Source organism: Cygnus olor, chromosome 13 (genome assembly GCF_009769625.2).
Source record: "Cygnus olor isolate bCygOlo1 chromosome 13, bCygOlo1.pri.v2, whole genome shotgun sequence".
Lineage (NCBI taxonomy): Eukaryota > Metazoa > Chordata > Aves > Anseriformes > Anatidae > Cygnus > Cygnus olor.
In genome coordinates, this window is record NC_049181.1 from 12,741,260 (window position 1) to 13,292,581 (window position 551,322).

The 551,322-nt window shown below is 40.3% G+C and overlaps 4 protein-coding genes and 4 long non-coding RNA genes across 26 annotated transcripts; 3 read left to right on the forward strand and 5 right to left on the reverse strand.

The window, feature by feature from the left end:
* The first annotated feature begins 6,540 nt into the window (after window positions 1–6,540).
* On the forward strand, window positions 6,541–334,703 carry AFF2 (AF4/FMR2 family member 2). Of its 14 annotated transcripts, none has more exons than XM_040572855.1 (23): window positions 6,613–6,714; window positions 38,065–38,137; window positions 39,810–39,960; window positions 91,623–91,743; window positions 98,360–99,250; window positions 187,273–187,317; window positions 208,123–208,215; window positions 210,925–210,961; window positions 211,213–211,264; window positions 248,451–248,502; window positions 263,107–263,144; window positions 301,688–301,850; window positions 302,384–303,403; window positions 305,558–305,682; window positions 311,997–312,231; window positions 314,098–314,237; window positions 314,779–314,842; window positions 318,159–318,295; window positions 321,581–321,652; window positions 322,007–322,100; window positions 325,579–325,628; window positions 329,493–329,707; window positions 333,258–334,703. In XM_040572855.1, exons 3-23 carry the CDS (start codon window positions 39,926–39,928, stop codon window positions 333,377–333,379), a joined length of 3,801 nt encoding a protein of 1,266 aa, XP_040428789.1. In that variant the 5' UTR covers window positions 6,613–6,714; window positions 38,065–38,137; window positions 39,810–39,925; the 3' UTR covers window positions 333,380–334,703. The 14 variants fall into 14 exon arrangements, with proteins under 14 accessions (XP_040428786.1, XP_040428787.1, XP_040428785.1 ...); XM_040572854.1 differs by lacking the exon at window positions 6,613–6,714 and adding an exon at window positions 34,499–34,660; XM_040572847.1 differs by lacking the exons at window positions 38,065–38,137; window positions 39,810–39,960 and adding an exon at window positions 53,415–53,529 and having other exon boundaries at window positions 6,618–6,714; window positions 305,561–305,682.
* Window positions 334,704–335,660: 957 nt separating this feature from the next.
* LOC121077564 lies at window positions 335,661–386,796 on the reverse strand. Of its 4 annotated transcripts, none has more exons than XR_005824160.1 (13): window positions 386,605–386,796; window positions 384,844–385,238; window positions 384,580–384,755; window positions 380,137–380,226; window positions 378,515–378,729; window positions 374,856–375,001; window positions 369,941–370,089; window positions 362,891–362,969; window positions 358,289–358,506; window positions 357,411–357,491; window positions 356,411–356,492; window positions 352,187–352,385; window positions 335,661–338,037 (listed from the first exon to the last, which is right to left on the reverse strand). It is a non-coding gene; the product is annotated as an uncharacterized LOC121077564 (long non-coding RNA). The 4 variants fall into 4 exon arrangements; XR_005824162.1 differs by having other exon boundaries at window positions 358,289–358,452; window positions 386,605–386,793; XR_005824163.1 differs by lacking the exon at window positions 374,856–375,001 and having other exon boundaries at window positions 386,605–386,793.
* Window positions 386,797–387,521: 725 nt separating this feature from the next.
* On the reverse strand, window positions 387,522–398,226 carry LOC121077565. Of its 2 annotated transcripts, none has more exons than XR_005824166.1 (6): window positions 397,476–398,226; window positions 396,659–396,818; window positions 395,033–395,160; window positions 393,664–393,846; window positions 389,848–389,907; window positions 387,522–387,649 (listed from the first exon to the last, which is right to left on the reverse strand). It is a non-coding gene; the product is annotated as an uncharacterized LOC121077565 (long non-coding RNA). The 2 variants fall into 2 exon arrangements; XR_005824165.1 differs by having other exon boundaries at window positions 389,848–390,722.
* A 742-nt stretch (window positions 398,227–398,968) lies between these two features.
* Window positions 398,969–426,169, reverse strand: LOC121077434. Its single transcript, XR_005824034.1, has 4 exons — window positions 425,996–426,169; window positions 424,402–424,536; window positions 421,877–422,089; window positions 398,969–399,157 (listed from the first exon to the last, which is right to left on the reverse strand). It is a non-coding gene; the product is annotated as an uncharacterized LOC121077434 (long non-coding RNA).
* A 12,642-nt stretch (window positions 426,170–438,811) lies between these two features.
* On the reverse strand, window positions 438,812–447,305 carry IDS (iduronate 2-sulfatase). The gene is made up of 9 exons (XM_040572687.1): window positions 447,169–447,305; window positions 446,221–446,357; window positions 445,507–445,684; window positions 444,551–444,639; window positions 443,114–443,314; window positions 442,319–442,489; window positions 441,548–441,674; window positions 440,089–440,262; window positions 438,812–439,387 (listed from the first exon to the last, which is right to left on the reverse strand). Exons 1-9 carry the CDS (start codon window positions 447,251–447,253, stop codon window positions 438,888–438,890), a joined length of 1,662 nt encoding a protein of 553 aa, XP_040428621.1. The 5' UTR covers window positions 447,254–447,305; the 3' UTR covers window positions 438,812–438,887.
* A 14,619-nt stretch (window positions 447,306–461,924) lies between these two features.
* TMEM185A (transmembrane protein 185A) lies at window positions 461,925–472,448 on the forward strand. 2 transcript variants are annotated; one of them, XM_040572534.1, is made up of 7 exons: window positions 461,925–461,958; window positions 464,732–464,908; window positions 465,840–466,047; window positions 468,090–468,173; window positions 469,102–469,278; window positions 469,607–469,730; window positions 471,508–472,448. In XM_040572534.1, exons 2-7 carry the CDS (start codon window positions 464,850–464,852, stop codon window positions 471,750–471,752), a joined length of 897 nt encoding a protein of 298 aa, XP_040428468.1. In that variant the 5' UTR covers window positions 461,925–461,958; window positions 464,732–464,849; the 3' UTR covers window positions 471,753–472,448. The 2 variants fall into 2 exon arrangements, with proteins under 2 accessions (XP_040428468.1, XP_040428467.1); XM_040572533.1 differs by lacking the exon at window positions 461,925–461,958 and adding an exon at window positions 462,004–462,147.
* Window positions 472,449–472,925: 477 nt separating this feature from the next.
* On the reverse strand, window positions 472,926–475,738 carry LOC121077341 (protein EOLA1-like). The gene is made up of 3 exons (XM_040572535.1): window positions 475,592–475,738; window positions 475,002–475,274; window positions 472,926–473,384 (listed from the first exon to the last, which is right to left on the reverse strand). Exons 2-3 carry the CDS (start codon window positions 475,252–475,254, stop codon window positions 473,170–473,172), a joined length of 468 nt encoding a protein of 155 aa, XP_040428469.1. The 5' UTR covers window positions 475,255–475,274; window positions 475,592–475,738; the 3' UTR covers window positions 472,926–473,169.
* Window positions 475,592–480,694, forward strand: LOC121077342. The gene is made up of 3 exons (XR_005823988.1): window positions 475,592–475,764; window positions 476,867–476,967; window positions 479,192–480,694. It is a non-coding gene; the product is annotated as an uncharacterized LOC121077342 (long non-coding RNA).
* The last annotated feature ends 70,628 nt before the right edge of the window (window positions 480,695–551,322 follow it).

A 551,322-nucleotide genomic window follows, 5' to 3' on the forward strand; every position in this document is an offset into this window, starting at 1 on the left:
TGAATAATGCTCGTTCTAGCTATTTGTTTGGGATACTGGTTCTCACTTTATGAAATAAATATGCCAGGCATTCATCTCTTGAATGAAAAGAAATTGCTGCAATGGTCTTGCGCTGTGTTCGGCAGAACCTTTCCAAGGCCTCTCAAAGGCCTTTGATGGACCATCTCGGATACTAACAGAGCATCGGTTTCACCAGGTCTGCTAGGACTCGGGTGGAGTGCTGAGGCTTCCCTGTTGTCATCATGTAGATGGGCCTGCATATCTAGTTTTTGAGTCAAAATTGGCTTTTATTTCTTTCTGAAATCTTGAGGAGGGGATGGGACACCTAAACCCACTGACTTCCATGCACTGCTCTGTGTTTGTTGAAAAATGTTGAAAAATTCTATATGACAGCATTGGTTATGCCATAGCAAGTAAGTATGTCAAAAGTTTATAGGAGCTGTCCATTAATGGCCAGAGTGTCTGGAGGACTGGCTGTGTCTGCCTGCCGACAGCAGACACTTCTGGTTTGCTCACAAGGCAGCCAGGAAGAAGTCTCGTAAGTCAGTTCAGGCTGCCTCCCCCAGGTACAAGTAAAACACTGCTGAAATCCTGTCAAATTGATCAAATTTGTGAGCAAAAACTCCAGATGTCTTCAGCTGGGTATGCATAGAAAACACCAGTGATTCTGCAGTTTAGTTGACATATCTATTAATGCTTTTTACTGCAAAATGAACACGTTGTCAGTATTTATCAACTTCCTCTTGGGGGGAAGTCTCTCCTTAAATGAATTTCAGTTTTGTCTGGCCTCTTCATTGTATGCATGGAATAGTTCATATATGTGTGTGTTATCTGCCCTTTTTGATACTTCGTATTTATCACCAAATTCCTTTGTTTGGTACTAGACATCTAGCCTAACACTCAAACTGTTGCTTGGATTATATTGCTTTCTTATAGCTGATCCTGAATGGCTACAGGCTCTGCTCTAAACAATGTCTCTGGGAGAGATACCATGTTCCGATAGCAGCAGAAGACAGGAAAGCCTATTTTTCTAACATAAGGTGACCAGGCGACTGAGATCGTAGGGTATGAATATAACAGAGCAATCTTATCAGAGTAACAGAAGAAAGGGAGGAAAAAGAAAGGGAACAAGAGATCAACTTTTCTTCTCTAATATTCCCCCTCCATGCTAATGCTATCTGCCATATATTATTCTTTTTGTTTCCTTCATAAAACGGAAGCTTTGCCTAGTCTTACATTTCTGTGAAGTGCGTTAGCGAATATCATCATAAAAATCACTGAAGACAAGACAGTATTCCAGCAGCTTATATATAGACATCATTGCTGTAAAGTGCTTCTGTCTTTTGAAAGCAACATGGCAGAAAGAAGGGAACTTGATGTGAAAAGCCTTTTTACCATGCTTTTGCATTTCAATTCTCTGGCTGTGTTTGTGTTTTGAAGTTGGTATGATAGTTTTGTTTAATGCTGTGTGTTAGCTGTGGTTCCACTCGTAAGGAACATATGGTCACGCAATCGGTTAAAAAGCTACTGCAGGGACTGCTTCAGTGTGCCAGGCTAGGAGATGGCAAGAGCCACGATAAGGCTGTAAGCGATTGGTTTGGTTAAAGGAAGGGATTGCAACAGATGGCATGCTGCTTGGCTGCTCGCTACGGCCCATCGTCTGCGCTCAGTTGTTAGGCATGGAATAAAATTTTGATCCTTAAATCTTAGAAGATAGGCAGCTGCTTTAAAAACTGCCAAAGTATTGGTGATAAACTACATACATTAAAAAAAAAAAAAGTGAGGGAGAAAAAGGTGGAGTAGGAGGGAAGAAAGGATTCATTAGTGATGATCTTTATTAATGAAATGTCTATTTGAGAATCAAATTTTTCTGTTTTCCCCCATAGAGCCTTTGTACTTTTGACAATTGGTGCTCTTCAAATTCTTAGTTATGTGACCCTCTCTCTTGCTTTTTGCAATTTATTTGCAAACATTGTTCATGAGAACTTTTTGGTTACTTGTCTCTGAAAAGTGACTTTCTCCTAGGTTTTGAATACACTATGCCTTACCTAGTTTTTAAAGTTTAGGCTATTCTAACAGTGTTATAAGTGTTGCTTGTCTGACGTGCAGAATGACAGTAAGAAATAGGAATCTCATTGCCTTTTTTTTCCCCCTTTATTCTTTTCTGACAGTGGCAAAATATCATGGTGAAGCTGTGCATCAATCAGGTAGGGTCACACAATGTCACAATCTAAGCACTGCAATACTTCTGACATGATTGCTGGGTTATCTGCCTGCATCCCTTGAAAGCATTAACTTACAACATGTATTAGGAAGGACTTTATCACCACCCAAACGGTGGGGATATAATGGTGGACCTTACAGCATCCACCGCGCACCTTATATGAGCAAAGCGTGATGAAACTCAGTGCATCTTTGCGGCTAGCCAAGGACACTTCTTAACATATGGTATGTAAAAGCTTGCCTTTGTGAACTCTAATATCATAAAAATACCAACACCGTGTCTCCTGATGGAGTCTAGGACAACTCACTGAAGGAAGGTTTATTCAGTAGGACATGAAAATGCTCCTCCTCCTCACAGTGAGCAGGCTTTGTCAATATATTTTCAGAAATGATTATTGTATTAAATTATTCTTGTTTCATAAAATAGGAGTAGCAATGATAATAAGAGAATAGCTCTGCGCAGTTAAATAAATCACTCAGGCAGCACGGAGATGATAATTACAATTAAAGTGGCAGACAACTAAAGATTACCTACACATGTGCACTTGAAACTGAGTGACAACATACTTTAAATATCTAAAGTTCTTATATACTTCCAAATGTGAAATTCAGCCATAGCAGCTGTACATCATGGGCTCTTACTTTATATATGCATATTTCAATGGTGACTGTTTTTCTGGTATAGCAGCTTTAGGATACGAAAAATTTATGCACTCGTGCCAGGAGCCTGTTTGCATGCAGCAGGGCTAAATGTTCTTGCGCTACCTTCAAGTAGATGCTGATGTTAACTTAATTTTCAATGTATTAATGTAATCTGTATGCTTTATGTAAGGTGTGATAAGTTTATTCTATATACATGTTTAGTGCAGTATGAATGAGACAGAAAGAAAAATCAATCATTGCTTCACAGAGAAATATGAACTCTGTTAGCTTCATTTTTCACACTGTGAAAATGACTTGACCTTCCTTTCCTCAGAAATCCAAATATCCCCAATCTGTATTCAACATCATAGCTGGCCACAAATTTACCATTAACATTTTCTGGATAGAAAACTGTGATTTCATTTTTGTTGTTTTGTGAAAAAATAAGTTTTTCTTTGGATCCAGTGGAGTATTTTGAGCAGAAGGGGTTTATGTGCTGTATCACATGTGATGCAGTTCAGCTACCTCTTGCCTCTGACCACCAACAGCTGGCCAGTCTCTCTTGCCCAACCTACCATGGCCACAGTTCTGCTACTTCTTCTGCAGAAGTGGGGACAACAGGGCTTCTTGTGGTGGTGGCAGCCCCAGCATCGAGCCCTGTCTTGGGAGCACAGCGCTGAGCAGGTACATTACTATTTCTCCACATCTCCCTCCTTGCCTTCATCTTTCCCTTTCCCAAATGTGTGCAGAGCACGTGCTACAAAGCCTTTGGGTAAGGAATTTAGCGTGGGTAGGCCAGAAAGAGAGAGGATAAGGCTGGGATGCCCCTTTCCCTGCTTCAGACTTGGTACCCGCCATCCTCTGACAAACCTGAGGGAGCGGAGGGGGAGCCTGGCCATTTTGGCGCAGCTCCGCAGCTCTCTTGGTTGCAGGGTGCTCTCATGCTTTCCCCCATGGCCAAAGCGGCAGCAGCTGCTGAGGGGCACCAGGCACCTGTGGCCTGTCAGAGGGGTGCTCCAGCAGGCCCCCTCCTCCTAAAACCCAAGACGGGGGCAGCTCTCACAGCTGCCCGCACCCCCTGCAGCGCCACAGCAGGCTGGAAAACCAGCTCTAACCTCATCGAGCAGCGTGGGCAGGGGTAGGTGACAAGACGGAGTACCACAGCCTCATCGGCAAAAATGGAGCCTGGCCTGTGCTGAGCCCGCGCTCCTCTTTGTAGCAGGCTGCTGGGCCTGGCGGAGGTGAACGGGGCCAGGAGGCCTTGCTGGCCTTTAACCGTGTCCTGAGCTGTTGCTGCAGGTGCTGGGAACTGCAGTTGTATTTTCCATTGTAACGGTAAAAGTGGTCACGCCAGGGGCAGTGAACTTTCTATTCCTGGCAGTTTGGGTAAAACGAACCCTTCACTATTTAAAGACAGCGCTGGCACTGCCTCATGCTCATGCTCACCCCTGGCCCGCGCTATAGAGGAGTTCATGGCCCTGACACACTCCTGTGACAAGTGCTGAGCTCAGCCAGCTCTGCCAATATCATGTGGGGACAAGCGTGGCTGCTGGCAGCTCGGCCGGGGGCCCTGTGATGGCCTTGTCAGCCTCTGTGGTGGTGGCATGCGGGCGCGTCCTTGGCTGGTTTGAACTCTGTCTGTCTGTGAAAAGCTGGTTTGTGCACAAACTTCCTTCTTCAGCTGAGGGTGTGGGGTGTTCAGGGAGCTCCAACTGACCAAAATGGATCCTCTGAGGAGAGGGATTATCTCTGATATTGCCCTTCATGGGAACTGCAGGTCTGCTTGCTCAAACTGGATCTCCCACCCTTATCTTTGCTAGGGTGAGCTCCGAAAGCCTTTTCGGGGACCATTTTGTGCAGATTTTGCTAGTTTCTGAAGAATTGGAAGGGTTTACTTCAATGAAGTGAGGGCACTAACACCTGAGAGGCCCAGGGACAGCAGTCCATGTGCAGGCACTGCCAGTGCAGGTGCATGAGGTGCTGGGAGCTGCCGGAGGCCTCTCGGCGAGGCAGGGTGCTGAGCATCCCCAGCTCCTGCACCCCCTGTGCCTAACGCCTGTAGTAACTCATTTAGTTCCGTTTAATGGCTCAAGCTTGAGATACTGAAAATAGTTGTTATTGAATGTGAGTGATCAGGCGGCAGACTGGGCTTTTACTTTTATCAATAATAACGTTTTCTAAAAAAAACTGTCTGCTTCTGAAGAAAATTTTTGAATTGTGGCAGCACTGGCCACAAAGTCTGATTATTGAACAGGGCTTTCAAAACCAACAAGAATAACAAAATAAGAAAGAGGAGAGGGAGAGGGGCCTGGCTCATGGTATTTAATAGCTGAAGGCCCAGAGCAGCACGTTCAAGCCTGCTTGTGGAGAAAACTGACAAGTGTCAGAGAGGAAACGCTGTGTGCACCTGCCTGCCCGCAGCAGGGAGAGGAGCGGGGCTCGGGGTTTCAGTGGGTGCGAGCAGGCTGTCAGTGGTGCAGCCCTGCCTGAGCTCCCTCCCTCGGGGGGCTGTGAGATGCATGATGCAAATGCGAAGCTTGCAGTGAAACCCAGGTTCAGATCAGGAAGCCTTTGTCACGTTTGACTTCCACTGATAATGGTTCCAGAGCTTTTCCTCTGCAGTTTTTTTTTAACCCAGCGGCATTTGCACAACAGCTGTGTATTCCTTAGGAAGGCAAAAATTGTGGGTTACATTAGCTGCTCTGCCACTGACCTGCTTGGCCACCTTGGGTTTGTCCTGTAACTCTCAGCAAGCCCACAGAGATGCTCACTGGAGCCTGATCTCCGTGGTGGCAGCAGAGCGGGCTGCAGGACCTTGGCTGCAGAGATGGGGTGCCACCAGAGCAAGGAACATCTCTGACTTCACCCCGCACCAAGTCCCTGAGGCCCTGCATCACTTGGGCGAGTTCTGGGTGTGGCTGGTCCTGTGCAAAACCAGCCAAAACGGACACAGCTTTGGGCTCATCTTCGCAACGCCAATGGATGCGCTTGGTTGCTGCGTGCACGTATATGCGTTTGGAACCTTGTATTTCCAAAATAGAGAAAATCTGGGATGTGGGGGCAGCGGGCCGGGCTGGCGGCCCACCTGGATCATGAGGGTGATGATGGGAGCTCTCGGAGACCCCCGCTTGGTCAGCTCCGGGCCCGCCTGGGCCTTGCCTTCCCCTGCCATCACACCTCTCCTGCTGCGGCTGCCCCGAGCCCCTCCAGGCAGCGTCTCCTCCCGTGCCGGTGCCCCCCGGCGCTTCCCTGGCGGGGGGCCGGTTTTACCGGCGATCTCACGGGCGTCTCTTTCCCATTTTCCCCTCTTTCCCCCCATCCCACCCGTGCCACTCGGGGCTTAGGGTGATGCGCGAAGCCTCCTTTCTCCCCCTCCATCCCTCCCCCTTTCCCACCAAACTTCCCCGGGGCATCCCCGGGCGGGGAGGGGAGGGGGGCTCCGCCGGATCCCGGCGGTGCTGGCGCGGCGGCTCCATGCCGCGGCTTCGGGGCCGCCCCGGCTCCTCCTCCTCCCCTGGCGGTGTGCGAGAGAGTGCGAGCGGGTGTGTGTGTGTGTGTGTGTGCGGTGTGTGTGTGTGTGCGTGTGCGCCGGGGCCGCCGCCGCCGCCGTGCCTGCCCCTCGCAGCCCGGCAGCCCGGCCCCGGAGCGGGCGGCGGCGGCGGCGCTCCCCGAGCCCCGGGCGGCTCCGAGCGGCCCCGCGGCGGCGGCCGCCGCTGCCCGATGCCGGCCGGGCAGCCCTGAGCGTGCCGCCTCGCCGAGGCAGGGGGCACCACTTCTCTGAGTCGCCCCCCGCCACATCGTTATGGACCTATTCGACTTTTTCAGGGACTGGGACTTAGAGCAGCAGTGGTAGGTTTTTGGTGTTTTTTTTTTTTTTTTTTTTTTTTTTTTGGGGGGGTGTCGCTTTTTAATTTTTCGGGGGTTGTTTTATTCCCCCCCCTTTCCTCTCTCCCTCCCCTCCACCCCTCTTCCCCCGACCAGCTGCCTTCTTTCCTCTCCTCCCCGCTCTCTCCGCCGGTGCCTGGGAGCCTTTGTTGCGGGGCGAAGCGCCCGGTGCCCGCCGCCGAGCGGCTCCGCGCTGCGCCCGCCGGCTCCGGCAGCCCCGCTGCGGCTGGCGGGGAGCCCCCGCACCGCCCCGGGGGGCCAACTTACCGGGGGAGCGGGGGGGGGAGCCGGGATGCGCCGGGCTGCCGGCGGGGAGAGCGGCGGCAGCGGCGCCCCCCCGGCCGCCGAGGGCAGCGGCGTGGGGAGGCGATGTTTTCCCCGGGCTCGCCGCTTCGCTCCCGGTGTATTTACGGCTGTCAGCGGCCGCAGTCCCTCGGCGGGGGGAAGGCGGCCCGAGTTTTGCCGTGTGGCACACTTCGGCTGCAGCCCTGCTCGCCCGGGGGGGGGCTGTCGCTGGTTTTGCGGGCCTCCCGTTCGGGGAAAGCGTTATTGAAGTTAGTTTGGGAAGTGGGAAGCTCGGTCCCCGTGGTATTATAACAGGTCTCTTCCTTACTCTGCCTCTTTCTTCTTTACCTTTTCCCATCCTTTTTCTTCCTTCCGTCTTTCCTTCCTTACTTTCTTTTTCTTTTTTTCCTTTTTTGATTTTATTTTGAGTGGGGGGCTTTAGGCTTACGTTGCTCTGCAACTAAGTGCACACCTTGGAAGGGCCGGTGCATCTGTTTGAGTATATTGTAAACTTGTTACCGAAGTCACTGCTGAGGAATTTCGATGGGTGACAAGTAGCTGGGAAAGTTGGTGCTGGGGTAGGTATTCAGGCACTTTCCCGGCTAGTTAATGAGATTATGATTATTCTTTACGACTGTTTTTATTGGTTCTTTTCAATTTAGGATATGCAGTTACAATTTTGCAACTATGCATGGTTAAAGTCAGAGGTTGGTTACTGTTTTGTTAAATGGTTTTGGGCTGGAGCGCAGTTTGCCAAGAAAGAAAGAAAGTAAAATACTGCTTTGTGATCCTAATCGCTAGATGTCACATGGATTTTGCGTGAGTGTGCATGTGCATTTGGACCTCGTGTTTTGCAGAGCCTTTACTTTGTTGGTAATATAAAGGTATGTCTAGGAAAAAGATCATATATTTAGTTAATAACTATCATTTTGCCAACCACAGTGTAGCAGCTATGGTTGCAAATCCAAGATAATCAGAACCAAATACCTGTCACGTCCTATTTTACAGCAGTTCAGAGTAAATCCTTGGAACCATAAATTACGCTGTATCAATATTAATCTGCAAGCAGGCGTTTTGGATCCTGCGCGTTTTATCAGCTCTGCATATACCATCATACTACATCTTTTAATAACCGGGCTGTTGTTATTTAAAAGTAATAATCACAATAAAATTAGTGCTCAATTAAATATTATGCCTCTACCACACTATCTTGACTTTGCTACACTAATTTATTTTGCACACAACTGATCACCACCATATAACTACTCAAATAATATTTGCATACAATTTGCCTAATTTATAGTGTGGGTAACATCATTAATTTAATAGAAGCTGTTACAACCCAATATGTGGGTGTAGTTCAAATACTAAGCACATTATAGGTATTGAGTTTTAATGTTTGCTTAATAACTTGCTTTCTTTTGACTATGGTTTTATGTGGATTTAGAGATGTGCATCAGAAAGAATAGAACTCTTGTGCCTCTGTTTTTGCATAAAATATTAACGTATTGCCACTCATTCCATAATTTCCATTCACTTCATTTCTCACAGTGATTTTTTTTTGGTTTTATTTTTTTGTGTGTGTTTTTAGGCTTTGTGAGGCAAGAACATGTTTTACTTCATGGCTGTTTCAAAGTGTTTTGATATCTACACAAACTCCATCTGTGACACAGTTGGATTACTGTTGCAGAGATCAAGTTGGATTTAGCCTTTAATAATCCAATTAGTATATGCATGTGCACATGTATATAATACAGGGGTATGTAATCTACATGTATATGCAAGCATTACATGTATTTTATTGTACATATAAAGATTTATGTATCTCAGGCAAGTAATTACATTGCTTAAGGAAAGATGAATTTAGCTCATCTATCCATAAATGTGTGTAAATAAACGTGACGTATGTGTACATGCATCATCTCTGCACACCCAGAAATATGCATGCTTGCCCATCAAAATGTATTTATTTTTGTCTGTGTATCCAGCGTGGTGTGGTTACTCCATGATATTTACAAACAAGTATTGTTAGTATGATGTGTGGATTTGTGCCTCGTATTTTGCAACTGTCCTCGGCGCTTCTGTCTGTAAGCTGGCCTCTGTAAAACGCGTCTCGTGAGCGGTTATAAGGCAATGAGAGACCCTCTTCTGCATTGCTTGCAAACACAAAACTTCTGCTAATCTGTGCTGCAATCGCAAAGAAGGCAAGCTCAGGCCTACAGCATGTGTGGGTGTTTGTATGTATTATCTGTATACAAGTGCAGCAGAAACATAGTTAGCCTGAGAAATAGATATATATAAAAATATATAGTTGAGTGGAGGTTTTTTATCTAGTGTAGAGGTTTAAAGGTAACGCTTTCTGTGCATATCAGGAAGTGATTCCCCACACATTTTAGGGTGATGGGAAAAACCCCACCACGTTTTAGTTCCGTCCACCAGAGGTACCTCTCTGCATCACTTCTCGAGATGTGTTTTGGCCAGGACTGCCAAAGTTGCAGTGCGCTGCCACAGCATGTCTTCTGGAGTTGTCACCGAGCATTCAGGATGCTTAGGGGGAGCTTTGTCCTGGTGGAGGCTGCAGAATCAGCCCTTCGGTTTCCCATATTAGGAGGGATCACAACATTACAAGAACAAGGTGTTTCAGTGACCCTTTGTCAAGAATGTTGTTGAGAGGGTAGCTCAGAGTATGTGTGGTTTTTTTTTCTTAATTTTTACATGGTAGCAATTGGACAAAATGTGCAAAACTAAGTATCCCAGTGGATGTTTTGCCAAACTCAAAAAGCTGTAAAAACAAAACAATTTAAATGAATCTAAACTCTGGTCTAGGTGAAAGGGCCAAAGCTGAAGTCTGCTGAGATTCCTGGGTGAATAAGAAACATTCACCTGGGCTTGCATTTAATACAAGCCATTCTATGAGGGAGAAAGGAAGGGAGATGGATATAATGAAAAGCTTGAATGCCTGTGTGCACCAAGGGGACCACTTGCTGTTAAAAATCAAATTTCATCTTTTAAATCACTTTCCACGCTTGTCTGTGGTAACCAAGTAAATGAAATCTTGACGCGTCCTGGGACCGTGTGGCTAGATTTGAACCTGCTTATGGAGTAAGGTGGTGCCATTAATCAGCAGCTGGGAAACAGCAAACCCCAACAAAAACCCAACCAACCCAGAATATATGGCTCCTCGGTAACGCAAACAGAGGCGGGGAGATTCATGGTTTATGTTTTATTTATCGGTGTTGGCACTAATATTTTCTAAGTCCTCCAATCTTTGAAAAAGCGGAAGCCGAGAAAATACTTAGCAGCAAAATGCACGTTGAGGTATGGAAAATAATACATAGCAAAGGGCAACACAATCGGCAGGTAACACCATTGTTGTAGCTGTGTGGTTGGGATGGCGAAGAGTTCATGCTGCAGAGAAACAAGCCTCTCGTCTTCTCTTTTTATATTATGTATCACAAGTAGCCTAATTAGAGCAAAACCAGCAAACTGCCAGTTATACAGGAAGAGGCTTAAACTCACCAAACTGTTATATAAATAGAAAGTTCAAAGGTCTGTTTGTGGCTGACAAAGCTGAGAACAGGCCATCTGTGGGCCAGGTTCCCCTCCTGTATGAATGCAAAACCATACTGTATGCCCCAGGAGTGTGCTTCCAGCGTAGACCTCAGTCTGGAGGGGGGATCCTGCTCTCCAGACAAAGGTGAACTGTTCGAACTCCAGTCTTGGGTATTCTGCCCCTCGGCCACCTTCCCTCCTCGCCTTGTGCCTCTGCAGAAGACCTCAGTTACCGCTCTGTCACCAGGGTCTGTAATAGCTTGCTAAATGAAAAGTCTTCTGAACGTGGAAACAGTGTTGTGTTTCTGATGGGGATGTGTGAAATAGAGTAGATAGGCTCTTTGGGACCTAGATTGAGGTGTTTTTTTCTCATTTTTTTTTTCCTTTTTGGGGGTGGTGGTGAGAGCGTTAGTACGGGAGGAAGTTGCATTTTGAATGGATTTCTGCAAGGGTTTTTTTTCCCCTCCCTTTCTTCTCCTTAAGAAATATTACAGTTGAATTGGCGTTACTTTTTAGATTTGTATTACAGACATCCCCGAGTAATTATTTGAAAACGTTTCATTTTCAATTTGTTTTGAAAGTGTAAATGGATAGATTGTGTGGCTGCTGGTGGGTGGGTGAGGGGGATTAGATGCTGTCAAAACAAGCAGCTGAGAAAGACCAAAAATATTCTTGGGCCAAAACCTGTACTTTAAGTACATCCTGATTTAGTAATTCTTCCCTGGCTGATATTGAACTCCATGGAGTGTAAATCTTAAAAGAATTTGGCCGTTTGCAAACATTAAGCTCACATCTATCCTATGAGGCAAAATTACAATCAGTTTAACAGCATTTGAATTGTTTTTCTAATGATTCATTCAAGAATTTAATGACTTCTGAAATATACAAATTGGGATGGAGAGCAGATACTTCAGCTATTCCAAAGCCAGGCAGGACTTCAGAGCGTTCAAGCACTTTATACATGAATGCCAATTATATTGTTTGGGATTTTGTTTTTGAGTAAAGATAATGTTATGGTACAGGTCCTTCAGCCGAGCAGAATTATTCCTTTTGTGCATCTGAGAAGCGTGTATTGCAACCTGAAATTTAACTAAATATTTAAAGGGGAAATGTGACGTTCTGTAATGTGTTAAGTCAAATAAATATACCAAATGCTCTCTGAAAAAAAAAATTGGTGGACGCCACTGGTCTTTTTGTACTTCTTAAGTCTGGGGCAGTATGCTCCAGCTTCTTGGAAGGAGCGTTCTTATGCTGTCTGGGTTATGAGGCCCACGTTCTCTTTTTATCCAAGTAAAGAACAAAATTCCCATCGTGTGAGATGGGACAAAATTGGATCTAAGACTGGGCGATAACGTAGCAGGGTCCATACGCAGGTATGCAGTGTTAAGCACACAAGCAACCCTATTGAAGCAACACTGATTTCAAGTTTTACTGAACTGGGTTCTCGACTGTTCCCAAAATGCTCAGTGTTTCACTAACGATTGAACCCTAGTTCTCCCTGTACTTGGTGATGGAAACTGCTGTTACTTTTGACTGTATAGTGTGCATCCATTTGCCTGAGCTCTATCAGTGGTTTTATGTGATTGTACAATTGTCTGAACAGCCAAAAAGAATAGAGATATTAAAGCTCGCTTTCTCTGTAAGAGCTGTAGGAAGTAACTTATACATTGAGCCCTGGAAGAATGTGGAATAAGCATCTAAACAGACAGACCCCACCCTGTCTTTCCCTGGTGCCTTTAGGTTGGAGGTAAAATGGAATTTCTTTGTGTGGAGGGCTTGAAGGAGTGGGCTCCTGGATGCTCATTAAATGTATATAATCAATACATACCATAAAGTACCTACGTGTTCCTCCAGCTTGGGTTTAAGCCAGTAGCCAGGGCCGTCACTGGAGGTGCTCCCAACTGATTTCAGTAGGTGCTGGACTTGACCCTGTTATGGCCAAAAGGCAGACTTCCAGAAATGTGCTGCAGCTCTCTAATGACCAGGATCAGCAGGCACTTTGCACACACCTAATACCGTGCATGTGAACAACTCTGCGGAGTCCAATTCTGAACCATTCTAATTCAAATTTACTACCTTTCTTTTGAAAAGAAAGAAAAGAAAAATGGAGGAAAAAAGCCTGAACTTTTCTCTTGGTTGCAGTTAATAAAATAGATTTTATAAAACCTTCAAACATCTATTAACACTGAGAACTGAAACTGTGCCCCAACTCTGGGTTTTGCAACGTTACAAATTCTTCCTTAAGAATTGAAAAAGAAGACAGTAAATCCAGTAATATGTCAAGTTAGTGTAATCTTCCGGACCAGTCATAAAATAATAGTCAGGAAGTCAGGACCGTGACTCAGGAAGACAGGTGTTTCACCCTGTTGTTGTTTCTGAATATTTTGTATTGATGCTTTGTAATCAAAATATTTAAATTGTTCTAATAGGTTTGATCACAGATATCGGGAGGTATGTTGCTCCTGACTAATGGACAACTGTACAGATAAAAAAAAAGCAGAAGAGAGGGAGAGGAAGGATGTCAATGTACACATTAGTAAGGTTTTAAGCTCCATTTTGATTACCTTCTAATGATACAGTTATTTGGCAAAGAGCATGTGATGTTCAGTCTGCATTTGCAAGAGAAGATTTTGGGAAATGAATGTGGGATGTTTGTTTTTACAAACTCTGTACTGGAGCCTGGCCTTGCAAAAACTTGGAAACAATTGTAAGTTGCTCACTGGTTTCAGCAAAGCTGCCCTTAAATGCAGTTGGTACAGTGGGTTGGCAAGGTTGTGCTTGTAGTACTGAAAAAATAACATGGAACTAGAGAGCTGAGGTAAAGGAATAAACCCAAACCTCCTGCAGTTAACTTCCCAGCTATTACAAGCTCTTTTATCATGAAGAGGCTGTTTTTCAACTCTTACATAGCAGATCCACACCATAAATTATTACGAGTGTTAAACAAAGGTCTAGTCAGTAGTCTCTTCTGTAAAACTTTATATCATGTTTTAATGACATTTCATGTATGTGTTCAAATCAAGCCACCAACTTGATTGATTTTATTTTTTATTTCTGGGGATTGAATACTTGTTGAATTTCTTTCCTGTTTGTGACCTCAGCAGCTATCTGATAATCGCCAGTAAATAGACACAGTGAGTCCTCATTCCAGGTGATCCGAGGTGGTGAGGTTTAAGGAGAGTTGGATATGGTGCCAGAACTGGAAGCTGATTTTCATTGCGGGTGACATGGAGAATGGGAGAGTGCCATTTACTATGTGCAGTGTGTAAGTTTTGTTTAGTGAGGAGCTGTAGTCAGCAATTCAGACGGATTCCTGACTCAGATGCTGCATGGTGCTACCAATTATAGTAAGACGTGAATAGCCCACTCATAATTATATGTTTGATGGGGTGGGGTATGAACAACCAGAGAAGAAGAAAACGAGATAGAGCACCAAGTTAAAAATCACTCAGTTGTTCCTTTGACAAGTATTATAATTGCTATTTTTGTACTGCTGTGGGTGTACATGGTGTTGTGAAATAAGTAAATTCTGTAGCTCTACATTGCTTTCAGTGCCTGGGGCTCAAACCTGCAGACATCTTACTACTGAGACTAGTTCCTTATGGCACTTTGCATGGACTATGGTCAGGATTTGGCTGGATTTTATAAGTTTTCTTTCTGGTCACTCAAATGTGAACTCTTCTGGTAGGTGATGGTATCAGCATCTGACAGAATGATAGATACCTAGAAGTAAGATCAGGTAAAAGCGGTACTTCTGTGACTTGTGATCTATGCTAAGAAGGCTTCAAAATGAGATGTTTTTCATTTAAAACGTTATTAGGTCTGAGGGTAACAGTCCACCATGTAGGTCTAGTTATTCTTTTTTCACCTCTTTCTGTATCATTGGTTTAGGTCAAGATTTCACGTGTGAGGAAAAGAAAAAACACACTGCTGTCTGTTGAGAAAGCATACGCAAAGCTTTGCAAAGCTTTAAATATAAAATCAGGAAACACAGAATGTTATTAAGGTTGCCAGTTTCCATTTATTTTAGTCTCATGTCATGGGGGAAACTGAGTTCCTGAAGGAATACAGTGTTTAGGTGAGTCTTTCTGTGCTGCTGTCGGCAGCCACGCTTATGTTTGAGAATGTAGTATCCAAGATTTGGAAAAATACATGCTGATTGTGGGCCTCTTTGCATAAAGGCCATTGTGAGAGATGTTTTCAGGGGGCTTAATTTCAGCGGGCTGCATGCTTTTTAGGTCCCTGTCCTGAATTCTCACCTGAGGCACCCATCGCTCGGGTAGCCAGTTTCCGTATGAAAACGTCGGGCTGCTCTTTTGAATGTGGGGGTGATTTTTCTTCCAGTTTCTTTCCTGTAGAACAATAGAATGACATTCTTCCTGGTGTTTCCTATGAAGAATAATGATGAGGAATTATCTTCTCTGTCTACAAGTGTTTAAAAACTCATTAGTTAGGGTCCCTGAAAGAATTCCAATACAAGTCAGTGGGTGTGGTGGAGCTGATTGTAATGGGAAGCGGACTGGGCCCTGGGGCTGGTGGTCAGCAGGGAGGCAGAGCTGTAAAGAATACTGTGCATATGCTATAGTAAGCATTTTCATAGATCTCCTCTGTGGGAAAGGACAATGGCTTTGGAGCTCATATTTACTCAAAAAGCAGCCCTTTGATTTTCATGGCTTTCTGCTTCGCTGCACGCTGGAAGGCCCATTTGTCTTCCCCAAGCCTTTGAAGAGTGGTAGGTGGATGGAGGCGGTGACCAGGGGCTGAGGGTGGCGGTTGCTTGGAGCAGGAGATAAGTTGCATTGTGGTTTTTTGGTAACACTTGGCAGAATTATCGTAGTTCTTTTTAAGTTTGCTTAATTGAGGTGAATATATGCTTAGGAGTGGAACATGGATCCTCTTACCTGCTCTGCCACTGCCTTCGGAAAGTTGTCAAAACAGGGTAATGATATTTGGTAAATTGTGTTTTTTGTTGTTGTTGTTCAAGTGGAAAGCAAGAGGCCAAGTGCAATTACCTGTATCTAGTGTTTCTGTTCTTTTTTTCATCTTCTTGGGGATCAGCTGGGAACTTTCTTGCAACTTTCTCTACTCTGAACTTCACTGTAGCATACGTAGTCCCTCATAAACTTGCTTGCACTGCATTACCTACAAGTAGAGCAAATGATGTTGATGCAGATTGTCTATGGCATAGCTTATGCATTGAGATCTGTTCTGGATACAGCTTTTGCACTGATGGTATCAGACATGCTTAGAAAAATAGGGTGAGATTTCTGGCCACGGACCTTTCATGAAACCTTGATTTATGTCTCTCTAAATACTTTACCTCCTTTTGTAAGGAGAGAATAACATCTCAGAATTTTACTGGTGGACTGAGGAATTTTGCAGAGAAGTCAGTATCATTACCCTCCCCCCCCCTTTTTCGTTATACCTGGGGAAATGGGGCTGAGAGGAGAGAAGTGCCTTGCTGAAGGACTCTGCATTGGTCAGGATGCTGTCAGCTGGGTTCCAGTTCACTGCTCGCCCACTCCGATGGGTATATTTTCCTATTCCGCAGGGGTGTGATGAGGTTAAGTCCCTTAATGTTTATGAATGTTTATGATGATAGAGCAAGACAGGAACCTAGGCAGATATATTAGTAGGGGAAAGGCAAGCCCATAAAAAGAAACAGGAGGATTTGGGCAGAGCATATTTTCAAGAAGAGGAAATCAAAGCAGAGAAACTGTTCTGAAGACCAAAGAATGTGCCATATATTTACAGTGTGCATATTTGATATAATTTACCCTGCTCTGAGCTGGACAGTGAGGGCCACGGACCTCTTGGAGACATAAGAGTCTTGTTAGTCCAGAGGCCTTGTCATTTCCTGGGTCTTATAGCAAAGCTTTGTATATGCAGCTGTAGCTTAAGTAAACGTCAAGTCTTGGATGCTTGACTGAATAGGACATCCACACTTTTTCAGCAGCATTGTTGCTCTTTGAGCCAGCTGCCTTTGTTTCTAGCGGACTGCTGCTTTGTTGGTTAACCCTGGGCATGAGTTTTCTTCACATATGTTATTAGACTGAACATATTTTCTATTTATACCACTTGGGGATACAAATTACTGCATTGTTTTTAGCAAGCACTAGGAAGACTACATCTTTGTGATGTTTAAACAAAAATACAGAGGCAAGATTTTATTCACCATAGGTTGTTCAAAGATCCTTTCTTTCAACGCTCAAGGGAAAATAGACAGCAAAAACAATTGGTGGTCTTTATTTTTATGTCCCAGACAAGCAGGAGGTATTTGCACATGTGTATTTTACTAGACTAAAGGAAGAAGTTGGTTCTGAGTGATGGACTTTTCAAGAATGTTGATGAAATTGTGCATATACTTTTAAGGTAATTTAGGGAGATTAATAGTAGCATACGTACATAGGCTTATTGCCCTCATGGCTTTGATAATTGTCTGTGGGCCAGCAAAGTTGCACTAGAGGGCTGAGCTGAAGGCCACTGCTCCTAGCTGAAGTTTTTCATTTATTTACTGAACTCTAAAACATACTTGACCAGAGCTTCCTTTGCTTTCTCACTCCATTTCTGGAGAAGACGAGAAGATGACCTTTACCTGCTCCCTGGTAGAGCTCCAGAAGCATTATGCAATCTCTGGCAATATTACTGCTACTGCCTGGTCTTTCCTTCTCTTTTCAAAGAGCCCTTGCCTGAACTGACTGTTCTTTAATGTGCACATGAAGGAGTCATAGATAAGGGAGCAAAATCATTATAGAGGTTTTCAGTATTTGTGTAAGAAAACACCTGTTTGCTCCTTCAGAATCATCCGGTCCTGTCTGCAGGACATTGAACACGTTTGGATTGTAGACCATGACTAGGTGTTATCCCTGTCAGGATAATAAATAATACACTTTTCTGCCACTTTATTCTGCCTGGTTCTTTCCCCATTACCCAAGACAAGCTGTTGTGTGAGGATTTTGCCTGGTTGTAGACTGCTCATGAATCTTGCGGTACACGACAAGCAGACATCTAACAAACATGACTAGAAACTATATAAAATACATAGGCGTAACACAAGTTGTATGTTTGAAAACACATTAGAGCTCCACAAATAACCTGATATCAAAAATGCTTTTTTCTTCCTGTATATCCATAACCAAGAAAATTCTTCTAGCTGAATGTCAACCAGATAAGGGGTATTTTAGATTTTGTAATGACTCTCACTTGTGTAAACTCCTACAGTTTGCCTGCTAATTCAACTTCAATGATAAAAGGTCTCATCAAAAAACTGAGGCAGACTAGAATGTTTGGTTAAGATTTAACATCTTTCTGACTAATTATAACCCAGTGTCAATATACGCTCTAATGTCTGCGGAAAGAAAAAGGACATAAATGATACAGTTCCATTGTCCCAGGTCTTCTGTAAACAATTAGCGGTGAGGTGGATGTCTGAAGTGAGGGCGAGAGAATTGATAAACCTATTCTAAAGGGCTTGAAAAGTTGAAGTGAATTCTAAATGTAGATTAGCAGCAAATGATGACAGCCAAGCCAGCATTACCTCAGTTGATTAATTTGTAAGGATACTACTGGTCAATGATTTTAACCAACAGCTATGCATAGTAGAATCCTAATGGGATCTGTCTGTTAAGATTACATAAAGTAGAGCATTTGATTTATTTCATAGCTTTCCAACGCTCCACTTTAACTTCATACAAATAATGCATTAGTCACAGTGGATAAAATGGCGTATTGAATAAAGTTGTGATTTTGTCTGCTTCTTATAATCTGATTTTATAAAGGATTAAATCTGTTTTAGTAGTTTATTCATATCATAAAAGAGATTGTCGGCTGAATGAAATCTTTACATCTGCCACTTTCTATCTCATTAGAAAAGACAGTAACATAAAGTTCCTCATTTCCTTCCAGTCTGTTTTATCCCCTAGTGGGTCTGAGTGTATATATCTTTTGTACATGTTTGTATATTATAATGTCAGCATGTTTTCAAAGTTGTGGTTAAGACTGCGTCACAGCTTTCAATTTAGGGGGCGCAATACCAGGGGTTATAAATGTTGTGACAAAAAAAATAGTACCCAGACGAGAACAAATTGGGGGGGTAAGGGGTGACTGTCAAAAATCTGAAAATGGTGGTTTTTAGTGGCATGGCCACATCTGTGCACACCACCCGATTCAGCAACGTATTTAAGTACACACAGTACTTTACTGTGAGCGTGCCTATGTCGGTGGATGCAAGTGTGTGCCTAATGATAAGTGCTTGTTGACTTTGGGCCGACTGAAGAGAGCATAAAGGTTGGGGATTCCTTATGTGAGCTTAAATGTGAATTGTCAGTTGTGATCAAATTGTCCAACTGTTATTCATCTGTCACGGTGCTAGTGTTTTTTAAAACATTCTTCTAACTTAAGTGCATTGGTTCTTGGTTTTGTTAAACTAAATGTTGAATGCAAAATTATAAATTTAGGCTTTTTTTTAACCTGCTGTTGCCAGAATGTCAGCTTACTCTTAGTACGTTTTGTTCGTTTTGTTTAAGTGTGTGTCATTAACAGGATGCTGCTGTTATGACTGAGCGTTGTTTTCATGTAGGCCTTTGAAGTGAGAGCAGATTATATTCTCATGGATATTTTCTTTGTATTTAAGGTTCTTGCCTTTTTTATTTAATCCTATAAAGTGGTTAGGACCAGATTGGGTTCTTCTGAACGTGAGGTTCTCTTGGTTTCTGGCGCTGAGAAGAGAGGTAGTATCCAGCTATTTGAGTTGCCTTTTTAGTCAGAAACGCAGATTCTGAAGATCTCAGTTCTCCCTTCTGAGGACTTCCTGAGGATGAAACTTCTTCATTCACATTTTCATTTGTTGATGTATGTTGCAGTTTTACTGGCTCTGGCTTTTCAGTCTTGGCTCCTTTTCCCACGTACTTTGAATCAGTAGGAGTGTTTTGATATTGAACGTGCGCGTGATCAGCCTCTTCCACGGGGCAGGGAGCCATTTACAAGCTCTGGGCGCAGAGACTGGGGTTGCAGCCACCCAGGCAGGCAGGGAGGTTTGCGCTGGGCTGTGCCCGGTGTTGCTGCAGCATCAGGACAACATCGCACCCCTTTGGTGCTCAGTACAGGGTAGGGCCCGTGTCTGATCCCAGGGAGGCTTCATCAACAAGGCTTTAAAAGTCACACACAGTTCATCAGCCCACTTTATCTGAGGAGGAATGATGACAGGAGGTAGCTCTCTGCTTCCAGCCGCCTGTTTGTTGAGACATGGGTGTGCTCCCCAACGGGGCCGTGCAGTCACAGCTGAGTCATTTTTTGCTTAAATTTTGTTCATTGCTGAAATTGAGGAAAAAAAAAAAGCTTTACTTGTCATGAAAGTGGTTTTGGTCATGAGTACATTGGCATGACACAAAACGCTCATAGAAAGGACAGAAATGTTCACTGAGGTGGAGGTACACCCTCGGTTGTAGGTTTTGGGGCCAAATATAAGGAGTATGAATGGGTTTGCTTGCTGTTACCAAAGGAATACTGCCCTCTTTCTCAGCTAAATTCAAGTATCCTTTGTAGCAGGTTAACCTACATGCAAAAAACTGCTCCAACATCCCTCGCGCTGCTTTAAAAACGGGTGGTTGAAAAGAAGTGGGTACAGCTCTGGTGTGCACCAGCGTGTGGCTCCGGTGACACTGGGCGAGCAGCAGCATGGGGGTCCCAGAGCCTCCCCTGCAGCCCCGGCCTGCCAGAGGGGTCAGCCTGGAGCAGCCATCAATCGCGACTATTGGGAGATGTCCCAGCCTGGCATCTTGCCTGTGGGCAGCTAGTTAAAGATGGAAGCATTTGTCAGTCTCCCCATATGTGTAGCAGCATAAGTTCAGGGGTGGAAAGCGCGTGCTAGTGGTGTACGGTTGGGTCCAGATACTGCTCAGGAAGGTGAGCTGGAGCTGGAGCCACAGCTCTGCAACACGCTGCAGACCAGGGCACCCTTCCCGTGGGCACCTAACAAATTATCCTCCTTAGCCCTGTGAGATGGTTGTAGCAGTAAGATGCAGCACAAGTATTTAAATATGAAAGAGCAGTGCCACACTGTTTTCTGTGAGCAATCCTGACTCTCTCTCTGAATAAACAGACAGCAGCCTTTTACGGGAGATTTTTGTTGTATTTTGTTTGGCAGCTGTTTGTCTTAATAGGAATTCTTCAATAGTATTTATTGTATTTTGTGCTGGTAGGGGGCAGAGCCAAAGCAGAATCTGAGCAGTTTTACTTGCTTTACTCATTGTGAACAATAAGAAAATATTGCAGTATTAATTACTGTTGTGCTTTATTGGCAAAAATAAAGAGATCCTATAATATGAAATTGCTAATATAAGAAAGGCTTTGATTTTCTCATTAGCACAGGATATTTTGCATCTGTTCTGGTTCACAAGTGCATTGTCGGTGCTTAAATAATAATAATGACTCAGTAATGAATAAGAATAACAACAACAAATAGGCATGTGAGTGTGCAGGCAGTCAGGCACCCTCCGGTGTTTATCAGTAGGTTGGTTTTGGAGGTCTTGCAAAATGAGCTGTTCCCATATGCCCATTCAGATTTTCTTAGATCATTGCACAGCCCTCAGATTCATTTCTCTGCTGGCATGGCTGGGTTATATACAAGTATTTTTTTCATTGTATGTCACGAGTAAAGTGCTAAAGTTCTCACTTGAAATGGAAAATGTGTGTTTCTTCCACTTAAAAACATGTAAGTCTCCTTTTTTCCTCTCTTCTATGTTTTTCTTCCCTCTCTCTCTCTCGGTGTGTGAATAAAGTCTTAAGTATCTCATTGTTTTGAATTCAAGGAAGAATCAGAGCTCTGGATTACTCTGCCAGTCTTTCAAGTATGCCCTTAAAAATGTAGCCTGAAAATACCCTCACTATAATTCAACCTGGTTTGTAGCAAATTTTCCCTGTTTCAGTAGTTTCTACTACAAAAACAGATACCTTAAACTACTGTTAGCAGTCTGTCTTGAATGTTGAAAAGCCTAGGAATCTAACAAATTCTCTGATTTTCTAACAGCATCTCTAACATCACTTTAAAGTCACCTGCCTGGATAATATGCTATGTAGTGGAAGTTATGGATTTCTTTTTTTTCCAGCTCTTACCTAATGCTGGATAGTTAACAGCGGTGATAAGCAAAGGACAGCAGAATGCTCCATTTATTGTTGAAGAAGTGGTTAATTTCATCAAAGATTCTTAACTGTTAGCCTTTATTCTCAAAATAATTTCGACTTATGATTTGGTTTAATGGTTCTGAGTTTGAGAGAACGAAAATGCTAGTTCAAATTGGGGAACAAAATCAGCAAATATGCTTTGAGTTGATATATATTTTTTAACACTTCTGCATTGTAAATTACACCCCAATGACTTTACAGCTCAAGAGAGTAATGAAAAAGTATTTGTGTAAACAATTACCTGAAATTTGACAATTCTGGTCAAAATACTTGGTTGTATGCTGACAGGCTAGAGGGCATCTTCTGTGTGAAGAGTTTAAATTGTATCTGCTGTTTAACTCCATTAAAAGAGTAACTTAAAAAAAAAAAAAAAAAAAAAAAACCAACAACAACCAAACAAAAAGAAGAAAAACCACCAACAAAAAAAGCAACCCCAAAGTGCCCTTATTGATTGATTGCTCCGAGTAGCACTTGCTTTAAAAACTCGGCATTTGCTAATGCGCACATGCACAATAACTATGTAGGGCAAAGGCAAGCAAAAGAGGATTTCTTTTTCCTTATTGATTAAAAATTATTTTTTGGTCCAACAGCCCTTACCTGTAACGGCACATACCTTACAACACATGCACGGTTTAAATAAAACAACAACATGGAAGGGAAACCAACCAAATAAAAAAACCCACCATCCTTCCCCTTCAAGTAAAACAGTTTAGCCCTGGATAAGCCAAACGAAATTGGCAAAGCAAGTAGTTTATCAGCACAAGACCCGTAAAGTACTTAGAGTGATCTGTGAATGGAAGCTACCCTAAGTCTGCTTCTTGTCACAGCAATTTGTCTGGCTTAAGGGCAAAGTAAGTGGGTCTCCTTGGCAGTACAAGTAGATCACCAGGTAAGATCAGATAGGAGTCTCTAGTGGTAACAACAGAACTACAACAAAGCTCTTCTTTTGACGCTATTTCTGCTGCTGTTGCTGCTGTTAATAAGTGTGCTAATTATCATGAACCTGATAAGGCTTATATTAATTGACTGAACTAAATGTGAATTCTGGTTAAATAGAGAATGGTTTAATAGACTTGACAGGTGCTGGTTTACTTAGCTGCTCTGTTCAGAGTAAAGACACTTTAAAACAAAATAATCATCTATATTTTAACCCTTTGATTTTGGGGGAACTTAAAATGTTCGCCTTTAAAAGAGTTTAAGTTTTTCACAATATCTTCTGCCCTTCTCCTCTGTCCTCTGATACTTTATGCAAGGCTAATTAGTTCTTACAGCTTTTGTAGTGCAATATAATCCCTGCGTAGTCATTTGTCACATACTTGCATGGCACAGAGTAGTATGGCCTAACCTGTTTAGTCTCTGGGTGCTGTTAAAGTAGTAAATGTTGGATAATAAATAGCAACAACAAGCAATCCGACGGCTACTGACTAGGGCTGGAATTCCAGTTCGAGAGCACTTTGGGCTTTTGGGTAGATAATCTCTCTGCATCACTTTACACGTTTGCAAAATGGATACTGTAATATACATTTAACTTTAGAGGTATTTTAGGACATGTAGTACATAGAGGTCTTTGAAATATTTTTCATATGTCCATGCAAATTAATGCCAATATTAAAGTGTTCCTCTTTTTGCTTGGGTGCTGCTTTTCCTGAGTTCCAGAAAGTGTTTAAATGTGCAGTATTGTAAGTGTAGATGTGGAAACAGACATGGAAAAACCAAACATGATACCTCTGGTGGTAAATGTCACATTCTTTGGAAATACTGGAATATTTATAGTATGTTTTATATATTCCATAATTAGGCATCGCTATTAGTGCACACGACCTCTTCATTCTAATTGTCAGGAGAGCTGTCACACTGTAACACATGCTGCAGCACGCTGCAGGAGCAATCAGCTTTTGTCAGACGTCAGCCACGTTTTATTACTTTTTAAAATGTTTTAATTCTTTTCTCCCTCCTGTAAACATAACGTTCACGTGTAAGGCTGGAAAACCTCTGTGCTCTGCCTATCAAGAGGCCTTGGCACACCAAGATTCTTCCTCTGGGCTCCAGTCGGAAAGAAAGGGGCAACTCAGTTGCTGCTGTTTCTGCTCTTAGTGCCCACTGTAAGCTGAGGCACACTTGATGGTGACTCACCTTTGTGTTCGGTCCCGCTGTGGGATACTCTGCCTCAAAAAACCCTCCCCAAACAATCTCCACTAACCCAACAAAGGCAAGCCTGTCATGAGGCTTGTGCGAAGTTTCAAGACTGTCAGTAATCTGCTGGTGGATGAGGCTGGAGCAATACCCCAAAGCCATTTTTGGTGTACGTGGGACAAAAATAGCCCTGTGCTTTGTGCCCCACGCGTGCCACCTGCTCCAGTGAGAAGAGGAAGCCTAAGTTGCCTGTAACGGACATGAAACTGGCTTCGTTGTACTGAGACATACAGGTGCAAATAAACCCCCGTTTTAAAATACGTGAGGTAATAAACTGTCTGTTGAGAAAATAGAATGGACTGATTTGCAGGGTGAGGGTGGCTGTTTCTCTGGGTGCTCCCTTTTCTGTCAGTGCATGGTAATTACCAGATGTCACACTTTATTTTGGATTACAAGATCATCTCATGCTTTTACTACAGGCAGTGCTTTATTGAAGCTATCCTGCATTATGTCTACAAAGTTTAAAAAAAAAAAATTCAATTACTTCCTGCCTGAGGAGCATGCTGCAGGGCTTTTTTATTTTTTTTATATTTTTTAGTTTTGTATTCACTAATTTACTGTTTGTTCTAGAGCAGCAGTGAGTGGGAGTTAAACTTTAAGTGCACATTTGGCTCTTTAAAAAGACATTTAGTGTACAATTACTGCTGTTTACCGTCTTATAATTGTTGTGTGTTTAGGCTTAGTCAGGCTTAGGAAGATGGGTATCTGTAATCTTTGAGGGCTACAACTCCCTGTCCTAGTTTTTACAAAAGAGAAAGTAGTTATAGATATTGAGATAGATACAGAGATAACACGACACTTTGTGCTGTAATGTTTTAGTGATCAGTGTAAAATAAACACAAGGGGAGGTTGTGGTAAACGATGCCATATGTGGCTGCAGTCTCAGTCAGTGATATTCAAAGTGATGCTCAAATCAGATCTGGGAGTCAAGACCACTATTCATGGAGTCCGAGACTTGCCATCCTGTTGTTACACAGGAGCACAGTTTGCAAAACACTGAGTTTAATAAGGGCTTGTATTTACATTTGTACATGATGTCTACAGCAAAAATGTAAATCAAGTTCTGTGGGTTGGTTTTACTTTGAACTTGGATGGAAAAAAGACAGTTGTGTGAAAACAAAATGCAATAAATGTGTAACTGAAAATACCCTAGTAATTGAAGGGTGGGAGAGAGGTAGTTAAAAATCATAATTAGCTTTTTTTTTTTTTTTTAAAAAAAAAAGGTATCTTTTAATTCAGTTTTATGATCCACTGTAATTGGAAGGCATAGGTCTATTGTATTTCTTTAAACAGGGGAATATTATTGGATTTCAGGTCCATCATCTGAAAATTTTTACTTAAAAGCCTAATGAATCCTTACAGTTGTATTTGTAAGAAACGTTTGTGGATTACAGGCAGATATCTTACAGAAACAAAACTATTTGAGGGCTATTTTATAATTGAAAGCTTTTGAGAAAATGTTCCTATGATTCAAAAAAGATTTGGAGCTATGAGTATGTATTGTGAATGTCATATTAAATTTCATACTGAGAATGCAAAGGACGACTAATCCTTCCCTTCTTGGTAGAAGTACTGCTCTTTGACTTTCTTCACCATGTTTTATTTTTAATGTAATTTTAATGAAAAGATGGATCTAGCATTACAAAGTGGTTGTTCGTTCCTTCTAATGTCTCTGAGACAGAAATTCCAGTAGTGTTTTTGTTGTTGTTTTGTTTTTGAATAATAAATATATATTTTGCCATAAAAATTTAAATCTTGTGTTTAGTCTTACTAGTTGAAATCCATGGCACAATCTTTGGGCTTTGTCTGTAGCCTTTTAAAATCAACTGATGTTTTTAATGGACTGTGGTAGTCTCTGGATTGAGACTGTAGAGCTTGAGTATGCTGGTGTTACAAAAGTGGAATACGGGGAGGGGGGCGGTGAAGGATCAAATCCACCCTCCCATTTAAAAGGTGGAGATAAAGCCTGATACAGTACCCCACCTGTCCTTGATAAGGCTGCTCTGTCTGTGTAAAAGCTGTTCCTCCTCACTGTGGTGAACTTCACCCACTGACATTAAATCCTCTCTCATAAGTGATTGGTGTACAAGCCTACTCTGTGATTTCAAGGCATGTCAAGGGATTTAGCTGTACAAGCTTTTTCTTGTATTTGAAATGCAACTTTTTGATAGTAATAGGAAGCATGGATCAAAATGTGTGATTTATCCTTTTTTTCGTACCCATAAAATCTTGTAACCAAGCTAGTTAATTGGTTCAGTCCAATAACTAGTGGGAAAAAAGCCACTCGCAAAACAGAAATCCTATCTACTTAAAAAAGTAGATACTACTATCGAAGCCTATCTACTTAAAAAAAAAAAAAAGTTTTGATTTCATATGAATCTCAATCTTCTTTTAAAAGACTAAACTTTTATGTGGGAAAATAAATTTTAGCTAAGGTGTAAAATTTCAGCAATTTTATGCCAGTAGTGATGGAAATTTTTTAATTTACAAAAGGGGTCATTTTTGCCAATGGAGGAGAAAAATTGTTTTGCTTGAAGAAATAAATCTGAGTTTCTCTTAATAAACACTAACATTGCTGTGTTTTTTATATGTATGCACTTTCATAAAAGATTCTTTTTAGTGCAATACACATTTGGTTAAATCGTGCAATACCTTAATGCCTTTCATGCTAGTGCATCCCAAGGCACTTTACAATCTGTAAAGTTAACATTAGAAATGCAGCACATAAAATTCCCTAAGACAATCCTTTTTAAAATGCTGAATAAAACATCTAAACTGTTAAGTTTGGATTAAATAGCCCAGCAGTTGGTGCTTTTTTTCCTTTTGTGGAAAATGTTTGAAACAAATGACTGAAATGAATAAAAGCTCTGTAAATAATATGACTTCAAATGATATTCATGAAGGCCAAATTCTGCCATTCTGCAGGAGGAAGTCTAGACATGTACAAAGTTCAGCCCTGTTAATTAAGAGGGAGCAATGCGCTGCAGTGAGTCAGAGCAATTTTATAATCCAAATGCTGCTAAAAGGGACTCTTGTCAACCTCCAAATCTTATTTGTTTTATAATCACTGGGTAAGGAGACTTGCTGGCTAAGGAGATACGTGTCTTTCTCTTTCGGGTTTGAATGCGGTCCAGCCCGGTAGTGACCAAAAGCCGTTGCCATCTGATAACTGTTTGTTAGGCTATGCAAAATAATTGTAGTCTCCAAACAGTTCCCAGTGTCAACGTCACAAAAACCACCCCCACGCTTGGTGCTAATTATCGCCCGCGCAGGCAGCCCCAGCGAGGAGGCCAAGGTTTGACTGTTATTTCCCCTTTCAGTGCTTGCAGTGGTCCTGCTGAGAGTGTGTGCGTCTGGGTTGTGGTTAAACGGTGTGTGCTCTGTTCTCTGCAGGGCTGCCAGCCTGGCATCTTTTATACGTACTGATTTTTATCATTAAGAAAACAAGATCCTTCATCGTCTTCTCACTCCACCTTTAGATCTGCTGAGAGCAGAGTTTTTACATTGATGCATTTTTTTACATTGATGCAATTTTAAAAGAAAAAAAAAAAAAAGCCCAAACAAACAAGAAACCCAACAAAACAGCAGAACAAAACAAAGGCAGTGTCAGGTATGAATTTGTTGAGGGTAGAGAGAATTTGTGCTTTTAATTTTTTTTCCAAATTAAATAAAATGTAAGTTGAAAATAAAAACAAGAAAACCAGCCAGCTGATAGCAGTAGAATACATAAGAGGAAAAAAGCGCACACACAAAAAGGAAAAAAGGAAAAAAAAAAAAAAACCAAACAGGATTATGCAGCCTCAGAAAGAGCCAACAGATGTTCAGGGCGGGTTAGAAAAACAACATGATCAACGGTATGAAAGCTGCAACAGATCTAAACAAAACCCCAAAATAGATGCAATTCTAGAATAAGCCTGAAAAAGAGAAAAATCATTATAGGCTTTCCTCAGCACAGACACTAGTCTCTGATAAAACAAGATAGAAACTTCTCAAAAAGGAAATTTATACCAAGGTGGGCTTGCAACTTCATTGCTAGAGACTCTTCCTGCAAGTCTGCCAGTGGGTGAACTGGGAACAGGATGAAAACGTGTACTCTGTTCCTCACCCAGGAAAGGTGCCTAAAGTAACAGCTAATTGTTCCCAGTAATGGAGTGGCACTTGCTTAGGAACCAGGAATGTAGCTGTATCACTTAAAAGTAGTTTTTTCATTTCACTGGACAGTCAAGCCGAACGTAAGACCGCACAGACCGTACAGCTGTGGGAGCCACCCTTCCCACCCTGGCTGCAGCATCACGCCTTCCCACAAAATGGAGGAAGGTGGGCGCAGCCAGGCTGCTGCGTGCTGCTACCCCTTGCTGTGGGTGGTGGCTGCCGTGCCGAGGCTAGGTTTGGGGTCACTGCCTGACTTACCGGCCTCCTCCCCAAGCACCAGAGAGATGGCTCATTGGGGCAGACCTGAGGGCAGGATATTTCAGCAGGGTTTGGGTTGTTTAGGCACCGGTCTTACTCTCTGATGTCCATAACAGCTCTCCCTCCAACACTGGAGACAGGAGCGAGCCTTGCGTGATGGATCTTACGGCTTTCTCTGAGGCCTTTTCCCTCCTGCTTCATATTGTTGCTCACCTTAAGTGCCACTTAATGGCCAGGTGCTCCCACGTGTGTGAGGAGCAAAGCCTGAGGTGGTGCGGAGCACCTTGGAGAAGAGGCCTCAGTGGATGTCTGCTGGCCGGGGCGGCTGTGTGCGGCCCCAGGCACCTGACAGAGCCTCACTGGTGAGGGGCCGGGGCAGCCTCAGTCCTGCACCACAGCGGGGAGCAAGCCAGGAGCAAATGTGGAGACCTTTTTGCATAAAAACCTCCTTTTGGTAAGGTGTCATCTGCTCCCTACCCCAAAGTGGGCCTCCAGCCGCTAGTACCTGCCAGGCCTCCTACGTGTGACTAAAAGGCGCCATTTTGAAAAGATACCAGGTCAGCCAGGTATGTACTGATCTGGCTACATTAATATAAATTTTAATAAGGTAACATATTGCTCTTATTTTTGTCAGTTGCTGGAGAAATGCTGGAGTGAAATCTTGATTTAGCATCAGGGGAAGGGCACAGTGCCCAGGTTGGTGCCTGTTGTCAGCTTTCTGTGAGAGGCCGGCTGCTGGTGTGCTTGGGCTCGAACCTGCCTTCCCTGGGCTCCAGGACAGCCTCTGAAAATGCTAATTAATGAATCTACATTGATTTGTATAAGTTATGCAAATCGAGTAATAACCGTGTGCCACTGTGGTTTCGTTGGGTCTCATGTTGTACTTAAAGCTTCGTGTTGGAGTGACACGGATTTTATTCACTAAAATAAATTGTTTTGCTGTGGAGTGCTTGGAAAGCAACCAATGGCGGTAATTGGTTGTAGGTGACACTATGGTGCACTCTGTTAAGATTTATTTAACAATGTACTCTTTGTTAAAGTAGTCCAGAGGTAAGGTCAGTGAGCTTGATTCTCTGCCGTTCGTGGCTCAAACCAGCAGTACTTGGGCTGCTTTGCTTTAGAGGGGTGCTTGTGGAGACATTAAAACAATCGTGTACCCTATTAAAAATATTGTCCTTCATCAGATCTAGGAAACTGTAAAAATAGCACTGAATTGTATAGAATCAGGACCATATTCAGTAGTTGCATCATCTTGTTTTGCAACCCTGTAGCGCTGCCGGCTCCCCCCTTCTGTCCAGCACCTTCCTGCAGCACGCTGAGCAGAGCGGCGCTCTTGACATATGTTTCAAGAAGGAATCCAGCTCTAGTTTTCAGATGAAAAGGTTAAAGACTTTGACACAAGATAATTATAAAAGGAAAATGAATCTTTTCTTGGATCAAAAATTATTGTGTAAAAGAGTGTGTAAATTATGGCGTGCAAGTTAAGTAATGGCTTTTATACTGAAATCTGGAATTACTATGATGAAGGAGATGGTGTCAAACTGTGGTAATTTATTTCATTTTGGTTTCTCAGATCTGCAATGAATTTAGGAAATTCAAATTTATAGCGAGTTGGTCTTTGTAAGACTTTCTCTAAGAGAATGAGGATACTTTATGGAACTTCCATTGGGGTCAGATTCATACCATTACTCTAGTGAGAACTTCCAGTTAAAAACTTTCCACAAATGATTCGTTCCACCGGCTTCTGTAAATGGATTTTTCAAACTTGTTAAATGTTACTTCCATTTTCTCATTTAGCTTGCATCACTGCTCTTCAGTATTTGAGCAGGGAAATAGCGATAAATATAATGCAGGATTTTGCTAATAAATCATAATATCTTCCAAGCACTGTTTACCTTTTTTGCCTTTTTTTTTTGTAGTAAGGTTTTGAAGTTGGTGCGTTTCTTTCCAAACCATGCATAATAGTACTCTAAAAAATTACGAAGTCTGATTTTAAGTTTCTTTAGAAATAAAGTTCTTTTAAGAACAACTGTATTTTGGGGAGCTTAAGTCAGGTCAACTACAATGGCTCAATTTTATTCCCAGTAGAGGATGGGTATGAATTGGTCATAAGCATAATTCACCTTTGAGTCCCAGCACTTCACACAGAAAAGTATTGTTGATGCTGCAGAGCATATAGTCTAGCTTGCAGTAAATCAAAACCTAGGGTGTAGAGTCTTTCTGTGTGTGTTTAAAGAAAGAAATAAGCAGGCTATATATCTGCTGTATCTAAACTGTGCTCTTTTTTAAACAGGACAGCTATTTTTGAACCTCTAGCAGGATGTTTCTGGTGAAGGGATAATGCAGATGGATCCTTGCATGCACACAGGCTCACGCACATGTTTATCACTCAGTGAAGGGACTATGCGTATCATTCATTTAACTGGCAATTCTTTTGTGGTGTCAGTATCATTTCCTAGCAAAATTGGCTAAAGGAATTGTTTCAAACACAAAAGATGTTCTGAACTGGCCTAATTGCTTGCTCAACAGCCAATAACTTTGGGGATTGTTTTCTATTTGAATTCTAGATACAAATTGGGATATCTTTCCATTTGTTTAAAAAAGATCAAGCCAATAGGAGAAGAAAAGATCTTTACCCATTTTCACTGAGCAGTGAGGTTTGAATATACAGCTTGCAATTGAAACTATTTTTTTCCAAAGCCTTTGAGGGCTGTTTCTCAGTCTAGTGTAAACAATTTATTGTTGAAGTCCTAGAATATTTGCATTTTAATTAAAGTCAATTTTAATTAAATACAAAACTTTAATCAGAAAAGCAGAGTTTAGGCAGATAATGTACTTGCATGCTAAGCAAGCTTACTCTGAGGGGACCTGTAGTCTGTAAAACTGCTTGGCTGAAACAGGAAAGTAGTAAATGCATCTTTCTTGCCTAACCTACCTACAAATAGTAATCTCCCTCCTGCCTCTTCTACCTTGCAATAAGATATTCTTCCTACAGGCAGCTAAGTGAATGAGGGGGTGATGCAGAAATCTTAAAGGTGCAGTGAGCAGGAAAAAAGTTAACTCTGAACTCTTAAGCATGCCTATAGCAAATGTTAAAATTACTGTTGTATTCTTAAATGTTCTGTTTCAATTATGTGTTTAAAGTTACATTTAAAGTTACATTTAAAACAAACAAAGACCAAAATACTTTGGCCAATTGATGTCTAATAAAGGTCACATCTGGATTTTCCTGTGCTTGTTGTTGCTATAATGCTGATGTGGCAGCTACATCTTGAGTCACAAACCAGTAGTTTTGGCCTGTTTGTAGATGAAGTTTCTGTGCCCAGTCAGAGAATTAATCAGTGCCCTAGCAGGCACATGTGTAATAGAAAGCTGGTGTCTGAATAGAAAGTGATGTCTTTAAGCAAATTCTGAGGTCTAACAAACAAATGCAGTTGTGGAGCTTTCCACATTTGTTCTGAGGGGAATTTGTTTAGGCCAAGACTGAAGACTGGGATGTTGAGAGTAACACCTTCTGCTGTGAGCTGGTCTTCTGAGAAATACGTTGGTAGCCCAACTATTTTTGATTGTTCCATGAGTTTATTTTTATTTGTATGGTTTTAGAATCCTACGGGTAGACGAGAAGTAGGAGATCTTTTGTGCTTCTTCCGTCTGTTGTAAAATAACATCTAAGAACTAAAATGATTAACAGTCATAATATGAAAAGAGGATATTTCATGTTTACCCATAGCTACGTACTTTGAAAGCAGTACTTCTCATTAAGGCCTCATCATTGCTTAACTGCTCATAAAAACTCAGAATGCAGGTGTCACTCAAGATCTGTTTAAGGCTGGGACTTCAGCTGTGATTTAGTACAATATCGACATCATGTTTTAAATCAAAAGGGATATATAGCACGCATACAAAAATATTTTATCTTAGGCCTGAAGTTACTTGCAGTAATGGCAAAGCAGTTAATATATTACCTTTGCTAACAGCAAAAGTGCTGCATATAAATATTTTTAGTCAATAATGTATTTTAAAAAAGGTTTCTCAGTGGGATCAGATTTATGTTGTCAGAAGAATTTATTCAGCTGACAAGCACAGACGTCCGACACTTCATGTATTCTAAGATTTACAAAAGCAGTTTCTTCCTGGACGTCAGTTGGATGTGATTACGGTAGGGTTATGTGGAGAGAACCAGGGAATCAGTCCAGGAAATCTTCTCTGCAAAATCCTGCCTTAGATTGGTATGATCCAGGAAACCTCTGCCTCTACATGTCCGTAGCAGCTTTTGGTAGCGCTAGATGCTTGGGTCAGGAAGGGGCAGAACACGAGAGTCGGGATCTGCGCCGTGGATCTGAGAACACAATTTTGCCTGAAGCATTTGAGATTTTCCTTATATATTAAGTGGGCCATTCCCCGTGCCCCCCAGTACATGTGTGCTGCTGCCAGCTGCAGTTTAGCTAGGTAGAAGTTGGAGCTTGCTCCTTTGGTATCCACTGATAAAAAGTACAGGATAATAGTACGTGTGCATTACATTTTGCCAAGTGTGCATGTTTCAACCACTGTTGTTAGAGCCTGCATGTTGTTTGTTGTATGAAATATGTATATAATGAGAGAAATATGCTTAAACAAATTTTGCGTTGCATAGGGTAGCCAAACTGTATAATGACTAAAAAGAACAATGCTGCTTAAATTTAATTTACAATTAATGATCAAAAATAATTGAAATTTAACTTCTTTGTAAATTAAAAACCTTTAAAGTATTTGAAAAGTCAGAATTCCCTTTTGTTTCTGGAGTTCTGAGATCAGTTTGTGAACTTGTTGCATCAGTCTTCATACCTTTTGCTGGAGCTGTATTCGGTTACACTGAATCTGTTCCAAAAATTTTAATTGGTTCAGTGGAATCTCTTCTCCCGAGACAGAGGTAGCTAAAGCCAAGGAGGTTTTTAGCTGCTTAATTAGCCGGGTTTGTGAAATGATTTGGTATCTGGGATGTCAGGAAGAACTTGACATGTCTGTGCTGACTTTGAGATAATCCATCAATTTTATCAAATAAAGAGCTGTGTTATTATTATTATTATTTTTCATCAATAGGTGTAAAGTAAGGATATCTTTTCCCTTTCATTTTCTGTCCTTTCTGAGTAACCGTAGTTACCTTATTAGCATAAAATTTGCAATACAGTTAAATAGCAGTACATGATTATACCTGATGATACACTTCTCTTTTAAAAGAAAAAGAATCTAATACCAGGATTCTGTATTGATTGTGCTGCTAATTCTGCCTCATAGCACAGACTGGCAGAAGGCAGGTAGCTGAATTGTATTTAACGGTTTTATTGTGATGTGACTAAGATGGATGTGACATGGTCCTCTATTATTCGTTTGAGAGTGTGGACACTAATGAAGCCATTAGCTGAGCTAAGGCAAGTGAAGAAAATAGGGAAATTACCATTATTCTGAAACCATTAAGTTGTAATCTGCCACTTTCTCTCCTTACTCAAAAAGGCATCTTCTTTTTAGGGCCTCCCTGACTGTCCTTTAAAGATTCATTAATTCATTAACTTTCTAAAGGAGACGGAGGAAACACAATTGAAATTTTAATCAGCTTGGCGTGTCACATTATTAACATTTTGAGTGTATCTGTATTCACTGTTGCACCACATAAGGTTAAGGTTAAATAAACTACATTACAGCAAATAATGTTCTGTTTCATACTGTAAAACATAAAATGTTGAAGGCAGAAATTGGTTTCATGGTTAAATTAAATTACGATACAGAGCTCATATTATATATTCTGTTATTCAAATGTATGTTCTTTGGAGGAAATGCAACATCCATGTTACTAGCATTAATATTTTCAAAATATCCACGATTAGACTACACTGTGTGAAAAGATATAGAAAGCACTACAAAACTTCTAAATCTCGGCTTTTACTTTATGCTCACTCACGGTCAATGCTTTTATGTTATCTTCTGTAAAGTGACTGACTTCTTTTAATGTCTGTCTTCTAATGGGTCATTTGGACATTATGTACAATTACAACTGCAAAATTTTCTTTGTTATTACTTTCGTTTAGATACTACAGAATGCTATTTTTATCTGTCTCTACTTTCTTACATAAATATTTCCTTTCACCTCAGTTGTACTGCATCCTGGAGTACAGCTAGCAGCTTTTGGCCTTTGGAATCGATTGAGATACAGCTGTGACAAAATGGATGAATGCTCTTTCTAAACAATTAAAATACCCTCAGTGTACAGAGGGGGGACCTCAAACCTGTGTGCGAGAACAGTGTATGATTCCAGGTAACCAACAGGAACTTTTTTTTTGGGGGGGGGGGGTGAGGGGGAGTGGGGAAGGCCTGTTTTGGGCTTTCTAAGATCCGTTTTATTAATGTCTCAGTTAAAAGAAGCTTTGGGTTCAGCCACTTTCTGTTTTAAGGGTTCGTTTGAAATCCTCTGAAACTGTTTCAGGGGTAGGGCTCATGCGTGCACAAGGGTATGGTGGAAAAAACTGTATAGACACGACAAATAGAGGGGGGCACTGGCCTACAGGTTGGAGGTGCAAGATAGGGAATGGAGATGTGAATAGGATAAATGAGGGCTGAATGTTCTGTGGCTTCTGTAAACTTAAAGTTCCTCTCCAGGTTCATCAGATTTCTTTTTCTACTTCCTATAATTTTATGTTTGGAAATGCCTTCCATGTGATTTCGGACTGTTCTGCCCTTGTGCTGTATCACAGAACTTTTAAGCACTGCATAACAAAGCCTGCATAGCTTGATGTTAGTATTTATGCTAGGCAGGCAAGCCTGGTATAAATCTGAGGTGTTTTTCTCTTCTTTTTTTTTCCTGGCTGTGATAGTGTCAGTTTGATATATCACCTTTCATGTTGTGTTTGTACTTGAGGTCAGGAAACTTCTGAGTTGTGCGTATCATCAGCATTGTAAATACAAAGTAGCCTTTGGCACCTTAGTGTGGTGCCTTGCAGTGGATTTGTCAAAACAAAACAAAATCCCCTCTTTTGTTTTCCCCTGGAGTCAATTACACTCAGGATGAAGCAGTTAGTGACACCAAGGATAGTAGTTGAAGCATTACAGGTTAACCTGCTTATCAGAAGTGCTGGCATCAGTATTTTCTAGTATCACTGACTGGCTTAACCGATCCATTGAGAACTTCTGCTTTCAGCATGACTTGCAAAACTCACTACAATTTCTTTGCAGATTTTGAGCTTCCAAAAATGCCCACCTAAATGAACCTATTCCTAATACCTAATTGAACGCTGTTGTTGCGTGCATTGTGTGCATTTGTCTAGGTCACCATCCATAAACAAGTCCAAAATGTGTGCTAGGAAGGAAGGGTTTTCTGGCTATAGAAGACCCACATATAGCTGTACATGTATGGGTATACACAGCCTTTGCAGGTGCTGGTTTTGTTTATAAATATATGATCCTACAGGAGATACATGTATGCACTACATGGTCACATATGCATGCTATATCTCATGTATATTACCATATGTGTACAGTACACTCATCTGTTCTTAAGATGCTGCTTTGTAGCATCACACAGGGTGATGTTGTAGTTGCAGCTGCTTTCTCCACACATTTGGAAAATGAGTGGGTGAGTGGTGTGTTTTCTGAGGTTCAGTACAGCTGTGTAGTATTAATTTAACAGCAATTGGTCCTACACAGTTTGAATTTCAAAATCCTCTTTCCTATGCCTAAGTATATGTAACTTTATAATATAGAATAATCTAAGCAGACCTATTTCTATACAAAGCTTTTGCCATTGTGCAGGAAAAGCTTGTTCTGACTCCCTTCTCATATAGGTCAGCTCATTAATTTTGTTGCAGCTGCAATGGCATAGTAAATGTGGCTCAGGTGTTCCCATACTGCTGTTGCATGTCAGATACAAGCTGGCTTTTGTAAGTAGTTTCAGTATGTAGGATTAGATTTTAGCCATGTTCTGGAAAGAAAAAGGAATTCAAAATCCAAGGGAGAAAAATAACTGCATGCCTCAGAAGCAGCAGAATGTAAACCATGTATTGCCTGTTTCGATCATGCCATCAGTAGCTGTTCATTACACGTTGCTTTGGGGATGGGGCTTCCCCATCTGTCTGCTGACAAATAATGTTTGGGTCCCAGTCACATCCACTGTGTTGTTCTTTGGCTGAACAGAGCTTTCTTCCCATCTCCTTTTGCTGGCTGGAGATCAGCATAATATATTTGATTGAGTACAGTAAAAGGTCCAGACATCCTGGCCAAAACCAAAATATGCTCTGTACTTAATACTGCCTCAAATTTCTTATAAATGCTCTGTGATTATTCCAGTCACAAATAACATAGGGAGGCTAGGAGATAGGCTCGATGTCATATGGTTATGAGTTCTTTTGTAAATAAAGCCGATCCTCAGGAGTGAGCGTGAGTAATGGTTGATTCTGAAAAATGAGGACTAGGATCGTGTTTTGAAGCGGGGTGAAAAAACCGCATGTTGTAATTTATTTATTTACCTCCATTACTCTGCACTTCTCCAAGCGCTGAAACATAACCAGAACATAAGAACTTATTGCAGATCTGCAAAGGCTTGTACAGTGGGGACTCCTCTTAGTTATTGCTATCAGCAGCAATGGATGTAATAAACATAAACCTCTCATGACAATCTCATGCATCCCTCAGTCTGTGACTTCCCTGGCGGCCCAGAGAATAGTTGGTTCTTTGCAGCAGGCCTGAAAGGTTATCAGCAAACTCTAGGTCTGCAAGCTTGAGGGAAAGGTCAGGTTTCAGTGTCCCATGTTCTTCATGGAAAATACTCTGTCATCAGGACCTTCCCAATTTATTTATTTATTTATTTATTTATTTTTTGAGGAGCTGAGGTCGTAATTGTTGCCATCTTCCTTATGAGGATTAGGCGACTTCCTAGGAGGTGAGATCCAAGCTAGCAAGAGTGCCAGGAGCTAAGCCCAACGTCTGAAGTCCCACCTCAAAGTTAGCCAGCAGCCCATGCACACTTAGAGCACCAGTGGCACCTGTGAAGTGGGGCTACAGAAACAGACATTGTACACCAGTAACCTTATTTTGAGGTGAAAAAGACAAAGCACAGCTGAAACCGCAAAATTCCAGTTGCAACTTTCAGGAGTCTTTCCTACGATCCTTATGAAAACTCAGACCCAACTTGCCTTCAAGAAGTGCATCCCAGTGACCTCACCCTTCCTGACTCTGCTTCAACGTCTCTCCATAAAAGAGATGTTCTGGGGTTTGGTTTTGTTCACCTGGCTCCCTGAGTCCCCATTAAGTGTGTGTAGGCAGGGATTCCACTGCTGGGAGGTGGGTCGCCTGGCTGTATTGAACTTACGAAGTGCGCTCCTTGTGAGCTTGGTTTAAGAAAGCAATATATGTGAATAAACAATGTGTATGATTCAATTCTCCCTCTCGTGGTCAGAGGAGGTCCTTCTTGCAACCTTCAAGTACAGACATATCAGATGTTTCTGTTTGCTTGATGTAACCCATGTCTTTTGGAAGATTCCCATGTTTGTAGTACAACCAGGATTTAGTGGGGAAGTTACTGATAGTTCCTGAAATACACGTATTGACTTTTTGCCACGCTGTGAGTGGACAGATCGAGGATTTGAACTGAACTGAAACATTCTGCGGAATTGTATTAACCTTATTATACGCACCTCCCCTAAGTGTGTCTAATTTGTCTCTGTTTAGGTGTTACAGTACTTCAGAAACATAGCTCTGGTTCTCATCCTTTGGGCACTTCTGTTGACTCCAGTGATACGGTGTAAGCTGTGTTGCTTTTAAAGATGCTGCAATGCTGTTGACTGAGATAGCAGCACTCCTCTAAATAAGAAGAGTAGGATTTGCCTCTCTGTCTCTTATAAATCCTCCTGTTTGGTAAGAAAAGTCTTGAGGATTTTGTCTGGTGATATTTAAGTCTCCCCAGAAGCAAAAAGAAAAAAAAAATTAAAAAAAAATGCAGAAATGTGCAGGATTAAGCATTTCAAAATCAATTTTTAATTATTGTTTAATTGATTTCAGATATAAAAAGGAAACAAAAACAGAAGAAAAATTTCAGAGATACTCTTTACGTAGGGCTTAACGGCCATTTTCTGTCAAAGTGGATACTAGAGCAGTACCAAAATTCTCTCATGGACAAAACCACTGTAAAGCAATATGCCTTTTGTTCACTTTTATCACTGAGGAGCAGAAGTTTTACTTTAATAGTTTTTTTCTGTTTTATTTTACAAATGTTTTCTGTTGCATGAATCATTTTTAGTTGAAGTGCTGCTAACACATAACCATGAGAAATTTCATCCACTGGCATGAGAAAATAATTGCCACTGTTTTTAAAACTCCTGTTAAATTCTGAAGCAATAAGTTTAATTGCTTATTATGTATTTCTAAGTAATTAGTTTCCTCTAAGAATTGGATAAAGATTTTCCTCACACAGATCTTGACTCAAAGATTGTCCTTTAGCTAGAAAATATTGATTTGCTTTTGTTTAGCCCCTGTGGAGAGCACCTTATCTCTAAGACTGGGTTTTGTTACGATGAGAGTTGACAGAATTCAGATTTATTCAGGTGAAGCCTGTCATGGTCAGTAAAAGTGTTAAAGAATCACAGTAATAAAATATAATATTAATCTCATGATTTTTTTCTCATTTTTTATTTTTGTTAATCAAAGACAGCTTTTAATGATGCAAAGATTTGGGGAAGTTCAGGGTTATTGAAGTAATTCATGCTAATTGTCTCATCTGCTTCGTATGCCATTTGTCTTCTATGAATATCAATGCCTACGTGTATTTAATCACAAATAATTAACACCCAAACAATTAATAATGACAGATGGATTCTGAATTGACAAGAACTTTAAAAGATGTTTAAATATATTCATGATTGCTAAGACGAAAGAAAAATATTGCATTCCATTTGAAATTATTTTATCAGAAAAAATAGATGAACTACATATGAGCTATTATGCATCCTTTGCTGTGCCTGTCAGTCTTGTTAATTTATTAGAGTGTACGTTGCTGTAGGTCAGGGGCCAGGTGTTTGCGTTGCAGTTTAGACATCATGCAAGCTTAGTAAAAGGGTCCTAGCCACAGATGGACAGCCCAGCCTGTTTCAGTGAAGTGCAGCGGCTGCGTAGCTGATGTAAGCAGAGAGATAGGTGCCTTTGAAGAGTGATTCAGCAGCTCTCGGTGCTGACTAATCACTAGATTTAGCCACTAGCAAATGTAAGCTCCACAGTGATGTCTGAGCTCCTGCCTTTTAGGGCTGGCATAAGGCTCTGACTCAGGGATGTATCTGCCCACTAATGATCTGGTGCCTACAGCCCTCTTCTGATGCGAGACGTCTGTGCCCATCATGTTTCCTTAAAAGTAGCAAAACCTTCAACAAAATGTTTCTGCCTTAATGGTACTTTGTGGCTTTTCTGTTATAACCTGGGGACAGAGAGAGCATGGCTTCGGGGCCCCCGGCGCCCTGAGGGGGCAGAGCCTGCACCCTCGCCTGGGAGAGGGTATCCTGGAGAAACTGGACTCCATGCACCTGCCTGAAGATGAGCTACAATGCTTCCAAAAATGCAGCAACCACAGCAGCAGAAGTAAGTCCAATCCTGTAGCCTTGTGACCTGGGATTCGCCTGAAGGGGGTTGGGTCTTTGGGCTGAAGGTGCTTGTGTTTTCTAGCAGATGGATAAATCTAGCGTTGGATAAAATGAGCAGGATTGCTTCTTCTAGTCTCAGCTGAGAGATTGAGGTGCTGTTGTAACATGGGGGTGTGCGTGCTGCCCGTGAGGTTCAGCAGGACCTGCGTGACCGTGGTTCCACGCCACGATGGGGTAATCGGTGTCTAAATTGTTAGTTGCTTGCCTGTGTTGTTTGTTGCCTTTTGATTTCAGCAGATCTTTTATACTGCTGGGGAAAAGGCACTGAAAATGTGAAGGTAGGTTAAGTAGATGTGGAGGCAGCAGCTGAAAACCTGTCTCTGGCTCCTAAAGCTTGCTGTGCTCATCTGTGCTGTCAGGCATGCTCGTGACATGGGTGTGTTGAGGGTTACCCAGGTGCGGTTAGCAGTGGGCTACGGTCAGCCACACAAGTTGTCTCGTGGAGCTGAAGTCTTCTTTCAGTCAACAGAGGACAGTGCACCCTTGGTAACCCCTTTTCTGAACGTTTCAGGACATTGGCCTTGGACATTTCTTTGTCAGCAGCTTTCTGGAGATCTCTGTAGTTCGAAGAATTACCCCACCAAGCGACCTGGGGGACTCCACAGGTGTGTTCTGTGGATGTTGCTTCAGTTGAGTTTCCATGCCACAGGTACGCCTGCGGGCTGTAATGGGGCTGGCACAGTTTGGCTGGTCCAGTCCTGTAGTGACAGCCTGATGTGCTGCTGCTGCCCAGCACGGACGCAGCAGTGGTAGTTGTTAGCAGTGTTTTTCATGTGTGGTCAGCTGAGCCAGAAGTAGGTTGGATTTCCAAAAGAGAGAATTGGAGAGGTTGCAAAAGACAAAAGGGATAATGAGCCTTGGGTGTTCTCTAAACAGCCATAAAACACCCTCAGCCTGGACACTGTAAACTGTAGGTGCGGTTTGTCGTTCTCTTTAAATCTAACACATGCAAGCTGCCAGGACAAGTGCTGTCTTCCCCTCCAGTCCTCCCCCATTTGTCCCGTCTGCCTTGTGCGGATACTGGCCTTTAGGATGTCACGTTGTGAATCAGATCAAGTAAGTGATCCTGCGGAAAGCTGCCTTTTTTTTTTTTTTCTTTCGATGTGTGTTTGTGTGAGAGAAAGGGGCATGGAGGAAGGGAATTACTTTGCAGCTGCATTAATTTCCTGGTCTGTTTGCCTGTGCAGTTGCATGAATGCCACTACCAACACAAGGAGGGGATCAAAATTACTGCTAATTTAAAATGTTTGTGGACCACCATCTTTAGATAGGAAATAATAGTCTTAGTACTTTAGATTTTTAATACTGACTTAAGGATAATCTTAATACTTCTTTGCTCTAGGTTTTGACACACTATTGGCTAGGGCCATATGTCTGTGATCACACATTATTCACTCTTAAAATGTAGAGTAGTCATCAGGCATGTTTTGTGGCTTCTCTGAGTGTATATGTGTATGTACGTGTGTTGTTGTATTCTTTGTTTACTAGATAAAATATATTTATTAGTGGAAAAACATAACTTGACTTTGCACCACAGTAGCCTTAGCATGAATGATTGTGCTACATCTGCTTGATGTCTTCTAAGCACATGTTCTTCTGAAGTTGTTTTATCTAATTCTCAGAGTTGCAACTCTGTTTTCAAAGGGCGAAGATGGTGAATGAGCAGTGGTCTGTGCTGGCCCAGTGACCCCGGCTTCTAAACTCACCATTGACTTTTATTGTGTATTTTTTTATCATTTTGCTGTACATAAATTTTTCCAGCACTCCACTGAAGATTCTAACAGTTTTACAAAGTGATTTACATTAATATAGTGTACCAATTACATGTTAATATTACTGTTATTGAAATTCGGGTGTAGAATTCAGATTGGTCTTTAATCACAGACCTGCATATCAAAAGTAAAGAATGAGTAATTCTGGTATATATGTTTAAACTCTGTAAACATAATCTTAGTGGTTTGGTCATAAAATTCCCAAGGCAGACTATTGCTTCAAATATAGCTTATGTTGAAGTAAAGGGAATATATTCTGGGTAAACGTCTATTTATTATAAATTACCAGCTTCATATAGATATAGTGAAATACTTAAATTCATTTCGTTCCTATATTTTCTTAGTTTATTAGGGCAGTACTACTTCAATGGATGTGAATGGCAGTAGGGAAAATCTTAAATGCATGTGAATAAACAGGTTTCCAGACAGGATGTTTTTTTCTTCCCTTGTACTATGTATTTCAAAGTATTAATTCACAAAGTACTTAACTTTATAAATGCAGTTAGGGTTGTATGTGTGAGATTCTACCGCTTTCCTTTCTTAAGGCTTTTACGCAGAATTCACACAGTTTACCTATATCTCTTTGCATAAATACCAATAATGCTTTAATTTATGGGTGTTTGCTGTTGGGCTTTGTTTAAACGAGTTCCATCCAAAAGGAATTGGAGCCTTCTATTCTTGCAGAAATGAATAAACCACATGAGGTGAATTTTCATACAACCCATTTCCAACGTGGAGTTTTCAGGGTATAATTTAGATATTGCATTGGTGGTTTATGACCATATAAAGTGTAGGTGTGTAGGTAGGAGGTTAGATAGATGTACTTGTAAATGGCTAGAAGCAAGGAGGCTGAGTACGGTCTCCAGCAGTGCGTATTTCAGCTCACAGTTTCACATCTCTATCCTAAGGCATTAGATGTTACTAATTCTCCAAAAGCCAAAGATTTGTTTTACAGAAGAAAATTCTGATTTGATTAAGATATTGCTTTGAGACCTAATGTTCCTTTAGCAAATCATGCTACGACTGGAAATGCCCATGATTGGAAATAAACTGCATGTTATCTGAGAAAGAGAGAAAGTGCCTCATGATTTGGAATGATCCTGCAGAAGCAGCATTTAGTGTAATGACAGTACACTTAGATTAATTATAGCGCTGCTTGCAGGCGCCACTATACACTTACTGTTGTGTCAGCACTTTTGCTGTTAACCCTGTGTTGCAAAAGTTTATAATTTGGCTCTAAAAATGAACAAATCTTCTGGTTTAAATTCAGCCTTTGTGGTGCATGCACTGAATCAGCTCTTAGTTAGGGCCTGAATTTTATTTTCCTATTCTGAGCTGCTCAAAGTGTACAGCTGTAGAAATAATCGTGTCTGTTTAATATAGTGTGTGTTTTCTGCTCTGCCCACTTTTTTGATGAAAAATTTAATTTCAGTAAATGCTTAGGCTGTACTGTGATCATTTCAGATGGTCTAAAATAAAGCACTGAGGTGTCTGACCTTTCAAATTGGAATGGTGTGAATATGAAGCTACCATTTTTTTACTCTATACATGACTTAAGCTTAAATTTGGCTTAATAGGTATTTATACAATTAGCTGCAATGGCTCTGAAAGATTGTTAAATTCTGAAATAAGCCCCAACATGTCTTAAAAGGCTATTTACACAGAAAATTGGAAATACTTTAAGGAAGCTATTATAATTAGTCATGTAAACACTGCAGAGTGGTTTTTAAAATAAACATTCAAAATATACTGTAGTCATAGAAGTGACAGTGAAATTAAGTAACTTTTTGACTAAGTCATCAGAATGGTCTTTATCCTCATTTTACCACTGATGATACAGCCATAACTGCTGAGCCATTAAACTTGCTTGTGCCTAGAACACCTTGTCCTGCAAATACAGGAATCCGTGAGGATTTCTCTAGCAGTTCTTTCTTCTTATTATCCTCTCTTCTTTTTAGTTTCCGCTCTTAGATTGTATTTTACTTTTTCTGAGTAGTGCTGGCAAGTGGCTCTTATCAAGAACAAATGATGCCATAAATCAGGGCCGAAATCAATGATGCTGTGGGGCTGTAATAGCGAGATGTGGTTATGTGGGCCCGAGTGTTTTACCTGCCTCTGAAGCCAAGAGCGAGGGCCCTAGCTATTGTTCCAACTCCTGGCTTCTTGTTTACTGGCAAGGATATACGTACAGCTGCTTTGTCTCAGTCTTAGAGTAGAGAGATCCATATTAAACTCCTGTTTTAATATGATTCTTCTCATAATGCAAACAATAAAAAAAGCAACCAAGAGGGCATTCATATTCAAGTCGATGTTTTTGAGTAGAGTTGCTGGGAAATACAGAAAACACTTAATCCCTCCACCTTTAATACTACTGGAGTTGGATTTAGGACCTGCAGGAGCAGCTAAGGTGCCTGTCAGCATACTAGCTCCCTTCCTTTTGCGTTGAGCGTGTGTTCCCTGCAGGCGCAGAGCATAGCGGGTGTTTGAATAGTAGCATGGGCTCCTTCAGTTGGATGAAGGCTTGTTAGCCCAAAGGAACAGGGTCCTTAACATCTCACATCTCATGACTGGCCATTCTTGGCTGCAGTTACTGCTCTTCTCGGGGAGGGGTGGTAGTATAAACAAGGCGTGATTTGTGCAGCCGGAATAAGGCCACGCGCATTATGCCCGATATAAAATGAGAGGGCTGATATGAGTGCCTCTTGGACATGTCTTTCATTACCCTTTACGCTCCTCTCTCCTAATAGAATTCGGAGGAACCAAACACATGCTGTATGCATGGTTTTATTAGAGTGCTTTGCCTCGGGCCCTTAACTCCTTTAGCTGGTCATTACCTGACCAGTAAAGACCTCTAAACGGGTCATTAATGCTTAAGTAATAAACTGTTTCACAAGACTATCTAGTACAGAACCTCTTCTATCATTTTTACAGTTACTGTTTTATAGATAAATCAATGACCAACAACTGGATATTCTTGTTTAGCTACATAATCTCGTAATAGTGACCACAGCAAATAGGCAGTGGTTTCCTTTAACCGTGTTCAGGAGAGCTGGAGATGGTCACACACAAGTAGGACCTCGAGTTCTTTGTGGGGTAAACTGGGAATGAGGGGAAGAATGAAGGCATGTTCTGCTGTTAGCAACAAAGAGCATCTGCTTGTTAGGATGGTTTTGTTCTAGAAGTTGTGTAATTTCATCAAGGTGGCTTTTCTTCCCCACTGCCATGTTAGGAACCAGGCAGCCTTGGAACAGTCCAATATCAGCAGAGAGATTTCCTACTTTCACAGAGCTTTTCTGAACTAAAAATTAGTTAACAGTGCAAGCCTTACATTCCTCTCTACCATATATGCGTTGACTTTTAGTTTAGAATATATTAAATGCTTTCCAGATACGACAGTAAAAGTTAGCTGTGGCACGTATTTTTTTCCTGGTTCTCAACGTGAAATTTTCAGGACCCCCTTTGACCAGCATATCTTTTAAAATAGGTTTCTGTGCGTGAAGCTGTACAGAGCTCTTTTCCCTGGAGAGACAAAAAGAGAAAACGCATAGCAGGTAACATACAATTTTTTGGCAGATCACCAAGCACTCGCTATTTCAATCCTTGTTAATATCAGTGTATCACTGATTGACTGCTGAGCACTGAAATAAGCGATCCAGTCATATGCATCTTTTCTCATGTTAGCCTTTGAGCAGTGCCAGTCTGGGCTGGGAGGTGGTGTTTTGTTTTGTTTTGTTTTTTTCCTAGTAATGCTTGAACATTCCAAAGTGAAATGTAATTTGATGCTGAAAATGTTTTTTTGTAGACACAAAATATTTTTCTGCAGTAAAATGGAACAAACATTATTCTCCAAATTGATGACTTCAAGCTTGATTATTACTGATGGAGCAAATGCTTGGTAATTATTTTTCTAAGAAACTTAAAATACATTAGTTATAGTACAAGTTATCTCTGGCAATGTAAAACAACATTAAGAAGCTATTTATATGATGGGACTAACTGTTCTGGAAAAAAATATATAACGCTGGCATGTTTCTTTATTCAATTCTCCTACATTGAATTGGGGATTTTGCATTTGGAGCCACCATCTCAAATCTAACAAGCAAAAAAAAATATTACAAAATATGAGGTAAGGTACCCTGTTTGTTGAAGAAAAAAATACAGTGTGTTTTTCTTTTCCTTCTCTTTTTGAGAAAAAAAAAAAAGATCTTTTGGGGTAAGTCTTAACTAGACCCACCCAAGAGCTTTGAGGTGACTTAATTCAAGCACGTTATTATGCTAGACCCTCAAAGATGATGGTGGAAGTCCTAACGTTATATATAGTGGTGCAAGAATTGTGTGCTGGCGTACGGTTTACCTAGGGATGAATTTGACCCAGCAGTTAGTTCATTTCCAGCTCTCATAATATTCTTAGCACCTGCAGGGGAATTTTAATTCTTACAAAGCAAAAATACAGCCAAACTAACATAAGATTGGAAAGCAAATAACACTTCAGATTGCAACTCCAAGATTGTCTGGTTGTCATCTTTGCTGACAGACCGTGCTGGTGCGGTAAATAGCAATAGAAAAATTGGTGTTCGTACTGAACATCTCCTTCAGACTCGCCGGACAGAAGCTGTCCTGTGCGTCACTTTGCTGCGTTAGTGACATCAGGATTGCATTTGGTCCCATCTGCAATTGCCTAATATAATCAGCCTCTATTCTGTTGAGTTCAACTCACTACCTACAGTAAATGATTTGTGTGTGCATGAATATTAAACTTTCCAAGTAAACATGTGAGAGTAAATACGACTTGACTGTAGAAGAAAGTTATTTATGTGCACTGAAAATGAATGGCTATTATTGTTTTTATAAAAACATGCTATATTGCATCATTATGGTGTGAAAAATGATTGTCTTCTTTTTCCTCTGATAGAAGGGAATAGTAGACCCCAAATAACATTTGTTTGTATTACTGTTTTGGTTTCTGGCCAGCATAGCCTCTGTTAGTCTATTTGGTATGAAGGTTTTCTTCTCCAATTTTTTTCTTGAAGTCAAACCTCTGTTAGAGAAATTTTTCATGACTCAACAGCTCTTAGGTTTTTTTTGTACGACTGAGTGCAAGTATATTTGCCTAGTGATTACAACAAGGTAGATACAATATTTACAAGCCTTAGCAATTCCTGTGCAAATGCAGTCTCCAGAGAAGGTCACAATAACAAAGCAAGCAAACATCACAGTTATCTAAAGCAGAAGAAGTTCCAGGCATTGGGGTGGTGACTTGCAACATGGATGGGAACCCTGGAGTTATAGAGTAATTTATGGGGACACCGAGGAGACGGATTTCATTTAAATACAGTAACTGCTGAAATATTTCTAAGTTAAAAAGTCAACTAGTGGTTAAGTAAATATCCTCTTGACCCCTTTTAACTGTTGTGATGTACCGTTGTTTTAAACTATTTTCTTTGAAATGCTTGAGCCATAAAATGACCCAGGAGAGATGGCTTAACCACAGATAGTTAATGCACAGGATTGTGTTACTTTAAATTTAACCCTCATGCCCATTTTTTTTATCTAATCTATTCTTTAATTGGATAAATGAGGTTATAAATGGAGAGCTGTGGAATCTTTAAAGAAAAAAAAATTAAAAAAATGGTTTCATACAGTATAAAAGCAATAGGGGAAAATTTTAGAGAAGAACAGAGATTCCTTCTTGTTTCTATAGAAACCACTAGTGATCAGGAGGGGAGAGAATTTCTTTCAAGTGTACATTTCAGTGAGCCTAGCTCAGCAGCTCAGCGCACTGGAGGGCCAGTGTAAAAAAAAAAAAACACAACCCTCTAGCAGCTTGAGATGTGGTGCTCGTGCCCCTCTGATACCAGTTGGAATGAGGCTAACGCATCACTGAGAGTTTCTGGGCTGTACCGCTGTGGGTGAAGGGAGCTCTTTGCACTGCCATGTCCCCCAGGGAGCACAGCTGGCAGGAGGGCTCCCGGCTGCTCAGCATCGCTGAGACGGGGAAAGCAGCCGTGTCGGGATGGTACAAAGGGGGAGAGGATGAAAGAAGGGGAAAATAGTGAAAGAGAAGTGTGCTGTCTTGCGTCAAAATTAACTATGCTAATTGCTTTGAAGCAATAATCTGCTTTGGTTTTATCATGACAGAATCATGGCCACCGAAATCCCGTGTGTCAAAACAATTACAGCCAGAATTCAGTGACTTGGCTTTTGGATCATGATCTTCTTCCTAGCGTTCTACATAATACATAATCCCCTCCACAATGGAATTAGATTCTTAATTAGGTTCTGTTTTCCTAATATCACCTGAGTGTTGCCACGAGGAGTGGGTCAGGCAAGGATCTGAAAGCCGAATTCTGAAACAAACCGAAGTCTTAATCAATACTATACCTTTAAAATAATTGCAGGATTCCTCTAAATGAAGTTCAGGTCAAATGCAATGTCAGAAATAAGGCAGCTTCAATTTGCTGCAACCTGACAGGTCCAAGAAGTGACTGAGGAATATCTAGTAACTGGTAAAGACACCTCTGTTTGACATTTACTTTTGCATGTAAACAATAGAGCACTGTATATTGGCATCTGAATGTATTAGCTGGTGGTGATCCAAGCCCTGGTATGAATTTAGATGGTATTCCTCTCTGTTTATAAATACATAGTCTTGATAACAAGGGAACATTTACTGCAATCTTGCTCTGCAGTTGTCAGAGTGAAATGAATCATTTTGAAACATAAACCTCCTCAGATCTCAGAAATATCAAGAAAAACATAAAACATAAGGGAAAAGGATTATAAAATACAAATAAAAAAGGTTCTTAACATATTTAGAGGCCTATGGGCTGTAAACACTGTAGATTATCATTAATGAAACACTCTGCCAAGTACACAAACCACAGTTCGGTAGCAGCTGTTAAGCAAGCATTGTTCAAAGCTGGATAATCCCTAGAACATTATATGCTGTGGCTCTGTACCTCTTCCTATTAGTAATCAGATAATTGCCTTGTATTTTCTCTTGCACATTTTTCTTTTAAAATTCAGTTTCACTCCACCTTATGTCAAAAGGCTTTATCTTGCAGTAATCACTTAGGGAAAAATCCCACAGAGGTCAACAGGCAGGGCTGCAGTCTCCTTTATTTTCTGAAAATCTGGTGTAACACAATTCAGCCCTGTGGTGTTACTTTGGATTTACGATGGCAAAACAGAGAAGAATCCCACTATACAAGCAAGGTTCTTGAATTGTACTGTAACTTAGTTTTTTCCAATGAAGTGAGCTCTTACTTCTAAATAATTTTGGAGTTAATTGAAAAAAAAATATATCACAACTTTCTGCAGTTGTTTTACTTTAAAAATAAGTTTGCTGTTAAATATCGGTAGGAGGAGGAGGAGAAGGTGGGGGCTTGCTGATTCCATTTGTCCAGCAGTTCAAGCCTCAGAAGGGTTTGCAGGAAATGGTAAGTAAGTCTTTTGCACGAAAAAAAAAGGAAATGATGGTAACTTTTTTTTTTTCTTTCCTGCATCAAAATATCCTCAAGTCATAACCCAGGAACAGGGAGCCATAGCCCAGGTAACTGTGAGTTCCCTTGAGCTCCATTGGCTATTATGGTTGAACCGTGAGAGTAGCTTATCTTGCACTTCTGGAATTTCTCATAACCCTACCACAAAACACTATTGATTTTTCTGAGCCGGGCAGGAGGAGAGGAGGGATTGAAGAAGGTCATATGTAAATGTGCAAAGTCTGATAAACAGCTGGACCAAATATTACTGAGTCTAGAACCTCACTGATCCTAAGTCCATTTTGTAACCCCGGAATTATGCCTCTGCTGCTTCCTCTTAATTAGCATGCTGTGTCACTGCATTGGAGTGGTAGCTTAAAAATACTTACTGATATGGGCCATTCACTTTAAAACCACCACATTTTTTTTGATGGGCACTGGCTCCACAAGCTCTTGGCATCAACTTTCTTAGTCCAAGATCTGGTTCCAATCCCCAAAATCAGAGCAGATGGAGACATTATTCAGAGAGCAGAAAACATGATTCAACCTTAAACCTGCAGGCTTTCACGGACTGTTTCTGTCTTATCACTTAAAATTATTTTTCATCACATGGCATAAGCAGAGGTTTGAGAGATGGTGTCCCCCCTGCCATGGACAAGGCAAAATGGGCATTTTCTAGCTAACATATCACTGTACATGTGTAAAAAGAATAAATTGCTTTTCATATTCTTATTTTTTAAATGACAACACTTTGTTTACAATGTACTCTCTTTCTGCAATGAAAATGCAATATTATTAAATGCCAGTCAGCCGGAAAAAAAAATATAAAGAGGATGGCCTAAAAGAAAAAAAAAAAACATTTCTCCCTCATTTTCCCCAAAAAATGAATTTCCAAAGAAGCAGGATTTGTCTTTAGGCAAGGTTTCAGGAGGCAGATTAGATAGCAAAACTATTTCCTTGTTTCAGTGAGAGGCAGTTTTCACTGAAGACAGGAATTCAGGAGTATTTCTAAGAAAAATAGTCTTGCAGCAAAACTGCAAATCAAGCAGCAGTGTGAATAAAGCAGCTAACTTACTGATCCTTCCAGCAAAGTAATACCAATTAAAAAGGCATCTGTAACCAACAAAGGACAAACGTACCGATCTCAGTGGCCAAAAAGAAGCCAAGTATGAAACAATATTTTTATTATAAAGTGCAAGTAAAAGGGTTGAAGAAAGAGTTCTTCAACTGCTTTGTTGTAGGAAACCCCACTCTGCGCAAAGTATTGACCATCAAATTTCTTCTAGCATATGCATTCATTTCTAGAATATTCTAGGCAAAACAGCTCTGCAAGAATTCTAAATTTTGGACAAATTTGCTGATATTAGGACACTAACGTTGTGTATTTCCAACAAAGCACTTTGACCTCTGTGGATGCAGCCAGCCTGGGGATCCCTGGGGCGATTGATCTTTCAACTGAAAGACTTCATGCACCTGTAAAGGTGATTAAGGTTATGAAAAGTCTTGCTTTGTCTCGGCAGTTGCATGTTGGCTTGGACTTGCATTTCTTCAGACCACAGAGTGCATTGGAACCTGCACAGCCCAGTCTCAGCAGCGCTGTTACCCACAAAGCTGGAGCAGTCTGGGATTCACTCCAGATTTACAGAGGGCTTGGTGTGTCGCTGGGATGTGGCGTCTGGGGAGTCTGCAGGTAGCTCTTGGGTACAGAACAGCGGTTCTAATATTAAAAGTAGAGATAATGCTGGCCACCCTACAAAGGTTGCCCTGTGGTCTGGTGCTCTCACTGTAACTTGTAGGAGTGTGTTAGTTATAGGTAGACTTTGAAGTCACATAGATGGATGGTTTGGAGGCATGCTAATCTTTAGGTGTTGGGCACAAATATTGAGCAATTTTCAGAGAAGCTGCAAAGCAATTGAGTAGAGTGAGGGCTTGAACAGTGACTGCCAGATTTCCCAATCCCCCTGTTTTTCTTTACCTGACCACACTCTGGGATAAAACACTGTTCCTGAGAAGTCCAGAACACAGCTGACCTGGTGGGCAGGCATACTGAGATTCTGAGACTTTTCTGATATTTTGAAAAGACAACAAACCCCACCTGTTCACAGTTCCCCTTGAGTGGAACCCAGGAATGCCTTCAGGCATTCAGACTCAGGATGATGGAGGACTTGTAGCGTTGACTGGAAGCCAGTCAGCTGCCATTTGTGATTTGGGCACTCTGTTTTGGATGAGATGAAAGGATTGAAAATCTTCATTTTGTTTGGGGGTGGTGGTGGGGAGCCATTGTCATTGACAAAGTGTGGGGACACTGAATGTGGAATTCTTATTAAAGAATCATTCAGATAAGGTACACAAAATGAGATCTGACTACCCTACTGGAGAAAATTTACAGAAACAAATAGCTGTCATTTAGTCAGGGTAGAAGACGTACGTTGGAAGTAAAAGTGGAAAAAATCCACAGTAAAATTAAGACTGTATTGTAGGAAGGTATGATTGTTGAAAACAAAACAAAACAAAAACAAACAAAACAAACAAGCAAACAAAAACTATACTGAAAGAAATCTGAACTGAAAGAGGAGGGGAAAAGCAGTGCATTCCTACTATTTCCCCCTTTTCATTCTGTTTAATTTAGTAAAGCAGTCATAAACCTTGCTAAATAGTCAAAAAATTAAATGTTGCAGTATAATTTATGGTGGTTACAGAATACATGAGAGTACACTTTAATTAGCAAATTGCATGTTTATTTTATTTGCTTAGCATATAATTTAGATTGGATAAATGCGCTTTGACTGGCTATGGCACCTTGGTATCCTCATTTGGTATAATTTTTAATCACATTGTTTTGGAATTTTATTGCAACATTATACAGTTGATATACCAGTGCACAATTAAGTATGCTCAGTTCACACCTTGCTCTTGAGGAAATTACTTTTTATCTGTATTTGGATGGAGCACTTTGTACGGCAAGTGAGAACTTGGGAGTAATAAAGCATGCACGTTGTGGGTGCTAGAGCTGCAGTCTGAACAGTAAATAATAATAGTAATGATGGTGCCCTGGTAGGGAGATGTTTGGGAGGAAGGGGAAAAAAATCCTGGAAGTACGCAACTGGAAATTATTATAGGTTATATTATATCAGCAGTTTTATAGCAATGCCTTGCCATTCCAGTGAAACTGAGGGAGGAGGGGGAGGATTATGCTAGGTGCTAGCATGTACCCAGAGGGGGAGAGATTTTCCATCCAGCACAGGCTAGGAGAGAAGGCAGATGTTGAGAGGAGGGTAAGTAGCTGGTGCAGGATTCTCAAACAAAACTGATATCTCAGTCCTGGGTCGTGTTTCCGTGCTGCTATTGTACTGTTAGCCACATCAGGATGTAGAGCAGCTCGTGAAAGGTAGTGAGAGTGTGAGGAGCACCGGGAAGAGACGATACAGTGGGAGAGGCATGCACAGGCACTGTGCGTGTTCCAGGGCTCCTGAGACCTAAAAATATTACTGCACTTTTTGGTTTGGTTACAGCTGTGTGTCTGCTCAGGGAGTGTCAGTCTGGGATCTGCACGTGGCATTCTGACTTGGGCAGGCTTTGAATCTCGAGCTCTGTTTTCCCTGTTGTTCATTTTGGCATTTTTAAGTGGTGACAGGACTAACAGAAGGCTGTGTCTGTGCTTTGGGGAAATTCAGATTTACCTTACCAACTGCATTTCAATCCTGGCTTTAGGTGTTGTATAGATGTTACAGGAGAATATAATAGGGCTGAAACTTGGAGGTTCTGGAAAGGAAAAATGAATGGATTTTTTTTTCTTTTTACAGAAGAATGTTCCCTAAACATACAGGAATTAATAGAGAATATTATTTTTACAGATATGGTATGGAAGGCTTATAAAGCATTTAATTGAGATCTAGAATACATCTCAGAAGTGGAATTTTATATAGTAGTTTGACTTACAAAATTCTGCAGAAAAGCTATCATTTTCTCTTCCATTCTATAGACTTTTTCCATAAGGGATGCCCGAGTATTACATATATGCCAATCAGAGATCCCGAGTGACTCTATGTCGGGAAGATTGATGCTGGGCCAGATTATGCTTTCAGTCACACAGGTATAAATCTGGGCTAACTCTATTGTCTTGCTTCCACTGAGAACAGAATCTGGCCCACTTTCCTTTCTTCTCTGCATCTGAGTAATTGGCCCTGTAATGCACCCGCGCTGCTCCCGTGTGATTGGCACTGATCGTTTCGCTGTGACAGGACGTCGGCGGTGGTATGTATTGCTTCAGCACTGACATTCCTTACTTTGTTACACTGTTTTGATAACGTTATCTGTAAAGTATGTTCCTTACGCTGATTATGGTTATTAAAACATACAGAGATCAACAGATATGGCAAACAGATGCTTAGTCACAGCTGATGTGAGAAATTTGATTTCATGTAAGTTTCACAATTTGAAACTATATCCTTTAAAAAAACACGGGCATTAATCCCTACTGCATGCAAGCTGGTTGACTTTATTTAAAATGGGATTATATCGGGATGATAAACAGAGACTAGAATTAAAGCATCTTTTTGAATATTGTTGAAATATAGAAGAAAAAAAAGCAGAGGAGAGGTTTTTTTTCTTCTTTTCTTTTTTTTCCCCCTCTTCACTGATGTACTGGAGTGTTTAAAAAATATTTATGGGACCTATCATGCAGATGTCATAGTGCTGTAAGAAAATATCTGTGGTATTTAGAGCCAGCGATGCAGCCCTTTTAAATATCTGTATTGCTCTATAAAGGCAGACAGTGCTTCCCAGCATTCCTTATGGAACGCAGGGAGAATGGCATGGACCTCTTGAATAATTAATATGGTTTTCAGAGCAGTAGTCATGGAAACCCAGGCAGTGTCACATATATGGATTTTAGGAATTAGGCACGTTTTGAATTGCACATTTAACCAAAAAAGAGCATGCTGTAAGTCCTAAAGATCAAAAGCATTTTCTCAGCGAGTCTCTTGTTTACACTGATGAACACACATATCATATTTTTTTGGATGTAAATAATATTTGGATGCCTAAAAATTTGCATGGTAGCTATCTGAAGGGCCATTAAAGGCACTAAATGCCCTAAGTCATCTTTTAGATGTCTCATTCTTTTTTTTCTTTCCTTCTTCATCCCAGACCCTCAAGATATTAGGATGTAGGTTTTAAGCTGTGTAGCCAATTGCTATGCACTTAAAGGACCACAGCTTTACCACTAAGTTGCTAGGCCCTTTCTATTAGTTCAGTTGTCTGGCTTTTTTATCTGTCTCAAAAAATGTCTCTTCAGGATCAATATCGTCATTACTTTGGGTGTGTATGTGGAAGAAGTCAACCAGGCAGCAGTGAAAAGCTATCATCCAGTCCTCAGTAATATTGTACGTGTAAAGAATAAAAATACATGGAAGTTATTTATAGACCATAAACCCTCTGGTTTCATAAACCATTTTATACTATTATTTGTCCAAGTCTACAGAGTCTCTCCTGAGTTCATGGCACACTCAAAAGCCTCTGTTCTTTATTTCTGGCCGTTTGAATGGAGAAATTAATTAGAAATACACTTAGCAATTTATGGACATGAAAAAGCCATTTGGCCCAGTAAGTCTGCTTTCTTTTACCTTTTTTCATCCTCATTTTGTTTTGTCACTCTCTTCCAGTCGACTCTCTACTAATAAAAATATCAATGTTTCATAAACTCGTTGAGACTTTGTGGCAATAATATTACTTGGCAGCATAATATGGCATATTCATTACTCTCTAAGCAAAATGATTTTTCTTTACATTTTGTGATCCATATTCCTCAATTAGATGCACACTTGCTGCTTTCATTGAAGTCAATGAGAGTTTTATAGCTGTCACTGCCAGTGGATACTGGCTTGTTATTTCCAAATGTGAAATGATGCCCACGGTTTTGTTTTGCCTTATTTTTTTTTTAAACCACTAATGAACAGATTCTCCCCTCTCCCTTATCTCTGTGCTGTATTTAAAACATTCTTAATATGAAGTGAAATACTTCTGTTCAGTCATTTCAAAGTTATCTCTTTCCTAGCAAGAATAAATTCAGTCACATTGACCTGTCTTGACAACAAATCTTCTTAAAAACCTTGAACCACCTTGGGTACTTAAAGTTGCACCCTGTCTACAGTAAAACTAACTTACCTGTGTGGTGCGTGTAACTGTGGACAGAATTCCGGTTGTGCAGTAGTTATTACAGAAATAATCTCACTTCCTATGATTTGTATTCCAGCCCTTTGCTGATGCATCTCTGTGTCCTTGTTGCTTTTCCTTTTACTGCAGCCATGCACAGAACAAATGGCTTCAGAGATTTTCCTGCACTAAGCTCTAAATACCTTCCCAGTCACTCGGAGCACTGCTTGGCTGTTCCTTTCCATGGGAATTCCCTTTCCTGGCCTATTACACTCCAGAATTCCCAGTTAAGTCGTCCATCCATAGACTTAAAAAAAGATGTATGTTAGTGATGGAAACAGTTATAAGATCAAGAGGAGCTACTCTTGAGAGGAGGAGGTGTAAATATCTGCTGCCCATTGGAAATGTCTCACAATTACCCGAGGACTTCCAAGACTCAAGCCCTGAAATCCCAAGCAGTTGATAATCTTCTCAACTGTACCGTTTTCGGGGAAGAGTCTGCAGGGAGTTAATTAAAATGCTGAACGTCCTTCAGACTTCTAGAGCCATTAGAGAAGTTAAAGGGGGACAAGAAATTGGTCCAGGACTGTAAGTGCATGCTAGACAATTCACCAGCAAGTCAAACTGACGTTACCACAAAAGCACCTGGGGTCACGCAGGCATTATAGCCAATCGAAGCAATCTTAATGGCATGTTTGGCTCTCCTCGTTTTCTCCTGCCTTTCAGGTAGGACTTCGATATGTTAATGCAAAACATCTTCCTCCTTCCATTGTGAACTGATATATTCATGGAATCAGTGCTGCCCTAAACTCATTACGACACAGGGTTGTTAGGCTTCCCTAGTACTGAGTAAGAGCTCTTACTCTGTTCCCCATGCAGTAGTTGAATTTGTTTCCTAACAGGAGTTTAGCTTGTGATGTAACTCCCAGATTTGGCTTTCTTCTGGTTATCACTTACAAGTACCGGTGCTAGTTTCACCTATCATTCAACACAGTAGAGTTTTTATTATTACTTGGAAGTGATTATAACTTCATCACAGCCTGTTATTGTCAATTGGTAATTCCACGCTGCCAACCACCAAGCTTTGTTGCATAGTCACTGGACTGTAGAGATGATGGAAGACAGTTGTGCCCAACTCTGTCCTGATTACTCACAGCTGCAGAATACTTGCAGAGTACTATAAAGGCTGTTGATGTCTATTGCACTGGTCTTCTAGTTTATCTTTGTGTGCCAACATTGCACTAGCCTTCTGCTTTTTAGTGCTTTAATAAAATTAAGGCATCTGAAGTAACCTTAATGACTTTTGCAAAAATCCAGTTGTCTCCTAGTTTTATTGCGGAAGGTTATGTAGCAGTTATTTAGCCTTCTCACAGAACTATATATATTTATATTTGTACGCACACAATTTTATAGTCTCAAACAATTGATGGTTCTGTCATATCTGCACTGCCATCATTGTTGCAACCTTTCAGACCACTGAATGTAAATCAGCCTCTTACCCTCCGGGGGTCTCTGTGGCAAACTAAAATTACTCGCAGATTGTGCTCGAACAGTGCCTATCAAGTCAGCTGACAATGCAAGAAGCATATCATCGTTCTGGTTGCACTGGCACGTTTCCAAAGCTACACCAACTGCAGTGTTTTACAAGGCAACCTGTGGTTTGTCGAGGCACCTCTGTTAGCTGTCACGTGCTTGCTCATAACCATTGGGTTCTCCTGCCTTCTACCCCCTATTGATGGAAATCCCTGTTCTGGTTTTTAAGCCATCAAATCTTTCTGCAAACATTATTGGCTTTGTGGCTTTGGGCTTTTTAGATTGATGTCTTACAATAACATCATTCCAGGTAATCAGTGGAAGGCACTTCTCATGCCATATTCTACCAACATTTACCTCTCTCTTTGCAGGAACATTTGGAAGTCCAGGCGGGTATTTTGGCACTTGGAAGTTGTAAGCAGGGCACAATGCTAGGTCCCTGGGAAGAAGGCAGTGCAGAAAGAAGCAAGTTCAGAGTAGCAGGTAGTACTGGAAGTTCTCCTTGTGGGCTAGTAAAATCACGATCCAGTGGAAATGGATGCCATGATCCTGGCATGATCCAATGGAAAGACATGTGCAGGTTAGCTTCTCTCCTGCAGAAGCAAAGTGACTGCGATCACACCTTTTATTCATTTGTAAAGAAAGGCTATCATTAGACTGAGGGAATAAGAGGATCAATAAATGATTTCCACAGAAATTGGTAGGTAGATGAATGAATAGCACTGTTTTTGTTTCATCTGCTGTTGCTTCCCGTGTGACTTAACAGCAGCAGTCTTACAGCTCACCTTTCTTAAACCTTTCAACTTTATAATATGTCACTTTTCACTAAAAGATCAAACAAGGGAGGAATATTTGTGTGACCTCCAGAGCCTTAATTCTCAGAGCACTCATGTGGGGCAGGTGGACTTGAACTGTGATTCTTACGGTGGCATTCACCATGTCAGGCTTTCTCTGGGATCCGTTTCTCCTCTCAGACATCCAGTGGAGAAATCTGGGGTCCACCCCTTTCCTCCTTCTATGAATTTCTAGATGTAAGCGGCTACAAGGCTATCAAAACATAACACATTTATTTCTGGCTTAGAAGAAAAAGTGTTTGTTGGGATATCTTGGTGTTTACAGCCTGTTTTCATCATCTGTCCAGGATTGTTTAAAAGGGGCTGATGTGGTGAAGCTGGTTTGAGGAGGCTCAAAGCACAGCTTATCTATCTTTTACTACAATGTCAGTAGAAAAGGCTGGCTGAATGCTGCCATGGGCTTTAGATCTTGGTTCCACAAGCTCACAGTGGAGATCAGGTGAACCGCTGTACCTCATAGAGCAAAAGAAACTGAAACCATGGATCTTTGCCACAAATCTACATGGCACATGGCCAGTTAAGAGCTGAAATAGGTTGGTACTAGCGGTAGGGAAGTCTGAAAATATTCTAATCGTACCTATCCCAGCAGGGCTCTTAGTGCAATGACAAGACAATCGTCTTGACAGACTGAGAACTTTCTTCTTTAAACTCACACCAAAACAGGGGAGTTCAAAAGGGTGGGAGGCTGAGGAAAAGAGGGAAAAAAGCTTTAACTCTGCTGATGTGGCTTCTTTAATTTGCTGTCAGTGATGCCACCAATGTTAATTCTGGCAGGGTTAATTATGAGAAATTAAAAAGCCGCTCAGAACAGACTGTACCCTTCGTACTCCAATAAAGAGGCAGCTCTGGCGTGAGAAAATTTCTTCATTAATATACATCCCCAAAGGGCTACCGCGTACAGCTTTCTGAATATGAATCATAAACTCCCAGGGACCCTGCAGGAAGCAGGGGATATAGGATTCAGAGGAGATTGACTGTGTTACTTTTACTGCTTCAGGAGAATGATGCTCAGGCTGGCAGGAAATCACCATGCCAGTGACATTTGGAAAGAAGAATTTATTAATTTGCATGTTGGCATGTACAAGCTTTGAAATACAGCTTTAAATGTAGTGCGTACAGACACTGCTGTATCAATGTTCTGTACGTCAGTCTGTAATGCATACAGCTGTTAACGCGGAGCTTAGCATAAGCATTGTAATTGTTTACCATTTAGTATTTTGCAAAAATGGCTTTAGGGCAGGCATTTATTTCTCAGGAAAATTTCACCAGCTTCTCACTAACTAGACACTATATACCCTTAACCTAATACTTTATACTAAATGTCAATCTGGTTACACTGGATACGTTGCAGAGAGAGTAAACCGAGAGGAATACCGTGTACAAATTGTGCAGCTCTAAAATATAAGCTGAAAAAAAAGAATGTGTCCCAAAACAATAATCTATAATTTATGCTAGTATAACTTGGCAAAGCTGCATTACCAAGCAAATATAAGTGCAAATGGAGCCAGAAAAAAAAAAAAAAAAAAAAAAAAAAAAAAAGTGAAATACCTTAGTGGTATTAACTTTCAGCAGAAATAAAGCTCTATTGTTAAAAAAAAATAAAAAAATTATGCACTCAGGCCATTTGCAGTGTAACTCTCTGATGCTGACAGGGTGTTCCAAAGTGCTGGTGCAATTTTGAAGTCCCTTCCCAGGAAAGGTATTATGATCTGTAAGTCATTACTGCAAAGAAAGCAGTTCAACAAAGTTAACTTACAGCACTGAGGTCTATAAAGAGGCCAGAGAATTAATTTTCATAAGAAAACATGTCTTTTTTCTCCTCTACTATACAGCGAAGCACCAATATACAGTGTGTAACCTTTCATTCAAGATTCTCAACAAGCTTCACAAACATTAATTAATTAACCTTAATAGCAGCTATGGTCCATGAGTATTATTTTGAAATGTGTTGTAAATGGTCATTCAGAGGACTGATAAAAATCAATTGAGGTGGACCTCTAAGGAAAATGAAACAGATTATTTATAGCAGTTGAGAGTACTTGAGGACAACCTCTTAGGAGGAGATGTTACTTAAGCAGATTGCTTTTTCAGGCAGGTTACATTGTAAATTGCTATTGCCATTACCCGTGTAACTTGGTGCAGGAGCAGTTTGGAATATGGTGTTATGACTTGCGGGGAAACTTCTGTGCATCTGCAGTCACCTGTTAGCGTGCTGGGATCTCTGTTTTGGCGGCTCTTTCAATACCGAGTTAACTCTGCTAATCGATAGCCTTTTGTTTTTCTAGTTTCTTTGTTAACATGGAGCTAGAGGTACAGGTAGACAAAGCGACTTGCACAGGACTGCCTAAACGCGACGTGATGTAGTACTGCTGTGACTGAGGAACGAAGTCAGAACACCCCATTGCCATTTTCTTTGTTCTAATGTCGGAATCCCACTTTTCACCTATATAGCTAAACATCTGCTATCAAAACTAAGGAAAAGATTGGGTATGTGCTATAAAAATGGCATTTCCTTTGCCACTGAAAAATGACTTTAACATTTCCAGGAATAAAGACCTCCTTTGTTTTTTCTGATTCTAATCCCTGTCTCCAATTTCACCTTAGAAGTGTGTGTCCCTCCCAAACCCTGAATCCCTGCTGTCACCAGCTGTGCATTTGTTGGCAGAAAGCCACTTATCAATGTTAAGGATGAACTTTGAGGCTCATTGAATCATTCATTGTAATCCTCATGTAACAAATATAACATTTCAGCAAGATTTCTAATTACCTTTTGACTGTTTTTTTCATAATGCCCTGTTGCTGTTGGAATGGCTCTGATGGCATACACAGAAATAACATCAGACTGTAAATCTATTGACTGGAGCAGCGGTAGGAAGAAAAAATGTAGAAGGGGGAGAAGGTCACTTTTATAATTAGTGTAATATATCAATGTGCTAGGAAGCTGAAATGGAAGAAGTTGTTAGAAATGGAAATTTGACTGAAAGGGAAAGTTCATCTGTGCGTATCTTCTTCCCCGCTTCCCTTCTTCTACCCTTACTCTCCAGAGCAGCCCGTCTGACAGCTCCTGGATATACTGTTCTCATAGCCTGACTTTGCAACCCAATACAAGGGTTCATACCCAGCTGCAGGACAACAGCTTTAAAATATTCACATAGCAGAGGTGGACAGTATTCTCAAATGACTCCAAACCACTGCTTCCAAAACCCTGAGGTGAGCAAAGCAGCAGGACTGGGCTATACAACTGTCTTTAGTACATCCCATTCAGGTCTGCATAGATCAATTAAAGCCCCCTTTGTGCCCAGACCTTGCTAATCGGTGATCACTGGCCACCCTGTAGTTCCCAGCTTTGAAAGGAAGAATAGCACAATGTGCAAGTCTGAGATGCGTGGTGAGTATGGTCAGAATCTAGTCAGGTGAGATGAGCATTAGGTGCTGGCATTGATACGCACGGTATCCATTGGGAATCAATATACAGGCTACTGGGATAGGGAATGGATGCCCTAAAACCCTTTCAAAATCTTTTGATTTCTAACAGTCTTTCCCAGACATCAGCGTATTATTTAGGCAAAGATCATGAAAACTGCTCTGTTTCCAACTGAATTTTTCATCTAAAATGCAGCTCACTTGCAACTTGTTACTGTCTAAAGAGAATGCTAACACTGCCACATTTCCTCATTAGCTTTGCATAAGACAGACTCCTGTGTCACAGCTGATGGAGCCTTTATGAGCCTTTTAGCCAAATGACTGATGTTTCCCTCGTTATGTCAGATCTGAGGGCACTGCTGGCATCTTTCTTTATTCGCTGTCTAACACCATCAATCGAGCAGCTGCCATGCACCCATGATCAGGCTGATTATTAAAATGTGCTCAGGAGGCTGCCGACACCAATTTTCTTTCATCTGAAGAGGCCAATATACACTGGCTCAAGCCGACAGTTATGTACATGGAATATTTAGTGCAGAAACCGGCAGGTAAGACTGAGGCTGATTCTTTACAATCTGGATCCAGTCCATGGGAATTATCATTAAGATGTTGTAGAAACAATGGGGATGTTTTTGTTTTCCTCTCCATTTTTAAAATAGGAATGCGGCTCTCTGTTGGAGAGTACTTTTGCTATGACAGTCCTTCCTCTTGCACCCAGGTGTCCCTGGTGAGGAGAGGTCACAGCCATTGAAGAGCTCATTAAACCTGAGTCCTGCTAAAACCAGCCCCTTGTGTGGTTGGTCACCCCAAAGGTTTATAATACTAGTTTTGCTCCGCTGTATCTTCATTCACCAAGATGTCAGTCTCCTTAAGGGAGACAGCCCCTGCCTTCCTCATGCTAATAGTAAAAAAAAGCCTTCTGCAAACAGTGTAGTTCAGAGCCATGGGCTGACCCAGCTTGTCAGGGATTGATCAGGAGCTCAGGCTCACCTGGAGCTTTCTTTCCAACAGCAAACACAGCAGCTCGGCCACGTGTGCAGGTGTGCAGCTAGGAACTCTTCCAATAACCCGCTTTTGCCTTTGGGGTCTCTAATCTTGAATTCTTCATCTCCAAATAGTAAGTTCAAGTCTTTATTTCTATTGCACTTGTCATGGTGATATTTAAGGATGAGCTGGGAGGAACTGATTGGTTTTTGTTTGCATTTATCCCAGGGTCATATGTTTTTTAAAGGAATATTTTAAGTTCAGCGGTTATCAAACGTAGTTTTCTTTTAGTACAGCAGCATGGCCACGTGTGAATAAAGGGGACAATTAAATCCATGTCATAGAGGTTTATACATAGGTTCATGGGTATGTAAGTGTAGCATAGGGGAGAGGGAAGGGAAAAGTCTTGTCTGCGTGTCTGAGCAAATGAGGCAAGGGGGGCTATCATTCTAGAAAAAAAGCAATATTCAGCCGTCTGTATTCCTTGGGGACGGGGATCCCTCACAGCCCCCATGATAATCAAAACCACTGTAAAGCTCTCAATACCGCTAATTAGCTACATAACACTGCAGAGCATTTAACACTTTTATTGTCTGTCTCAAGTTCACACCCAAGAGGTTATTTCTCTTGAAGAACGCCTTCTCCTTAGGGAGAGTGACTAGAAAGGGCCAGATGAGAGCGACTGAATTACAAGATGCTGAGCGTGAAGCACCGGTTACTTTGAAATGGGTTTTGTTCCTGAGCTACCAGTAGGGTTTGCTGTGAGAGCTGGTGTAGGGACTTGTCGTAAAGAAGACAATCACAAAAATAATGTTTATGGTTTCATATCTCCAAACAGCTGTGTCCGTGTTGCCTTTATGACAGAAATTTTGTGTGGCTGAGGGGGTGTGTGTGTCTGTGTATGGTGCGTGCGCTGAAAGTTCAAAGAACCAAGTCCCGTGCGGTTTTTAATCTTGTTCTGTGAACACTACAGAATCAACACAAATTCTAATAGCAAGATATTATGTGGTATTAAGTGAATACATTTTTCATGGCCCACCTGCTACTGTAACTAATTAACAGCCATTCTCATTAATTACATTGATCAGGATCATAAAATAATTTCAAATTGCTGAACATGATCAACAGGAGTAAAATGGTTTCACTTTAATCCCTTAATGATTTTTTCATGATTAATCAAACAAAATATATGTAGTTTTTTGATCCATTTTTTCTTCTTGGAACTGCAACTCAGGGCAATTACAGTAGACATAAAGTTGATGCAAACAGAACTACATTTCATCCGGTAGCTAATTAAGCAATAAGGCACAATAGGATAGGGGGGTGTGATTGTGAGAAAATCACCCCCCTGAGGAGTTTAATAAAAAGTACACACGAGGACCTCTGCTCCCCAGGAACCTGATTGTCTTCCTATAACCACATACCCTGCAATTGCCTTCTTGCTAGCAGGAAGTTCTTTAAGATTTCATGCAAAACTGAATTAAGGGGGAAAACATCTTGCCACAATCTGATCAGAGAAATGCTGCGCTGCAGATTGTGTCTAACTGTGAGGCTCACCAAATCTGATACCATTTACAAGTCATAAATACACAGTCACCAGCTTCTCCTGCCAGTTCCTTGGATGCTGTATAGATCTCTTTGACAGGACGTAGCTCTTTTTTGATGAGCAAACAGAGATGGCCTTCCTTCTCATTAGCTTCACACAATTGATAAACCATGAACTCAGGCTGTTGAAGTGGACTTGACGTTTAATGGTGGTGCTTAAGCTATAAAGAAGCTTCATTATATGTATGTGCACCAAATAACATGGGAATCCTGAAAAAGGCTCGCAGTGATGTTTGTCATTTATGATATTGTTATTACTCCTCGTTATCTGGAATTACAGAGACATTAACAGTGTTTTGCATGGTCACAGAATTAGAATGGTTTATAGCCGTATTGAGATAGCAGCGTGTTTCTGTACATGGTAATTCTTAGACGTTATGTAGATATATTAAAAAAAAAAAAACAAGCATAATTTCTGATGCTTAGTTATGGGCACATGTGCTCAGTTGCCCAGTTTTGGAGACCCTGATGCTTGGGTGCCTCCCAGAGACTGAAGGTTCACATCTTCTCTTGTGGAGAAGCAGGCCTGGTAGCCACCGGTGTCCCTCCCTGTACCTGGAGGAGATGTGGCTGACTTCTGCTGCGTCCCTGGGGACAGGAGCTGGAGGGGCCATAGGGGAGCACCTGGTGTTCCAGCCACCCCCTCCAGCCCAGGCACCTCTGAGCTGTGCCACCTCTGGGTGCCCTGGGGTGGGCTGCCCCTGGCCCTCCATGCCCTCAGGAGAAAGCAGGTGGGGTGTTCTGTATTCCTACTGGTTCTGAGCAGCCCAGCTAATTCCCTGACTTGCTCCTGTGAAAACTCCACCAGCCAGACGTTTTGTACTTAAGGCTGCTTGGAGATTTTCTCCTGATTTGATGGCTTGCGGTTGGACTTACTGTGGCTTACCCAGCAACAGAAATACAATAATGTAGTCTGTCATGATAATGCTTTCTGTGCGGTCATAAAGATCCACGGTATTTAACCTAGTTTTGCATGAAATAACTAGATTTAGATCAATCACAGTCATTTTGTAGAAGAGAGAGAATATTAACTTGGTCTTGAAATGTGATTAATTCCAATTTGCTGTTTTCAAAGATAAGCGATGCTCACAATCCTGTTAATTAAAAAAATTGGAGTTTCCCATTTTACTTCATGCACTATTTTTTAATGAAATAAGTTTGTCTTTTTCCTTCTTATTATGACTGATGCTTGGCTCAACATGCCACAGGCTTCCTGAAGGAAAAGTAGTGTGTACTTGTTGTGACCCTACGAAATGAAGATAAATGGTCTTATACAAGATGCATTATGGGCTTTATGACATGCATAAATATATAGTAGATTGTATCCTTTCCATAAAAATGTTCTTAGATTTCTAATATTGTGTTTTAATGGAGTTTTGTTAACAGGATGACAAATAGTAAAAATATGTAGGCACTGAAACAGGGTCCCAGATTTGTGTGCTGTTCGCTCACCTGTCAGCAATTGCTGCTTCTCAAACAACAGTCTGACTTGACCTTGCTAAATATTCATTTCATGTCTCCACCACTGCTTGATTAAGTCAGGCAACTTTCTGCGTGTAGCTGCACTTGGCATCAATCTGACTGCCATGTGGAAACACTTTTTTGGTCAAGGTTAGGAATGAGCAAGACCTTGTTAAAAACTAAACAAGCATGGGACTTAGGAGATTTGCATGGTCTAGAAACACTGGTTTCTTGTGAGAACTACTGGTTTCACATCTTATCTTTAGTCCACAGCAGTTGTCAGGCTTGCATTATATATTAAGAAGAGGAAATGTCAGTTATTAACATAGTGTAAATGCCCTAGCTAGGAATACAAAATGACCTTTAAACTAAAAACAGCCTAAAAGGGGAGGGGAAATAAAATGTAAATTTACTTTATAATTGGCCTTAGTATTTTTACTGAGAGCATTTGGCATTTGGATTTTACATCTTGCTTATGTTGCTAAGCTCAGCTGCTAATAAAAGCGATGATGACAAAACCAATAATCGTCCTTTAAAAAGAAGTTTTACTGCAGGGTGAGCGTATCCAGCATGCGGACACGCGGTACGTTTTCTGTTTGTTCTCATGATGCTCAGTCATTACATCTAAAGCCCGGGCTGAAAACCACCACAACTAACAAGCCGCGTGGTGCTGAAGCCCAAGTCCCCCGTTATTTGCCAGGCGGTGGGGCTCATTCTGCATGTGCAGAAAGTTTGTGCCTCAAGTCCTTCGCGGTGCTCAGCTGAGTCACGTTATCTGACAGCAGCTTAGTGTTTGATCCCGTATCTTATTCGGGAAATAAATCTTAAAGCAGACTGTGTGTTTCATAATTGGATCATCTAATTATTGTAATTATTCAAGAAGGCAACAGGGTGTAAGAATGTTTATACCTGTAAATATCCAGGTGTTTTGATCTTTTGAAGTAAGCAGCAGTCAGAGTTGATAAATGTCTTGGCTGGAATTTAGCAATACAATGAACCTCTGTATAGATATCCCACATGGTATCAATTGAAGTTCCATTTAAGACCTAATCGTTGGCCCATACAAGCAGAGGAAAGCTTGGCTAGACAGATGGAAAGAGCTGCTTTAAGAAGGGATCAGAAAAGGCATTGCTACTCGGCTGGCCTAAATCCACTAATCTGATGTTATTATTAGCGATAAGGAGCAGCGACCAGGATAAAATCTCATTCTCTGCAAATGTCATTTAAATAGGACTCTGATATTTTCCAGTCAAGTAGACAGGCTTTAGTCAAATAGTGAGCACTTTATTTGTAAATGCAGGAAGAAAAGAAAAGCTTTAGTTCAGCAAGTTCTTAAGATGTCAGCTTACCAGTATTGATTAATCGTTCAGCAGTGGCAGCTGCTTCTTTATTAAAAGCGTAGCTCTACATACAAAAGATATCAGATGTAGGAAATGTTTGTTGACAATTTACCTTTTCTCACAATGTGGCAAGAGCTCAATCTGTTACACATTCCCCTGCTTTCTGGCCTGCAACTCAGATAATATCCATGACAGAATTTATTAGTCCATCTGCACAAGGCAGATTGTGGCAGCCGGACTCCGCTGGAAATGTCACTCTGTCTGAGGCTGACCCACTCCCCGGTTCCTGGGAGAGGAATTAATTCACGCAGAGCCAGTGCTGGTTAGGAAAAGCCTTCGGTTTGGCTGTGTATGGACGTGCTTGGTGTGTAACAAAAATATGACCCGATGTCGGCAGAGCGAAGAACGAGAGCGGTGCCTGAATTTCATACAACGAGGCATACTATCTGAGATGCATCATTATTCGTTAGTGGGTTTGAATGTTTTAAAACGTTTAATTCCACCCGCTGCTGAATTAAATGCTTGGTCTAATGATTTGTCAGGCCACACAGGCACCTGGGAAAGCGTATGGGCATAGGGACTTACCCCACTATGCACAGAAAGATGTTCCAAGATGAGTATTTTCTTCTGTCTCCTGAAATGCGTTTCTCCTTTAGACTTAGGAGATGGCTCCCCATGCTGATTTTTGAATGTCTGATCGTGTGGACTCCCTCAATGGAAAAAGACAGGTAATTAGCCACAGTCCAGGCTGAAATGAATCACCTTTGGAGTCCTCCCTTGCTGTTTAGTACAGGGGAAGTCTGTGTGTTTAGTATAGACTGCAGTCATCTCATTTCTTGGGTCAGTAGAGCTAATAAAGTTGAATCCCACTATTAACTGATTGTGGAACAGTGAAAGCAAATATTGCACAGTGTACTAGGAGCACAAGCCGGGCTTATCCTTTAGCTTATATCTTCTTTTCTTGCCAAGTGCATAGCTGAGAAAAGAGAGCGTTGCTTTTCCAAGGGATTAGAAAGGATCTTAAGTCGCATCATCATACATAATATCTTTTCTTATACTGTCAGTGCAGTTAATAACCAAATAATATTCTGGAAATTTGAATAAGGTTTGCTGTATACCACCCTTGACTGAATCTCCCGTTTCCTCTTTTGGCTTCCTCTTTCAGTCTGAGTTCTCCAGCCTTGTTATTCAGAGGTAAAACAGTTTGTCTGATACCCTCAGTTTGTCTGAATACCCCCTTCATCTTGCAGGGAGGCAGGGAAATTACAATAGATTTTAAACCACAAACTCGTCTCACCTTTAGTAAAAATGTAGCTATGGAAGGGGAAAAAAAAATTATTTTAAATCCCTGTAATTACAGAATACTGAGCGCTCCTATTCTTGGCTTAGTATACATTTTTTTTGTACTTCAAATACATATCTCATGCTAGTGTATGCTTAATGAATACATGTCCAGCAGAGCTGTTCACATTAAGTGGAGCTGAAACTATTTGGTATCTGAGCTATGGCTGAATAAACCAATTACAGATTTAACCAAATCTTCACTGTCATGTCCAAGTCCTTGGGATGCAGTAAATTATTTGGTATCTTGTCCTCATCCTTTTCATTTCTATGAATTTGCTTTATACATCAAGATGACTTCTAGTAGATATTAGATGTATGAGCTTGCTCTGAAATCCCAATTTGTAGTTATTAAGGGCTTCTCTTCAGATGAAAACCCAAATTCATTTTTGAGCTCCTTGAGGTGTTTACCTGTGATTAATTGTCCTGCACAGTTTTGCAGTAGGTAATGAGATATTTGTTATTATTCCCTGATCCAATAACTGCAAATTTTCATACAGATTTTGATAGTATTTCTACTTCCAAAGTTTCAAAAAGGGGAATATCTGTCAAATGCTCGTGCAGACCAGAATTTTCTTGTCTTCAGTTGTTACCGAGACTGTGACACTGTTTGTCTCAATTGCCTGTAGGTATAGTTTGGGTTTTAGGTGTTCCGAGGCAGTAATTTATGGAGTCATCCAGCAGTAAATCCACCCATTGACCTTTGTTCCTCCTCTCTGACCATTTATGTTGAAGAACCCCACCGGGGCGATCTGGTGGATTAATGGACGTCTCTGTGGTGTGTCAGGCATTTCTTTGCATTTAAAAATTTAGTTGAATTTTTAAATGGTGTTTGGAAAATGGTATGTTTCTATATTGCTAACTCCATTTATTTATTAATCTATTATTATAGAGACCTGTAGGTGATTGTACTGTATGTTTTTGTCCAAGAGTTATAGTTTTAAAAGAAAATGGTTATTAATTGAGATGTCAATAAAATATTCAGTATTGATATTATGGTAAATTGAATAAATAGTTCTCTTATGTTGAAATTATATTTTATAGTAAATACTTGAAAAGCATATATAGACTCATTGGAGTCAAAGTTTCATGTAACTTGCATGAGATAATTAGGGTTCATCTTTGGACATATAAATTTCATATTTGTCTTGCAAATACCATTGCTGTCTTCTCATTAGCTGCTTTGAGCAGAAAGTGTTATTTAATCTCTGTAGTAGATATCTAGTGCTACCAGTGGTGGTGGGGCAGGCTCACCCAAGAGGAGAGTACATTTGTTTTCACTTACGATTTGCCATCTCCAGCCAGGGTAAAGCTACAGATTCCCCAGATGAAACCATGTTTTACTTAGCTCCACGCTGTTTGTGTAGTCTAAAAAATAAACAAAAATCCAACCAACCAAGAAATAAACTACATGTATTTTAATGGCATAATGTAGGAAATGAACTGGTTGTTTAACAAGGACAATAGCGCTTAGGCCCAAGTTCTGTCCTCTGGTATGTGTAAAAGTCCTTTGTTACCAGCAATGCTTGCCCATGTGCAACACAGGGCAACAGCTGGTCTGTTGGATTAGCAAGAGTTAGGTGTGCTGGCTAGATTCCATTGGTTTCTTAGGTCCAAACTTCACAAATTTCACTTCTAACAGAAACCAATAGATTAAATTATTAAGAACAGTCATTACTGAGCACAAATATTTATTCTCAAATATCCAATATTTTAATCGTTAAGATAATGGAATGGGGGAGAGGAGGGAACTGAAACAACAAAGGATTTGTCCATCATTTTTATGTGGTTCCTCAAACACCATGCATGACCTTACCTTTAGTAACTGCCTGTGGAGTCAAGAATTATTAATGTTTGGGGAATCTTCTTTTCCCTTTAATTAAGGGGTGGTGTTTAAAAGATATGAGTGTGAGGGCCATGCTTTATTGGGTTAGGCTCAATCTGAGAAGTACCTTCTGCCACCAATGACACCTTCTAGTGGCAGTGCTCCACAGCGTCCAGTAGCGATTGTTTGCAGGCTCAGACTAATGTGTGAGCACAGAGGGATCCCTTGCGATCCTGGCTGATGGGTTTTAAAGATGCAATTTAGTATTTTCTAAAACACACCTAGAACATGAAACGGTTTTGGTGTTAACTCCTAAGGACCACAGGAATGTAAATTGAGAGAGCTGTATTTATAAAATAAAAATAGGTGCTGGTCTGAAGTTGTCTGTTAGAGTAGAAATGAATTTTAGATTACATGTGCCTGAGGCTTTACCTTACTTGCCGTGGGCAAGGCAGATCCTCAAGCCGTGGCACTGTATGCACAACCATGCTACTAACAAAACACCGCTTTGGGAATAACTGAACCTATACATTTTGTAAAGCTTTTCCTTCTGCCGAAAAAATATTATCAGATGATTTTTCTTGCTATCCTTCCTGCATTTTTACTCGTCATGCTCAAGTTAATGCAGAGTTAAACAGAAGGCTGAACGTCCACTCTGGCTGAAAGCAGTGCTCTGCTAATGCCATCTATGAATCTGAAGCTATGAGCCAGATTAATGGAAATGAGATGTTCCACTTTTCCGCCAGCCCTAAAAGTGATTCCCTGCCTGGCGGGTGAGTGCAGAGGAGACTTGCTTTCTGCTAGTGTAATTATAAAATCCAACCAGACCGGCAGCACTTGAAAATATCAGCTTCCAGAATCAGCAGAATCAAAATATCAGCCCAATCTTGCACATCCTAGTTTTTATTTTTCTTGAATCTCTTTAGTTAAGCTTAAGTTTTCTTACACTGTTTATATATATATTTTTAATTAGTAATCGTATATGGAAGCATGTAAGCAGGAAAAAAAAAAAGACAATAAGTATCTCTTTTACTTACATGCTTTTCAGTGCCTGGTAAGCAGTATCCCAGCTTAAGCAGAATGACGCTGTAGCTGCAGAGTAGAGCTGTTGGCTTGAGTGGGTAAGGGCAAGTTCAGGCCTTTCTTGTGTTGCTTTTGCCTCTGCTTCTTAGGAATATCAAATGTCTTTTGGCAATGGTTAAATTGAATGATGAAACTAACACTGGAGAGTATAACATTTACAAAAATTCAGTAAAATAAAGAGCTCTAGAGATTTGATTCATAAGTCCTGAAAGCAAGCATAAAAAAAAAAAAAAAAAAAAAAAGCCCACATCCGTGAATGTATGTTGAGCAGAAATGAAACATTTAGATTTTGCCTCTCTTTTTCTATTTGTGCCTTTAGGGGGCTGTAGTAGAGATGGAATACAGAATGTATTGACAGGAGATATATATTCCACTTGTGAGTAAAGCTCTGAATCCTCTTGGCTTCACTGTTTCTGAATCATCATGTCTTTCCTCAGTGGAGAGATAAATATGGTATTCACTTCAACCCATTTAGCCCATTATTCATTTATATAAAGCAGGACCAATTAAGACATTCTTTTGTGTATTTGCACATTCTACATATGGAGCAAAAGGGAGTTAAAAATATCTGTTGCAGCAAGTGTGACAGGATGCTCTGTGAATACTGAGTACGTTACTCCTGCAACTCCTCTGAGCAGTAAACTGACATTGTGGAATTGCTGAAACACACAACTAGACACGTGTGGGGTTTTTCTGGTGTGTGAGATTCAGAGTTGCCTACACGCTTACTCTTTCCATTTTCACAACTGCCTGCTACCGAGTAGACAGCGTACAGGCACAGCTCCTCACACATGTGGAGAGGGAAAAGGGACCAAATAGTTTGAGGCAGTTGTCCTTATTCCAAGGGATATCCGTATTAGGTAGCACTGGTGTATCAGAATGAATTATTTTATTGGAATTCCTTCTTTCTTTTGGAACATGTGTTTTGACTTTTTCTTAGTCTCTGAGAGTTTGAGAAGAGAATGAAGTTAAAATAAATAATAATAATAAAAAAGAAATTCCTGCTGCTATAGCAGACTTAAGGAAAAAAGCCAAAATATACATTTTCAATTCCAACAACATTTCAGAGTGGTATAAGTCTCTGTTGGTTTAAGTGTTTCTTGGCACAAAATGCTGATTATATATGTCTCAAGGAGACAATCAGCATGTTCATACAAAAGTCTCAATCCCTAAAACACAATAACATGTGGTTGTCACTAAAGATTTGCTGTCGAAATAGATAAGGAAAGTTCTTCTGGATTACGATATGGGGCTTTACACTGAAAAGCTTTGTTTTGCATTAAAAGGTAGTTTGTGGCATTGTGAAGTGATGAAATGGTATGCGGCATAATACGGTTTGAATGGAAAAGAAATACAGTAAGACATAAACTGGTTTGATGGTATTTTTCCCAGCAACGCAGTAATATTTAACTCTTGAACTGCTGCCTGAAACAAGTCAGTCCAGCCTTTACTGGGGAAGATTTGGAGGCGTGCAGAGCTTTTGCCCAAGGCCTCACGTGCTGGCCCCATGGCTCAGGTGCAGATGGGCAGCTGCTGCTTCTGCAGAAGGGGCTGTCATGAGGGAGCCAGGGAAATGCCCCAGTGTTTTTCGGTGGCTCAGAACAAACATGAATAACATTTACCATCTACCAGTGATGGTTTCAGGTGCATCACTTCATCTTTTGTGTCTGTTAGGGCGCATTTTGTATTTTCCACCGAAGATCCTTTCCAAACCTCTCTGTATTGTAGCTGCAAACTCCGGCATCTTTCTGCACACAAGGACATGAATTTCACTGGGATACCTGCTAGAAGCTTCTGGTTGTGCAGCCTGGTGCCATTCATGTGACGCATGTTTTGGGCCCAGAAGAGGCCATTTTTGAGCAGGTCCGGCTCGCTCAGCGGGGCTGCGGAGGGAAAAGGCTGGAGGAGGCTTTGCTTTTCATCTCTTTTGGCAGTGCCTGTGCCAAACCTCCTGTCCCACTGCACTGTAGCATATTGTCAAGAAAGACTTCCCATTTAAAGGCTGCAAATGGCAGTGAATGCACTGGTTTTCTAGTTAAGTTGTTAAAATAGTTATTATTTGGTCATTGAAAAGTGATGCTGCATAAACCAGTTTGAATTTGGTGTCAGCTTCCAAGCACTGGATCTTGTTACGCCTTTTTGTGCTAGATTAAATACCCATCTGCTCTCTGAAATCTCTTCCCTGGGTAAGTATTCATAGTCTGTGATCAGGTTGCCTCTTAACCTTCTCCTTTATGAACTAAATAGACTGAGATGTAGTCTTTCCTTGTAAGGCAAATTTTTCCAGGCTCTCTAATCGCTCTTGTAGCTCTTTTCTGAATCCCTTCCAAGTGTTAGTGGAGGTAGGGAATAAACCAGCTAAGCAGGGGAGGCCTACTTTTGTTTGGCTGAGCAGTTCAGTATCAGGGATCATTCACTCCCATTGAGAAGGCTGAGAGGTACATCATAGAGAAGGAAAACAAACCAGCCTGTTTCATATAGCAAGTGTAGGGCAATTCATGCCTTTGTCAAGCACCGCTTCTCTCAGAAGACCTGTCTCTTCAGTCATTAGCAGAAAATCAGATTAAACATATAGTTTTTTCTCCTCCCTGTCCCTCTGTCATATATTTCTGAACACGTCCCAGTGTTGACCTGTTGTGTCAGCTCTCACTACCTCTGGCCATAAACAGCGTCTGGCTAAGGTTTCTCTATGTCCTTTGTTTAATACCAAAATAAACATTACAATGAGCATGAGTGGTTACCAACAGAAGCACCTTGATGACTGCATGATTTTTATCTATTTTAAGGAAGATTTAAAAATAAAATGTTAGGGTGTGTTACTTTAAATATATGTAATGGACCCAGTTTTGCTGATCTACTGCTTCTTACCAGCTCTTCATCTCAAAGCATCTGTATGCACAGCTGAGCTGACCTATTACTGTGGCTTTTCTGGCCCACTTCCGGACACAAGGCAGTCATAGTCTATTATTTGATACAACTGTAAAACACTGAGCAAAGAGGGAATGTCTGTCTCCCTAGTTGTCTCGTTTCCTAAATAACAAAATAACTACCTATATGCAGATGTGACTATGTCCTTATGCCACACAATTAAAGGTCTTATTGTCCTGAGGTTTTGTTTCGTATAAATAACAAACGTGAATAATCAAAGTTCTTAGTAAGGTCTTCATATTGATTGTATTGCCAGTGGTTTGTTTGTGCTGAGCATTTGGGGCTTGATAGAAATATCTTGTATATACATTCTGCTTTAATACTACTCACATTTAGATGCAATGCATTGTTAGGATGAAGCTTGAATTATTGAAGAATCACAACAACTAATCCTTGATAAAATCGGAATGCTTTAAAAACTTTAAGTGAATCCTTTGTCCTTCAGGTTGTATGACCTGAAAATAAAAGTATGCAATAGGATTTAATAAAACATAGGCTACCCTTTGTGAGAGCTCTCTCAAGGCTTTTCAAGGAGTAAATGGTTACCATTACCAGAGGTAATGTACTTCATTTGCTTTCCTAAGAATCTACTTTGATATTAAGGGAAACTCCTGTGCTAGGATTGGGATTTAAACTCCTGTAGGGTGTTTCATCTTGTGCCCTTACAGACCACCAGCTTGTTTGGTTCTGAGGTCAACCGTATGTATTACTGAGCATCAAACTGGCTGTAATAATTTCAGTGTTATTTTTTTATTTTAGTTTGTGCAGCCCCAGTAACGATTTTGAGATGTGTTGTGACTATAGAGTAGGTGATGATGCGTCTGTTCAGTTTCCCATAAAAAAAAATCCTACATATATTAATAACTTTTTTCTCTAACCAGTTCTGCATTTAAGTGCAAATTTTTTTATTACAAATATGAAACCATACACAGTTTCTTTATTGTAGCACAGCTGTAGTTGGCTCCCTAGAGTACTTCTCTGAACAGAGTTTCCCAAGGGAATAGCAGTACGTGAGTGCTTTGAGGGTGAAGAGATTTTTTTCCTAATATGTTTCTTAATAACAGTTTAGTGGAAATATCTATGTAAAGAAGGTGCCATTATTTTTATATATATACACACACACATATACATACATGTGTCTGTGTATGTTTAAAAATATTTGTGTACTGCGTTGCCTATTTGGATGTGATTTTGATAACTATCTGTTTGCAAAGTAAAGCCATTGTTTGTATGCACCGAGGCCACATTTAGTGTTCCCTGAGGTCAGCAGAGAGCTTCCAGTTCTTTTTGAAGGGATTTGGTTGTGGTGCATGAAGGGGGAAAGGTGCTTCACAAGACTGTCGAGCTGTGCTTAGGATAGAAGGAATAGAAACTGTGCTGGCTTGAGGTACTTCCCTTTAGGCTCCTGAGAGAGATGATGACCCAGTGGAACTAGAAACAAATATATTCTTGCTGTTTTGCAACTTCAATTTCCATGTTGTATGATAAAATTATAGCCCATTACACTCATTGCTTCACTTGTGAGCCGCTTTTCCTCTTCTTGCTTTAAAATGCTGCGACAGTTTCAAACAAAAGGTACCTATTTGCCTCCTGGGTTTCTCAAGCACTTAGATGTACGATTTTTACATGATATGTTTCTTTTAAATTTCCCCCACTGGTAGCTCAGGTGGTGAAAAGTGTAAGCTGGGGGCATTTAAGAAACTGGTGCAGTGCAGACACATCTACGCATACATACCTGCTCTGAAATCTTGCTCAGTTTAACAAAAAACAAAAGAAAACAGCGAAGACGTCCTCTTTGATGTTCAACACGAGAGCCTCATGTTGACTATTGAAGTTATGAGCGCTTAGTGTAAACATCACCCCTTTTCCCCTTGCTTTTGGCACTAAGAAATGCCATCGTTGCCTTAATGTATGGATTTCTTCTCTTTTGAGGCAGGAATATGGCAGCTTTTTGTTAGAGATGTACAGTGATTTCATTTATTTGTAAGTGTAAAACAGACTGGAATTTTAGCAGGTACCATTCCTCCTCGGGTTTGTTTAATTGGACTTGGTGTATGCACAGAACTAGGAGGTAAATGTGTTAAGTATTCATGTTGGACACTGGTTTCTGAAGTAAAAACAAAAACAATTCAACAGCAGTCTATCAGGGACAAGAGAGAGATAAGAAATTTTCCCTCTAGTTGATGAGTGAGGCATTATATCCTGACCTGCCTATTTTAGGTGCTTATCAGTTACTTAGCTGACAATAGGTATGCTGTAGTATTTCACATTATATGCTACTGCACCAATAATAATAGTCTTTCTATTTCTCACAAATTATGATTATTACCCAACTTCTGATGACTGTTCTGTTTGCCTGGTCTTTTCCCTGGAAAGCTCTTTTTGCTGTCATAGGTCTCTGCATGCTTCCCCACAATCCTGCTGCTCTCCAATGGGGTTCTGTCAGTGTGCGCTGGATTAGCAGGATAATTTGCTTTCCTGGCATGTTTTGCTCATCCATAGGGACAGGCTGCTCAAAAGAAAAGAGACCTAACCTGGTGCATCAAGATGCAGAAACTAGTAACTATCATTAGTTCTGAGTTCGAACCTCCAGGCGCTGAACTGCACGGTCTTCAGGAATAGTAAGATTGATGTGTCTGTTGCTAGTTTAACATGCCAGCCTAGCCTGCTTCCAAACTGAGTTGTAGCATTATTATCCGCCAGTGACAGATACGTGCAGCGATGGTGATCTTTGACCTGCATAAAATAAGTCAAAGGAACAAAGCAAAACTTCAAAGAACTTGAGTGTGCCCAACACTTGCAAGCTTATGAGAACAATATTCTGTTAGCATCAGTACCGCAGAGATTTAATCGTTTCATCTGTACCTTAGCATGTTCTTGTAATTACAAATCAGACAGTCTTTAATTTTAGGGCTAAAATTTTCCTCTCCTTGTTATTTCTTAGAAACCAATACTATATTTTGATTTTTTTTAAACCGTTTTGCATATCACATACCGGATTTATCACAGAAATATATGTTGTGTATGTAATTAGTAAAGAGTACATACTGTCCTTTTGTTTGTTTGGTTTGGTTTGGAAAGAACAAGTCATTTGAGCCAGCTGCAGTAAAATTTTCCTGATTCAGACCAATGATCAGGAGAATGATCGCAAATTCCAGAATTTTCTGATGTAGGGAGCCAGGAAACAGCAATAAAACCCAGAACAAATGCATCCTATAATGTACTTTGTTCATTTATTTCATACCATAAGGATAGTTTTGTTTTAATTATTTATGATAATAAACTTCTGAGTGAAGGCATTCTGCTATATTTTGTAACGATAATGAAACTTGAGTGGTGCAGGGCCTCTCCCCAGCATCCTGATATTAAACGTGTCTTGCAAACAAAATAAGGAGTTGGTCATATGTTCTTTTAGTTTTTTGTTTTTTTTTTTGCTATTTAAGTAGGGGCTGAAAGCTTGTTTTCTGCTTCCCTCCCATTGCTCCCTTCCCCTCCAGATAAAACAGGGCCCTAATGCTGTTTCATGTATCAGAAATTCACACTGTTAAAAAGAAGCTCTTAATTAAGGCACAGGATCCTGCACTTCTTAATGTATGAGAGCTCACAGAAAGCATCTTGAAGACCTTTCCAAACATCCTCTGTAAGCGTATGTAGGGAGCATCAAAAATTTTGCCCACTGGCTGCCTTTGTCGTACCAAGTGGGGAAGAAGAAGGAGGAGTCGGAAATACAATTAAAAAGGCCTTTGCAAGTCACCTGTGAAGTCTTTATGTGCAGATTACGGCATATGCAACTCAGCTTCTACAGGAGTTCATTTCTAGTGGCATGATTTTTTTTTTTCCCCTCTCACTAGTGATCTATTTAAGCAAAAGCTATTGAAGCAAAAGGCATTTCCTAGGGAATTAATGATCAGATGGGAGGAGTTGATAACCCATAGTAGAAGTGAGGGCCATTTATCCCAGCCCATCATTAGTCTTCAGAAAATGCCCTGCACAGAGGTCACTGATTTACTGATATATATATATTTTTTTAAGTAAAAAGGATAAAGAACAGTAACATTTGCTGCCTGCATTTTTAATGGTGCTCAGATACTGTGCTTATATTTAATTTGTTTGAACTTGGTGGATTGATAAGATGACATTCTGGACAATGCTTAACAACTTAATAAACATTAATGTATGGAGCATTTATCAAGAATTAAAGCCTCTCTACTAGCCAGCTGGAGTACTTTTAATATTAGTTAGTATTCATTTGATAATTATTAGCCTCCTGAGTGCTAAAATTGAAGTCTTTTCTGGTGGTGGCTGTAGTGGTAGGAGGTAAGCGGACTAAACAGGGGCAGCGGGAAGTGGCTCCGCTCCCACTGCTGCCACTAATTCATCTCGTGGCCATGAGTAAGTCATTTATCTCCCAGTGCCTCAGTTTCTCAATTTGTAATGCACGTTGATAATGGCAATTACCCACTCAACTAGTATTTGCGCATTGTTCTGAAATAATTAATAGCTGTCAGGAGATCCTTTGTTCCCTGTCATTGTTATCAAATTTGTAAATATTAGCAATGGGGAAAGTGATTTATCCAGTGAACAACAGGTTTTTATTACTCAGTGAGGTGGGCAGTCCCGTCCTCTTGCCTTTCCTGAGGATTTCTGTATGTATTATGAGATGTGGTCCCATAAAACAGTAAATCTACTAGATCCGATCTGGCTACAAAACCTATTTAGACTAATATTCTGATGTGATTGTGCTGCAATACAGTGAATTTTTAAATCCAGGGAATTTTTAAGAACAGGCAAACTACATTTTATTCAAGAAAATACTCGGGATCTGTGCAGAACCGAGGAATGTAGTTGGTACGGATCCCTCAGGTGGGCTCACCTCTGGCGAGTTGAGCTGGCAGAGGCGCGATAGCTCGGGAAGCACGTGCAGAGGGCGGGTAGTGAAACACCAGCAGTCAGGAGAGAAGAATCCAAGGACCCATGTAAGCAGCTGCTTTTATATTTATAGAATATACTCCTCCTGATGTTAATTTGGTACAATATGCGTTAAAAGAACATAAAACTGTAGCTCTGTCTTTTGACTGCTGCTTAATGCGTTTCGTACCTGGCCTGCTGATGTGAGGAGATGCACGTGGATGTGACCAGATGACCTCCTTGGAGATGAAATCACGAATTAAAAGGTTTAAGTATCAAAATCAGTGCAGGTAGATGTGGCTTTACATGTGGAGTCACGGGCCTCGTTGTGAATGGTGTGCGGACTGCTGGTGTGGAGGCCGTTAGCACGTTGTACTTCATGTCAGTTTTATTTTGGTTTGCTCCAGCCGTCAGCTCTGGTAGGGCGTGCTGTGAGGGGCACGTCTGGCCTTGGGAGGCCGCAGAAGGCCAGGCCAGTTCTGTCCGGGCCCTTGGTTTTCTCTGTTAGGCTTGTCTGAGCCATAGGTGGGTGTTACGTGGCCATAAAATCAGCTCTGCAGGATTGTTTGCTTGAACAGATGTTACATTGGTTTTAGAGCTGTAATTATTCTTTATTTATGTCTAGTTGCTTGAAACTGACATTTAAAGAATGACAGGTTCTGTGGGTAATACTGAAATGTGGTGGTTTTTCTCTTTTTTTTTTTTTGAATTACATACAGTATGTTAAGTTAATGTGAGGAGAATAATCCATGTTCTAAAACTCAGAGAATCCTTCGTAGACCGACAGTAATATACACATTTTTTAGGCTTTCAGTGTAGCAATGCAAGACTTTCAAGTGGAAAATTGTTAATTTACTATAATGAATTGAAACGTGAAAAAACAAATATTTAGTTAATTGCCTCATAAATCTGTCTGTTACTATCAGTGGAATTAAATTGATAAACAGTTCTTTAAAATTAATTTCCACATGGCAATGTGCAGATTTTATTTTATTCAAACCCCATTAGGTATTTGTATGAAAGAAAACATGAATTTGTATTTCTGTCACATTAAAGAGCGTGTGTGACAAAACACACATTTCCTACCATGGATACTGAGGCTTTAATACATTTGGCATAATGAGCAGTGCTAGATGCTAGTTATTTTCGATGCAATACCAGCTGAAAAGTGAAAGTGCATCACACTTTTATGATTGTATCGTGTCACTTTACTGTCAATACACCTTAACTTGTCAACCGTTTGCTTTTGGGGTCAGGGGATCATGGATGTGATGCCTGAAAGTCACATAATGTTCGGGGCTGAGAGGTGACAGGAAGGGGACGCTCTTCCAAGGGCCCTGTTGAGCTTATTTCTGGTGCCTGCTCGGGTTGGGGCTCCCAGTGAGAGGAGGAGAAGGTCCATGTTGTTGTATGTTACTGGGTCCCAATTGCCTCTGCAGGCCCAGCTTTTCCAGATTCAAGCCTGCTGCAGTAGCACTTGTGGACACTTGGTATAAAAGGTACTGGCAAGATGAGTGTTGTTGTACTTTAATCACCTAATGTCATTATGCCCTGTGCAGTATCAGTTTTTCAAAGTAAGTGGGGCACTACACGAAATTAAATCATTTGATACGCTCCCTCCTTGCAGCAAATGTAATAAGAACATCCTTGCCTACCTCTCCCAGTGACATTCAGCAGGAGAAAACCTGTCTCGCTGTGTATGACCCAATGTTCTGGAAACGCACATAAAGATAATTCCTTCTTGCTGTATGGGGTTGTTAGTTATACTTAAAATTCAACTCGATGGTTGTCATCTTGGAATTTAGTGGTGGATGAATGGTTGCAAGTTACAGCTGGTCTTACGGTGAAGTTTGATGTCTGGGAGTCAGGACGCCTCAGTTTAATTCCCACAGCTGTCTCTTGCTTCTTGAATGACCTTAGTCAACTTATTTGAACTTTCACTCCCTCAGTTGTTTTGCTTGAAATCAGTAGTTACTCCTTCCCACAGGCATAGTCGGGCATGACTTGTACTGATCTGTAAAGAGCTTTGAGATCCCCCAAAGAAGCCAGCTAGAGGGACAAAATATTATGGTAACGATGGCCTTTAAGACTTCAGAGGAAGGCTGCAAACACATTTTCATTTAGCGTTAATAATACTTTAATAATCAAAAGAAGAAATGTAATGTTTAATATTTAAACAAAATCGCGTTCACTTTCTTCTCATGTTAAGTGAGTATTAAAGCAGGATGGAAGCTAGTTTACATATTTTTACACTAGACTTTTTTTATTATTAAATACTGAAATGTGCTGGAGCTGGCCAGCCTCCAGTGGATATGACTCACTAACATTGCATTTTAATATTTGCAAGTTACACAGTATGTTTCTATTAGACAAATGGTTGATGGTAAGGAATTCAAAGAGGATGCACTTTTATTAAATAACATGTTGTCTTCATGTAATGAAAATAAATAACATTATTTATTTGCTGATTGACAGCAGCAGGGACAAAAGTACTTATAAAGGGTTTGTAGTGTAAATAACTGTTATTCAGGATGCAGTAATCCATGTGTCTGGTCTTGAAAATGTATGATATAGTTAGTGTCGTGGGATACACGTCTGAGATTCTCTGCAGACTGAAGAGAACCAGAGCTTCCTGTCCACCTGCTTGTAATAAATGCAGATGCCCCAAAATACAAATGTGAATTCCCTTCTCACATATCCGATAAAATGCAAATGTTAAATCAATCAGGTTTTCAGACCTATATGAATGGTGAACTTAGTTTGAGATAAAATGATAATTTTCGGATGAGCTGTGAAACTCCTTGCAACAGGATATTCTGTTTGAAAGCATTAAGGGTGTTAATACAAAGCCATCAGATCCTTTGTACTTAACATTTAGCTATGGGTGCCAAAAATTTCTCAAGGCAGAGGTGATATTTTAGAGGAATGCTCTGCTCTGTTCCTAGGTGCTTTGCTAGGCGTTGCTGTTGGCCATTGTAGGACGAAGGATGGGTTAGAGCTTTGGTCTTATTTTTCTTCTGGGAATTTGGCCTTAAATGGCCGTGTTTTCTTTGTTGTGGCATTCCTGTCATTCATGAAATCACTTATACATGTGAAATTTCAAGTACATTCAAAACATAATTGGGGAAACAGTTTCTGTTTGGCTCTGAAAATTACGGTACTTGGATAATCATTTGTATCACACCCACCTTAAAAATTCAAATATCAGACATGAGGTTGTAGTTTTCGTCAGTCTAAATAAGATTGTGTTATGATTTTGCTCTACCTGAAGAGGAGAATTTTTTACATTTTTTAAGTGATCATTTTTAGCTTTCAAATCCAGGAGCAACTTTCAAACTTGTATTTTTAAACTTTTGGCAGTGGATACAGAATTTCTGTTAGCATGTGGAATATAGCTAGTTTGTACCAAAAAGCTGCTGTTGCTTAGAACTGGCAGTGTTAAAAGACCTGGCTTCTTTGTCATTATTAAAAGGCTAGGTCCCATCTAGTCGTCATTGAAATCACTGGGAAAATTGCCAGTAGCATCAGCTGAAGTTGAACTGTGCCCTTAGAGAGGATGTAAACCTCAGCACTGCTGGCGAACTTTGTGCTGCTTTGGTTAAATTATTTTTTCATACTTTATACTTGGTTTATTAATGAGAAATAAACATTGTGTGATAAGACATGAGTGGTATTTGTTATAGATTATCTTCCTCACTAGAAGCCAAAGATGGTGATAATCCATTGATCTGCTGACTCTGTATCTATTCAGGAAAAAATATCTACAAAATATTATACTTTCCAAAGCTGTGTATAAGAGGCATCTTATTGCTGTGAGGCTTTTTAGGGTCTAGTGGAAGAAGGCTGAAAGTTTGGAGTTCGAATGTTCAAGGTTCTTTCCAAGCTCATGACCAGTAAGTCTCGGGAAGCCACAAAATCATTGTGTCTCCTGTGTTTTGCTGCTGCCCGAGATGGGCAATATATTGATGACAGCAATGAAATGCGTGTTTACTTGAATTTGAAATGAGAGCACCTTAAATTTATTTGACCGTCTCTTCCCTTCCAGTAGATATTACTACAGCAAATGGGGGCAATTATATGGGATTTCAACTGAGAGAAGAATAATTTATTAGAAAATAATTTCTCTAGCCAGAGTCCTAAACAACAATAAATTAAATTATATTAGGCTTACAGCACTACTAGTCTGTGTATTGGGGTCTCTGAATCAGTCTGTATGTATGCACTATAAACAAAGGCCTGTGTGCACTTCTCCTTCAATCCAAAATTGATGAATGAAATAGTCATCCTCCTGAATTTTTAATTTTCCTGTGGTGGTATTCTTCAGCACACGTTAAGTTTTAAGAACATGTGGTTAAAGAACTGCACAGCATGTGAAAATGCTCAAGGGAGCAGAGGTGCCTGTTAGTAAATGAGTGCATTTATTAGAGCTGTAGGAGTAGCACGGAAGCACTTCTGTGATAAAATACTCAAGCATTTGAGTCTGCTGATTCATCTGTCTCCAAAAGGATGTGTTAATCAATGATTGTTTTGTAACATTTTTAAAAGGTTAGATTTATTTCTGCTAGCTGTCTACTGCATATCATTGCCAATATTTCAGGAAAATACTTGGAAAATATAAGGACTCAATTTTTAAGGATACATCCTACAGGTGCCTAGAAAAGTTTTAAGTAGCAATATTAAAGAAAAATTTTAGTTATAAAATGGAGGTAAAGACAAAAGTAGAGTTCCATATGGTTTTCAGTGCAGGTGTAAGGATGCAGTCTGTATACGTTAAGTGATAATAAATTACAGACTTTCTATTTCCGTATATTAAAATGTATTTTACTCTTTGAAAATGGTGCATGTATTACCAGAAGAAACTTAGTAGCACATTTTTAATTAATAATTTGAGGTATCCAACCAAAGGAAAAACAGACAGTAATAGGCTTTGTTAAAAGATCTTTAATTGCATCAAATTATTGTTATGCCTTTGGTGTAATACATGTACTCTGTGTAATAGTACCGTGCCACATTTACTGTTGATGTGTATAAAGAATAATGCACAGCATGCAACTAAACAGATCTGTTTTCATCAGTAACAGATTAATATGTAGAACAATGTAGAAGCATGATGGCAGCTAGGAAGCTGTTAGGAGATGTGCTTTGAAATGTTTTTGAATTACAGCATATACTTTGGCAAATGCCTAATAGCTTCATTGCCATCAGTGAATTTTGAAGAAACTTCAAATCCCAGAAGAAATCAACAGAACCTTAAAAAAAAAAAAAAAGGGGGGGGGGGTGGTTAAAAATGACCGCCATATTCTGATAAACTCCTGAGTGCAATGAAGTGAAATTCAGAATTCAGGTGGAACCTCCTTCCCTATCCAACCCCCCTACTACAAGCTATCAGAGTCCCCTTACAGTCACAGGACATTACCCATCTAATAGAGCTTCCTGATACAGGTCCAGTGTTCTGAATATAATTCATTTGGTGCCAAAAATACTCATAAATTTTACCTTTATGTGAGTTTGCTATAGTTTATTAGCAGTTTAAAGTAAACCATCACTAACATACTGGATTCAGGGTGTTTTTGCTAAGCTGATATGAATACCTTAGTGTGCATTCATTTATTAAAACAAACAAGAGCTGACAACAGAAACAACAATTAACAAAAAAAAATGTTACCTTAACTAGATATTTACGTATCGGGTGTTTACTCTTAGAAATATAGTATGTTGCAAAACTATTTTATGTGATTGATGTTCTATAATGACTGTTTGTCTTTTAATGTCCTTTTGGAGTTGTTTATATTATAACCATTTTTCTCTTCAGTTTCCTTTTTTCTCTTTTCCTTCAGCTTAGCTTTTGTTTCCCTTAGTACAAATCTGAACTGACAAGAGGACTGTAATAGAACTCCAAAACATACCTTGAACACACATTGTTAACCAAATTACAATCACTGATGTCGTTTACACATGTAGCCTTTCAAAGCATGAACATGTTCATTTAATTTGCTTTTTAAATATCCCTAACAGTGTCCCCTAGCATTTTAATAAAACAGAAACAGTTATTGTCGAATAAGAATATCCAAACACAGTGGTCTGCAGCTTGCATGTAAATGTATCTGACAGTGCTTCTCTCTTGAAGAGAAAATTGTGTAAATTGCCACTTATTATCATTTTTAATAAATAAGTCTTATCTTGATTCTGTTTCTCTTTTTCTTTCCCACCCCTCTGCAATACTGTTCAACAACTATACTTTCAGTGGGACCATTTCTATTACAGAGCGATTGAGCTCTGATTTACACATCAATTACCCAACTTCATGGAGATTTTCATGCTCCCCTAGCTGACATCAATGAAGCATAACTGCGTAAGCGCTTTATTTCATCCCAGTTTTTGATAACTCAGACTGATAACTAATCATATCGAAAGACAATGTGCTATGATACAGGCAACAATAAATGCTCCCCTTTGAAACCTCATCTATTCTTTATACGCTTACTATTCAGGAAGTTATCTCTTCCATCCATTCCCCCAGAATCGTTCCTTCCAAATTCATGTTAAGGAAAGGTTTGGGGATGCATAATGCCAAAAAGAGGAGAAATTGAGTGACAGTAACATTTTCTAGATACTTAGGGGGAAAAATAGCTAAAAAGAATGAAGAATGTGACAAATATAAGCCAAACCCTTAGCCTCCTAGTTTAAATTTCCATAAATTGCCTAAGGGTCTCTTGGGTGTTATTTTGTTCGGAGGCTTTAATCTTCTGTATTCTTTATCTAACGGGCTATGGGAATGGCATTGTTTTTAATGCAAATTGTTAAAAGATTTAGCTCATGTAGATAGATAACCAGTGACCATCTCAAGTGTTTCTATACAGAACTGTTGAACATCAAAGACAGAATATTCTATATTTCAAAATAAATCATTTATCTTGAAGTACAGTGATAGATATGTGCAGCATTAGATACTTTCAGTAACTATTCATGCAATGAAGAAGAACACAACATTAAAGCAAATGTTAAATAAGAAAGATTGAGAGAAGTGTAAAGCTATTCTATGGTGGCCTGATTGGTCTCTGTTAAGTAGTAAAATTGCCAGGACAAAGATGCAAGAGCAGTGCCACTAAACAGATGAAGAAGAATTTTGCCATTTTAAGTGCGGGTAATGCTCATGACATTTATCAGTAAGTGAAACAATGCCTTCAGATGGGCAGGGAAGATCTGGTAAGTTAACCATATTTTTGCTTAAAGATCAGGTTTTGAAATTCCCCTCGTTTACTAAATATATTTTAAAAATTGTAATAAAATTTAAGACCTCGGGCAGATTTTTTCATTTGGAATAATGAAATACCACAGAGTATACTGGGAGAATCAGAATACACCGAGAAACCTGTTCTCCTTCCTTCGTATGATATTGTGGTACTCTAGTTTTACATGAAATCAGTGGAGTAATGTTGAGATAAATCTGGACTAATGTAGAGGGGAATTGCTACTGTAATGCATTTGCTAGAGGTAGAGTTTCACCTTGCTGGGCTATCAGGTGAGACTGCCTTTTGCCTTACATTTTTATTCACATTGAAAAAGAATTGCCCTGGTGTGGAAAAGCAGCCAAGCGCTTATTTTAAGCATGGGAATATTCTCATTGACCTGAGCTGGATTTCTCACATAAATCAAATATGTTCACTAGTGATTTTTCAGCTGGGATGTTTAATACCTTGCTCAGGCATATGAATATTTGAGGAAGTCCAGTTTCTGGCTTTACCTCACCAACCTCCAGAGCACTTGTGACAGAGAACAATTCTGTCCAAGAGTCAGAACTGTGAAGAAATAACCTTGGGAAGGGACTTTCAGTTCTTAAATTTATTCCATTTTATATTCACCATGTCTTAGTTTAGAAGCTTTTGTTTATTTCTTGTTTCCACAAATGACAAACATTTCAGTTTGAGAGCTTCTTTCATCATTTAGGCTAACCTGATATTTTAAGGCAGAGGGGAGAGCACTATTACAGGAGAATATTTGATTTGATCAGTGTGCATTTTTGTGAATTCAGACATTGCTGCTTTCAATATTTAAAGAAACTACTTCCCTAACTTGTGGATAAATGCTGTTTTTCTCTAATGTTATGCATTTATCCTCCAGCATGTAGTCTGTCACTACTATAAAGCCTCTCTGCTCCAGCTTTTTATTGATTCTTTCCCTATTGCACTTTTGCTGTTTTGTCTGAATCAACAGAGCAGTGTTCTGTTCTCATTCATGATTTTTCTGCAACACTAGATATTTGATCATTCTCTTCTGCTTTTTTTTTTTTTTCATGTCACAGTGACTATTCCTTCAAACTTGTCTGGTCTGACTTCTTTCTTCTCCTTTCCCCTCTCTGTCAGGCTTGTCTGCCTTTCCTAGTCTTCCACGCTTTGGGAGACTACCTCTGTGGCTTTAGTTACGGCGTCTTTGAAGACAAACCCCAAATGCCAGGTCTCAGCCTTTAGCTGTTCATCTTACTTCTTCGGCTTTCCTTTTAACTCTTCACTCTAACCTCTAGCTCTTTTGCAATGTCCTAAACGTTTTTTTTTCTTCTACCTCCAGATCACTTGCACTGCATCTTCTTACTTTCCCCGCAGATGATTGCACTGTCCTTTCCAGTGCCTAAATTTTTATTCTACTTCTAGATCTCTTTTTTGACCGTGCCTGACTTCCATCTCTTACAATCAGATCCACGTTTTTAGCTTCCAATCCATAACCTACGGCAAAAGACAGCAGGCATGCACTTGCTACAGCCTCCTTCCCCATCAGCCAGCCTCTCCCCCTCTCTGCCTGTCGCCCTCGTCCCTGTCACAGTCGTGGGCCAAAGGGTGCAGCTCCCTGGGCCTTGCTGGCACTGCGGCTTCACCGGGCTGAGCACCTGGCCTGTCACAGCGCATCGGCTCACCGCCCGCCCTCCCCGAGGGTGTCCGTGGCTGAGAAAAATGACAAATGGATGTATGCTGGTCTGATTTTAAAGGATTAATTACGCCTTTATTTGAAATGCATTTGCAGCTCGTGTTGATGTTAAAGCAGAGCGGTAGTGTTATTGTTCCCATTCTTTCTGCCATACCCAGCACACAGGTAATTTTTAGAGCAGTGGTCTCGTGTACTTTGTAGCATTCTTATTGCTCACCATTCCTGGTCTTCTCAGATTTATGTACAGACTTCCCCATTCTAATTCAATTATTAATCTAATAAGTGGTAACAAAACAATAAAGCTCATGTATTTAAACTGCGTTGTTACCTAATAGCTGTATCTAGGGAACTGGCCCTCTCAGATACAATGAGTATCACAGCCTCCAGCTGTTTTCTTCTAAATCTCTTTTTTAAATGTTTACAAAACTGTGTATTTGTGATTTCCTACTCTCCTGGCGTTAGAGGAGTCATGAAGTATTTCTCATACTAATGAGACAGCCTGAACTCTGGTGTTCCTCGTCGTATCTGACTATAGTTTCACTGACACCTTCACCACTAATCACATATCCGTATTTCACAGAACATTAGTTAGACTTTATATTAAACACAAGTCCCAGAGATTGCCTCGTGGCTGCATTAAGAGTTTCTGGAGAACATTCCACTAGGTTCTCAGTGCTCTGCAACCTTAAGATCTAATCAGCATTTCTCTTCGGATCACAAGGAACCCAAAGAAGTTATCCTAATCTGTGTATGATTTTATCATATTTGACTTTCCACAGCCACAATCAGTGCCATGTCAAGCTTTCACATAGCAAAAATACATTTGCAGAGAAATACACCAAGCAATTGACCTGACAGGATGAGCAACCACTTGCTTTTGTATAGTCTTTGTACACTTAAGGCTGCGGGGTAACTGTGGGAGTGGAAAGTTTGAAACAAACCTTTATTTTTTTTTTTTCTCACAAGACAATTTATGAGAAAGATTTGGATTGATGTAGAGGCAGCAATTCACTTAGGACTTTGCCTGTGTGGTAATATGGATGCTCAGTTTGATAGTCCCCAAAAATCATTGGGATCCAGGGCATGAGATGCCCCCTTGTGCTCCTCTCTTGGGTGCACGGAGCATCTGTCTTTCAGAAAGATGTGCACTGAAAGAGAGATACCTAAGTATGTTGTGTTTAAAAAATACCGTTTCTTTGTGTGTATGTTTTTAGCCTTTCCTGTTAAAATTGTAAATACTGTCTTAGTTTAATATAATGCCTTTTAAAGCGATTGTAGCATTTTGAGTTACCACTGTTTTCATCGTTTTTGAATTAGTGGTTTTGTAATGTGTCACAAAACGTGTATGGATAGTCTTAGAGCATTTGCTGCTTTTTCTCAGTTAAGATGTGGCATAAGGCCTTCACTTGGTTCCCTAAATACTCTGCATGCTTGAGACCAGAGCCAGCTTTTATCTAAAGTGCTGAAGCCTCATATGAAAGATGAGATCTGTTCTGTGCTGAAGTCTGTGATCCGAGATTCTGTGATCTGTGTTCAGTGGCCAGATTCAGTCCGATCTGAGTGGGTGCAGAATTTCACCCTGAAACACTGGGCCAGGGTTGCCATTGTAAGGCTGTAAAATGCAGCTCTAATTTTCATGAATAATTCTTTCTGAAGTGGCAGTGCCTGGGATGCGCCTGCTCACATAAAAGATTACTCCTGAAGGATATAATATTGTGCTTTCAGTAGGCCCACCAACGTGAGTGACTGCTGCAGGTGAGATTGGGTTCCTAGCTTTGTGATCTGCTCTTGGTACAAGAATTGCACCATCTATAGGTGAGGCTGTCAAAGAAGTCACTGGGAAGATCTCCCATGAGATTTTTGTTCCCTTACTCCCATACCTGTGGACTTTAGGATTGATATGGAGACATGACAGGAAGAGAGAGTCGTGTCCTCCTCTTTACCTTTTAGTGAGCAGGTAGTGTAGTAAAGTGACCGGTGGTTACAACAGTTTCCCTTCGCTCCCCCTCAGGAAACCAGTAAATTGCGCTATCATCTTTTGCAAAAACACCATGAATGATTATAGGAATGTTCTGGAGCTTGGTGGTGGTGAGCGGATGTGAGGCAGCGATGTCACCACATCAGGGGGCGTTACGTGGCGTCTTCACGGACTTCCCACCTGTGGAAGGAAAAGGTGGATGGAAATCATTCAGCTCAGCCTATGGAGGTGCCTTTGCGTTCAGTTTCTGAGTCATACTCGAGCATTATGCAATTCAAACCTGAGTGATCTTGAGTTGCTTATACCGGTTATTAATTCATATTTTTGATTTAAGGATTTCACTGCGGCATTTGTCTGGGCTTTTTTCTTTCCCACCCTGTACAAAAACAAGCGTGTGAGTGTAACGATACAGGGAGTCATCAGGAAACAGACATATGCTTTCCTGTGCTCTCTGCAGGGCTTGCAGGTTCAAACACAACCTGCCTGAATCATAAGAACTTTAATTGAGTAGATAAAGAGGTCCTCATAATTATAAACTGCAGTAGGTATAACAAGAGGCTAAATACATAGCTGTGGTTTTAATTAGCTGGTGCTTCAAATTAGTAATTGTGGTTTCACTCAGAAATCAGTGACTTTATACACTGTTAAAGCCTCATCACTGTGCAGTTCATTCCTCATTATATCTCTCGGTGTGAAGCTTTCAATACAACATCATGCTGAGCTAAAAAGGCAAAAGTTGTAGAAATTTGGTTATCTTCCAAGTGCAGTGGAGCTCTATAGAGGTTTAATTCATTCTCACCAGAGACAGGAGAATTAAATGTTCTTTGTTACATATGTAATATGTCCATCTGTATGTATGCGCCTGTACATACAGGGCGGGCATGGGTATGTGCATGGCCAGAGTCTGTCAGGGAAGTGTTGCTTACAGCAGATGACATCGGTGCATGTACTAAACCTGCTATTCAAATTGTCATCTGGAATTTGGTAGCTAATTAACTGACACAAAGTAGAGCCAAAAGCCTCATAACAAATCAAATATGGGTTGAAAGCACAGAAGTGTCCCTTAATGCTCGTCACGTGAGGGGTTGTCAGTGCAAGTTGAAGCATGCATCTCTTCCTTTCCTCTTTCCTTCCCTGTCCCCCCTCCCCTTCAGGGTTTTAATTATATCTTTTCCCTCAGAGGAGCAGGAGGTAGTTTGCGAAGCTAAGAGACCAAAGTACTTCAGTGCTATTCAGGGGAGAAGCGAGTGTGATCTCGCAGCTTGTCAGCTAGGTCTGGCAGGTGCACAGAGTAAGCTGACGTACAGATAAGTGCCACTCACCATTGCTGCGCTGAGGTGATAGATCCTTTCCTGTTTGTTTGTTTGTTTGGGTGTAGGACTATCTGCCGCTAGAATCAACTTCCCTGAAGTCTCTTCTGGGAGACGGCTAGAGAAACCCTTCTTAAAACACGCTTGACACCCACAGTGAAGCCTTACATAAATTTTAACAAGTACACGGGACAAAATTAAGTGGTCTAAATCACACAAGGCTGAACTGGAGCGTTGGTATGGATATAGACAAGTGTTACACAGCTAGTTGCATTTGAAGACATTGCAGTGCTTCTTTGACTTCACTTTTGCTTTATTTGGACAGAGACGTTCTCCGTAGGTGTGCATGCACGTGTTTGTGTATGTGTGTATGTTCATATATTCTGCAGCCTGTTCATACAAATGTGTCAAAATTTGTATTATTCTTGTGCATAATGTTCTGTTAATTTGAAAAAAAACCATTCTGTCTGTTTTCATTTTGGAAGTGTTCTGAATAGTTCCTATTACCCAATTTCATATAGTATTATGACTCCAAATTTACATTTAGGAAAATTATGTAGTGGCTTTTGCTTTCTTTCTTTCAGAATTATCCTCAGGAGCTACATAGTTTCTGAGGTTTTGCTGTTCTTACTGGTAGTAATGATCATGTAACTAAATGATGGGGAAAATAATATGCCATCTTTTTGTCTTTCTCTTCTTCAGTCACTATGAGCAAGACCGGAGTGCACTTAAGCGGAAAGAATGGGAGAGAAGAAACCAAGAAGTCCAGCAAGATGAAGATCTCTTTGCTTCAGGTTTTAACCTCTTTGGGGAACCCTACAAGGTAAATTGCACTGTTTTGCTTTACATTTTTAGAATGTCTTTTTACCTGAATGCATTTTGCAAATATAAATAAAACTACTTGTCACCTATGGGAAATGTCACATCTGCATTGGTACTTCCACCCTTGAATACACTGATCTTCCAAATCAACATATTGCAGAAGAGCAAACTGAATGCCCCACCCAGCATTTCACTGGCAGAATCAGGAATTTTGCTTACAGTCCTGTTAAAGTTTTCTTCCTCTATACACACAGTAAAGTCCCACGATAGAAGTATATGCAGCTGATATCTCTGCAAGCGGGGTCGTACCTTCAAAAATAACACTTAGTCCTTTTATTTTTAAGAAAAAAATATACCTGAGTTGTTAAAACTGAAGTCTTCTCTATAAATAATGAGTCCATAAGCTTTCTTTTGCAATCATAACTATCCAAAGAAGTCTTCTGGGAGAGTGCCTGAATCCTTGGGGACCATAACAAGAGTGTGAAAGGGACTTATGACAAGTCTTATTCTCTCTAAGGAGCTTTGCTGCCTGAGGTTTTCATCACTGAGGGATGTCCCCCTTTATGATTTCTGCTGCTTTGATTTTCAGTAAGACATTCCCTGAAGAATTCATCAGAATGTAAATTTCCATATCTCTTTCTCCTCCCAATCAGTGACATCCATTGAAAGGCCACCACTTCATCTTTCCATTTCACATTGTTAGCAGCTGTAGGGAGGATGAGGGCTCTTTGAAAATCACCAGAAAAGGAGGAGGAAAGACTGGCAGTATTATCAAATGGTGTCTAATAATTATAGACTGGGAGACTTATTCAGCCAAATAAAGACTGTGCAGTTGGAGAGTTTGTTGGTGTTTTGTTGTTGTTGTTTTTATAAAAATCTAATCAATGCACTATTTCTGCACCGGACCACATTTTAGCAACTTTATTTAGAGGAAATATTAACTTACTGTGAAGTGATTTTGTTGAGACTTCCTGCAGGTCATACAAACATATGAGTGGTCATTTGGATTTCAATTGGTAGAGTGATATGCAAATCAGCACTCAGTTGTGAGTAAGGAACTAGAAATGTACCTCCCAACAGGTATCTATTGTACCATAAGAATGATAATATCTCATTTTACATTTTTTTAGTATGCGTGTATTTGCACTGGGCATATACAAAATATACAACATGTGTGATCAAAAACTCGAAAACCACAAAGCAAAAATTATTCTGGTAAATTTCTGGAGGTAATTTAATTTATAAACAACAAACACATACTTTATTGCTTTTCATGTGCTTAGAGAGGAAGTTTGGGGATCTGTGGACTTGAGCAAAGCGTAATGTATTACTATGCTAAAAATACATCGTAATGATAAGTTGTGAAATACATAAATTAAGAGGAAATTGCATGCATAAGTAGTTACATGTCTTAAATTTGCAGAACAAAAAGAACCAAGACTGGATATGAAAGCTAGGTCTTGCCTCTTTTTTTTACACTGGAAAAGGAACAAAATGATAATACTGGTGTTTCCTTCATAAGTTCTGCATTGCTAAAAACCTGCCACACTACAGTGTCCTAGGAACAAATCAAGAGGTGGATCTGAATCTGAGTGGATAAGTAGTGATTTGTATTGTTAAGCAATTGCAAAACTGAATTCAGGGTTTTATTCATCTGTACTCTAGGATAAAATAAAGAGATCGTGAGATGAGGAGGAATGTACTATATGTTCAGTTTGAAGCCCTGTTCCATTTTGAGATGAATGGATGTTTCTTTGTGGATGAGGTTCAAGGCCTGGTGCACACAACGAGCTGCATCCATCTCGCTTGTTCTCGTTGCTCTCAGTGGGAGCAGGACAAAACAAAGCACTGCCCAGCAAGGTCAAGTGGCATGGTCTGTAATGGGCACAAGGGGCACATCCACAGCTGGACTACCTCTGCTTCTGAACATCATCTCAAGGGGTGGCCAGTATGTCTCTGAAAGATCCAGGGGTGGGAGGTAAGGTAGAGACTACTGTGGCAAAGGGAAGGTTGGGAATAACAGGAATAACAGGAAATAGAAAGTGTCTCTTTTCTTTTATTTTATTCCCAGACACAGTGTCCATGCTTGCTTATCATTCCTTCCCCATTTGCTTCAACAGTAACCCAGGGAAGGGATTGTCAAGGCAGGGAATACTACCACTGCTGTTTGGATGGTTTAAAGACTCAATGACTGGCAACTATTTTAAGACTTCTCTAAAGTTAGGGATATTAAAATCTGGCCAAAGAAAGCTGACCAGTCAGAGGAGGAGGACAAAAAAAAAAAAGTCTCTTTTTCTCATGGATCTTACTACCACTTGTGTATCACAAGTTACGTGATCTGAACATTTGTCCTTCCAGCATATCTGCCTCTGTCTACCACTTCTTTACCCTAGCTATTAGCGCATCTGTCTTTTTATCCCTCCTATCTGTCAGCTAAAACATGGGTGATCATTACAGTTTTGAACAAGTCCATGTTTTTGCATTGATTCTGTGTGTTGTACATGTGTAAACATACATCAAAAGAGGTGTATTTATCCATGTGTATCAAATAGATTTGTACATGTTTATTAGAAGATAGAAGGCTTCTTTTGAAGCTCCACTGTCTCATGTGGGGAAACACCACCTCCAACAATGGGATGACATCCAGCGTTATTTTGGTAAGGTTGGGCAGTGAGGGCTGTGTGCCTCCTAATACAAGTTACAGAGCATGCTGGTTGCAGGTCTTGCATTCAAATGCCGGTCCAACTCGCTAATGCTTAATTTGGCAGAGATGATCAGAGAAGAGCCTGCAGTGTTATGGCAACAGACATTTGAAAGAGCAGTGTGAGAGTTTTAGTGAGAGGAGCTGCAATTTTACTCGTGAGTTGCTGATATTTTTTAGCGTTTTGAATTAGAAAAGTGTTTCAGAGACAAGGAGTATTTTAGGGAAAACAGTAGGAGGTGGGATTTATTTTGTTCAAGACTGTAACTTGAGAGACAGAACCCAATGGGCAGCATTTCCATTGGGTATTCTTTGGCGAATGTTAAATCATTTATTATCTCTTTTTAGGTAAAGCCCCTCCACACTATTCAAGCTTCGGATAAAAAAAAAAAAGCTTCTGATGCAGGGAGGTTAGTTTAACTGAGGCATGCGAAAGTGAAAGAATTACAAAACTTCAAGTTTCATACAAATTTTCACAAAACCCTAGTAAATTGGGCCTATAAGTTTGAGTGCATTAGTTCTTTTCTTTGTAAAGCTATAATGCAATAGCTAGCTAGAAAATTAGTCTTCCAATAGGATTCTATTACAGATCTTTTTTGAAAGCAATAGAAGCAAATGTAGGAGGGTGTACATTTCCTAAATTAACAAGAGCCTAGAATGAGGGGGAAGGCTGCTAGCCACGAGTCACAAACCAGACATATAATTTATGCCTTGGAATAGTCGGAAAATGCATTTCCTTGATAGCGGCAAAATTGTGATTCAACATGCTGTTCAGAAAATAAGCTGTACAGAGGTCTCCTTTGAGAAATCAGCCAATTATCCAGAACATGAAGGTAGAAATTGTCCCCAATCTGGAAGTAACAAAGAACAACCAGAAATTATGACCAGATTTTGTGTTTATCTTGCTGGTATCCGAGCTTGTCAAGAATACTCTACTTCTTGTGAAAGCCCTGAATTTGCTGATGGGGAAAAAAACAACAACAACAAAAAACATACTAATGTTATGCTTTATTCCTTAAATGCAGGTAGTAAACTGAACTATGCAACGGTGAGCTTAGTCAGGTTATGTGATGCACAAGTCTGGTCTTAGTTGTGTGCTCTAGTTTTATTTCACTATAAGCTAATTTGCTGCTCATATTTACTATGTGTTTCTACTTTTCAGTCTGGTTTAAAAAACATTGAAGAAAATAATAATCTTTCCATTGACTTCAACAACTATTGGATAGAGCTTTAGCGTACTTAAGATATGCTAAGGATATTTAAATTAATTACCTCCATATTTTTCAATAAATATATATTTTTATTAATGCTCCCAGAAAATGAGTACAAATAATAATACTTTTATATGGTCTTTTATCCCCAGAATGTGAATAGCTTGCATAAAATAGAGTTAATATTAACCAAAATTATTTTTATAATCATGACATGTAAAAAAAAACAAATATTTGAAAAGCTCTACATTCAAATTAAAATATTGATTCCCTCTGTAAGGACCTAGACAAGAGCCATTTAATGTGCCATGACGTTGAAGTGTTACAGTGATAATGTGGTTTTTAGTACTCTCTTTTTTCCCCCCTTTTACTTTCTGGACAGTAAGTTAAATGCACCCTGGAAGTGCAGCTGAACCAGAGGTAAAGGTTAGTGGTCAGGCTTTTCTCGATACTTGATTGTTTCCTATGTGCCATCCCATAAGGAGTTAAAGTGTTTGGTGGGGAAGGAGGAAACAGAACAAGTATGTAAGTGTTTAGACTTCGCATCATAATTCCTGCTGGGCCCTTAAGCACAATGGAATCTCCTTGTTTTAAATTTGGGGGTTGAACTGAGAGAGCCTGGTTTTGGCTGCTGCCCAAATGGCTCATTGTGCAACTCAGTTGAAGGAGACTGCTCATATACAAAGAGCTTATTCTTAGCGTAGATAGAATATAATTTTGCCACTAAAATGACCAACCTAGGGATTTAGTTAGTGAATAAAAGTGATTCGTGGTTCTCCACAACTGGGATTATTAACTGTGTCAGTGAGGAGCGCTGGCAAAATGTATATAGATGAGAACAACACTGAACAGTTAATTTTTAAATCACTGCCTCAGTGCAGTGGTAATATATGTTACAATCCCTGAGAATGAGCAAAAGAAAATTTGCATTTATTATCTTTTTTTCAACATTTTTTATGGCATGTGCAGTACTAAGAGAAAAATCTTTCTGCAATATTCTTCTCATCTCTTGACTAGTTCAGTAGTGGTTAATATAAGCAGATATTTCAGGAGGAATCCATGCATGGATTTTTTTTCATCACTCAGATTTCTGCATAATACTTGAGGAAGATGGGAACAGTGGCATGGTAGCATCCTTGGTTGAGGAATTAAGTGGGACTGTCTCTAACCAACCACAAGCTCATAGTGCTGCCTTTCCCCATCTTTATGACCTGGTGTTGAGGCCCCTTTGGATTGTGACATTACTTGCTGTATTGAGTGAAAAAAACAAAACAACAACAAAAAAAAAAACAAAACAGTTGGCTGTAGCCTAAAGTATCACTGTGTACTACTTAGGTTATGTAGCTGCAGTATACATACGGGAACGATGTGAAGCTGCAACAGGAGGGTCAGGCTGGGTGTCAGGAAAAGGCTCTGCACCGAGAGGTGGGCGGGCACTGGGACAGGCTCCCCAGGGAGTGGTCACGGCACCAAGCCACCAGAGTTCGAGAAGTGTTTGGACAATGCTCTCAGACATAGGGTCTGATTTGTGGGTGGTCCTGTGCGGACCCAGGAGTTGGACTCGATGATCCCTGTGGGCCCCTTCCAAGTCAGGATATTCTATGGTTCTATGATAATTTAATTCCAGACTGTAGAAGTTAACCATCTGCTTGAACTATACTTTTTCTCTGTTTTTATCCTTTGAGTCACGTAAAGTAATAAGCATTGGGAATGCGGTGTTTTAGTTCTCTGCTGGTCATTTCCATGGAACATAAAGGTCAGTGAGAAGGCTGGTACGTTGGGTCTCTGTGGGGTGACTTAGAACAAGGGGAGAGGAAATTAGCTGCATATTAGGTATAGCTTCCAGCTTATTTGTCCAGCTTTTTGTAAGTGTAAAGGTAAAGGGATAAAAAAACCAAAACATTTTCTGCTTCAGAAGGGAAAGTATAATAGTGGTGAAACACAGATGAGTCAGTATTTATTTAATAATTACTGGAATTCAAAGAAAAGCATGATTCACAAATACAACCAGCCTTTAAACAATGGGAAGAATACTTAAGAATGTGGTAGTCATCTCTATTTATATTCTTTAAGAAATCTTTGGAATGATCATTTATTTGAAACTGCTATAACTCTTCAGTGGTTAGAAGCATTTTCTTTTATGTATTTAGAGAGTAGATACCTTGGGTCAAACTGAACCTTGGATAGAGAAATGGAGTTACGCTGTAGAAGAGCTTGCCCCTGTGTGTTTGTTATAGACTACCTGGCTTCTGTTTATGGCAGAGCTATGAGTCAAGGGGGTGAAAGTGCCATAACATATTTAAATAAAATGTGTGATTGCAGTTCAAATGCTGAGTAACCAGTAATTGTACATTCATGTTTTGCGAGATATGAAATGCACAAGCCCAACTTCTCTGACATAAACCAGCCTGTTTTGCTCATAACATCCATAACTGATGTAATTTAAACATTTCTCTGAGAGGATATTTAAGAAAATGGGAAGCAGTATACAAGTGTTACTCATGCAAGCCTGTTTCAAGAGATTCTTTGAACACAGTTATTGATAGATTCTTCTTACATAACATATGCAAAATGTAATTGAAATTAAATTAAATGTCAGCATGACACCATTAAACAGCTAACATTTGCCATCTTCTAAGACAACTATTCCAAGCATTAACTTCCTAATCAGGAATTTATTCACTCTTTTCCTTTATTTATTCTAGACAAATAAAGGTGATGCTCTTGCAAACCGTGTCCAGAACACGTTGGGAAACTATGATGAGATGAAGGACCTGCTAACTAACCATTCCAATCAGAGCCACCTTGTAGGAATCCCAAAGAATTCTGTCCCACAGACGCCCATCGACAAAAATGAACAGACCTTTTTCCCGGAACAAAGAAACAGGATGATCCCATCTCATCAGATCAGTGGCCACTCATCGACATCAATGCCTCCACCTTCTTCATTATCATCTAATTCTACTTTGCTACACGGTCACCAGAGCAGCAGGAAGTCGAGGACAGACTGGTCACGTGGTGGGCACAACTCTAGTGGGGCCCAGCCAAGCCAATCCAGTAGTCAGCAGAGTAGGACAAAGCATAGCTCTTCTCATGACCAGCCGCAGGGCAGGTATGAAGACCTCTACAATTGTCAGAGTGAGCAGCATAAAAGTGGAGGAACTGAGGAAGCAAATTCTATGGCAGCGTCTTCACATTCAAGGCGGCATAATCATTCAAAGTCAGCAGCTGGAGAACATACATACAAAGAAAACAGTCATTCAAAGTCACCCACAGAGCTTGAGTTTGTAAGTCATGGTCCTGGATCTCCACTTCCTTCCACATCTTTGTTATCTGCAAACAATGGTCTTTCGACCCAGAATTTCCCACCAGGACTTCACTGTAAAAACAGCATGGTCCAGCAAAAGCCTACGGCGTATGTTAGGCCTATGGATGGTCAAGACCAGGTACCCAATGACTCGCCTGAACTGAAACCTCCGATAGAAATTGAGAGTGGATATGGAAATCAGTCCTTTGGAACGCTGTTGGAAGGAAAAGTGAACACCCCTAGTTCGAAGAACAAAGTACCAAAGCTTAACATTCCTTCTGTTGGTGAAGTAAGTAGTTCAAAATATCTTTTCTCTCGTACTGGTTGAGTATTTCGTGCACTGAATACTTGTCTTTGGAAATATGCAGTTCCATTTCCTGGAACTATGTTTTAAAACATTCATTTTTTTCTAGAATATGCATGACTAACTTTACTTTTGGCAAAGTTTGTTGTGATAGTCCCAGTAAGAAATATTTAATGAAATTTTAAAATCACAGATTGGAATATTAACATTGCTTGTTTCCAATTAATATTAAAAGGCTAGGTCTCAGTTGGGTATAATACATTTATACCAGCTAGAATTCTGGACAGAGAACTCTAATATCTTGGTTCATCTGCAGTTTTCACTATTTTGCATATTCAGTTAGGAGGTAGTTTGACATAAATATCAGTGTTTTAATCTCTTTGAGGAAAAATGGCAGTCTTCAGACTTCAGCAGTACTAAACAGTTCTACCAGTACGGAGTTTATTTGCAGAGTTTGCTGAATTCCCATTGCTTTTAATGGAATTAATGTGGCTTAAATTCTGAGTAATGCTTATGAAAATGTGTCCCATTAAAGCATTTATGCATTTTGAAGAGCTCTTAATATTGGGATTCAGTCCCAGTCTCTGCTACCAACAGTTTAAGCTGTTGAATTTTGTATTGCTGGTCAGTACAATATTCCTGTGAGGAACATTTTAATCTGTTCATATTCATGTCCACTCCAAGCACAGATGTATAATAAGGATACCAATTGAACTATTTACAGTCTGTATACTTTTTCTCTTATTCTGAGTTTCTCTAAAGCAGTAACTATTTCAAGGTAGGTTTATAGCGTGTGTATGAGCAGAATTGCAATATGGGTTTTTCATAGTTTTTTGTTTCCTGCAAAATATTTCCCTGTTTGGTAATATTTTTATACTAGGAATGAGGAGTGATGCATTCTTAAGCCACTTTATTGCAAAAGGTCAGCTTTTTCTACTGGAGTAATTGTTTCAAGCCAATAATTTGTTTGACTATTTAAAAACTTGATGTTATTTATTAACATTCCAGGCAGCAACAAAGACTGATGTGTTTTGCAGTAGAGCTTGGAATAATTTTCTGGGAACTGCATCTGAAAACAGTAAAAGGCCTATTTATATCAAGTGGAAGCTGAGGGTTGCTTGCAGATGGTGTTTTATTAGAAAATGTATTTGTTAATAAACGTAGCTTTGTACAAGATTACTTTACAGATGTTTCTGTTTATTTTTACCTTAGGTTAAAAATCTGCTGATGTAGATGGCTTCATAGTCTGTTGCGATTTGTCGCTAGCATTGTTTGGCAAGTAAATAATTGCATGCAAAGGAAATAATGATGTTGCAAAAGCAAATACATTTATTCACTTTTGCCATCTATTAGCACTATGAGTCAATAGATGTACTTTCAAGTGCAGCATTAATATGAAGTATTTTTGGAAACAGAATGTGTCTTTTGCAACTTGTCTTTTTTTTTTTTTTTTGATTTTTCTGGTGAAATCCTGGCACTGTTGAAATCAATTGAGTTGTTACCAGTTCTTTTTGGGCACAGGATTTCACCCACGGTCTTTTTTGTGTAGTTCTGAGGATCTCTAATGTGGACTGTTTTTAGAAAGGTTTCTAGTCACAGAGATGAAAAATTAAGTTGTGAAGTTGTTGCTATTGCTGCCTTAGTTTATATTTTGTGTAGTGAAAAGTACGGGTGGATAATTAATTTCATTTATGATCAGATAAATGGTAAACTCTAGGCACTTTAGAACTGAATGCAGGTAATAATTTTAAAACAGTCTCTGTTTCATGAAAGTGAGCAATGATTTGAAAAGGGAAAGAAAACCCAAAGCTGTGTTGAGGTGATGTATAACTCTCCTTTCTGATACAGAACATATGACAATAGCCAGACTGATGGATGTTTTGCAGGCAAATCTCCTCCTGAGTTTGGAGGGTTGGATTTTTTTATTTTTTTTTGCCTGTGTCAGGACTGTGAACTTTGGCCCTCTGTGTTTTTCCACAGATGTGTATCCTGAATTTGATTTACCCTGCGTTCAGCAATAAAACTCCTTCCAATCCAACGTTATAGATAACTGGCTTAGTTTAAGCTTAATCAGAACTGACAGTGCACACCTGTGAAACCCATAACCTTTTCAGAATGACTGCAGTGAGTGGCTCTGTTGTAATCTTTATACAATTGATGTGGAGGCTTATGATCCTTCAGTGGTGCTTATCAATTTATGAACCCTCCCTAGCCACCTCCAGCCGTAGTCATCTGCTTGAAACAATTTTGCTCCTGCTCCACAGGTTTCCATCCTAACACTGTTCCAGGTGGCGGTGGTGGTGATCTTCTTCGAACTAGCACTAGGAGAGTTACTTTTGGGGGCATTTCTCCATCATTTGTTCTGTAGCCCTCCTGCATCTGAGTCCACTTTTCAAGTTGCCAAGCGTACACATTGAGATTGCACACCAAACTTTTTTCTGTGATTTTTCTCAAAATTTTGCATGCTCTCAAAATGAGGAATTCTGGGGAGAAATAAAACTCCTCTGTGACAGTCCTACAATAATGTCATCTATTAAGATGTGTCATGGTGGGAAAGAAAAAGACAGTTTTTAATATCTTAAGGAGGGGGGAAAAGTAACCAAATATTGGAAGAAGCAGATTTAAAAGATGAGCTCAGAGTGATGTGGAAATATGGTCTCATTTATCATGGTTTAATGGAATAGGATGTTGAGTGCCCTGGAAGCATTCTGCCATGTGTAAGGAAGTGATCAATTTTATAACGTAATTTGTGTCACTTGAGGTGTTGCTCTAAGAATCTTTGCTCATTCTCAGGGCCCAGTTCTGCCCTCAGATATGCCCATCCATCTTCCAGCTCCTCTGGAGTGGACAAGGATGTTAATGCCTTGCTGCTGGCATGTCTCCACTGTGCAGTGGATTGTGGTTTAGTGATTTCTGAGCTTGTAAAGATTCATGGCGAGTTCACACAGACTTACGAGATTGGGTCAGAATGTAGTGGTGGCAGCTCTTTTGCACCCATGGAATAACCCTTACCTCTCAATGGATGCTGCTCTATGATTTCCAGACCCAGACTTACCACAAAGAGCTCTTTCAGACCTGTCTGCACCATGCATGGACACTTCTGGTAGAGGAACAGGAACAGCAGAGCTTCTGTAGACTTCGTTTTGTCATTTAAGGATTTCTTTATGGTTGTGTGATCCTTTTGATTTCTTTTACCTTTCTGCTGTGTTTTATTTATTGGTATCATTTTCTAAGGCTGAAGGTAAAAAAAACTGTAATGCTTTGGTGCCTTGGGTAAACCCCAATGTAATCACCAGTTACCAGGCTTGCAGCCTCTAGGATTCAGAAACTGTGAAGCAGACCTTTTGGAACTGGAAGGCCATAAGTCTGTCATGTCTTCCGGGGGGCATGCAGAAATGCACCAGATATCATGACATAGAATTGATGATAAAACATAAAATTGGTAAGAAGCCTCCAGCCATAAACATTATTTCCTGTTCCTTTCTTATTAACGCCGATCTCTTTATTCTGTATTTACATACATACATACATGAATTTTGTGCTTGCATTTAACATTTGGTAAATTGTGGCAAGCCTGGGACATCACAAAGAGCTTTTGTATTATGTAGAATTCCACCTACTTAAATTGTATGATGGCAGATGATAGTTACTTACCAGTCAAGGAGAATTGCATAGCTAAATCCTATATGCATTTATTCAAAAAAAGTAGAGGTTAGAGACCATACTAACAACTGATCCTCTTTCTGCTGCATTAAAATCTGGAATCTTGATACGTGTATGTATATTTAAACCTCTAGGAATCAGATGCTTACAAATTATTTCAAATCGACTAACTCAGCAGGAGATAGTTGAAAGGAAAGCCTGTACTTTTCAGATTGGGCTCAAACACAAATTACTGAGAGTATTGAGTAAAGTAAAGGGTTTTAAGGTCTGTGGGAACATCAGAAGATGTGTTCCTGGAAAATCTTATGCACGGTTCTCCAGAACAATGCATGGATTTCCAATAAATGTTTAGGGACAGGAAATCAAGGGCAATTGAGATAATGTTTGATTCTCTAGGCAGAGTTTTTAAATCTCACTGCACAATTGGCCTCACATTCCTACAAAGTTACAAACGCTCATATACCAAATTTCCCTAAAAATACAAAGCTAGGAACAAATCCAAACGCCCTACAACATCTATGTCACCACCCACTTAAGTAATAAAAAATGAAGAACTTCTATTTTCACTTTACTTCTAGGAAAATATTTTGACGGGTTCAGTATACTGCGAAGTGATAAGCTTCTGTTACATGTTTCAAATCATTCTGTTATCACTGCATGTATTGATTAGCTTAGTACTTTCTGAGCTAGCTATAAAAAAGGCTGCTCTCTTTCTGCATTAAAGAGCAAGAAAAATTGACAGGTAGATAACCATATTGATTGAACCTAAATAGTAAATGCAAGGGACATATATATGCCTTATAAAACTCTTTGTAGGAACCAAAGCCAGTTTAATATGTTTTTTTTTTTTTAATTAAATGGAAAGTAGATGTCTTTAACCATCCCCACGCCCTTCTGATATACATGCTTCTCTGGTTGCCAGCTATAGTGCATTACCATAGTTGTGGGCAAATCACTTTTTTTTCAAATGCAGGCTTTATCCATTCCCCAGACTTTGAGCTCTGAAGAAGAATGGACCGAATCAAGCATTAAGCTGAAATCCCTTTGCTTGGTTCATATTTCAAAAGTCTGAGGCCAAAAACAAACCCAAAGAGCAGTATTTCTTGCAGTATTACAGGTTACAGCCATATGTTTTTCATTTGTAAATACTGTGAGAAGTAATGTTCTTGTGATACTTCTAAATGAAGACCATATGACACCACTCGACTGAAGACCTCTTATTGTGGCCTTTCTAAGGCTACTGTCCGATTGCTCGGACAATTGTTAGGAAAAGTATTTTGCAGGAACAGCAAGAGGACAGCTTACTATTTTAAATAAAATGTAAAAAGTAATTATGCATATTTAGGGCCTGAATTTTAACCTCTGTGACCAATGAGGACTTTGCATTTTATCTCGGAGACTGCAAAACAGGGCCCATAAAATTAGCTATAGTTAAAAGATCATAGTCTTAGAAAAAGTTTTGTGTTAGAAAAGTGATTTTTTAACTTCTTTTTTTTTTTTAAATTCTGCAGTGCCCAAGTAGCTGCTTATAAGTGGCTTGTTAGTGATCCAAGTTAAGAGTAAGAAATACTGTTACCCGAATAGTGTGATATAATAGTGTCACAAAATAAGATGACCTTAAAGGCTTTGGGGAGAGCAGCAGTAGAATTGGTTTTGCTTGAGCAAAGATGGGGAGGCATCATTTAGTGGCCTGGGGGGACTGCAGGGTGTATGCATAGCTCTGCCAATAGATTTGGTCTGTGACTATGTGACAGTGTCACTTTGTTGGTACTTCTCAAACTTACTATAGCAAGCTTAATTTATTGAGTTCTGTAGATTGAACAGAAGTCAGAAATCTTTAAATAATCAATCCTGTTCCCCTTTTTGATGTGTGCTCCAGTGTTTTGGTGCATCTGACTAAGAAAGGGGGGCTATATTTGCTTTCCACCCTTAGAGGAGTATTTTTCAGATTTTCGTTGAAAAAGCATGGAGTAAGTATACAGTATTATGGCTGCTTTTCCATAACTAAAACTGCATCTCTCTTCTCCTTGCTCCAATTAATTTAAGGAAAACATATCAAGCCATATCAAAATCTAGTTAAGTGTTGCGAAATCGTCTTCATGTTGACTGGCAATGTACTTTTTAACTAATGACCAGAAGTTGGTAGAGCTGATTTTTCAGCGTCTTCTTTTCATCTATGTGCATTGCAAATGCACCAGGAAGAATGCTCCTGGATCTTGATGCTCTGCATAGCTGTCAGCTAAGCCGGGTGCTCTTCCAGGAGTAGTCCAGCAGCGCTAACAAAGCCGGAGCCTTTGCACTATTTGTTAACACTGCTGTGGAACATGACCTGCTTTAGTGACTTGACTATCCTGTCTCTGTGAACTGTAAAACAAAGAATGCTCGTGTAACAAAAGATGAGAAAGCACCATTTTCAGGTATTTGATTTTTTGTGATGTATGTTTTCACTCAGGGCTGTGAACAGCATGTCATCGGCTTGCAGAGAGCAGGATTGGCAGATATTTGTGGATCTGTGTTTGGCTCACTGTGTGAGAATGAATGGCCATTTGTAAACTTTACCATGAGCTAAGTTAAATATTATTTTATCTGACTCAAACCTTTAAAGTAACACACAGCTAGGTAGAAGGAACCTGTGTAGATGTTCACTGCTCTTTTCAGTCATACCTTTGGGTGTGTGTTTTTTTTTTCCTCTTTGTAGATAGCATAAGAATTACGGTTTTAAGCAGTCCAAGAACACAGAAGTCACTTTTTGTTTTGTTTTAAAGTTCAGGCAAGAGAATCTGTGCACATTTTTGCATGGATAATGACAGCTACCATGAATCATCACTGGGACTGAACGTGGGGCTTCTCAGGACAGCCTTGGCTCCTTTAACAAGAGCTGGGGCTCTTGCTGGCAGCTATAACTGACTTTCTCACAGGGCCACTCACCAAGTGAATGTGGTGAAAATATTGCATCCAATACATTCTTCTTAAATGTATAAAAAGAGGCATAAAGAAAATAGAAGAAAATCAGTGAGCACAAATACAGACTCTGAGGGGAAAAGTTCTAATCCTGATGAAAATGGTAGTCAAGTAGAAAATTGGACTTTGCTTTATCTGCTAAGTGTAGATCAGTAAGTAACAACTGGAATGCTCTTGTGCAAATGTCAGGAATCTGGGCAGCCAAATGGTGCAGAAAGTGTGATTAGATATTATAGAGGTAATAGGAAACCAAATAGAAAGCACTGTTTCAGACACAGTGGTAGCGGTTGAGACTGAAATATAGCTAGAGAAAGATAAAGGAGGAGGGATAGCACCATATATTGTCAAGCTGAATGAAGATTTACAGAGAATATTGCAACAACTAAAATAAGGAGTAGGGGAAGGTGAGGAAAACCAGGTTACTATGCAACAGAGAGATGTGGTAGATGTGAGGGAAGTGTAGGCACAATCTTAACATATGAGTCCTTGCTTCAGCTTCAGTAGGAAGCAGGATGGACAGTGGAAGTGAGGACATGTAAACTGGACTCACCACAGAGGGAAGAGGAACTACAGTACTCAGGTGTGGTTGGCTTTCTGGTGGGAATCACAAGAGCAGAAGTGCCTAACTGCTCTTAAGCTCATCAAACTCCATCTTGTGAAAAGCTGTGTGCAATATGCGAGCAATTAACCCGTGATCCAGAAGGCAGCAGCCTCCGCTCTATGTTCTGGTTCTTTTACATGCATAAGATGCTTACTTGCATGAATTCCTCTGGCTATTTTGTAGGCTTAGTCCACTGACATGCAGAATCATACTAGACTTTAAACCATAAAAGCCGTACCATATGAACCATACTTATAGCATACCTTCAAAGTGTGAAAATCAGAGGATGGTTATATACGAGCATTTCCGGATTTATGGCCAGAGTCACTCCACCGCAAGCTAGCTGTCTCTGATTCGAGTATGGAAAAGCATTTAGGAGCTGCAGGTGAAAACATCATATGGGAATACTTTAATAAAAATAAAAATAATAATAATAAAAAGGAGGGAAAGAAAGTTGAACGCATAACTTGGCAACTGTCCATGAACTGCAGATATAGGTTAAAGTTATTTAGTTGGCAGGCGATTGCTAGTGTATTAGCAATGTTGGGGAAAAAAAATCTAATTTCTGTATTTTGGCTTGTGCAGTAAAGAAATTCGTCCCACATAAATATGTTCATTTCACCTTCTGGGAAGTAAAGAAAGGAAACTGTAGCTGCAGTCTGTTATTTAATCTTCCTGAAATTAGCATTTGGTGCTCAGGAAGATTGAAAGATTTAATGCCAATGCCTTCCTCAAAAGAAAGAAATGACACACCACATATGTTTTAGCACTGGTTAGACTGTTAAATGGAATTAATCAAAATCCATGTTAAAATATTTCCATGTGTTAATTAGCAATGGTTTGGAACATTAAAATACATATTGGCTTGGGAATAAATTAGTGAAGAAATATCAGATTGAGTTTGTGGGCTTTTAATTGCAACATAATATACTGTGTGTTTTAGAAAGGTAGATGTAAATACACAGCTATGAAATGCTATGGCAATGTGCATTTAAAAATTGTGTAATAAAACAATCTAAAACAGGCTTTCGTTATGGCAGTGTGATGCCATTTCCCATCTTAAAAGAAACATTAAATCATTCACTCATTTAATAAAGCAAGAGAAAACAGTTTAAAAACGCCCAGAGTTTCATCTCGGGCCAAAGGAAGTTTTAAAGTTTCTCCTTTGAAAATCCTGGTGATGTAGCGAGTACCAACAGCAGGTCTCCTGTTGCAAGTAGGCAGAACTTACTCGTGCCTTTATTGCTGCTGGGTCAGGGCAAAGCTTATTTCCCTTTCCCTCATGCTGTGCCTGGAGAGACGCAAGACAGTATAAATTTAGCTAAGTACGTAAACGAGGCTGGACAAATGGATGTGTTCATCCTCTTAGAGTACACATGAGGGAGTCAGCGATATCGAAGGCAGCCTTGTAGCCACCTGTCTCCTGCCTGAGGGTGGAGGCCCTGTGTGGCCTGAGGCCTTCCCTCACAGAGTTACGCGGCCTCCTCTGCTGCGGAAGGGCGGCCGTGGCTGTGACAAAGGTCACCCTGGCGGAAATAATTTCACATACACCCAGTGCAGGGAACTTGAGAAAAAGGTAGATTATGCCTTTAATTTTATCTATGCTTCCTGTCTGAGTATCCACTTGTAGAATAACACTGAGCGCAAGGAAGAGGTTTGGGGCTCAGAGGGAGGAAGAGGCAAGGTAAACACAGATTCAGTCACTGTCCAGGCTAATGGACCTATTTTAGTTTGGATTCGCAAAGATCTGTGAGAGGAATCGGTGACCCTCAATCCCCATTAATACTGCCAATTAATACTGTCAGTCTAAACATATTTCAGTTAATACATGCTGCTTTCCCTTGCGCACTTCCTCAGAATAATTTCCCATTGTTATATCTCCCAAATGTGTAAACTTCTTGGGTTATATTTCACTGAGCTGCAAGCTGTGACACTTTAATCCTCAAGACAAGCTGGCAATTATTTCAGCTGTTTGTAAATATCCAAGGCACCCATTTACGTTTGCATGTATCTTAAATATAAACGTTGAAACAATTATTTCTTAAATATGTAAATTAAATTTACAACACTGACACATACCCTTTGAAAACTTAGAAAACCATAAAGATCCTCAGATTGCTTGCAGGAGTCAGGATTTGGATTTTATTAGAGCTTGAGTGAAGGCTGTATGTCCTGGTCAGCAACCTATGTCTGTGGGGTTTAATCCTTTTTGATGCCAACTTCCTTGTCATCAGAAACTAAAAATGTCTCAAAATATGTAAGTTCTACTAGCACGTGCTATTGAAACTTGAATATGCTTAATTTAGAACCTCTCTTCACATCCAGGAGTAGCTTCCTTAAGCAGCCTCTCTGTAAAGCAAAACTCCACAGTGTATTGTGCATTGAGAAGAAAGAGGGATCTGTAACATCTTCTCTTCCCACCAACACATGCAGTTACACATTGACATGAAATATACCACAAATTTAGCTAGGGAAATATTAAGAAGTAATTTTTATTCAAAGCAATTATCCTAGCAACCACAACATTTGCTGCACAATACCATGATCACAAAGGTTAGCAGTTAGCATGGTTTCATGGTGTGGACCATGCACTGTGGTGTCACGGACCACAAATGTTTTGCAGATCCAAACTTGGGAATCAGGGATTTAGGGCTTTGCCAATGTTTCTGAAAGCAAAACTTTACCATTAACGTTTCCTGTGAAGGTTTGTGGAGTCACAGAAAGCCAACGAGGGGATATGCGCTATCTGTGCCAATGGTTGACGCTTCTTCATTGTCATAAATTATTTCTTCCTCTGCCAGACAGAAAGTCACTGTGCAGAGTGCAATGGAGGCAGGGCTGTGTTCAAAGTTTCTTCCTGTGATTACGAAGAAATGCATTTAAATCCTAGAAATATTTGTTTAAATCCTAGAAATTTTGTACTTATAACTGCTATTTCTTTTTCTCTTCAGTGTAGTGATAAATTAGTTTTTGCCTGTTCCTTAAAACATGAAGGTGCCTGATGTGCTGTAATCCAGATATACAAAATAAAACAGAATGAGGCTCTTCTCTAAGGGGCGTAGAGGTGATTGTAAGATACACCCAGGTTAGTCCTGTCTTGCCCTTTTATGTTATCACTGCTGTGCAAGAAATCCCAATGATTCCACATAAGGACTAAGACTTTCAGATTGTGAATAGAAGAAGCAAAATTGGACCACATGATAATTCACAATTATGATTCACAATTAGACTGACTTAGGACTAGCAGTAAGAGCAGGATGTAGCAGGAATATAGAGAATTATTGCCCTTCAGAGAAGAAGAATTTTAATTTGCAAATGCTTTTTTTTGTAAACACGTTTTATTAAGATGTAACTGCACCTGCATTTCATCAGGAAAATTGTTTGCTACAGTTTTTAGTATACTTTGATGTATTGAATATATTTGATTTACTTTAATAATGTTTTTTCCTCTTTTTATCAGTATTCTACATACTTCAAGTCTCTAATCTGAAATATCAGAACTCTTGAGAGATGGTCTATTTACTTATAATTCTCATTTCATTTTTTCAGAACCAATGTTTTAGTTATAATGAAGGCTTCAGATAAGGAACCAGATTTCAGACGTTTAGCTAAACCAGGAATATCATATTACTATTGACTTTGCTCAATTACAAGAGCCAGGTGATAGCAACTCAAAAAAAGAGATGGGTTTCTAGCTCAGGAGCGCGCTTTGGCAACAAATCGACAGCAGACCACTTGCTGTTGTTTGCTTCACACTGTGGAGTGGTCTCAGGATATGAACTACATTTCTTTAGGTTGAAATTAAAACGAGAGAGGCTCTGCAGGGATGCCCAGAGCATGCTCCAGCTGTTCCCCTGGTGCTCAGGAGAAGGTAGACTAGCACCCCTCAGCCCCTTCTCCTCTCCCCCTCTACAGAGACCTCTACAGAGGTCTGAGACCCTCTACAGAGCACCTCCTATTGTGCTGTGCTTTTTGCAATGAGGATCCAGCTTTACTCTCTTGCACTGGGACTGGTGGTGGCCCAGGATGAATTGAACAGTCATTGACAGTATTACACGAAGTGGGAACGAGCATGGAGGGAGGGAGAGTATTACTGACCTCTGCAGCTTGTCTGCAAGAAGTGGAACTACCTGCGTGAGCAGGTGGCAGGAATGGAAAAGACTCTGCCTTCCCGTCACCGCTGGCTGCACCTCAATAGGACAGCTAAGTCTAGCTTTTTGGGAAGGGAACATGTCTGTAGGTGGTGGAGGTAACTTCCACAAGTAAGCCTGTTAAAAGGGAACTGATATTTACAGTCTAGTATGGGAGATTTTCCGTAACAAATTCTGCATGTGGTTTCAGAAGTGTGAGCCCAGAACAATTCTCCATGCTTTTGGCTGCTCCAGTCATTTCGGTTTCTGGGGTGAGGCACACGCCAGGTCACTGAAGGACAGAAGGGAACAGAGACATGAACAGGGAGAGGGATTTCCCCTTTCATTAGCCACAATAAATATGTTTGTTCAAGAACAAATAGCTGGAACAAGCAGACATGCAGCTCTGATGCTGAAGAAAAGGCTATTTGTGTCAAATACATAGGAAATACTGTTCCCAGACAAACCGTTGTAAGGATTGTCCTTTAACAAAGCCAAGTTGATTTGGGATCCTGACTATGTAAAGGCCCTGTATTTCATTCTTTTTCCCATTAGCTAACATGGGGCCCTCTATGGTGAGTAATGATGTGATTGCAGTGAGTTGGCTTTTAAACTATTGAAATAGAGTATAGCACTTTACTATAAGCTGCCCTTGTACTTCGGTGCTGTCAGAAATCCTTATTGAGTGGGATTTCCAGGTTTAAAGTCAACAGCCAGAGGCGGAAGGAAAAGATGCTATCTCTGTGGCATGCCCTTAATAAAAAGTTTGCTTGAACATAACTCCCTTATGATAGCAAACCTGTGTATAATGGAGGGAGTATTTACTTGGCACTCTCTAGGATTATCCGTGGTATTTTGTTGTAATGGTGGGGAGGGGAGAGGGAAGTCCAGAGAGAAACCAAGGCTGCGGCAGTGGAGTGTGGTGGGGAAACTTGTATGGCTGTCCCGAGCAGACAGGTGTTGTGGGGCAGCTGGGTGTACAGAGAGGACCTGCATTGCTTTCGCCAACAGATGTGGAGGCCAGGCTGATGACAAATCGGTCAGTGAAGTGTGTAAGGCTGTGGCAGAGGACTTGGGAAATGCCTAAAACCAGCTGAGGGTGCATTAACCACCTCTCCCCAGGGGCTAAAGCCGCTGTCAGGGCTTCTGCGGAACGAGACCATTCCTTTGTGGAGTTCTTGCAGATCTCACCTTCCTTCTCTTTCTGTGGGTACCTGCTTCTTCAAAGTACTGCAAGTAAAGTTGACTGCTGCACTGCGCCTGTGAGCTTGAGCTTTTGCAGGCTTTATAGGATGGTGATTTTTCTGGCAGTGTTATCATAGGTTCGTTTTCTCTGTGTGCATCTTTACAAATACAGATGTAAAATTATATACATGAATACATAGGCTGTCAAATGGCCACTTAGATCTACATCCACGCTTGCAATAGCAGAGGCTAAAGAGGCTTTTCTTGGCACAGCGCTATCATTTCACAATAGATCATGAGTGACGGAAGTGGAAAGGAATTACATATTTTGTTGCCTCGTCTCCTGTGACACAAAGCCACGTGGAGGTCTTCACTGCATCTGGTTTCTGATTTTGGCTCCAAACACAGACAAATACCACAAGCCCTAACAACTGCCGTTTCTAGCCCTCCCTCCAAAAGTGAGTCCCAAGGGAGTTGGTTTTGAGCTGAATGCTCTCTGTTCTGTTCAGTGCTTAAATATACTGGCATTGCTTGTTTGTCTCTTGCTGAATGGGATCACACGATTTTTAAATTTCTCTTTGTTCCCTTAGCTACTCTCATACATAGTTCCTCAAAAAAAGAAGCAAAATCAGCTTTGCCTGCAGTGCTGGTGTCGCATGGCTCCCAGCGCTTTCCCTTTCCCCAGCCATGAGGACTGCTACCTGGGAAAGGGTGTGGGAACCAGAGGATCTCCACCTGCACTAATATTACAGCGAGGACAGAGCCTTGCCTTGCAGGCTTTTAGGCAGAGGCCATATCCCAAAGGAGATGAAGGCAGGCCAGGGAGGAAGAGAAGGAAGAGAAAAGTTTAGCTTGTTGTAGGGAGCAGAGCTATATGACAGAGGTTGGAGAATAGGGGGTTATAGGACACACGTGTAAAATGTATTACGAAAGCTTATATACTTGTGTATGTGTATGAGAGAAGGTATTCAAATGCGTCCTCCCACCATTTTTCATGTATTTTTATGACAGTGGTGGCTGGACTTTGTGTATGGATTGTTGTAACCCCACATTTTTGTAGCAAAGCCTCACCTTGGATTGAGTGTCATATTGGTCAAAGAGCATAGCAGGTATTTTGAAGCACAGCTTTCCTTCAGGAGTGATTGCCTTCTATCTGCTCTGAGGGGGAAAAAAATAAGCCACGGGACTGCATTTGCCACAGATCTGTGCCTGAGCTAATAAACTCTGCTGAGAGCTTCAGCTCAGGCTTACGCTTTTTTATTTTCCAGCTTGAAACACAAGCTGAGATAACTCAGGTCTGCCCACAATAGACAGCACAAATATTCTTTGAAAGGGTTCCAAATGTTTCAAGACCCAGATAGCTACAGCAAGGCTTTGTATGTGTGCATGGAAACATATACCATAAAGGATGTATAAAGCTATTTGAAAATCAAGCAAAATGTGTACACAGATCTGTTGTGATTGCCCTTGGGAAAAAATATATATTTGGAAGATTTCATAGGATTCCTTTTCTCTTTTTAAAACAAAAAGCCAGCACTGGCATTTTTATGTGCGGCTGTTATGCAAGTCTCTTTAGGGATTACCTTTGACACTGGGCTCTTAAAGTTGCAGCATCTTGCATAACATGCTTGCACAACAAGCACTGCGCTTCATAACCAGCAGGTTTAGACCCAAGGCAGGCAGCAGCAATCACAACCACTGACATCATCTGCAGCGTTTTGTGAGAATGACCTGAACTATTCCGAAACTACAGGGTAGGAAATAGAGTAAAGGAAGCTGTTGGGAAAAACAGAAAACAAACAAAATCACCACCACCACGTGTGACGGAGTCTTGCATATTTAGCTTTAAGTAGCAGAGAGATAGGTAATTATGTCAAAATTTGGTTATCCTTGCATTTGAGTTGATTTACTAAAAAGGAAAAAATCAAAACTTGTGTTCTTTCCAGAATCAGTGTAATTTTTATTTTCAGCTTCAATGGAAACAGGTTTGGGCCCTTTATAATTAAGATTAGTAGGTGAAATGTTTTCTCCTTTTCCTCCCTTATACTCCATAATATGCCAACCTGTGATATGAACCTACTCTTCTGCAGACACTTTATTTTTAAGGACCAAATACCAAACCCACTGTTGCTTATAGAAATCTCGTCACTGAGTTCAGTAGTGTTTGGATCAAGACCTATAAAAATAAATTCGGACAGAATTTAGAAATTAGCATGTACAGATGATGACTGCGTTATAGACTGGACAGGACTCAGTATTTGTGCTGTCCTCTTCTGGAGCGGCTCAAAACATCACAACTTTCACTGAAACAAGCTCTTGGGAAAATAAATGGAGAACTTTACAAATACTATAGCTGTTTCAGTATTCATACATAATAAACCCGGCTTCTGTAAATAACTCATTTTATCTGACAAACATTGTAGGCACATATGCCACATTAACTGTCACTGGGGTCGTAAATAAACAATGTATCTGTCTACACATTACTTATGTCTGGGGGGAACTGCACAAGTACGCAGGGAAAACAGTAAGGAACACACTTTAATTGTAAAATAAAATGTTAGTGTTGCTATCACTAATTATTTTAAATACATCTGAACTTAAAAACAGTTCATAATTCAATAGAAGATACAAAAAGGCAATAGTCAAACAAAATTGAGTTAATGATGCATCTAGTGTGTATCTCTTAAATGCATTTCTACTACCAGAAGCTCAAGTACGACTCTGGGTGACTGTGACTGTTCCTTTGTTCTTTACAAAAAACAACCCACCCTCCAAAACAAGCAAACAGACAGAAAACAAACAGAAAAAAAAAAGGCATTTTCTATATAAAACTATATACAATTCACTTTGGGGTTTAGAGTGTGGGTCCTGATTCTGGTCTTGTAATATATCAATAAGTCAGACTTCCATCTGTTTAATGCTGTCATGTTGGACTCCTCTTTCCAATAATTTGTTTGCATGATTTTGGCGTGAAGCCTGTGCTGTACCAGTTGGTTTTGATCACTTGTAGGCACTAGAAATAGTGGGAGACTTCTAATGAGACACCAAAATATCAGGACAAGTGGATTATCTTAGTTGTTGAGATATGTTCTGTATTCTTTTAATTTATTTATTTTTTTTCTGTAGGCAGGGTTGTCACTTAAAAGACCAACTTTTGATCTGTCTTAGAATAATGTGTTTGTTGATGTATGTTCAAAAGCAAACAAATCCAAACTCAACAAACTCACAGGTTCCCTTCAGCCCCTTATAAATTTGTTGTGCTTTGGTGGAAAAAAATGTTCACCTACCAGCCAGGTATGGATAGAGATAACAGGCTTGATTTATGATAGAGTAAAATTAAGTTAAGCTCTTTGTCTGAGCCAAAGTTACAGTAGATCTTACATTGTTAGGCAATATTATCATTATTAATCATGGAATTATTATGATTTAGTGTCCGTGCTAACCACTAATACAGCAAGAGATGTTTTAAAACAAAACAAAGGCTTTTATAAATTCTGTTGATTGGCCAAAATACACCTTTTTTTATTAATGATCTTTTACCTAAGCTAATGAGCCAGAATATTAAGATTTAAGACATTAGTGCTATTAATGTAATAGCTAATGATGATGAAATTCAGCCTTTAGATTTTTTCATGGATCTCTTTATAACTTATGAACGGGCAGAATTTGACCCTACATACGTTGCCGAAACACCAAAATATCACAGTAAAGGACTGAGGTACCTTTAATCCTGGGGTGATTAAGGCACAAGATTTTAAAAAAAAAAAAAAAAAAAAAAAAGTCTTTACTTCTGCTTGGCATGTATATAGCAAAAATCCATCACATGCATCCAATTTATTTTTTTCTTTTGACAATGTTAAATATGTGATAAGCTGTTTTCTGCCACCCACACCATTTCAAGTGGCATGCCAGAAAGCATAAACGATCTGTAAGGGGCTCTTGTTGCTGGATTTAAACAGCACAGCTATGAGCAGGATTCCAGTGTGCAGACACCTCTTGTTAACAGCCCTTCCATAGGTGCTTAAGTTCAAATTAACTGTTCTAAAACCCAAATTAGAGTCAAATCTGATGTGAGCCAATTTACTCTGCACAACAATCATGGGCAATGAAAAGTGTTCTGCTAGATTGCTGTTTAAATCGGATCACTATAGCTCCCTCAGTGGGAAAGTATTGCAGAATAACAATGGCCAGCGGCTAAATGTAATTTAATTATTAGGTTTACATATTGGTTGGTTCTTGCATTGTTTAAAAAGAAACATTTTCAGCCAGGTGTACAATGTCTGGCCAGTGTTAGAAATCATTATAAAAATATGGAGGAATAATAGACTGATGATCTAACACACATTTAAATTAAGCAAGGTCTGATTGTTGAATGCTGAACTCCAGCAAAGGGTGGTGAGTTCATTTCCATCGAGGGCTGACATTTTGTCCTTTTTGTATATTGCATTGTTAGTGGTATAATGCATACAGCATATGATGATGAAAAGCCTGGAGACCAGGAGTTTGAAAATAAAGCTGCCTTGTGGCTGAAATATCTGTTGTTTCACACAGCAGCTTTCCTGGTAGAGATCACATAGTAAATTGCAGACCCTCCATTTAATATTTAGCTACCAAAGTAAAAGAGAAATAATATGTCACTCCATCTCTATCTTTCATCTGCCTGTTAGACTTTCTCATAACTGAAAGATGCTCCAGATTGCTGAATGCAAGGTGGGGTAGGCTATCATTGCTCTAGTACTGCACTTTTTTCCCCCAAGTTTCTTCTTTTATATCGTAACAGCAAAATTCCATATCACATCACTGTTTGATATGAAATTGCTTGATAGGGTGTGATGACACATTCATATTATGTTAGCAGCATAATTTAACTGCTCCGTCTTTTTTAAACTATTTGCAAAAGTGCCTGAAATGTGTGCATTATAAAATAGGGTCATTACAGCTATAGTTGAATTGGCATTTCAGTAATAAACCCTTTGTAGAGGGCTAGATGTTAATGCAAATCTTTTATCGTTATAAATATGAATCAGTCAGCAACAATATGTATTGACTTCAATAAATGGATACTGGAAAACCCGATTTTTCTGAATGCTGATACAGCGACTGTCAAAGTCCCTGCATCATGCCACCAAACTGTTCTCAGCAATGTTTCTGTCGGGGTGGTGCAAGTCCAGTGGTCGTTTGTTGGTCCTCCGAGGGAGGAACACTTCTCATGGCTCAGGTGGCACCGCAGGTCAGGAGTTGCTGACATCTACTGTATTTGAGGGAAGGAGGTTGCAGTGGGTTGCTGTCTTCTAAACATAGCCTCAGTTTGTGCCTCAGTAGGTATTTCATACAGCAAAAGAACATCTTATTTGACTCTGTGGCATCGTGGATCCAGCCCTCTGTCTTTGCTCAAGTGAATCCTACCGTGTTAAATAGGAGTGTCCCTCAGTAAAACTGGTACCGCCCTTTGCACTCTGTTTTTGAAAAGTGTTTTTCATGCTGTTTTGAGAATAGAAGTGTGTCTATATTGCATATAGAGAACCGAACAAAAAGATTTTTATACCAGAGCTTCTTGTCTCATTCTTCTCTTGATCTTTCTCTCTAAGGAAGTTACTTCAGCTGTGCTTCTCTGAGGGATAAAAGGCATCCCCACAGTGAACTGAGAGCATCTCCTGTTGAAAACAGGAGGCTAAATGCTGAGCTCAGGTTTGGATTTGAAGTAGGTTAGTGGATACCTGAAGAATCCCTCCAGGTATGGCTCTCTGACAGCACAACCTCACTTATGGTCCCATATGCATTTCCCTCTTCCAGAATAAAAGAAGGAACAGTTGCCTAAGCTTCAGCATCAAACCTTATGTTCATTCTCACTTAAGGAATTGAATTAGCTGCGTTGACGTAGGTTTTACCAGGGTTTAGCCCATTGGGGCATCCCTCCTTGGAGTAGCTACTGTAAGCTCGGCATGGCCAGAGAGCAGAACACGAGCTCACAAAAGATGTGACATGGCAGGTGGCTGCCTACAAAGGGTCATGAATAACAAAGATCAACAGACATTGGTACTTGATTGGTACCAGTGCTTCCTCCATTAAGAGATAATACCAGATATATGTGCCTGTCAGTAATTACACGGTTTATGTTGTCACTTCAGATATGGGGCTCCTTTTCTGCTCAGTTTCACTAACTCTGTTTTATGCTCTGCCAATGAAACCAGCTAGTAAACTCACAACACCGTGTTTTTTCCACTGAACATTTTCTGTGTACTTCTTTGTCATCTACTAGTGCCCTTTATAATCTGTGCCATATTATCCTGCCATTTGTAGTATGATCCCGTAACACTGGACTTGGTGAGATTCATAGAACAAACGAGTAATTCCTTCAGTCTGTTCATAGACTCAGTGATTTTCTGCTCCTTTGCCAAACATTGGTGTTACCTCCAGTTGAATCCTCCCCCAAAGCATGACTTTTCCCTGTGCTACAAATTTAATGGCACTTAGTGTGTTGTCACAGCTAAAGAGAACATTTATGAATAAACAAGACCCATTCCCTACTGTATGTCCATTAAAGAATGAAGTGGTGGAATTTGGTCTGCTTAGGCAGTCTGTGATCTATAGAAATTTAAACTTTAAAATATTTAGCTTTTTAAAAATTATTATTTAAAATGTTGTTGTAGTAGAAGCACATACCACCTAGAAGTGGATACCAGGCAAAAAATACAAATAGCCTTTCTCAATTTCAGTTCAGTTTGTTTAAATTTAGAATAGTGTTGGATGACTTTTGAATGCTTGTTCACTCAATAGACACATAAAAGTCATATCTGCCTGCATGGTCTATTTACTTTTTAGGTCAAATTTGACACATATAAGTGTTATTTCAGGAGCGTAATCACTCAACTTGTTGCCGGTTTCAGGGATTTTTTTATACTTAATTTCTTGTGAATTGAATTAAATGGCTAGAAGATTAATTTGCTGTGGAAAATAAATAAATAAACAGGTTGGTGGATATTATGTCTCTAATTAAACAGTGTGAACCAGAGAGATGGTTCTGTGTTATATTTCTGTCTGGAAGGCCACATGGTCCATGTGTTTGAGCCAGCTATCATGTCTTAAAATTTAAGAGGCTGAAATTGCGAAGGTCCTTCTGATGCTGGTGGAGACGTGCCTGACCTCTTCGGTGTTTGCAGGTTGTGAGTCAGTATTACGAAACCCGTAGTTTAAATGCAGTAACTTCTCATGTTGAAAAGGAAAAGCATGTTTCCAAAATGTTAGTATTGTACTACATGTATGCAAAATCTATAGGTGTTCTTGATGAATAACAATGCACTCTGACAGCAAAGAATCAACACAGAAAAAATAGGTCACAGCAGCTTGCTTGCTCTTTACACTGTCATGGTTGATTGGTTATTCTCATCACCCTTTGTTTAAAATCATTTCAGAATTAATTGGCGTTCATTAACACAAGTCTTTGTAGCAGAATTGCAGAAACAGTCATTAATGTAGCTAATAAACATAAAAAAGAAAAAAGGATCCTATTACCAGGTCCCTACAGGCTGTTAACTAACATTTTGAATAAGAATACATAAACATAAATTAAACATTTTTACAAACTGCTAAGAATGTGGGAATTTAGCATGGTGGTCTGTAGTAATGCTTTGAACCAATTTGTTATATTATGTCGATTTTTTAAGGTTTCTTCTATAAAGATAGTGGTCCTGATTAGATTAGATTTTCACTGCAGTCTTGCAGGTTTCTTAAGAGATCTCTCTACCTCTGCCAGCTGCTGCAGATGAGGCTCTACTACCAGTGAGCTGCTACAGATGAGGCTCTGATCCTTCTCCTCTGACTCCCCCCAAGTTCAGTGAGTGTTTTTCTTGAGGACTGTAGAGGTTCAGATTCCTGTGGTGATGTGTTGAAAATGAAAGGAGCAAACTTACAAGCCCAAAGTTTTGGTTGAGGGTCCAACAGCAGACACTGGCCGGTGCAAACATCACATTTCGTTTCTGTGCAGGTTGGTCGCTGACTTTACCTGGGTACTCTGCCATCTGGTTTTCATGTTTGTTTCAGTTAGTGCAACTCAGTAAAATGTGTTTGTAAATTTGCTGTGTGTTAATTACAGGATTTCCCTTGTTTGGGCTGTTGCTCTCACTTGGTGGAGTATGCGATTCAGAAGGCACTGCTGTATGTATTGTACTCTCAAACAACCCCCAGCCGTTTTTTCCAGTGGCTCTCCCAGAGATGAAGGTGGTTAACAGCAGAGTACAAACCAGATAGGAAACACCTCTGGCATGCACGGGACTGTGTGTGTTTGGGGGATCACAACTGAGGCGTTTTTGCCTGAGCCCTTGTAGGGTCTGTGGGGATGCAACAGAAGCCCCCGATGTGAGCTCTGGCTGGCTTTTTGGGAGCTCCTTCCAGCCGCAGAGCAGCTCCTCGCGCTGCCAGCCCGTTCCCCTGGCCCTTCTGCACATGCCAGGGGCTGGCACAGGCACCTCACGGGCACTGCTGTGGGGGTTTGTAGGACACCTGGGTCTCTGGTTTGCAGGCATGAGGAGGAACCTCAGCAGCCAAGTGAGCGTGGCTTGGGAACAAGTGAACAGAAATGCCAGATTGATTATTCTGAAATGTTGTGGACATCAAAATGGAGCCCTAGCAGGGGGCAATTGGAAAATGTGTCACTTACTATTTGATTTTCTAATGTCTTTACTGCGGTTTACTGAATATAAAGGTTAATTTGCAGATGATCCAACTAATGCAGTTAGCTGGTATATTTTGAGAGCGCTCTAATATCTTAACACCGCTGATTGATGCACTTTGAACTCTGTGTAAATGCGGAGTCTCCATGTAAATGCAGTCTTGGCGTACACTGTAAGTTACAAAAACATTTCAAATAAGAAATCCACTAGACAAATACATTGCTTTGTCTGTCTGACTTGATACATGCTGTCTGTATACATTCTGACATATGCAGAGAAACATGAAGGCTTGCCACTAATCCATATACATTACTTTTACAGCATACAATTTCGAGGAATTCATGCCTTAAGTATGATACAATTGTAAATGGACAAAGAAATATATTTACCCCTACAATTAAGATATAATAACAGAAAGACAAAAAATTGCCTTAGTCTAACTTTTGTTTATTGACTAGAACATATAAATGGCTTTAGGCACTACTAAACAATAAAAAAAATGTGGCCCACTATTGGGTCTTTTATCCATTTTAATTTATTTTGATGCTGCATGCAGTTTCTGAATATCTTTTGTGGGTTGTAATAAAATAGCCGCAGTGCAATTTTGCATGTATGTCAAGCGGTGCGTGACCTGATATGCAAATTTAATACCAAGGTGCCAAAACTGAATTCATAATGTTTCACATCCACAGAGCTGTTTAAGGCAGTTTAGAAATCAATGAATATGTAATATGAAGGTGATAAGACCTAAATAAAAACCCTATTTATCTACTATGAAAAGTATTTATACACAGAATATTTAGCACAAGCAGAAAATGGACAGAGTTTCCAATTATATGGTTTGCATAAACAAATGTTGAACCGTGTGCTTAGAATAGATAATAACATAGCTAGTTCCTTTGCATTATGCTTTAAACTTCAGAAATGTTTACAGATGTCTCTCTCTCAGTGTATATATAAAATGAAACACTAAACTGAAGCAGCTTTTGAAGAAAACCTCTTTGAGGTCTCTTATTTATTTTTAATTTACAGTATATGGGGTGCTTCATTATAGGTTTCTGTTACCGGTTTTCAGGTTATTAAAGATCAGTGAAATAAGATACACTTTTGTGAAGTCTTGTAGTTTATGGTGAAATAAAGGACATAAATTTAACTGGTAATAAATAAGAATCAAATGTTTTCCATCTGCTTACCTTTAAAAGTAGAAGAGATCTAATTTTGGAAGCATTTTGACTTTTGAGATCTTTTCTGAATCGATGAACTGATTATTTCTATTGTTTTGTCCAAAAAGTTAATCTAATAAGGTTTCAGGAGTTTACCAAATGATACTAGTGAATTAGATTGGCCTTTCACTCAGCATACTTACATGTGGAGATGGACTGGGAATCCAACTCGTGATTGATGGCAATCAATCCCAGCCATACCATCTCCACGTGGAGGAAGAGAGTTTGTGTTTTTGCTTGGCTGGCTGCGTTGTTTTAAAACACCCCATCAGTCAGCACAGAGGGGCATTTGTATCTCTTGGTTTGAAATAAGTTCCTACAGTAATGACTACCAATGTGTTGAGGAATCACGAAAAATGTAGGGGTGAAGTAGGTTTTGACAAATGTCTATCATGCCAAATGTGTGCCACTGATCTTTCAGAGAGATTTTACATTTACCTTTCTAGAGGCCAAGGTCCCTCACTGGAAAAGTCAGATCATTAGACTGATGTGAAATAATGACTTGCAATAGTTGCTAATTGATCGTTGTTCTTGTGAAAGAAACAATAGAAAACTCAAACCCCAGAAGTGTATGCTTTTTTCTTTTTTCTCTCTCTTTTTTTTTTTTTTTTAGTGTGACCTTAAACCAGCTTGGGTGCAGTTTTACCCTGTTGGTCAACAGCCTGTTGACTTAATGTCTTGAACTTCATCGAGGGTTTAATGTTCACAGTAAATTTGAACACCTTGTTTCTCTGATAAGATACAGATGAGCAGAACTGGGTGGTAGATAATAATGAAGAAGGTCTTAGTTTTTGTCCCTTGTGTAGTTACTGCCCCGTGAAATTGCTGCCTCCCTCTGAGAAATGAATGATGGGGTCATTTTTTGTGTCTGCATGAGGGATTGCCTACATTTCTTCAGCAAGTGCTAGAGCCATTCGTTTTTATGAAGTTTTCTTTGGCTCATGCCACTATTTATTATGAAGAGATTGTATAAAAAAATAGTAGCCAGCATACTGTGATTGCTGCACTTTGCTGGGCCTTAATTATATGCAAAAGCTTCAGTTTAATTTTCTGTACCAAATAGGCTGTGTTAACCGACCTTGAATGAGGGGATGGTGCCTCAGTCCTGGGAGGGCAGCACGTTGCATTTTCCCTTGCCCAGAAGTGCCCCATAAGAGGTTTGTTTCAAGGGTCTTAGAGATGGTAATATGCTTGAGGTTTCCTTCAAAAAATTCTCTTGCCATTGTCTTTCATGGTCCTGAGGGTTGCTCAGATCTCAAAGGAGACCATGTCCTTTCCAGTCCTAAAAGAAACCTGCAGTAAAGGACCGTGTTTGGATGAACCCGTGAAATGTACTGCAGAGAGACTTACCTTCTTGCTCCACTTGGACACCATGTGCTTGTAGGAACTGTGTCATTGTGTTCCCCTGTGGTTGTTCAAGCATAGCCACTGAAGGTACTTACAGACCAAAACCAAGACTTGATCTAGTAAATAAAAGAACTGGAATATACGTGGTTTAGTAAATAAGTGAATTGGAATATATATATTGTTCTCTACCAAATTGAAATGGAATATATGATATTCCTAGAATAGGAATAGTTCTCGTTCTTGAGTCTTTTACTGGAGAATAATATCATAGTGTTTATGCATTTACCTTTAAAATTAATGCACAACATTAAGATGTAATTTACTTTCCAGGAATTTTTATTTTGATCTTGGATATATTTTTCCTTTTTTTTTTTTTTTTTTTTTTTTTTTTTCCTCTGAGCTGTAATAGACACTTCTGGGGTTTTAACAGCTTATTCGTGGATTCAGCTTCAAGGTTAGACGAAAGCTCCAAATTCACACCAAAATGGAGTGGTTTTGCATTTTTTAACTTTTCTTTATGCAAACCCTAAAACAGGTGTGTTTTGTGTGGCTTTGGATTTTGCATAAATTTTGGACAAGCACTTGAACTACAGTTCAATGAGTGATTACTATGTGCCTCTAAAAATAACTGGGAAGTTTCGGTCTATCAGTGAAAACTGGGACCTTGCTATCTGACACTAGGCTTCCCTTGGGATTTATTCTTGTGCAAAAAGGTGTAATGTACCTTTATACTAATGCTGCCATAAAGACTCAAGCAGACAGTTCAGGGAAGCCTACACTCAGAAAATATATTTCTGTGAAGTTTATTTTGCCATCTGGAATTGTTGTCTGCTTCATTATTCAGCTGCTATCTAAACTAAGAATTAGGGAGACTAATTTCCTTTGGAAAATATTCCTTAACTGGGAGCATTTTTTGTTACAGACTTGTGTTATTGACAGTTTTTTGCTTTGGAGAATATCTATTGAGGAGAACTAGAGTAATAAAGAAAACATTCAGTACATGAAACCCTGATTTTCTTGGCAGCTTACATGTCTTTATTTGTGATTTTTTCTGTCCCTGTCTTTTAATCAGTGTCATACTGTGAAATCTGCCATTTTTGCCATGACCAACCCATGAAATTTGTCATTGCCGTTTCTGTGATTTGCATGGGGTTGCTTTATGATTAGCAAGTGGAGTTCACAAGTGCATGTTTTATTTGCATGAATCTCTGCTCTCCAAAAAATGCATGGCCTCTCAGTCTGGGCCCTAAATTGGATTGTAATCCGAGGATTAGTACTTCTAATATTAAGTGATAGTTATCTCAAGTATGTTCCTTTCTGAAAGCAGATATTTGGTTAAGTGACATGGTGCTGTTAGTGGAGCTTACCTTACGTACTTGGGTTCATCAGCTTTGCATTGCAGCCTTCTCATATTCCCTCAGGTTGGTATATAGGTGACACTTTTCAGAGCATGTCAAGCAGCAAAGCAGTTTACCATAACAGACTCAGTTAAGGGTTGCAGCCCCGATTTGAAATAAAAAATCTGTGGGATAAAGTGAGGCTCTTTATAAGAATATGTAATATTTTGACAAATTTATTTTTTTTACACTGAAGCACTGTCTTATGAACTCTTTGTTCCTGCAAAAGATAGTGTGTTTATGTTAACAATGAGCTGATATTTTGACAATTATTAAAAAATTTTAGGTTTGGCTTCATTTTGTAAGTGTGTGGTCAGAATGAATTCATTTGCTCTTACTGGAAGAATACTTATCATAATGGATTCATGTGGTATCCATGTGCTTGTCACATGTTCTTTTTTATACACATCCCTCTGTAATCCCATTGCAATGCCACTTTAATTTAGTATTAGTTAATGGACTCCATATAAAGGTTGCTCATTTTTTATCTCCAGCTAAATTTCTGGTATTTAAAACTGCTAAGCTGGAGAGGAGAGCACTACATATTAATAGCAGCACTTTGAAAAATTAACAGAATTATCTTCCTTTTGTCTGTTGATTCCCTTTTACTACTTTACAAATTAATAAGCAAAACAATAAGGGCCTGGTGATTAATCATGAAAAATGAAATTCATTGTTGGAGGAGAACGTGAGGCTGACCTACACATAACTGTCATCAGTGACTTTTGGCAGCATGGGAAGATGTACGGATCCCCCACTGATCAATGAGAACAAGAGTGAACAGAGTCACTGGTTCAGCAGAGGAGAGGTGCTTACATTAGGAGCAGGTTTCCATGTGCTTGCTATAATTGACATAAGTAACTGCCACCTGAGGCTGAATTAGGAACCTTACTGCCCAAACAATGTGAACTCATTTCTGGAGACACCTGCTTACATTGGACACCTAAGTTGGAAAGCTAAGGCAGGTGCTAGGAATATCTCCTGTGATATGAAATCCACAGCAGTCTATGGGAGCACTTGGGGAGCAGTTTGATTCAGTTGTAGTCTGGGTTTCACGCAGAGGCTGAAGACCTGAAGTTGTTGAGTTTTTTCCATCGACTTCACTAGGTTGTGATGGGATTGCTTCAGTTGGATGGGTCCACAGTGTGGTGTGAGACAGCCCTACAAAAGCCAAGGTAGAATAGATCCGTTATGATAGTCAGAAAAAGAAAATACTTCAATGAATAAATTGGCTCCAGTTGTTTATTATCTATTATTTATTATCCCATAAAAAGGGTTCATCCAATAGGACTGGAGTTGAATTTTCATAGGGCTTTTTAAACAAAAGTGGCTTCATGTCAAATTTATTCTGGAAAGGTCAACATTAGTTTACATCAAAGGTTTGGGTTGTTGAGGAACTATAACATAAGGTCATAATTTCAGCTTGTTTGAAGAACTGCAATGAGCTGTTTGCCAGAGATTCGATCTCTGGTAAACAGGCCCCTCTAGGCTCACTTGGAAAAGCTTGCAAATGCACTGACGCTCGTTGCCCATTAGGTTCAGGATGAAAAGCAAGCCTGAAAGCTGCCAGTGTTTATATACAGGATTTGGTTCCTGTTTCTTTTTCTCCTTTCTCTTTTTTCTTTTCTCCCTTTTCTCTTTCTTTTCTCTCTTTTCTTTTTTCTCTTTTTTTCTTTTCTTTTTTTCTCTTTTCTCTTTTTTTTCTGTATTATTTTTTTCCTCTCTTTTCCATTTCCCTCCCTCTTTTCTCTTTTTAATCTTGAGTGAAATCACCTGGAGAAAAAAAAAAAATTATGGAAGGTAGAAAGAAGAGGCATAGGTAAGAGGAAAGGGTCATGGCATTGAGACCCCAGCTTAATCTAGCTTTACAAGTGCATGGTGCAACTGAACATTGCAATAAAAGTTGTTGATCCTAAGGGGCCTTTTAGAAAATATATTATAAACTCCAGGCTGGAGCCCCTTTACATCAGGTTGAGAATGGGCCAGAATTGAAGGCTTCCCTCAGCAAGGCAGCAGGAAGCCCTTGCTTAGCTGAGGGAGGGCACGCTGAAATGCCCGGCCAGCTTCACTTCACAAAGCTGGAAAGAAACAGCCTTGTCTTTTCTGAAGGCTGCAGCTGGCTGTTGCAGGCTGGCACACCGGGCCTGTGGCAACCTTTTCTTCAGAGGGTGGAAGGCCCGTGCTTGGCTGCACGTTCACCTCTGTGCTGCCACTGCTCACCGGCTGGGGGAGCGGGTGGCTGAGTGCTCAGGCGGGAGCAGCTGAAGACCATCCCCTACATGGTCAAGGTCTCTTTCTATCCCCTGAAGAGTGACCTTTCCCTTCTCTCTGACTGCATCACAAAAGGCACCTTTTGATTAGTTGGAGACCACTGCAATGCTAGAAGGACCTTGTCTGACACAAATAGTACAGCTGTTTGTCGATCTGTAGGAATCCATGCGTCCTTGCACATTCGGTTATGAGAGTGATGTAATTTCCATGCTTTCACACACATGGAAACTATAATGTCTCATTACAGATGTAGGAGTCCAATGATTAACGTACAAAAGGTTGTCTAATTCCACACAGTTTAAGAACCACCTTTAAAAGAAGAAATCAAGAACAATAGAGTTGTGATGCTGTCTTTAACTCTGAATGAACTTTGAGAGTCTCATTTATTGGGGTGGAATATCGAGCCTCTGAGGCTTGTTGAAGCCATGGAGTCCCTTAGGATCAAGTGACAGACCTTATATTGGGAGTATCCAGCAATTGCCCAAATCCTTTGAGTACTGTAACTCACAGTTCTGATTTTTACTCTAACATTGCTAGTGGTACTAATTTTTAAGTTTCTTCACAGACTTCTATTCATTGCCCCTCAGTGATGTGCTAATTAGAGCAGCCAAATGCTACAAATGAGTCTGTGTTTGCGATTTTTCAAGGACTGGAGTCTAATCATTTTCTCCACCACTATAAAGATGTCATGAGGTAATGTGTAAAGTCATGTTGTGGGAAACCAAACAGAGAGAGAGAGAGATAAAGCATTCAAGGGTGTCTGATTTAACTCCTCTGAATACGGTTGTGCAAGCGCGCTCTGGGCTGTAATAGCTGCTGCGCATGGGGTGCTTCGCAAGCTCGCACTTTCAGTTGCAACAGTGTTTTTCTCTCCTGAGAAAGAAACGTACTTTAATACTCATAAACATTTGCTTAGTTGTTTGAGTCTGGAAAGGGGCACCTCCAGAAAGGCTCTGTGCAAATAACTGTTCTTCAGAACAGGCAATAACCAAAGTCTGCTGTTAGTCCGCCAAAAACCAGGATCCACCAAAATAGATACAAATCTATGAATAAGGAAAGGCCAAAAGAAAATTCATGAATTCAGTACCCCTTCATCTAAAATACTTTCCACAATATAGCAAACATAATCTGTTTGCATTTGCAGGCAAGCAGGCCAAAGCAGAGACACCTTTTTCTGCAAGCCTGGTGATAGGGTTTTGGAGTGGCAAGCACAGTATGGTGGCTCTGTGACACAGGGCAATTCCATGATACTTGCATAGGATAAGGAAATCCTGCTATCTGAAGTTAGATTTAAATCCTTGCAGTGTGCTTCATCCCACCAGATTTTAATCACTGGGAATGTAAGGCATATAGGCCAAGATTAGGTTGTCCTCTGAAATCAATTGCGAAGAGTAGGTGAGAGATCTCACCTGCCTTGTCAGTCTAGCTTGAAACTACATTTCAGTTGACTTAGTAATTTACCTTCCAAGAAGAGTTCAAAGTTTCAGGTGTGTTTACTCTTGGGAAGAGGCATCTTCTTCCAACGCATGCAGTTACCTGTTCTGCATGAAGAAGGGTGGGAGAATCTGTCCCCCAAAAGGCTAGCGCTATCACATTGCTAGTGGGATTTGTGTGTGGTTAGCCTAATGGCACAGAGCAGCTTTGTATACATACTAAGTTTTGAATTTTTGGCGGAGAGATGATCCAATGTCTGAACACAGCATGCAGATTTCTTTTACAACCATTACATTTAATACATATGGAGGCTTGCCTTAAATGCATTTACCCCATGCTAGACTGTCATACCTAATGCACAACAGAGACAAAAGTAAAAATATTTTCTCATGCACTCGGGGACTGAGTAAAACCATTCTGAAAAACACCACCCTGCTTTTGTTGAGCATAATGGCAGAAACTGCTCTCTTCAGCAGTTCAGGATTGAAAACTCTCCTCTCCACTGCCCTTTTTTGTGTATTCTTTGATTCTTTATAAAAGGGTTCAAAATCTTTTCTATAACACTATTTGACTAGATCTATGATGATGTATGCCAGAACATGTCAAAATAATTGTGTGGTGACTATTCTGGGTTAAGGAGAATCATATTTAATGTTACTAATTTTCACATTATTTCACCCATAAAAATCTTTCTAGCAGCAAAAGTTTTATTGCACTGTATTTCAGAGTCTCTAATTTATTCATGGGATAAATGTTTCATATAATGAATTTTCTAGTAAATGTATTCTGAAATTCATGCAGAAGCAGGACCACTGTAAAACTGCACATAGTTGAGTTAAAAGAGATGGATTTCCCCCACTGGAAAGTTTGGAGGGCAAATCCTGTAGCTTTCTGCCTTTATAGCCCTGGTTTCTTCTTTTATTAAGCTTTTGCAGAGCTTTAACAGCTTTATTGCAAAAATGCTACTACCACATAATATGCAAGTAAGATTTTGAGTTGTTTTATATGTGCAGCTCTTTGCGCTAACAGAATATTATTAAGCTTGATGTTTTTCTTGATCATGGGACTTAACCATATTTTTAGTGTTTACGCGGAATTGTCTTTGCTCCTGTTTGACATCTTGGCACTCACAGGTAGGGAGCAAGAGATCTTGAAAGCTCATTTTCTTTTTGTTAGAATAAAACACTCTGTTACAGACATGCATAATGTTTGAAGAAGAGGCAGAGAAGAGCACTATAGAGACTGGTTCTGTCTTTTGCTGATGTCCTGTTTTTTGCTAAAACTGACACCTAGATGAGGTAACATGTACAGAGCAGCACATAGATCACAAGGGCTTAACCACACGCAGTATATTAGTGACCTTAGGTTTCTTCCTGTCTTAGTCAGTGGAAAGTCATTTGGCTGTAAACTTTCTCTTCCTGTATACACCAGGTAAAAAAAAAAAAAAAAAAAAAAAAAAACAGTATTTTTAGCAATCTAAAAACCTCACAGTCCTACAGCAGAGAAGTGAGTGACAGATGTTCCTCAAGAGATTAAGTCTCTCAGGTGTACTGAAAGAGCAGCTCTAACCATGTTGTGTTATGTTGGTGAAAAAAGCTGGTCTTGAATAACCAAATTATATCAGGGGCACTTATCCTCAAGCTGAGTAAGTTTCAGGGACAAAATCATTGTCAATCAAGTTGGTTATTAACAACTTGCAGCAAAACAGATCTACCCTACTGCCATGTCATTTGTAATATGCACAGTGGTCAAAACTGATGTAATCATTAGCTGGAATTACCTCTCTACACAGGAGTAAGACCCACAGATTTAGACTAGACATTAGGAGGAAATTCTTTGCTCAGAGGGTGGTGAGGCACTGGCACAGGTTGCCCGTAGAAGCTGTGGATGCCCCATACCTGGAGGTGTTCAAGGCCAGGCTGGATGGGGCCTTGGCCAACCTGATCTAGTGGGTGGCATCCCTGCCTATGGCAGAAGGGTTGGAGTTAGATGATCTTAAAGGTCCCTTCCAACTCAAAACATTCTATGATATTTCTGACTCTGGGTATGAGAGTCAGAAATATAAAGTGGTGCTATTTTTTAATGCCATCTGTTTAACGGTGATCAAAATAATAAAAAATGTGGGCTCAGTTGTTAAACTGGAGTTAGTTGATGTCAGTGATACTAGTTCAGTGTACCTAAAAGTCTACAGTATACTGTTCCTAATTAGCTCGGCCGTGCTGCAGCGTGATCTTCAATAGTCGGGACAAACATTTGGCAATACTCAGAAAAAAGAGCCGTTACCAGTCTTCGCAGTGAATGGAGTGGACATCTGTAATCTGGACAGGTATAGTCTCCTAGTGTTATTTCTTTAAGGCTGCTTCTTAAATAAATGAGGTAACCGTAGCCCATTCCAGATTTCTGTTTTAATATTCTTTTCAGGGCATGGAAATCTTAGGATGTGAATCTCTGAGTGACCAGATGCATAGGAGCAGGTATTAAACTGCTACAATCTAATTGATATATGCTGCCATCAGTTTTGACCCAGGTAATAGCACAGCTAAAACAATTTCAAGTGGGTCGAAACATCCCTGGAGTACTTACTGCAGTGATATAAAAATCTTGAAGCAATGTGTCTTAAGTCCTGTAAATCATGTTAGACTTAATGAAACCTTCTGCAAGAGTATTCCATATCTATGATGCATTCAGCTGCAGTCCGCTGATGTTTTGTATCTGGTTTTAAGAATTCTGTAAACTTTTGATGAAGTGCTATAGTTGATAGGATTGAAAAATAAAGATTGCTTTTTAATGGCTCATTTTTGTGGAGTTCCTAATATTTGCAAAGGAAATTCCTGAGATCCAATGTATTTCAACCTAATGTTTTGATTTTCTTTTGCCCAGAGGAATTTTTCCTTATGAAAACTTTGAAACCAGAGATGCGTCTGTTGTGTACACAATATCTGTTTCAGTTGGTTTGATAGAATTGAGTCAGACCGACTTCATACTCATGTTGTTTCAGTACCTAAAATTTATCTGTCTTATATTTACCAGTGAGCTATAAATGTTGTTCTTTGGAAGGGAAGTCGGTAGGTAATTGCAAGAAAAAGACAACAGGTGAGACTGCAAACACATAGGCATACATTCTCCCCTCCATATGCACACATAAATCCTTCTGACATTAATGAGGATAACATGCATGTAGTGAAAAGCAGACAAGACTCCATTATAGAAGTTGTGCAATGTGAAGCACTTAAAATGCCACATCAGCCCTCTGTTTTCAAGTGTTTTCTTATCATTATTACTGTTTAATATATACAAAGGTCTTCACCTCTTTTAAATTAGGGTTGTGTTATGGATTTTCTAAATTTATCCTTCCATAGTGTTTTTTATTGGTAGAAGCTTACTGCTAGAAGAGAAGCAAATTCTGCTATGTTATTCCAGAGTATACACAAAGTGAATGGATTCAGCAACTCCAGGCAACTTTGTTTTGTTCCAAGTTTCACATCTGTGTGGCTGAGAGGTGTACTCCACTCCGATGCACGCTTTCATCTAGTACATTCAGGTACATTTGGCAATTTCTGATGCTTATTTTAGGAGTGAGTGGAATAAGCTAAGAGACCCTAAAGAGAACCTGCGTTTCACATAAAGCATTCAACAATTTTGAAATTCAAGTTGGACTTCCTCTAAGACACACAGACAAGTAAACATTTTGGAAAATGTTCGTAATGCTAAAAGTCTTAGCCTGCATTTACCATTGATTTATCAAACCAGATGTTGTCACTGACAAGCACTTTTTAAAAAATAAAGGAAAAAAAGAGAGTTTTTTTCTCAAAACTGAGAGACTGGCACAGTTATCATGACATTTTAAAAAGTAATAAGGTCTTATGTGCTCTTATTTGCTTTCTGGTTTCAAAACCAATAAGGGTAGGATTCTGAAGCTGTTCTCAGGAACTGTGTAAGCTAAAAAGCTTTTAAATAAATGAAAACTAAGTTTTTAATGTGAATAAATGTTGTAGTAGCTTAGACTTTAGGAGAAGCACCAAATGTCTCAGAACTCTATGTAAATCTGGTTGAGCTAGCGCTGTTTCTTCAAAGTTGTTAGATTTATTCTAATGCTTGCTAGGTAAAGATACATCCCTTAAAAAAATAAAAGTCCGTGTTATCTGAAGAATATAAAGGTCCTTATTCCTGCAGTCTATCTGATAGCAAACAGATACTGCTTAGTCCCATAAATAAGATGCTATTACTTCAAAAAGGGTCTTGGAATGCATCTTTTCTTCTGTAATTCCTTTAATCTTAGTGGGCATAGCATGGTTTTGGCGTGTTACCCTAAAGGTGGTGTACGCTGGCTGTTCTGAAAGGAGCTGGCTTGTATGTACAGAGCGGACTTCAGAGGGCCCAGGATGGAAAGAAGCTGCCATTTAATGAAAACAAAGATTTAAAATATAAAGCTTCCCAGTGCTATAAATCTCTAGCTTTATAAAAACAGAGCTCATACTTCTTCACTGTCTCAGTGAATTGTGTCTTTTTAAACTCTTTAGAAACATTAAACCAGGAGTCCACATAACTCTGACTTTCTGTCAGGAGAAGTTTTCCTCCTGAATACTGCTCATGGGCTTTAAAAATGCAGCCTGGCCTTGCCTCGCTGATTGTGGAAGGGTCAGAAGAGAGAAGCAGAAGTAGCAGAGCCCTTCATGCTGGTAGAGCAAGAGGGGACACAAAGCAGATACCCACTGACTTGTAAGGCTGTAAGAAATGCCTGGCAGCACCAACCAACCCGTGCTGCATGGATTCCTCCTCTGTGTAGGTTTTGTTGTCACACTATCTTCATTACTGTTGTTAATCAAGTCGGTAAATTATTACAAGCCTTGAGCTACAAGTCTTGAGTGAATTGGGGAAGCCGACGAAAGAAAAGGGATTGGTTTTCCTCCAGTGGCTGAGAGCTGAGCTCTGCAGGCTCCTCCCTCCCGCACGGCTCTGACGCCAGAGAGCATGGCTCTGGCTCTGCTCCTCCCCTGGTCCCCAGGCAGAGCAGTGGCTGTCCTTGTAGCCACTGTCTCTCGAGGACAAATCCTGCCGTGCTCTGGCTCATGCAGCGAGGTCGGCGTGTAGTGGTGCTTGTTTGGCATCGCGGGGGACGTAGGGCTCCCGTTCTTCTGCCAGGAGTCTGTGCCCAGCTGCAAATCCAGTAACGAGACAGCCTTTTTTTGGAACCAAAAGTGCAGTTTGTTTTAATAGTATGTGAAAATGCTTAGAAAGAGATGGGTTTAGAACAATCCACACGTGTTTCCATCTCACCACAGGGCTTATTATCCCCTTGGAGCAATCCAGGCTGGCCTAATTCCTTTAGTCACCTTGTGTATATGTAAAAGTCGATACAGAAATCTGATTCCCCTGAGCAGTTCCCACTCTCTGAAGAGAAAGTCTCCTCCTAAGCAGCAGTGGTTTTATGTTCCTGGCCATGCTGGGTGAAACCTGTCAACTATGCTTATTAGAGATAAAACCGCTGGCTCTCAGCACATCAGCATGCTGTACTGCCACGGCTGACCTTGAGCATTTTCCTTTCTTCGGTGCTCGTCCTGTGCACTGACATCACCCTACGCAACGTGAGCGGTGTGATCATATGATAACAACTGTACTTGAAGAGCCTGGTCAACTTACAGTATCCTTTACATTTCTCTCAGGTTTATGTACACAATAAATGTTCTTGGGCGATCAGATCTTTTCTGAACATCTGGCCAGACCTGCCACGGTGAAATTTGCCAACACCGAGTGCTTTTGAAGATCTGACCCTTAGGAGAAAGGCGCAGGCCCTAGAGCTAGTTGTGGTTTCAGTTCAGTGGTTAGTTTCTTTTGCTGTGCAGACCACCAGGTGTAACTGAATTCCCCTGCACTGTCCTGCAGGGCACCTGGTTAGCCGCTGAGTTTTACAGTTCCTGGTTCAAGGCAGATGAAGGATCCATACCAAATCCCGTTAGGTATGAGCGAGGTGTGAGCAACTCTGGTAAATTCTCTCTCTGAAAGTAGTGAATTTTTCTGGATAAATTCCACCTTAGATCTCTGTCAGCCAACACCGTTGATAGCTAAGGTTGCTCTCCAGGCTTTTCTTGACAAAGGAAGCTGTACCCATTCATGAAGAACTGGGATTTACCAATCCTCCAGTCACTCTCTTCACAGTGCTGCTGTTCATCCCAGAACATCCCTTCTGCCTTGTCTGCCCCAAGCCCCGGCCGGGCTTGCAGTGGGGTGACCCAGTGGGGCAAGGTGGAGGCAACCAAAATCTCACTCTTCATGGATGTGGAAAAAATGGTTTGCACATGTTGGTGCTGGAGGTAATAGCTTTCTCAAAACATCTTAATGCCATGCTCTCTTCCCTTGCTTGGTACACCATGTAGAGTATAATCAGCAACTGAAAGAGTAGATCCTTTCTGAAATCCTTTTCAAAGAAAGTCTGTCACACTCGGACTCCATAAACACTAACCTCCTTATCCTAGTCCTCTCTGTACACCCCCTCCACATCTCTGTCCTTTTCTCCACTTACAATATCCATTTTTATCTTTCCTGTTACTTCACTCCCACCACACTGTATTAATCATCTGGCCACTATCACATTACACTTAATAAATGAACAAGATCTAATACAAAAATCCCTCCAAACCAGATGACTTAATACTCTTTTATGCTTAACTCTTTCTTTATTTCATTCCACAGATGTGGTGCAAACACTCATGAGTGTTCTGTAGTGGATGAAATGCTTTTAACAAAGATAGTTTAAAATATGTGTAATTTATATAAGTGATTTTAAATATCGCTGTCTTTTTCTGTTTGATGGAATATTGTACATCCTGTCCTCATTGTAAGAGGAGAGAAAATGACTATTTTTTGTATGTAAAAAAAAAGGGACAAACTCCTCTCAGTTACAAGCACAGTTTAACATGTGGCTCTAAGGTTGGGAGCTGGGAGATGCTGGCCAATGTTCTCGGGGCAGGGCACACCTGGGACAAACCCCACTAATAGTGGCCACAGGATTCCCTTTTAACTGAAATACACGGTTTTCAGGGGCAAAATGAATCACCTTCAGGAGCACAAGTTCAGTTCTGCTGGGAGGCCCCTGCCGAGCCTCCTTTAGTGCTGACTGCCTCAGATCACCTCCTCACGTGTGCCAGGTACCTCGCACTAAGTTAATTTTGCTTTGGTTTTTCTTGGCCCTGCAGAGCTCTGCTGCCCAGCTGAGGCTGCCATCCTCCAAGCCAAACCCCAGGCTCTGGCGGGTGGATCTATCCCCTAATCCCCCCACGGGACTTCTCAGTCGGGCTCTTCAACCTCTTTCTGACCCGTTTTCTTTCTGTGATATCCGTGTATGCACTCCGTGCCTATGTGCACTCTGCTTTATGACTTCCTCTCCATGAGTGGATCCAGGTGAGTGGGATACCCTCGAGCTAGGAGTGTGTGATGCGGTGTGCCACCTCCGTGCTTGGGGAGGCAGTGGCGGTGCCAGCAGTGCTGTGGCTGCATGAGCATGGTGCTCTGCCCGGGCTGACGTGCTCCACTGCTCCAGGAGCTAATTAGCGTGGGTGGCATTAGCAGGTATCTCTGCCTAATGTCTTACTGTGCTCTGTAGATACACCACATTGACACTGCAAGTGCCTTTCGGTATTAATTCTGTGTCATCACCCCAAGCTTTCCCCAAAATGGCTGTAGAAAGATGCCTGAAATGATAGAGCTCTTGGCCTGAAATAGATACGCAGAGAACTCCCCAGATACATGGCAGTACCAATAAGCCCCATGCAGACATGTTCTTGTAGGCTGTGACGCATCACCTGTGCTATGTGGGAAATAGGCATCTTCTTGTTAACTGCTTGGGAGAGAGAAGTAACAGGGTTTTCTGAGCAGGATTTTGATAAGGGGATAATAGGTGATTAAACAGCAACAGCATCCAACAAAATTTCATCTGGTTTATTTACTCACAGAAGAATCTTTACTTTCATTATGAAGAAAGAGGACGGTCATTTAAAGGAGAATCACAAGTTCCCAGTGTCTCAGGTTTGCTTGGGAAGTCCCTACGCTTGGCTTTGATTGGCTAAAATGGACACAAATTTTTTAACTTTCAGATTTTAATTTGTTCACAACAAAACATTCTACAGAACACATTAGGTTGCTAAATTGAAATAGTAATGACCCTTGTATGACTGTGAAAGATTAAGCTCTGTGCTCCGAACGCATCAGAGGCTTAAAATCACTGGTAAGTAGGTATAGTGCTAGGTGATTAAGAGAAAGAGGTTGAACTTTGCATCTGGTGTAGCTACCATAAAGCTTTCCTGGAAAATGTAAACCAAATTACCCGAGTCCTGGAAAATTGCATTTGAAAATAATAGCAGTTTCATTTAGTTCTGTCATGCAGACTGACAGCTGGAGGAGACTCGGTCTGTTGCCGCACCCCCAAATCAACAAGTTTTGTCTCTTGACACATGCAGGGGTGGGAGAAGCTGCTCGTTTAAGACCAGTAAACAGCCACTGCTGTGAATTTCTAATCCTTTCATTAAGTCTCGCTCTCTATGATTGCTGGCTGTGTTCACTTTCCTTTCTTTTAATTCACTATCTCCTAAATTATAATAATTGGAAACATATTAGGACCAAAAAGGGGAATGGAAAAAGCTAAGTAGACAATCACCTTGTAAACATCTTGTGATGGTGATGGCTATTAAACAGGAACGTTCAGTACCAACAGAGGCACAGGCGAGCTTATCCAAGCAAATCAATGCAAGTTAATCTTTCAGTGTCAGCTGGCTGAGTTTTGGACTAGTGATGAATGCCTTGACTGGAAAGATGAAATGCTGGAATGCCAGGCACTGCTCTGACAGCTACAGATGGTGCCAATTACTGCCAGTAGAGCCTGTCCTGCTGTGAGCCCAAGATGTCTGATTTGTGGTCACAGAAAAATGAAAAAGAGGTTTCCCAGCTGGGCCTGTCACCTGTCCTATATTGCTCCATAGCAAAAATGGTATTCGTGTTCTAAAATCAAATTTCTTTGTATATTTATGCTAATGATCCCACCATGCTAATTACCAGACATATGCCTTGGAAAGATGCAGATGCTATTAGAAAATAGAATTTTCCTTTGCCTTGATTAAAATAAACTTCAGAAATTATACTCAAGTTAGAATAAAATGCAGTGTTGAAATAACGGGGAGGAAGGTGAACAGAGGAGGAACGAGTAATTCAATAGTGCAGGCGGCTATTCTGTGCTTAATTTTTCTCCATGCAGTTGAAAGGGATTTACAGGCTGTAAATCAGAACAGAATCTAGCCCATGGTCTCCAGCCTTACCATAGTGAGTCTGAATGTTAATATAAGCCCTTATTTTTCCTTTGTACGTTTGAGCCTTTTTGTGTTTGTTTTTCATGTGCTGTCTTATTCCACCGCTGCCCGAGCTATACAAATTGTCATTTATTGCACTTTCACATTATTTCCTGCCTCTGTGATATTTAAAAGGATTAGTCTAGACATCTGTGATCTGTAATTGGCTTTTTCCATGAAAGGGGATCAGCTGTAAGAACTTAAGCAACCCAGACTTATTTCACTTGTGATACTTGAAAGCCTTCTGGACAGAGCACCTTTGCTGCAATGATTTAACACCAGGTTACTCGGTGTGCGAATGCAGCTTCAGCCAGCCCTTTGCCATGGAATCCACTGTGATTTTATCCACCTGAAAATAGCCCATGTTTTAATTAAAATATATTTTAAAGTAACTGGTTCCAGGTTTGGCTCACTTCGGCATTGTGCTGTGAAAGGGGACCCAACAGAATATTTGAACTTTGAAATAGATTTCCATCCTGCCTTTATTTATATATTAAATTAACAATAGCATGGTAATTATCCTTCTTGGAGCATGAAATACAAATCTGCCTCTTTTTACCCTGTCCTTGGAACTCGTTTACCACCATTTGCCCAACTGTTAAGAGCTAGTAGATGGGGGCTGGGGAGGTCAGACGACTTGTTTCCATTTTATTAGACTCAACCTTTGCTAATGATGCTATTTTTCCCTCAACTTCAAACACAAATGTTTAAGCAAATTTTAGAATCCATTTAACAATAGTAGTAAATCAGTAGACAAATTGTACTATAAAAATAGCTCTTATAGCAGCTGCGGAGTGGAGTGGGCCAAAGTACCTTTAGGTCCTGGCTTGACTCGCAGTGTGTTTGGTGCTTTCAGATGAGCACTCGGTTGCCAGTTGTAGTTCCACCATCTAACCTTGGAGAACTGACAATGGGAGTTCCCAATAAGCCATCAATAATATGTGATAAACTATAAAATTTCAAGTATTTCTTTAAGTATTTGCAAATGGACGAAGATAAAATGAGAGATGGGATGAAACTTCTCTTAATTTTTATTCTGCCACCCTTTGTCAAGTGAAGAGGAAGGCTAAGGCACCTGGGACGTTTGGAAAGACTTTCAGTATGTCCATAAATTCATGTAGCTTTCATGTGTCTGTTGTCTGAGTATGCCATTGGGTTGCAATCTTTGATTTGTTACTGGGTTCTCTTTCCCCTACCCGTCGTTATTTAACAGTTGAAGCCAAGTACACAGGCTTTGCTGCCAAAGGTCTCAGCTTCTCATAGAGCCTCATGTTGTAGTACACACCACTGAAGTCATGAGCTTTCCCTGTTTCCCTTATTCAGTGTAGTTTGTATTTAAGGACATTACCATTGATACAAATGCAGGGAGAGTTTGCTGGACCAGTAGTGGAAAGAAGCCCATAAAAAGCCATTATGTGAGCGCGTAAGACCCACAGGCTCATTCTCAGGTACAGCTGTGCGGATTATAGATTTGATAACGGAATAAAATTCTCTCTCAAGCGCCGTTTCATCAGCGAAGCAAAGGTGGTAAAATAGAGAGATGCCACATTTGAGGCTTGATCCTGCTGCTGCTCCATGTGCCAGAGCTGGGCTGTCGCCCACTCGCAGGGCAGCGAAGCTGTCGGAGGATGCTGAGAGCTGCGGGAGCGCGGCACAGCTGTGCGAGCCCAGGGCAGCTCGCGCGTGCCTCTTTGAGAGTGCCATCAGGCTGCAATCTTCTATTTGTTACTGGGTTTCCTTTCCCCTACTCCTAATTACTTAACAGTTAAACCCAAATATATAGGCTTGGCTGCCAAGGGTCTCAGCTTCTCGTAGAGAAGTATTTCGGTTGTCTTCTGAACCACTTTTTCATTTCCTGACTGCTGGGAGAAGGAGGATAAAACGAGTGAAAGCCACAGCGGTGGGCCCCCAAGTACAGCATTTTTGGGGGCAGATACACTGTTTTGTGTAACGTTAAACCTGGGGAGATACTTAACCACTTTGCCTCAGTTCAGCATGTCTAATACTTGGCACAAATCAGTGTATTCGTGTTTCATTCAGCTTGGCTAACAGCCAGCGTAGAGACTCTATTTTCATTTTTGAATTTCACTTGGCAGATCCTTAAAAGTCACTGGAGAACTTTGCCTGGGTAATAAAAAGCAACTTTTTTATTGAAAACTAATTATTTTTTCAGCTCCATGTGCCAGCTGTTTAAAAATGTTGTGGTCACGTTAGCGCATACTTTAATTACAGAGCTCTAGAAAAATGCAGATCCTATTGTGAAATGTTCCTCACAGCAGTTAATAAGCCACTTATTTTCAGCCACATCTAAGCCTGTTAAAATACACCGATTTTTTGGATATAATTAAGTATCAATTAACGTTAAGAGCACAGATACCAGTGTAAAACATCTTTTTTTGGTGGAAAAATTGTGAGTTTAAGGCTAGAGGACCCAACTTAGGTGCATGTGTAAGGATGCAGATACACTTAATGAGGTTTTCAGAAACTCTCAGGACTTTCCCTCTCGCTAGGAATACAGGGCTCAAGGTACCTTTGAAATTTCTTCTATTCCTAAGGAAAATCCATTTAGGCACCCCCGTGCATCCTTGGGCACCAAAACGCTTTTGAAAATCAAGCGTGAAAAGACTCCTGGGATGCTGTAACGGGCTCCGCCAGCTCAGGACACGGCGCTTGGCTCGGCGCGCTGACACAGACCCAAGTGCCAGAAACCCAGGTTCTTGGCAGTTGCGTCTTGGACTTGGATGGGGTTTAGGTCTCCGGAAAAGAGCAGGGAGAGGATCGGCAGGGAGGACAAGCACTGCATGAAGTGAAGCAGGAGGTCTTTTCTCCCTCGTTGCCCTCCTTTGAAGCCAGTGCCCCAGGGATGCTGGGGGGAGCTGGGTCCCTCCATGCAGCTGCGGCTTCCAGCTCCCCTTCCTTCACCCTTCCTGCACGACCCGGCTTCCTCCGCAGAGGAAGTGTTTCTTCCATCACGCCGTGTTGCATGAGACTTCATCTTTCATAGTGCCAGTGTTTGCACAGCGTTTGGCCTGCCAGATGCTGCTTCAAATTAAGGACGGGTCCGAGCCAAAATCTCGGGTTCAAACACCTTCAAACTTTGGGAAAGTTTGCATCCCAATTTTATGGCTTTGCTCTATCCCTGCTTCATTTCAGTCTTACCTAGTTAGAGTTTTTATATTCTTCTGCAATCAGAAGCTGCAAAGAAATGTAATAGGAACAGAGTGGGTGGATGTTCCATGAGAGAATAGTAAAACTTTGCCTGGCTGGAGGCATGCTCCCTCTCCTTGGTCAATTTATTGATCATATAAAAAGGATTATTCAATGGACGAGAGCAGTCCTGCATCCCGACCATTTTTACACTCTATTTTTGGTCATACCTTTCATATAAAAATAAAGTACCTTTTGCCTATTATATTTGATTTGTTCCCATAAAAACTAATGTGTTGCATATACATAAGTAGAATTTTTATATAAGTATATAAACACTAAGGGAAAATGGCAAAACATATGGCAAGCAATAAAATCATTTAAAGGTATTGCTGGACATGTGAGACCAGAAATGTACGTTTCTTCTCCATAACTCTTTTAATTAATCTTTGTGTTTGTTTAGATTACATCTGACATCATTTTTCCTGTCATTTTGAAATAGACCGAAGATCCATTTCACCTTTATTCAGTTAAGTGTAAGCATATTGTAGTGGAATGCATGCTGCCTCTATGAGCTGCATAGTACAGTGTTGGCTCATATTAAGTTATATCTCATTTGTTTCATTAGAGACGGCTGTAGCTGTTATAAGTAGCTGTCCTAGAAATAAACAACATAAAATGAAAATGACAAATCATTCTGAACATGCGAATTTCCAAATGATTTCTTTGACCACAGAATGTGTCAGAACGATGCAGCTAAGGATGTCTTAAAAAAAAAAAAAAAAAAAAAAAAGGCCCAAACTAGAGTAGCTGTTTTGATACAGTGCAATTTGACATTTTCTCCCAGGAAATGGTGAAAACCAAGGAGACGAACCAGTTTAAGGTGAAGAGGGAAGAAACAAAAAGTACATTTTAATGAGACATTTACAAATTGTTCTGCACAGAGAGAGACACATTATGCTAGCACTTTGTCATTGTAAATATTGCAGATGTCGTTCCTCTGCGTTTGTCCTGGAGCATTATTAGAACAAAATATACAAACATACGGCCAAATGTTTTTGTGCTGATATTAATGCCTTTGACTCAATCAGGCTTGAGCAGGGAATCCAGATCTGCCCCACAATCAAATAGTCGTTAGGGCCCAAGACTAATTGCCGTAATGATTAATTCCATGCAGACCCTAGTGCAGTAGGTGTCGTATGGCTGCCAGTGGATTTTGCCTGCAGAACAGGGAACAGAAAGCAAAATCCTGGTGGAGTCACAGCCCATCTTAGGTGCTAGCAGTGGGTCCCTTGGCATGCCATACCCAGCGTGGTGGTGCTGCAAGCAGCAGGGAAAGGCAGCAGGTATGCCGGGGCTGTTCCCAGGGAGCCCTTTCCAGGGGACAGGGTTGAGCGTGGTCAGTAGTGAAGGCACAAGCAGGGAGATGCTGTTTCGAAGAGCCTCGCACGTCCTGGCAGAGGAGAAATGGCTTGAGAGGAAGCCCTCAAGTAAACAGGGGAAGGGCCCTTCTTGCTGGGGAACAGATTTTGTAAGCAAACATCTCCACGTCGTTACTATCCTATCCCCACACAGTCTAGCTTGGTGCCTTACACACCCGGCATCCATGTCTTCGCTCATCTATTTCACCGTCCATCCTCACTTTATTGCCAGATCTTTTACCAGATATTTTAGTTAAACAGCAGGAGCCTAACAGATTTTGTTGTTCCCATCACCCTGGAGCCATCAGTCCCATTTCCCTATTTCTTTCATGACTGTACTGGTTCAACTGGACTCTAGTGATGTTGAAAAATGTGCAGGTGGCACAAGCAGGCAATGAGGGGCAAGGATGGACGATCTGCTGGTTCTGTCTCTGCTGCTTGCTTGGCCGGCTGAGTTTGGCACGACTTAGTGCTCTTTAATGTGGTATAAGGAAGCGTGCTTGCTTTGGGGTGAGCTCTTGCCTAAACTTTCCCAGGTGGTGCACATCCATGAGGATCTGCAGCAGGTGTCCTGCAGGCAGCATCCCCAGCTTCCCTCACAGTAGGTGGAAAAGCTCCAGCGAAGTTTTACAGAGAGAGAAGGGTCCTTAGGAGAAAAACATAAGGGTTTTTTTTGTGTTTCTTCTTTCCAGACACTGATGGTTTCTGCGGGAGCTATCAAAAACAGAGCATTCCTGGACCTTTCAGAAGCTCTATTTTTCTCCTTGAATTTTGCCAGAAAGCATGCTTATTTTTCTTCATGATACATTTAAAAAATGCAGTTGAGCAAAAAGTTCATATTTTCTTAAAACGTGATCATTCTTTATAAATTACTAATGTTTAATATTTGCGGCTGCTAGATTTTTTTTGGAAAACTGCCATCCTCTTAATGTATCGATGTGTATGTATGTGTTCCCTACCACCAGTGAATGTAATTAATGATAGAAAATTGTGGCTTTCAGTCTCACAAGCATAAAGAAATGTTTTAATTTGACAGTATGGCTGACAAAATACTGATTTGTTTTGGGATAGACCCTCACCTAGCTGAGTGGAGGCAAGCAAATAGGAAGCAAAGCCCTTCCAGAGTTTCCAGCAGGAGTACATATCAGATTGGAACCCGTGTTTAGAAGAAATCCACATCCATGATAACTATGCTTTTGTTACTAGCATATACAACAATACATATACATCTATTTGGTTTATAATTGTTGCTTACAACACTCATGGTACAATTAAATATTAGGAAAGAAAACTGAAATTAGAACCAGCCTATGAGAAGCATTGGCTTCTTTTATTTCAGATAGTGTGGTATGCCCTTGAAAAATAAACGTATATCCCATTTATAGTACAATGGACTATAGTAGAAAGGCTGTATAAGTGCAAACAAAGAAAAATACAAATTTTATGAATAAGATATGATGGACTACTTTGAGGAATCAAGGTAATTGTAAAAGATCTATCTGGGCTAATGTGACTGCTTTATATTTTTGTCATGCCTTTGTAGCATTGGAGATCATTAGGAACTGTCTCCAGGGAAAGGGACCTGTGTCTAAAATCAGTTTGGGCCCATTATCTTCAGCAAGAGACTGTCTATACCCCAGGCATCCTGAATCCTCTATTTACTCAGGGAGGGAGCACATTATGTAATGGATATTAATACAGTGGGACCCCACATTTCTAGAGCTCATTAATTTGAATGACTTGGAGAGTTGAGCGTCAGTCTGTTACTACCTCTGCTGCGCCTGCTGCTCCTGCTGCTGTGCGTGTTTTTTGTGTTTCGTGCCCTCGCTTTAGTTATTGTTTCTCCTGTTTTGTCTTGTTCTGAAATACTCACTCACTATGAAAAATCTTTAGTATGCAACTTAAAGGATACGTACTGGCACAAGCAGGCACCAGGGGATGAACTTTTGCGGGTCTGAATGGTGATAGTGTCCCCAGGTTTTGCTGTTAATGAGGTTCCTCTGCTGTTGTCTGCATTACATGGAGGGAAAGCTGAATCCAATAAAGGCACGTACCTTCCTGATCCGTCCAGCCAACGAGCTTGTTTAGGCACTGAATTCAAGGCTTCCAGCGGCTGAGTTCGTTATGTGTTCACAGGGCCAAGTTTCTTCCTTTGCAGTAAGCTATCCTTAAACACATTATTTTTAAAGACCTTTCCACACTCTTAGCTGCTCATCTAAACACTGTTGGTGAAGTTGAAATAACGTAGCACACAGATCTATGTTCTAATTCAAAGTAAAATATGAGTATGGGATACTAGCACTAAGGTAAAATTAATATTTTAAAAATATTATTTTGAAAATTGACATGGCATCTGAGGCTTTTTACTTCCCTCAGAATAGAATTTAGCCTTGCAAAACCAAAAGCTAGAGATGTCTGTTAAAGACATGACTTTCTGATTATCTGCTAGAAATGTTGTGGTTTTCAAACAGCTGAGTATGTCTTCTGCTTTTCTTATGAGGCTGAAAACACACTATGAATTACTAAGTAAAATACTTATTAGTCCCTTGTTCACCAATCAAAATCTGTAAGAATTGGCACGGTGTTATAGAATCAGCATTTAAAAAACATAAACTTTGAAAGACTTTTTTTTTTAACAGTCTAAATATATTTCTACTTTATGCGCCTCTAAACAGTTTTTAATAGCTGTGGAAATAGACCTTTAAATGGCATGATGTCTTTAAAAAGTGGAGGTTACGTCATCTGGCACGTTATGCAAAGGTGTAGATAATATTAAACATATGAGCTTTATAATGGCTGCACAATTATGTACAAATGATACAACTGGAGATCACACAAATTATATGTATAAGCACTAGATAGATGTTATCTGCAGTCCAAAAGTTTTCCTAAATCTGGTTAAACAGTTATTTGCCAGAAGTACAATAAATAACTCCTGAGTTTATCTGTTACAAAGATCTCTTCTGAGGTCATCTGTGCAGATGTCTGGGCTTTCTCTTGTAATTTGATGACTGCATCTCCATAGGCATAGTCCTGGGAAGTCTTCGGTGCCCTTCTGACAGGTGCTGAGCAATTGTAGGATTAGTGTAGCCTCAGTAAATTGAAACGTTGGTAATGTTACTAAATTCACTTGTCCTCTGAATAAAAAGAAATTATAAAGCTAACAAGTATGCCTGTAGATTATTTAAATTCTGGCATGTGCCTTCATGTGGTCATATTTCTTTAATTCCCCACCCAAATGATGCTGGTAGCAGCAAAATGAAAATAAACAGATACAGGTGTCCATGTGCTAGGCAGCAAGGCATACTATCGTCCTCGTGTGTTTTTTTAATATTTTAATTAAACTGGTAAAAGACATACACGAGTCTGTTCGGATAAGTTATGGGGCACAGTCCAGCAAGAATTTGGGCTGTGGTTTGGCAGCACCCACACTACTATATCAAAGGCCACCCAGCTTTTGGATTATTGAGGTAGTCTGCTCCAGCAGATAGGTTGTGAAAGAACAGGCAGCATAAAAGAACATTTTGATTTCAGTAACAGCTTAGTGCTGGTAGCTCCTGCCCAGTACATGCCTGTAAGGGATGTGAAGGCCGATCTTTAAAATTCAGTGCTCTGAGCTAATCTCTTTTCTGCCCTAAGAAAGCAGGGCTCAGTAACTTCCATTTCTCTTTCTTAGCTTTCAGTTCAAGTCTAAATAAAACTCAAAACTGATCTCTTTGGACTTATTCCATGCTCCTGACCTCACATCCATCTGCTCACATACTCTATTCCAGCATGGCCATCACTCTGTGACAGTTTTCCTTCTTGGTATATTAGCTGGTGCACTTAGGAGAGGTCATTTTCCTCTTGAGCTACCCTACATGTATGGGACATGGTCTGCTTGCCCCCATCAACTACACAACACGATCTTTTCTTTAAGCGCCTTCTTCATTTTCTTTTGTTTGCTGCTACTTCTCTTCTTTCCCCCCTTTCTTTCTCTAATGTGTCTATGAGACTATGTCTTCTGAATCGTATATAAAGTAAATTGTGTTGTAGAGTAATGTTATAAAGAGAGCTGCTGCTTGAATGAGGTGCTTCCCAAGGAGTAACAGTATTTGTTGAGCAGATGTTATTCCATTCTGAATAATGGAAACCATTTGGTGTCCTTCAAAATCATCATCAGGGCAGTAGATGGGAATAAAAAGATTCAGCAGAGAAGGAACAGCTGGAGAACTCCTTCCCCCTCCCTCTGTACCCTGAATAGTAGCTATTGCAGATGTTTCAAAATGGCCGAGGTGCTGTTCAGGAGAAAAGCTCCACAGCTTTCTGCACCATGTGAAGCCATGCAACTGGCTCCTGCACCCTGCTGAGCTATTCAGTAGAAAGCTCAGCTGGGTCATGGAGTTCCTGCCAAGGGGCCAGAGGGCAATTCCTGTAGAGAGCATCAAAATCAGGGCAGGAAACTCTATTCCCTGCACTCCTCTGAGTCTAATGCAAAATGTCCCACAATGGGCAGTTTTGTTTTTATTAGACAGAAATTCTTCTCTGTGCCAGGAGATCATCAGCTAGGTAATTTAGCAGGTATAGTTACACTTCGTTTACCAAGCTTATTAAAGGGAAAAAAAAAAAAAAAGGAGAAAAAAAAAGTTTTGTTCCCTGCCACGAATCAGAGGAAATGCAATTTGCATTACTTTTACTTTAGGAAGCTCTTAAAATATTTAAGACTGCAGAGCTGATTGGCAGCTTTCCGCCAACGAGATACTTGCATACTTTCCTGAACAGGTATTTGTGAAATCTGGAACCATTGGGCTGTTTTTTTAAGATGTACTCTGAGGCTCTGTGGTTGTGTCTAGCTTTGTCTGATGGAGAAGGATCAGAAAGCAATATAAAATAAACAGGCTGGTAGCTGGAGTGATTTATCTCAGGAGTCCCATGAGGATGGTTGGGTCTGGTTGTCCTCAGTGTTCATACACCAGCTGAATTTCCAAAGATTAACTTGGTTGTCTTTAATAAGCAATATATTTGCAAACCAACTTCATACCTACTGCCGTTTGTCTAGGAGCTTGACATATGTATGTATAAAGAAGCCGTAATACAAATTTGTGAAACAATTTGTTGTATAGGGACCTTTTGCTCTCCTGCAGCTCAGTTTCCTGAAGAATCTTCAGTCTGCAATGAAATGCATTGATTTTAGTGAAGTCTTTCATGTTACAGGGCATTACTGAAATAAGCACACATTTGCACACCCCTAACTACATGATCACAAAGTACTTTCTCAATTAAGAAAAGGTAGAGCAGCTGTAATGTAAGAAATATAAATCTATAAGAGGGACTGTCAGAAGAAATGGTTGCTTTATTAGCAAAAGTTTGATGATAGTACAGCCACTCAAGTAGAATATTCATCTACTTTAGATCTATTCTTAATTAATTCCTGAATACTTGACAGGCTTTTTCATTTAAAATTCTGTTTTCCCCCTTTGAATATCCATCCTTGTTTATGCATTGGTACTTAATTTTCTTACAGCTCAACCTAACCTTTCTTTTCAAGCCTTTTTCTTTTTTGAGTGAATACTTTATATCATCAAACTCTCACACAAAAATTCCGATGTGGTTTGAAAGGAAAATAAGAAACTGATGTTTTCTTTACAGTCAAGAACAGCACTTCTGCCACGGTGTATTTCATTGCATCAGCCAGCGTATAGAGTAGAGGTCATTTTCATATTAGGAAAAAAAAAAAAAAAAACACCACCACCAACAAAGCCTGGGCAAGTGATTATTTTACAAAGCTGGTGTTCAGATAGTCTTTGAGAATTCTGTTTCCAAGTGGTGGTGGAAGAGCCAGTTTAGGTAATATCAAACATGGATCTAACTCAACCTTTTTTTGATGGCCAAAGAAATTAGAGAATTTTTGCTTTGTTTTCCAAAGGGAGAGGTGAGATGCTGTCAGACCCTCTGGAAGGCCCTATAAAGCGCACAAGTTGTGCTTTGTCTTTGGTAGTACACATTTGATATTAACCAGCTGAACGATGCGTCTGTAGCTCCAGGGTACTGTATGTGCCCTGTTGGGCCAGGATGACTGTGGGGGGAACTGGGTTACTGTGCTGTACGTGGGCGGGGGGCAACACCCCACCCTCAGTATTACAGAGGCTGTGGAACAACCTGTTCTGCTCATAAGTCTTTTGGAAAGAAGAAAGGACCTCCTTTCTGAAATAATGGAAAGCCTAGGCTGGACATGTTTCCAAAGCACCTTTTGTTTTCTGACTTCTGTCTCTATTTTCATGTACATGAGTGGTTTCCTTGTGTTCCCAGGGCAATCTGTCCATCACTGTAAAATGAGAGATCCCAACCTAAACAGGTGGGCAGACAGGGAAGCATTCATGCCGCCGAGCCTTAGCTCCTTAATTTAGTGGCTGAATTAGGAAGAGTTCCCTTGACTCCCAGAGATCAATAGAAACAGAGATGTGTGTCTGTGCAGTATGAATCAGAACAGCTAATTCACGTGTCCTGATCGAGCTCCCTCCCTGGAGGGTCCTTTCTCTTCCTGCTACTCCAGGAGGAGACCCCTGAAACAGGATACCAGTGTGGTCTTCAGGAACCCTTTGAATGAACGCTCCAGCACAGTTATATTATCCTGAAGTTACATTGCAGCCAGACACATGGCTCCCTGTACTTTCAATAGAGCTACACATACACGGAATGAGTGAAGTTGCCCTTTAGAGGGGAAATGATAAGCAGTACATACTTGTAGGTATCCATGAGCTGTGTCACCAGGACTTTTTAGAAGTCCCCATTTTCTGTTGTGTCCTGACTTGAGCTCTAAACCAGCACGACTTTGGTAAGAGGGCAAAGTTCCCCGTGTTTGTTCATAATGAATATGTTTGACTCAGACCCCTAAAAGGTGACTTTCTGATTTTCTGATTTGTTCTTCCAAACACAGGGAAATTTCCCTAATAATTCTTACCGAGTCTCCCAGCTTGTTGTTTATGGCTTTTGCTGTCATTTTCATTAACGGCAAATTGTTCAATATGATGCTAAACTGAGCTATATTAGATCAGCTAGAAATCTTTGTAGGCTCTCAAAGCATAGGCATTACATATTCAAAACAGGACCTAATGTTTCAGAGATTCATATTCTACTATAATTATATGGTTCAATGCAAGTGATTATATCTCTTCTTCAGTATCGGACTGAAAAGTTTTGGTTTGCTGGCTTCCTCATAATTTACTGCCGAGGCATAATAGGCCAGTCTTGCGGAAAAAAAGATGATAAATGACGCTGGCAAGGATTCATAGATTTATTAAATTTCTATCAAACAGTGCAACAAAAAAAATCTGCTTAAGTTAGAAATGGGCTCAAATTTTTTAATCAAAATTCATGAGTCCTGATGCTTGGTTCAGTAGGTCCAAGGAAGGCTTGAATTGAGGACTGATTAAAGAAAATAAAAGGCTTATTTGAAGTAATTTTTCAATGACGGCTTTTAATTGGATGTTAAATCAAATTCTTATCTGCTTTTCTGCAGATAGCACATTATATAAAATACAGTTAGTGGCACTACCACTGTAACTGATACACTGAATAACAATTGACTTCTTACTTTACACCAAGAGGATAGAAGGACTGCAGTTGTCAACCTGTCAGAAATTAAGTATGTAAATTAATGCTTAAGTATATGAATATGAATATGATTTACATGAGGCTCTGGGTGCTGTCGGAAAAGAAACTGATTTCTTCTCCCTCCAAGGTTAACAATTACTCGCTGACCTTTACAAATTTGGGCTATATTTTTTCCTTATTCCTTTTTATGTTTTTATTGGTATGATGTTCCAGTCTCAATAATGCTGAAATAATCTGAAGTGATCTGTCATGTACAAAGTATCTTACTAATACCTATTATATTTCATGTGTGTAAGGCAATACATTGCTAAAGATGATAGACTTATTATTTACTTCAATGGCTACAGTATCTGAGAAATTTGTTGCTTGCTTTCTTTGTAGACTGAGTTGTTGGATAGCACTATTTATGACGGGGATGTAATTTTAATAGGCTGTCCATTAATTTTGTAATGTTTTATTGCTGAGAATAATACCTGATTTCTTGGGCTTAGAAAAAAAAATCCTCTATCTCACCTAGACTAATCAAGGCCCGTAAAGGAAAGTAAAATATGCCATCGAATTTATGCAGCCAGACTGTGGGAGAAAGAGGAAAACCGGAAAGGTTTACATTTCAATGTTACACTCTCTTTTTCTTCAGTAGGAGAAATGCATATATGTGGGTTTTCTCTACTGGAGTTTGCATCGTGCACGGTATAATCATTGTGCTGAACATTATGATTATTTGTACCACTGGAATTTGCATCTAGTTCTTATGTATTCCCCTGCCTATTTCTTCACAGAAGTGTTCCCACAGGAAATAAAACTCCATATTAGGAGATCCTCCATGAGATTTGATTTTAAATTCAGAGAAACTCTCCTCCAAAAACAGATCAGAAGCTTCTCTGAACAATTAAACTTTACAACGTATAACAGCATTTTTCCACAAAGAGGCAGTATGGAACACAAGGTAGTGTATCTGAATTGCAGGATTCCCAGGCCCAGGGTGGAAAACTGGACTCTCCTCATGGTTTCCTTGTGGTTTCTCATGTTCCCCCCATCTCAGATACCCAGCACGTTGGGATCCATAACTTCTGTAGCTGGGACAAGAGCACTAAGACAGAAAGGAAAGCATGCTGTAATATTATTGCATGCTAAAAAGAGGTTAAGCAATTGCAACTTCTCCCATTGCCTTGTAAAACAGACCCCCTGAGCAGAGACAAACCATCTTCAAAAGATTCTGAAATTTGGTTCGGATAATCGCTGAGAAATTCAGCTTTTTGAAAGCTTTGAAGTCCTTTGTTAGGCATGCCTCAGAGCACACGGAGCTTCAATGGCTGGCGGGCCTCTGTAGGTACGTCACACGTTGCGGCGCGTAGTGGGTCTTCCCGCCTGTGCTGGCGGTAATCAGCGAGTGCCACCATCCTCCGGGCAGCTCTGGGCTCCTTCTGCCAGTGTCACTCGTGAGAGGCAAATCCAGCTCATTTTGATCCGAAATGCCTGATCCAAAATCTTGGCAGCGCCGGGCCCTCTCCCGGCAGCCCGGAGGAAAATGGCAGAGAAGCAGGTAGAGGCCTCTGCCGGCCTGACACTGCTCGCGGGTTTGCAGGGCCCTGGTTCGGCCACTTGCTCTGGCACCAGGGCAACTCAAAGGGCTCTGCTGCACCAGGGCTTTACTGCTTCAAAAGAGAGAGGTTTGTCCTGACAGTATTTTGCATTAGATTTTAATGCTTTTCTTACAGTTCTTCCTATTTCATGCAAGTCCCCAGTTTAATGCTGCTTGTGTTCAATAATTAGGAAGTGTAAACTTTATTTTTGAAGCAAATTCTTCTCTTTTTACTACTTCCATCATTTCAGCATCTCAATGCATGACATACGGATGCCCTATTTCATTTTCTTTAGATGAAATTTGGGCTCCCTGTAGCACTTCTGGCTGGTTTCCCATGCTCTACTTTAAATTCTGGGCTGTTTCTCAACTGGTGCAAATTAAACTGTGCTGGTTTATACTGTACAGAAGTCTGACACCCTAGCAGGAGCAGGCCTGCGTCTGCATAAGCTAGAGGGGGACCTTGGTCATTGTCCCTGTAAAACAACATAAATATATGGAGATGTACGTCAAGTTGTTGGTGGGAGGTAAATGGTTATCAGAGAAGAATCTTTCAGGGTACAAAGGTGTATGCAATTTTTCACTTAATCTTTATGGTAGCAAAATGCATCTTTTTGCTAAATCTGTGTTATCTGGTAAATACACCAATAAACACTGGCAACAGTTCATGGGGAATTTTTCTTCTAACAGTCTGGAAGAAAAATAGTATATTGCTCAACCAGATATGGTTCTAATTATAGCGTTTGCATTATACTGTTTTAATTGTCCTCTTAAATGCAGTTTTTGACATCCTGCCAAGAACTTCTCAATGATTTCTTCATTGAATAGAGGACTTTTAGTCATCCACTACATTTCTTAAGGCCATAATTTTCAACAGCATTAAAATCCACTTTTTCTTCCTTGCCTTGTGCTGCAGTTAATATCATTCATGTCGAGAACAATTGTTCTGTCACCCATTTACCTGTGAAGCAGAGTCTCCTTTTTTTTTTGTTAATCCACAAAAGGTAGAGATGGAGTAGTTCAGGGAAAGAGCAACTCTGTCATCTTGCTTGGTTTACCTCGGGGAGGTGGTGATGTAGCTTTTTGCTTCTGGGATAATAAGAATTTAATAAGTAGGAAATCCACAAAATTCATTCATTTCCGCAGTTTTCATACTATGCATTTTTAATTATATTTTTTGTGTGTGTGCAGAAGTCATGGCAGATATACTTTACTTCTTGTTTTACAAAAAGAGCTGCCTTAGGGTGACACTATTTTAAGTTCTCCAGGAGAAACTATGAGTAGTAACTATTTGGATGGCTGTTTTAGCTCTGTGGCTGCTTTGTAGTTCATGTTTTTTGCACAGAGAATGACACACTATGGGGTAAATTTTAAGCGTGTTTATAAAGTGCCAGAGGAGGCTGCTGCAGCAAATAAGAATGAATTTAAGAGGCAACTCAGGAGTTCCAGAGCAGGAGGCAATGCTATAGAATTAGGAAGAGTCATTTAAGGTCATTCATGAGCAATCAACCTTTGTCGGTCCCAGATAGTTTGTTTGTTTGTTTTCTTCTTTTTTTTTTTTTTTTTCTCAACGTATATTGAGGAAGTAGGGGCAATATGTCAATGTTATTCCCATTACATTCATACCAATCCAGAGGCACTCTTCTAACCAGAAGCTCTTGCTGTTGAATTACAGGAGGCTCTTTAGAAAACTGGACTTTATCTTATACCAATTGACTAACATATTTGCTAACATTTCAATTATTATTTATCTATTCATGTCCTCAAAAAAAAGCAAACACTTGCAAAATGAAGAAATATGTTAGACCCTTCTCCAGTCAAACACTTGACATAAATGCTTAACTTGGAGTATTTAAGCTGTTGAAATGAACTCAAGTGAATTATATTTTTGACAAAAGTCTACAAATACTTCCCAATCAAGGTCCTAACATAGAAACCACATGTATTTGGAAGTGTACTCAAGCCTGTGTTTAAATGCTTTCCTGAATCAAGACCTTGTTTCTGAAGAACTTATTTTCTAACAGATAAGCCCCAATGAATTCTAATGGCCATTTTGATTAGGCAAGAGCACAGGCAATCAGGTCTGCAGGAGAAGGTAGTAAGTATCCTGAAGTTGTTCCCACTGTTCATTTTTTAATAATGTTTATAATGCTTCGGAGATATTTCAGTTTAAAAATGTACATTATAAATTTATGGTAGACATTTTAACTAATGTGTTTCTTTTAATCACCAGTTCAATCATTTTATTGCATGCTCTCCAGGAAAGCACATGCAGCCAATATTCATCTGCAAATGGATATAGTCCAACGCATTCCAATAAAAGTCATTCACTTAATAGGAGTATTTGGAAATGTAGGTGAAAAACTTACAATACAGACCCTTTCTGTCTCGCCAGTCTGCAGAATGTTTTTCCCTTAGCAGTAAGCATCTGACTGTTTTCAAAAGACTAGCTAAAGTAAAATTAGTAGGTGACTTTACCTATTATTCCTGAACTCTCTCTGCAGTTCCTTTTATGTGAAGTTTGTAATCAAAAAATAATCCGTTGTTTGATAACTGAAGTACTGCTGCAATGACATTACAGTGTTTGTCTGCAGACACATCTCCAGCTGGATTATTTCAGCAATGAACAATCAACTGGAGTTTGATCACTGAAATTCATTAATTGTAGCTTAATTTGCCACTAGTGAAAGCTGGCAGAGATCTGTTAGATCAGCATAGCTCTGGCAGTTTATACCAACAGTGAATTTGACCCATTATCTTTTGTTGTTAAAGCTTTGTTCCTTTTGAAGTAGTTGTATCCTTTGTCCATAGTTAATCATGATATTAAATTGCAGAGGAATGTTTCCATTTTCTCCAACTGCCTAATCTGAGCCTTTGGTCTGACACATCAGATTAGCTGCGATTTAAACCAATGACCTCCTGGCTCTGGATAATGTCATGTTGGTTCCTATACAAAACAACAGGGCTGTCCCTGTTCAGGTTACACTAAATCACAAGCTGATGAGAGGTGACGGGTTCTGCAGCAACTCTGAATCACATGTTGTTTGATTTCTGCTTCTCTGGGCCAAATTCCTCCCGATAAAAGGTACAGAAGGTCACCCCCTGTCCAGAAACACTGTGCTGAGATCACAGCAATATTCCAGCAGTGTATTTTTGTTTTGGCAAGTAAAACAGCAGAGCTCTTACAAATGAAAAAAATAAAAATAAAATAAAAATTTAAAAATTGTGTATAACACCAACCCAAACACAATGCTGTTGTGTGCATCCCATCCCTCATTTATAAATAACAGAATGAAGTGATGAGATGTTGGGTAGGAACACTTTTAGGCTTAGTTTTCCTTAGAGCCACAGAACAGTCAGAAGATGCAGTAAATATATTCTGAAGACAGTGGCCAGTCAGAAGTACTTACGTGCCAGCTTGCAGCCTTGACATGCTCAGAAGTCAGCGTCTCAGACAGCAGTTGGCATAGATCAAGTTGGGAGTCTAAATGTCAGTGAGTGGTAAGTGTCTAAATCTTGATCTCTCAAGTCGTTAGGTTGTTTATATGAGTGGTTGCCCCCTTAGGTGGTCAGAAATGTCAGGAGAAAACTGTTCAAAGAGATCTTGCACCACTGAGCTCTTGGAGAATAGTTAGCCTTGTTGAATCTTGACTGTGACCGTAAAGTTGCTGGAAGCATTTTTTAACTTTTTTCATATTCAAATAAAAAATATTTATTTTTTTTAGCTTCCTAAAGAATTCTTGAGATTTTATATTTTGAAAATAATGTACAACCATTTGTTGGAGGTGAGTCTTACAGCAGATAGGCGTGTGGCTCTTCCTATAGAAAGAGGGGGTGAACATGAGGTCAGGGAAGAGGCAGAAGCTGAGAGAATGAGCTAGAAGCAAACTGGTTGGAAAGCCGACTGCAGAAGAGGAATTGCCATAACATTTGCCTACTGCAGTAAAACCTTCAAAGTTCCAAGCTTTATTTTCCAAACTTCTTTAGAAAAAGGAGCAGCTCACGTGTATGGTCGTGTCCATATGTATGAAGACTTGATTTGCTCAGGCAGTTTCAACCAAACGTCATTGAAGTTGTTGAATACCGTTAATGTTGCTGTAAATTGTGTGAAAGCAGCAGGGTAAAGGACTGCTGTCAGCAGGGCTGGAGCATGAACTTGGTCTTTATTAGACATATGAGAATCCCATTAGAGCTCTTGCCTGGAGACCTGGCTCCACAGCTAGCTAGCCTTCACTGCTCATGGTTTTGATGGAAAACCACATTGTTCCAGGATGCCACTGCAAACAAGGTTAGACAGAGTGGTCCTTACAATATTTGAACTGTGCCTCAGCCAAAGCATATTCACTTGCTACGGCCAGTAGAGCTTGGGCAGAAAGCATGGCCAGTGTGTTGTGTCCCATTTTGGTCAAAGCTGCGAGTAGCATATGGGCTTGAAGTTTTACCTGCAGTGCTGGCCTGGCAAAACTTGGAATTTAAATAGTTTTAGATGCCTGTAAGTGTGAGATGCCACTCGAAGTCTGGACAAATACAGCAGAACTACCCGCCTACTGCTTGTATCCTACCTTCTTCCCAGAATGCCCCCGGAGTGTTGATGTGCTCGATGACAGAAATCCTTCCAGCCTATCCCCAAATCCTTGGCTTCTAGACAGGAAAATATCAGGAAGATATGTTCCATGTTAGTCAGAGATAAAATTATCTTTCTCTCCATGTTTAATCTCCTATTCCGCCTACGGGGTATCACTCAGTATTTTCAGTGTGCTCAGGTTCAAAGCCCATAAAGGTCATGTTTCCTTAGGAGTAAAGGGAGCAATTAGGGCAACAAGTTTTATTTCATTTGATATAAGTTCACATACTTTAATATTCAAGTAATAATTACAGTAATCCGTAAATTAGTCAGCTAAAATATTAATTCATTTGGCACAGTCCTAGCATACGCTGTCATAACAGAGCCTGACAGGACTAGCTGAAATCCTGTAGTTACCTTTTTAAATACCACAGAATTTCTTCATTGTTGTGATAAAATACAGATGTGGCTTAGAACAAAACTTGCATGGTGAGCAGAAATAGAATATATAATTAGAACAAAGAGGGCTTAAATCAAATTAATCTTTATCTGACAGGAACATTTACATTTACATCACTGAGTGCAAAGTCATAGCCAAAATTGAAATTAGAAACAGATAATTATGATAAGAGAGGACACTTATGCTGACTTTTCTCATGCATAATTGGAAAGCACACAAAATACACTGCTTGTTATAATTAGAATTAGTGTTAAAAATACACCACTTTTGATGAATGCTAGTTTGTTGCAATAAAAAGTTGCCTAAATACTTGTCTGGTAGAAGCACTAGTTGGTTTTGATTAGAAGATCATAAAGAGGGCAGATGGCTTAACAGCTTTTCAAAACCAGTAATAAAAACGGACTTGGTAACCTATTTTGTATGGTGTGTTCCAGATCTTTGTATAGATTTTTGGATGCAGGTCCTAAGTCCGTGTGTGTATTTACTGTTATTTAAAAATGATAACTATGCTTTAAGAATGGCTCACCAGTCACTGAGCAAAGCTTCGGCCATGCTGGGATCTGGTCTTGAGGAGGAAGAGCTTCACTTTTAAATTCAAGTGCTCAGCACATGGGAGGATCATGCCCTTCTAATACCCACACAACCTACTTATAGTTTACTTTTCAGTACATATATCTTGAAAGCATTTAATGCAGACAAACTTGCCCCCTTTCAGGTGCTGCCCGTTTAGCTTACCAGGAGTTTTGCCCCGGTTTCCCTGAGAACACAGCATTTACTCCTTCTCCAGTCCCAGAGAAGAAAATATGTTTTTTTTGGGTTGCTGCAAGAAAGAATTAACTTCAAACCATGAAGGGTGTCAATATCAGGACAGAAATCAACATTGACAATTTTAATTCCTTGGTTCTCAGCTCTGCCCTCGCTCTATAGATCACTCATCCTTTTATGTGTGGTTGCAAACTGGAGAGCTAGATTCTCAGTTGCTGTAAATCCATTGTGACTCACTCAACATTGTCAAATTTTACTGATTTACCAGCCAGCTGAGGATCAGAGCCTGTGTGTATACAGTGCTATGGATACATACGCATTTATGGTGTTTGGAAACAGCAGTATAATTGCCCCCAGCTGTACAAAATCCAGATGTTTAGATTTTGAGATTTCGAAAGAGGTATAGCTGGAGCTCTAATGGTGTTTGTCTGCTTAACACCTCCTTGGCATAAGGGAGGCTGTTTCCATAACATTAAGGATGATGGGAAGAGCTGGGTTATGAAGTTCAGTCTTTCGGTGGATTCTCACAGACTTTGAGCAGTTCCTCCTTTGGCTTTCACTTACAACTTTTATTAATGAAACAGATCCAAAGAATCTCTGGGAATTCAGCAACATGATAGTTTAGTATGCTGTCAGAAAGTAGCTTGTCAGATGGCTCTATTGTACTGGGATGTGATTTTTAGTAACATGTAGGATTAGGGAAGTGATTCATGTATTGTGCTCTGTTGAAAAGAAGGGTAATTTGAGGTAGCAGAAAGGATTTTCAATGCCAAAACAATAATGATAATTCATCCTGTGGTAAGGAATTGTTATGACACGCTTTCTATTATTAATCTGGTTAGAGGGTCTAGGTTAAATGACTGCAGTCGATTAAAAGATATATAGATAGAAAAGCTTTATGTATTTATTACCTGCTTTAAAAAAAGGAAACTTACCTGAGAAAATTACAACATGGAAGAGTAAACAACTGTGATTTAATGAGCTGCCTTTACATGAACATCTGGAATTATTATTATTATTATTATTATTATTATCATCATCATGATTATTGTAATTTTACATAAAAACAAAATACTGACAACTCTGAATGAGAAGTGAGTATTTTCTGTTAGCTGTAATAAAAATATCCAGGGTGGTTAAAATAAATCTAAACGGTAGCATTTCCATAGGCCCTGTGCTGCCAAAACTGCTGTAAATTAGTGCTTTGTCTCCTGGGGAGTGTCCCACTTAAATCAGGGAGTGCAAAGGCACTTGGTGCAGAGTTTGTACACTGTAGTACCTGAATGATAAATATAAGCTGCAGTAATTGTGAAGAAAACATTGCTAAAGGAAAATCTAGCAAGCAGGGATTTTATTCAGCTGATGTTTGTTCAAGGAGGTCAACCCAAAGCACACACAGTGCTATTAGCTCACCTAAAGTCTGGCTTGTGTCAGGCCACAGTGAAGCATAGTCCTGGTGCTGGAATTCTGCATAAAACCAAAATTCACTCTTGCATATGAACTCATTTGCTCAAAGCCTGGAAATGCAACATATAAATATGTGTAGTTGTTTGAGGAAGGATTGTTCTTTCAAATAATGCCAATTTCCTTATGTTTTCTTCCCAAATACAGAATTTAAATATACTTAAAAAAACTAAGTCTGTGTCTAGGCGTACTTGTTTGCGACACTAGTCTGTAAATTGTCAGTGTCTTTTATTGTTATACAAAATACAGGAGTTCAATAATATGCTTTAGAGTGAGTCTGAAGTATTTAGTGTAGAACAGAATGGTACATACAAGGACGTGCTCCTGATGAAACAGTCATCTGGTGATTTGCTAAAACACAAGCCTTAGTTATAGCGGTACCTGAAATATAAATATTCTTATGGCAGCAAAGGGGTTCATTGGTGGGAACAATCTATTAACTTTTCTTTAAAGAAGAACTCTTAAGTTTGTAGACTCTTTAAGTTAACCTTGCCAGGAACCCGTATTTTAAGGTGTTGCATAAATAGTTGAGGAAGATAAGACAAATTTAAAGGAAACATTGCTAGAGTAAATATGAATGTTAAACCAAAGCACCTTTCTCTTCATTCCTGTGCTCAATGGCATTGCCCTGTAAGCTATTGTGAACACATTTCTTTTTAGCTGGAAAACAGGATAAATATCAGCTAGGTTAATTTAATATCTAATGAATATCCCTTAAGGAAAAATTATGTGAATCTTTGTTACAGTATTTCACAAATCAAATTAGCAACTCAACATTAATAGATTTTGATTGACACATCTGATATTAGCTATTAGTGTCTCAATGGACTTTAGCTCTTCCTCATTAAATGAATTATAAAATTCCACCTCTTGATCAGGAGAAGTGTCTCTTTTGTCTTTTTTTCAATGGAACTGAGGGCAGATCTGCAGTTGACACAAATCAGCCCACCTCGATTGAAACCAGCACAGATACTCCAGTCTACATACGTCTCAGTAAAACACTCTTCAATGGAATTTTGCAGGACAGGAATTCCCAATAGTACAAGTGAATTTCTTGAGTTTAAAGTTTATAATTTACAGGGGAAACTGTGGCAAACCAGAGCAAAGAGGCAACAACCCTTTTGAAGGAATTTCTCGAACAGAAGAGTAGCATGCTCTCAGAAAGTACAAGGGATTTTCACTCTAAGAGATGCCCAACGTGTGCCCCTGTTTGCAGAGGAGTGGGCCACCATTTTGATAGAGAATGATGAGGAACCACACCTCACCAAGCCATCAGAGCACTTATTCTATTCTGTTATTATATTATGTTGCTTGAGTAAATAGTACTTGTTCTATTATTATATTATATATTACTATATTGAACTTTATTCTGTCACGTACCTTGTCAGTATTGCAAGCACCATGGTGGCCGTGGTTATTCTGGTGTAAGTCTGTCTTTGCTGAGTATGTTGGAACTGCTCATCTCTGTGCAGGATAATTAAATGTCAGCTGGAGCTGGAAATTTGACTGAAAATCAGTTGTCTGACTTGTAGGAGACTATTTTAGCATCATTGACTGCTCCAGTGTAAGCGAGAAGAAGCAACTCTCTTGGTTTTGTCCTGGGAAACTTGAAAATGTTTAATTCCCAGCTTCTCTAGAAAGGCACTTCAGAAACACATTGACAAAAAAGAAAGCCAGAAGAATTAATAGCAATCAGGGTTCCTTTCAGCGAAGTGAATCTTGTTTAGATGCTACCTACTGGTTTGTGGAACTAAAGCCTGAAAGCAGTGAATCTTTTAAAGAGAAAAGATGACACAGGTAGGGAGAGAATCAATACCCAATTTTTCTCAGGAATTGCTTAAGAAAAAGAAGGAACGCAGAGAATAGTATTGCTATCATAATAACCATATTAAGTGTGCTTTTCTTAAGAACCACGTATGCAGATACAGGTATGTACAAGAAACCAAACAATAGATCCTGGATTTGCTAACCCTTCATTTATTGAGCTTCTGTGTTACACAGACTGCATTTCCTTGAAGAAAATGATTTTTTCTTTTGATTTAGTTAGTGTTTTCCCAACATTCTCACCTCTGTGATGATTATGAAGGTGACTTACTCCCTTAGGAATAATGTCTTATATGACACCTGATGTGTCTTACAAATTAAGGTAGATAAGTGGGCAATTTATCTCCACAGCTATCTCTGCAGAATTATTTTACTTTACTGACAAGAACTTTAAATTTCTCCTGCACTAGGTGGGAGGCTTCTCAATTTCTTTTGCTCTGAGCAACGTACCGGTTAACCCAAAACAAATGTATATGATAGATGAGACTAATTCTCCAAAAAGGAGCTCTGCCTCGCACCTGCTGCAGACAGGTTTGTGGCCAACCTTCCTTGACAGAGCTGGTGTGAATTCAGATTCAACAAAGAGACTGGAACATCTCTGTACTTCCTTTAATGACTGTTATTTTTAGAACAGTTAAAAGCCAGCAATGCAGCGTGAAGGGTATAAAGGAGTATGGAGTATGTGGGATAAGAATAAAAATATAATGACTCTGAAGGAGACAGAGGTGGTTTTTGTATGTTAACTGCAAAGCTTCCTGGTCCAGAGTGAAAACACCTGTATATAGATGTATTTCACAGAGTATGTGCTCTTTCCCTGATGGATCAGATGGTATTTTTAATCATGTAAATACATTTTAAAATGAAGTGCTTCGGCCCTGGTTCTCTACCTAGATGTCTGGATTTTACACCATTAATTCTGGTGACTTAGCATCAGTTTCTCATGATTTATTCCCACGTTGTTTAGATTGCAGTCCATTTCTGTGCTCCCTTCAAGAGTGAGACCCTTCACAGTGGTCATCTGGCCTTGCTCTGTCAAAGCAAATGGAGTTAGGACCATTGACACAGCAGCTCCATAAATCAGAAACACATCTACTTCCCACACGAATACTGTTATAGTCTTCAGCACTGTAGTGAAGCTGTTTACAAGCCATCAGTGTTTCTGTCTCAGTTGTGTACACGTATATTAATACAATATTTCTATTTGAAAATTTTCAAGTTTAATTACAGACACAGTTCTAGTGGGATTGCTGGGGAAGAACTCCGGTGACTTCCATTTAATTACTTCTGATTAGACCTTTGGTGTAAATGAAAGCAGAATCGAGCCCAACATAACCCCGAAGGGAACACTGCCAGCAGAAGCGTTCTGAGATATCTCAGTGATACCTATATATTTTAGCACGTGACATAAAGCACATTTTTTTCAATCCATTTGTTTCATTGAGAGGAAATGAGGAAAAATTTAAGCTAAACTGGTTAAATGAGGTGCTTACTGGAAAAGAAGTGGCTTAAATCAGTTAAAAGGAACATCAGTCAGAATTTAGTCACAGTCAACTGAAGTTGCATACAATTTTTTAAGAAATAACTTGAAGTTAGTGTTACAAAATTTAACAAAACAAGAAACAAGAATTCAGATTCAGGACATTTACAAGAATTTTGTCATTCTTCATTAACAGCTGGACCAGATCTTGAGTTGAATCAGTGTATCCAATGCACATTTACCCTACAAAAGATGGGGTGTGTTGTGTAAGATGACAGAGAGACTAACAGCATTGTGAAATGCCGAATAAAACAGCAGGGGCACAGTGCTCTTTGCTGATTTTCTGTTGCTTATTGGCTCTATCTTATTTGCTGTTTAACCACTGCTTAACATGGTGTATTCTTCCCCAGAATTTTGTAGAAAATCATTTGTGTGTGTCATTTGTATTTGTGTGTGGTGTGTATATGGAAGGGAAGAAGACAGGAACACTGCAGGAACAAAAAGGATAGATTTCATGTTTATTGGAAAAAGACACCTGCAGAATTCATGCTAGATTGGCCATTGCCATGAGCCTGTTGGCCCTACAAATGTGTTTTTTGACCCATAATAGGTTACAGCTTGATTTAATAGGCCACATTTCACTGCCTTTATGGACACCTTTACATCTTCTTTTCAGGGTAATTATCTTTACACACATCTGATGTAGCAATGTAATTGACTCCTGCTTTTCTATGGCTATAGGTTAATGAACCAAACTGATAATTTTTTTAAAGAGAATAAATCACTTGTGTATTGTTTTTGAAATGATAGTGAGGATGTATGTTTAGAACCTTGCTTGTGATTTAGCAAGAACACTTTGCAGAGAGGCAGCCACCAGCTGGGGCTTTATGCAGCACAGTGCACAGAAGTGTCCTGAGCAGTCCTCAAGTCTTCTGTGGGCTGGATCCTGCTGAGGCTAACACACTGAAAGCTGATCCGTGGCAGTTTGCATCCACAAGGTTGCTGTCCTATGGACTGGATGGAAAAACATGCTAAAAATCAGGAATTCTTTAAAAAAAAAAAACAAAACACTCCTGAAGAAATATGTCCTTTTATTCCAAAGCCAACATTTTTCCTCCAAATGCACATCAATGTGAGCTCAGTCATTTTTCAGTTCCTCATGTAGTAAAGTGTGCATAGATGGCAGTTCACCATTTTTTGATGCCAGTTTGTTTTCGTACAACTAGAAAGGATTCTGTGATTAACAGTGGTCATTTGGCATCGATTCTAGCTGTTTTAAAAATCTGTTTGAACAGTGGAAGCACTACAGCAGGGAAAGCCAAGTTTTCAGGTGCCTTTAGCTCTTTTCAGAATTTTAATGGATATTGCACAATGTCATTGCACCCTTTTTTGCTGTGTTCTTAACAGAATCAAGCAAATCCTATTTATTTTTATGAGGGGAGAATGATGTATTCATGGAGGGGGAAAAAAGGCATGCTCTGATATGAAATCTCACTTTTCTGTTTCCTGAGCATGGCCTGCAGTCCCAAAGACATAGCGGATGTCCATGTATGTTAATTTTTTAACCTGCAACATTTCCCTGTGGAGTTTTACTTGTACGTTACTGCTTTTCCTCTCTGGCTTAAGGTTCACTTCTGCATCAGCCACAGGCCATGACCGTGCATGGGGTGTCGGGAAGCCCTTTAAAACCGTGCCAGTGGACTTCCATGCAGGTTCAGTCTGTGTGGCTTTGCTGTAGAATTATTTGTGTTTATTAAAACAGTACCTCCAGAGGGTTCTGCCTCGGAGTATCTTTTGAGTTTTGATTTACTGGGGAGGTAAAGAGAGGGGATTTGAGGCTAGGAAATGCTTTTACAAATGTTACTCACATGAATGGGCCTATTAACTTCAGACTACCTGTGCGAGCTCATGTGAGCAAGGACCCTGACGAGGGCCCTAGTTAGTTAATGTGTGAGTGCACAGAACGTGCTCTGGGTGCCCGTTCTTGTTACTATTCAGGACGCGTTGGTCTATCTTAATAAAGATGTCACTTCCACTTTACTATCCCTGATTTACTTTATTACTGATTAACAAATATTGGATAGATGAATTGTACACAGAGTGCCAGAGCTTGTCTGGCCTTTTGATCATTTCGTGTCAGAAAGAAGATGCAAAAGGGTCGTAAACTTGTGGATCTACCCAGCAGAGGACGTGTGCATTAAGTGGGGATGCAGCCAGGTTGCCTGGCAGTATTTAGTGTCTTAATAGGCGTTGGGAGCAAGGGGCATCCAAAAATGTTGAGCTTCCCTGAGGATGAAAACGAACGGAGTCCAAAATGGCTCGTTTACACCTCTCCTAGCAGCTTACTGGAGTGTAGCTGAAAATGTGGGTACCAGTGTGTTCAGTCTGCTAAACAGCTCACTCTTACACCATGGCATGGCCAAACCACCAAATTCTCACTAGCTCCCATTAGGAAAGGGGCTTATGCAATTCAGGGTGTTTCAGTGTGTCTTTGTGCCCACCCAGCAAATTTCAACCAAATTTGGACAGTGGCACTCTTTAAAGTTTTTTGAAAACAAGCAGTCGGCTAGGGAAGAGAAAGCCTACCAAGGCTCTGGTCAGAAAACAGGGCATAGTATGAGCCCGTCTCTCATTAGACACTAAAAAATCCAGTCACAGAGAGAGGACAGACAGATGGACACACACAGAGCCGTAGGAAATCGGCCTTACTTGCACCGATCAAAGAGCGACTTGTTTAAAGCTTTGAGTAAGCTCTTCGCCTTAGTTCTTGTACCGTGGAACATTGTTACACATGGGAGTTAGGACGAGCCTACTGTAGAGCTTTGCTACTTGATATTTGAAAAGTAAAACTTGGAAAATATCCTCCAGAAATAGTGTCTGAGTGCAAATCCAACTGGTTTTGGCACTCCTCCCTCGCCCCCTGGTCCAAATTAAAATTCAGCTCCCTGAGCAGGCACAGCAGTGGGCCAACAACTTTGGGTACAAGAACAGACCTGCTGAGTTCAAAGGAGCTGGGCACACATGCAGATGTTTGCAGGACCGGGATCCTAGCTATTGCATGGAATTTGGCCTGGCTTTCTGCTTCCCTGTAGGATCTGACCTGTTGTTTTTAACCACCACCACAAACAGTGCATTTTAATATGGCTGTGATGTTATCCTGAGAGGCAACTGGGGATTAGCATACTGTATTTCATTATTTCATGACTTTTTATATATTCATATTTAGACTGAACAGTGTTAAAAAGAATATTTTATTTCATTATGCAATTTTTAGTGAGCTTATTATCAGTAATATGTTTAGCATAAAATTTATTAGTGACATGCCCTTTAATTTAGCCTGTCTAATTGGTGCTAATTTAGTTAGATTGCATTAAATTACACCCTTTAATGTAGCTATGTGTGGGTCAAGAAATCCATTCCAACAGGTTAGGTAATTTTTCATGCAGCTGAACAGTAAAAATGGTATTAAGGTAGCTGAAAAATGCAATCATGTTCCAAAATAATAGTTTTCCTGGATATGATTATCAAGGAAACGGGATTTCTGTTATAAGTGCTCTTCCTTTGAAGACTTATAGGGTTCATCTTCCATCTAAACTTGTGTCCCCAATCTCAACAACAAAGACGAAGGGTGGGAATTAAGATCATTACTCTTGCGTGAGGGGGAATTATTAAGAATGATCTTTATTTCAGCCTTCGTTCCTTCTTTATCATGCTCAGCACAAAGATAACAGTGAAAAATATGTTGTCCCTTCTTTTATCTGAGTTTCTGCTTTCTGCTCCATTAGAATTACTTTGGTCAGATGGTTGGAGTGGAAAGTAATTGATTTGATCTCAGCAGTGTACAAAGAAGCAATCTGAGCCTAACAAAACAAAACAAAAAATCTGACCTGTAAGAGTCATCGATCTCGAGCAGTAAGAGCAGAGGGCTGCAAGGCAGACTCCTGGGGGCAGGTCTTCAGCTGTTGTAAATTGTTGTGGCTGTTATGAGTCAATGGGGTTTGAAGTCACTGGCAATTTCGCCAGTGGAGGTGTCAGACCCTGGGTTCGGTTCCCAGTTCTCCGTACAACCTGCAGAAGGCTCCTGGTTCTCTCCAGTCCCTGAGCATGTCACTGTCTCCCTTCTGTGTACCAGTGATTGCTGTGCTCCCATGCCTCTGAGCACTCCTGCGTCCTGACTTGTCTGCTGGGAACCCAGGCAAGTGCACGGCAAACTTCTTTAGTATTTGGAGATGTTTTAATGCACATTTTGTGTGCATCAAGTGCCCCTTAGCTTTTCCATACCGTCTGTAGCAATGGGTCCAAGCAAAGGGTAGGGGAAAAGAGACAGCGAGGCTTTCTGTCGATGAGTATGAGTGTCATCGATGAGTATAATGTCAGTCCTATCTTGTATCAAAGCCATGGGAGATCGACAGAAAACCTCTCCTCCCTGCCTATTTTTTTTACCCGGAGAACTTGAGCCTTGTATAAAGGGTCTGACAGGTTTTGAGCGTGCTTCTGGAGATGTCCCTTGTAGCAGAATGGTTCGCTAACCTGATCCTCTGGTTGTGTGCTGAGGTTATGTTGTGGGGTTGTCATCGTTGCTGAGAGTTGTGCTGTTAAGCCGCACTTCTCGGTTTTATTGTCATTGTCCTGTTCTTCGTAAGCTTCGCTTTTCTACAGGCTGCGGATCCCTGAGGATGAGCTGCCTGAATATATAGTAATGGTTTCTCCGTTTTCCCACATCTCTCTCTCACTCCAGAGGTAACCTGAAAGCTTTACAAATACCGTGATAATCTCAGATCACCCGCACCCTCAGAGGGAATCTACACAGCCAAACGCAGCGGGAGCCAGGCAAGAAGGAGCAGTCAGTGGGAGCTCACACACGGGAATCAGTAGGGTGGAAGAATAGGTTTGTCAGGTATTTTTATTGTTACCAGCATATGTGACACCACTGTAGCTGAGTTGCATGTTACTGGGGTTTTGCAGGTAACCGACAGCACAGACTCAGAAATACAACCGTTGTTCATTCAGCCCTGTCCCATATTTAAGCTGTTCCAATTTTCCCCTGCAGCACCAATAAGAAAAATTACTTGGAAGACCAATACTTGAGCATTGAGAACAAAGCTAAATGCCTGGTCCACAAGGCTTTTTAATTCCTTGGAAAAGGTTCCCCTTCAGGTGCTAGAGCAGTTGTAGGGGAGTTAATCCCAAAAGGCACAGGAAGAGCCCCTTTTGGGGAGCGCTTCTCTGGACTAAGTTGATACCTGTTTGGTTTTCGGGAGGATATGAGATCAACTTTGCCTAACAACCCAGCTGTAAAACTGGCAGAAACGCCAGCAGCAGCAGCTCAATTGCAAACATCACGCTGAGTATTATGTTTTGGGTAAATAAATATAAAAAAAGAATAAGTGGAAATCTTCCTCTAATAGGGAAATACATCAATGATACTGTAATTAGAAGCAACATTATTCAACTGTAATAAAGTATTTATTTCACTGTGATTACAACAGTTGTTTATTCTTGGGAGCAGAAGCAGAATATCCGGACTGGAAAGGATACCGCAGCTGCCTAAAGCAAGTCCCTTAAATCTGGGCTTAGCCGCTCAGTCGATGCTCATCAGTGGAGCTTGAGAGGACAGGCTGGGCGAGAGCACCAGTCCAGCTGGGTCACAACACAGCTCCTGTGCCTGTGTGGGGCACCTGGGTTGTAATGAAACCGCAGCTCAAGCAGGACAAGGGGCCAGGCAGAAGTGCAGTGCAGCTGCCCTGGAAATCAGTCTGTGGCCGCAGTCCTCCTGCCACACAGGCAGGGATAATGGGCAGAATTATCCCAGAAATGAAACTTAATAGGCTGGGTGGGTTTTCAGAGCTTTAAGGAGAAGACTGGATTTTTTTAAGATGTGTGTTTATATATTGGCTTTCAAATTAGAACAATAAGCACTACACATGCTGGCCCTGATGGGGATGGTTGCAGGCACCTTGCTGCCTCCTAGCCTTTAACCCTGCCGGGGAGGCAGCGCTGAGGAGGCCGTGCTGGGGAAGGAGGGCCGAGCATCGCTGTGTCACCAGCTCCTCCCTGCAGGCCCTGATAGCCCTCGGTGATTCAAAAATATTCAGCAACATCACCTGGATGTTGTATGTTAACTGACTGTAGTATAAAGGGAGGTAGGTTAACTCTGAGATCTCATGCTGAAGTCACTGAAATTCGCCCTGCAGCTTTCCCCGCGTGCCCCCCTGCCCTGCCGCAGGGCTGGAGCAGGGCCGGGCGCTCTGGGCCTTGCTCCGCGTGGCTGCAGCGGCCAGAGGAGCGGTGCCAGCCCTGCCCCGTGCTGTGCCAAACGCTGAGCGTGCCAGGCCTGGTGCCAGGCTGCGCTTGGCAGCACTCAGCTGCATAAACAGGGACGCTGGGAGGGGACACAGCGTTGTGCTTTGGATGCTTCTGTCACGGAGATGTAGGCCACCGGTAGTGTCCTTGCTGTCTCACAGCATATTAGACTTGTGGCTTTTGGTTTCTGGTGACACTGTGCCATTGTCCCCACCTTCAGTGAGAAACTGGGGGTCAGAGAGTGAGATCTCCCGGGCTCCAACAAGAGGCCTCTGGCAGAGCAGGGAGCTGAACCAAGGTCTCTCAAGAAGTTCATAGCAAATGCCACGGCCATTTCAGCATTAGGTCAGGCTCTGGACAGCGGTGCAGGCTGTCCTCAATTGGCTGCCGTCGCTTGCAGGTAGCAGGCACCAGTGCTGGCACTTGCTCATTGTTTCGAGTGCTGGTAGGTGGAACGCTGCCGGGGGCATGTGAGCCAGTACTTTGTATGGTAATATTTAGAAAGAGATAAGAAGAAGCTGCTTTTCATCTAGTCTCATTCTTCCATGCCAGACCGTGCTTTCTTTCAGCTCAGGAGACTGAAATCTTCTGTTCTGTTGTAAAAAGAAATCACTCGGTGAGCAGAGGAGCTAATGAATCCTGGCTTGTAATGTCTCTCTCTCATGCGGATCCTCTGATATCTTACAAAGGGTGAGCTTTGTTAGCTTTTCCTGTAATGGGACAGCAGTGGGGCCCCTCTCCTATCTCCCACTGCCGCCTTTTCAAACTCGGAAGAGTTTCCTTATCTTTTGACCTTGATGCTGGACAGCAGGGGTGAGCTGAACACCCTTTTTAAATGAGAGCACAAACACACATTATTTTAGACTCCCACAAGTGCAGTCTGTAGGTGTTTCAGTTCTATCAGGAACTGGGCTAAAAATAAGACAAACAAATCCCCTGAAATTAAAAAGAAGCATCAATGTTTAAATGATTGTATCAGATAAACTGGGAAGTCATCTAAAAATTTCAAAATAAGGGCTGTACTGGCTGAGCTGCAATCCACCCACTCACAGCAACAGGAGTTGATACTTTATTAGAAGAGTGGGATGTTGTTCCCCAAACCTATTTTCTGTCTGTTAACATGTACACCAGACAACCCCATCATGGGGCTTCTGCCTTCTCTTTTTAGTCCACAGGTCAGCTTTCATTTTTCATCTCATTAGAATTGGCAGGGCAGGAGAAGAATGGTTTATCCATGCAGCTAACGAGAGGGAGACATAGGAAGCTAAACGGGTTAAAGTCAGTGCTGGATTCAAACATCAGATTTTCTTTGTCAGTTTATGTCACAAATGCAACCATACTTTAAATTCAGCTGCTTGAGTAACACCCAAAAGCTATCATTGCACTAATGCAATTATGATAGCGCATCACTTGCTGTAAATCACAAAGCTATAGATAGGGTGTAGTTGTCATGGTCTTTGTGATAAAAAGATGTAGAATCTCTAGTCAGTACAACGAGAGAGGCTGTCACTGATAAAGGGAATCTGGGGTTGGAGAGCAGTATTGATCATGCTGAGGAATTTACCAACTCTATCAGTTTTTGCACACTTGGAGCAGCCTGTCAGGATGCACCACCACCTTCACCTGCCTCAGGGCTGGAGGGATGAACTGAGAGGCTGGCATCTGCCTTGCTCAGGTCCTCTAACAAAAGGGCGTTTGTTTTGGGAAACGCTAGTTTTTAATTTTCTCGTACAAGAAGGCATGCTGTTTGGTAGACCATACTTGGAAATGTTAGACTGTATTTCCTTCTTGGAAGTAGTAATGGCCATCCCTGAGCATAGTCTCACATCATGCTGGTGGGGGGGGGGCTCGTTCTTCCCAGCTGGGCTGGTGCCAGACCAGTGTGGGCTCCCAGCAGCAGGGAGGGGATAACTGCATGGTTCCTGGGCAGCCAGTGCTGGGGAGCGGTGCTGAGCCCACCTGGGGCACAAGCTAGCGCCTTCTCCCTCGTGGCTTCAAAGTTGTTTGCAAATGATATAACTTCTCCACCTGTAACTGAGAATCAGGCTTTCCCTTCCTCAAGAAAATGTCAGTGCTTACCATCTGTGTTCATCCTCTCTAAAAAAAATAATAATAATTTATGGCCAATATTCATAAATTATTTACATTCAAAATGTGGAATTGTAGGCAAAAATGAATATTAAATGACCAAGTATGATGAAAATGGAAGGATTGGGCTGGGCTGTCAGGCTGATTGGTTGCTTTTCATGCATTTGGTTGTTTGTTTGTTTTTCCCTCAAGAAACTCCATGGATCAACATACAAAGAATTTATGTGATTTTTTATTAATATGTAGCATATGGCTTGAAAGCTTTTATACATTTATTGCTTTCACCCACAATCACATAGTTCCTTGTATTTGTGTGCCGGCATATAGCTGTGTATATGTACACAATCTCTGTACGTGCGTGTGTTTAAACTAATATTCTTTGTATAGAAATACTATAGCCTCATGTTGCAGCTTCTCTGGTTTTCACCACTCTCTTCTTTATGCTTGGGTGGTCATATTTTGAAATTTCCCCAGGACCAGTTTTTCATGCAGTCACGTTTCTCATCACATCTGAAGGATGTTGTGCTTCGCATGGTAATTAGGTCCTCTTTGTTTCATCTGCTGAACTGCTCTCTGTTACTTCCTGCAGCACACTCACGACTGGAGGCTATTGCTGAAATGTTAGAGCAGTGGAGATTCTCTAGGAGTAAACAGCTTCACGTTAACTTGCTTTTTTTTTTAAATGCTGATTTACATCCTGTTTAGACCTTGTGCAATTATATTTATCCTTGTTGCTTTCTTCGAGTAATGCCATTTATTGGAATAATTTATTATTGCATTGTGTGGCTGGTGGGTGTGTATGGAAATCATCCGCGTATTTACAAATACATATGACATTATATATAAAAACACACAAGCAGCTATCTATCTACCTAAGGCTTGAAAATGCTGATGGCTTAGCTGGGAGCGCAACTCGCTGTCAAGCTTTACAGAATTGAAGCTTTCCTGGCTTAAAAGAAAGCTCTGATTTTTTTTTTGCTTTCCTGGCCCCACGGGAGGGAGGGCAGGCTGCGGGTAGCTGCAGGCAGCGGCCGATGGCTGTGGGGCCAGGCGGGAACTGGGGGACAGCTCACGGAGGGAGCAGCTCCCTGTGGGGCACAGGGATGAGGATCCACGCGTGGCATGGTGGGGCCAGCAGCCAGCTCTCCTGCAGCAAACTCCTGCAAGGAGAGGGTCTTGTCCGGCGTAATTTCTACCTGTTTTGGGCCTCCCTTCCAGCTGTCAAGCTGCAATGGAGAATCGGGCCCCAGGTTTGCACCCTTTGCTGTTTAGAAGGGAACTTTCCAGACCAGCACGGCCCCTTTTCCTGGTGCAGCCAGCTCCGGTTGTAGGGCTCGCAGGTTGCTCGAGCTGGACCCAAAAGGAAATTCGCTGGAGGCTGCTCAGGTTGTACTGCCGTGCTTGTGAACACTGATGGTGGTGGGGACAGTGACAGGAACAGGATCAGGTTTACCTGAAGGTGCTGGGGAACCCATGCCCAGTGTCCCCAGGGAGAGCGGTTCAGGTTGGGCTGAGGAACACCCTGAGCTGATAGGTGCTGGTTACACTGCTGGCCTTGGGGGTGCACCCATATATACATGCAAATAATGTATGGAAGTGTGCACAGACATCAGAGGGGGAGAGATGTAAGTACCAGTGCTATGAAGCAAATGCAAACGTGGAGTTCCTGCTGGTGGTTTCTGTTTTTTTTTCCTATTGTGATTAATAATGCCATGATTACTTTGATTATAATGGTTGCAAATCCCTTTAAGTGGTATCCAGATTGAGGTTTATACGGCATTTTTTCCTTGTTGTTTGTTCTGAAAACATATTAAGAAAGTCTCTAAAATAACATTACAAAACGTCAAGTAAAATCCTGTCTCCTGAACGGCTGATGAGATCATGTGCGTGTGGCTGTGTGTTATCTTGCCCTGACACATGGAATTAAGTCTTGGACTATCCTCACCTAGGAAGACATCATTCTGCCAGCATTTTCCCTCCTCTGGCCGTTTCAGAGATGACAGCTTTTTTCTTTCAGCCAGTTAAAATGTGGCTGTTCCTTGGACAAGCCAATGGGAAAATTTGTCAGTTTGTTCATTTCAGAGAGTCTCTTCATTTCTTTTTGTTGAACTTACTGGTAGCATGCAAACAGAAATTGGTTTAAAAATAAATAAATAAACCACCAAAAAACCACCTTAACTCTGCAACAGTTCTGAAATTTTAATGAACCAAGATGTCTGTGGAAGGGAAACTGGATTTTCTGATAGCCCATTGTCAAAGCTGCAGGTGAGAGAAGGCTGTAATTCAGCCTCACCAACGTGGGACACACAGTTTCTGCAGTGGAAATTCAAATTTAGCAGCTATGTTACTTCTGCTAATATTATTTTTTATTGGGTTTTAAAAATTCAGGGAAATTGTGAAAATCAGAATTAGACAATTTAGGCATTTCCCTAATTTTTTAAAACAAATTCTGTGTTGTTTCTTTCTAAAGCTCCTGCCATTATTTTGTTTTGTTTCCTTAATGAAAGTCTTTTACAAGGTTGTAATCTGTAGGACAGAGATCGATTTTTGTCACAGTGACGTTTTTAAACTCAACACAAAGCGAACAATTTCAAATTTTCAGCTTTCTGCAAAGTTTTTAAAAAGTTAAATCCAAATCAAAGCAATTCCCCTTCCTCCCTCAAATTCGCAACTATCATTAGACAGCAAATTGCTCATTGTCTAGCTTGACAGGAGTGGTTGGCTCTCGGTCCTGCATGCAGATCCCCAAGCCACTGTCTGATGGCGAATTTATTGCCCATCTGTTTCCATTTCTGCACTGCGAGTTGAGCCTGGCTCACGAGCTGCAGATCACAGTTGTGGGTTTTGTGATCCATATTTATTTCACCAACTTCCAGTCCTTAACTGAGCCACCCCGATTAAGCGGACTGGTGACCCCAGCCTGTCTGTGTAGTGAGCACACAAGTGGGTTCATCCAGGAGGTGACCCTGCCCACGGAAGATCTCAATTAAATGCCTAAAGAATAACTTCTCGAAGATCAAGCAGCTCCATGCTTTAAGCAGTTCCACTAAAAGAAACCTTGTTGGCTTATAGAGACGTGCTGATAATGGGCTCATTGCCTTGTTAGGTCAGCCAGGAACTGATGCTGGGAGGTCCTTGGGGCTTAAGTACCAAGGCAGCATTGTATTTCTGGGGAGATCATTGCATTTCAAGGAGGTGATGTGAGACACGAGACTGCGGAGTCAGCCCCAAGCTGCATTTATTCCCCTGAAATGCTCACTGTGTCAGACCTGGTTTCAGTTATAAAATGGAAATAATAGAAAAAAAGGTCAAACCATTTATTAAGGATTGACATTTACAGCAGTCAGGAATCTCCAGTTGTGTACGGCTTTCTGTATATATGTCACTCCTGTGTGACACCATCCTGCTGAGGATCGCCAAGCCACTGCTTTCCTGCTCTAACTAGTAGGTGACTAGTTAGGTGTTGCTTACTGTATTTATACAGATGCACAAACAAAGGACCTCGGGAGTTAATTAACTTGCCTGAAGCTGCAGTACACCTCTAGAGCAAAACAAGAATATAGATTCCGGAGTCCTCTCTGTCTCTCAGATTTCAAAATTCTGCTATTTTGTACTTTATTCAGTTTTGACAGGTTATTATCAAAAAGTTTGTAATGAAACTGTTCGAAATTAACTATTTCCTAGGAAAGCTGACCGTTAAAGGGCTTGTGTCCTTGATCCCGTTGTAAGCAATGGGAGCTGTGCATTGGATCAATGACAGCATCTGTGGATTGAGGAGTGCAGCAAACCATAGATCGAAGGTAATAGTCCAGGCAGGAATCTGAAGAGCGATTGCTACCTGTGCTGTGTCAGGGCCTGGATGCAAACAGATCTACCGCAGGAGGCGGCGTGCTGTGTGTGAAATAGCACCAGCACCGGGCCATAGATCAGTGGATCTCCTTTGACACTAAGATCTAAGCAGGAAGAAAGGGAAGGAGAAAAATGTGTATACGTAGTTACATGCATGTACACCTGTGTGCACCCACATGTAGGGTGCATACGTGCAGACAGACACCTCAGTTAATTAAAGGTGCTGAGGCATTAAGTGACAAAACCCTCTCCAAGGGTACAGAGGGCTGGCTAATGTCACTGCTGATGTCCCTTAGGTATCATGCAATTCTGGTACTTGCCTCAAATGCCCTTCTGTGAGATTTGCATTGCCTGAGAGTCAGTCTGTTTTCTCCTTGCGTTAACAGTCTGACTCTGAGCGCTGAGCCTGGAGATCGCTGCACCTCAAGGAGACTCCGTGTGCACCCAGCTAATGCAGTCTCCTAGGCAGATCTTCATGGCAGTGCACGGCCACGTAGCTTTTCAAGTCCCATTGGAATTAATGAGAATTGTGTATCTTTGTCCCTCCATGTCAGGCTGCATATTTGCTTTTATTTGCCATAGCTTCATATTTCTGTTTTCTTCCCATCACTCACACACTGCTGCAGCATCATTTCTCAGTGCTTTCAGTTAAGATGCTAATAACCTTGTATTAGCTATTTAGGGGACCTTGTGCTATCTGCACAAGGCAGAGCAAGTACAATAGTAGTTCTGAAAATGTTGAGGAAAAAACATAATCGTAATCCTTTTGTAATTGATATTAGATCTCGTGTTCCTTGTTTCCCCTTCCTGCTCCCAAAAAGGAAACTTTTTAGCATCTGGATAAGATGCCAAGAATTACTAGCCAGCCCCAACTGCAAAAATGAAGAAAAAAGACATTTAGGTTTTAATGAAACATGTCCTCTAAGTTAACTTAAATGCTTGTTTAGATAGCTTTTGAGATAAGTCTAAGAATAATAAACTGTTATTTATAGGGAACTTCCTGGCCAAAGACCTCTGGGCAGCTCCAGAATACCAGAACAAAGGATTTACAGCCCACTGACTACTTAAAATGGTGATGTTATTTTCAGATTCAAAAGTCTTTTCCCCATTATGACAACCTGTTTGTGAAGAGGAAAAGCTGCCTACCAGTCCTTTCAGGTTCTGGAGTCCCCCTTGATAGTTTAATACATATGGGTCAGTTTATTTAGCTTGAGTTGGGAGCTTTTACAGATCCACATTATGTCTTCTATGCAGATTTGTTTTTCTGCTTATGGCATCAGTCAGAATAAATGGAGGGATGAGATCTGCCCCGGCTGCTGGAGGGAATTTCCCTGCAGTGTCCCCAGCCTCCTAATATATCAGTGTCTTTTCTAGTCCATTTCTGATGGGATCCGGCAGCAGGTCAACATCCTTAGGTAAAGAAGGGCTTCCTGAAGTGAGCAGCAGTCACAGGAAGTAAATTAATAGAAGCCGGCATCTGCTGATCTCTTTGACAATAAGGAATTTCGCTGCCAACATTTAGAAACCATTGGAAATGGTCTCCATTGGAAACCAGATTTCGACTTTCTGCCCTGGGCTGCCAAAAGTATTTCAGCATAAAATGCTAAAGTAAGTTGAACTTTGAATTATAATTTCAATGACTGTCTAGTGAAATGGATTAATGCTCTGGCACTGCACCTTTGAGGCTTTGGCTCGAATCTTGTAGGATAAAAATCTGTCTGCTTTGACAGTTGAAAAGGTCAGAAGTGAAATAATGTCAGGTGGTCTTAGCCCAATTCAATGTCTCGATTAAGAAGTAGATGTAAAAGTTGTTGATGGGGGATATCATATAAGATCCTTTGCAAAAATATAAATCATTTTTATTTACATTTTATCAGAAAAATTAGATGAAGGCTGCTGCATTCAGGAGAGGTGGAGCTTAGGTCAGACTTTAGGAACTCTGGATTTCAAAGTGAAGAAAATAGGGGTCACAGTATGTAGTATCTTAAGCTCAAAATCTTCTATCCATCATTAAATTGATTCCCTAATATATGACCATGTCAAATGTAGTTCTCACTCAAATATTTTAATTTAAAAGTTTAATTTAATTTAAGTTTAATTTAGGAATTTTATTAGTTGTGAGTGTATAGAAAGAACGTGGTTTTGTCACTGTTTAGGCAAGACAAGGGATCTCTTCAATTCACTTTTGGAAACTGCTGCAATTCAATTCCTGAACTTACTAAATGGGATTGTAGTTAACAAACAAAATACATACATTTGTGAAATGCATTTTGTCCCTTATTTGGAGATAGATGCATGTAATTCAATATGATAATGTATAAATTACTTCCTAAGACATCCTTGAGGAAGGGTCACTATGGCAAATATTTCAGCAATTTCTGTTGGGAAAAAGAAATAGATAAAGGGCTTGCGTCGGTGTGTCTCGGTGATGGGGATGCTGGCTACCAGAGACGCAGAGCACTTTCACTGCCTTGGGTTTGTCCCAGCCTCACCTCTCACGAGCACTGCTCACGTGTCAGGAGATGTTGGCACCACTCTTTAGAGTTAGGTTGCAGATTTCTTTTGCTTCTTTCAATAGGGAACACATACAAGATAGTGCAAATTGGAAATTAGCTGTCATGCCATACTACATAAGTACTGGTTGGTAATCTCTTGCAGATGATTAATTAAGTGAGCACTTTGTCCTTTTCAGCACTGGTAGGCACCTTTGTTTTATTTTATTCCCTGTTCCTTCTGCGCGTGTGTATATATGGTATGTTGTGTGTTTTTTTTTTTCAAGTTGTGTTTCCATCTTAAGGCAAATAAACCACAGACTCCATGTGATCACGATAGACTACAAGAGCTGATGGAACTGTGCATATGTTGTAAAGATTAATTGGCATTCAGTTAGGCCCCATAAAGCATGGCATGCCATGCATTATCCTCTATTTTGCCTTCGATTTACAATGCAGTTCAATTCACGTAGTGGGCACAGACCGAAAAACAGCGTATTTCTGAAGTATAAAATGTGTACTTTTTAGTAGGCTGATCATCCCAGTAGCAAAACCTGAGAAGAGCTTCAGAGCTTCAGACATGCCATAATTGTGGAGCAGCGGTAACACGGTCTTGCTTTTCTCTGCTAACCGAGATCTATTAAGTGGGGCCCAGGGGAACACTGAAACCACAGAATTACCTTTTATTTGTTCTATAGATTTTTCTGACAAAAAAAAAAAAAAATAGGTAACACATCGCCACGCTTGCACTTGAAAGAATCGGAGTTCAGCTGCGACACACGAAAAAAGAAAACCGTCAGCACCAGGGCACTTGGCTGGGCTGACGGCAGTGGGTGACGGAGCAGCCCTCGCCAGCTGATAAGGGAGGCAGGCAGGCCAAGCACCGGGATTGCCAACCATTATTTATAACGGAACAAAGTGGTAATTTTGCAACTATCACAGCTCAAATATGGGACCATTTCCCTAGTAATAAAACTATTACTCTGTAACTGTTTACTTATCAGGAGACCATTATGTGATTGATGACCTGAAAATGGAGGTTATCTTTCAATTCATTTGAAATGCAAACTGACTAGAAAATCTATAGTTATTGCGGCATATTTTAAGCAAAATCAGGCATCTACATTGACCTCCTATTTACATTTCTTTGAGAAGAAAAATCACATAAAAGCTATCAAGAAACACATTTCACAGCAGGCAAATTAATTGGTTTTACTGTATTTGAATGGAGGGTTTGTCAAATAAAACATGCCATGACAGTTAATAGTGTCATTTAGAGGCAGAAAATTATTGGCTTATTTGTTATTGGATAAAAGGAAGGCAAACACTTTGTATTAGGAAGTTTTAATGTGTTTAAAATCCTCATTAGGGATTTATGGACATTCTTGCTTAGCATAGCGCCTCATTAATTTGAGGCTAAACAGTTACTTCTGTGTTTCAATTCCAATTTTTTTCCCCCTTTTCTTTAATTAGATCTCGCATTAGAGTTTGGTCTCCACACCACTGGAGATGTAGAATTAATTAATGTGATTTATAAATCTAATGGAAGTGAGTTATTCTTAGATATCTTTTCATTTTAGCGAGCAGTTTAACTGCACATAACGTAAGTGCACACAGATCTAAAAGATTTTGGGAGCTTAGGAAAAGTATGCGACTTCTGTATTGAATACATTTAGCAGCGTCCCTTGGCATTAATAGATCAAAGCATTTTAATTAGAAATGTAACTAAAAGGGAGGTCATAAAGATCCCATTCAAAATCAGATTTTCTTTGTTCTAAGTTCTGTGCTGTCCAAAAAGCATTATTTTACCTCCCTTTTTGTATGATAACCACGACATTCAGTGGCAGTTGGGCTAATCATGTTTTACTATTTAATGAGCGTAAGATCTGACTCTTAATGTAGTCTGAGTTTGGATCAGATCCCAATAAAGTCTTAATCATCACTTGTGCTATTTTGTTGTTCTTAATAAAAGGAAAATGGGTTTTATTTCACATAGGAACTTCATTTATTTGATTGAAGTTTACGTAAGAAAAGTATTTGTGTGGACTAGTTATGCTAAAAGGCCATGCTGTTAGTTCAACTTGAAGATATTTCAAAATACATTTGCCTTGTTCCCCCCTGGGCAAGACCGTGTCCTTGCCCTTTCGGTTCTGGCCTTCTGGTTTGAAAAGCCGCGCTGAGGACGTGATTTGCAAGTTGTGTCTGTGGTGGAGGGCCATAGGAAAACTAGCAATTTGCAAACAAGCTTTGAGCAATTAATTTGGGTCCCAGCATTGGCCTTGCAACCGTGCAAACTGCTGTACAAATTAAACCCAGGAGAAGGCTTTTCTGTGAGGATATTCATACCTGGTTAAAAAAATGAAGTGGAGCAGATAACCAGCACAGCTGCCTGCTGTGCTCCTGCAGCCACGGGAAAGATGCTGTCAAATGTAAATAGATGCTTAAAAAGGTTCCTCTTTAAAAGCCCAGAAGAAATGCTATAGTCTGAATTCACGAGGTCAAATAATGCTTCAGGTTACATTGATGCAACCGTACTGACATCAGTGGAGCTTTAGTGTCACAAGTGCCACAGCCTGACCCGACGGCTTTGCTGCTGCTTCAGCCACGTCGCACAACGCTGCCTGGTTCTGCTTGCTCTCTGGCTGGCCTGCGCAGGGAATAGGCACTAAATTACGCTAATGTAAAATAGATTTAATAGAGATCCAGTTCCAAGTTGTATTAAATTTAGATGGTTGTGTCTGTAGAGTTGAGGGATTTTGAATGATTTCCAAGAGGTTCTACTCAAAGGGTTACGCTGAGAATAAGTACGGCTTCTCATTTACATTACTATAACTGAGAGCAAATAGACTCGGAAGCCAAACTCACTTCACACTCCTTTTGTACTTGAGCTGCCTCACTGTCTTCAGAGGAGTTAGATTTCATTCACACTGGTAGAAGTAAGACAAGAAGCAGACACTTGATCTTTATTTCTGCCACACCATATATCTCACCGCACCAGAGGGTTGCATAGTCTGTTAGGCAGGCTTTGATGTTTAAAGTGGACAAGTGCACAGTGGCATTTTAGGTCACTGTGCTTTTTATCATCAGTTTAATGGAAACATATAAGGTAACCACTACCAGAATAAGGTACATGAGAGAATGTGCTTACATTTTATAAGCAAATGAGTACTTGCAGTCATTGGAGGGTGGAGGAGGATGGGAAGGAGAAAGAGAGGGAGGAAGAGAGGGGAAACTGAGGAAAGAGAACAAGAGAGACAGAAAGGAAGGAAGAAATACTATTAAGTTCCCAATTTGTTTGTTCTTTGTCAATATTAAATGGGATGCACCAGCCTCTATGCAAGCAGTTAATATTTTGGTCACAAATCAAATGTACTGCAAATGGCACTTTTGTTGGACCTGGCTGAATACCGACATTACCGGTTACTCTGGTATTTTCATCACGGCAAGCCTCTAAAAAACTGCATTCAGAATATTCCATAAGTAAAACATGCAGCCTTACTCCCAGGAGACCCTGAAGTGAGAGATCACTTTATCAGGCTTCTCTCGCTAATAGAGTTTGGCAATTTGCTGCATGAAAATAATGGAGAACCATCAAGTTTAAATTGAACATCAGCATATTGTGCTTTCATGGAGACTATTTCATGCTGATCCACATTGAAATAGTATTTTTAAAAGACAACATCAAAGAAATGAAAAAGGAAAAATGGGCTAAATAGAACACGCACTGGGAAGAACAAGAAAAATATAATCGTCACATCCAGGTCAGCCCAGTTTAAACGTTGCTGTAGCAGAACTAAATGGCAGAGAAAAAATGTTGTCCTCGCAGTTGAAGTTGCTCCGACTGGGAGGTTGTTGTAAGCTGAGTTCATTGTAGGGACCTGTAATGCCTTCCAGATAGTGGGTTAGCACCTGTGCCCCAGGTTGGTGTAGTGGTACCTTTTTTAATTAAGGGACTGGAGGGGAGTGTGTTGGAGTTGTTGGCTTTTGTATAAAACTGAAGGTACCCATTGTGGGCAGTTCTGGCTTCTCAGCTAGAGACCTTTAAGGGAAGTTCACTAAAGTAAGTGGGAGTCTGATTCAGTCACAGTTTGGACCACACTAGTAAATTGCTTTTCCTAGCTAAATGTGCTTTACTCAATGGAAGAGGCACATACTTCTCCATCCAGCACTGAAAAAGCAGCACTGACTGCAGGCCAAGCTGTCTTACCTCAATACATGAATTAACTTGGTCCACTCCTTAAAACTTTTCCTCATTCCCAGGTTCTCCAGTAAATGCCTGTTTGACACACACAACCTCTTCACAGTGCAGTGTTTGTATTAGGCGAAACAGAGGAGCAGCTCTCTGTATTTTGTTTTAGGCAGTAGTTTTTCTTTCTCTCTTAATTTCTTTATATATACAAAGTATATATTTTCACAGACCTTTTAATAAGCCCCAGGAGATATTTTTTGGGTTGAAATAATGGGAAATGTAGTCTTCTCATGGTACTTTTTGGTTCCAGGATGGTGGAGGTACTGAAGGAAAACAGTGAATATACATTATTTGGAACCCACAAATGACTCCCTTGAGAATTAATAACCCTGTGAAAAACACATATATGTATCTGAACACCAAAGGAGCTATTTTCTCTTTTTTTAATAGCACCATGTTTGACTTCATTCAGTTTCCTCCAGAGCCCAAACATACAGTACTAATATATGTTGGTGATAACCTCATGAATATCAAATACATCCAAAAAAAAAAAGTACCATTTAGGCTGCAATATTCATTCCTTGCTCTTTCGCTGCTCCCATTCATACGCATTTGCACTAAAGTTAGTAAGGAAGAGCCAAGATCCATCCAGCAAGTGAGATTAGCTTGACATCTATTTCAGGTGTCTTTAACATGAATGACCCTTTGGGGACAAAATATTAGCAAGGCAGGAAGCAGACAAAAGCATGATTTGTAAAACCCAAGGAGATGAGAACAGTGGGCTCTGTGCAGTGGTATGAAGTTAACTGCAAGTAAATGTGAAACAGTCTTCCTCGGGAGGAGAAATGGATAGCCAGATCACAGCTGAGGGGCAGGTGGCTATCTGAAAAGGGGTAAGTCTAGAAAAGATACAGGAATGACTAAAGGAGGGGAAATGAACCCTGAACACGCAAGCAGATACTGATAGCCATCAGAGGAAAGCTGGTGGTGGAAAGGAGTGGGTGTATACTCCTTTCAAGTGCAGGTGAAATATTTGCATCTTTGTAGATATTTAGTGAGAATATTGCAAGAAAGAAATCATAGTTTCATATGGGTTGGAAGGACCTTCAAAGGTCGTCTACTCCAACTTCTCGCTCAGGCCCAGTTATTGCAGCTTGTTCAGGAGGTTGTTCAGCTGAACTGTGCGCATCTCTAAGGATGGAAGTTCCCCTTTGTCTTTGATCCCTGCTCCTGCATCTGACCACCCTCCCAGTGGAAAATGTTTTCCCAATGAAGAGCTGGAATTTCCAATGGTAGCTTGACTCTGCCACCTCTCATCTGATCCACGAATCTCTGGGAACAGTCTGGCTCTGTCGTCTTTACACTTTCCCTTGAGGTAGCTGCAGACAACAGCACGATCTCCCTTTTGCCTTGTCTTCTCCCAGCTCCAGCCCCCAGCCATGTCGGAAGCCTTCAGCTGGACCTTGCTGCAGCACATCAGTGTGTTTCTCTTACTGGCAAGCCAAAAGTCAAGCACAGAGAGCAAGGATCACTTCTCTTGTCCACGCTGGCTACATTCCTGTTACAGGCCAGCATGTGGCTGGTCATCTTTGTGCCAGGCACACTGCTGAGTCCTGTTCAAGCAGTCGTCCCCCAGGACCCCCCAGCTCTTTGCTTACACAGCAGCTTTCTAGACCATCGTCCCGCAGGCTCTGCTGCTGCATTGGGTTATTGCAACCCAAGTGCAGGAATTTACCAGTGTTTGAACTTTGTGAAGTTCTTGAACAAAATCCAAATGCAAATTCAAATTCAATTTGAAATTCACAAGTGCTGCCATAACAGGAAAACAAAGCCTCAGAATCATGTTTCTTACCTAGTTTAATCCCCTGGTCAATTTTTATGCTAACCAAATCTGGCTGTACTAAACAGCCATGGATTTCAGTCCATCTTGCTGGCAGACAGGGAGAGTTGTAGCCAGTGTTCGTTGAACTTTTCCTGGTTCAACACATTGATCCATGCACTGCCACCACTGCCACCTTGGTCCCCACAAAGGGTGCTGGACTTGGTGGGGCTCCACTGTGATCTAGCATCACCGATCATATTGTTCTGATGGGCCTGAGACCTAGTCCAGACAAGCCTCATTCTTCCACCATATCTGCAAAACCCTGCTGTTTTAGTACTGCCAGATCCCTTTCCTACCTGTAAAAAACAAAATCAAAATAAAAATAAATAAAAAAAAAAAAAACAAGAACCATATGTTCCTAAAATGCTTGGCAGGAGCTGAAGGCATTCATAGGACGAGGCTTCTGCTGACAGACCTGTTTTTGCTGCTTCTGGTTTTCTAAGTGTTTTCCTCTTATCACCATGTAGCGCACACTGGAAATGATCAATCAAGGCTCATGCACAGGATCTTTTCTTACTAGCAAGTGAAAAATCAATTTTTGTTCAAAGGAATAAACAGTAGTATGAGCTTCATCTGCCCAGAGTCAGAATGGGTCCCTTGATAAAGAAGATGACAATGAAAGCGGAGCTCTCGATGTACAAGCACATAGGTGCTCATATGCAAGAGGTGGGAGTGGGTTCCTACAATCACGTAACATGCTACATTTGTATTTCCAATAAAACAGAGATAAGAACAAGAGATTACTTGTTGAATGCCAGTTGTGCACCACTAGAGCCAGATTATTCCCAAACAGTTTATTCAGGTGGTAATGTGGTCGGTCAGTTCTCACAAAGACATGATTCATTTCTGCTTTTCAGTACCACATTTGAAGTTTTAAGACTTTTCTGATATGTCTTTTGGAAGATCTTGTTGCTAACATTTTCAAGAAATGCCTGCTGTCTGGTATAAAATACAGACAGGAAAGAAAAAGAGAAAAGAGACTTTATGTGACTTTTCTGTGGCCACAAAAACAAAATCTGATCTCATGCAGGTTATAAATTGTCCAGGAGGTAAGAGTGGTCAAGGAACTGATGAATGAATAAATGGAAGGTTAGATCAACATGACTCATCAGATATTGTAACCATTCACCCGATGTCACTTGATCTGCATAACATTAAAGCTATTATTCCCTCACTCTTATATTTCTGCCCTCCTTCCCTCTCTTTAAAGTTTAGCACTGAGCCGTCCAAGCCATACATTAAACCTTTGGTTCCACGTCATTTAAGTTCTGTTCTTTCTCTTATGAGACTGAAATGTGAAGGGAGCCTTATAATGCTAGCTGGTAGATTTTGACCATCTGACCTTTTCTTTCTTTTTTTTTTTTTTTTTTTTCCTTTTTTTTTTTTTTTTTTTTTTTTCCCCTTTTTTCTTTTTTTCTTTTCCCTTTTTTAAGCCTGGAAGCAATATCTAAAAGTAAACATGAAGCATTTTGATGCAAAAGAGTTTTGCCAGATTAAAATTAAATTGAAAGATAAGTTCAGTGTAGCATGTAGCTGTTGTGAAATCTTTTTGTTTTAATTGAAGTTACATTACCTCAGGACTTAGATCTGCAGCTTATGTAATATTAACTGTTCTTCAGTCCGGAGCTCATGCTGGCTGAGAGGGCAGCTCATGATGTGAGATGTAACTGCTCAGTCATATGGAGGCAAAAATCCTGGAATCTGTCCTTTTGGCTGGGTTAGATCACACCACTCACATGGGACGAGAAGCACCAAAAGCATGCACAAATGAAAGCTGTGGTCCTCTGGACTGGAATCTGGTAACTGAAGAAAGCTAAAAAAGAGAGAGGGTGGAAAATCATGTAATACTTTCTAACAGCTAGATTTTTATTAAATTTGGAAAGTAGTTACATGGGATGTCCAATCTTGATTAAACTCCTGGATGAATATGGCAATTGTACACACAATTTGTTATAGCACTAGTACTTGGGTAGGTGATGAATACACCATTTGCTGTGGCTCACTCTCTCCTGATCAATCTGTGGTGGGCCATGTGGGCCTGCTTGCACTTGTTTGCTGAATGCAAATGTTTATAGGCAATTAACCTGCAATTTTTGATTCATACTTTGAAAGTTTGGAAGGTTGCTTTTTCCTTTTTTTTTTTCCCTGGGGTTTTCTAAGTCTCTAATAGACCTGTGCCTTTCAAGTCTCTTCGAATGTGCAACTGCAGCATGGATTTAGAAAAATGGTCTCATTTCTTGAGAAATCCATTAATAGTAACGTACGGAAAGACTCTTACATTGATCTTCTCTCTGATAGCCATGTTGTAATAATTATTCTTTTAATGTTTGCATCAATCTAAATGTTTTCTTCTTTGTGCTAGCTCCTACTTGGGTCTCCCTATATGACAATCACAGCACTTTGACATCTTGCATTACTTTAATACCAGTGATTCAAAACAAAGCAGTGCCAAAGGGAACAAAAGTTCTGTCAAGCCATTAAAATCTTCTTTGCCATTAACACAATTAAATTGATGCATGAACATTTAAAGTTATTAGCAAGTGCTGCCAGCAGAAGCTGGTTGTGATTGCATAATATATAGTGGGCTTTATTAAAGTAGAATGGTATGTTTATTATTATCATCATCATTAGTGCTGAAGTAACATAAACTTAAACAGGGCTGTGGGTTGGGAGAGCTCTGTGAAGCAAGTAAGAGCGTGGTCTGCCCTGTGTTAAGGCCGTGGCACAATTATGACATTTTTAAACAAAGGAATACACACGGTGTCTGGGCTAACCATTGAAAATGTCATGTGTAACAGGAGGGAGGAGAGAGAAATAAAGAGAGGGCTTCTGTACCTCTGCCGCTCTCACTTTTCCCAGTCTGACCAATGCGGCTGGATTTTGAGCTGCTCCTGTTACTGCTGTGAGAGATTTTGTGGTCGGTGTGTATGCTGCAAGCTTATTGGGGGAATACTTTTGTTTTCTCATATTCCAACATAATTTTTCAATGAAAAAAATCAGGAGTGTATTAGAGACATATGTACTTCTATTATCCCACTGCACAGTGCAGTAATGCCCATGTTTGCTAATCTGAGGGATATTTTGTTTAAAGTTAACTATATTCCTCTCTGAAAGGGAAGTTAACTATGAGGTATGGAAAACACAGATTAGCAAAGAACTTAGAGACATTGAGAGGAAAAAGAAGTGATTTAAGGAAAATTTAATTGAGTGTATCAAGGGAAGGACAATGAAGTGCTGGAATATCAAGAAATGCAGTATGAAAGTGGAATCCATGCCTATGGCAGTTAATGCTGACCGTCCACTGGAACCTTTCAGCCTAGGGTTGTTGGGTAGAATTTGAGTAGAGTAGAAACCGGGACAAAAGATAAGTCTTTTTCTTTGTTTGGATGAGTGTTTTTAAATGGCATTATGGAAAATGATAATCTGTAGTTGCTGACATAGATAAAATCACTGATACTCCTCCAGGGCGGTAATGTTCACTTCAGTACATCTTTTTCAAGATATTGATGAACTGTTGGAAATTCAGAGAACAGTGGGGAAATAAGCCAAGGGAATGGAAAATCTTGCTTATTGGGAAAGAAGGTAAAAGTTGAACATACAATATTCAGAAAAAACGGACTATAATTCTACGTATGTATGCATGGTGTAAGTGAAAAGGGAAGTGAGTAGTTGGAAGGGCTCTACAGAGAGGCTGAGGTGACTCTGAAAGCAGAGTTTTAACTAGTTATCACAAAAAAGAGCCAAATAGATTAAAACACTACTCCACATTTTATTAAATGAAGGAATAGGAGATCATTTCCCTACAGTTTTTTAGTTAGACTAGACACAGTACTAGAAAATACGGGGAAAGTGTGCTACAGCAGTAGGGAATGAACGTGCTGACCTAACAGATCTTCTTGGTCTTTGACTTTTGTAGCTGTATGGATTTGTTCCTGAACCATTTAAATGAGTATACCATTTAAACGAGTATATTCAATTGGAAGAAGTTAAGGGCAGCATTGTGTGTGTGCATGGGTCTGGTTGTGTGCATCAACATAATATGTCTTTCTAAGGGGAGAAGGGATATCTGTCAAGCCTCTTGAGCTGGATTCCTGTGTGCTGTTCAGTCTTTACATGATACTTAACCTGAAACAGGCCAGTGAAGCAAGGGACAACAACATCAGCAGCCGCCCTTATAGTCCAACCAGTATTTTACTACAGTATATGTTCAAGTTTTAAGAGCCGTCTTGGCTGTTAGCATATTAAACTGTAGGATAAGATAGTTGATGATAACAACTTTCTCCTAAGTGTTACCACCTCTGTCCTTCACTGCAGCCTGCTGCACGTTAAACCAAGCCTCGCGTTCTCTCTGAAGGTTGCTGATAGGAGTAACAGTGGGATCTTCTTCAATTACAGAAGTTTCAGGCAATTCTTGTGCCAGTTCTCAACTGTGAGGAAATCAGAGTACTTTATTGCTTCAAAAGTGTCATTCCTAGCACAAAGCACTGCAAAAGAAAAAAAAAAAGTGACAAAATGAGTCCTGCTGATGATTTTTGTTGATCTGAACAGGAAAATTTGGTAGGCAGCAAGCATGGATACAGCAGTCTTCAAACAGAGGAAGTTGCTTGTTAGCTCTTCACCTGTATAGTTAGCCACTGAACTTTGCATCCAGTGCCTGACTAAACGTTTCTTTTTTTCTTTAAACCTAGGTTACGCTTCCCAATGACTCCAGCTGTGTGGAAGAAATATTGCGGGTGAGTAATACTCTTTGCTTTTGTGTTTTTAATAATTGTAGTGCTCTTATTTCATCTTTCATGGAGAAGTGTTATATGGCTGTCTTTAACATCGTAGTTAAATAATAACACATTAGTGGGTTTGTATGAAAAAGACATAGTCTTGTAGGCTCAGGATGCTCCTTACTGGGTAAGGTCAGTTCTACTATTCCTTCTCCCAGTACATCTGCAACTTGTCGTGGTCAGCATTTACACCCCTTCCTGTGCTTTTTAAGCTCTCAATATCTCTTCTCTCCAGAATGCATTTCTCTCCCGCCCTGAGGTGGAGTTGCCTTAATTCTCCTATACTGGCCTACAATTGTCCTTCTTTCCCCCCACTGCAGTTTCCCAGCACTCATGGGTTTGTTAAAGACCTTCTTTGCTGGGAGCTCTGGTTAGTGCTTGAATATAGAAAATGAAAACAGTCGCTGCAAACCGAGCAGTTTTTTGCAGTTAATTGCAACAAGAACATATAACAAGAAAGAGGGAGCGTGGACAATGAGTTGTATATGTCTAAATCTGCCTTACCTTAAGTGTAAGACGGGCTTTTCCTCAACACCCCAAATCTGGGGTCCCCTGTTGGCAGTGAGATTTGTCTGTGGGAAGGTTGGCAACCCACCAGTTCCTATCTGGGTTTTAGGGTTTTATCCTCATGGTGTGACTTTCCCATCTGTCGGAGCTGCCTCCCTGGGATTACCAGCCCACCTGATGGTTTCAGTGTAGAGGGGATAAAATTTCAGTAGGAATTTGTGCTGGCCATATACTTTTCAATAAGAGCAATTGGTGCAAACTCACCCAGACCTGAAGTGAAGTGCAGCAGTTGTGTCAAACACACTAACAAAGACACGGACATATTCTTGCTCCTAAAATGAAGTAGACTTTGCAGTGTTTATTGCAATCCTCAGTACAATTGTTTGTGTGGAAACTTGTTCCTGATTTGTATACACACATTATCTCGGGACAGCATTGATGTCCTTATGAGTTGTCAGTGTTTCTGCAGAAGTCAAAGCAGCAGGCGAGCATGCACGTGCAGACCTGTAGTAACAGAGGAATATGTGTCTGTGTGCATACCCAGCAGCAACAAATGTGAGGAAATAAATAAAATTTAGTTTCAGCGTTCAAAGTGAGCAGCAGTTTATTACTTACAGAACACTAAGGGAGCAAAAGCAACAAAAAAATGTTGAAAGGCAGTGTGAAATACTTGGTACATTTAAAGTATCTTCTTCCCCTGTTTATATAATTCAATTAGGCTCATTACTATAGTTGTAATGAATGACTTGTTAGCTGGGGAAAGCAGTTGTTTTCAGTAGGCAGCATCAAAAGGAAATGTGATGTAGCAAATTTCAGGAATCAATCATCCAGGTGACAGTTTTAATGTGGGAACAGTGCATATAAATCACAGGAAGCAGAAATGTCTTTTTTCTGATCAAGAGGAGGTGATCCTGTTTCCTACCCCACGACTATAATTTGAGTCAACAAACAGGGACAGAATTTCCCAGGCTTCCTTCTGAAACCTGCCGGGATTGGCACAAGGCTTTGTATCATCTTCAGCGGGTTTGGATCAACTGCAGAGTCCCTGCTGCCACAGACAGCACCTCCCGCCATCAGTAGACTGTTAAACTCGGGGGGACTTTTGGGGGGACAGAGCAGGGATTTGGCAGGTCTCCACATCTCTGGGAGCTGCAGAGGGCAAGTAGGGGGCACCTGTAAGGCATACAGCATGGCAGATCTTTCTTGACTGTTGGGTGCAGGTCCTGCCCAACCTTGCCATCCAGCCTTGGTGCAAACCGGTTGGCCACAGCCATGGGCATAGCCAGAAGCTGTCTCAAGGAGCATATGAAGCTATCCGTGGCAGAGAGCAGTGATGGGCTCAGCACACTGTGGGCACTCAGCCACGGCTCGCCTGGGGCACGAGCTGCCTTGCCCCATGCACCTCTGGGCTTTGAGTGCCACGATGCGGTGAGGGCAGCCTAGTGTGGTGTTGGCATGGCGTCAGGCAGCTTTGGGCGCTGACAGGCTGTCTGCAGCCTCCTTGTAACCAGCCTGCAAGCAGGCTGCCAGCGAGACCCTGGGTGTGTGAAAGCTGCTGATCACAGAGCCGCTTCTGTGGCTGCCTGTCAAAGGCTGAGCAAGGCCCAGCTCCGACCGGCTGCCTTCGATGGCAGCATTTCAGGCTTTCAGCTTTGTGTGGTGCTGAAGCACACGTGCTATAGAAGTACCTGAGTTTTGTTGATGGCTTTGTTGTTGTCAAATGTATATTGCAGAATAAACTAGTGATAAATGTGCTTTGGCTGCATGCAGAACATCATATTCTACTTGATAGGTCACAGTGAAAAAAAGGAGAGAAGGTGATGCTCAGCAGTGGTCAAAATCCAGTCTGTGGGCTTCATGTGGAAGGCCTGTGTCAGGAGATTCAGGCTGTAAGGACAACCCCTGGTTGCAGCAGCAATTTTTCCTTTGAGAACCTGGATTAAGTTCCCAGCCCTGACAGATATGTTCTGGCTTACTGGGGCCATTTACTTAGGCTCTGAAAAGCCTTTGGGAATGTGGGACTTAGCTCTCTGGTGGCAGCTTCCCCAGGTTAAAAAAAAAAAGCTAAGCTGTGACCTCTGATTTTAGAGCTCCTTTTTCAAGCTGAACTTGATTAATGGCTTCTGTAATTGTAGAGGCTTGCAATTCCTAATCTCTGTCTTTTTTATTTCTCCTAAAAAAAAAAAAAAAAAGCCAAACCAACCAACAACAAAAAAAAAAGTGTTTAATTGGGTTTATGGTAAAAACTTTCCAGCTGAGTGAGGGGAAAGGTCTTGAGTCCACTCAGACCCCTGAGTCTTAAGAGACAAAATTTCACAGTCCTTCAGATTTCCTGAAACACTTAGCCACTTATGTCATCTTGTGTAACTGCTTTAAGGACTGTTCATGATATTACAACCAAAGGTTAATGGCAGTCCAGTCTCCTGTTGATTTTGCTTTTCTAACAAGGATGGCTGAGAAGGTTGTTAAAAATTAAAACAAAATACAGTAAGATAAATTAAAATCTCTATTCTACAGCTAAGGCCAAGCTATAGATGTTGGACAGGAGATCTGCATTCAACACAGGTTTCTAACACCAAATTAAAAGATGAAGCTGAATGATGGCCGGTATACTTTTTTTGTTGTTCCAAATGTGACTTATTTTTGAAACCAACATAATGGCTTTGAACGTGTGGCTAACATGGAAGATAGGCAATCAACAGTGGGTGCGTGTGTAACTCGTCTTTTATTAATATAGATTTAAATTAAGTTGTCACTTGCTATGTGCAGCCACTGAAAGATGAATTCATTGAAATGTTGTGATACCAAGTGCAGATGGGGAGGGAGAACTGACATTTTAAACCAATATTCTAGAGCTGTTACTTGTGCTGCTTATATCAGTGCTCTGTGTCAGTGTGCCTTGCTGTCGTTGCACATTATTTGAAGGTGTGCTGATCCGGACGTAGGGGTGTGCGTAGTGTACGGCTGTGTGACACTGGGTACAAATTAGCAGGACCCTTTTTCTGCCTACAGAGCACAGAAGGGACCTCCCTTAGCATTGCTTTGCCTCTCGGTAAAGAGGTGATAAGCATATGACATTGCAGAGAAAAGAAAGGAAATCTTTTAAATAAAATTTCTTGAGGACTTGTAGCGTGAATTGAAAATTTGGGCTAGGTGTTTGGGCAATTGTTTAGATGTAACCCTGCGGAAGTGAGGCTGTGGTCTGTGTACATGAAGCTATCGTGTCTGTGTTGCTAACCATCTGGGCAGGCGCTTCTGTCTGAAAATCTGGCCCTGCTTAGAGGAACAAAAGAATTCTTGTAGGTACATATTCGCTGTAGTAAGGCGTCAAGTAACTCAGTGGACTTCTGATGGTATGTGGACAGCTGTGATATTAATTAAAAGCTTTCTAGTCTGGAAGTAAAACAAATCCTAGATATAATTTAGACTGTAATTAGAATAAAAAAGACTGGAGTCAAACGAGCAAAGTCTATAATCTGTATGGTCTTCTATTCTTCTGATGACTAGGTCCTGTCTAATGACATTGGAGAATATGTAAATTGATCAGCAGGTGAGAATGCCCTTGACTGGGTAAATTATGTGTAGTATTACCTTCCTCATGGCAATTGAAAGCACAAATGGATTTAATATGTATCATCCATAGCTGAGGTGAGCTGTTCACAGGGCAAAATTAGACTGTAACAGATATAGCCCATTATTTGCCCCTCAGTAATTGTTTTCTCTTCTAAAATGCAAACCGACATTGAAGAACGTTGCTAAACATAATTATAATAATTGTAATTTGAAAAATACAGGTATGCTGTCCGGTGTGGTTACAAATGCACTTAGTAGCTGACAAGCAGTTTAAATATTTTCAAGTGGAATCTGGGGGCTTGCTGGGGAGGACATGATGTGAATTTAAAATGATTATCCAGACGTCATTGGACAAGTGAATAACGAGCTGACTGGCCTAGTAAATCATGTGAACCTGTCAAATGTGGGAACACGTTGGGGAGGAGATGATGTCAAGTAACAGTAACTTAGCAACCTGGCATTTAGCTGTCCAGAGAATGAGTAAGAGTAGCCACTTTTAAATAGCTGAGTAAATAAATGAATCCCTATATGTCTTAGGTGTGCTATAAAAATAGCCTGGCACCGTATGTTTTGTGTCAAGCTGCTTCTTTCTCCAGGATAAGGTGATTTATTATTTCTGTTGAAATGAAAAAATGGATTGAAAAGTTAACCCACGTGTAAATGTGTATCTGTGGCCTTTGTCCCTTGTCTGGCGTGCAGCCTTTGGAAGCATGCAAGGAACAGGTAATAGCCTGCTTTGAAAAAGGCAATGGGTTACAAGTGTAGCTTTTCTTTTTTTTTTTTTTCTTTAGACATTGGTTATGCACAGAAAGATTTGAATGGATAAAAACTATTAATTTCTTAGCAATTGCCAAGCCAGTGCATTTTCAGCTTTTTACCAACATTTTCTGAATGGATGCAGAAACAGTTTCTGCTCTTACACCGAAATAAATCAAGGGGTAATTCCACTGACCTCTGATCTCATTTGAGTTCATTAAATTTTTCTTCCTCCCACACTGGTATGAATTGGCAGCAACTCCATCTATGTTGCTGATGTTGTTATAAAATAAAAAGGAGTTATCCCACATTACTTTGTGCATACACAAGAGCAGCAACTAGTCCTTTACTCTGATGACCCTCTGGATGCATTTCTACTCCAGAAAAATGGAAATGCTAAGTAGTTCTTTGGAGCAGCTCTTTCCTGGTTCAGTCAATGACCAGCTCAGTTCTCATCTCAGTGCTACCATAAGTGTTCATCCACGATTCCAGGAAGGTCAAAAGAAGCTTTTTCCCAGCCTTTTTTTGCACTGTCTAGCCATATACGCACAGGCACATTGAGATCAATAGTTGAAGTCATTTGAAGACAGCCTGGCATAGTCTTGAAGAGCAAAAGGTTCTCTGGGAGTTGGAAGCCTTAGGTCTTCCCAGCCTAGCGCAGACCCTCGGCATGAAGGCTCATCTTGGCCACCGCAAGTTGCACCCAAACACAGCAGCACAGGATTATTCAAACTTTTGGCCATTCACTGTTAAGTGACAACATGATGATGTCACCCATGAGAAAGGCACCTCAGGAGCATTATCCCCAGGCTGTCTGTATTAACTTGAGGTACATAATGTAGAAACTTCAGAGCTAACTTTAAGCTAGCTGAGTAGGAGGTTGGCATGAGTCAGTGCTCAAGTACTTAGCTTCTTCGGTAGGTTTCGTGGGCCACAGCTGCACTGCTGGCATGGCACAGGCAGGGTGTGCGAGGAGTTCACTTGTGATGTAGATGCATGTTAGAAACCTGCTTTGTACTGCCAGATCAATGCAAAGCAGACTTCATGCTGTTGGGGATGGGATGGAAAGAAAAGGTTGACTGATCTGACAAATGCACGTGGGTGTGCAGTGTTTCTGTATTCGAAAGGTGGTATTTTGCACCTGCATGGTATAGGGATAAGTGCCTCTTCAAGATGTAAGGCAGCAAAAGATTAGACCTTTGTCAGAGCAGACAAGCAAGATCTGATTCCAGCCTGCAGGAAAAAGGGTTTATTTTCATAGCAGTATTAAAGAAATTATTTAGTGAAGAACTTAGAAATGTAAAATCTGATCGTTATGTGGGTCTATTGCAGCATGTCCACACTGTAACAAAACAAAAGAAAAAAAAAGATTACAAAAGGTATTCAGGAAAGGAAAGAGACTGCAGTACACCTATGTCGAACTCAGTATTCCATTTTCTTATCTCCTTAAACATAATATTTTATCTTTTTTTTTTATGTAGTGCCAAATTGAAATATCGCTGATTTCAGTAGTATTATATAATTCTGTTATCACTGCCAGATTTGCCATTGCTATTAAAATTACTCTAAAGTGAACTGACATCACGGACATTTGGACGTGTATTGCTGCTTCTGCAGAGATTGAAAGGACTGCCATCTCCTACTAAATGCAAACCTGTTAATTCTCTTCTGCTTTCCAAGGTCTCCAGCCTCTCTTGCACCAAACCTAACCACTTCTAGTTTCTCTTCTTCATTGACAATCAAAGACACAGACACAGACACAGATTTCTAGGTTGGAAGAGACCTCAAGATCATCGAGTCCAACCTCCGACCTAACACTAAGCACTCCACTAAACCATATCGCTAAGCTCTACATCTAAACGTCTTTTAAAGACCTCCAGGGATGGTGACTCCACCACCTCCCTGGGCAGCCCGTTCCAATGCTTAATAACCCTTTCGGTAAAGAAGTACTTCCTAACATCCAACCTAAAACTCCCCTGTCGCAACTTTCGCCCATTCCCCCTCGTCCTGTCACCAGGCACGTGGGAGAACAGACCAATCCCCACCTCACTACAGCCTCCTTTAAGGTACCTGTAGAGAGCGATAAGGTCTCCCCTGAGACCAATATGGATGGCAGCACGTTACATGCTCAGCATGTTCACTCTGATTCAGTGCTCTGTTATGATGAAAATATAAAAATAACATTCAAAACGCCAGTTCAGAACGAGAGAGTGATTCAAGCACAGTCACTGTCTTGGAGGCAAAGATGATGGTAAGTTTCACAGCTTCTGCAGAAGATCAGGTGCATCCTCTGTGGCACTTAAAAGTTTTGGTAACTTCATGTTCTACCTTTTCAAATACTTCCAACTTCTGTAATTTCGGAAATAACTAGGAGTGAAAAGAAAAAAAAAAGTGGGAAAAACATTTGATGGGACCTTGTAGTTTAGTGCAAAGTATCATAGAACTACAGAGCCATAAGATTTCTACTTCAGATTTGTGGACCCATGGGACCTGACTTCCTGTCCCTTTTCATCATTGTAAATAAAGAGTAACTCCTTTATCTTTGAGTTAAAGGGCGAGAGAAAACAGACCCAAGGAATCTGGATTTCCGATGAAGTTTGACCTTTTGTATGCTCCCATGAAGAAAAAAAAGGACCAATCTGGTGAACTCAATGGAAAATATTAAGTGCTTCTGCACTGCTTTAGTGTTTGACTCTATCTGTACCGGGTATCCTCCTTCAAGGACCTTGTGGGCTGCATTAATTTATGTTATTTAAAAACATGATAAGGAACTTCAGAGCCTTCTGGGTGCCTGTCCTGGAGTACTGCTGCAGATTCCAAAATGAAGAGGAACAACAAATACTGGCACAGCATTTAGTGAGGTCAAGCAGAAAAGCCATCTGAAGCTAGTATGCTCCTCTTACACATCTTATTGCCAAAGTATTAAGCACAAAAATCAAGTGCTATTTTGAAATATAGGTAGTAGAATATTCCTCTGGTCTCAGATTAATCATTTCTGTTATTTCATCTTGTCCTGTCAAAATGAAACATGGTTAAATATGGGTATTGAGTGTTTAAACTGCTAGCAATGTTACCTTTCATTTAAGTAGATTAATAATGTGTACTCTACATAACAAATTGCTTTAGGCACAGAATGAAGACATTGAAAACATTAAAATCAAGTTAGGCTTTCTGGAATGAGTGCATGCTTTAGAAACAATTTTGGTGTAAAATGACAAAGCCTGTAGTGCCTTCTTTGAGCTCTTTATCTCATTTGCCTGGGGGCAAGTATTGCAGATTTAAGGGCTGGGTGGGAAGCCTCCCGTAAGTCAGCACTGCTGAAGAAGCTGGTGGGGCTCGTGGAGGCTAAATTATGCATTTGTGGTTAGCCGACAGAAACAGAGGTAGGATAAGGCTAGACAGGAAGGTGAAGGAAAAAGGGCAGGGAAGAAGATGCTTGAAGTAGTCCTGAAGTTAAAGTTTTGAATCTCATTCTTGATCTTAGACTAAATGGATGAGCAGTGTTCTGTTATAGCAGATATCCAGGGTTTTTGTTGCCATTTCCTTTATGTACTGCAGTCTAAATTTAACCCAAGTCGCTCCTGATCTCTTCTTCTTAGTCAAGACTACAGACACCAGTTGAGACATGGGCCAAAATATGTTTCCTCTGGAGAGACCCCCCTGGGTGAGCAGGCGGACTTTTCCTTTGGAGGAGTGATGTGGTGAGACACTGTCGGCCTTGCCAGCCTCCGTGGGGTTTGCAAAGCAATATGGGAAGGCCATCCTTCAGACATCTTAAGTTCAAGTTGTTCCATGTTCTGTAGGGAAAATAACTCTGGACCTCACCTTTTTAGTGTAGGAGTAACTTATTTCTTTGCTACTTGCTACTAATCTGTAGGTTTTAAGACATTTCTGCAGCATAGTCAGCTTTCTGAAGACGTCTTCCTTCATACTTGTGGAGATTGTTTCAGCTGGCAAAGTCTGCAGAGCACACCCGGCCAGTAAAAGACTGATATGGTCCATCTTTCCATCTCTTTGAACATCCTCTTGGTAAATGTTTGATTATATACACTCCAATAAAACATTATACCTTTAGCCTTTCTGTATAACATTGAGATGCCCCTTCAGTGAAATGGGGAAGCAGAACCTCACCCACGCTGCCATTGCACAGGGAAGTTAAATTAGTTCCTAGCAAGATGCACAGAGGTCTTCGGTTGGAATCATTGGTGTTATAACTGTGCAAAAGCCAAGCTCAATCAGATATTTAAAATTATACTGTTACTGAGGCTTATCCATTTCTATAGAGAATTTCTAACGTTTCTTTAAGGAAAGTGTGTCATTGAATTTAATGTTCTGAGAAACCTCATGAACTTCCAATCTATTTGAGCTATATATTTCAAATTGTACTTATAATTGTGTTTTTTATTGAATATATAAGTTCCTTTCAATTTCTTAATACAGTACATGGCTTTTAATAAGCATTTGAGAAGAATGCACACTGTGGATGGGAGGCACTTTTGAGCGTTTTCAAATTGTCACATTAAAATTGTCACATTTGTTTAATTAGCCTGTAGATCCTGCCACATTGATTTATGTCAGCTGTGTAACAATTTCTTTGGATAGCTAGAGAATCTGACCAGAATGCTGTATGTACATATATATATATTTATTTTTTTTTTGCCAAGGAATTTCTCACATTTCTTTTTGATTTAAAAGCAGTCATCCAGGCACCCAGCCTTGCAGAAAGTCAGCTGAAGAAAATGTCAGCCTATAGTATTAGGAAGGAAGATGGTTTTATTAGTTCAAAGCATCCAGGTGTTTGATGACCATTGTTCAGAGGCAAGAGATAAAAACTGACTACAAACATGAGTGTGAAGTTCAGAGTTAGGTGCCCAGGTTTGGGTTTGTTCAACGTTCTGCATGACCTGTTTATTCTGCTGGCTGTGTTACTCTTTTGCTTACCAGGGCTCCTAGAGCAAGGTCACTAGAAACCCTGTTTTCAACAATTTACAGCTCTTCTTTAAAGATTTCCTCTACTGGAGCCAATCTGGAAAGTTGGGGTACTGTCTCTTGTGAGGAATGCTTTGAGATCTTCCGTTGGAATTTATTATACAAGCACTGAGTGTTAAAGGCCCCTTTAGGCTTTGTAGTCCATGAATTTCTTTTCCATGAGTATACCCTGTTAAAGAATATGTTTGCATCCCACACCCCAAGGTACAGTAACCTTTAACAATATTCTCCTGAGCTTCAGAAAAAAAAAGACTTGGTGTTTGGTTTGTAGCAGAACAGTCCCAGTAGTGATTTTTTTTTAAATTTAGCCAATTAATCCCTTCCCACTTATTCCAGTATTTTATCGTTTCTAACCTCTTGAGTCCCTAATCTATTCAATAAGAGGCCTGAGCTGCCAGTTTATCTGAAAAAGGAGTGTTTTACCAATGAAATGAAAACTGGTGCTCAGATTTTTATTTTATTTTTTATTTTTTGAAGAGCAGCCTCTTGTTGTTTCTGAGTTCAGGAAAAAACTACACAGCTTCAGTGCTGAGCCATTCACTGGAGGCTTCTTTCCATGAAAATATTTATCACTTCGTTTTTCCTTGGCAATTGAGTTATTGTTGCTTTTAAAAGAAGTTGTCATAATCTCCTCATTACCATTTTTCTTAACGTGATAAGTGTAAACTACAAGAAAGCTATCATGTTTGAAAGGATACAGGAACCCTTAGGAATGTTATACTAACTGCTTGTTCTCTTTGAAAAGGCTTAGACTGGGAATTCCACTAAATGTATCATTCTGTCTCTTTTTGAGCAGCATTGTCATTTTACAGTATCTTTCACTTAATACACAAGTTAATCTTCAAAAAGAAAGCCACGTTACTGCATCTAGCCTTTGCATCCCTTCAGCAAAGTGAGATCAACAACTCCGTTTGGTAATTGCTCATGCATGATAATAAATGGCATGTTGTACTGGAAAATAAAAAAGAATAAATAGTTTTCTTTGGCAGGTTTATTCCAGTTTGACTTTGTATGATAAGTGGTAATTGTCACTGTTTGACAACAGCTGGAGTTGCAAATAGCACTAACTGCTCAGAGCTGACTAGCAGCCATGGGTCTACTGGGTGGTCTTTTCTTGGGGTTGCTCTAAGTTTATTCCAGATTGCTCATATGACCCCTGATAAACTATTACTAATGAACAGTTTGCTATTCCTTTTTGGCCAGCTAGAAGCAACAAAGATAATGCATGTCATTGTCTAGTAATGTAGATACACAATTTTTAAATGCTGGAGCACCAAACTTACTGCCTTTTAGTGCTTTTGTGGCCTTTTAACTAGCTTTCCAGGGGCAGGGGGAGCGGGACATAATGTTTGGAGGCAGGAAGGTTATGGACTTTGCTGCTTGTCTGCCCTGTTGTTAGGAGTTAGTTTGTGTCAGTGTAGTTTGTTTTCGGATGGTTTTAAAAAAATATAGGCATGGAAAGCAATCCTGAAGGAGGCTTGGTCCCACACAGAGCAGGACCAAGCATCATCCCCTGCTGTCATATGTCTTAGTGGTGGTTCTGAGTGTTTAATGTTTCCAACCTCAGACACGTTAGCTTTGTAAGAAAGAATGAGCTGGGAAATGAGCAATCAAACGCGCGCATGTGACAGTGGGAATCTGTCTACGAGAAATACTCTGGAGCCTCCATACCTTAAGGCAGATTAAAAAAAAGCTCAGCTAGTTTTGGCTTCAGTTTTCTTCTTGAAGCTGACTTATTTGGGTAAGGCTGACAAGCCAAAAAAATGTATGTTGTATCAAAACATCTTCTATAACATACGTACGTTTTTTTCTATACCTGTTGGCTTAGCAGGAGCGGATCAAAGGGTAGTGTTGGCATGATTTACAGGACACACAGATGCAGGAACAGACCTGCTTCAAGGCACAAGTGAGGAGAAGGAAATCAAGACTAAACTGTATGTTCTTTTCCAAAGACTAAAATTTCTGTAATAAATGCCAGGCTGTATGGTAGGGTTTCAGGTGATCGCTTAGGTCTTTCTGTAAGAGAAAAGAATTAAAGGGTCGAGTGTGAGAGGCAGCAAGGACTCTCCCTCTCTGTTACAGGTGAGAACCTGTGGTTTGTTCTTGGCAACATGCTAAGCTTTTGATCTTATAAAAAACGGAGTGCCAAATTAGACGATAGAATGATCAGGCTTCAGTGTGAACTTTTCTGGCCATCCAGGGCTTGCTGAATGCTGATCAAGCTATCCACCCACGACTGTCCAGCTAATATTCACTGTGAAGTTCCACCACTGTCCTGGACATTGCGTAAGACAAAAAAATGAGATAATCATTGTCCCCAGAGCATTCACAGTCTCTGATGTAGGCACTGGGAAGGTAATCATGCTGTAGGGGAGAGGGTGTTCTTCATACACTACGGGAGAACCAAGTCTTCAACGAGGACATACAGTGGGCTGGCAGCAAGAGCAAGCATCACATAGGTGAAGAAAATGTTATAGTGAAAAAGGAGAGCTTCTGTAGGGGCAGGTTTGAGCTTTTCTAGGTACTCACTGCGTCTTCACTTCAGCCTTAGAGCGCTGTTCTGTAATGGCATTCCAGTTGAGGTGTAAGTGAATCAAGTCAGAGGAAAACAACACTAAAAAGAAATGCTTCCCTGGCACACACCCTCAGGAAAACCCATGCTGCAATACTGCTTGTGTGGCAGAATAAAAGAGATGTGGCAGAGTCTGGATTTTGAAGGCAAAAAAAAAGCAGCTTTTGTAAACGATTTCAATGAGTATTGTACAGCAGTGTGTGATAGCTTCATTTCTTTGTATTTGATGAGTAGCAACTTGGAGTCCAATTTTAATGAAAGCAAATCATGGCTTATGCAAAAGAATTTGGCTTTAAACTCAAACGAGTTGCCTATCCTGGTTTCTTCATTTCCCCATATATGCTGTTTCAGATAATTGATGCTCCTGTTTTAAGACTAAAGCTGGTGTCTTCTGGCACAAGTTGATGCTTTCAAATTCTGAAGGATTTTTAGGCTGAGTTTCATCATATTGTCAGGATGTGGGTTATAAACTGGCTACATGGGTCTAAAACATAGTGCTCAACATAAAAGGTTTGTGTGCTAAATCTACAGAACAAGATGTTTTGTAGTTTAACCATTTAATTTTTCCTGATGCCGAATTTGGAGATGTTATTTTTTCACTAGGTTGGTGTAAGTGGCTCCAGGAATTAAATGCTTTTTGTAATAAATTGCATGGATAAGGCATTGTCATGTGACTACATAATTCACTGCTGCTGTTTGTATGAAAAAAAAAACATGAATTGATTATATCTGGCAACGTAAAGGAGATGGTGTAATGTGTTGTATAAATGTGCACAGTGGAGTGCCTCAGGGTAGGTGCAGTCTTGTTTTGTAACTGTAAATTATAGTTCTGCTCTCCTCTTGGTGTGAACCCTAAGTTTCAGAGAAGAAAACAGGCAATTCAAGACATGCTTTTTTGCTTGTGAAGCTCAGGATGGATGGAACAAATTACCAGATTCCCTTAAACAAGTGCCAGCAGTGAATAGTTTCAAAACACAGTTGGTTATTTACTTGGAGAAATGTTGCCAATGTTTTTTAAATTGCAAAGATGAAATTATATGTTGGTATTAGTAACTTCTAAAAGAATTAGCTTTTTATTACTTATTGTGCCTTTGTTTATATTATACAGTTGTACTGCCAGGATGTTACGTTGTATTTAACAGTTCAGTGCATACTTCCTATCTCTTGGGACCCTCATGAAAATTAGATGTGCCATCCCTGGAGATGGCTACAAGTAAGTATCATTTTGAATAAATAAAATCAATGGGATATGGCTGTGCATCTCAGTGGGGATGAGAAGCTGTTGAGAACAGGAGGTATTGCATTGGCCATACTGTCCACGAGACTTGATACTACGGGAAGGGCAACAAAGTCACTAGTGTAGTCACCAAGAGTGGCAGAAGAAAGACGCCTGGCTCTTCAGCTCTGACAGATACAAGGTACAGCTCTGACCACTTTCAGCCAGCATCCCAGATGAGCTAGACCACAGTGCTCTGGCAGTTCCATGATGCTGACCCACCAGTAGGTCTGTCCAGAAGAACAGTTACATGGAAATATGTGTGTATATATATATATATGTGTGTGTGTGTGCATAGCCCAGCATCTCACATGTGCTTGGCAAAACTTCAAAGCTTTGACGATTCTCTCTTTGCATGCTGCCATTACAGCCTATCCTTAACAAATCTTAACAAAACCCCAACCTGTTGTGTTGCAGTCCACCATAACGGTGTTTTTATAGTAGGACCCTTAGGGAGTTGTGCTGCATGTTCCTGAAAACATCAAGAATGAGCAAGAAGGTGCTTGAGAGCACAAAAATTGAATTGAAGGACTGTCCTGTGCAGTGTGAGCCAAATTCAGGGTAGTTTTTGACCATATAATCTTCCTGAGGTGGGTTCTGAAGAAAATTATCCTGATCCCCTTGGAGGGAAGTATCCAACTTGTTCCAGAGAGGAGCCTGGGAATGGAGTAGTGTATGCACAGTGTGAACTGTCAGGGACTCAGGACCCAGCAGAGAGCTAAATCGTTTGACAATATTGACATGCTATCATATAGGCTGTGGTTAATTTTAGGCATGTGTAAGACTTGATAAATTGGAAAGCCAGTGGTGGGTTCATGTGGTGTAGCTTTGTTACTCTCCCCCTAAAACAGACTCTTGAGCCAAGGTACCCTCTCCCTGTAACGGAGCGTTGTTTTACTTCTCCTACACAAGATTGGTTAGAGCAGTAAGTACATCAATCATGATATGCTATTTTTTATTGTCTTCTAAATGCTCTAAGCAAAGAATATGAGTGTTATTAGTTATAAAAGCTGCAGTATGAGGAAAATATATTGAAAAATGTGAAGTGTACAGGGGACAGAGAGTATGGGGAAGCTCAACAGAGAAAGAAAATGTCCATGCTGCTATCACTTTCTTTGTGTAACCAGTTCCCAAATGTTAGCAAATTAGGAAAGGAAAACATATGCTGTAATGCTTATAGTCAACCCCTATTAGCTTCTAAAGCACTTTCTATATTCATTTTCACTGAATTTTATTTCTGTCCTTTCCCTCCTTGTTAATGTGGAAAGGAACAGCTCTTTACCAGGGGAGGCTATGGAATGCATCCCATTCCCCAGCTGAGCAAAGGGAATTATTTGTTGTCATGGAGAAAATCCACAAGGTGAACACCATGTTTTTAGATTACGGTCAGGGAAATGGCTGCTTTTTGTAGAATAAACTCTAGCTTTTTAATAAGAAACTCGTGCATGTGTGCACTGTATTTTCAAACGGCTTTCTAGTACTTTTTGGTACAGCAGCAAGATAAATTCTAGTGTGACAAAGGCATCGTTGCAGATGCCGCCACATTGTTCCTCTGAAAATACGTGCTGGGCACTTGCCACTGGTAATAAATTTACTAAAATATTTGCATGAGTAAAATGGTTTCTGTCTTAATACCCACCCCAAGAAAGCTGACTTTCTCTTGGAGGTCATTAGGCTATCAGTGAAAGCTTTTATTTATTTATTTGATCTGTGTATTTATTTAATCTAGTTACTTATTTGTTTTCCCTACAGGGAAAAATATTTGGAATCCCTTTGACGCAGAGAAGTTTTCTAAGTGCTGAAACATGATAACCAAATATATATCTGTGAACTTATCTGTCATCTCCCTACCAGTAATGTCCCAATGTCCTAAATCCTTTCCTCAGGAAGCCTTTGGCCCAGTATAAAGCAGGACAGGTGACTGGTCAGGATATTGCCAAATGCTTGTGTAAATTTTCCATTCCTTCGGAAGGAATATGTATGAAAAACAACCCTTAGTTTTATTGCCTTTGTCATCTTTTAGGCTTTAGTGTCATTTGCTTATACATATATAAATATATATATATATCCTTTCTTTCCGTAGCCTTTCCCCAAAGATGAAACAGGTTGACATAGTTTTTAATTCAGTATGCATCACACACATGAAATGTGGCTGCCCCTCATGCATTACTGGCTTCCCAGCAGAGAGAGTTTGATCAGGTTTGTATAAATGCAGAAAGTAGAAAGATACTGTGAAACAAGACACACTTTTTATTAAGACTGCATTGATAAATAGTTAATAAAACATTAATAAATCATTAATGGAGGCCCTAATAAATGGTAACTCACTTGGTTATCTTTATTCCATCAAGGCAGTAGGTTGCTTAGCGCCAGCTGTAACATTAAGTTTGTAATAACCTTGGAACATCTACTGATCATATATTAATTTTTTTTTTCTGAACACAACTTTAACATACTGTGTAACCAAAAATGGGAGAAAGTTTAAAGGAGCAGATTTAGCTAAGAGCTAAAAGGACCGAGTAAGGCAGTTGACAGAGAGAATACCAGAGGTAAGGTCTCTTTAGCAGCAGCAGCCACCAAGTGCATTTATTGCTAGCTATGTGTGCCAGGCTGCTCCTGCTCCTCCTCCCCGCTCCTCCAGCTACCCTCTAATGAAATGGGCAGAGTGTTGGTGCCGAAACTGCCTTTGTGATCTCTAATGCCAGAGAAGAGATAAAAACCAGGACCGTTGCTTTCTTCTCCTGCCTTTTCGTGGACCTGACATCCACAAGAGGCAGTAAGGGTAGCCAAGAGAGATCAAACTAAGGACCAGGCAAGTGGGCTGGGGAGGGTCTTAGAAATCCCATCGTGTGCTACACATCCCTGTGCCAGTGCAGGAATCAATTCCGCCTAAGCCATTCCCGAGTGATGTGTGCTAATCTGTTCTTAAATGTGCCCCTCCAAAGACGGAGTCTGTGTCACCGCCTGAGCAATCTGTTTCAGTGCTGCAAAGTCCTCACCATTAGAAAGCTTTTTCTTGTGTCTAACTGGAATCCTTCGGGCTGCAGTTTAAGTTCATATCCACCGTAAAACTAGAGAATGGATTATTCTCTCCTTTTGCAACAGTCCTTTCAGTAATTGAAGACTGTTCTCAAGTCTCCCCTCTATTCTCCCAAGGGAAGTGGCATGAGTCCTATATTGTGGGAGACTTCAAATTAGATTAGGCTAAGCAGTTTAAAGTGCACTGTAGGAAGGGAAGCTGCCTCAGAGCGGACGCAGAGTACATGGTCTAGCTGCTTTTTTCCATAATGACCTCCTAGAGCCTGGCTCAATGCTTTTATCTGTATTTAAAAACATGGCGCTTTCATTTGAACAAGAAGGAAATGATGGAAAAATGAAATACAGAGAAAGGAAATAAATCTGGAAGGTGGCTATTAATTTTAGGGACTGGTTTTGTAAAGCTATTTACCATCTGCTTCGTATCCCCTGTGCGCAGTTCTCTTGCTGTGGCCCATTCCTTAGGAACTGGCAGGTTAAAATCCTTCCCCAGTCCTCTCCTGTCTTTTAAATCCTGATTTGGCCCTGTACCTCTGCTGCCCTTAAAAAGTTTGCTCTTAGTAGTTGTATTTTCGGTGATTCATTAGACCTCTTCTGCATGTGTACTTCTTAGTTACTTACCTGAGGGCTTTTATAGCTGAAAAAAGCAGCCTGAGCTGAAGAGACGAGCGTGCCTAGCTCTAATAAATAAAACACATGGATTCAATTAAAACAATGTTTAAATAATTTTCAGAAAGAAGGATGCTTGATGTTACTACGTCAGAGGACCACAGTGACTTTCAAGCCAACAAACTGTGCAGGTTTACTTTCTCGTTTAATCTTCAGGTCTGTAAAAAAAAATGCATGCTTCCACAGCAGTCATCTGCCCACTCCAACAGTTAACATGATTTTGGAATTATTTTAAGTCCAAACCATGTGAAAATAAATCCTAACTTGATTTTGTGGAATTACTTTGTTTCCATTAAATTCCTCTTTAAAGCATTTCATATGCTCAGTTGTGTTATTGTTACTTCCAGGAATTTCTAAATACTTCCAAACTTGGATTGATTAAACTTTTTTTTTTTAACTTTTCCTGGAAAAAAAATAATAATATATGGTTCCTTGCCTATTTTCCCAGGTGTTTACAAACGCGGATGTGTATATATACATGTAAACAATGCATATACAACACACACACTTCAAGTAAGTGGTTCTTTACCATCATAACATATTAGAAGGTAGATATATCAGCTTTCATAAATTAAACAGAACAGGACTTTGCAAGTACTTAAAGATGAGGGACCTCCAAAAGAAATCAGGACATTGCAAAGAACGCTGAAGTCATTAATTAACATGCTGATTAAACAAATGGCCTGCTTTCTTCTAGGATCCCAATTCTGCAAAATAATGTGCATGTGCTTAAGGAACAAAGCAGGAGAGAGTTAAGCAGCCAGTCACATCTCTGCAGGATGTGGGGCTGAGGTTCTGACCCTTGGCTGAAGGCAGCACAGAACCATTGCTGTGTGTCACTCTGGAGCTTGGGGGTGTCCTGTGTGGCTCTGTGGGGCTGCTGGGGCATTTTTAAAGGACAGTTTTCATAAGAGTAAACTCAAAACTTTATGATCATTCAAGCTTCTTTGGTCATCTCGCTGTAGGTAGACGTAGGTATGTCTCTGTAAGTAGCTATATACCTCCTCAGCACTTCGACACATATAAAGTTTCTTTATATGCCGGGCTTTAAACCCTTGTGCTGTTTTGCATGTGTGATCCTATCTGAAATTTTCTATCCAATAATTGAAGTGGAATGCTTTTGTCACAGCTAGCTTGTACGTTCACGATACACTTTGATGCTCATAAGGTCACTTGGTAAACACACAGATTAGACAGTCCTAACCTCACCAAAGCTGTCTTTTGCTTTTGACCTCAGTGTAGTCAGGATCTCTTAACTTATAATTGAATTTCCTCAAATAATAGCAGACTTGTTTTTAACTTGTCCCATGGTTTTATGTTTGGGTGTCCCCTAACAGGGAGACAGGTAGATTTGCTTACAGTTCAACCCATTCAGTTGGTACTGAGCAGACACCAGATGCATTTTGACAGTAAATATTCCAAAAATGTTTGCTGGCATCACCTTCCCATGAACCCTAGGCTCTCTGTCCAGCCCTTTATGCCTGGGTAGGAAGGGACTGAGGTCAAGCCAATAGTTGCAATTCTAGAATATGCTTCATTTCTGCCTTCAGTCCGGCTGCCTGCCTGTCCCTCTTGCAATTATGTGATATGGTCTCCGCTTCATCGTTTTGCTATGAGATTTGCCACAAAGCAGCCTCTGTGGCATAGGATTTGGCAGAGGCATACAGGATTTGGGTTACATTATCTCACAGAAAAGTTGACCAGATGCTTAAATCTTTTTCTGCCTTCCTCCGTGCAGAGGTCAAGCAATCAGTGCAGTACAATTATTCACTTCTCATCACCACTCTGAGCTGCTGCAGCCTCACCCACCTGGAGGGACGAGCTGTTCACAAGCTGCCCCTTTCTGGTTGCCACCGCTTGGGCTTGGGGCAACAAAACCAGGAGCCGGCAGCCCACCAGGCCCAGCAGCCTGGCCTCCTGCCTCCGGGGAGGGTTCCTCCCCAACAGGGTCATCCCGGGCCCTGCTGTTTCAGGGCTCAGCCTGGCCTTGCTGCAGCAGCAGCAGGGTACAAATCTGATGGGCTTTGATAAAATATCAGTGCCTTAGAGGAGCGTGGGGGAACGTTACATGTCCACCTGATTGAGTGAGGACTGCAGTGCATAGCTTTTCCTTTTTCTTTTCCATGTGACACAGGATTTGTGAGGGACAACTGGATTGTTGCTGGCTGTATCTTCAGTGCACTAGCATCCCATCCTCTTGCCACACTAGCCATGTCTTTAGCCCAGATGCAACTGCCATGCTACCCTTTTGACAACAGCTTATTTTTTTTATTTTTATTTTTATTTTTATTTTTATTTTTATTGAATTGATTGTATTATGTTACATTTTTACTTGTGGAGTATTCGCAGTGGTTGTCAGAAACTTTTGTGCTCAGAAATTTTGTTGTGACCAGTCCTAGGCTTGACCACTGTGAAATAGCAGCTGGGAAGTTTGTTTTACTGCAGTAAGGATCATGGCTATTGCATGAAGAATTTCCTCGATCAGATCCCCTTTTACTGTTTGTCTCCCTTGTCTCAAAAAAGAATCAGCTCCGAGCTTTATAGGCAAAGAAAACAACCAAGACAAATATAACATCACCAGAGACAAGTATTACTGCCTGAATATTTATTAAATAAAAACAAAGATAAGAGAGAATGGAGTGGCATCCACAATAAAACACACTCATTACAAGGGCATTTACAAGCTTTGCCTAAAACAACACAGTTGCATTTTCTGCATTTAACTGATTTTCCCCCTGTTCTGAACGTAAGTTCCATTCTGCTCGCACTGAGCTCAGTGGGGTGACAGTTTTGGGCCGCAGCATGGAAAAGCCTGGTGTGCACTTTCTCTTCTGTTTTTATTTCATAGCCACAGGCACCCAGGTGCTTTTTTTGAAGACAGCTGGAATACGTGTGTACAAACGATAAATCAACAGATTGATCAGGAAAAGGGCATGTTGGTTAGGTGGTCTGGTAATCAGGTTTTCACCCGAGATTTGGATTTCCTAGTAAAGGATGGGCTTTCTGTGTAACTCCATGCAAGTCACCCAATTCCCTTTCCAGATCCCTTTCCTGCTTGGGCTTTGCAGGTAAAGCCCACTTCTCTGCCTATGCTGACTTCATCCATACAGCTTGAGAGCCTAACTAGGAAAGTGGAATCAGGTGCAAACTGATGAAGACACATGTGGCCAAAATGTGCATGACTAAAACCTGTCCTCACCCTCTTTACCGCATATGCTGCCTGTTGGGTAGTTCACATGTTTACCTACCACAGAAGGATGAGTGGTGATGCTTCCTAAGCAATTACATCCCCCTGGCTCAGTGGAGCATACGTGATCATTTTTTCCTCTCTTTTTTCTTTACTTACATGAATTTGTTTTCAAAAGCATGTTTTTTTCTTCCCTAGGAGATGACCCATTCCTGGCCTCCTCCTCTTACTGCTATTCACACTCCTGGCAAGGCTGAGCAGACCAAGTTTTCTATCCCAAGCAAGGTACAAGTAAGCTATTACCAGTGACCTGATTAACGTTCTGTTCTGTTGAGTGTTCTTCAGTGGAAAGTTTATTTTTTTTAACTGGTTCCATTTCAAAGAATTTCTAAGACTATTTTTAGTTGGAAATTCCCAATCAGATTGTTGTTACTAGTAAGGCTGCTTATTTAAAGCTGCAGAAGTTACAGTGGAGGCAAAGTGAACTTTATCTTTCTTGTTATGAGAGTCATTCTACATCCAGTGCAATATGTTTTGTTTGGTTTTAATTGTTATTTGTGTAACACAATGGCTGATAGGGCATTCTGTGTCTTTGTGATTGATTGCATGATGACATTTAGGCTGCATGGTCAAATTGTGGTGACTTTAAATGTTTCTGCCTGTGAACAGTGCTAGGGCATCTGTCTACATGCACATTCCAACGACACACAGCTACATAATGCAATGCCTGGTATTGCCCTTCTGAGAGCATGCACTCAGCAGTTGCCACATCGGAAGCACCTGGCTGGAGAGTACCTGCAGTTCACCTGTCCTGCAGTGAATTGTTAAGCTGTATGATTTGAACATGCCTTTAGCCCAAATTCTGGAGTTGCCTTCTAGCTGTGATTCTGGTAGTACAGTTAGAGATCAAGCCTGCACCCAAAGCAAGCATTACCAGAGGTATCTTTTGCTGGGACCTGAAAATCAATGAGGTGATGATGTCTGGGGAAGGGTGAACTTCCCTAGAGCAGGAACTGTACACTGGTCTGACATGGAGCCACATACATTCTAAAGGCAGGACCTTGAAAAATAGCTTTTAAAGCTGTACTGGTACTGCTTGACATTATGGTTCAAGCAATCACATCCTCCTTTAGAAGCTGGAATGTGATTTTCCTCTTACTGATTTTATCTGTTTGGCAGATACTCTCCTGTCTGAAATGCAGCCGCCATACTTAATTGGAAATCATATGAAATTAGCAGTATCTGTGGCTCCTTAAAAATAACAAAGCCAGTGCCCAGAATGTCTTATTTTAATGGAATGTGATTGTTACTCTTCCAGCACTGCCAAAGTCAGTGCAGTTGACTACTACAGCAATAAGTATCATAAATCATAATCATACCAGAGTATAATCCTCACCATAAATTTGGTTAAAGTCTGTTGAACCCACTTAGGTGAAAGTAGATTCCTATCTGTGTGAATACATATACAAGTATGTGAGAATAAAGTTTTTTGCCCACTGGAAGTTGTATTTTTTTACTTTATACAATCTCTTAAATTAGTGCTCTGTTTTTGATGGGCCCCACAGTCCTGCAGGCTGCTGCTATCTCCATTGAGAGCAGTACTAGAATAGGTTCAGAGAAGATAAAATTTTGTTTTGCTCTTCTTTTCCTATTGTTTGCTTTGAACTTTTAAGATCCACGTCAAAGTTAATGATTTCTGGGCAAGTTAAATGTTGATTCTAAAATTCTTGACCATATCACTTTAATATAAATTATAAATTAGATTTTTTGAGCTAGCATTTCAGGAAATAAGCAAGCGCATAAATGTTAGCTAGTTTTACTTCAAAAAACAACAGAAATGTCTTTTCAGAACATCACCCTAAATCAATTATAGCTAGCCAAATTATAGATCTTAGACATAACATGGCTAGATTTTGCAGCCATATAAAACAGAGGCACTATTAGAAGTTCTCAGCTTAACTACAAAACTAAGAATCCTCATGAGAAACATATATAAAAAATGTGATAACAAAGACGGAACCTATCAGACCAATTTATCCCTTTGACATTCAGATTTAAAGTGCCATGTTTACTCTTAGGGCATGATTTACTTCACAAGGGACTGACTGACAGCACAGTACAATATTAGGAACTAATAATGCCCTAAGAGGAAGTGCAGTGAGGGCTTTAATGACTTTAACATCCTACAGAACTAACACTCCCAGCAAAGTAGTGCCTGGCTGTAAGACGAAGTTGTAAATAACACCTTAATTTCAAATGATCAAACTCTGCTTGGAAGGAAAACTGATTACAATCACTGTGGACTGTAAAGCCTAGAGAAAAACTAAGGAAGAAAACAGTGTGACATTAAGGGAGCAGCTTAGCTGTTGTAAGCCAACAAAAATCCCTGCATTAGCATTCTCAGAGTTACGAGCCAGATTCTTTGCTGGTGTAATGTTGTATTTCCATTGATTTTGTATGGATTTGGACCAATGTCCATCAGGTGAAGAAATGCCACCTGCGTCTTTATCAAATCCTATGTGTCACAGCCCAAATAAAAATGCTGTGACTATCAGTAAAAGGTTACTGTATTTTCAAGCAATGAGATCAAAAAAGAAAGGCAGTGGTGCTAAATCTAATGCTTTTAAATTTTACATCATAGATGCCCCATACACACATCCATGGCCAAGCCTGGAACAGGGTAGACCACTGTTGGTATAAACCATCACAGTGACTTTATTTAAAAAAACAGGGGGGGAGCGGGGGCATGTAGATTTACAGCAGAAGAGGACAAGCTCTTGTCTGAACTGTGAAATTGTCCCTCAGTGGTGCTCTGTCTCCACAGTTAATGTTTTTTTTAAACTAATGTCACTGGTGTTGCCTTAACAATCACGATTCCTTCCCTGTATCATCTCCTTCCCTGTTTCTTTAATACTAGTGCCCTTCATCTAGCAAGCTCAGAATTTTACCTTCTTCATCTCATTAAACTAATGCTGACATTCTGTGTGTTCTTTTTTGTAGGACTCCCAACATCTGACCTCAGGATACAATGTACAAAGTAGGTCTTTATCATCCTGGTCCTAACAGTCAGGGTTGTATTATTTTTTTCCTGCTTAACATCATTAAAACAAAGGCTAAAAAAAATTAATTTCTGTGGTGCTAAAGCAGATCAGTTCCATTTTTTATTACATGTTATGCATCATGGCATGTTGTGAAACCAAGTATAATTAGATGGGCTGACAGCTTTGGGTGCATTTTAATTCTACAGTAATCTTTTGACATTTGAAAATGTGTTTCCTTTGTTTGCAGAGTGGAGCGATCCAGCAGGGAAAGTTGCAACTAAGTCAGTGCCACAAAAGTCGTAAGTATTATTATTTCCAGCTTTAAATCTTGTTTTAAATTTATCATAAAGAATGAGCTTATTTCTCCAAAGGTAACTAAAATCTAGCTCCACTCATTATCTTGTCCTGGTGTTCAGGTGTTCTCAGTAGTCCTTAAAAATTAGCCATAAACCAGTTTTATGTTTTCAGTGCCTATTACTATTTCTTCTTTTTAAGCATTAGCTAACAGAGATATGTATGAAAGATGAGTTTATTAAGCAGAAATAATGCTGATTTTAGTTGTACAACTTGCCAAAATTAAATCACTTTTATGCTTCTCTCATCAGATACTAAGCCTCTTACAATAGAAAATGCAACCCAATGAACAGATGATGCAGGAATTTTAACATTTATACAGTGAGGAAATGTTAAATACATAGTACAGAATGATACTACTGGCTGGTGTTGAAAAGTGGGTCTTGAGTTTCATACATTTTGAAACAGCTGAAAATCACAGATGGTCTATAAATATGACAGTTGAAAATTGTGGAAGAGCTAATTCTCCGCTGTGATAAACCATTTTTCTTTGGTGCTTCTCTGGTGTTAGACTGCAATAATGTGGCAGTGGGTTGAAGCTGCACTGTTTTCCTACTTCTACCCCAGCATCTCAAAATAATTTACAAGTAGAAATTAATTACTTTGAAAATTAGGTTGTTGTTTTTATACTTACTAAAATATGTGGGTCTGATTTCATTTCAGAGCTGCTATTGTATTTTAGTGTTCAATAGTTTTAAACTACCAAATGCAGAACTGTACTAGCTTAACTGAAGTTTGTGTAAATACAATATGTTAATTTAGAATGACTTCAAAGTGTTTCTGGTGGTTCCTCTTTAATCTAGTAGGGAAGCGATTTTAAGTAAATCCCTATATGGGAAGAAAACTCAATGGAGAGAGAGCTCCGTTTATTTATTTATTTTTAATTAATTTAAATACATGACTTTTTAGTGCAAGTTCATGTACAGTAAAAAGCTTGCTGGAATTCAGTGATGTCTCTGTGACCATGTAAGAGATCTGGGACTAGACTGTGGGTGCCCAATTCATTGATACACTCACCAGGCTCTGAAGGTCCAGTTCTTTACTCGTAAAGTCAGCTCATGGAAGTACTCATTCAAATAAGGTTAGTTCCTTGCATAAAGCTTTACAAAACTGTTTAAACAGTTAAATCAGTCTTAAAATTAAATGCTCTATTACTAAGATCAAACGAGAATTGGGTAGGAATGCTAGGAATAATTTGCATGAATAGCATTTGTTTATGAAACTCAGTGTCAAATTAGTGTCTCCCTTTTGCTATTTTGGTTTCCAGTACGGACTGCTGATTTTTTTTTTTTAAAGAATCTAGCCAAACTAGACCCACTGTTCTTCATAGCAGAATGGGTGCATTCATGTTTCAGAACATCTAAGTGATCCAAACCTAACATCAAGCACATTCTCTAGTAAAAAATAAAAAAAAAAAAAAAAAAAAATATTATTACATCTTAAACTGATTTTTCTTCTAAAGCAAGTGTATTTGGACTCCACTGTGAAAATATTTTAGTGAGTATACTATAAAATACAATATTTCAATAGTTTGTAACCAACAGTAATAGACTTGTCAATCATGGTTTATAGTTATAAGCTGAATTTCAGAAGAACAGTGCTTCAGAGCTCAGTGGTATATAGTGCATTTAATGGGACCAAAGCTCTCTATAGGAAGCCTGATATAAAACCCGAAGACACTGAGTACATTTTATGAACCAGTTGCTCTCTGTTCTGCTGCTTGATCTAAAGTTCCAGTACTATCAATCAGATTTCTGCTGCAATGAACTGCCTTCTTATGGTAGGTGATAGATTTTACACATGAGAGATCAGAGCTGCAATAAAGATACTTTTATTTTTAGCTTCCAAATGAAGATCAGCTAACCCATTACTATCACTTTTTCTCTTTTACTGCAGAAAAATTGTTAAGGCAGCTTCCAAGAATTTCCATAGGGCTTTGTGAGGTTAGAAGGCAGTCCACTGTGAGACTTGGTATTACAAGGCCAATTTGTTTCTTTAGATCTGCGTGTGTAGTCACCACCATGTTCAATCGGAATTATTGTACTTTATAATGAAATTAAAGCAGAAAGTGGGGCAGAAAGAAATAATGGTATTAAGTAGTTAGGGCTGGATAATGTGATCCAAACAAACCCTGATAGATTGACAGCTCCTGCAGTAATTGTGTATTTTAATAATTTAGTATTTATCAGAATGCCATTGTATTAGAAAGGATTTAATCTTTCTAACATTGGGTCATTTCAGGGACATTGGAGTGTAGGAGTAAAATTACAGTCCAACTGATCCCCGGTAATGTTTTCAGCTACACTGTCAACCACTCAGCATGATCTCACTGATTTCAGAACTGTATCCCCCACCAATTCCTCATGTATTTTGTCAATAGGAGGCTGAGATAGTTGGGGTTGTTTGGCCCAGAGAAGAGAAGGTTCTGGGGAGACCGTATTTCAGCCTTCCAATACATAAAGGGGGCCTACAAGAAAGATGGAAAAAGACTCTTTGCCATGGTATGTAGCGATAGGACAAGGAATAAATGTTTTAAACTAAAAGAGAGTAAATGTAGATTAGATGTAAGGAAGACATTCTTCACTTTGAGGGTGGTTAGACAGTGTAACAGGTTGCCTTGAGAGGTTGTGGACGCCCCCCCCCCCCCCCCCCCCCCCCGAAAAAGTTCAAAGTAAGGTTGGATGGCACCTTAAGCAACCTGATCTACTGGAAGGTGTCCTGGCCCATGGCAGAAACTAGATGATCTTTAGAGATCCCTTCCAATTCAAACCATTCTATGATTTCAATTTGATCGAACCTGAAAGGATTTGGGTTTGCTCATCTATATCCTTTCTTAAGGATCTTTTTCACCTGGACATTTTTCTAGATATTTTCCAACTTTTTAAGCTAACGTTCAATTCCAGGGAAAGTTAAGTTATATTTTCTATTTACAGTGACAGTCTTACAGACTCCATTGGCTTGATTAGAAATCTGCAAAAATTAGTACTAATGTGCTTGAGTTCACTGTATTACTGAGTTATACCATGACTAGTTGAGGCATGTGTGCAGAACAAAGGTGCTTTGCCTCCACGATGTATTCTGCTCCAGCAGCCAAGTTGCCTGTACCTCATTACAAAATTCAAGTGTAGACACATTGACATCCTGAAAGATCAGGCCAAAGGGATGATGTTGGGATTGCACTGAAGTTCTGCACCTACATTGTACACGAGTGATCAGGAGTATTTTAAATAATTCATGTAACTAATATCAGATCTTAATTTCTACTCAAAAGTCTTGAAAATGAAATTTTGAACCACTGGTGTGTGTGTAGAGTGTGGTGAATTTCTGTAGCTGAAATTGGTCTACGTGAAAGTATGGCACTTGGCTTCCTTTTTCTCTTTTTTCTTTTTTTAATTTCAAATTCACTGTAAGACTCCATTGGGTGCTGTGCAGTCAGTTTTCATCCAGTCTACTCTGATTAGCTTGTTATGAAGCATAGCAAGTAGGAACAGATAAGGTGTGCAACCAATTGCACTGAGAAGGATTTTCTGTCAACTTCCATGAATTCGAGGGTACATACTTAGCTCGTGACTTAGGTTTCTGTTATATAATTACCACTGCGAGGATGTCATCCTCAAACATCCAGTTCTTTTGTTCTGTTTGGTTGTTAGCATTTGGCCTCGGTCCAGTTGGAAACTACCCAGAACCTTTTTAATCAAGCACATCCTGTGTTTCAAAATCATACTGCAGAGTAGTCTTGGGTAGTTTCCATAAAAGCCTAGCTAAAAAGAAGAATGTAATCATAATGGTATTCTTCCCCTGTCATAAAATGACTTCCTATACTTACTGTATTAATACAGTATTAAAAGGCCCTTCTCATAGGCTCAGAGAACTACCAGAAACCATTAAAAAATTAGATCAACAAATTTTTATGGATCAGACAAAAACAGCTTATTTTGTCTTTATAAGGTTTTTGTGATCCATGATACTTAATGATACACAACCTGTGTGGGGGCTAGAGGACAGCTAAATACAGTCGGCTGAAAAGCAAAACAAGCAGCTAAAACCTTTTATGTGATATTTCAGAAAAGATTTTTCAAAGGGAGCACACCACTGGCTTCAGCTGGGCCAGGATTTCACTTCACAGCTTTAAAAACATTTCCGTAAATACCAATACTTTTCTAATCCCAAAGATTATCATAGTACTTGATGGAAGTCTGTTTGAAAATGGAAATGTGCTTCTTGACATCTAACTACTTTTCCTAAGTATCTAATGGCTTTTTGGAAGTTCTCCACGGTGTCAGGGATAGCCACCTGGGAACATGCAAACCAAAATTTGGCAGCATGTTCAAGCTATGAATTAAAGGTGATTCACGGTTTGAAATGAATCAGCATGAGGTCCTTATGAAGAGTAATCAGACATCAAGAGGATTTTACACCAAGGATTGTATATTGGATAATGCGACAACACGTAATGTTGTTATTCAGAATGTTCAAATCAAGAATCACTGATGAATTCTTAACCTTGAAAGGATTCAGTTTTTAAAACCTGGGATGCATTCAATGTTGATGCATTATTTCCCGTTCAATAAGATGAACCAAAAACTTGTAAAATTCATCTCCAAGTATAATAGGGAGAATGTTTCTATTTATGTTTCAACTCCGTATATGAGATCCAGTCACAATCCAGCCCAGATGTAACACACTGAAGAAGCTGAGATTTTAGTATTTCTGATTACAGTTTTTAATCAATTGTATTAAAGCACAAGAGCGTCAATTGATCCCACCAGTGTTGATAGCCTGCTTTTTTTTATAGTGTACATTCATTTCCACTTAGTAAGTGTGGCAAGCTTTAATCACTAGACTAAGTACTGCCTGTTTGTTAGAAGTGGGAAGTTCCAAGGATATTCCCTCTGGGTAAACTGGGAAGTCATGAATACAAGGGACTTACACTGCCGTGGACAAATTATGATAAGTGAAACAACACTGGCATGTAATTGGAACTCTATTAATCTTTAGAGAGCTACAGTGCACCATATTAAAGGGACAAATAGAAAATGAAAATAGAAGGTCTGTCTGATGAGACATCATTCATCTTTCATATTTACTATTTTGTTTTGCTGTTTAGAAGTTAGCTTTGCATCCTCTTGCCCTGATAAGTTCTTACATATTATCACCTGGGATTTGGAGCAGTGATAACCAGTCACAGTTGTATCATTTTGTTCTTCACTGCCACAGGTTTCTACTTTTGAGCAATTGGAACTAAAACATACAAGCATTTCCTATGGCCAGTTGCTCATAGAAGCAAATTTTCAAGACATTTCAGCTGCTGTTAAATATTTTAAAATTCAGTGTCATAATTAAAAGCCATGTATCCTTGAAGATAAGCCCATTATTCAAAATAATTTCTAAATTAGACTTTTAATTTGTTTTCATTATTTAGCTGGCTCACATACAGTTTAACCGCCCTGTCAAAATAAAGTTATTTCCTAATACATTCTTCTCCGTGATCTCTTTCTCCTGACATGTTTATAAATCTGTTTAAAAGATTGTGTGAACAGAACTAAATTAATTCTCTTATATTTTGCTGATCAACGTTGAATAGGTTTTCTTGACTATCACAGACATATAATTACTGCCCTTAAGAATTCCTGAAACAAGCTACCCAACTGCAGTATTGCCAGCATTGATGATTGCAACTCAAATAAGCATTGAAGCATTTCCATTTCTTTTGTTTCTATATAAACCTTCATAAAAAAAAAATAATAGTTTTGCCCTAAAAATTGAAATACTTTGTTCTCAAGTAGGATGCATCACAGCCAAATACTATCACTGAACTGTGACCACCAAAGTGTCAGTATTAATAGACAGGTAAATGACGTACATTAACATGTTTGGGTTCAGGATGCATTTCCCTGTCTGGTAAGTATCAGTTACCATTTTGGAAATGAGTAAGACTGAAAATCTGCCACAGGTTTCCCTGTAGTTAAAGAGCTTTTCCACAGGCAGCAGCATATGTTGTGCCTTCGTGGCTTTAGGCCAGTCTGAAACCGACCTCCCAATTTACATTTCTGTGGGATGGAATCACTTCCGAACTTCAGTGCAACTTCAAACATTCATTTTGAAAAAACAAATGCACTTGGTAAATCTGAACATGTAAATCAGGATAGAGCAGAGAAAGCCACCACAGACAATACCTCTCCCACCCATTTGTCTTCTGAGCTTCACGCCTGCTGATAAAATGCACATAAACTAACTTCTTGCTTGCTTTCTGGTCACCTTAGTTTGGACATTTTGTTTTAACTCTGACCTGTCAGTATACTTTAGGTTCAGAATGCAGCCATTTCTCACTTTTTCTTCCTGACGCTCTTTCCTCTAGTCACTTTAATTCTTACTTTCATATCTTAGTAGCCTGAGACAAACTGAGACAAGTGTCACCCAGGTTCATCTGCACCATACTAAAAAATAGTTGTAATCGGAAACGGGTGATAAGCTTGAAAGAAGAATGGGTTTTGCCAGGAAACTTGGCATTTATAATACCAGAATGGGCTTCAAACTCCCAATTTGTGTCCTAAATATCCTAGGTAAGACTAACAACCACTTCTCCTAATATCACAACTTAATCCTTTGCATCTTTCCTCTGAACTCCTCTGACAACCCCAATAATCCACCACATTTTTCTCAGCTTTACACCGTCTGTCCAGAGCAACTTATATTGCTACCATTATCCTTTGGACTGAGGGCTCAGCAGGGCTCCAAACCCTATCAATTTTCTGGCCAGAGGGCTTATTTTTTATGAAGCGAAGTTCTCACAACACCCCATGGGGCTAGGTCACGCTCACTGCATTATCCTGTCTTGGATAGCCCTTGGAGCCACGGATTGAGAATGACTTAACCTTACAACGTATAGGCCCTCCCAAATGACAAAAAAAAAAAATAAAATAAAATATTCCACTCTGCTGTGCTAATTACTGTTCTGAGTTCCTGGAGGAAGAGCTGCTTCCCTCGCTTGTGCCCGTGCACCTTGGAAAAACACATTTTGAGACTTTCCTAATGCTGTTACCACAGCTTCCTGAAGATATGATGTAGCCCTTGAGGAGGAGGAAGACTTCTATAGCCTTACCCCAGCAGGTGCAAACTGATTGTTTAATTGAAATCCATGTTGCAGAGAACATGGGATGGGTCTAGAAAATTGGCAAATCTAAAGTTATTTCTTAATTTCCACGGGAGCTTTTTATCCTTCAAGATACAAATAGCAAAAAAAATTAAAAAATAAAAAAATAAAAATCTGAAGGTAGATGAGCTTTCAGGAAGTTGTCCCTTACTGAAAAGTCTTGTTTACTCAAAATACTTCACAAAAAGATCTTCCCAGATTTTAAAAGAAAGATGTTGACTCACGTACCTTGTATTGACAAGGAAGGCTTCAGTGCAGCTGTCAGGCTCATCTGAGTCTGTAAAAGTAGTAAATACCTCCAGTAATGAGGGGATTGCTTTCGCAACTACCTGCCTACCTGTTACACTCGATTCAAGTATTTGCTTCTTCGATATCCCTGATAAGTTACATACATTTAACTGCATTTTGAGGACATATATGTGCTTTTCTGCAGAGAGAGAGGAACGTGAATCTGTGCTGCCCATTTTTGATTTAGCATGAATTTCAATAGCTCCAGACAAATTGGAAGGCCTATACAAATCATATAGTTTCAAGTCTGGCTGTGTGCTAGACTGGAATTTTTGGTTAGGTCAGACCTTTATCTCAGCTTCTTTTTGTGGCTCTTTATGGGGAGATTGAAGAGGAACTGAAACTGGTGACCTGTCTTGACCTTTAGTACTGGATTAAAATTCCAACTTGCTGCCATGGCAACGGGGCCTTGAAAATTAGATCCTGACAGAAGCAGGGAGAAACTTAAAACTGCAACTGCGGCACTGAACTGAAGAAAGGTTGCTTACAATTGTCAGTGATAGGCTTTTAATTGAAATAATCTGCCTTTCCTTGTGCTTAACAAAAAAATAAGGAAGAGAGAAATGAGAAGAACAGAAAATTGTCTTGATTGTTTTAGGCAAAAATCTGCTGCAATACAAGGCAAAGCACATGCTGCAGCATCCAGCACCACCAGGCTCTGATATCAGAGGTGGCAGCAATCGAACCGATGTGGTAAGAAGGGACCCAGACATGCACTCATAAAGGTCTAAACCACCCAGACCAGACCGCTAGCAGGAGCCAGACAGTGGCCAGTGTTAAATCACAGGTTAACTTTCTTTCTTTTCTCCTTTAACCTGACACCAGAGATCAAAAGAGACATCATGGCGTTGTGTCTGACTCCCAGGATCCATGCAATTATCTGTTCTGTAAATGTAAAGGAATAAACATAAGCCAAATAGTGCTATTTCAGATCAAGTGTGATAAAAGTTACTCATTTTCCAATCTAATCAATGCAACAGTCAGACAGAGATAATAATGCAAGTCCTTCACTGCTAAAGGAGGTTGTTTTTCTTCCCATAAAGAGCAAAATGCAGTTGTAACCTGAAGGGAGAAGGCCCTAAGGGTCACATAATGGATTTCCTGCTCCTTTTGCACTTGATCCAGGAATCCCCCTCATCCTCAAATCCAATAACCTTGAATATCAGGTTGTAGCACCTTCCTGTGTTAACCTGTCGCTTTGCCAAAACACCGGGGGATCCTGAGGATGCTCCGAGGCCCCTGCTCTCCTTGTTGTGGTGAGGAGTGACCAGACACAGGGGGATGATGCCTCCTAGCAGCCCCACTCCTTAAAGTCCCTGTAGGAATTGCCATCTTCTTTATTAAAAAATAAAAAATAAAATTAAAAACATCTCATAAAAGTGCATAGGTTTTACATACCAGATAAAGGAGTCTTCTTAATGGACAAATAGGGTTGAATTAGATTAGATTCTGTGTATAGCTAGATAACTGCAGCAGAATCAGAATGGATTATAGCTACCGTGTGTAGGGCTAACAACTCTAGGTAGATGGCATTAAATTTTTGGAAGAGATAGTTTGGTCAAAGCTTAATTTCCACACACTGCAAAATCCTAAAACCATGTTTGGAGTCTGAGTTCAAGTAGAAGGCATGCACATAAAAATAATTCCTTTAGTTTTCTTTAGACTGTACTACCAACGTATTAGATTTTTTGCATATTGGTGTATTGTGTGATTATAGGATCAGAGGAAAAATTACAGGTGTTCACAACCACAAAATTTTGGATAATATGTTTTGTAACATTTACTGTGTGGTTTAGAGATAATGGTTATCACTAATACTTTCAATTTTCAAGAGCAGATGACCATTAGCTAAGTGCAGGTTGCACTGAAATAATACATTATAATCTCATCTTAACAAAACACTGATTTCTGGAGTAGACTGTTGACATGATACATAGCAGAAAGCAGGTGAGTAGATGAGCAATGTTCTAACAAAGGGAAATAAAATCCACTTAACATTTTCCAGCCTCTGAGTTATGTGCTTCAGTAATGTCAGACAGTTAAAAATAGAGGCCATTCATTTGAAATTTCAAGTGTCAAATTAGTTCCTAGAGTAAGTTAGTTATTTCAATGGAGTTACAGTCAGAGATTAATTTGGCCCATCCCAGTGTACACTTGCCACTGTTACCATTTCTTACGAAAGCACCACTAATTCTGCCTTTAATTACTGTCAGACTGTAATATAGAGCCCTAGAGTATCTGGCAATAAACTTTTTTTGCCAGGAGGGAAGGTAAAGAAACATTTAAATAGGTTTTTAAAATAAGCATGAAGTCTCTGAAGATGTACTGTTGTAGTATAAGCTGTATATCAAAATATATAAGCATCTAGTTGTAACAATGGCTTTGTAAACACATTACCGAGCAAACTATGAAAAGTAATCCACCAAGGGGCTGTTTCCCTAACTCATAAGCACTAAGTTAAGAGACCAGTGCCATAAAGTAGATATGTGCTGTTAAAAAATACTTCCTTTTTTGTGAGATTATTTTGTTTTAAGCCGAATGGATGATTCTCTTTTATTTTTAGATGTGTATATTTTTATGCTTGGAAATATCTGTATTTAAGGAAAAAAGCCAGCCATTCTTGTAAAGGCCATGAATAATTCATTAATATGTGAACAGGGTGCAAATGATGTTAAAGGGTGGCTGGCATCATAGTGCCGACATGCACCTCACGTGGGCAGAGCGGCAGCGGTGTCATGCAGTCCTACCACAACTGCTCGCTGGCTTTTTGCGCAATTGCCATATTGTGGTGTATAATGAAAAAGTCTTCATACTGTCATTGCTTTCAGCAGCCTGCAGGCATGGCCTGAGGAGCAATTGGAGCCCACCTCCCGGGGCACGCACAGCCTCCTCGCTCCCAAGACCTATGATGGCTTGGTGAGCTTCCAGCTGCTGCAGGGCAGCCCCACTGCAGCAGGGCTGCAGGCTGCTTACCCAGGCTGCACGCATGCTTAGGTATTACAGCAGTTTTGGAGGCCACGTTTTCCAAATAATCCTGGCACAGCTGTCGATCAAATGTGCACATTGCATGCCTATGTGTCCCCACCCCAAACCAGTTCAGAGCAGCCTGCTGCAATATAGAGAAGGCATGAGGTAAGCCATCGCATGGTATGAGTCCTTCTGATCTCATGTTTGCATCTTGCCTCATGCCTGGCTGAGGAGCCTTCCCACTGTGCCACATTCATGGATAATGTCAAGAAGGGAAGGGGGATCACAACCGGAGCGTGATCTGAATTCTGGGTTGATGAGGTTTTTTGCATTTACCCACTGTATCTTCAAAGCAAACAGCAATATTGCTGGTGACTACAAGGGGAGTTTGCTCAGAGAGTGTGCAGCTCACTCTCAGAGGGATTTTATTCAGGAAATTGCAAAACTTGAGTAAGAGAAGGTGTTAAGTGAATTACATACAAACTGGATATGGAATTAATCTGCCAGAGCCAAAAACCAGTAAAAGCACATGTATTGCCAATTGCCATCATTTTTTGCAATTTTGCAAATTGTGCAGCTATACAAATATTGAGCTAAAAAAACAATGTTATATTCCTTCTCCAAAATACAAAATTGGTTATGCTATTTTGCTTCAGTTGGTATTGCAAACTATTATTATTATTCACAGACTCTTGTGAATTAAAAAAACTACCCAGAGATTGATATAGCTTAGATCCTTGGTAATATATGGTACACAACTCAGACTGATTAGTATCAGTGAGAGAGCATTCATTGATTTTGTTCGCTTCATCTCAGCCAGTAGAAATAATAACTGTTTAGGGGACTGGTGAAAATTTGTGTAGTTGAAATCTCAGTTATGACTGGTCATGGTGCTGTTGTAAGAAGTAACCGGAGACTGAGACTGTTCAGAAGAATGAGCACTGTGCCTGGGTATGAAGATTTTGCAGGATTCATTTATTAGTATAACAACTTGGCATTTCAGTGTTGTTGTTTTTTTATAAAGATTTAAGGCTTTAATAAGCAGCTGTTCATGTGTAGTAACTTTTTTAAAAAGTCCATTCTGCTAGGTAAAATTTCTTCACGTGTTATCTATAGAACATGCACCATGCATCATATTAAAAGAAGAATAAAGCAAACACAATGAATCTGTTAAATCGTAATGGCTCCCAATCGTGACAAATTTGCAGATTAAAGCTCATTGAATACACATTTAAATGATAGATGATAATGGCTTGGAAAGAGCCATTATGATCTGTTTCATCAATAATCCACATTTTTTTGCCTTGTAACTACACCAAGGATGAACATAATGGATAGTGCCTGATGAAAAAAATATTTTGTTTATGGAAGAGAATCAGAGAAAAGAAATTCTCAGATTAACAAATTTAAGTGGTTGTTACTGTTTGTTTATATTGTTTATACATGACAGATTTTTCCCATTATTAATATTAATCATTTACAGCACCAGAGTTTGTACTCAGAAAAAAAGCATGTTTAGTCTTAATATCCCTCAAACTGCAGTTTATTTCACTGAGTTTTGGAAAGAGTAAGTAAACAGAATGAAGAAAGGATGCAGAGTCAAATGCTCAAGGTTTTCTGTTGCAGATTGTTCAGCACTTGTGAGCACCCAGTCCCACAAAGTTGTGAGCAGCGTTCAGTGGGTTTGTGACAAACTTGTCATGTTTCCCATGCAGAAACACATGCTCATTTGCTTAATTTACTGTGTGCTGGGATTTGTTGTGCCTGCCCAGGACAGCCGACAGGGTACTCAAGCAGTTCCCAAGTGCATTCAGTTCAGTCCAGATGCTGTTGATGTGTTTCAGCACTCAAGTGCACGCACATGTGGAAGACCTGATGGGATTTTGTTGTCAAAAACTTCAAATTGTGCTGAAAAAAAAATTTCCTGCTGTAAATAAATAAATAAATAAATAAATAAATAAATAGGAGAGGAGAGATGAAGGTAGACCCAAGCATTCTATGTTACCAACTCTTAGGTGTAATCTCAGGTGCAACTATGTGTGTGATCTCCTGCCTGGGTTAGGATTTCGGTGGTAAGTGCCTTCTAGGACTGAGTTCCTAAAGGCCATTTGTTAGGCAACAGCAAAACTCTGCAGGGTGTAAGGGATGACAAAGAGCATCTTTGTGGGTCTTGTGTTGTTTTCCTAGAGCGTGGTACTAATGGAAAAAGACTATCTAGTGTTTTTTGTCTTTTTGTTGCCATGCGTTCAGATCAGTCCCCAAGGCATTTAGATCATAGGCAGTGACAGTTTGACAGAAATTCTGACTGAAAATTAGCGGTTAATTTAAAGCTGAAATTTCCAAAATTAAGCACACATTTTCATTTGCAACATTCAAAAGTTAAATCTGAAGCAAATATGAGCTGTGGTGGATTCATTTGTTTTACTGTGTTTCTGGACAAATTGAATGATTTAACAGTGGAGTGCAATCCTAGTGTACTTACCCCGCAATAAGTCATCCCAGTCAAGTTCCTAGGGTCATTTATCTGAAGGACATGAAGGTCCTTTTTAAGAACCACATTTCCCAAGTACTTCTGGGCATTTTCTGTTTTCTGGTAACATACCATTGCAGCTTAGTGCGGCGGAGCCATTTAACAACAAACAAGACTGCTGGTATGTCATCTGAGAAAAAAAGAGCAAGATCCATTTGTAGGGCTTAGATAGACCTCTTAAAACCATCCACGATTTAGGTAGTTCTCTTCAAAAAAAATTACTTGTTATTTCGATCTTTGATGTGTAGCACACAACTCCCACCATCCACCCTAGCTATTTTCACTAGGAGCTAAACACTTCAAGTGGCTGTTATCTCTGGCATTCTGTATCTGCTACAATTCTGTATTAATAGCATCCCTTACTACACAATGTTTTGAATTATAGAAGAGCAAGTAGAGGACTTTTAACTTTGAACACATGCTTTATGTAAATATTCAAGTAAAACATAAGCTCACAATGAATTTTTGTAGCCCTTCTCCTGAAGGCTGTATGCCAGGACTGTCCTAATGCCTGTGCCGGAGCCTCTGAGGCTGGGATGATGTGCAAAAGTCCCCATGAGGGTGAGAGCTGTGAGGACAGTGGTGGTGTCACCCTGCATTAGAGCTCCCCAGGCCAGTGCTGGGGGGCTGGTATGTCTACACAGGCCATGGCAGAAGGCCTGTGGGGTTGCCACGACGCTGTAATGCTCCCCAGTGCTGATGGGCTGGTGAAGCAGGGCCAAGTGCTCTGATGCCTCCTGTGCTGGCACCAGTTTGATCATCATGAGCTAAAAATCACTTTACAACTCACCATGACACAGTGGAGGCATGACCTTAATTCTTCAGAGGCGTGAAGACCAAGTATTAGGCCTGCACACACTGAGAGCAGAGTTGGGCCCTGTGTTTTGATAACCTGGTCGCTCCATGTGTGGCCTGCTCCGGTCTCCCAAATCCCTCTGCAGTCACGTGGGGTGCTGTTATGGCCAGGCTAATGACTTCAAAACTTCTCATTAAATATTCCTCTTGGCAAAGTTTGGTTCGTAGATGCTCTCCAGGGGGGTCGGTCTTGAGTGTTAAAAAAACAGCTCTATTTTTAGGCTTTTTTCCATAATAAGATTTCCTCAAATGACGTGCTGCAATAAATGGGTCTTTTTAAATTTGAAAAGTTCAATTCTAAGTTCAGAGGTAGCCCTCGGGCACTGTGGTGGAAGATCCTTGTACATATTACAGAGTGATTATTGACAGAGTTTAACTTTATTGACCCTGCTCTCCTAATTCCTAACAAATTTTCTAAATGTGCTCTTTAAAATCCCTACAGAGCACTGCAGACTTTGGGTAATTCCGGAGCTGCGTCTGAGATTATTGCTTTATTACCTTCCTTTTTTCCATTCCCCTTCCCAGGATGCCTGGTCCTCTGACATTTCGTTTTTAATATATTCTAAGCAGAATATGTGTGTTTGTCCTTCCTATATCTTTCCGCTTAGCATTTATCCAGCACATCTGATCTATTCTGTTGATTCAGGCACTTTTTTCCTCCTGCTCTAAGCCATCTCAGCAATGTACTTGCCTATGCTAAAAAAAAAATATTTTTTTCAGCAATTTGATAACTTTGCCAATGGGTTCAATGAAAACAGATGGCTTGTTTATTCCTGTATTGATGACTGAGAATGTTCTGAAAGTCAGTAAACTTTCTACCTATCTGACTCCCCCTGAGCAGACCTGTGTCTTTCTTCCCAGCACCTGCCATGAAATAGAGCTTCTTGCTGGATAGCTGACTTGACTCATTTTCCCCCACTGTCAAGCTTGCACAGCAGCTGAGTAAAAACCGTACTTGAATCAGCAAAGGAAAAATGAATATTTAATTCCTCCACAGGATTCTGGTGTTGATCACTTATAGCTACTTATTGGATAAATTAAGTACAGTTTGTGCTTAAGTGCTTTTCTTATTAGATACCACTACCGTTGTTAATAGCAGGTATATTCTTTGGATTTTAGAGAAATTTACTTGCTCTCAAGTGCTTAAAAATCAAGTGACATGTCTATCTTTAGATAGGAAATCATTCTGAAAATGAGAAGGACAATCTGTTCTTCCTTATGTAATGTTTCCACCTTCCTTGGAGATAACCATATTGCATTAATATTCACTGTGCCAAGAGATTCACTAAAGCATTTTCTTAACCTCACTTTGTTGCTATGATTGCAAATTAGGAGTTTCTTTTATGGGTCAACCTAAGGAAAGATATGCTTTATTCATACCAAGTTTTAGAGTTCTCTCATATGTGAGTTGATAGAAAAAGTATTTTCTATAAAACATTGCCTAAAATTTTATTTTTTGTCATCAATTTTCACAGAATGAAAATTGAAAGGAAATATTTACTTTAAGAAAAAAGATTTGTGCTTTTGGAGTCTTCATGCCCCCTTTTCCTTTTTTTCCTTCTCAATAGAAAAACTGAAAGTGGGAAAATAAGAACAAGGATTTGTAATTGGACATGTTTATAGTGGTTGGAAGGAAATTTTGCTGAAGAAAATTTGAGTAGAATGGAGCAAAAATAAAACTTTTCATAGAAATAGTTTCAGTCAAAAGGTTTTTCTTCCTGGATAGATGCCAGTGTAAAATGTAGAAACATTTTTTGCTTCATTGATATTTTTCTCTCCAGAAGAATCAGCTTGTTTCGAGCTTTTGCTGGGTTCGTGTGCATGCTGCCCACTCTCAGGTTGTTTGGGGCTTCCTGTCACATGCCAAACCTCTGAACTATTTCAAACAACTGCTAATCCACACAAAATCAGCTTAATCTGAAAAACGGTCCTTCTTATTCCTTCCAAATACATATTTCTTTTCACAAAATAGTTTGTTATATCCTCATGCATCTACCCTGTCAATAGCACTGTTTGTTTCTGTTATGTGCTGTTTTCACCATATATCCTAACAAAAGACCCTGTAATAATGTCCACGTCAGTTCACAGGGTTTAGGTTAAAATGAAAGTTTTCTGTTCAGGGTATTAGCTTGGAATTATCTTTTGGATGACTATTTCAGTCAAAAAAAATATGTATTTCCTAGAAAAAGTAGGGGAAAACACATCTTCCCATTGGTTTATGTTAAAATCCCACAGCTGAATAGGATTCTGCAACAAGTGATGACTTTGGGTTGCCTCATTGGCTTAAAATGCCCTCAGCTTCAAGAAATCTTTGGTTTCACATTTTTTACCTAATTAGGTCCAAGCAGAATCTGTAGCAGGAGACACAGAAGTGCCCAAAGAAGTTTCTCTGGGTGGTGGCCTTGTGTCAGGTTGGGCATGGCAATGCCGGAGGTATGGCTGTTGCCTGTATAATGCATTCTCACATGTATCACTGTGAGTCCAAAGATGTGTAGAGGAAAGCAGGGGAAAGGAGAAAAATAAAACTAAATAAAAACAACTCAACTCTGCCCCTTCAGCATCAGCCCCGTTCCTGTTTCCATGACAAGTTTCTCTGTGGGGCTAAAGAACTGGGAGTGAGTTTATGAGGTTGGTTTCTAACAGTTATTTGTGTGAAACATAACTCTCGCTGACCCACTGAGTGCATGACCTGGTAATCTTACTTGTACTCCTCACAGATTTGCTTGTCCCCGTGTGCAGTTTGTGTTCGATGCTTTAAATAAAGACGGGTACTAATCATGGTGCTTGCAGTACTAATGAAAGATATTTAAATGGTACAAGGATGAGCTTGGACTACAGTAGATGAAGAAAAACACAGGAGGGGGCAGGAGAGAGAGATAAATTTGTTATTAAGACACTAAATTGGTGCTCAGAAGAATTTGGTTTTAATTTTAGCTCTAACAGGGACTTCCTGTATGACCTTTTGGAAACTGTGTCTTGGTTTTCAGTCTGTAAATACCAGTGTTTTTTCCTATCCCCTATCCTTTCCATTTAGATGGTATAGTTGCTACAGCAAGGACTCTTTCATACTTTGTACTGACCTAACCCAAGGGACACAGGACCTTGTTCTCTCTGAGTGCAGTGGTATGTGTATGAGATGACATGAAGTTGTGATTAGAGAGGAGGAAAGAAATGTAAAACTACAAGATAGATATATATGTCATTGGTTCAGAACTTACGGAATTTTATATAGGATCCTTGGGATAAACCTAATGAAAACATTGCCTATTATAGGCTACAGATTTTTTTGTAATGTCTGTCAACCACCGTACTGTAAGAGGCTTCTGTAAAAAAACTGTTAGCTTAATGTCTGGTAAACTCTAATAGGACTTTTTACGTAAGCTGTTTTTTAGCATGCATTTGAGATGAGTACATTACCCATGAGTAGTGAACTCACAAGTGAGTTATGCGGGTAATCCCAAACAAGTGCCAATAAAATTTTTATGATACATAGCATCATTATGGAATTTGTTTATGCCACATATTTTATTGGAGAAAAAACCATGTTAGTCATATATTAGAAGGTTAATACTTTTTTTTTCTACTGGTGCTGTTTTTCACATCCCTCTGCCTCAAAAGCCAGGCCAAGTGAACACCAGCAATCCTAGAAGGAAGGGAAAATTAAAACGAACACATTTTTGAGATCTCTCTGAAAATAAAACAAGGGCCAGATTCTAATCGCCTTACTCATACCAAACACCACCTTACTCCTTGAATAGCCCCATAGATTTCTTAGGGACCATTTGTCAAGTGAAGTGTTATTTGACATGTGTGGCAATACCCCAAATTGGCTCAATCTAAACTAGCTTTTCCCATTTAAGCCCTCCAAAGCTTGCTGTCTTCAGTGGTTAGAAACGCATTTATTTTCTTTTTAATCCCATAAAAAAAAAAAAGGTGGTGGTGGGGGAAAGAATTCTCATGCTGGTCTGAGGGCTTGTTTCAGCCTTTTATTACCAGACTTAGGTGATATGAAGCAGAATCCCAACACTTTTATGAAAGGCTAGATAGAGAAAAGCTCTCTTAAAAGGGTGGCTGGCAGAGAGAGCATGCTGCTTCCCACCCTGTTTGATGGGTCATGTTTGGGCAGCAGAGATCGAGGAATTTGGGCCTTTTCCACTTCCACCAGCTGGAGTCAGCAGCATTATAAACCCCACCTTGTACCACTGATACAGCAGATAAAAAGCCTGTTACACTGTTGTAAAACCTTCTCCCCATCCTTTCAGCATGTGAGCTGCCATGTCCCATATTCAGTTCTCCTTCTCTTGGGAGCAGTTATTTCACCTTATAGACTTGTATTGTATATCCTCCATAGTATAAACACAGTGCATTGTAAGAGAGAATTTTTGTCTTTTGTTTTTTTTTTCCCCCTGCTCTCTTTGAGCTGGTAGGCATAAGTCAATGGCAGAACTTGGCTTTATTGAGAGCAGGATCAGGCCATAAATGTCCTGGGTTTGTTCTTTTGTCTCACATAAAATAACTCCACCGATAACATGCCTGGTCTGCTGATGGCTAATCAAGGGTTGCTGCTTAAAGCTCCGCACATAACCTAGCTATCTCCACATTAACCTCCTCCTTTCATTTCCTTGGTTATGTTGAATAGGAAACAGTTATTGAACTGCATTTATGTTCATAGAAACCATTTGATTAATTGACTGTGCTTTGAACTCTTATGACCCGACATTGAAATATAGCTCAGACAAAAGTGACAGAAGCCCAGCGATGGGATGGGGCTATAAAAGAGCACCAGTAAACTGTCTGTGGGCAGCCTGCGTTCATGTTCGTGTTTATCCTTGTGGAACTTGCTAAAAGTAAAGACAGATGTCCAGCTTATCTCATGGAGTCAATAGCAATAATATGTACGGATGCTGCTCACAGCGAGTTGAGCCTACTCCTGCTGTCACTATGTCTTTATGCGTCCACAGGGAGAAAACCTGGAAGGCAGGGGAAAAAAAATATAAGTATTGCCAGAAATCCCTGTAGGCTATCTGAGAAGGAGCGGATGTGTAAAGCATTTCTTTCTGCATAAACATTTAGAAATCAAGCTCTCATAAGTCAGGGATCCACCAAATGTGGTGTGAAGAGGCAGATGAAGCCTGCCTTCTGGCATGCCAGCATTTGCTGATTGATTTGGAATGCAGAAGGGCCCTTTTTATTTTTATTTTAAAATTTGAACCACATCTTAATACAAGTCAGGTGAAAAATAAATTGAAAAATAGCAAGCCTGAGATTACAGATGTGCCAGCTTCATATTGTTCAGTTTAGCTGAGGTCATAGTCAAACCCATCAAGTTCACATCATTTAGTGTATGGCCACTGAGGTAATATTCAAACAAAAGAAAAGCAGTCAGAATACTGATATTCTCCTACTTTGCCAGCTGGCCTCATTCAGCTGTACAAAGCACACGCTACAGCTACACAAGGAACTCTAAATCAGCAAGGAATACAGGTTTTTAAAAGGATATTCTGTTCCAAACATCCCATTCATGCTCCAGCTCTCTGACTTAAGATCAGTCATAAAGAGGAAATACCTCTCCTAATATTCAGTGTCATATTCTGAAATTTAAAATGTAAAAGCTATGCTAATGATGATACAGTTAATTTAGAGGAAATTTTCAATGGAGGACATTTGTATTGTGCTCAGTGGTTTAGAAAAAGCTTGAATTTCCTAGAAAGCCTACAAGTAGAATTACTGGCATCCATTCCTCCTCCATACTGGTGATGTTACTATGCTGGTTCCCTGCACGCAGGTATAGATTTATGTAGATTAATTTGGTATAGTACAGTGAATTGCCACTATGATATATATTTTAGAATTACTTCCTAGCACAGCCTAATGGCTGGAATCAAATAAAACATAAAAGTAGATTTATATAGATTGCTGTATAAATCAGATAAAGCTTTATGTTACCTAACATTGGTAATGGAAGCTTTTCCTGCAAATAATATAGAAGTTGTTCATGTAATATTTTCATTATTTCAGTGAGAGTAAAGCAACAAAAAAGAAGAAAAGAAATAAACAAGTCTATCGGGCTTAGCCACCATTAAACATCATTAACTATAATTTTGCCTGACAAGTTCTCTCATCTGATGATGGGTGAAATGGTAGGAAAGTAGACTGAACAATTGCATAAACCCAAATGAGATATGCCCTTGTATTCTAAGTGTGCACAGTTCAGTCAGTTAAAATAGAGCCATTTATTATGCTTTAGCAGCTAGTGCTTAATCTGGTTTTAAACAGACCTTTTTTTTTTCTTTTAACTTCTTGCTGAGATTTAACTGGTTTGAGAAGATGCATGACATAGTGTTACACAATAACTCTCTCTCTCTCACCAGTTTACTTTGAAATAACTTTATTAGAGCACTGATGATGAAAATAACTCACAGGAAATGTAGATGGGCCTTTAAACAACAGTGAATGTATTTGTTTTATTTGAAACGAGTGGATAAAGCCTTAATGAAAGAGACAAGAATACAGAGCGGAGAGGAGGGAGGATGTATAATGGGCAGAGCAGTGAGCAGCGCCCTCCTGGGGGCTCTGGGAACTCACCCAGGCAGTGGTGGGTGCCACAGGGCATCCCCTTTTCATCAGCTTCCCCAGGCTAATGGCTCTCAGCGTTTTGGGGGCAGCCTATCAAATTTCTTACTGGGCACTTTTAATATGAAACTGTTGTGAACCAGTAGGAAACACTTCGGCCACCCATTGTCAAAATGAGTTGGGAATTTATAGCAAAATCGCCTCACATAATACAGGCAAAACTCTCACCTGCCTGCATTCAAAGTGTGCTGTGCGATTGCTCCAGGTGGGAATGTCTGACCTGTACCTGGTGGAATATTTGGACTGTAAACGTTTTGTTTGATATTATCCTGCAGTTTTCCACTTAGTCATTAGAGCCCTCAGCCCTTGTTGTTTTTCACATGTAATTCTGTAATTATACCAGCTGTGATAAACACTTTCTTGAAATCTTACCTCTGGAAGAAATTTGGCTCGGTCCTTTTGCATGTGAAGGGAAATAAGCATCTCGCTTAGTGTTTGCACCACTGGTTGATTCTAGCTACATGGGTAGTTACCTGCAGGTTTACATCACATCCAACAGAAATGGAAAGGGAAGTTTTTTCAAGAAATGATGTCTTTGTGTGTGCGAGAAGTTCAGAGCCCAAGTGACACCAAATCCGTCTTATAACTGTGCCTCACTGGCATAGGCTGCGCGAACAATAGAAGGATGGACCCTTTCACCTGCAGGTTACCAGTTCAAATTCAAAGCAGGATTGTAGTGAACAAAAGTCATTACACTCCCAGAGCTATTCAGTGCCCTGTGTGAAATGAATTGAAGGTCTCAGTCCAGGTCTAATGGACATGTGTCCAAATCCAGAAGCTATAATTTTAATTGGCACTCCTGTTGATAGAGGCAGCATAGAGGCCAAGGATTGAATGGGCATACGGATTGAATTTACTCTGCTTGTTCAGACCTGGGTTAAAAAACAGTAGAGTAGAGCACGAGATGCTTGTGTAACTGCCGCACAATATGAACGTTTTTTGGATTGAGACAGAACTGCAAACTTCAAAAGCATTTATGGAATCTTAAGTCTCCCCAAAAGCCCTAACTATTTTTTCATTTAGAGAAAAAAATTGCTAGCAGTGTTCATTGAGCAGTCTGAAGCTTTGAGGTGTCTTAAAAAAAAAAAAAAAAAAAAAAAAAAGGAAAAAATGTTCCAATTAAAAGTAACAGAATACCAGGAAAATCAGTTAAGAGACTGTATGTACTGTGCCTTCATATGAATGAATGACTGTTTAAAAAGAACCAGATTCACTAGTCTTAAGAAAAAAATAATAATTTATTTTCCTAAAAAGAAATATGTTGTTTCCTAATAGAAAGGAAAAAGAATAACTCCCTCCTTCCCCTCTCCCCACCTCCCACCAAAAAAGAGAATATGCCCCCAGCGGACTGCCTGAAGTGCTCTGTGACCATGAGTATGCATTGTGTTCAGAGACCATATATTGCTAAAACTCCTTGATGGAATGAGTTTTAATTTGGTTTACAGAAAGCTTTAGGGGATATGGCTCTCTACAAATTAGACCACAGGAGCTATAAAATGAAGGATGTCCTCCCTAATTAGAAACAGTGGAGAGGCCTGGTGTTCTTCCTAGTTATAGCCTCATGGGTACCCTCTCACATTTAAACTGGGCAGTAGATGCTTCTCTGTAACTGTTTTCTAGCTCTTTTTCCTGGAATTTATCTGTTGTCCGATTTTCTGTCTCCAGTTCTGAACGCACCTTTCTTCATAGTTGTAAAGCCTTACCTGAAGTTTTAAATGGCATCTGCAAAACAAACATTTATTTGTGTGTTGCTTGGTGATCAGCCACCCCTAGCAGAGTATCTTGTTTATTTTATATACCAGAAAATGGTTTTCAAACTTAGGTGAACGTGGCAGTCACTTTAGCAGGGCTCTTTTTGCAGTGTGCGGCTGCACCAACTCTGTTTTCTCATTCCTCTTCTTTTGAAGTTAATGAGAGCTCTAAGGATAGGAATATAGATGGACTGAAATAAATTGTGTTTTATGGTAATCAAATTCCATTTTCCAGACACATTTTTTAACAAGAAAGTGTTCATCAGACTGGGATCCAGGATTTTGGACAAGAAAATAATACAGTTATTTAACTGCGGCTGGAGAAAAAAGTGGTGCCGGCAAATCTAATAGTGGGATGTCTACGACTTGTCGTTTGTGCCAAATTATAAAACCAAATTTAAGCATAAATACACAACAACACAAGGCAGAAATGCACAACAGAAAAGATTCAGCTACAACTATATTTCCAAACTGCCTGGGAGTGGAGAGCTGAGTGTGGGGATGAGTTGGGAGCTATTCTGTGCTAAGGCAGCCGTAATTTTATGGTTTTAATTGTCAGTAAGAGAAGACATCCAGGCTCTTAATTCATCCGCATGTTTTCATGTAGACTTATGCGGAGCAGGACCAATGACTGGCCCAATGAAAGCTTTAATTTACTTGTGACATACTGTTTCCACTAGGAGTTGTTGTAGGTCAATTTGAGAACAATTGCTAGCTGAATAAAAGAGAGGAAAAACGTCAAACATTGATCTGGAATATAAGTAAAAAATAGAAATTTAAAATCAATCAAAATATTTATTTTGCTGCCCAGCACAGAGTATTACAGACAGGAAAGGGCTGTATTTTTAAGCATGATTGCTGCTTAGATTTTACCAGAATATATAACTGAGCATGCCTCATGGCCGTCTTATTTTTGTGTAGTATTTCATCCTCTGGCTTTGTGGGGGAACTTTATGCCAGGAGAACTCACTGGAGACTGAGTGACAGATCAGGCTGTTGTCCCACATTCCCTTTCTACTAAATCACAGTTTTCTTTAGATGGAAGGTGGCTATTGTGAAGCTGTCAAACTGAGGAAAGTTAAATGGGCTGAAGTGAAGGCTCGTGTTAACAATAGCAGCTATCTCTGTCAAATGAAAGCTCAGCAGACAGTTACAAGGCAATTCGGCACTGATGGGTGGTCGATTAAAAACAACAAAAGGCAAGATGAATGAAAGGGGAAAATCCCTATTACTTCATGGTAGGAGCAAGGGGAAAACCAAAAAAAAAAATAAAAAGCCCACCTCACCCAACCCTGTAGCAATTCGAACAGACTTGTAGTTAGCATGACCTTCATAATCTCAGATATGACACAATAAAACTGACAAGATTATTTTCTCTTCAAGCAGTGCTGAAGTACTTTCGAAGTATTTTCATTGGCAAAAAATCTGGAAAAGTAAAATAAATGCAGAGTTCAAGGCAATTGAAGAATTCTTGAATCTGATAACAGCTGGAACATAGTGCCACCAGGAAAAATAGCTCGGTTTTGTGCTAAAAAAATTATGACTTGATCATTTTTTTACAGTGTCATATCTGAGATTTTGAAGGTTACACTGTAGACAACCAGAAGAGGATTAGAGAGAAATTATCTTTGAGCTCAAGGGAGCACCAATTTAAATTGGATTTGAGATATAACTTTTGCATTACCTTAGGAGATGAAAGGTAGTGTTGCATCCTGATAGTTACCCAACTACCTAACCATATGTATCAACTGGATTAATCTGTAGATTAACAGCTTTTGCACCAAGTGCAAGGTGTGTCATGCAATTTCCTCTTCGTGGGACTCATCCTGTTCCCACTGAGCTAAGATCAAAACTCAGCAAAAGCTTGGGAGGGCCTTACAGCTTGTATGTCAGGCATAAGCTAAAGGTATACATTCGGATTATAATGGGCACTAAGATTTAGAGTTTCAACAGGAAGCACTTAAAGTAAGATGAGAAAGTAAAAAAATAATAGTATATAAAAAACAATGTATTATTGCTTGTAACTATCCTAATCAGAAATTAAGTTTTGAAATCCTAGTGAAATTTGCTAGGACTCAAGCACCTACACCCACTTAAATCCTATAAAATTCCCATTCCTTTTCTTACAATATAAATGCAAGGAAGCATTTCATGACATTCAGAAAGCCAAGGAAAACAAATATGTTCTTACACAGCACACAATTAGGACTCAGGTGGCTGCCAACAGCAGAGCCAGGGTTCAAAGAGATTCTGAAAAAAAGATTGGAATAAAGAATTTGAGAGACATATATGCTCCACGGGCATGAGGAACCAACATTTACTTCCAGTTATATTAGGACAAATTCTGTACCAACAAATTGTCTCATTGAATCGTCTCCCGTGACAAGATGCAGACTTAGATGTGCCATGGGCCTGATCCAGTCTGACAATTTTGATATATTATAGTATTATTTGTCTCTGTAATGTTGTGACATTATTAGAGTTTACCAATAAAATTTAGTCTGCATCACTTCTAGGTTTTGTCCTAGAGGAAAAGATTTAGTATCTCTTTATCAATTTTATGTACTAATACTTTTGTTTATTTGTCTTATAATAACATCAACATAGTCTATTCGTGGCCAAAGAAACAGGGTGCCAGGCCTAGTATAAATGTACAAAAGAGGAGGCAAAAAAAAAAAAAAATCAATATTTGGGATTTTTCTTTTCTATAATGTTTTTATCACTGAGGACCATGTTACGATTTTCAAGGGTTTTTTTATGGTGTCATGCATTTCATCTAATAACTAAATTAATTTGGGAATATGAAAACAATATTTACCTACCTGTCAGAGAATCAACCAAAATGTATTCTTTAAAAACTTTGTGATAAAGTGATGAAGTTGGGAGACAGTTGTTAAATCTCCTTGCTAGAAAGAGGTCATCTTTCTCCTGCTCTTGGAAATGACAATGTGTGTCATGTTCTCACTAGGATCAATACCATGACAGTAATTTGCAGGGTTTGCTATGAGTAATTAGGTATAAACAGTGGCTGTGGATATCTTTACCGTACCCTTTTAAACCAATAAATGAATATTCTTTTCTTGGTTCCTCCTAGCTTCATCCTTCTAACACTGGAGAGGGTTTCCTCAAGTGCAAACTAGCAGATAGTTCAAAAGTAACCTGGGCTTCCTGGGGAACATGAAGAACAGAGAATATTTGTATGTGGGGTGTGTGTGAATGTGGGGAAATGCTAGGTTTTCCAAAGTTACACTATTTGCAACGATACTGAAAAAATAATAATAATAATAACCTCTGTAGATTTCAGACCAAAGTGTGGTTTAAGCATGTGGTATAATTTATAGGGTAAACAAACTTTCAGTAAGAGCTAACTATATCAGGAAACTTGTTTAACATGCACAGAAGGCCCTGTTAAATTATTTCAGTGCTGTAATTCAAAATGCTGGGGAAAATTCTCCTGTATTATAGCCAGTGCAAGATTGGGTCTGCAGCCAAGTACATCAACGTAAATGTTCAACTGTCTGGGGAAATACAAGTCTTACACTGTTACTTAGGGGAAAATGTGCACAGACATGGTGGAGCCCCTTATGAAACAATCTTCATTTTGTTAAACAATAGGATCAAATTTTCAATCAGGTTATCAAGCATATTGCATTCTTCAAGCTTGCCAAGCAAAGAGAAAGTATCAGCATGAAGACTGATATATTTTTACAGAATTAATGATGTATGAAACCTGGAAGCGGAAACATACATTTTCATTTTATCCTCTAATTTTTCTTTTTACATTATAAGTGAAAGGAAATGCTTGGAAGTATTTGCAGTTATTCATATCTGTTTATCTTAGAGTGATTATCAGAGCAAACAGTGTCAGGCATTGTGTTTGGATCTGAGCCTGAAAAATAATGCTTGCAGGAGCAAGGATTACTTGCATGAGTCAGTGTTTTCAGAACTGTGCCTGGTACTTGATTTCTATCATGCATATTCAGTGCCTTATAAATCATCCCGATTCAGAAATCATTTACGTATTTTTTCATTTATCTCCTCTGTTTGTATTACTTTTAGTACATGCTAGGTTCACTCCATTTATACATTTTTAGATTGATCCACAGGATGTTCATTTAAGGATAAATGCGAACTGTCTTACTGGAGATTCGTTTCTCTTTGCAAAGTTTGTACTGAATCTATGGGGTAGTTGTTGTGACTTCGGGATGTGCGATTTTGCAGCTACAGTAGAATTGGCTTTCAAAACTGATCAGAAATTTAATGCAGTGAAAATAAAACTCATCTTCCTCAAGATCATCTTATCTTTGCTTTCTATGGGGATTTTTTTGCTGATTGATGAGCCCTAGACATCCTTGTGTACCAGGCAGAGTCCAGCAGTATATTTATAAAGCTGTAATGAGTTTTCAGCATTGAAAACCCCAGGCAGTTCTCTCATGCACTCATAATAAGCCCTGGGCACTTGCTCATCTTCTCCATGCCTGACCCCTGCTCTTTATTCACCCTGCACCATCAGCATGCCAGCGCACAGGACTTCATGCCCTCTTGGAATCCTGCTTTGGTAATGCACACACCTGAAAATCTCTCTTTAAGTCAAGTGCTCAGCTTAAAGCATTCTAGAAAAATCTGTCGTGTGACAAGTTCCTCTTTTCTCCGTATGAACAAACACTGTTTCCAAACCAAAACTCCCATTCTCCATAGCCTAACACATCACCAAAAGCCATGGCATGGCTGCCTTGCATTGCCTTTTCAGTATCAGCCACTGGAAGTCCTCCCTTTACAAGTCTTTATTAAACACCTTGAGTCTTCCTCTTGAACAACCAAAGAAATACTCTCCAGTTTTATGAAGCTGTTGTTCATTTGCACTGAAATGAAGCAGCCAGACCCCTTTATTGAGTTACAGGACACTCACCCACAACCATTCATTCATGAGGACAAATTGACAGGGATCTCAGGTTGAGAGGTTTCTGAATCCTTGGGGTCAGAGTCTTTGCTGGCATTCTTCCACTCATCTGATTAGTTAGGGTCCACTCACACTGAAGTATTTAAAATAGAAGCACATTGTTCACACTACTGCTTTTTTAGAGGCCAGTGTTGTGAAAGAAGTTGGCAGGTTTTGCCTTCAGCTTGCTCCTTGCCAAATATTCTTTATCCTTTCTCTAAAGAGATGAGTAGATGAGCAGCGTCTGAGCTTTAGCAGCTTTCTTGAGTTCCTTTTAGGAGTTTGTAAGCTTCTTCAAATTAGGAAGCACTATAACTTCAGTGTTCCAATGGTCAGTAATGGCAATGGTCAGTTAAAAATGGTGTTTCTAATAGAGGAAAATCTGCTTTGTATTCAGATGAGACCATGCATCTACTCCTTTCCTATCCCTTCCATTCATCCTCCAAAGCAAGGTGGGCACAAGTGTATATCCTACAAATGCACAGTAAGAGATTTTTTTATTTAGTTAGTCTAGCATTTTCTTCCTCTGAATCCTTCATATCTGCCTTCTCTCTTTTCCACTTTTTTACTACTGTTTTTAATGGATTTTCTTTCTCTGTTCATGCTTAGTTCATTTTGTCCCTGTCTACTTAACCAAGGCATGAACCTAATGGCATCCATGTTAGAACTGGAAAACTCTGTTGGGCCTAATACTTGACAGAAAATAGTTTTTCCCTTCTATGCATACGTAAGTTAGGAAAACTGAGGGAAAAAAAAGAAAAAAACACATGAGGTGATGTGTCTGCATTGAGAAACATTAACTAAGCAGTGCCCTTTTGCAGAGCCGTGTTTGGTTTCAGGGTATAAACATATATTGGCTATGAACACTGTTCAAAGAGCTTGTTAAGGAAAGGAGACTGGAGGGAAATAGCTCTCATGTTAATTTTTGGTTTTTGGGCCTTGTTATGGCTAAAAGAGTTTAAAGTAGGGAAATGGTTTGAGAACTGGGGATAAATTGTCCTGTTTTGTTTATTTACTTGACACCTTGTACTCAGCACCCAAGGTCCAGGCAGCTGCTTTGATTTGCTCCCTCAGAGCTTTCTTTGCATCTCTTTTGGATTTCAGATCCACCCTTATACCTAAAGGGTGGATGAAGTCAACTTGTGGAGGAAGACTGCAAAGCCACCCCGATCCTCCCAAGGTCCTGCTGCAGGACAGTGCCAGAGCAGTGAGAAAGAAGCAGAGGTCCCCTTGTGCACGTTGTGCTGTGTATTGGAGGCATAGGACACCCGTTGGCCTCAGCAGCTACTGCAAATGGGCTGCGGGATGGGCAGATACTGGCCCCAACATCACATACAGCTGGTGTGGACAGGCTGTGGCTGCCACTGGAGCTCACAGGTTGGAACAGACTAGAGCTGTGGATGAGCTGTGCCCTATAGGAGGCTCTGGGTGAATTTCCCCTCCTCATCACCCTGCTCTCCAGTTCCACACAGTCTTAGTACCCGTGTTGGAGAGTTCATCTCAGTCCGTACTCCCTCTGTAAAGCGCCTTGAGGGCTCGCTGTCATTCTTATCACTGACACCAAATTGCAATCTCTCTCCATGACACTGACCTCTGCAGACAGCATTTTGGAATTAGAGGCAAATAGTTCAAGCAGCAGAAAAGATTTTATGTGTTTAAGTAGAGTTCAGAGCTGCAAAAAAATGCATCAATATAGAGGTTTTAATGAACACAATAGCTGCTTCCACTCCAGACCAGGTTATTGAAGCTTAAGATTTCCAGACACAACTCATTTCCAATCTGCAGAAACAAAAGGACTGTACTCTTCAGATACGAGATTAGTCAATGTAAGTGGAAAACAGTGCATACAGAAAGATTTGTGAATGTCATGTTGGTACTGACAGCTCATCAAACAGCTCCTTGAAGGACTCACTTTGTTACCAGATTAAAAATGGAATAAAATAAAAGATAAAAGAATATAATCAGTGAATTAAATTAATGTCCTTCCATATGCACTGTAGAGCATTGGATAGACGAGCCAGTCTTATGTTATTTGTTCCCTGGTGAACAACTCTTTTTAATATATTTTCTGGTATGATTTTTTAAAGTCACCTTTTCAAGTTGCTATGGAATTATCAATCATTGTTTAACTGTGTGCTAAGTTCCCAAAGCCTTTGTGTGTAAATATGCCAGCTGAAGGCTTGTTTACCAGAGGAAATACTGGTGCTCTGGCTAGGAGACAGTTTTAATCAAATATGGTTGCAGTAAGCAGGTGTTTTTCATGCGGAATGTATTGGAAATGAGTATGTATCACAGAAATGGCTCTTGGACTATATATTCTTCTTGGTAAATATCAGAACCTGAAATTGTATCGGCTGTTGTGCTTGTGCAGAAGGAAAATAGGAGAAGCTTTGTACGCACTAGCAGAATATGGCACACTTGAAAAGGTGGGGGTCCTCATTTTATTCTTCAAAAACTTCAAAAAGAGTACAAGTTTTACACAGGAGTTTTTAGAAACTGTGATTAGTCCTCCCCTGTATTGTTCCTGGAGCTGTGCTTTTCTTTGTTCATGTCTCTCCTTTCTCCTTTTTTTTCCCTTTTTTCTTCATGATACATCCTTCTGAGGACTTGCCAAATGGGAGCATGTGATACTGAGGAGTCATTGCACAGTGACGGAGACACAATGTATAGAGATTGCACTTTTCTAGACAGAAAGCTTAAAGACAAGAATATCAACACACCTGCTTGAAACAAAAAGATACTGCTTTTCTTGACTTTTTAAACTAATCATGCTATTCAACTATTCTGCTCCAATTCTGTTCCAAAGAAAACTTCCAATAGAATGGACCTCAGTAAGGGTGCGAGTCAGGAAAGTGTTGGGTATGCTACAACATTATTCATGCTAAACATACTGATCTCCATCTATGTTAACGTGCAGATCAAATTTGGCAGCAGGTTTCTCCCTCCTCCCAAAGTTCTTGTCTTGGCTTTAATGAAAAGCAAAATGCCTGTCAACAGAGCAGTTGTTGCAATGCACTTAGTAGCAACTTAATATTTTAGTTGCCTTTAAGAGCTTTTTATGCATGGAGATTAATGGATGGCTAGATAAAGAAATTCTTCTGCTGAAAGAATTCATTTTGCTTAATCCTTTTGAAATTAAGAGATGATATGGAGAGGTGAGTAATGAAGTGTACTCTCTGATTCTGAGGTACCTAATAGATAACCATGGGGGTTACTTTTCTCTCACCAGCTGTAATTACACTAATTACTGATATGGTGCCAGAAACACTAAGGCAGACTGAGTGTGACAACACAAAATGGAGTGTTTCTTAGCGAGACATCTTTCTCCATCAACTGGACCAGAGGGAGGCTGACCGTGTTCTGAGGCTAATGTGTGCCTTCTCCTGTGGGAGGGAAGAGACCAGGTACCTCTATTGCTCACAGGCTTTTTGGCGGTTGAGACACGAAAGATGACTTCAGTTCTTTCTAAAGGGAGGCAATTTCAGGCCAGAGGCTGAGGATTTGATCTATTCTTCAAGCAAATTGGTTCTAATCAGGCCACTGAAGCTACTCAGATGAGTAGAAGTTACACCTGTGAGTAAGAGCTCACCACACTGAGCTTGTCATTGACCAGAATGTAATAAAGGAGAATGCTGGATAAGGAGAAGGAAAAATTAATAAACTACATTTAAGTATATATAAAATCACCAGACAAGTGGCCCTGAATATTAAGGTAAATGGTGCTTGTAAATTCCATTTAATCTTCTGAGATTTTCTTTTACCGTAACTCTTATACTATCTCAGAGGAAATATTTTAAAGATGACTTGCACATTTCAGCAAAAGAATGAATATCAGGTTTCAAGATTTATAGATGGAATATTTTATAACAAAAGATCTTCTTTTTTCCTTTGGTATTACTCTACCATTTATTTTCATTTCCCCAGGTTCTTTGTCCACTGTATTATGAACTTCTCGGGGGAAATCTAGTGTTAGATGTTTTCACACATGTAGTTCCCCTTCCTCCCCCTTGATGAATGATAAAATTGCGCTCCAGTGTGTGCAACACATTCTTGAAATACATCTGAATTCCATTATACAGTTTGTCATTTGCATGATACCTTTTGAGTTACCACTCTCAGAGAAGTCCTATATACTACAGAGAAATGCACTAGGAAAATGAAAAACAAGTTCAGTGTATGTCCAGAGGGTAAACTGGCATAGCTTGTGTTGATCTGATGGCCTTATTTCCAGGAAAGTTCAGGGGTAGAAAAGGTTGCACGTCAGTGCCAGTCACTATTTGCATGGACAGTGTTCCCGCCACATAAGTGTTGCAGCAAACAAGTTTGACAAGGGCTTTGTAGCTCAGGTTGGTAAAGCGCTACTTTTTTCACCTCAAAGATGTGTATTTGATTCCTGCCTTTTCTGGATTTGAGTCTTATTAAGTATCACAAGTGAAATTTGCAATAACAGTCTACACTCTCTTTTTAATATTGAACAGTATAACTAGTTGTAGCACATGCATCTCCAATCTGAGTCATACAAACCTTCATTTTAGTGTCCATTTTTATCAGCGGAAGGCTGAAGCAAGAGGGAACTTCTTTCCTTGGAGAGCTCCCAATGTCATTTGTATGCTTCCTACACCTACCACTGTTTCTCCTGATCAGAGCTTTGCTGTGTCTCTTGTGTCATTAGGCTTTGTTTCATCCTTGCCTTTTCTTGTCAGACAAAGTTAAGTGGTACATCCTCCACTAATGGGACAGAAGCATGGTTTACCTGTTGAGGTTGCAAGGACAGTATTACAGATTTACAAAATAAAAGCTGAGTATTTTGAAAAGCAAGAATCTTAAATATGTATTCCCATTTTACCAGAGAGAAACCCAGCAAGAAAAGAATGGCATGTCTGTCTGTCTGACATCATTGCTGGTCCTCCTTCTTGTAGAAGCAACGCTTGTGTTTGTTGTGGTGTGATCCAGACGTGATATGCATTTTGTACAAATGTGATTTGACATGAGCAAGTTAATTTTCTGGGCAGCTCAGGATTAGGGAATTGCCCAGAATTCCCTTCACTGTCTGCTTGCAACCCCCTCTTCCCTTTCCTCCGTCCTTTCCATTCCCACAAGGCTTTTTTACACACGAATAGAGCTCCAGCACAGCGGTGAACTGATCTGAGAGCAAATTAGAAGTGCAGAACGTGGATATCCTATATTTAGGCTGCATTTCAAGCACCTCTTCTTCCCTGATGAAGCTGTCTCACGAAACCTACAGCATCTTATAAACACAGTGTTCTCCCAGCACGGCCCTACACAAGCAGAGCAAGAAGAAATGCGTAGTGTTCTCAGAAGCTTGCTGGCAATACAGACCTTATTCACTTGAAAAAAGCATTTAAATAAGTTATACCTGAAACCAATGAAAGGATGTTGAGCTGTGAATGTACTCCTTTAAGAAGTTATAATGCTCTATAAAAGTACCTGAAATTAAAGTCTACTGTGATGGTGCTTTTTCAGGGAGGAGAATATTTCACATCTCCCAGTCAAATCTTGACTTACTTATTCACAGGATCCCAAACCAGCAAATGTGGTGTGCACAAAACACCTGCTGAACTCAGCAGTAGGGTTGGCTCCAAGTGCCTGTCACACATGGTTTCAGTGTGTGTGCAGCTTAGCTTGGTGGCACCCCAGAAAGTTACAGCCCAGACGCCAGAGCTGAGTTTGAGGTTCTGCTGCTTTTGCTCCTCCCTGGATGGATGGGTGGGAAAGCCCATTTCGGTGACCCCAAATGTCCCATTAAATCCTAGGTCATCTTGCTCTGCAGCTTTGGTGTCTCACTATTCATGACTTCTTTGAGCAGTTGAAAAAGGATGTCTAGACTTATATTGTAACCCAGTAACTCATGTTGTAAGAACTGTGTGGAGTGGCTAGAGGGACTCCATGACTCATTCGTGTCGAAAATGAACAAGAAAAAAAGTGTAAAACAAGGTCTTGCCTGCTGAGAAGCAGAACCCATGGTGGGACTTGCATAACCTTCTAATATTGTCTGTTAATAGAACAGCCACAGAGGGGTTTCGGATTAATAAACTTTAAAACTGTTATCCAGCATATTTTTTTGAATTATACTTTTGGACAACATGTGTAGAGTCAAAGAGAGAAGATAAAAATTTAGCTTGCTATGCCAAAATCATCGTAAACAGATCTAAAAATAGCTTATTTTGATTTCAGTTCATCTCATCTTATTCTGATGTCCATTGCAAGTTGAAGTCTGCTAAAAAAATATTTTATTGTTACAATATCTGGTAAGACTTTTACAGAAGACATCATAATAAAGCCCTCATTCAGACATTTGTCTAGTTAAATTTGTAATGTAAGAACAATCTGCTTTGGGAACTGGTTCATCCCTGGAGGAAGTGGGTATTGTAGTCAGTCAATGAGATTGCCCCTACTTACAACACAGATAAATGTGTTGCTTTGTCACAATGTTTCTGCTTTGCAGTAATTTCACATTCCAAATTACAAACCTCTGAAAATTGTAGATTATAATAAATATGCTGACACAACTTCAACTGATAGAGTAAATGGCATTGCTCTAATAATGAAATCAGAAATCCTACTTAATCCCACTCTTTCCCTAAAGTGGTGTTTTGCATTAGCTATGGATGAAAAGACAAACAAGTACATGTATATTCAATAATAATGTCAACTGGGTCAGAGAAGAATAGGAAATAAAATGAATTCATAACACCTCTGGAGATAGCTTTTTGATACAGGCAGTTTTCTCTTTGAATTGCCCTCATTGACGGTATTCGTTGTAACTTTAACATATCCACCAAATTGGCCTTTATTAATGGCTGGCCTGATCTTAATAACAAATATACACTGTAATCCCCAGTCTGCGTGTCTTCTGAGGTTAACAGGTACATAGAGCAGAATAGATAACGTGTATTTACAGGAATCTCTCACTCAAGAGAGCCTAATTTCATGTTCAAACCATCCAGATAGTGTTTGAGAGAGTTATATATACAGAGTACTTCTGGCTCAGTGCTTTGAAGCTGAAGTGGGTTACCTCTGTAGGTGTGACAGTGAAATAGTCACCTTGGATTAAGGTTGCTGACAGTCTTAAAAAGCCCTTACTGGGCTTTGAGTGTGATCAGATGCTACTTGCTTATAAATGAGAGTTAATAGAAACATTAAATGGTACAAGCTACTATGACCCATGTCTTCAGAATATTAAGCACGGTTTAAAATTGTGGAAGACCATCTAGACCTCTACTTTCTGTAAAATATTACCTCTTCTAGCCTGCTCTGGGAGCAGGTTATTTGAACTCTTCACAATCCCACTTTCATTTGCAGATACTGTGTTTTTTTAATTTATCCCCTCACTTCACTCCCTACCATCTATTTGTTGTTGATACCACACTTGGTTTCTCTTTAATTATTCCATCTGCCAGAAGAGTGTGATGCATTTTATAAGCTGTGTGGTTTAGTTGTTTAACCTTTGAGTTTTGTAACTGAATGAGATGACATATTCTTCATTTAGCGGAACTGGCTAAGAAGAATTATATACTCCAAGTGATAAGCTTGAAACTGCTAAAGAAATACCAAAAACCAATTTTTTACCTCTCTCTAGTCATCTAAACATCCATTAGTCCCTTGAAGGGAACTCATAAATCCTGCAAATTTAGTTTATCTGAAACCAACTCTAACAGTTGTCCTTCCTACTAATCATGTTTTATATCCATTTTATATTTTTCAATATTCAATAAACATGTCTTGTGCTTACTGTACTTGTTGGAAAGTATCTGCAGCGTAGGCTGTATAAGGACAGTTATTAATCAGCCATTTCAGATGACTGTTTGGTTAGTTTAGTAAGTGTACTCATTTATCTTTTTTATTTTTTTTTCTTTGTTCTTTCCATCTATCTAATGTGGGATTTCTTTTGTCCTTTTTGGTTTATTTCAACCAGAATATGTCAAAAAGGAACTTAACATGTAACAAAGGGGAAAAAAAAATCTGATAGCTGGAAAGAGGGAAAAAAAAAACACCTTTTGGGCTTCATTCATGAAACAATCCTTTGCATTATGTCCTCTTAGATCTGCATTAAAAAATAATAATAGAGCACATTATCTAGCAGCGCGGCTTTAAAACAGTAGATAATTTACACATTAAAGTGAGATGTAGGTTTAAAACTGGGAGTGTAGGAACGAATAAGAGTCAGAATGATATAGTCCTGTATTAAGTTGGTCTCAGTTTGCTGGGGGTATTGTCCTTCTGGTGTGTAATGAGACTCGCAGATAACAATCTGGGGCTGCAGATAGATCGAGGTAGGGCGGCATGTTGAGAACGGCACAGCAAGTAATGACGCTGGGGAAACAAATTAATGTGTCTGCTAGATAAACAGCATAAAAAGTTCCTGTTCATCACCAAAATCCAGGCCTCTAAAGATTAATATTTCCTGAAGAATTCTTACTTTTAGAAGATTCTTTATCAACGCTACAGTCTCACTTTTACGGGTTCACATATTACAGGGAGGCATCTACCATTTATCAAGAGGTTAATGACTGGTAGTTATGTGTCCAGATACTGTGTAACCACGGAGCTGCCCGACAACAGAGGTCACTGAAAGACAGATGACTTACAAACTGGTTTAAAGATCTCCTTGCACTTTCTCTTTTTATAAGAGCACCAGCAGGGCTTCGAACCTTCAGATATTTCCCCATTGGGATTATTGTCCCCTCTTTAAAAATTCCATATGCCAGGAGGCTTCCATGATTTACTGGCAGTCTTCAAACAACAACAGAAAAACTTCCTAACAGAACATCCATTGATTGCTACAGTTATTTAAAGGCTAACAATAAAAAATCATAGACTTCGGTCTCCATCAAAGCAGCAAGGAAACAGTAATTGCAATTTGCTGGTCTCCTGCAGTGGGTAAAGGAGATCAGCCTGCGAGAAAAGAAGCTCAGCACTTTCAGTGGCTGGCACAGCAGATCTGGGTGAGATGTGCTGATTCATTCATATGTCATCCTGTGAGAAAAGAATTTGTCAAGGTGAAAAGATGGGTGTGAGGTAGAAGTGTGTCCAAAGGAATATCAGCTCTGAGGAGGACCACCAGATATAAGTGTGGACATGGGGGAAGCTGTAGGGGAAAGTATATGGTGGCTGTTAGTCGTGTCTCTCTTGGTAGACAGACCTTGAAAGAAGAGACCTTTCCTGCAAAGTTGTAACAACAAATAATATGGCTTCTTACCTGGTATGTTTCAACATACCCAAATCTTGCATTTAAATAAATAAATAAATGTTATAAGATGAATGTTAACATAGTAGCATGCATTATTGAACTCTTCCTTCTGTCAAGGGAAAGGAAGGAGACTTTGGGACAGCCAAATCTGTTAGGAGTTTCCTTTCCCTTTAAACAAGGGCAAGGAGCAGTAACATGAGATTTCCCTGTAAGAATAAAAAAAAAAAAAAAAGGAAAAAAAGAATATGAATTAGCAGATTCCTACTTTTTGCTCTGCCTTCAGATACTAACAACTGCGATGTCCCATCAGACCTCAGAGAAGCTCCTCTTCTTGATTTTCCTCGTTCTGCACTCTCAGTTTGGTAAGGTGGGATTGGTGCAGGCCTCTAGAAAGATCAGTAATACCCTAGACCAAGAATGAAACACAGAGGATTTCTCAGCTTTTAGCAGTCTCAGAGCTGAATTTCCTTTCCCCCCTCTGATTTAGAAATACACATAGATGTCTGTGGACTAATCACTGTGAGATAATGTGCAAATAACGGAGGACATGAAGGAGGAACTAGCTACTAAACTTTATGATGGATGAGTTTGAAAGTCATTTGTTCTTACCTAGCATCTCAGAAGAACTAATAACATACATACACAGAGTATTCATCAGTTTACTTATCACAGGTCTGATCCTGCTGTTGTTGAATTGAAAGGCAGATTTGCCTCTGACTTTGGTGAAGGCTAGATTTGGGCCATTGTATATGTAACTTTAATTCACTAAGTGTAATTCTGTTTTGTCCTCTACTTTTTTTTCAGAATGCTTGAGGATGATCTGAAACTCAGCAGTGATGAAGATGACAATGAACAGGTAAAATATATCTAAGTGCATGTTGAATGTGTTTGTGTGCAAAAACATTTTGGGGTGCTGCAGAATCCATTATTTTAGATCTTACCTGCATGTAAAACAACTTCTGAATCTTTTACAGTTATTCCTAAGTCTGTCTTAGGGTGGAGAAAATTTTTTCTTAAATGAGAATATGTTTTGTCAGTTTTGCTAAATTAACTTAGTGAAATGGATTAAACTAAACCAAAACATGACTAGCCTTGGACTAAAAGAACACGTATGGCATCATCTGGGAATAGTTAACATGCTCTGAGTTTCTATCTTCCATCGTACCTAATTAACTGTGGAACGGCTTCCACTTGTTTCACACTCAATTTCTGAAATTGATGACTTCTTTGGAAGTAGGTGTAAAATAACCACATCAGACCACTATCATAACTGCAGCGTTGTTCTGCACTTTGCAATTCATTTGTAGGATTGCACCCATGAAGTTGGATCTGTAAGTTTTGTTCCAGTCAGTGAGTAAAGGGATGGGAGCCCATAGCCAGTAATTCAGAGATTCCCATTTGTGAGAGGTAAAATCTTCAGTGTGTAGTTGTAAATCAATACTGAAAGTCTCTCTGCCTTACTTGGGACGTTAATGAAGAATCATTTTCAGAAAACTGTCTGATGTCATTCTTTATCCTTCCCGCTTTATAAATATTTATGGGTAATGCTGGGAAATAAGTCCGGTGAAATTCATATTCTCAACATTCTTATCAGAAAAAAATTGAGACTTAGGGTTAAATTCATCCTTCATGTTACTTTATATATGGAATAGGCTTAAATATGTAAACTTCTGCAGTAAAGAGAAAAGTAATGCTATAACAGCATAAGATCATCATAGTCTGTTCAGCTGGGAAATGTTATTTATAAGTGGATCTTTCTTTCTTATTTATTTTTAAACCATCTGAATGTTCTCTTTTAACCCACCTAATCCATCCTTTACGGTCATGCCAGGAAAGATTTACCTTCTGGTGTAAGTTGATCCCTTAGTCATACAAGCCAGTAATTTTTGCACCAAGACAGACTGGCACCCTCGTCTGAAGCCAAAGGATCAAAAGCCCGTATTTATGCAATGCGCTATTGTACAAACACATTGGCTTATGAAACTAGCAGGTTTCTTGATCTATTGGAAATTTGACCATATACTCCCATGAGATGGCATTGTGATACTGAGATGCCCAACATTTAGAAATGGTAATATGTTATCAGGCAGGAGTTACTTTTGTTTTCTTACTGTAGTAATTTTCCATTGATTTCGGTAAAATTGCTCCAGATTTACACACTTTACACTGACTTGAATAGGTGTGGTCTCTGATGTCAGTCCCATGCAGGAAGGCCACAGTTACATCTGCACCGCACGGTGTCGTGTTGGTAGCTCTCAAAGTATTACTGCTGTTGTATGGTACATGCATGCCTTTTACCCAAAGGCAGGGTCATGCTGGGGAGCAGTGTCACATTGCCCCCAGTTCAGAGGCTGCAGTGTGAGCCGCTGTGTGATGTGCCTGAGCTGTAGGAAGCCTCAGACTGCACCAAAACTTTGTGAGACTTTCCAGTAATACCATTGGCAGCATAAGCTGCAGACAGGCAAGAGACCACAATAAGGAACATTCATGGAGTTTCTCAAAATTTTATAGTATGTAGAACATATTTTTCCTTTTGGCAGTGCAAGTTTCATGTCACTCTAAGTGATTAGAATTGATTCGAGTCTGCTAAGATCTCCCAAATATCTTCTAAAGAAACAGCTTATGGTCCGTATATTTAGGGATTCAAAACATGAACGCATCCTATCATGTAAAAAATAAATGAACTGTCTGGACAGTAAGCATGCTGATCATATTTCTTAAATGTCCAGCATGTAAGGGAAACCTTCACCCTTCCTCTGTACCCCCACAAATGTGTGGTTGCTTCTCTTTTAGGTGCCTCATGAATAGAAGATAAAGACAGTGTTATTTACATTACAGGAAAGAATCCCATAGCTTTTTAGGTTTCCCAAAAACATGAGTATATGTGTCCATCCTTTAGATTCTTGTCACACACTGCATCCCAGAGTAAGGCCTTGAAAAGCTGAGCAGATTGGCTCTGCTGCATCACTCAAGCATTACCCTGGCCGTGCCTTCACACTTAGCAGCTTCTGCCATGTCTCTTTGAAATAAAGAGAGGGGACTGGATATTGGAAATAAGGTTGATCTGGCACACCAGTCAGGCACATAAACATCAACAAAGTAACTGGAATGGTTTTTGACTGCAAATATTACGTCCCCAAAATATGTAAAATATTCATTCACGAGGGACAGATCAAGGCGATTACAATATACGAGTTACATGATGTTGAATGTTCAGCTGTGGGATCCAAATTTATAAATATATATTTTTGTTAATGTAAAGATTTTGCACGCAAATGACAATTGTAATTCAGCTGTATACATGTGTGCATTCTGACAGGGAAAGAAAAGCTTAAAACTCTCGGCTCAAAACCCTTCTAACAGTTTATGCAACATTGCTATAAAGAAGGATTCTCATTGCAATCTTTCTGTTTTGTTTTTTTTTTTGCTATAAGCTTACAGTCAATGTGAAGCATGAGCTAGCATTTAATCATTTTTATTAATATAAAAGCAATATGTCAAAACCATATTTTTTATCTTGACCGCTTTACTCTTATTTCAAGGAAGCTGAAATTCTTTGAGAGCAGCAGTCAGGAGGAAGTCCTAGGACCCAGGCCTGTATTTGTCCTTTGGGAATTGCTAGGGACCCTTCGATCTTTACAAGAGAGGAGCAGTAGTGACACTGATCCATAAATGCACCTCCATCCTGACTTTCAGTGAATGTCTATAGTACGTGGAGAGGATTTGATCTATCTGCCTGTCTTCTCAGACTACCAGTAGTCCATTTGTCATGGTGCTAGACTGTTAGAAGCTTGTCTGCAAGAAACCAAACTCTCCTGTTGTATTTTTTCACTCCTGCGAATGAGCACATGTATTTCTGATCTGTATTTAGGGGCCCATGAACCTCATGCTCTTTCAGTCACTGCTGAGGAGAAACCCAACACGATTGCTCTGGTCAGTCATGTAATTAGGAGGCTGAGGCCGATTTCTGGATAAATTGAGAGCTATCAGTTTGAAGTCAGTGGAAGGTATTTAGTCTGTAGATATTATTAGCAGGGTTGTTACTGAACACACTGTCCACTTTTTAACATTACCTTTTCAACCAGGATTTTGAATAACTGGAAGTGGTTCCTAAGAGCTATAAACATGATCTGGAGAACCCTTCTTAATATGAGTGTTACGACTTCTTGATTCAGCCAGAAAGAGGCTAAGTGTGCATTATGATGGCCTAGCAACGTATCACCAAGAAAAAGATTCTTGAAAGGAGGCTGCACTCTGTAATTTCATCCCAGAGGGCTTAAGAGGCTCCATCAAGTGAGAGGTGACTGGAAATCCAAATTACTAGTGCCAAACTGTTGCAAATTGCAAGGAAACCTTGTGGTTTCCCTTTCCTTTTAGGCTTCCTTACTGCATGCTCTGGCAGTTGTAGGCTTGATGTAGAAGTTGTTGAGTGAAGTTCTTCGGGCTGTGACACGCAGGAGGCCCAATGAGATGATCGTTGCAGGTCCCTTCTGACTTCAGATCTGTAAATCTTTGGACCATATTGATCATTGCTATAGATCATGAGGCAAGCTGCAAGTTACTCCACCCCAGTTGCAAACTCCAGTCATCATTTTCTGGGCCTAACTTCGAGAGACCGCAGTTATCACCTATACCTAACACGTGTAAACACATCCCACAGCATCTTCAGTGTAGACACTTTGGAGCTGGCTACATGACACATGCTTTGTCCCTTAGACAAAATGCTGATTCTCATGTCTTTCATTGTGGGTGATTTGGGATTAAAGACACACAGAAAACGACAGGTTAGATCTGGAATCAATTTTCATTTACAGCTGAGAAGCAGTTATTGATGCTGTGCTCACAGTTCAATAAAAGATCTGAAGATATAGACCTCGCATTTCTTTTTCAATATAAGCAGCATAATCAGTCTCAAATGTTTTTACAAAGAAAATTGTATTGACAGTTTTATTAAAATTGCTGTCTTTAAAGTTTCAAGTTATCCACAGTTTGACCTACTTGAATGGTTTTTAATATGCACACTGACCAACCCAATGGATTTTTGTGTCACGTATTTATAATACCAGGTACACATCTGTTTAATGTATTATTTGAGAGGTATTGTTACATCTAAGCATTGCCTGGGTTTTAAAGTCTTGCAGTATTGGCACAGAAAAGAACATTGGCATATACATCCATATTGCATTCAGAGGTCCTCTTGCAAAATATTTTTAGATTGGCCACGACAGATAGAGTCAAGGCAGATGACAGACATGTTCTTAGTTCTTAGACGTGTAATTAGGTGACTAGGCATTTCAGAGATGCTCTTAATGCTCTTCTGTAAGGAAAGGAAGTGCTTTTAGATGGCTTTATTATTCCGTTAAAAAATATAAATCAGAAATTAGAAAGAATACTGAAGATTTTTAATTAGTAGCTTGATGCAGGTAAAAGAGCTTGGATAAAAGACAGGTTAATATTTTTGTTCTTTAAAGCACCTCTGTATAACTCAAATTAGCTTTGAGCTCCAAATGAGTTGTGCCTGGATACAATATTTTAAGTAGCTGTAGTGTACCCAATTTTCTTTAACCAGCTCCTCTTTGTTCTTCTGCCTAAGGAATAGTCCTGTTTACCTTTGAAATGTGTACTTAATTTAAAGCACATTGCTAGCAATCTGTGTATTTTTTAACCAAAGAAACTCTGATACTAGTTACAGTCCTGCTCCATTATTTTCAGTATTTCATGTATATAGTATTTTTGGCAGAACAAATCAATGAGATGTTTTTCTTTTATATATTTTTTTTCCTTCTTCACTTAATGATTACCATCTTATGTGCACTTCTCTGATAACCATATAAACACAAGACATACATATAATCCATGGCCTTGGCCTATCTTCTGTATTTTACACAAACATATTACTTTCTTCTAGGTTACTATTAGGTAATTGCCAACAAAACGTTTGCCTTTGTAGCTCCATCCAAAAGGTGATCAGCCATAGCCTGAGCTTTGAATTCTTCTAATGCATTCTGAACTTTCAAAGCTTTTACTCAAGTTAATTTTTTTTAAATCTATGAAATGCAAAGATGCATGATGCTTTCATCATGTAACACTTTGAAAGAGGTCACCATATCACTTTAAATTGTAACAATAGATATCCTTTCCTGTTGTCATTTATCCCATTTTTTATCTGGATCCTGAACAAGCTGTTTACCTCCCTAAGATTTCTCTACATTTCCATTTACTTTGTTATCAGCAGAAAGGCTGAAGAACAGCTCTTCAGTAATGACATCAATACTGCACACACAGTGAGAGAGGTCATCTTGTCAAAGCTATAGAAAAATCAGATGGATTAGGATGAAACTAGGTGCAAAATAACTTTGATAGAGTCTTTAATGTAAACAGTTTATCTGCCATTGGGTTCCATTGAAATCCCAGAGTGATACAGCATCGGTTGTAGCCACAGCAGAGTGTGTTTTGATAAAAAGCCCACATTTCAGCGTTTAAGATCTGCAGTCATGTTTTATAATTGTAAAGAAATGTTTTCATTGAGACATTAATGAAAACAGAAGCTATTAGGATAATGCAGTCATTCTCCAACCTTGTCAATCTATAACCGTGAAAAATCCTTTCATGAAGACATATCTCTTCTTGCTACCTCAGTCCATTTTAATTGATACTCAAATTATTTTATTCTGCACAACACTAGTTGAGACAGCCATATGTCATCAACTGTGCAAAATGAATACTCTAGCTTCCATTAAACAAATCTTTGGAAATAAGAGATTTGATGGCCGACATGTCTGAGGTAATAATTCACACACTAATCACATAGGTTCCTATCATAGTATTTGTTCATTATCAGCAAAAGCTTTCAGTAACCACTGTGAGATCTGGGGTGAACTTGGTGCAGTTATGAGCAAAAAACATGGCATACCACTGAAATACATGGTGTTATCAACGGCTTTTAACTTGTTCAGATTCACAGAATCTCATGTAATTGCTTCTGCACGTGTTATTATTGTGGAGGTCATCCATCAGTGAGGAAGGGGATTAATACAAACTTAGGACAAATGGTTGCTGTAGACTGCACAGTTTTACAGCTCGACAAGGGTAAGTTTGCCCCTGCAGGATGCAGCCATGGTCTTACACAGGCTCTGGGGCAGCAGCTGCATGGACCAGCACAGGATCTGGAGGAGCCCCATCCATCCCGCTGAACTGCCTTTTCCATGGGTTGCCTGGTATGCACTGGCAGCTCAGTGTCTCAATATCCCAATATCCCTCCACCCCAGTAGAGAAAATAATATAGGAAAATAAAATACCAGAAGGCAGGCAGCCCTAGCGAAGGGCTGAAATTCCTTAGTTGGACAGATGGATAAATACAGCTGCAAGAAGTCCTCTCCTGGCATTCCCACAAATAAGCACACACTTCATAGCCCCTCAGCGCTCACTTAAGCAGGTGCTTCTCTTAGGTTTAGTTTTTCATGCTATCAGCCTGAAGCAGCCAGGCTCTGCCAGCCATACCACAAGACATCATTCACCTGAAGGAGAAGCTTTAAACACAGACCTGGTGCCTCTATCACTAATTAAATAGAGGTGGAAAGGCCATTTGTTCGTGAGCACAGCCACAAGGACCAGACATTGGAGATCTGCCAGCCTCCTTGGGGTGGGACAGAGGAGGGAGATACAGCTTTCAGTCCTTGGGATGGATCATGTACTCTGTGTGTGTGTGCATGCCTGTGCACACATGTTTTGTAAAGAATTCTTTATTGTAACAATGGAGGAAAAATACATTTCCCCAGGTTGTTTGGCATACACATACCACTTATGCAAAAGCCTTGTATTGTTTTGACAGCAAACTGAGGCAGCAGCAGGTGAGATAATTGATTGACACCAGTACTGTTGTTGTTAAGAGAAAAGCCAGACTTGACCATACTGTCCTGTAAAAATAAATCTGAGGACTGTGGTATCTGTGGGCCACCTCGGTGCTCAGCACACACTAATCCAACCACATAGGAAACATCTATCTTCTTTTTCTCTTCAAAAGGAGAGTGTGATTTTTATCACACATGCCTTGAGAACCATTTTGGTAAAGAAATTGTCTGGCTTTCTTATGCTGGCCATCTGCAGCATTGCTCTTACTTAAAAGCCCAAGCAACTGTCTGAACTTCAAAATCTAAATTTTGGGGAGATTTTCACGCTGGTAGAGTATAGTTCTAGTATTGGCTTAGAGGCTGGGGTGCTGCAAATATCTCAACAGAGGGACTCATAGGTGGCCAGAACAAGTGTAGAAGTAGGTGATGAAAAGGGCATGATAAATCCAGTAATTAGCTTCTGTCAGCCAGAATAAGGGGAGAAGAAGTGAAAGTTGATCTCCCCTGGAGGAATTCCAGAAGGAGAACAGTAACGAGAATGAAACACCTTAATTTTTCTTACGATAAATGCATCTGCCACTGCAAGGTTTGCTGGGGTTAGAGGTGCTTCATTTTGTACCAGCAGGATGAATCTTCCCACAACAGACCTCCTGCCCACTTGTAGGGACAGGTTCAGAGCACAGTGTGACAGTGCAATTGATTTGGGCAGGGTTCTCAAACAGAGCATTCATGATTTACAAAACTACCAATTTCATGGCAATTTATGTGTAATTTTCAGGGTGCAACACAGTGATTGGCTAAGTCATCTGAGCAATATACTAAACCAGACCAAGGGCAGCAAAGTTATTTCATGTGTGTTTACATCTGCTGCCTGTTTGTAATGGATTTAATATTCAGTGTAGATTTAATGTTCAGTATAAATTTTTATAATAAATAATAATAAATAGTAATAAATAATAATAATAAATAAATAATAAATAATAATATATTTATATTATATTATATAGTATATAGTATATAGTATATAGTATATATAAATAATAAATCTTTGGTCCTACATAGGAAATAAATGGGTGGCGTGAACAATAGCAACATCAATTCACAGCTTCCCAGCACTGCCACTGCTGGTACCATTTGGCTGTGCCCTTTTGCTTCGCTTGTCTAGGAAACTATTCATTGATTTAGAGTACGGAAGAGACTAAGAATGGGTTGGGATCTAGGCCTTTGCCTAAGAGATAAAGGCCTTTGCCACAAAGGAGGATCTGAGGGCATAAACTGCAAATGAACAGGGATATGAGGGGCTGCTTCAGTGATGTCTGCCTATCCCTGTTCCCATTTTGACACAGCAAATGTGAATGCTGCAAAGGTAGCAATTAAACATTACAGACTACAAGTACACCTTGTTATAAGACCTCAAAACATCAGCACTGTTCAGGTAAGTCTCGGATGGAGATACAAAGAATTATTCTCCTTTTGTTAGAACTGGACAACCGAGGAATACACAGATTGTGGAGACTGTCTGCAGCTGCACAGTGAAATACCAGGAAATTATTTGAATATAGCCTTTTTCTCCTCCTTTCTTTAGGGAAGACTTTTTTTTTTTTGCTTCTCTTGTAAATGTTTCTTGACCTTTTCTCTGATTCTTTTGCCACCTCTAGATTTTTTATCATGTGATTAGAATGTTGAAACATGGCTATGGAGTAAGCCCAACAAATAAATGATTTTTTGATTTATTAGCCATCTGGAGGGTTGAACCAAACACACATTCTAGAAGAAGTCACCTTTAAATAAGAAGACAACAAATACTGAGCTTTATTCCTAGTTAAATGTTTTATATTTTCACAGTAGGATTATCATCTGCTAAACTTGGGACATTTGTAATGAATTTGTAACAAATTATTTGCTAAGAGGTGTTGTTTCTAAACAGAATTTCAATTCAGTTTTTTTTTTTTTTTCTTAAAAAATGGACTATTCAGTAGAGTTTTTCCAACTTTGCCTCCAGGGCTGGATATTTGTTTTTCAAATACAACAATTTTTATGAAAAATCAGGCCTAGCTCTAGTCAGGAGTTCAGTTCTCTGCCACAGAACTCTACAATGACCAAATTGGTATTGTCAGAGCATTTAGATGTACTGGACCTCAAGAGACATTCTGAGCATTCATTAGCATTTGTAAAGGAACTTGAAAATGTCTTAGAATATAGTCCGACAAAAGTAGAATTCTTAGAATTTGTAATGTCATATTAGAATTTCTCCTCAGTTGGATGAAGGTATCAAAATTAGTATAATTAGCAACTTCTGTTGAAAGAAAAAAGAAAAAAAAATTTTTTTTTGAAAGAATCCAGCATATATCAGAATAATTGAGGAAGGGAGATACTGTTTCAAGCTTCTTCTGTCAAGTTTTACTGGTGCTAATGTACCAGCTTTTTTTTTAAATGGAATAGTCTGTCAGGAATGAGAAATGTCCATGTTTTTCATTACACACTTCTTTAGTTTGATTTCCACCACTGGCCTGATGTAAATGTAGAGATTTGGGGAAGAATGCTGGCAGAGGCCCAAACATGTCTGTGGTGTTGTTCAGTTAAAAGCAGTTCACTTGCATCAGGGATGAAGGTTACTCCTAACCCACAGACAAACTTTTTTAGACTTGATCACTTAAACTCCGTTTTCCATTTTACCCAGCCTCCACTGCACCAACTGAAATTAAATTTCCGACTGGTAAAATTTCACCCTAAGTATTCTTCAGCATCTCTCTGTAAAGCCATGAAGGTTACTGCATTGCTCAAAGCAATGATGAGAAGTTCTCTGTGGTTCTGCTGCTTAGAAACTGAGAGATGAACCTAAGGTGGATTTGCAGCAGCTCTGGGAAAAAGTTAAAGCATGGAGGTCTTCCTCCTTCTGCCAACATATTCGATAACTTGAAGTGCCATCTGTCTCAGCCTAAGAGACACTTCAAGGTTCAGCAATTGCCTTCTTAGGTGGCTGATCAGTGCTTCTGAATCACGAGTGTGAGGAGGCATTCTTAAAAAATGCTGACTTATTTTCAGATCTCATTTCCTCAAAATCAAATGTTTCTCCTGAAAATCCTGGATATTCAGTTGTGCAATGAAAAATGTTTATTTTTCTTCAGACAGCGGACAGTTCCCCTTTAAAACATGACTGAAAATCTAATTTGCTTTCTGCAGATGCCAGTTATTTTACGTTGATATTTTTGAGCTGGCCTTGTCTGAATTTATTCTCCTCAGGTCTTTGTGATGTAGGAAAGTTGCTCTGACTGGAGTACTATTTTTCTGGTTCTTTCTATCCAAAAATCAGTCTGGTAACTGATGATCATGAAGAAAAGCATCATTTTTCACATTCCATGGTCCTTGTGTACAACCTAGAAGCAGCCAGTGCTTATTTCCTTCTTAGTTCTTCTGTGTAATAGTTAAATATATGTTAATGAAATAAGTTTGTGGATATATCCACACTACAGATCAAATAAAGCACAATGCAGATGGCTCTTGAACTAGAGCAAAAACAACTAATGTCAAAATCAGGAGTAATGCAACATATGAAATAGAAGTCTTTCACAGTTGTAAAAGTCATAGGAAAACATCCCTGGGCAAATATGCTCTGATGGATGACCCTGTGTATCTGACTACTTTTGATTTATTCCTCACCTTCTTTCTTTTCTTCACCACTGGAGTCAGCTGTTGAAATAAGGTCTTACGGAGTAGAGACACAATTACAGAAAGGCCATAACCGGGAAAAAAAAAATCAGGAGAAAATTGCAAATTAAAGTGGAATGATTGTCTAGTTCATTCTGACTTCCATTTTCTAATCATCCTAAATTATTTTAAAGCATATTTTCAAGCTCAAAATTAGCAAAGGTCCTATGATGTAATTCTCCTAACAACCATTGAATGTTACATTATACCAGTCCAATTTCATTCCAATCTTTTGCAGCATCATCTCCCACTCAGGGCACATGTATCATAATTTAGGGAGGCCCTACCTGCCCTATTTCTAGATAGTACTTTTAGTACGTGAAGTTTAGGAATCATTGTGGAGTTAAAACCAGTTTCTTATTTGTAAAGGCCTAGGAGTGTAAGATAAAAAAATAACTCTTAAAACATGTTTGTCTTTGAAATATCTTAAATTAATAATCAAAGCTCGCATCAAGTCTAAAACAAATCAAACTCAGTCATGAAGATGAGAAATGGGAATTATTAACTGAGTAGCGAGGCTGATGGAGGCTCAATGAGATCATTTTGTTCAAAGATTAAAGGCGATGAACACTGAAATAGTTTAGTAGGATGGCTATGAACACATCTGACTAGAGCTGCTAAATTCAGTAATGATCAAAAGTTAATTATCAAAGCAGAGAGAACTACTCAACACAGACAATTTGAGTCAATAGCTAAGCAGCCCAGCAAAAAAGTAATTTGGGAGAAGTATTTTCCTATAATGAAGTTATATAAAAGTCGTACATTTCAAAGAAACCTGCCTAAAACAAGATTGCATTCTTGCTGATCAGAGAAAAATAATTAGCTCTAATTGACAGACCTGCTGCATACCAAATATTTTCAAACAATATGTTTCTGCATCAAAGCTTAATGTGTAGAGTTACTCAATGTCACTTTGATTTTGCCTTTCTTTATCTTCTGCCACTGGGCATGCTCATGATATAGCAACAAATGTGCTTTGAAAAATGAATGAGCAACACCTACAAGATAAAAGCAGAAGGCCAGATCCTGCATTTCTTTCTCAGACAGAATCCCTGCCACATTCTGTGCTGTGTTTAACATCATCATGTTCCCACTCAGAGACAAACTGAATCATTTGTAGTAGGAAATGACCAGTTGCTTTATGATCCAACATTAAACTAGGCTAGTATGCATATTAACTTGAGAACTTGCAATATTTTTTCTAAAACTCTGTATGAGTGAAGAACACTCTCCCCCCAGCATGTGCCATTTCTTATGAATTAGGAAAGTGCCTTCTCCCAGGAAAAAAAGGGGAAGATTCTCCAGGTAAAAATCTAAGATGTGATACGTGCTAGAATGTTCGTAGTCCTGGAAAATAAAATACATCTGTAATTCTCTGTTCTTAAAGCTACCACGTTTCTTTCAGGGTAAACATCAACATAGCTAAGTATTCAAAAATCAAATGCCCAGTTTAGACTCTGCTTTTTAATATTCCATGACTTTGACATTGCCTGTTCTTACTCTCTGAAATATCTTCATCTTCTTTAATCTTTCATGCAAACAGTTTAGCTCACACCATCACACACGCTGTCTGGAATATCTTCTGCTTTACTTCATATTAGAATTGACTGCATTATTTACTTCTGATCCTAGACACTCTTCACTCTTCTGTTTTCTTTTCCTTAACTGTATTTTGATATCCATTTTCGTGTAGCGATTTTTGAATAATTTAGAGGGGGAAAAAAACTTGTCTGAGATTTAGATGCAAGTTTCACATGCCAGAACTCAGAATTATTATAGTCCAGCTATTTGGTGTATAAGTGTCAAATGAAATATCACTGTACAGTCAAAAATTCTTCTGCCATGGTGGAAGGCGGTGTATAAACTTTGAAAATAATTCTAGTTCCTTGCAGGATAGGACTGAAACTTTGCATTTAATGGGAGGCTTGGGAAACTGAAATATCATTTTCAATGGTATTTTAATCCATTTTAAATGAAGTGTTTGTGTGTTGTTATATGTAGTTTATTACTTAAATTTCATCATAACATGTTTTTGACTTTGTGCATGCATGTGACAGCTAAAAAAAGGGAGATTTAGGAGAGTATCATTGGAAGAAGGCACAACTCACATTATTTCACTAATGAGGTAGAGATTCCATTTCATCATAGGCTTGTTTGAGAGGCCATAATTAGGTTTAGGTGTGTAATACTTACTCGTGCAATTTTAACTTTAGGATTTCCTGGAGTTTAAGTGTTTTATTTAGCAACCCTACTGTACAATTACTATAATTGTTTCCTATCGTGCATTCATTGATTTATTCTTTAGATGGAAAATGTAATCCAAATGAAACAAATGCATCTTTCTTCACACACTGGAAGCCAGCCCAGAGTGTTGCTGTTGCTCTGTGTTAGCTCTCACAAGCTTTAATTCAGATTTTAACTTATTATTAGGGATTTCCATGGATTTAAACAAAGATTTTATCTTTGCTATGATTGGAGGCAAAAGAGCCAAAACAGTAGGTATTTTGAAAAACTCATCCCATTATAGAGCCCAAAGGAGAACTCATTCTGGCAAAATATGGAACCCAATCGTGCAGGTCCCAAAGGTTTAAAAAGTTAGCCAGTTTTCATAAAGGATTTAATTCCTTAAGGGCTTATATGTGCATTTTTCAGGACCACTAATATTAGCAGTTCCTGTGTGGGAACCATATTCTTTCCATCACTAAGCATACCAGAGGTTAAAGTTACTCACCAAAATCCTTCTCTCCAGTTTTGGTAGGCTTTACAAAAATAGCTCCAAAGGTAATTAAGCACTGAAACTTTCCTTTGTTTAATAGGTTTATGGATCAGTTGTCTTAATTCTGCCTTTCACTGCTCTCCGTGCTTATAATCTCACTAACCATCTGACCAGTTTCCACATTTAAATCTATTATAGCCTGATTTGTGTGAATGCTAGAAGGAACTCTATAAAATTATGTGAAACACCAGTTTATCTGAAGGTGCTATTTCAATCCCTCCTGCGTTAAAGCGTTATTTACCTGTTCTGAAAAAATTCAGAGAGGATGCAAGGTTGGTTCAGGTTACATAATTATGCTACAGAAGCATTAAAAAAAAATAAAAACCCTCCACTAAAATCTTGAGCAGCTTAACCAGTGTGATAGACTGGCGCGGCCCTGCCATCAGTGCCCCCAGCTGTGTTGCTTAGCAACATTTTAATTCAAGAAGAATCGAAGGAGATGAAATCCCCGTGGAGAGGGAAACAGAAATAAGAGGGCCGTTGACAGATGATCTGAGTTGTTTCTTCTAATATACTGTGAAGATCACTGGCTCTTTTCATGAATGATAAATGGACTGTACACAGATCAATGGGTTCAGCAATAAACTGGAACCAGACTCCATGTCTGAGGTGGTGCAGGCCGAGAGGCCCAAAGATTTACTCATTTAGATGATTTGGAGTGTGTTTTCTCAAAGGTTTCACAAGAGGAAATTGATCTGAACATTTGGTCATCTCTTGCCCTTTTCTGTTGTTGGCGAATAAAAACTGTTTTGGAAGTGGAGTCCGTTCTTCCCTTTATTTTTTCCTGTTGTTGTTCCTGTTCCAGATAGGGACAGATAGGCAGTGACAAGGGGGCCAGAACTCAGAGCGGGAAATGAAGTAATGAGCAGTTCCTAAATGCTCATAGCCATTAAAAATAAACAAACCACATTGATATCACAAACTGGGAAAGGAGTATTTAAAACTTGTAATACTATCTCTCTGGAAGGGTCCAGCTACTGCAGACGTGTTCCCTCTGCCCCGGTTGTGGCCAGCTGCCCCGGTGCGCCCTTCTGAAGAGCATCCAGTAGTTGGCTTTGCTGTGGCTTGGCTGTGCTGAGGCATGTTGTTTAATTCTTTGTCTTTCCCACCCCTCTTCTGTTTACAGGCTGCTGAAAAGACAAAATTGAGAAACATTCCTGTAAAGTAAGTTCTTTTTATATCCATTTTGAAATGTAACTTTAATGAACTTCTTGAGTACAGTCACTAAAAAGACTGGGACAGTGAGAAGGGTGATAAAAGAGAAAACAGAGTTCAAGTTGCCCCTAATAATAGCTTTAAAAAGGTCAATATTGCTGAAGAAAGCTTTTGATTTCTCATGTGTCCCTAATGATTGCACTCCCCAAGTTTCATCCAGTTTCCATAAATTAATGTGTTGTCTATGAATAGCTGCCAAATAATATCACAATCATACTCAATACATAGTGCTCCTAGCCTTGGGGAGGTTTGTACATGCTAAAAAGATTATGATTTTTAATTGCAATCCTTGAGAAGGTCTGACAGGGGGGAAATAACTAGGAATGTGCCAAATGATTTCTAGACACATGGGAATATTTTGCACCTATGTATCAAGGTTTTGCCATCCTGTTGATTAAGAGCTTTCTCACTCAGTATGTGCATCTCTCTCACACCACACACACATGCATGTTTTGGCTTTTTACAGTTGGGCTCTGTGAAGGATGAGCAAGCTACGAGGGAGCAATTTCCAGGGCATTTTATGAGAAGTTCTTAAATCTTAGGGCACTAGCAGCAAGACTCAACCATATATCATTGAATTAAGAAAGTTGCTATATAGATGTCCTGGCTCTTGAGAAAAGCCATTTTCAGTTAAAGCTACCAACATCAGTGATTCTCTTTAAATAATGAATACTCCAGTCTTAATGGGCTCTTCTGTACCAATAAAACACGTATTTTTAGCTTCAGTAGGTGATCATTGGAGTTTAACTAAGTCTCAGTAACTGTATATTCCTGTTATGGACAGAGGAAATGTTCTTGTTTTCGTAGTAGTTTGCTGATCGTGCTGCCTTTTGGACTAGAGTGGTTTTGTATTTGTAAGAACATGCACTGACAGGACTCGCAAATCATTGTACTTTAGCACATATAACAAAAGAATACAGTTCTACTTCTCACTTGGTTTCCATCATGTATAGTCATTTACATCTTATGAAGTGAACGCAAAATGTGTACGAACACTCCTTGGAGTGATTAGGCAAGATGCAAGATAGTCATAAATCACTCTCTCTTTATGTTTCATTTAATCTGATAAAAATTAGAAATAGGATCCAGCAGGGACCTGATAGCACATGAAACTTCTAATAAGACAGGAGACCTTTCTTGCCTGTAGGGCCAGTTCAAATTCAGTGCAAGCTGAATTAAAGTCATTGTTACCTGGTGGTTGTTTAATAGAGAGTATGAAATGAGTTGTGATTTCACTTCACCTTCCAGAGGATCCAGGAGCTGCAAGGTGATGAGAGTCCTGGGGAACAACTCCAAAATAGTCATTTTCATTCATTCTCTTTCTTAATATTTTGGGTCAAATTCTCAGGAATGGCTCAAATAAATTGAGTTTTCCCATGTGTGACAGAGATATTGAGCTTTGCAATCATTAAGTAGCACGTTTGTGACGCTGATGCCCAATTACTTCACCAGTAACGTTTGAGAGAGGGGGAGAGGGTGATTTAGGTTAAATCATTCTTTTATGGGGCTTGAATGAGTGTAACAGTTTGGAATGGAAGAAGGCCAGATGGACAGTCTTGCTCTTTCCACCTACATGTGCATATTTCACCCTGTCATTTTCCCCCAACTGGTTGTTTAACTTCTCTCTGACTACGTTCATGGTTGCAGCTTCAATTAGTACCCTAGGGAATCCATTATACATATTAATTACACTCTGTATAATGAACAGCTGATAAATCTGCCTAATATTTTTCAGTGAAATGTAACTATTTAAAGTACCTGTATGCAATTATGATTTTATGCTGGAATATTAACTCTCAGGGCAAAAGTAAGAATACTATTTCCAAGATAGCAGTCGTAGATATGGATTGCATTTATATAAGCATCACAGCCACACTTAGTATACCTCAAGCTTGTCTAGCTTTTACTGCTGTTGCTTTTGTAGCTCTCAAATGTCAGAGAATTTTGCTTGAATTTTAATGTTCTTCAGCTATGCAAAATAAAGTTAGTAGCTTCCATTGTCATAAGGGCTGAAAGCTGTACAGATTCCTTCTACCATATGTGACTTATCACATACATTTTTAAAGACACATTTCTGTTATTAAGACATATGTGATAATACACTTCTGCAAATGTGAATTGCTTTTGGCTGAAAGCCATGCACTAATAAGTTGAGTTGAAACTAACTGCATTTGACATCTGTTACAGTACATATATATAAAAATATATATAAAATATTCTCAGTTGTCATTAGCATAAAAAAAAATCCATGTTTATATGTTGTGCTGACATAGCTCTTGTGTCCCCAAATTGAAATCGGAAATTACTGCCTTGTAGAGACTGTGGTTTACATAGAATCCTTGGACCAGGCCTAATAGTACCATTGTTAAACACGTTACTTAAGGAGCTTGACAAAGATTTCTGTAGAAATGGTCTGTTTACTTTTGATTGCTCAGTTTATGAGTGAATTCCAGTTCTGGTTTCATGTTCAGGAGGAAGTTTGCTGTTCCTTTTTGTTCTGTTGAATCCCTCTAACTCTTAACACTTCTGGAGGGGAAAAATAAATAAATAAATAAATAAAATAAACAAACAAGGAACTTTCCTTACTACAGTTCAGTAAGGCAGCCAAGCAGCTGTTTTATAGGTGCTTAGACTAACTGGTAAGAACTTCCTGAGGGCCAAGGTACCACAGGTAGCATTTGACTCCTTCAAAAGACGTGGTCTCAATTCCATGTTGCTTGTAGCACTGCAAGAAGGCACTGCACTTGCAGAGGAACTCATATTTATGTATTGGTAGCATCATCTGACATACTATTACTGTAAAGAAGCACATGGAAAATAGCTAAGAAGTCTCCATTCCTGATGAACTGATTTTTTGTTGGAAATACTGCAGTTACTTTTCCAAAAATGTAAGACCTTCTTCTGTCTGTATGTGGCACCAAAGTGGCCCCATAACTGCAGTTTGCATTACCTTTAACTTACTTACCCTACCTTGCTCCCGACATACAAGGAGCACTTGTTGTCCACCTCTGGTTTTATCCCTATTTTCATTGACAGTAGCAGAGAAAAAATTTCTTGGATACAAAATCCTGCATATCTACTTACTTGCTGGTCCTTATCATGCTGTTCCCACCCCTGAGTCTGAAAGAGGTACCATGACTTAACTAAGTTTACCCTCTGGAGGCTTTCTGATTTCTAAAGAGCTGTTACATGAGGAATTGTTTTGGCTTAGGACACATTTAGTCTTTTATAAAAATGGCCAGAGGGACTTCTTGGGAAAATGTGGGAAGGTGAAAGAATGATTTAGCTAAAACCTGATTTCATCCAGCACTGCAGAACTGAACAGTTTTGTAAGAGGTAAATTAGATATTTACAATGGAAAATGAATGTTTTTAACACCGGCCCATGTAGTCTGTGAATTGCTGTAGAACTGTGAGAATATTCTAATTGACTTCTTGTTTCATGGAAGAAAACATTGGCTTCCTTGAGTGTCCTTTATCCCCTCTTCTTTTATAGTGCCTTAAAATCTTCAGTAGAAAGCACTGACATTTCCCCCAAACACCTGCATATGTTTAAATTTGCTGTAGGCTTAATGACTTCCAGATACATGTTTTGGGATTATGGCTTGTGTTAAAATCCCACTGCTTTTTATATTTTCAAAATATATTTGTTTTCCATCACCGACAAGGCCAGCCACAAGTTTGTTAACCAGAAAGACTTCTGGTGTTTATTGTCTTTTCCTGCCATAAAACTCATCTTCTCAGAAGGGCATCTGACTTGACTTGGTATGGTTTTCTGTCCCAATCATCATTGGAATTGCAAACTATTAACGTTTGATATCTTGACATTTCAATTGACCTCTCATTTGCAAAGCGCAGTGGTATTTTTCATGGCCTTTTCATCCTTGATTATACATGGAATAAGAGTGACTGTTTCTACTCACTGCACTTTAAAAATATCTTTGTTTTACCAGCTGGAGTGGCACCTTATTTTTCGCTCCCCGGGTAGACCTTATTCTGCATGGAAGGTCTGAGGTCTAAGCGAGCCATGCAGAGCCAGAGGATTTTCTTACTGACTCAGTAAGCAGGAGGGCAAGCAGGTCAGACTCTGAGGGTCAGTTAATGTGTGCTGTAATAGCGGTAACCATAAACAGATCTTTTGCTCCCATTGGCAAAAGTGGAGGCCAGTGGGCTAGGTCTGAAGGTTTGTTTGTTTTTTACCGGCCAGATCAGGCACTTGTAACCAACAGAGGTATAAAAGTGGTGGTGTGCCATTGGTAGTCCTGCTCAGCAATTTCTGCTGCAAGGTATCTCCTGTCCTGTGTTTAAAAAAGAAAAGAAAAAAAAAAAAGAGAGAGAGAGAGAGAGAAAAGAAGATGAAGAAGAAAAGCATGTCATGTCTAGGTTGAAAAAAACCTCCAAATTACAGATAATACTATGGGAGGATGTCTATATAGTCTATATATACACATGTACATTTATACATATATGCATATCTGCGTAGGCATATCCATGTATACATACACATGTATTTGTATATGTATAGATTAATTAAAGGACATTTGCTAAAGAATTTAAAATCAAACCACTTTGGAAGAAACAAAAAGGCCAAACCTGCTATAAATCTCATTTTCAGTAAAAGTCCCAGGCAATTTATGCACCACTACCTGTTAGTCTCTGCCTCTAAACCTCCCTTCCCGTTGTTTCTCCTCAGACTATTTCTGTCTACCTACTAAATCAGCCAGCACCAATTCAATTAGTTCTAAAAATCCATTACAACACAGGACCTGAACTGCCTGCCCACATTCATTTCTCAAAGAAATCCATTCATATTTATGTTTTAATACTTTAAGTCTAGCATGTGAAAGCACTCAAATCCCCAGTAGAAATCCAGGAAAAAGCCTGCTTACAGGCAATTATAGACAATGTTCTTTAGTCCCTGATCCTCCTAGTCTGTCCACTAAGGCATCTACACAGTTGCAGAGTTCGGTCAATGGGATCAGTTTATTGCACCACCAGAAATTCAGCGAACACCAGAAATTCAGCTGATGAATCTGCACGTTGGACCACGAGGTTGCATCTGCACGGATGTGCAATGCTCACAATGGGGTTGGCACCTGGAGTAGCACTATGAAAACCAATCCTTGTAGGCTACTATTGGTTTCCAGTGAGTTTTATTTAGGGGGTCTACGTTTCCTCAGCAGAATGTGAACTCTAGAAATGTAGCGAAGGATTATTTTACTCTTATAAGTTAAAGGTTAGGGTTGGAAATGGATTATAAAACTGCCGCTTTTAAACTGTTTGCAAAGAAATGCACATATTAAATCCTTTTTGATGATATCACACTAATCCCTAAATGCTGATAAAAATGTAAATTTTGACTCTTGCAAAGCTCTGACAATTCAGCTATCCCCATGTGATTTTATCAGAGCTCAATTGCTCCTTTAGATCTTTTTTCCTTTTTGCAGAACCTTTTGCTTTATTCTAAAGTCATCACGGCAGCTGTAAGATGTAGTACTTTAGACATAAAATAATCACTCAATTTAATATTTTACCTTTATTTTCTGAATTTGTTCATCTGACACATCTTGTTAGATATATTTTTATCAGTCCAAAGGATAACCACAGTAGGGCTATTTTTATTTCTAGGGAAATGATGCATGATAACTACTGGTAGGGCCCAAAACAGTAAATCAGTCCTGTTCCAACCACAGAATGTATTAAAAGTCTGTAGCGTGTGGTAATAAGTTATAATTTAGTTGACTAGCAGTTTGTTTGAACTTAAAACTGTACAAATGAGTCACATTGGCTAAGACCTGAAATATAAAATAGTTTGTGCTTTGTTAAGGTATTCGGCTACCACCACAACAGGTACCTGGAGAGAAAACACATTTTTCAGATGGGCGCAATACATTTTTATAGTGAAATGCTTTCGACTTGATTGTATAATTTATAGTGGATTGTTAAATTACCACACATCCTGTGTAGTGCACAATGTTTGCTTACAAGACAATGAGATGAACAGACTCTGAGAGCTCATTCATCTAATCTCTTACAAATCCGAGCACGCACCATCAATACCAAGCACTGCTGCCTGGATCCCGCCACAAGGCGCCCCTCAGCTCCCAAACCAGGCATGTTGCTCAGGAGCCATCACAGCACTTGAGACAGATAGGTAAAACTTTTGTATATTTTTATTCAGAGATGTGCAAATTACAATTGACCAAAGCTAGTCATGCATTTTTGTAAAATTTGCCAGGACTCTTGCAGCTGGGCAAAAATAAGTATTTTCATTTTAGATGGGTCATTTCTGTTATTTTTCAAAACAATATTTTTACAACTTCATTGTGATACAACTTGTCCAGATTAAATGTAGGTCAACTTTTAGAAGATGACAAAGAAGAAAACAAAACAAAACAAAACAAATATTGAAATGAAAGGTTGAGCCAAAAATAGCCTTTTTTTTAGGAATCATAACCTGATTTCTTCTTTTGACAGAAAGCAAAATGAGTTAAGGTCAGTATTTTTTTCCAGTTTTAGCATTTATCTGTTGTTGATCAAAAGAGGTTGGACTAGGAGATCTTGGAGGTCTCTTCCAACCCAGATGATTCTGTGAGTCTGTGAAAAGAGGACCTGTTCTTCTCTCCTGTTTCATGCTATCTTTTTAGGCATGAAATTTTTCTTCCTCATTATTATTTTTAATTTTAAGTCACTTAGCATTTATTCAAACAATTATTCTAAGTGTTTGCTTTGGGCACTGTAGTAACAGCTGGTAGAAACTACCTGTGATCTTTGCAAAATTAATGCTTTAAAAATGTGTTTCTAAGCAATTAAGATATTGCAACTAAGCAACAAATGCCAGTAAAATTGAAGAAAATGCCCGATCCTGGTATAAATGGGAGTACTTGTTCTGCTGGTTTCAGGGTAGCTGCCTGAATCCACATACACATACACTCCTGAATCTCACTGCTGTGCCATTTTTGTCCTGCTGGAAGATAAATAACCAGAGCAAAACTGTAAATAGTGCTAGTGTACTTATATGAGTATTCAATTTATTTAGGGTCTAGTACATTCTAGACTGTCTCCAAATGAAGATCCCTGCCTTGTAAGAGGCAGTGGATAAAGCTACCAGGAAGTGGGATTTGACTGAGGCTGTCAACAACATTTTTGAGATCTGAAGGCCTTTGTCTGCTCTCTAGTTTCAGTGTCATTTTTCCTAACTTTACCTTGGTGTGTGAGGGGAAAATGAAGTTTCCTTGCTCTTTCTGGCTTGTGGTCTGTTGGTAATACATCTTGTAGGTTTCCTCTAGCTTGTGGGGTCATTAAAATAGGATAGAATAAAGGATCCTTTGCTATCACAAGGATCCTCCTTGCTATCCTTGTTTTCATACGTCCAAGAAAAAGAGCCTGCCATACAGTAAACAGTCCTTTACTTTGTCAGTTATATGTGAATAAAAAGAAAAACAGTTGTCTTTCAAAGATTTATTTCTTTTTTAAATGCAAGTACAAAAAATATTAATGATCTTTTGCTAAGCGAAAGAAGCAGAAAAAAAAAATCCAGTCATTTAGGATCGATGAATACAAAAGAAAGGCAAAAGCTAGATAATGTTTCAGGAAATAACACTGCTACAAGGTTAATTTTGCCTAGTACAACATTTCCTAGTATTGAATTGCCTGATATACTCCCTCAGGGATTGCTCCTGTGTTTGCAATAATCGAGGCTGATTTTATTGGAAAATCACCTCTGGATGAGAGACATACTCTGGAGAGAACTTTGCATGGGTACAAATAGGTTTTTGGTGCCAGTGCCATGTTGCCCAGGCCAGCACAGTTATAGTTCCCAATCTGTCTGTGCATTCAAGCAGCAAATTCATTAGCAACCCTTCTGGCAGGATAGAAAAATAGACATATTAGGGAAATTTACTTTGAATTGTTTTCAGGATTTGTTGGATAACAGTTCAGTAATCAAATTGCGCCTCCTAACAAGAGTATTAAATATTTTTATTAATAGTGGCAGGGAGGCTGCAGATACTCCTTTAAGTGCAAAGCATTTTATCATAACACTATGTGACATGCAAAGATCATGGATGAAAGAAGAGATTAGCATAGTTGGGGTGGGGGTGCTAGTAGTGTCTGAGATGATTTTTATTTTGTGTTGTATGGTGAGTTGCGTGGAGTCATATAACTCTCACGGTGCAGATGTACTGTGTGTTCGAGTATCGGCTCATCCATCAGACCCTGCCAGCTTGCTGCCTCTTTTTAATTGTAGAAGCGGGCCGTATCTCGACAGCACTGTCCCCTCTCTAACTATGGGATGTAGGTTTAGATATATGCAGTGGCTTCCAGGCCTTGTCAAGTGGAAACGGAGCATATTGCAAACAGAGCGCGTTTTGCCTGCAGCCAGGAAGAGGGAGATGTGGAGCGCCCACGTACCGGGGCACTCCGCTGACCTTGCAGCGACTTTCACTGTGGAGAGGCTGGAGGAGAGCTGGGAAAAGGCTGATTCAGAGAGACAGGTGAGCGAGGAAGAAAAATCAAGGAGATTGGCACAAGGACGGTGAAAAGAAATCTTTCTAATGAAAGATGAACAAAATTTACACTCAAGGCCGATGCTGAGCCTTTATAATCAAGCTCGTCTGGCCACAAAGCGACAGTGGTGAGAGGAAAAATACTGAATGCAGCTTGCAAGCTCGGGTTTGTGCAGAAGGTAGTGATCTGCTAGGGAAAAAAAGAGCATGCAGTGAATTTATTGAAGAATACATTATATTGAGCTCCAGGAGCTGACAGGGTTAAAAATTAGGATTGTAAAAAATAATCTCTGTACTCTGTTTCCTAATTCCTGTTGTCTTGATGATTGTTTCACTGTGAAGAGGAGAGCCATCCTTGGTATCAATCACAGTAAGCTATTTAGACACAGAAAGAAATGGCATATGGCTTAGTACTTTTGGGTCTAGCAATCAAGTAGCAACCTTCTGCAATACAACTGTAGCTTGGTTCCCAATGGGCTTCACTTTGATGATTAGATATATTAAGTTCCTCGTGTCATTCAAAGACAGCAGAATTTCATACAAGTTGGTGTTAGGTTCCTCTCACTTCATTTCAATTTTCAATAACCAGTGTCATCACATGTAACAGTTTCTTCGTAATGGAACTTCATGTCGAATCAGATTTGTCTTTCGAGTGAAAGAGCACAGTGAAAAGTCTTCTGAAATACAGATCTGTGGAAAAATCCTTACCACAGTGAAAACAGGGGGACATTATTTATTTATTTCTCCCAAAGACACTTAGGTGCCTGATCCCACGATCATTCAGGAATACTCAGAAAAAGAAAAAAAAAAAAAATCATTAGTATTGCATTTGGGGATGGCATCAGTAGTCTTACAAGCCTTACCCCAGCTGCTTGCTGCAATCATTGTTGTGCTAAGTAAACAGAAAATATTGTTCAGTCATATTTGAGACCAAAACTGTGATATTTAAAGCCAAGTTCTGTGTAAGTGGAATTACATCAGAAGACAATTTGGACTTCAGATGCTAACTGATCCCTCTGTATTTCAACACAGCAGCTGTTAAATGCTAACACCCTTCGCTGACACAAAGTTGCTCCTTTCCTGGTGCTTACCTTCTCTCTGTCAGCTCAGCCCTGATCCCATCAGTGCGGGCAGATGGAGGGGGCCGAGTGCCTTGCCCACTCACGGACACAGGCACAGGCCGTATTGGAGTATAGAGAGGAAATGGGGAGGCTCGAGGAGTAAATGCTGCTCGTCCAGAGCATGTACCACGATGAGCATAGGCCTGCACTCAGGTACCACAGTCAAGAGTCTGTCAGTTCTGTCAGGATATCCCTGAAAATCTGCTATCTTGGAGGACTTTCTGCCCTGCCACTGCTTGAAGCTATAGCCTTCCCAAAGGGCTGCAGTCTCACTTCTTTCTTTAGTGCCCCTTCTCCGTGAAATTTCCGAAATGGAGGAATTCTTTGAAGGTCCACCCGTGTCACACAACGCCTGCACTTAGATCCACCTGCCAACTTACCGTACATCATCTCCCACTCGTATTGATTACAGCAGATACCATGACAGCTCAAGCACTGTTTTTAAAAAGCGAGCTCTGTGTCACACATGCACGACGAAGCGCTTACTGCAATTCACAATTAGCCTTGACACGCTGCAAGAAGAGTGACTGCATATGAATGTGTCACAGCTTTGTAAATCCAGCATTTACAAGCTCCAAAGGCGATATGGGGCTCTGTATCACATATCCAAGACTGCCCATCCCATAGTTTTATTTCTTGGCAGTTTCCTATGATTTTGTGAAATATTTTTTTAATGTGACAAAGTCACTTCAATTACACAGTCATTATAAGTTTTGCCAAGGTCGACTATGGATCGTTTTGTGTTCATTAGAGCACAAAATTAGAATTTTCATTGCAGCAACTGTAAACAGTATTGGCTCAAAGGAGTCAAGCTTTTTCCCCCATAAAATCTGGGATAAGCTATAATTGAGGGATTCCATGTTTTTTTTTGACAGTTTTATTTTTTTAACTGCCTTCGGGGTAATTTGTTGTTTTTGTTGTTGTTTTAGTTTGTTTTTTTCTTCTTCTTCTTCCTAGCCCTTGATATATTTATTTTGGTCTAGAGGCTGTATAACTGGTTCACTTCAAAACTGCCACGCTGTTCTTGAACAAGCAGGTGTAGTCAGTGTCTTTGTAAGGCTGAATACATTATTTTTCCAACTTCTGTTATCGCTAGCTGCTTGTCACTTTAGAACCAGTCAGGGTTGTAAAACCCATAAATGGTCTTCAGGAAATAACCCTGTTTCAGAAAGTACTTCATCATCTGCTTAAGTCCCACTGAGCCCCATTAAGCTTTCAGTTAAGTAATTTCGGTGTTTATTGCTTAAGTAATAATCAGAGTTTCTATTTAATATTCTCTTGAATTTATGGAAATACATGATTGAGTTTGCTCTTCATGCTGATGTAAATGTAAAGAAATTACATCAAAACAAATCATTTCATATATGCAAAAATTAAGCAAATAGGAAATAAATCCAACACAGAGTGTTTCAAGCAATGGAGAAAAATCACAACGATTTCCAGTAGAGTCCAGGCTTTCAAAAGCCGTCTGGAACAGATAAGGAATTGGACTAGCTCTTTTCTGTGTTTAGAAAAATAAATAAGATCCAGAAAAGCATCTTGGAGAGAAGGAGGTTACATTTTCATTTTTTTTTAATAGTAGTTTTAGTAGTTTCTTTTAGGTTAATTTAACCTTTTTATTGCTGAGTTAGCTCACTAGAAACAATAATGTAGTACATAGTGGGAGACTGCTTAGTAGAAAATAAAAGCAAAATGTCTCATCTGCTAGTTGTTTGGGCTCAAGGTGAACCCACACTGCCCTACCTTCCTTCTCTGTCTCTTAGGATTAGGGAGTCTGTGCTGCTCCTCACTTGTGCTTCACTTGGAGGACTTTCCAGGCTTTGTTTTTAACCTAATGTGTATTTACAAGCAAGGAGAGAAGACAGAGACTATTAAGAAAGTAGCAAAGAAATTCAACAGACATCTCTGTCAGAGCTTGCACAGCAGCAATCCTCTGTGTTACTTTTACAAATCCAGTGTGGGTTTCTCTTGGCATGTGGCGTGCTCATGTCTTGCCAATGGGATGCCCAGTCCTTAGCAATTTTTTTTTTAGATATAATGTGCCATGATAATGTCATTCAGGATAAGATATGTCAGCAAATGCCCCGACAGGCTTTATCAGCTTATACCTCTTAGCAAAACCCAGAGCTAGAGTGAATGGGGACAGCAGACATATATAGCAAAGGCACATCTCTTCCTCTTAAAAGAAATGTGTTTAACAAGATTATGAACTATTTGCATTCCAAATTCACAATTAGCACCCCATGAACACACAATGAAATCATCCAAGTGGCAGATAATGCGTTAGATGTATATAGTTAAACTTTCGTAGATTAAACAGACTATTAAGTATGTGGTAGCACAGCTACGATAATAAATTTTATAGAAATCAGTGTAATCTGAATAGTACGAGAGCTCATTGAAATATGGTTCTCTTATTAAAACTGTGAAGTATGTATGCTTGTGAATGTGTATGTGTGCATGCAGGCATGCAAATTACTAAGTGGAGAGATTAGCAAATTGTGCATTGGGGAAGTCCTACTGCAAACAGGATATTTTTTTCCTTCAAAGCACATATAAAGGTTTGGTTCTGCAACTTTATTCTCAGCTCTGTAATTTTACACTAGCTGGCATAAATTAGCAAGCTAAAAGTTTAAATATATGTGTATGAAATGCCTCGCAAAAGAAATAACAAGATGAATGCACATGGTGAAACAGGAGTACTATGTGTAAAATATCTGTATACTTTTCTGCACATAACATAGGTTAAATTTAAATCAGGGAAAGGAAAGAGAAATCCTTCAACTTCTGCAGTTTGTCTGTGTTGTTTGTAGTCTGGAGTTCTCTGAATACATTTCTTTTTAACTTCAAGGACTTTCAATCTGTAAGGAAACTGGCAGTGCCAAGTGTTCCTGCTCTACCAAATGTGATCGTTTCTGAATCCAGACAGTGGCTTACTTGCATTAATGTGCTCAGTGGTCTGGTGGAAATCAGTAAAATGATGAGGCGCAGTGAAGGAGGAAGGCGGGCCTTTCACATTTATTTATTCTGGATAAATGGTGCCCATTAATCTATCCTGAAAATATGGAATTAGCAGGGAAGAAACCACAGTTGCAAATTTGGCAGTTGCTAGCATGCACAGATGGTCTTTCAGTGTTTTAAGATTTTCCAGTCTTTTGATATTGATACCAGAATTGAAAAGTAGCTCATGTATTGCTAATGTTTATCTAGAATATCCTTAGAAAAATAACATTACATATTTTGGATTGTTCAATCTGCTCTTAGCATATTTGTATAAAGTTCTTCAATCTTAAAGGTAAACTTTTTATTCTCTGTCTGTCTTTGGTTATTTTAAGAAACATAATTAGATAATGATTTCCTAAAATAAGGGAGATCTCATTTAACCACTCTAACCAGACAAAGGCATTAGGAATGAAGAGGCTCTTACATGTGAATTGTTGAACAAAGATTGGAAGTTGGTCGTCAGAATGGCTTTCCTACTGTTACAAATCTCATGGGTCTTGGTGAAGTGGTCTGCTGAAAAACAGGTTGTTGAGTCCCCTCCTTGATACAGTGTAGAGGGTTGTTTGCCATGTATTTTGCTAGCACAGATTGAATTTCACTCACTGTTACTCCCCGTAGCTGTACTGAAGCTGGGAATCTGGCCCTGGCAATCTCTCCATGTGTAGGAGCTCAGGGCATGAAGGCAAGGGGGAAGGATAATGTCATCTGCTTGTTTGCTTCAGGAATGTTTGGTTAAGTCTTTAAAGACTTTGTTGAAATACTTCACAGGGGAAATCACAGAATAATTCTTGCTAACTTTACTTTGAGTTTACTCTCAGCCGATCCAGAGGATACAGTCCCTTCATGACAGTGCTCTAAAATGCGTCCTCTGAAGCCCTGTAGTTGTGTACACAGCCTGCATGTGCACAAAAGAAAAAAAGGAAAAAGAAAAAAAAAACACAGATATTTGTCTCAATGCACAGAAAATTTTAATCTGGTGAAAAAGGATCTGAGAGGCAAAAGTAAGGTGAAAGTTCTAGATGTGTGACAGAAACACTGTGCACCGCTATCTCCAGTGTATCCAGCAGTATAGGGCTCCTTTACATAGATCTGTCTGAAGATATATACACAGACAGATGGTCAGGCAGGCAGACAGACAAATAGATATGAGCATCTAGATACAGGTATGCCGAAGCTGTATGATGTTAGGACATACAGGTATACTTCTAAGGGTGGTTTGTTTGTTGTGATCTTTTTCTGGCCATTCGGAGTCTTGTATTTTTGCTGGGGAATTTTCCTGACACACTGTAGTACTTTGCAGTTGTCCACACTGAATTTTATCCTGTTTCTTCAAATCATCTCTCCAGTTCATCAGGATCATTTTGTATTCTGAACCATCCTCCAAAATACTTACAGACCTTCTCACATGGGTGTTATTCGCTAATTTAACAAGCATACTCCCAATTCTCTCATCCAGAATGTTAACTGTATTCTGAAATGTACAGGTCTATCATATAACTACTGTGACAGTAGTTAGACTTTTGTCTTGATGGATATTTCTTGCCAGTTCTACAATAAAAATGAGATATAGTAACGATGATGATTTGGGCAATTTATGTGATCTATGTCGGATAGCTTACCAGAATGGATCAAGCTTTTAAAATCTTGAAATGGCTGCACAAGTTGCAGGACTTGTTAGGAAAGTCTAAAGATCCTGGAGGGTATGAACTTTTCAGCTTTTTTGCACGTATGTGAAGCTTTAATTTAGCAAGACACAAAATTGCACAAAAACTGACATTTCAAAGTCCCTCACCAGCAGTTAAAGACGCTGCAGCCCTGATTGTCTATTTGCTAACTGACTGCATATGAATTTCTTGAAATACTGCCCGCTGTCAATGTTCTTGCAGCACTGGCAGTTCTTTAGTTTTATATGCTCCTAGTTTGTCATGAAAATTGTATTGAGGAAAACCCCAAATTTCATCCTAGTCTACCTGACATTTAAAATAGTAGTGCAAATCCTACAGCACAGAGGGATAGAGATGCAAAAACAAAACAAAGGAAGAAGATGGAAGTGGCTGAAAGCAGAAAGAAAAACAGTTAGATGTGAAGCTAGACTTAGAAATGAGCATGCAAGTTTTTGTTTTTATTTTTAAGTGAAATCTGACCCTGCTCAGCAATAACTAGTGTTATCTTCACTTGTTCCAAATATTGCTAGAGGAATTTCTTCATTTGTTTAATAACAAGCAATTCGTCTGGACTTCACTCAGCAGTCATACACAATCATATCATCACTCATGCACACATTTCAAGAATAAAACCATGCATCTAATATATGCAGGAGATTGTTCAGGACAAAATACTCTAGCACATTTATTTCAGTTTATTTATTAAAAAGAGCTATTTTAAATTCATTTTTTTAACATACAATTGTGTTACAGTCAAAAGATCTTTTAATCGCTGCTGTAAAAGTCTTGGTAGCAGGGCAAAGGATTCCCTGTTCCTTTTGTCCTATGTCAGCCACTGCAGTGAATTTCCCAGTTCCTCTCTCTAATTTGCCCAGATACAGGCATATATCAGATACCTAAATACAGCCCATATTCCAGAAAAACCCAGATCCTCACTCTCCTGCTTTTGCACCGTCCTACAGGAGTTCTCCAGCGTTTGGGGAGCCCTAGCAAAATTGTGCTCACTTGGGCACGTGTACAATGCTGTTCAAACACAGAGCGTTTATTTTCTCCCTCTTCTCTCTTGAACAAAATGTCCTGAAGGTCAGCTCCCAGGCTGTCAGGGCATTCCTCTGCTCTCTGCGTGTTCCTCACTGCAGTTGTGCATGTCTGGTTGTTTTATTCTGCTTTGACTGAGTTACCCAGGTCCATCTCTTAATTTCATAGTGTTTGCCAGAGTAAAGGCAGAGTCATGGGGTTGCGTTTTGGCCCAATAAATATTAAGTGTCGTTCTCTTCATAAAAGCATTTCTGACTCATTTTTATGCTATAACTCCATCAAAAATGATTTTTTCTTGGCCCACATCCATTATAAAATGATCAGTCTTTTAAAGAAAAATGCTTATCTCCAACACCAAAGCCCAAAGACATTAGTTTTGTTGTCAGTTTTCTAGTGCACCCAGGAGAAAATCTATCCTCTGACAGCCTTGTAAGTGAGGACTCAGGGAACAATTTCACGTGCATTTTTCTGTTTAGGTTCCCAAGTGCCTTTGTCTATTTGCTCTGACCTTATGTTGGAAGGAGTTACAAGTCATCTTCTCATCTTCTCCATATTTTTCTGTGACTGTAATTCAATGTAATGGAAACATTCCAAGGCAATTAGAAATGCAGCCCATATAGCACCCTGCACTCCAAAATTTAGTGTAAAACACTAACCTACTTTAAAGAGGCAAACCCCATCAAGAAGATGGGGTTATTGAACGTCCTGAATCTGTTCTTCATAAGCTTTACACTTCGTTCATATACTAGACTGCATCTTAAATATAAACCTATCATCAGGTTTAGCAAATCAATACCGTAAGAGTGTGAAATGGTCCCCAGAAATCTCCAGAATGCCATTTCACAGTAAAAGCAATTGAAAAAGAAGCTGCAGTGGAATATCTTATGAGATAGCCATTTAGATCACAAAAGGATCATAAAAGTCAGAAGCAGTTTGTTTGAAGCAAGGTTCATAATATAACCATACAGAGTTTGCTGGGAAGAAAGAGGAAAATTGCAAACCAATTTGTGGTTACGGCTTTTTCTGTCAATTCTACAGGGATTTAAAACTTGTAAAAGGTGGAACTTCTGCCATCTTACATTGCTCAACTAGAAAGAGATCGCTATAATCATAGCAGCTAAACAAACACCAATTATTGAAAGCCAATATAGTCTTTATTAACTTCAAAGCAATTAGCGCTTTAGTTCATTTACTATTGAGCATGGTGGTATCAGACAGTGGCATTTGTCACTAATAATTTGAGCATCTTTTGAGGTTTGCCTTCCTCATTATTCTCCTAATATTTGTCAGTGAGGTTCGGATACTTTCTTTTTACATGCAGTAAAGGCACTAATGAAAGGATTAAAAGGAATGCTTCGATGAGCAAATGCCACCTGAGCATGCCACCCTATTTCGAACAGTTTGTATCACATAACTACATATTTTTTAAAAGACCGTTGTGTCCCAGTGCAGGGTAAGTGAAGCAGAGCATTCTGGATGCAGTGCTATGTCACAAAGTAAAACCATACCATAAATACCTCCATGCATTTTGTCATGTCCATGCAAATCTACAGGTGTCTCGTACACACCCTTTGAATTCACATGTAATCTTTGCTCTTTGGTAAGAGCTAATAGATTCCCTGGCTACAACTTCTCAGGTGAGATTTAAATGAATCTCTCCAACCACTGGAAACTGTATTAGACTGCAGTTGCAAATCTTTAACTTTTTTTTTTTTTAATCTCTATGATTCATGGCTGATTACACGCTAATATGGAGCCAGTCTACCTTTGTCCTTGCTTGCTTCCTTTTTTTTCCTTTTTTTTAAAATATCTAGACAGTAAAAATAGTTTCTGTTTTTTCTTCTGCTAACATTTCTCTTTAAGGAGTGGCACTGCTTTAATAAAGATATAGGAAATGAAATTTCAGCCATGTTGCACTCAATCAGATTAATTCGGACAAATGAAAAGTAATACTGCCTCCTTTAATGCCATTAGAAGAATTGATATTGCAGAATTCTCTTTAGATCGGAGCGCACCAACGATTAGAGGCATGTTGCAGTTCACCTTTTGGTGACACCCATGTGCTGTGTCGCTGGGAAATGTCTCGGTGGTGAGTCGGAGACACAGGAGGTGGAGAGCTGACCTGCTACGATGCGCTGCTCAGGCCAAAGCCCAGGGCACCAAGCGCAGTCAGGGCTGGGGGAGAGCAAGGGGAGTGCATACAGAAGTAACTCAGACCCAGGGAACAGGGAAGGGATCCTCTCATCAGTGCTCTTCATGGCCTGGGGCACAGCCACTCTCCGTGAAGTCCTGCACCTCTCCACAGTCCAGGAGATTAGGCAGGATTTTTCAGTTATCCAGCACCAGCTCTTAATTACACTGTCTTTATTCTGTGGTACCCCTAAAGATTTCACATCTGTATAATGAAATGAAAGCAGAGGCTGCATTTTTTCTGCTACCTTCTGGATGGCTGGTGCTGGTGCAAGGAAGCCTGGCTAGCCAGCCCTGGGGGGACCATGTGGCTGGCTGCCAGTGGCAGCACAGCAGGGTTTTGCTGCCTGCCTCTGTGTGGTATTGCCGAAGAGTCCCTTCCTCACACAGATTCACAGTCGCTGTCATGCTGAGGCTCCTCGGGTGCCAAGCGTGAAGCAGAACAGACCTCCGACTGCTCTGGAGTGGGCCATGCCATTGCCCAAGGATCAGGCTCACATCGAGTTGTGCTCTTGATTTCCTAAGCTACCACTGTTCATTCTTCAGCAGCTAAAGTCCTGGGCTGTGGAGTGCTAAATGAGTGGTTGAAGTGATTAGGCATTATTTATCTACAGTTATGAACACTGCATTTCATTCATGTCATCATTTGCTGCTCATATTGGGAAAGTTATTGGGCTCTTTGGGCGATTTCTTTTCCAGGAAGCAAGTGTGGCTTTTTTTTTTTTTGTCTTACATAACCCTCCATTTATCTCCCAGTGCCTGCCTTCTGGATCACCACTTGTTTTTTTCTTTTTTTTCAGTTTTACATGTATTCTTGTGTCTGAAAAAATGAGAAAAAAATGCACATTAAAACATCTGTTCTAATCCATTTATCAGAGAGGGACAATTACAAATAGCACTTTACCTATTAATTAGTAACCTTATTCATTGTATAAACTCAAATCATGCTAAGCCAGCTTCTCTTCCTTTGCATGATTTGCACCATTTTTATCATCTTATACGACTGACGCTACTGAAATAAATTTCTCAACATGGCTCAGAAAGACAAAAGCAAATTATCTCTTTCCCCACGTGAGTGTTAATGAGCAGGAGGCTGGAGTGCATCATCGCCACCACTTATTGCGGTGTCCCTTGTTGCAGGCTGGAAAAAAGGAAATCTTAATTATTAAATGCCACTCGAAAATCCTTTGTCTTTGTTTGTGGGTGGCCAGAGCACTCTCCTAGCATAGGGCCATTGGTCTCTCTTAGCCACATCAGGAACAAGGTCAGTGCACTGCTGCAACCAGTGGGCTGGCTGGGCTAACCAGCATGCAGGAGAATGTCACAGCATTTAATAACAAAAGCAAAAACACCTGACAACATAAAATCACCTGCAGGCTGGAAGCAAAGGGATACAGATGCTACTGGTAGCTATTCTGTTGTTACAGACGTAATGCACAGCCCTCAGCTAGTGTAAAGCAGCATATCTCCATTTACTTCATTAGATCAGCATCATTTTATACCAGTGAAGGCTTTGTCCCATGAATCAAAACCTCTTCTGGCATATCTCTATTGATTTCTTTGGAGTTACCCCAGCAAAGAATTTGGCTCCAAAGCATTGCAGAAATAGAGAAAGCTGACAAGATGAGAAGAGGCCTTACAGCTGAAGCCATGAGGTATGAGACATACAGAGAAGACAGTTTGTTGCTTTAGGTAAGCAAGCTAATTGTCAAGATGAAAGAAATATATATATATATTTTAATCCTACTTATTAAATAGATTGTAAGTAAACACTTGTCTTACATAACAAAGCTTATCACAGCATTAAACTCTGAGTAGGGACAGGTTCAGTTCTGAGACACCGTGATGTAAATCCAAAGCAATTCAACTTTAGTGAGGGAAATAGCTATCAAATTAAGAAAAACAAGATCTATTTCTTTCTAGCTCAATGTTAGGACTTGCAGTCAAAACAGATTTTATTACTAACAATTGCTTTAAAAAACCCTATCAGCAATGAGAAATGGGACTAAGAGACTCCATCAGACATGCAGCTCTCGCTCATCTTTAGGAGTGGAGTTCAGCCATTTTATTGCCACCAGAAAAGACTGGGGAGATCATGTCATAAAGCTGTGAATACTTTCACTAAAGCTGAACAGAAAGAAGAGTATGATGTTTCCCTATGAAGTTGTGGAAGTTGGGTGTTTTTTCATTACTTTTTTGTGCTTCACAGCAGTAGCACTTTGGGGATGCGGTTTAGAATTGGCTCCAGCTCTCAGTCAAGCTAATGGGAGCTGGATCAATTCCTCCAAGACACGCAGTTGTAGTCAAGTTCTATGTAGAAACAAGCAAATGTGATTGAACACATGCCTACGCTCATCGCATGTCCCAGACAGCTGCTGAGGGGCCTTCACACTTCTCATTTTGTAAAATGCAACTCCTCACGCAGCATGTAAAAAAGTATTTAAAATATGAAGCGAGTCTAACTGATATAGAAGTGTCTGTCTGGCTTGTGAATAGCCTGGAACTACTATATTCTGGGGTGCAAACAATACTATTCAGTGCAGTGGGGGCTGATAAATGATGGGGCTGCTTCAACATCTGGTACCCAAACAGTCAGCATGGTCAGAAAGAAGGGAACATCTCGCAAGGTAATGCAGTGTTGGCATTTATAGGGTGAATTCCCCCTGTGCAATGAGAAGTGGATCTGTGAAAAAGTACCAGTATGGAAGATGTGTGTGGGAGAGTTGGACATGAACATGTGCAGGCATTTAACGAGATATAAATAAATGGCATCCTGCATGTTCCTGGTTGTATTCTGCTGCAGCAGGGTTCTGCATTTAGAAAGCTGGAGAAATTGCTCTAGTAAAGTCTCGTCCAGTGGCCTAAAAACAAGACCTTGAAATAAGAATCCTAATTTTCCATGCTTGATTTTTCTCCCCAGAATCTTTGTGGTATTGGTCAGACAATTCAGAACTTTCCGGCCTGGTTGCCAAGACTGAGACATCCTAAAAATCCTCCCAGAAACAAGAAGTACTAAAAGTTTTGCTTGGAATTTGGTTAATTGTTGTGGGAAATGCATGAGAACTTGGAAAAAGATGTTTTACTGAAGACTTCATATAATGAATAAACATACTAGGCATTCTCATATGTGTAATGTATACATCCTAGAGGGCACGCAAGTGTGCAGAAAAAAATCACTCACATAATTACATGAATAGAAAACCCAGATGTAGAGGAGAGCTTGCAAACTCTTAGCAGATTCTCCTTGGTCTTCTTGTGAACGTATGTGAAAAAAAAATAGTTGTTGGTCATGCAGAAGAATGAAGAAAATTCTACTGTAGTCTGAAAAATTGGCCATTTTGTTTTACAGAAAAGAAATTGAAACTTATGAATTCAGCTATATAAAGTGCTTTTTCATAACTATCTCCAATCAAATAAAATATTTTGACAGTCTTGAAAACAACATACCCTTATTAACTTGATTGAAAGGTTCCATTGGCTTTGCATTGCACTGTGCGAGACACATCCCTCATAGACGGGATGCACCCAACTTAAAGCTCTCAGCAGGGACTGCACTCTGGGCTTAACTGATTACATAAAACACCTTAAGTCAATTTGATAAAACAAAATATTTCATTGTGGATGAAATTAACTCAAAATGTTTTATTTGAATTTTCCCAACAGAAAAGTGTTGCTTTGGAGGGGAGTTTGAAATTTTCTTGCAGGTAGTAATGTCAATTTTAATGAGAATTTGTTTTTGTCAGATTATCCTGGGGGAAAATTTCTAAAAGCTCGGCTATCTTTTCCATAGAAGAGCTAATTAGGATTGCACTTCTCAAATCCCACTGTGGGTAAGATCTGGAGTACAACCTTTGCATCACCACTGGTATGCTAGACCCTCCAAATAAGTCAGAGGAGATTGCAGTGCCAGACAGGATCAGGCCATGGGCCTCTGTAGGGTTGTACATGGGGCGGTACCTCCAGGAGTTTTAGTTTTGCCAGCAGCAGAGGGGTGAAGGGCACTGCAGACACTCAGCTGCTGTTCAGCAAAGGCACCTGGAGCTGATGTGACTGAATAAAGAGGATTTCTTTCAAGCCCATTGGGCCCAAGGTGATTACTGAACACTACAATCAGGGTCTTTTTTTTTTTTTTTCTTTTTTTTTTTCTTTTTTTTTTCTTTTTTTTCCCCCAAGTTTGATTGCCCTCGCATGAGACTGGAAGGCAGAGAAAGGGCTGTAGCAGTACAGATTCCTATGATCTCCCCTTGCCATGTAATCAGAAGAGCTCTGCAATTGAATATTTCACAATAATCACTGCATTTTCAATAGGGATAATATAAAAGCAAATATCAAGGCCTCTGGCTGACAAAAGCAGAATACAGAGGGAAAATATGAAAATAGCAACTTACTTCAGCAATAAAGAGCGTATATTTTATACTGCAGTTTTTCTTTTTGTTAAATCATGACTTTCTAGTAAATGACATCCCAGAAGATATTTATCAAAGCAGGAAAGCACTAGAAAGGAGCACCCTGCATTCACTTTAATATTTCTCCTTTTCTTCTGACATTTTCTTGCCTAGAGATCTAATTCCATTAAATATGTACATTTTTGACTGGAAGACTTCTTCATGTATCTTTCAGATGAGTCTTAAAAGTACATAAGGTCTGTAGGGCAGGTTTTTTTAAGTGCAAATGAGGTGCACAGTAGAATACAGTCTATGAGGCTTTTCAAATTATTTATATTCCTGCAGTGCTTTACCTTTCTCTTTCTGTGATAATGATAAGGAAGAAGTGAGACTCCAATGCACCTTCTGTGGAACACTGTCAAACAACATTAGTCATATTTAATATCTGACATACAGGAACTTACTTTGGCTGATATCCATTTTTATTGGGTTTATTAGATGTTACCATGTCTGTAACTTGCTCTGATCCATGTAGCACATCAAAGTGTTAAAACCCACGATTGGTCAGTGTTAGAGCCCTGTAATGCTCTTGTGGATGGATATAAATTAACATTCCCTCATTAAGCCCACTTTGTAGTACATGTGAATCTGCTATAGGAATAATGACAGTTAAATGCTCTGTTGGCCCTGGGCCATGCCCACTTGTGCTATTCTCCTCCAGCCTTCTTCTGAATTGGTGTAGAGCCGGCCCGTACCAGTGCTTGGACAGACGTACTCTCCAGGTCACTTGGGTGTTGTAGAAAATGGTATGGGGGCTAATTAGGTGGCTGTTTTCCCCACACCAGCTTTGAAACAATGACCTCGTGTTGTATTGGAGGCCTCTGTGCTGTAAGAGGTGCTGCTTCATATTTGGTATAAAACAAAGGTCCCGGCCATTTGCAGTCATTAATGGTTTCATGGCTTTCTCATAAGAACTTGAGTTAAGAGTATTAATCCTGATGTCCGAGCCAAATTGCTACTTGAGTAATTATAATCTGCCTAAGTGTCTGCCTGCACTGCTGCTAGTGTCATCCTGCTTGCATTATCTCTGAACATCTCAGGCCATATTTCAGATCCCACAGCTGAATAACTTATCCCACAGCTGTGCAGTAGCCGTAGCTGTACTGCAACAAGAAATATACAGAGCTATGCTGGTATAAAGACTGGGAGAGTAAGACTTTATTTTCTCCAGTTGTGTTGAGAAGACATTTAGTAAAATAAAATTATGCAGAGGAGTAGCTTCAGCAGGAGTAAGAAATGACAGAATGATCTATTAAGTCTCTGTAGGAGGAATTTCAGAGCTCAGTAAGTCTTTCCAAACCTTTTGCTGGGCCAAATATTTACACCTCCAATAGCGTTACCTAGCTATAATACCTCCAAAAATTCTTGTGGTCAAGGGCTATATGAAATTTAAGGCCATCTCCAGTCCACAGACTCTGGGCCACTCATTTGTATTCTTACCAAAAATGATAAATTGTTCAACAGAGCCTCTCTTTCTCTTTCTTTGTCTGCGGCTACTCACATGTTCTCATATCTCCTCAGGTCTCCTCCCAAGACTTCCCAGTTCTTCCATCCTACCACAGACCAACTCCCAGAGACTTAAAAATATTTTTCTCAGACCTGATGCTTAGCTTCTTACAGGAATTTAGTTTACTGTCGGCTTACAAATTGCAGGATATAAATAAACCTAATTTACAATCATCACTAAAAAAACCTAAACCACAAATAATTGACACCCATGTATTAAGACATGGCATACTCCTAGTGAAACACAGTACCTGTATACTAACCGTAGCTTTGTGGTTGCTCTTGGAGTTCAGCTCCATGTTGGGCTTGGAATTTGAAAGCATGCACATAATTTTGGTGTCCACCTTCTCCAACAAAACTGCTCTTGTTTCTCATCTTTGCATGTGTTGTTTTTGCAGTTGGACTTAATTCAACATTTAGTCTGGTATGATAATATTGCCTTCCCCTTAAGTTCCTAAAGTGTTTTTGGACTGATGAGTGCTCTCAGCTTCCTTCTCCTCCTCTTTCTCCTTCTTCTTCTCCCTCTTTCCATTTCTAGGGGTATGGCTACTTAGGCCCACATCTGGAAGGAAATGAAGATTTCCTATGTCCCTCAGTGCCAGCTCAACCCTCTTTAGAAGTCTCTAGGTTTGTCCCCTGTAAATATGGTCTTCTCTAGTGTCACCAGCCAGTTTCTAATGTAGGAACGAAGCAGCCCGTTGAGATCCTAAGCCTTCTTGCATGTCATTTTTTCCCTGAAGTTTCCCTTTCTTAAATTGTTAGTTTGCTGTGTGGAATTATTTCCCCTTCCTGAGTCTTAATTTGGCTTTCATATGGCACTAAGGTCTGCACACAACTTTTGACAGGGGTAAATTCAAAGAATAAGTCATCTAACTTTGGTTGCTACAAGTTTTAAAAATCATAGTGCAGATGTTGAATAATAGCTGAATCTTTTACCTGCTCAATGAGTTCTGGTGCCTGCTGACTTCTGCAGTGTGTTATCTGATAGCATCTCCCATCAGCCTGATGTTTTCCCAGAAGTACTTGAACTTTGGCAGCTTTAGTTGCACTGCAATCACTGTCAGAAAAAAAAATAAAAATAAAAATAAATGTATTTCAGTTTAGCACTAGGATTGCAAGAACTTCTCTGTGATTTCTTCCTTTGGGCTGCCTGGCTGCTGCTCTCCACATACACACTCCATCCCCAGATGTTTTGATAGCATCTCTGCTGATAAGTACCAGCAATACCTCAACAAATAAAAGTGTAAAGTAAATAATTACTGTCAGCAGAAATATATAGTTGAGACAGCATGTTTTGAAATACACAGAGGTTAGAGTCTGTGATCCCTTGAAGAGCCAGGACCCACGTGCACACTGCCATATGGCTACAGACACCTATGGGATCCAGTAAAAAGATCTGTCAGCAGTTTTTAATTTGATGCATGCATCTCTCCATGTCTTACATGGGAAACATCTGAAGAGAAGACAATGAATGAGACATTAGCAAGATACATATATGGCTAAACCCCAAAGAGAGAACACAGATTGGTGCTAAGAAAAAAATATATATATTATGCTTAACTGTCTACCGCAGGAAAATCGTTGAGAAAGGGAACACTAAGTATGAGCAGTTCCTTCTTTCCTCACAAGATGTTCCCTGCCTGAATCACATCAAGCCTAAAAGAACTCCTCTAAGGCTTCTTGTCCCCACTACAATAGATAATTGTTATATCCTTGTTTTCTTTTGTTCCTATTTCCACCATTGATAGCAGCCTGAGAGAAGAGGGGTGGGGAAATATGTAGCTCCTGCAAAATCATTGTAGGAAGAATAGCCAGAACATAAATGATACTGTTTTGGCTTCAAAAGGGTAAGCAGGTGTCTTAGGAGTCCCAGAAGAGCAATGTGCAAGCTTGTACAAACAACCTCCGAATCACGCCTGTTTGTTATTCACACAAACAGAGTTGAAACCATTTGAATTCCTCAGTTCCCAGAATTCAGATGGTGCACAATGGCCCATAATGAACAGCACCTGTGCTTACCTCAATTACTACACAGAGTTGAACAACAGCAAGAAGGGCTTTCAAGAATATTTTTTCAGTAATAGATTTAGTTATGTCTTTCATAATTGGATTCAAAAGCTCAAAATTTCATTTTGCAACTTGTTCATGAAATTTGTATGAAAAAGTCTGGCATTTATTCAAAAGAAATACTCTATGAACAAGAAATTGCAAAACAGCCAACTGCTGGTAACTAAGCAGCCAAATTATAGTCCAAGCACTTGGCAAATACACCGTCTTTTTTATTATTTCAGTAATTGAATTTCTGTTAAAGCGTGGAGCATAATTTAACATCAGGAATTTATTTATAATACAATAGTGTTTCAGTAATAAATGCATTATTATTGTCACTTTTAATGGAGTCTTATGTATTCCCTCAGAGACTGTGTGGCAGACTCTGAGACAACCGCTGCATCAGTGTTGTTTGTAGACAATTGAATTAATTGGAGACAGGGTCATTAACTCGACCTGAATACCTCTGATTGCTTCTGTAAATAAGGTTAGAGAGCAAATGGCTAATCTTTGTTGTCATTATAGATTCTTTTTACATTTTCACACTGCCTTGTATATTAAGATCATTTTGCTAAGCAGCTTTTCAGGCTGTCGTCGTGTTTACAGTATTGTCTTGCATGGCATACAACCGTAATTGTATCAGACTTACATTTCATTTCCCATATCTATATAAAACATGATACTAGAGAGAGACCTATTCTGAATTGCAGCACATAAAAACCATTGGACCAACAAATTAATAAACCAAAATGAATAAACTGTAGCATTAAAAAATAATCAAATCACAAAACAAAAGTTGATTTTGTTTGCTTTTGTTTGAAAATTCCAACCTGCGAGACTTGCCAGGGATAATATAGTGAGTCCATTACTCAGTTGGGAACATGACCCACAAGGCCAGCTCTGTGTATACCAGTCTGTGAGTCAAATGTTATCTGGACTTTTGGCATGCATTCTCTTGGAAAATGAACAGCAGGCTGTCATTTAAGCACAGATAGAACGCAGATATTTTTCAAGGGGGGATCCAAAAAAAGGTTGTGAGCACACTGTTCCATTTCTCAACAAACTTAATAAAGAATGTAGCCTGAGAGGTCTAGGAAGGCATGTGTCAGGAACAAGAGGCACCCTAAACTCGAGAATGAGGTCAGGTTCACACTGAACTCAGGGGTACCAACTTGTCATCACTCCCATATTCCACCACATACTAAAAAAAAACCATTGCTTTCTCAGAAACAGTCTTGTAAGTAGAAGAAAACAGCTGGCAGTGTCTTATAATATGCCTGGTATTTGCATGTATTTCTTTCATTCTAAATTTATATTCAAGATGGGCTTGAACCCAAACCCCAGATATGCAGCGTGAGTTATCCAAACTCTGGAGCCAAGTGTGGGATCCTGAGTCCATCTGTAACCTAGATGCTAAGTGATGTTTTATGAATTCAGATGCAAAAATAACAGCCTCTCCACTTCAAAACTAGCAAGTACAGCTTTCAGCTTCAAAACTGTGCCCATGTCAAACTCCCATTGACAGCCTGTCAGTGCAGGAACCCAGCCTGCCTTGAGCGCGGTGGGAGGAACATGCTGCCACACCCGTCTTCTCTCAGCAGCTCTGCTAACTCACTTACATGAACATTTGGGGATGTTGCTTCATTTAAAGAGCATACGAGGAAACATAGCATTGGTTAGGATAGTAAATTGCTCCAGGGTTTTGAAGGTATTATGTGGACTTAGAGTCTGGCTCCCCTAGCTGATAGGTTTTGCTCTGCAAAAAGAGAGAGATCAGCCAAGCAGTTATTAATGAGCATGATCCTGCTCAGTTCTGATCTGAAATTCAGTGTCAGCCTTTCTCGTCTGGGACACGTCTGTGTCTCTCCCTGAGCATTTGCAGAGGGTGCAGACACTGGTGGTGCTCATCTTGGACACCTACTACAGAAGCAATCAGTCCTGCTCAGCATCTTGTCCTCTCTCTCCCTTCTCCTCTGGGGGCTGGCTTATGAGCCCTGTCCTTAGTTAATTTAACTTTATTATCTCAAATACTGCAGGCAAAATGAGAGAGGGTTTGTTGTTGTGGTGGGGAGGTCTTTGTTTTGGTGGTGGTGGTGGGTTTTTTTGTTTGTTTGTTTTAATTCTAATGCAGAAAATAAATATGTCAATACTTCCCTACTTCCTTGCTGGTAGAGCGACACCCCGCTCCTGGTTTTTGTCATAAACAAGCAAGAGAGCTTCAGGTCTCCATAACAGGCAATGAGCCTCCATGCTACATCAGGCATTAGGAGATTGTCTGGGCAGATGTGTGAAGAACACATTTGCACCTTATGAAAGGAATGATTATCAAGTTAAAAACAATAAGAAGTTCAAGGGAGATTGAACTTTGCTTATTTACCTCTGTACCCAGGAGGAGCTTGGATCTTTCTGACCTTTGCTTGTCAGCAGACCTTCAACAAATTGTTGAAACAATAACGCTTCGTCAGGCTGAGGAAAAATAGATGCTGATGTTGAAAAACCCATTTATTGTAACTCGGGAACAGAAGTGTTCAGAATGAAAGCATCTTAGCTGGAAAGATTTTAAGAAGAAATAATTTAAGTAATCCTAAGGATCTAGATTATTTTGTCCATATTGAAAAAATAGACAAGCTGTTGCCTTTTTCAGCACCCCATTGCCAAAATCCGCTTTGTCCCCAGGATTGTGGCCACGCTGATTATCTTTTCCTCAGCCCCTCTTGGGGAATATGATGTTTGCCCACAGTCCTTTCCATGTCGGTTAGTAGCTGGCTCTGCCAGGTGTCCCTGTTTCTCTCAGCCTGGATTAAGCAAACAGGTAGAGTTACAAGGGGATAAAGTACTGAGCAATACTTCTGGAAGGCATCCAGTGCTGCAACTGTTACTTTTGGGGGTCCCAATTAGGCTTTCCCATTTAAATCAGCTGGCTCCAAAGGTTCCGTGCAGTCCTTTGCTTTGCAGTGTTTTGACTTGACGCCCGCAGAGCTCCATGCTGAAGGTGCTGAGCTCCCCCTGGAAGAAACAGCACTGTTTGCACACAAAATCCCAGCAATAGGATCTTGCCTTTATTTTGGTGTTGATGAAAAAGGCTTGAAAGGCAAGATTTTCAGCCAGATAAGGTTAAAGAATTAAAGATTCTCTGTTTCCTTTTGCTGTCATTCAAAATAACAGGCATAGAAAATTCTGTTTAAAATAGCTGAGCCTTTTGACTTAAAGGGTTTTCATGTAGAAGATTTAAGATGTCAGGTTTAAACATGACACTGATAGTATTAGGCAAAGTATGAGAGCAGATACTTGTAGTAACTGTCATTTTTTTGACTGTTTATTAATGGTCTTTTGTGATTTATAGTGAATGTTGTGAAGAATCTTCAGGTCCATTTATCACTGAAAGAAGCACCTTTTCTTCTTAATACCTACATATGTCATAATTAGCAGTGGATGCTGCTTAAAGATACAGCTCTGTTCTAACATAAAATCCTTTGAGATGTTACTTAGTCCTAAATAGATTGATTTTTTTTTTTTTTAATCAGTAAAGCAGTGTAGCCATGTATTCTGTAACTGGCAAAAAGCAGCATTAAAAGGAGCTCACGTGGGGTAAAAATATAGAGAAAGTTCATACTTTTCACTCCAAGTGGAGGTTTTCACCCCATTTTAAAATAAATTCTAAGAATACCTATGTTTCAACATTCAGCTCTATTAATATTTTACTTGAAAGGTTTCTGCCTGTTCAAAAGCCAAGTTGTATGCTGGAGTACATCTTTATATCCATGAAAGGCTCTGATGGTGTACCATAAATTCATCATGTGCGTGTAGGAATACTTATTTAAAAGCTATTTCAACGTAATTGCCCTTTATTAATAATGTTGATTCCTTTTTAGTATTATGGCAGTAGCAGTGAAACTGTCTGCTTGCAGTTTTCATTAGTGCCCGTGTACTTCCGTGGCCCCTGCTATCTGATGACTGAACTCTGATGAACATAAATATGCTTGGAGTCTCACAGTGCGATTTGTATTAAGAACAGGGAAGAAGCGCCAGGAATTGAATTGTTTGGGCCATGAAATCCCAGGGAGACACTGGAACTGAACGAGTTTTTGAAAGTCTCAAGCCGGTGCTGTTACCACAGGGTTGTCCTTAAAACAGTGTAGTAGGAATTCCTGTCCCCAGTTCCTCCTCTTTGCTCTGGTCTGGAAGTGGCTGTGCTGATGATCTGTTCCCAGCGAATTCACCTGGAGAGTAAATCCTCAGGTAGTTTCCTGAGCTGACATTGTGTCACTTGTACACAGCGCACAGGTGGGAATGACTGCTGTAAGGCTGTGGAAAATCAGGATATGCTTTTTGGCACCATTTCAAGCTCAGAGGTGTTGTCTTATACATGGAAAGGAAAAAAAAAGTCCTTCTTTCTCATGTTTTCTGACTGCTTGGTTGCTCAGGATAGTAAAACAAGCATTCCTCAGATAGCAGATGTGATTGCAGGTTTTGGGATTCAGAGATGTGGATCCATCTGCACCAGCATGTCTTGGTCCCATAGCTCCCATTGCTGTTCCCAGTAGGCCCTGTACACTGAATTCTCTTTTCAGTTGGAACTGGAGTAGAACTGAGTTAGAACCGAGCAGTGTAGTTAATTTACAATGTTATTTTTGCAAGTTTCTGCCATACATGAATGAGAAAAAAGCCAACACTTTGCTTTAAGACGTTCACTTTGGACTTTTTTTTTATCATGACCACACTTGGACTTTCTGCTGAAATAAGTAAAGAAAAAGTACAAATAAGTGACTCATTTAAATAAATATGTATATATATATATGTTAACTTCAAATTATAAATAATTAGAGGGGTGAATACGTACCTGTTAACTTTCAAAGAAGATTCACAAGGTGTACTGAACAATACAGTATTCCACATTTCCTTTGTGGAAAATAAATAAGTTTCTACGTATCAGTACTCGTATGTAGCTTGATTCAGTGGGACAATATTGATATAATAAAATGGTTCCATTTACATCAAATGGGGCCCTTTGGAGTCTCAGAATAAGAGATAATATTCTTGTTCTTCCGCATGCCAAACACACAGTAGCACATCAGGGCATAGTACAAATAACTCTGACACGTGAATCCATTCACTAAAATATCATACATCAAAAACTCTACATACATTGCATTCTGTGAATGATATCATGCTCACAAGATTGTTTCCAAACTCTGAGGTGAGCGGGGGGATGCACGCACAAATCATGGACACAATATTGCTTTTAATATGCAAAATCCCCTTCCCTTCCGTGTCAAGTGAGTATAAGAAAGCTGTGAAATTGGAAGGAGGGTGATTACCATACCAATAGTTCAGAAAGTTTTTTATGTGCACCAACAGGGATGTGTCATTAAAATTCCTTCTCTTCTGCTGTATTTTATAATTTCATGGATGGTTTGATATGTTACACCTGTTCTTCATTGCAGGTGTGATAAAGAGGCAGAACTTACTATGGCCCAGGAAGAAAACCAGGAAAAGGGTCAGAATAAGACAGTAGAAACAGTAGCATGGTTAAAGTCACATTGCAGATATATACACACAGTTCCACCTAGGACTTGTGGCTAATGTAATTCTTTATTGGAAGGCTTTGACCTTGTTACGGATTCTTGGCAGCTTTTCCCCACTCTATTCATTACTAATGCAAGCTGTCAATCACTTTAGTTCTGCTTTGACATAGATTGTGGCTCATAGGAGTTAGCTCCGTCATTCTTTTTATTTCTTTCATCTTTACTATCCTTTTTTATGGTCTTTAAAGCTGAAAGTATAAAAGGGTTATATGGGTATGAAAAAAATCTGTTTCAGTAACTCTATCAACCTTGTTATAAACAGTCTTTGATTAAAACAGTTACTTTTGAACATAGTAAAATGAGAATGTGGCTTTTTACATACAACATCTTGTAAACCAGCCTCCCCCTCAAAATAAATCAGAAGTCCTATTTGCATTACTGTGTTCAGGATTGATACAGTCAGATCAGCTGCCACGTACTGAATAGCGCACTGTAGAGGTTTTTGCTTTCCATGTGTTTTGACATGAGAGTGCTGTCATAAGTGATGTCTTACTATGTGTGCTAATGGTAGCTGAAGTAACAATTTTTACACCTTATTTCATTCCATTGACCTGGGTGGTGATTAATATTTAAAAAGGGCTTGATACAGGTTTTCAGTTCCTGTGTCAACTTGATCTTTGAAAGTTTAGATTTGAATCCTACCAGCCTGGTGATAAATAATTTAATACTAACCAATGGAAAGGCAGTGAACAAATCATTCAGAGCAATCCTTTTCTTCAAAAAGCAATCTAATGGCAGTCATATATAAATTTGAAGATATAGATATGAACAATTTATTTTAAAAAAATGGCAGCTCGCTTTCAAATTAGAATAGAATATTACTTCCTGATAATCGCGTAAGAATAGAAAAGAAATAAAACTTTGTTATTGAACAGTTATGGTATTAAATTCTGACACTAAATATTAATCTTCTAGGTGCTACTCTATTATTATCTGTTAGAATAATGAAGCAGGCTTTTTTTGAACATTTACACAGAATTAGCCAGCCTAGAAAGCCCCTCAGGTTCCTCAGGTTTTTCTGTAGGAATAGACTCTGGTTGGGCTGGCTTCTGAAAAGATGAAGACAGTTTGTATCCTCCAGCTCTTCTCTCAGAATACAGTGTAGTGAGTGGGAGAACAGTACTCCCCCATGAGTGAGTGAGTGCTACATTCTACTCTGCTAGAGGATGTGGTGTGGTTGTAGTGCACCCAAATCTTGCTCAGAACTGGGGACCCACCTTCCAGTGCCCTGTGCAATCGGAGTCTTTGTTCTGAAGAACATCTGCATTTAAAATAGACAAGTCAAATTGAGGATAGGCACCACAGTCTCTCTTCTACTTAGCAGTAAGTGATGCACAGAAATGTTTATTTCTCAGACTCAGAGCAAAATTCCTCCAGATCCCTACCCAATGCCTTAACAGGAAGATCAACAGTTCTGTCCAGTCTGTAGTCACTTTTCCAGTACAGAGCTTCCCCTTTCCAGATTTCATTGGTTGCATTTTCCCTAAAAATACCCTGTGCAGTAAAGCAACTTTTGCAGAGTGATGCTTCTTGGTGGAAATACATTGCCAGCATTGATGCACTGGTGACTTACTGGTCAGTTCCTATCTACATTTTCCCACTGCCCAGCAGCACTCTGCTTTCTCCAAGCTTATGTTTTGATTTCTGGGTAGAGCAATGGAACAAGTGTCCAATTCATCATTGCCCTAAAAAGGAAGGGTTGAAATGAATAACGCTATTGTTTGAGGGCACTGTCAATTTGCCAAATTCTCTTAACAGCAATTAGCATGACTACATCTAATTGGTGAAAAGTTTGGGGAAATATCTAAGGAGTTGTTAGGAATTTTTGTTCCTTGATGAGTTATACGGCAGTGGTATGAATTATTCAACATTTTTTACCTGTATATTTATAGGGTAAAATGTTGAGTGTTTTTATTATTAGAGGTTAATGAGTTTTAGTATTTCAAATTATTTTTGTTTTAACTACCAAGTCTAATCTCAAAGGCCATTTATTACATCAGTACTGTAAATGATGTGTTGAAAATAAAGTAATAATAGTCTAGATGATAACAACTACTGAAGAAGTATAAGTTGCATGTTGGGTCTTCTCTTCTCTAGGCAGCATAAAAATCCAGACATATACAAATGCCACACCTGCTTTCATTGGCTTTGGAAAAAGACTTCATAAATTAGAAAGAAAAAAAAAGGGGGGCACAAGCTGAAAGGAGACATTTTAAATTTAGGCAGATCACCCATACCAGTCAACCACAGTGAATGAAAGACTGTTGGTGTGTTTGATAAACTCGATGCAATTCCCCACCATGAACCATAAGCAGCTGGCTCCAGTGCCTGCTCTTGACAGATGCCACACACCTGCAAGTCTCAGCTTCTCTGACTTGAAGCTTGATTTCAACAAGTGCTGAAAACCACTGCCAGGTACTGGTGATACTGGTGTTTGTCCTCTCCTCCAAGATATTTCTCATCTCATACTTTGTGCCCACACTGTGCCCAATCCTGCTGCCAAGCAGCAAGGGACAGGGGAAATGCCACATGCTGCAAAAGCAGCAGAAGGGAGATAGGTAGAAGTGCTGCAGAAGAGTTTCCTTCCAAATTGCTTCCAGATGTGCAAGTCTGTTCTGTCTGCTTCATTTCTTGGTAGCAGGGAGGCAACCAGAAATGCTTTCCAGCCTGCAGGCAGTTAGAGACATTATCATGATGACCTTTGCAAAGGATGGAGAGTTGATTCTCCTCCACTTGCAGTATGGGAGTACTTGCAGTACTTAGAGTACTGCTCCAGCGGCTCTTGTCTCTGTGGCATGAGAAAAGCAGCTTCAGAGAAGGGTAAGCAGACACTGATCTAGCTGGCCTGAGGAATGGGGAGCCATGTTGTTGAATCACGTGTGTTTTTCCTCCCAGATAGCACCCTTGTGGCACAGCTCTGGGAGAGGGTTGAGCACGTCTGACTGCCCTGCAGGGTTTCAGCTCATGTGCTGAGCACACGGCTGGGAAAATGTGGAGCACAAAGTGAAAAGGGGGTCAGAACTGATGTTTCCATTAACTGCAGAGGGGCTTCATGCTCACAGAATTTGTCAGGCCTGCACTGAGTCCGAGGGTGATCGTAATACCTCTAATGTTTGCTCTGTGCGTTTGGATTGCAAGCTCTTTGGCCCAAGGACTGTCTCATCGTGTATTTGCACAGATCCTGGCACAGCAGGTCACTGGGCTCGGTAGGGGCCTCCAATCTCAAGTGATAATAATGAACTGGCTTTCTTCTAAGTGTTATTTACTCAAACAATACTGTGTTCCATTGTGAAGCATTGTTTTTATTAATTTTTTTTTCAGTTCAAATGAAATAAAAACATTGTTCCTCAGTGTTTGAGTGGACAATATAAGCGTTCATCTCCTGCTGAGAAATAAAAATTCAAGAGTTTCAAATACCAGTGCTTCCTGCCCCCTTTAGTCACTCTGAGGACTTGTGTCTGATAATAAAATGCTTTAAATCCATTTTAAACCTTGTCCAGGCTGACATTCCTTGTTTGGATCTTAGCAACACAACAAAGCTTGCTTTGAAAGTCTTTTACAGAGGCAACCCTGAGTTCATGTAGTTAATAGTTATGTGAAGAAGCCCAATTTATTCATGTAACAGCTGCTTGAATGCACATTTGCAGAATCTATCCAAGCATCTTTTAAAGCATGTGATTTAGCTTTAAAGCTGAAGAAGTCTTTGGGAAGAGTGCAAACCGACCTGTTCTTCTGAATTAAAGATCTATTTTATTTAAGAAAAAAAAGCAAGCAAACAAACAAACAAAGAAGCACAGAAGACAACACAGATTTTTTTCCATGCACTTTGTGAAAGGTCTGTATATTTTCTTCTGTTCCGCTGATCAACATTATTAGAAGATGACTGTGCATGTAGCTGTGTGCAAGATCTCTCTAGTACTGCGAGATGCTAGGAAAGGCATTTCGTGTCTTATCTGATTGTTTTGGAATGCATACAAACAGGGCTACTCTCAGCTCAAACTACATGATGAAAAGTGAATGCTTCTGCTTTAAAAATATAGATCGGCAATGATGTCTTCAGCATGAAGCCGCCCGATGTAGACAAGGCATAATTTTATTATCCCAGATGAAAGACAAATATGACCTCATTGTGTTTCGTATGAAAAAACATTATTTTGAGTCTGTCTGGTTCCTGCAAGCTTGCTGAGCTATGTTATTCAGTAATCTTTGGCATATGATAACTTTTTTTCTGAGGCTGGTGTGCAGAAAGAGAGGAAATCAGACCAGGTTGGAGCTGCCATCTATTTCCATGGTTTCGGTCTTGCCCTTTGAGTTCTTTGTCAGACAGTTGCAGTCTGCCACAATGCAACTCCAGTTTTTTTATGTAGGCACATCCCAGCTACAGTGTCGGTTTTCTTCCAGAGTGCTGAATGATGTAGGTTTTATTTACAGGCTGGAAAGGTACAGACCTTACCTGCTGGGATGCTGGCTTTTTCTTCTTTGATCCGTTATAAGAGGCAATATTCTTAAATCAGTGATCTTAATGAGGGCAAATTTGCAAGCACTGACAACAGAGCATTTTGGGGGGCATACCCGCATAAATAGGTGTGAGCAGACCCACCCTGCCCTGACATAAACCACCCCAGACAAGGAGCTTTGTCACTGCAAGAGGCTGGTGCAGGCTTACACACCCTGCCCAAAGGCGCGGTAAATCCCTGCAGGCGGCTGGTGCACCACGGCCCTGCTGCTCTCTGCACGACTGCTCCATGCCATGCTGCCCGATGCTCAGCCCTGTGCTCTCGGAGCAGCTGCTGGTGCTTAAACATTTCTTTGTCTTTGCAGATAGCTCTCTGCTAGGGAGGTGGGAACTGGGGTTTTCAGCTAGGATGAAATGTTAATATTGCCGTGCTCACTTCCATTTTGGGGTGAAAAGAGAAAATAGAAGTGAAACAGATGAAGCTTACAGATTTAGGGGAAAAGCTATTTCTGATCTACAACTTTTTTGTTCTGATAACTGTAAATAACACTTTTTTCAAGGTTGATGTTGCATTTTGTTATTTTAGAACAGAAGTGTCATGTTGTCCTACTCAGATTGGGAATCCTTGTAATGTTTTCTGTTTTTTTGTTTATTTTGTTTTTTCTTATTCCTTCTTGTGAACAATTGTAATAAAGTAGGAAAAGTCAGTTTTCATCTACTTGCAGTGTTTCCCAAACAGAAAATATAAGACCAAAACTACAAGATATTGAATTGCAAGTCAAACTCCCCCACAATCACGCTCACTTTTACCCCACTGTTGTTTCCTTATTTACTGTAAAGAAGAAGTGAAAAAGTAATTTCCCTACACTTTCATGTGCTTCATTGAAAAGAAGAGTTAAAGAAAGAAAAACAAGTGCACAAATGGTTTCTAAAAATTGAAATTAAATACAAATTTAAGATCAATTTTGTAATGTATCTATGTTTAATTATTGGTATTTCCAAAAGTATTATATATGTTTTTAAAAGCATCTGTTCTTTATATTTACCTGTTACTTCCAGCTGAAATTTGGTAACTAGCTCTACTAGAGTCAGTTGAGCCTCTAGAAGACAAAAAAAAAAAAAAAAAAAGTATATGCGCTTTAATGAGCAACAAAGTTAGTGATCTGTAGCAATTACCCAAGTGAGTAATTTCGTTTCATTAATGCACCCTAAAGCACCAAGCTGGTTTTGTCAATGGGCACTGCAGGGCCGTTGCAATGCTCAAAGAGACAGTTATGTTAGCAACCACAGTGTAAGGGATAGGTTTACCAACAAGGAGGGAGAGAGAAAGTAGCTTAGCATGAGAAGAAAATTAAAGACCATTTATTATTGTCATGGAAGCCAATGGCAATACTTCTGAAGGCTCTAGTGGAACAGGATCGGTTTTCTTCTGGCTCTTCTTACTTCCACTTTCTTGGTTACTATGTTTTTTAAGAGGGCATCTTGATGCACGTAGCATCTCTGAAAGGTGAAGGAGGGCATGTGCCTGGCTTAGATGAATCCTTCTCAAAGAAAAACAGAAAAGCAGATAGCAGAAAGGAAGTGAAAGCAGTATTATAACTTCAGGGCTTCTCTGGATCACTAGACATGGGACACACACAGCATATGATATATTAAGGTGAGGTATTGAATATCCATAAAAGAGTACTAGCAAATGGTGTCAATTTTCAAACACTTTGCTTTGTCAGCTTCACAAATTTAAAATCAATCATCAAAAAGTCTCTACATAGATCAGCTGAAGAGACATAAAACCTTACAGTTATTTCCCTGACCAAAAATAATAATAATAATAATGTGAAATTAAAGATGAGTTTACAAAGATTCAGACTGGCAGTGCTAAAACTGGGGTCATCCAACCTCTAAGTTTAGAAATAAATGCTGAGTAAAAACAATGAGACCCAGCTCACTGCTAATGAATACATCTTGGAGGACAGTTGAACACACAGAAAAATGGATTTCACAGAGAGACTTTTTTTCAGCTTGAACACCATTTTCTCACTACATTATCATAAAGAAATCATCTCGTGAGAGAAAAAACAGCTATAAATAAAAAAATGTTGGGTAGTCCCTAGAGAGTTGTCAAAAATGTGTAGTTTTTGTACACCACAGTGTAAAAGTATTCATTAAAATTAATTTTTAAAATGCCCTGTCCAACATTAGTTGCCTGATGTCCTTCCTTTGTTCATAAATTATAAATGAGCCAGCAAAAAATGAAGAAAGCAGGATTTCATTAATAAATTATTTAAGTACGATTGTTAGTTTTTGCAATCATTGGGCTAATAAGCTCAAGCTTGTGATCATATAATCACAGAATGGCTCAGGTTGGAAAGGACCTTAAAGACCACCCAGTTCCACCCCCTGCCGTGGGCAGGGATGCCACCCACCAGACCAGGTTGTCCAGGGCCCCATCCAGCCTGGCCTTGAACACCTCCAGGGTTGGGGCATCCACAGCTCCTCTGGGCAGCCTGTTCAGTGCGTCACCACCCTCTGAGGGAAGAATTTCCTCCTAAGATCTAATCTAAATCTCCCCTCTTTAAGTTTAAAACCGTTCCCCATTGTCCTATCATTATCTGCCCGTGTAAAGAGTTTCTCTAAAGTGAAACTAAAGTGCTTCTCACTTGAGCATGGTGATGATGATGATGATAATGTTATTAACACCATTATCAGTGTGTCCCACGAAGCATAAACCCAGCCGGCTCCCTTGGTCCCAACGTGGTGCCATGGCCTCTTCCTTCGGGGAGGCTTCCTTCGGGGCTGTACTGAATGAGCGGGAGCCGATGCTGAGGACAGTCGGTGTGAGCAGGGTTCGCTGGGTGGCTCCCCCCAGGTCAACACTTCAGAATCTGAATGACAAGCAGCATACTGACCCAAGGGGATCTTCTCCCCACAGCGGCCTGCCGGTGCCAGCAGCACATGCGGCTGGCTTGGCCCATTCCAGCGGTGGCTCTGGGAGCTCCAGCGAGTCCGAGAGCAGCTCTGAGTCTGACTCCGACAGTGAAAGCAGCTCCAGTGACAGCGAGTGCAATGAGGAGTCACGCAGTGCCACACCGGAGGTAAAAACACCTTTGCGGATATCCCCTGGCAGATGTTTGGAGGGGGGGAAGCATCGAAGATAGAGAAATCCTACTCCCTGTTAGGAAAATGTTGGGATTCTGTGCAGCTTGGTGCTGTTGACTTTTTTCTCCCTTTGCAGTTTTATGCGTATGACCCACATACTCATTCTAGCTTTTGGAAGAATCCTTCTGGCCTACATTTGAATTGCTTTAAAGAAATATTTAGATTTTTGCCAGTAGCTAGAGAAGATTTTATTGACACAGTATTCAGCTGGGACTAAGGAAAGGCAACATGACAAAACTATATCTTCAGGGACCAGCTAAACTTTTTAGTTGTATTAAATTTCTTCAGGGCCACATTGTAAACCAGATAAGGAAGCCTAATTAAGCATAAATACTCCATAAATACTCCCATAAAACTAGCAGTCACCACTAGTTGACTGAAATAAAAGGGTGTGTTAAAAAGTTTTCACTTAAAGGGAAAAGCATTGCTTCTATCTGAGATTTGTTCCTTGTTGTTCTTCAAATTGCAGCCTGAACCCCCTTCGACAAACAAATGGCAGCTGGATAAATGGCTGAATAAAGTGAACCCCCACAACAAGACCATCATCAACAATCAAAATGAGCCTCACAGCGAGACCAGCTCCCAGCCACAGAGCAGCCAGCAGGCCGAAGGGCAAAACAAAGGGAAGCTCAACAACAGCCTGCCCCCGACCGATTCCAAAGACCGGGCGATCCTCAGTCCCATCCGAGAGAAAGCCAAACCACGGGTTGCCCAGAAAACCCCAGAGGCAAAAAGCTCCAAGCAGAAGTCGCCAGCTCATAATGAGCCAACTTCACAAAGGACTACTGGGAAAAAGCAACCCAAAAAGGTAGAAAGGACTTCCAGTGTAGAAGAGTATAACTGGCCCAAACCAAATAATACCAGCAACACTCCCAAAGAAAAAGACCCGCAGGAACCCCCCGAGCAGCCAAAGGTTCGAACTAAAGCAGCAGTTGGGAAGACCGCTCCAAGGAAGGAACCACGAACGAGCACAGGTCTCACTTCGGAGAAGAAAAAGTACAGAGGCCCCAGCAAAATTGTCCCCAAGTCCCGGGAATTTATCGAAACTGATTCGTCTACTTCTGACTCAAATACAGACCAGGAGGAGAGCTTGCAGGCTAAGATACTGCCAGCTTGCAGTGGGCCGGCGAATGGCATCAAAGTGAAGGACTCTGGCAGTAACATCCTCAGTGTAAGTAGCTTAACTAGCAATGGCAGCAACACATCCATCGACCAGACCAGCAATGACTTGGAGGAGCAGCTCTTTTCTCCTATCCCAATCGTACAAAATGAACTTCTGTCCCCACTGAGAGAATATGAAGAACTCAAATCTCTTTGGGTGAAAATAGATCTTAGTTTACTCTCTAGGATACCTGGGCAAGAGCCTTTCGAGACCACATCTGTGAAAACTGAACCAAGAGAGGGAAATGTGAAACACAGACGACCATCTCGAGAGTCCCCTACCCCAGCAGCTGAAAAACCATCCACAAAATCCAAAAGGAAACACAAGGTAAGTCATTTTCATTGTTCAGAGGAAAACATTGAATTTCTGTGCATCCTTGAGGTCAGGACTGCAGTCACTGACTCCTCACTGCACCTGCAGCAGGGCTGTGAGGAGGCATCATACCACTAAGGCTTCATTGTTTTTACAAAGGATGTGCATTTTCCAGTACACTACAAGTTAACATCAGAAACAAGTTAAAAAAAAAAAAAAACACAAACTCCAGCTATCAAAATTAACGATGTATTTTTTTGTGTTTTTTTTTGAGATTTATCATACAACCTTTTTCGCTGTATTTGCTCACTTGCCCAGTAATTTGCAGTGTTCTGTAATCTGCAGAAGAACTCCCGATGACAAGTGTATATTACTAAGGATTCAGCCATACTCAGAAAATGTGACTTCTGTTTGGAAGGCAGAGTTTTATTGTCTGCAGAATTTATGCATTTTCACCACTGGCTTAAACAGGCATAACTTCATTAAAGTCAATGGAATGGTGCTTGCTTATGCTCCTGGTGAATTTAGTCTCTATATTGTTTTGTTATACAAATGAATTTGATTCATAGAAATATCATTTGCTTAACTAGCAGCTCTCTGTATGCAGCTACCTGGAAAAGCAAATATGTTTTGTCTTAAGGCATCACGTTTTATCATGTGTTTTATGTTATTTATGCCCAAGGGTATCCTATCTTGTGGGATATGACAATGCACTTTAAACTAAATATGTTTTCAGAAAAGAAACTGGGGTTTTATATCATAAATGAATTTTTGTAGTCATTTTTTTTCCAGCTGAAATGGTTGTGCTCTGGTCTCCCTGCGAGAAGTCATCATAGCGTATTTTTTATACCCCAAATTTTATAAATCATTGTGAACGTGACTTCAGCTGTCTGTTCTGGCAAACTTCTGAACAGCATTGAAATGCTGAGTTTGAGCAGTCCAGTGGTACGAGAGAGTTAATGCAAGACAAAGTCAGACAATGCCAGGCAGACACAGGGTCTGCACCCCTGCCTACATGAGTCACTGCACTGGCTCCTTCCCTGTTGAATTAAGTGGAAATAATCACATGAGTAAACTCAGCAGGTTTTTATTCAATTTATATTCTAGCTGTACACTGAAGGCAGAGAGGTAAGAGGGAAGGAGAAAAGAAAGAGGAAAGAGATGTATAAATGTCAATGTTTATATGTATTTACAATAGTGTACAATGGGTATACTAATTATTAAAACAGCGGTGCATTAGTATGATGGCTAAAACAAGAATATGGTACTGGCAAATAAACATAGGGCTTCCAGGAAAAAAAATAAAAGGAGGAAATAGGGGGCAGGGGTTATATGAAAGCTGGAGCCTTGGAACTTCGTTAGCTGGGACTGTGAATCAGAAAGTAACAATGTGAGGAATCTCACTCTGGGATTGCACAAATATAAGCTACACTCTGAAAGAGCCTGTTCAGTTGCTGTGTGACGGTTCAGTGCTACCCAAGAGGAAACAAACCAATTACAATGGCTTTAGGGTATAACAACAGTTAAAACAGGGTAGGAAGAGCCTGATTTGGATTTCTAAATCATGCTATTAAAAGACTTATTTTAGACATCTACTAATGGGCTTGAAGGATGATATGAAGTTTCCAGTGACAGAGCAGTAATCAGCTTTGCTTGCACCATCCTAGTTCAGGCACAGAAGTCATGCATTAGGGAATCTTTCAAAGCAAATTTTCAACCAGCTATCACTGTTGATGACTGCCACCTTAGAGCTCAGTCCTGTAGTCTTTCAGTCCTGTGAGGAATACTTACTCAAGGAAGTTTTCTCAGTGACTTCCGTTAAGTCAGTGAGTAAAAGCTATTTACTTGAGTAACATTTGGTGCTATCAAGTCGTTCTGTCTGAATTATTAATTAAATTCCAGTGTTACAGTATAGTTACAGAAGATAACTATAGCACATGAGGTGTTTTGCTTCCTAATTATCTGGCTGTGTCACTTATTATATAACTTCACGTCATGTGTTTGGAGCACTGTTAGCCCTGATTTCAGGTTACCTCCACTTCTCTTAGAACAGTATTTTAACTGCTGCTTCTGTAAAGGAAATACACTGAGATTCCTGAGCTCCTCTTAATGGCAAGTGAAACTGTGCATAGATGCACGATCTTTCAAGCTCTGCATTTTTTGTTAAAGCAGTCGGAAAACCTGGATACCTTTGTTGAAACCAAGAAGCAGCGCCTGGAGGACCCTTCAGCTTCGTGCTTGCTCCCACCTTGTATCTCTCCAATACCGAATCACAGATTAACCAGCACTAAAGAGTAAGTTCTTTTTTTTTTTTTTTTTTCCCCATCACATTCATGAGGGATTTCACAGTACTGTTCTACAGATGTCTTAGATGGGAAAACATAAGTGACCGGGCATTGCTATTCCCATCCATTAGGAAGAGGGTCCGCATGGTTTTGGATGAGATTCATTCAGCCTTCTGATGGGCTACTGGAAATTAGAGTCTCATCGCAATCCTGAAATACTCTTCTTCCACCATATTGCATTCTTTCAAGGTTCTTTCTCGCTCCCATCATCCTTCACCTCTATGGCCAGAATGGAATCCATTTGATTGTCTGGAAATTATTTTTAAAATTGTTTTCCTATGAGACAGTTCTCAGTTTTCTTGAATGAAATAATGACTTTTCCATTCACTTATTCTTTAACTGTGCATACAGCAGTGCCAGGGGTGAGACCCTAACTGATTCAGACACACATGCATTGTATTTCAGCAGACATGTAATCAAATAGTTTGTGCCTTTCAGTGTCTTTGACATACAGCTATAATGCTTCAGCAAACAGGCACCATGTAAATAATGATTCTGATTATTATAATCACCAGATTAACATTCTATAAATAACCAAAGAACCCAATTCCCTTCTGTCATCAATTTTGTGCTTTTATGTTTTTGAGATGAGGCACTGCTTTCTGCTTCGCAGTAGGACAAGCAAAGAATCAAATGCTCAATGCGCTTCTGAAAACAATTTGATTGTATTAGTATCTAAATTCAGATAAAGCTCAAAAATCATATATGAAATAGTACACAGATTTTCAAATCCATAAAGAAGGTTGAGCATTTATTTGTGCTGGTGTAATTACAGAAGGACTTCAGTCCTTGAGCTAACCCCTCATTATACCACTGAGAAGATCAGAGTTTGACTCTGGAAAAGGCAGATGATTTGGAAGTTACAGTGTGATGGATAATATGTTGCACATTTGATAAACATCATGATGGGTGTTGCTTGATTGTCATTGCTAGAAATACAGTGAGTAGAGAGATATTGCAGAGAGAATCAAGGATTAGCCATCCACAACACCTCCACAATCCATTAAAAAATCTTTCAAATCTTGTCTTCAGCAAGCCCAAAGGATCCACCCCCAACCTGATGTTTCTTAATTTGAGCTTGTTTTCCAGGTCATTAATTTGATTCTTCAGAGCTTTCAAGCCTTTGGTATTCTCTGTTAAAATATAATTGTGTCCATCAATAGTTATTTCTATATGGTATCTTTTCCTCTCACCTTCCTCAAGTTTTGAAACAAAATTTTCTGACTGCTTTTCAACTGCAGAGACCTGCATCATACTACCTTTATTATTGGTGTCTTCTGAGTTCATTTGATACAAATGCAATATTATTTGATAATTCAGGTCTTCAGCTCCCACTGATATGCATCTGAACATAGATCAATGTATTTCCCAGAAGATTAGGGAGCTGACTGAACTGTGTGACAACACATTTCTGGACCGCCCCAGGTTGTTTTTAAGCATTCAGGAGTGGTTCTGTTTTCCACAGGGTTAAGTAGAATTTTAAGGGGAGGAAGAAGAAAGGGGAGTCTAAAACTCTGCACTGTTCAAAGGCGTGGGGGGAAAATAACACTTCAGTGGTGAAAGGTTGAAAGATAGGCTTTGCCATTTAAACCCTCTTTACTCCCAAAGGTCCTACATTTTCATTCAGAACTCTTTGGCTTTGAGAAATAAGGGTGATTCAGCTACAGCTGACAATGAAGTTCACCCATTAGGAAGGTGTTACGTCTCCTGGTGGATGTTCTCTCTCAGGAAGAATGGTAGATCTCTCCTGTTAGAACATGGTCCCTGTGCCGACAAGCCGAGTACCCCAAGGCAGGCTTCGGAAGCTCTCACTGGGCTCTTTTATAGGTGCAAGAATGTTTTGACAGAAAGAACACAATCTCTGGGCTAAAATTTGGAGGCATTCAGGGAGGAACTAGTGGAAGATAGGTACACCTGTGTTTTTGCAACTCCAACTAGCTGCCTGTGTTTGGTTTCGGCATTTAAATATCTTTCTCTCATAATCTGTTCCTAAATGTATGGGCTCAATAAAGTAAGCGAGGATGCACAATTGAGTTTTAAAGGGTTACATGTCTAATATGGGCAGTTATATGCCTAATTTCCGCAAGTTCCTATGATTTACGTATGCAATTTGAGTGTAGAAATTTGGAATGGTCAGTTGTGAACTTAAAGGCCATTTGCCCAACCAAATAACCATTCTGTTGTATGTAGTCATTGTACAAACAGTTATCTCTCTTGTTCCTTCCCTCACACAGTCTGGGTCTCATGCCTTTTCCTAAATCTAATGTGACATTTAAAATATACTTATTCAAACAATCATCACTGTATTTTCCCTGTTTCTAATATTTCATAGCATACGAAGAAATAAACAATACTGTTTTGTGCCCAAGTAATTCATAGTAATAACTTGAAACACTGCTGTGAGTCAGATTTTTGTCAGATCAGCTACCCACTTTGCAGCAGAGGATTGTTTGTGCTTTTACTTGCTTGCCAGAGCAATTTTAATTTAAGCATTAATTGTATGTGCTGCTGAATACCGTTTATATCTAAATACCTGATTGGTAGACCCAGTCCAGACAGAGCTCTATTTGCCAACATTTGGCAGTTTGTAACAACACAGAGAGTTATGTGCTGATGCAAACTGTGAGTCTGAATTTCATACCAGGGAAACATGCCTGCCGTCTAGCAGGCATGCTAGACGTATGTCTGAGGCAAACATTTCTGGCTGGTTTTGAAGATTTCCTCTTCGCTTTTGTTTGACCTTTGGTTAAAGATGCACCTGTATGTGGCAACATATTAGCTGATCTTTTGGGTAGTCACAACCGCGTTCCTTGCAGCTCATTCAAGGCAGAGACAGCCTTCTACATCTATGACAATGACTTCAGCTTCATTCACTTGCTGCCATATGGTCCAAGCTAATGTGGGAGTGACCTTTCCCTGCTAACCCCCTGCAGAAAATCAGATACACTGTCAATGTGCAGCAGTTCATTGTGGACAGGAGAGTAGAGGCAAAGGAAAGCCAAGTGATCGGTACAGACAATGGCTTTATCTCACTAATAGGCCAGAGATACCACTGCATACCACAAGGAGTGGATAAAGAGAGGGTAAAAAAAAGCAGCTTGAAATGTGAGAGGAGATGGCAATTCCCTCACACTTACGTCTTGTTGCCTGCTTGCTTGCTTGCTTGCTTTCTGCCCTAAAAGAAACCAGGCTGAAAAAAAAAAAAAAAAAAAAGGCAGATGGGGAGCCTTCTCGTTCCTTGGTAATTGGCCTTCTCAGACACAAAAATTAAACCCTGCAGCCAGAAGACCATCAGTTCTGCTTGTGTTTTTTCCTTCCACTTTTATTGTCTTTCTCCCTAGATTTTAAATATAGTTTAACTAACAATCATGTCAGCCAATTAAACCATTGAGTCTCAGTAATTATTGTAATAAATTCATTCAAAATTAGTGATTACTGCAATCAAAGACCAGTTTCTTAGCCCATTAACAGCCCAAAGCAAAGTGACAATCTGGTTAACTGCTGGTAACAACTTCACGGAGGTTATTGTTAACATAAATGCTTTGGTGTAAACCTAAGGAAGGTAACAGTGCTAAATAAATTATCAGTGTAATTCCTGTGAAAATGTATAGGATTAAGTGGGCAACTAGCAAAAAGAAAGGAAAAGAAAGGAAAAGAAAAGAAAAAAAAGAAAAAAGAAAAGAAAAGAAAAGAAAAGAAAAGAAAAGAAAAGAAAAGAAAAGAAAAGAAAAGAAAAGAAAAGAAAAGAAAAGAAAAGAAAAAAGAGAACTTATAACCATTAAGTATTGCTGTTGGGTTTGAATTTTAGTTATGCAGAAAAAATATATCCTCAAGTGCATTTTCAGTTGTGGTTACATGTTCTCACCTGCAGAACGGCTTCTATATCTTTGTTTGCTTTATCTTGTACATGAGCCCATAGGTGAGGTGAACAGACAAAGTCTCACACACTGCCCAAAAGGGAGGTCAGGCCTCTGAATATGATGCCTCTTCTGGAATGTACAAATGTCACTCAGTTGGAGAAGAGGCTTCTACCATGGTACCTGCAGCCTTCTTCCTGTTTTTTCTTGTACTGCTTTCCCATCTCCATGTAGCAACCAAGGAACGTTGTTTGGATTGCTCTGTGTATGCTTAAATTTCACCACATAGTGACAGACTCCATGCTAGTGCTGGAGTCTTGTTTTAGCCCTGGAAATAGCCACAGATGTGCGGAGAAATCTCGCTAGTGGTTCCTAAAGTGGACTTAGCCAATGGCTCACCTTCAGTTTTTCTTCAGACACTTTGGAGGTAGATCTGCCAGACTCAGTTTCTGTTCCCTTTGCAAAGCTGTACCAGGGCAAAGGAAGAGCTCCACACCCCTCTTGGTGCAGGGGCACTTAGCTCTGTGCTCTCATCCATACATGTTTGTTAGACAACCCACTGAATAGCACGCTCAGGGCAGTCCTGTTTAGGACACTGGCTTGGGAAGCAGAGGGTTTGGATTCTGCTCCTGGGCACTTCATTAATTGTCTGCTTTGCCTCTGTACTCAGTAACACATGCATGCTTTCTTGGGGCAGTGCTTGCTTTTCTTTGGAAAACTTTCCTCTGGAAAAAGTTCAGAGTGTTATTGTGCTATAGCTATGGTAACTTGTCTCAGTTCCAAAATGCCCTTTGGTGGTAAGAAGCTAACAGATGGGGCTTTGAGTGAGAACTGTTTGGAGGACATGCTTGCAGGACCACATGTGCATGAAATCAGTCTTCGCAAAGAACTGCCAGTCTCCTCCGACCTGGTTGCTTTCCTTTGATCTTCAGGCCCATGTGTTTTCCAAACAGGACAGCATCCATACCCGTCCTACTGTAAGGCAATATGAATTCTGTGCTCCTTTTATTTCTTCAGTCTGAGGATCTTTAACATTAGAGAATGAAGTTATTTTTAGCTCTGCTTCAGTTGAATTAAAATAGTTTTGAGTACAAGAGCTATAAAACCTGAAACACAGGGGTTTTGTTTGATATCACTTTGTTATGAAAACAGGCTGAAATATTTTTGTACCACCAAGGGCCCAAAGTAGGGGAATGATCAAAGCAGGTGTTTGATCTGTTGACCATTGATCATTGATTGATGCTGTTGGGGAAACTGCAAAAGAGGCTGGCCTGGAATGAGAGGGCGCTGTTACACTGCATGGTGCCAGAATGAGGAGCAGGGAAACCTGGGTTGCACTCTTTCACCGGCTACTTTACTGCAAAGTAAATCTATAATTCCTGACACTGACTGAAAGCGACTAGGAATGAAACATAAATTCTTGTTGACTTAATTTGCTATTGAAATTTTAGTCAATAATCATGAAAAGTAAATGATTGTATAGTGCAATATCATATGTCTAACAAAAGATTAAAATTCAGGTTATCTTCATTGACTGGGTTAGAACAGTACCTAAAATAAAAATCTATCGGTAGATTGATATGTTAAACAGTGGTAGGGTGCTGTGTTTTTTTTCTTGATGGATTTGAGGGGAGAAAGGTCTAGCGTGTGTTTTTTTTGTTGTTTTAACTGTGTATCCCAGCTGCCATTTCCAGCCAGCTAACAATTTCTGTACATAAAACAGACAATAGATTATCATATTACTAGAGCTTTCATGTCAAAACCACATTCATTTTCTGAATCACGTTCAATTCATCAACCAATATTTGCTCAAGGGCTTTTGCCAGCTACAATGTATCATTTTAATATAGTGTTGAACATTGGTTTTATTCTAGAGGTCAAATAATTATTATCTTGTTATTGTTATGGTTATCATTTTGTACTTATAAATTATTTTTTTTTGTTCACGTGGCATGTGCTATTACGTGTTTTTGCAAAGGTTGCTTATGTGGGCCCTAATCCACCTCTTAAAAAATGCTTAATGTTAAACACGTAAATAGCCCTCCTTGATGTCAAAGGAACTAACCCTGGGCATAAAACTTTTCAGCACTTTGCTGAGTCAGAACCTCGCTGACCTCTCAAATGAAGACTGACTCAAATTAGCATTTAAAGTGGGTGCAATTTGTACTAATGCACTGGAAGTCGTCCTCCAAAGTAGGAGGTTTCTGCAGCCATTGAAAAGGCCGAAAAGGCAGGGGTGGCTCTTTTATGTCTGTCTTGTCTCCTTTTGACTTTGTTTCTAGGACATGGGGGATCACGGCTGGTATCTGAGGGTAGAACTGGCTTTTCAGTAAATAAAATCTAGAGCTTTGTGCTGCGGAGGATTAACCACGATTGAAATGCAGCTGGTTCTTTTCTGTGTCCCAGGAACAGCAATAGCTCAGTGAAGAAGGTGGCAAAGAAAAGAGAAGAGAAGCTGTTCCCTCCTCCGTTATCCCCCCTCTTGGATGAGCCCGTGCACCGGCGGCACAGCAGCGACAACAGCTCCTTCAGCCAAGAGACCAACATCACAAACACCTCTCAGACCAGCAGCTCTTCCTCTTCTGTTTCTAAACACAGAAAGAATGAAAATAAATCCTCTTCTAACCCCAAAGGAGTCTGTGTAAGTAACAGACCTCAGTTGCTGGAAGTGAACAAGATAAAATAAAACTAACTTAGCTTTCTTCTGTTTGATTTTTTTTCCCAGTATCTATTTTTAAATCCTTATGTAGTTTCACTCTAAAGCAGCAAGGAGTGAGATCTTTGCAGAGCTTTTTAGGTCAGCATTAGGCATCCTACTTGGTGTTGTGTACCACTCCCTGAAACACCTGGTCCCTGAGCCTCAGAAGAAAGCCTTTGCAGCCACTGACTGGCTGTAATTATTCACCCAACTCTGTAGACACAACAAGCACATTTTGCAAATAAAACGTCAAGAATTTTTATATCTTTCACATGAATCATTACTACAAATTATCGGGCAAAATTAAGCAGTATAGTTATACTGAATGTTGTAGCCTAAACTAAACAGAAAATAAAAATCTAACAAAAATATACCTGGCCATAGCACACTCAACACAGAAATGTCTTCTTGCAGGTTTGCAGCCTCCCAGCCTTTAGCAGCAAGGCGTATTTGCACCTAATCTCCATGAATTTTGTACTAACTTTTAGATATTATGTAAGTGGTAATGTTTTTCCCTCCAGAAAACACCATTCTGTTAGGGCCATGTCCCCACCAAACATTTTCATATAGACAGTACTTTCTTTCTTGCCTTTCACCAGATTCAGATGATTTTTTACTAAAAATACATGAAAAAGAGACAAAGCTAGAAGCTGCATAGCAAACTGATTAAAAAAAAAAAAAAAGTAAAATTTCACATCAGTTGGTCATCCTCTTTAAAAAATAAAGAGGGAAACCTTAGTTTTCTGGCCCATTTTAGGAAATAATCCTCCCACTGGAATTTCAAATATATCACTTAGGATAGAATTGTATTTTAGTATCACTGTCAGAATTAAAAGACAAGAAGAGAATTCAACCACAGAAAAGGACACGTGTAGCCCCATTTTTCACAGTTCGACGCTTTGTGAGAGGTTGTTGCCATGCTCTGTAATAGTAAAACTCAAAAGTTGTATTGGAACATAGGTGACAAATTGCTTCACCTTATTCATTCATCCCTGTTGCTTTCTGATACCATTGTGTCACTTCAAGCCGCGAGAGTAATACACACACCTTCAACTGAAATCAATGCCAAAATGAACTGCGTATGTCAGCAAATAAAATATGCTATGTAAACAGCAGGGCCACTTCCTCTCCCTTCCAGCACCTCCAGTCAGATTTATCCTTGGCATATCTATTATCCTGGTACCCAAAATATTTGTCTTCTAAAATAAGCTAGAATTCTTTTATTAGTTCACTGATTCATCTTAAATATAGTTTATCTGGTTGCGGACATAGCGTGAAAGTTGCAATTGCCTGATTTAAATGCTTCTGTTATGCTTCTATTTTTAATCAATACAGAGTCACAACTCTTGACTTCTGCTTTCCATTCTTCTCCATGTTCTGCGTAACAAGGGTGAGGAAACTACTCCTTGCTCAAAACTGAGCAGACTTTACAGACACCTTGCAGTTACCTACTAATTCTATAGAAAAAGGTGACAATAGTGTGATCCACCTCAAATGAAGTCATTTACATCCAGCCCTTCTGCATTAGATTTCCCCATGCTGGCTTTAATAAGTGCCTTCAGTCAGAAGTACTGTGTTACACAGGCTGGCTTTCACCTTGGAGTGTAGGGAAGTGAGTTCAGGCGAGGAGTCAGTGGTGAAGTCATAATGCTTACTTAATCTAATAGGCTCATTAGAAAGGATGGAAGGTGGTTTCATGAGGTTTCCAGGATGTAGTTGGCTACATATGCATGCTACTTTGCACCTTAGTTTTTTTATGTGTCTATATGTTTTGAATTATGAAGAATTAACTGCACTCCTTTTTTCTAGGAGGAAGAATCCCACAATGCACCAACAGCCAATGCTCTTCTTGATACCAGCCATCTAGAAACAGACATCTGGTCTGCAATGCCAACTCTTTCTAATGGGAATTCTGAGCCCAGAAGACCTAAAATTACATTTGATGATGTGTAAGTACTATTGGATCTCTCTGTGCTAGTTGCATGTTAGATACTTAGGATTTTCATACAAGTAGAGCTCCCAGTGAAAGAGCTTATCTTTGGTTTTTAATGCTAGCACTGGGCACCTGCGTGGATAGTGCTGCACAATGGCACATACAGTTTTAATCTTTACAAATGAACTGTTGTCACTGATTAATGAAGTCTCTGTTGATAAATGTTTTCAGATCATGAATGTTGGCTCACAGTAATTCTTCTTCATTTTTTTTAATTAATTTAAACTATTTTTCCTTTTCCTCTGTTCAGCACTTGTGAATGGCTCCTGTGGGTGGCCAGTTTTCACAGCTAGTTATTTTGCATTCAGGTCACCCATCAAAACTTTGCATACAGTAACTTCAGATTAATATCAGGTTAATATTGAAAGAGGGTGTATATATCTAAGTGGTGTGTATATATCTAAATTGTTCTTGGAAGCAGTCAGCATTTTTCTCAAACAATGTCTGTCCAACTGTATGAAAACAAAGACTTGAAATAATTGATTCTGTCTCTTAAGGCTCCACAACGCAGATTATTACATGCAAGAGGCTAAGAAGCTAAAGCATAAAGCAGACGCATTGGTAAGATTTCAAGGCTTTTTTGTCCTTTTCCACTATGGAGCTGAGTATTACAGAAATGTGTATTTTGAGTCTCATCTAAAGCCTCAGAAACCAAGAGGAACTCTGCTATTGACTGAAGTATGTTTCAGACTGAACTCTATAAACAAACTGTCTGCAACCATTTGACCATCAGGCCAAAGCCAGAGCACCATTCCTAGACTTTAATGTGTCATTCCCCCAAAAAAGAAACTTTTTGCAATATCTGGTATCTCTTCTGGGGAGAAGCAACAGTCATGCTGTGTGCAAAGGATGTAAAATAATATCTAAAAGATTATGTGTTTTTGAAATTTGTCTTCATACTCACTTTGAGCCCAAACCAAAAGTGTTGAAATACTCTGTAACAGAAAGCTAAGAAAGACAAATCACCCTCCACCCCATTATCATGGGCAAAACTATTTGATATTTCAAATCCAATTGTTTAAAATTTACAGGAATTGATTTTTAAATGATGCATTCATTTTTATTGCATGCTATTAGGCTGGTAAATAAAGACTCGACAGGCTTTTTTTTTTTTTTCCCAAAAAATCTTGCAGTGAGGTAATTCAATGCTGGGAAAGATTTTTCTCTCATTTTGGCCCAGATGAAATTCCAGTAAGATTGACCTAATTTTGCAAAGGGTTTTGATAGAACTACCTTATCTGCCAGATTGTAGTTCTGTCATAGTTTATTCAATCCAAGATATTGCTAGTGCTGAAGTGCCTTTAATGGCCACTTGTTTTGCAATAAGAGCTTTGCTCCTCTATGCTTCACAAAGTGCAGAACAACAGCTCATTTATGCAGGCTAAGTGGAGCTTGGCTCACCTATTTATTTAAACCAAGACATCTAAAACAGAGTGTGGCTATTCATTTCACCCCTCCAATTCTTTTTCTGTTGTAATTTGGGTGATTATTCACCTCTCACTTTATTATTTGGAGGTTTTGTGTATGCACATTATGTCATTCCACAGCAGAGATTTTTGTAGCTGGGAAGAAGTGTTTGTCAAAAAAAGAAAACAACTGCGTGCTATGTTTCAAAAATTAAAGGAAGATTGCTCTCCCTTCTGCTCTCTGATGGGCTGAAGGAGTAGAGGAGAGTTAATGTGCCAAGCTACCTGCTTGAGGTCACCAAGGTATCAGCTGTTCCTCCCAACACGCCCATTTGCAGGAGGTGGCCCACACCGATCCCTACTGAGCAGCTCAGAGCGTATTCAGTCGGAGCCCTGGTGTCTGCACATGGGGAAGGCTGGCAGAGGCAGACTGACAACACCTCCTGCAGCTGGCTGACCTTTAGAGAAAGCACACGTGGCTCTGGCATGGGGCTGCCTGCTCCACGCTAGCAAATATTTACAGGTTCAGGCTCCTGGTGATGTCAACGCGCTATGTCAATCCGCTTCCCTCCACAGCCTGATTCACTCAGAAAGTGTTGACCTGTCTTCCATTCTCTTACCTTTGCCTATGCCTCGTGGAATTAGTGGTGTTTCTCAAGCAGAACTAAGAGGAGCAGGCACGGCACATCATGCTGCTGCCTGCAGCCCGGCCTTTTCTGTCACTAGCAGTTTGACACCCCAAGTGCTCTTACGGGAACGTGAGGCCATCCACTACGACACAACTTGTTGGCAGACGTAAATACCCGTGAACAAGCTATCTGTTTTGTTTTTTTTTTTCCTCTCTGGTATTTAGGTCTCAACTCCCCACCCCCATACAGCTGCACACAAATTATCTCCATGTAGCACATTTGCTGTGCAAACCCGTAGTGTTATTTGCTCTAAGGAAACAATTTCTTTTGGTTACTCGGTGCTGACATGGCAAAGATCACACAGAACTGAAAGATGTGTGGCAGTGGCTGGAAAGATAATGCACGTGACCTCAGAATATGTCAGCAAATGAAAATGAGATGCGTGGCGATGCTGTTTCTGAGCTTGTATGGAAAAGAGATTTCTGGTGAAGGTCAGGGCATTTTGCATCATATGGGAGTGACCCCGTGAAAACCTGTCCTTGTCTGGAACAGCAGTGAGGAATCAGCTGATTTGGACATCAGGTTTTTTACAGTGGCCACTAACTATACCATATGGAAGAGATCTTGGAGACTTTGCTCTGTTCCCAGCTGTGCTGGGATGGGCTGGAGTAATTCCACCTACTCCATTGGAGTCAGTATAGAGCAAACGGCAGGGTGAAATCCCATTTCTGGTTCACAGTGTACGCCCATACTAAATCTGTTCACAGTCAACTTCCTTTTTTTGTACTACATGAAGTGTTCTTTGGAAGACCTGAAGCAAGGAATTTGAAGTATATGCTGAGTAGTAGCCAGCAGAGTACAGGGAAAACATAAAAATATTTCCCCTTTTGTGATCGTTCAGGTAATACCCATCAGTTGTACAAAGACTTTGTACATAATCAGTGTGAAAGAGCAGAACTTGAAATTAAAACCTTCCAGGAATGCAGAGGGAACTAGTTATAAGGACAGCTTTGGAGTGGCCACAAAGCCAAATATACTGTTACCTTGAACCAATATTAAATGTTCTGCTTAATATATTGCTAGGATAGGCTTCCATTTTTGTGAATGGAAAACATATGCAGATGCATCAAAATATTTTGATAAAGACATCCAAAGAAAACTTTAAATGACTTAAAGTATATTGGATCTCTTATATCAAATGCCACATTAGTAGAATCCAGCTATCAAAAATTGAAAATGTTAAATACTATTATAAAATACTTCCTATAAAAATGTCATATATAATATTCATTACACATAAAAAAGAAATCAGTATGTCTAAGTCAGTTTAATCACAACCATTATGAGGGCTAAAACCTTTCGCAATAAAATCCTAGTAAAATAAAATATTTAGCAGAGCTATATTTTTTCCTTTTTTTTTTCCTTCCTCTCTTTCAATCATCACATAAGTGATGAGATTTTTTTTTTTTGTCAGCAATCACCACAGGGAGTGACATCTGACATATGGCATGGAGTTGTTACTTAACCCTTGCATAGCAGCATGCAAACTTACTTCGTATATTGAAGAGCAATATGGATTTGTTCAAACATGCTGAGTGTCCTTCATTGCCTGTGTAAATCCATGGATGTCAATTGACTTTCCTCTGTGCACTGCCTGGCCATGTATTACCTGAAAAGATTTTGCAAAAATATAGACCTTGCTTTAATTTCTGTGTGTAATTCACCCTTACCTAGTGGCATCACTTTGCTTTCATCCTAATGCTCGTGTTGCTTTGTATTATGATCTGTCTACCTAGAAATTAAAGCTGAAGGATTTTCTTGATTGTGTCATTCCCATTTCAGCTGGAGAAGTTTGGCAAAGCAGTGAATTATGCTGATGCTGCCCTCTCCTTCATCGAGTGCGGGAACGCTATGGAGCGAGATCCATTAGAAGCTAAATCTCCATACACCATGTACTCGGAGACTGTGGAACTCATCAGGTTAATGTCCTTTCTGTGATCATTTTCATAATCTCATTTCAGTCATAATTAGAACCTGCTATGTTTTAAAAAATATCGTTTCAACGTATTAATGATTTGTCCAAGGCATCTTCATCTCAAAAGTCATCATAATTAGTTCTTGCCATTTTATTAATGTCATGGAAAATTTATAATTGATGGACACTGCTTTTATAAATTATCCCCTTTAGAGGTTATAATGTGAGTGTTATAATTTGCAATATTCATAAAATTAAAATTGAAATGTAGTGGGTGGAAGTAAAGTATAGTAATTTCACTGTTTGGCAATGACACTTGTCTTTTAAAAGGTGTAGTTTTATAATTCAAAACATTAAATGAGTCTATCAGGATTTCTATTACAAACCCTGTTTTTAGAGGTTTATAACTTGGCTGTTAAAAAAAGCTCTGAAGCCTGGCACTTAAGATCATAGTCAAAGATGAAGCTTTGTGCATGTATTGTGTTAAATAAGTATACTTTTCAATGATAAAAGAGTGCTAAACAGCTGAATTAGTTTTAATACAGTTTTGTAGACTTGTAGGCTAGAATACGGACGAATGAGCCTTTACTTACTAATAAAACACCTGAATCAGTATTTGGAAATCTGCTACTGTTACCTGTAGCTATTTCATAGCGTGGGCTCCGTGGAAATGATGGTCTCCTGAGTAACTAAGGTTTTGTTTGCTTTACTTGCACAAATTACCAAAGTGAAATCAAGCAGGATTAAATTTACATGTAAGTAGAACAACAGGATTTTTCTTCAGTGTGACACATCTTTGCTTTCCCCAGTGTATGCTGGGAATATCATCGGTAAGTTGGTGTAATTACTGGCAGTATACACAAGAGGAAGAAAAGGAAGCAAATCAGACCTGTAAATGTTTGTTTTTTAATAGGACAAAGGTGGGGTTTTTTGATGTACAGGATTTTAATATGCCAGATTAGCTATTAAAGACTGCCAAAAATAATACATGTTTTACATTTTGAATAAGTAGGTATTTACATAATAAAATGTATCAAATCTGAAGAAGCTCTTACTCTCAGGTAAATAATACTCCTGTTAAATATTTAAAAACATATTTTAACATCCTACACTTCTTTAAGAAGAAGAAAGTCTAAAGAGATTATTCAACAAAAACTGATGTTCACTCAACATTTAGATCCAAGTTAAACCCTCAAGAGCAGTGGAATTAAGAAAATCTGCTTCATGGTGCTGAAACTCTTTATGCACTCTAGCAGCAGATAGCTCAATACTTCGTGTGCTGATCTACACAACTACAGTCATATGGCATGGTAAACTGTAGGAATATTCTTTAAAGTGAGTGCTTCTTCATGGAAAACCATGTTTATTTTTATTTTTTAAGAAAACCACACAGCACAGTTGAAAATCTTGTTACTCAGTCCAGCAGTCTGTCTATTCAGAAGTGGATGGACGGAAAATCTTCATTTGAGAGCTGCAACACGTGTGCCACTTAACTCAGAGAGCAGCAGCCCTAGGAGTAGCTCACAAAGGGATGATCCCTGCAGCTTTTCTCCACCTACAGTGCCGGTGTTGGATGGAGTCAGATGAGTCCATCCACAACTGCACCTTGGAGCAACTGGCCCTCAGCCAGTTCAAGGGGTTCCTGGTAGCTCCTGTATCAGCACAGTCCTTCTGTGGGCTACATGATAGATGGATCTTGGCGTGGAAGCAGCACCTGAATTATTTCTGAATTGCTTTTTGAACTGCTTTGGACTATGCAGGAATCTGGACAATTTTTTTAGAGTAGACCTTTTCTAGCTCCATTCAGGTGAGATTAACTCCGCCGCCTACCATCAAAGGTAGAGCTTAATTTACAAATTCTTGTATGCAGAATCTCATAGGCAGCCAGTGAGACACTGATTTGGCCATTTAACTGATAACATTAACTGATTTTGACCATTGCCATCAGTGGTTAGACATGGAAAAAAGGTGACTGCCTGGGTGAGCAGCAGGCTGGTAAGGGTTCAATAAACTCTGTGGACAAATACACAATTCTCGTATGTACAATTCATGAATGTACAAGCAAAGCATGCAGCTTTCTTAATGTGGCTCTTAATGTTAACAGATTTTTACTGTGGGCTATGAAACAGTAACTCCCCCCTCTGTCAGAGGCCCATTTTTTCCCTTTTGCATTAGCCATGTCAAAGAAAGAGGAGCATCAAAGATATTGGGCATATCAGAGATGTGACATTCAAAGGTGTTTAGGTTAATGGTAACTCTAAAATCCCTAACATAATACTGAAAATCCCAAAGAGAAATACATCGTTGTGTTTGATCAGACACATTGAGTATGACTGAAATAACAATACCAAAGAGCAGGTGAGAGAGGACATGAAGGAAGCACATCAGGTGCTGTGCTCCAGCTGCAGGCTGGGAGCTGATGATGGGGGTAGTGGGAGGAAGGCACCGTGAGAGCAGAACAGCTTGCCTGCACTCCATTACCTCCTTGTAAATGAGAACTCATCAAGACTGCCTGGATACCTTAAAACTTTCTTACGCAACGCTGAACCCTATTACTTATTCTAACACAAGTACCTGTGAAATTGCATTAGGGCTCAGAACAATGATTTTATGTGATGAATTGATTTTCAAGAGACTAAATGCATGGCATGAAGTGTGCTCAGTTAAAGACAAAAGAATGAGAGAGTGAGAAGGTAGAAATACTCAATCTTTGAACATACAAATGCCGGACAGCATCAGTTCAATAGAGAGGGGATACAAAGTATACAAGACTCAAAGTCATGGACCTAAGAACTTAAAAAGCTGTAAACATGACCTTTCCCGTATTTAAAACCATTTTCTATATAAAATATATTAAAAGCTTTGAAAAAGTATATATGAGAAGGATGTTGAAGGTATTACTCAAGGCCAAAGTATTACATGTAAAACCTTGTTACACATTACTCTACTCTTCAGTACATATCGGGCCAAGATCTAAAGCTTCTGTCCAGCGCTCATCAGTACTGTTTGCAGGGCTCAGCCCAGATGGCTACATATAACACGACTAACATGCTCAAGAACAAGTCACCTTGTTGGCCCTGCAAATGGGTTCGCGATTTACTTTAGCCCACCAGATTTTACATGGTGCTTTCTGGTGAATTTTACATCGTCCTACTGTTATGGAACAATGTGATCATTACCCATTGTGGTTGGAGAAGTATATCTATGTGTAGCTGTTATTTTTTCAGTGTATCACCAGTAATGTCAGAAAGATCTTACACATTTCTTTTCACTTTACCTTTCTGACAAGGTATGCAATGAGACTCAAGAATTTCACAGGCTCTTCTGCCACAGAAGGGGACAAGAAACTAGCAGTTTTATGGTAAGTCCCACTGCGACAATGAGAAGCAGCTAAAATCTTAAGGAGGACTTTAAAAGTACTGAATTACTTAAGCAGCTTACAGAAGATCATTATTCTTGTTTTCCATTAAACTATTAAAGGATAACTAATGGATTTCTTCAGCAGCTGACTAAACATTTATTCTTCTAATTTATACTCTTATCAAGATGGGATTTTAATACTCTTGACCATTTTTTTTTTATTTTTCTCCATTTGCATATGTTTCAAAATCTAACCTTAGAACAGAAACTGCAAAATATAGGTCAGCTTTTCTTTTTCAGTTCAGAGGTTTCATTAAGCAATGGAATTAACATAATCCTTTCCTAATTACCACAGCTACCGATGCTTATCGCTTCTCTACTTGAGAATGTTTAAACTAAAGAAGGACCATGCTATGAAGTACTCCAGATCTCTGATGGAATATTTTAAGGTAATCTTTATTCTGTTTAATTTATTGATGTGAAATGAAATTCACACCAGCAGTGAGAGCTCTCACAAGTATAACTGCATGGCTCGGAAGTCCTGCATTTAACCTCTCCCCTGGGAAATGCAGGCCGGATGGCTTACAGGGAGTGGGGACAGAAGTGATTTGGGGGATTTTTGGATTAGTCACTTGATTCGAAAGACCATGCTCAGCAACTCTACTAAAATAACATTGTTCTCAACGCCATGTAATGTTTATACAAGTTCCTGTAAAGGAAAATGATTCTTTCAAGATTTCAATGTGTAAGTGATTATGAACTGACCCCCAATGAACCATAATAAAGCAATTATTTAGGCTTTACTTAGTTAAATTTAGATTTAAATTCAGCTAGATAAGCTGAATCTTATTGCACACTCACAGATTCTTCAGGCTCTTTTTTAACTGACTTCAGCTATCTCCAGCATAAGTCTGCTTGCCGCCTTGCAACTTAGGCTCAGTAGGATCTGCCTTTAGCACTCTCCTTTTATTTCTGGAGAACTTCAGATAACCTTATGTAAATCTTAAAAGTTTTCCTTTGCCTTGAAAGAGTGGAGACCAAGTGACTGTTATGACTCAGTGATGTTTTCCTTTATCTTGTCAAATGCTGTTTATCCAGTGTAAGAGCAAGTTCTCACGTTCTCTAATTTGGGAGAACAGAAGCTTTCTTCAGTTCTCCCAAGGTTTTGATATTTATATTTTACTAGTTGTTTGAAGCATGCATTAATTCTTGTAATTGATTACTACATATTATCCTGTAATTATGTAATTGTCCAGGTATGACAGCCCACCTGTCTCTTTTGTTGTTTTTGTTGTTTTTTTTCAGCCTCTTTGAATTTCGCCCAGGTTACGACATATTAGTATTGCAAACCACTAAAACTTCCACCACTGCAGTTTTAATACTTTCATTCAAATGGTCATAAAATGGTTATTCTGTTGTAAAACTCCAGCATGATCATGCTAGGAACCACCATTCAGCCCTGACTTCACTGTTATTCTCTGTGTGTGTGTATGTCTGTAACTTCAGTAATATTTCTCCTCATCTTCTGCTTAAATTGAAGATGTCCTGAAGTCACTAGGAGTTCTGTTGTCTTCAGTGAGTTTTCAGTCAGGGATTTGCACAATAAAATTTCAACGAGACACATTTATAGCCTCAGCATTTTCACGAAGTGCATTCCTTCCACTTCAGCTTTTATCCAGGATGGGTATAGGCTGTCTCTTACAAAAATGATTATTAGATAAATCATTTGATAAACTTTATCTGCAGAAAGCAATGATTTCTTTAAAAAGAAAAAAAAAAAAAGTGGGGTGATTTTCTGTTCCCTTAAAGCCCCTTTTCTTTCTCTAGCTGTGCAAAGAAAAGAGTATATGTGCAATGAAGAACATATTATTACTCTCAGCATAAGACCATTTTACTGCATCTGCATGGAGAAAATGTTTTAATGTAAATGAAAATAAGAGGGGAAAAAAAAAAGTAATAAAATAGACATACCAAAAAAGCTGATTTGGGGCTTTCCAGTTGAAGCTGAATATTTCAGCTAATGTTACTGTGCATATGCTATGGGCCACTGTAACTCATTTGCTAGAAATAGTGTTTGCATTTATATAGATTATATGTTCAAGACCTTTTTGTAGGGAAGACATCCAAGCAGCAAAGACAAGAATGGGAGCTATTAACTATGTATTAGTTTTGTATTGCTGCACAATGTTCTCTGTTCACTGGCAAGAATCTGTAATACAAATTAAATGGATTAACTATTTTAATAGAGTTGTTATTCAAAGTTTTGCACAATTTTAATTGTGAAAAGCAACCCACTGTTTATAGCAAAGCTGGAGAGGAGTATTTTTATATAATTGTTTTTCATATTTTTCCTCATAGATGCCACTTTGTCCAAATTGAAACCATTTGGGGACAGAACTGGTTCTGATTAATTTCCAATTAAAAGTCTCAAATTGTTATTTTTGACATTTCAAAACAGAAAATAAACTTTTAATCATAAAAAATAATTTTGAAATTTAAAGAGAACTTGAATTATAATATAACCAAAAAGATAAATGTTTAAAATTGAAATCAAACTTTTTAAAATCAGCAAAAGTGACATCCTTTTATTCATTCCATCTATGAATTTCAGGAAGATGTTTAACGTTTTTGAAAATGTGTTGTCACTAGTCCTCAGCAAAAATATTTCAAACATTCTAGTTGTCAAATAACTACCTCCCATCAAGATCTAGTCTTGAGATACTCTCTCCAGACACTGTCGGGAACAATCCCCAGACAGTAGAAACTAATCTCAAAGCTGCTGCTTCATCTCTGAAGGCTTTCCAAGGGAGTTTAGCATCTCCCTCTTTCCTACGTATGAGTGGGTGGCAAAAACACAGTACATGTGCTCTGTAGTACAGAACGTTCCAGTTCATGCTCACATCTTTCATAAAACACAGTGGCATGCTGTACAGGAACATATAACCATGGCCAGTGTTATGGTTTGGGCAGTGTTTTCTGCTTTGGTTAATCCTGTTTGGCAAATTCAGCTATGTTTTAGAAGTCGAGCATAGGATTTTGCTGTCACAGTCAGCTGTATGTCCCTTGTCTGCTCTGTGCTCCACTGGATCTCCGTGCCTCATGTGCAACATCGTGATTATAGTAATCAAATGAATCTTGTAATAATAACAGTAATACTTGTATTACTTGCAGAGAACTTGTAAAATTTGATTGAATTTTTACTGTGTGCTGACTTCTTTGCAAGGGAGCTCAGAGTGATTGTTTTCAGAGAGCACACACAGATAGCTTCAGCCCTGATCCTACCGCTTTTTACAGAAACTAGAATAGATACTATCCAGTCTGAGCAAGACTGGAAAAAATCTGTGCTTTGTTGTTGCTGGGCAGTCTTTGTACTGGGTTGTACAAGGTGCTACACAGATGTGAAAGGCCAATAGAGTAAGCAGGTAAGGCAAGTCCATTTGTGCAAATAAAATACATAAAAATAAGAGCATTCAAGCAGATCCTTACTTATAAGTTTTATTTCTATCTGAATCCCAAGCCACCTTCCCTTGTACCTTGGGGGAATTGCATTTTGGTAAGGCATCTACAAGAACTCTTTTTGTTTCTGATTAAAAATTGCAGGTCCTCTTAAAGATAAGGAGTCATTTGCACTCTGAAGAGCTGACTTTGTAGAATAAGTTTAAGTGGTAATTAAACTAATTCTTTGTAAACTCTGATTTTACCAGGACTTTGCTGTATTCCCTCTTTCATCAAGTGACTTATGCTGCTGGTTGGAACCTACCTCACCCACCAGCCGTTTAATTATGAGAGTGATGTGCAGGGCTGCTGTTCTGCTACATGCACTGCAGCTCTTCCAACTAAAACAGGGAGTGTTGAACCTTTAGTCATCAGTATTCATGTAGTTCATCTTACATCTCCTTTATTTACCTTTTGGTTTTGTACTTACAGAACTCTTCAAAAGCCTCACAGGCCCCCTCACCTTGGGGCGGCAATGGAAAGTGAGTATTTTTTGCTAAGTATTTCTGTCTGGGAACAAGTGTTTCTGGGGGAGGGAAGGGGAAATGTTTTGGTGCCTTTAGAGGCAAAGGCCAGGTCATGATACGTGGTTTGGGAGCTACAGGTATGTTGCAACTATCCAGCAGGTAGAAAATGTTCTTCTGGGTAACAAAATTGATCTTAGAGGATAATGTTCAATGCAGCTGCCTTTGGCTTGTGGGGATAAGTTTCCGCTGGGCTAAATTATTAACCCGTGTAAGCCATCCGCTGTGGGTGGGAAGGAAGAGCTGAAACACACCTTCTTTGTTCAAAGCTCCCGTAAGTCTAAAATCAGCTGTGGTGGGGCTGTGCTGAATTCTTTGACAGTTTGCTTCTCCAGCCAAATGAAGGCCATAAAAATATCTGTTAATTAGCTAGCAAGTACCATGTCATTTCAGGAAGCCAAAGTAAAGTTAACCTTCATTGCAATGATTTTTCAATGATTCGTTCAGTAATGAAAGACCAATGAATTTTTCATTGATATATGGTAAGTGCTGTTTAATAAAACTGAAGGCATAATAGTGGTAAAAATGTTCGGGCACTTAGTCAACCAATTATCAGAGGCTTTATACTCATGTTAAAACATCCTTGCTTCAAATGTGAAACCGGAGTAATGCAGTTATGGTCTGCTGTTCAGTGAAGGTGCATTGCTGCTGCAACCTTGCCTATATCTTGTGACATCCTTTTCCACCTGGCACACATTTTTCCTGCTCCTTCTCCTGGTCACACATGCAGATAAAACAAAGAAGGACCTTTCTTTCCTTCTTCATATGAGTAGGCTGAAAATGATTATTGTTAATGGTCTCTTTCTGGTGAGTCATAAGAAGAAATGACTGTTAGGCACTCCTGAGGAGCCAACTAAGGAAACGAAGTAATACAACTGTAGAAGGGGTTGAAATTTAGTGCACAAAGAATTGAAGTTTTCATACAGACTTCGTTCTGAATCAGTGCAAAATCAAAAATTACAACATTTTTTTGAAGAAAAATATTCTTACATAATTTAAAATATCTTAGTGGGTGCGTGCATATAATTGAGTATAGATTGTGACAAAAACTAAAGAAAAAAAAAAAGCTTTAAACGAAAACTGAAAATCTATTTTAGCATTGGAAAAGCAATTCCAAAATTAAATCATCCAAAAATCTCTCTACAACCTCCTGAGGAGGGGAAGTGGAGAGGAAGGTGTCATTTTTTTCTTCCTTGTAATCAATGATAGGAAGTGTAGGAACGGCACAAAGCTGCACCAGGGGAAGTTCGGACAGGACACTAGGAAAAATGTCTTTACCATGAGGGTGGTAACTAGAACTGGCTTCCTAGAGAGGTGGTTGATCCCCCATGCCAGTCAATGTTCAAAAGGCATTCGGATAATGCCCTCAAGAACATGTTTTAACTTTTGGTTAGCCCTGAAATTGTCAGGCAGTAGGACTGGATGGTCCCTTCCAACTGAACTATTCCATTCTGTTATGCCAGTTTATGAAGGCGTTTAAATGTGAGTGAAACCTTGTATTGCAATAGAATGCAGTTAGGGTCTACATCCAGTTTTAGTGCCAAAGTAGACCACTGGAGCATCATACCTCTTTTGTTCCTTTAGAAATGGCTATTTCTAAATATGGCTATTTCTAAATGGCAAGAAAGAAGCACTTGACATGTAAGACTACATATGACAAGGTCTTGTTGTAGTGGTGTTATTAAGACACCAGTGACCCAACACGCAAAGACCTCAGTCCACATCCAGGCCTTCTGACCGCTCTGCCCTCCAGGTGACTCAGCTGCCATATATCCCAGGTGTGTCCTAGTGGTCTCAGGGCGTGTTGTGGGCCTGATACTGCCACTGGTAGCACGTGCTTTGCCTTCCTCAGGGCTACTGGCTCTACAGATCCTTTTTATTCTCCTGCAAATTTGTACCAGGTGGGAGGAGAAGTCACACTGCAGAGAGACCAAACACCAGGGTGTGGCTGGGGACAGAGCAGCAGTCTGGTTCAAGAAGGGGAGGCAGCAGGATATTCTTAAATCTTTTTTTGAACAAAACAAAGCTTATCTATCGCCATGAAGCATTGTCTGGCTCAGGATCTCAAGCCATCCAAAATCTCAGCTTCGCTTGCTGGAATTTCTGTCCACTTTTGTTTGAAAGGATTGTGAACCTCTACGAAGTTGGCCCGAGTTCCAGGCTGGCAATGAAACAAGTTTTCCCTGGTTTCATTACAGAAATGTTTCCCACCTCTAGCGACAGAAAGCACAAAATAGAGAGATTTAATAGACTCACCACAGTAATAATGGCCGTGCACAACGGGGTAAATCCAATGAACAATGTGCTTTATTTGGCAGAAGTGCGTCAGCTTGTTGTAAGTGCCTCTAACAAAATACTCCTGGTCCCCTCAGATACTTATGATTTTTAACTGCTCCCAGACCTAATCGAGTATAGTTCAGCTCTTCTGTGCATTAAAGACGCTGCGGCGTGTCAAGTAACCAGGATGCTTTGAGACTTAAAAATAAAACGTTTATGCCGTAGGACATGCTTAAGCTGTAACACATAAGCTGTGTAAAAAGCTACTGGCTGCTGAATTAACTTGTTCTCTAGCTCTGGAGCAAGGACGTATCACATCTTGGCGAGTCTGTTGTTGAGCATAGGGAATAGCAGGGCACTGCTGGAAAACCTGCAGTAAAGGCTGTCGTCGTAAATGCCTTTTAGCCCAGTGCTGTGCCATGGTGGCACAGGTTGTCCTACAGCACCTGCAGGGTGTCAGCACAGCAGGTCTGTGCCTACGCTTTGTGTTTAGGACCACCGAGAGCAGTTCATAAAGCCAAGAGGAGCCTTTCTATCATGGGGTTTGGATCAGGCCCATAAGTCTGAGTGAGCTTTATGCTGTCGCACAGCATGAGGCACTGGTGGCCACTGCTCTAGGGGAGTCCTGGTGGCTTTGCTTCATGCAGAAAGCACCAGGAGCATCTCGACCCCGCATTTCAAGTGTGTTCCACAGCAGAGCGAGTGCATTTGTTTAGGTAAGTGCTTCCAAAGGGGGGCAAGAGAAGAGATTTTTGGAACCCTTAATCTTGTTCTCTGAAACCAGTTTTCAAAGAGAACAGCTGTATGTGAGCGCTCAGCGCCGCACAGCTCCAAACATGAGCTTGCTGTGCTGACCTCCACGCTGCCTGCAGCCAGCAGGTGATTCCTAATTGCTGGTGGTGGAATTAAAGGAAAATCTATATTAGAACATTAGTGCTGCACTAAGTAGGTAACTTAAAACACTACTCTGTATAAAGCTGTGTGGATGAACTGTAGGCAATTAGAAACAAATCTCCATAGCCAGTCTTAAAGAATCCTATGGAGATATTCATAATCCTGCAGTACCCTCAGCTCCTAATACTGCTCTGCAGGGTGCTTTTAAGACTTGCACTTTACTTATTGTGGTGACTGTATTTGGAGCAAACTGTCATTGTGGTTTCCACAAAATGCTTTGATAATAAGCCAATATTGTACATTGAGTGTTTTCTAACTGCCATAGCAGCTTCTGGCAGCAGGTAGAAAAATCGTTACAGCTATGAGATACTTCTTTCTCTGAAAGATTGCTCTATTTTTATGATAGATGTGGTTTTTGGTGGTTTTTTTTTGGTTTTGTTTTGTTAATAACAGGTTCATTTGTAGAGAGAATTAAATCACTTTTTATTTTCAATCAGTCCCAGTTTATAAGCTCTCCCCTCTCATATAACCAGGAGACACTACTACACATCCACCCCTCACTGGGGTGTGGAGTTGATTTTTAAGTTTATTTAGGATGGCAACAAAGTGGATGTGTGTGAGGGGGTCTCACTCTGTCTTTGTCTCTCTCAGGAGCACAGAAACGCCATCGCCCATGTCCCTGAGCCCGTCCCCTGTCAGCTCTGCTGGAAGCAGTGTGGGCACCGCTGGCTCCTCCTCGGCAGGGACCATCACCATCCCTCAGCGCATCCACCACATGGCTGCCAGCCACGTCAACATCACCAACAACGTCCTGCGGAGCTATGAGCACTGGGACATGGCTGACAAGCTGACGAAGGAGAATAAAGGTGCCCTGCATGGCTTCTTCCTTGTCCTCCCTGGCTCGTCTGCTTTAGCTTTCTTTCTGTTCTTGTAGGCGTTATTGAGGGTTGGGCCCAGCACCGCCACATCTAAGAGCACAACTGCGACAGCTTGAGCAAACAGACCAAATCTGCTTGCTGGTCACTGCAGCCAAGGCGTATCTTGTCTTGTCAAGCACAGAGGGGGGATGTGTAACATGCTGAACGTGGGGTTATCAGAGCAGCTGGCAAATAATTTAGTGAGCATGAGCCCCAAGTGATGAGAGCTTTTGAGTCTGCACATTCGTTCACAGTTTCAGCTCCTCACAGAGCACCAAGGTTATTTTCAGACTGCTCTGTCAAGCAGTTTAAGACTATTCAAATGCTAGTTAGGATGAAAAGCAAACATTAGATGTTATGTTTATGCAGGGAGTCTGGTTAGAACATGTCCACTGAAAATCACAGCGTTGGCTCTCCTATGGTTGGATTGCAAATATGCTTCCTTATTCCTAACAGCAAAATGTAGGTCTTTACCCCAGTCATTTCAAAGGAGTTCTGCCAAGCAGGTTGTGCATGGGTTATATCGAGTGTAGTGGAGCTGCAGAGATGTAACTAAAGGACAAATACGGCCTATTTTTGGCCATCTGTGAACTGCCCCATGATAATGTAATTATTCAGATTCCAGCCTTGGGCTTACACAAATCGTTGACAAAGCTTTCTTTGACACTGGAGGTGCAGAGCCTAACCGGGAAATATTCTCATTGTGAATTGGCTCATTCTCTTAAATTATACTGAGATCTCAGATGGCTGACTTTTCCTGACAAACGTGCTCGCTGTATGCAGTTTGATCTTACTCCCATTAATGTCAGTGGCAAATTTCCACTGATTTAGAGAAACCAAGCGTGAGATTTATAGGGTTTTATGTCTGAATGGTGGGTCATAATGATCTATCCCTGGATGAGGAACAATAATAGAAGTTCTGTCCAGTCCTCCCCACTGCTTCTTGCCTTTGTTCACATTGGTTAATTTAGTAGCGTTTTGGATTTTTTCCATAGTTGCATCCATTTTCACGAAGTGTGAAAGTGATTCCCTGTCAAATGTACTGCAGAATATTACAGTGGGAATGCAGAAGGATGCTCTGATAGGAGAAAGATGGTGATAATCTTGTAATTAGCCCTGTGTGTTGTGGAGTTGTTAAATGTTCTGCTTGGTATTGAATCAAAATAGCTCAGGCATTCAGCCAGCAGACAGAAAATGTACCCAGCCACTGCTGTTATCAGTCCCAGAGCTGGATGAGAAAAAACCTGCTGACTCTTTCTGCCTTTTTCCCCCTGTGCTATTCTTTGTTCTCCTTTTGATTTACAATCAGATAAGCCTAATTCTGCGAAGCCATATAGGAGTAATCTTTATTCAGATGAGTAGTCCCCTTGACTTTAGTGGGACTGGCTGCATAAATAAGAGTTTCTCACATGAGCAAGATATCTAGGGTTGTGCCCTGTTCCTTCATATCTTGTTTCACAAACTGCAGCCTTGTTACAATGAATGGAAAGTTCATGTTACTTCAAATTTCATTTAAGTGTTATAATCCATTGGAGAGAGATCAGAGTTTCATACATGCTATAGTGCGTCTGCCTTTACATTTTGTCTGAAAAGATACCTCATTTCTAATTAAATACTAGATTTAAAGTTGCATACTTAAACACAATTAAACTGCAATTCAAAAATACATGGTGTAAGAAAAATATATATAAGAATTGCTGTGATAGCCTTCATTATATCACATGATGGATTTCATTTAGAGAAGGTTATATTTAAGACATTATTACATGAGAAATGTTAGAGTTTCATGAAATCTACCTGTAATGACTTCTAGCAGTTGTTGCCTGCATCTCTCACATCATTCAGAACACCGATATCTTGCTGGCTGGGACAGGACTCGCCCTTTACCTCACAGCTACCGCTATAGAACAGGTCTCCTCATTTCTATTTTAGGGGTTTGGTCAGTCAGTTCATCATTTAAAAAAAAAAAATCCCTAAATCCCTGGAAGTAAAAGTGGTCCCCTCTTCTCTTCCCCACGCCTTCCTCCCTAAAAAAAAAAAAAAAAAAGATTAAAAAAAAATAAAAAAGGAAGAACAAGAAGAAAAAGGAAAGTAAGTGAAAACCAAATTTTCTGTCAAAAAAACAGATCTAGTCACATTCTTTTTTTTGTGGTCAACTCTCATTGTTTCTGTTGTCTTCTGAATCACAGGGGGTGTCTTGCCCAAGGACGTGTCCCTGATGAGCTAACAGAGGGTGGGAGAAAAATGTGGCCCCCATCATTGTAATGTCTAATAGCCTTTACCTCTGGGTCTCACTGCTGTCGTAGATGTTTCTTAGGTCATGCCCATGCAGATACAGGAGCTCTCTTCCACATTATAGGAGCTGTGAAACCTCCCCTTGTGCACGGCTGTCAGCTTAGGTTTTGTGCTCCTCTAAATGTGCCTGCATGCGCCCAGTTTGGACTTGACTCCTGTCCAGCTGGCTTCGAGCAGGAGACAGAAGCCTTTCTTGTCAGCCTGACAAAAGATGTGCCATTAAAATAAAAAAGCATACCAAGAGGGAGAGCAGCGGAACTGTGACCCGCCAGACCGATCTGGTTTGAAAAGGACGGCGGAAACGTAGTGCCACGTACCTCTGGGTGGATTTCCCTGTGTCAGTAAGGCTCAGAGTGCGAGGGAGAAGAGATGGAGTTTGTCACAAAACCTGTATCTGTAAGGCAGGCTAAACAGCAGACTTCCCAAAGCCAACCCATCTACTGGTTCATGGTGGATCACCTAGAGTGTTGTTCACCATTTATAATGTCAAGCTCTCAGCTGACTTTACAAAATGAGATGTTTTTTTTTAAAGCTTCCAAAGATAGCAGCACTTTTTCTCTACAGGAGAAAACTATCGGCTCTTCATCACTCGAGAGCTTTTTTGAGAAGTGTTTTCAGATTGTTAAACTGAAATTAGGCTTTAAGGTGAATTTTCAGTGTTTAAAGTATTCATTATTTATTTGAGCCCAGAATGAGATCACTAGAATACAAGCAAGACAGCATGTTATTCCTCCCCTAAATTTATTGATTTTGCACTGGAGGAGGGGAATAAAAGACAGAGGAAGGAAGATGAAAAGTAACTGCTATCTGCAGCATCTTAACACAGTGGTGATGCCCCTATGCTTTCATTATATGCTTGCCTCCAGCCAAATCACTTTGTGCTGTGATACTGCTGTAGCTCCCACTCTGACCAGGGTCAGGCTGTCAATACTTGGATAGAAGACCTCAAAGCAGTGCTCGCTTGTTGAAGAAAGTATTGATAATATTTTTGTACCTGGCACCTGCTCTGGAGACCTGCAGCCTACACGGTGTCAGCTGGCCACGTGCCGCACACTGGGTGTTCAATAGGGTGAGAAAGCAAGGTCTCAGCCACTGGCGGTTGGGATTGTTGGTTGTTACCTGCTCCTGCACGCGAAATCATGGTAATACGTGTATTTCTGTACTGCTGCCCAACACAATAACTTCTGTTTCCTGTGTATTGCAGAATTCTTTGTAGACCTGGACTCAGTGATGGGACCCTTAACACAACACAGCAGTATGACCAATCTGGTTCGTTACGTTCGCCAAGGACTCCACTGGCTCCGCATTGAGGCTCATTTGTTGTAGTGACTGCTGCCCTGCTCATAACATCCCCATTCTTCTACCTCTACCAGCGCACAGACGATCACTGGTGGAACTCCACTCATTTCTGGAAGTTTATTCATGTAACTTCATTTTTATTGCCTTTTTTAATATCCTATCTATTGGAAGTAGAAGTCACCATAAATGGAACTTATGACTCAAGAGCAGTATGTGTTGTACCATCTAATCATTTTCGACAATTTTCTATGCCTTGTGTCTCCTGGATCCTGCCATCCTTATGTGCTTTATGGAACGGTACATTCCCTGCAGTATTGTTTTAAGTCCATGCTGCCTTCAAGTGAAAACAAAAAAGCACTTTGAGAAGATATGGATTCCTGAGAAATAGTACAAACAGTCTTAAATATTTGAGGGTATATATGATAAGCCCCTTCTGAAATAAATTAGTAGAAGTTATAGCTATTCACTCACAATCATTTTCTGAACCTGAACCAAGCTTTTTGCCACTTAATTCTGGCATCATTACCTTACACAGTATGTTGCTAAGATTTCATACTTCCTATAGGCTTAATCTCTAAAAGAGAACATTGAATATCTTACAGGTACATAATGTAAGATCACCAAAGCTGTTAAGAGGTAAAAGGTTGAAGGAATGCCTCATTAAAGAAAGATGACACACTATGCAATGAGGTTTTGATATTCCATTCTACCTGTTTATTGTTGGCTTAATAATTTCAGTAGGCAGCACAATTTATTGCAGTTTTTAGGCAATTTCAAAATATTAGCTTTCATAGTCTCATCTACCATTCCTATACTAAATCTGTGATTTTTCTTTCAGTTTTGCTGTTTAGTCTCAAACAAATACTCATCCAAGATTTTTCTTAATAGAACAATCTCTTCTTGCATAGTGACTCAGTGAAAGCAGATTTTAACAGGAATGCTACACTCTAAGCATTGATATTGTATGTAAAAATCCATTAATAAGTGTATGCAGATTCTTCATGAAACTCTATAGAAGTTTAACTAACCAGCTACTGTTGAAACATTATAATTCCGTGTGGCATCAATTTACACCTGTTTTGTTCATTTCGGAGCATTAGAAACAAATAGTATTACCTTGCTATCATGAAAACAATGACAAATTAAATAAAATCAACAGATTTACCCAAAAGCAATATAACATTTGTTTAATAATGGCCATGAATACTTCAGTCAAATTACCTATTTTCTAAGCTCTGAATCTATTTACCCATGCTGTCATGTTTTGGACCATTCCTCTAATGTGTGAATAATAATGAGACAATTCAGATAGAATTTCAAAGCAATTGTGAATAAATTACACCATTTCACATTTGCTCTATCCTCTTCTTTTTTTTCCCTTGTTATAAACTGCACTGCTCTTCTGGTGCCACTGCAAGAAGCGCTGGTGCATGAAACAAAACAAAATGAATTTATATCAATAATTCACAAGACTTTAAATGGTCTCATCTCATTCTTATGTAATGCCTGCATACCTTACTGAACTGTAAATTCCACTTCTATAAACAGAAAATGCTCATAGCAATGTAAATATTATTCTGTCTCATCTCATTGAAATAATACAATGTGTGTATTAAATGCCATCCAGATATTAGTTAATTGCAATTACTTTCTGCTATATAATCCTGTATATCCTTTAATCTGGTGAGTTATTGGATTTTACTCACTGGGTTGTGATCAGATAAATAGGACAAATTTGCATTTAAAAGGTTCAGACTGTTATGATTTTTAGAGCAGGCCTTGGATATTTGCAGTAAGAGCAGTTTAAGGACTCTGCCCAGTGCACATTTAAGACCAACATTACTGTAGCTGTTGTATATTATTTCCCTGTAAGTTACCTTTTCTTAAAAATCAATAATTGCTGATATTTTGTTCCAAAAGACTGTATTGTAGCTGTAGTCAAGATGTGTCATTAGAGGAATAATACAGTTTAGGGTTGTCTGCAAAGGCCATTTGCAGAACAAGCACATCCTGTACTATCTGCACATTCCTGTTCCTGAAGTGGTTGATATGCCCTTATCTCTTCTTGGAGGGTTTCGGTGACATGGCTGAAACGTGAATCCGACAGCATTTGTCATGCTCATTCTGGCCCTAGTAGCTCATGAATAAAACCAAAAGAGGAAAACAATTGAGAAATGTAGAAGGGTGTTTTGTTTTGTTTTTTAAAAACAAAATGTTTAAAAACCCAAACAAAACACTTCCAGTATTTTTTTGACCAGGGCAAGGACTTGAAACAAAGCAGTGCCGGGGTGGTTTTGTCACAAGCCAGAGTTTTCCATTCCCTTTGCAAGATCTTGCTGATGAGATTCGGTAACTATTCAGTCTAATTAAGTGTGCTGTCATCACTGTTTCCTTTAATGTAGACTGAAACCCTAGATTGCCATGAATTTATGAAAAATAGATATGGCTTGAAATGCGATCTTTAGTCACAAGACTGTTCAAAGAATAAGTTGCAGTCACTCTTTGAAGACAGCACGTTATCTTCCACCTGTTGCTTGCCGTAAACAGACTCCTATCTCCAAATTTACCTCATATTCACAATTTTTTGCTTAAGCAGCTTAAGGAATTAGCCCACCTGATTTTGCATCCTGTGACTTAGTTGAAATGTATGCCGAGTCAATGGCACGATTACAGAAAGTCCAGCAGTCAGGCCTAGATCCCAAGCCAACTTACTGTTTAGCAATCTTGTTTCAAAAGCAGCTTAGAAACAAATTAAATATGGAGAGTGAATTACCTTCTTATCTCTGGGGATGATGCTTCTTTTGGGTTAGTTATTAAGGATTATTGCACTTTTACAGGCACTGCATTCATCTCATTTCAAATGCTAACATGTCATCTTTGTGGAATCATTTTACCCTTTAAAATATTATTTCCAGCAGAGTTAATCAAACAAGATTGTTTGTTTGTTTCGATCCACAGGGAAGCAGCATGTGTTTGCTTGGGCATTTGCTGTCTGCTCTTAACACTGCCCACTTCAGACATTCAAAGTCATGAACCAAGCACCAAAAATTACAAGATTGGCTCCAAATCATGGCTTTTTTTTATTATTTTATAATTTTTTTTTGGTTCCTTCATTGCCTTACAGATAATGAGCTTTGAAGCTGATTTCAAGACTTGCTTTCAGGCATTTTTCAAGCATGCTGAGGGCCAGAAATGACATATTTGTTTTTAATAGTGAGAGGCTGAGACCCTGATGTAATCTCTCAATTCCTGTAGCTGGGCTTTAAGAAGGACACCAAGCTTCATAAAACATTGCCAGAGCTGACAAAGCTGTCCTTTGTGTCCGATGCTTCAGGAGGTTTGGAGCAATATCCATAGCTCAGCAGTGAAGAGAGCATGCAAGCAAAGGGAGCAAGCATTTGGGAGCTCTATCAGTACAAGATCTGAGGACAGCAAAGTCCTAACTGCTGGAGTGAGGCATTTACATAGCACTTAACCTCCATGTCAAGAGCTGCAGCAGGTCTTAAGTGAAGTATTTAACAACGTGCAGGCAGAATGTCCCGCTTTGACTGCAGTTACTATGTGTAGCCATGTGAAGTGCGTTGAGAAACCTTTGTCCATGAGAGCAGGGCTCAAAGGGAAAGCCTGAGATGTTGCATCCTGTATGGGCCGTGTTCCCCTTGACCATGTCCTGTTGGTCGCTGTGCTCCATTGGCTCCTTTGGAAGGACAAAGCACACTTTCCATTCTAGCAAACTAACAGTGTAAACAGTTCATGCTGAGTTTGGATAGCTAGGTTTGGCCCAATATTTTGCTATTTTATTTTATTTTATTTTATTTTATTTTATTTTATTGCCATTCTGGTTTAGCTTACAGCTTTTTTGTTGATATTGTTGGTGGTAACCTTTCCAGCTTGCTTCTTATAGCTTCATTTCATTTTTTCTTACATGGTCTTTGGACTTTTAATTATTTAAAAAGCTTCCATTAATATACTGTGTCATTTATAGATGACCTCCTTTGAAAGATAGGGACAGGTCTGTTGATTTCAGTAGCGTGCATTTTTTTGAAGAATAAAGGTCAAGATCTTTGTTCCTCCTAAAGAAAGAAAATCTGAGAAAATTGAATCCGGACCTTAATTTCTATGCATTTTGAATTCCACAGATTTTATGATGTTCTTCCACTATAATAGTTTAGATCCTCTGCTAAGTTTTTAGGTACTTCGGAAGAAATGTTTTCATTGTATTTTTATCAGTATTTAATGCTGTCTAAATCCAATGACTAGTTTTGGGAGTGCAGTTTAACATACTGAAAGAAATGGGGCCAGTAAATGATTCTGATTTAGATATTACTAGGCTTCTTTGCTTTCAGTTCAGGAGAAAATCCACTACACACAGTATTGAGGCACACTCAAATGTGCATGCCCACATATGTGTGGATTTGGATGTGGATTTGCAACAAAAGTATGTGATCATTACTTCATAGCATAGGAGAAATGATGCGGTAGCCTTAAAGAGGAAATGCTCTTACCAGTGCTGAGTGGTGGTAGGATTATTAATGTGTTCCTCTGTGGTTTGTGTGTAGTCCTATTTGCATCTTTTGTCTCCTTGCAAGCAATGAAGGCATGACAGAAAGTAGCAACAGTTCCCTGAAGTCAGCGTCACTTCTGACTGGGCTGTCAGCGTATCGTTTTTCACAAGGTTAACTCATCTGCAATAGACCAGCGACTTGCAATTTTAAGAAAGAAAAAATATTTCACAGGTCACCAAAGAAAATTAATTTGTTATTTTCAGCCAAGTGTGGAAATGCTCTACGTGTGGGCAGGCCCAGGGACCAAGGTGTCAGTGCAAAGGGCCTTTGCCTCCCGCAGCACCTCCCTGACCTCAGCAGAGAGCAGTGGGTGTGAGGCAGAGGGGAAGCAGGTGAGAAACCAGTCCCCTGTCCTTATGACATCTTCCAGCTTTACATACTGTTTTATAGGTGCAACACAAACAAGTCTTGTTAATGTTGGGAGGGCTCAATTTGTCTATTTCTAATACTTCTGTACTTCCATGATATAGCCAGACCATGGGGCACTGCAATGCATAGAGGCATTCTGTATTGTCTAATGATATAGACAATACATATATAGAAATATATATATACACACACACATATATATATATTTCACTAGATATAGTGACATATTTTAGAGATATCACTTGATATTTTGAGACCTATATGTATAGGCTAAAAGCTCAGTTAGGCTCTTCTTCACTATTGAAACTTCCTTGCTCCTGAACACAAAGTGTTTCTGCCTGACTTACAGAGTAGCCGTCCTCCCTACAGTGTTGTGTTCCCACCTGCCTCTTGGTAGCTTTACTTTAGCTGTTCTGTTTCCAAGATATTTTGTCTATTTTCATTGTCTTTCACGATCAGTGATTCTGATCATCTTACACTAGCTTAAACCCATGGTGGTAGCTGTTGAAGACAGAAGAGACTGAATCTAGATCTCACACACAGCCGGGGGGATCCCGTGGCTCTGCAGATAGAAGTGAGAGCAAATTCAGATGCGGATGAGTTACTGCATAAAGCTGGTGTCAGATGAGAATCAAACTTGGCCGTGTCAGTAGGTGCTTCAACAGAAACACTATAAAGATAAGCTGTGCTCAGAGTCACAGGGTAGGTATCAACATCTCAGGCAGCTCCTTGACACTGTAATCATATTAGGTAATAGTGAAGATATGAAGAGTGGTTTAAAGAAACTGGAGCAAGTTTGTGTGGGCTGGCACTATGAATTTAACCTGTGCGTGCTCAGGTGGAAAGGGGATTCATTACTGTTGATGTGTCCTGTGAAATAACACTTATGCCACGGTATGATACAGAGTCTGAACATGGCACTATCCCATCCAATTCCTTACTCTGCCTCAGGGTGCCACCACATGTCACAAAGAGCTAATGCTTGTCACTGCCCCGAAGTCACCAGAGAGTTAAACTGTTTTTCCCGTACAACTTCACCAAGGACCAAGCCCAGGGACCCCGCAGTCAGCTCAAGCAGTGATGTGCACGCTCAGTGTTTGGAGAGAGGTTGCAGAAGAGCCATTGCCTACCACAGGCTGCGGGGCAGTGCGGAGCTCCCCGAGCCCTCAGGCTGCTCAGGGTGTTGGACGACAGGTCTGCACAGTGGGATCCCCACCAGCCCTGCCCGCAGCACTGGTGTGCAGGAGGCATGGCAAGGGACCACCGCTGTGCCCAAGAGGACCGAGAGACCCCAGCCCCACCGTCTGGGTGCCACCGAGCTGTGGCTCTGCCTTGCTTTTAGGTTTGGTCTTCTGTGGCTGCAGATGGGACTTGGATTTGAGCGCTCACTTTCACCTGCTCTGCGTGCAGAAACGTCAAGCAAGTCGACAGAAGCGATGCATGCAGCAGCATCAGAAAATGAAGGCACTGTGTGCTGAATTGCAATTGCAGTTGTAGTGTCCGCAGGACCACTTGTGCTTACGGGACTCTGTCTGAATCCTGCTGATGCCAGTGGTGTAAGCCATGTGAGCAGATGACACAGCTGTTTGAGACTTGTTTTCTTCTTTGATTTTCACCGAGTTCCCCTCTATGCAAGCTCTGTAAGCTCTGTGCTGGATATGAGTTTACTCACAGCTGTGTGAGTATCACCCTGTTGTAATTCCATTGAAATCCATTAAGTAGAGATAGCCCTAATTTCTACTCAGTTATTTCCTTCTCTGGTTTAGAAGGAAAGTCAGATTCCAAAGGGAATGTCATTGTTTTAAAGGATAACAGTAACTAAAAGGGACCAAACTTGGAGCTAAGAAAATGTAAAATAACTTGGCTCAGTTTGTGGAATTCATTGGACCAAATTCTGCTGTTATATAGCAATTATACAAGTCTTATTGAGCTTGCCGAGCCCTGTTAATCGAAGGAGAAGCTGGCTAATAAAAGTGGCAAAGCATTATCAGAGTTAAGCTTATTGGGCCAGAACATCAATTGCATTAACCCAATTAGTTCAATGGAATTACACCCAGTTTTGTTCTGGCTGAGCTCTCACCCCACTGAAATTAAAGTTCTCCGGACTAGTGCTGGAATAACTGCCAGCGGAGTTGCTCTTCGCCCAGGCCATATGTTGACTCAGCCCTTGCTCAGGGAAACCGCCACTGACATCAGTGACGAGTAATGTGGAGTTACAAACCCGAAGAAGCTTTGACCCGCTGGCAGGAGGCATTTACCCTTGAATTTATGAACGAACTGTATAGTGGAGAACAACAGACATACTTTATTTATGGCAGAGTACAAGTTCCTCAACTGGTGTAAACTGGTGTAGGGGTACTGGCTTCAGTGGAGTTAATCCCAGATGAGGAATCCACATGCTGAGGAGCAAACCCTTTAACCCCAGACTAATTTTTTGCCAGTATGTCTCTATGCAGATAAACTCCCAAAGCTTTTATCATCATGCCTTTTTTTACTGATCATGCCAATGAAATGATTAATGTACCATAATCCTTGCCTGCAAGGAAATATTGTACTTTGCAAAGCTATGCAGTATGGAGCACATCATAAAACTGCTTTAGACCACACAGTCTGGAAAAGCATTGTCAGAAACGAGACTAACGGGTAGCTTTTTATCTGATGTCGATTACACTTTCACTCTGCACTTCCACTGCTGAGGTTTTTACATATGGAGTGAATGATAGTTGGATGTTTCTGATGACTGTGGGCCAAAGCTTCAGCTGATGTGCCTCTAAGTAGCTCCATAGATGTCAGTGCTGATTTACACCAGCTGAAAAACTAGTCCTCTTCCTTTTCATACTGTGCTATATGCTCTAATGCAGCTTTATAAATACATACTGAAGCCGAGTGTATATTGAACTGTTCTGATTGAGCACGAGATCATTCTTAGTAAAAGAATTGGAGGGTAATTTCTGCCAGCCATCTAGGTTTGCCTATGTTTTGTTTTTAACTAAAAGGCATGTTGCAATTTCATTACCTCTGAGTTTAAATATTTACTGGCATCAGCATTAGCTTGCATAGAAAAATAGCAAATAAATTCAAATGTGTCATAAATGCTCTCAGTCTAGAGATGGAATCTGTTACTTTAGTTCAAAGACGTTGCAGCAGGTTAAAGTGTCTTTTCTAAGCCAAATGAGTTTTGTACATTTAAAAGTCTTGGCAAATATTTATCCACGTCCAGTTCTACCATTCTTCCCTTGAGCATCTTAATCGACAGGTTGCTCCACTGAAATCCACAGGAGTAACTGTGTAAATTAGTGCTCAGCCCCCAGACTGCAGAATCGGGCATTGAATACGTCAGGTGGATGCAATCAGGAGTTTAATTTTAGCCATACATATCATCTGAGGACACTTAAAATTATGTACATTTTATCCAAGCTGACAGTCCATGTAATTCCATAAAAAATAGTATTATTTATTCCTGTCTGTATATTTGACATCTCTGGATTGCATATCTTCTACTGAATCTAAAATGCTGTTTCTTTAAAACCCACATTCAAAGGCCTAAGGCAAATCATGACAAAGTATGAAAACGAGTCAAAAGAGCTGGTTATTTTTTTGCTTTGGCTTTGAGCTCTCCTTTGGTTTGTGTTTGATCTTTGGCTGTAGCACTCCCAGTATTTTTTAAATGGCCCGATTCTGTTTGTTTCCTGTCTTCTGAAAAAAAAGAAAAAGAAAAAAAAAGGCAAAAAGAAAAAAAAAAAAAAAAGCAAACTATGAGTAAGATTCAGGAAAAGTAACCCTGGCTAACTCAGTGGATGCTTGCTCTTTCTAGTTGTTTTTTTTTTTAACCAAGCCATCTTGGGAGCAGTGTAGTAAGCATGTCCACTTGCCTACCATTATTGGCTATTGTGGCAAATGCTATTTTTTCCTTTATTTTTTATTTCTTTTGTGTGTGTATGTGCGCATGTATAACTAACCAAAATATCAGGAAAATTTATATATGCTTTCATCTGGTTCCTGGAAACAGAACAACATGATGACCTTATGGTCTTCCAGCAAAAGTAAGATTTAATTTCTGCATTGCAGTGCAACTTAATTAGCTATTGGAATTAGATTACAGTTTACTAGATGGCCCTTTACCTTACATTCTTACTTTTTATTTACTATTGAAGTAGCCTTCTTTTTTTTCTCATGTGTGCAAATACCATATCAATAGTCATTGCGATTCCACAAGGTGTCTTTGTTCTGAACAAGCATGTTATTCTTGTAAAGTTTTAAGCATAAGTTAAGATGTTTTGTACAGACCAAGGTAACTGTTAAAATGTCAAGCAATTACTGAAATGTTGTATAGTTACAAAAGTTTGATTTCTTTTGCTTCATATGTATAAAATTGTATCTTGCCTGTTTTGCTTTGTATTTCCAACGTGTTGCACAATTATGCATTTTGTTTACATTTGTTCCTTCTTCAGAAAAAAAAAAGGAAATAACAGTAATACTTTATGTACAAACATTTTAAATGTACTTTTGTTGTTTTTAAACACAATGTCTCTGTATAAATAATATTGGTTGAACTGGTACATTTGTGTCTCTCATAGAGGGATTAATTATACTGCCAGTGCATTGAATTATTTAAAAAAAAAAAAAAAGTAAAATAAAATTTTTATGAAAATGTAACCCATTTTATCACTATAAATTATTCTGTCTTCTGCTATTTTCTCATTCCCCTCCCAGGGTACAATAAGTATGGTACAGTAAGTACTGTTTGTGGGAGAGTTGTTATAGGTTTTAATTTTTAATCGACGTGTTTGTGTCATTATGGAGACTTGCAATGACCTGATGTTAGAAAATAGCACGGTAGTGCTGACACCAGATGAGAGGTAACAGGATCAATAGTGTTTCCCCAGTCCTTAAAAGGCTTCAGCTGGAAGACTGCAGGCTAAATCCCGTCTGTCCCAAACCCAAGTTAAAGAGCAAAGGAGATGGGCTTCATAGGCAAGACTTTTGGGTTGCTTGCTGACAAGCAGCCCCAGGCTCCAGCATGACCGAAGTGGTGTGAGCACCGCGCTGCCCCCCCGTGCAGGGTGCGCCTCTCCCCGGGGGCTTCCCAGGATGACAAAACTAGAAACGCTGGGTTTTGTATCATCGTTACAGAAAGAGCTCTAACAGCCAGTGCCAATAATACCAGCTCAAAGGGGATGTAAAAAGCTCTTGAGAGCTCTTGCTGAGCATAGAGCATGCAAAGCCAAGAAGTCTGAACTGGGGCACTGCCTCGGCCTGGGTGCCACCTCCCTCTTCAGCAGTGTCGGGGGGGGGGGGTGTTCACAAACCCAGAGCATAGACGGCATTGTGGAAGGATGCCTTGAGACTTGAGCACACCAGTAGGTGTTAGTCTGGATTTCAGGCTATTTACTGTAAGGCCCCGCAGAAAACAGGCCCGGTTGCTGGGATCTTCCGGCTGCCCTGCACCGTTCTGAGCACACGAAGCAGCTTAAAGCTGCCCAGGCTGACTGGGCCATGGCTTTTCTGCTGCTCTGTGTGAGTGGCTGCCTGTAAGGCACTTCCTAGAGCACCAGCCCGTCTCTTAGCTATAGGTCATTTCAGAAGAAAAGCTGGAATGGGGTATTTGGAGCCAACTTTGTACTGCATGTGCCAACAACAATACTCAGGGAGCCAGCAAACATCCCCTCAGTGCCTCAGAGAGAGCCATCTTTTGGGTCAGAGGGAGGCGGGGGGGCAGGTCGGATGCTGCATGCGCCATTCATTCCCCGAGCCCTCAGCATCCTCTGGGTGTGCCCAGAAGCCAGCTTGAAGCGTAACTTCAGATAGGCAGCACATCGTTCCCTGTGTGGGGGACCTTGTAATCGGCTGCGAAGTGTTCTGTGAGCCTAGCTATGAATGATGAATGGCTCCACAGAAACCTGTGCTGTGCTGCTTTGTTAGTGCTCCTGCACAACTCAGGAAAAAAAATAAAAATAAAAAAGACAATTATTCGTTACCACTACCTGGGAGTCCCACAGCAGCAAAGACTGCAGGCCTGCTGGTTGGAGGGAGAAGAAATGTCTCCTCAGAGCACGGCAGTGACAGGGGCAGGAGACGATGTGTGTCTGGATGCTCACAATGTCACAGCGACCTCAGGCAAGGTACGAGTAGGCCTTTTTCTGCGGCCCATGAGACATCTTCCCTCCTCCCCAGGCTGTGTGGGGCTGAGGCAGAGGAGTAGGATGCTGGTAAGAGCTGTGCAAGTCTCAGGACAGGCAGAAGCGCTACAATTTCTCAGCCAGCTCAGATGATATAACTACACAGCTCCCTCAGGGATGAATCTGGCCCTGACAAGAAGTTGTTTGAAAGAGACCATGGGATGTTTCCTTGCCAGCAGGAATGGCGTAGAGGTTATGAAGACTTATTTATATCCGAAAAGCCTGGCTGGAGCTTCCCATGGTCTAGTGAGCTCAGGAGCAGGAAGCGCAGCCCAAATCCTGTCACTGAAAGGCCGAGACCCTCTTCAGCCCCTCCTACGCAGGCCAAAAGGGAAGCAATGCACTGTCAGCTCCACGTGATGGAGAGGCATTTCACTTACCAGCTGCATTTCAAAGTGAGCTTAGATATCCTTTTATCCCTTTGATTAAAAAAGGCACATGTGCATGGGGATTTTCAGTGTCTTTTCCCCCCATTCTGTGTCCACGCAGTAGGAAGGTCCCTATTATAGCTAATGTAAATGTGTTCAGCACACAAACCACATGTGAAGCTAATGTCAAACAGAAGTTTGTGGTCATACGAGTTATGGAAAAATTCCTATTGGTATTTTTTCTGCCATGTATGTAGACTGTCCTTCTGGAAATGAGACATGCTCCTCAATTCTGGGACCCTGTACACCTGTGAGCACATGAAGAAGGCAAACTGGATGAAATTGTAGGCCAGGCCTCAGGAACTGGGCTGCAGAAGGAAACACACCACCTGGCAGCGTTGGCCTGCCTTCAGCTGCCTGAAAATGTGGCTGCTGGTCTCTGTAGGATCACATACAGATTTGCCAGAGAGCTAGCATTTTGAAAGGCAAACTTGAAAGGAAAACTAAAATAACCACCACTCCCCACCACTGCCATTCGCTCCCCACTTCTCAGCCAGCTCCAGGCAGCCGGGGCTCAGCCGTGGGCCTTTTGGCTGGGGGTTCCTGTGAGGAGCGCGGTGGTGGGATGTGAGGATGCCTCATCCAAAGTGCTCCGACGTCTGCTCCGAGAGCTTGGCTTTGCTTCCTGGGTGCCCCTGCCCTGATACTGCCACCCATATCGGCAGCCCAGTGCCTCGCACTCTCGTCCAACTCCTCCAACTCCTCCCCCTCCCCCCCCCCCCCCCCCCCCCCCCCAGCTGTGGGAAGAGCAAAGCCCCACCGGGCAGCAACTGCAGGGTGATGCCCATGGCCTCAAGTGCTGCCGAAAACACCACAAGCCCCGCGTACCCCACAGTGCTGGTCTGCCCTTGGGATGCACCAGGAGCCTTGCTGAGCACCCCAGCTCAGGAATCACAGCCTCCCAGAGGCGTAGAAGACAGCAAATTCTGCAGCATTTTTTTTTTCTTTTTTCCCCCTTTTTTTTTTTCCTGGCAACTCTACATTCGCTGCCTATCAAGCAGGAACTAAATAAAAAGGCTGTTATTGTGCTTCAAGCCATCAATTTAAGAGCAATCACCTATGTATTCGGGATGTGCTGGCAGGGAATTATCTGCAATGAGAAGCTGCTTGCCAATCAGTGTTGCAGAAGCCCATTGGCGTTAACTGCACCTAGCAGAAAATGCGTGGCAGGCAGCTCGCTGATGCCCTCTGTGGTCTGGGAGCTGAAGAGCCAAGAGGGGGCTCCTCCAGGTGGGTGCATGCCCAGCCTGGCGCTGACAGAGCCCTGAGCCTGTGCCGTCGTGTGTGGCCGTGCTGCCAGGTATCAGGTTTGCCATGGGGGAACAAAAAAATGCTGAAAATTGTCACTGGGATGGGAGGTGCCAGAGGACCAATGTGTCTGGGAAGTTCTCTTGTTGGCTTTGAGGAGACGTAGGGTAACATGAAGGGAACACTTCCATGTGAACTCTTCCACAGCGAAGATGACGCGATGTCTCCAAGATGACACAATGCCTCCTGCTTAGCTTGAGCTGTGTCCCCAGCCCTCTCCCAGGCCCAGGCAGCGTAGTGTCTCTCCCCACAGGCTGCTGTGACTGAAGGTCACTTGGGTGTCCAGCAGCTGCATACAGACATTTTGGCAGAGGACTTTCTTCTGCAGTGCTCAGATAAATACCTCCTTGGCTCCCCAGAGCTGGTGCTGGTTCAAGGACAGCTGCACATTCTCCAGGCTGCCCCAATCTGCAGCCTCGCGGAGCATCTCATTAGTTTTGCTGCAGGCAGGAGACGCCTCCTCTGCTGCCCAGCTCAGCAGGATGTCCCTCTGTTGGAAGCGGTGCCCTTGTCACTGGTGGCATCTGGGACGTGCAGATCCCCACCGCCAGGGCTGGTACAGAGCTAGGTTATCCCAGCTGCCCTGCTGGAGGGTCGGGCCTGTTCAGCCTATGGCGATCCAGCTGCTGGAAGCAGGACTCACCAGGCGAAGTGTGGTGACCTGCTGGTACTCGGGAGGTTGAGCTAGCAGCCCACAATGGCTTCAGAAAATCTATCCATTTATTAATAGGGTCACCTGCACTCACCTCAGTGTCTCCTGGACAAAGTCTGAGCCTATTGCTAAGTTCACACTGACTTAACATGTCCAGCGTCGAGGTAGGTAAGTGAAATCAGATTCAGGCCTTCAGATTTGCTACACCAGCCCAGAAAGCAAAGCAGCTGCACCAGCAATGCAGGCGTAACAACGATTTCTCTGTCAAACCTGGCATCTCCCACAGTGAGCACTGGGCTCTGTAGGCCCACGGAAATGTCACCTCCATGTCTCAGGGAGATATTTCAATCTCAATCATCTCTGAATCAATCAATGAAAATAACACATCTATTTTAATAACAAAGCGCCAGAACTCCCATTGCCCAATATTAGGACTTCCTGCGTGCTGCCAGCCCGTGGCTGAGGCCTCAACTCGCTAACACCACCTCCACCAGCCCCCTGAAGTCATTGCTAGCCTCTGGTTCGGGAGGGTAATTTATTGCCCTGATGAGCCCAGCTCTTCTCTCCTATATATCTGTATCTCTGTGCTATGTTGTTTATGTTAGCATAATCATTTCTCACGGAGAATGTCAATAAATGCTGGAGACAAAAGCAACACCACCACCACCAAAAAGCCCAGCTGCTAAATAATTCCTAGAATGAGTTGTCAGAAACCTTTTATTTACTGATTCCGCGCATTTCATTTATTCCTGGCAGCAGGCCAACCTTTCTGACAGTTAAGATTTATTGATTTAATTGCCTAGGGTAACCATGCAATAAAATCATCTCAAAGATAAATTTTCATGGCACTGTGCAGCATTGAAGTAATTTTTCAAGTGCTATGGCTATATTTCTGCAGGTTACAGGTGCAAAATTTGCTTAAAGCAGAAATGCCTCATTACTGTAACCCCAGTGCATCAGTGTGGTCCCTTCTGTAAAACGCCTTTCTTTCCCTTTTTCCCCCCCCTTTCCTTTCTTTCTCTCTATCTCTGGATCTTTCAGCCCCCCCACACACACACCTTTTTTTTTATTTTTTATTTTAAGGGGGGGGGCAGTGCAGGTCTCTCAGAAAAGTGATATTTTCTTAATTGGTTCATATATTCAATGCCCGGGAGAAGTGAAGCTTCAGTTTAATTAGTAGTGGGCTTAGAGGTTATTTACAATGTTATACTGAAGCATTTGTCTCCAGCTGTGTGATGCTTTTTAACACAGAGGCCTCACATGGTAGATGATTGCCATTTGTGACATTATAGTTTATTGAATCTTTAGATCTTTTTATTTACACTGTTAAAGGGCTCATTATAGTTCAGAACAAGGAGTAAGTGAAAATCTCTGATTAATTCCCTGGTTAATGGTAACATTTCTGAAGTCAGAGATAATATAAACTTTTAACAATGTGAAACATTTTCTTATCTCTTATGATTTGTTTTGGGATGGGGGATGCCGCTTGGTTTGAGCACAATATTTAATGGCCTATAGCTCTGGAAGCCCTGGCAGCTTCCCTTGCCAGACCTGAGCATTTACTTCCAGTTTCCTGCCCCGCTGTGGACGTCTGACCTCAGCCAGCTCCAAGGCTGCCACTGGCCCCCAGCTGCGGCCACTGCGGAGCATGCGAGCCATGCCAGAGAGGAGACCCGTGGCCCGGGCACCAGCAGATCTGCTGGAAAACAAAGCGGGCAGCTTACTCTGCTGAGACCTCTCGTGATGCTGAGCAAGGCTCCGTGACGGTGCTCCCCAGCTGAACCACGGGGCTGCAGGGAGGAGGGATATGCTGAAGGTAGAGAGCCAGGTGGAAGGGGGAGTCTGTGGTCTTCTGATAAATCCAGTGCGAACAACTTAGTGCTCCTAACTACCACTTTGGTCTGTTAGTTTGGGTTCACTCCAAGACAAGCAGCGTGTGAGATGTGTAGATGTGTTTGTACCTCTTAGGGAAAATGTGCTCCCTGTTTTCAAAATCACGCGGTCTGAGATGGGCAGGTTAGGGTGCCTGTTATCGCTGCCAACCCATGAATGGATCAGAAGAAGGGTTTTGCAAAAGAAGCTCATTTTAATTCAAATTATTATTAATAAAATGTGAAATTGGCTTGACTGTTCACTTTCTTCTGGTGGAAAAGAGAGCTCAGACTTGCAGCTCTGCTCTACTGACAGATTGTTGTCTCACACTGCAAACACTGACTTTAAAGCCTCAGACCTTTACACTTGCAATTTAACCTCTTCGACCTCTACCCTTTTGACTTCAGCCTTTCATTAGGTGAAATACTGAGGCAGGTTGGATACATTAAAAGGAGTATTAGCGAGAAGAGAGGCAGTTGAATCAATAATGTCAGTAAAGGTAGACCTATTTATAGAGAAACAATGTCAGCATATGATAAACCTGTGAGTAAATTGGCTGAAAGCCCAGAGCTTTGTACTGGTTTGGAGAGCTGGAAGGGATCTGACTAGCAACAAGCATGGTCGGTAATCCTAGGGCTCAGAAATGTCAGCCTTGCCCACTGGGGAACTAAAAAAGAAGTGTCCTGGGGCATAAAGGGAGGAAAGAAGGGAAGGAAGGACAGAAGGAAGGACGGAAGGACGGACAGAAGGAAGGACGGAAGGAAGGACGGAAGGAAGGAAGGAAGGAAGGACGGAAGGAAGGAAAATAGCCATATTTTCAAGTATTGCCAAAGGGAAATGCGAAGCCCTGTTAAGGCTGGGTGGCAATAGTGAAAGCTAAGGTCCCTGTTTACACTCTCTAAAATGGGGCTGAGCAGGCTGTGAACCATGCAGCCTTGCAGCCACACATAAGCCTGAAGGCACCTAAAATCAATTGCCACCTCCAAATTCAAGACAAAAACCTGTCCAGGTATTCAGAAAAAATGTCTCATATGTACTGAATAAAGTCATGAGTCCCTCCATTGATCACCAAGAGAAGAAACTTGGCAACTTCAGAGTCTGCTTTACCCTAACCAATCTAATGTTTGGGTTTGGCTATCTTTAAGATAAGAGAACACTCAAAGAAAATCGAATAGTGTCTTAAGCCTGTGCTAGTAACTAACTTTAACAGTGGTAGATGTAACATCTATTTCTTTTCATCAACTCTATAGAAAGCCAAGGGTTGGCTTCACTAGGGGAAAGTTGATGTTGTTATAGACATCAGTCAGAGGACACTGGGGCCTGCCATGAAGAGTCATGTTCTCAGCATAATCCTGGTAATTATAGTTAGATGGAAAATTTTTAAAAATTAGCATTTCTGTTTCACACGAATATTTAAGCAACCTTTCTAGTTTCAAAGCAAACTGCTTTTTCTCCACAGTTGTCAAAATTCCTCTTATCCACACCTTGAGGACCAAAATTCCAAGTTTAGGGCAATTCCTTTGTGCCCTTCCCAGAGCATGCTGACAACTTCGCTTGATGATATTAGCCTGAGTTACAAAGTGTCCTTTGTTTTCTTGTTGTTGTCTTAGGTTCTGAGACGGCTGCAGAGGAGTAGGACGCAGCAGATGATGTGGGTGGCTACGTTTCTGTTTAACTAACTCTTCCTCTAATTTTTTGTCTTCGCAATTCACTGCTGTTGTGGGCAGGCTGACAAGCCAGGAATGTAAGATTACATGAAACCCTATAGCCTCATGTTTGCGTGGGAAGTTCAGAGGAGCCTTCAAACAGATAAATACCCACTCAGAAATGCAGCCGGTGAGATCAAGCCTCTGTCCTGAGTCATAGAAAAGACAGTAGAGCCAGATGTGTAACACACAAATGTGTGGGCATTATAGCATGGCTACGCTGCATGTTCCTGACACACAAATACAGGGGCAGAGAGCCCCAGGGGCAGGCCTGCAGCAGAGCACATAAATCCCCTGAGTCCTACCAAAAATCTACAGAATTGGGACCTACCACGGAATCTCAGTCATCATCTGAAGTAAGTGATCAGGTACATCGGTGGCAGCGTAATAAGTCCTGTGGGCAGAGGGCCTTGAGAGTGATGGTGTCCGAGAGCCATATCCTGAACCATGCTGGGAATGGTGGTTCTGTTATGGCAGACCCGGTGTTAGCCCAGTCCTGACCACAGAGCACGTGTGCTAAATGTCCCAAACAGAAGGTACATAAAAAGGGAAAGGGCTATCGATCATGTCAAGACTCCCTGCCAATGCATCCGTGCTCCCAAACATGGAGTAAATACCTTTACATGCTTGTTTTTAAAGAATCAGGACTACAACCTGTCTCAAATCCCCTCCACTTTATTAACATTGAGAATGTGTCCTTTGATATAAACTCTTCTAGAAATGATTCAGATGAATTAGCACAGGAAAATCTTGCTGAGTTGGAAAGCGCTGAATGGGAAGCGGTGCAGTCAGTGAATAATGAAAGTAAACCATCACTCTGAAGCATGACTAATGGTGACATGGCCTGTCTAGGAGAACAAATAACCAAAAGACACACTACTTGGCCCCAAAACTGGGCTGAACATTTTTTGAAATCACTTCGCTGCTGTACGAAGACTATTAAAACAGGAAACCCTACTGACTTGTGGACTACAAGTCCAAAGGAGAGATAGATGATTCACTTTGTAAAAGAGCAGGACTTATTACTCTTAGAGGCAATATTAATAGATCCATCCAAAATTGCCCGTGGAACAGATCTATCAACAGTGCCAAAAATCTTTAGCTGAAAAATGTGCAGAGAAACTTGAATCTGCAATGTAGAATGCTGCAGTGAAGTGATTACATTTTGTGGCACCTAAAATGCTTTTATCAAAAGATGACTTGACAAGACATGGAGATAGCTAAATGCTCACGACTGAATGTCAATCAAAAACTTACACATAGTATTCACGGTGCAGGCTGAGCCTCAGATTGGCAAAGGGAAAAATACTAAAATAAGGCTTACGGAGAGTATGTTTGAAATAGATAGGAGATATCTTTTGCAATCTAAGTACATTCATTCTGCTTCTTGGATGCATTGGGTGTGGTTTCACTGGCTGCATGGGAAATGTATTTGCCCCGCAGTGTCTCACTGAGGAGCCCAGGGGTATACAAGTGGCAGGGGCAAGGTGTGGCCCCAGGACAGGGCTGGAGAAGTGTTCAGCTCAGTGTTGGTGGCCCAGCAGCTGATGGCTGCCAGCTGTAACATGCAATGAAAGAAATAGCTGCCACCAAGAACATGTCTTTTCTTTCCAACAGGCAAGCACAGCTGTGCTGTGATTTGCCTTTAGCACAGCGACCCACCGTATGCACGCTCCCACACCGAGTACTTGCCACCAGCAGGAAGGCCACCCCTGCCCACAACTTTTAGCACAGCCCAAGAGCCCCATAACTCACCCATTCAGCATCACAGCACACGTCCCAGTCCTCATCTTCTCTGGGGTGGCCAGGAAAAGGACAGCCCACATTTCCAGCGGTCCCCCGGGACCTAGTGACGCTTGTTTAAATGACCGGCTCTCTGTAGGCAGGCCTGGCTCCTGACCGCAGCAATGGTCACTGACAGCACACGTGTCCTGCCCTGGAGGGGGACCTGCAGCTGAAAACGAAATTCACAGTCATTGCAAACACTCTGTAAGTTATTAATTTTGCTATGGAAAAAACCCCAAAGTAGTAGAGAAATTATGTGCCAAAGAGTCCGTGGCTGCACAGAGCTGAGGCCCAGGAAGACCCTGCTGCTGGTCACAGAGAGGAGGAGCACAAACTTCCCTTTCCTTTCTGTGGCCCAGCTGAAATAAGGGACATCACCTGAGAAAAGGACAGGGTCGAATTATTGCACTGTTAAAAACAGGAGTGAAAGGAAGGTAAATGAAGCCTCATGCTTGATCTGCCATTCCCTTGCAACTGTCTAGTTGCCTTCTATGCCCAAAGGCTTTGCAAAAGAAGGAGCAGAATGAAAGAGAATTGCCTTAAAGAGGTCAAATACACCTATTAAGATGAAGAAAGCAAATTTTGCTATAGGGTATATGTATATGTATATGTATCACTTAAATCTTTCAATAGGTAGACCTCCTTTGTGCTCCCAACACAGCACTGGCTATATTACACAACTCTATTTACTCCTTTAGTTAACATGAATGAGCAGTTACCACAGCAATTATTACGTTTTATGATGTACATAAAGTTTCTGATACAGTTAAGAGATAGGGTCAGTGTTCAAGCTTAGCTCAGCATTTAGCAAGCTTTCCTTCCTGGATGTTTAGATTACTTAGGAAAGCCTTAACCCCTACAACATAACGAAGGGCTGGAAAGTTGTAGGGTAATTTGTAGGAGAAGGATGTGTATGAGGATATGTGCACTATTATAAAGCTCAATAAATAATCACTTGAAATCACTGGCATTTAGGACTCTCCAGAGAGGAGCTTTCCCAGCCAGCTCTTGATCCCTCGTGCCCTGAGTAATTCCAGATTACATACATGGACTTTGTGGAAGTGTACCTGACATCAGAAACCCACCGTGTATTTCCAAAATGCACATTAATTGGCTCCAGACAGTGGCAAGGGGGTCGTATGTGGCTACAACTGTAGGGCTTCGGCTCCCGCGTCCCCAGCGCGGCTCAAAGGGAAAATGGTGAGAGCACAAATGGCCGGAGCTGGGGGAGTGATGGGAGATGTCTTCTGCTTGCATTTTATTGAGAGAGCCCATAAAATTCAAAATCCAGCTGTGCACATTGTTGCAGCCTGCCTATTAAGAGGGCGGCATTTGCTCATGCCTATGATTGATATGGGTTTAGGCACATCTGTGTACTCGCTTAACCCCCTTCCCTCCACCCGCTCCATCTCAAGCCCCTGTGTAGACATGAAAAGTGGGGATTTGTCTTTTGTACGTGAGGGTATAAAAGGCTTCTTGACTTCCACTGAAGGACAGTAAGTGGCGGTTCACTTTGATTCCCTCTCGATGCTGATTTTACCTTGGTTTTACCCCAGGAAAATACAGCCTTCCAGCACTGGGATACTCATCCCCTTTCTTTTCTTCACCTCTAAGGCACAGGAAAGGGTAGCTTGGCAAAGCAGCCCGGGCACATTTTGCAACAGATAATCTATGGCTTTAGTAAAAATGCACGTGAAAGCATTTCAAGCCCACATTTCAGTAAACATTCTCCAGAATTTGTGGCTATTTATCAAATATGAATGCACATTTCAGGATAAGGATCTCATTTCCCTCTGGTGTTTTTGTTCCAAAAATAATTGGAAGTGACAATACAGAGAAAGATGATGTTTCAACTTCATGTTTAAAATAAATATAAGGCTGTCATCAGAGCCGAGCTGTCTTGTGAAGATCCCTCTCACAGGAGTCAACAGGCAGCTCTACTGATAGAGAATCGTGTTCCATTATTGATTAGCTTTTAAGTTCTTGTTACATATTAGATTAGGATCACTGTATGCATAGGGAATGAATAGCCCAATTACAGTCTAAAATAGCTCATCTCAAAGTGGTTTAGAATTTTGATATAGAAAGAATTTTAAGGAAATTACAAGGTTTATTAAGAAAGCCTTCAAGGCAGATATTTACATTTTTATTGCATGGCTTTTCATGGTGGGGAGAGCAAAATCTCTCTCCTTTATTGCACAAAGGCTGGTTTTAGCTCCCACCCAATTATGTTTGTAAAAGTTTGGGAGTAAAGGGTTGTTGTGGCTTAACCCAGCAGGCAGCTAAGTACTACACAGCTGCTCACTCACTACCCCCTAGTGGGACAGGGGAGAGAATAGAAAGGTAAATGTACAAGAACTCATGGGTTGAGATAAGGACAGTTTAGTGAAATAAAGGGAATAAACAAACAAACAAACAAAATAATAATAATAAAAAGGGGCAAGTGCTGCCCATATAAAATGGAATGTCCCCTGGGCCAGCCTGGGCTTCCTGTCCTGGCTGTGTCCCCTCCCAGCTCCTGGTGCTCACCCAGGTACCTCTCTGGCAGGGCAGCACGAGGAGCTGAAACGTCCTTGGCTTAGTGCAAGCACTGCTCTGCAACAGCTAAAGCATTGGTGAGTTATCACCATTGTTTTCATCAAAAATCTAAAACACCGCAACATACCAGCCACTCTGAAGAAAACTAATTCTATCCCAACCAAAATCAGGACAGGGAGTGGTGTGTTTATTTACTTTTCTGCATAGAAAAACAAGCAGCACCTCTGGGCTCCCCCATTTTAAAGGTGAGCACCCTGCACTGAAGCATGGCCTCTCAGTGGTGCACAGCTCCAGGACTTGTTTTGGAAGCAGTGATGTTTCTCAGCAGAATCTGGCAAGCTATTTCTTATTCTTTTATGCAGGAGGAAAATCTAGAGACAGTGCTAAAACAGTCACAGATCCCTGAAGCTGGCACTCAAGGGCATTGAGCAGTGACCAAAGGTAACCTAGAGCAGAGCAGAGGTAACCCACTCAAGCACATGCTAGCACCCAGCAAAGGCACCCACGTGGGTGGCCCTGGCTCATGGGGATTTGGGAACAGGACTCAAAATTCAGCATTTCTGAGAGGGATGCTTAACCTGTTTCAGTGTTGTCCATGGCTACAGCAATTCAAGGGGTTTGTACGTAATTTTCAATAAATAAATAAATCAGTTTGTTTGCTTTTGGAGGAGTTTGAATTAGCTTTGTTAAAAATAACTTTGATTTTTTTTTTTTAAATTGTCCAAAACATAATCGTATTTAATTGCAAAATAATTTTTAACTTGGGGGAGGCCAAGGGGAAGCTCAAACTCTCAGTGTTCACTCATCACAACGCCAACAATATTGCATTTCACAGCTTTCATTACGCATATACCTGAATACTTTTGGTATAGAAAATAACCGCCCTTTTTCTACAGAGAATTTCCAGCCTTCAGCAAGGTGGAACAGTTTTAAAAACTGATCTGCCTTTCCCTCAAATTTGCCTAATTAATCATTCCTCTTTGTAGGTTAATCTCCCACACGAGGCTAGTGTTGACCACATCTCCAGCAAAGCATGGAAAAGGTCAGCAGAAATAGATTTTCTGAGGCCTTAGAGGGACTCTGTGGGCAAATGGTCACCGCCACCCGACACTGCAAAAGTGTGATTAAAGGTAAACAGGAGAACCAGGTGGGAGAGTTGCATGACACCAGGATCCTTGCCAATGTAAAACTGCAGTGAAAATGTTCAGTAAGTACTCCGGGCCCACTGACTGTGGGAGGTAAAATGAAATCTTCTTTAGAGAAAAGTCCTGCTCGCATAATTTTACATCACAGACAGACTCATAGTATTCCTGCCACATAGGAAGCCCAAGTTTCCTTATTTTTGCATGGTTGCAGGCAACGTAAGCAAACTGGCAGCTTTCATTCAAGTAATCTTTGCGTATTAGAGAAATATGTCAAAGACTTCATATATGTGTGCACACAATGTCACACAATGGGCTGCTCAGGTTAGATCTCTCTCTCTCTCTCACCCTGCTGAACTGTATGCTAAAATATCCTATGTGAAGTTACAGTCCCTTTCCAAATGATGACTAATTCTGCACCTTGCTGGGTACAGTAGTTTAATCCAGGGTAGTATTTTTTTGAACTGAGACTGCCCACACATGTTTAAAATTAAACAGGCTCAAGAGAACCTACCTTGTGCCCCGCATATGAATGCTTGCTGGCTGCAAAATCCAAGACACAGTCCTAGTAGATGGCTGCTCCACTTTGTGCACATCTGCAATCCAACAGGGAAAAACATGTCTTCATGCAGGAAAAGTACAGCTGAATTTAGTGAGAAAGTAGGCTGGCACAAGCCCATGGGGCTGGGTACTAAACCTGGGGCTGCTCTTGCCGTGAGTACATGGATCCTTATGAGTGGGTAGTGGACATGCCAGGAGGAGTCAAAATAAAGTGCATGGACTAAATGATGAGCTGGATCAACCACTCGGTGTCAAATTCTGGAAGTTCAAAATGACCCTTGCCCCGGGACATTGTGGGAGGCAATGCCTCCAGAAGCAAACAGGGTTTGGATGCTGCAGTGAAAGGGAATTTCACCATTTGCTTCATTAAGACAGGCCTATCAAGCACAGCAGCAGAGCCTACCTGAGGTGCTAGCTGGAAAAATCAGACAGAGCTGGTAAAACCAGGCTCTTTATGCCTTTCTTTTGCCAGGGTGAGGAAAAGTAGCCAGTGAGTATATCTGCATGGCTACCTGGAGCTCAGCTCAGGGATGTCTGGACACGTAGAAACAAAAGTCAGCAAGGCCAAGCCTGGCTATCACCTGTGCCCACTGAACAACTCCAGACTTGAACTTTCAGGGAAAAGCAGGGCTTATTAGCTACCCTGAAAACCACCCAGGCCTCAGCCCATGCTGAGGCTTAGCCAAAGCTCCCAGGCCACTGTGTGCTCCAGGAGCTGCTCCATCACTTGTCAGTGCCTCTGGGCTCTGGTGTCCAAATGTCCCTTTATTTAGCCTACAGCATAGACGATTTCTGTTAGCAAACAAAACTTTTACAGGCAAACAGACCAAGTTGACAAATGTGTAATGGATGGCTTGAACCCTCATTAGAGCACTGTTCCTCTGACAATCTGCATGGCCCATCATCTACATTAGATAACTTCCTGAAGTGTTAAACACATGTACAACGCTTACCTAAATGGGTAGTTACTGAGGACATAGTACTTTGTTCCTAATGGTGCAGTTTGAAGCCCATAAGCAAGGACAGAGTGCTCTCTGAAATAAAAAATAAAAAAATTACTATTGCTATTGTTATTACTGCTAAAACCTTATAATTAGAAATGTTTCTTTGCTTCCTTTTACCTCAATAAAACAAGAGCAATTATGTAGCCTCATCCATTTCTCTAAAGGGCTATGGAGAAATACTGCTTTCAAGAAAAAATAAGTGATAATTTCATAAAAATATATAAAACAAAATACTCAAGGCGTTTTTGAGAGGCATTCTCACATATTGCTGAAATTACACGCAATGTGTGAAAATTTGCATAACAAATGTGACAAGATGGTTACTTAAGGGACTGAAACAGAAGGAATAAAATATATATTAGATACCTCAGCTCTCATTAATTATTATTCTGAATGAGAAATAATGCCAGGAGCAAGAGGGGTGCCAGAAGAAGCAGTGGGGAAATATATTATCATGTATTTAAAAACCTTTAGAAGGTATAATAATAATTAGGAAATTATTGCATTACTGATCTCTTTTAGTAGCAGAGCAACCACCTGTTCACACTTTTATTAATCGCTTGCTTGCCTCTTCCTTAAAGATTGTCTGTGAAGATCATGAAAGGAAAAGCTACCTGAGCAGAAAAGAGGGGACAGAATTCATGTTATGCAAGGGAAAAAAAAACACTATAAAATTCATAATTTTAATTAAGAATCACATGTGGAAAGGCAGCAATATTTTGAGACCGTTTTGTAGCAAAACATAATTTGGCTTCAAACAATAGATGGAAGATGGGGAGTATTATTATTATTGATTTTGTTAATTTGCTGCAAATGCCCTGCCTTACCCAGCTTTGTCTTCGCAGCGCTCCCCAGAAGAGCATGGCAGCGGTGATGTCGCGAGGCAGCTCTGCTTGCTGCTCAGCGCCGGGTGCTGTGCGAGCTCTGGTGCCCTGCCACCAAGAGCATCCCCGGGGTCAGGTCATCGCTGCACTGGGAAACTGCAGCCCTCCTATTTCAGGACATAGCACCAGTTAAGGTATGAGTGAAACGTTTGTGCTTTAACCTAAAACAGAGAAACCCATTTTCTGTCAATGTATTTCCTTAAAACCTGCCTGGAATCAGCACAGAATTTCCTGTCTGCTCCTTGCTGCAGTCAAATCTTGTTCTCGTATCTCCTTAAAAGTTTTGTCTTGGCCTTCTCTGGGATCACCATCTCCCACAGACAGCAGCATTGCTTAAATGCAAAAGTCCATGTCCATTTTCCCCATCAGTTTCCCTTATGTTTCTTTTCCCCGTTCCTTCTTTTGAACTTCTCTCCCAGCTTCACCACTTTGAGGTTATTTCCTGACTGCCTTGTCTTGTGAAACATTTTGGAGGTCTGTTCTTCTCCATGTGTTCTCCATCCAGGAGGTTCTGAACTCAAACACAAGTCCAGATGCCATGGTGTGGGCATCTCCACCCTGCTCTGTCCCATGGCCTAGTCTGACCTCATGAAGGAGATGGATTAAGTGAGCTCAATATGGACAGAAAGAGGTGGGAGAAGGAAACCTGGTCTGTGGTGGCACTCGTAGCTTGGTAAATATCTGCTACTATTCTTCATCCTCCTGGGAAAAAAAAGCATTTCCTGACATCTCTTTTCACTTTTAAGCCCAACCCTTAGGTGTTGCAGGGTAAAGGAGATGGGGAAGGAGACAAAACACTTTGCACCAGGGTCCTCTGTGTCAGGGTCCTGACACGAACTGGCAGCAGAGATCCACTCGTGGGGCAGAAATTTGCACCCTGCCACACAGGTGCCACATGACTCCATGGCAGAGGGCTGGAAAAGGAATTTCATTGCATCCACTTCCCATACTGCACATGAATTCAGCAGTTATTAAGAGCAAAATCCATTTAAAATCATTTTAAGAGTGAAAATAAGGCCCTTTCTGGGGATATTATTTCTAAGTCATGTTTTACTCTGCCATTAATATACTTTTGGAATGCATGAGAGCTCCTTGCACCCAAGGCAGGTAATAATGGTCTATTAACAGACACCATCTCTGTTCCCTAATGCTCTATCAAAGGTACATTGATGAAAATAGCCATCTGACTGCTCTCATCAGCTTTAAGAAATTCCATAAAAGAAAGAAATATGCTTTCCTCGTAATTGCTTTTGTCTAAGATTTATGACAATGTGAGTAACGGATAAACCAGGCACTTGCTGAACAAGGCTCAGATTTAAGATGGGCCGATGCTAACAAGGAGATGTCCGACTAAGCGATGCATTTCTTGAAAGAAACTTGGAAGTGTTTGCAAAAGCCACATTTGCCTCACACACCTGGCTGCATTCCCTGATGGTGTAAACACACACAGCTCTGGTGAGGCCAAAGGTCCTGCATCGCCTTGCTCTAGGGGTAAATTTGGATCTAGGAGGCCAGACACTCGAACAACTCACAGCTGAGAGGACTTGACAACATCTGGAAGATGTCCTTGTGTGACTATACAGCTGAATAAGCAGTAGCATGTTTTGTGCCACCTATACCCAATGAAGCTGCATGTGTAAAGAGCATCACATGCCTGGGGATAGTGCCTGCATGCCCGGCAAAGCTGTTCATACTCGTGACAACAGTAAAGGTAATGACAGTGGGAATGGACTGCGTGATTAGCACTGTGGGTAATTATATCCCATTTGACAGCTAGTCATTTGGTTTAAACAGGTGGAGATGCAATGGTCATTGCTGCGCCTCTTTACCGTTCTGTCAATAATATGGCCCTGCGAGCATTTGGCTCCAAGATTACCTAAAGCACAGGACTGACACTAGGGAGATTCTTTATCTATTTTTAGCTCTGCTATTGGTTTTTGGTGCAAACATCAAGTCACTTTAATTTTTGTCCTTGTCTTTTCCATCTCCAAAAGAGGAATTCCTTGCCTGATTTCATTGCACTTTAGAAGGCAATCAGATACTACAGATGTAAGTGCCATTTAAATGCTTGTAAACATGCCCGTGTCCCTCTGTATGGTGAGGCAATCACTGCACTCTCAAGAAGTGCAAACAAATTATTCAGCTGTATGTAGCGAGGGTCTACAATCATTACTGTATGCACGCTTCTGAGATTGCTTCACTTCTGTGTGCCCACCTATATGTCCACAGGCGTAAGTCTACCCTAAATGAGTGAGACTGAAGTTGTGCACCTTGAAATTAAGCAACGCCACCATAAAGGTTGGCGAGACAGGGGACACCCATGTAGTAGAGGATTTAGGCTTTTCCAAAATCTTTTGCATGATGCCCAACACAAGCTGTTGCACTGTTCCTCCTCTGCACATGCTAACTTAGTCAAGCTTCTTACCCAGTCTGCAGGCAGGCACCGCACTGTACATCTTCCCATCAATGTCTGGCCTGCCCAGTACCACCTCCATCAAGCTCAGAGGTCTGGCTTCTGTTCCCAGAGTGACTGCTGACCTACATCAGGCTGTGGAACAACATTCTGGGGAGCCCAGTTTAAGCTCGGGGATAGCCCAGCCCCACAGAGAAGTGGAGAGGAGGTGGTGAGCATCAGCCAGTCAGTGCTAAGTGTGACTGGTGTAGGATTGTGAGCTTTTTGGATTCTGAGCTGCCAAAATCTGAATCTATACAAACCTGCATGCTCCTTCAAGAACTGCCTCTTTTTCTCTCTTTACATATATACACATTTTAGGATTCTTAACAGGTCTATATTTGGGTATTATTTTCACTCAGAAAAAAAAAAAAAAAACATAACCAGCAAAATTCTACACCAAAGATTTGAAGCTTGTCAGAGCCATAAGTAAGAGCACAGTATAAGAGGGGAAATGTCAGTCCTTTTGGTAAGAGGCAGTACTGCAACCATACTTTTAATACCCCAGCTATTTACTCAGCTTCTCCTTTTTTAGCTAATTACACCAGGAAGACTTTATGGAAACAGTTGCCAAATGCTTAAATGAGAGCATTTCAGCCATTATTTCAGTCCTAGGTTCCTATAGTAAAATGCACATGCTCACCTCGTGCATTCAGTTGTGAATGTCTGACATATCAGTGATTAATTAATATTAATGGCAGAAATCACTTCAGATTTGCTTTATGCTAGAAATCACACACAATCCTGGCTCTAATCACTCGGCACATAAAGAAACTTTAATTGATAACCCAGGCTTAATATCCATCAGGAATGGATTCTGTAGGAGGAACAGAGCAATGTTCCCTATAATCATCCTAGAGGAGATAGAAAGCTTGTTCTACCAACATCAAAGAAGATTAGGCAGCAGAAGCCTGATAGTAAAGTAGCAATTATGGAGTGTTTTTTTTTTAATTCTGTGCACCTGCTTCATCAAAATAATAGGCATCTTTTAGCAAAATAACCTGAAACTCAGTTCACTGACTTTCAATTATCTGATGCTGGGAAATGCATCTGGAGAGACATGAAAAAAGGTGACAGACACAGAGAGAAATAAAGAGAAGGGGGAAATTAGAATGAGGGAAAATATGAAGGCCTATCTAAGTGGGTGTCATAAATATCCTGCACCTCAGGCTGATTACAGAAAGGGAATATTTTTGCTGAGTTAGGATTGTGCCATTGGGCATGTTTGACCAAATCAGTCCCTGGTGCCTTTGGGCAATGCCTCTGACTGTAGTGAACAGCTTACACCAGGGATGGATTTGGCTCATTGCTTTTTAGGGGAAATTTAGGCATCAACATGAGCAAGGTAAGCTCAGGGTAACTTTCCACAGATGTTTCAGGCTGCATAGTTCAAAGCAAAAATAACTATCCTCAAATTCCCCTTATCAGGTAGTCTTGCTATACAGAAATAGGAAAGACCCCATAAGTTTATTTCAAAACATGACTGAAATTAGAGTGGAGCCAAGCTTTCCTGAAACTGGGAAGGAGAAGAGAACCCAGGCACAGTCTTAGTTTCACTTGAGGGACTGCACCCCCATTCCTGGAAAAGCACAAGGCAGACCCTGGGACCTAAACTTACAAAGCTTGTTGGAGGCTCACTACAATTCCTTGTCAGGGTCCACGGGTGTTGTTTGTTTGTTTGTTTTTTAATAAATCCCAATCTTGTCTGAAAACACTTTTTTCAGAGGACTGTGGACAATTCCTTTAAACACTTCATGATCTACTGTCCTGAAACCTCCACAGGCAGAGCAGTTAACAGAGAAAAGCCACATTACCAACCTCATTACTGGGCAGAGTTCTTGCCAGGCCCAGGAGAAAATCAAGGACAGCATTTTTCTGCCTTACATTTTTGTTGACTTCACTATGCCCTCTCACACACATCTCATTCCTTCCTCCATTGTATAAAACCACCTCCACCTCTTTCTAACTCAGAAATGAGCCCTACATTGAGCTGGACAGTATTGTTCCTTCTCCATATTTTATCTCCTGAGCCATTGTGGCACATGTTCGAGCACCCATGAACCTGTGAGAGGCCCAAGGCAGGGGGAACTTACCACCATGTCTTCCTCGGCACACCTTCTCCTGGCTCGGGACTTCCCCCATCTTCAGAGTTGGTCGCCTTGTGAGATAGCCCTCTGGGTGAACGTGGGCTGAGAGCACGCGTAGACCTGTGGCTCACCGATCATGGTAGGCACAGGCTGATCCTTCAGCAAGAATCACAACCACATCCCACCTCGCACATACGAGGTAGAAGCAATTCCTTTGTAATTAAGTAGAATATTTTTGTGTGAATTCCAAATGAACCTTTGTAACATTATCATTAGTTTTCAATACATCTCTTATTTTACCTCATTAGAATTATTGGTAATAAATGGTAGTAACTGGATTGTAATTAAATAGGAATTAAAATATGACTTCTTAATGAACTACAGCAAAGCAATCACTATTTCAATATACATTAACTGCTGTTCTGTTAGGAATACAGGCAACTCATTTTTAATGAATTGTTACAAATTATTATGAATATATGGCCTAAGCCTACAAAATAGTCTCACATCAGTAACTGTGCCTGGTAGATGTCAGCCAGCAGTGCAGTGAGCAGATCTACCCAAGGAACTTGGGACTTGCAAGATGCTAATGCCAACAGAGGAAACACTGAATTATATTTCCACAATAAACTTTTTTTTATTATTATTTTCCAGGATGTTGCAGTTAATTTACACAAAGCCTAAGCAAGGAGGCATTGGGTGTGTCATCAGGGGAAGTGGACTAAAAGGTGTGAGAACACAATAGCAATAATACATGAGACAAGTGCATTTTTATGCTGTTGGTTCCTGGATGATTATAATAAAAGTGCTTTGTAATAGGTCCCAGGGTGGTAAACTGCATACAGAAAACCCCATTTTATTTATTTATTTCTCCATTTCTTTATGCCTTTCTCTCTCTGTATATAAATTTGTATATATAAATATATGCATGAATGAAATTTCATTTCTAGGACTTGTGCAGATTTAAAAGCCACAGATAACATGCTTCTTTGTATTACTTTTGGAGATGTAAGAGGCACTCTGTATAAGGATGTGCAAGCTGTGAGCCATGCACGTAAAAGTACCGACTACCTAGCAGAGGTAACAGTCGGGTGGGCTTGTTCTGGTTTGATGGGATGGGTAGGGGAGTGAACCCAGAGCACACATGAAGTGCTGAAAACCAGCTGTCTGTTTGCACTTTGAAACCTCCAAGGCAGACCAGCAGCGCGCATCCCACCGAGCAGCCCCTCAGCCAGGCACCTTCTGCCCCCAGTGACCAACACTGGCCTGAATTCCCCAGGCTTTCACAGGCTGCAATGCCGCCACCCCCCCTCCCACCCCAGGATATACTGAGGACTTTTTTTACCATTCAGGCTCCTCATTTCTGCCCCTCATCATTATCTCAGGCTGTTGATTTCTAAGGGACAGGCAGCAGTTGGCCACCACGGACACGGGAGAGCCAGCTCCCTTGGTCATGGCGCAAACATTCCTCACTGGTTTGATCACAAGGCCTGTTTTAGAACGTTTTCACATGCCCTGAAATGTCTTAATTTCTCTATTTGTTCTCCATCTCTATCTTTTTACCTCTCGTCATCCTTCAGGGCCAGCACCTGACTCTGATATTTACAGTCCCATTGGATTTCCAGAGGAAATTCAGAACTAGGCTGAGGACGGGATCCCTGAGAGCCACGGGCCCACCGCAAGGTGCAGCTGCAGGAGAGGGCAGCATGCTTCTTCGGTGTGTTTCTCATACCCAAATTTAAATCACAGAGATTGAACAGGGCAGGCAAACTCACTTTTTCAATTTTGTTACCTAATCAAAACTCTAAAGCTTCCTAGTGCCGGAGAGTGTTCACATATCATCCACTTTCCATATCCAATGCTGACAAAACAATAAGGCAGGAATAACATAAGTCGTGAGAAAACTAGTCTGTCTCATAAATCTTCCCAGGAAAGTGGCTGCTGTTTTATGTTATTGCAGTGTGTTGTTTCCAATGAAGTGATTACTGTTAGATGTATTTTTAAATTGGTTTTGGTATTTTTAAAAATACATGACTTTGAGAGTGATAGAAACAAGATTGAGTGGCGCTAGACAGTGCCTACAATATGATTAACTTTTTCCCAGACCAACTACTTCCAAAATTAAAGTTACCAATAGAGCTATTGTCAACTTTCACCTGTCTGAAAAGGGCTCGTTGGAGTCTGTGAAATATATGCAATTACCCAGTGCCCCCCCAAACCCTCCCCTTGCTTCAGACACTACATCGCTTGCTTTCCGCTTCAAGATGTCTGATTAATAATCACTAGTGTTATTTTAAAGTGTGAACGTGTAAGTTTAGGCACCAGAGCTCTGTAACAGAGCCTCGAGTTACTTCGCCTTGCGACAGAGAGGTTGTGGCTTCTGTCCATGGAGGTGAGGAACAGCTTTGGGTATTAACAGGTTCAGCTGAAGGCATATATGCACGCAAAAAGGCTGAGCTAGATTTACTCAGCTCCAAATCCATGTTAACCTTTTCCAGGTGAGATAAAGTTCATTTGGAAGACATTCAAAGCAATAAATATCAGGCGAGAGGCTTTCTCAGGGTTTTACAAGTCATTAAAACTCCAGGTAGATTTTACCTATCAAAGGCTTCACTTGCGGACTGCTGTGCTCACACAGACCTTTTCCTGGATATCGTCTTATCACTTCCAGCAGCTAACAAAGCCTGCAGCCACCCCAGGGCCCACCTACAGGATCCCTCTGCCTGCTGTGTGCTGCACAGACCAGGCAGTGCAGGGTTAAACTTACCCAGACACGGGAGACTCAATAAGAGGCAAAAGGAAAATGAATTAGAGGAAAATCAACAGGCAGCAAAGGAAAAACTAAATTACATTTCATGTACACACATGCACTCCTTTGGCTGCAGGGGCCGAAAATGTAGCCAAAACTGGGCTGTTTTCATTCTAAACAGTGTATCAATCCATTGATTAATTTTACACTTTGTTCCTTATGAACCTGGGCTGGGGCCATGAATGCTGCTATGAAAAGAAGAATATAGCCAAAAAGGAACTCTTAAAAAGTTGGCAGCTGTTTCAAGGCAATGTGTCTGGCCAGCAGGAAGGAGATGGCTCCTCCAGGGAAGTGTATGGAGCTGTAAAATCATTTGTGAACCGGCCCTGCTCAGTTTATAAGGTGTGCGACTGACTTAAAGTCAAGTTTCTTGCACAAATTTGTGACTTGTAAATCAAATGATAAAAGTAGCCTTAAGTATCATTTTTCCAAAAGGGCATTACAAGATTGGTTAAGAATGACTGTATTTCCTCACTAATACCATTAACTTCAGAATTGTTTCCATCCATTACCGAGCCGAACAAGGAGGGTTTACTGTAAGTTGCTACACGCTGCATGGTTCAGCTGGTCAGCTTTATGGTATAGGAAACAGAAATAAAATAAAATAAAATAAAGAAATACAGTAAAACACCATGGACCAATTTCAGCCTTGGTGTAATCAAATGCAAATAGGAATTGATGGCATTGCACTCACTCACACCAGGGCTGACTGAGAAAACGGAGGCAGCAAACCTCATCTCGCCGTGCCACATCCCAGAGCAGCCGAGGTGAGCAGGAGCAGGCTTCTATCTCATCATTTCCCCGTTACCTGCTATCTGCTGCCTAAGTGCTTCCTGTAAATCTTAATTCACATCAGTATTTCTGTTCCATAAGTGTGTATTCCTTTCAGCACGTTAGGAGGCTAAGGAATGATTTGGGAAATACCCGTAAAATCGCTCAGAGATAAGCCAAGTGTGACTTTGAATAGGTGGGGTTCTGTGTAAGATCTCAAGAAAGTGGGATGGAAGGATTGAAGAACTATGTCTGTGATATATCTCCTTCCTCATCCAGACCACTTTGCTTACTGAGGGACAGGGCTACAAGTTTCCATTTACAGGAGGGTCAGGAAACCCATGATACTGCTTATCTTGTTTGCATCAGGCAAGAGATAGCAGGAATCACTCTTACTGACAGGGAAACTCCCTGTCTGTAAAAGACCAGCACAAAGCCAGGACACCCCTTAAATGCCTCAGAAAAGGGATCTGCAAAGGCTCAGGGCAGGCGTGGATTACCCAAAGGCAATCCAACCATTCCCTTGGTCAACACAGTGCTTCACTGTCAGCATGCATCCAAGCATGTGTCTGAGGGAAGAGTTTGGCTCACTGGTGAATTCACCTACATATTCAAATTTTGCAACTACAATGAAATAAAATTACACTTAGGTGGGCTTCTAAACCATTGCTCACATAAGCCACAAAGCTCCTCCTGTGTAGGTTGCCCGACCATCCAACTTTCAGTCCTGCCAAGCACCCACAACTTCAGCACTTCTTAGCAAACAAGGGATTCAAAAATCTCTGCATAGAATGAATTCTTTCCCTTCTCGCTGCATTTCAATACTGCTAATTGCTAATTAATCACAGACTTTGCCCAGCCTCCCCCTTGCCCAAGTTTTACGGTTAAAGTTTTGTTTGAACTACACTTCCCCCAGCAGAGCAGCACTGGAGGGTCAACAGAGCTATGCCGTGTGCCATGAAAAGTGATGCTTCTGTTAAGAGGCCTCGTTATTGAAATAACTTTTGAGTTAATGCTTGGAAATAACTTTGAAATGAGGACTTGCACAGATTTGTTTTCTTAGTGCAGCAATTAGCTTCATGCGCAGTGACTGGCTGCAGTGCCTTCTGCCATGTCTGACACATTAAATAAATTATTCACTCCTACTTCATTAGTTGGAAATACAGTTTGTAATACCTGCCGAGCTACAGGACAAGCAGCAAAGCCACAGATCATCTAAAATAGAAAAATGAAGTCAGGTTTTGCTGCTCCCACATAAACAGAAAAAAAAAAAAAAAAAGGTGGGACAAGGTACATAAGATACCATTTTTCCTACCACTTGCCTCAATAAGAAAACTGCCCCCTGCCCTTGTTCCTTTTTAATGACCAGGTTACGATTCTTTTCTTCTCAATGAGTTGGACTGCCTCAGTGAAAATCCCCTTGCCTCTGGTGGAAATACCCTCAGCATTGGTTACTTTTTAATGAAAGTACAATGCCACGGCCCCAAGAAACAGCTTATTGTTTTAACTGTCATTCTGTCTCTCTGTTGCAAGCAAGCTCTGTGCAAGAAGCCTATTTACCAGGCTTCACATGGGTGAGCAGTAGCACTTCGTGGAAAGGTGGACTGAGGCAAGGAGAGGTGTGGGTTGTTGTTCAGGCTTACCAGTCTCCAGCTGGCACACTGGGCCAGATCAGAGGACTGGCTGCTCCCATGGGAGATGGGGCAAGCTGGGGAGACAGCACCTATTGATCTAACAGCTTTCCACCCCCAGCACCTGCACCTTTGGAGCCTTACTCTGCTCCTCTACCCTCATCAGTCAAAGCAGCCCCCAAAACAAAGCCTAGACCCAGCCAACTTCAACTTGAGATCAACATGTTCTCAGCCTTCAGAGGTACTGGAGCCAGTCACTAGTAGGCACTAGTTCACATGCAGTGAAATGAGTGGGATTCAGGCCATAATGCTGGCACGCATTTTACAAAGACAGACACCTGTAATTAAATCGGGGAACTATAGGCCTGTTAGTTTGACCTCAGTGCCAGGGAAGCTCATGGAGCAGATTATCTTGAATGTTGTCACGAGGCACTTGAAGGGCAACCAGGCGATCAGGCCCAGTCAGCATGGGTTTATGAAAGGTAGGTCCTGCTTGACGAACCTGATCTCCTTCTATGACCAAGTGACGCGCCTGGTGGATGAGGGGAAGGCTGTGGATGTGATCTACCTTGACTTCAGTAAGGCTTTTGACACTGTTTCCCACAACATTCTCCTCAAGAAACTGGCTGCTCGCGGCTTGGACTGGCGTACGCTTCGTTGGGTTAAAAACTGGCTGGATGGCCGGGCCCAAAGAGTTGTGGTGAATGGAGTCAAATCCAGTTGGAGGCCGGTTACTAGTGGAGTCCCCCAGGGCTCAGTGCTGGGGCCGGTCCTCTTTAATATCTTTATTGATGACCTGGACGAGGGGATCGAGTGCACCCTCAGTAAGTTTGCAGATGACACCAAGTTAGGTGCGTGTGTCGATCTGCCCCAGGGAAGGAAGGCTCTGCAGGAGGATCTGGATAGGCTGGACCGATGGGCTGAGGTCAACTGTATGAAGTTCAACAAGGCCAAGTGCCAGGTCCTGCACCTGGGGCGCAACAACCCCGAGCAGCGCTACAGGCTGGGAGATGAGTGGTTGGAAAGTTGCCTGGCCGAGAAGGACCTGGGAGTACTGGTTGATAGGCAGCTGAATATGAGCCAGCAGTGTGCTCAGGTGGCCAAGAAGGCCAACAGCATCCTGGCTTGTATAAGAAGCAGCGTGGCCAGCAGGTCTAGAGAGGTGATTGTCCCCCTGTACTCGGCTCTGGTGAGGCCGCACCTCGAGTACTGTGTTCAGTTTTGGGCCCCTCGCTACAAGAAGGACATGGAGGTGCTCGAGAGAGTCCAGAGAAGGGCGACAAAGCTGGTGTGGGGTCTGGAGAACAAGTCTTATGAGGAGCGGCTGAGGGAGCTGGGGTTGTTTAGCCTGGAGAAGAGGAGGCTCAGGGGAGACCTCATCGCTCTCTATAGGTACCTTAAAGGAGGCTGTAGAGAGGTGGGGGTTGGTCTATTCTCCCACGTGCCTGGTGACAGGACGAGGGGGAATGGGCTAAAGTTGCGCCAGGGGAGGTTTAGGTTGGATATTAGGAAGAACTTCTTTACTGAAAGGGTTGTTAGGCATTGGAATGGGCTGCCCAGGGAAGTGGTTGAGTCGCCATCCCTGGAGGTCTTTAAAAGACGTTTAGATGTAGCCCTTAGTGATATGGTTTAGTGGAGGACTTGTTAGTGTTAGGACAGAGGTTGGACTAGATGATCTTGGAGGTCTCTTCCAACCTAGACGATTCTGTGATTCTGTGATTCTGTGAAATTCCTAGGTACATATTCAAGCATCAAAATGGGTGACGTGATTTTCCAGAAGTGCTAGGCAGTTATGGCAGCAGAGGCACCAAGGTGAACTCCTGTACGTGTGACAAACGTGCTCACCTCCAGTGCAGCTGCCACCCTGAAGCAGGCGTGGATGACTTATGCCTTTCCCTTGCTCAATCAGATTCCCCCAGGTAGAATTAAAAGGTTTAGCCACTGCAGGCCGGCTGCACTCTCCCCAGCCACATATCCATGGATATAGGTCTGCTCTGCAAAAAGAAGAAAAAGTGTTGTTTAAAGAAGAAGAAAAAGGAGAGAAGAAATCTAATAAATATCCCATTATTTTCAGTGTATATTATGCAAAATTTGGCATGAAATCTTTATCTCACATAAATGTGAAGGTCACTTATTTGTTCATTAAATTCTCCTCAGTCTACATCATTATGCTCATAGTTTTTCTTATACTTAATGTATTAAGGGCCTGCCAAACTCATTAGACATCAGCTGATAAATGAATTTGAACTCACAATCTGTTAAAAATCACATAGGCACATTAGAGCAATATTTCCATGGCTTAGAGACCGTATACATTTAAATCTTCCCAGAGAGCATTCTGAGCATTTTTGATCCAGTGCAGCAGACTCAACACATAATTCAAGTCTGCTTGCTGTAAAAATTTACAGGCTGGGATCTTAGTATCACTAGTCGTAAATCAAAGCTGCACACTTAAAAATGTGGTAGTGGCAAAACTGTTGGAGAGGGTGTAAACATCTTATCAAGCTCATTGTCATGCTGCACTTGCATTGGAATAATAGGGAGAGATTGTTAAATACTGCATATATTTTCTCTTTTCTGGTGGAATTTGTCCACGTAACATATAACCCTGTGTAATTTTCAGCCTGGGCAAATCTCTGGGTGGGGAAGAGCTTCTGAAGCGGTCCCAGATTCTTGCCCTAGTGCCATGGCTCCGAATACACTTTTACATGAAATGTGGACGGAGGAGAACACGGGGCATGTTTATGCCATAGTTTATGCTTCACTTACTCGTTGCTCTTTATTGTAATTTCCCCCAACTGATGATAAAATGCTTATAAAGCATTGAGCTGATAATTTGCAGACTCTCCCGCTGCTCTGTTTGTTATAAAGCTACTCATGTCTCCAGGAGAGTCTTTCTTCCTTTTGGATTTATGAGCCTAATGAACCACTGTTATTCTCCATCACAGGAGCCAGTGATGCTGTGACATTATAGCAGGAAGATTTGAAAACTTATGAGAAAGCACTTGAAACAAACTGCTGCTCTTAATAAGTGCCTCTTGTCTTCAGTGTGGTCTGAGGAAGATCTAAGGAAGCTAATGAATGAGCAGAACAAACTGAGTCCTGCACTAACCCTGTAAATTCCACCGCGGAGTAAGCAGTGCTGGCGAGACAAATCCTCTCCTGGCATGAACTGTATTATCAGTGGCAGGATGCTGATATGCAGCTCCACAGAAGGGCCCGCTCAGCACACAAGAAGCCCAAGTCCTCAGGACTACTTAGAGTTTCCAGATCAGGGCTGCTAGATGTATGAGACTAAATACAATTAAATCAAACTGCCACTGAAATTAATTTCCAGCTTACCGGCACCTCTTTCACTGGAGCTCTGCTGGCTGACCAGACAGCTTTTTGCCCCCCAAGGCACTCTAGATTCACTCAAACATCTTTTCTGGAGCCAGCCCTGTCACCAAATTCCAATCGCTTCAAACCAAAGACATGGAGGCGGGGGAAAAGGACCAGTTCCTGAGGCCTAGATGCAGACTGCTGGTCACCTTGTTATTTCCAGAAAGGAGCACATTTCTGCCTACCATGGCAGCGCACAATGAAGAGAAAGGCAGTACCGTGGCTAGGCCAGCCCCAGGCCCTTTAGGAAGTTATAGGTCATAACCAACAACTTCAGCTCCACCTGGAGACCATTAAGAAACCCATGTAAAGCCTGGAGCACATAGCTCACTGGCCCCAGTGGGATGCCCTGAGCTAAAAGCATGCCCCATTCAAAGCCCCCTTGTTCAGGCTGTTATCAAAGAGACAGCTCCTGGACCCCAAAATCGACTTCAGCTGGCCAAAGTGTGGGGAGCGAGGCAGGAGAAAGTTGCCCAACATGAAGCAGGAGCCAGCAGCGGTGCTGGGCACAGGACCCAGGCCCCTTGGCTGGGAGTACGACTGAGACACCCGCGTGCTCTGGCAAGGTCCCTGCTGCCTTTGGCTGCCGTGCCGGGCTCCCAGAGACCAGTGGGTTGAGCCAGGCGAGCCATGCCGCCTGTTGGGGCAGAAGTTGAGCCGCCGCCAGTCCCTTCCCACCCTCAGCATCCCTGCCTGCAAGCCAGCTGGCTCCCTGCGGCTCCAGCCGCAGTGTCAGACAGCACGTAGGCAGCACGGCCAGGCAGAGCTTGCTGCGGGGCAGCGCCAAGCCACGGCCTCCTCTGATCCTCTTGACATACTCCCTCTAGCTAGGGGATGCTACAGCTGGCTCAAAGGTACATCTGCAGGTGAGCTGTCTTGCCAAAATAACGAGACCTCCCACCACACATGATGCTTAACCACTCTGTCAACTCTGCATATTATTCAGAAAAGCTCTGCTGTCTTCAGTTAATCTGTAATCATCAGATCTTTCATCATGGCACACATATCTCAGCAATTGTGCTCATTACAAAAACCACCATGGCATAATAGGAAACAATGACATGTTTTTTCCTTTTCCTACGATACTGTGGGGTTGAGAACTCGGTGCGACGTAGGTCATTCAGCCAGCAAAATATTAGAGGAAGATGTATGGCGACATGCCAATCAGTGCTTTGAAAAGCTCAGCCTAGGTGACTCTGTTTGTTAAAAAGTATTCAAAAGCCCCAATTACAATCAGTTAAAAGCAATAAGCATGCAAATTATTTTAAAACAAACTTTAATTAATTTCAGCATATGTTTCACTTAGGCTGATTAGTCAAATCTGATTTTCTGAAAAGAAACAATAAACATCTGCTAATGATGATTTACATATTACCACTCACATGGCCTGCAGTGCGCTTGGTGCTGATGCAGGTTCTGCATCAGAAAAGAGATTTTGTGCTGTGCCAGCTGCCCCCGGCCCGCAGCCAGCAGGTACGGAGCACGACAAAAATAATTCTTTGCTAAAATGGCTAGAATTGCCCTAAATTGTGATGGTGTTTGTATGAACAACAATCCCACTAATAGCTTTCCTTTTCATTAGACACTCTTTGGGTAAGAAACAGGTAAGAAAGCCTGAAGACTGGACCCAGAGAACTCCAAGCTGAAGCTCTCCACAGTCTGACCTTGGTTCAGCTCTGTCCTCTGAGATGCCAAGTGAGAAATTATTCAGCCAGCTGCATTCAGAACAGCAAGAAGGGCTTAACAAATTGTTCAGACCCCATTTCCACTAAAATCAGTGGAAAAAAAAATTATCAGCTGCTATGAGTGCCTAACGTAGCCAACACAATCGCCTATTCTCTGCTCATTATATAGAGAGACAGGATGTGATAATCCCGCATAGTCAGGAGGATAAATCCCTCTTTACGCCTGAGACTCCACTGTGGGAGGCCTGAGTACAGCCCCCTCATACCTTTGGGGCTGCAGCTCACAGTAATGTAAATATTTAAAAGTCCATGCTATTTTACATTCACGAGGCTGATAATGGAATAGTTTTAATATCCTTACAATGCCAAATCCAGATTAACACGATAACAGTGGCTCCCAAGAAGTTTATTAGCACTCGTACCCAATATGTAGTAATCCTAGAGAAAAAAAAAAGAAACAAAAAAAAAAAAAAGGAAAAAGAAGTCCTGCCAATGTATACTGCACACCAAGCTACAGGATGTCGTATTCCAAGAATTATTTCAGTTGTAGAAACCATGTGGCTCCATTACTTGGCATGAAGAGAGGATAAAGAGAGAATGGTCTATGACAGGTGTTGCTTTAAATATTTTGAAGATATGCATCAGGAATAGTTCATAAAAGTGCTTCCAAAGTAGCTCTTACACCCACTGGGCTTGGCAGTCCTCACTCTTAAAAAACATGAACTTGGCACAGCAGCCTCCTAAATCTTTTAAACTAGCTTAATCCTCGAAACGTGCACTCAGCTAGATGGGTGCATTTATCTGAAACTCACTTATTTACAAGCAACGAAAACATGAAATTGGCTGGTCCCAGAAGGCAACTTTGTACTTTCCAACTCTCCTGCTTTCATAAATCAACCCATTCAAGAGGGTGCCACATTTGTTTTTTCCATTCTCACATTCTGCCTGAACAATCATTCCCCATTTAATGCCAAAGATGATCCTCTGGAGATGGCTCCACATGATTCTGTGATTTCTAGCTCCTGTGGGACTAAAAGTGCATGTGTCTTGGCAGACACCAGGAGGTTTGCAAAATCTGGAGTTCTGGGAATGTTTCAAAGGAGGTTTCTTTACCAAACAATGCTTCTGCTATGTGGGTGCCTAGTGTGAGTGATAACAGTAGGATCACCACAGCTCTGCTGCTTCCCTCTCCACGGAGAGCAACCCAGAGAGTGGGAAATGGAGCTGTACTTCAAATACATGCTCCTTTGGTACCCATACTGCTCTGGATGTGCAGAGTCGAGTGCCCACACAGACAGGTAGATGCATACATCACAACCACCATGGCCAGCTATTTTCAACACTGAATATTTAACACTTTCTGGGTATACTAATTCTGCAGAAGGTTCTTGCATCTCCTCCATGGGAAGGGAGAGCAGTCTTAATTCATTAGACACAAAGAATTCACTTCTTCAACTTTCTTCCCAGTTTGGTGAAATAAAGGATTCCTCAATAGCATATTCACTCGTGTGTCCTTCCTACATTATGCTGCTTCTGCATAACAAAGTGTACAGTAGCCAAGTATCACCCCTATATGATGCTTTCAGCTTGAGAATTCAAAATTATTATTGAATCTTCTCCCTAGTGAACTCCTTCCAGAAACTACACTACCCCAGCAGAGATCATGGGTTCATGACTGCAGGGACGTAACCCACCTTGGAGGATGGAAACACTGGTGCAGCAAGAGATCAAGGCTCACAGCCTGTAGCTGAAAGCACCATCTCTAAGCCAGCCAGACCCAGGGCAATGACACGGCTTCTCCACGCTTCTTCTGTGACCAGGAGAGGATGCCAGCTGGTTTCTACCAGAAAAAGAAAAGTAAGCAGCTATTACAAGGTTAAAACAGTTCATGAAAAGATTGGAATTTGCCTTGTTGTTGTTGTTTTTTTTTTTTCTTTTTTCCTTTTTCTTTTTTTTTTTTTTTTTTTATAATATGGCACATAAAAATCAGTGAGAAGAAAAAGGGTGCTTTTCTTATCTGCCCAGCAGAACGGCACATTCATAAATGCACTTTCATTTGCCTTTTTACACCAAATTACCACCTGTCACCTGATCATTTCAGCCCCAGGACTACTACAGGGATTTCCCTTTATTCTTCAGCTTTTAAAGATTGTCAGGTACTGGATTTAAAACCGCACGAAGAGCAGCACCGGGCTTGAGAATGCAGTCAGGCCCACAGAAATAGGAAAGAATCTGTTTCCACAGAAACTTTGAGAAAAGGAACAGCAGCTCTTCATTCATTCCTGAATCTTCTTTGAGGTCTGGAGTAAAGATTTACTGAGAAAATGAGTTACATGTGAATATACCAGATGATGAGTCAGAAAAGCTCTGGGCAAGAATTCAGCAAACTTCAGTTTTACCAGTGCTCATATGCTTCTAAAACAAGGTCCTGAGGAGCTTGTTGTCAGGCACAGGGGAAAATGGGCACGCTGGATATGTGGCTTTTGTCAGCCAGCAAACTGGATATGTGTATGAGATGGAGGTGGCTTCTCACAGATCCTACTTTCCCCGAAATAAAGCGGTCCCCAAATTTTGTTGGCTTGGGAACAACTGTGAACATAAACCATCCTGCCAGAACCTCAGACATTTCTCATCCTGTCTGCATCGGTTTGAACTTTTTAATTCCCTCTTGATACAAGCAACACGGGAAGGTCTCAAAGGCAACACAAGAACCCTATGTTGTGAGAGATGGGTTCTTTTCTGACAGGTATTAAATTTAACACCTCCAAGCTCCTCTGGAAGAAGTGAAAGAGGGGAAAAGAATAAAATATACAACGTGATAGCAAAGCTCCTTGTCTTTGAAAGCAAAACTCCCATCCCGTGCAAAGAATATGAAGGAAACAGATGTTCCCATGTGGAGTTTAATGGCTAGATTGCTAAAGGGATAACATAATTTCTCCTGTCTGTGTATGCCTTGCTCAGACTAGTACAGCAAAACTTCCTCCTCCTGAATTAATGATCCTTTATTAAGGACCAGATTCTGGTCAGTTTGAAGTAAAATGAGCAGAAATACCCTCACATCACTTCTTCCCTTCCATAAGTGTCCTGCACTAGAAGCTACAAAAATAGTCTGCGTGCCCATGGGAGCACGGACATCTTCCTCTGTAGGTTTCTGGAAGCAGGAATACCCCATCCTTCCAAAGACAGGACAGAGATGAAGAGGTTTCTGACCACTCTCCCTTCCAGTCTAGTGACTCTATAAGCAGTTCTGTTTTGGGATTCACAAGCTCACTTCAGTCACAAACCCCAGTTACATGATTGAGTTTCCGCCAAACTGACTTGAAGTGTCCTTACTCCACAAGAGCCAAGACTGCAAAAGTCTTACTCTGTCAGACCTCCCCAAAAGTGAAGGGTGCAACACTAACCCCTCTGTGCTGTGCCATGTTTTCCTCACTAATCTGTGAGGCATTAACAGACAGAATTTGGTCTCCAGAATTTCAGAACTGAGAATTTACCACGAAGAATATACACCTTTCTCTTGGTTTTTCACTTTAGGTTTTGAGCAATTGTATCGGGTACTTTTCAGGTCAGTTCCTTTACTCTCAAGTTAACCCTGATTTCTATCTAACAAATAAAAGGAGAGAGCACCAAGTACATTGTTGGGAAAGTCAGTAGTTAAGAAGCACCTACGTGACCATGTTATGTCTATGAGAGCTCCTAGAAAAAAAGGTCACCGTGTATTTATCTGACTGCATACTCCGTAGGAACCGTGCTCTATAAGAAGTGCTTTTAGCAACAGTTAACATTTTCAAGACAATATGTCAGCTAACGCTAACCTTTGAGAGGAGGGTTCGAAGAAAGGTTAAGGCAAGTTAACCTAAATAGCTTAGAGAAATAAAGAGAAGTGTTGGAGGTAATTAATACTTGAGAGGGAATAATGTAAAGGATGAGACAGACTTATTTGAGGTTGGCCAAGTGCAATGTACTACAAGAGGTAATAGCTTTAAATTAAAGAAGGGCAAGTTTAGATTAGATAACAAGAAAAAACTTTCCAAGAGGAACAGTAATTCAGCAGCATAGTGGTCTGAAGAGAGGAGCCGCGCAACCATTATCAACAGACACATTCCAGCCGACGCCAGCTAGCACTCTCAGAGGGAAAAATACCTGAGATAAACCACAAGAGATCCTGGTGATTTGACTCAGCAATCTATAAAGACCATTCCAAACCCAACATCTATGATCATGTGATTAACACACACATCACCTATTAATCTTACATGTTTCAATGGCTACCACTTCCCATTTGTAGCATACCCACCTGACACAGATGGATGGTGGATTGCAGAACCATAACGTAGCCCTACAATGGATTATTGGTCTGATCCTCCCCTTAGCCATGCATCACGTCTCACCTCATACATGTTATTCCCTATACAGTAAATTTGCAAAGACCGACTCCCACCCCCAGAAAAGCCAGATGCAAGAACCAAGCTGGAAAAGCTAAAAATGTGTTTCAGGTATTCATTTAGCGGCATGTTTAGCTGACCACAGTTTGTAAATGTGCTGAAATGTTTCAAAATGAAAATGACTGGATCTCCTAACAACATGCCATCAGCTCTTATTTTATGAGTTTATTTGCCATGATCTTTATAATTTTGAGGGATTAGTACTTCCTTCCTCAATCATCTAATTTTCCTCCTTTTTCTTCAGCCTACAGTATGATCTGTTAACCTCTTCTTTGTTTGAAAGGGCAATTGTTGAACTGAATTTCAAAAAGATTTGATGACTTCTGGCAGGGAAGAGAAAATACAAGATGTTGCATAGTCTGAAAGAGGAAACAGCATAGGATCTCATCTGTCACACAGTATACCACGTAATTAGCAGAAGCATTGTTTCACTCTGATTAAAACCATATTCCAGCAGAACAGTTGTTCTGCTGTGCATGTCTCTAAACCCAGACGTTCCCTCAAGAATAAAACTCCCCAGAAAAGTGCAGGGAAGTTGAAGACATCCCACAGGAAACTAGTAACTGGGTCCAAAAGTACAACGGCTGTGCTCAGTGAGGGTATCAGTGGGGCAAAGCACTACAGGATTAGGTCCAGATAAGCAGTCATATTTATGTGCTAAACCACCAATGAAATCTGAGAGACACTGATCCATGCCAGGCTAGAAAGACATGGTCAGAAACGGAGATGTGAAATTGGGGCTCCTGGCTTTTCTTCCCAGCTTCACCATCGACTTCCCACAAGACTGCATGCATAACAATAATTCAGTGCAAAGGTGATATCTGTAAATCACACATATTCTCAAAAAGTTGCCAAATATATTGTCAAAAATAGTTCTTTCTAAAGTATTTATCACCCAGTCTTCTTACCTCTCTGCTTACCAGATCCAGGTATGATTTCCATCACTGAAAGGTTTGAGTAATATATCTAGCTATATTAGTCAGACCAAAAGATTAGTGGCAGGAAATTGTCCAGGGTTCAACAGCAGCATTTAATCTTACAGCTGCAATGTAAGATTCTCCCTTCCCTCCTCTCAACAGGTTAATTCATGAAGGTTTATTGATGGTCACAGCGATGGTGGGCTCTGAAAAGGCAATACAATAAAAAGGGACTTTATAGAGGAACTTTAAGAGAAAAGGAAGAGAAAAACATTGATTCCTGCAGGCCCTCAGATAGACCAGGTCTAGATGAATAGAATTCAACTTGCAAAAAATAATAAATTGAATAAAGTTGAGTAAAAGGTAAATTTCATTTCTGCAAAGAAACTCACAGACCACTGCTACAGGCCAAGAATATCCTAACGTGGCACCTCATCGCATGTCTCTGCTAAAAAAATTGTTGCCTTTATAACATTTATTGCCTTAGAACAGGTGTCACGTTCTACCCCTGAGTCAGTTGTGCCGCAGCCCTGTTATTCTCTGTGGAGTGTTTCACGTGCTCCAGTTTGTCCTTAGAGTAACTAGAAGCCTTCACAGGAAAATGAAAGGAAAAAATAAAATAAAAATAATAAGAAGAAAAAAACACCTGACAGGTCCAAGTTCCTGCAGCAGGAACAGATAGGCTTCCCGATCTGCCCAGGGAATCAGAAATCAGTTCTAAAGCACAAGACTCTGTAAGTTAAATTAACTTTCCTTTGAGGCAAAAGAGCTGGGGAGAGTAGTTGTAAATATGGTTGTCTTCAAAGACCACATGACCACACGTTTGCCAAAAGTTTAATAGAGCTAAGTTGGCTATGAAGTATGAGCTGGATATTTGACGAGGTTTCGGCTCATCAAAGGAATAAGGTATTTAGAACAGCTGTCCAACAGGGACATGAAACCAAGCTCACTTTAAGGTGGAGCTTAATAAATGAATTAGAGAAATTGCAGGACTCACTTATCTGCCACAAGATCTTATTTGGGGAAACAAAGCTTTCTTGTAGGTCATCAGTTTGCTTCCTGGCATCAGTTTCAGCGATTTCTAGCAACGTTACAAGGTGATCTGCAATTTCTAAGTCCTGCCAGTGATCAGGTTAAAGGTTACAGGTAACGCAGTCTGCCAGAATAAAAGCTGTATTTCTGGTTATAATCTGTTTAGACTTTGCCTATAGGGTTGGAGTTTGCTGTTATTGTTTCTTTGCTGTTGTTCCATCATCTATCTCGAATGCTAAATGCCTTGCGCTACACTAATCAAAGGTAGGAGTCAAACAAGCATTAGATGATAACATTTCAGATTTCTTCATGAACTATCCCAGCACCAACAGCCCCCACACATCTCAGCAGCCCCATAGCAGCCCTTGGTGCCCCAGCCACCCACCCCACAGTTTCCTACATCCATGTCCACCGCCAATGCCATTCACCTTGCTGCTCCGACCATGAAGCCCATAAGACACTTTCTCCATGCCTGAACTGGGCACTGGCTTCATTCAGCTCATCTGTCCCAGCAAAATGGTGGGAGTGACAGGACTTTTTTTAAGAACTTGTCTGCTATTCCTGCCTGTGTCTGGGTGTACCTGATGCCTTCCCAGGGCTCTGGCGACTTCATCGTGGGTGTCTTGGCTATCTGCATGCCTCGCAGGGTAAGGTTGGGGCATTGCAGTAGTCTGTAACGAGAGAGGAAAAAAATCAGCAAAACTCGCCTCTATCTGTAGCTGTTGGGAGCAACTCCACAATGCAAACACATTCATCTGCATGTATAATTTTGCTAGACGAGTGTGACATTTTGCCTGCTTGGCTGCACGAGCCCTTGCCAGTCACGCCACGAGGAGCTGCCTGCAGGAAGCTGGAGATCAAAACCCACCCGCTGCCTTTCGTCCCTCATCAGACACCAAAGGTATTCCCACTCCAGAACGGCTTTCTACAAGCCTTTTATTAATACTGCGCAGTTCTTGGGTGACTGAAATTACTCAGTTTCTAGCTTGCTGTCTCACAATTCGCGGGAGCTTATTATTAATGGCCCAGTAAAACAATGTACAGCCTGTTGTATCTTAATTCAATAGTCAGTAATGACCAACTTAGAGAGATCGTTTTAGACCTATGGGTTTTCTAAGGCCTTTTGAAGGTAATGGCAGTAAAATATGCATATCTTAATGTTACTTGTGAAAGGCAGAATATAGTGGCAGTATAAGCAATAATACAGCACCGTGTAATAAAAATTGAAAATTCTTTTCCCTAAGTGTAAATATAAAATACCTCTGGGGGACATATCTAAAGGAAGAGTGTTTCAATAACACATAGTTAAACTTAAAATTATATTTTTCAAAGCTATCCAAGTATAGTCTAATAAATAAACCATAAAATAAAACAACATTTTACAAGGAAGACTCATACTGTATTTCAAGCTTTTTGCCACTCTTAAAATCATTATTTAATATGGACAGTTTTAGTCACAAAATTTCAAGAGTTTATTCAATATCTTTTATGTGCTTTACAAGGTTATTAGAGAATTTATTTTCTCTTTCCCTTACAGATTGGAAGGTGGGCAGTGATATATGAGCTTTCACATTTTATTTATTCACCAAACTGTTCCAGATGTGATCCCATCATTTATCCACTGACACATCAAACCTGCTGCTTGACCTTTACAGTGACCTCTTTACAACATTTGCTTTCATGCTCTTAAAGTTATAGCAGCTTAACAGTGCTTGCTTCAGTGGGAAGACAAGAGAACTGATACTGGGGGGGGGGGGGAGGGGGATGTGGCTATAATTTAAAAATAATAAAAATTTAATTCATCTCTTACAATATGAAAACTAAGTCCAGGTGGTAAACTAGCCAGTGGAGTTATATTCCCAGAAACGTTTCAATCATATTTTACTCCAAACAGTATTTCACTCCATGGGCTTTGGATGTACTGCATTTGCACAAGCTAAATTTAGCAGGCACTGAGTCTTTCTCCATTTTTGTGATTCGTCACAGCAATAAGCATTCTTGGGGTGATACACCTTTCATTACCATACATCAGCAAACAGAAGGAGGGCCCATAAGCAGTTTTCCTGCTTAAAGGGAAAAAATTACTTACAATGCATCCAAATTTTCCATTAACTAAAAAAATCTACATCATTATGACCTTACCATTATGCAAAAAAAAAAATAAATAAATAAAAAAATTTTGGCATCATGTCTTGGGGAGTCAGTGAGTATGAGAAATTATTTCAGGTACAGATCATCCATTCCAGCCAGCTCCCAAAGACCAGACCTGGCCAGCTGGGAGTTTCTAAGTCTGGTGAACTTTTCCTCGGTATTTTTTTGTTTTATGTACTTCCACTTTTGGGCTGATACCAGCAGTAGACATGCCTCCGTTGTGGTTCATGCAATATTTATGGCCCAAGAGGTAGCAGAGAGTAGCAAGAAGCAAGCACACATGCACATACCCACACACACCCTCGTGTCTGAATCCAGGAGAGTTCCAGCCAAAGGATGAAGCCTTGAGAGCGTAAAAAAGATGTTGTACACCACCTAACTACCAACTCCCCCAGCCCACACTTTAATTCCACTTAGAAAAATTCCCACTGACTTAAACAGAAGTGTTCAAACAATGTGTAAGTAAGAAATAAGTAAAACCTGGAAAAAACTGTAGCGAGAACTTCTGGATGGCCTCTGGCTTCCCATGTGTTCAGCTCTTTGCTCTACCCACACCCACAGCAGATTCATTTCACTAGAATGCCTGAATTTTTGGATTCTTATCAAAGCAAAACCTGAACTGCAAAACGCTAAAGAACCCCCCACCTTTTTCCTTGCCCTCTTCTCCCTCCCCTCTCTGCACTGCCTTGGCCTCTGCCTCGCAGCCAAGCATGTCTGGAAAGGACTATCTGCAGCCTCCTGCAGCTCTGTGTTGCTGGAGGAGTGCTCACTGCCCAGCCGGTGCCAACATCCCCATCAGCATCGCAGAGGTGATCAGGTCACAGACCACCACCTGACCAGCCCGAGGTAGCAGGTACCTGTGCCCACACTGCAGAATCTTAACCCAAACACCAGCTTCGGTTTCAGTGACTTTTAACACAGACCTAAAGCACTGGGCCGAAACCAAGCCTCAAAGATTTACACTCAGAGTAGAAAATCAGATTTGCTCCTGCCATAATTTTTCCCTTCTAACACGATATTCTGGAACCATTGTTTTTGGTTTTGTTGTTGTTGTTTTTGTTTGTTTGTTAGTTTTTTTCTGTGTGTGTGCATGGCTTCTTTGTTTCAGGATTTTTTATTTTTTTTTTGGTAGAAGTAAGGAGGTTTCAGAATAAGATCTTAAACAGATATATATATTTTTTGGAATTTTAGTTCATCAATAATCAAAAAATGACACCAAAGAAAATGTACTTGTTTCTTTAGGCGTAAAGCAAAACACAAAGCTAAGCCAGTAGAAAGACAATGCATTAACCTAATGTTCTTTGAAAACCGATGAACGGTACAAATACTAGATCTGAAGATGCCAGCAGGAGAATATTATGAAGATAGCTGGAAGTACAGCTTCCAGGTTAAGCGATCACAGGAAGATTACAGTAACACCACCACCACCAAGTGATTAATTCTCAGGAAAGTTAAAAAAAAAAAAAAAAAAAAAAAAAGAGGTGCAGCCCTGTTTTGATCACTTCTCTAGTTCACAAACTCACATTTCAGCTGGATTCATGCTTTAAATAAATAGAGCCGAGTTTCAAAACTTTCTAACCAACCGTCATAAATAAGATTCAAGGGAGCTACCATGCTCACTTGCTATTGCTTATCCCTGCTGGCAAAGGAAATGCAACCGTTGGCTTTTGAAAGCCACAAATTTGCAGGGGTCTGGGGCGTGAGCTGGCAGGAGGATCAGGCTCCTCATGTTTGTAATTGAAAAGGACACGAAGTAATGAAGTAATTTCCCTGTCCCTGCTCTCCATGTTTATCAGAGGCCTGTCTGCAGTAGAGGAAGGGTGACAGGGTAATCTGAGCCTCCACAGAAAACCTGCTTTTTCTCCAAAGTTATTTAGGTTTCCATGAGCGCTGGCAGAATTTTGGAAGGAGTCCAGGAGAATGAAGGAATTTGGCTGCTCTGAAAATATCATACAGGAACTTTAAAAATTGAACTGATTTATTCCCTGTAATGTTTTCAATACTGTATAAATTAAGTTTGAGTTTCTAGTCTGGATTTTAAGAAGAAATTTTATATGTTATGAGCCATGAAAGAACTAGAGAAAAAAATCATATTGTATGATAATTCCACCTCTCCTATAAGAAGTGCTAGACTTTGCATATATAATGTGTTCAAAGGAATAATATGGAAAATGCATTACTTTGTAGCATCAAAGGATGTTCCAGAATACCTCGAGGTTCTGACAGCTATTTGGAGTTTGCTAATATCTCACAGCACTGTGAAATATATTAGCAACATGAAGTTTATATGTTCTGTTCGCCACTGACTAGCAGGAGAGCTGGGCTCAGGAGCACTGTAGGCTTCGAAAGTGCAACACCTAGAAAGTGTAACCTAATTGGAGAGAGAAAATTATCTCCTACAGAGAACTGCTTAAAGCCACCTTTAGTCTTTCATGTGCAGATGGCTACGCCTGGGCTTTATTCCCCTCATGGACACGCTAGCCTATGTCAAATACTCTGAGGAGCGACTTCCACAGCATAGTCTCAGGAAGTCCTCTAGCATCAATAAACAGCCATGTGCTTTCTGAGGCTTTATGATAAACTGTGAGGTTTTCAAAGGAACCACAATTTGCACATCTAACAAACATAAATATGTTTATCCATGGTGCCTTGTCCTCAGTCAGAGGGAGATACAGCTGTAAATAGCTAAATATATTTCCCTCTTTTAATCATCCATGGACACAACCTCAGCTGGTGATCTGAAGGTTGAGTCACAGTTGATCCTTGATTTGATTAATCACCAGCCTCCTCTGAGGTTTGAGTCTTGTTTCTGGTTCAGAGGTCAGCGTGTACAAAACATTACCAGGCAGCCGGCCACCTCCGTGCTAACAAACCTGCAGAGCACGCCGCTACCCAGCCGCCACCCCAAGCTGCAGGATAGGTGCCTCGCTGCACAGGCTGGTCCCCAGCTTTGGCCCCAAGAAGGAACATCAGGAGTCAGCCCACAGGTAACTGCCATGCGGAAAGGTGAGGAACGGACACTTAGGAGGAGATCACTTTATTCTGGAGCCTGAAAGAAAAATCAGGAAATTAGCAGCAACCGACAGAGTCACCAGAGAAGCGAAATGATAAAATTAAGGCTGCACTGGCTGCCAGACCTGCCTTGGAGAATCAAGAAGAGCGATGGAGGTGGAGAGCTGTTCACTGAGCAGCTGGAAAATGGAGTTATTCATCAGGTAACTCTCAGGAGCAGGCACGGACCTTCGGCATGTAGACAGGCTGCGGGGCTGATGCTGCTGTTTTGTACGGAGTACAAGGGAGCAGAAGCTGTTGTTCTTAACTGCTGGTGCACACCATTGTTCTTCCATCCCTGTGCTTCGAGTCACCTTTTCCAAAAAGAGCTCTGAATTTTCTGGCAGCAGTCTTCAGTACATGATCACTTGTAACCAGCACCATCACCAGCTACTTATTTGTGTGCAAGTATCCACCTCCGTGTCTTTCCATGTGCAAATGAGACAGTTATCATTCCTAATCTTTGGCACAAATGATTATGCTTGGGCAGATTAAAATAAAAAGAAAAAAAAAGAAAAATATATGAGAAAATAAAATAAATATATAAAAACATATGTATAATATATGTTTTATATATATATACATATATATATATGAGAAAATAAAAAATTAAAATTAAACTCTTCCAGGAGAGATGTTCCCTTTCCAGATCCCCCCTCTCTCTGTGCTTTGTGGCATTTGCAGTGTACAAGATATATACCGCCACACAGTCCTTTGAATCAAGGCAACAGCCCTTCTCTTCCTTCATTTTGTGACATTAATAGCTTCAACACCTCTTGGCCACTTGGGACAGGCAACAACCTCACCCTTTCAGCAGGACAGCATGCTAAGGATATACCTTCCTCTTCTTCCAAAACGCAGAATTTCTCCCACCTCTCCATGCCCATAATCCTGACATGCTGAGGTACGAACCAGAACCAACACCAGACGAACACCACTCTCTATGCCTGTGAAAATGGAGCAGCAATAATCCCAATGGTGTTCTTAGTTCTGTGGAGAAACCTAGAAATTTAATCCATTGGGAATAGGTTTTTCCACAGACTCTCAGCAGAGTGCAGAAAGTTGCAGATTTACAGTGTAATTAAAATTATATTTTTAGTTATATTTTCTACTGTGTGTGTTTATTTTTTTCCTCTGCTGCAGTATTCTGCAGGCCTTAAAGAAGTGTCCCTGTATCTTAGCACACAGAGGTCTTGGGATATTACTTGAAAACAGTACACCAAGAGGAAATTGTGCAATCAATTCCATGAGAATGCCTCCCTCAGCAATAAACACTGCCTGTGCCAAATAAATGGGTGATGTGCGTCATAAATTTCCTTTTCCTGTCAGAGCAGCCACAAGAAATGGATGAAGTTATGCACATTTGTATAAAAATAAAAACGTGTTATTTGCTCTCCAGCGCACCGCCGACAGGCCACTGCAAGCACCACGGAGTTGCAGAGCACCGAGCAGCCGAAGGCAGAGCCCCTCACACACAAAGGAAAGCACATCCAGTTTTTCTCACAGTCGTATTACGCCAGTTCCAGCCTCGCTGGTCACAAACGATGAAGGAATGCCTTAATTTTTGCATGCAACTCAAGCATCTTGTTTTTTAAGGAGGACATCCTGTTTTTTAAGGAGGAGGTGTTTACCACTTGCTGAAAATCAGACCTAGGCACACGGTCTTGGCTGAACAGCCCAAGCTTGACAGTCCAAAATCGCTAGCAGCTGGACTGGAAAATGAGGATCTTTTATCCTTTTTTCTAAGTAGTATTTTTTCCCTCTGTCCATAGTTACAGAGTGAGAAACTTGCTTGCATTGATATCAAAAGTATACAACCCATCACCGTTAACCACAGTGTTACTCACCACGATCAGTGGTGAGACCGTCTGACCCTGAGCCCCTCCGTGTGCCCACAGTGGTGCTGAGCACACACCTTGCACAGCTCCAGAGACCAGGACTGCAGGGTGCATGCTGACACAAAGTGGTATCGCCTCTGCTCGTACCCCTCAAGAAAGAGTGCATCTTTACCAGCCGCTTCCATAGGATTCCTAGCTCAACTGGGGGAAAAGAGAGAGCTGTCAATGCTGATATAAAAGAAATATAATTCAGGCAGCTGCTATTTGTGTTTTATTTTTAGATGTCTTTATTTTTTCCCCTTAGACTGCTCTCAATTTCTGTAATATTATTTTTTCTCCCAGGTCAAACAGCATCTGCTGTATAAAAAGGAAAATAAATTAATTTGCATTATCAAGTTCACATCCTTCCATTTATATTTTGCTAGAGTTGCCTTACTAGGAATTGCCCTGCTCTGCCCTCTGATACTTCATGAATTAGAGTCCACAAGAAGATCTTGGCATGACTTCAGCATCACTAATCACTGTACAGGCCTTAATTTGATAAAATGCAGCTGCTGCAGAGCAGGATTTACAGGCTGCATCCGTACCACCCCAAGAAGAGGGCAGTGGAGCAGCTGTGGGTGCAGCACCCTCCTCCCCTCCTTGCTGCCTCCTCTGAAAAATCCCAGCTCTTTGAGGCACAAGATGAAATCAATAGCTGTATATTGATTTGATCCCAGCTGGCATTTCATACACTGAAATGCCAACCTCTCCCCTTCCATGTCAAAAGGAGCCAAGAGTTAGAGCAAGCAGGAAAGAGAAACATAATAAGCAGTTGCCCAGATGCGTTCCTCACAAGCAAAGACATCATTCTCACGTTGGTCACTTCCAAGAGCTGTTGGTTGAGCTGTCAGACACAAGAGTTAATGAAGAAATGACTCTCTTGCCTGGACAGACAGGTGAATACCTCAGGAAGCCAAAGAAATCTCTGATGGAGCCAAGTTGTTTTTCCTGTGACTCATTCCTGATCTTTGGTGCTCACTTTTCTCCTCTGCTGTTACTTCTGATTTTCAAGCTATAAAGAAGATGAAAGCTGTAATAGTTTCCACCATATCTTTCATTAGGAAAAAAAAAAAAAAAAAAGCCAAAAAAAGCCACCCTTAACTTTTCCATAAGGCTTTGCTCTAAGAAAATAACAATTTACAAACATGAAAATCTTTACTGGTACTTCCTAAGGTTAAGGGAAAAAAAAAAAAAAAAAGTAATCTCCATATGTTCACATTTGTTCTTTTAGGTAAGTAAGCAAGTTCTCAGTAATTTGACTTAACTGCTAGGATATGATGGATTTCCACAGCAGACTTTTTCTGCCTGAACACGGTATGAAGAGCCCTCATGCATAGAAAAGAAGACACAATGTGAATAAGCATATGCAGAACTGATTTCCATCCTGATCTGAACCTTCAGTGTATTTCTAAGCAGCAGCAAAACCCTTATTGCTGATCATGAGAGCAGTAATTTGCCAGCACGCAGCTGGCCAGAAGAAGATCCTCCCCAGTTGTTCCTGCTTCTTGCTGAGGTTGCAGTCTCAGTGGAACACACGGACACTGTCCAGAGACAACACAAAGCACACTTCACTGCTGCAAAAGAGCAGAAATTGCTCCTCACGACAACATCCCCATTGTGAGGCCAACCTAGAAAAAGTACAGGTGTCTAAGTGGGAGGATGGGGGTTGCTGCACAATCTCTAATGCTCCAAGGTTGACCCACCTGGTGGCTTTACCCAGACAAGTAAAGACTCACAGCCCTACAGCCGAGACACAATCTGAAGGCCAAATACTTTCACGAGTGATATGCTCCCAGCATCATCTCTTTCACTTGGATCTTCTTGTTCAAACTCACAGGGGAACAGACAGACACTTTTGCTGCAGCTGGTACCCACCAGAGCATCCCATGGCTGGCACTTGCCCCTTTGCTCCACTGTCAGGTCCAAGCTCCTGGCAATGCACAAACCCCCAGGCAGTGGCATGTCCAAAGTCACCCTCTGCCAACACACTCCAAAAACCAAGGGGTATGTTTTGGAGGAAGGTTGTAGATTTGCATCTATAGCCTAGAATTGTGGTGCTCCTGGTCCAGGAAAAAAAAAAAAAAAAAAAAAAAAACTGCTAAGATTTGCAAAAGAGCAGGATTTTGTACAATGGATTGAATAGTTGATGCTTCTAGTCCAGTCAGAAAGCCTCACAAGACGGGCCGTATTTTGGAGCTTGAAGTGTTTCTGTTCCCAAAGGGCACTAGGGTATGGAGAATCATGCCACAGTTTTTATGGTTAACTGAACATTTCTTTTCAATCTCTGAAGGGCTTGGGGTTTGTTTGAATTGTGAATGATGGCTCATGTCCCAGCTCTGTGTGTGACATACTCCTCTAGTGACAAAGTTCACACATTGAGCCTCAGTCAAGAATCCACACGTAGCCTGAAAGTTGCTGGCACCCTTAGCGTATAATTGAGATCATATGAGACTCAGCATTTCTCTCCCTTGCCCAGTTACATCCAAATGACCCTTTTTGCCCTGAAAATTTGAAAGGTACATCCTATCTCTTGGGTTTTACTTACACACCTTCATTTCTAGCTACTATTTCTATTTAAACATTTCTTTACACTCCGCACACCAAGCATTGCCATGGTACTTTATGGTATGACCATTTCCCACAAGACTGAGAGGCAACATTTGAAAAGGCAGCAAGAAAAGTTAAAAGTGTAAGTCCCCATTCAAAATCTTACCCAGGACGAACGGTTCCGTGAGCAGGGAAGTTACATGAGCAGCACAACATGGACACTAACCTCAGTGGTGCCAAGAGATTTTTTTGGCAAGTTACTCTAAAGACCTGTATTTAAAGGGATAAAAGGCTGGCTTGGCAAATTGAAATAGCAGGGATAATTCCACAGATTTTATAGCAATAGCCAACTCTGCTCCAGGGGATTTAAATGGCAAGAATAAAAAGGACAAGTTTTCTTTTTCTTAGGAGACAGCTATTTTATCCTTTTGTGCATCAGCCTGTTGGTTGTTGTATCAATTAATGAAAAGGAAAAAAAAGCACCATTTTAGTGAAATATTAATTGCTGTCATTTAAGCTGCTGTGTTGATTGTGACATATGACTAACAACTTAAGGTCCATACAAACCTGAAATGCTCAGCATTCCTCTAGTGGTCAGGGCTGGTTAAAAGAGAGGAGCAGAAGAAATGGGTATTATGACAGTTTGTCAAGTGCATTTCTTACCTGGCACAACTGTGTTGTGTAGACTGCCTCTGGGCATTGATTGACAAGCTTACTGTAATCCTAGGGAAAGCAAAAATAAGATTGTCTCTTCTACAGCTCAAATGAAATCAGCTGTCCTCCATAGCTGGGTAAATTCAGAGCAACTTGCTGAACTTGCTCTGAATTTACACCAGTGAAAACAAAGGAAGACTTCTGGTGTGGAATTTGTATGATTAGAACCAGCTGTACTATTGTGAACTCTTCTGAGTGTGGAAGGAAAGCCACATCTAAGGGTTTTGATGGTCATTTTGTGTAATATTCCACGTCCTGCCTTCAGTTTGATTGTTGAGTTTCTCCTTTTCCGCAGCAACAACTTAGATTTCTTTTCATCCAAATCTATGGGCAAAAAAGTATTGTTCACCCTCCCGCATGGCATGTAAAACTTAAAGTACCAACCCCTCATTGGAGCCTGGGCTCCTTCTAGAGTCTGAAGAAGCAAGGTGACTAAATCGTCTCGTTTCCTGGGCAGGGGTGGAGGAGAAGCAATATATTAGGGAAAGACAAAGAAACCCAGACTGGCGGTAGAAGAGAGAGAGGGAATGAAAGGGGAAAAATGAAAAGAGAAAGGAGAGGTGGAGGGAAGAGAGCAAGAAAAAGACCCAGACAGAGAAATACTCTGGGGAAAAATACAGCCGACTTCAAAATTCCTAACCTCTGTTAGAGCTTAGAGGGATAGTCTTTGTGCTCCTCAGATTTCCTCTTCAGATGATGAATGGACGGGGTGGGCAGGAACCTGCCGAGGACAAACCCGGCGCTCTCGCCTTTGTTCACACGCGGATTCTGCAGGGCTGCTCTTTGTTGCCTTATGCTGCAGCGCACCGTGGCAGTGGCCAACACTGCTGACAATACTCAGGTGAGATCTGATGCCTTTTACAGTAACAGACATATCACCTCTTTTGTTTTATATCCTGTCCCTCTACTAACGCAGCCGTGTCACCTGCTTGCCCTTTTACTACAGCTGTGATCTAGGCAGACACTTTCAATGACTTTTGCGAAAGAAACTTACCCTGTACACCACCAAATCCCTCTCTTAATCCCTCTGCTGAATGCTTGCTCTGTTTATCACTTATTCCCGTCTGATTCCCTACTTGCAGATTAATTACTTCACATTTGTCTGCATTGAACTCCGTCTTGCCAGTTGTTGGCAGAGTCACCAGAGAGATCCTGGTGCTGGCAAACCTGCTCAGGTTGTACCTGGTCTTGGAGAGACCTCAGACTAAATTCTCTCTCCCCTTTGCAAAGCCAGAGTAACTTCACAGCTGCACCATGCTGCTGAGGGGCAGGCTCACTATTTTCAAAGACTAAAGAACATATTCACTGGCTTCTCTGAAGCGTGATGGCACGGCATGGCCCCAGGGGCACCAGTGACTGCAGATTTGTGCCAAAAAACTGCACCCACCCAAGAGAGACACGAAAGGGCTCCTGGCCGATCAGGCTGGGCAGGCAGAAGCGGGGCTAGCTAGGATGCTTTGCTGCTGGTGGTGCCAAACCTGGGCTGCCTCAGCGACATGAGCATGGTGGGGCACCTTTGTGTTGTCTGGATTATGCGTTACAGAGGTCCTGAAACAGTCCCAAGAACAGCCTTCTGCCAGCTTGAAAATTTTTCATCTGTGCTTATTGTCTCATACCTGCCCTTGAGCTGGTTTTGATCCAACAGCCTCTATTACCTCCTCTTCCTTTACCTTTTGCCTTAGCTATTAATCTCTGATGTGGAACTTTGTGAAACGCTCTTTGAAACTCTAAGCACACTGCAGAATTCCCCTTATCTAGCCTGGCAGTAATATCTTCAAAGAACTCCAGGAGGTTAGTTAAGTATGACCTCCTCTAGCTTCAAGCTCAGCTTCCCAGCAAGCCCTTCACTTCATTGCGAGAGATGAGAGGAAGAGGACGGGGAACTCTGGGACAAAGAGGAACATCACTGTTACAATAAAATCAGCAGCAGACACAGCTCCGCTCCTGCTGCCCAGCACGTTTTTAAATTACATTGGTGACACCACACTTTCTGACTGGGCCTTGTTTTACAAGGGCCCAATGGAAACCCTGTCTCACAGGCAAGCTGCCACTGTCCTCACTGGTCAGGGGCTTCAAAGGGGCATCAGGGACTTCTGAAATAAAGCTGAGGACCCAACTGCACATTTTGTACCTTTGGATACCTCCCCACAAACCCCATTTATGCTTGCTTGTTGACAAGTTTCCAGCTTTCGTTCCTGTCATCCATGGAGTCACTTCAGACTTATTTAATGCTACAGGAAACGTTTTCCCAATGGAGTGGCCAAACACGGGAACAAGCCTGCCAGAGGAGTAAGTCCATCCTTGGAGACACCTGAGAATCAGCTGGTCAAAGTCCTAAACAACACCGCCTAAATTCATAGTTGGCCCTGCTTTGAGCAGGAGGGCAGGCTGATGACTTCCACAGTTTGTTGGGATAAGGCTTATTGTGGTTTTTATCTTCCCTTTGGTCCCAGCACCATCCTCCAGCTCTTAACTGGCAGGTGCAGGAACCTAATTGTAACCTGTCCTTTGCCCTTGCAGAACCTCAGCAGGGATTAGGTATAGCTCTGTGAGTTCCCTCCCTTCTGCATCAGCCCAAGCAGTATTTAAAGTTTGTCTCTACAGTGAAGCGAGTCCACATTTTAATTCCACCTCCAGTTGCAATGTGCAGATTTTCCCCTTGCACTGTACTTTCTGCTCCCTCACAGAGCACCTTGCTGTGTTTCCATTCACACATCATCCCTTGCTGGTTTCTCATTTACATCATAATACCGGAGTTGCTGTTTACACTGAGCTGCACAAAGGTATGTTTTACATCTTACTGTGGTGTGATCATTAACATCACACTGCTGGCCCCAGGGAGTTTCATGACTGGATTCAGATCCATCTGTCCTGTGTTCCCAACAGGGGTTCCCCCTGCAGGCCTGAATATTTTGGCAGGAGACAATTCAAAATGTGCAAAGCACTACATGTCAGGCAGAATGTGTTACCTTAAATGATGATCTATTATATAGATGTGCCTGTTGTTTTGTATTTTACCTCTTTAAAGAGCAGCCTCTTCAGAAGTCATGGTGCACTCTATGCTCCATCACAACAAAACTGCCAGGTGTATCTGTAGTGAGGCAAACACCCCTAATGCTCTTGATTTATAGATAAATTTCCCCCCAGAAGAATATATATATTAAAAAAAAAAAAGACACAATATAGTTTTCCTTACTTACAGATGATCAAGGGTTAGTAGCTTCTGGTGCATTCGCTTTATAGGCTTGCATCTCAAAAGTACATATGCACAGCCTGTCTGGAAACTAAAATAAGGGCACATGTGGTGATGTTCCATATTTAACCCACATGGCCACAGGGTGATATTGCTCTGAGTGTTACTTGTGGGAAGAGGCATGAACGAAGCATTTCAGACGTGCCAACAACCACACTGTCCACAGGCAGCGGGACTTGGGCAGGGGGAAGGAACAAGGGAATAGCTGTACAGCTACTTGAGAAGTAAACCTCTACCTGGCCAAATCGAGGTGGAAACAAGAGCTACAAAGACAAAATGAGGATGGTGAACATGTATTTTCTTTATAGAAAGTCCTGTAGAACTTCTGTCACTTTGAGATAGACTGTCCTTTTTTCTCCTCGCTTGTATTTACACCTAGGGCTTCCTGCAGCTGCCCTTGAGTTCCTTTCCATGGTCCCTATCTACCATTTACTCAAGTACTTCAGATCAGATCCCTCAAGATGAGATTTTAAGGAACATGTGCAAATAGACAAAAACCAGCAGCTTTTTACCTTCAGGAGTGAGAACAGAACTTAGCTCACTGTCTGCCCTCTGCTCTTCTATGGCCTTGGAGGGAAGAGGCACCTTCATCTGCACTGGTGGGAAATGTCTCTCCAGCTTTGAAGACAAAAAGTCACTCCTGATGCTTGGCTCAGAGCAGGCTCAAAGTTGCAGCCTGAAAGTGGCTAGGTTCTCTGAAGGAAATATAAAGAAAAATATAAGAAAGAAAGAAAGAAAAAAAAAAATACTAGCAGAATAATAAGTATGGCAGAGCTTATTTTAAACAATAGCAATCTCTGTAGGCTTCTCAGAAGTTGCAATGCATACACTTGCAAACAGAAGTGTCCCCAGGAGACATCCACAACACAAACTGGGCCCCAAGGCTGGCTGAGGGCTGTGTCCTTTCATCTGAAATACACAGCTCAGGCTGACCTTTAACGAGGAAAAATAAAAAGGGAGGTGGCTGCTACTGAGTCACACGGAGGGGAAAAAATAAGGTGTGAGTTATGATGGGGAAGAATGGAGAATATTTAGAAAATCCTGGGAGGCAGAATATTTTGAGAGCGCTTCTGAATGTGGTAGACACACTAAGAGCTCTGTTTTTGCAGGAGTGGTTCCTTCAGAGTGGTTTCATTACTGGGTCTCACTAGGTGTTCTCAGGAGAGATGTCTGAAGTCTGAGATTTCAAAATCCACTGGCACTTTTGAAAATCTTGGTTTCTTATATGTTCCTGCACTGCTCCAATCGCTGTGGAGCCCCAAGTTTACTTAGCATTAAGTGTTGTTAAAAGAATCAGGACAGGCATCTTTCTAGGAAGTTGCTGGGCCCAGATCTAGCAGATTCAGGCCCCACAATTTGGCAGGAAAACTCCATGTCACGCTAAACCTGCACTGCAGGTAGCAAGCTCAAAGAGACAGGGAGGCTCCTCAGACTCTGCCCAATGCTCGTAGGTGAAAAAGAATTTAAAAACTCAGTGTCTTTTTTGTTTTTTCCTTCAGGTTAGGGCTACAAAGCCAATATAAAGGTGTAGCACAGATACTCAAACTGGCTTAAAACAAGCCAGCAACTCAGTGATTATTGTAGCACCTCACCCAGCATAGGCTGGATGATCATCAGCACTGATTTACTCACTTTCTCAGGAGAGCTTTGCACTGAGTGGTGGCCCCTGTCTGTGTTTTGCTACAACACCCACCATACGTGGGGTAAGTGACCTGCAGCTAGTTCAGCTACACCTGTATCTACTCACATCTAGAGGAGGAACTGAGAAGGCTGGCGGTTGGCCTACATCTACCCATAGCATCCACTTCACAAGCCTACATGGGGCTCGAGCACTTGTGCCCTTGCCAACAAGCCCAAAGCTGCCTTTACCTGGGGACTTACCTTTACCCAGCAACTGCACCTGCCACAGCACAACTTTATGCCAGTCGGAAAAGTCGTGGGGAGGAAGGTGGAGAAAAAAAATCACTGAGAATTAATCAAGCCATCATCAGTGGCTCCAGGTGCAATAGCTGTACAAGAAAAACAAATAAATCAACCCATGGTTAAAAATAGCCCTTTTGATTACTGTCTTCAGTCTTCGTCTAAAGACAGCATAACGACATAACGTTCTCTCAGGAGCTAACCCTTGTCCAATATTTTACTGCTGCTGCCCTTAGAGTTAGTCAATACTTGCAGAAGATAGGGAGGTAGATTGATTAGAGGTAAAAGATACCTCTACTGCACATGCTTGCTCTTGCAGAGCCCAGGATACTGCCCACGGGGGTCACTGCAGGGACCCCAGTACCCACACAGCCTGATGGCCATGCACAAGCCTTCATGGCCAGAGTCACACCAAGAGAGTCCGGTGGCCAACCAGCCAGCCGAAGGCAGTTAACACTCATTTTGGACAACTGGCCTCCCAGACAACATTTATATTGCTGTTCAGGTCTCACAACGGCAATACTGCACTTCTTGGAACTCCTGCCTACCTAGCTGCAAATTAATGCTCATGAAATATATCTCCAACAAGCTTTATTGTCTGCTGTCATTCCTGGAAGACTCTGATAATGCTCAGGTTCTGAGAGTAGAAATAGTAGAAGAGAGAGTAGAACAGTAGAAACAAAAAAAAAAGAGAGGGGGCAGGAATATCAGCAGTTCATTCCTAATTTTTTAAATGTTCTAAATTTATTTTAACACACTATAATATCACTAAGAGAGAAATCACTTTCATCAGAGCTCTCATTACTAGCAGACTCTTGACTAAGTTATCAAGTGCAAATCTCAGCTTCATTAAAAATAAATAAATAAATAAAAGATCTCAAAATGCTTGCAATGCCTGTCAGCTCACTGCTGCGATCTGTCCGGGTTAGTTACCTGCAGACACCCAGCACGGAGTGCGGGGGGTGCGGGGCGGGGGGTGCGGAGCGAGGCCGCCCCCTGCTGCCCAGCGGCCGCGCTGCAGGCGCCGGTCCCGTCCCCGCGGGGTGCCCCCGGCAGCTGGTGCTGAGGATGCTCCGGTCCCTTCCCCGGGGGGCAGCTCGTGTTCTGGATAAACAGCCCCCAGTGCTGCCACCGGGGTGCAGCGCAATTAGCAGCCCAGTAGTTGTGCATGGTCCCACTGCCGGGTAAATGTCTAGTCCTCTCTGGAACCCTGCTACGCTTGTGGCCTCAATTAAATCTCGAGGCAGTAAATGCGACAGGTTAATCACAGGGCTTGTTTCTGAAAACAAAGTGTCTTCGGTTAGTTTTAAATGTGGCACCTTCCCGCTTCAGTGTCTGCTTGAGAAAGGGTAAACAGGAGCAGCCAGTGTCTGCTTTCATGCTATTCATTACTTTGATACACTATTATACTTCCTTTATTAATTATCTCACTTATTAGCTGGACCAGACTCTTCAGTTTCTCCTCACATGAAAGTTTTTCCCTGAACCCAGCTTGTGGACAATAAGCCCCCACCTTACCATGTGAAGCATCCATCACGTTTGACCCAGTCTCATGAGTGCCAGGTGAAGTCTGCCAACCCCACCTACCTGAACATTGGCACTGCCAGGCCTCACGTCTCCCATATGGTCAGCTCAGATGGGCAGTCCTTCCTTTCCTGCATTTATCTGAGCAATATCATCACCACTGACCCATTACCCGGAATCAAACTCCATTTTAAGTGTAATGCAGGGCCAGCTCCTCCTCCTGCTGAAAGAGGAAAATCACCCTGATTACGCTCCTTGCTTGCAGTTCTTGTTTGGTTGCTCCAAGGACTCGTCTGCAGCTCAGCATTGACATAGGACATACAACCTGTAAATCTAGGATTTGATTATACAAAAAGATTTTCCAGAAATGATACACATAAATAGGTAGCCTCAGTACAGTCTGACTAATTTAGACTCATGTTTTCAGACTTCTGGCCTCACATCACTTGCCCACAAATATCATTTGTTCAAGTACCACCACCGCTGACAGCGGTGAGTTCTCACCCTAAAACTACGTGTCCTCCTGCTGGCACCTGGATCAAGGAGGCTCAGACAACTATGAAGAATGAATTGGAGCTTTCCTGCAGGAAGGAGACACTTGTTCTCCGCTGGAAAACCCTGAAAGCCAAGTAGTTCTTCTGAAATCACACTCTGAAATAGCTCTAATGACTCACTACATGGTGAATCACTGCCCTGGCTGCACTGGAGAACCAGGAACCACCATCCCGCACTGCCCAGCCCTCCCTGTGGCTCAGCACCCCACAGCCTCACAACATCAGCACCACATCCAGCCAGAAACTCACTGCCAAGAGCCCCTTGGTCCGTGTGGTGCAGCTTCCTCCCTTAAGTAAGGAAGGAAGTTACCCAGTAAGTTACTTACCCAGTAAGTAATGGTTATGGACAGCATCGTGCTCTTCCCCCATCCTCCATCCACCCAGGATGGCACAATCTCCTGGCCGAGTCCTCATAATTTGGCAAAAGTGCCGTATTCAGTCCAAGGATAGTAGAAGAAATGTAATGGTTAATGACGTTTCCACACTGTAATAATCACTAGTGATACGTACTGTGGTAACACACCAAATGCTGAGAATGGACTGGACCATGCGCAAGTCTGGCTGCAAAAAAAATCAGCTTGTAAACAGCTAGCACAGTATGACCTGAGCACAACGCTGGAGTCCTAATGTCCCTGGGTTACTGCTTGCTTCTTAATCTATACAAACCAATATAACCCATCTCTACTGTATGTATCCACCATGGCATGAATGGCATGGGCCTCTGTGTGGGACTGGCTTCTCTACACGCTTCAAATGTTGAAATAAAGATAGGAAAGGAAGGTTTTGGGGAATATGATTCAAGTCTTCAACATGACTTGAAAACTACTGGGCAAGAGATACAGGGTGACATTTCCAGAAACATTTACATGACACAGAAGCACACAAATTAAACCCACAAAGGGACGTGGCTTAGACCTTTCATGTTCTCCCAGAGGCATTTTATATCACTTAATGGACCACACTCTGCCCACAAACACATTTTCACAAGCCTTCAGTGGCTTTCATCTTTTGTATATTTTAAATTAAGATTTGAGCCATTCGGCTTGTGAAGGCAGTGACTGGGGCACAGACCGAGGCACCACCATCTCCCCATGTCCAGAGACAAATGACTCGGGCGTCCTGCAGAAAAACAACCCCACTGGGCTTTGCCAAGGTGCAAGTGTTTCCTGAAAGCTGCACTATGGCAATGGAGACTCTTTTCATTTTTGGCTATTTCCCTCACTGATGGATTTTATTAATATAAAAAGCATTCGTGAAAAATATACACATATTTACCAGTATATTTCCATTAAAAATACAAATCCACACTATTATTTTTAGCAATGTTAAAAATATCTGTTTCAGAGTGGGATCACTTCTCCATCTTTATTAATAATTCCCTATTGTGAACAAGAGGAGTATCATTTTCCTTACACCTTTAGGGAACAAACAATTTTCCCATTTCCTACGACACTAATATACTTTTAATGGCTGTAAATTGTGCACACATAAGAAGTGAAAAATTCCTATCATTTCAATCTACGTGAAAGTTTCAGCTGCAGCATTTACCTTCTTCTGACTCACTGATTTTAAAATTACAGGAATGCCCCCACAGATCTTTGAAATTAAAATAAGATACAGCTTCTGGTTTAAAGTGTGAAGTTTGCCTCCTGAGGTGGGCAAATTAACACCGTACAAATCCAGATTCAATCTAAGACTGAACTTCTTGAAAAGCTTTGAAGAAACTATTTTGTGAAGTTTGTTTTGCATCTGTACATGTCCCCTTGCCTTCCTAGGTAGGTCAATGGGAGTCCAGAAGATAACACATACCCACCTCAGGTAATTTCTGCAGAGCTCTTCACCTGGATTTGGGACAGCCAACTAGTCCAGCATTTTTTCCACATTGAAATGAGCATTTCTTGAGACTATTGGAGTGGTACCCACACCCCAAGCGTATCAAATGGCCTGATTTGGAGCAGAACCACGGCAGGCAACACAGTTCCTTGTAGTACACCAGGAGTAAGGACAGCTAAACGAGAGATGGAAGATGGGTTTGAGTAAACCTATCAACCAGCAGCAAAGGAGAAAGCAGCAGTTGTGATGAGGTTCAGGGCTACACCAGTTCCTCTTCAGATCACTCTTACATTGCCATGTAAAACCCACACTCATTGTCAGGATTAATACCGCAGTTAGAGGCCAATTTAATGCTACTCTGTTTGTGACAGCAGATCTGCTACTGCAGTCTACAAGTCACCGTTATCACATTTCTGCCTCTGATAGCTGTCTGTATCCTAATGGTGAGACACCAACCGTTACTAATCAAATTAGTAGTAGCTGGAATAAATGCACAGGAATGCATCCCATCCTAGGATTTTTCTATTAGCCAGACTTTGCTGGAGAAGAGAACGTGCAGCTGTATGTGAGCAACCGCATCGGTGAGGACAACATGTCACTACTGAGTCTCAATCCTATGATTCCCAAAACCTCCCTTAATGCCTGCTTGCAGCCTCCACGTTACAGGGTAACATGCATCCAAAACAAGTAACACAGGCACAGGCTATTTGCACTCAGTGCTTGAAGACTGTGCTTCTGCACTGAACCTGTGTCCTTTAATAAAAGGTCATTCATCAAGTGCAGCGTCAAAACACAACTCATCTTCCGAGCTGGCTGTGCAACCTGTCCTAAACGTACCCAGGAAACCTCCCAGTAGCCGGGGAGGGGGAATAGCATGTTCTATTTCGTAGGGGGAAAAAACAAGAGAGACAGAGACAGATGTCACCATGCAACAAATAAATTCAGAAGGTACAGCTTCTGGAGAAGAACAATACATTTATAATACAATTATGGCAGAATGGGAAAGAAACTGATAAACTAAATAGTCTTAACTCACTCCCCCAAGTTCTAAGTGGAGATGTGCTCACTGGTTTAACTTTCCACCAAGATTACAGCTGTGTGACATTGGAGCCTATGAATTTAGATAGCTCATTGGTTGTAGGAGACTAAACACATACCCGTATCAAGTATGTTTTCAGATCCTTCAAACATGAGGGGAATTCAGGTAGAGTATCATGTGCTGCCGCCGCCTGGAGTCTCTGACAACTCTGAATTTCTATTACAGCTTTTATACATAACTTTCAGACTTCATTAATTCTGGTGGAATTATGATTCGTCTTTCACTTTTTTAAGGTTATGTGTGACAAAAAAATTATGCTTTCAATTTGTAAAACCAAATACCTATGTGGGACCTGTCGCCACCAACAGAAGCTCCAAACAATCACACTGATGGGGTTAATTGGCATTTTAAAATAAATCACTGCCTCCAGATTGATTTATTTCCCCCCCTCTCTTTACACAACATTACCGCGTTTCTCTATAATTATTCAATGCTAAGTTCATGGTTTTGAAGCAGACGACTGCAGACTTAGGAAATGGTGTTTGATTTGTTGCCATGGAAACATCTTGCTGTAGATGTACTCTAATCCCATGACAACTCTGTCTCTTAAGAACCATTTTTTCTGACATAATAAAAATCTGATCAAGGTCAGATTTAATAACAATCTCAGTTCCCAGACTTTATTTCGTAAAGGTTTAGTGGAGTTATTTTTTTTCCAAAGGGATTCTCTAGAAACTTTGTTTGTTTTCTTAGCTGCATTGAAATTCATTCCCTAAAATATATAAACCTGGCATTGTGTCATGTTAATTTACAGTGCACCTTTTTATTGCATAATTGCATCGTTAAAAGAAAGTTACTTATAATTGTTTATATTGTCTTGACAGATGTTAACATTTTACATAACATTGTTCCCACTAATACATGCATTTGGGATATCAATAATACTTATCATTTCCCAACAACTGCTGTTTACATAGTAGCAAATGCCAGTATAGCTTAACTTTCATTTTGCACTATAATGTTTTTTTCTGAGCTTGTTATCAAAGGCATATTCAAACCTCGAAGACTTGAGACAAGTGCCAATGATATATGTGTTGCACCATACAATAAAACTATGTATGTACAGGAGAGGCATATTAACGTAGACAAGTGACTTGATAATGAGGAACTCGAGAAGCACTCAGTTAAGAGCTTTGGGATTTTTTCCCTCCTTGGCACAACTTAGTCCTTTGGCAGTTAGGTGTCCACTGAGGGCCTTTGAACAGTAATAACTCCATAGGAGGAGACTTGGCTAGTGCAACTCAGCTGCTCATTTAAGGCTGGACTTTCCAAAGACACTCCTGACAATGCTGATAGACACAAAAAGAGACTTAAGGAACACCTTTACATCGGTCCCAGTCCAGTCTCTGGGCAATTGAATCTTTAGGAATGCACGGACCTGATTCACTTCCAAAGTAGCGCTACATATTCATACGGTGCTCAGTCATCGGGTGAAATCCTGGCTGCACTGTACTCAATGGCAAAAATTCTGCCCTCTTTATTTGGATGTTGTTATCTTTGCTGTTTAATGGGAGGTGGGAGAGGAACTGAACTTAAAACCACTGTAGGGACTTCTCCATCTCTGCTACTTGTCTAGTATGACTTTACAGCTCCAAGAGAGAAAGTATTTATTAAGTTCATCTCATCCTGGGGTAGATATCAAAGAGAGATCAGAAAAATCACAGCCTATAAACACCACCCTTTCCTTGGATTATGAAAGGAATCCAAACTAACTCGGAGACAACTGTCTCAGATCTTCAGTCATAGAAGCAGTTTCTTTAAATCAGGTCTGACACAGCTAAGAGAACGTCTGTGGAGAATATACACTTCCTAAAGCAAGAATTTCCTTTCCTACATCTATTTAGTCTTAAGTTTATCAGTGGTTCTATCGAAGAACCTATCTGTGGCTTTTCATTGTCAGCATGTAGTCAATGCCTATGTGAATAGAGGTCCTGGAACTCCTAAATACATTGCATCATTGTTTGTTGCATCACAACTACCCATGTTTCCTCATTCTACCAAGCACAGCTTTACACTATTAGAAGATCTTTGGTCTATATCTTTTTTAACTGTGTTTAACGCTGGACTATTTGATCTGCTTTTGAAATTCTTACCACATTCTTGCCACTGCCATTTGCCAAACCATGTTACAGTAATGTTTTGGATCCACTCACAGGCCACTGGGTAGTGGTCTCTACCCAACAGGGTCTGTTGGTCTCTGGCAGTCAAATTCCACCACAAAAATATAACAAAGAATTTTGGGGACTGTTGTAAAAACACAAGGAATTTGTTCCACAGATGTTTATATTGCATGCAACACTATTACTAAGATGTATGAAACCACAGAAACTGACATCTAAAGTAAGGACTGGGACAAATGTTACTAACTTGTTCAAAAACCAACAGTTTTTCCATACTGATTTTCAAACATGACACCACAGGCAGAATATAAGCCCTCCTCATAGTCCAGAAAAAAACTGAGCTACATCTGTTCTTTGACATTACAGGTGATAAAGCACCACTTTGATGGCCCAGCTGAGATCAGAGCACATCCCATGTACCACACAGACACACACTAAGATACAGCATCTGCCCTGCAGAGCTTTCATTTTAAGTACCGCAAGACTGAGTGAAAAAGGAATTATTCATGTCCCTGTACTACAGGTCAGGAAGCAGAAGCCTGAGCTTTAAGTACAAGTTTGTCCTCCTTTCTGCATTATCAGCATAAACAAGGATTATTGACAGCATTACTATGGACCAAATAAGAAAAGCCAGAAGGGCTTAGGCGAAGATTATATCATGGCATGCAAATTATTTAAAGTATCCACATGTGGCCCATCGGTATGGAGCCAGAAAATATTGATGTTGCTGCTGTGGAAGTTTAGGGTACTGATCACAAACCCTGTGCCCTATCTGCCGGATGTTGTAAACACACAATATATTTACACACACCAGAAGATGGTTTCTACTCTGGAAAGCAAAGAGTCCCATGAGGATACAGCTGCAAGACCCATGCGTCAGTAAATACAGCATCATTGTGCTGTCAGCCTTTCAGCTTTGAATCGCTTGGTGAAAATGCAATATAACAGAGGAGGCCACCCCTCAGGACAAGCAAGTCAGGCACTCCATAGCAAAGGGAACAGCAAATCCCATTTACAAAGGCTGCCCTGCCCTCTCTTTCAATACAGTCAGCTAAAGTATTTGAGCTCTTCTCCATGCTCGCCTTCAAGCCTGAAGAAAGAGGTTTTTAGTGACTCATCACAGTGTGTGGACCGATACAGTACAATAGCTAAGTGGTGCACAAACACAGAACAAAAGGATGCCATCGAAACTAAAGAGCTCAGAACTTTCTTCTGTGTTAAAGGTGATCAATGTCAATTTTTCTTCTTTTACTTACTCCAAGCAGACTGCCTAATCTGCCCTGTTAAACACTAGACCTTGATCACTAAATACCAAGGATAAGATACAGATGGGAGCATCAATTCCAAGTATTGGTTGATTTGCTATTATTTCCTCTTGGAAGGAACGTCAGTCAATCCTCAGCTATTTTTACTTGATCATTTTCTATTGAAAAGTATAAATAGCCTCAAAAAAATGTGGGGGGTTTTGGTTTGTTGTGGTGTTTTTGTTTGGGAGGGGAGCAGGGAGGTTGATTTCAGAGCCCACATTTGGAGCACCAGTAAAAGAAAAAGCAAAGTTGCCTTGACAACTGTAGCCATCTTTACATAGTAATTCTCTTTGCAGAGTGGAAGGCTGTTTTAATTCCTCTTTTTTCCTCTCTGTCTACACGAAGATGCCCTCCCACTCCTCCCAGGTAAGGTTCTGTCATGTATACACTGTTTTTCCTTCAGCGTATACCCAGGGTACAGCCTGATCTTGTTGACTAACTCCGGCGTTTTAATAGATGTTATTTGACTTTTAAAAGCACTTCGTATTAAAATTTTCAGATTTAATTGACAGATATTCGATTTCAAAGTCCTGCTCTCCTCTTCATAAATTGCTAATAGTATTTTATCCGAAACAGAGCTAACCTAATAAACAGATGAAACTTTGTTGTCATTTCAGCTGCTCAGGGCTCTGGGCTGTATATAATTGCTCTCTTCATTTTACAGTTCTTCTGCTTCAGATTAAACTTTTTCAGGATGTTGCAACGCCAAAACATTCATTCTAACAGGAAATCAGCATCAAAGGTAATGGGCTCACATACATCTTTGATGCTTTGAAACCAGAGGAAGAGAAGTAACTGTTTAATTTACAACAGTTATTGCGGAGGAACGGAGGAGGGGAAGGAGCGAGGAAGAAGGCGACTGAGGGATGTGAGGGGAGCACGCTTCCCCAGGGCAGCGTGTGCCGGCCTCCCTCCAGCGGCGGCCTTGGAGACTCACTGAGGGCTGGCCTCGCAGCCTCACCGAGGCCTAGCCTCGCCGCCTGCACCTGGGGGGGAAGAAGAAAAATAATATAAAAAAAATAAGTGAGGGGAGTTGCTTTCAGTCACAAAATGGAAATAGCTGTAAATAACACAGAATCACAGAATCACAGAATCGTCTAGGTTGGAAGAGACCTTCAAGATCATCTAGTCCAACCTCTGTCCTAACACTAACAAGACCTCCACTAAACCATATCACTAAGGGCTACATCTAAACGTCTTTTAAAGACCTCCAGGGATGGCGACTCAACCACTTCCCTGAGCAGTCCGTTCCAATGCCTAACAACCCTTTCAGTAAAGAAGTTCTTCCTAATATCCAACCTAAACCTCCCCTGGCGCAACTTTAGCCCATTCCCCCTCGTCCTGTCACCAGGCACATGGGAGAATAGACCAACCCCCACCTCTCTACAGCCTCCTTTAAGGTACCTATAGAGAGCAATGAGGTCTCCCCTGAGCCTCCTCTTCTCCAGGCTAAACAACCCCAGCTCCCTCAGCCGCTCCTTGTAAGACTTGTTCTCCAGACCCCACAAACATGACACTCTATCACACGGATTTCTGTCAGACCGCCTTTCGAAAAAGAATTTGAAATTTTCAAGGAGAACAGAGGTTTTTCAGCAATGCTGCGCTGCAACAGTCCTTTCAGTAGAAATGCTCTCTGTGTTTGTTTTTTAAACAGCTCTAGTTATGACAACAGACAATACCTGCACACCTCCACGCTCACCTTCACAGAAACCGAAGTACGAATTCATGCCAAAAGAACTGCGGAGATGCACACCGAGTCATGGACACTCCACCCATCCAGCAACCCTCTGCACAGAACAAGCAATTACCTAAGGATGGTAGCTTTTGGTACATACAGCCCCTCAGTCACACAATCCATCAGGATACGTGGGTACACACTTGCTTCCTCTGCCACCAACTCCATCTTATTGCCATCAGATTCAAAACTTTTGAGCAAAAAGCATAAATTTATGGCATTTTTTATTCCACATCCAAATATGGCATGGACAAGTATTCCTGTTTTCCCTTTTACAAACCTGTGGACTGTTTATATTCATTGAACCTGTTTTTCTTGGTAAATAATAGAAAAGTATACATCGACTTTGATAATCTTTTTTAACCACATTTTAAAATGCTTGAGATAAAGACTGATCTCTTCTGAGACAGTTGATGACATCAAAATATTTTTTCTTTCCAAAAAAAGAGTTTTGTCTAGGGTCATTTCTGCTATCAAGTGACAAGGTAATCTTTAGAATAGCTTAAAACATTGTGATCTGCTGGAGCTTTGGATCTGATACCTTGAGTAATCTACTACAAGAGACCTGTCTCTGAGCCTCAGTTTCTCTTATTGTAAAAGGGTACAATGGTTCTCTCTCTTGAAAAACAACACTAAGGTCTAAGGTCTGTGGATGAAGTAAACCATACGATAATTGCCATCAGTCCCAGCAGAATCCAAGAAACTAACAGCGAAATGTGGCTCATCTCCCAGATTAGTATTTGGATAACAAACATAGAAACAAATAATCCAACAAAATAAACCTGTTTTCACAGGAATCACATTTAATTACAAGAATATTCATTATACTTTTTGGAGAATAGAAGAAAATAAAGGTGAGTGGACATATATCTAACTTCTCTTATAGAGTTGTATTTTGTTTGTAAAGCCCTTACTCCTCTTACTCAGAGGAATCTTTGATAATTCACATGTGAAATTAAAGGCATCTTATTTATTCAGTTATTTATTATTCTCTGTAAAATGAGTTAGGAATTTGTTCCTGTGAATAATGTTAGCCATAATAGTTAATTTACTCCTATTCATTGGCAGTAATAAAAATGTACAAGGGGATGCAGAAACATTATTATTTCTTGCTTGAAGTGCAATTTCATGTGGTGAGAAAAACATGCTAATATGCTGCAAAGTGCTACAGGAATTTAGTTCTCAAAGGAATGGCGGTATTAAATGTATTCTGACAAGAAGGGGCTTTGGAAGGGAAACATTTATCTTCATAAAGTCATTAAATTTACTGAGCAGCACCGCATTCTTACTGCAATCTGCTCACTCCATTAAAGGCAGAGCTGTGGAACGGTCTCTGCTGTATTAGAGGCATCTACATTTTTGAAAATTGTAATAATGGGGCGAAAGAAGACTCAAGGATGGGGAAATAATATATCCTTCTTTGAAGAACCCTCTGCATAAAAAGAAACTCAGAAATCACCTCTGGAAAAAAAAAAGAAAGAAAGAAAGAAAGAAAGAAAGAAAGAAAGAAAGAAAGAAAGAAAGAAAGAAAGAAAGAAAGAAAGAAAGAAAGAAAGAATAAGTTCACTGCCTATTTCTAGAAAGAAACATATTATAGGGGAACTTTGGAAGATAAGACTTTAAAACACTGAAATGAGGACTAATGGTTTGGAAGGCATTGACAGCACATAACTGACATGTGAGGGATGCTCAAGGTAAAGGGATGGGAAGAGCAGCTTTGCAGATTCATATTTGTCCTGTAACTGCCTGCTCATGTTCAAGCTTACGGTGAATGGAATTGGAGCAAATAGGTAACTCTTGAAATTGAAGATGCTGTTCTCAGTGTCATTTCCTGTGCAGTTGGTTACTTTACTTCTCTTGCTCCTTGATAGCTAGATATGTTTAAAGCAAAAAGATAAACCCACTGTGAATATTGCAGTGCTTCAAGAACACTTTGGGTGAAGTCTACTGTGCCATGCAATGCAAGGGCCTGGGTCAAATTCACACCACCACGACCTACTACATAACTGAAGAGGAAAACTGTTCCAGCAGAAGCAGAAGAAATCCACCAGCCAGGAGAAAACTAGTAAGGGTTATTTGCATAAAGAACTTAGCATACTAACTCCAAAAAGAAAACAGTCCTGAAATAAATTTGTCTTTGAAAATTAAAATTGTTGCATGGCAGGCACCAGAACTGGGACACACACGTTGTTCTTCTCTAGCCTCTTAACTTCTTTAATGATTTCTGATACCCTCGCTGGAGAAGCAAACTACTCAAATGTGCTTAGATTACAGCAAACATCAAAACCAGATAGCTAATTAACTACCAGCCAAATATGACAGTAACACTGCAAAACCATATTTCTGAGTAACAGCCAGAGCCATCAACATCTTTACTGCATGCTTTTTACATCGATATCACAGAGCACCAAAGCTCTCCAGGATCTTGTTTGAGAAGCAAGGTAGCAGAAAACAATAACATTAACAACACAAACTGACCTGCCCTCCTAACCACAAAGCAATGTGGCACACAGAAACATCCCAGCTAGAACAACTGCATGAGCCTCAGAACCTGAACCTCACACCCAGCATGATTCCACCTGGCTGAATTGAAAGAAGGGCAATGTTCTTTACACCCCTATGCACTGCAATAGGAACTATCACATCTCCTTTAATTGATTTTGTTCTTTTCACATCCACAGAGATTGCAAAAACTCAGAAATGTTTTTGCTTGCCTCGTGAAAGCACAACATGAATGGCTTGGCTCATGTTGATAGAGCTGACCAACCCCATTTGCACAGAGGTCAAGTGCACCAGGTTTCAAGGGCCTGTCAAGTGGTGCAGATAAGAAACTTCTCTTCAAGCTTTTCCTCTGTGAGCAGAAAATCACCATCAAGGCCCAGAAGACAAGGTGTTTACTGATTTCTGGATCTAGTAGCTCTGGAGGATGGCTTTCTAATGGCTTTACATCACAAGTACATCAGTTCTGCAGGTTAGTGTTCCAGCACACTAACAACACCCGGGTTAAAGGTCTGAACCTCCTGGCTTTGTTCTAAGTGTACCAGATAAATATATTGAGTAGAACTGAGATAGCCTGCAGAATAATTGTACAATCATAACAATTTCTGATACGCTCATAGCCAGTTGCAACCTTGCTGTAACAGAGAAGGAAAAAAAAATCTACATCAGGAAACCACAGACTTCCCTAATAGGTTACAGTGCATAATTGAGTATAAAGAATAGTTATTGCTTGAACTACAGTTGAACTGAGATTTCCAGCTTCCCAAGTAAATGTTCTGCTACTGCTGCTAAGCTACAGTAATAATTTCTAATTGTGTGGGTTTTAAGTGAAAACAGTAAGAAATGCTGTTCGATTGGTTACCGTAAACTATTCCTTCCAACGATACCAGGTCAGCAGAACAAGCCCTGGAAATCAGACATCTTTTACCTAAACAATACCAGCAGAAGCTGGAAACTAATGAAGCAATGCTGCAGTAGCATCATGCCCATTACACAATTAGAGGGACAGCACTGGACACCATGAAATTGTCACACACCTTGCTAATGAACCATGTTTTACACACATTTAATTAATTAATTATGGCTGAAGTCATTCACTGCTAGCCAGCAACTGCTTTATTATACACAAACCTGACCACCTTACAAATACCACACTGGAGTGCTAATGAGCTATTAAGTGGGACTGCACGTTACCAGCAATTTTGTGGGAAATCAAGTAATAAGAGATCAAATATCAAATAAAAGAGCTTTTAATCCAAGTGAGATAATTAATTGCACCTCCTGTCTCACAGCTTTCCTAATACCTTACAAGAAAAAAGAAAAAGAGCTTTCTCATCAAGTTAATTTGATCTTATTGCCAGAAAGTTTTTTTTAAATTATGAGTGCCATTTAGCAGGAATGACAGGAATTATTATTTACATAGTGCTTTCTCCTTGGGATTCGAACGTACCACACAGACATCATTCAACTGCCCAGAAAGACAGTCGCTGAGCCCGAAGAGCTGAAGCAACAGGTGAGGGAGGAAAGAGGGGAAGGTGACGGTTTGTGCATGGCAGCCAACACCCCACTTCTCTCCTAGTTCCCATTTGTTACTCAGCCAGCCATCTGCTATTCAAAACCTTGTAGAATACACACAGGTTGCAGACTTTGCCAAAGGCCAGGAAAAACTGCAGCCCTTGCACACAAGGCAGCTCTTGAGGGCCAGCAAGGCAGGAAAGCAGTGTTAAGGGCCTACATCCCCTGTGTTACAGCTTGGTGGACTCTGCAACTACCTCGATGTCCTGAAGCCCCCTGCGCTTGTTTAGCCCTAGAAATCTCAGACTCAGAAAAAAAAAATATATATATATAATATCCTGCTAAGTGTTACATCAGGAATTTGTGCTTTTGGGTCAACAAATACAAGAAGGGATGATTGCTTGGAGGGGACTACAAGATCCCCCATATAGGCCCAGAGCCTATACGCATAAAGCCATTCCAGGTTTTGCAATAGCCATCTGCTGCCAATTCCTGTGGCTTGCCTCTAGCTGAAGACGGTCTCCTCTACTGCTGTGGTGCTGGTGTTGGATTAAGACACAGTAAAAAAATGTTTTCTTCTTTCTTAAAGTGATTAGGAATATGTATTGAAAATTAGCAAGATGAAAGAGTGTTATTTAGGTAGCGGGAAAAAATAGAAAAATTTAAAACAGCAGACATAGAATCACTGGTGCAAGTGCAATAGTGGTTTCTTGTGAATTTCTAGCAAATCTTTGTTTTGTGGTAGTTTCCTATAAGATGTCTGCCTTACCCAATGAATAGGCTAGGACTATGAAGGTGCAGACTTGAGGTTGCAAAGACAGCTATAAATTTGGCAGTCCCAGCTCAATTTTGTGGCCTAAATAACACTCTTCTACAGTAAGGCTCTTTAGTTTGTGTATGTGCAAGTGTATTATAAGTCCCCAGGGCTTTGATAGAGCTTTTCGTCTACAATTTCAGCTAAATGTAGGTTAGCCGTGACTTCCATAACTCCCATAAAGTGTCTAAAGTAACACGATGAAAGCATACTTCATTTCTCCCTGGATCAAGAATTAAACGTTTACTACACTTAAAAGTCTTATTATTTTTAGTTCACTGCCTCATACCGTCACCTCTGTTATCCAATTATTTCCTTTCCGCCTTCAACCTTCCAGTCTTTCAGTGTTCTACAGCCCATCATTAGTTAATTGCTGTTGACTTTTATCATTCATACTCTCCCTAATTGGTTTGCCACATTCCTATTTCCTCTCCATTCTGTTCCCATTTTTATTTTCCTACATTCAAACTTCCTTCCTCCAATTTATTTTCCTCCTACATAAACTATGATTTTTATTGATGCTGAATGCAGCCCGCAGGCCAAAAATAATAGTCAGTCCAAAACCAAGCGACGCAGTGCTTCAGTTTTTCACAGATTCATTTCAGAAAAGAGGTTCTATTTGGCTAAATTTCCTTTTCTATATTTCTAGCTACTGAAGAAGCTGCACATACAATAAATATTTAATAGGAAATCCCCTCCAGCTGAATTCAGGCCCCACAGCATCTCATTACCATGTCTTGGAATAGCATCCTCATTGTCACTTGTTTAATTACGCTAAGAAAGAGTTGAATTGTGTGGCTGTTGGGATCAGAAAGTGATTAAATTCACTTGGCAAGACTTTGGATATCTCATTATGGTCCTCATTTAGCACTTCTAATTGAGTCCATTTTTTAAAAAAATATTTTTTAAGATTTCTACAGTTGTGACTTAGGAAAATCTTTCCAACACTGCAAATATTTCCTTAACTTTTTCCTTTTCTGATACAAATTTCTGCTATGAAAAGAATCATGTAAAGATCAAAAGCAATTTGACGTCCTCGTGCACCACTAATCTTTTTTGAACCACTGTCACCTTCACAAGCAAAGGGATCTGAAACTCCTTCGAGTAGATACTACATTTCTCTTTTCTATGCACTGACACTTGCTGAGTATATTGCCCTCTATAAGTGATCGTAAACGACAGCTTGCTCCCAAGCAATCCCCATGACCACTGCTCTCTAGCAGTTTTTTGAGAGCTTGTCTCCTCGTGTCAGGTGGGAGCATCAGCACACTGAAGGTGAAGATGAGGATGCTGCTGGGGAAGAGGAGGCTTCTGCTTTAAGAGTTATTACCTTGTTCACAGGAAATTCACTTCTGGAAAGCAAGCTAGCAGAAGAGCAAGGTATCATTTCAATCACAATTAACACCTCAAAAGAAGACTCAAGTGACGCACAAGTGCCAGATATCTGCACAGGGGGTTAATTTCATCATAAGAAGTCAGATGACAGAGAGTGCTCTATTACAGTCATCACACGTACAGTTTACCAGCATAGATATAGTTCTTATACCATTATTGGGAAAGCATCTTAATGGCATTGTTAGATAAACTCTCACAGCGATGGCTACAGAAATAGACAGGTTGTTCATGCACTGATTTATAAGAAACTTTCCAAAAACAATCTCACAAAAATACACTTTCAACAAATAGTGGGTAATGTCTGTGCTAATTGAGCTCTGTCTCTGTAGAAACACTGATGAAAGTCTCTTCCTCACAGGGAGATATAAATAACATACCTATAGCCTCAGAAATTAATTGTCTTTAAAAATAAAACATTTTGAAGGGCAGGAAAAAGGACTGGGTATCCTAGGACTTTGCCCACAAAAGGAAATGGAAGAAATACTTATAAACATCCTTAGAAGTCTTTACCACCAGTAGCCAAAGCTGAACAGTTGTTGCTACACCTTTGTTTCATAGAGACGTAGGAAGGAAAGTATTTTAAGAAACCCTGAAGCAACTCTGTTGCAACAATAACAGAAAGAATAAATAAGAAATAGAAAATCAGGAATCATCTCAGAATACAATAAGGCATACACAGAAAAAATTGTTTTATATACGCAAAAACAGAGGTGGAAAAAAACTATATGCCTTTGCCAAAGCCTATACAAAAAAAACAGTATGACCAAGAAACAGAACCTTAATGAGCCCCTTGTCCATTCAGAGCCCTGCTGGAAGACACGTGCTCTGACTCAGCACAGCACCACCACTTTAGTCCTCTCCAACACCCAGCATGCTAAAATGGCCACCTATCCCTTCCCAGGTCTCATTTATAGAATCACACAAGCAAAGATACTTCATTTTCCAAAACCTAGTCGTCTCAATTTCTTATCCCCTGCAGCAAAACTTTTTTTTTTTTTTCTAGAATGTCCTTTGCACATCCTCTTTTCAGTTTTAGGTAGTTTTAGGGCATAATTCTTTGCAGGTGTAAACTTACCCCAAGAGAGTCAATGCCTGCCCACCACAGCTGAGGATTTGACCCTTTACTTGACCCTTGGCACAATGATTGCCACAGAAAATGTTTCTCCCTAAAAGTTTCATAATGATATCCTAAAGATACCCCTGGCTATGCAAAAGCCCAGATTTTGGAGACTGATGGTCTTACTTGATTTTGTGAACTACTAAATATTTGCTGGCATAAACATTTCTTCTACCAGTTCTTTAAAGTTTGTTCATACAAAAAAAAAAAAAAGGAAAAAAGAAATGGCAGAGAAAAACTTAAAGCCTCAAGGCCACCATCAGCCCTAGGATTTGTGGTTCTCCTGAGTGTATTTTTTTAGTGTGTCTGTTCAAGCTGGTGTAGGAGATTGACTTTTAAGGTTGATGGTATTGATCTAATTCACAGCCCTATACTCATTTATCATGATTCTTTAATCAATAGTGTAGCTACTTAAGATACTAGGAGTTTGGGTCCTTATTTATCTAGATGACATTTTGATAGCACCTATATCCTCAGGGGCTCTTGTCTTTTAGGTCAGCACTTCATTTCACCTCATCTTTCCCCAAGGTGTGTAAGCAGTGGGAAGACATTAATGTCATTTGCCCCAGTATATCTTTGGGTGTAGCAACACATTTCTGACTCCTCAGCAGGTTTCTTCATCATATACATGTACAGGTCAGGTGCTGAGCTGGTGACAGCTGATATCCTTTGGGCAGAGCCACACTGATTCTTAGTGCTCTCCTTCACAATACGTGCAGGCCCCTTTGCTTTACTTCTAACAGGAAGAAAAAAAAAAAGAATAAAAAAAAGGAGATGTTGAAGCTTTACTAAAATATGATCCCAAGTACGTTAGATCTCAATGTTAAGCTTAGCCAAAATCTGATCCCAAGTACATTGGGCTTCAATGCTCTGTTTCCCCAGAGAGTATTCCTTCCTCAGCATCAGGGGTAAACACCAGCAGACAGCTTCCTGTCAGCGTCTTCCACAGGAGGCTCAGTTCTTCAGGATGAACCAGCTTGTCTGCAGCCCTCAGGTATCCCTGCTTTACTGTAAATGTCCTCTACTCCTGAAGTCTTACCAAAATGCATGCTAGCAATGAGATTACCACAAGCCCACACTTGTGCATCTAAGTGCAAGTTTCTCATTCAGTTATTCATTGTAAAGATCACTCCTATGCTGAGGTTTTGTTGGAATCATTATTTACTTGTTTCATTTTTATTTTTGCTTTCATTCCAGGCAGAGGCAAACGTTGGCTGACACCTGGCTTTGCAAAAGCCTTGAGCAATGCACTTACAGTAAAAGTGAGCTAGGAATAATCAGAGACCTGCTGGTCTTCCATGCAAGAAAAATAAACCCCCTGCTGGTCTTCCATGCAAGAAAAATAAACCCCCTCAAGCTTTGAGGCACCAAAGTTGTATGCTGCAGCCCCAGTCCTCCTGTACAGCACCAGGTCCTCAGTTGGTGAGAAGTCAGAGAAGCTGCTTCCACGTTCACAGCTGAACACCTGGTCCCCTGCAAAGGGGCTTCAGAGTAGCTGAATTTCTTTGTCATTATACAAAATAAAGAACACAAGGGATATAAGACCGAGCTTTGAAAGTGCATCTGGCTGCATCACAAACCTCCTCAAAATTTGTCTGCTTCAAAACTGAATTCAAGTATGGAATGTATTGAATGTCTCAGACTAACACAGTAGCACCTCTCTGAGGTACAAATATCCTCCAAATTTTTCCGTGGCTAGGCCCAACCTGACCAACTGCTACCTAAGCAATTTTCTGATTGATTTCATGCAAAGCTCTTTCAAAAATTCCTCATCTCAGATCTTTTCTGAGACCAGTGAGGAGCAGAATGGCTTCCCCACCCACCCCCCACCTCCCAAAATAAATAGGATTCACAAAATTTCAAGTCATGATAAAATGCTGTAAATTGTGGTGGGAGGTTTCTGGAAAGAAGGAGAGTCTCCAGAGACTGTTTGCATGGCTCTGTGAAAACTCACTGCATAGCCTTATGCTATGGTTTACAAGAAACTATTGTCCTACAAAAAAAAATTAAAAAGAGAGAGACGAAAATAACACACACATCTCTCAAAGCTTACTTTTATAAGTGTTAAATAACTATAATTTACAACCGTAAACATATGCACAAGGATAAATATGATTTTGGGGGTGTTGCTGTCATACTGAGCAGTATTTTGTTCTGGAAGTAATTCTACCTGTTTTGGCAAGACTCCTCAGGGAGCAGTGTTATTACAGCTGGGACTATGGGATGCCTCCCCTTTCTTCTGCTACAGACGTGTCTCCTCACTAGAGTGCAGCAACTGCACAGAATTAAGATCTGAGTGGCTGCCACTGACTTTTCAGTATGTCACCATTTTGGCTGCCTGCCACCAAAAGGTTCACCCACTAAAATGTTTCCACATTGTTCCCTGTCACTATGAAGTCTCCCTATCCCATAAACTGGTTTGCTCAACCTCACTGTGAATTATAATTTCTCCTCACAGCACGAGAAGATTGGGGATTGTCTCCGCTGGGGCCAGTCAAGTTACAGTGGCACAGTATGGTCATGCTACATCCATTCCTCACAGAAATCTGTGAACTTCAAAGTCAGTTGCATCAGAAAAATAAATGTCTTCTATTCCTTTCGAACAAAGAGCAAATATATTCAATTCCCATCAAGAGATTTTCCCTAAACCCAATGCAATTTTTTTTCTGGAAGAAATTAAGCCCTGTACTCAGGTCTTCACATCCACTTCAACCTTTAAAATAGGTTTATATGGGAGAGAAGTGGTCCTTGAACCTTCTGCCGGGCTTCTATACAGAGGGGTGAATTCCACCAGCCTATTTACCCAAAGTCATTGCTTCCCAAGTCAATATAACTACAGCTGCTCCCTGACATGCAGAGAAGTGTCATCTTTAAGAAGGTCTGCAGCATCTTGTATCTCAAAGGCAGAATAAGTAATGCGGGGTGACAGATGCTTTCATAGATGTTTTTGCATTGTAGAACTTACACAGCACATACATAAATATATCTACCGCACATGCAAGAAAGACTTTATTTACACATTTCCTTCTTGTCATATTTAATTCACACATGCACATACTCAGTCTGCTGTGTTCCAACTTGGCCAAATCCTTGTTCCCCAAACTCTATCTTCCCTCAGCACTGCAACGTCCTAAGGGCACACAACTGAGAGAAGAGGGAAAGCCTATTAAGTGATGAGGATGCAGTGTTTATAAAAATTAAAATGTGTGCCGGGTATTTGGGAAAGAAAGAAAAAAAAAATCAAGAGCTGCATTGAAGTGTGCTGAATAATTTTAAAATATTAAATCAAGGCCTTAATTACTATGTCTCTAATCTCATAGAGTCACACTTCACTTTGAGGCAATTTGTGATTAAATAATAATACTTTAAGGCAAATAACAACACTTGGCACTTTTATAGTGCCTTTTGCCTAATTAGTTTGGGATTAGTTCCTTCGCATTGGGTATGGGGCTTTGAAGATATAAAGTGCTAAGTATCATTATGACCCAAGGATCTCAAAGCATTTTACCCATACGCATTAATTAAGCCTCAGAGCACTCCTATGAGGTAGGTAAGTATTTTTGTATCCCTTCTGTATTCAGCAGGCCCAAATGGAGAGAGTATTGGCCAGCGTGTTGGAGCTCGCAGACGTATTCTGCAAGCACTTATGTGCACCAGCTGCTTTCCTGGATTGGGCTCTCCCATTGCCCCACAACCAGAAAAGTGTCCATGCGAGCACCTCACTTCCAGCTGTAAGGCTCCTGCGTCAGAAGGCTGTGCTGTGATGGCTGAGCATGCTCAGAACTGCTGAGAAATCAGATGATTACTTAGAAAAAGATAAGAGTTCATTCTACCTGCAGGAACTCCAATTAGAAAGCTATCCCTTGGTTTTGTGGTGAAAGCCACGAGGAGTGAAACTGAAATATCCCAACAACTCAAATCCAAGGATTTACACAGTGGAGTCAGACAAAGTCACGGCCCCATTTCAGGCTGTACGGCCCTCAGGTCTTCTCCAGAAACAAGAGTTGCCTCTCTTGTTTGTTTCCTAAAGCTACCAGAACTCAGAGGCTGCCTAGGGATCACAGGCTGTTACCAAAGCAAAGAAAGGAAACTTTTTCCTTTTTAGTTCATCCATTATGAAAACATAAGTCAGCAATAAGGAGCTACAGAATCTTCTTTCTATTTATAATTAATATTGTACCTGAAGCAGTCACCTGCAGAAGAAAGAAGTATGAAAGGATTTCAACTTACTTTGATAATTAAGGGTATTTAGTGTCCTTTAAACAAAGTTTAAAAAAGAGGAAATCCACAATCTGCCTGAATGTTCTTAGTTCAACAAAGTCTTTGAGTTGACAGCTAATAATTAATTAACAATGAATGGTGTCTTTCAGCCTGTCATCATGATTGACACTATCATCTTCTGAAAACTGAAAGATTTGTTAATGTGGCAGACTACAGTCTGGGAAACATTAAAGCTTCACAATTCCCACCGCTTTCAGCTAAATGCTTGACATGACAGGTTAGCTCGCTCAAAACGAGAAGGAGGTGAAGAGAACAGCAGCAACCTCTGCTGGTGGAAGAATGGCTTCCCCCGGAGCGGCGATCTCGCTACAGACAGGCAGGAGAAATTAGGGATAAAGTGACCTGGCTGGCTAGGAAAATCCGGGAGCTACAAATTGCTGGGGGCCAGGTCAGCAGCCTGGGAAGCATTAAATTGTGCACTTGCCCAGTGCCGATAGCCTTTCCTGGTCTCGGTCACGGCAGGGTGCAGGCGATGCTGGCTGGGAGGACTGCAGCAAGAGCCCTTCCCTCCGCCACGACCCAGCTCCACGACTCCTGGCTCATGCTGGCGTGTTCACCACATAAACACAAAACAGCTGCCTAAGAGTCACTGGGAGCTCATTTTTGATTACACATCTTTGTTGATTTTTTTTTAATTCTATTTTTAAAGACACTGCCAAAAATTATGAAGTGTGTTCTAACTTAAAATAACTGGCCTAATTAAGCTAATCAAGCAGTGGAGGGATACTCCATTCTAGGAAACAATGAGTCCTGCTGTCTTACCCCCTCGATATTGCTACAGTCTGCCATGGCTTCACCTTCACCTTCTCCTTGGCCTTCCTCTCTGACTCGGCTCTTTCAGCTTAACCCTCATGATGGCATCTTTACGCTGATGAGTGCTTGTGGCTGCTCACCTCCTTGGTCTCACACCTGCAGGAGTGGCCTGACATGTTCCCTCCTCATGTCATTCAGCTTTTCACAACCCAGTTGCATCAGGAGGGACTTTTGTTTGCTTTCAGCTCCCTCCTTATTGCCATTAATAAAGTAGTTCATTTTGCTTAGTCTCTCCTGCTGTTGTGCGTGTAACAAGATCTGGGTTTCCATGCTTCCACCCCAGACTACCTCCATTTAGACCACGTCTGCTCACTCACCAAGGAAAGCAGCTCCAGTAGAACTGTGGACACCAGAATTACTCCCTCCACGAGCAGGTCATTCTCCCTGACGTTTCTCTAACAAAGTTTGCTTTTCTGATTAAAATAAATCCACTGCCACGTTTCACTCTGCCTCCTATTCTTTATCTACACAAGCTCTTGCCAACTTTCTCCCAAGAAAAAAGTGGACATCAGACATTTAGACTTTCCCCATGTCTTACTCTTCTTTCTACCTTATTCCTCTTCCTTTCCCATCAGACATAGAAATTACTTTGCTTCTGCTGACTCCTTTAGTTGTCCAGGAATTATTCTCATCCTCCTCCCATCTCTTACTTCCCTCTGCCTTCATATGCGCAGTATTAGTGTACTCAGCCTCTGCCTGCTCACAGCTCCCCACACTGACTCTGCTTGCTTCTCCACCTGTTTGTCCATCCCGCCTTCAATCTTCACATCCACATTTCACTGATTTTGTCTGTATAATACTTGTTCTTCTTTTTCACACAAGATCTGGTCCATCCTACTGACATCAACATTCTTCTCTCCGGCTTTCCTAATGCAATCCTTCCCCAATACTATTTGCTCCCAAATGATGTTGCAAATACCTTTTTTGTCTCAGCTCACCTCCCCCTTTCAGCCCATCATATGTTGCTGGTTTTCCCTTCCTCCTTGGGCTCTCCCTTCTGTATTATTTATGGGTTGTTTGCCTTGAGTTTCAAGGCTGTTCATGATTTAGTGACACATCCCATTTCCTCTCATCTGCTCCCAAGATGTCAGCTCTTGTCTCCAATCAACCCTTAGCATCAAACTTCTCCATTTGCTATTTTTTAAATTTAGGACTTTCTTTCCTTCCTCCCATGCTGTCCCCCAACAGCAGAAGCAACCTAAAACCTAATTCATTCAGTTTTCCAAAATTCTCCTTTCTAATAATGTTTACAAAGAAAATGACATCAATAGGCCATTTTTTGCTCAGATCCCATCACCCAAAATACTATTTCTGCAGATTATTTCATTGCTGCCTACCAGGAATGGTCAAAATCCCTAAATGAGTCTTCTAGTTGCCACAGAAATGTAAATACTAAATACCAAATAGAACTTGTAACCAGAATAGGCATAGTACACAAAATTCATACCATTTGCTCCTCGTAGAGAAAGCTCCAGAAAGCACCTGCAAATAAACCAACAGCCCCACACGCATGGAAGGCTTACTTGCCAATATTGATGATAGACAATACTTGAGCTCCATGCAGTAGTTTACCTGCTCAGACACCAATCAACCTCTTTCAGATGTTCTCTCTATTAAAGTAAGAAGTGCAGGGGAGAGAAGGGGAAGAGCATTACAAGACGTCCTCCCTAATACACAGTTTCTCTGAAGATGAAACTTAGGGAACTTTGTATTAAGTATGCTAAAAGCACTGCAAGCCAACAGATGCACATGAGTACAGCAACTTGACTTCTGTGGGACTCCTGCAAGCGCAGTCTGCTTAGTAAAGGCTTTAATTAACAACTTTGCAAAGGACAATGAGATTATAACAATTATTCACTGCAGGCAGCCTGTTTTTTCCTCCTCCAGTCTCCAGTACTTGCTTCAGCCTGCATTCCAGATAAATATTTTATTCCGTACAGGCAGAAGGTTCATTATGCAAGTGACAAAAAGAAATCATCAATTGCCGTATACACAGATCCTAATGTACCTGGTTAATGTAGTTATAATATGTCACCGCAAAACATCTTGTCAGCATTTTGTAATTAAAAAAGAAAAGCTATTGCAATAATAAAGGCAATGCATTTAACGGAGACAAATATCACATGTAAGATGATCTTTCAAAGCTAAAACCAGCGTTACAAAAGCAAAGCCTTGATAACCTTACCCTGCATACTTCAGTACCCTTGAATGCTCTTTGGCCCAATAAAGTGCCCTTTTCTGCTCTACAATAGCACTATTCAGATAAGTAACACTGACCAGTCTACAGGGCTGCAACATTTTTCAAAGGACAAAAAGCATTTCTTTCCCATTGAGTCAGCAGGATATTTATTTTCTTGTAACAAAGAGTTTTCTGAACTGCTGAGAGATTTGTCAAAACGGAATCACAAGTGATATATTAAACAACCAGAGGGGAGAACTTATTATTAGGTATTAAAAGAGAAAGCTTTAAGTTTACAAGTAAGAATAGGACTGTGTACTTGACTTTGTAAATTCTCTGTTAATGAGAAATGAAACATGAAAGGCAAACATTTAATCTACAGTAAATTCAGTCATTTAAATCATAGCCGCTCACAATCCTACTGTCTTACACTTCATAATACGCTGTAAAGGGCAACTAGCAGGGCATAAACATGTGCCTGCCTAGTGCTCGGGAATATGCTGCAGTTATTTAAATACGAGTTATCAAACCACCAGAATGAACTTTATATTAACAAAATGCCAGCTCCCTCCTCTGCAATCTAGCCCATAATAAAAGGCAGACCACTGAACAGATCCCAGTGGCTCCTGGAGCAAGACAACACCTTTGCTTTTCCAAGGACAAGCCGTGCTCACAAGCCTGGAAAGTCTCATTGCCTTCCTCTGGCCCTATGAGTCCTGGGCAGTTAATTGCAATTGCCCAGAAGAGCTACAACACTCATTAACAGCCTAGTGTTTAAGGCAATATTCAAGAAGGGAAGATGGTTTTACATACCCACAGGCCAATCACCATCTCAAATCTGGTTGTCCTACACCCCAGACTCCAGCCATTTAGCCACTGTGTGAAAGGGAAAGGAGAAAATAACTTCTGCTTACTCCATCAGCCTCTATCACCTCCAGTACTTTAGTATGTGACAACACAGGACATGCAATAAAGCAAGGACTTCTTTGCTGTATACACTGGGCTGACACCAGTGCCTTCTTGCTGCCACATCTCCAGATCTACAACTCTCAAGAGAAATAGGATTAAGATTTGCTCATTCTCAAGATTTTCCAACCAGCTAAATTAAGTATCTCCCTGCTCAGCCAGCCCTCTGTTAGAGCCCACTGGAAGGGATCTAACTTTCCCAGGACATCCTAAAGGCCACAGGTGTCTGGCCACAGTAGTGGATTGCCCCCCAAGAGCCACACATCTCAGCATTCAGTGCCGGCTCTCCTCTGATGACCTTGATATTTCTTATATACAGCGGAGTGCTGGAAAGGACCTCCTGGGTAAACACACTGATAAAATCATAGTACAGGAAGACATCAGAAAGCCATTTAGCTCATTGTTCTATCCATTGTGAGATCAACTGCATGGATGGTATTTGCTCTTACTGATCTCCAGTGATGTAGACATCACAGCTTTCCTGATAGTCTCTCTCCAGGTTTTGCTGTCATTTCCATACATAATGTTTTGGTTTTTTTTTCTTAGTATCTAGCTTTATTATTATTATTATTATTATTAGCTACAATTTAAGGCCATTACTTCTTGCTCTGTCTCCATGGACAAAAAAAAAGTAATAATAAAAACAAAGTCTATGAGCAATAGCACACTTGCTTAGAGTATTCCACATAAACAAAAATAATTCACTTACTTTCTTCCAAATTCGAGTTATTGTCTGTAACACAGAGTTTTTTTAAAATTAAAACTTCTTGTTTTCAAAACAGGGAGTATGTGGTACCAGAACATAAGAAACTGAGTGTTTCAAGAGAGAGATTTTGGGGAGATATTCATGAAGAGGAGAAATACAAAAGTTGATTCAAACTCTGTCCTCATATTTGCTATTCACTTAACTAATGATGTTAAATAAATCCAAATGCCTAAAGATAGTAAGGGGGCAAAATTAGTTTAGAGATAGAGGGGAAGATTAGCAACAACAGTTCTGTTATGGATCTTGATTTGAACAATTATTTTTACTCGACATTAAAATGGGACTTACCCCCACCATTTCAGAATTTCAGTCTCCACGGTTGAACCATGTCCTGGATTATCATGCACTAACGCAATTATCCTGCAGGCAGTCAAATATAAGTTTTCATCTCCTTCCTATTCATCTCTCATGCACATCCACAAGAACACATGGTGCTCCTTGCTAATTCGGTATCCTCCAGCACAAGCAGTTCTTCATCCATTACTGCAATCAAGGCCGATGCTGGAGGATAAAACACAAAAAGGAAAAATAGTGCAGGAACTCTAGGAGAGCCGGTCTCTGCTGTGAACACATATTGAATAACAGGAGCAATATATTGGTATCTATTGTAATCCGCCCATGGCTAGAACAGCTGAGTGATCCCTGTTATATGTATATTTTCAGGGTTTTATGACTTTAGGAAGAGCATTCATAAGAATACCTAGAGGATTTCAACCCATCAAAGATTCATCTAATAATGTATCAGGATGTGGCAGTTGGAAACATTTCTCTACTGGGGACTCCGTCTGTCCTAGGTGCTTTACTTGCTCTAATAATGCTTCCTGTAAGAAACCACTTGTTTTCTTCAGTCTTTTTTTTTTTTTTTTTTTTAAATCTAACATGTCTCCATAGCAGCAGAAAGTTAATCTTTAATTGATGAATGCAAAAGCTTAGACAAACCACAAACGCACAATTCAGCATGTCAGGCTTACAAAGGAAGTTCTGGTTCTATCAGGTTTCTACACCATATACAGCTGCAACATTGGCTTATATTACTAATCACTTGCAGTATTTGTGTCTTGGGTTGTAACAGATGGTGTTTGTGAGGCATGCAAAAGCTTCAGATAGCCAAATGGTACAGCAGTTGAGATAAGGAAAAAAATCCTCAAAACAAAATACCCATCCCTACTGTGGAGGCTGGAATGTGAGCAGTGTTTAAATTATTCCTAGTCTCTGCAAGCGCATTAGATTTACAGACTCTTAACCCTAAATAGGACTAGATTCAATCTTTCATATTTCGTTACCCCAGTAAATCTGCACAATGGCAGCTAACAGACCTGAAGTGCAGCAACACATGACAAAGCACAACACAGAAGTTCCATTCCTGATTGTTGGAGAGGCCTGGGCCCCAGGTTATACCAGTACAAATCCAGTGTAGATCACAGATATTATTGTAACATCTCGGTTCTGATGACAAAAAGTGGTACCTCGTATGCTAAGGTACTTGAAAATTCAACATGATGCACTGTGAATTCAATCTGGCCTTCATTAGATGCAGTGAAAGCTCAGCTGTGGACAGCGGTGATATCTATGAGATAGAAGCTTTCATGGCCTGTATTTTCACATCTGCGAACAGTAGCACAGGAAGGATCCACCTGGCCAAGATGGATCTGTTATTGCAATGCTCAGTCTTCACATGGAGGTGCATGAGGCGTCTGTTTGTAGCTATTTGGTCCTTTACCCTTGGATATGTTATCTGCAAAGTGTTCGAGGAGTCTGCATCGGCTCAATAAGCTGTAACTCTCAGTTCTGAGCCATTGGCAGGTAATTTTAGGGGAGTCCTATGAATCTCCCTCTCTGGGGAATCATTTTCAGCCATGATCTTTTTTGCCCATATGCTGACGTGGTTTAATAGACATGGAATGAGTGAAGGACAACATGCACCTTCACACTGGCACTTAACTTACTGACATCTCAGAAGATCTCCCAGCAGTTTCACATGTTTAACAAAGGAAGAAAGATGCCAGAGCCCAGGGCAGCTGCCAGTCAAGACTACAGAGGCTTGTTTTGAGAGGAAAGAAAAAACACAACAGAACTAATTTCTGTCATATACATACTGGATTCAAGTCAACAGTAGATCCTTCTAATAGCATTCTCAAAAAATGCGGTAATAAAATTATTACTGTTTGCCCATTGCCTTTGGTTAAGTAAAGATCATTCAGCAACAAAGCATGAGTATTAGATATTAGATAGGGAAAAAAAGACACCTCATAAGTAAAACTTGTAGTTGAATTTGTACTTTTTTGGACAAGAAAATAGCCCCTCCCCAGTTTCTATCATTCATTCTTTTTCTTACTTTTCCATTAAAAAACAAGTACAAAACAAAGATTATTTTTAGTTCCTTCAATTAAATAAAAATAAAAATGTTAGCTCTTTAAAAAATAATTTGGAAGAAACTGTGTTTTTGTTGTTGTTTTTTTAATAAAACTTTTAGAAGACAGTCTGACTGTGGCTAGATACCATTAAGCAGAGCTGAATCCCATTATATTGAGCACAGCTGGGCTCACTTACTTCTCTCTTCTAAGGGTTGTTAGCACTGAAATACCAATCTGTGTTGTTTTTTAAACACTTCCAACATATAGGCTGCAGATTCTCTCACTGTTGGCTAGTACGCTTAATTTTATGGTGATATTCATGATGCCTTTGCTTTAAAAGCTGCCTAGTTTTGTTTAAATGATGACAATATTTAAGCACAACGGTAGCCTGAAAAGCCTTTATAACAGATTTTCATGACCTTGACATGCAGCAGCACTGACATTTATTACAGGTGATACCTGGATGGTATTTTTGATATCCCACCATCAAATTCTGAACTACTGAAGAGAAAAAGATCTTGCTATTACTCTTCATTGAAGCAGGACTGGTTCCATAGAGGGAAGCTCCAAAACATCACCAATTAAATCTTGTTGCTGCAGAAGACAAAGCAGAGAGAATGAATATAGCATTAAAATAAAAAATAAAATAAAATTAAATTAAATTAAAAGTGCCTGACTGGGCCATTTCAGATAATGCCCAGCCAAAGTGGCATGCACCATTCACTCAGGAGGTGTATTAGCACCCAAGAAAACAGACGTCATCACATCTTTGTTGTAGTAAAACTGCAGTAGTCACCAGCCCAGATAGTCAGCACTTGTGTTTTTTTTTTCCTCAGCATGTCAGGCTGATACCAGTAATCTGATGCTTCTCTGAGTGCTTTCAGAGGGCATGATCCTGAAAGAAGCAAGTGTTTTCTCAGGTATTCTCTCACAGAGGACAGAACAGAGTTGAGATAAACCTCAGCACTGCACATAACAGGCACATGACTTAGCTCTATTTGCTTCTGCCATACCATAAAATTATGAGGAAGCCAATGCAAGCAGAAGAAAAGTGGCTGAGTGTACATAGCCAGAGGGGCACTCCAGAAACCTAACACCTATTCCTGGGTGTACCAGAGGCCTAATGGATAACCTCACAAAAGTCACCTCTTCTCTTCCACAGGTCTTCTATTTATCTCACTATAAAATGATAGCACAAGTCAACAGCACTTTTTTTTGTTGTTTTGTTTTGTTTTTTAAACCATCACCAGTTTAAACACAGCACCTTACAAGAATTTACCTGTTCCCTCCCAATGCACAACACAGCTGTGGGCAGAAAAATCAGAGGCAGTACTGTCAGACAGGCAGAGAGGCAAGTGTTAGCACTACCTACTCTGCATCAAGCTTCGATGTGTGCATTTAATTGGCCACTTTCATCCGGCTCCTTCCTGATCCTTTTTGTTCCACAATAATCAGAATACTTTAATGGTGGATCAGGCAATACTTTTGTCAGTTGTGTTCTCTACTGCTACCATTAACAACAGAGTTAACAAAATAAATTTGGTTGAAGATCTCTCTACTTGAGGAGCTGAATGAGGAATTAACCTTCTGCCACAGGAATACACCAGATATTGAACCTGAGGTTGCTGGCACTAGAAGAGGAAAGCCTGAACTAGAGGCCTTCCTGCATGGCAGCCATCTTGCAGAATGGCCTTTTACGTACAGTAATCACTAGAGATGTCAAAATCACATGCTACAGTAATGCAAGCTGCATTCATTTTCAGCATTATTAGGCAAAATCCCGGGTCCACTTGATTTCTATTAATGGTTAAAGAAGGAAGCTGTTTCTCAAATAGGCAATAAGTCTTGCTAAAGTACATGAGCATAAACTGAATCAGAGCTTCAGAAACTCACTTTACAATTTATGTAAAAATAGAAAGTAATATATGCAATACAGCCATTAAAATGCATGTGCATTTGTGTGCAAGTTCTCTTTCTTCTCTTCCTTTCCTTCCCAGCTTGATAACTATATTGTTGATAGGAATAAAATATCAGCCTTTACTTGTACACATACCCAAGATCTTGTAAGTCATTACAACGTGTTTTTGAGATTTGCCACTTCACTGCTCTATAAAAAGCTTCCTGAAAAAGTATTAACAGATGGCCTCTTACTCTCTGAGACTGTACGCAATACACCAGATGGCAACCTGAAAGAGAAAATCCAACTTACATTTTCAAAACTGAAAGAAATGTGACAATATCCTCACAATAAATATACAGCATGAAGGTAGCAATAAATGATCCGTTTGAAGCAAACTGGCTTTCTTTATTTAAGCACTGAATCCAGCCCTCATTTTATAACATATTGCAGAATGTTTCATATTCAATGCTGGAAGTAATTTCTGATGCAAGCAGAAAGTTTGCTTTAAATGAGCAACAGATTTATGAGAGGCAAGGTTATTTGAAAGAGAAAAAAAAAAAAAAAGGCCAGTAGCCTTGGGGGTTAAGATTTTGTATACTGGATCCCTGGTATAGAGCTAGTCAGTAGGTTGCAGCATTTTTGCTATCAATGTTAGAAGTATTAAGTCCACCTTGTCAGTCAGGGTTTTGTTAGTGGAAGGTAATAACTGTTCCAGATACTTACTACTTTCTAGCTTTCTGATTCACCTGCTACACAGCTGCTTAACTCAGCTTATGAGAAATGGAGAGCCCTGCTAAATACAGTCAACCATCCTCCATGTTCTTAGCTGTTCTTTGAGGCTGGGGCTATCATTTAGATTCATCAGGTTGTCCTTCAGATAGAGGGAGTAACCACTAAAATACAAGGACCACTGATGGGGTTAGAGATGTTTTCCAGCCCACATCAGAAAACTGAGAAACAGACCTTTGTACTTGTATAGTGTTAGTACGATGGGGCTTCTCCTTAGATAAAGCTTTGATGAGTCACTGCGATTTCAGTAACATCCACTTAAGTTGTGATCCTGTTCCCAAGGACAAAGCCCCGAAGGATTCTGAAGAGATTGAAAGGGGAGGACAGGTACATTTCCAACTATCTCAACACAGTGGGTCAGTAATTGTTCCTAGCAAGCCCACTTTTCATGTGAGGACACACCTGGAATGCCCATCATTTTCCTCTTCCAAAGCTTCTCTGAAGAGGTACCTAAAGACTGGCAGTGGAAATATAAATGCCTACACCTGCTTTCATAAAAATACAGGGTTATCTTTTGTGCCATCAGGTTTTAGGCAGAATTTCCCATTGAAGTCAATATGCCATAAGCACAAAACTGCCTGTAAGACAAATTATAAAACTAGGAATCAGACAGCTGTCCTACCATAGCCCATAAAAGGAAACTATTTCTATAAAACTGCTATTTATTATTAATAATATAAAATATTTATAATTATACCAGATGTATGAAAATTGTCACAGAGAGAATCTCCCTCTTAGCTCTCTCATTGGCAATGAGCCCATTTTCACAAGCTATAAACAATAACAAAAATAACTCTACAGAGATACGATAATAATGGGACTAATGCTGGGCTTTCTGTGTAAGTATGCCATCACGTAGCTAAAAGACCTGTTTTCTTGGTCCAAGACAGTAAAGTGTATAAGCCATTTAGAGAGTTTTAGGGAAGAGGCAGGAAATCTGCTAAGTTCTAGCCTTTTAAAGTCAACTTTAATATGCTTACAGATTTCACCTGGAGGTGCAACAACTGTTCTCCTAAAAACAAACAGTATTAGATGCTTGTTAATATTGTACAACTTTATGGATCTACAGTCTAATCAGAAAATAATAATGTTAAAAGCTATACTGTACAAAAATTAATCTTCAGGAGAACACAGGATAAAGCAGCATCGTGATGTTACTATTGGTACTGGTTTTTGTTGTTGCAGTTTTTGGTGGTTTTTATATATAAATTTTATATATATATATATATATTTGTTTATTTATAAAGGTTTTTTCAGCTATTATTCCAGAGAAAGTCACCAGCGTGATGCTCAGGTAGCAGTATTTAAATGACCTTTTGTATCTGGCAAGAAAATCATTGTCTAAGGATCTTGAGCTTGCCCCATTTGCAAAATTAAAGTATCAGATCCCCCTGGATTTATTACTCATTAAATGGCTATTCATGGTATGAGCTTACTTCATCCAGTTCTCTCCTGGCACTCTTCACCTTCTGGAACACGGCCATCTCCTCCCCTTGTAACACCATAGTAATGCACATCCCCTAATTGCACTACTGCCCCTCTCTAACTACCTCACTGCTTGCAAACCCCTTGAAGAGTTCAGAAACATTTCTAGGAAAGGGACCAGTGATTGTGTTACTTTCACCTGCCTTCTTCATGTAGGTGCTAGGTTCACAAGACTAAATCCATCTGAGGTCACACTCTCCTTCTTACTCTGGCACTCCTCTAACTCTTTGGTGAGCTACATCAGGAAAAAGACAAGTTTTTGTTGGGTTAGCAAGCCAAAAGAGCTCCCAAAGAATCAGACATGCACCAACAGAAGGGTGAGGGCAGATCCAGCCAGCTGTGAAGAGCTTTAAAAGGTTAAAATAGCTTTTTTAGCAGCACACACAAAACCTACACAACAATGGCTTGTGCAGTGTCTAGCGCAACTGGGCCCCTATCCAGCTAGAGGCTCCAGACCCAACTGAGAGCTGGAGATGTGAAACACTGAACATTTGGAGTAAGGAAACCACATGGCACCACTGAAACTAGAAATCTACCTTTGCCATTTGAATGACACAAAGTCAAGTCTGCTAATCCCAGTGGCCTTCATGGAGTCACACCAGCACAGAACTTGATTTACTTTATGAAAGTGGTTAAAAAAATTTCCCATTACATTTCCTTTTCCCTAGTCATTCAATGATCAAATGCACAGAAGTCCTTTCTACCCCAGGGGCTGGGGTTTCCTTTTAAAGCTGACTGAATGACAGGGCACAACAGAAGATGACGGCCTGTCACCATTCACTTCTGGAGCTGGCAGGCTTGGGTTGAGCGCTTTGCCAATGTACAAGCTCCTGAAGCAGAGATGCCAGAGCCTAAGAGAGGATAAAGCAGCGATACAGTTCTAACTCCAGTCAGTGACTGCCGTCTGTAAAGATCTTTTTGCCTTGCTGGTGCTAAAAAGGGAGGTGCTGGTATCACACCAAATGGGTCAGGGTTACTGACCACAAGGCTTGAAGTAATTTGCAAGTTGGCCACAAGAGGTTAGCAGTTCTGCAGTCTGAAGGCTGGCTAAAAAGATATATATTTTTTTATTTTTATTTTTTTTTAAAGGACACCACTTTTCATGCTGATCACAGTTCCAAGTGTGACTGTTATTAGTAACATCCCTACAAAACTAAATACCAACTCCCAAACTCATTCCCATTGTCTTGCCTGTAACATTTCCAAAGCATAATCCTCTCTTAAACCCAGTCAGCTTTAGACTAATGCATTTTGTTGGTCCAACACAGAAAGTTTCCTGTGTTTGCAGTCCACAACAGGTGCCCTACTGACCTGGTTTTACATTGTTAAGTTGTCCATTCAAGTTATGCTGAGTGTTGCTTAACGCAGATGTGCTTTTATATTCCCCCTGTACAACGAGTTTCTGAGAACCTGCCTGGACAAGATAGCAACCAGCTTGTATTGAGAAAGCATCAACAAGTCTCCATGTTATTGTTTCTTACACTTCTCCTGAATTTACAGGGAAGGAAGAGATAAACAAACAAACAAAACCCAATAACCATCACTCACAGCCCAACTGCAGAATTCAGCTGGAATTAACTCTTTTGCTCAGTTTGGAGCCCGGCTCATGCAAAACCTGTGTTAGATATTACAACCACCTTCACTCCTATTTCAGACATTTTCAGAGTGCAAGGAGCTCGGTAAAGTCTTGGGAGTGTGGACTGATGGCAGGCCTGTCACTCTTGATTGCCATTAGATTGAGAATGGCTTGCATCTCTCACCCTAATATTATTCATTAGAATTACACTGTTCATTACAACTGTTAATATTTTACATTTTTGAAATACTAGGTCTGATTCCACTCTTACGCAGTGTTGCATAAATCACAAAGTAGCTTTCACGTGTAAAACTGGTGGGAGGGAAGGAAACAGAACTTTTGTAAGGTGACTATTGAAATGCCTTGGCCCAGGTTTCTTCATGCAGGAAAAAAAAATCAACTTAGCTGAGACAAGAATGCTGGGAAGCAGTGATTTCTCCTTCGGAAAGAATTAGAGCACAGCTCTTAGGAGTGCAGCATTTAAATAAGAATCAGCGTTTTAGCTGGAGACAAATGCACTAATCATGGTCATGAACACAGCTGAACTAAATGTCTCAGCAAAGCCACTCAGTGATGGCATTAGTCACGATAAAGGAAATGAGTATTTTCAGGATAGGACACACTCAGAGAATACAAACAGAATCTTTTGTGCTTGCTTCTATAGAGGGATGATTTAGAGTATGTATTTAAACAACTTGCTGCTAAAATAACAGCACAATTCAAGATATCCTGTAAAGAAATGTGTCTGGAAGAGAAAGAGTTGCCCCATAAATTGTTTTCTAATTGTCCACATGACCACTGCATCTATTGCTGCTCAGGAACAGTTCAGCAGAAAAAAGAATGGAAGGAATACAGGAACAATAAGGATTATTTTTAAAATAAATCGAAAAAGAAATCTCTATTTTACCTCTGAGCATTTCTAAGCTTATTCTTTATTTAAAAAGTGACTATTCTATACTCTATGAAGTTGTAAGGACATGACAAACAGGACTTTCAGCCTATTTGTAAAGCAATCTACTTTTAACCACCTCTGCTTCACACACTGATCTTTTCTTCCAAGCACAGTAGCCAGCACTGGGTGAAAAAAACACCAATGCAATACACAGATTTAGCACAAAAAAAAAAAAACTTTTTTAAGGTACATATTGCATGGAAATGTACATCTCATCATTACATAAGAACAAGTTATATCAAAATGGTGATAATTTTTTATTTTATAAAATTTGGAAGCACTACTTTCAATGTTTCTAATAACACAAAAAATAGAAAAAAGAAGCATTCCACTACTCTGTGCGACACATCTCAGTGAATTACAGCTGATGATGATGATTAACCATATCAGAAGTCTTCATTTCAAATGCAAAATAAAATAATATATCTAGTGGTAGCTAATATCCCACAGCTTTCGGGTTTTCTGTCTCGCTTGTTCCTTGATGTGTTACTGACCTCTAGTCGAGGAGCTCTGGAATTACAGGGCACAGCCTCTCCCACATACACAGATGACATCTGAAGCATTTTTACAAAATCCTTACAAAGTGAAAAGCTGAAGGACATTTGCCTCCTTTTAGCTGTGGTCATGAGCCAAAGCCTGGAGGTGCAACACAAAGCATAGACAAGCTCTATCTGTAAAGCTGATGGAAGGTTTGTAATAGGTTTGGGTGAGAGATTTAGTGTGGGAACATGACATGTCTTTGCTTCTTAGTTTTCAGTTTTAATGTCTTGTGACTCATTTAAACCTCTCAAGTGAAGTGAGAGGTTATTGATCTGCGATCAAGTACAGGAAAAAACTTTGAGAAATCCAGAACTGGCTACTATTTCAAACTAATAAATGAAGTGGGGTGGGGAAGCAGGGAAAGAGGAAGGTGGGAGCTTTATCAGGCCTAATGAGCATAGAAATTCAAGTATTTTATTACTATCAAAGTGCCCAAAACTACAAAAGTCCTTATGTGAACAACTGACCTGAAAATACAGTAAGACCGCATTTTTCTAGCAGAAATCTTAGTAACATTTAGTTTGTCAAATACAGCAGTCAAAATTAATTTAAAATGTTTTACTTCTACAATTACAGAGGGCCTGGACTTCAAACTAAACTGAAGAATAACACAACAGCTTGGCTCTGCATCTAAACTAACCACAGAACATACACAGGTGACGTAGTTCCTATAAAGTGGTGAATGAAGGTGTTCAGGGATGCTCTGAGCGTCGGTTGCTCAAGGCAGGAGTAGGTGGCTCTCTCCTGTTTACTGTCTTCCCACGCTTGGTAGCACTTACACTAGGATGCACATGCCATGTTTCTTGCTTGCAGTTGTCTAACACTGATTCTGCAAAGCATTTTAAGTGTGCTAGCAAAGTTTAAGTGTTTTACTTAATAGGAACGTGCGTTAGTGCATAGTTTAGTAGTTGACTAGGTCAACTCCTATCTGTATTCAATAAACAATGGGTAGCATCTATTTCTTTCACAAAGTGATTGATAAAAAAAATCCTTAAATGAACCATCACTTACAGGTGCAGTGATAAATTCTGATCTCATTTCTATGGGTTTAAATCAGAAGCAATGTCACTGCTTTAATGGAGTAACACGGAGTAAGTATACAACACAGCACTCGGTGAAAACACCTAGACTAGCTTGGAAAAGAAAAAATGCAGACAAGAGTAACATCTACAGAAGCAAATCACCCTTAAAGGAGATGAGGGTTTGCAAATTCTTAAAATATGAAGATCCATTTAAAGCAAACCTATCACAGCTTCCCTGTCCAGTGCTATACCTCCAAAATAAATAGCTTTAATCTGTGCTAATCTTATTTCAGCAAAGAAAAGCTAAAGCTGGCAACAAGAAAATGATTATACTATCAAGTTCAATAAGGCAATCTATTTGTTTTTAACATCTCTGACCCTGATTTTGTTTAGTAAAACAAGGTATCTGAATTTTCCAGCAGAGTAGATAAAGGAAAATGATGAGTATCCCACAGCTGCATGTAATGAGGGCTCCCTAAGTAATGGATCACATCCTTCTTGCTGTGAAATATTCAAGAGGGCTTGAGTAAAGAGAACCATTTCCTTCAGCACAAGATCAAACTCGCTTTGAAAACAGGAAAATGTGGGAAGTATTAGGATAGGCTCTAGGTTCAATCAAGGATAGATATTATACACTTCATACCTGCCAAGATTTGTCTTCTAGGAATCATATTCTAATTCTATTACCAGCAAAATATTTCAGAAAAGGCTCTGTTCTTTAAAGCTGCAACAGCAGACGGAGATCAAAACAAACTTTTTTTCCAGACACGTGATTAATACTTGTCCTTCTGAGGCAATTTGTTGCAAGAACAAGCACTGCTTAAAAATTCACTGCAGTTCTCCGGGCAGGGGAAATATTTCTGTGACTCTGCAGGGGTTGTGCAGCCTGGCTTTCCAGGAACAAGGAAAGGGAGGAGTTCCTTCAGACAGCAGGATGAGGGTAAGCCTCTGAGGCAGTACAACAAAGCAGGATTTGGGAGTTTGGAGGGAGCTGAAGATAGGAGATGGAAGAAAAATCTGCTGCTCTGTTTTTCAGAGATGAATTACTACCAGTCTTTTTCAGTTCAGCACCTTTTCTTTATAGTAGTGTCTCCTCTACTCAGCCTACTTCATGTTATCTGTAGACCACGTTCAGAAAGCTTTGGAGAGGCGCAAACAGCCTGGGGTTAAAAGCACCAGATAAGGAATCAATGTCCTTTTAGATCCGTATCTGTTCACAGCTCATCTGACCTTGAGTAAAGGAATTTCAGTTTTCTAGCCTGGAGTTCTCTGTCTGTAAAATGGGAATAATCTCCCTGACTGCCCCTCTCTACTTGTTTAGTCTGAGAGCTGGGCACAGATATCACTGTTTCTTGAGCACTTGAGTACAGGCCAAAACTTTCAACACTGCTAACATGAATAACTATTTGTGGAGCTGGATAAAAATAAGACTTTTTAATACCATGAGAAGCTGCACTAATTGGGATTTTCCCATCACTTTCTTGTTGACAATATTTTGACGTTTCCCTGCAAGACAAGCTATTTTTAAAAAAATCTGTTTTAGAAACTGGAACTAACATTAGTGAAATGGAGTCATTTCATTTTGACAGAAGAGAAGACTTTTGGTCAAGATCTTTTGCTTTGATTTTATTATTTTGACAAAGCAATTGCATTCTCATTTGTTATAATAAAGTTTTATAGTATGTCAAAAATTATACAATATAATAAAAACTGAAATGATGAAATTGAAGTGAAGGTCCCCTATCTTATCAAAACTAGTTTTCAATAAAACGGTCAACAAAACATTATTTCTACATAAAATTTTGATTTAACTAAATAAACATTTTCCTAACAAAAAAAAACACCTGTAGCCAGATGATATTCAGAGAGCTCTTTATAATTTCTTCTAATGATTAATAAGCAAGACTTTGTTCAGAAAACTTGCACCAAAATTTCAACTGCACTTGCAGCCCAACACGACCCTGAAACATGACTAAATTCTGACTTCATTTGTGTCCACTTCACTAAGCACCTTCAATGGTCTGCATAGGAGGAACCCAGCCCAGAATTCTGCTGAACATTCAGTGCAGGCTGGCCACGGAGTATGTTCAAACAGTTAGGAATATGTAATTGCTCTTACATGGTAAGGAGTGAACCAGGAATCTTCAACACAGCACATAACATACCGGAAATGAAAGACTTCTTGATTCTGCTACTGCATCAGGACTAAAAGAAAAGAGCAAGGTTTTAAATACATGGATAATGCCAAATAGACTGTACTTAGTACAAAAATCACAATACGGTGTCCAGAGGTAGGTTTACAAAAGTGCTTCAGAAATGAATCCAAAGAACTTGTGCAGTCAACACATGTACAAAGCTTACAGATGTTATACTTGAAACATGAAAATAAATAAGGACAGAAACAGAAAGGCCTGAGTAACTACTAAATTCTGCTACGCCTAAAATCAGAGAGATAAAATACTTCCTTTTTGAGTCCTGCTCTCTTTAGATTTCTGTTCTATTTTCTTGCTGGATCCTAATCTTTCAGATCACGACTTCATATCTGATTTCACTGTTCATTACATCTTACTGTTCTTTTCCTCTCTGCTGCTTCAGTCTATTATCCCCACTCCATGTCCAAGTGCACATACAGAAACATCAGACTTTGTCATTTTCTCTTGCTTACTCAAAGCTCCATTATAGTTCATCTTGGGGCCTTCACACACTGCTGGATAAAAAATGTTCTACGACTCAGCATTGAACCAGGTGTTAATGAGAGAGGGCAAAAGGCTCTTTGCTGCTTCATATGGTAGATCCTGACATTGGTAGTCTCTCTCCTTTCATAAGCAGAACTCCCACAGGCTTCAAAAGGAGATCTGCACATGTAGGCAGAGAAGAACATTGGAGTCAAGATCCACCCATGCAGATCTGAAGATAATTTTCATTAGCTATGAAGTCAGTCAAACAGAGGCATAAAAAGTTTTGACAGTCATCTCAACTTGGCTGGGAGTTTCTGATGTGAAGAGCAAGGAGGTCTATAGCCTAGAAAACTGTAAGTGCTGGAAAACCTAGTTACCAAGAGGGTAATTCCATTCTTTATGTAGCGTTTCACATTTGAATGCTAAGTACCCATTAGAGAAAAAAGAAAAAAAAAATCCTTATTCAACTAAGGATCTCAGTTGCAACCACTTCCCAAATATGATCTGAAATTGCCTCTAACCTAAAGGGCTGAACTGTAAGCTGACTGCAGCGCTCTACAGAAGCTGGGTCTGACCACAACGTTACAGCCACTTCACCAATGGTGATAATGTGTTTTGTTTTGTTTTCTGATGGGGAGCAATAACACGGAATTAAGAAAAATCCTCATTAGAGGCAGCATGCCTATATCCCATCCCTCATGCTGTGGAACACTCATTCCAGTAGGGGACTCCACTTGACCAACAGAACCCAGCAGCAAGTCACTAGTATATAATTAACATGCAACAGTGATTAATTAGCAGCATCTGACCAATAACCAGGACATTCAGCTGCGTTTGCCTGTCTCACAACACAGGAACATTTGCAACTCGCAGACAGCTATTAATTCAAAACATACCCTATTTCCCCCAGCAAGTGCAGAGCACAGGCCAAAGGGGGGATTCCAATCTGTTGCACAGCACAGTATGCAGCAACAACATTTCCATACACTCCAGCGTGCACAGCATGCCTGAAATTAGACCTAAATCCTTCCTTTGCAAACAGCAAGCCGTAAACATTCGAGTAGAGTGTTACAGAGAACACCCAAATACACGGCCATCTCCATTTCTGAAGGATTCCTACTACTTCTGCTTTGTAGACAGTTTTTTCTTTTAGACCACTGTACATCTATACACTAGGAACAGTACCATGAGCTATGATTGACTGACGTATGGCTGGTTAAGGGCAAAGATTTTAAATCCATTGCTTAATTGCTCCTGTACATTAACTTATTAACAGAGGCCTGTTTATTTCTGCTTTGTGCCAAGTGCTTACGATGGCTATTCTAGGGTCCCCAGAGGGAATCTCTCCATACATGTACCACAGGTACCGATTCCTGCTGATGCAGCATCATGCTGTTCTTCCAGCTGTTCTGGTGCCATCCAGAGAAATAGGGTGAACCCTGGCATCTAATTTGTTTCCTGATGCTTGGCTTGCATCCTCCTTCCCTCTTGAGAGGGCACTGTTCACAGGAGCACTTCATTTTTATTGCTTCCAGTAGAAGCAGTATCTTGGTTTAAGAAACATTCATTCTCCCTTTGCCTCTGTCTTCTGCATTTGCATTTGTCTCAACCAATTTCACAACAAAACTAACTCACGCACTTGCAGTAGCAAAGCTTTTTCACTGCTATACCTCACCCATGTCCAAAAAACCATTAGGCCTCAACTCAGCAGCAGACAGAAGGCAACTGCTCGCTAGGTGGACTGCAGCTCTGCTCAGTGGCTTGTGCAATTACTCAGCAATGTCCTTGCTCTGAGCATGTGGATACCAGTCCTGATTCACTGCCTGTCAGAGACAATTCTGTTTCATGTTTCCCTTAAACACTACTACGTTTTGATTAAGGAAGGTCAAGGATAGCTTTTCCCTTCCACTACAACGAAAAAGACTTGAGGAAAAAAACACTCATCACTTTCCACCAGGACTTTTATCTCCACTTGAAAAATTAAATTGCCTGAAGTGATGGGAGGCATAGGGAACAGGATGTACAAGAATGTTTTCATGCAAATAAGTTCCTAAAATTACAGCATGAAGATAAATTTAAGTCCCCAAACGAGTATTTTCACAGGTGTTCTAGCAGAAGAACAAAACACAATGCTCAGGCAGCCAAGTCTAAGACAATACCAATTTGCCAGAGCAATTTTAAATGTATGTTGTGTTACTGACCTAGCATACCAGCTACTTAGATTAATCCTTAACGCTTCAATACATCCAAAAAAATAACTTTTCCAATATTTGATTTTCCTTTGAAGGAAAGAACGTCAAGGATATAATTAGCTCTAGCTGCAGACTCCAAATCTTTGCCTGGCACCATTGTCAATAAAACACATCTTCAACCAGTGTGAAATTGGTATAGCTACATTGAGCCTGCTGCACACAGCTGCAGTATTTCACACAGCTGAGGATCTAAGTGTACATGCATAAGTGAGGGAAAGATATGTTTTCATCAGGATTAATAATGCTGCAGAACACAGAGCATCTCGGGCCGAGTAAAACAAACGACAAGTTCATAAGAAATATATTCTTCTAATTGAGTTTAAGGCACTAAATAACTGATGTCTTCTAACAGAATCAGATTCATGGAGGGTATCTCTACATTAATTAGGAGTTAGACTGTCACATGGATTTTAATGAAATAAAGTTATGTCCACGGCTTCTCCAGGATATTAAAGTCAATTTATCTGAGGAAGACAAGTAATGGCTGGCTTTTTCTTTTCACAGGAATTGGAGGAACAGTTCATTGAGGAAGGCAGCAGGAGCTAGCAGTCAGAACAAGCTCTTATCTGCTAAGGTACAGATCCTGGAATTCTGAAAGCCTCGGTCACCAAAATGGAATTAAAGAAATCCAGCAGGCTGATAGAACACAGAACAAATTACTGCCATCACACTAGAGCAGAGTGTACCTCATGGCAGTGTGCATGACGTGCAGGTAGGGCTTAGATATAATATTCACCAAAAATATTTTTCTGAGCTACAAGCTCCCAAACATGCTGACCTTAATTCATGTGGTCACATGGAAATGTAGTTACCAGCATAATCTTGGGCAACTACTGCTCCACATCTTGCATTGCTAAACAACACACTAAAAACTTAGTTCTAAGTGAAAGACTTTTATCCATCTTAGTGCAAATCAAGACTGCCAAACCCCACCTAGCATTTAAGAAAGCAAATATCCAAGTTTCCGTCACTGGAGATGAGAAGTAACAGGACATGACAACCCTTAAGTATGTTGAGCAGTTCAACTAATAGACACCAGCAAGCTACAAAAGCTAAAGGTTTCCATTTATTTTCACCTGTGGGGCCTCTTTGGACTGATCGTCACTACAAACCACAGAGGAGCATACTGGTGTTACCTCAACCCCTCAGTCTTATTCAGTGTTTCAATGACGAAAGCACTCACTTCATATACATGAATTCAAAATTCAGATCCCCTCCTATAAGGGGGAATCTCCAAGTAATTCTTTTCAAAATAAAAGCTTTAAATTTTTGAATGAAACATGAAATTTCCCTTTTAGTTCTAGTCCAGGCTGATGACATCAGGCACCTCAGTTCCTCACTGCTACCAAACATCTCCTTGATTACTCCAACTCCAAGTCTCTTAGCTAAAGTAGATGGCACCTTCTTACTGACATGCATTCTCTGCACAGCCTTTCAAGTACAATTTGTTTTTCTTTTCCCACCTTTCACAGCAGTTTCAGCATAGGTAATGTTTCTTTTTCAGTCACTAGAGTACGGAAGAACATGATGTTTCACAGAATGGACTCCATACCGTGTGTGTTCTTTGCAGATGTGTTTTCAAATAAGAACGCAACATGAATGCAAAAGTATTTTCACTGACTACTTCAGTGTAATAAGGGCTGAAACAAGACATAAGCATTAGCCGGTGTTTTTATACAAATAGGATTTTAATTCAGTCTTTGTTTTCTGTACAACAGAAAGGTGTTATACAAAAAAAAAGTTGCTGAACCCTAGTGCTTCAGGAAGCCAAGAAGTTTTTTGAAAAGATGACCATGTAAGGTACTGTTATAAATATTATAATCCTGGTTTGGATCAGTCTCTACCACATACAACTCACCTGCATGGACATCCTCAAAGTCAGCACTGAAATTGTTAGGATTAAATCGAACCCATACAGTATACCTGTAGTCAATTGTACGCATGGAATAGCCCATGATTCTGATGTCCTTCAGCTTTGGTTTGTCAGAGTTCCACTGAGGAGTGTCTGAAGGCCGGGGATATTGGCTGAATGCAACAGGTTCTTCAGTATGACACCTGTTAGTGTCATCACAACCATCCTCCATCTCCACCTTCTCTTCAGAGGAGTTAAAATACTGGACAATGCTTGCTCCCTCTGTGCACAGTGCAACATGAAATGAAGTCTCTGGGCACGCAGGAGGAACTTGCAGGCCAGCTAGTTCAGCAAGCGTCGAAAAGAGAGACACAAGCTCAACTACTTTTTTGCTTTGTCCTAGAAGAAGCATCAGAATACAAATAATGAAACATGATGATTTGACAGACGCCGGTGGAACATTTTAGCAACTTATTCTGACAATTAAATTGGTGTTTATTTTAAGTGCTTTGTACTGGATTTGTGGGGTAACATAAGGCAATTAAGGTGCATCAGTTTGCTCTGAGGATACTAGGCTATGACATATTTTAACGAGAAGAGACTTTTGTGCTTATATTTCTCAAATGTGCAAACTCTCCAAGACAATGATATTCATCACTGAGAAAGAACTCTTCAGAAAGACAAAGCACATTCCAGCATCAATCATTTAACCTAACTCCCTCCATCAAAACAGTTTCCAATGCCACCATTTTAAGCACAGATGCTACATAGAGAATGTTTACTTATCACTGTTGGAAAGATGGCAGCTGCCACTATTAAAGGTAGGTCAAGTATCCTTTTAGGCATCTACACTACACAACAATAAATTGCCTGCGGACTGACACAAGACATCTAGTGTTACCACTAAGCACTAAGGCATAGCTAACCGAAGTAAAACTTTGAGTCCAAACACAGAACATGCCCTTCACCATCTTGTTCCCCACCAGTACAGGAGCACACTCGATGACACCAACAAGCTGCCTGTATGTGAAGTATCATTGCCACACCACTTCTCCTTTAAATATATCCACCGCAAGAAAATAAAAGAACTGGAAACTTACCTTGAGGCACCAAGCCTAAATTACGGCTAAAGGGGTCAAGGTAGGGGAAGATCCTCCCTCGTTGACTAGCAGCGGAAGCTGTCATTCCTGGTATGTAAAACATCAGTGGCACACGGGTAGCAACATCAAAATTGCTGTATTTTGCCCATTCACCATGTTCTCCAAGGGACCATCCTAGATGACAAAGAGTATAACTCAGAGCAGATGCCGGCTTGTAATTTAGTAGTCATTTCTTTTTCACCATAAAGTGACTCTAGCTGTTGAGGCTTCTAGTCTTATCAAGGTTATACTATCATGCAAGTAACAAATCTGTATTTAAACATAACAAGATTTCTCTCTAATGTGAGAACTATTTCAACAGCCATATCAATATTGCAATTTAATGCTCTCATATTAAGGAAATAAACCCATCTCTATCTCCCCTACCCTAACTAAGAACTACGAAATTTGCATTAAAACAGCATAAAAGAGGAGCTGGGGTGTGTCAATTTTTTGAATCACTTGGCTAGCTATAGTACTGAAAACACTAACTGTTTACAGTAACCATAGCAAGAAAAAAAAAGAAATTCAGTCTACAAAGGAAAGTCCAAGTCAGAGTGGCAATTCAGGAGGAACATCTAGAGTTTCTCTAGTACCTGAAGTATTAATTCTTTTACTCTACAACATGCAAGTGCACACTTACTCACAAAAGTCAACCCAAATTACATGTGTACTTTAAATTGTTTTGGTTAAGCCATATCCTGTTTTAAGCCAGCTAAACCACCTCTCAATTAAGGAGACCATCAGAGAGTTATCTTAATGAATATTAGATATTGAAACAAGCAGTTAAATGCTTGAGGTATTTGTCCTACTATCCTACACAACTGTTTTTTTTCCATGTGTGTGTTTTTTTGTATTGTGTTTTTTTGTTGTTGTTGTTTTGTTTTAAAACCACCAGGATCTGGAATGTGCAGGAACCCATTTATTAGAAGGGAAATCAAATTGCTATCAGCTTAGATGTTCTACAAGCAGCAATGACAAGTGCAAGAAAACACACTTCAGCAGCTAATGAGAAAGCCTGTCATCCACTGTACCAGATGGCCCTTCACAAATTGCGAAGGGGGAGAACGGGTGGCAATCCTTTAGCAGCACTCTTCCCAGCAGGAACCACTCCTTGGGGTAGGAAGTGGGAATACAGAAAGCTCAGCCCAGTGTCCTGGCAGACAGCCTCATAACTCACTGATCACTATTACTCATCGGAAACTCAATTTGATTAAAGACAGAGGTGCCTGCAGTGGAACAAAACCACAGTCACAGAGGCCTGTGTCAGTCCATTAGTTAGGGACAGACCAGCCAGATACACAAGGTATGGCAGCTCCACTGTACATTATATAAACATGCACTTGATTCATATGCTAGCTCCAAGCTGCACAATTAAAAAGTTAATAGCAGTGAGCTAAAGGAAGATTTAAATGCTTACCATGATCAGCAGTAAAAACTACCATTGTGCTACTTGAGAGTCCTACATCATCCAAAGCATTCAGGAGCAGGCCAACTTGCATATCCAGGTAAGAAACTGCTGCGTAATAGCTCTGACGAATCTGACGCTGCAAGTTAAGAAAATAGGAGAGAAGAAAAAAAGAGCTCGTTCATTCCACCCCACACAAACAGAAGAACTAGTGGGCGGCTTTATAAGGATTTTTGAATTAAAGGATTTTACTTGTAAAGCCTGTTTTTCAAGTGTCTGTAGCCTGATTAATGTCACAGATGAGAAGGTAAATAGGCACAGGGGCAGTTAGAAAGTGTTAACTATTTCCTAAAAGCTTTTTCAGGCAAGATGTTGCAAACCAATCAGTTCTGCTTTCCTCAAGGTCCAGTGAGTGCTTATGTTCACTTATGCACTTTGAAGGCAAGGAGAATCTTACAAAATATGTACTAAATGGAGGCTTGAAACGGAAGCAGATCCAGCTGATGAGAACAAACATACATTCTCGCATACACAAACACTCATCCACCCGCAGTGAGAGCAGAAAACGGAAATAACCAGGAGCACGCACTAATATCACTGATCGGTAGTTGACCTCTTCCCTCCTGACCCCAGTTAAAGAGAAGATTTTTCTGAAAAACCTAAATGTGACAGCATGCAAAAGAGAGCGTTCAGTTTTTGGAAGCTGACAGTTGCTGAATACTTCAGAACATCTAAAAGCAGCCTACTGCTCCCTTGCATTTGAATAAGTTATTGACAGCTCACCTGGAAGTCATCTGGAAGTGGTCCATAAGGGAAACTAACATTTAACGCTTTCACATCATCCCTGTGTCTGATATCCATCCAGGGGTTGTATGCCACAGAAGGTAGTTTCTTAGGCACCCAGGGATCTGGGGCTAATGTGATGTTTTCCAGAGGGTACAACTTCAGAAATTCCTTTGCAATGCAAACACACATAAAAGATTATCCTCAGCTCTAAGGCCTCCTGTAAAATTGCATTGTAAAACAGCAACCGTTTCTCCTTGCATGACCCTTCTTTAATATTCTTACAGTTTATAAGGCTTCACCTGCTCCAAAGTATAAAAGGTAGCAATGCTATGTTAATTAGCCCCAACCAACTCCTGAAAAATTCTGAGTTAGTAAGTGGTATTGTACCTAAAGAAAAAAAAAAAAAAGCCTCCTGTCTCAAAGCCACCCTGAAATAAGAAGCCCAACATTGCTTCCTCTGAAATAAATAGAAGTTTTGATACCGGCTCAAATGGAGAGAACAAGATCTTGTAAGACCTCATTATGTCACACTCCATCAAGCTGAACAGTATCTCCTTGCAATAGCTGTCACGCTATTATGGCGGTAGAAGCCTGCCTTTTGGCTGACTGGTCACAACTCTCTCATTAAATATTTTGAAATTCGACATAGACAACTGCTAAAATTATACTGAGCCAACGCTGTTTTCCACCTTGCTTCCCAGAAACAGTAACAATAAAGCATTTGTGAAACAGCTTTGAAAAGAAAAAAACACTTGTCTAAATTCCTTTCCCCACAGTCTTCAGGTTCCTCACCTGCGGGTACCTCAATGGGATATGTGGTTTGTGGTAACCAACAGCCAGGAAGAATTTTTGTTTCTTGGTTTTCATAACATTCAGTAAGCGTATGGCCTCTTCAGTGGTTTGAATATCTGGTAGAGTTCCACCAGGCATTTCTGTTACATCTACTGGGCACACCAAGTTTGCATAAAGTCTTCCATCTTTTCCCCTGCAAGTCTTTAAAAAAAGAATTAGTTAAGTAACTTCTGTAGAAGCAAAGAAATAATCCTCTGTTCCGTAGCTATGAAACCAATTCATTTCTCAATCCTTCTACCAGCAGATTGGATACAAAATGGAATTTCAAAATTTCTATGAATGCTGGAAGCACCAAGTACATTGATGACTGAGACAGAAGGTTTCAGAGGTTGAAGAATGCACTTAATACATAGCAACTTCCATATCTAAGGAAAAGCAGAATCCTCTCTAAAGCTGGCCAGAAGATGAGAAGTAATCACACAGGAAAACACACAACTTCTATAATGAATAGCATCTCTGACCTATTGGCAAGAAGGTAGAACTTGGTTACGCTATACACATGCAGCTTTGCTCCTTCTGATCCCAAGAGCTCATAGAAAGCTGCCTGGAACCTACTACCATCTCATTAATTTCTGAGCAAGTGCCAGCAATGGCTGATGTACAGTCGGCAAGGAAAGATAAATTAGACTACATGGTTGCCAAGAAAAGGTGGCCTCAGCAGGGTGCTCGGGAGAGCTGTTAATGAACATAAAGCAAAGTATGTCATGGATGCAAATAGCATTGTTAAAATCAGTATTTTTCGGCAATAAATGCAAGAACAAATATCATCAAGGCTGTCTGTAGCCTCACGGCTGGACCTCCTAGCCTTGCAATGTATAGCCTCCAACATGTGATGTTAGTGCCGCACTTGCATAAGTGCAAAACAGATTCTTTTAGGCAACGCTTAAGAGTAACAAACATTCCAGAAAATTGAATCAGACAGTTTCAAATCATTTAAAGATTATTTTAATTATGAATTCCACCCTCCATCTCAGCTCTTTATTGAATTGATTTAAATTCACAAAGCCTATGACAACGTTTTGTCACTGAACAGAGCAAGATTAGTATGAAAGCTGACAACGGCACTTTTCAGATAAAAGATTTCATGACCTAGACACAAGTTAAAATCACTTGCAAGCACCTTTATATTGCAGTACCATATTTCCAAATTCTGATTTCTAAATACTTTAAATTAAGAACGGGCACATGAGTTAACATCACACACCTAACTGAAGCACAGATCTTCTCTTGGAAGTCTGGGAAACAGTATCAAACTGGACTAGTTGTTTCCCTGCAGTGTTACAATCCCAAAAACAGAGTATAGGCTTGTGCTCCAGATGGAGAACTTGGTTGTACCCGAAAATCATTCTTTGTTAGCATCCCACAAATTACCCTTACCTTATCATTTTCATATTTTTCAGTAGAAGGATGAAAGGGAGGAATGGACCAGCTATATGGATAGTCATCGCTGTAATTGGATGAAACCCCTGAAAAGGGTAAAGAGTGAAGACATAAAAAATGCTCTAGTAGTCCACTAAATCAGGAAAAGCTCAAACAAATTTGTTTTCAGTTTTGGTTTGTTTTTTGAATTCTGCATTCTAAATGTAGAAATATTTGAAATGGTCTTTGACGATTCAGAAAGCAGTGAAAATATCCAAGAAATAAAAGTCAAAAAGTCTAAGGCGATTTTCCTGGAAATACATTGTTATTGGGGAAAGAGGCTCAAGCTTCTCAGAGAATCTTACTTTAGGGAAAAAAAAAAAAAAAAAAAGAAAAAAAGAAACAGGATTAATAATATGTATATCCCTAATCATATCAACTGAATGGCTGTATATCCATACAAGTGTAGTTCTCTAGTAAAGAATTACTAGAAAGAGCATCACGTTAAGTATTATATATATTTTTTTAAACTCAGTTGTATTATTGCTTTTTAATTAGAGAACCAACTGCCTATTTAACTGGGAGTATCAGACATGTATTCTAAGCCTCCCAATCCAGACAGCCTATTGTGAAACATGAAACATGTACATGCAGAACCAAGACAACGTTCAGTCGTTTCATCTTTAGCAGATACCTAATTTCCAGACATGTTTTGAGAATTGCAAACATTTGTTCCCAGAATCCCTAAACAGTACATGAAAATATTTATTAGATAATGCTCATCTAATAAATCTTGAGGCATTACAGATGAATGTAAGATTAAGATTCAAAGACAACCTATAATTCAATCTGGCCCATGATAACAACTTAAGTCATCCATATAGACAGGAATCACATAGCTCATACTTATATGTAAAGTCTGTTTATGGGAATATATAAAAAGTATTTTAAGCAGAGGAAAATTCAAACCGTACCAGGATGAAAAACTTTCCCTACAGACATGGTCATGTAGCCATTCTCCTTGAAATACTGGGGCATCGTGGAATAGTTTCCTGCATGTACTCTCCAGTAGGAATAGAAATCATACAGCCGGGTAGTATCAGGCCTGCGTCCAGTAAGAAATGACACTCTACTTGGAGCGCACACAGCTTGCTGAGGAGAGAGACATCCAAAAAGAGAACCAGAACATAAAGCAAAACACATATATCGCCTGCAACCTACAAATTTAAGACATGGCTAGGCAAAATATCCAAAAGCTCAGAACTCCACAATGAAATGTTTTATATTACTTCAAGCTGGGATGAACAGCATCCTTATTAAGAATATAAATTCCCAACTGTAAAATAATTATCGTGAACAGTGAAAGAAAATAATTTTAATTTAGTAAAACAGCATCTTTTAAGCAGCATTTTACTGTTAATAGTGAGTGTTTGAGTGATACAATGCTCCTCCAAGGGGCTACACAAATACCAGTACTGAAGTGACCTGCTTTTGTGTTTCTCACCTTAGTCAAGATAAGCTCATACATTACAGTTCAGCCTAACCATTTGCTTTTCACTAGAACTACTTAATTTCTTAATAAATACTTTTTCTTCTCCAAAGACCTGCCTAACAGACAATGCCTAACACATACTGTAACAACACTAGTATGTATTTCACTGAGATAAAACATTTTTTGATTATCTCACCTGTGCATACGCATTGTTGAACATAACACTTTGAGAAGCAAGTTGATCAATGTTAGGCGATTTTACAAGTTTATCTCCATAACAACCCAAAACAGGACGTAGGTCATCCACAACTATAAACAGGACATTCATGTCATCTAAGAGAAAACAGAATTAGGCTATATTAACTTGAGCTCCAGTATGTAAAGGCTAATGCATGCAGATTTAATGCCTCCTGGAGATTTTCTGTGTCAAATTTTAACCCTGAAGTAGACTTAAGAAAAATCATAGAATCTTTTAATTAATTCATCTAATGCCTTTATAAGGAAGTGTAAATACTGGGATTTTTTCCTTCAACATGTAGGAATTAAAAGGTTCCCATCCCATTTGGCCTAGGCAGAACTATGGTATTTTTCACTTCCCTTTTAATTTGATCACTTCCTCACACAGCGTTTTCTTCAACTACCTTCAGTTTTGTACAGAAAAAGCAGTGAAATTAAAAGTCTTTTATCGTTCTACCCACTTTTAAACTTTACAAGCTGGGGGGAAAAGGAAGATTGTGAAAGTAAACCTCAGATACTGTCATGCTATACAAACAGAAAAATTAAATGAAAAAACTATCTGATATGGCATATGCATGTTTTTAAATACGCACTTAAGGTAGAGAACTATATTGCGGTTCAAACACCACACAAACTGCTGGGAGCACTTAAGATGAGCAGCATCAGCAGCCTCTCAAGCAGCTCTACCAAAGCCCCGAGCGGGTCAAACCCCAAAGCCAGCGAGGGGAACGCTTTGGTGCCCCCCTGCAGCCCGCAGCCCTGCAGCAGCGTCGTGCCCCCGGGTGCCGCCCTTCAGCCGGGGCCTCCCGCTGCGGAACCGCGCCGCCGGCCCGGGCCGGGGACTCCCAGCCCCGGCCGCCCTCCCTGCCCCCCGGGACGGCCGAGCCCTGCCCGGGGCCCGCCGCACCTCGGCGCCTCGCCGCCTCCACAGCGAGCACGCAGCCAGCGGCCAGCAGGCGGAGGCACAGGCGAAGCTGGGCGGCCGCCGCCATGTCGCGGGGACGGGCCTGCGGCCTCCGCCCCGGGGCGGGCACGGGGAGGGACAGAGGCCGGGCATGGCCCCCCTCCCGGGGCGGGCTCCCTGCGAGGCGCCGGAGCCTGCGGTGGAACCGGCCTGGGCTCCACCCTGCCGGCTCCGGGCTCCAGACGCGGTGGAGCCGAGCCCAGCCCGCACGGTGGCGCCGTCGCCCCGCGCAGATCCGTGCTGAAGGGCTGCAGGTGTAGGGCGGAATGGGGCGGGGGTCCGCAGCGTTTTTAAGGGGAGTGGGGAGCTTCTAGGGGTGTAGGGAAGACTCGCTGGGTGAGGTATGTGGCTGGTGCAGGCTTTCAAGAGACTAGGTTATGGAGCAAAGGAAATTTTTGTGGGTTTTAGCACTATCTAGTCCTTTGGGGAGTCTTTGGACAGATTGTAATAGTACCCTAGGAAAGGGAGTGCTTAACGCTGATAATTGCTTCCACCTCATGCAGATAACAACCCTGAGGAATGGGGAAGTCAGGTGCATTAGGCTCAATACTTGGGGAAGCTCTCTGAGTCGTGCTTAGCCCTGCTCCTGTCTTTTAATTGCTTCCACAACTGGTTAACTTTTCTTAACATGTGTTGTGTTTCTGGAATTGCTTTGAGATATATCAAGGGTCAGGTTTAGGTAGGCTGTTAGTGAGAATGCATGCTCTGTGTAGCAGGTGTTGGGCAAGCCTCTGACACCAAGGACTTTGGTTGTGGCTTGCTGCTTGTTGGGTGTGAGGCAGCTGGGCTGGCTCAGCTGTTACCTCTGCTTGGGCTTCTTCCTCTATGACTTCCTGGCAGGAAGAGTGCTGCTTTTACGACAACTGACCTCTTTTCTCCAGCTTGACAGTTCTAGTGGTCTAGGGGGATAGAAGAAGAGGACAATAAGGTTATGACCATTTTTTGAACAATGTTTCAAAGACCAGTACTGGCTTTAGCAGACAGGAGGCTGTGTATTGCTCTTTCTCCACAATATTAAAAGCTTCAGGAAGAGCTAACTTCATAGAAAGCTCTTAAACTCTGTGTGGCTTCCATTTTTCCTTGTGGAAGAAGGAATACACTTGTTACTGGTATTCCTGTACAACATAAAATCACAGTTACTGATACAAGATACTTTCCAGTCTGCAACCATAAAATTACCCAAAACCAAGATGGTATAATAGGACAGCTCAGAAATACAATTTGAAGAGTTAAAAGACCACAATAATGTATTCTTAAACACCTAACAAGCAGGTGAAGAGATGAAAAATATACCAATATTGAAAACAGGTGTCAAGCTTTCATTCATTTGCATCTGAATACTACTGTGGTGATGTGACCCATGGTGGCAGGTGTGTTTTCTTTTTTTCCACAAGTGTCAGGTGCTTCTTTGATGACAAATGGCAGGTCACCTGTGAAACATACTGGCAAATATCCATGTCTTTAGGGTTGGACTATATAAGCAAGGCCTTTCCCTTGGTTTTATTTTTCAGAAAAGCAATACAAAAAAAGTCATTTAATCTATAATGGAATCCATAACTTTATTCTTTCTGTGCTCTGGAACTGTATTGGTGGCTCTTAATTATCAAAATGAAAATGTTGGCAGCATGAATTCTGAGACAAATGCCCAGATTCAAACTAAATCAATAGTGAAGTGTAAAGTTCAAAGATAGCAGAGCCTGCCTCATTGGGTGAGTGGATGAGTCTTTCTGGGCTGTTGCAGGTGTGCAAATGGTCATATTCCTGGAACTTCCAAGTTCTCTGCACTGAGAGAAATAGCTATAAAAGCAGTCCTACTGGTCAGGCTTTCCCAGATTTCTTTTTTTCTACCTAGAAATGTTTTCCGCAGGAAATATGAAGACTTGCAAGGTTTGTCAGGGATTTCTGCAGAGCCTGCAGCCTACTCAGAGCCAGGCAGTAGATGTAGCAGGTGTAATTAATTCACAGCAGGTCCAATCCACAAACAGCAGAAAGTACACACCAAACCTGAGGGATTCTCAAGATGTTGGACATACTGCACATGTGCATATCAACCAGAGAATACTCCTGGAGGATCCAGGTTGTCTTGCTGGGTATGTTGGACCTCCTGCACACTGTGTTATGGGTGCTTTGTACAGTACCTCTAATACATGCAAGGCACAGCATTTCTAGCACTGAGGTGCAAGTTCTCCATACATGTCCATGGAATACACCCCAGATAAGCCAACTTTACTACACAGGTATTAAGCTGCATGTACAATGGCAGTTCTGAAGGAGAAATATTGGAAATGTGTACCTGGAGACTTTGAAGCAGAATTACAGGAACTTTCCATTAAAACCAGTACAGAACTCGTGAATATTCCCTAAATGTGTGGCTTCTCTCACTGGAGTGGGTACCGATGTGTAAAATAGGGTTCTCCTGCGGCTCTGAGCTGGTCCTGTACTTGACAGAACTACAAAACTGAATTCCATTAAAAATTTCTGTAACACAACCTATGTTGTTAAAATACTCAGGAATAACTTGAAAGAGAGCAGGCTTTCTGAAAAACTAAGAACAAGGAAGTGTAAAGCAATTAGGAAAAACATACAATTAGTGAGTTCGATATTTTCAGATGTTTGCAAAGGGTACTTAATGCCTTGTAGTTTCCTAGTTGGCTTGCTCTGCCAACATCTTAAGAGAATAGGCTAGTGAACAGCCTGTTTTTTTGCTCTAAATAAGCATACCTGAAGCTTGTAATATGCTGTGTGTGGGCTCACCATAACCCTGACCATCTTAGCAAGGAACATCAGCTACAATGGTCTGTCACTCTTTATATACGGTCACTTCTCCATGGCTGAAGTGAGTCAGGCAGATCTGCTCACCTGCCACTCTCTCCCCCTAGTCCTAGGTAAGTGATCTCACCTGATGTCACCTGCAAGCTTTCCCAAGCACAAGTATTATCAGAGTTGTCTCTAACACACTCTTTAGACTGACTTCAGCGTACTGGGCAATGGGTGAGGCAGATGCTGTTACCACTACCAAAAACCATACGTCAAAGCCACGCCTCAGTCATGGTTTCTCCCATTTCCTGCTTGGCCCATAATTGTGGCAAATTAGATGCTCCCAGCTCTGATGTGCTGGCCAGGAAAGGGATGGTGGATTGAGGAAGCAGAGTTATTCCTGACCCCTCCCTTCAGCCATTTCAGGAAATGGGCCTACTGTTTAATTTGGGGAATCCTCAAAGAGATCACACTGCCCCAAGTGTGGGGAAGGCAAGCACACTGTGGCATTGCTCTTGAGAAACAACTTTTATGCACATAAGCATTGACATGCAATTTCTCAAATAATACAAGCACAACAAAGAGATAAGGCCTGCGAACAGGAAAGCCTGCATAAACAAGATGTCATGTAAAGCCACTGAAGCCTTTAACGCATGTCTCTGGTGAGGACTGATCTATTACTTAAACATTTACGAACTCTACTATTTCATTTGCTCTTCTGGATTAATAGTTGTTGCAAATTTTAGAAGGTGTTTTGGATGGTATTCTCAGTGTAACTACAAAATAGTTAGAAAAACCTGGCCTCTGTTTATTGCTAATAGTGAAATCTAACTGCCCCTTGCTACAGCTGCCTCAAAGGGAAGTGAATAAGCTCATCAGTATTCTGGTATTGCTAGCAGGGAGGTCACCTTCTCTGTCAAGCAACTCTGTTTCAAACATTGAAACCTTGCAATTAGCAATTTATGACAAGGATACAAAGGTACACAACTACTTCTCTCAGACTAAGGTGGTGTTTTTTATAGTGTAATTCTACTTATAAAGCACAAAAGGTGATTCCTTTTCGTCCTTTCAGATGAGGATCCTGCCTCCCATGTATGCACAAACCGTGGGATGCAAAGCTGTATCAGGAGGGGGGAGGCACAGGGGAGGATGAGAAGGGATGTGTAATTAGGCAGAGGAAGGCGGAACTAAAAAATGCTTAAGATTATGATAAAGTCTTTTGGAAATGAGCAAGGACTTGCAAGTCTAGTTCTTTAATGACACTTGTTATTTATGCTTGATAAAACACAACAGTAGTAAGACCAACAAAGACATAGAAATTGTAATAGTTAACTTTTGATGAAAACACATTCTTTATCTCCATTCTTCACAGTTCACCTTAGGAAACAGATCTGCGAAGTAGAAGATTGAGAGCTACAAAAACCTCATTTCTCACTGCTACTGTAGACATTTCTTGCAGTGGTTTACTGTGCACACAGTAGCAGACTGGTTCTGTTACTACCTCAGTAGTTTCCAAATTCTGATTCAGGAGACCATACACAGTGATCTGTAGCTCCCCCTAAGTAATACTGTTTCATGCCCTAAAAAAGGATCTCCCCTTCCAGAAGCATCCCACCAACATGCCAGTTATGACCCCAGTACACAGCGAGCCCTGCAGCAGGTTTTCTGGTCCACCAGAATAAAAATGCTTGAGAACCTTGCTTCCCCAACAGTAACTCGCCCAATTCAGTACCTAACAGGTCAAGAAACAATCAATAGGGTGCTCACTAACTGGCACTATCCTTAGTAGGGCTGCAGGATCAAATAGATTGTGCTGGATTACTAAAAGAATGAAGTGTGCGTGTCATTCCGTTAGTTAGACAAAACCCAAGGATTATTTTTGTCTAACCTGACAAAAGAGATAAGTAGGTCCTTGTCAAAGAATACAATGCAGCAAGTTGCTGGTTAGTATTTTTATCTCTGTAAAAGCCATGTGGATTCAGACTTTTAACCTGATTCTTTCCTTTGAATACACTGCAGAAGGAGTTTATATTATATCCAATTACTGATAAGATGAAGCCTGATTTATAATTGTCCTGCATCACCGGGTAAAGTAGATATTGCACGGTGTTACTACACCATGGTGCTAGTATTTTAAACCCACACACTCTATTGCTGTGAATTACTGCAGTGCTGCAAGGCATGCTGAACTGAACTCACCTCTTATACACAATGCTAAAATTATTTGTGCTATCTGGCTTCTGAAAGAACCACAAGGAGTCATGGACAGAAATCTCACTTGAAGTCAGCGTTATCTGGATGTGCAAATGCTTGAGATTCTTGGAACACCTGACCTGTCTCAGCACTAAAGTTCTTAATCTGAAAAATGCTTTGGGTAAAATTACTAGGTGCCTTTTCCTTAAAAAGGAGGCATGGAAATAGTTGGAAGGTTAGTCTTGCATGCAGAACTCCCACCAATTTTCCTAGGCGTGATATGATAGGGACAATCAGTTCTTTCACCTTACAGACCTTGTGTCCTTTATGGTGAAAGGCTCCATCCCTAGAGGGATCTCCTTATTTAAAATACAAACGTTTACTAAAGAGAGGAGCTTCTTTAGGCAGCCTTTACCTAAACTTGTTAATTCATGTGAAAAACTCACATTGCTTTCCTTTCATAACATGCAGGACTGATCAAGCAGAGATGCAACCTGCAGTGTCGCTCTCTAACTGAAGTTCCTCTGTCAGATTTCTATCAGGTCATTTATAAAAGCATAAGCGAGTTCTTTAAAGTTCTTGTTATAGGAAAGAAGGAATTTACTAAATATAAACATATCAAAAGAACATTTCCTTTTGACAGAACATAAAGACTTGAAATAATGTTCCAAATTGTAGTGAATCAAAATATTTTGCTCTATAAATGAAAGGTTTAGCTACTGATTACGTGTCTCTTAAAAATGTTTAAGTTGACAAAATCATAGACAATTTAGAGAAAACCAAAATTGTACTGCAATTTCTAAACTTATTAGATAGCAAACTTAATGTTAAACACCTCTATATGTTTGTGATAAGAACACAAATTACAAAGTTAAATTACTTTGTGTGGGACTGAGGCGGTGCTATTAGTCACACAGTAAACATTAGAGCAAAACCAGGGGGAATTTATATCAAATATTCTATCCATATCATTAGCCTTATCTTAATGCATTAAAATGAAATGCAGCATTTCAAGGTATATCAGAGAAAGCTGTATTTCTATTATATAAACCACTGAATGTATTTTTCCCAATGGTAAATTTATACAATTTATTATTCAAAAATACTGCAACTTAAATGTTCTTTGCTCTTTATATAAGAACACTTCTGTTACAAATACACTTTTGTAATTGTAAACAAAAAAAAAAAGAAATGTGCTGCTTTGCCATTTAAAAAAAAAAGAAAGCTTTTATTAATTCTAGTCATAGAATAAAGTACTGCAGGGCCACAAGTCTGCACTTTGGTTAGCTGCGTTCAGAATTTGGATGACTATTACTTTTGGCAATTAAACAAGAACAAAGTGTGAGCTGAAAGAAAATATGAAAATCAGCAGTGTGCTAACTTGAATAGACAAAGTTCAACGCTGATCTAAAAAAACAAAACTCTCCAAGGGATATGACAGGAATATCAATGAATAAGTCACATAGTGACACTGTTCAAGAAGCTGTTAAAATCAGCAAAAATTAATTCTCACCAGTTCTGGATTTATTTACTTTTAAAGAAGAAATCTTATCTGAATTCCTGGATGAATATATAATGCTCTAACCAAAGAAATCTAAAGCCAGGTCAGATTGATTTGTGTTCTCCAGTTAATACAAAACAGACCTCACCTTGACTCTATTTGAGTCAATAAGGATGCCACCAGCACTGGTTTTTGTAAGAGCCATATTGGGCTGCCACTTCAGTCCCCATAAAGCTTAAGCACAAAGCCACTTTAGGGGTAGCTTATTGGTCACTGTGTACTGAAATCTCCAATGCTGTAGCAACCCTACTAATCATTTGGGTATGGTGGTTATGTCAAAAATTAGAAATTCTATTAGAGCAAACCATGCTGCTTCAATGACAATCAAGATGTCACTGACAATATCCATAATTCTCAGCACCTACAATGCCGTTAGCACGTATTAGCTATAGTTCCCACAGCACTGATTTGGTGTGAGTGGAGGGCCTAGGGGACTTGCAGGTTGTTTTTACTCTTCAAGTCAATGGCATCACTATTGTTTCCCCATGCATATAATAGCAAAAAAATCTAGTTTATTCAGTTTTCTGTTTGGCTGCAGCTTTCTGAAACCTTTCTGCCTTTGTCCCTTGGAGCTTGGTATCTCCCAGCTGGTCTTTTCCTGAAAAGGTCACTTCTCTCAGAATGTCCATTGAGACATTTCTGGAATGGTTAAGGGCTCAGCTGGTTGGTCCAAGTAGCCTGGTATCAGGATAGGGTTGAAATAAGTCATATTTTGTGCTGGATGCTATTGCATGGTTGTTAAGAATATAGCATTATATAAATTTTTGTTCTGATCCACCATCAAAGCCTAACAGAATTCAGAAGGCCTGGAAGGCAAGCATTGACTCTGATTAAATCACCAGTACTAGGAAATTGATGGGTTTTCTTTTAGAGAACTAATCCAATACCCGCTTTTCCAGCTTTACTTCAACAACTCCTAAACACAGTGGAAGGGAAAGGAGTGGCAGAGAGCATCACCAAAAGTGAATAACTTGTCAGCTGTGGCAAAGCAGAAGAAAGACTGTATAAGCAAAGGGGCATGGAGCATAAATACTTTAAATGAACTTCCTCTCAACAGGAAGACAAGTAATGAATGAAACTAGCAAAATGGATTAAAATTAAAATGTAGAGAATCTATAATTACAGTAGATGCATCTTTTGCAGGTGATGTTAAAACATTGCGTCAAATCTTGCTTTGGCCAAATAGCTGCACAACGATACATTTTCTAGCATCCTACTGGCAGAATAGCTTACAAAATTCATAGTTTTTTGTTGTATGATTTGCTTCGAATTACAATCTCAGTTGACATTAACATAAACAGCAACTAGCTAGCTAATACAACGCTATAGGTAATAGTTTCAGACTGGAGGATACTGATTTAGGGGTACAATACCCAATATATGCAAATAAAATGATTTAAAACCTTTGTCCTTATACTAATTTGGCAAATAAAACAAAACAATATTCTGACAAAAAATACTTAAATCTTGATTGAAACTGAAGGCCCTAATTTCAAAACTAGGCAGCTGCATGTTGTGCCAATGACAATCACATCTGTGTAGATAATAGATCACTACTGTTTTTAACTGTGCAAAATTACAGGCTGGTCTAAGGATTCTGTAATAGGTTGAGTGATATGTTCTTTGCCAATTACCAGTCAATCTCTATTCTTTGAATAAATGTTAACAGTAAGGCCTACAGTAGCATCAACAGAATTTTAAATCGGGATTTTCAAGCCCAGCGATTACTTTTTTTGTAAACAATTTACTATTCTGTCATAGAGCGGGAATAATGATCCTGGAAACAGTTCACGGCTATGCTGTCATCCACCTAAGGGAATTATTACTGAACTGCTACCCTTCCTTTAAATGTTACTATATTCTAATAATCTAACAGTGACGCTTCAAGACATCTGTAAAGCAAACAGGACACATGAATTATCATGTGTGTTAGAAAGGTGTCAAGGCTGACTGTCAACAGAAAAGCAAGCTTGACAAATTAGAAAGCTGATTCAGGGTTTTTTTTTTTCCTTCACTTAACTTCATTCAGCCAAGGACAGGGAACCTCCTGGTTTATGGTTTTCATACAGAACAAGACTACGAGTAGGTAGCTTATGGAAGCAGTAATGGCACTGACTATGAAACGGACACTGCATGATGTCTTTTTTGAACTAATTTGATGTACTAGGCATGTGGAATGAAAATGAAACGTCTGTTTGGACTCCAACATAAATCATCGCAGGGGATTCAATTCTTGGTGTACAAGCCCCAGCCAGCAGCATACAGGAAGTATTAACAAAAAGTAGACAACATGCTGCTTTTTTTTATCCCCTCCCCATATTTTCCCCCCACTATTAAATGAACATAAAACGTAAATTCAAGAGAAATCTTGTAATTCTTCAAGTTCAGACAACACTTAGGCTTGGCTTTGCTGCCCAGCTCTCCTCAACATCCTCCAAACTACAGCGTCGAGCCCTGGTGATCAAGAAACCCAAGACTACCAAAAGTCCTAAGAAAGCCCCTAAAAATCCCCATTGCCAGGTTATTTTACCTCAAGACAAAAAACTAACTTTAGCTTTCGTGAGGTAATGTCATCTGTGGAGGACTGAAGTAACATACGGAGGTTTGCTCTAAAATTTTCCACGTTTTACTGACTTTTATGGCTAGGTAACCAGTCCGCCCTAGGGTTTCTAGAAGCAGAAAGCAGCAGGGCTGGTGTTTGTATGCAGACAGGTAATGTGTGGATCTGTGGCAGCTATTTTATTTTTGACTAATGATGGTGCTGGAAACTATTTGACTGCTTTCCATTAAAAACAGCAAAACCACCACTACACGCACTCTACCAAAAAGGAAGATTGGGTATAAAAACACCTTTATATTGGTGAATACTGTCTTATTTTAAAAACAAACAAAAAAAAAAACCAGCTGACTTGAATAGCTAAAAGTTTCATTAGCTCAATAGTTTTGTTGCATGGATGACACAGCACTGGCATTATTACTATTTTATTACAACGCCCAGTGAATCTATATTGACAAAAATATGTATTTACAAATAGCACGTATGTGTCATTTTTCATTGCAATCATACTTGGTTGTGACAGATTTTGGCCTTATATTTTAACTTAAGCCTGCTGATAGAGGGGCCTGTCAGAGCCTTTAGTCTTTCTGCTTCATTTTAATCTGTAAAACACAGCCCATTGTATCGATCAATATTAGAGCCTTATTGTGAGCATAAATAAGAGCTTATAGAGTTCTTTAGAAATGCTGACATACTGAAGAATTTAATAACTTAATAGTTCAATATCACCCAAAAGTTTGTGTGTTTCCTGCACAGTTACTTTAAGTAGAGGGACACAACATGAAGTGATTCTTCTTCGTCCCACAGAAGTGCTCAAGGGCTTGCCGACCTTCAGGAACAAACTGTTTATCAGAGCAGAAAAGGTGAAGTACATCAAAGGGGAGAAAGCCAAATGTGACTCATTGCACCAATAGGTTCCAGGTAGGTCAATGGTTGGTGGAGGACAATTTTTGTGAAGCTTTTGCTCAGGAGCAATGACAAGTCAGAAGTATTATTAATTGTCAGTAGTATACTCTTCAAATGTTTACTTTTTGCACAACTTCCAGCCTCCTGAACAGCTTTTAATCACCTTTACAGAAATTCATTTCAGGTATACAGGAATATAATAGAAATACTGAAATACTCATTCACACACAGCCCTCTTTAATACATGCAGTTGAATGGGCTGGCATGAGAAGATCATCAGGCACTTGCTTTTTCAGCCAAAAGCTATGAAAAAACAAGGACTAGTCCAGGACTACAAGGACTACTCAGCTCCAGGTACATATAAAGGTACACATACCTTTCTGCTCAAAATTTGTTCACTCATAATACCTGTTGTATGATAGAGGCCACAAAATGAACTTCTGAGTCTTCTCTTTTAAGCTCCATTCATGGACACAAGAATGGAATAGTCAGGGCCTTCCTTCCCAGAAGCTAGAAATCTGTACTCTGCAATAATTTTTAGCCTAAGTAATTTAAGCAGGTAATGTTATCAGCAAGACTGTACAAGTAGCACCACAGAAATTTAAAATTATTCCATCTGAGTGCATGTTATCTACCCAGCATATTCAGCCTGGCAAGTGTTATTCCTTGGGTGCCTGTTGTGGAGGTTCCCTTAGGCAAGCAAAGCAAGTTCTGTCACTCAGGTAAACAACTCCAAGTACATGTATATACATATTCTTTTCACCTAGCTTTTCTCAGAAGACAAATGATGATTATCAAGTAGATACATTTTTCTTTTGTGTAAATAAAGTTTTTTTTTTTTTTATATACGAAACATCTAGCCTTTAACTCCTTCGCTTTCATGATAAACTTAAAAGGTCTTTGAACAACAATAACAAATATCATTTCTGCCAGCAGCTTTATATCAGATTATTACAGAATGTGATCCTTATGTCATTACATTATTTTGCTCTTCACTAACCACAACGAAGGCAGAATATTGCTGTCTCGCTGTCTAGGAGCACATTCTGATGTCTTCTCACCCACCTAAAGGTATAGGTATTCCTTTTCTCCATTTCCAAATAAACTTAAAGGAGCTGTTCTCAACTGACGTATCCACATGGGATAAATCTTCCGCTGTAATCTGGCAGACTGGTTTAATTGAGCCTTTTAACTCAAGTACTCTAATTTGGGGCTTGATTGTGCCAGGCATTGAACACTGGCAGAACACAGACATACAAGACGATGTGTATGCATAGGAATAACACAGATGGTATTTCATATGCACTTCTTGTGAGTAATAGTTTTAATATACTTTACGCTTGCGGAGGTGGAAAGGCTGCTGGTCTAGACTAGTGGCTATGTCAAAACAGCTATTAATGGATAATGTTTCTAGCTTTGTACAGCAATCTACCAGAACACAGAAAACATGAAAACTGTGGTATTCAGGCACAAGTTACAGTTAGATTAATCATTATTTTAAGCTACAAGAGTATCTCACCTGAACTTAACCACAAATTTAACAGGAATTTAATTCTGGCTAATGATATAGTAAGTTTTGGGTTATTTGAAAGTCACAGCTTCAACAGATGATTTAAGGTGGGGTGGGGGTGGGATTAAGATATTACAATTAATAATGTCTCTCCTATCTCCTATGAGCCAGGAAGAAAGGCAAACAAATCATTGTAAATCTCAAAGCAATCAAGTTCAGACTGAAAGACGGACTGTTTATTTTATTGGGGAGAATGTATTGCTGTCGTTTTCTCATTAACAGCTCTATTAGGTGCTGTGAACTATTAGCTGCTTTCTCACAGCATTATACACTTTTGGATGGCATTGTGAAGGAACATGTAGACTAATTGCTCAGATCAGGCAAATAATTTTTACTTCTATGCTATTGGATTTACCTGAAGGTGAACCATTCAATGGAGGTGACTGATATCAGAGCCCACTGTCTGCACACCATGTCGTTCTGGTTTTTGTTAGTTTTGGTTGGGCCCAGTAAAACATATCCTTCACCATCCAGGTCTCAAACTGCTCTGCAATGTGTCTCTCTGGTCTGGAATTTCACAGCAACCCTGCAAATGGCAGTTAATGTTCTTTACAAAACTTCCCAGGTACAAATAGAATGTACAAAATAAAAGATCATGTGAAAAGCTAAAAGCTACTTAAAGAAACTTACTAGTCAGGGAGAGGACAAACTAAAACAAACAAACAAAAAAAGGGCTCTGAGTAGAAATGCCACTCAGTTACTAGCTACATACACAGACATGCACACAAAGGTGCTCATCTGGGCTCCATGGCACCTGTGAGCCCAAGGCTTGGTGCTGGCTCCAGCCTCCCAGGGCAGCTCGCCTGCACTCAGACACAGCCACTGTCCCCATCCCTGCAATGTATCAGATCACATAAAGGATGAGCAGGGTGGTGAAAAGGACGGGTGCAAGGAAAATGCCTTTGGCCAGCAGGGACGTGATGGGCTGCATGTCCCCAGGGGAGGGTGGGAAGCTGGGGCGCAGCAGGGAGGCACTGATGCACCTACGGATGTCTCTGTGATGTGTGGACACTCGCACCCCAGGGAAACCTCCAGGGCCCCCACTGAATCCCTGCACAGTCACAGTCCTTCCTTACAGCATCTTCTCTGTGCTTCATAGCCCAGCTTTGTTGTTCTGCCTGTGAAACACCTCTGTTCTCCCTGCAAGCAATGTCACCCAGAGCGTTTGTCAGATCTGACAGCAGCTGCTAAGCAGCCAGATCTTAACCTTTCCTTTGGGGAAAAGTCCACTATCCTGTAGAGGGTTAAATTTGATATATATTTCTTCAGGAAAGAGGCAGATAAAGTGGAGATTTTCTCAGCTGTGGCACCTGCAGGTTGGGTCTGACAGCAAAGAGCTGTTTTGTTTCTATCCATTTTTTTTTTTCTTTTAAGCTTTGTCTCTCTGTAGCTTGCGATTTATTTTCTAGCTCTTTGTCCCCTGTAGGAACAATTGTGCTGCCTGGGCAGTCAGCCAAACATTGTAACTGCTGAAGAAATCTTTCTTGATTTACTCCTACATGAATATTCTTCGAATAGGCATGCTGCTTTATTAAGCTTCTAAATCATTAACAGTTTTCAAGTTAAGATAATTCCTTGTTAATATTATTTTGACTTTGTTTTATAATTGCATCTGGCTGAGGATAATGCCCACCGGTACTGCCTTGTCTAGGAGCTGCTTTATGTGTTGCAGAAGATGTATTTTATCTTGAATAAATACATTATGCATAACCCTTCTCTGTTCCAAACTAGTAAAGCTCAACTTTTTCAAAAGCAGAATGAAAAACAAAGTTCTAATTTTCAATTCTTTAAGCCTGGTAACTCTTTGGTTTCTTACACGTTTGCGTGCTGTCCTGCCACAGGTCCTATCATATGGGTCCTTTTTATCTCATCAGCCTCTGGAGACTGCTTAACCTTCGGCCTGGCCTTGCCTTCACTTTCCTTCCATTATGTTTTCACGCTTCTCACTCACCCTGATTGCTTGCCAGGCTTCTCTCACACCCTCCCCACTACCATTACTTGTGCCAACCTGTCCTTGCTTTCTCGTATGCTGTGACATACCCTTGCCTTATTGGAGTTCAAAATATGCAGAAAGCTCCTGGTGTGGAAGTCTGTCAGGTATTTCTGCTGTTGCCAACAGAGTTAAAACCACACCTGCAATTTGCTGTGAATATTTCTAGATTAATCGCATTTTTGAGTTGATCCGTATTAGCTGATGAATGCTGTCAAAGGCTACAACTAGCTACAGCTTTTAATAAATCATCAAGCTGCACATAAGCCTAGCTGCTTAGCTGGTATAAATTAGCAGCCCATTTAGCATTGGATGAAGACTTAGACAATTTACTTTTCTTTTTTTTTTTTTTTTTTTTATATTTCTAGTTGGAGCTCAAGAGGTCAAGATACGATTGCTTTTTGTTTTGTTAGCATTTTCCTTGCAATGCAATCTTGATTAGCGAGGAGCTACAGGAATTTTAAGTTTCAGAAGAATCACCACATGATCTGTCATGGCATAGACTCGTCAAATAAACTGTCCTGACCTGCTTTATAATTTCATAAGCTTTGTTACTGTCAAGCCCATTGACTTGAGTTTGATTAGCATGTATATTCTGGACAGGTGCACGAACCTCATTTAAAAATGGAAAATCTGTTTCTCAGTTGTTTGTTCAAACAGCTAATTAGTTTCACTTAAGGAAAAAAAAAAAAAGAAAAGAAAAAGGTGTTAACCAAAACTTTAGCCTAAGCCCTCAGCATTGATTCTTGTTTTGCCTTTCCTGGCTTGGCTTAAGTGTTTTGGTACCTAGTATTTTCTCTCCATGAAGATACTTATACAGCGTAGTGAAGTGATCTCAGTGTCTTTCAAACAGATTCACTCGGTTCCTTGCGCCATTTTTTCAGAGCACTTGGTCACTCCTGCAGCTCCCATCTTCCACAACTTCCATTCAGTTCCCGTGCCCCTGACGCCGGGACACTTAAGAGCCTGATGCGACCAACTCCAGAACACCCCCTGAAGCAGCTCTCAACCTCTCGAGCGCCGCCTTTCCCGTTTATCCCCGCTTGCGGATCAGCGACGGCCGAGGCAGCGCCGAGCCCTTGCAGCCCCGCCCGCAGCCACCTCCTGGCGCGGCTTCGCGCTCTGTCACCGCGCATGCGCAGCGCCGCCCGTGAAGCCCGCTAGAGGCCCGCCCTCTTCCCGGCGGAGGCAACGGCGCGGTGAGGGCCCGGCGGGCGTTGCGCATGCGCGGGGCGGGCGGCCGGGGGCCGGCGGAGCGGCGGCGAGGCCAGGCCCGGGCAGGGCGGGCGGCGGCGGCTGCGCCATGCGCGCCTGGTAGAGCGCGGCCGGAGCGGGGCCGGCGGGGCCGCCATGAACCTGCGGGGCCTCTTCCAGGACTTCAACCCCAGGTGAGGGCGGCCCCGGCGGTCCCCGGGCGGCTGCGGCTTTGCGGGCGGCCCCGGGCCCTGCCCGTCGCTGTGGGAGTCCCGCTGAGGTCGGGCGGCGCCCGGCCTCTTTCCTAGGGGCTGCGGGGTGTGGGGCGGGGGCTGAGGGCAGAGCTGCCCCGACGTGGGCACCTGGGGGGTGGGGAGGGCTTTGTGTGTGTGTGTGGAGGAGCTGCAGGGAGCAGGGCACCAGGGCTACCGGCGGTGTGTGTGTGTGTGTGTGTGTGTGTGTGTGTGTGTGTGCTGTGCTTCGGGATCTGGAAACCAAGGCGATAGTCACCCCAAATCCTGGGCTCCTGTCCCTGGAAACGAAGGCGATAGTCACCCCAAATCCTGCGCTTCTGGCTCTGCAAACTAAGGCAATAGTCACCCAAAGTCCTCAGCTTCTGTCCCTGGAAACTAAGGCGATAGTCACCCCAAATCCTGGGCTTCTGTCCCTGGAAACGAAAGCGACAGCCACCCCAAATTGAGCTTCCACAGTCCTGCCAAGTAGCTATGGATGCACGCAGCTCTTAAGAAAGCCAAGAGGCCCAGTTCAGATTGGCTGTGCTGTTATAAGATATTTTAAGACCGCGGCATAAAGTCCTCAGAATAACGTCTGCAGGTTGGCATGCAGCGCAGAGAGCCCTGGAAAATCTTGTTCATGAAAGAGGCCGTGCATGATTGCAGTTACAAAAAGCTGCGTTCAATCAGTTGTCTAGACGAGCGGAAGCATAACAAATGCTTCAGGAAATGCGTTGTTGCAGAGGGGTTCAAACAAACGCTCAAAGTACATGTGTTTGAAAGTAATGGAAAAGTAGGGGGAAGAAGTTTCAGAAGCTTATTAGGTTTTGTTATTGCTAAGCTCTGCTTGCAGCTTGTTTGGATGCAGTCTAAATGATGAATTTATTCATTTTATTCAGCCCTTTATCAGGGAGCGTAGTGATAGGACAAGGACTAATGGCTTAAACTGAAAGAGAGTAGGTTTAGATTAGATAGCAGGAAGAAATTCTTTACTGTGAGGCAGTGAACGGGCTGCCCAGAAGAGCTGTGGATGCCCCATCCCTGGAGGTGTTCGAGGCCAGGCTGGATGGGGCTGGGGGCAGCTTGGTCTGGTGGGAGGTGTCCCTGCCCATGGCAGGAGGTTGGAAGCAGATGGGCTTTAAGGTCCCTTCCAACGCAAACCACTCTGATTTATGAATGAACAAACTGAATGCTGCACTAGGGCAGGTAACTTAATCTTGAATGTTTTGATGTTTACTGGAACATTCAGGGAGCCCTGGTATTTAGCCACATGATGGTTCACTTCTGCTTTTATTGAGGAACCAGGGAAAGCACAAATTACACAAATACTGAACACTGGAAGCGTGTGAGTAGCCTAGGAAGGTGAAGGGTCTCTTTGCTGCTGTGAAGAGTGACTGTTGGTTTGTATCAGCCTGTCACGAAGTCGCTCCATCAGGCATGCCAGGAGGTGCTGACCCAGTAAAGCAGCTTTTTGTAATTAAAGGACACGTGAAATTGTTGTGCTGAACAGAAACAAAGCAGCTTGATATCTAAAAGAGGCGGTGCTGATTTAATAGGCGTTTTATCACTATTTGATGAGAGTGGAAGTAGGCAGGGTGAGTTATGCTGTTGGAGTAAAGATAATATTCCCGACTTGCTGCTTCACTCCGCAGTGAGCACTTACTGTTCTTTAGGTTATCCAGGCCTTAAAATATATATAATTACCTTGCTGAAGTGTTGTTGAAGTATAATTATGTGTTTTCTAAAGCAATCTGTGATCCTCTGGTGAATGGCACTCTAAGCGTGGATGACTTTTTCCCTTCCTGTAGTGTGAGGAAATCGTGTACTGTGTAATTATTTTGTCTGACTGCTGGGGGTGCAAACAATCGCTGTGCCACGGTTTTCAAGTATTCTGCAAACATTGATTCATTCCTAGGCTGACTTGTTTATAAAATGTATCAGCATAACTGTTTTAAACTTAGAGCAGGATCCTCAGTTAGAAATCTGACTTTTTGTCAGTAACTTTGTTAAAAATTTTAATCCCATTTTGTTTTAAGGGAGTATAAAAACAATCTGTGTTTATATCACAACATGGAACAACTTTTCATCTTTAATCAGTCTTTGACATTCAAAATTAAGCTACATAATTTATGTAACTTTATCCATGCTGTTTTTAACTTATTTCATTTGATTTGTACGAAGGAACGCGCTTTCCAGAAAGTGTACAACTGGCATGATTCTGAGCCTCTAATAACCCAGCTCCTGAGTGGATCCTTGTGGGAGGAAGCTATTTATAGGAGCCCATTCATTAAGTTTGTCATGCAAGAATGCTTTTGATGTGTTCCCTTGAAGCAATGGTTTTATGAGTGAAAGAGATGATATGCGATATTTGTGATGAAATATTTGACTCTTCAGATCCGATTTGATTCTTTGCAGAGAATTTTGACACACATTTTTGGATTGGAAGTGTTCTGATTAAATTTTAGCTATGACTGATTTTCTTGTTCTCTGAAATCTTTGTGTCAAGTTGCATGCCTTAATTTCTGTTTGTTTGTTTGTTTCCTAGCAAATTTCTGATTTATGCCTGTCTGCTGCTTTTCTCTGTGTTGCTGTCGCTACGTTTGGATGACAAAATTCAATGGAGTTACTGGGCTGTGTTTGCTCCGATCTGGCTCTGGAAGCTAATGGTGATTGTGGGTGCCTCAGTGGGAACAGGAGTGTGGGCCCGGAACCCGCAGTATCGGTAAGTTGAGGATATTTATTTTGCAGAACAAAGGGAACAGTGTGTGTTTTCCATATGAATCAAATTCCTAAATAGGTTTTCAAAAAACATAAGATCTACCATCCAGAAGGTTTGCTTTTAACATACGGGTTATGATAATCATTTCAAATAATGTATGCAAACAGCGTTATGCAGATATGGATGTCTTCGTCCTACTTGCAGCAGTTTATCACAGTCTTCAAGAATATTGTCTTGGGGAAGTTAAAACTTCTCATGGGGTGACTCTGCATCTTCCTGTTAGAACACCGGGAATTCTTTGCTTTAATATAATTTGTACGGACATACGTATCTTCACAGGTACCAGGAATGTGCTATATTTAATTGGTTACTTTCTAAACCAACTTCCTGAAAGGTACAGATCAGCTTGAAGAATGTTGGATTTTTTCTGTCCTTGTCATGTGTATAATCTCAGCGAACAGATGCAGGGATATTCAGTGATTCTTGAATATACAGCAAAGATGGAGAATTCTCCTCAGAAGTGAACTTCAGTTTTACAAGACATAGTCACATAGTTTAACACACTTGTATACATGGAACATCTGTAAAGTAAGATGTTTTTGGGAACAAATTTTGTAGATTCCTCTTCATTTTTTGTCAAAGTTGCTTAACAGTGATATTTCAATTGTGAGTGTAGGATAAAATAACTTCCAGACCTTTAAATGCATCAGTGCTGACCTTTTTTATGGTAAGGAAAAATGGGGAGCAAGTCCTGTTGCTTCATCAGCAACGTATTCTAATAGTGGTTAGTTGGGAGGAACATATACATTTGTTTAAAAATCAGGGGTTAATATCCAAAAATTAGTTGTCATAAATGAAATGTCTTGGGATGTTTGCAGGATGGTGTGCTCTCTTATTGGCATGTAAACTGAATGTTTCTTTTACCTCTTTTTAGAGCAGAAGGAGAAACATGCGTGGAGTTCAAAGCGATGTTAATAGCAGTAGGCATCCACCTGCTACTGCTGATGTTTGAAGTTCTGGTGTGTGACAGGATCGAAAGAGGAACCCATTTTTGGCTTCTGGTCTTCATGCCATTATTCTTTGTATCTCCCGTGTCAGTGGCAGCTTGTGTATGGGGATTCCGACATGACAGGTCCCTGGAGGTAACGCTTTGTTATGTGTAAAAATTGGGACAATGCAAGACTAGGAGTCTCTTGTTAGAGTGCCCCTCTGTAAAGCATGATGTGGATGACTGCATCAGTTCAATTAATTGTTTGCACTCACCTACTACAGTGAAAAATTAGGATTGGGAATAATATTTTTTCTAATCTCTTCTAATTTTTTTCAACTATGAAATTGCAGTGCGTTTTAAACCTGTTTTTTTATTGCATGTTAAAAGAACCTACCACAAACTGTGCAATATGAACTAATACTAGACACATAAAAACTGAACTTACTAAAAAACAAACAAGCAAACAAAACCTTCCACTGATAGCAAGCACTGTCCCTATGCAGAATCGAACTTCCAAAGCCCTAGATAATCAGGTCTGAAAATTTCTTATCCTTCCCAATCAGTGTGCTTAATTTGTCATTTGGGAGTGCAGATGGCAGGCGTAAACCAGTAATTTTCTGTGTTCTACCTCTAGCTCCTTTCCTCTCTGGTGAGATCCTTCTGGTTTTAGAAGAACTTCCCACAGTTGTGGCGGTCTTGATAGCATATATCAATATCATGGTGGGGCCAGAAAAAGCTTTCTTTTGTATGTTACTATTTTTATAGTCAACAAAGCAACATTTATTTAAGACATACTGAATTCATTAAATTTTGAGCCTACGCACTCCCAACCATACATGTGCTCGCCATACATAGCTCAAACGTTAACATGATTCTTAGAAAAAGATCTTTAACAATTGATCCTCTGATGTTATTATTTTTATTCTTTCTATTTGCCATTGCATTTTTCTGCTTGGTTGGTCTTACGCTAGAGCGTGGGTTTTCTGAGGTGTTTTCTGGTCATTTACCCTTTTGACTAAGCCAGTGTTACAAAATATTTAAAATCTAGTTTTCCAGTGTTGTTAAAGTAACTTGTACTTCAACGGTGAAGACTTCTGCAGTATGCAAGTACCTGGCACCTTTTCTCTCCCTGTGTTAAGAATTTCAAAGTATTTAGCCACGAGATCACTGTAGGCAACCTGTATGTTAGTGAAAAGCAGTACATACCGTCTGCCTCTGAGAAATATTACATTTCAAAGATGCCTTACTTTCAAAGTACCTGAGTGTTTAGTTAAAATAGGAAAATGTTTCTAACTTAAACTCAAGAGCATTAGTTAGTTCTTTCAGGTAATAATTCTGTTTTATTTTTTGAAATTCCTACCCACATAGGGATGGGCCATAAACATTAGAAACAGATCTTGCTGAGTCTGGTGTTTCATTGTTTTGCTTTCTCCAACTTGTCACAAACTTGATTTTTTTTTTTTTTTAGTATAATTTAGGGTTAGTTCTAATAGTAGTAACTGGGACACATGAAAAGCTTTCGTTTAATATTTTTGATGAAAACTATTGCTTTTTTGTATGCCTCAAAACTTAGGTATCTTGAGTGGGATTTTAAATGCCACTTAATTATACAGTAAATGATTGAATTTGGATGTTGTCTTTCAGTATTATATATATTCTTCCTAAAACTGACTTAAAACTGCGCTGCTCATGGTTTAAGATGAAAATTACATATATTTAATACATTACTGCAACAATTAAAATATATCTTTAAAGAAAGACAAACTTGATAATTTTGAATGTAAGGACTTTTTAGTACTTTAATTCTAGCAGTATTTCTTACCTGAAGAAAACAGCTGAAGTTGTTTTCTGATTCTGTTATTTTGTTTTTTGTTTTTTTTTCTCCAACCTGATTAGTTTGTTTTTTCTTATTTCTCTGCTCACTCTCATAGGTGCTGTAGGTAGAGCTTTTATTTTTGTTTTACATACCAGGAAGGCCTTCCCTCAGGGGATACCTGCATTGGCATTTACCATGTTGGGATCACAGCTCCTCAAGTTTAGGGATGCTTAGTAATATTTAATATAAATGCAAATGATGTTCCATATTGCAGTGATAAGTATAGGGTCAGAAAAGTCCTTTAACATATTACTTAGTTATCTCAGAGAGAACTTTAGAATGCGAAGTGTTAACTAACATTTCTTCTCTTTTTCTAGCTGGAAATCTTATGTTCAGTCAATATTCTACAATTCATATTTATTGCACTCAGACTAGATGAGATCATCAGATGGCCATGGCTTGTACGTAAAATGTGTTTTCTTCTTAAACTTGTTTAAATACTCAATTTCATTCAAATATTTACTACAGGGAACAGTTAATGTATGGTCAGAGTCCATGATCTCCCTTTTGCTCATTTAACAGTCCTTCACTGATGGTCTGATGCTTCATTCAGTAGTCCTGGGAAAGGCTGTTCCCTGAGTAAGAGCACAGCATTCCTTCCTTCAGGGGAAGAGAGACATGCTATCAACTGTAATTAATTAATTTCTGGTCAGTTGTTGGCAGGGGGAGGGCAGAATCCTAAAGAAAAGTTTCCAGTTGCAATACTAAACCAGCCAGAAAAATGATTGGTGAGTTAGGGAAAGTGTTGGTAAATATTGTGTGGTAAATAACTTGTTTTGTTACTACCATGCATCGAAATCGACCTCCTGTGGTCACTGTCAAAATATGCTGAGATCTACTGTTCCAAGTAGCTTTAGAATACAAAAGCTCTGTTCCTGTGTCTGGCTTTGTGTAAACTGCCATAAATCTGATAATCTGTCAAGATTATGACTGCCCTTACTATTTTTCAAAAAAATGTGGAAAAAGATCTCATTCAGAAACACTTGGAGTAAGGTGTCCAATGTAGAAAATGCTTGCTAAAGTCAATTTCAAGTACTGTTTGAACTTACTTTTTAAGTTTAACTATATTGACTTAATTTTAAATTTTCAGCTTGATGGGGTTTACAGAGCTTACTGAGGAACCCCAAAGAGTTGATATGGCTTATAACAATGCATGTGATTTGCAAAGCTTTTCTGCTAGAGATTAAATTAGTTAGACCATTACACTTGATTCGTTTTTATGCTTAATATGTGGACTTGCTTTATCTAAAAAAAAAAAAAAAAAAAGAGTGAAAAATGCATCACTGGGTGGGGTGCAAAAGCAGCTAACTTCTTTAATTTTTCTTTCAGGTTGTTTGCGTTCCACTGTGGATCTTGATGTCCTTTCTGTGTCTCGTGGTGCTCTATTACATTGTGTGGTCTGTTCTGTTCTTGCGCTCCATGGATGTGATTGCTGAACAACGGAGGACGCACATAACAATGGCTGTCAGCTGGATGACAATTGTAGTCCCCCTGCTCACGTTTGAGGTAGGATAAAGCCTAAAGTTTTATATATCTTGTTCTTTGTTCAGAGGGGGGTGAATGTTGCTCTCTTTGAACTCGTTAAAATGAAGATACCGCATTTTGTTCGGAATAAAATATTAAATGCAAATATGAAGGGAAAACCAAGAATTGTGTGCTTTTGAATTTTTGTGTGTAAAATGCCCCACATTGGAACCATAAAAACCCATTTCCATGGAGCTGTTTTTCCTAACAAATTTGTGAAGTTAAAGATCAGTGTGTTTAAAAGAAGCTTGGAAATGTGTATTACAATGGATATTAGAAATTGATGTTGTATATTTTTTTTCTCCTTTAGATTTTACTAGTACACAGACTAGACGGGCACAATTCTTTCTCTTTTATACCCATATTTGTTCCTCTTTGGCTTTCACTGATAACTTTAATGGCAACAACATTTGGGCAAAAAGGAGGAAATCACTGTAAGTACTTAATTATCATTGATGGAAACTAAGAGTGAAACTCAGGATTTAAATGCATTTTACTAAGACTTCTATTTTTAAGAAGCATTGTTCTGTGTGTATTGTCTCATAAAATAGTTTAGATGCATCTGTTACTGCTCCCTTGAGATGGTTCTCCGAAGTTTGCAGTGTTTATAGTGTATCTTGGTCTTTTTGCTATTAATATAACAGCATGGATGTTTCTGTTTGGATGCAAGTTGAGATCCCAGTGGGGTTTTAATTGTAAGTTAGCTTTTTGTCCTTGTTCCTGGGGGTTTCACTCTCATGGGATATGACTAGATCCTTCTATTCTGGGTTCTGAAAATAGTGTACCACCTATCATTGTAATTGGCACTAGTAGCCTGAAGTAGCTTTCTCTGTCCTCTCTGGCTAAATAGTTCTCTGTGCTGCTTAGATATGACTTCAGTTGCATGGGCGGCCAAGTGTAAATTTACCACTTTATTTCCTCAATAATTACCATTGCTGAAAAGAGCATTTACCCTTTCAGCCATATAACAGTACTGACTCAGTGTAGGTGAGTAGCTCTTGCTACCCAAATTGCAGTTAGTGTTCTTTCATGACAAGACAATAAAACTTACTAGGATTTGTCAGAGTTGAAAGAAACCAGCTGTGATACTTATTTCATAAAGTTCATTTTGGTCCAGTTGTGAAATATGTTGAATTTCTCTCTTCAGTCATGAGTGTGTATCTTCACACTTAGCTTACTTTTTTTTTTGTATGGAAAACTGTTCTGGGTGATTTTTTTTTTTAAAGTATGCTGTTGATGATTTGTAGCCAAATTAGTCATTTGGAAAGCCAGACATCCATTTTGTATTCTGTAGGGTTAGTAAGCATTGTAAACGTAAAAATAAATAAATAAATAAAAATCTGAAGTGATCCTCAGAAGACTTGCATGAAGATCCACCATTAAAGAGTGCTAAGTGAAATTCATCAATGGCCATCAAGTATGGCCAAAAGATGGGTTGTATAGGATCTTCCCTGGCAAATACTCAGTACCTTTACTTCTTTCACTGAAAGATTTGCCTTGGTGGGCAGGCTGTTCCTTTCAATGCTGACCTTTTGGTATTGGTTAACAGAAGAGTGCCATCTGCTGAGTTACAAGTGCCGCTTAGTTAAATGCTCTCTTTCAAAATCTTTGCAGAAAAAATAGATGACGAACAGAAGAGGTACTGTTGTTTTTAATCTAGCGTAGATAATACCGAAGATGAGATGCTCATGTCATTACATCATATTTAGCTAACAACAAAAATATTTGGGGAATACTGAACACATACACTTACTAATCACTGTCAGCCTATGCCATCACAGCCTCTCTGGTACTGTAACCTATGTGTATCAAATAAAAATTGGCGTGAAAGTCTTCCCGTGTGACATGGATCGCTGGAGAGATGCAAGGCCTCTTGTGTTCTTTCTGCCTACATACCGATTTGATCTGTCACTGCTTAACACATGAGATGCTGTGGATTCTTGCTCTGGTAGCTTAGCTCTAATACATACATATGCACATGCAGACACACGTGTGTAGGTATCTGACCTTTAATGCTATTATGATAGGTGTAAGTGACACTGAGAAGCAGCACTAATGTAAATTTTAAGTTGTTCATATGGAAACAATCAAGAGAACTGAAGTAGGCAGATAAAGCAGTTCTTGGTTTCTTTAATTAAATTCTTACCTATTTCGTAATCATGTGAAACCATTCTTTTTCTATTTTGTAATCATGTGAAATTTTTTTTTTAGGGTGGTTTGGAATTCGCAAGGACTTCTGCCAGTTCCTGCTTGAAATTTTCCCGTTCTTGCGAGAATATGGAAATATTTCCTATGATCTTCATCATGAAGATAATGAAGAAGCAGAAGAAACCCCAGTTCCTGAGCCACCAAAAATTGCACCAATGTTTCGAAAAAAGACTGGAGTGGTCATAACACAGAGTCCGGGGAAATACGTGATTCCACCTCCTAAATTAAATATCGATATGCCAGATTAAGATGGCAACAGCCTGTTAAACTGGAACTGGGAATCAAAAGACAAATGCAGCTCATCTCATGCCTTGTCCCAATTACTTAAAAATAGCTATTGCTTGATCAGTGGCTTGGATCACAGAAATCAGATCTAGAAGATAAATTGAGGTTTTTCCACAGAGATTTTGTGAACCTTCCCAATGGCTTGGTTGCACACTTGCCTGTATAGTATTTATATGAACATTTTAGCAGTGTAATATATTGTTTAAAAGTCTCGTCCTGTACAGTATAAGTATTATCTAAAAGTATTTTTTTAAAAAGCCTGTATGAATTGCCTATGCTATTCTAAGTGTCTTTCAGGTCTCCTAAATATACACTTGATTTTCATGTCTGTACTAAGTACTTTGGAGATGTCTTGGTATAGTACCTCTTTCCTTCTTTTCTTTTTCAGCCACAATCATTACCTTAACTGCAAAAGCACAGGAGTTTTGCGCTTCTAAGGCAAGACTGGAAAGCTTTTGAGGGGGGTGGAATGGAATGTATCGCAGCTTTTAAATGATGCTTTTGAGTTAGCTATGCGAATTGTTATGTAAGTATTTCAACTTTTGCACTGGCTTGGGAGTTAAGTGTTGCTTTTCCAGGTTCATTTTTCTAGCTCCTTTTGAGCAACATGTACACCGTTCTCCCATTAGTTTGGCAGTTTAATAAACTCTTTCTTCTTGTGTTGTGTATGTAATTTACACCTGAAGCATTAGTTGCAGGTTTTATAGCTGGTATAAACATAGTAACTTGGTCTTCATTACCACTTTTTTTGTATGATAACTTTAGAAAATGACTAATGAACCAAATGACAAATGAAAATGAACTGGTCCATGTTGATAAAGCACTTTCTTATTTGAGAGATCTGATTTTTTCTACAAAGGCTGTCAGGTCACGGGGCCCTATACTGCAGTCTGCTCCCTCTATCATATGCACATGTACTTAACCCATGAATGAGAAAATCTAGTCTTCTTTAAGTTTAAAATTTACAGCAGATGGTGTATATCATATACACACATCCTGTCCAGTAACAATGATAGAAGTCTGCTCTCAAGCACCATTTTTCTGAAGAGTCTTTCAAGTATTTCTTCATAATGCCTCATATAACATTATGCTTGTATTTGATCACAATTTAAATCGACACACAATACCTCAACCAATGTTAGAAAATTCTCATTTATTTACAGTTGTATGTATATTTAATCTACTAAAACATCAGTAATTTCCAATAATGATCATAAAAATGAGATCTTGATTATCTTGCTTCAAAATAGCAATTCTTGCTACTTCAAACAATTCATACTGGAAGGAATACTAAGTAGTTCACTGGTATTCAGGATGGTGACTTGTGAATAACCAGTTTGCATTTAGGCAGGAAAAAAATACAGTGTGGGGCAACTCCTATCATTCTGAGGGGATCAGTTCATCAGGGATGTTCACCTGCCACACACCTCTAAACCCTCTGGCAGGAATTGGTTCCAGGAGCCATCTTGGATTTGAAACAACAGTCAAATACTTCTGCTCTAGATTACTAAGGACAGCTTTGTTTTCCAGCTCCAAAACCTTTTCAGGAGGTAAATTTTCTGGATATAGTGATGTCTCTCCAATGTCAACTAATCCTGTATTATAAAAGGAGAACAATTAGTTGGTGATTGAATTCCTAGAAAAAAGTTTTCCACGAGTAAACCTCCCAGAGGACATACAAAGCAGCTAGTGTACATTACCAGAAGGACACAGTACGAAGCATGCACACTTTAAGCAAGTGTTGATCACTGCAGAAGACAGCCTGTATGACTGAAGTTAGGCTGCTTCAAGAACAGTTGAAGCATGCGGTAATAACACAGCAATAGATGATTCTGTTAAAAGAAGCCTGCATCTAATGAGACAGAGATGCTACCAAAAACTCCTGAGCTACATTTGGCTTGAAGTAGCTTCATTAAAGTAAAATCGTCTGCTCGTATCAGGACTCTATCAACATCTTAAAATCATTAAGCCATGTGGAAATTCTCACTCTCTGGAACCTGTTTTACTCTCATAAAATTTACTTACCTCAATGAAAGTCACAAAAGGGAATTTCTGTGCTGTTTAACGATTAAAAATTTTAAAATAAAGATCAAAGAAGCTCTTATACCCACTCCACGGTTTAGTATGCAATTTATATGAAGGCTACAAATCCACATGTTACTTAATACCTAACGATTTTCAGAACTGTAGAACTGGAACAATTTTCCGGAACATGTAATAGCCATAATTTACTTTGCAGGAATAGCTAAAAATATTCAAATAAGAATGCAAGATAGATGGCATGAGAAAAGAATTGACACCTACAAAGAAAAGTGCAAAATGAGCACCTGATACAAACTTTGCAAGTATTCAGTGCAACAACATTATTATATTGTGCTGAAATACAAAAAGCATCACTCTATCCAAACTTTGTTACAGAAATAAAATTCTTTACTGCCCAAATAACAAGACTGTTGGAGCATTTGTAGAACTGAAATAGAATTTATGTAATAATCTGACATGCAAGGCAGTACAATGTCATAACTCCACTTGACTATGAGTACAGTAAAATTGTTTCAGTAAGAGTTCATAAGCTCAAAAATGAAAAAAATGTGGAACTGATATTTATTATCATCAAACAAGATACTATCCAACCTTTTTCATACTATCTTACTGTATGAATTGGCACAAATTTATTTTATTTCCTAGTTTTTTGTAGAGGTCTGAATCTATTCTAGAAAGAATAAGGGTCTTCTCCTACAGTAATCTGGGCTGTGTGAAACATATTCCTGTTTTTCTCTTGATGCAATTTCCACAGCCTGAGGTAACAGCAAGCAATTAAGCAGGCAGATATTTTTTTCTCTTTCATTTTTCGTATTTTGTAGCAGACTCCAAGGAGGAGGTTCTAGAGGTCAAAGATAATTTTAAGAACTCAAGGCCCTAAAAGAGGCCTGACTGAAACTCCTTATCCCAAAGGTCAGAGATACTTCAGGACACCCGTTTCCAGCACACTGGAAAAGGACACATTTAATTTGCAATGTCCCTCAAGGAGCTGAGCTTACAGCAATGGGGACTTGAGGTAGACCCTGGCCACAACTCAGTCAGCGCTACCTCAAAGCAAGTGTTAAAGCAATGTTATAATGAGCATAGCCATGAACAGCAGGCGTGTGACTGAAGCAAATACGCTAACAGATGAAATGTTTGCTTGGAAAATATAATCCAGGGTTGCTTACCTGCAATAACTCCCCTGCCAAACTTCTCCCCTTCATCCAACAAGTCTTGCACTTCCCCTGCCGTCATACCAAGCCTACTCAGAAGAATAGCTCGCCACGTTTCATCCTCCCAGTCCTTGAGGGCTATGTGGACGGCGATGGTGCGGTTCTGGTAGTGGGCGAGCACGGGCCGCCAGCGAGTCTCGATCGTTTTGACTTTGTTTAAAACCAACCCTGCGTAGGGCTGCCGGAACGAAAGGCAACCGAGCTTCATCCTTCCCCGGACATCAGCACCTGTTGGTTCCGAGCAAACACAAGCGCCCCGCTGTCAGCCTTCGGAAACCCGCGGCCGCCCCCAACCGAGCTCCGGGGCCAGCCGCCAGGGGGGACCCGCGGCGCCGGGAGCCCTGCCCGGGGCAACGAGGGGAGGCGGCGGCGGCCGGCGGGGAGCGGAGCCGCGGCCCTGCCCGCCCCGCTGCCGGGGCCTGGCGGCTTCCACCCGCCGCGGCGGAGCCGGGCTCGGCCGGGGGCCTCCCGCAGGGCCGCGGCCCTCCGCGCTGCCGCCTCACGGCCATGGAGGCGCCGAGGCCTCCTCGCCCTCCTCCTCCTACCTGTCCCCGGGGCCGGCGGGAAGCTGCCTGGCGGGGCCGCGGCAGGAGGCGGGCGGCTCGGCTCGGCTCGGCTCGGCTCGGCCCTGCCGCCTGTGGGCGGTGCTGCGGGGGGATCTGCGCTGAGCCCCGCCCGGCGGCTGGCTGGGGTTGACCTGGCCGCCACATGCTTAAGCGTGCGTTCCTTTCTTTTTTTCAAATTATTTTCCTGAATTCCACAAAAAGAGCGGCTTTCTCCCAGCCGGCTCCCCTCGGGGAAGTGGGGGTAACGGTTCGAGCCCGCTGAGGGCAGAAGGAGTCCGAGGAGCCTGGCTCCCTGTTGAGGTGGCTGCTCAGGGGAGAAGGGAGCTGGCGACCCCGGCACCTCCGGAATTAACAAAACTTGTTGGTCTCTCTCCTCCCTGCTTACCTTAGCTCGATTTTGACAAATTTCCCCCGAATGTTTTCATTCAGCCCCGCTTGTTCTGCCCAATCTTTTTTGCACGCTGTTGCCAGTTAAAAATGGATGTTTTGCATCAGTGGTTTAGTGTTTCCAGTTTGAACTGCAGTTATTGTTTAATAATAAAAGTTTTATCTTTGCTAGTTTCTCTGGGATCCCAGGTAGGCCATCCCTTGGACTAGGGAGCTGTAATACGTGAAGGCCTGGTGAATGCAAGAAAAATCAGTGATTGTACAGGAAAGGCTTAACGTGGAAGAGAAGGGGCTTGAAACAGGTGTATGCCCCCACCATAAGTGTTCAGTTTGACTGAGTTAATGAACCTATATTTTACACCTGCATACGCATCTGTTTTAACAGTTAATTTCTGTCAGAGACAAAGTGACCTTCATAAGACACCTGCTAATGCTGAATGCAGACGGGCTGTAAAAAGTGCAGCAAATTAATCAGTTGAGAGCCTGTCTGAATTTCTGCACATACAGAATATACAAAATGAACTTGTATCTGTATGTAGCTGGGGCTGTATCCAGCATTTCAGGGTTATAAATGTGAGAAGTATTTGGGGAGTTCTTCCATGCACGTAGCATCTTTGAAAAAGAAAGAAGGGAGGAGAGAATATTCGCAAAAGGGAGTGAATTTGGAGTAGAAGTAAAAAGCAGGAGAACAAAGCAGGAAATCTGGGAGAGATGGAAGGGGGAAAATTGGTAAGATTTACAAAGGGGAAAGAGAATTATCACCAAGCTCACATCCTGATGTTGAATTCTTATTTCAGTGACTTTCAGAGCTTTATTAAAGTATATCTTAAACCGTGAGAAATCTCAAAATAATTTTATGAATTGCAGGACCTCAAAGGAAGAGAAGAGAAATCTGCTAGAATTCCACTGAAAGCAAGATGGGCTGTTCCTTTACTTAAGAAAGGCAGAGGAACTTCATACAGCAAAAAGTAAGATTAAAAGGATGTTTTTGTCCATGTCTGTCACTATATGAATAACAGACATTTCCAGTAAAGTTTTTCCTGTTACTGTATTATTCTTTAAGTGCACTGGAAAGCATGGTTAGATGGTTCTCTTCTGATTATAAGCCCATCAGGTAGTTTTTATGATGGCTGGTTTTGGTGAACAGTTCAAATAGACCTTTGGTGATTGCTTTGTATTCTGAACTGTTTTATGGCTGATAGAGTTTAACTGTTGAGACCTCATTTTTCTTATTACCATTTTATGAAGTTTCTACTGTTCTCGTAATCCTTTTTTTTTTTTTTTTTTTCTGGATATTTCTAACACCATGTTCAAAATGCTCCAGATGGAGTCATTCTAGTCTTTTATCTAATGCTATAATGACAAAAGAAAGTAATAGATGACATGAATTTAAGGTCATTGTAGTTTTTACAGGGTTATTATTTTAAATGTCTTTTAGCTTTGAGCTATTTCCATCTCACTAGATGTGCATGGTTAGTTGAGGAACTTGTTGAATCTGTTTAGAGTTGCAAGTATGTAATGAGCTTTCGTGCTTTTTCTTGTATTTAATTTTGGTATTTTTCCATGACATACTTGGTTTCTGAGTTTATCTAGTTTATTCACATAATTTTGGCTAATGTGGCTTTTTCACGTGCTAACACCAATCCTGAATTATCTAATTTTGGCATAGTATTTGATATGATAAACTCAACAACAGGAAATTCTACAAGTTTGGTTCTACATTTCTGTAAAGTATACTTCATTCATGTGTCTCTAAATTTGCTTTCCTTAGGGTATCCCTTATTTTAATTTTATGGTAGAATAAAGACTGCAAAATTCTCTTTGCAGAGTGTTACTGCTTTCTGTGGAGCTAAAACAATGTCTAGTACATCATTTATAAGGACTCAGGTCTGATCTCATCTAGATAGGCAAGCATTGCTGCGCTTCCTGTCAAATTTGCTTAGTAGCTGATTTTACATGATTCAGTACACAGCAATATGTGCTGGGGTATCTTAGGTCAAAATCAGGTCAAGATACTTGGTGATCAGTTACCCACTTCTGAAATGAACTGTAAAGATGCAGTGCAGTGTGTTCCAGGCTATTGGAGTACAGAACTGAAATTTCAGGTGTTGATAAACCATGAAATACAACACAGTGCAGTACAATTATTTGTACTGCGTGGTCACTATTTAGTAATAGTCGTTCACAAGAAGGTAGGACATGCTGACATATGAACATCTATTACTATTTTCTGCCTTTTAGGACATCAATGCGAAGTGTGATTTGGTATTCTTTTGGTAGCAATTCCACCTGAAGTTCTACCAGCCTTCTACATTTACCCCTCTTCCCTTAATTTTACTCTGGCTTTCATTCTCACTGTCATTTCCTGCTAGCTCAAAGTATATATGAAACTATGGCAAAAGGACTTGATTCCACATGTTTTAAATATATATATATATATATATATGTTGGGTTTTTTTTACCCACAAAGGATATTTTTAACATTGATCGTTTGTTTCACTGATCCTGCTTACAAATGTCCCTAAAAGTTGGGTGAAAAAACGTGCATGGAGGGGAGACTGGGGCATGAATCTCTTACCTTCTTCCTGACAGCAAAGCCACAGTACTTGGAGCAGTAGTTTTAGATTCATTTCCAACATTCTGCATGCTCCACCTACCATTTTGCTCTTTCAACTGCAGAATTAAGAATCTGCTTAAGGTCTGTTATATCAAGATTGCGTGGTGTTCAGAGCCATAGTGACATAAAGGTCTTTTGGGCACTGGTTCTAGTATTAATACTGGAGATATACATCACAGGATCTTCTAGCAGAACATGTTTGATCCTGATCACATATGGCATGGGGTGACAATTTTCACAAATTAGCATTAGCACGTAATGTGCAGCATATGCTGATGATGCGCTATTAATGTAGGCTGCTGGGTGTCAAGTGTTTTGTCTGCATAAAGCCTTTTGGCTCAGAGTTAATTGGTCAAAATATTTTTCCCCACAAGCACTTTGTTTTATGTGATTGAAGAATTTTTGATCTGGTAATAGAAATGCAGGAGTACTTTCTTTTTTCTTGGTGACGTATAGGTTTTGTTTAACATGCATACTTCATTTCTTATAGTTAGTTGAGCAGGACCAAATTTTAAGAGCTTTGTTAACTTAATGCTGCTGTCTACTCTGTGCCCATGCTTCTTGGTCTTCTCCAGCTTTCCCCTAGGTGGCACCATGACCCACAGAACAGCTCACGTAGACTTCAGAACAAGCCACTTGTGACTGAAGATGTGTCTGCTGAGTGATGCAAACACATTTTCAAACACTACTTGGTTGCCCTTCCTTTAAACGCTTGTAGCATTTCTCCACAGACAGCATTCTTGTCCTGCTAGATCACAAATGCTAGTGATTAGAACATGGTCAACAAATGGTTTTAGTAGTATGAACTACTCATTACTTGCAAAATTAACTTGGAAGTATCTTGTTTAGATAATTTTATTCCTTTGCATTAAAGGGAGGGAGGACACTGACACTTTGTGTCCATAGACTGTGGCATTCTTGTGCTCGCTTGGGTAACAAAGAACTACTGTTGTCTGTGTAAGAGCTTCATGTTACTACATGCTTCATTGAGATCCTACCAGGGCTCCAGTCCTGGTCCTGCTATGCTGCCAGTGTTGCAAGTTTGCATCTCTCACATTGTTTCTCTAGCTGTTAAGTATAAATACCTGTGGGGTATGTGAAAGGTCTGCTTCTCAAATGCACTGAGATTAAGCATAAAGAATTTAATCTGATGCTCTGAAAAGGCACGTAACCAACTTTTCTAGGAGGAATGCGCTGTGTCATTAGCTACATGGCTTGTATTCATACTCAATCTGAAGAAAGCATACCCGTTCTTCTTTGGATTAGATGGCAATAGAAATTTAATGATGAGAGGGGAAAAAAAAAAGGCTAATCCTAGCCCACAGCTTTGTTACAGACATTCATAACTGGATATGAGTATGAGATACTTTAGTAAGTAACTGATGTCCATGTTTAGACTTCATAAGGCAGGAACGTGTATGTTGCAGTGAGCTGTTCTGGAGCCAGTGTTTCAGCCACTACTGGACCAAAAATTGGCATGATATTTCTGATGTGCTGGCACTGGAGATGGTGTTTGTCTGCAGCAGCTGCTCTGCTTTCGTGGTTCCCAAACAGCACATGTGAGGGTTTACCTCCGGTGGAAGAAGCATTCTGTCTTCTGAGATGTGACACTAAAATAACAGCAGATATTTGGGATAAAAGATATTTGTGGTTTTGCAGCTAGCGTTATGTTGATGATAGAGCTGAAATTGAAAGGCAATGTGATATCTACCTGCTGTCCAGTCCTACAGGTTGTTTGAGAATTTTTGCATAATGCAAAGGGTGATGGAATTATTATTGTCTCTGGATGTAATAGTGTCTCAAAAGTTGATATTATGAAGACTTTTGTGGTCTTCTGTTTGGAGCATGATTCTCTGTTGTTGTTGGTTTTTTAATGATTTTAAAATAAACAGAACCCATATTTTTGGAGTTAATGTGGTTAACAGAGATCAGATCTGTGTCCTAGAATGCTTGTCTTGCAGACTTCCACAGTCTAACTGGACATAAAAGAACAATCATCATGCAGGCAGTTTATTTCTGCCATGTTAAAATATGACTTAGAATTGACAGTAAGCAGCAAAGAAAGAAATGATTATGAATAGGAATGGTTCTAAGTCTGTAATTCTTCATGAAAGAATTGTTCTTGATTTTAATATCTACACGGTTGCAGCTGTCCTCTATTTGCTATCAGTTGCAGAATCGATGTTAGCAAAACTCTAAAATGCTCTTTTTCCATATATCTTCTTCCTGTTTATCTTCATCTGTTAGACTGATTTGTCGTGCCTGCCTACATCACAAACTACCAAGGTGTAGAGCTGGCACTGTGATGCTGGTGTGCACAGGGTAAGTATTTCAGGGGGTCACACTGCCTCTGATCTGATCCCATGGGGGCTGTTCCACATCCTACAATTATTTGCTTCAAAAGATCCTAACCTGAACTAAAACACCAATATAGGTGCAACCTGTATCCACTGTATCTGACAGCACCAAACTGACTATGTCCAATAAGCAAAATGTAGCTTAAAGTCTATTCACACACAGATGCTTTTGGCATTTTTAACAGGCCCTCATTGCCTTGTTACACTTCAGAAAAAGTGACAGTCCAACCGCACAACAGTGATGGCATGTTGGATGTCTGTTGTGCCTAGGCTGTTTTTGTCAGAGAGAGAATTCTTGTTTAACAGCAAATTCTCATTCCTTTTCTATCAATACATTACTTTACTGCTCATCTAATCTGTTTTCTCAAACAGATCTGATTTGTATGGTTGCTTAGTAAAGCAAAATCTTGCCAAGCTACTTCCTTCGCTTTTAATAAAGCGTTGATCTTGTGAGTTGAAATTCATATCTGGAAAGACAATATCCTTCTGCAGCTAAATTGTGTCATGCTACGATCAGTGCTGTGTTGACCAGAAATGCATTGCTAGGGGCCAACATTTCTTTCTGAATTCTTGTTGCGGTTCCAGTTCACAGATTTGGAGAAAGCCCTAAAAGCAGGGGATAGTCTTTTAGATTGACTGGTCTGGTACAAATATTCTGTATTTAATATATGATTGTATAATGTCATTCCCAATGTGCTGCCAATGTTTTTGCCTAGGTGATGGTTGGATATTAATGACAGAAGTAACAGGATGCAAGGAATACACTCACTTGTAAAGAAGGAGGAAGTTAGGGCTGTGTGACAAAAAATAAGACTCTGGACCAGGCTGGTCAAGGTGTCCTTTTCAGATAGAGAATTCAAGCTTTGATCCTAACTTGAGGGTGCCCAGGTTCCTGGTGCCTGTAGTGCCCCGTGATAGGGCACGGGTTCACAGGGGTTCTGTAAAAAGTCAACTCAAGCGCCACAGCAATTGTAAGTTCAGTATCTCTGCTTGCTTTCTTTTATTCCTTTTTTTTTTCCATTTTGTTATATTATCCTGTTATTTCTTAAAATTCTGTTTCTTTTGAGTTCATTTTTTTCAGCTTAAGCATTTATCAAAAGTTTGATATTTTGTAGGAGGAAGTTCGTGTCTATACTTAAATTTAAACTTTGATTAAACTGTGCATTTCCCTTATCAGTGTTGTATCAATAACCTCTATATATCAGTAAATAGGGGTTTAATATGAAAGGTGGCATTTATGTGGTCAAATCACATTGGAAGGAGATCTTTCTAGTAGGAAATTAGTGTGTAAAATCAAAATTTCAGTCTTGCTGGCTTGTTTTTTTCCTAAATTCTGTATTTTTATATTTATATAACAACTGACACTTTACAGTGTAGTTCCCTTAAATATTTTGATTCCTTTTGCGAACATCAGATAGAAGGAAGGCCAAAATTTAAAAATGTGGCTACGTAAGTTTTGCCTGTGAAAATCTGAACATTTTTAATGTATGAGCTCGCTGCTGAGAACGCCAACAGAAGTTTGTGGAATGAGTCAGTCACAGAGCGCTATCTGGAACGTGGAGCTGGCAAGTCTCTCACTACGAGCCTCATCAAAAGGAGGTGTTACCCCCTCTGGAAGGTGGCTTTGCTCTACTTTCTTGTTAGGCATTTGCATGCATGAGGAACGGATCTATAGAACTAAATAAGTAATAATAATCCGCTGCAGCATTTAAACAGCTGGCATACTTGAGTTTCGAGTGTGCACAGAAAATACCAGAGTAAAAACTAAATGTAGTTAAATCTGTACAGAGGCTGAAAATAGCAGATCTAGATATAAATATTTAAACCTACTTGAAGTGTGATATATCGATTTTGGCAGAGTTGAAGACAGTAGAGCCTAACATGCTGTTAGTGCCTGTGAAAATGGCACGGGGCAAATGCAGCGTACCAAGGTTTTGCGGCTTTAGATTTCCACAAGTAAAGTGTTTCTTCACCCAGTACTTAAAATCTAAAGCTGCAATGGTTTTTAACCTCAGGAGCTATGGCTTCGTGTTGCTGTGAAAGACTTTGTAGTGGCTTCACAGTCCCAGTATTTACCTGACCATCACCTATTACATACTCTTGCTGTTTAAAATGGTTGTAACATAAATTACAAGCTGCCTGAAACATTCATTGTCATCTCTATGACACGATATTTTTCTGCTTAAATAAACCGAACTTCCTTAGTAACTTGTAAGCTGTATCTGTTCTATTTGTTTTGTTAAATGCCTACTTCCATTTCAGTAATGTAAAATTTACTTTTTTTTTCTTCAGTTTTTTTTTTTTTCTTGTAATTACCAGTTACCGAAGACAGGTAGTGATTTCCTATGAAGTTTCAGGAACAAAAGAATAAACAAATAGCTGCTAAGTACTGGTGTGTTTAATGTGCATACCTACCCACTCCAAACTGTAATTCTGCAACACACAATTTTTATCCAAGTTATAAGAACAAGAAATTATTGATTCATTGCTATTCTTTTTTAGTTGTACGACATATTAGTGTAGCTGTATGTTTTAACAAACTTATTTGCAAGGAAAGTTACTAAGTACTCTCCAGCTTGTTATTAAAGTGAGTCCTTTCTGTGCTTTTTTTTTTTTTTTGAAAATCAAAATTTCTTAAATCAGCTTATGAGCAGCAGCACTAATTCATGTCAGTGACAAGAATATACATCATGAACATGGTCTTCTATGTCCTGATCCTTTTCTTTCAATTATTTTTTTTATTTAACGCTGTTTAATGCCAGAAAGGAAAAAATTAGTAGAAATAAATATATCGTATGACACAATACAAATGACCTATTAATAGAGTACACTGGGAAGAAACCAGAAACGTTAATCCATATAATTTAAGCTTTATTATTATTCTGTAAAAAGTTGAAAGTTTTCATTTTCTTAATGAACATAGTTATCTCAGGTTTCTCAAACAGGATGTCCAAAATAGATACATTATAGAAGTATGCAGATAGAAATGAACAAAAAGAAAAAAATGAAATGAACAAAATGAAAAAAATGAATTTCCAGGTATCATCCTGGAATATCAACAGCAGTAGCTTTTTTACTGTTCTGTGAGTACTGATCTGTGTATGGTGTTACTAAAGAATTCAATGAAGGAAATTGACACCGAACATAACATTTACCTTTCTGTACTGTGGAGGTAAGAAGAGGTCATTAAAGTAGTCGTACTTGGTAAAGAGCTTTCAGATCATTGAATAAACAATGATTTTAAAATGCCAACGTAGAATTTCAAAGTTTATGTTGTAGCAGCCCACCAGCATTCAGTAGCCTGCCATTCTGTGGTAGACACAGGGTACAGTATCTGTGAGAGAGTGATTATTGTAAGGGGAAAAAATGATTAATCCATGATGGCATATTTATTTGGCATGCTAGTTTGTATGAATTCTGAACTAGTGGATACTGCTTGGTTCTTCTACCTCACAATAAATGAGATAAAAATGAGATAACGTGTTTGTGGCCTTCACAAGCTGTGCAGCCATCCTTAATGAATCTTAGGTACCACTCTCTTCTGCAGTATCAGAAGTGCCCCTGCTCAAGTTCTCAAACACTCTTGAAAGAACAGGCTGTGTGCAAGGAAATTGCCTGGAGAAACATAAGAAAGAATCGATCCTCCTGACGCAAGGGAACACGGAGCTGCCTGTGATACCCTGCTGTACTTGGCAGTGTGCACAGTTACATGCAGAGTCCAATTTCATTCAGAACAAAACAGCCAGGCTTGTACTTAGGCACAGTACGTATACGTGCTTGTGCTGTCCTTTTTAACAAGGATGTACATGTCAGTGTATCTGCTTATTTATGTGTATATATATAAAAAAAAAAAAAGATAAAATAAAAATGTACACACATTTAAAAAAAATGTAAGCTGGAATGGTATCATTTTAAAAAAGTGGCTATGTGATATATGAAAATAGTGGTTTGTATAATCTGGAATCTGTATAACTCAAGCAGTAGTTTCCAGAAATTTCACAGGACTGTCTTCCTAAAGTGGTCTCTCTCTTAGTTACAAGTTCAGCTAAGTGATCAATAAAGTCAACCAATTTCAGTTTTACTTTTCAGCATCTAAATAAGCATGGGGCCATAAAAAGGATTGTTGTTTTCTGTCCCTTTTCACCCCCCACGACTTCTTTTTGCTTTTATCTTCCTGCCTTGCATCTCCCATCCATGTTGGATGATATGACAATGAATCCTCATGAAATGTTAAAAACTGAATGCTCACATAAATTATTGATAATTGAAGCATTGTTACAGTCCCCTTATAGCATGTGACCTATTCTGCTTCTTACTGGCTTTGCTGCTCTACTTATCCATATTTTGGGAGTAAGTATTACCAAGACTTGCAGGGCAGGCTCAAGTGAAATGGTTGTTTGTGTAGGAAGAGAGGTAATGATATATTTAAGCACCCATAAGTGCTTTTTTTCTGTCACTTCTTTTTCCTTTTTCCACTGTTGTGTTTTGGTTTATTGGAGAGTCTCTCCCATTTTAAATGGTAGCAGCTACTTTATATATATTTATCTTGTTTCGTCATTTCCATTTTTTTTTTTTTTATATTTTGCCTTTATTTCCACGTTTTAAGCTTTGCCCAGAACCTCTCCTAATCACAAGAGCTTTGAGAATCAGTTGTTTGCTTACTTTCAGATCCCATCTGCCCAAAGGCTTGGGAAGAACCTGATACTTCCAGTGCGTCTCACTTCTCAGTGATTCTGTAGAAGGTGTTCCCCCTGAGCACCAAGTCACAAATATTTGGATTTTGAGTGTGTTTAAGTACAGGGATAGCAAGTAGCCATTTCAGTTGTGATAACCTACTGGGAACTTGGTAGACATTTGCCTGAAAGCCTATTTGAAAGTAACACCGGTGTGCTAATTCTCCTTTGACAAAAGCACCCCTCATGCCCACAGGGATGGACACGCGCATGCTGAATTGCCAAGTGACCAAGGAAGCTAGTGATAACTACTACAGATGCAATGACTACAAGATCAAGTAATTGCAGAAGTCTTAGGTCATGGGACAAGGTCGTAAATTCCTTGCAGGTTTTAGAAACTTCCAAGTGTCAGTGGTGGTAGCCTGTGGAAGGTCCTTTCCCAACCTTAAAAAAATAAAAATAAAAAAATCCTAGTCATTCCGTCATTCCTGTGTAGTGTTTGAAAGGCCAACATTTGACGAATAAGCTTCAAGAAAAAAATATTAGATTTATTAGGTTTGCTTATTTTAGAAATATTTGTTTTCTTAGTTTAGTTTGCTTAGGTTTTAGAAATATTAGGTTTGCTTATTTTTTCCTTATTTTTAACTTCAGTAAAACACTTTTTTTTGTACCTGTTCAACTCCATTATCCTCATCCTAGACTTCCTGTGTTGCTTCTGTTCATACACTTGAGATTCAGATTACTGTCATGTGATCCATCAAGATGACTTTCTCATATGTTTTCATCATAGTATACAGACCCTACTTTCAGTGAGAATAAAATTTAATTATAAAACCTATCATTTTGGAAAATACTTATAAAACTGTGACATAAGTGAGATAGAACAAAGGATATTTATTTATATTTATACATGTGAGTATTTTTTCTTACAGAGGTACCTGGAAATCAGAACTAATAGCAGAGCCCTCTGTAACAGCAGTGCATACGGAGATTTTCAGAACTATGTGAGTGGCTAGAAGTGCATCGCTTTGGTCTGATCTCTGAACTGGTTGGATGCGAGCCAGGTAGTCACACCAGTTTGGCTGTCCATTTGTCTGAAACACAGAAAAATTTGGGCTTATGTACTCTTGTTTTTGTAAACATATTCTAAGAAAACTCCTATTAATTTCAGTTGGAGATGTGGCTTAATGTTCCTAACCAGTTTAAGAAAACTTCTGACACACACCAAGAAGGCAGTTTCTGTGCAAAACTGACATAGAGAAAAGAAATGGCAAAAGATAAAATCATCTAACCAAGGTTACACAGGAAGTCTCTTCAAAAGTATTAACTAAGTAGAGATGCTGAGTTATGCTTCAGTTTTTTTAACCTTATATTGATTCTTTTTGGATGCAAAATTTTCATTTTCCATAGCTATCTTTTTGACATTGTCAAGAGGCAAATATTACAATTATTTAATTTCTGCTTTCTATTGTGATTGCTATTGGTTCATTATAAAGCATTGTCTGGACCCTTGACTCGATACCACAATGTCACAACTTGTTTTAAGAGTTTCTGCTATCCAGTAATACTAGCCAGAAATCATCATCATTTTTTCAGAACATTCAAAATAAGAGCCAAGAATTGTGTAGATTTCTTTGTGCGGTTATAAATTCAGAAAAACATTAATAGGGTTACAGAGCTTGATTCTGTTTCATTTATATAGCTAATTTGCTTTTAAGGGGTTGATAATACCTTATATGACCTGGTTAGTGAGCAAAGAGAGTCCGTCAACGTTCCTGTTCAAACAGCATTGCACTACATCTAATTGCCTACTGTGTTCTTCTCTGAAAATGTTGATGTTTCTGTTGTTATAATGTGAGAATGATGTCTTTTGACTTTTTTTCCCAAAGATACTCTGCTAAGAGACTAGACTGCCACAATCAAGACTTAGTGTAATGATAAAAATTCTGTACCCTTTTAGACAATTTTTTTTTGATAATACATTTAGAAATAGAGTCAATATGATGAGTTATCATCTAGACAAAGTCAGAGTTGCTATATATCTTAAGGATATATCTTAGGAGACTTCAACAAGGGTTTATTGCCTTTTTTTGCATAAGGCTCTTACTGAAAATTATGGATTGCATTCTAAGAATCATCTAACCTTACCACAAGATATGGTACTTCTTAAAAGGACACTATCAGCTTTAAGTTATCATTTATTTGTTTCAAGCTCTCAACGTGACATTTCTAAATACAAATTCTTTCTAAATTTATTTTGTTCTTTGCCTCTTGAAATGCACTATTTCTTCACCTCTTTAATGCCATTGACGTATTTGGCTTTAGACTGTACCTGTTCTGCACAACGCTATTCGTCAAAGTTGTCAACATGACTTCAGAATAGTATTTGTTCTTCAGTTTGTTTCCATTGAAACCTTGCTGAAGTGACCTTTTTAAAATATTGTCATAGAGACATCCATCTTGATAATTGTTTATACAGTTCTAGGAAATCCCGGCTATTTCATTCCTAGCGCAGGCCTTTACCTTACCTTTGCTATGTATTATTCATCAACAGGAAACAGAGCAAGCGAGAAGAGTTATGTGTATGTAAAGTTTGGGGTTTTAAGTGCATTTTGCAAATTTTAATGGAGTCAAACTTGGTGCTAGCAACCTGAACAAAACTTGTTCTGTAACCCGAAGATGGAAGAATCTGTCCAGCGATCGGTCTGTGTGCCACTTTGCTTTATGGCTATGACAGTTTTGAAGGAATCTTGAAATATTTTCATCAACTTATAAAGAATAAGTCCTGATATTTTCAAAAAGGTATCTTAGGAAATCGTAACAATTGCCTATGTATTTTGTAAATATCTGTCTTAACAAAGCTAAGTTAGAAGCCATAATTCTCAGCAATTTAAAGAGTTATTAATTCCTTATGATTGCAACTTCTGTTATAGTCTCATTGTAAGGCTGCTGTTTTGCTTCCATACTCATCTGGATAACTCTACTTGGCACAACATAACAGGCCTTGGTTAGTTGAAGTGTTGGTAATGAAAAATGTAAAGGATGAGAAACCCGATAGCCATTAAAAGAAAGCTGCAAACAGAACCTTTTAAAAACACATCTAGTGTATATCTATATTTGTATCAGTCTGTAAAACTAAAATGCTGTGCTCAGTACGTCTAAGCCATTGGAGTCAGCTTTAGTGTGAAGTGTTTACTTGTATTTCACATCATGAATCCACTATACAGTACAACAATATAGTAAATGCTTTTTTTAAAGATTGTGATATACTATGCTCTCTGAAAGTAAGTGCAAATTAAGGCAAAAAATGGGAGGGGGGAGGGGGAGAATAAAAGTAAAATAAAAAAAGATTAAGCCCTTTTCAAATATTTTCGCCCTACCAAGTCATCATTCTCAAGCTTTCTCATTTATTATACTCTACATAAGAAGCAGTATGATAACAGCCCTTGGCTTGACACTGTGAATACTCCAAAGTGTAAGGAAGGAGTACATTAAATTTCATTTCCGTTTTGTAATAATTTCCATCTTTCCTAGTTAGGAAAAAAGACTGATTTTTATACTTGGTGTGAGATAAGTCTTATTCTGGACCAAAGTTATACTGTCCTTTTGGATCAGTAATAATTCTCATTTTCACCACTTCTGCACATCAGTTTGTGGACTAACCACATTCCTGAAGGTCTAAGAAATAAATAAAAACAATTTAAAAATAAAATAAATAAATAAATAAACAAACATAAATTGCTGGATTCATTCTAGTTTTGTCTGGATGACTTCTACTTGTATGTACTAGGAAAATTAGGATGATGAATGAGATATATCTTAGAATTGCCAATAGACAACCAGGTTTTGTGGCTACAAAATTGGGTCCATTTCTTTAGATATGTCTGATTCTATAAGTAGATTTCTTAGAGACAGTGCGGTAGATTTTAAGTACTTGAGAGCTTTCTCCAAACTTTCTCTGGTATCTGCCCCACTAGGGATTTCCTTCACGAATACTGTCGTTAAGCTAGAGCTGAGTACCTAACTTCTAAAAATATAGTTTTTAAAACTGAATCCAGAGATATTTGCAATTCTTATTACCCAAATTATTTAGGCCTCCGTTCGTGGAGTCACGGATCGCTTTCTGCAGGTTCAGAATACCTTCAGGTATTCCAAGTTGGTGTCAGTGGCTGCTGAACTATCTGAATGCCTTGTAATCATACCGTGAGGATAGATGCTTTCAATGCTCTGGCACCCTTTCACGTTGCTAAAAGTAGATTTTAGTACTTCTGTCAACTGTACATGTTACAGCCTCTCCCACCCCACTTCTTTTTCTTTTTAAGTCAGTGGAGACAATCAGACTATAAAATGGTTAAAGAAAGACTTTGTGCAGACCCTTTTACTTTCTACTTATAGCAAATCGGGTCTTAAAGCTGGAATTTGTGAATTTGGCTGCCAGCTTTGGACACTCAGTTATTATTTAAAATGAAATGTAACATCTACACCCTTAAGGCAATTTTGAAATAGTCAGCATCAAGGTTGAAGATAAAATGTGCAAGTGTTCTGCATGCAGTGCTATGTGTGTGCATGTGAAATAGATAGGAATACTCCGAATCAATGTATTAATTAAGCTAATCAATTCATGGACTGGGTAGTACACCGAGCTACTCCTTATGTAATCAAAGTTGAAGTGCAAAATAATAATACTAAAGTTGTAAATGAGGATTTCAGTTGGTAAGAATATTGCAGTTCGAGGTACTGCCTATTTCTGGATTAGGCAGAACTTCAGGTGTTGCAGAAGTCAAGGCATCGATAGTTTGTTCCGTGACAAACTGGCTGTTACTGCCAGAAGTGGGAATCAAATAATGAGAGGTGGCTTAGCTGTTGGGAGCTTGTATTTTATCAATGGTCTCTTAAGTGAAAATTCCCATTTGTCAGAATGTCCCAGAAATCAGTCGTGTGCTGCCGGTAGAGCTACAGGTACCTCAAGAAAACACACATTGTGTGTACTGGGACAGGTGAGGAATAGGAAGACAATGAAGTGTTTTATTCTGGATGGTTCTTCACCACATTTAAAGGTATTATATTGAAAAAGGCGGGGGGGGGGGGTGAGATGGAGCTGTGATGGCTTGATCAATCTGGGTCGCTAAATCCTAGAGTAAAAGAGAGCACCAGAGATTTGTGCTTATCTTTAGACTCTAAATCATATTTGCTTTGTCACGAGGAAATGAAGTTTAAAATACGATTTACACTGAGAAGCACTAAAGCAGGGATTAACAACCCACCACACAGGTTCGAACGATGATGTGTAAGCAGGCGCCTTGTGAGTGGCACAGAGCAGGGCCGGCAAAGGGCCAAGATCTGATAGCCGGAGGCTGCAGCTTCTTGAGAAGAGGCATCTGTGAGAAGCAGTTGCTGCCAGCTCCCACTGGGGTCTGATCTCGCTTACAGCTGGAACACAAGCAAGATTCTGGGGATCAACAGCATCTGGCCTGTGAGAGGGAGAAACTCTCATTTCCCACCAAGTTTCAGCTGTCACAGTGCACTTCAATTTATAAAATATAAATACAGACCAGTGCGTACCCATCTTGGAAGAAGTATGTGCTAATGGGTAGGGCAGTCAGAGTAGATCATCAAAGAGGAACACGTTACTGAAGTGCTTTAAGAATTATGTTAAAATAGCTGGAGAGTATTATTATGGTTAGTCCACCGCAAATCTTGAGGATTTCTGTAGTGAATTAAATTGATGTAATTGCATTTGTATTGTGTGTACTGGGTGTGTCCCCAGTAAACTGCTGGCATTCTTTAATGATGCTGCCCTACCCGAAGAGGCATTGTTACCCTTATTTTCTAAACAAAGCTTGAATGGTAACTATTATATGTTTGAGTTGACTGTTCATTGCTAAAAAGTAAAACGTAGTAATTCTGTCTTATTTATGATTGCAGTCCTTGTCAAAGAGGTCAAGCTGTGTTTAGAATTCTTAATTTTTGAGTTCTAAATTAAGTATTATTCACAAACACTAATGCTATCTGAGCAGAATATCTTTTACCAGTTTCATTTTGCAAATGGGGAAATTGAAGCACAGAAAGCTAGTGACTCTGCAAGTAGCAACACCATATTGAAAGTCACTTGTATCTGGAAACTTCCCTTCTTCTGAAGGTGTACTTTTCAAGGTATTATTCCTTTAAAGTGAGAACACAGACTTGCTATGGTGACAAGCATCTGATGAATATTCAAAGCAAAATTCAAATTCCGTGGATTTTTCTGGGTTCTTTTCATATGGCTGACTGGGATGCAAGGAAATTATAGCTGGGCCCAGAAAAGGTAGAATTTGAAGCTTTTTTTTTCTTTTTTTTCCTACTGTCTTTCTTGTACTCTTTATTATAGGATCTGACTGTTTTGAAGGTGTATATACGCATGCAAGTTTAAATTTATATGTGCATCTCTACATTTTTTTTTCCCTGGCTTTTAAGAAGGCAGGACAATACTTGAACAGAATAAAGATTTTCTATAAGAATAATTTATTGTGAAGAAGTTATGCTGGAGAAGCAGGTTTTGCATTTTGTTTTGAATGTAGCAAAGCTGACAGTCAGCTTTAATCCTGGCAAGGAATTCAGTAGTGTAGGTTTTACTACTGTGAAGTCCTAATTTCTGTGATCCTGAGTTTCCCTACTGCTGGATGATAATTTAATTCCTTATAGTTACTGCCTAGATGACAGAAATGTGTGTTACCTTGTGGCTAGTTCTGTGGCTTCTGGTTACAGTAAGATGGCTTTGGTACCTGATTTGTCTGTTCTATGCTCCTGCAAACTATGAACCTATGTACTGAGGGTAGAGGCCTTCCAGGCCCACTTACAGGTATCTAAGCTGTGTACAGAATGCAAACTGATAGGCGAATGTTTGTGCATCTGCGCTGGAGTTATGTCCTTAAGCTTAGCATGCTTCTTTATGCAAAGTGAAAGGAGATGTAGTGAGGTGCATTAAAACTTAACATGTTTATCTGACTTTACTAATATCTGCATTTTATTTTCCATTCTATGTCTTTTAAAATGTAACTATTTAGTTTGTGTGTGGGAAAGAACAGTAAATAGTTTCTTAGGAGATACATGAGAAATGTTGACAGATTTGAAACAAAGCATAGAAGTTTCCAACTGAGATTCATACTTACTACTGTGCGATCTGCTGTATTATCTGTAGAAAATATCTTTGTACATCAGAGAAACAAGAAGACCTTCAGCAGATTGTTTTATTGAACTCTTAATAGATATTAAGAAACATAACGCAAGCACTTCTGCCACATTGCTGTCATTAAATAATAAATCATTGCTGTAGCTGCCTAATGGGATATGTAGCAATGCTGATGGTGGCAGTCTAGACCAGAACTGAAGTGGATTAATTTAAAACACTGAGCAGAAATAGTAGATAGCAGTGCTCAGCAGAACTGTTCTGGGGGTGGAACCTGGTGTCTAACCACCAGAGAGAAGATAATAGAAATTAGATCTAACCAAAAAATGATAACAATATCTTTCACAGTCCTTAGATATCTTCCAACACCTAATTATGAAACTGTCTCATAAGCATTAATGAACGCATTTTCAACACTCCTATTTGTCTGAGATGGCTTATCCTAAAGTACAGACAGAAAGCAGAGGCATCGAAAGACAAGAAATGTCTTCTAATCAGAAATGTTGATAATCTGTACCAGCCTTTTATCCCAAAATGAGTATGAATGCACAGGGCTTTGGAAAATAAGGTCATGTATTACTTATTCCTAATCCAGTGCCTTAGTCATATAACATTTTTAGTGCAGGTTGCTACTGAAAGGTGTTTCTAAGCAAGCAAAGCTATAGGGCTTCCCGTAGGAACTATAGTGCTTCTGCCTCATGTCTAGCCACCTGACAAAGTGGTCCAGAGGAGCTAACGCCTGTCTATGCCGGCCCTTGTGTTCTGAGCAATGAAGACGGCTGGGTGCCAGCTGAAAGCCCCATCACAGGACCTGGAGGGCGAGCGCAACGTACCTCAGTGCGGGCGGCCTGCTCAGGCATGGCAGGCCTGCCCTGCCCACCTCAGCCCGCAGCCCTGAGGTGCCAGAGGCCATTCGGCCTACTGTAGTTATGTGTAGCACTTGTAACGTGACATGCTTTATCAAGTTATTAAAATATATCACGTTTTTAAAAATTATTAGTCAGATTATTTTAAAAATGACCTGTCCCAAGACGACGGGTTGCTCTGAAACTAATAAAAGTCACTGTGAGGAGTCCAGCAGTAGAAAGCCAAGAAAACCGAAAGTGCTTGCTCTGTCAGTGTGATTTTGGTTGTTTGCCCTATGTAGGAATCTGTTGAAATGTGCAAACGTTGAATTTGTGAAACTAATTAGCACATAAAAATCCAGCTGTAATAGTAATCAAAACTTGCTGCTTCAACAGACTACGGGTTTTTGGAGTATTAACGCATCCTGCACATATGGCCCCCAGTGGAAGATCTGGAGCTGCTCATATCAGCAAGTTGCTACCAGGGGATTTAGCCACAGCTTTTATTGGTGGCAGTTGGGGAACCTATGTGTGGTCTGACTGGTCTAACAATGCTTTCAGCATTGTCTGCATCTCTAAGGAAAAGAGGAAGATGTGACTGGTATCGCTCTCATTGCACTGTATAAAAATAAGGTACAGTATTTTTTTAGACTCGGCTGAGATTTCTGTTGGAAAGACCTACAGCTGATGAATTGTGGCCTTGCTAGAAGTTGTAACTACAGCAACAAGGCAATACCAGTGGTTTTCTGCAAGTCACTGCTGAGATTTACCTGCTCATATTTGTTTAATTGCAGGATCTTGCTGGCATTTTCTTCACTTTTATTTTTTTGTGTGTGTGTGCGCGTGTGACAGCATCAAAGAATGAAGAACATATTGTTTTACATCCTTTGGGAACAAGCAACTTCCCCCACACACCCTCTTTAGGTTAGCTATTTCCCACATAAAGACAGGTTATCTTGTAAAATTTACTCTAATAAAATTATTTCAAGGCATCTCTTTCACTGCAATTTTCAAATTATGACTTGGTAAATTTTTAAAATGAAAATTAGAAGGAATTTTAGATCTTTCAATTGAAAGAGAAACAGAATCTATTTTGTATTGTCTTAATAAGCCAAAGTAATTACTGAATTACAAGTAGAGAACTGCTTATAAGTGACTAATAAGGCACTTTTACTAGATCATTTATATACCAGGTACAATTTCTGGTAAGAGACTTTAGTTAGTGTGCATATACAGTGCTTTTGGCACGATGCAGCTACCTTTGATCTCTGTAAATGACTGGCAGTAAATTATGAATGTCGGAAACTGACCAGTAGGATGTCTTAGGGACGATGAATGGATGTGATGTTACCTTGAAAAACCTGCAGAGCATTAACAGCTCATATTTTGGTGGGGATCTGTGCAAGGCACTTGATGGTGCTTGCACTACGTATTCATAAAAATGCATATAATAAAGCACTCTTCTTCAATTATGTCAGGGAAACTAGTACCCTCCCAGTGAGTAAAGCAACCTAGACTTAGTGGATAATATGCTTATGCTGCACTCCCTTCTCTTCCAGTTTCACTTCAAAGTGGTAAGAATGGTTTTATTAGTTCTTTTTAAAAGCACTTAAATTCTTTCAAGCATTTTTCTCCTACTTGAGTGATGTAATTAAGAAGTTTTTGCTATGTTTAGTCAAAACAAGATAATCGGATTTGTTATTGTAATTATAATGGTTTTGGTTGCAATATTTTAAATAGCTGTGCATACTTTTTAACTGAAAAAGCATTGCCTTTTATTTCCAAGGTGAGTACTTGCATGCAAACTGTTTCATGAAATAGGACAACCTTATTGCAAGTAAACTGCGTCCTTGCTTGAACAAAAAAATGTTTAGTACTAAAAGTATGAGCCTGTTGTTGTCTTGAATTATGCATTCCACGTATTATTGGTGTATTTTTCTTATATTGTGTTCCACTCCCTTCTTTTTGCTCAAGTAAATTGAAGACTTTAGAATCCTACTTTAGTTTGTAATCTGAAATTCTTTGTGAAATATACATTATAAGAAAGCCTAAACCTTTCAATGAGGACTGTCTGGACCATAGAAGAAATCTTCCAGTTCCGTGACTTTTGTCCATTGATAGTGTTGTTGTAGATGATGTTATTTGAGTGAACCACATAGAAAATAATAGACAAGAACACACTTATAAGGCTAATGTTTCTATGTACGTTTTTTTTTTTAAATTTTGTTTCCAGACATTTTTTTCTTAAATTTTGTTTCCAGAATTACTATGAGGGTACATGGTGAGAATTCAAAGATCTTTGATTTACAGCTATCCCATATTTTAAGTGATGAAAAAGCAGCTGTTATTACTACTGTGACTGAATCTGAGCATGAAGTATGATGAAGTTAGAAATGAGAGTTAGGGATTTTGTATTTTATTGGATTCTACCCCGCCCCCCCCAAGCATTTAATCAAAGCCATAGTCATTAATATCATTATGTAAATTTAATCACCTTGCAGTACACTAATAATAATTTTATTATGGTCTTTCTATTTGACAGTGCTTAGCTGCTTATAAGTTTAAAATTTCATTACACACCTAGGATAGATTTGCTTTCAGTACTTTTGGTCTCTCTACAGTAGCTACTGAATATGCACAGATAATAAGCTAAGTCTTCCCTGAGTTATACTTGCATATAGTTTCAATGAGCAAGCTCTATGTTACTTTGTATATCTGTCTACGTACATATTGTAATCAAATTACTACAATTACTGTGTGATAAAACTACATATACCTGTTACATATCGATAATGCAAAAGAACTAGTACTAGAACAAATCCCTTTTATGAAGATGTGCCTTGTAGTTGTATGTGTAGTCACTAACTTTCAACTCTAGGTGTTATACAGTCTTCAAAAAAAATATCTTCTGATGTTGGTATATAGACCTGGCCCAAGTTTATACTGAAACAGTGACCTAGACTGTGATCCATCAAAATATTTAATAATGTGCTTAACTTAAGTATGTGAATAATCCCTTTGAAGATCAGTGGGACTACTCAAGTGCTTAAGACTGTGCACGCTCTAATACTTTGCCAGGCTGCAGCAAAACTTCCTGCAACTGTGTGATGGAAACATGCTGCAGTTTTAACATGCGTTGCATTTCAACAGTTGATCAGAACTTTTTTATCTTATAAAAATGTAAGCATATGGACTTTTCATCTGTGTTTTATAAAAGTATTTTTGCACTGGACACAACTCAAGTATATTTTCAGGAGCGTGGATGGAGTTTATCCATTAGAGGCTCCGTCCCAGCTGAAAGCAGGACAGTCCATAAGTCATGAACTCTTCATCGACCTCTAACACATGGAGGAATCAAATAAGGTGGAAAATGGTTCTGATTGTTAAGATGAGAACAAACAAGAATCAAGGGTCACAAGTTGCAACAAAGAAGGTTTTGATTAGACTTGGTGGGGAAAAAAGAAAAAAAACAAAACACACCTTCACAACAGGGTACTCAGCACTAGAAGAGGTAGTCCAGAGAGGCTGAGGGTTCTCTGCTGTTGGAGTATCTCAAAACTTGCCTGGACAGGCAAGTTGAGCAAACTAGCTTAACGCTTTGCCCTCTTTGGAGCGGGGTGTTTGGACTAAATGGTTTTCAATGGCTCTTTCCAACCCAAAGCATGGTTATTACAGCACTAAGAAAGGAGAAGATACATAAAGCAATGCATTTAGCAAGAGCAATCAGTAGTAACCAGAAATAATTCTGCAATTATGTTGTTAATAAAAAGAAGACTTGAGATTTGCTAATCAGCAGAAAGTTAAACCCATCAGCAACAGGCACCAAAAACCCAAGAGTTATGATGTGTTTTTTTTCCTTAGACCTTATGTCAACAGTGGCTATGCAAATGATGTTAGCGACAAAGTGGTAAAATTTCAACCACTGCAAGGAAGAAAAGGCTAGAGAGGAGTGAGAGATGCTGTATATTTTCTATCCAGCTGCATCTGTTAAAAATGTTATCCTCAAACTGATAGTGAAGTTATTTAAATGCTTGACTTGCTGCCCATGCTTAGAGCACATACTTTGTGTATTTTTTGGCACCTATGGTGTCAGACTGGCTGTACGCTGAATACAGGGCATCTTTCAGCTGGAGAGGCTGAAGCCTGGCTGTATACTGGGCCAGAACTTACTAGTTGGAGTTTTGTAACAGAATTTGGCTTAATGACACAGATATGAAATACCAGCTGCTCTTTTTCTGAGGGAATATTTTTCATAGTCCTGCCTATAAGTGGTAAGATGGCAGTGGAAGAATTTATGGAGTACTCAGTGTGCACTAATGAGTGCAGCGGACGTTCCTGATGTGCTGAGCAGCATTTGCTCTTCCAGAAGCATACTGTGAGAGCACCCCTCCAAAGTTTGGAGTTAACTTATTGCCAAATGCTTCTTAAATTTACACAATCACTACACACTCTGTCTTGGAGTACTTAGATATAAAGTTTGCATTGGAGAGACACCACAGAAAACAGCTATGATAAATGTGTAATTTTCAGTTTCAGCTTTAGTTCTTACTATTTCTTTCTTCCCTTTACTTTTAACGTAACAAGTTTCCATTTAACACAGTTGCTTTTACGCTTTTTGCCTTGCCCCAGGCAAAAATGAAATGCCGCCCTGCCAGCATATGATTTATGTTGTTTTTCACATTGAACTTAACGTTCTCAGAGTTCATTGTTCTTTAACCTTCAAAATGTCCACGGACTTATTTAAGAATGTGTGAAAACTGCTGCAGATAGCATTAAAACTAGTTTTAAAAAAAGTCCGTACAATTTGTCCTTGACATACATTACAAGCTTCATTAATCTAAATATATAATCTGTATGTGCATTCTTAAAAATAAATTCTTCCCTCAGGTATGGATAAACAGCATTCATTTATATCAGTAGGGATTGTTTGTAGATAGAAGCATGAAGTACAGTCCTGACTATAGTAAGTAATTATATCTTTTTAACCTACTTCCTTGAAGATGTCAAATGTTGGTTATCTCAGTTCCCCGCAAAAGAAAAAGCCCATTTTTTATATTCTTAGTAATTGGCCTGGTTTCAGATGATGCAAGCCCCCAGACTGCTAGGTAATTCTGGTTGTGTTGGTCAGGAATTGTCTAATTGGGGGTTGAAATGGCCAGATTTCTTAAAGCCAGAACAGTTTGTAGGCCACTAAGAGGCACTTTTGTCAAGACCAAGATTACTGGTTTAAATGAGAGGTCTGACTGTGAAAATGCACCCTCAAATATAATTGGAGTAGGCAGTTCACTAAACTGAAGTGTTGAACTGTCATTACAAAAGGGAGCAATGTTTTCTGAAAAGCTTCAGTAGAAACTTGTCAGTACTTGTTTATTCACAAGACTAGAGAAAATGCTCCAGAAGAACTAGTTGCACGGGGGGAGTGTTGGGAACTCCAGGTTCATGCCTGTGATAGGACTCAAGTGGGTGCTGAGGGTGTCTTCTTTTTTCAGCTATGGCAGGAAATTTCCAAATTTTCACTGCTGGATTTTTTTTTAATTTAATATATTATTTGAGTTAGGGGCTTCATTTTTTTATCACAGCAGTCAAATATCCTAATCAGTGTATTATTAAATATTTTACAAGGAGGTTAGTTTTATCTGTGTTTTTGGAGGGGACAAAAATCGTTATAGTGCTAAGTGGGAAAATAAATGAAATCTTGATTGTCATGAGATAGGAACAACTGTTTCTCATTCGTCTCTGGCTCTCCACACTACATTACAGGCGATGGAATATCTGTGGTTCAGAGTTTTATGATTTTGATGTAGGGGAAGAACCAAATCAAATAAAATGCAGCGGAATCCAGCGACACTTCTTTGTCTTTCCCAGCCTGATGTTCAGATGCCGGGACAGTGCAAGCAGGAGCTCTCGGGACACCAGTGACCACACAAGAGCTGTGTTTAACTTGGATGTCTTGGTAGCTGTTGGCATACTGGGCAGAGTTTTCCACTTAGCATTTCTCTTGCAATCAGGTGAATGAGGCAAGTACAGTTACTTTAAAGTCAATGCAGCAGGATACATGGAGCGTGTAGCTTGTGTTTTTTCTATTCAACAGGAGCGAAGTCTTAAAGTATAATGTATGCTGTGTGCTTTGGAGAAAGAATGGAGGACGAAGCATGAGAGTAACTTTCTTTTAAGTGTGCATATTGACATAATCTCTATTATTTATGGTAGCTAAAACCAATGGGTTAATTTATGTCTTTGGTAGAAGAAAAATAAAGAACCAGACCATGTCTCCTGGATTAATTCTACCTTTCAGCGACTGCGTGTCTGGTGTAATTGAACATTTATCATTTACCCCAAAATATTAAAGGGCAGGTTCTTATTTCTGGTTTAACTTGAATTAATAATTTACTCAGGTTTTACATTACCTAGTTAATTTTATATACTTGTGTAGTTACTCTTTGAATGGCAAGGAATTCTTGAAGCTTATGACTTCCAGAAAATTTTTAGCTGAAGTAGTGTTTCAGCTATTTATTATCAACAAATAATTTTATCCCAAATCATGGATAAAAAAGGAGAATGCAATAATTTCTCTTTTCCCCACGTTGTTTCAGCCTTTCAACAGAACCATTGAAAAATCTCCCCCTCCCTCTTGTTCATTGAGGCATTTAGTTTTTCTTTGCTGTGACTGCATAATGAGAGCCTGCTGAGCCTGTGTGTGTAATACATACTTGTACGCGTCAAAACCATGGGAGCTCAGACTTTAATCATAGGTCTCTGTTTACATGGAAAAAAAGGAGTTACGTGGGTGTTCCAGTTATATTGTTGGAATTTTCCTTGGGAGTTATTATCTTTTTTTTTTTAATATGATATGAAATGCATATTTTAAAAACTTGGTATGAACACCTGTTGGTATAGGAGACACATGACTCAATATGAACCACAGCAAACACCTGAAAATAAACATATGACTTATAAATACAAATTATAATCCATTATTAGGGAGAGGATTCATTTTCTATTTTTAAAAAGCACTTATTCATGATTATGCTTAAGTTATTTGCATTTGCTGTTTGGCTTCAAACCCAAAGCAGAAGCTCGAATCTGCTTGATGCTGAGCCATTCTTCACAGGCAGTGTATACAGGTTTTCTGTCCAATTGCCCAGGTGCAGATGGCTTCCAAATTCTGCAGTTCCATTAAACCATGGGTTGAAAACAAGACTGAAAAATCACATTCTACTGTGAAGCCTTACTCTTGCTGTAAGCATATGCTAAAGCTCTCAGGAGTGCTGGGGGCTCTTTCCGTTCTAGTCAGGTGCCGGTGTATCTAAGGAAGCAGCTCCCTCTTACTACATTGCCTGACACCTAATAGCAGGGACACTGTCTTGGAGCTGTAGTTTCCCAAAAGCTATGAAGGATGTTTTGAGAGACAGGACTTTGGATGAAAGTTGAACGTTGCTTAGTGACATCAGTGAAACCAATAATGGTCTGTAAAGCCTTACAGGAGCCTTTCAGGACATCACTGAGCAGGTATTCCAGTCTCACAAGGTGCAATTTAATCCTGTTTTTCCTTCTAGTGAGTTTTTTTTACCTTTCTTTCTCCTAATACATCAACAAAAGTCAAATGCAGTTGACAAAAATTAAATTAAGATTATATTCAGATTCAATTCAATATCTGCAGTTTGCCATTATATATAAATCGATAAAGATGCTTTGCATATTGCTGTCACCCGTGGAAGTTAGGCCTCTAGACCATATTCGATTCGATTCGATTCAACCATACCGATTTCTTTGGTCAACAGGACTTAGATTCAAATAAATTAGAAAACAGAATCCACAAATAGCTGGAGTTTCAGTTCTTAGCCACATGTCATGCTTTCTGAAGTATGGACTCAAATTTGCTTCAAATGTGTTACTTCAAATGTCTTGAGCTCTTGTGAATTATTCCTGTTCAGTGGATGTACAGTGCACTCCCTCCAGACAGTTACCACAGTGAATGCTGTCTGAAAAGCTGAACATCTTATAATGTCTGCAGGAAAATAACTCCCAGGATCAGTCAGCCTCATTTATTTTAGCTTTTGTAAAAGCTTTTGATTACACAGCAGCTGCCAAGTTCTGAACTCCCCCACCCACTGTAGGGCAGTTTTTCTAGTTATACATTGGGCAATGTTTGTAATTTTTCACCCATTCCACTAGGCACAATAAAAATCACATACAAGGTTTGCAGCCTTTGAGGGGGGAAAAAAAAGTTATATGTAATTGAGATATACCTCTCGTGGTACAGTCTCCAAGTAGTGTATGCGTAGATAAGAAAATTCCCTTTTCTTTGCATATTGTAATAAGCAACTGTTTTGATCTTTATGGTGCCAGCTATATGGGAGCTGACTACCATATAAATATATCAAGTAGGGTGGGTATGAGGAATGTTAATGTCTTCTCAAAGAGGCAAGCTGCAGGTCTAACAGATGCAGAACACAGCCTCACCTTTCAGTTGTGCTTTGGCTAGAATGCAACCAAATCTTATCTTACTTCAGAGGCTGTAATTGCAAGTTATGAGCACATTAATAATACCTCCTCATTACAAAATTTTCTATTTTTCTTGAATGAAGAGTGAGGCAGACCTGTGATATTGTCCTGATCACATTAGGATATTTATTCCCAGGTCATATATTGCTCTTTAATCTTTGATCCATCAATTTCCTATACTGCAGAAAAAAAGCAAAGTTAGAAATACAAAATGAGTGTCTGAATAATGAAAACTAAAAGCATTTTGAATTTGCATGCATGCTATGTCAGGGGGTGATACAGTATATGGAAGGTGTGCTACTGTATACCAGTTTAAATACTGTTAAGCAACTGGCTATTTCTAGGAATCTTTTTCCTAAAGTAATGTCATGAATGTACTAATTTGAATAGAGATGACGGATCATTTCACTCAAATCAGGCTTTATAACCAAAGCCATTTTGATTGACTATATTCTTTTGAAATACAGTAGGCTGCAAAAGTGTAAATATAGCTCAAAGTATTTAAAAGGAGAATGAACTTGGTGCTTACTGCTCTTTAGTATTAGTGTTTAGACACTCATACTATAAGGCTATTGAGTAAAAAAAAAGGAACTGGATATAGCAAACTTTTTTTTTTCAAATCACTTTATTTTTAATCAGTATTTTTCTCATTAATATCAATTATTTTACTACTTTAAAATCCATCTCAGTTTTCAAAGAAAGATAAGTAGTAATTTATATAGTCCAATAATTGATAAAAGTGTTTGTAATAATCAGTTTTTAGTATGATTGTATGATAGGAAGTTTGAAACAATTACTAGGAAGTTTTATTCAGATGCTGAATTCTTCCTGTATCTAGCAGATTTATAGAGGATTATATATTGAAGCATGGAAAACAGGCATTGGTTAATGGGGAAAAAAATAAATAAATTAGAAGTCCTCTCACCTAAACTGAAAGGATAAAAGCATGTGTGTTCAGAGCCCCACTGCCTGGAGCAAAGTAAGGATAGAAATTTAAGCTCACTGCAGTATAGTTAAAATACATAAATAAATAAATAAAGTAACAGTTCTTGAACATTTCAAAGATGCATTTAGTTCTGCTGTGCTCTAGGGATGAAGAGGACATCGGATTTGTCCACAGCTCTGTGTTTACTGTGGAAAGTCTTGCTTTGTAATTTATACACTGTGATTTTGCAGAGGCCAGCCAGTAGTGTTGCAATGCACAAATGTGTTTTGATTTCTTTTTTAAGAAAGAAACTTCAAATGAATGTGACAGGATTTCTTTAAGCTAACATGTAAATTAATCACCTTTTGAGATGATTTTTTGAAACTTTAAACCATTTTAATACAAGGACCTTTTCTTAGAAACTACAATGGGTGAATGAACCCATTGTCAAAACTGCGTTCAGTATAATGCAACATCCATTTAATGTCTTTGTCATCAAATTAAGATCAAATGCAAAAGGCTAATGAATCTATTCAGAACTGAAGTATATTTTGCAAGGATAACATTTTTATTCCAATGGAGAAAAAAATAGAAAACTACATACTGACACAGTGCCTCCATCTATTTCTAAAATTCCTTTCAATAGGGAAATAACTTGTGGAATTTGGCAGATTTTCCCTTAGCTGTGAGATAAAGACCATACATAAACAATAATATCCTGTTGTACTTGGTACCAAATTAGCTGACATTTATTGCCACTGAATAGAAATGTGTAGTCTGGCTGTTTGCAGAGTTCATACTTGGAATTCCAGAAATAACAATATTGAAGGAAGCCACTTCAAAGGTGCTTATTAATCATCAGAACTTTTCGACTGTTTGCCGAATGTTGATCTTCGCACTCTTCTACATGTAGTTCCCTTGAAATCACAAAGGAGGCACACGCTTTGTAAAGAAGTTATTTTAAGCATGAAATACAGGTTCATTGACCGAATCGTCATTTTACAATCAAGAATTATGGTTATTTCTGGAAAATATGGGTTACTTTGAGTTATGTAAAATCATGACCCTGAAGGACTGGTGGGTCAATGATGTCTTTTTTTCCCCTGTGCCCTTCCAGTCAAATGTAGCATGGTTAGCTACTGTGTTAATCCGAGTATTTTGACCTTGATACCTGAAAGATTTCATTTCCCTAGGACAGCAGTGATTTGTACGAGAGGGCACTTGAGCTGTGATATGGCTGAGAATTCCCCAGCTCTGCAATTGGAGACTGGATTTGATCTTTTTAAGGCCACGCTGCGATGATTGTTATTCCAGATTTTCAAAGGCAGGATTTGGGATTGAAAGCTGTGAAATAGCAGTATTTCTGGGGGGTGCTGTTAGAGTTTTTAACCTTTTGTTAGTTGGAAGTGGGCCATGGCATCAAATGAACTGCATAAGGATCCTTTCCAATACAGAGTTTTATCTTATTGTTGTATTTAAATAGTCATTCATTATAGTTAGGCAGACTATAGATCTACAATGGCTGGTGGCTGAATGGGTGTTCTAAATGCATTTAAATACATGTTTTAATGATAGGAATCACTTCAACAGTTTTACAGCATTTGTAATACGAAGGTAATAGGCATCTAAAAAAATGTTAAAAAGAAATTTCGTGTTGATCTGATTTTTTTTTTTTTTTTTACCAAGTAAGAGTTGCATGTTTTCTTACTTGCATTTGCTGACACTGGTGGTTTTTTGTCTATTTTTGCTCTTCTTTCTGCGTATGTATTTATTGATTTTGTGTGCTTGTGTATGGATGTCTGTTTCAAGGAATACAGGGGAGTGAAATGCAAGCAAGACTTTCCCCAGGAAGGCAATTAAAATTTTCACTCTTAACATTGCTTTCAGTTGATTAGAAAAACTAAATTTCTGAATTGTTTAAGGTTTGCCTTGCATTGATACTAGAAATACAACAGAACAGGAAATGGGAAGCAGAGAGGCCTGTGCTTCCGGTGATGCTACCAGGAGCAGCCTGAGGCTGATCTGCTTCCAATTAAAACGCCGGTGTGAATTGGGCGCAGTGGCCTTCAACAAATGCACGGTGCTGACAGCGGTCTGTTGGAACAGACCTTCAGGAACCATTGCTGTACCAAATTGAAAGTGTGTTGGGATTTTAGATGCACAAATTCTAATAACTAGAGTTGCAACTTTGCCAGGTATTGCATTTAATTTTCCTAGTTTTACTGAACTTTCCAAGGGACCCTGAAGGACTTTTCCAGTAAGGTGTAGGTCCTTAATTTATTAGGCCTGTATCGAGTTCTGAAGGAATCATATCTATGAAAGAAAGGAGATTTCCTTCTAAGACATAGCTGGGAGAGCAAAGCACTGTTTTTTTTTTTTTAATGAAATCTCATATCATAACTTTGTGTACATTATATTAATTTTGTTTAAGTGGCAAAATACATTCTTAAATTGGGAGATTTTAGCTTTACATTGCATGTAGTTTTTCACAAGACAGTGTTTCAGGAAAAGATGTTAAATGGCCATCTTGATTTTTTTACATTCTCACTGTAGTTTTTCTCCACTATTTATTTAGTATATGCAAATGAATAAAGTGAAAAGTGAATACAAAATTGATATTAGTTAATATTTTAATGGTTAAAATATCCTTCTGGAAAACCTGAAGCTAGTGTAGAATAAGAGGTTACCTTTTCCGTTTACTTATAGGCTATGCTTTAAAGGCAGTCTTCATGCTGAATTTATATCTCTACTAAATGAAAATATAATTTGTTCGGTTTTAACAGTACTCCCCTCATGTCATCTTTCCTTTAGCCCCTTTAGATCATGATGCTTTTCTCCTTCCTTTCTGTGTTTTAACACAAAAACCATATGTTTCCAGATTAGGTTAAATTCATTGTGTTTTAAGACACAAGAGCTGGCTGTTGCTACAGAAGGCTCTTGGTTGTCAAAAGCTTATAGTAAATATTAAGAGAGATGGAAATCAATCTTTCCATTTTTAGCCTCTTTTGTCTATTGTGTTATTTATTTCTTTATAATATATCAATCATGCCCTACTTGCTTAGACTGAATATGAAGAAACAGACATTGTCACCACAGTTTCTCCTTATTTTGTTTTCCTTCTTAGTTACCCTGTGGTGAGCAGCAAATTTTGATTCTTCTTGCTTTTAAAGGCTCTGTTCTAAGGGCTTGAGCTTTTACAAATTTCTGTTATTAACACGAGTTTTGTTTTCCCATCTATGAATTAACCTGCATAGAAAGGCTCGTGTGTATACTTCATGCTCAGTATGAAGAATGAGAAATAGGCAAAATTGTACATTTGTTTTGCTGTGCGTTTGAGCATGGATACCCTATTCAGAGAGCATCTCTCTTCTTTTTGAAGGATATAATAAATCTGACTGTGCACTTCATTTGGTCTTTGAAAACAAAGTGGTATCCTCTAGACGTGAGTGGGTTTCATAACACAAGCAGTCTGCATAGATGCAGTTCCTAAGCTCTCGTGTTTGTTATTTCAATGTCTCCAAAGCTTCTGTGTCCTTCTCCTCAGCTGTTGATGCCATGTATTCTCCTGGGCATTATGACAAATCAATCTACTTTGTTTTCAACACAGCAAGATGCAAGCAAGAAATTAAAAGGTCTCTAAGAAAAAGCATTGGTCTCTATACTCAAATGGTATATTCTGCTAACAGTGCTGTAGATAGTTATACTAACTTCGATCTGAGATGCAGTTGGAGAAAAAGGGAGAACACTTGAAATTAAAATTGATCGTAGCACAAAGGGGACAAATATTTTTATTTAAATATATGCATTTATACACATACCTAAAACACTTAGGAGGAAAATAGCTGTTTTGGTAGCGACATTCTTTATTACAAGTTTCTTCTGGGACAATCTTTTTTCATAATCTTTCTGCTAAAGACAGTTAAGTTGCAGGCATGTTTTCCTACACGCATTAAAAATTATCTTGGTTATCTTTTAATTACTTGCAAAGATGTGGATGAAGTGTCTGTGGCTCACAATTCTGTGAACTATGAATTTTGTAAGATAAATTCAGGTTTAGTTTGTACTTTATAACGTATTTATTTATGAGCTTCTTAGGATTATATATTTATCTCAGAACATATTCCTCTTCTCAGTTGCCATCCAGCTCTCACAGGCAAGTCCCAGAGGACCAGATTTAGTTTCTGATATTGCTTAGGGAAAAAGAAAGCAAGGAAAAAATCTAAGAAAATCTATCAAGACAAAAACCAACCTTTCCATACCTTTTATTAGAAAAGCACAAAGGTTATATGAAGGTATTGCTTAAAACCCCTTTGCTGCTCACTGTTCATTAGAAGAACACCTGAATTGTCACTGCTCTCTGCAGCGTGCCTGGTGGTGGGTGCACCTGGGAATGTGCCCTCACTCTTCCCCAGTGCACTGCCACCTGCAACTCTGCCAGGGCTCCCCTGGTCCTTCCACAGCCCACCCAGCCCTGCAGCACCTCCCAGCGCAACCAGACAGAAGGATTAAAAAAGCTGTGTTTTAAAAATGTGCAGCCTCTGCCACTTGGCGAATGTAAAACTTGACCTACATGTACAGAGCAGCTCCATTTTGGTTTGCTTCTGGGATGTATTGACAGCAGGTTCTTTGTTCCTTTCTGTGAACGACTAATACAGAAAAAATTTCCATGCTGCCAGGACTCAGGCAAGCTGAAGTTGAATGTTGGCAGCCAAAAAAGCGAACATGTTTGCCAGACTTACCTCTCCACCAAGGGACTGTGACAGGGAGCAGTTAGCCTTGTGTCTTCCAGCAAGCCTGCCCCCCTCTTAGCTGCTCACTAATTAAGCAGGGCTCTTCCTTTTGCATCCTTTTGCCTTCCTCCTTTGAAGTCCGTTGCTCGCCTCTGGGAGAGGCTGATTAGGTACCCAACGGCCCGTTAGCTTCTTCCAGGCTCTCTAATGGGGAGTACAAACCCTGCATTGTGTCACCGCAAAACCGTCCCGTTGGGAGCAAAAGAAGAGAACGGTTGTGGAAAATAATTAATTATCTCCTACCCCTTTCCAGTATTACATACCTACAGTCATCCCTAGGCGGTCTGTCGGGCTTCTACGCAATCGCCACAGCACAAGTAGAGCGGAACCCTTTGGAGTGCCCGCTTACTAGAGCTGCTCATCACAGAAGTCCTGCTGACGTATGCTTCAGAGAAGACTGTAGAAGTGAAACTTCACATCAGCAAAGTTTTCATGAATTTTAAGATCTATTTAAAGTGCCACGTCATTATATCTGAGCTGATGGTATGGCCGCCTTTGTGCTGCTGTCCTCTTCAATATCTGGCCCCTTTATGTTTCCTGATAATGCTGGAGTAGAGTTAGTGGGAAAATTAAAGGTGAAGAAGTGTAGAATCATCTTAAGCAGACACCATTGTAATGTATACAAGTTAGCTTTGTATATATCTTACATAGAGAATTAGACATTCCTGAGTGATTATAATGCTGGGTGAGAGAGCTGCCTGCTCAGGGAGGCTCTGGGCTGCTCAGCCAGAACGAATTACCGTCCTGCGTGCTGATTATCACGCTGTCCTTAGAATTCTGCCAAGAATTGTAAAAAATTAAACTAAAATGCAGTAACTCAGCTTTGTTCAGAATGTCTCATATGCCATGGGACACTACTGAGAAAGTCTAGAAGCATAATTTCGCACCATTTGTACTCTCCTTCCCTCTTATAAAATGCTTTTTGCCTTTTTTTCCACCTCTAACAGTCACGAATGGTTTCTTTATAAAATTTGGATGTCAGCTTTTCACCCAAGATTTTCATTAAGACATAACTTTAAGGCATAATTTTGTACACTCTTTCTAGATAAGTAATATGAAACTCATCTAAAACTATTTCATTCCATGCAGTCATTTCCTTGTATGTTATATCATCTGTCTGAAAATTATGCCACTAGTATTGAGTCTTAAGAGCCTGGAGTTGGTAAGCACTGAGTGTACTCAGTGCCTTGTTTGTTGTTTTATTCATAGACAGCTGAATTATGATGGTATCTGCAATTCCTTCAGCTTTGCTGTATTCATTGCAGTATCAATCTACATTAAATTCCCTTTAATTAGCCTAGTCCAAGTGCAAACAGACTGAAGAAATACTGCCTATGAGAATTTACTGAATTACTGTAAAGCAGGGCTGTGTTGGCAGCTGACAATATCTGCTCACTCCCCTGCAAGGCCATCCAGCTGGAATAAAAAGGTAGCAGTTTGGCGTGGGTATGGGAGGTTGATCTAAAACTCAGTTCTGCAGTGAAGACACTAACAGCTGAAAATCTTTGGTTCATGAAAGTTAAAGTTTGTCCATAATATATACTTTCATTTCAGCATCAATTTCAAATTGGTACAGTCAGGTTTGTTGATGTAAACTATCAGAACCTCTGTGTTATTCTCATCCTTTGCTTCCTAGAAAGTAAATATGGGGGAAAGTATTTCAGCTGGTAGTGCATGCATAGTCTGAACTCATCTTTAGTCCAGCAGATTCTCAGGGTAAGTCATCACAGCAAGAAAATACAGAGAACCACATATAAAGTACTTAGGCTGAGTTACTTTTTATGATGTAAGATTTTCAGTCTGAGAGATAAACAGCATAGTGAAATGTAAGCTGGAGAATATATTATAGTGAGACAGAATTACTTATATAACATTGTTATCACGAGGCCAGGAGGAAGGAGGTGAGCTGGAGAGCTTTGTGGAGAGAGAGCGCTTAGAAAAACAGGGAGGTCAGTCAAGGTAACACACAGCACTCCTAAGGAAGAGTACAGGATCAGCAGTGGTGATACCATCGTGCAAAACAGAGCAGAAACAACAGATAATCGCTGCTCAGAAGCTGTTATTGTTCTGGTTGCATAGATATGGTGTATTTTCTGTTCTAGGAGAATTATCAGACTTGTGCAGACATTCATTAGAATGGCATATTTTTATATGAAGGAAAAAAAGTATTTTTCCCCATTTAAGTGGTCAAATGATTGATTTATTATAATGTCACAGAATATACCGAGAAAAAGAAAATTCAAGTAGCAAATCATGATGGAATGAAGTGTTTTCTAAGGAGGGTTGTGTGTCACTGGAGTTACTGGGGGCAGTCAGTAGCAGAAGATAGACATGCAAGCAGCAAAGTGTAGAGTACCTGATTTGTGCTGGATAAGCCACTGATAGTACACGAGGTACTTCAAGGTAGCGTGCTTACAAAAAGAGTATTGCAGAGCCCAGCCACTCATGCTTTCTCTCCTCTCAGGTTGCCACCACTTCCTAGTGCCTGAGCGTGGGCCCCCTGCCCCTCCTGGCTCTTTCATGGTATGAACGTCTGATGAGTCCAGGAGGCCGTGTGGACCTAGAGGGGATGCACTGGTTTCGGAGTGAGCTGTCAAGCTAGGAGTGTATGCATTTAGGAGGGCTGACTGTGTTGGAAGGAGTAGTGCTGGGTGGCAGTAAACCTGCATCCTTACTTGAATGAGACGTTCTCTGTCTGTACAGGTACATGCAGTACTCACAGCTCCTGGGACCTCGTGCGGTCCATGGTATTGATTGATTGGGTAAGTGCTGAAGCACTTCAATGGCACACATACACACAGAATCCCTCCTGTCTGGCTTGCCAGAATGAGTGGCTTAAACCTGTGACAAGAGGAAGCAGAAAGCGTTCTCACATCTCTGTCTTATCTCAGAGAGGCTCAGTGACACCAGAACAAACCAGTCTGGAAAACCCCATAGCTGCAAGAGCTCCATGAAAAGAATGATCACTGCTTTCCTAAATAAGGAGTGCTAACCAGGTTTGATTAAAATGCTTGGTGGCTATTCTCACACTACCACAGTAAAGCGAGCTCCTGAGAGAAACAAATTTTCTGCTTATGTGTCTGTCCACAGAGATTATTGTTCCTGTTGTTAAAACAAAATAGCTTTTCACTTAGCTACTGACTTTGAACTAAGCAATAAAAATGTTTTCTGCACATTATGTTCATTACATCTCAGAATAAGCTTGTTGAAGTGGGGGCTTTGTCTTTATTTGTGTAGTTATTGCTGTGCATGTGAATAACATACTGCTTTTGGTCACTTTCATGACTGGTAAACTGAGACACTGAGCAAGCTGAATTGGTTAGCAAGTCAGGAGGGAACAGCAAATAAGTACTGGGAAGTGTGCACTCAATACCCCACTAAACTGTGACTTCCTTTCAATATGAACAGTGATTTGCATATTTCCTTCTCTCTACTTAACACTTCAATAGGATGTGACATGTTTCTACAGAACAGGGAAGAGCAGAGGTTATAATTTAAAAAGTGGAGTGGGTAATATTTGCAGAACCAGGTTATTCAACCCCTGCATGAAGACTGTCCAGTCAGATGAGCCTAATTTATGCGGAAAGGAAGGTGTGTTATTTGCTGAAAGGTCTGTTCTTTGCTATCGAGCTTGATGGATGGATTAAGGGAAAAGGAAGAATTTCATTAAAGGCACATTTCAAAGTCAGTAAAAGGGATGCATCCGTATAAATATTTCCACTAAACACAAGGCAATCTATAATGGCACTGAATCTGGATCTGAGTTCTGTTTTCTCCTATGTGTACCAAATGGTGAAACTTTTTCCATTGTTTTAATGCTAGCCTAATATTTAGCCATTGCCAAGTACCATCTTTTCCTCTCGTACAAAAAATAAATAAATAAAAACCATATCCATTTATGCAGTTACTCTCATTACTGCGTATGCTAATCCTAAGGATTCTGAAAACAAGTTTATCAGTCTCGTATTTCTTGTATAACTTCAGTATGGTTGTGTCTTTCCTTCTCTTACAAAGAATTCAAGCATTTTTGTTAGGGACTGGCAGGTGATTTACCATTTTTCTCTAAAATGAACTAGGATAGCTGAAATTCTTTTGCAACTACTGCCTTTCTCCCACTTCTGCTTTTATGCTGTTTCTCTCTTCTGCCCTATTTTGGAATCTGCATTCCATCCCCCTCTTTCTCAGCCATACAGGGTCACACAAATAAAAGCTGGCAAAGATAGACTATTTGGGGAATGTGATAGAGAGGAAGAGATTCAAATTTGGAGGAATGCAAACCAAGGATCTACTGCTAATCTCCCAGGTTTTATTCCATATTTCTACCATAACACCTTTTTGTAGCTTCAGGATACCGCTAGAATGCAACTGTGCAGTAACAACACCTTCAGTTTCTTAGCTTCATTTTCTTTAACAACCAACTATCAAATTCTTAATTAGCACCAGTTTTGGTCATGTTGTGTATCTGTGATTTGGGAAGAGAAAGGTATGTCAAGGTTAAACATATTAATATCAGGTAGACGGAAGGTGAAGGAAAGAGTTTTTCTCTTGCAGACTTGCCTTGAAAAGAGCCAAGCACCATGTGCTTCACATTTTAAGAAGGGACAACAAAAAAGAGCTAAAGCTGTAACCGAAGATCACCTTTTTCTTGTGGGTATTAATGTTCCTAATCTTGGAAAGACTGCAAGCCAGCCTTTGAATGAGGAGCCTCATATGCTTTTTCATGCATTGTTTTATTAGTGTATGTAAGCGGTGACCTGTGGCAGCTCTGTCCTACTGAAGAGTTGAACCACCCATCATATTCCACCAGGAAGCTGTGCATGACCTGCAGCACTGTGATATTCCACAGAGACAGAAGTATAAGAAGCAGATACAGTAAGTGGCCACAGTGCTGCTGTTTTCACAGAGGAAAAAATAATCTGAGCTGTGGGAGGTTTGAAGTTTGAAGAGGAACAATAATTTTTTCACCATGATTTACCTTTGTCAAACAAAGCCGTAGGGCATAGTAGAGTGAAGTCAAAATGCAGGGAGGCAGTACTTTCTCTTGCTGCATCTCCACTTACGTATGACTTTGATGTGGTATAGGAAATATAGAAACTCCAAGATTTTTGAACTGTTGTCAAAGACACTGCAGTCTCTGCATATGGAGATTGAAGTTTGAAAAAAAACACCATGTAATTAGTCGCTGTTTTATCTTTTTTTTTTTTTTTCTTAACAGAAAGTGCATGATAAAATTGTCAGGGGCAATGTTGGTAAAAGTTGATATGGGTATTTTAAAAGATATGGCTAGATAAGTATTTTGAATATATTAGGCTGTAAGCATAAAAACTACTCAGATGGGAATGTCTCCCAGTAGACTTTGTGGTCACTTTCCATACTTCAACTAGACTATATTTCTTTACACAAATAACATAGTTCACTTCTCTTAGAATCTTACTGTGGCCTAGTCTTCCTCTTATATACTTTTGCTAAGTGACCTTTAAACTGCTACCCTTTACTCTTTGTGATATTTTCTAGTCTGAGCTATCAATTTGTATTTATTCATTTGAAGAAACACATTCTTCTCTTCTCCCTTATTTCCCTGGTATATATCCTATGGCCATCTTTGGTTGTATATTTTGTCTATTGATAAAGCAAATGGTAAATATATCACTTTATCACCTGGTAAAGTAACTTACCTTCTATGCATGGGTTTTCCAGCTGGAAAGAACTTGTCAGTACCTCAGGCTGTTGTTTCTGTTTCTTGCTTTTACAGCTATCCCTGTAAACAAGAACTATGTCTGCATTTAGATTTAAATTTTGCCAGAGGGCTTTTGTATTCTGATTGCAAGAATCTGTAGTCAGAACTCGTAGTCAGAACTTATAATCAGAATTATTTTATGTTTGGTTTTCTCCGCAGACAGATACTCCTAGTACAATCAATTAAGTTTCATTTTGGGTTTTAAAAAGGTATTTTGTGTTTAAGTACTATATCTACCCAGCAATAACAGTATATTTGAGACTTTGTTATATCTTTTCTATGCAGGTCATGGTATTTGTGTGCTACAGTGTCCAAGTGATCACAACAGTTCAGTGTCTGACAGTAGTATTCACAGTAGTGAATAGTGGCTCCCTGTTTGTACCTAGGCTTCCTGTGAGTTGGACAACTGCATTCTTGCAGCCCTGAAGCACAGGCCTCAAAACTGTGTTCAGGCTCCAGGCTTACAACAGTCTTCAAGAGGGATTTCATCAAAATGCATTGTCATGGTGTTTTGAGGATTTGCCAAAGCACGTGTATTCGTACACATCTTACCGCTTAAAATATGATTCAGAACCATCTGCACTTCTCAACAGATTCATGCTAGGATCATAAAAGGGGACAGCAGAATTGTCGCTGAGTCAGGAAATGCTTTTGCATTAGTGATATGAATAGGATCTAATCCAGCAGAAATCATAAAAATAACTGATTATCTGCGCATGAGTGGAACATGTGAAAGTTTTTATGGAGGGAAAGGTAGGAAGGAGATCTGATTGTCTCTCTCTAAAGGATATAAAGGGAAAGCATTAGTCAGATCTATTTCTATTTCACTTCATTTGGTACTTTTATTTACTCTTTTCTAAAATTGTTTTCTCATTTAATGACACTTGTAAGTGCATTTTCAGTATGTGAGAACGGTTGAATTACTTTATAGATCTGCCTTCAAATCTTTGCTTTTTTTGTTTGTTTGTTTTTTCCCCCACAGGGCTATTTTTGTAGGTGAATAGATCTGTGTAATATGGATTTTACCAGCTGTGACCAAATTCCACTGTAGTGACTTGAAACATTTTCATTATGTTTGGGGCCATTGAGGTTGTTCCAGATTCAGTAGTAAGTCTTCCCAGTTGTTCACTCCCTGGCTAGCCTCAGATATTATACTAAATATTTATAAGAGGGGGAACTTTTCTAAATCTCAGGAGATTTGGAAGATAAGCACAGGACTTGGAGACAAACAGTGCAATTCTGTACTGAGGTTTCGCGTTTCATTTCAAAAGCGGCAGTACAAATCCTAGGGAATCACAGAACCACGGGACGGCTGCGGTGGGAAGGCACCTCTGGAGATCATCCAGTCCAACCCGCTCAGAGCAGGGGCAGCCAGAGCTGGCAGCCCAGGGCTGCCCCCAGTCTGGTTTTGAAGATCTCTGGGGATGGAGAACTTGTAGCTCCTCTAGGCAGCCTGTCCTTGGGTCAGCCACCCTCACCATGGAGTATTTTCTTAGCTTTAAATTGCATTTTAACTATGTTGAACTGATGTAACGGTAAAGTTTTGGTGCCTTTCACTTTAAGTTTCTTACATACAACTTATTTTTTGTTAACATCTAAATGCCGATTGTTTTCTTAAACTACACTTAGGCAAAAATCTTTATTTGAATAGTGTGTTGTATCTATTCAGTGCATAAATGCTGGTCATTGTCTCTCTTACTGTTTTAGTTCTTACTACAAAGATTAATAAATCCTGGATATTCTTACGAGGAATTTTAATGTTAGCATTTCCATACTTGCAATGAAAACAGTTTTCATGCAGGCAAATTAATATTAGTATGATACAGCAAGTCACCAGCAGATGGGAATGCAATCCCAGAGTCTTGATGGTCTCATACCTACTTCTAACTTACTGCCAAACAAACAAAATCAAAACAGAAATTGAAAATGAAGTTTTGTCCTTCTGGGTATATTTTTCAAAGAAATGTAATGTTACACTGTGCAGGATAATAGAAAACAAAAGTCTACTTTTTCAAAAAGTACAAAAAAATAGTGATAAGTTCTGAAAATGTGGAATTCTGATATTTATGTATGTAGACAACAGTGCACTGTTTGTATACATAAATTTTGTTTGTGTTGAAATATTTATCTTGGAACTAAAATATTCAGCTGTGGTTTGAAAATAGGTTGTAGTTTCTTCTATCATGTAAGTTGCCCATTCAGATTTATATTTTAAATTGACATTATTTCCTTTTTTCCCCTATGTGACTATGATAGACGGAGGTACATGTGAGCAGAATAAGTATAGTAGGGCAGTTTGCACTTCCACTACTTAGAGCTATGTAGAGATCTTGCAGTTAAAGCCAAAGCCATTAGATGGTGCCATGCTGTAACCAGAATTTTCTTTGTATGCTTAAAACTAGCTGTATGTTTTATCTGGCATGATCTTAAATGACTAAACCTATTCTTCTAGTGCATTGACTTGTATTGGTCAGCCTTAGTCATTATGCTCAAAACCCAGACAATAAATTAAATCTGTAGAATTTTTTTTATTTGTTTCAATGAGAAGACTGCACCATCCTGAAAATTCAACAAAAGAGAAGGCAATGGCAGGACAGATTTACTGCCCCTTTTGCAGTTGAAAGCAGTGTGCAATCTAAATGATTTACTTGTTTGCTAGCCCTGCATGGTGCTGTCTCCTGGGTTATCATTCACCTAAATGGCCAATGTAGTACAATGAAAATGATAGTGCGGTTACAAATTCACAGCAATTTACTGGTTAGAATCTGAAACTGGTAAATTATTTAATTTCCATTTTTTCAGTTACTGTTCAAGGTTGAAAACTTAGATGTGGAATGTTAAAAAATAGAAAAGAATTTAGCAGCATAGGAAGCCCAGCTTGTAAAACTGTGGTGATAAAATAGTGGGTTTATTGTGTATATAAATGTAATATACTTAGGCTTTTGTACAGCATTTGACTTATACTGTGTGACATTCTGATAAAAATAAATAAATAAACAAACTCTCTACAATATCTGTAAAGCCCACCTTAAATGAATTAAGTGCTACTTACTGACAGATATTAAAAAGTGGTTGTTATTGGGACATCATCATTTCAATGGGACTGTTTTTACTGTGGTTATGCAAGGAATCGAAGGAGGCCCAACTCCTGTATGTTTTCACATGTGAACAATAGGGGTAAAATCATTGCTAGTATCTAAGGCTGACATTAAAGTTGGCAGGCCATGATCTGGTCAGGGCACCCATGAAGGGGAATCTGGTTTGCTCAGAGCTCAGCCTGTGCAAACAAATCTCTCTGTTCATGTTGGTGCGGACAAATGCAGAGTTATAACGCTGTGTAGCTAGGAATGGGGAGAGCAAGCTTTACAGAGATGGGGGCTGTATTCTGAGAAGTGAAAATTGGAAGTTATCCATAGGTGAAGTATAGTAATAATACACCGCAAGACCTTGTTCTTGATGGAGGATCTTCCCCAGCGTGACGACTGCCCGAGTCGCAGTGATGTTCAGCGGTGTGCTAACTGCGTGTTCGCCTGGGCAAAGTAATGAAAGCCCAGCTGCAGCAGGGTGCATTCCTGTGGCAGGGCACTGCGTAGGTGCCTTCTGCAGGGATCTGGTCAAAACCCAGCCCTGTCAGTCAGCAGACTCCCACTGGCTGCCGAACATTTGCGTCAAGGTCTGGTGAAGCTCCTGAAACTAATTCAGAAGTGGCAGTTTGGGTTTTTCACATGTTCTGAAGTTAATCCAGAATACAGGTATTAGTGTTTTCTCCAGCAAAGGGGTAACCTACAGATCGTGGCTTTTGTGTTTGTTTAACAGCTACCGTAAACTTAATGTCTTGGAGTTTTCTTTCTGTCTTCCTTAGACCTGCACTGAGACAGTTACTTCTATCTTTTCTTTCTTGCTACTTCTTATCATATGTAGGACTGAGAAAATTCAAGATACCATTGTTAGGCTTTATTCCCTTAAAACTCTAAGATAATAAAGCTTTTAATAGACCAATCTCAAACTTCTTTTTTTCTTGTTTGGCTACCAAACATTAAAAAAAAAAAAAAAAAAAAAAAAAGTTCCTCAGAAAAATGTAGATAGCTCTTAAAACGAGAGAAGGGAAAGAAGGAGCAGGTCAAGTTGTGGAATGTGTATATTAACTCAAAGCCTTCCACCTCTGAGGCCTTGCCTCAGAAACAGTTCAGAGCAGGTGAAATGAGCTTGGCCTGCTCAACCAGCTTCCGAGAAGACACCTGTCCAGTGACCAAACCCGCCTGGGGCCTAGCCCCGTTTTTGGACAAGGGCAGCTCGCCCTGCAGGGTGGCTGAGCGGCAGGAGGGTAGGCCACAGGAGCACAGGCCGGCACCATGGCAGCAGGGATGGGGGTCTTGCTGTGAGAGCCACCCCACTGAGGCTGGCAGGCTGGGCCAACGCCGCCCCAAAGCACTGAGAGCCCTGGCAGCATTTGTCAAGAGCTGGTCTTCTCTGCTGGTACATAACTGCACAACGGTGGCAACAATCTGGATCACGCTAACCAAATGGCTGTTTTTAGTGGAAATTCACACCTGTGCCGTATTTCATGCATAGGCAGCATGCGTTACAGGGAGTGAATTGTTACAATGCATAATGTTGACTAGTAATTAATATTTGTTGTGTTAAGCCTTAAAGCCTAAGATACATCAGAAAACAGAAATATTCATAATTTCAAAGGGCTCATTTCTACAGACTGCGGCTGATCTAGAACATTTAGATTGGTTTTATCCCTCTACAGCTCTAGCAGCTTACATTCCCCACGTAAGAGCAAAAGAAGAGCATTATATCAGAAAGTTCTCATCCTTACAGTTTTCAAGATCATAGGCAGAATGAGGAAGTGCATTAGAATAATCACGTTACGTTTAGAGGAACGTCATGTGATTATTCTAACAAAATTTGTGATATGGTTGCCTTCATTGCTCAAAATCTGCTTGGTTGAGACAATAGAGTAGTGTCTGCTAGTCACTGCAAAATCCTACAAAATAAAGGCTAAAATTTTACCTCAGCTGACACCAATCAGTACAGCAGATGCAGCAGAATCACTGAAGAGAGTTTTAACGTTGTTCATTGTGCTAAAAGTCAAATAGCATTCATCTCAGTGGGGCAGAGGGCTTAAGGCAAGAAAAAAAAATTCTTTGTCAGTTGTTATTCTATTCATATTTTTTTAAATTGCACAAGTGTTTTTTTTATTGCAAAGTGTGCTAGTTTCTTTGGCATTATTTAAGGTGATTTGAGAATGTGCTGCAGTGCTAATGGATTGTTCTGACCAGTGTGAGCACACCAGCTTTTCAGTCTGAGGAACCGCTTAGTATAAACATTTACTTTTTTTTGAATTTGTTGTTATTAAAAATGTCATGGTTCCTGCAGTTTTTTACTTTTTATTTTTTATTTTTAAATGGGACTATAAAATAGTAGTTGCAGTTTAAAACACAGTATCCAAAATTTTAAATTGGCTAAAATGTACATTAGGAAGGAGACTGGATTTTAAAGTGAGTTTTATACCAAAGCAAATCATTTTTGTAAATGTGATGTCTACATGAGATGTGAACTTTAATAATATTTATAAGCTCTTGAAGCCGAAACTGATGACAACACTGAATACTGACTGTGGAGATGCTTCAGATACAGACATTGCTGCAATTAGAGGAAACAGAGAAACACCTTTTTGAAGTTAAAGCAGCGGAGTTCTCTGTATTCCACTCCAACCACTTCCTTTTTCAGTGATCTCCCAAAATAAATGCTAACTAGGAATCCACATGGTTTTCAGAAAGATACTGTTTACATCATCAGGAACCTCACATTTATTCTGCTACTTCAGATGCTGGACTTTCCCAGATATCTTGTCATGCTTTTTCTACTATTACCAGAAAAGAGCAGAAACTAGAACAGAAAGAAAGAAGCAGTATGTCTTAAAAACCACAAAAGAGAGAGCTAGTGCTACATTATGTCACTACATCCGCTTAGTCTCTAGGGTGAAAAGATCATATTCATTGTTCTCAGTGCCTAAAGCTTCCGTGTCAGGTGTGGTAGTGCAAATGAAGTTGTCTTTAGTTTTGTGGTTGTGTATGTTCTTGATAAAGTTATGAACAAAAATGATTGGGGCTAACACTGGCTTCCACTGACTGCAAAAAATACAGGGTAGGAAAGCATATTCCAGTGCATCCCAGTAGACTAGAAAGAGAGAAAGAAAGGGAGAAAGGGAGAGAGGGAGAGAGGGGGAGAGAGAGAGAAAGAAAGAAAGAAGAAATAAGAAAAAGAAAGCTGTTTACCATGAAGTTCTGATGATAGCCACGTTTGTCATTTGTAAAATCTTGCTTTGTGTTGGGAATACAGTATGGTGGGGAGGAAGCTAGACAATTATTCTCATAAATAAGGTTTATTACATTATTGGAATATAATTTAAGGACAAACTTTGTCTCCATCTTCTTTCTTCTGATGCAAGGAATTGATGAAGTATGGGCATGTTGGGGAGAGTGGGGATAGTGACAAAAGAAAGCTCCCCTACCCAGATTGTTTATAACCTAATCTCTCTGTATATATAATTAACAAACAGTCTCAGAAAAGACATTTTCTGACTACTAAACATTCTTTGAAGAAAATCCTTGCTGAGTACATTTCTGTTATTTTATTTTATTTTATTTTATTTCCTGCTGACTCAGTCCATCAGTTTCCATCTAGCTAGACAGAAAATTCACGGAAACGGTCTAATAACAGTCCCAAGATACATGCCTATTCTGAAATATTATGAAATTAATTGAATATGTGTTTAAAGTGAAGAACTGCTAAATTGTGCTGTTGTAGATATTCTAGAAGATAGTTGATCTGTATTAAAACTAGAGTATGTCTACATAAAAATGTTACAAAGAGCAAAGAAATATGACCAAGCAGAATGTGATGGAAAAAAATTGCTTATACTCCACAGTAGGACAGATGTTTGGGTTTAGTGAAATAATATTTACAGATAGGAACTTACCTCTGTATACACATATAAGCTCTTTTACAAGAAGTTTATTCATTCGCTTTTTCACCAAGGATTTTACTGGCACGTTCCCAGCACAGATTGAAGCCTGTGGATCAAAGCCCAAGAGTCACAATTCCCTGGTGCAGACTGCAGAATTTATTTCACGTGAGCAATGAGTGTTGGGAAATCCCTGAAGTCGGAGAATAAATGATGCGCATTTCATAAACTTTCATACACTTATCTCCTCTATTGCGAGACAGATGCAGAAAAAGACGCAGAAAAGACTCGTGAATCTCTGAAAATTATCTGATTCAGTTTCATTTATGCTTCAGTTGTCTTTCAGTAGCTATTCACAGTATTAATTTATTAAAATGCAATTGGGTTGTTTTACCCTTAGAATAAATGATACCAGGAGAGTAAATAGAAGTGTTTGCCAGGAGCTGCTTAAAGTGGTGCAGCCTCGTGGAACCTTCTCTGCAGTTTACCCTAAGGGTAATAAAGCTGTGAAGAATGAGATTTTTCTTAGTAATGTCTCAATATAGAAGAAATTTGGACAAAGGCAGTTATTGTAAACATCAGTATTTTTGCATCATGGAGATATGTAAGTGCTATAGACATGAAAAATGCAGGTGCTTTTGAACCATTTTATGTGTGCTGGAGACAGAAACTCAAAGACAAAAAACCTTGGGTATTTATGTGGTACAGCTGATTACTCACGATGGGTTGGGAACGTATAAGCTGCAGCATCTGTCGCATTATTGTGGTTCTTGAGTACAGAGACAGCCATTACTCTGCATCTTTAGCTCACTAGTGTTTATTGCTTATTAATGGAAAAAGTTAGCATGTTGCCTGACTAAAGGACCTTCTGCACGTGTTTGTGTGGAACCGTTTCTGCAGGTGCAAATAAGGAACACCCCTAGAAAAGAAGCACTGCCAACCCAAACTGGTATGCAAAGCCGTGGTGCTCCAGGTGACAGGATCCTTGCTGGCAGGGTTCAATCTGAACAGAAGAATCTTTTGAAACATATTCCTCTTCTACAGAGTACTGCAAATGCCCTGTACATAAAGCCCCATGAGCCCTGTTTTTATTATGGACAGCAGAAAAAAAAAGAGGGGATTTTTTTTTCCAGAAAGTGTAGATCACTCATATAGGAGGCAGATGGTCACAGTGGCCATACTCCTTGCTTTGTAACCGGCACTTGGTTTTGGCATGCTAATGATTTCTTGTTCCCCAAAATAGCTTTACAGACAGGGTCAATTATGTTTTTGGATTGTACAGCATGTAGAGCAATTAGTTGCACAAGGCTGTTGGTTTATAATGCAGTACACCCCTTCCCCATAATTGGCACCTTTTTGATATCCCATTTATAACAGCGAGGTCTATCTTTACAAACAGTGCCTTGTATTAGCATGCAAATGCACTGGCTCCCCCCAGATAGTTTTACACACAGAGTCAATTATATTTTTGCATTGCAGGATGTGTAGACTAATTAGCTATAGCTAAATGGGACACTTGGTCTTCAGATTTCAAGATCTTACTGCACTAAGTGATTCTGAGACACTTTCAAGGGCAGACTGGTAAGTAAAATTATAAGAGATTGTGCTGGCTCATCTCTCAGTCTTTCATTTGAATGCAAAATGAGAGATTTTTATAGTTACGTGGTTTCATTACCCTTCACCCTCTCTATCGCTGAAGTGGGTAGGGTCGGATGCCACACACAGCACTCTGAAGGTGTGGGTGGAAGCTGCACGTGTGGGTTCTGTCAGGCGGGAACATCCTAGAACCAAAGTGGTTAACAGTGGTCAGGTCATGAAGTGTCTGGGTTCAGTAATATAATCAGAAAAGCTAACCGAGTCACTGGTAGTTTTGATACCAATGACTGCTTCTGTTGATACAGACAGAGGTTTTCATTTGGGTTATAAAAATATCTGAACTATTTTCTCAGGAGAGCAGAGAAATGAGGAAAAAGTTTTCGTACGCAGTAGCGAAGATAAGATTTGTCCTTCAAGTATTCCAAACTGAGCTCTAGCTCTGCTAAAAACTGGTGCAAATAAATTTAGGCTGTAGTTTTATATAATTCTTTTTCTTGCATGTAACAAAATACAAATGAAGAAGCAGAAAACGGTAAATTTCTGTGCTCTGTAGTGTTTGACAGAGTGGTCATCTGCAGAACATTGGCCAGAGGTACAAAATAGTTACTAAAATCACTTCTCATTCTGAGTGTACTGAAAAATTATGCTGGGTGTAGCAAGTGGTTCCTGAAAGACTGGGGGCTGGAAGATTGTGGTTAGGGTTTTAGTTAATGGTTTTAAAGTGAGGAATGCTCCTTATCCATCTGTCCATTTTTTTTATTTGTTTTGCTTAATACCTTCTCATATGTTACTAGGGGTGGTGGTGGTGTCAGACAGGAGATAAAGAAATAACAATGCCAGCAGGGAATGAATGGAAATTATAGATTAGAAGCTACCCTAACTGATAGGTTCCTGCTCTAGCCTGTATTATAGGTTTGGAAGCTAAGTGATTGTATGTTCTTTTCACACCAAGGAAGAAAATCACACTTGTTCTTGATATCTAATAATGATACCACACAGTATGCACAGTCTGAAATCAAGCAGAGCAAAAAGATAGGTTTTCTGTAGCCCAAGGGGACTGATGCGATTTGTGAAGCATCTTTAAGGATGAATTCAAATGCTGGGATCATTACAGAATACAGTGGGATCTATGGAGTAGACGCCTCCATAGCCTCAGCCGGTGCCACCACAGAGACAAGGCTTGCACCGTTCCTGCTGAAAGTACAGCTACTGCAGCTCCGGCTGTATAAGGATTTTCATGTTATTAATAAAAAGAAAATAGTGACATAACAACCTGTGAAGAGGAGACACATTTTAATAGAAAGGCTTTTAAGAATAACCTTGGCAGTTTAGATGTTTTATTTGTTGATAATGCACGTGCACTGTGTGCTGTACATTCATACTATATTTATGTTATACATACATATATATTATGAGTTACTTCTCCAGGGTGAGAGGGGAAAAAGGAGAGGCAATAAGTAGAGGCTGAGATCTACCCAATAATTTGCATGAGAGAAATAGCAAGAATTATTTGAAAACTGGAATTCTGTGTTGTTTGAACTCATACCATGGAGATGTGTTCTTCTGTTAGCAGCAATGCCTTGTGCTTAAGCCAAGAGAAAAGATTAGCCTAGGATATAGCTTGTTGCTGAGTTTGTCAGAAATACATTGTCTCTCGTATCTCTGAACACATACTGGAAGTGTTCCTCCTCAGATGCTGTTGCTTCAGATCACTTTGACTTTCTACCTCTAATTTGTCTCAGACAAATTTGTGCATCTTGTCTGTATCTTTCCTGGCATCACCCACTCTTAAGAAATTTGTCCTCTGTTGAAACAAACCCTTAATTAGAAGAGAAGAGCAGATAGGTAACTACACACATGGCGTATGATCTACCCACGTTAATTGAAGTAGAAGTGTTTTAATCATAATTTGAAATAACTTTCATTGAACAAACTTTTGCACTTTTGCTAATAATAATCCATACTAATCACGGGCAATGGAATCTACACACCAGAAAATTATTGGGAGTGATTACTATGTAATCAACATTTAAATAAGATGCTCTCAGCCCTCGTTACATTTGTCTATGTACTGGTGAGCAATTGTGGATCAGAAAGTGCCTTCAGATTGATGAGAGACATGTTATTCTGGTAGAATTCAATTAACTTGGGTTTTTCGTTGCAAATGTATCCCAGCTTATGAATTAGATACTATGTCCTTTAAAACATTGCTGGTAGGACAAGACTAACAGCATGACAAATTAACAATCTGCTTAACACATCTAATGCACTAGCTCTGAATTTGCAGTTTGAAGGAGACAAACATATATCACTTATTAAAGGAATATGTGCACACTACCTTTTGTCTCACAATTTCTGGTGGCTCAGCTGCTGATGTCTATTCCATGTTACATTAGAAGTGATAGGAATATATCACTGTCCAAGATTAGTTAGAAAACCACCAATCTCACGTAGGTATCTTGAGGGTGGCAGATGGTCATGTCTTTGTATCAATGATACAAATGATCATGTAGTTTATTTTTAGTGATGTAAATTCAGAAAAGCATATCCAGGTTCTCAGGGAAAAATATAAACTTGAAGGATAGTTGGCTTGTTGTACTAGGAAATCTATTTTTATTAAATCTTTATTTTATTTTGAAATCTCAAAATAAGTTATTTCTGAAAATAATCCATGAGATATCTACATGAATATAATTCTGGAGCCAAGTATAAGACATTCTGTCATACTTCCTACAGCAGAAAGGCAATGTCTCCATGGGTGTGCGCATCTCCCTCTGCTCTTCTTACAGATTGCGTATATTCATGCGTTCATCCATAGATATAACTATAGCAATGCCTGATGCAAAGCATCTGTCTTCTCCAGGGCTAGTCCCACAGAAGGGCAATAGACTTCTGCAGCCTGCTCTATTGTAAATTAAGACCAATTCTAGAGCTTTGTTGTTTACTGAAGTTTATGATGTTATTTTATTCCCTGGTGGCAAACATTAATTCTCTCTGTGCAGTGTTTCCCCTGGTTGTGAAAAGGAGTGTGCTCTTCATGTAGCCCAGCACCTGCTCCTTTCTCCGGAAATTAGCATCCATGTTGCCCATTTTCAGCTCCCCAAAGCAGAAAATTCTGAGATTAACTCCCTTCTTTCTTTGGGAAGATTTTTTCCCCACACTATTCAGTATGCTACTTATGCTACTTGGTGTTTTTAAGCCTTCGTATTGCACACGATGAGCATCCTGGATATGAATGATTGCTCTCAGCATTAGAGATCTGTCCCCTGAAAGCAGCACTCTCTGAATCATAACGTGCTGTAGCATTGTGCGATACAGTTGCTAAGACCTAATTTTCCAGACTAGGTATAAGAAACAATGGCATTTCTTCCAGAGTCATTCAGCTGCGCGTCAGAATGAACTTCTTGTTAATGACTCGCTGCCTAAGGTACGTGAGGATATGTTCAGGTAGGTGGATATTGCACTGCTTCAGCTGCAACAGCGAGCTCTAGACACCCATTGCTTTTCCTGGTAGCCTTTATAATATGCCTATGCATAGAGTTCTTGCATTGGCCTATAAAAATGACATTAAAATTGAGCCAAATATTAATGTAGGGCCAAAGCATGTTCTCTGTTTGCACCCCTCTACTTTACAGCAGAATTTTGCTCATCATTTTATATTCAACTAAATGAAAAACATCTAGCAGGCTGCACTTAAAGCAAAATCAATACAAACAAAACCAAGGGTATTAGCAACGGCTCAGCTGAAGGATCCCAAAGACATATCTCTAGTATAATTACACAGCACAACACGACAGCCAGATTGTCTTAAAGTATGTATCTACCTCTCAGGCTCCAAATACAATTAATTATTATGAGAAATAACTTCCTCAGCAACTGCTTTCCTTTCGCTCAGGAAAAAAAATTGAAAACAGTTGGGTGTAAACTTCAGAGAAAGGTCATAGGTTAATAGAGTTCGTAAATAGAACAGCAAGGGAATCTAAACTTTAATTACTATAATGTAAATTACCTTGGAGAGCCCAAATTAGTGATCACTTAGCCTAGCCATTCCACCATCCCAGTGGGTTCTGCTTACTTTGGGGGCTTAACCCAAATTCCCTAAATTCCATCCAGACTGCTGAGCTTGTGAACAATTTGCATAGTTGCAGCTTCTTCTCAGGAATTGTAGGATATCTTTTTCCTTCCAAATCCCTTTCTGCCCATTTAGTGTCACTATTTATACAGATGGATCACTGAAGTATCACTAGTTAGTAACTTTGGTCTTAAAAACCATATATAAAGTAAATGAAAAAATCAACTATATTAACTCATTATGGGGAGAAATGCTGACATGCAGATGAGAAGAATATCGGGGTGGGGTATAGCATGGCACTTCACATTCCTAAGCAGTAATTGTTGTGTGGTTTGGGTTTGTTTTCAATGACAGGCCTGAACATGTTAAAAATTTACTACCCACATTTATATAACAAGTTCTGTATCAACACACAACTTCCATACGTTCCAAAATTTTCAATTCGGTGATGAAGTGGAAGTTGAAACACCCATATTTGAGTGATCGCTCTGAACAGCACCATGGAATTATTGTGTTCCCACCATTGTGTCTGTGAGGCCCAGCGTGCCAAGAGCTGGGATAGAGGAAGAAGCTTTCTTTTACATTTGTGTTTATTAAGTTTTTTTATAATTTTAATAGGTGCCTAAGTTTCAACCATAGTAAACATTTGTTCCTCAGCAAGTCTCAAATTGTGTGATTAAATGTGAAAAATGAAGTTTGACAAGATCTGTGAGGCTGCCATTCCAGGATTCAGCACTACAGGGGGAGGAATGTTGCCTCTTTCTTTTTATTACCATTTTAACAGGAGATTAATCTTTGGTAAGAGGTAACAGTGAAGTGATTTATGATTTACGGGTACTTATGTTCAGGGGCAAACAGCTGTATCTGTGTTTGTAATCACGATCTGTTCCAAGTCCTGGTGGCCTGGCTCTATGGTCCTGGCTCCTAGTTGGATTTGTCCTAGAAGTCATGCAAAGGATGCTACACAGAAACACCCCAGCAATGTTGCTTCTTAGAAGACAAAAAGAAATAATAAGATTATTTGAGAAGTGTAGACTTTTTATTTTTAACTTGGCAAAAAATGTACTGATTGATGAAAAATTGTGGTTAGCTGTCAGTTAAATCTAAAAACATCCCAACTACAGAGCTAGAAGGTTCTTCTAGAAGCAGAGGAGATTTTGAAATGGGAACATTTTAAATGCTAATAAATAAGTAAATATATTTATAAAAGCTATTACCTTGTTTTTAAGTTTTTAGAGTAGCACTTTGGATTTGATTCTTGATATTTTCTACAAGACTGTCTAACACCACTCTGTCAGTGACTATGTCCTACATGAAAGAAAGAAAGAAAAGCAATACTTCATTTCTCTTGTCACCCTATTTCATCTGTTTAGATTGCAGAAGGTGCAGGACAAAGGAGTTAGAACATGTTTAACAGTGCCTAGCTCAGTATGGTTTTGATCAAAATTGGATATTGTAAGTTTTACTGAAGAGTTCTTTAATGATAATTTAAATAGTACAAATAGTGATAATTTTAAAACATGCCTTTACTGAGGAAGTCTGTAAGTAAAGGTGTTATTTTTTAATTCTAGCCTCAGTGGTGTAGAAGACTGATTCTTAATTAGGATACATCTGTTAATACAATGGCCACAAGAACACCTTACCCAAGCCCCATGACAAAGCTGCTCTCTCCAGGAGGCAGTGCACAGCTGAGAGCATCCTTCCAGGAGGGGCAGCTGGGAAGCCTCACGGCTCTGACCTCGCCTGCTCCGGTCCTGCCTGCCCTCAGAGTAAGTGCAACTCGCTCCCAAGGCTAGCAGATGGGGTAGCTTGTGTGGTAGCATCCACTGCCTTCCAGTCCCTCCATAGAGGAGACACCACAGTGCTTCCTAAACAGAGGTTACAAACAGCCTGCCCTGCCTGCCTGGTGTGGGTAGAGGAAAACCAGGTTCTAGGGCTGGGAAGGATCCCTGCTGCTCCCTACTGCTCTGGGACGTACCCACGTGAGGCCACTGGGTGTAAAGGGGAATGAGCAGAGGCAGGGAGAAGTCGAGCAGGAGGTGCCAGAGCTAGCAGATAGCTCCCAAATGCTGCCAGTAATTTCTTGAAAGGAGTTTGGTTCTCTTGTGTTATAAAAGCACGTTTATAAAAGTAACCAAAATGTCGTTCATTGTTTTAGTCACAGGAGAAATAAACTCTGTGCTATGCAATGTATTTGCCGTATGTTGTGGTACTTCCAGAGTGTGGTTTCTATATCATAGCCGAGAAGTAGTGTCTTTGCATGGATCAGGAAAAAAGACGCGTAGCACTCGATTGAGCTGTTCCGATCCAGTCTGCTTCTGACCAGCAGAACAGAACGTGAGCTCTTACAGGGGTTTCACTTACTAGAGCCCTGAAATGCAAGCCGCTTTTTCTCATACCGTGGCCCTGCTGCCACTTTATGTTACAATGGGATGTTAAGGTAAAATGTGAGCATTTTACCTGATTCTTTGAAACTCCTGCGTGGAATAATATTCTCCTCGGGAGGTACGTGCTGCTGGTCCTACTGAACCTGACATATGGGGTTGTCATTCTTGTGCTTAGCTAGCATTGATCTTTTCAGCATTGTTAATGGCGACTGTGTATCTCTTCTCACAGTCCTGTCTGCTGTCTAAAACAGAGTCTGTGAAATCCATATCAGGTACAAATACAAGGGAGGTATTTAGTATTCTATTTTTCATCATCAAAATCAAGAAGAGCTTGTTACTGTACTTTGCATGGACAAGCTCTGTTACCCTGTGCTGCTCACTCTTAGATCAAATGTAACGATATGTTTGCTGTTGACCTCATTTAAAAGCCCTCTAGAGGAAAAGTCTGAAAAAGTTGATACAGTTTGGCATGGATATTCATTATGCATGGGAAGTGCGTTGCTTTATTTTCATTAATTTTACATAGAAATGAGATACCGAGCAACATGCTTTTCTCATTTTTGAGAGCTTCACAAACCTTATGCTGTTATGTTTTGTACACAGAGCCACTAATAGGCAGGCAAATCCAAAAGCATTCTGTATTCCCCAGCTCATCGATCCGTCTTAAAGAGGGTGGGATTGCCCTTGTGTTAAAGGCATTCTGTTACTTCGTCTGGCTTACTGTCTTGTCTGAAGACTGCTTCTGCAGAATGACTGGCACTGATGAAAAAATGTCAGGTGTGCTAAGAACAGAAAATATTCCTTTGCATGTCATTGACAATGATAATTAATCATCAGGATATAGATGTGGAGGCTATTGAAATACACAAGCAAAGGTACAGAAATCTAGCTTCAGCTGTACCGGAGTAACAGCATCATTCACAAAAAAGATTGCAGCTAACAGCCTGCATTGTCGAGTTTCACTTTTAATAGGATTCCTACATGGTACTTTTTGATTGAGTAAACATCATTTCTGTCTGCTTTTTCTGTCTGAAGGGGCTGTAAGCGAAAGGTCAGCATGTCAAAGTTAAGATGGTTTTTAGTAATTAGATGAAAGAGTGGAATGTCATTTGTTATTGAAGTGTATACTGTTGTCTTAACAGCGTGCAGCCAAAATTCAGAGAACCTTGGGGAACTCTTCACCCAAAAGTGATAATTTATGCACTAGTGAGAACAGGAATATCACTTTTTTCATTACCCCACGTGGAACAAAATAATACAAAATTCAGCACAGTCTCATGAAGACAATTAATATTGAAAGTAAAGGTATTTGAAATACTTTTTGAAATACTATTTGAAATTCAAGCTCAAACCTATTTGCGGTGACCTTAGTTGCAAAGCTGTGTGTGTTCCATGAACCCCAAAAACTGTGAAGATCTGCAAATGCTGCACAGTCACTTCTTCTGTTCTGCTTCCTATCCCTCCTCTTCAGCATCCAATTTCCCTTACTCCAAAGCCCAGTGTTCCAAACCCTATAGATGCCATCGTGAATCAAATCCTATACTTTTTTAAAACTTTCAAGGTGACTGTTTTTTCTCTATAGCACAAATTACATCAGCTACAATCCTAGCAATCATAAAATTATCCCTTCTGGCCCTGAAAACTTAGTTAAGATCTAGTGGTTTGGCCACAAAATTAGGAACCGTGAACTTCCTTGTAATTCTGAAACCATTGCTACTGCTTTCATTCAAAGTAAGCAAGTCCTTAAAGCTGCTTGTGGTGGCGTTTTATGGGTAGTATGGGGATAATACCTTTTTTCTCTAAGAAGTATAATGAAAATTAGTAAAAATCCATGTTCCTGAATGATCTGAAGAACTAAATGCAGTTTTCTAAGTATAACTAGCCCTGATTATGGATTTTGTTTTGTGTGTGAAATGATAAATATCTGGTTATTTATGGTATTCTTTTCAGTGGGCTAGCGCATACTCTAACACCAAATTAAAGGTAGTTAATCACCTTTGTACTTTAGTTACTAAGGGTAAACCTTCTGCCCTAACTTACCCCTGTGTAGACCTATAGACTGTTTTGTGATGTACCTGGAGTTTGAATTAGGTTAAGGTTGGACTCAAAATGTTGACTTTTAATGCAATTTAGGTTTTCACATGAATTTAAATTTTGCTCCCTACCTCTGCCTTGGAATAGCTTGTATGGACTCCATGCAGCGACCCAGAAAACCGAACGTTGTATGTGGAATGTCTGTCCGAAGTTTTGCTTAGCAGTCACTCCCAATATTGTATAACCAAAGTTATGGCAGAAAAGGAGAGATGATTATTGACGTTTCAGATAGTTACTTACAGAAGTATGGGGTTGGTAAGAATGACATTACTCACGTGAACGCATACTGAAAGGGATAAGTAAAGCTTTTTCTCAGCTGAGGACAATAGATCTGTATTTCCTGTGCTCGCCGATCCAAGCGAAGCTCTCCGTGTGGGCATCGCAGCAAAAGACAAAAGAGGAGGAGGAGGAATAGGCCCGGCTCTGTTCCAGGCACCCTGCGCTCCTGCATCCCAAGCGGTGATGGAAGCTGTTCTTTTTCCTTCCGAGTTAATCCAGCCCTGAGCTGGATTAGCAATGGCGCGGCTCTTTGTCGGAGCGGAGCTCAGAATGGATAGCAATGTGGGTATTCCCAGCTGGGAGTCCTGCCCTAAGTACCCTCACTTGACACACATACACGGTCTCTTGGCTGCCTGAGACCCCTGCCCATCTGTCTGGATGGCGTTGTGCCCAGCTCCCCAGCTCACTGGCCGTTCTCTGTAAGGCTCTGCTGCCAAATAGTGATTGGTTCAGATGGACAGCTGACATAGCATTACTGCCTGCTCTTCTGTTAGCAAGTCTTTCTTTTCGAATAAACACCAGCCTCTGTTACAGGTTTATTTGACCCTCCTCTACTTACAAAGTTACACAGGCAAAATCCTGATCTGGTTGAAGCTGTGGTAGCCTTCCAAGTGATATGACTGGGAACAGATCTGAAATATGCCTTCTCTGCACTGGAGGAAGGACACAGGAAAAAAATGGGTCTGCCAGCTGGTGCTGAGTCCAACAGTCTGCTGTGTAGTGCTTTACAGATGACAGAGGAGGCCTGAACATAAAGAGCTGTTCATGGCAATTGAAGCAAGGAAGAGCCCAGTCTCACTGTGGTGAGTCCAGCGGAGTGCAGGATATGCTTTTACTTAATATTTTTTTGTTTCTGCACAATATATGAGTCATAGGTTGCTCTTTCTCCCTAAAAGTAAAGGTACCTAGCTTCCTGACCACCTCCCACCCAGCTGTTTTATGCCTTTGTAAAGACCTCACAACCCAGCTCGTGTATGTGTATCCACACACATCCATATACATGCTCATTCTGCATTTTGGGATGCTCATAGTCTGCAAGCTTTCAAAGCTTCTTCTTACCTGCTGTCTCAAAATGAGCTTCTGATTCCAGGAACAAGGTACTGAGAATTAAGACGTAAAGGAAAGCCTCCTGCTCCAATTGCTTTTTTTTTCTTTTTTTTCTTTTAAATCTATTAGAAATGTTTTAGATCTTCAGATTTTTTATTTTTTTTTTACTTAGAATTTCTATATTGTGGTTACTACAAACTCTAATTTGTTCTATGAAAGAGAAATGATGGAATCCTCTCACAGTTTAAATACCAATGCCAGTTAATTTTGGTTAAAAGTCCTCTAAGTAGTTGTTACCCCATTACATTTGTACATGGCAGAATAACACATGGTGAAAATTGGACCCTGTGCGTTGCAGTGTAAAAGGCACAATGGGAATGGGAGTGAGCTGAAAGGCAGCCAGGGCTCTTTTATTGCCTCTGCTGTTGAGCTGCTTTATGACCCATAGCAAGTCACTCAACTTCTCTGTGCCTTGGTTTTCTTTTGGTATTAATTAACTAAATTGTAAGTGATTCACAAACAAAACTTATACCCCGATCTTGACTTGGGATTCAGTTTCTAATGGATCAAAAGTAATAATGTTGCAGACTTCATAATCAGTCTTTCATTTAGCCAAACATATTCTTACTTTTTTTGCGATAGATTTTACCAGCTGATTTACTTACACAAAAATAGCGTTCTGAAATAAAGTGAGAACATTGTGACAGAGATCATACATCCTGTATTGTCATCTGTTTTTCCATTCTATATTCAAGCAGAATCACAATATTTTAGATCCTTTAAAACAAAGAGCATAGCAAAAAGCGAGCGATTTGTTCTATGATAGCTTACACAACTCTCCTCATGCCTGAAAATGAAAAACAGCTCTTTTCTTTCAGCTAGTATATGTGGTTGTAGCCATATGTGTGTATCGTGCTGTGCATGTGTGTATAATATACAAATCCAGTTTATTAAAAGGTTTCATATACATTTGTAGTTAGATATTAACTTTCCATGGTTTCAGTGTTCTGTATGTGACTGTTCAGGATATGACCAGTGTCATACAGCAGCCTAAAACCAGACATCCCCTTCAGTGAGGTGAGCAAATGGCAGCTTCAACTCTTTCTGTAAATGTAGGTCAATTTGTGCTTCAAACTGCTGTGCCCTGTGCGCACAGTCCCAGCTCACACGTACTCTAGACGTTGCCAGAACAATGATTTCTTAATCTACTTTTCAGTTTATTGTTTATCTACTCCCTCAGCGGCATGACGTGTTTGAGTTGCATGTAGAAGATTTTTCTTAGTTCAGATGGTTGACAAAGGTGTTTCTGCTTGGGAGATTTAAGATTTTACCAGTTAGAACAGACATGTTGTTGTTTTTTTTCTTTTTTTTCCCTAGACTGTCATCTTTCAAAAATGACTTCTGTGTTTTGAAGCTGTCCAAAGGTAATACAAATAGAGAATAAACTACAAGGATAGGACAAAACATATAGGGGTAGGAAAGAATGGGGACTTCTTACTGCTCAGTCACAAGAAGGTTTGAGAGTGAAAGTGATAAAATTCATGTAACTTTCATACAGCTTTTTTGAAGAGGGTGGCTGGTTTGTACATAGATTGATAAATGTTTTTGCTTTAATGTCAGGAATTTAGCCAATATATTTTATATTAGCTATTATTTCTTCATTTGAAGTACTTAGGATTGCTTATTGGTTAACCTCTGACCACAACTCAAGCGCTGTAAAATTTCCCCTTTACTCGTACTCCTTTCCCCTTTACTCTTACTCCTCTACCCTTTCAAATTCAATTAAGAAACTTCTGAAGGTTTTCATCCAGTTAGTACAGGTAGCATTTACCCTGTCCATCTCTTTCTCAGTCTCGTCCTCTGGGCAGCAACAGTTCAAAAGTAGCTTTGAGAATTTTTGTCTTTTGAATTAATAGCCTAAATGTGAAGCAGGTACTTTATGGTGGAACAGATATTTCCTTTTCTGCTCCCTTAGTGGCCATCCAAGAAACAGGTGCTTATTCTTTTTTTTTCTTTTTTTTTTGTATGTCCATGTGCATATATACATATGTGCACACTTTAAAAAAATGCACGTGTCTATTGTATATACAGGCATTACCCTTGAGGGATGCTTGCTTTAAATATGCAGGATTTTAAAAAGTGTGTTTCCCAAAGGGCAAGGTAGCAGCAAATCTTCCACTCTACATCACAGCTAAACATCTACACACATTGCTAAATGTGCTGGGGGAGAGAGAGGAGAATGTTAAAAAATAAATAAAATAAACTGAAATAAAAAAAATACATTTTTCCAAAAGGATAAGTGAGCTTATTTAGAGTGCAATTGCAGGAATGTTAGAACATTCTCTGACTTCCACACTTGAGGGAGAATCAGATTAACCATTTACATTAAATTACAACGTACACGCTTATGAATTAGAGTGCTTCAAAATCCATTGTTATGCAATTAGTGCAACTACTGCAGTACCCCCAAACACTTCTGCTACCTCTAAAATACATGCATATGCAATTTCCAACACAATCTCACGATCTCCAGTGGAAAAGGACGATTGCTGAGGAGGCAGGATGACTGTTTGGGTGGCTCATAGATTTATAATTTAAAGGAGTCTGTGTTAGATTCAAAACATTATTCTGAGATAACAGCTGAAAGTGTAGATCTGCCGTGATAATGTATTTACTAAAGAAACTTATAGATAATACCCAGCATTATCATATTATGTGCATGTACATAAGTGTTTGTTGCTATGGAGTCCCAACTTTTACATGATGCTAATATGCCAAAACTTTGCAATGCACTGAACACTCTTTAGCTGTGAGCTTGTTTTAGATTCTTCTTGCTAGCATTTGGGAACTTAAAGATCCAGCCAGTTCATGGAAGTGTTAGGGGGATGTCTCCACAAACTAAATAATAAGCTAAATCAATCCCCTTTGATGGGCCCCCTTTTAAAAGGTTATACAAAAGAACTGTTTTGTTTGAGCGAATTGCCTGCTACTTTGTGAAAATCATATATAAATGAGTCCCAGATCAATACTCCTGAGGCTGCAAAGGGGGAAAAAAAACATAAAAGATAGATCAGAAGCTATATTTTAGCAAAAATGTCTCTTAAGTGCTGTTGTCTGACACTATGAACTCCAATCAATGTGTCAGTATTTTGGAATTTGAAAGGAAATAGGGATCAGACCTGACAATCCAGAGCTGAAATTTGATGCTCTGGTCTTTTTGATAAACTGACAGGCAGTGAAAATTGCACACGTCTGCAGGGAATCAAGAGAAAAAGAGAGACAGTTTTGTAGAAAGTCTGCTTATGATTCACAAAGGCATGCATTTTATCAAAATGGATTGCTTTTGCAGTGTGTGGCAGGTTGCCTTCCTCTTTGAATGGAAGCTTTTGCAGCTTGTAAACCAGTAGGTTTTGTACACATCTACAATGTACTGTGGCTGCTGTTGGCTCACGATTTCATTGCTCTCCCATTCTTGCAAATGAAGCAAACTTGATAAAAGCAGATAATCAAAAAGGAATCAGAAACTTTAGCCCCAAGGCTTTTTTTTTTTTTTCCTAAGTGTATGTTCAAGTTTGTCAAAGTGGGATTTAAAAACTGTTCTGATCAATAGTTTAGAATAACTGAAAAGGATTCTTCATGCTTCATCTTCCTAAGCATTAAATCCATTGCATTTATGTAACACTTTTTAACTGAGACTCTCAAACCATGTTGCAAAGATGTTCAGTCTTAAAATGTCCTATTCCTGCAGACAGATTTCATTATACCCCTATTGCAGACTGGCAAACGGAACGACTGAGATTGGGTGCCCTGCTGAGGTCAGCCAGCAACCAGAAGGCTGAGGTGGGAGCAGAACTCAGACCCCTGGCTCTCCGGAAGGCGTTCCGGGTCTTACACACAGTTTGCCACTTTTAAAATACTGGAACCAAATCCTGAATCTTGCGTAGCGTGCCTCCGTGTCCTTTGTGTAAGGGAACAAAGAAGTTGTCTTGTGGGACAGGCTCGCTGATCCACTGAGTTCAGCGTGCCCTCTGCGAGCTGCTGAGACTTCTAAGTGCTTTACCTGCTCGATGGGGGCTTTTAATGGTTAATTAATTTCTGAAATCTCTCTCTGTTTTATTTTAGTCCACCAAATACAGGGATTAAATTCCCTTTTGAAATTTACCTTTTTCAATCGTGTATTAACTATTATAACTCAATTTTGTTTTCAGGCATATAACAGGTTTTGTGTATGCCAGCAGCATGCAGTGGAGGTGGCGCCCCTGTGTTACCGGAATGTTTGAGCTCGGAAACACTTCTCCTCTTAGCACATTTCAACTTTTTTAAGATCCCCGGTTCTGTTGCTTTTATGGTCTTTACAGAGGTTACAAAAATTACAGCCTATAAACTGTGCTATGTCATTTTAGCTTTAGTTTATAGTCTTATAAGAGAGTAAATACCATCACTTTTCTTCATTAGAAGAGCAGTCTTAAACGCTTTTTTATGTAAGGAAAGTTCTCTGAGTTTAATCCCTTGTTTCCCTGTGTTCTCCTGGAGACATCGGTAATATCAAAGCGAGCTGTCAGCTGAAAACCACCACCCATAAAACTTGAAGAGATGGCTAAACACACTAGAAAGTTTGGCTTCGTGGTTTTATTGGCCATCTCTGAAATGAGAGCACTATGTCATTTGGAGATGGTCGCACAGCTGTGGGGACAGAAAGCAGAACGGCTGCAGGGGATTTGCCAGGATGGGATATAGCAGGACAGGGAGGACAGGGCCCTCGAAAGGCTACAGGTTGTCAGAACTCACCCTTCCCAATCTGGTTCGGCCTAACTAAAGCTGAAGTCATTACGTTTGGTTGTGATTTGTGAATCTTAAACATGGAAGTCCCTTGTGAGTTCTTCGTCACTGAGAAAAAGCCTTAACTTCACTCTGTGCCTTTGGTAGAAGGGGAAGAAAATATCTGTCTTCCCTTAAATGAAGTTACTGTACTGTGTGATACTGGGGGAAAGCAGCCGGTCCCACGCTGCTGCTCTTTTACCATCCATTACCCTGCTTTCTCATAGCGCAGCAGTAGATAAAGTGAGTCTGACCAGCTCGGCTTCTAGAAATTCATGTCTGGCTTAATGTTCGTGGATCCCCTACATAAATCAAGCACAGTTGTGTCTGAAATAATTTTCTGCCAAGGCTAATATAGCTGTTTCATTCTTATATCGTATCAGGCAGTAAGCAGGGTAGGATTGTTTATGCAGCTGGGAACCTTTTGCTTACTGGATTCACTCTGTCTCAAGCACTGTGGAGCATAATCTAAGCAGCATGTTATGTTCTGTACTGACCACTTATGTGGAAGAATCAATAATGGAGAAGTAAGTATTGTGTATCAAACAGGGAGGAGTGTCATCTGGCTTCTTTAATGCTGTTACATTGCATACTGATGTTTCATTGGAGATAAAATACACCTACATGCGTTGCAAGCAAGGGAAAACCACTACTACTATTCCTACTTAAATAGAAGAGTGAAAGGTTGTTTGGCCTGGTGTCTTTCCCTCTTAATGTATATTTTCACCTTGGGGAATGGCTGCCTGTTATTGATTTATCTAGGAAAAAATATAACCCAGAATATATTAAACATTGTAGGTCCTATTCAAACTGGCAGCGTGTGTAAATTTTTAGCTCTTTAGTGGAGGATAAAGGATTAGCCACTTTCAGTTTTCTTTTTACAGATAGATTTGTTAAAAAAGGGAGACATTGTTATATGGCTATTGATTTTTCCAGCGTGCTTGTAGTTGTACCTATCATGTGGCTTCTTCTATTTTTTTATTATATTTTTTTAATATCCTTAATGGGTATGTATCTGTGGCTGAATTTTTATTTTTAAATAAATAACTTTCAAGCATGTTTGTTGCACCCGTCTTTTAATGAAACTTTGACCCAGAGGATATGCCTGAGTTGATTGTCATACTAACACGCTTTTGCTTCAATTTTGGCCAGTCTGACAAGTGAAAAATAGATGTCTGTCATGTGACAAGCTGCTGAATGTAAATTCTGTTAGCATTTGCTCCTCGGAGAGAGAGAAAGAGAAGAGGTGAGGGCTGGGGAGGGAGCGGAGAAGGAAGGGGGAGTTAGAGGAGGCTGGGAGAGGAAAGGAAGGATGTTAGCTGCTCTGCAAACCAGCAAGCCAAGAAGAGGGCACTAGCCAAGTTAGTTGTTAGCAGAAGCTAACAAGCCAGTCAGCTCTCTCCAGCTGTAGATGTCACATAACCCCTGCAGACACGTACCACAATTTCAAGTTGATAAGTAAATATGAGCAGTGAAGAGGCACATTTGTGGTGCTGTATTCGGGGATGTTGTCAAATCAACCCGGTTCCTGTATTGGCTACACAGTACTGGTACTTCGCAGAAGTATTGTACTTTACATACTGATACTCTGCAGAAGATTATAGAAGATTTTCATCTAAAGTTCCCGGCTAACTTCTTGGGGACTGAGTGATCACATCTAGCACAGCCTATTTTCTTCAGTAAAGGCTGTATCTGTTTTGTTGGTCTCATACCTGAGAGAGGTGATCTTTATTTAATTCCTAAATCACCCACTGTTCATATTGCTGATGAATGTTTGTCTTCTGGCATCGTTACTTTGCTGAGCTAGCATTTAGCTTTCCTTTATACAGCATCGGGAGAGTTCTCTAGTTCTGCTACTTTATTTTGGAGGGAGATGTTTTGGACGCACAGAGAACTGAGCTTGCCAGTGTTTGAGAGCCTTTCTCCGAAGCAGAGGAAGTTCTGGTTCTGCCTGGCAGGAGGCAGAAGGGGCATCGGCATACTCCAAACCTCCATCTGCCTGAACAGGTCATTCCCTTTTTCAAAAATGAGCGTTGTAATTGGCTACCAGCTTATTAACAAGGGTTCCAACAAAATGGGAACTACATAGTTGAAGATGTCTCTGTTAAAATATTGTACAAACATTAAGAACCATTTATTTGATAGCAGGCAAACAGGAAAGATCTTTTGACTGTGTCTACCCAAAGAAGCTTGCTAAAGGTCAGTCCCCTGTCAGAACTGAACACAGCAGTATGGAGGGTGAGGATAATATGTGAGGCTGCGCTTCGACACTGGCCCTGTGATTGCCAGCATCTGTTGTGGTTTCCAGACTTGTCCAATGAGATTTGCTAATACAGTTGTGCTTCGTGCCATGCTACTGAATGCAAATATATGGAGCATGTTACATCCAATATAGCTCACCCTCGGGGAGAATCTTATTGCCACACTTCTCTTTCTACAGCCCAAGATGTATTGTCAAGATAACATGGATATAGATGAAATTGAATCAAAACTCAGATACTGGGGTTGCATCAGTAAATACAGACCTGAACTGCAAGTGGGATTCAGACTTTGACAAAATTCTGGCCTATTAGGATCAGGACTGAGACCTTACAGTAATGAAGGGGTGTTCAGCGATGATTTAGAGAGGATGGTCTCCGTGTTTGCCCACCTTCAGCATTTCTGATCCTTCTCAGGTGGAGTGTTCTGTCTACAGTATGTCTTCAACTAGTCTGCATCACTGAAGATCACAAAGATCAAAATGATAAGTGGCATTTGGGAACAAGAGGTAGAGGGTGAAAAACTTTTTTTTTTGGCATTGTTTCTGCTAATAAGTGATGTGGGCAAGTTGAGTGTCTGGAGGAGTAGATCCTAACTTCGTGACTCATGCTTCTTACTATTGCTGTGTAGAATTCGTGGATTTGAACTACCGTAGTTAACAGCATTACCCTCAGGATGGAAGAATGATGATGGAAGTATTTTATTGCATTTGTAACCAATGATGGTTCCTAAGAATTCAGGGAAAATCAGCACTTTGTTTTCAAAATGCCAAACCCATAGCTGTTTTTCAGAAATCATAATGCACGTAGTGACCATAGCATATTTTCATATTATAGTTTGGTTTTTTTTTAAAATACACATCTCGTGTAATGTGTTAAGTTCTTGTTTTAGTGACTGAGGTACTGTCACGTTCTGTAACAGGCAGAAGTTGGATTGCGTTGTTTATGGGGCAGAAATAACCTCTTATCATGCTGACATCTCCAGAAAAGCTGAAGTGTAAGATGTGTTATTAACAGTAAAATTTCATTAGTTCACAATGATTCTGTAAGGATCAGTCAACATATCTGCAACCAGGCTACTTTCTGCTGTCTTTTCTAGAGCACCGTGCAGCCCGACTCCCTGTAAGCCTTGCCCCTGCCCTGAAAGCAAGCAGAGCACCTGGGACTTGACCTCCTTGCCAGAGCTCTTATCCTTTGTATCCACCTCACTGGCCTCCCATCAAAGGCTTTCTAAATAAACCTTCGCTTGAGTACTTAACAGACGACTTTCTTTGAGAGCCTCCGTGCAGCTGCCCCAGGGTTGTGGTACCGTGGGATCTGCTGCCCGTCCTGTGCTGGGACTGCCTCTTGTGCAAGGGATGGACAAGCTGGGCAAACGACGGCTCCTTGCCCCTTCCCTCCAGACTACTAACCTACAAAAGAGCAAAGTAAAATCGTATGTGCAGTCAGTGGCTGCACTGCTAACCCTCCTAAATCTGAATTGGTATTAAAGCAGTAGGGGGTGAAAATGACTGCGCTAAATGCAGGTGAGCCAGGCCTCTTGAGGACTATGGTGAGGGAAAGGCGAGCAAATCGATATGTGTCATGGGATAGCACAGGGTCTGAAATGGCATGGTAATGGCAGCAGCTGAAGCTTGCATCGATGCAGCAGGAAATGCTTTTTGCTCCACTGATGACTGTTGTTCAATTTCAGAAAACACAGAAAGTTCTTTTTCATTATTAAAATTCAGCCAGAAGGTGTCTGTATGCCAGGTACATGTGCTTACAAATTGTTTCAACAGTCATTGGTGTAACAAAGCACTCATCCCACCATACATGCACAGGAAGGTCAGGGAGTTATTTAACAATTGTGCTTTACTTGCGAAGGAAATAGGGAAACAGTGATCTAATCCATTTGGTCTTAATAGTGAAATTTACTCTAGAACGTAAAAAACGTTTTAGCCTATTTAAATAATGGCTGTGATTATAGCATGCTAATACGATGTGTTCTGTACTACATAACATGTTATGAATAGCACGCTGAGTGTTTTTTTAGTATATGTAAATTACCTAGAAGCACAAAGGATGCATCTCTGAACTGTTTTTGTAGAGCTGATTACAGGTCTCACTGCTATAGGAGGAGGCTGAAAGAGCTTTGTGGAGAGGCATTGATTGATTAATAAAGAGTGCGGCAGCAACAGACATAACATTGCAGTTATAGATTTTCCATACTTTATCTTCAGGGCTTGTAAAGATACAGTGGTGATCAGATGATGAGGTTTTCTTTCACCTTGCGGTAACGTGCAACAAATCATAGCGTTCTGCAATGCCACAAAGCAGCTTTCTGCAGAACACCAAGTGAAAGAAAACTCCTCCACAATCACGACTTTGCAGTTAGACATTGTCCTTTTTCCTTCCAGTCTTCCAGTGAGAGATGCTTCCAACAATAATTTAATGTCCCAGATTTAGAAGCAAAGTGGGAACTGCACATTCAAACACTTAGGGATTCTATTTTTATTAAATTGAAAATGTGAGTGGAAAGTCACATGTGAGGCAAGTGTGCATTTTATTCCTGCTGATAGATACAGAGGATCTGTAGAAGAAACCTGTATTTAGGTTCCAAATTAACCACTGCGCTGGCCTGGAGCTGAAAATCGTGTGTGTTAGGATAAGACAGTAGCTTTGTGTAGCTGGTTAAAACAAAGAGGAGATGTAAACTGACCCGGATCAGCAGGTGACCAGAGTTTTATCTGTGCTGATGCTTTTATGTGGGATTCAAGCCCTGGCTGGGAAAACAGCCCGTTCCAGCTGCAGGAGGACCGATCTCATAGGCTCCCTGGAAATCATGCGGCTGCTTATTCATTAGCTGTCACTCTGCTGCGCTCCCGTAACAAACGTCTAAATAGGAGCAGAGAAAAGAAGTGCCACGGCAGACAAATGTTGTCTTTACCACGGAACTTCTTTTAAAGAGGCGCTTGTGTTGCAGTGGGTTCCTTGAGCGTTTTCATCAAATACCTTGCCAAGAAACCTAAGTTTACCTAAACAGGACCTAAGTAACTTGAAGTTTACAAAAGTAAGTTGTTTTGCAGCTGCTATGGTATTTCTGTGGTTTTACACCCATTTTTAATACCGTTTTCTCTTTCACTTGGCAATGAGAAAGGTGTGTACAAATGGCACATGGAGAGTACTCAAATTCACAAAGACTTAAAACAAGTGGAAGAGGTAGGTACAATGTAAGATTAATAAAAGCTGCTAGAATTTTTCAGACAGTAGTCTGTTCTTTAAATTGGCAGTAGTCCTTTCACATCTACATTATTTTTGTTCTGAGTTTATTCAAAACAACACCCTCTTATCCATTTGCAATATAAATTAAGCAGCAGAACAGAGTACATGAAGTTCTTCACTAAAACAGTCTTTTCTTATATCTGTAGGTACATATATTTTAGAGGCTATTACAGGACAAATGATTTTAAAGAAAGAAACTGCTTTTATGGGAAGCATCTCCTCCAGGATAATTACTTTTTTCTAAGCTGTGATTTAACTTACCTGTAGTATTCCTCAGCTCCTAAAACCCCAGCGAAATTTTACTCTGAAATATTATATAACTCTTGGAATAACTCTGAAATATAACTCCTGGATTTTTTTTCTTTGGTTCCAGGGATGATTTTGGTTTAGTCTTGGGTGAAGTGATCTGGGTACATATGTTTACATCTGTAAAAGTCATACAAATACGTATACATACGTATCCATGGGCTGAAGTCCCTAAGCCCTTTTTTGGGTAAATATTGCACCAGGAAAGCGTGAGATAGCATCCCTCTGCTGTGTGTTTCTCTGAGGTGTAAGTAGAAGGCTGAGTAACAGTCACTGGGTTTCTGTACGGTGCCAGTGCTTAAAAAAGCAAGCCCTGTGTTCAACTTCAGTCCTGAGCTCTCGGTAGAAGTTGTCACTGAGAAATGCCTCACAGTCAGAGCATCATCGCTAATGATAGTTTCCATTTTCAGCCTGTATTACAGAAAACCCTTTTGTTCCACACGCAGCCCACACAGTGATGCAGCACTCTAGCCCGATGTTGCAAACTTAAGTGAATTTTCATTAGCGATTTTAAAATATGTCCAGTTCTGTTGATGTAAATTAGCATTGCTCTGCTGAAACAAGTGCAGGTGCAACAGTTCCAACAGGAGCGAATTTTAGCCTAAGCTTTTTAATGTTTCATTATAATCTGGGCTATATGCAAAGCAAGACCTGCCCTATTCCGTACACAAAACAAGCTGAGAGGGCTTCAGTCAGTCCCCAGCTGTCCAGGTGTGAGCCTGCAGGTGCTCGTGCTGTACCTGCTCTGTGCATAAACCCAGCAAGCTCGGCTTTGGAGCCTCATAGGCATCAGGAACATCAGCGCTGTACGGATAGAAATAAATAAACAGTGCTATGTAATTAGCTATCGCTGTGATATGAAAAATGTGAGCACATGTAGGCATAATGCATTCCAGATTTTGCATAGGATTTAGCAGCAGTGTGTTTCAAATATCAGCAGAGGAAATCTTTTTCTATTGACCCAACAAGAAAACAGTGTGAATTCTAAGATCGATTGCTTGCCAAGTTATCCCCTTTCTTTTTAGAGACTAAAAAAAGTATATGTGCATACATTTAGAACTTTTAAAGTACTTTCATCTGATGATCTTAAGGATGTTTCCAAACTTTGATTAATATCTAGTGTGCAGTGTTCTTGGGATCTACAGGGCTCACACTCTTCTACTCTTAAAATAAAATTGTGTTTATGATGAAAGACAACAACTACTGTGAAGTGCACAGGAGCACTTCAAAACAGCTTAAAATGGGAAATGAAAAATTCTAGTGGAGACTTCAGGTGAATTTATTAACTATATTATTACTGCCGGGCATATGATCAGAATAAATACGGAGAGATTTCGTGTGCCACAGCAGTGCCTGCTAATGTCATCCTGGGGCATTGTTTTAGCACTGAGTTTGAGAGGAGAGAGACTCACGCTCTGTACCAACATTGTGTGCTAGGAAGGAATAAAAAGCCAGTTCTTCATGGTAAATACTGAACAACACAAGCTTGCCAAGTCCTCTGTGGCACTGGACTCTTAACATGGAAAGCAAATAAAACAGGAACTGTTTTGCGAGTAGATCCACTTGGATTGCCTCAGCGCTTTGGTATATTAGCAGGGCTCCGAAAGGGATGGAGGAGACTGCTTATTTATTTTGGCTTCGCTAAATACATTTGCACAATTCAAAAAAAAAAAAAAAAAAAGTAAAAATAAACTGTGTGTTTCTGACAGACCAAGCAAGTTTGCAGCTCAGTACAGTGCAGAAAACTCTACGATAACCAAACGTAGCTAAAATATTACCCCTGCGGAGGTGCCAAGATCAGTTGTGCTCCATATCTGTTGGCCAGCATCTGCTGGCACAGTCAGAGCAGTGAGGTGGGTCCAGTCTTTGCAGCTCAGCTTCTTTTCCAGATCCACCACTTCTGCTCCTTGCTCTCCCACACCGGCGTGCCTCTGCTTCCCCAGTCTGCTCAGGTTTGTGCCTCTGCTTCCCCAGCACCACTCAGGTTCGCTGCAGCCCCCTCTGACTTTGCACAGGAGCTTCCACTTGAATACAAACCAGAGCATACAAATGGAGCATTTTGGGTTTCTTTCTCCTCACGGCACACAAACCTGCCCAGCAGGGGTGGGAGCTGCTGGCACACGGACCACGCAGGCTGCTTCTTCCCGTTTGCCTCCTGATTGGATTTTACGGGGAATATTGCAGAGCTGGTAGAGTAGAATAGGTCCTTTGGATTGAGTAGATGTTAACGGAAAGTGTCAACACAGTACTTATCCCCTGCCTGTGAGTCTGTCAGGATTCCTTCACGAGATCCCTTAGAACAGAAAAGGTTTTATTATAATGATACCAAAGGAAAAAACCTGGTGTGCTTCAGAGAGAAGTGCGTTTTCTGCCTGATTTTCCGTCTGGCGAAGTCTACCTCGGGTCACTTCTCACTGTTCAGCTCTTACACAAACAATATTGTGTTCCTTATGCCAGTTGTTCAGCTGGGGAGGAACCAGAACAGAGGAGGCTCTGCCTTCTGAGCTTCTTGGCATATGCTTGTCATACAGGCTTGATGCTGTACCAACAAAGAAGTATTGGTATTAGGTCTAGAAGAGGCATTGGACCCGGGCTGGTTTGTAGGGGTAACTCAAGGAGTTGATTTTTAGCTGGTCTGGCTTTCATGCCTTGAGTTGAGCCCCCACTGCAACCACTGAAGTCATCTGGCACTCTGACATTCCTCCAGTAGTTCCTCCTTGCGGGATTTGCTGCCCTTCCTGCTCTGGTGGAATTCAAGCTTGTTGACCTCCGGGGTTTACTGTGAGGCCTCTCTCTCCTCTCGGGCTAAAAAGGATTAGTTGGGAAGGGGGACTTATTAGGAGCAGGTGAGGGGGGTTTATTTATTTTTTAACTTGACATTGTGTCATTCTTGGCACATAGTACCCAAATAATGTGTAGGATTATATATTTTGTTCAAGCATTTACAATGCTAAAAACCCCATGTGATAAACCAAAACCTGATGAATTCTGAAGTATACATTCAATTTTATCCCAGCCACACAATTAGCCTGTTGCATGAGGAGGCGGTACTGTGGACATAGGCTATTGCTGAGCATTTGATCAGAAGAGGGACCACAGAGAATGATTTTCCTGTGCAAACTTTCATAAAGATAAGGAGAAAGCAATGCAACTCGGTCATGAGCAGCAGCCAACGGGGAATTTTGCTTTTTCATTGCATCTATATTGTTTCGAATCCCTGTGTCTTTAATGATTTACATCTCTGAAAGGCTTTTTAGAACTGCACATGCAGACGTTTTGCTATTGGAGCACCACCAGAATGTCTGTGTAAGCACAATGTGCAGGGAAAAACATGTCTTGAAAATAGTATCCTGTAAGAAAAAGAGAAGAAGAAGAAAAAAAAAGGCTGAATACTGCAAAGGATTTCTGACCTTTCTTGAAGTCATGACACTTTGTTAATATCAGGGCTATGCAGGCTGACTTATATTTGTTTATTTAGAAAGTGAGGGGATCAGTATAAAGACAGCCTAGAAGCAGAGTGGAAGACTGGGTGACTAAAATACCCTCAAAACCAGATAGCATTTCTTGTCTCTTTCCCATTCACGTCTTCTCAGTTGTCTCCATGTGGGGCTTTGCAGTTAGCCCTAAAACTCCCATTTTTAGATAGGGTTATTTCTTTATTCCTATAAAAGACAAAAACATTTTGACTCAAGAAGGTCGCATTATGCGGTGCCATGAGATTCGTACTTCTCCCCCACCCCTCCCCGTTAGCTAAAGCTGCTTTGTAATACATTAAATGATACAACACAAAAGATCTAATAGAATCTGAAATAGCTTGGCTTCTTAGAAACATGTAAAACAGTATAAAATGAATATTGCTAAAGCTCGGTCTGATTTCCATATTCTTTCCGCATTGTATTTGTGTATAATAGGCTTCAGGAATGTTCGTGACCTTACAGCTGTCCCTTTTGTTTACAGTCCAGTGCTCTGTCCTTGAGATATGTTGCACACAGACATGAAGACAAAATCATGGCTTTAGGCCTCCGTCTCCCTCCTCTGGAAAAAATAAATAAAGCCCGTACAGGAGACGTTCTTCAGTCAGTACTGTTGCAGATACGTACCAGTGATTAAAGCCTGGTGAAACAATTATCGATGGCAATAAAAGAAATGAAGCTCAAAAGGGAATATAGCTTTAGCTCAAGAACTTCCAGGACAAAGCCTGCTAACATTTTTTCTTCCCCAATTATCTAAACCTATATATCTAAGCCATTTTTTTTTCTAATTATGTTCCTCACTTGAAAAATAAAAATGGACAGATGCCTTTCCAAGCAATTTGACTCGCTGCTTTAGAAGATGCTTTTGTTTTCAGAAGAGCCTCTCCTGCTCACACACACCCAGCAGGTTTCTTATTTGGTGCCAGAGTAGGCAAACAGTCCACACGCGTTTACGATGCCGCTCCTCCAGTGCGAGGGTGATGTTAGGTTTATTTTTGCCACCGTGCAAATTCCCGTCCTCTTTGAGTAAATGTATTTTTCTGCTGATATTCTGCTTTCTGGCAGGTGCTCAAAACTTCCTTGTTCAAATGTATTTGCAGATGGCGCAGTCGTGGGTTCTGTGTGGTGTCTGCACAGACAGTGCACAGCCTGGGACAAAATTACAATCGCTAATTATTTTAGAACGAAGGGCATATGTGAGATTTCAATATCAAACGTCTTGATAGCAGCCGTGCTGTGTGTGAGCTTTACCTGCTCTAACTCCAGTTATGGAGTTGTTTGGGGCTGAGATTTAACTGGGATCTGATAGGGAGCATCCCGAACAGCCCGTGCTGGGGAGACACGGGCTGAGCTGCGCAGTCATCCTGAGAAGTGCAGTGTCTCCTGCATGTTACATTAATACCCCAAATATTATTTTTTTCCCCTTGGTTTTCTTTCTGTGCTAGAAAATGTATCAACTGTGTTAAGCAAATTGGATGGATGCCTGGTGATTGTAAAAGTAATTGTGCCATTCCTAGTGTAAAACTGATGAATTTAGGTTGCAGTTCAAACTTTTTAGAAGTTCCCCACTATTTGGGAATGTTCGGATCCATACTTTGCTGTGGGATTTGAACTCCGTGAATGATTTGTAGCTGCAGGAGGGTGGAGGTGCTCAGATTAACCAGTTCTCTTTGGAGCCACCAAGCAGCTATTTCAAAGTGCTGTTAATACTCCGTGTCTGGACAGCAGTTTGGTGTGTACATATCCAAGCAGCACTACTGGTAAGGACTGTTTCGCAGCTCTGGTAACATTCCTAAAGTTCAACATTTACGAGCTTGTAACTGGATCTACCGACATGCTGACTGCAGGCTTCTGAACCTCTCCAAAGGCGCTGGCCGGGCTCCAGCCACCATCCTTGCCATACTTCCTGGCACAGCTTTTCTATCCAACAACATTACTCAGAAGTGGGGTCTTTCAGCTCCCTTTCCCTCCGTTTCCAGGACAGGTATTAGCCACTAGGTAAGGTTAATCATCTCTTTTTCCTGTCCTCCACCTGGTGGACCAGTTTCAGCTGTACCATCACAAACATATCAAAGAAATCACACACTTTGCCGAGGAAAGTGGACGTAGGCAGAACAGTCAGCTGTCACCTGACGTTTCCCACACCTCTCCGCAGCGTTTACAGTCCCTCTTGAGGCTTTGGGTGTGTGTCCTGCCAGCAGCTCGAGCTCCCTCTCCTCAGCACCCCCTGAGCTGGGGCCCTCTCCTTCCAACAGCGCCTCCCCGACCTGCTCAGTTGGCAGTGTTCACCTTCAGGAGGCTTACACATTAAAAAGGCTTTTCTCTCCTCAGGCAGCTTGTCCTGCTTCTTTTGGTCCCTCCTCAGCTTCAGCTAGAGTTCATAAACATTACGTTATTGGATTTCCCAAATTATCTGGGCTCTTCCTGTTATTTACTGGGTAAATAAATAGGTGTGTAAGACGTTTAAATGAAGAGTAAAAATACAGTCCTTTTCCAAAACAACTTCAGTGACCTACGAAAACATTTGGTTATAAAACCACAAGCAAAAATGTCAGTAGGACAGGATATAAGGAGTAAATCACTTGTAGTTCAGCTGTGTCGTGTTATCTAATTTTTGTTACGTGTGAATTTTATTTACTGAAAGATAATTAAAGAATTAGTGTCTGGTGAGGTTTTTTAGGGAGATTATCATGTTTTATCAAGTCCTCTGGTTAACAGTGCTATCTCACTTTTTTTTTTTTTCATTTTTCTCTTAATATACACAATTGGCTCGCTGTTTTATTGCTTATTCCGTACCTCTCTTGCTTTCCAGTGGCCCTACCAGACTGTGGTACAAGGGACAAGAAAGATCCCAATGCATGTTTGAGGGAAAAGTTCTTGGGCAACTGTTCTGCCTCTGAACTGCAGGCCACGTGGGGTCTGAGTCAGGATCCTGCCGCCGTAAAAGTCAAAGTCAGTGCCTGAATGAGAATTTACTACGTGCCTTTGCAATGTACTTTGAAATACATGAATATATGAAAGTATACCCGTGAATGTATAAAAATGCTAGTGCCACCCGCATACTGATTGGTAGCAGTTTAGCAGTCACACAGTAAATGAGTGCAGGTGTTCGGCATGGACACCCCAAGTATGGTACAAGGACCAGTTACATCCTAGTCTTGTTCCCAGTGATCTGCTACAGAATGTGCAAAGAGAGGCATTAGGCCTGTCTTAAGAATTATTTTTGTAAAATATATATCTATATTTATAAGTACCAGGGCCAATCCTTTTCCTGCTGAGCTGAGCACCCTTCATTCGCATTAGGAGTTTAGTAGTAGTGCAGGATCTTCAGCAGTACAAAGGAATGTGCATTTTATGAAACAGACTTCTGGTAAATTCATGTACAGTCGCTCTGTCTTTGTTTTAAGGCAAAACACTGCTCTTCCATCTTTGCATCCTAGCTGAGATAGATTGCATAGCTGGGTTCATATTAATATTGTCAGTTTACCTTTATATTCTCCCAAAGTAGTTCAAATAAGCTAAAAATTTTACTTGTCCCTGTATCCAGCACACTGGCAAGGAACTGCACAAGCCTGGTGAACTTTAAAACTGAAATTCCACATAACCCAGCGTATAACGTTGCTGTCAAATGAGAAAATTGAAATTGGAAAACAGGAGCATTTCTGTGGCAAGCATTTAAGATGCTTAAGATGCTGGAAGGGAAAGAAAAATAATGGAAGCACTTGTCGTAAGCTGGAAAATAGATTTAGTGCGTATAACATGACAAAGGTAAACAAACATGATCAAACAAGAGCTGAGCAGGCTTGTAAGTAACTGAATGCCACATGAAGCGCAACTGCTGGAAGGATTTGGTGAGAGGGGAAACGAGAGCGAGCAGACAAGACAGACGGGCATAGTCTAAGCTGAGTGCTTTCTGATGACACTGGAGATTGCGCTCCTCTTGGCAGCTGCTCTGGTGTTTTCCCCCACTGAAAATGAGCTGGGAGAGTGCATTGTGCACATCCCTTGCACCTTTGGTGACAGAGCCTGCAGACTGTAGATTAAACATGCTCTTGGCAAACAGCTACGGTCCGGCCCTTCGTGCACAGTGACTCACCAGGGTGGAAGTTAGGGGTATTCGAGAACTAATTGTCTGGATTTCTACGTGAAATGTCACAGGGTAGATATTTTTACTTTTTGATTGCTCGCTTATTTAGTGGAATTAATTTGCTTTTTCTGTTATCTTATTCCTCTGTTTGTATCCTGGGTTTTTTTCCATATGATAAACTTACTAAACAAAACATTAGGCTACAAATAAAAGTAGCATTAGCTGAATAGTGCTGAGTACTATTAGTATATTAGTATATTATTATCACTTATTAGAATAAGTGAGTAGTGAGCATAAGGAGGGTTACTTTGCAGAGTATAGAGTACATCCACATATTGCAAAGTTGCTAACACATTATAAGATTACGTCCTATTTCTGTTGTACAATAACTTTCTCATGCAGAAAAACCCTCATTCAACTTCTTTTTATATGTAGAGATTACAACCCTGACAGGGAAAAGCAGTGAGACACTCTGCCAACATGCAAATATTTCAGAAGGAAGAGACAGGCACAGGAACTATCTTAGCTCCCACATTCATTTTGCTGGGATCCGGCATGTAGCCATTCCCAAGGACATCCCCTGCCTACCCACTACGGACACAGGTCAGCTTTCCAAGCCTAGCTTTCTGGCTTATTTGAACCCTTGAGAGAGGTTGATACCACTTTTATGTTTTCAAAATTATCCTTGCAAGGAATACAAGATTTTCTTTTTACATTTTTATTCCGTTAAGTGGGAAAATTGATGGCAGTAAAGTCTAGGACTGACCAGGCCAGCTTGCAAAACCAAAGTGGAAAAATATTGCGAAGTTCTGTGGGTTTCTCTCTGTTTTCTTACCTATAGTCTAGGGGAAGAATGAGTAGGATATCCATAATGCTCTCAGGATGTTTTAATGCTCTTATAATCCATTATGTTTTAAGGTGACAAGCCAGAATACCTGCAAAACATATTAAAAATATGAGTTGCAAGGATTGTTTCTACTACCCTTGAAGTAGTAAGGTAAGGACCATCTGCACAAGTCAGCGTGGTGTCTATGCATCGGTCAGTTTGTAGT

Coding starts and splice junctions, on each gene's coding strand:
- AFF2 (XM_040572846.1), top strand. CDS start 53,465: ATGCACCCGCGCTGCTCCCGTGTGATTGGCACTGATCGTTTCGCTGTG. Junction 314,843..318,158: donor AGCATAAAGCAGACGCATTG/GTAAGATTTCAA, acceptor TTCCCATTTCAG/CTGGAGAAGTTTGGCAAAGC. Junction 318,296..321,580: donor GAGACTGTGGAACTCATCAG/GTTAATGTCCTT, acceptor CTTTCTGACAAG/GTATGCAATGAGACTCAAGA.
- IDS (XM_040572687.1), bottom strand. CDS start 447,253: ATGGCGGCGGCCGCCCAGCTTCGCCTGTGCCTCCGCCTGCTGGCCGCT. Junction 445,685..446,220: donor TCAACAATGCGTATGCACAG/GTGAGATAATCA, acceptor CTCTCTCCTCAG/CAAGCTGTGTGCGCTCCAAG. Junction 439,388..440,088: donor TTTAGGCTTGGTGCCTCAAG/GTAAGTTTCCAG, acceptor TGCTTCTTCTAG/GACAAAGCAAAAAAGTAGTT.
- TMEM185A (XM_040572533.1), top strand. CDS start 462,110: ATGAACCTGCGGGGCCTCTTCCAGGACTTCAACCCCAG. Junction 462,148..464,731: donor TTCCAGGACTTCAACCCCAG/GTGAGGGCGGCC, acceptor TTTGTTTCCTAG/CAAATTTCTGATTTATGCCT. Junction 464,909..465,839: donor GCCCGGAACCCGCAGTATCG/GTAAGTTGAGGA, acceptor ACCTCTTTTTAG/AGCAGAAGGAGAAACATGCG.
- LOC121077341 (XM_040572535.1), bottom strand. CDS start 475,254: ATGAAGCTCGGTTGCCTTTCGTTCCGGCAGCCCTACGCAGGGTTGGTT. Junction 473,385..475,001: donor TGGCAGGGGAGTTATTGCAG/GTAAGCAACCCT, acceptor TTTATAATACAG/GATTAGTTGACATTGGAGAG.